Below are 499,405 nucleotides of genomic sequence, written 5' to 3' on the forward strand. Positions count from 1 at the left end.
CTATAAAGGGTGATATTGGAACAACCAGCAAAACTTGACCGAGGTTTAGAGATTAGGTGTCAGGGATAAATCCATGTTCGTTTCCTAAATTTGATGGTGGTGCTGGGAATGTGAAGAATGCCCGGGTTTGTAAGCGATGTGCACTCATGGAAGGTGTAATTGGACTAAACATTCCCATCACAAGGCAGAGACTGAAGAGCCTGCTATACCCTGTGTACCAGAGGCACACTCACATTATAGAGAGCTTCTTCAAATATTGTGGTCATTGTTTGTCTCCCCCCAGGAGAATAAAAATCCCACAGAGATAGGGAATTTTGAAACATCCCACTTTCTTTCTCAAGATCCTCAGAACCTAGCACAGAGCTGGGCACACAGTAGCCATCTAAAAACATTCCTTGCATGAATAATGAAATACTCCTTTAGACTGTAGGCTGAAGAACAAAGCCCATTTTTCCCCATGGTCTGACATATAGAAAGCCCTCAATAAACATCGGTGGAATAAATAAGAGAATTAAGTCTTTTGTTTTATGGAATGAGGCCAAATGCACATGGAGTTCTTTGCAGTTACTGTTAAAAATTAAAACAAATAAAAAATTGTTCAGCCATTATCTATTAAAAATTATATGGCTGCGGGACCATGGAGACATACATTTACTGAGTTATCTCTTATCTGCTCCCACCTTTACAAAAAAAAAGCCTATAAATGGAAACATTTTACCAGGGTTTTTATTTCTACTGGAATAGATATCCCAGGTATTGATTACCAGATGATCATGATAATGGCCATGAAACTTCATTACCACTAAAAATGCTGGGCCCAGCAAAACCTTGCTTACAGAAGTTTTAGGTTTCTTATAAGATATACTGATAACATGAATTAAAATATCTTCTTGAGTATACCCTGCCCTGATTTTATTCTTGCCTGTGCTTCCATGCATGAGGAAAAAAAATGGACTTTCCCATTGCAATCCAATATAGATGGGACCAACTCTCTTTAACATAGAAAATGGAATTATTTTTAAAGTAAAATGGGAAGTAATCTCAACTTCTTGAAAAACATTTTGACTAGGTCTGTATTTTGTGACCATAAAGCTAACATTTGCTAATAAATAAGAAAGCTAATATGGCTCAAAACCACCATACTCATGCTCCTATTTATTAATCTCTTCTTTTTTAATTTATTTTTTATTTACTTATTTTTAGGGAGGGAAGGGAAGGAGATAGAGAGAGAGAGAGAGAGAGAGAGAAACATCAATGTGTGGTTGCTGGGGTCATGGCCTGCAACCCAGGCATGTACCCTGGCTGGGAATCGAACCTGCGACACTTTGGTTTGCAGCCCACACTCAATCCACTGAGCTACGCCAGCCAGGGCTATTAATCTCTTCTTTAAAACACTAATATGACATTGTAGAGATTTACTTTTTCAAATGTTCTAAATTGGCTTATCACACACGTACTGAAAAGTACACAAACTGTAAGTGTGCAGCTCTTATAGTTCAAAGTGAACAATAAACACAATTGTGTAACTAGAACCCAGGGTGAGAAATAGAATATAATTAGCTCCCAGAAGACCGCCTTTTCCCCTCCCAACTACTGGGCCTTCTTTCCTCCCCAAAGATGTGCTCTCTACTGACCTCAGACATGATGGATAAACCATTGCCTGCCTTTGTATTTTATGTAAATGGCATGATGCCATAAGGGCATTTTTGGTATCTGGCCTCTTTCACTTAACATTGTGTTTTCACGGAGATTAACTTTTTATCTTAAATTGAAATCATTATTGAACTTTGCATGATAAAATGTAATCAAACATTATCCCTAAATTCGTTCTCTGTGCAAATAACACATTTTAGCAAAACAAAATTTTACCAAACATTACAAAGTCGCTAAAATAATCAGATCCTGAAACTGAGAGTTAGCTAAAACAGATTTTATTGAAGGTAATAGAAGCGTTTCAACTAGTGCTCAGCTGAGTGATCTGCAATACACCCCTGAGTCTCCATTTCCGTTGGTAAACCATTCTATCTAAAAATTGTTGCAGACTTATCAAATGCTGTGTTTTCAAGGCTCTGTATACATCATTGCTCTCTGGTGTTAGATTTGAAGCGGATTATTTGTAAGGAGCAGTGTGCATCTGTGTATCACTCAAGTAATGTATACACTCTATCGGCCCTTCCCTTTCACTAGGCTGTCACTGATACTATAGAGCTTTACAGATTACAGGTTTTGCCTAAAGCGACAGTCAGCTCTCTTACCCGGTAAGTAATTGGATCGACAGATTTGGCTCAGCTCGGCAAGTCTCTACTTTTCTGTATGCACAAGAAGCCTTGAATTAAAATGCAGCAGCCTTGCCTGGTCGGGATAAACAGAGCTCCGTGGGGAAGTTTACAAAATCTTGTTAAGGAATACTATGGCTCCTATTTCTACATCTTTATTAGTTGAATTTCAGGGTTTATGAATCCATAGGCATCATTATATATTAAAAATAACCCAAAACATTGGCTTTGTTGAAAAGGATTTCTAAATTGCAAAATGTTGGCCTCATTAAGGATGGATGTTTTCTAACTTTCTGCATCCCAAACTCGAAGCTAATTTTCAGTCCATGATATTTTTGTTTTCGGGACATACTATCGCTGTAAAAGAGAAATAAAGTACATGATGCTACAAGCTGCTTTCTAGTTTCAAAAACTCTACAGCTAAAGTGAATTTGTCCATAGCACATAAAACTGGAGTGGCCTAGGTAATAAAAGTAAGTTCAGTGTGGGTGAGCTTAGAACACCATGAACACTCCCATTTTTTCACTTCATGAATTGACCGCCCTATTGGCCAACATATAAGGCTCTGTTAGGCTGTCTTAATTTTTAGAAGACAGGAAAATTTCAGGTAAAAAAAAAAAAGCCCTGTGACAAAACTTTCCATTTCTAGCCCCCAGGGCAGTGGAAGGAGTGAAAATGTGCCCTGTGCCCTGATACCCTTTCCTTCATTTTACTTTAGGTGGCTCCAGCTAGCGTTACTGATACTGAAATTTAAATATAATTGCTACTTTAGCAGGCCAGCCAGCCACTCTGTTACAAGCTGCATTCTGTTACTCTGCTGGCTCCGAAAAGGGGCTAGTGTCTCTCACAGAGTCAGGCATTGTTAGAAACAGAACACTTTTGAAAATGGAGATTTTTCAAACAGATTTCAGATGATTTAATCACCACTCTCTCCTCTAGTTCTTCCACAGACCTCTCTCCTCTCAGGATCTCCAAAGAGAGGCGTGGCGAAGAAGAAAGAGGTAGCAAGTCTTTGCACAACAGGTGAAGGTACTCACTTGTGAGCTATTGCTTTGGCTTTTCCCTTTCCACACCAAGCCTCTAGCTTCCCAAAGCATCCTGACCCTCTGGATAAACAGCACGTAAAGTGAGAGCCCTGGCTTTCAATTCATTGTTCAGCTTTGTGCAAGTTTTTAAACCTCTCTAAGCCACAGTTTAACCAACTGTAAAATGGGAATGAATTTTCTTAACTCACAGGTTGGTTGGGAGGATTAAGGGAAAATAAATGTATACAAAACCCTTAGCACATTAAGAGCACTTATACACATTAGCTATTATGACTAGAGCATTTGAAGCAATGGGATGGTGTGGCTCAGGTTACAAGTGTCCAACACAGATATCAATGTCCTTCCTTCTCTCTCTGCCTACTGCTAGGCTGCCCCAGGATTGTCCAGGAAGGCAGGGTCCTATGGCTGAGTTCTGGCCAAGAGAATGTGAACAAAAGGTATGTGTGCCACTTTCGGCTGAAAGCTTGTCAGAAAGTAGTGCCCCCCTCCACCCCGTTTCCTCCTTCCATCTACAGGCAAAGGATTACAAGCTCCTAGCAGATGGGGGAGCCACAGATAGGAGAAGCTCTGGTCCCAGAATAACTGCAAGAAGGAATGCGGCCATCACCATACCCCAGCCAAGAACTACTTCCCTGGACTGTTCTTTGTGCCATGATTTATTTAGGGGCCTCTTTGTTCCTGCACCCTACCTGGACTCGTTGAAACAGCTGGTAGGGAACCAGGATTCACATGTCAAGTATTCTTGGTCTGGTAGGTCAGAAGTTCTCACAAAACAAATGCAAAAAATGTTCAATTAATTAAAGGTTTCACTGAGCCTTGCACCTTCACATCTCCACGTAGCCTCTCTCTGCAGCTGAACTGTTTACAATACCGTTCCCTTTGCACAGCCCCCAGACATAGGTGCTACTTTTTTGTCTCCTGGACCAGTTTTCCTTCCCATAGCTAGAAAGGGGTGCCACTTCGCTGTGCTTTATTGAAATCCCAAGAGAAAATGAAATAAAAAACAGTATCATTTTCTAATTCTAAGAATCCCAAGAAAAGTACATATGGATTCTATAGAGCACAAAAGCCCTGAGGATACTGGACTTGGACCCTACCCTGTTTGGTTCCTGGTCTTGAATGGCGAGTGCCATCTTGTTTTATCTGCCTGAAAGCAGCTCCTTCAATATGCAGCCCTGTTCAAAGACAGACACTAACTTCCTGTTCCTGTGAAACACATTTCCTGTTTCAGTCCTCCCCACCCACCCACCCACCCACTCCCCCCCACTCCATCCACCTCACTGGTACGCGGCCCCAGGATCTATCTCCACTTTGGAGGATGCACCTAGTTTAGAGTTCATGTGAGAGTCAACAATGATTACCTGCCTTGAGACCCAATACCTAATATGGCTATTCCCACCTCCAAAAACAAATGTCACCCATTTTCCGAGGCGTGCTATTCCTGAGGTCAGAGACTGTTAATATCACAAATATTAACTGCACAACTACCCAAGATCACCTGAAACACGCAGGAATCCACAAAGGGGCCTAGTATTTTTCTCCAGCTTCTAATCAAAATTTCAGAACTTCTTAGCCATAAAAAATAAAAACTATCAGTAATGCAACTGTTCAGTTTGCATACAGATTAATGAATAACAAAAAGCATCAACCATTCAGCCATCACAAGGTTTAAATGAAATGTAGGAACCCAAACTGTATGGTATTTCTGCAGTGTGTTATCAGTGATAATGCTAAAGCAGTGTTTTTCTATCAATGTAAAACACTTTGGGGCAAACACAACAGCAAAATCTGAGTTTCATTACCCAGGGCAAGGCCTCCTCCTGTCTTTAGTCGGTTTTTATGTATGTATGTATGTATGTATGTATGTATTTATTCCTCACCCAAGGACATTTTTTCATTACTTCCACGGAGAGGGAGAGGGACAGGGAGAAAGGGAGAGAAACACTGATGCGAGAGAAGCATGGCTTGGTTGCCTCCTGTACCCACCCAGACTGGGGTTTGTATACGCCCAGTATGTCTGTGCTCTGACTGGAATCGAACCCACAGCCTTTCAGTGACATGAAGATGCTCCAAACAGCTGAGCCGCACCAGCCAGGGCTGTACTCTTTTAGAAAATACTAGAGATGTCCCAAATGCCATGGATGGTAGATTCAAACCACCGATGTATACGTGAGTCAGTGACTTGAAGATAGCAGAGGGACGCAGAGGGACGCAGCAGCTGCAGGCAGGTTCAGGTGCTTCCGGCAACTGCCCAAGGCAAATCTGAAAGCAGACGTTGATGCATCCCTAGCAGTGGCCAATGACGATCACAACCAGCTTTGCTTAAAAAATGTAACTTTACAATATTCTGCTTAAAACTTTTTAATGTATTGATTTTCTTCGTTTTTGAGAGAGAGAGAGAAAGAGACATTAATTTGTTGTTCCCACTTATCTATGCACTCATTGGTTTCATTGGTTGGTTCTTGTATGAGCGCTCACCTGGGATCCAACCCACAACCTTGGCCTGGGGACGACCCTCTCGCCAACTGAGCTGCCAGCCCAGGGTCTTGACCACCTTCAATTAACATCCAGAAATGAAAACCCTGAAATCTCACAACCAACAATGTGTAGGAAACCATTCTCTAAGGTTTAAGCCTCTGCATAGTGCTGTTTTAATTATGCATTGCAGGCAAACTGTGATCGTGTCTTGCCAGTATTTTATTAGAATGTCAATTCAATTGAATTACATCCCGTGGGGAAAGATTAGCATGGATTTTGTGTGATGTGCGAAAGTGTTGCTGTGTCCAGGCCAACTTTTTTTTTTTTAAGTTGTGTGCTAATTAGAGTGAAAATGGAAAGAGAAGTGTGAGATTCTCACATCCAAGAAATTCTGCAGCCACTCTTCCATTCCACGGTAATCCTCACTCTGTTTGCAAATGCTACGAGCGGAACACAAAGCCTGCCAGACATCACTGTGTACTTGGAGCGTTACAAGAACATAGAAGGGATGTGGAAGGAGGAAGTGTATGTTCAGCCATCTACCACTCCTCCGCTTAAAGCTGGAAGGAAGTTACATATTAAATGATACACCTAATGGAAATTGAGTTGAATCAGATTGTTTAATCTCTCCCCAAAGAAACCTTGCTTAGCAGACTTTGAGGTAGCACCCACGTTTTACTGAATAAACGAAGGCAGAAACTTGAGGTCACCTGACTTGCACATTAGTGGCAGGGAAAGGTGTCAGGTCCCCCAAAGTCAGTCCAGCACCCTTCTTTTACACTATTATTATAATAGTTTCTAGTTTCTTGACAATGCTTCAACACTTCCTTTTTTCCTTTCTTTCTTTCTTTCTTTTTTTTTTTTTTTTTTTTGGAACTTGTAATTAAGGAGAAAATCTGAGTATATGATACAGGCAAATTACTTTCTTTGGCAGAATAAAAATAGGACCCAGGAAAGGAAATGGGTAAAAATAGAAGAGAGATGTAGGGGTGAAATCTTTTTCTCTTTTTCCAGACCGGAAAACGTGCTTACAGGTTAGTGGTGTTTGTATACCAGCTGAGACGGGTCCCTGAGAAAAAGCCAGTGTGCGAAGGCCTTTTCTGTGGCCCTCGAGTCTCCAGAGTCTCCTTCGGTTTTACTCCTTGGTAGTTTCAGGAGTTATCCCCATCCGCCCAGGTGAAAATTAAAATCACTTCGGAAAAACTCAAAACAGGGTTCCCGGCTTTGTGATGCCTGGGAAATGAAGTGGCATGTGACAGTGCTTTCATGATGGAAGTGCAGAGCAGAAACAGCTACTATCGTGCACAATTCGGCCTTTGTACTCTCCACTCACACTGACCCTAGGAGAGGGGGAAATTTGGGGGGCAGTGCCCTGGAGTCGGGCCAAGGGGCCAGAAACTTGCACGTTTTCAGAAACTTGTATGTTAGCTTTCCAATCACTCCCTAGAGCAGCTCCATCCCTGATCCCACCGTCCCACCCTTGACCCAGAACCTCGGTCCCCAGCCTGGGGAGAAATGGGGGTCAACCGGAAGTGAGACCCCTCCTTCGGAGGAGCGGGTGAGGCCGTCATCGCCACTTCGGGGCGCTCCCTCCAGCGCCAGTCGCGGCACAGGCCTAAGGACCTGCTCAACGGGCGGTTCCTGGGAACAGGAGCTGCCAGCCAGCGGGCCCAGCTGCACATAGGTGAAGTCGAGCCCGTGGAAAGTATCGAATGGCCTGCGCCAGTATAGATGCCACTCACGCGCGAGCAGCTGCTGGTTTTCAAAGCCCAGGGGCATTAGAGCAAAACCTGGCGACCCAGAAAGTCTCCGCGTGACCGTGGCCGGCTCTTTCCTATCACCCATCCCCGGCTTACCGACTCCTGCTGCTTTTCTCTCCCCCCACCACCACCCCAACCTCCACCCTGGCCCTGGGGTGCGGACCCCACGGGGCCACCTCTCCCGGCTCCCCGACCCCCAAGTCCTCAGCTCGCGGGGTCTCCAGTTCCCTCAGGTCCCTTGGTTCTAGGATGGGGAGAAGGAGCGCGCTCTCTCCTCCAATCCTCCCGGGCTTGGGGCTCTAGAGGTACCAACTCTCTACAGTCTCCTAGACTCGGGCTCTCAGGGGACCCCCACTCTTTTCCCGGGCCCCGATTCTGTTCTCGTGAGTCAATCTCCCACCCTCTTCCTCCAGGAGGCGCCGGACTGACTCGCGGGGCCCCCACTCCCTAGCTGTCGCACCCTCCGTCTCTCCCTCCCCCGGGTCGTCCCCGAGGCGGCCGCGAGCGGCCCGCCCTTCCTCCGCGGCGGGGTCACTCGGGGACAGGCGCCTCCCCCGCCCTCCCGAGGAGGGAGCCCAGGCCTCGGGCGGCGGCCACCGCGAGCCCTGTGCCAATGAGGAGCCTAGAACTCCCGCGCGACACCGGAACCCTGTCCCCGCCCCTGGCCCTGGCGGGAGCGGGCTCGGGCGGCCGCGACTCCACGGGGCGGCGGCGCTGTGAACTTCTGGAGCCGCGACCCGGGCCACCGAGGCGGCGGAGGCGGACGGCCAGCGGGGACCGGCGGGCAGCAGGGAGTGTTGTTAGGGCTCTAGGACAGAATCCCGCGGGTCTGTCGGGCTGTGCACCCGGGTGTTTCCTGCCCTGGAGCCTCCGGAGCCCGGCCAGAGCGCTGGCCGACCCCTGCCTCCGGCTTCTGGCGCTCACTGCACCCTGCGGCCCCGAGGGGGACCGGGGGAGCGGCTAACCCGGCGGGGCGCGGCCCGTCTCTCCGCAAAGGAGCGCCTACCTCCAGGGCTCCAAGCTCCAAGTGCTTAGTAAATGCTATTGAGAGCTCCCACACTGTCCTAGGCAAAACCCCATGCGGTCGTTTTAATGTAAACTTTATTGCGATGTAAAGCCTGTATTAAAACGTGCACCTGGCCAGCTGGAGGAAGGTTCGCGCGCTGCGCAGACCCGGACGACCCGCGGCCGGAGCGAGAGACAGAACACGCCCGGCCTCCTTGATGCCCCACCCCCACCCCAGCTCCTCCCGGCCGGTACCCTCCTCCCCCCACCCAGGGCAACCGTGCCCCTGATTCCAGCACGCGATTAGCTTTGCCTGTTTTTACACTTCACGTCAAAGTCACGATAGAGAACGCGCTCTGCGGTGCCTGGTTCCTTGTCACTCAACATCACGTTGTCCCCTTACTGAGGCTGATCCATGGTGTGCCTCCCGCGGAACGTTCTCATTTCTGTATTCTATTTTCTCGCATGGAGCACACCAGAATTTGTTTATTTGTGTATTTTCATGGAAATTTGGGTAGCTTCCAGCTGCGCGGTTATTACAGAAAGTGCTGGTGTGAATATTCTAGTCCATGCCTTTCGGTGGAACATGTTTGCATTTGGGCGGATAAACACCTAGGGATGGAATATGTTCAGTTTTAGTAAACTCGGCGGAAGGAATTACTGAAGCGCGGTACACATTTACTTCCCATGGGCAAAGGAGGAGAGCTCCCGTGGCTTCAAGACCAGGGTTTATTGAGGACCTCCTTGTGCAGTGAACAGAATGCCCAGAGCCCCTTTGATCAAGGAGTCCTACTGGAGACACAGTGCACATATTGACAAGCTGATGTCTGGTGGGGAAATGACACAATGGGCTGAGACATGGGGGAGGGCACTTAAACGTGGGCTGGTCAGAGAAGGCCTCTAGGAGGAGACCACAACTGAGTCCAGCTTCGAAGATAAAAAGGCCACAGCATGGAGGTGCCCCAACTCTCTCCTATCCTGTACTGCCTCCCAGCTTACTGTGCTCCCCGACAGGGGGAGGGGGACCAGGTTTTAGTTTCCGGGATCTTCATGTTCACAGTGCTGCTGCCTGGGCGGGAAAGTCTCAGGAAAGCACCTGGCTGGGCCACCCGCCTCTCCTGGCCTCTGTACTCCCAGACACTTCTCTCCCAGGGTATTTCCACCCTTGACTGTATAATTAGTGTTCATTATGCTTTATGTCTGCACCCCACATTTTGCCAAGTACTTACCACTTGAGAAAATATTTCTGACTTGCAGTCATTGCTCGGGTAGTCTAGTGTGAGACACACACACACACAGTTTTCCCACAAAGGAAGCAGATGACATGAAAACATGAACATGCCCAAGGCCAAAAGGTAGGTCAGGAAAAAATTAAAGGCAGCTACAGCCAGGCATTGAGGAATTTACCTAACTCACCTAGAGTCACAACATTAATTAGGGGAATCTACATAGGAACCCAGAACTGTCCAGCTTTGAAATCTAGTGTCTCAGGTCAGGTTCCCTAGAAGCACCATCTCTGACGAAGACTCCTGTTGAGGCGATTTTTGTGCGAAGCGTTTTCAGGAAAAGAGGAGGGAAGCAGGGTAAAGCCGGTGGGAAAACTGACCAAGAATGTGGTCTCAGCTGGAGACTGGCTTTAATCTGCTCCACAGGGAATGTGAACTACAGCACAGAGTCAGTCTCACCTGGAAGCAAGGGGGAAACTTTTTTTTCCTGCCCACTGTCAGCCAGTCTTTGCCACTCATTCAGAGAAAGGCACATCTGTGAGCTCTTCGGGAGATGATCAAGTCTTCAAGCAAGGCAATGATACTGTGGTCTTGGGACCTCGTAACACTCTAAAAAATATTGAGTACCCCAAGAGCTTTGGTTCTGTGAACTCTGCCTGTCAATATTTATAGTACTAAAATTTAAACTGGAGTCCTGTAACTGCTTCTGCATCCAATCTGCTACATTATGTTGTTAGGGTTGAGGAATATGAAGAAAATCTGATCGGATCCAGGTCAAAAACAAGAGTACCTCGTGGACCCCTGGGAATGATCTTGGGTACCCTCAAGGGCCTTTGAATCACTTTGGGGGCAATTAATCTAATAATTAAACTTCAGGCTCAGAAAAGAGATAAGGAAACGAGGAGCTTCAAACCCTTAGCCTATCTGATTGTATATGTAAGGCTATTTCAGAAATTGATTAATCCAACGAGCTAAATGGGCATTCTATAAAGTAAACACAAAAACTATGTTGTGGCATTTGAACTATACTCCCCTCTCTTTTAAACCTAAACCACTGTCAACCCACCGACTGTCCAAACCCCAACAATGGATTTTTCGATACTGTTTATTCATTCAGCAAATATTTATTAAGCATCAGGCACCATGCTAGACACTGGAAATCTAATGGCATGTAAAATATCCAAATCACTGCCTTCATGGAACTTACAGTTTAGTCGAAGACACAAACTGTGCTAAGGACAAAGATAAAGAAATATAGGGGGCCATAGAGTATCCTGGGAGATTTCCTAGAGTCAGTGAAGTCTTTTCTAGAGAAGCACTGGGTGGGGGGCCGGGGGGTGTCCTAGATGTCCTAGATGTTAACTCAGTAGAAGTGGGATGGAAATGGGGGAGCTCAGACAGCAAGGCTGAAAATGTGTGCAATCAGGCCAGAGAAATGAGGCCCATAGGTCTTGTCAACAATTTGGGTCTTCCTCCTAAAAGGAAAAAGCCACCTTTTTAGTGAAAAGATGAGACCATGCAGAGGAATCTAGAGCCGTCTAGGCAGGGCAAGAGCTTCAGCTCGCATGGGTGGGGGCTAATGAAGACAAGTGCTCGAATTTGAGAGTTGTCAGGAAGTGAAACTGAAAACACCCAGTGCTGGATTTGACACGGGGACAGGAGAAGCAGGTGTGAGGGCTGCCTCCTACGTGGCTGCAAATGTCACTGAATACCTCCCACACGGCAGCCACGGTACAGGCTCTCACGTCAGAGTATAGGTCTTAGGATTGCACTTGACTAGCAGCAACAGGAGAACATTGCTTAAATCAGACAGAAGTTTTATTTTGTTTTGTTTTGTTTTTATCTTCTCCCATTGAAAAGTCTAGAGACTGGAGGCTCAGGACTCTCCTCCATGAAAATCTTCAGGATTCAAAATCCTTTGATCTTATTGCTGCCCCAGGTCAGGGCCTCTATTCCCAAGGCCCACCCTCTGATGCCTGCTCCAGCTCTAGCCATTACTCTATGCTGGCATTATACCTGCAACCATCAAGGAGAGAAGCATAAAAAGCAAAGGTGAAACATACATCTTTTCCAAAGAAGCCACACAACACTTGTGTTTATATCCATTGCCCAGGTTTATTCACTTAACCCAGAGAAGCTGCAAGGGATGCTGGGAAACATAGTCGTCACTCTGGACAGCTGTGTGTGCAGTTAGACATCCTATTACTTGGAATTAGGGGAGAATATTGAGGGGCGATCCATATTTTCCACAAAAATGGGATTAGACAGAGGTGTTGCACTTTTAATGACATCCAACAATTCAAGGTCAATGATTTCCGTCTTTCAAATCTTAGTGTTCCTCATTGGTCTTACAAGAGGGTTCCCACCAGGCAACCTTTACAATTTCTTCCAGCTGTAGAGCACTCTGACTCCATATTCACGTCCCTCACAAATAGGGCCTTTATAGTGATTCATTTGTCAAAAGTATTGATTATGTTTGATTTGTTGCAAACAAATACATTTTGATGAAGACACATATGATGTTTCCTGCGATAATTGTCCTTGATAAAGTTGAATTTACTAGGACCAGTCAAATATGATGTTTTGCTGGCTCCTTATGTATTTGATGTATTTCTTTTTGTGCAGACTAAGATATTCAAGCAGTGGAAAAATGGAAAAACATAAATTCTTATGGTTGCTTGAATTAAACATCTGATCAAAAAAAACATTAGGAATAAGTACCGCTTCTTCTAAGGAAACATACACAAATACTTCTTCGGTTAAAAATAACTCTTAATTTTTTATTGGTGAGTAGAACAATCAGAAGTTAGTCATCATTATTATCAACCCTCCCCCAAAGCTATCTGACTTTAGACAGTTGGGGGAAAGAGACAGGTTACCTATTTTGGGTTTGTTGGCTTGATGTAATCATATTTATCGTTCAGTGTTGTTTGGGTTATCTCCAGTGGTTACACCGAGTTTCCTGAAGTGATGGTAGAAGTTTACCCATGAAAATACTTGTTGTCCACAGGAAAAGAACTTAGATTTATAATGTTCCAAGGTAATGTAATGTAGGTCATATTTAGCCTTGACTTTTGTCTTTAGACTCTCCATAAATCTAGCTAGCCATGGGAAAATGGCCAAATGTTAACTTTGACTCTAATTCCAATTTATTATTTGATTAATTGAATCAGTTTAGAGCAAAGGGATATTTCCCATGTCATTTAGTATGCAAAACATTCCTGATTTAATTTACCGTAATTGAGTAGTTCAAAGAACTACTGGTGTGAAATAGGATTCTACCTGTTTTCCATCAAATAGGAGTTAATTCTGTGAAAGACGTCTTAAGGAATATTAAAAGAAAGCATTAAATATGTAAACTTTATGAAAGTACTATTCAAATCATGAAACATATTTCTTATTAATTTAAATAACAAATTAGCAAACAAGGTGACTTTTTTTAGAAGCACATTTTCTCCAAGTAAGGGCATTTCAAAATTAGTGAGGAAATACCTTTTAAAATTTACCTCTCCTCATTGCTTTTCAACCTAAAATTCAGGCACAAAGCTTCCTAGTATGAATGTGTGTGTTTATGTGTTCATACGTAAATATATGTGGATGCAAATAGTTTTATCTAATTCTCCCACATGAGGCTATTGGCCCTAAAAAATAAAGCATGACATATCAATTTGTATGACTTTAAAGTGATTTTTTATAGTGAGATCATTTAAATATAAAAATTTAAAAACTATTAATCTTCTGGTAACTTCACAAATGCATCAGTCAATGACTAACCATAAAATATAATTTGTCAGCTTTTAAGATATGAGCTAAACTTGCTTGTTCAGACTTGGGCATAGATAAGAAACCTGAATATTTAAGCAAGACACACTCCAGTTTTACAGTTGCTCAGAGATTTAAATAAGGCAGAATGATTGTCTATCACAGCTCATAATAATGCTCTTAAATTTAGAGCTCCGAGTACCCCCACTCACCAGTCGGCATGTTTCTCAAAGCTTCAGACTGAAAAACTGCAGCTGTGTTTATGTGGTAATTTAGAACCCCTATTACATATGCAAGCAACTGGGCTGGTGGCTCAATCGCGATGCATTCATTTTGCCTTTTTTTTGTATCGAAGAAACAAAATCAGAGAACTATATAGCATTATGGCCAGCTCTTTAAATCACAAAAATCAGGAGATTGAAAATTATAGCCCCACAAAAAAATGGTCTTTCCCCCTTCCCCATTAAATAAAGTTCACAACAGAAATGCCAGATACATGTATTTAAGGTGTGGGCTTCAGCTCAGCAAACATTTATTAAGGCAATAAAAAAGAAAACCCCATGTTATCATAATAAGATAAATTAAAGTGCAAGTAAGGCAGTCCTCTAACCCTGAAGAGCCTAACAGAAGATACCTGCAATCAAATACTGTGTGTGTGTGTGTGTGTGTGTGTGTGTGTGTGTACAAATAGGTTATATTCTCTATGGAGAAGACCAACGAACAGACCTGGTTTGTGTCCACATATGAATAAAATTCTGAAGTATTTTCTCTTGGAGATATTACAGATCAGTGCAATCCATATTACTTGTGATTCACATAGCAACAATATCTAAAGTATTTGTTTACTGCCTAGATCCACAGAGACCCCAGCAAAAGTATGGGTAGTTTGTCTCACTATATAGAGTGTCTGGCACAAATAAAGCCCCTTTTTATTACAAAATCTTTTATTACAAAGTCCTAAGCATGTAATTCTGTAAAGTAACAATATCACATTCAAGCACACCATATGACACTTTAGGTGAAATGTTCAAATTGCTGTCCATCTCGTGTGAGACATTCACACACCCTACCAACCACACTCAAGCAAGCCATACTTCTGCCAGACCCTGTATAGTAGCCAGACTCTGAAAAGTTGCATAAAAATTGTGTTTTTGTATAAATGGAACACTACTTTAATGATACTTAATGATTAACTCAATTTTTAAAAATCATATTCTAATTTAGGAGTTTTTATGAATTTGAGCTTTTCTCATATTATTTTGCCCATCAAATATGTGTGTGCATGGGATGAGGAGAATGTACTGACTTATTGCAAGAAAAAGTTTATTCTGAAACATTTATTCAAACACTTTTTGAAAGGCGATAGAGAGAAGTGGAACTTTTATAATTATACTGGAACATAAACAAGGTTGTTTCCAATTTACTCTTGGGTTGCATTTCAGATGTTAAGTTGACTGGAATGCAAACGTTTCTACTGGAAACAATCTCTTACATGCTGGGTTTTCAAGAAAGCTCACAAAAGCAATTTATGTATCTAAGGTAAGGCTCTGTAGTAATTATTTGTTGACGCTTTCCTTTAAAACTTTTGAGTGCTTCAGGGGAGGGAGGGCAACAACCTTCTTACTCTTCTACCTCGGTAGACAAAGCCTTCACAACTTCTAAGTCACAGTGATGGCTAAACCCAGGCACCCAGGGGGATTTTTTCCAAGCAGCTATGGAAAAGAACCTCTATCGCTGAGATTCATGAAAGAAAAAGACATCAAACAGAATGATTCCACTTAGATACTCTTTAACCTGCAAACACCTAGATAAATGATAGATGGATTGATAGATGGATAGATAGACAGACAGACAGACAGAAATACAGAAAGAAGATTTCAGAGTCATAGGAAAAGACAAGGATATGCATGCAGTGCACACCCTGTAGCTACAAGCCTGATTGCAGAGTCAGCCTACGTGGGACCTGATCTCTGATTGGTACCTGGAAGATGGATAGGGTCCAGGTTCCCTATGAGAAAAAAAAATGGAGATAATAATAGTACTGAGCTCATTCAATGTGGTAAAGGAGTAACTGAGACAATCCATGTGAAGTCAACAGCGCAAGTCCAGAACATGGGAAGCAGCATAGGTGAAGGCTGCCAGGATATAGAGAAAAGCACACTCAACTATCCATCAGTTCCAGTTTAACTAGATTTGTGACCTTGAATAGGCCCTTCAATTTCCTTGGGGATCAGTTTCTTCAGGTAAAGTGACAGGATAGGTGTAGATAAACTAGTGCTTCTTAAACATTAATGTGCATAGAATCGCCTGAGGATCTTGTCAAAATTCAGATTTTGACTCAGCGGATCGGAGGAGAGAGGTGGGAGGCTTAAGATTCTGAACTTCTAACAAGCTTCCAGAATGAGGTAGATGCTACTGACCTAAGTTCCACGCCTTGAACGGCAAAGATCTAGATGGTACCCAGCAAGAGCCTCTTCCAGCTTCAAAACTGTAGTTTATAATTATGATAGTGGTCCATTTTTTTTTTTGCACATAAAGAAGAGATAAAAAAAAAGAGATGGAGGATTCAGTTTCACTTGAAAGGAAAGCTTGTTTCAAATGATCCTGGGTATTGTATCTGTAGTGCTCCAGTGGGTCGTGGAAGTGAAGACCAGGACATAACTAAGGGCTCAGAAGATTGTTGGCTGCTGAGAAGGTGGGCCAATGGGATTTTTCTGACATGGCCTTCAGGACAGAGGCAGTTTTAAGAACTAGAGAAAAGCTTGAAGGAATTTCAGTTGGGAGATTTCTTTTTCTCTTGATTCTGGAAGGCAGCATGGAAGGATACTGAAGAGTGAGGGTTTTGTTTGAGGGGGGTGTGTGCCTGTGTGTGTTATCAACTACACATGGACCGTTTTCCCAGCTCTTGCAACGGCATGGCTGGCCCTGAGCAAACTGCTTAATTGTCTCTGACTTCATTCTTTTTTTCTATAAAATGAGAATAACAGTATTTTGCTGGACTCTTGAGAGAGGGAATTACATGAGCTAGTGCCTAAAGTTCATAGCATAACAAAAGATTATTCATTAAAATGACCATCACCATCACCGTCACCACTATCACTAACAACACTGGAAGGCTGAGCATTATAATCTCAACTCTATTTTCGTTTCCATGGCAGTTGTTTTGGTGAAACTTAGGAGTCAGCACGAGTTCCCCGAGAATAAGTATCTCAGGCTAACTTTATGTTTTTTATTGTTATGATTGCTAGATTGGCAAATTAGAGAAATGAGGCAGGCATACATATTGGACTAGCTGGAAATAGGAGGCAATATGAATGTGTGTTGAGTGGGAGGAGTGTCATCCTGGGTAGATGCTTCTTACAGTTTGCCAGTGGATTCTATCCTTAGTCTCGTCTCACTCTTTCTCAGTTTGGATGTAAACATAGGTGGCACACTGAGCCAGAATATGACACATTACCGTTCCCCATGGGTGTTAAAACGCAGGCAAGGAGACCACTTGACAAGAGTAATTGAGAAAGTGTTTGGAAGCTTGAAAGGGAGGCCAGGGTAGGCTCTGATTCCCGCCCACGCCAGTCCAGAACTGTGATTCTCTGATCACTTCTCAGGCAACGGCCTTGGAGGTTTTTATATTTGTTGCCAGGATGACAGCAAATTAACTCCGATTCCCAGCACGCTCCTTGGTGCCCACCCAAAATTTATCCCTTCACGTGTCTTCTTCCTTCAATCTGTTCTGATTGCTCTTTCAAGTCTGCAAAGATATGCGAAACCAGATAACCAAGCCGGATAAGAAATATAAATGCAACAATAGTAAGCAGACCAGTGGGGGACATAAGCCACCTTTACGGGGTTTGGCTTTAGGGTCTCAAAGGGTGTTTTCTCTTCCATGTATGTTTCAGAGAAATAAAATTATCCTACCTTTGGCCTCCAGAGCTATCTCAACCACCTACTCAGTTATCATTCACATTTCAAAGCAACTTGTGTTCATTTTATTAAAAAGTGACTTACAAAAAGTTGCTACAAATAAATAGAAGGCGAAATAACATAATACTATGTGTGCATAATGCTTTGTTTGAATAGACTTGTTGTTCCATTAAATTGGCTTACAAGCTCAATGGTAAGCAAACTGTATACATATATGTTCTGGTATACATACCCTACAATCACGAATCTCTTATTTGTTATTGCCAAGGGGATAACTTCTAATGACAGATGAAAAAACGTTTATGTTTATACTGTAGTAATAAAAGGTTTAACAAGCACAAAGCTAAGAAAACCAATGACAGCAGATACTGAATTTCCATTGCAATTGTCCTTTGAATACCCAACAGGAATAAACTATAAAATGCAGATACTACTCAGTGTGGAAAAAAATGCTTTAAATAGAAAGGTGTTCTGGAAAAACTTAAATAATTCTCACTTTACTTCACTACTTGGTTCAACATCTTCTTTCCCTGGGTGGTCCCATATTAATCTCTTAACAATATGCCAGTTTTATTTGATAGGCTGTCTAACTTACACTTATCTCCCATAATCAGTGAGGTCTTAAGTCAAGGCTAGGTTGGGGTCAGACCGGTTTTTCATCTATCATTCTTACCAATCTGTAGATGTTCCACTAGCTTAGACTTTTATTTCTGAGGTAAACATTTTGCTAAGCAGTCATGGGTCATGTGAGCGCATCAACAACTCCTTGCTAATTTATCACATTGATCACCTGACCTTCACTGAGTAAAGCCAGGTCCTTCAGCCTCTCATGACACCATGGTGTTGGCCGAAGCAGTAAGCATGGACTACTTTCTCTCATCCACAACCTGGGAAAATGAACCTGCCTTTCCGAGTCCTTTCAAATGGCTTAGGTTATATAACTGCTGACGTACTCGGAAAGGATGAATTGTTTTATGTTGCAATGTTTCCACTGAGTAGTAGAGTATGCAGGGAAGTCAGAAGTATAGAATTACAAATTTAAATACATCGGCTCTGCATGCAGAGACATTTAGAAAAGAGAATGAGGTGATATTACAAGATACTCACTTTCTAGGGGTGCTGTGTATTTCCTAGATTATTAATTTCCTTAGGTACACTTTTGAGGACTACTCAAAACAAACAAAAGAATTGTAGGTAACTTTTAATTACTAAATATGCTGTTTTTTCTTTGCAGCAACGTTTGTAAAAATCATCTGATGTATTGGTACAATCATTTCTATCTATTGGGCAGTTTGTGAGAAGTATATTACTTGGAATGCTGTGCTTGCAGAATTTTTTTCCTGTATTTTGAGGAAAACATTAAGTTTTTAATTAAATTAAATTAAATTGTTTTAGAACATAAGTGGATTAAATACCATATTATTAATAAACTCCATATCTTTCTCCGGTCTCTATAAGGTGCTGAAACATGCCAGCAAGCAATTTCTTAACCTAGAAAATCACTTCAGCAGCAAAGTTCCAATTTTCTGACAATGGAAGGTAGAAAAGTGGTTCTCAACTGGGGATGAGCTTGCCCCCTAGGGGACATTTGGCACAAAGTCTGGAGACATTTCTGGTGGGCAGAAGGAGGGCGGGGGGATGCACGTGTTACTGGCACCCAGTGGATAGAGGTCAGGCAAGCTGCCCAGCTCCCTACAGTGCAAAACACAGCAGAGATTTAGCCAGCCCAGAACGTCTATGTTGCTGAGATAGAGAAACCGTCATCTAGAATCTTATTGTAAATATAAATGCAAAATGAAAACCAGGTGGGCTGAATGAACTTCACATGCTGGACTACCATCCTTTTCAAAGGTGAGAACGTAGCAACCCTAATGTTGAACGAGGAATTCAACCTCGGATACACAAAGAAACGAAACCTTTGTTCCTTTGTGTTCCAGTTCTCATTAAGGAATACAAGTGCACGAACCGTTCCATCAGAGTGATTCATGACCACATGCTCATTAGTTCCTACAAATTGTCTTATTTGTTATTCTTGACTTTAATGTGCTGTAAATTAAGGTGTGGCATCACCACACACCACGAAATTTGCTTTTCCCTTTTCTAATAGTGCATGAGCTGACGTTTGAATGTGGTCTTTAACCTGTGGATTACATGCCACCCTTCTGCTTTTTATTTTGCTCATAGAGCATAACCTTTAAAACAGGGTGATAATTTAAAGCAAATGAGCTTCTAAACTATTTTTCTTGTTCAAACCCAGGAATATGACAAAAAAAGAAACTGAAAAACCTTGATAAGGTTTTATGTATTTCCCAATGATTTGAATGTTAGTTCTTTTCTTTTTCAGGTATATTTTGGTGTATTCTCTTGAGACTTCATTCCTTCATTTTGTCTTACCTATTACTTTAATACTGACTTGATCCTAGTTTCATATATATATATATATATATATATATTCATCTTTCCTTAACATTTTTCCCACTGCCAACTGCTATATATTACAAAACCTTTCTTATAGCTTAGAGGTTAAGCAAATTATCTTGTATAATTCACTTACTTTCTTACAAATCTCAGTTTCCTCTCTGTAAATGGAAATACTTCTCCTACCTCTCTGAGAGGATTATTGTGTGTAAATGGGAAAGTGAACGCTCAGAAAGAGTCTGGTGCACAATAATAGATACTCATTAAATAAAGTTATTACTCCCTTTTGAAAAAGTCAGAGCAGAACTTTGAAACCCCACACTCATCAAATAGTTTAAACTCCTGCCCTGGCTGGCGTAGCTCAGTGGATTGAGCATGGGCTGGGAACCAAAGTGTCCCAGGTTCGATTCCCAGCCAGGGCACATGCCTGGGTTGCAGGCCATGACCCCCAGAAACCTCACATTGATGTTTCTCTCTCTCTCTCTCTCTGTCTCTCTGTCTCCCTCCCTTCCCTCTCTAAAAAATAAGTAAATAAAATATTTTTAAAAAATAGTTTAAACTCCTTGTGTCTATCTGGCACCATTCTATCTGCTTGGGATACTTCAGAAAACAAAGCAGACACAACCAAACTCCACGCTCCTGGAAGTGGCACACACATGGACACACGTGCAAAGGCAAACACACACACACAGGTGAAAACACGTGCACCCACAATGGTGATATCAACATCCCGCGGCCCTTCCCCTACTTATCGTGGAAAATAAAGGGGAGTGCGCACCCCTCATCCAACTGGCCAAAATGGTATGATTGAGGACAGTTACAGAATGCTGAAGGAAGGCTTTTCTTTCAAATACCATTTCTTTGGGGTTTTAAGGAAAATAAAGGTACATTTCAAAAAATATATAAAGATGATCTCGCTTAGGAGAAAAAAAATCATATGAAACAGCAATAGGTACCAAACCATGCGGAAGAAGGGAATCTGCTTTTTCGACACTATTTTAATAGCTAGCAAGATCACTGAAGGAGAAATGTATCTACACATATACTTGTTGCTCTTAAACTTGAACATAAACAATTCATAGACTCAAACAGACCAGGTGAATGACAGTGCACAAAACTGCTAAAATGTGCATGAAAAGGAATAAACGCTCATTAAAGAATACATGAGCTTTTCATGAGTTCTTGGTTGGAATTTTTTTCTGCTTCAGGGCTTTGCTGTCCCTTAGCCTGAAATAATTCCCCTGCCTCTCTTCGCCTGGCTGCCTCCTCTCGTCCCTCAGCACTTAGCTGAAATGTCCTTTGAGAGAGACCTTCCCTGACTCCCCCATCTAAGTTAAGTGCCTTCACCCATCACCCTCCCTTATTCATCCTCTCTTTGTCTGTCTGTCTGTCTGTCTATCTATCTATCTATCTGGATATATTTTTGAATGTCCTTCTATCCAACTTGACTGAAAGTTCTACAAAGGGAGAGACCGATTTACATTGTCCAACTTGAGTTTTCCAGAGCCTAGCAACTGACTCCTACGTTGCCCTCAGCGAATGTTTATGGACCAGAGAAAAGCTACTACTCACTCGGGGTGTACAGGCTGCCAAGAGCCCTGAGCTAATCAAAGCATGCTTCCTTTAGTTTTCTTGATAAGACGAATGAGCCCTGCCCCTGTTGTTCTGTGAGCAAACACGTCCCATTATGTGATCTCAGTCTATTTTTCCCTGTGTATGCAGTACAAAATGAAAAATTCCCGGTATGGTGATGAATCTCCTAAGCCAAGCAAAGAACCAGGAGTAGGTAAAGCTACTTGGAAGATGCTTCTCTTGTACCATTTTCTAAGGGGAGAATGAAAGGACTCACGATTGTTCTCATTTAGGACTCCTGAAGCTAAATGTTTGCCTCTAAACCTCAGCCATCTGCCTCAGTTGCATCTTAGCAACATGACATTGCTGATTCTCCCCTCCAGAGGTGGAGCCTATTTTTCTTTCCATCCAACCAGGATTGAACATGTGACCTGCTTTGACCAATAGAATTTTAGCACATGTAACATAAGCAGAAGCTTGACAAGTGCTTGTGCTTTGGGGCTTGCTCTCTTCATGGTCTTTGGGCCCTGAGACCACCATGAGAAGAATCCAATGAGAAGCAAAGCTCATCTGTCACAGCTGAGGGCCCCCCAGGTGGGCCAGGCTGACAGCCACCAAACATGTGAGTGAAATGATGATAGATTATCCAACCTCAGATTAAGGAACCCCCAACTAACCCACACAATCATGAAAAGCAAATGAATTCTGCTTTAAGCCACTAAATTTGGGAGTGGTTTGTTAGGCAGTTGAAGCTAGCTGATGCAGTCACAAATAGCAGTATCACTATGTGACTGGCTCAGGATTCTATAAATTGTAAGTCGGGCATGAATACCCTAAGACTGTCCAAGGTATAAAAAGGGACTTTCTAATTCCAAGTTTAGGAATCACTGCATTCTAAAACATTTTCCACTTCAAGATTTGCAAAATAAGCTGTATATTAAAAATATTGAGGAGCCATGCAGTAAAAAAAAACTTGCTAAAAAATGTTAAAGACAGCCCCCCAACCCCGTTTCAAACATTCACAACTTCTTGGTATTGTAGTCATTGCTGGACCCCTGCCCTGAATGTAATGGTGAGGGGACTGGACCAGAACTGGGAGATCTTGGTTCTGGTTCAGGGTGCAGCATTAACGAAATGTAGGGCCTTTCACAAATCTAATTTGGTAAAATTAGATCAAATGAGAGGCATAATTCAGGCCCTGAGGTTCTTTTAGGTAATCATCAACCTATTCATGTCACCTTGGATGGAAATTGAAACGATGCATGGACACTTTGTTTTCCGCATTGTATTCTGGTTTTGATGAGTCATGACAACTCTGAAGTAGCAAATCGTCCATTCATCTCAAAATCTTTTTGGAGAGCCTGCTCTAGGTCAGGCACTATTCTGAGCGCTGGTGCACTCAGTGCCCGAGGCTCTCTATGGCAGCTCGTCTTCTGACAGAGGCCGCCTACAAATCTGCAGAGAGATCGCTCATATAATGCCAGATGTGAATAGGGACTGTGAAGCAAAACAGAGTTAAGAGATAGAGTAGTGGTTCTGAAACTCCAGCTTAAACCAGAATTACCTGGAGAATTTGTTAATAAATGCACATTTGTAGGCCCCAGGGTGTCTGTCTCAGTAGGTCTCAAACGGGAACTGAGAATTTTCATTTTTAACAAATTCCCAAGTGATGCTGCTGCTGGTAGTGGAAGCATCATGCTTTGTACACCAGTGAGAGAACGTGACAGGAAGTTGTTCTTTTAGATGGGGTGATCCAGAAAGGTCTTTCTGACCACCAGAGACCCCTCACCCCCTGGGGGAGGGAAGGAGGCACGGGAAGATCTGGGAAGAGAACTTCAGGTAGAGTACACAGCACAGCATGTGCAAAGGCGCTGAGGCAGAATTGAGCTTGTTGTGCTGGAGGAAAAGCAAAGGCTAATGTTCCTAACGGGCACTTGTGTGGTAGCCCACCAGTGTCCTTGTTACCTAAATGGAGTGAATTATGCATGGCAATATTCTCAGGTTAGCACCAGCAGGGTCCACTGGGGTTGAGCTTTCCACCAAATTATTTCCTGGTAAGACTCCCATTTAGAAGTAGTTATGAGGAAAAAAATACAACTGTAGGAGTTGAGGAGTTTAGGTGAAGTTAAACGCCAAGACGAGAAGAGGAAACTGTTCGTGTGTCATATTTTACTCGCGGGGATCCAATGGCTGAGGCTCTGACACCAGAATTGAGTGTTACTGAAATTCACAAAGCGCCCAAGTCCTTGCCCGCAGCTTGCAGAATGGTCTGTGATTTCTCAGACCAAGGCATGCCATTGCAACATGGCTCCTTAAGTATTGGTGGGTTTTCCCCAGACAGTCATGCGTCATGTTTTTTAGAATATTCTGTACCTGGAAAACATTTTTCACATCCCTTATCTCATTACATCCTCACAACTTAATTTCATGGTGCATAAAAGGCAACACTATTATCCCATGCTACAGATGAGAAAACTGAGTCTCAGAGAAGCTAACGCTCAGAACCATTTCTTTCTTTTCTCTTCCCAGGGTCTTTTCTTTGATACGCAAGCTGTCCAAAGTTGTGGCAAGTGCACAGTAGCACTGAAGCAGAGCACTGAAGGCCAAGTCCATAATCTTTCTCTTGAGAACAGTGGGTCTCAGTTCTCTGCCTGCCACTCATATGTATTTGATCATCGCCATCAATCGTGAAATCTGTGGCCTCACTCAGAAGGCAGGTGATTTGTGAAGGAAAACTACCTGTACTGAGCACCCAAGAGCAGGCGCTCGGTTCGATATTCCTGACGTGTGACTTCGGCTAATCCCCCCGGCAATGAGGACTTTTTCACTTTGTAGGTGAAAAAACTGGGGCTTGGGGAACTGGTGGATCTGAGGGCAAAAAAGGGAGTGGCTCGACGTCACTTCTCTCCACCGTGCGTCCTCTAACCTCAGTAGCCACAGAGCCTTCTGTAAATACTGCATTGACGTCTACACAGGAGAGGAAGGAGACACTTCCTACTAGGGACAGTTTCGGTCAGTCAATCCAACAGTTCGAATTGGTAACACTCTTTTATGCGAAGACATGCAGGGGTTAAAAAAATTAACCCAGAGGCAATGTCTAGCATCACCTTTAAAAACCTCAACTGTCCTTATGTGAAGAACCACAGTCCATCATAATTCTTTGTTTATTAAGATTTTATTTTTTAGAACAGTTTTAAGTTCATAACAAAATTGGGGGATTTCTCATATATCTTCCCCATCACACGCCTTCATAGCCTCTCCTCTTATCAACATCCCCCATGCAAGTGGCACATTTGTTCCACCGAGGAATCCGGGTTGACACAGCATAACCAGCCAGAGTCCTAGTTCACATTACAACTCACTCATAGTTTAGACAAATGGAGAATGACATCTATCCATCATTACCGTACCATACAAGGATTTTCACTGCCCTGTAAATTCTCTGTGCTTCTCCTATTCATCAGCCCCAGCCCTAGCCACAGCCCCAGCCCCAGGCAACTGGTCTTTTTATTGTCTCCATAGTTTCGCCTTCCCCCGACTGTCATATACTTGAAATCATACAGTATGTAGCCTTTTTAGATTGGGTTTTTTCATGTAAGAATATGCATTTAAGTTTCTTTCATGTCCTTTCGTGACTTGACAACTCTCTTATTTTTAACCCTGAGTGATACTCTATTGTCTGGATGTACCCGACTTTATTTATTCACGTACCTACTGCAGGACATCCTGGCTGCTTCCAAGTTTGAGTGATGATGAATAGAGCTGCTGTAAACAGCTGTGTGCAGGTTTTTGTGTGGACATAAGTTTTCAAATTCTTTGGGTAAATGCCAAGGAATGCAATTGCTGGATTGTATGGTAAGAGTATATTTAGTTTTGTAAAAAAAACCTGCCAAACTGTCTTCCAAAGTGACGGTATCAGTTTGCATTCCCACCAGCAATGAGTGAGAGGTCTTGTTGCTCCCCATCCTTGTCAGCATTTGGTGTTGTAGTGTTCTGGATTTGGGCCATTCTAACAGGGGTATAGATATCTAGTTGTTATTTAAGTTTGCATCTTCCTGATGATATAAGATGTGGAGTATCTTTTCATTGGCTTATTTTCCCCTCTGTGTGTCTTCTTTACTGAGGTGTCTGTTAAGGTCTTTTGCCCATTTCTCCTCAATCAGCTTGTTGGTTCTATTATTGTTGACTTTTAAGGGTTCTTTGCATATTTTGAATAACAATCTTTTATCAGATATGTCTTTTGCAAATATTTTCCGCCAGTCCTTGGTTTGTCTTTTCATTCTCTTGACATTGTCTTTGGCAAAGCAGAAGTTCTTAATTTTAATGTAGCCCATTTTATCGATTCTCTCTTTCCTGGATTGTTCTAAACTGCATAAATGGAAACTCAGGACTCTCTTGTTCCTTCTGCCAGCTCTAGATTTGGTTCTTTGTTCCAAATGTATCATTTATGGATGCAGAAATTCTGTTCCATAATTGTGTCTGTAGGAGCTCTGTGACTAAGATTTTAGGGAATGCTTTGTAAACTTGGGATGAGTCAAGTTCACTGTAAGTGTCAACAAGACCTATGTTGCCCTCACACTGAGAATCTAATTTAACTAACAAAAGCAAATGAATTCAAAGTTATAACTGCCACTCCAGATAAGACTCAGTGTGAGGCTCCAGATAAGAGTCAGGAATTTTAGGATCTGAAAATAGGCCATAATCATAAGTACTCTATTATATGTATTACTGAATCTTGGCAAATTAGAATTTATTCCACAAAAATAGCTGTCACTTTACTCCCTTCCTAAACAGAAAGGATATCGTCACAGGATTTCTTTAAATTACATTTTCAGTTTTTATACACATAAACATAACTCAAGGAAAAAGGAGTACATGTAATTGACATGTTTTGGGAAGATGTCTCGAACCACTGAATTTCTCTGGTAACTGACAAAGAACTTAACAACATACTACACTTCTGTGTGCTCATAACGAATGTGGGTCACTACGGTCCAATCAGAAATTACTCAGCTCATCTTCAATCTATCTTTCAGATGGTGGAAAATTAACATGTAATTTAGAGATGTTTTGGTATTCTTACCTTCCTTTCTCCCATCACCTTTTTCTCAATGTACTTTAATTCATCAACATCATTTTTGCACAGGCTTTTAGTATGTGGCTTGGTACATAAAAACATTTTGTGGCCACAAGCAGAACTTATACTGACTGCATAAGGCTATAGTTATTCTGAATATTGATTATTTTTAGAATTGCCATACTTCTGATACTGAATAATATTTATGCACTCAAATTAGACTTTGGTATTTTATTTGTGATGATTGTAAGAATGAACAGAAGTGCTCATTGCCCATCTCCTAGATGCTCATCATTGTGCTCGTACACACGAGAGCTTTAATGGAATGATTGAGAGATGACGTATGATCAGCGATTCTACTCCTAAGCAGGTGCCCAAGGGATATAAATACCTGTGTCTACCAAAAGAATTGTTCAAGAATTTTCTTCAACAATTTGCTTTATTTGTAATAGTCCCAAACTGAAAACAACAGAAATATCCATCAATTGGAGAATAAATAAATAAATTGTGGTACCATATATTTATGTGATTGACTATCAAGTAGAAATTAAAAATAGAACAACTATCTAATCCACACAATAACATGGATTTGTCTCAAAAATATTACACAGAGTGAAAAAACAGCGATAAGAGAGAATAAATACATTGTGTGATTGCATTTATACGGAGCTCAATAAAATAAATGAGATTAGCAAAGCTAATAAATGATGACAGGTGTCAAAATAGTGTTTACTTCTCTGAAGGGCAATGGTGGTCAACAGAGAAAAGGTGCAAAGAAACTTTCTGTATTGCTGGAATCTTTTCTATCCTATTCTGTGCAGTAATTACACAAGGGTATAAAATCTAAAAATACATCAGACTGAACACTTACCATTTGTCTATTTACTCTACATAAATCACACTTCAATAAAAAATTATGGCTGACAGCTGTGGGCCTGGGGGTGGGGTGGAGAGATTGAGCACAAAAGACAAAAAGAGAAGGAACTTGTGAACAGGAGTGGCACTGTGATGGCTGCGGGGGGGAGTGGGATTGGTGGAGACGAAGAGGGGATGGGGGGATCAGTGGGAATGGATAAAAACTTTTTTAAATATCGCCCGGAACTTTTTTTTTAACACAGCATTTTGTTTTGCAGCTCTATCCACGCTGATGCACCTAGGCCTAGTTCATTTTTTTAATAGCACCTATTTAAAGAAAAGATGATGTATGCTCTGATGGAGTTTGGCTTGGCTGACGGGTGTGTTGGCTGAACACTAACTACTGCGACAAATAAGCTCTCACGCTTCCCTGGCTCACCACGAAAGTAGTTGATTGCTCCATCGCGGAACGGTCCAGTGCGGGTCTTCTTGTTCTCCTCTGTCTGGTGATTAAAGGGCCCAGGCTCCTGCCAGCTGGTGGCTTACTCCTTCCTTCCCAGGAACTTCCACCTCCCACTGGAAGACAAGAGGAGAGAAAGAATGTCATTGGGCAATTTTCTAGGTTTCCAGCTGGTGGCATGCATGTTTGATTTAGGCCTCTTCTGATTGTTCCAGGGCACAGAAGCTTGTTAAGCAAGAAGCTGGGGAGATGTCTCATGACTCCCAGAATATGTTCCCATTTTCCAGTGCCCTGACTCCTCTCCTGCACACAGGGAGCATGCCAGGCTGCTTAAGAGTACATACAGCCTCTGCCACCAGTGTCTGGGCCTGAGCTTGAGCAAAGCATCTCCTAATCCCATGTCTTAGCTTCCCCGTCTGGAAAATGAGCTGTGTGATAATGCTGCTTCACAGAGTTCTTGGGAAAACTTTTTAAAATAAGTATTTAGGATAATGCCTCATACATTATCCACATTTAATAGATGTTAGCTGTGTTTCATACTCCTTGTTATAATCAGCCATGCCAGAATGTGTTGTCCCTCCAACATGCCCTACCAGGGGTGTCCAACCTTTTGGTGTTTCTGGGCCACACTGGAAAAAGGAGAGTTGTCTTGGGCCACACATTAAATACACAAACACTAATAAAAACTGATGAGCAACAATAAGGTTTTAAGTAAATTTACGTTTTTGTGTTGGGCTGCATTCATAGCTATCTTGGGCTGTATTTGGCCCACGGGCCATGGGTTGAACACCCCTGCTAGGCTTCTACAGGAGCAAAGAATCCCAGGGTCAGCTGCATGGGCATACAACCTGTGCAGCTGCACGGGGCCCCATGCTCAGGAGGGCCCTGGGCTCCAGACCTGACACCTTGTGTAATGCTCTGTTTTCACTGTCTTGCGATTTTTAGTGATTTTATCTTTGAACTTGTGTCTTCTGAGTGACACCTGACGGGACAATGGAGCATGTGTGAGAGCAGAGGAGATGCACTCAGTACACGTGCCCATGGCTGTGCTTCCCTGCTCCGTTCAGAGAGCATCCTTGATGAGCACAGAATCCCAGGGGCCCCAGGATGTGTGGGAGCTCTGCAAAACTCAAGCTGAGTCCAAGGTGAGCATGCTGCATGCTTTCCATTCCAACCAGAACTTGCTCTGGATGCAAAGAGAAGCCAACAGCCAAGGAACTCTGGCACATCCTCTCTTATTTGTGTTACTTCCCTGTACTAAACAACCATTTACTCTGAAAATGATGACATTGAAGGAAAAGGGCAACCCACAGTTGCTTTTCTTTTCAGTTCTTCCTTACTCATCAGCACAGTAAGTCCAAGACAGGGTGTTGGTAGAGTAAGCACATAACACGAAGGGAAATAAAAATATTTGCATTAGTTTTGTGCTGATTCCACAGCTCTGATAAGACCAAAACATACATGCATATACAAACTACAAAATACATATGCACATACTGGCTACAAAACACAAATTGTGTAACTTTGTTGTTTTTGCAGAGGAGTTAAATGCTCTTCCATTTACATTAAAAACTGGCATTGCATGAGGTAAAGATGAAAAGTAAAACTGATGCTAATAATGTTAAATGTTTATTTTCTTTTCTTAGAATGATATTAAATAGCAAATAAAAATACAAGGATGATTCCAAAGGGAAACCATGGAAGAAAAAAGATTGCTTTCTATTGTGCATCGTTAGTGGCACTTTGTCCTGCTTTTTTAAAAAATTTTATTTTAATCATTGTTCAAATACAGTTTTCTCCCTTTTACTGCCAATCCACCACCCCTCCCAACCCTCCCCATTTCCCTCCCATTACCACCCTTCCCCTAATTTTTGTCCATGTGTCCTTTAAGTTTGTTCCCGTGAACCCTTCCCAATGTCCCCTGAAATTCCCTCTTTTCTCCCCTGTGGTCACTGTCAGCCTGTCCTCTATTTCAGTGTCTTTGGTTATATTTTGCTTCTTTCTTTGTTTTGTTGTTTAGGTTCCTGTTAAAGGTGATATCATGTGGTATTTGTCTTTCACTGCCTGGCTTGTTTCGCTTAGCATAATGTTTTCCAGCTCCATCCAAGCTGTTGCATAGGGTAGGAGCTCCTTCTTTCTTTCTGCTGCATAGAATTCCATTGTGTAAATGTACCATAGTTTTTTGATCCATTCATTTATTGATAGGCATCTTGGTTGCTTCCAGCATCTAGCTATTGTAAATTGTGCTGCTATGAACATTGGGATGCATAGGTTCTTTTGGATTGGTGTTTTAGTATTCTTAAGAAGGATACAGTCCCAGCAGTGGAATTGTCCTGCTTTTTTGAATAAAGGGCCCCACATTCTCATTTTGCCCTGGGCTTTGCAAGTAAGATTGGCAGCTGTGTCTTTTACTCACTCTGACTTTCCCCCAAAGTTCCACCCACCTGTCTTTTGTAGGAAGTCTTACCTGATCTCCCTCCCCCACCCCTTCTTCACGGGCTGTCATGGTCTTCAAGTCAGCAATCACCCAACGATTTATATTGATATATTTCTCATCACACCTTCACTCTTAGGTTAATTTTGAACATGCCATCTCTCCTAAGTGTCTATCTTTCCTGGAGAACAGGAACAGACTTGACATCCTCATCTGCCTGGCCAAGGACCAGAATCACTGGGGCCCTCAGAGACAAAGTAAGTTTTGGGAACTAATGGACAACGAGATTCAGAATCTGCAGGGCAGCGGTATTTGGCTGCATAGCTAGCTTGAGAAGTGCTCGTTGAGTGAATGAAAGACCACTTACGGTTCCAGTCCCTGGAAAGGTCATTCCTTCAGTCCCGACACTCTCTGGTAAAACACGGACTGTTCTTGGACTGTTTCAAGTGCTACCTAGTTCTGCGAAACCTTCCTGATTCTAGCCCTCACCTCACACCCACATCTTCAATTTCCTGACCTCAGGTCCCTTAACACATATCAATTATTTCTGACACTGAGAAAATTCATTGAATTTTACCTCTCTTACTAGACTCTGGTAACCTGGGGGCACAGCATTGTGGGGGCCAGGGTGAGGCAGATGAGGCACTTGCCTTGGGTATAAAATTTAAGAGGATGTCCAAAAACCTCAGTCACCAAGAGACATCATGTTTTAATGTACTATTTTAAAAATAAAAATTAATGTGACCATTATCCATGATAAACAACGTATCGAAATTTTAAGTAAAGACAGGTTCAGACCCTGCACTGGCACTACCGTCTTCATTCACTCCAGTCTAATCCCGGCCCCACTGGATCCTGTTTTACCGTCTTCTAACCCCAGTGCCCATTGGATGAATGAATATCTGAGTGAATTGCTTCCTTGAACTGTTTCCTCAGCTGGAAATTTATAGATCTTGGCAATGAAGTTGGATGGCCGTGGCGGAATGTGCTCATGGGTCATGACAACAGCTTGGTCATGCCTTCTGAAATCAGCGGGATTGGGGCTACCTTCCGTCAGCTCCCCATTAAATTTTCCTTGATTGTCCTCCCTAGTATCAAATCAGAAGGAAAACAAAATTGCCTCTTCTGGTGCTAACCATTCTTTACCATCATGAAGCCTCTAAGACTGGCCTTAGGGCCCACTCAGATGGAAGCATAGTGGTTCATATTGTTTCAATAATGTTGCGTTAACATTGCCCTCCCCGTTGTTACAAAACATTATTACAATGGTAGTCTCATGAATTGTCTGAGCAATGCCACATTATTTATTTAATGTTTTAATTTACTCTGTGCTTCAGAAGTTTCCAGGCAAAATGAGATCAGAAAGGCAAAGCCATTTGAACAAAGGGAGGCAACAGTATTTGTTACACTTCATTCCCATAAGGTGTTTCCTATTAAAGAAGGAATTTAGCTTTGAGTTACGCTAAGAGAAAAAAATTAAAAGTTCCAGCAGTCTTTAAGGCCTACCATCCACCTTTTTGAACGAAGATTGACATCACCCCTATCCCAGCCTCCCCCCCGCCCCCCCACCCCCCCCCCCCCCGACAACAGCACCACCACCACCTCTACCATCTGCCCTTCTTACAAAGTTATTTTCCCACTCCCCCCCCCTCCCATGCCCCTGCCTTGAGATGGCTGTCAACTGTTGCGACCTATCAGAGCCAGGCTTTTTCCTCAGTGGCCAACTTTTTCTCTCACAGTTGGCCACCAGGGGGCCCCCTGTTTGGAACAAATGGTGAGACTCCACAGCTTTCCTCCAAACAGCCAAAACGTGCTGGGATGCCTTGGCGCAAAGCTAAGGAACTTACCTGCATAGAACAACTCACCAGCTACAAACCTGCAAGTCCTACGGTGCAGCCTTTACGAGTGAAGAATAAAACACGGATATATATCGCCGAGGACCGAGGGGAACTAGGATCCGTGGAGTCTCAAGGGAGCGGCCCCTCGCTGTCGCAGGGGAGCCTTGGGGTCTCCGACTCTGTGGGAGCGAGCTGAAACTGAATCAGACGCCTGGAGCAGTTTCTAATTTCCTGACAGTGGTGGTAGTTAATTTCCTGACAGTTGTGGTTGTTACTGTTATCTGCAGAGGTGGTGGCTTCTAGCCCCTTTCCGTGGCATGCTCACCCGAAGCTGGAATAAAACACTCGCCACTGGCTGGCAATCCAGAAAACTCTCCCATAAACTATCTATACCTTGTTGGGCAGCTGAGGATACGCACCAACCGCCAAAAGTCTCTCACATTGTCATGCAAGGGAACGTGTATATTAACTGATGTAGTCGGGATTATTTTAGTATTATCTACAGAAAAATAATTGTACCCTGTTGTCAAAATAGTTTTGTTGCAACTATAGCTTCTTAACGACTACAGGTTAGCTGCAGGGGTACTCAGCATTTTTAGAAGCCTTCTTCTACCGCAGAACCCAACCCCCTACTGCTTGTCTCCCAATCTGAATCTTCGGCCTTCAAGATTTATGGGTGCGCAGGGGGACAGGCGTGGGGGAGGGGTGGCGGTGCACGGGGTGGGGAAGTGCTTTAGAACTTCATATTTGTCTGGGTAGAACTTTTCAAAAGTATAGATTATTTTTGCCCTACCGTTTTATTTGCACATATCCAGGACAAAGACAAATTAATAGGGCGGCCCTTCTTGAACCTGTGGAGTGTCTCCCCCCTCACCCCTACCTGCACACCGTCCAGGACGTGCAGGATGGTGCAAGGGGGTGTCTCCCTCAAGGGCAAGCCAGGTATTTTCCAAACTTCCATTCCCGGGGGTTGGTGATGGAAAGAGAACACCAGGCGCCGCGGTGGGTGGGAGGCCCCGGGAGGAGCCAGTGCCCCGTGTCAGCCCAACCCGAGCCACAAGTGGTTTGGAGATCGAGGGAGGAGCGCGGCTGGGCGGGCAAAAATAAAGCCCACACTTCTGGAAGGCACCTCCGCCCCGCGCTCCTGTCACTCATCCCCCATCCCTTCCACTTTGCCTGCTAGAGCAATGGGGCCCAAACCCAAACCTCTGTGCTCACACAGCCGAGTGGGTGGACGCACGGCCACCCAAAATCACCGCACCCTGGGTGGAAGGCACCGCCGCCACTAGGAGGAGGGAAAGCGGCAGGTGTGGAGGCGGCCAGCAGGGGCGGTGGGTGTGTAGGGAACGGGGCAGGGGTACGCGATCCCGGAGTGGCCGACACATCAGCCAGCCAGCCGAGTGCCAGGCGGGAGCCAGGCGGGGGGCGTCGGGTGCCAGCCGGGCGACCCAGGCGGCGGTGGCGGCGGGACGTGAAGCCAGGAGGCCATTTCCTAGCTGCGCCCCTGGCGGAGCCGGGTTTGCCTGCTCCTGCCTGTCGCCGCCGCGCGAGTCGACCGCCGGGAGGGCTGGAGGGGAAACCAGGTCACCGGTTCTCAGACGCATCGCGGAGCGTGCGCCCGGGGCTTGGAGGAACAGCGCCCGGGGAGCTGGCCGGGGCGGGCCGGGCGCGCTGGGGGCCGGGAGAGGCGGGGACTCGGGTGCCCGGGCCACGCTCGCTTCCTACGCCTATAAAAGTGGAGTGGCAGAGGAGGGCCGGCGCGGCCCTGCCGGCGGCCGCCTCTCTTCGCCCAAGGAGTTGACATTTTGCAGGACTCGCGCGACGTCCCGTCGTCTGCGCTCCCCGGGACCCCCGCCGCCGGGAGGAGGGGGCGGAGGAGGGTGGAGACTGCGGGGCTTGGCCAAGGAAGGCGCACATCCTCGGGCGGGCGGCCGTGACGCGGCGGGGATTAACTTTGCATGAATAATGTGAGTGCGCTTGGAAAGGAGACCTTCTACTCCCCGGGCTCGGGCGAGCGCGCCCGCCGGCTGCCTTCCCCGGGCAGGGGCACCCGACCCAACCGGCTCCAGGGCACTGGTAATTTGGCGAGAGGACTGCGCGGAGGCCGGGGCCAGGGTGGGAGTGTCGGGGAGGCGGGAGGAGGGGGCGACAGTTTCAAATGTCCAGAGGGGTGGGCAGGATGGTGACGAAGGTGTCTCGGGAAAGTGAAGGGTTGCGGGAGGCGAGCTGAGCGCGCGCAGGCAGGCGGACGGGCGTGGGTGAGTGGATGGGGGGTGTCAGTCAGCCGCCCCGTTACCGCGGGGTTTCTGCGCCCCAGGTTTGAGCGGAGGGGCCCTCCGGGGCTGGGGCGCCGCGCGGCGGCGCTCCGGGAGCCACAGCGTGGGCAGTGGCGGAGCAGGGTGGCCGGGGCCCCGCTCCGATCGCAGCGGCTCTGTTCCTCAAACCCCAACCAGGCTGTTGACAGGCTCCTTGTGAAATGGAGTTTGGCATCCTCAGCGCCGAACCGAGTGGAAGTTTCCATGATGAGGAAGTTCTGTGACACGGGGATTCGGAAAAGGTTGGCAGACACGGGGGGTGCGGTTTAAAGGGACTGTGGGTCCCCATCCCCCCCGTTCGCTCCTGCCCCGGAACTGCCGGGTTTGGAAAGGAGAATAATCCTGAATATTGGCGTGCGCTGTCGCCGGTGCCGGGTGACTTCGCTTCTCTCCGCCTCCTGTGGGAGTCGGAGGCGATTTCGCTGGCCTTCCGAGTCGCACTTCTTTGCCTCGGTTCTCTTGACGCAGCATCCTCGCCGGAGTGGCCTGAAGTTGGTTCTGACACCGAGAGCGGTGGCAGCGGTGCGCTCCCCCACCCCCGCGCCACCCCTCGGAGGGACTGATTTGGGGGAGTTTTTTACGCCTCCTGGATTTTGTCCTTCTTAGTGTTGTTGTCACTTTATAGAGAAGGATTTCCCAGTGACCATGGTAGGGTTATTATTAGTGCTAAGTCTTAAGCCTTCCGACTTGTTGGGGAGAGGGAGCATGGGATGCGTGTGTATTTATTAATGTATTAATTTTAAAGGTGTAATTTCCCCAAAAGGGAAATTTCTGAGTGAGTCAAAGAAAAGCATTTACCTGAACAGACAAGTTCAGAGTCTCCGTCCTCCCCTCCCCACACAGATTTAGACTTTGTGAAGATTCCAACACTACCCCCAGTGAGTAAATGAATTTGACACAAAGTCATCCCCTTAGCATGTCACTTGCTAGTGACACTGTTTTAAAGACCTGTTTTTGAAGTTCAAAACCATAAAGCATTCCTTGGACAGTGTATTAATATCAGAGCACAGCAGTTTTATAAGGATAGATGCATTGGGTAATGTAGACCTCTCGGGCAGTATCTTTACATTATTTTGCCTTATTTTAGTTTACTATGCTTATTTACATTGTAGTAATGTATAGCATGCATTGAATTGCAAAGTAAAAATCATATTTTAGTCAAAATATTCCATGATTCATTCTGAATACTCACTGTGACTGCTCCCTAATTCACTTCTGTTTACCTCTCTTATTCGGCAGCAAGTCGGAGACTAGGAAACCTTTTTTTAAGGTGTTTTGATGAAAAGTATTTTGAGCAATGGGTGTTTTAAGAGTTTTCATGCCACTTGGCTAAGTGTTCTAATTGACTCTCATAGAAATTCAGTAGTAAGTGATTTATTTAAGGTGTTATATGGGAAGGCATCGGGCAACAGCCATTTATTATTTGTGATTGTTAAACAGATACTATGGGACTTTTGTTTTAATGAGTTTTAAAGTTTTGTTATATATTGGAAGGGGGGCTGACTATCTGGTAGCAAATAGACTTTGCTTTGCTTTTGTTTCCCAGTGAGTGAAAGTAAGTGACTCTGTAGGCACAGAACTATTTTTTATGGAGCCATCCCTGTTGGCGTCACAATCTGAAGGCATAGTTTTATTGACGTTGGAATATTGTTGTCATAGAGTAACTGCCTTTACAAGAGTAATAAGCATTCCGTTCCTCCCCTAAAGATTCTGTGTAGTAAATTCTGCTGCAGAGATGAGTTAAGACAATTTCCTTTTCATCAGCGTTTTTGAGAAAAGGTGATTTCTTAAAATTCCCTTAAGAAAGTTGTGGGTTCCTTTCCTTCTCTGGGACTTTTACAGTTGTTTGGAGCGCAGGGTGTGGGGAGCTACACATGGGCTTGCATGTTTCTTTTTTTAGTAAGCTGGTCTTTTTGATGGAAATCAGAGTCAAGGCGATTGGTGTCTTCAGCTCCTTTCTGTCCCTCTTCTGGAAGATTATGTGTCACCTTCTTCAAAAGCCTTCCCCTGGCCACTTGAGCAAAGGCAGTCCCTCATTCCTCCTGAGACATTGGTTTTCTTGTTTCCTTTCCCTGCACCCCTTTTCTTGGTCTTATTTGCAATCTGAATTGTTCGTTTCCATTGGTGCTTACAGATCACCTGTCTCCTGTGCCTAGAATATAGAGTCCATGCGAAAAAATGTCCTGACTATTTCATTCACTCTCCATTCTCCAGCATCTTGAACCGTGCTTGGCACACAGTAGGTGCTAAATCAATCTTTTTGAATAACGGAACGGCTGTGCCCAAACACTGTGTTCCCCCAAATACCTGACTAAGCATCCTAAATGAGTACCCATTGGGGTTTGCCAAGATCTGTGCCCGTATACGCGTGCGCCATGTATATATGGGTCAGTCTTGGTTTATCTGTCTCTTTCTCTCTCTTTTGAGGTGAAAGCTAGCCTCATTTTGTGTAGTGACAAAGCAGTTATTTCTGCCAGTTTTTCCTGGGGGCATTTGCCTTGAGTACATGAAATTCCTCAGCAGCAGCGTGTCTTACCTGATTCCCTGAAGACTTTGACCTTCAACACCCTGGGTTTCAGCAGAATTTTTATGAGTTCCAGAGGGATGGTCAGGGCTAAGAGTGAAATTCCAGGAAACAGACATCACTGGGTGGTAGCAATGCCTCCTCTCACTCAGCAGGTTCTAGCAGCGTCTCTAGCTGATCTACAGAAGTGATGGTTGGAGAAGGGGCAAATGGACTGTCAGGATCCCACACGAGACAGAAAGAGCCCTTGGAGGCAGACTAGAAATATTCTGGTGGTTACCCTGCGTTATAAATTCAGTCAGTCAGCCTCTCCTTTTGCCCCCTTTTTCCACTTCCCTAAACATATTTTGAACCAGATGACTATGGGAAATACCACATTCTCAGAGTTTTCAAGTGATGGAGCTGTGATACCCAAGGGGTTGTCTTCAAAGTAGCTAGTCATGGAAACTCTTTTGACAAATGAGTCTAAAAGGAAGTTACAATTGATTACAGGAATTTGTTTTTTGTTTATAAAGTGTTGACTTTCAGAACCACATCTGAGCAAATGCCTAGTAAAAATTCCACAGAATCATGAGACTGGTGAAAATGGTACCAGACAAAAGATAATTAAACTGAAATCCTAAATGTGTATTGCTTTTGAGTATTTAATGTAGCTCTGAGCTTCTCAGCAGCCAGGTTAATAGGAAAAAAGGGAACTGGAGTATGCATTAAAGTTACAAGGATAGATCAGATAACACTGGCTGTGTGCTTACTATGGTGCCGGACAGCTAGTATATACACCTATGAAATATCAAATCATACAATGGCCAGTACTTGAACCTCAGTTCTCCAGGAAATGAAGATAAGTTCTTTATATGATCATGTCTTTCACCAATCCTAGCAGGGGGAAAAAAATGCAAGAGGCTTAATGAGAAAAGTAACCCAGTGAGAGTTGACTTTCAGAGCCTAAGCCGCCCATGGGCTAGCAATAGAGATTCTGGTGATTGTCCCCAAGACAGAAAGAAATAGAGCTCCGAAAACCTAGAGGAATGAATGGCTGACATGTTCTTTAGGCTGACTCTCTCAAATATCCAGCATCACGGCCAAGCTTTTCACTAAAGCAATCTGAGAGGACAGGACAGCCAGGTACTTGAAAATGACACTATGGCCATAAACCTCTCTGAACAGGAGGTCTCGATGCTTTGTGCTTTAGTCTATCTAGCTTTTATCTTCCAGTACGGCTGTTTGTTTTCGTGTCCATTTCTGTCTCCCCCCATGAGCTGTGATGAGGGGCTATGGGTTTATTCACCCTTGACTGCCAGCACTGAGCAGAGGGCCTCACACATGAGCAGAGAGAGGCCTGTTGGAAGAGTGAATCAAGGGTGAGAAGAGGGGGTGCCTCTGGTTCTCTGATGCTGGTAGCAAGTGTCGCCTTCTCACTTGATTTTGCCCCAAGTGCATGTCTGCTGCCTGGGTTGCGTCATATCACAGCCGATTATTTTGCTTGAAGGGCTGAGTCTAGTGTCTGAACTGGTTGAGTAATGGGTGGCAAGTTAGCTCCTTGCTTTATTTAAAGTCATTCTGAGCACTTGATTTGACTCCTTATTCAGTCTACATAAATCCATACAGGCGCTATGCACTGGCCTTGCCAGTCATTTCATAGCTCGCCATGCAGCCCAGTGACCTTTGAAACAGTATGTGTATATTCTGAAATGGTCTATATCCATTGGGGTCTCTTATATGGGGCCCTGGATGAGAAAAGCTATTTTAATCTGAGAAAGGGATTGTAGTTTCTGCGGCCCGTGTGTGTTAGTACAACTTGCAGTGGGGTCCACCCAGAATTCCCCTGGTATCCATGTGGTATGCGGCTGAATGCGTCTAGGCCCGTGAGTCTCTGATTAAGGATGTTCATTTCTACTTTGTTCCCTAACTTATTAGTCAAATGACATTTCAGTAAGTGGGGAGGGGGAGGGGGAAATACCCAAATCACTGAGTCACAAGGAATGCATTTCCATATCCTCCTCGCAGGAACCTGGCCCGCTGACAGCGAGCAGAATGCTCTGTGTTCAGTACTGACGTCGTTTTGTCCATACTGCCCTAATTTCAGGGGACCTTGGAGACTTTACGGACTGGCAGTTCTTGTCCAGTACTATTTTTATTGAGCGAGAGGCTGAGCTCTATTGTGAACTTAGGTGTCTTTTCCAAATGGCAAGTCAGGAGAGCCTGGAATTAGAACCCAGGAACCTTGACTCTCTGTCCCCGGAAGCGTAACTCTAGCCTTTACATTGTGACAGCCAGACACATATACACATACACACATATATATATACATATACATACACATACACATATATATACAAGGGTACGTATACATCATATAGTGTGTGTATATTCTAATATCTAATGTGTATATAACAATAATGTTTATTATAACATACGTATGTGTATACACACTGAACATGGACTATAGATTGGGCACACATAGTAATTAGGAAAGGATTGATCTGAACTGTTATTTATCCAACTTCCTAGTTCCAATGGAGAGCCTTCAAGGATTATGTTTCCTTTTCTGCGATCAAAAATTTTGGGATTTAGTCCTGGCTGGTGTGGCTCAGTGGATTGAGTGCTGGCCTATGAACCAGGGAGTTGCAGGTTCAATTTCCAGCGAGGGCACATGCCTGGGTTGTAGACTGGGTCCCCGGGTACATGAAAGGCAACCACACATTGCTGTTTCTCTCCCTCTGTTTCTCCCTCTCTTCCCATCTCTGAGAATGGATAGATAAAATCTTTTTAAAAATTAGGGATTTATTCAGAAAGTCAGGAGTGATAAGCTGATTAAAGTAGAAACTCGGACAAAGGAATGCACATTGACAGCAGGTATGTCTTCTTAATTTAGGAAATACACTACGTGACTCCTCCGGTGGCTCAGGAGTGTTTGCAGTGAGGAGAGGGAAGAAGATAGTTGTGGTTTTAATGGCTTAATGTGTGATCGTGACATTCAGGAACCCACTGAGGATTGTGACTCTCGTGGCATTATGTTGCTCTTTAGTTCTCAGGATGGCTCAGATGTCATCCCCTCTTCTCGTTTCCCTTAGACGACTCCGTTTCCCTAGATTTCAACAATGGTGGCACAGCATGGGTGCTCAGAATAATGATTGATAGCAGTCCTGACAGTGCTGGGTTGGGGTCAGTTTTTCCTGTTTCTCTTCCATAGCGTAAATGTCTCACCTACTTGCATGTCCTTACATGCAGAAGCTGCCTCTGTGACAAGTGTGTGCCATGTTCTCACACAGAGCGAGAAAGGTGCTGCTTGTTTCTGGCTTTAGCTGTGGTTCCCATGCCCAGCTTCCAGATCACAGGGAGAATTCCATAGTCACACTGCTGTCCCAAGCCACAAATCTCGTCATCCCTTTTAGCCCCCCGTAATCCTAAATATTTTCGCAAATCCTCATGTTATTTTACTTTTCATTTATTTTACTATTTACTTGTGTTACTCTCTGGCCAATTATGTTTGGGAAATCCTGAGTTTAACAACTTAGTGCAAGAGTATTCAGAGCCTATTTTTATACTAGAGTGCATCGTGAATATCCAAGAGGGAAAGTAGGCAGCAAAACATGTATCTGTGTGTTTGTGCATGAGCACGCACATGTGTGTGTCTCTGTGTGTGTCTATAAATCTTCAAATGGCTAAAGTTCAAATGGCAAGAGGTTGTGAGGAATAGTTCCTAGTGTTACACTTTAAAAAACTAGTCTCAGAGTATCCTGGGACAATCTACGGGAATTGATTTAGTGTGGGACAGTGTTTCTTAGCCTCTGAAATATTGGCATTTGGGGCCAGATAATTCTTTGCAGTGGAGGGCTGTCCCGTGTGATGTAGGATGTTTGGTGTCATCACTGGCCTCTACCCAGGAGATGCCAGTATCTGCCCCTCACTCCGGTTGCAACAATCCACAGTGTCTCCAGATACTGCTAAATGTCTTGTAGGAAGCAAATTCACCCCCATTGAAAACCGCTGGTGTAGAGTTAAGAACCAGGGCTGTGCAGTGGGAATGGATAGACTCATAATCTGGCTTCACCTGGCTTTGTTGTATGTTCTCAGTTTCACCTATAACATGTAAAAAGTAAATAAAATAATGTAGCACATGACCCAGAGTTAAGTATTTCTAAATATTAGCCATTTGTACTGGTGGTAAAATTAATATTTAAACAGGCAATTACAATATCGATAAGTTCTATGATGAAATAAGTGCAGTGTACACAGTGAGATCCCATACTTGGGAATGGGGAGAGCGCTAGGCAGGAAGAACACCATCTACAAATGCACAAAGTGGGGTGAAAGCATGAAATGTCTGGAGAATTTCAAGGACCCCAAGAATTGCAAGGAGCCCAGTCATCTGACTGTCATGGAAAGGACAATAAATGAAGTTGTAGGGCTTGGTAGGAGTCACATGGTAAAGACTTTCCTGACCACAATAAAGAAGATGGACTTCGTCTGAATAACATGAAGAGACCGGGTGTCAGGAAATCAGATTTTTATTGTAGAAGATTCCTTTGGAACAGATCTTGAGTGGAAGAGAGAGTGGAGATGATGAGCACAGTTAGAGACCCCTAGAATAATCCCATGAGAGATGGTGTTGCCGGAACGAGGCAGCTACATGTTGCCGTGAAGTCTTCGGGAACAGATTTGACTTCCTCCAAAATATAGAAAAAAATTTTCTAATTTAATTCTAATAATGAATATTCTTAGCAAGCCAGATCTGCAATTAGGGAGATTTCAAGTTCAATTGGAAAGAAGATTACATAATTGATTCTCTTGGAAATGTTTTTCAAATGAAGCGTAAAGACCATCTCACAGCCTTTCTGTGGCTGAATGTTACTCGGCTGTTGCATACACGTGCCCGCAGTGCCTGGTCAGGCCGAAGCAGACTTCTGCCTGACTACGCTGAATTCACCTCGTGGTGCTGAGATTCACTGTTCAGTATTAAGTGTCGATTTTCCAAATGATAGGAATTTTATTTCTTTAATGATCAAAATTAGGGATGTTGGAGAATATGGAGTGAATGAGTGCACGTGATATTGTGTAAATACCACCTCATTAAGAATAAAAATATTTTGAACAAGTCTCTTGGCTTATCTGAGCTTTGATTTCCTCAGTCATAAAATGGTAGAGTAGGTAAATTAGATAATCTCAAAGTCATTGTCAGCCCGTGGCGGGGGGCAAACATTGTCTTCAATGGGTCACACAACAAATAGTTTCAGCTCTTCAGGGTATACAGCCTCTGTTGAGGCTACTCAACTCTCTGTTGTAGTGTGAAAACAGCCATAGATAATGTGTAAACAGGCGGGCATGGCTGTGTACGAGTAAAAATTTGTTTACAAAAACAGGTTGTGGGTTGTAGTTTGCTAGCTCCTGGGGCTCAAGAGGAGGCCGGTAGAAATATAACAGGAACCACATGTGCATATAGTTTAAAATTTTCTAGTAGCCACATTATGAATAAGTACAAAGCAACCAGTGGGTTTAAATTCAACAAAATATTTTATCCCACCCAATATATTCAAAATGTTACTAACATGTAACCAATAGAAAAGTATTAATGAGCTATTTCATTTTTTATTAAATTGTACATATCTGGTATATATTTATAGTTGCGGCACATCTTAACTTCAACTAGTCACATTTTAAATGTTCAACAGCCATTTGTAGCTAGTAGCTACTAGTAATTGTGGCAACCCAACTTCAGCCTTAAAAGTCTGTAATTTTATCAAATCCATGCAAAAATAACTTATATACATTATTTCAAGTGATTGAGGCACTTTCTTTTTCTTGCCACATATACTAGCTAGAAAATCACTACACTTTGAAATAAAAAATGCACAGTAGCTCAAAAACTAGAAGTTCATTTTTTTACTCATGTGAAGCTGCAAATTGCCCTTTCTGATTGATTGGTAGCTGTGCTCCACAGTGGTTCACGGGGGTCTCCATACCTTTGCCCTTGGGCTCCTCCATCTTTAGCTCATGGCTTGCAAGGTCCTGTGTTCACTGCATCAGACCACTGATGGGAATGAGAATGGAGAAGGGAGAAGGTCATCAGCTTCCCAGCCACGTTGGCTTGGAAGTAACACAAAGTCACTTTGCTTAAATACCACTGGTGAGAAGGAATCACATGCCCCCAGCAAAATGAAGTAGGGTGATAAAAGATAGTCCCTACTGGGCAGTTGCTTTCTGGTGTTGGCTCTATACTACAGAACGGAGAGCAAGAGTTGTTTGGGGAGCTGTCTGAGCCACACCGTACAACTCTGTTTTTTAGTTCTTATGTAGATCTCATCACATCACTGTCTTGTTGTTTGAGAAGACATGGGCAAGGGATGGAAACATCTTTATAGCAATGAGGTAACCCGGTCTTATGTGTTGGTGCAGTACCACCTTCCTGTCTGACCTAATTCTGTTTCCTCACTTCCTTCCAGTGTTATGGGCCTGTCTTCATTCTTGCGAGTCCTGGTTTTTCCTTTTAGTGTTTGACCGTCATGTTGATTTCCTTGGTAGATCAATGTCGATCCTAATGTGGACGTAGTATTGGGAGCCCGTGATCAATCCTGCTATTACTGGCACGTCATTAATGTGCTGATTTATTCTGAAGGGAAATAAAATCTAAAGAAGAGTTATTAAAGAGCAGAGGCCAGAGCTGATTCTTGGTGTATTGACAGAGAGGTTTTGAAGCCATTTTCCTGGAATCATTTTATAGTGCTTTAGACTGTTTAAATAAATGACTCATTGCATAATATCTTGACTAAAAATACCAATTTTTTAATATTTATCCCACTTATCATTGCTTACTACAAAGGGAACCTTTTTTTATCAAAAAGGATGCTTTTGTTTTCTTCCCTTCCCAAATTATCAATGTGCTTTATCAAATATTTAACCAGGCCTGTAGAAGTACCTCTCATGAAGGAAATTTAAGAGGGCCATGAATAATAAAAGCAAGGTAAGTGAAAAGAACAAAGAAACTTTTTCCTTCTAACTATGCATATTTTATCTTTTTGAAAACCTTACCATTTAATTATGATTAAAATGTCTTATTCTAAGAAGTAAGGAAATGCAAAGGGCACATGCCTTCTGGAATATCAAGAAATAAGACTAACCACTGATAAGAAGTAGCATTCTGAGTATACATAAAAAAATAAAGAAACAAATGTGCGTCTTTATATTATCCTAGGTAGGACTGTCTTCAATTCTACAAATTTAATTTTGTAAAATATTCAGCAATTTTTTGAAAATTAAAATTTGAAATATTAAGAAGTTAATCCTGACAAATCCCTCTCACATACAGAATTTAGCTAATTCTTGATATTCCATAATAGAGGAGAAATAATTCTCTCAATAATCCCCAACTGATTAGGTGCTCATCACTAGGTTCTCTGGGGCTCAGGGTAACCCACGGTATAGGTGCCGGTAAAGTCCTATTTTAAAGACCAGTCACAGAGCAGGGATTAGTCAACTGTGTTGTAGGGAGAGTAGAAGCTGGGGATTCGGACCCTGGATTGAAAGACAGCTGGGAAGTTGGGGAGACATATCAGCAGGTAGGGGTGGGTGGTACACATACACACAGGGGTTGAGTCGGTTGCCTGGCTTTGCCACCTTCTACCTGTGCTCTCCCAGGCACCCCCTCTGTGCAATGGAAACAGTATTGATACTTCACAGCATTGTGGAGATGATTAAAAGACATGATGATTATTAACTGCTGAGTATGTATAGTGCCTGATAGGTGTTCAATACGCAGAAAACTATGTTATTATCATTTTATTTTTACCAAGGCTGTAAAATTGATTGTGTTAAGTAAGCCTGCACCCTGGAGGTAAGGGGCATTATTACCTAAAAGGCAGAAAATCAAAGAGAGGGACCAGAGGTCACTCTCCAAATTTCCTTGAGCTCACAAAGTTTTGTGTCATTATTTAGTTTTGAATTGTTATTATGTGTTTATTGGTAACAACCTCCTTTTTATAGATGACCTAGCATTTTTTAGCCTCAGGAGATATATTCCAAGGTCAATCCTAGAAGTCAGTGAACCCTCAGGGTTTGTGGAAAATGAGCATAATCGATGTTTGGTTACCAGCCCAGGATTCTGGCCTCTTGAATGCAAATTTGGCTCTCACTTATATTGAATGTGGGGCTTAAGCTAACTACCTTACTTTTATTTTATTTTTTATTTTATTTTTTAATTTTGTTATCCTCACTTCTGGACATGCTTATTGAGAGGGAAAGGGAGGGAGAGAAACGGGGTGAAAAACACTGATCAGTTACCCCTTGTTTGCACCCTAACTGGGACCAAACCTGCAGCCCAAGCATGTGCTCCGATTGGGAATTGAACCCACAACCTTCCCATTTACAGGACAGTGCTCCAACCAACTGAGCCACGTCAGCTAGGTCCTACATCTTTTTTTAATCGCAGCTACTCCCCCCCCTTGTTCTGATGCTCTTCTGCCATTCAAATTCAAACTTTTATCCTTCAAAGTTCAATAAATATTTTCCCTTGCTTCTGTTTCATCCCAGATTCACAATAGCCTTCATTCACAGAGCTCCAGAAACTCTGCTGTAATCAATTAGGATTGAGATCCCAATTTTCTCTGCCTCTGCTCAGCTGAAACGTGCCGGTCAATGACATTTTCCCTCACCCCCTTGCCCCAAGTTGCATGGTTAGTCACTTACTATATATATTCTTCGCCGTTCACTGTCCAGGTCTCACATTTGTCAATGAGTTGGATTTGTGGGTATTTTTGTTTATTTATTTATTTATTTTTTCTGGATTTGAAGTTCCAAGAGGGCAGGGGCCGTGTGTTAAACAAGTTTAGTAGCGTCTAGAAGCACAGGCCCAGCCCTAGGTGCTGAGTAATCCTTTCCTGCTGTTTTTATATAATTAGGATGAATCTAATTTTAAAGTGCACAACCGTGTGCCGTGTGTCCTCAGATGAACCAGAATATACACTTACAAGGCCCTGCTGTCCTGCATTATAAATAAGGGAATAGGTTGTCCAGCAGAAAAGCAATGCTGTTCTTTTCCCTGAAAAAAAAAAAAAAGGTATTCACGCCTAAGAATTGAGACAGAAGATCTTCCCGTCTCCCCAGCTAAGTTGAGAAGAAATCAGGGTCCCAGAGGGAAAGTTCTCTGCAAAGATGAAAGCCAACAAAAATCTAGGATCTGAGAAAAGTGGCTCCTGAAGATTTGTAAAGGAAGGGCCCTAAGAAGGGCTTACTGTATGTAAACAGACCTCCAAGCCCAGCGGCCTGATTTCTCAGCATGTATGACCACAAGGACTTCCTTCGGTGGTGGGTTCGGGTTTCTGCAGGGGCAACATTCTAAAACAGGGAAAGCGTCAAGCTACATCGCTGTTTAAATGCCCCTTTGGCCAATGTGAGGGGTCTCTTGGACACTTAGCTGCAGTGGCATCTTTCACAACTCCTAGCTTTTTTGTGGACTTTTTTTTTCCCCTTAAGATTTTCAGTGTCTCAGAATTCCCATTGCATGGAAGATGAGTGATCAACATCACCTTGAGTGGGGTTACAATTCGTTTCTCCTCTTCGTCTAGCATTGTTTTGAAACAAGTCACTTCTGCTGTTCTGTGGTAAAGTTTCGTCTGAACCGAGGCGGTCAGTCCTCTTCGTCTTTGCCTCCTTCCAGCACTAGAGTAAGACCCCCTTCTCGGAGTCAAGGTTGTTAACTTCTTCCATGAGTGTTAGCAGAAGTTTGACTTTAGGGTCATTTGAGACTAATAGGAACTATGTCACATTTTCTTCCTGCCATTCTTGAGCAAAAAAAAAAAAGAAAAGTGTTTTTTCTTCTTTCCTCAATGGGAGCTAGAGGAATTTGCCAGAACTTGTGTTTCTGATGAGCTGAGAGAAGTGGGACTAGGAGGAGCCCAATAATGCTGTGCTCAGGCCTTGGGGATAGAAAAACCAGCCCTTCTGGACGAGGGTTACTGTGGACTCAGAGAGCTCATCCATCAGGGGAACCTGAGCACCCAGTGGCTGGCAGCCCAACATTCCTTCAAAAGACTTACCATTGACTTTGGGTTCCCTGGAAGCAGACCCTGAGATGAAAGTTCAAGTGCGAGTTATTTTAGGTGAGAGGTGAAGAAAACACCAGTGGAAGGATGAAGAAGGGAGCCAGGACTAGAAGAGCAGCCAAAAAGGGGGTGAAATCAAGCCAGTTACCACTATGGGCACCTGGAGCTTAGCCACATGGGGGAACTCCGGGAGGCAACGAGGAACATGTGCCTCATAGTTACCCCACCCAAGAAGCAAGGGAGTGTGTATTTATTCTCCAAAACCTGTCAGGGAGGAGGCAAGGACTGCCTCTAGAAGCCACTGATTCCCCAACATTTCAGGACTGCCACTTGGGCAGCCAAGAGCACGCCTCCAGGCACAAGAACACAGTTTGGGGCAGTTGGAAGACAAGCTGGTGGGCACTGACGTGGAGCCCAGTGGGAGAGGGTCGGGGCACCAGCAGCATCTATACTATACGTTAGCTTTTCTTGTCGTTGGCACATGACCATGTGCTCAGACTGTAGCCCCGTGTACAGCCAAGGATCATTGATCTCCTTTGCACTTATGCTATATTCTCTCAAGGTACAGATTGCCTTTCGCTGGAGCAGTGGAGCTGACACCATTAGCAAGCGATATAGGATCGAGTACAGAGAGACCCACAGAGCAGGGTTTTTCAACCTCAGCACTACTGATATTTGGGGAAAGATAATTATCTGCTGTGGGGGGCTGCCCTGGGCATTGTGGAATGTTTAGCAGCCTTCCTGGCCTCTACCCACTAGATGCCATTATCATTGCCCTGCCAAACTGTGACAATCAGAAATTGTCCAGACATTGCCAAATGTCCCCACAGAAAACCATTGCCTCAGGCCTTCTTTCCAAATCTTAATCCTCCCCCCACCCAGTTCCTCATCAATTATAATGACCTATTCATTAGGATTCTAGTCTTTGTTGGGGGTGGGGGAGACATTCCACACTCTGGAATGTTTGAACATTTTTCCCAGTGGATTTGGATACACCTGCACTTGCCCCTGCTACGTCCTCCTTCAGCCAGGAATCAATGTCCTCGTCCACCTGTCTGTTTCTTTTCCCCCTTCCTCTCTCCTCTCTCCATCTGCATTGTGGACAACTGCAATTTGGAAGATGCTCCTTTAAATCTCTGCCCCCTGCCCCCTTTGAAGGCTCCTGCTCAGTTTAATAAAGCAAACACTGCAATGGCAAATCAGCTAATAAGGTATATGTTAAAATGTAACATATTTTTTAAAAGTTTATTCATCCATTCTTTTATCAAACATCTATCCAAATGCGTGCCAGGTACATGCGTGGGTACGGCGGTGAGCAACACACTGCCTTGCTAGAGAAGTTCACAAAATGAGAATAAGACAGCTTTATCTGAACGAGGAATAGTTTTACTTTATCAATACACCTATGCCTCAAATTCTGGAGGCCGCCAGCACACAGAGTTAGTGCTGTATGAGAAACAGTTACAGTTATGGCTTGGTATTTCCCAGTTTGGGAACTCCAAGTCTATGGTTTAGAATGGGGAAATCGGGCTCTGAGCTGTAGGATTTACTTCTGACACATTTAGGAGTATTTTATGAGCACAGTGCACCTTGTTAAGCAGATTTCAGTTTAACACATTCCTGACATGAAATGATAATAGATCCTTCACCCTCTGGTTCGCCAGCATTGTCTTGCTGTCCCTGCATTCCCAGCCTAGCCACTGTCCACATTGCTAGGCAATCGCTGCAGAGGGGCTTCCAAACCCTGAAAAACTGGGTTGACTGGCCTCTGCTTTGTTTTGCCTGGGTGTTTGTTAAGGAGGAAGGAAATGGTATAATGAGGACAGAGGAGAGGATTTTGAAGGTGCTAATGTCACCAGGTGATCTGCTGAAGGGCGTGGTCTTTTGCTGAAGAGCGTGCTATGTGCTAGAAAGGCCTGGGGTGAGTGACCTCAGGGCCAGTGGAGGGGGTAGGCCCTGGCTTGGACAGTGTTAGCTTAAAGCAGTGGTGTGTCCCACCCTGTTCTCTTCGTCTCCCCTCCCCCAGACCAACTTCTGTGCCCCCCTGCTTCTCAGGGAGTGCCGCCCCCCAACCAGACCAGCCACACCCCGCCCCAGACCTGCCCAGCAGGAATCTGCCTTTGAACAAGGTCCCCAGGAGACTCGTGAGCTCATTGGAGTTGGAGGTGCTCTCTAGTTCCACTGCCACCGTTCTACTTCTCATCAAGTACAAGTATGCACAATCCCACCGCATAAAAGAGTTGACGGGGGCAACCCTGGTGTGCATTCACCAACCCCCTTACCCCTGGTTTGTTGTTTTTCAAACTTGGTTACCAGCACATTAGAGGGCCTCGAATCAACACAATGAGTCACAATCAACATGAGTTTTCAAAAAGACCAGAATAGAAATTATTCGAGTAAATTACACATTTCTGAAACATTCCCTTCACTAAAAAAGCACAAATGCCCACATGGCACGCACCTTTCTATGTATGTCCTGGGTCATGATTACAAAATAGAATTCTGGGGTAACTTAAAAAAACCACTTTCAGCCCTGGCTGGCGTAGCTCAGTGGATTGAGCGTGGGCTGCGAACCAAAGCGTCGCAGGTTCGATTCGCAGCCAGGGCACATGCCTGGGTTGCAGGCCATGACCCCCAGCAACTGCACATTAATGTTTCTCTCTCTCTCTTTCTCCCTCCCTTCCCTCTCTAAAAATAAATAAATAAAATCTTTAAAAAAACCACTTTCATAAGTACTCATAACTGCATATATGTACTCGTATATCTGTGTGGTTGGTTAAAGATGAGCATGTGCATTCGCCGCAGCTTGGCCACGTAACTCTAACCCGCAATCCTGAGATTGCTGTGTTCTCCAACTGAGATTCCTGAGCAAGTGAAGTGTCTAAATAGCACATGTGAATGTTCAAATTATTTCAGTTGCAAGCTAATGACAGTAAGAATTTGAATTTTTCACTCAATTTTAGAAAACAGTGCTCTATCAGAGAATATATCAAAATCTTGAAAAAGATGCCTTTAAAGAAAAGTTTATCTTAAACCAGGAAGAACAAAAACCAACAAACAAAACTGTAGGCTGACCAGAGGACATGCTGAATGTTTTTTTTAAATTTTATCTTTTTTCCTTTTTATTGAGTTTATTGGGGTGACACAGGTTAACAAAATTATATAGGTTTCAGGTGCACGATTCTACAATACATCATCTGGGCACAGCACTGTTAGTTCAACACCCCGAGTCTCCATTTGTAACCGGAAAAGACACCGTTGTTCAGGCTGCCTGTCACTACCAGATCCAATAAGCAGTGACAGCGATTTATTCAGATGGGCACTTTATTCAGATGGCCTGCGATCTGAGAAGATGGCGGTTTCATGCCCTAACAAACCATCTTCCCCTCTCTTTCCTGGCTAGATCTTTTATAAGGGGGTGGGGGAGGACAAATAAGGTGCAGTGAGGGCTTTGAAATTCAGGGAGGATTAGGTGAGCGAAGCTGCAGCCTTAGCTAGCTGTTCCCAAGGTGGTGTGGGCCCCCCCCCCCCCCCGCCCCCCGCCGCGGTCACACAAAAGGCCCGGATGCCTCCAACAGGTCCCCAGGCTGTAATCTCTAGCCAGTGCCCCAGGAGGTCAGCTGCTTTTCCCAGGAGCCAGGACAGGCCTTAACTGTAGTTTCTGAAACAAAAGCGTAGCATAAACATTACTTGCTAGATTTACAACTTTTTACCTTAAGCTAAAATTTTCCAAGTCTTGAGTCCCCTATCACATCCATCAGTCCATCACCGTTTATCCCTCAAACCCTCTTTCACCTCTCCCGCCCCGTCCCTACCTCCTCCCACTCTGCCCCACCCTGGTAGTCACCACAGTGCTGCCCACGTCCATGAGTATTTTGTCTTATTTTTTACTTTTTGTTCAATTCCTTCACTGCCCCCACCCGGCTCCCCAAGCCCCTGGCAGCTGTCATTCTGCTCCCCATCTACGAGTCTGTCTCTATTTTGCTTGTTAGTTCATTGTGTTCATTAGATCCCACATATCAGTGAAATCATATGGTTTCGTCTTTCTTTGACTGGCTTATTTCACTTAGCATAATGCTCTCCAGGTCCATCCATGCTGTTGCACAGGGTAAGATCTCCTTCTTCTTTATGGCCAAGTAGTATTCCATTGTGTAATTGTCCCATAGTTGTTTTATCCACTCATCTACTGATGGACACGCAGGCTGCTTACATATCTTGGTGATTGTAAATAATACTGCATTGAACATAGGGTGCATATATTCTTTCAAATTAGTGTTTGGGGGGGAGGGGTTGGATAAATTCCAAGAAGCAGAATCGATGGGTCATGGGGCAGTTCCATTTTTAATTTTTTGAGGGAATGTCATACTTCTTTCTGTACTTTTTCATACTTCTTGAGACAACAGTGGCTGCACCAGTCTGCATTCCCACCCACAGTACACGAGGGCTCCCTTTCCTCCACATCCTCGCCAACACTTGTTTGCTGATTTATTGATGATGGACAGGTGTGAGGTGACATCTCACTGTGGTTTGAATTTGCATCTCTCTGATAATTAGTGAAGTTGAGCATTTTTTCATATGTCCGTTGGCCATCTGTTCTTAACGTTTTTAACGTCCTTGAAAAGAATAATAATTTTGAACCCCAAAGAAATTTTCTAGGTTATTGGAGATACAGGGGTTCTCAAGAAGTGGCACTACAGTTTTAAGTTTTTAGATCCTCACAAGAGTAAACACTGCAAACGTACAAAAAATATATTTGGAAGTTTAATCATTACATTTCTCCAACATTCGTTTAGCTTTGCAGAGTTTGAAACATAAATTTTTGATTCCAATATTTTGTTTCAGTCTCTGATTGAAGATGGCAACAATGAAAACAATAAATTAACCTGAAGCATTTACTTTTCCCAATCTGGAAAGCTGAATGAGTGTTGAGGAAGTGTAGCTAATGCAACTTTCAAAGGCGTTCTGTCTATGTGTGCAGCATGAATCTTCTGAAGATACTAAAAACCCTGGAGAAGGAAAGAAAACCCTGTCACTCTTCAAGCGCCGGTCTGTGCAAAGCTGAGGCTTGGAGACCTCGGAGAGTCAGATTTCACCACGTGTGGGAAAGAACTAGTCCTCAGGGGGCAGAAACCGAGGCACTTTGTAAAGGAGGGTGCTAATGCCAGGATGAGACACGGTTACAGGGAAGAGCTTTCAATCTCGCAGGCAGGATCTGTGCCAGACAATGACTTGTCTTTGAAAGGGCCTTTGCCCTGCGAGCAGCAGCTGGGTGAACCTCAGGGCCCTTTCTGAGCTTTCCAACTGTTCTTTAAGGCGCTTTCTGAATTTCCCCCTTGAGCGGCTGGGCCTGTGGTTCTGATGGAATGATTGCCTGCTGGTGTGTTTGTTTAGATGCCAGTGAGTTGCGTCAAGTTACTTAATACTTTATTAAACATTTCAAATGTGCTTTTGAAGAATATTGAACATGTTTATTTTCTTCCATAATAGGCATGTCAGTTACATAAAATTTTAGTTCTATCAAAATTCTAAAAAATGATGGTGTCTATATTCTTTAAGAATGCTATGTTTTGGAAGAATATTAAAATAATTTTACATGCTCCAGAACGTGACAAAACTAGGGTTTCCTTTCAGGAGTAAGTGCTGAAGTATGAGGTTTTGCTCATTTTGTTTTAACTCTCCTGTTTCTTTGTTCCAAAACTAATTTGTTTGCTGATGCACAGCCCTTTGAGGAAATGTGTGTGTGTGTGTGTGTGTGTGTGTGTGTGTGTGTGTTCAAATTACATAATGTGAGTGATATAAATATATAATTTGAATACGTGGTCAATATATATTAAATATATATATAGCTTGAGATCAATATGAAAAAGAACATTGGAGGGATTCTATATGGTAACCGCTTATCACAATTTCTTACGCTTATTTCTACATGGAATAAATTACAATTCCTCAATATTGTGGTTTGACTTTTTAATAATTTTTTTAGTTTAGCAAAAAAATAGTTTAGTATTGAACTAAATAGTTTAGTATTTAGTTTAGTATTGAAACATTAGATTCAATAACATCAAGTTGTAGTTACTCGTATTTGCCATTATCATTTTAGCTTCTTTTTCTTGTTAAAAAGAAATTCTAACTTCGTATTTCAGGCTCTCGTGTCCTGTTGCGTGATAGTTACCGTTGTGTGAAGTAGCACTGTCACCCTCAAGACTAATGAGAACATGGCAAGTTGTGAGGTCCGTGCCAAATGGAACATTTTGTCTTTAGAACATTACCTATAGAAAACCACATGTCAGTGTAGTAGCTTTCCTTTGTGATTTGTCATAGGTGTATGTCCTTTCAATTAAAAAGTGCAATTCATGGTATGAAGTCATTCTTTTATCTGCAGCATCTTGGACAGATTTCATACATGCACTTTCAAAATTAGTAAGAAAAATAAATGTTCGAACATGCACAAATCTGATACAAGTCCACATAGCTGAATCAGCTGTGCCCATCTGTGAATGTCTGGGGCTTGAACAGCTCCCCGTACCTCCAGTTCCGCAGTTGACTATGCGGAGTATTCATCGTCTGCAACAGTCTCCTGATACATCAAAAAACTGAAGGTTGTTTTAATGACGTATCAAAGACAGGATGCTTGCTGGCAGTATTGTGTATTTGGCTTATTGTAGCTGTTTGTGTTCCACATTAGAAACCTAACCCTGACGGTAGCTATGAATCCTACAAATTCTGGTAGGTCTCTCACAAAGACTAGGATGGCAAAGAGTTTTGTGCCAGCTCAGGCAGGTTTTGGTGGCTGATGTGCTTGAGAACAGTGGTGAGACCAGATCTCTGGACTTAGCAGTAAAGAGCGTTGTGGGTGATTAGTACTCTCTGCTCTGGAATAACTGATGGAGACAACCTGAGTGTCAGCAGTGTCTTCTCCTGTGTCCATACTCATGGAGGGTTAAATCTGCAAGTTACTCTCCCATTATGTTGGTTTTGGCTTTAGTTTTGCGCATTCTTTAGAGTATTTTCAGATTGATTTCAGAGAGAGAGAGAGTAAGAGGGAAAGAAGGGCAGACAGACATCATCACTTTGGTGTTCCACTTATTTATACATTCATTGATTATTTCTTGTATATGCCCTGACTGGGGATTGAACCTATGACCTTAGCATATTGGAACAACTCCAAGCAACTGAGCAAGGCAAGCCAGGGCTTTAGTTTTGTGCATTTGAAGGGGTACTGCAAGTATTCTGAAGACTTATTTATTTTCTATTCAATAGTAAATCAGAACATTCATTTGTAAATCAAAAGTCTATGTATTAGGATTTTCTGATTGGCGACTTCAGTGTACTATCACACAAAACAAAGCACACAGTAAAGTTTATTATTGCCTCTGGTTTCTGAGTCCTGAGACCCTATGTATAAATATATCATTAATAGTACTTTAAAAATTAAAATATCAAAACTGGTGGAACTATTTCAAGAAAATGCTAGGTTCTTAGAATAAAATTGATGATTATATTTTCTATTATATTTTTAAATGGCAAAATTGTATTTATTTGTGTAATTTATCATTTGGACTTTATGGTCTCTCTTATTTCTCAGTGATAGTGCTCATCCCCTCAGGACGCTCTGGCCGGTCCCTTGACATCGGGAACAGGAAGGAAATAGATTGTATATGAGAAGATCAGGCAAATGAATGACTGAGAGGCAAGCTCATATCATGTCTACAGAGCTAGGAAGATAGAAAACTTTGGCAAAGAAGCCACAAAAGTGCAAAACTGCAGTTTAAAGTTCAATAGAGCCTGTGTTACTTATTCTCCCCCAAGTAAAACTAAGTCTCCTGTCAATCAGTTTGGTTGGAATCTTGAACTCTGCCTGTGAAAATACCTGAGTCGTGTTCTCTTCCACCATTACTCAACCATCTGCCAAACCTGGAAGCTCATAATTGCTTACTTTACACTTAGTGTCTATAAGGTGCTCAGGAATTAAGGACGTGAGGAAAGAAAGCTTTTGTTCTGTTGGTTTTGGCACTCTTTCCATAGACAGATGAATCACTTTCAAACAAGTCCAGAACTTGACTTTGTGAAGACTGGCAGCAAGAGCAGCAAGAGACAATTGGCTTTATGTTCCAGCCTCTTGCACAGTTGACCTTTCTTTGTAGGAGCTGTTAGTCCTCGGGACAAAATGCACTGTGGCCAGATGTATCTGCATAGCTTAGGGGATTCTTCTAGAAGGGTACCATGGGGTAGATCCCTGTAGATGTTTCAAGATGGTAACGTTCTGGCGGCTGGAATATGTGCTGTTTTGACCATCAATAACTGAGTTTAGCATTCTCCGGAGTAAAGGGTGAGTTAAGAGGGCCAGGGTCTCAGGAGCCATCCGAACTTGTTCTTTATTCACCCTGCCCCCTGCAGCTGCAATGGTGTTAATATAACAGAGCAGGTGAAATGTGAACCCGGGTAGGCAGACCTGAATATAAATGGGGGTGTCCCTGCTAACTGGATGATACAGCGTGCAGAAAAATTACTTCTCCGACTTCTAATTTCCAATTCTGTAAAAATGTTAAAAATTGTGAATGATGAGGCGTGAGAACAAAAAATTAATTGTGTAAAATTAAAAGGAACTGGTCCGAGCAGGGCTGTGCCTCCATTCTGAAAGCTGTGAAGGTATGCTCCACTTCCAGGCTGTTTTCTCCCGGTTGAGGGAGGAGGAGGAACACGAAAATGATAGGGAAAAGAGAAACTTAAGAATACTCCTAGCTGCTCTGCTTATAAAGAAGGGTTTTTTAGCTTTATTTGGGGTTTTAGAGCAAATTAAGTCTCTCGTGGTGTCACCTGGGTAAGGTGGAAATTTGCAGGCTGATAATAGGAAACTGCAGAAGTTGAACACGCATATGCTCAGGGTGTTTTCATTAGTTAACATCAGGCTAGAGGAGGAGGATCTGTCCAGGACCCCTGCCTTCTGCCGCAGCTCTGCGTGGATGTCGTGGGTGCCACCATGAAGACACGAGTGACATGCTTATCAAATGTGCAGGGGTCACAAAGCGGGAGGGGAGAGCCAAGATGCTGAACAAAGAAGGTAGATTTAGAGAGCTTTCAAGGGGCTAGAACAGTGGGTTCAAATCGAGAAAGCCTACGAGAGATTGTAAACCACAACACTGCATTAGACACACAATGGAGGCCCACATTGTAGGAGACCACCGATCCTCATCGGTCTGAGCTGACAAGCAAGGTGGGGCCTCGACCCTTCCTGTGGCTGTTAGTTCCATGAAAACAGTGGTTCTCAAACGTGAGCTGTATCCTGTTCATGTGGAAGGCTTGTTAAAATACAGATTGCTGGACCCCAGCTCCAGAGTTTCTGATTCAGTAGGCCTCAGCTGGAGCTGGACAATTTACATCTTGAGCAAGTTCCCAGTTCTCGGAGTTGCTGAGGCCTCTGGTCTGGGCACCCTGCACGGAAACAACTGGATTAGAAGAACACATGTGGCTCAGATCTAAAGAGGACTATTGCACTGTCCTGAAATATAGAAGCAATTTTGGGTCCCTGCTCTTCTGGAAGAAGGGGAAGACTTCCGGCAACTGGGTAGTATTAAGGACTACTAAGGAAGGAGATTATGGAGAAAAACACCGCAGAGATGTAGTAGCTGCTGTCAAACACTTGAGAAATCAACATGCGGAAGAGTCTTCATTAAGAGTGTATACATTGGAACCAGATAAACTTGGATTTGATTCATAATTGTGTCATCCTTCTTTATGTTTAACAAATACTTTGACAGTGCTAAGTACCAGGCACTGTTCTAAATGCTTTACATGTCTTAATTTATTTAATCCTTATGACAAGCAGCCTTATAAAGTAAGCTCGGAGGGGTTGAGCAACTTTCCCAAAGTCACGAAGTTAGGAAGGGATTGAGCTGGGACTGGACTCTAGGCGGCCCATGTCCTTCCACCGCCTCTGCCCTGTTGGCGCCTCGCCACTTACTGGCTGTGAGTCCCTAACGATATCCCCAACTTCCAACTTCTCTGAGACTCCATTCCTTCACCTGTCAATAGAGGCAATCCTTTTCTCCTAGGATTGTTCCGAAGAGTCAGAAGAATATAGTATTTGTAAAGCATCTGCCTTGTGTCTGTCACGTAGACACTTAAAACTAGGAGCTGTGGGTAAAGCTGGTGTGGGTCACAGTGTGGCTCAAGAGTAGAAAGCCTACCTGTCAGTTTTGTGGCCCAGGAATGATGCCTGTGTTTCTTGGCCCCTTTAAGGACATGGGCAATACCCATACCTTGAGGACTCAATGATATCCTGACTTAAAAATGTTATGACTGTGAAGTATTGACGTCATTCATGGAAATGTCAGTATGTAACAGATTGTTTGGCTGTTTCCCTTTCGTTCACTTGAAGCTTCGTGCAGATTCTAACGGACTGTGCCTGCCCCCGATGAGGTAGTTACAAAAATAAGTTACCCAAACTGTTCTCTGTTCCTTACTGGTACCTCATTCTTCACCAGCACAGACACCCATTCATAGTTTGTTGCTCTTCGACACTTCCCTCTAAATAAGTTAATAAACTGTATTCTTAGGTACAGTAGCTATTTCTTGCCTGGTTTTGTTACACCTCGATTTTCCTTAGTAATGACATATTTTGATTTTTGCAGGTACCAGAAACCTTCCTATGTTAAAACAAAAGCTCTATTGTTTTAAACAATAGGAGGTATTTCATTATACTCCTCAGAAGTAGATTGAATGCTTTCTCTGATTTATACACAGAAATATGATAAGAAAAGCCAGACATCTAAGTCAAAAAGCTTGTCTGGGGTGCCCTGGTGTGTGGTGGAGTTGCACAGCCAGGGTCAGGGCTGATGTCGATGTCATAGACCCCTGACATTGTGGCTTATTGGAAGCATTTTCCCAGCCCCTGTGTGGCTCCTGCATGTGCGAGCAGCTCCCTTACCTGGGCCACCTTGGGAATTAATTTGTAACTCATGAATCTATTGAGCTTATTGTATGCTAGTAACTGTGCCAAGAGCCCAGCCATTTAAAATGCATATAGCTGGTTCTGAATGAGGATAGATGTCTAACTAGGCAATTACGGAGGCAGGAGGGTATCTGCTAAGTGAGAGGCAAACCCTGGGTTATTTGAGATGGTTCAGTTGGGGTGTCTTCTAGGGAGATCATGGAGAACTTCCCAGAAGGGGTGATGCCTGATCTGTTTTTGAAGAATAATAGTAATCAGCCTGGCAAGCTCGTGTGTGTGTGTGTGTGTGTGTGTGTGTGAGAGAGAGAGAGAGAGAGAGAGAGAGAGAACTCACTAAATGTTGGGCATACTGCACATATAACTCCCAGACCTCCTCCCCCATTGGGTTTCCAGAACCTTAGCATTCAGGCCTTTTACTCTACAAGGCAATAGTTTGAAAAAGTCTTTTCTGGGAAATCTGACCAGCCCAAGAGGAAAGCCTGGAGACACCGAATGGAGGGTACCCTGAGTTATGTTCAACCACGCCAATCTGCAATGAAAATCTCCCAGAAAGTAGGAGAAAATAATGAAGATGGTAAATAAAAGAAAAAAACAAGATAAGTGAAGGATCAGTTTATTCAGCCCAACATCTTAATAAGAAAACATCAGGAAGAGAGAACAGAGAAAACTGAACAGAAAGAACCCATTAGCAAACTCATTCAGAAGGGTGTGCGTGTGTGGTGGGCAGGGCGAGAAATGAGCTGATGCCCATACTTGGCCATGGGGAATAAATAGATGCTGCCTGAAACGAAAGGCCACGGAATACAGTCATGTTATTGTGAGGTAGTCTTCTTTCCAGTAAGGAAATGAAAGAGCTTAGAGTGGTTATCTCTAGGGAGGAAGAGATAGGAGGAGGAAATGGGAGACTAGTTTTTCATACCAAATCTTATAAAACTGTCTGATACCTTAAACCAGGAGCAAGTATAAACTTGATATAAATAAAGACAAAATGAATTTTTCTTAAGTCTAGAGAAAGAGCAGACTATAGATGAGCAAAAATATGACCGAATTTGGCAATAGTGCTGATGAAATCACCTAGCATGAAGATTCAAAGTAGAGGAAAATTCTAAGTCTCAGACAGAATGAATAAACTCCAGTCCCCACGTAGACCTGCCCTATTGAGAATGCAGCTGATCGAATGTGAAGGGGGTGGGATAATGTTACTTGCAAAGAAACCAATCAAACAGCCAGCTGACTTCTCCTCAGCAACAGCAGATGCCAGATACCAGCAGAATGTGATTTCAAAAAGCTGAGCAAAACTGTCAACCCAGTATTTTATACTGGCTGAAGTATTGGGTTGGCCAAAAAGTTCTCCTGGTTTTTTCCTATAAAATAAAAGACGCACTTTTAATTTTCAGCAATAACTTTATTGATTTTGGTATTTTAAGTATATCAGCTATTTCCCAGGTGGTATAATGTTGATTTTCTCAATTAATGTCTCAATTTGATTGCTATCAGCTTTAACTGGTTTACCTGATCGTGGGGCAAGAAATTTCCAGCATGCAAACTTCACAAACCACTTTTGACACATTCAATCAGTCACAGCACCTTCCCCATGCACTACACAAATCTCTGTTTCAGTTACTTTTTTACCTTTCTTGAAATAATAGAGCATAATATGCCAAAAATGTTGCTTATTTTTTCCATCTTCCATATTAAAATGGCTAGACAAAAATTCACCAATTTTGATAAGTTTTTTTGAAATACATGCTGATAGGACAGCTGTCACAAAACAATCTAACAAAATTGTTTCCAATGCAGTTAAGACAACTAATCACTACTAGAGCCATCTTACAGAAAAAGCCAAATGAAATTTTTGGCTAACCCAATCTAATTAAAAACTGAGGATAAATTAAAAGTTTACTCAGATAAATAAGAGTGGGTTAATTAACCTTGCTGAAAGAACTACTAAAGGATATAGTAGAATGAGAAGAGAGAACTGAACTCAGGAAAATGGTGGAGGTTGCAGGGGGGAAATGGTGAGTAAAGAAATTAGTGTCATAGGAAGTCTAAATAAGCACTGTTGGTAAAATCAACAACAACAACAACAGTAATAGTAACTGTTTTGATGAGTGTTTGTCAGGAATAATACAGAACTTAACTACCATAATAGTATGTGCTGAGAAAGAAATGGAAGAAATAATCTCCATAGTCTTTATATTATTCTAGGACAAAATAGAGATAAAAATTTTCATTAGACTTTGGTTGGCATACAAATTTAGGGATAACTTCTATAGAAATGGAATGACTTCCAAGCCAGTGGAATCAAGCAAATTCAATTAATTCAATAGCTAGCAGGAAAGAAGTAGGGGGAAAAAACAACTAAACTCTTCCATTCAAAGAAGAGATTGACAGATTGCATAATAATATGAGCTCCAGCCATATATTGTACTATTTGCAAACATCATACCTAAAACATAGCGACTCAGAATCTTTTAATGTAATGGGATGGGAAAAGATAGATCAGGTAAATATGAATTTAAATAAAACCAAAATAACAATATTCACATTAGGTTGAATAAGACATTAAAAGGACACTTAAAAAAAAAGACTACATCATCACCATTGATTATTTGGGTCAAAATTTAATGACCTAAATTTATCTTTATCCAGACATTTGTGTTGCAATGCGTCATACTTATCAAGTTAATGAAATTATTTTAAGGGTATTCTTAGGCATTTTTTATTGAATTTATTGGGCTGACATTGGTTAGTAAAACTATATAGGTTTGAGGCATACAATTCTGTAACACATCATCTGTACATTGTATTGTGTGTTCACCACCCCGAGTCAAGTCTCTGTCCGTCAGTACCAAGAACTCTTTCATGAAGGATATAGCATTGAACCCCTGGCTGTATCAGTCTCCTAAGTGGTGGTAATGTGATTTAAACAAGTAGTTTTGTCCATTAATACTCAGAGAACAGTTGGCAATATTTGCTGACAGCTCCTAACTCTTGGGAAGTAGTTTGGCTTCTGTGAGACTCCAGGCCCAAGTCAAAAATACTTCTGAAGCAATTTCTAATCACAGTGAAAATTACCTAAACAGCCTATATTATTTCTAAACTTGCTTCATGTAGCAGTAACATAATTACCAGCGCTTTTTAAAATGTAATATCGCCTGTTATCAAATTTAGAAATGAGATGGTGTGAAGAGAGCCCTCCTTGCCGTCAAAGATGTTTTCTACAAAATTACGTAGAAATTTTAATCCATTTAACGTTCTGTTCAGGTTTCAGAGACTCCTTCCTGCCCTCTTCACCGGCCCTTGCTACAGCCAACAGCCTGTGTTCTTACTAATCAGGCCAAACCAATCTCTTTTTCAAGAGCAGGGCCCAAATAGATACTGTGGGCTGAGTGTCCCCTCTGTCCAGGATGGGAGCCAAGTCGTGTAGCCCTGCAGCAGTGACAGGAGCCGGGGTTACATGGTGTGGGTGGAAATTTGTTCTTGTTCTTGTGCAGAAGCAGATAGGCTGTAGGTTCTAGCTTCACTCAGCCGGGTGCCTTGCCCAGAAGGGGGTGGGGCTGGTAGCCTGAGAAACTGGGTATTTTTCCCAGGCTTCTGGGTCACTGCTGCAGCCTTTCAGTAGCCTTTAAAAAGCACCTCGAGGAAACTTCTCATTGGCAGCTCAAGAGCCCACTAGTTCCAGGGGAAGAATCTGGGCAGGGAAGGGGAATTTTCTCTCCTCTGTATTTCGCAGGGCTCGTGGAAAGTGGGATTTGGTGCATTGGTTTTAGACACAGGGCCAAAGGGTAGCAATTGTAAGCATTTTTTTTTCTTTTGGAGTTGAGGCTTCAATCGACCTGGTTTCCTTGCTACTTATTACCATTAAAAAAATGAATCACGTGGGTATGCTCCTGATATTTAAAAGTTCAGACCAATGTGCAGTCTTAGCAATGCCTTGCTCCCGAAATGCCGTGAGTGATAGTTCCGTCCAGTTCAAAGGGTTTCCCATTTGAGAATTTTCTTAAGAAAACCGTCTACTTCTCAAACAAGAGTCGGTCCTATTTAACTTTAATTCATTGCTCCAGAGTTATGGCTATTGATTGTGTGATTTTTTTTCAATTGATTTTGTTTGTACCAGTGTGTACCAAACTGTTCAAATTTGTTCGTGAGCCCATATTTATGTTCAACCCCTCACCCAGTGCAAATGATTTTTTTCCTTTCATTTTTAAACTATCAAATGAATAACATCCTTTAAAATTACTTAGTAACAGCTATTATTCTTTTTTAAAAAAGTACAGGAGAAGTTGAAAATAAGAGGATGCCGTTCAATGTCACTCCCGTGGCACCTCTTAGCCTTTGTGGGCGAGCTGGAAAAATGGAAAGTTGTCTGCAAGCGGCAGTCACACACCAGGAACTTCAGAGTGGCAGACTGGAGAGAAACAGAGGGACCATTTATTCTAACCTCGTCAGCTCCGAGGAACAATATTTGGTTCAAAAGAAGGAGGTGACTTGTCTGAGGTTATCGTTTCAATCTGCCTGTGTCTTAGCCTTTGCTCTCAAGCCCTCTTGCCTTCTAGGACTTTGCCCAGGATATCGCAGTGCTAACAAGTTTTTAGTTGTTAACCATTCATTTTTATTTTTTTAAGGTTTTATGTATTTATTTTTAGAGACGGGGGGGAAGGGAAGGAGAAAGAGAGGGAGAGAAACATGGATGCATGAGAGAACCAACCATCAGTTGCCTCTCACGCCCCCCCTCCCCGCCCCGCAAACAGAGACACGGCCTGCAACCCAGGCCTGTGCCCTGGCTGGGATGCACTATAGTATCTGCTAACTCCCACTCACGGCCATTTGAGAAAGCACCACTTTTTTTCAACACAACAATGTTGTCTTGAACAGAGCTGAAAATAAATCCTTGTGTATTTCACATGTGAATTCTTAAAACTCAGAGTAATTTCATGTCATTAAGTGAGATATCCTAGAGTTAAAGTTGAATAAAATCAGATCATTTTAGAGAACAAATCTATTTAGTTCTGACTTGGTTAAAAAATGAATTAACCACTGCTAATTAGCCACATCCATGTTCTATTGGACAACTGGAAGATGTATTAGAGTAATCTGCCTTATCACTTGATAGATAAAGCCTCTGTATTCACAGTGTATTTTATAATGCAAATAAATCAAATAATAGTAAAAGTGATAATAGGAGCAGCTACTATTTATTGAAATTATACAGTGGGCCAGCTAGGTGCCAATGTCTTTACAAACGTTACACTTAATCTTCACAATAGCAAAGGAGGTAGGCACTGGTTTTATCCCCACCTTATAGAGAAAGAAACTGTAGCTCAGAGAGGTTAAGTAACTTGCCTGAGGTGGCACAGTGAGTGGGTGGCAGAATGCAGACTTGAACCCAGGCCTGCCTCTCTCCAAAACCCAAGACTGGGCCCCACCTCTCCAAAGCGATTCTGATGAATTAATTTTGTTTCTTGGAGGTTTAATTATTTCATTAGCACCAGTTCTTAACTTTGGGGGGGTTATAGGACTGCTTGAGAATCTGTACTATTGCCTAGAAAATGGTATATTTGAAAAGGCACGCACAATTTAAAATCACATTTCAGAAAATAGAGTCTTTAGCCTGAAAACCCCTATATTTGGGTCTTTACAGTTTTTCAATCTTCTGGAATTTTTTGCTGAAATACAAGTGAGCCTGTAAGAGGAAGCCGTGGAGTGCTTATCAACTAGAACTGTGACATTGTTGTGGGCATAGACTGTTCGTGAAAACAAAGAGGGCAGGTAGCACTTGTTATACATTGTATCTGTCCATTTCTTCTGCAACCAGACAGCTCTGGATGGGCCCCTAAAAATGTTAGTGCTGACACTGAATCGTAACCAAAGAATAATTTCCAAGATACGATCTCAGAGCCAAATAATTAACTTTCAAGGGATCCAGTAATTACTTAGTGAAATAGGAAGTAAAACTTTCATATTCTCCCTACTTAGATAAGGGTAGGTTAAGGGAACAAAAGATAATTCTTTAAGTATTTAAATAATAGTCCAACATGTTAAAAAGAAAAAATCTGGTACAAAAAAAATACGAAGATTACAAAATTAACATAGTGATTTAAAAATTTCCTGCATCAAAACTCCCATCATTGATGCCTATAATTGAGAGTAAGTTGCTTTTCAATGCAATTTTTCTGATCATCTCTGAACTCTATGATGCCCCTGCTGATATTAGTTTTATAATTTAAACCATTGTATTTGTTTTTCCACTGTGGTCTAAAACAAGATAAGAAAGTACTTCTGCTTAATTTTAGATGGATAAGTTACATAGATAAGCATATTATTTTAACTTTTCTATTTTGCTATTTGAGTTTACCAGATAGTACATTCTAAACTTCCATTAAGAAAATGTGCTAAATGAAATCTTAAGGTACATAGAATAATATTCTTTTTAGGGGAAGTGGGAATCAAGTAATGAGGAGAATGGGTAAGATGTTAGGCCTAGTCTGATCTATGTGGTTTAGATTATTTCTTACAATTGAACAGCTCAAATTTAATTCTTTTGCCCTATTTACTGAGATGTACTTTGAAAGTAAAAATGCGGCATTGTGCCCCCTGCCAAATACAAATAAATACGCTCGCAATTAATTTTTAGGTAATAAGCATCTATATAAAAACCAGGTACATTGTCTTGTGCCTTTTAGAATATTTATAGCATATTTAAGAATTAAAAGCCATACTTACATGGCTCTCTCAGTCTCTCCTGGTTTGGGGTTTGATCTCTCTTTTAGGACAATATGAGTCTAATTCTCCCAGCAGTAAATGGGGTTTTCACAAAAGTAACATTCATTCTTTCAGGCTACAACATTTACTGCACTGTGCGGGTAGGAGGGGAGGCTTGACTCAGTCAATTTTGACATTTATAAAAGATTTGATGGAGGAAATTGAAACTAATAGCTAAATTATTAGCAGCCGATGCATTAACTAGTACCCTGCTGAGTGGCCTCAAAGGGTTGAAAATGCCCAACTCCCCAAGAGGCAATGAGATTGCAACTGGGGAGAAGAAAGCTCCTTTTTTCAAATACACAAAGGCAGTTGAATATTAACTACAGACCATAATGTCTGTCTTGTGGAAAAGTTACGGGGACTTGAGCTTGCTAGGCGTGCTTGAAGAGAGCTTGAGAACAGTCAGCCAAATTCAGCTGCTTCATCTTTCTGGAACGAAAAATTATCCTGAACTAATTCATCTGGCAGGTATTATCAGCCCACGACGACTGTCATTTAGCCTCAAAGTGTTTTTGTTTTCTTTCACCTAGCTACCTGTCTTCAGAACCTTGTGCTATTCTGATGCCAGCTCTGGGCCAGTCCCCTAGGCAGCCCCTGGGAGCTTGTTAGAAATGCAGAGTCTCAGAGGACCCCAGCTCTGCTGGACCAGTCAGTACCTGCATTTACCAAGATGTACAGGTGGTTCATCGACGTCTGAAAAGCCCTGCTTTAAAACGCAAAGTGTTGACTGAATGATTGCCATCATTATGACCCTGAAGAGTTCACGTAGCTTCTGTAGCTTCCAAACGTGCCCAACCTTTCTCTGAAAGCAAATACCCTCCCTGGGAAGTGGACCTGCTGCTTGAGAGAAGTGTAGGGCTAGAAAGTGTTCTCAGCTCCTTTCAACTGACATTATCATCTCTCCCTCCCTCCCCTGCTTTCTTCCAAACACAGACCAGTTCAATAAAGCCTAATTTGTAACACAGTTAGGTGGGATTTGCCAATTTGTGACACCAAAAACTCCAAATGCCCCAATTGGTGCTAGTTTCATCATCTCTTAAAACTATTTCTGGAACAACAAACAAATCAGGTATTAGGCAAATTTATAATTTACCACCTTTGTCCCTTTACTCTCTACCCAGAATGGATACTAAGGAATGGTCAAATGCATAAAAACTCTGGGGGAGTGTTATTAATCCACATGGATAGAGGACATACAGGGGACAGGAAGACAGACACACTTATCACACTATCATGTACAAAAGTCTACTTCATATCCCTCAAAATAAAGAGGAACCTGGTTTCCTATTTATACCTGGTGACTACCGTACAGATTGAATGAATTCTTGCCTATAAACTTCATAAACACTTTCAACTGATTTTTAAATGCCTTGCTCTGAGAATCTAGAAAGACCATATGCTTTCTTTTTTACTATGTGAGAAGATAATCGCTTGCAGAGAAATTCAGTGACGCGGCTGATAAAACACTTTAAAAATATATTTCAGAGCGGATAGCAATAGTAGAGATGTTGAAACGGTGGCCCCACGTTCTCCATCCTACTTACAGCAGCCTCGGGCCTGGCACAGCCGTGTCTCCTCCTCGGCCAACAAATGCACTAGTGAAAGTCAATCCTGTACTTCCCTGAATTTTATAAAACAGCTCTCTTCTCCGCCTGTTAATAAAATATCTTCTTGGAAGGAAGCCAGAATTCTCTTAGGCAGTTTGGACTTTCTGACCAAGGAAAACAGGAAAGGAGAGGTAGCAAAGGAATATAAATGAAAAAAAATAAATTTGGGGGGGTAAAATTCTCACCTGAACACATTGACTTAGTCTGATTAAATTTTTTTAAGTATTGTATCAACACCAGTGTTTTACATTGAACCATGAGTAATGAAGTTATGCTGCATTTTCCACTCTTGGCAACACTGAGAAACCAAATCACCTTTTGATTCACGTTTCTCACTGATGCCCACAGAACATAGGGGATCATCGAAGCCCCCAAATTGGGTGATGTTTCTCGGGGTCTGAAGAACAGGTGAGAAAGATAGGCGAAGAAAGGTTTTGCTGGGAAGGTAGAAGAGAGAATTCAAAATGAACATTCCGTTTGCAATGCCTTTCCTAGGTACTATTTAGGGACTGAGTAACAGAGACAACCAATCCTAGTGTCCAACACCAGAAAAGACCTAACTCTTGGTGTTAGAGACCCACTCTAAACTCCCACCCCCCCCTTTTTTTTTTTTTTTGCTGTTTTCAAGAAAGTCCTTATTCCCACAGTGGCTAGCATGTGGCCAAGTACTCAGGCAAGGCTTACTGAAGGAATGGATTCAAGAAGAAGCGATCACTGTGTGGACTTCATCCTTGCTGTCTTCATACTTTGAGTGGAGTTCCTTACCTACTACTCATGGGACTTAGTTGCGTAGAACTCTGGCCTGGGTCTGCTTTGGAAAATGCCATTCACTACTCTACATTTGTATGATGCTGTTGAAAAATTAAAAAGTAAAGCTCTGGGGCCCTGGCAGGTGTGGCTCAGTGGATTGAGTGATGACCCATGAACCAAAGGTTCGCTGGTTCAATTCCCAGTCAAGGCACACACCTAGGTTGCAGGCCAGATCCCCAATAGGGGGCCCATGAGAGACAACCACACATTGAAGTTTCTCGTTCTTCCTCCCTTCCCCACTCTAGAAATAAATAAAATCTTTTTTTAAAAAATAAAGCTTTGGTCTGGAAAGCTCTGATTCTCATTAACTTTATGATCTTGAGGGAAAAAAATGTTTATTCACTCTAGGTCTTAGTTTCCTTACTTTAAAATTGAGATCTCTTACATTTTTCCCACTCTACTCTTCTATAAACCTGGCTCTAGAATTTCCAGCTTGCCTGTAAACAATGATAGAGATAAGAGACCAGAAATTATAAGAACAGAGGGAGATCATAAATTCTTTACGAGAAAGCTTTATCTAAAACTCATCTCTCGTGCTGGAAAGCAAATTATAAATTTTCTTTGGTTAAGCCATATCTATACTTGTAATAGCCAAGCATATGTCTACTTTTAAATTATAGTAAATACTAGATTTTTGTTACTTTTTATAGCAGCTTTATTGAGATTCAATTCACATACCATACAATTTACTTATTTTAAGTGTGTACAATTCAGTAGTTTTTTTTAAAAATCACAGTCAGAGTTATAGAACCATCACCACTATGTAATTTTATATTATCTGTATCACCCCCAAAAGAAACTGGTACTTATTTTGAACTCCTCCTCCTCCTCCACCCACCCTACACAACCACTAATCTACTTTATGTCTCTACGAATTTTCCTGCTCTGGGCATTTCATATATGTGAAATCATACCATACGTGCCTTGCCTTTTGTGCCTGGCCCTTTTTCACCTAACATTTTTAAGGTGTATTAATGATGTAGCATGTATCGGTATTTCATTTCTTTTTAGGGCTGACTATGGTTATACCATGTCTTGTTTTCCATCCATCAGTTGATGAATATTCGTCTCGTTCCACCTTTTGGCTGTTCTGCAAATGCTGCATCAACATTTGTGTGCAAGTTGGGGGTGACGTGTGCTTTCATTTATCTTCAGCGTGTACCTAGAAGGAAAACTGTGGGGTCATGTGGTAACTTTGGATTTACCAGACCACTTTTGAGGAATTGTCGGACTGTCTTCCAAAGTGCTACAGCATTTTACATTTCCATCATCAGTGTGTAGGGGTTCCAGTTTTTCCACATCCTCACCAATGACTAATGTTTTCCGTTTTCTATTATTACTATTCTAGTGGGCATAAAGTGACCTCGTATAGTTTTTATTTGCATATCCTCTATGGCCTATTTTGGAGAGGTGTTCTCTCATGTACTTTGCTGATTTTTAAATTGTGTTGTATTTTTATTAATGGATTCCTAATGCATTCTAGATACAAATCCCTTATCAGATACGTGATTTGCAAAATTTTTCTCCCATTTATTTTCTTTTTGTTTTAACTACTTGAAATCCTAAAGAATAGGTACCTTGATCTAAAGCCAAATAATTGCCTGGTAGACACAAAAAGAATCTGTCTTTATTCCTAAAACATCTATGACACAGCAGGACCATAGAAAATCATGTACAATAAATGGTTCAGCTATTTCCTGATGAGACATTTGGCACCAATAAAAAAAATCACTGTCTAAGTTAGGAAGGGAAGTAAGTAGTCAGAAGATATGTGATGGAAATTGTCCCTAGTTTATTATTAACAGATGCTTATGGAACATCACTAAGTCTTGGGATTAAATGAGAACAGTTGAAAGTTTGATTCTCACCTTATTTGGATTGACAGATGTTACAACAAAAGAACTTTTTAGAAAGTTAAATATACTGTAAGATTTTTCAAAAAATAATTCTTTAGATATTTTCTTTTATTATTTTCTTCTATGTATTTTCCAAGTGTTGAATAATTGTTTTAATAATTTTTGTTCACATGTTGTAAATAAAGAAGTAGAATACATACCCATGTACATATGTGTGTGTATATATATTTATTAACATTTATATTTTTCTTTTTAAGGATCTTTCTTCCTAAACTCAATGATTTTTATTTAAGTGCCTTTTTCAGTTAATTTGCAGAAGTTCTTAAAGAGCTGTCCCAGGATTAATTCATTCACTGAACAAATAATTGCACCGTCCATATTCCAAGTTCTGGCCTAGGGGCTGGAGTAAGGTGGTGGATAAAACAGACTTTGATTGTTCCTCATGAAACTTACAGGCAATAAACAAGTAAAAAGGCAAATAAATGTAGAATTACAACTTTTTAAAAATTGCTAGTTGGGGAAAGAAGAGGGTGCTGAGAGAGAATACTAGGGAGATCTCTTTTAGGCTGAGGGGTCAGAGAAGTAACCTGACACAGATGGAAGATTGGATGGAGTGAGCCACCGGGGCAGGAAAGCATCCTGGCAACCGGAACAGCATGTGCAAAGCCTATGAGGCGGGAAAGAGTTTGCTAAGTCCAAGAAAGGGTAAGAAGGCCAGTGGGCTAGATAGGTAGTAAATGAGGTAGAGAAGGGTAGGAGGCAAAACTGAGAACACAGCAGGAGCCAGTTCACCTAGGAGGTTGTAGGCCACAGTAAGGAGTTTGAATTTTATTCAGGAAATAGTTGAATTGTTTTGAGGATTTCAGCAAAGGAAATGACATGATCTGATACTAATTTAAAAAATCATCTTGGCTGCTTTGTGAAGATTGATGTGTGGTAGAAATAGAACTGAAATGACCTGTTAGGAGGCTTTTGCAGTTGCCTGGGTGAGCCACAATGTGAACTTGGACTAAGAGGGGGCAGTGGAAAGCCCATAAGGTGAACAGATTTGAGATTATTTTGATGTAATGGATACGAGCATGTTTTCTAAGTTAGAATATTAACTCCTTCTCTTACTAGCTGAATGACCACGGGCAAACTAGCTCTCTGTGCCACCATTTTCCTAGTAGTAAAGTAGAAATAATAATAGGAATCACCTCATAGAGGTATGAAAATTGAACAAGTTAATAATGCCCCATGTGCATCATAGACCCACCACATAGTGAATGCTTCAGTAAGCTTTGTCACTGGTACTGTTTTTCCTACTTAAACAGACAGGTGTTGGTGATGGTTTGGATGGGGAAGAGGAGTGAGATAGCCAAGATGACTGCCAAGCTTCTGGTTTGAGGACCAGGTGATTGACACTGCCAGGCCCTGGGGTGAAGGAAACTGGAGAGAGGCAGCCCTTGAGGAGAAGATTGAGAATTTTGTTTTAGGGCGTACTAGTTTGAGATGTGCGTGAGCCATCCAAGTGAGGTGTTAGGCAGTGGAATCTGGTCCTGAGCCAGAGATTGTGCTTGCACTCAAGATGAAACGAAAATGTACTTGATGCATTTGCAAAAAAGTCAGCACTTGCAATAATACAACCTTGCAACTGACCAATGGGACATCAACACAATTTGGTGACTGATCTTCTTAGGAGAGGTGGCAGGTGTGGCCAAAAGAGTGCGGAAATTGTTATCAGACCATCTTTTGACCTTTACTCTCTCATTTCCTGTTGGGGTGTCTACAAACAGTTACAGGTGCTCAAAGAACAGGTCACAAGTTCAATGGGGTGGAGAGGAGGAATCATGGGCAACTCCCTGTTTGTGTCTTGAGTACCAGAAAGTTTGTATGGCCAGTTCCTGGGATGGAGGAAAAGTGGAAAGAACACAGTTTTCAAAACTTCAGCTTCCTCAACTGGAGATTAGTATACAAGAGGGGATCCCCAAAATGGAATTTATTTATAAAAAACTGTATTTATTCCTACATGTGTAAACTTCAGTCACCTTCAAAGTACTCTCCATCTGATGCAATACACCTTTCGAGACATTTTTTCCACTGCTTAAAACAGTTTGTGAACTCGTCAATTTTGATGCCTTTTAGTGCTTCTGCCATTTTTAGTTTCACCTCCTTCACATCGGCAAAATGTTTCCCTTTGAGGAATTTTTTCATCTGAAGAAAACAAAATTTGTTCAGGGCGAGATCAGGTGAATAGGAAGGGTGAGGCACCAAGGTCCTGATGTTTTTAGTCAAAAACTGCTGAGCACTCTGCACAGTGTGGGCAGATGTGCTCGTAAATCAGCCGTCATGCAATGGGCGAACAGGTTGAAAGTCTCCAAAAAAAATTCACTGACCCAAATGCAGCTTCTCAGAACAATGCCCACTGGTACTCTGATACAGATGGATCCCTGGTGGGGGGAGGCCTATACTAGAAGGGGCCCACCCTCCAGAAGATAATCCACTATTTTGGGGGCCACCCCTCATATCTTCTCCATAGGTGAGTACCAGAATGAATGTACATCACATGTCTAGACAATACCTGACACATGGGAGATGCTCAATAATGATTTTCTTGTGTGCTCTGGGTTCTTCTCTCCTTCTTACCCCAGCTGTAGCCCCACTGCCCTGCCTAGATCTGCTTCCATCTTTAAATGAAAATGTAAAATGGGAACAGTATGGTGACCTTAGTCCCTTAGGCTGGGACTAAGACGACGCAGGTGAGGCAACTCACCTTAGGCACCAAAAAACTAAGTAATCAAGACAAATGTTGTTTTAATGTAATATTTCAAAATATCAAAATCAATGCAAACACTCCATGATAAATACAATGTTATATTTTTCATAAAGACAGGATGAGTACTGCTGATTTTACCTTTTGCCTCAAGTTCTAGCATCAGTGTGGCACCGTGACAAGGTGAAAACAGAGAGAAAATGCTTGCACTCCTGGGTCCTAAGACTATCATTCCTTCCGGAGCTGATAGCTAAGAGCCAGTCAGCAGATTTGTGTACTCCAATGATCTCTAGATGTTAAAGGAGGTGTTCTAATGGCTGGTGACATGGGGTACTTATGACTTGGAGTTTGAGGCCTCTCCTAGCCCAGCCCCCAACCTTCTTCTATCAATTGCAATGTGGGAGGTGGAGCAAGGTTCTCGGGTTCGCCCCACCTCGGTGAACGCAGACCCTCGTGATCCTACAACTGTTGAGCAAACACCAAGTGAAATAACCCAATGCTCTACTAAAGGCTGAGGTGTAAAGGTCAGCTTTGTGCTTATCGGCTGCAAGTCTGACTCATGCCCTAATTGACTCTCCGGGTTGCACTTGGAATATGGACTGAGAAGATGAGCCTTTCCATTCAGAGCGGGAGCTGCTGTTTGCTTTGTGCGGAGCTGTCACTGCCAACAGGAAAACAGCAGGTCAGGAGTGGGTGGAAGCCGAAGGGAGGTCCCCGCACAAGGAACGCGTCCTTCTGGTTTTGACTTAGAAAGCTCCAGGTACAGGTGGTGCCGTGTGGTGGCTTGTGGCTTTCTGCTGCTTCCCGTGAAAATCGGACAACTTCCAACTGAAACCCTTTGGTAATTTAAACATTGTCAGCAGGTGTATAAAGACTAGTTAAAAGACAGAGGACAGATTTGTCAGAGCCCATATCTATCATATAGACACGAACTCTGGAATTTTGAGCTTTTGGGTCACTTGTCCTATCACAAAAGCTGGGTATAGGAAGACAGATTTTAAAAAATTATATTAAGTATTTTTATTTAAAGAAAAAGGTCTCATTTTTAAAACATTTTACTGCAAATGTAACATACCATTGCCGGTGCATTTATGAATGATTTGGGGGGAACAGTAATGAATAGAGAGTCACACGAATTACTCCAAAGCTGCTGCTGAACAGGGTCTACACGTCAATGGCACTTTAAGATTGCAACATTTTGTTTGGTGACCTTCATACCACTTGACTGCATGCACCTTAATCTCTCCCTCTCAAAGAAAAAAAAAGAAGCTGAGTTTGCTACAGATTGGATAGTTGTTGGTCTTGTTTTTAAACCCAGTTTTTCATTTACCTACTACTTTATAACTCCTGGTTTAATTTGTACAAAAGGATGAAGTTCATTGTTTAACTCAGAAACCCATCTTCGAGTTTTTAGGAAAAATAAGTGCAAGGGTTTTCATGAATTGAGACTGAAAGACTTTATAGATAAGTCAGGCGGTACACTTTAAAGAATAAAAGTAAAGAATGCTTCACAAAAAGTGTGGAATATGTACACAAAGGCACAAAGGGAAAGAAAATGCCATGTTTCGTAAGAAGGTATCTTTCAGGCTTTGAAACTTATAACTAAACGTTCAGAGACAGGATAAACCAGCTTTTGTGGGGGGCTGCCAATGTGTAGTAAGGATGAGTTCTGCTAGAGGTCTCGCTGTCCGCTTCCCTACCCCTCTGCAGGAATCATTTTTCAGTCTTTACTTCTCAAAAATTAATACCAAGACTTTTCAGGTAATGAATACATATCACATGATCCTTGAGCTAAGGCATACCTAGGGAAGTCTTATTTCTTAAAGAATTAACAAGATTTTCCATTGTATAGGTAAGAATATTAAATAATTCAGCTGTGATACTTTGTTCGAAGGGGTCTAGTTTCCTTCCCTTCTTCTTCCCTCCCTCTCCTCCTCCCTTCCTTTCTTTGCTCCTTTGTTCCTATGATGCCCATTTGAGTGCCTGGATTATCTTATTTCCACCTCTATAATTATTCGTTTTACATCAAAGCAGTTCCATTAAGAACCTAACAGCCGAGTAGTATCTTTTTAAAGCTCCTATTATTCATCCAAATGTAATCTCTTTTTTTCTCCATTAGTACATAATTACTGAAACTAGCATTCACGTAGAAAGTCTCACCAGTGTATTGCCTCCTTGAATGTCTTAACTCAAAGGAGGCAATATACTGGTGAGACTTTCTACATAAATGCCATATATATATTATATATATAATATTTAGCTAAAAGATGATGCTTCTTTAAACTGACCACCCTACTTTGAAAAGTCTTCATCTGCCTCTCCGAACCCAATGCAAATTGTCACTGCATTTGTAGACAATCATTATGCAGAAAACCATTAACCTGACTTCCAGTTTTCAGAAGAGAAAGTCAAAAATTCCACTGCAAATTAGAGCTGTTGGTCTAAACGTTGGCCTGTTAATAAGCAGGGAGAATACTTTAGCTCCTTTCCCTGCTGAGCTAAAATACAGTGCTGCTCTTTTTTCTTCTGTTGCGTTTTTTATCATGAGTGTCTTGGTTTGGGGGAATTTCCTGTCAAAAAAAAAAACATTTCTGTCCTTCAGCCATCCCACCACGTTCCTGGGAATGGCTAGTGTGGCAGTAATGTGCCACACTGAATTTGAATGTGATAGTGGCCTACCCAGGTTTCTGAAATGGGTCATGCACACGTGAACCCTTGGAGACAGTTGGGAGCAGGTTTAAAGTAAAGAAAATGCATTATACTGGTGTAGACTGGTCACCGTGCTTCTAATGAAACATGTCTGTAAGTGGCTTGCATTCAGGAGTTTGCAATCATTGTTTCTATTTGGTTTCCTTGTGTCCTTGCTTTGCTTTTCATTGACTCACTTTGCGACCACTGCTTTGTTACCAGTCTGACGGCCACAGGCCTTCCCAATCGCTCCCCTCCATCAAATGCAGACTTCTGCCTTTGCCTCCAAACTCAAGCCATTCCTGCTCTCACTTCCTTCTGTTTTACCTTTGCCCTTGACCTGGTTTTGGCTGGTTTGTTTGCCATTCTCTAAATTCACACCTCCGCGGCCAGTCCTTGTGTGGGCTCCTCTGTCATTTATTTTTAACTGATGGCGCATTGTCCTTCACTGTCATCCACTAGCTTGCATTCTCCTTCCTCTCCAAAGCCAGCTACCAGTCTTTTCTTCTCTGCGGGGAGCTTCCTATATTTAAATATTAGATTTTTGTACCCAGAACAACTCTTGACCGTTTTAATATACATTTAGTCAAGCAACCTGAATTTGTTCTAAACTTTCAAAGGCTAAGATTTCTATTTTTTATATGTTTGTAAAATCATGAGAGGTAGTTTATGGGGTGTGTCTCAGCTCAGGAATTGGACATCCAGGTGGTGGCCCTGGCAAGATGGGAGATAAACAAGTCTATTTTAATTAAAACCCCCAAATATTAAGACTGCTTCTCTATCTGATAGAACAAACCAGGAAAAGTCTTGCTGATGTTTGTAGTTTAGCTTTCTTAATTGATCGCAATTATCTCTAAGAAATGGTTTATATAGTTGCGTAAGGTGATCCTTAATATTATCAACATTGTAAATGTTATTATTTAATCTCATTTGGCATTATGCCCTTCTTAGAGTTAAGCTACTGGAATTTTTCTAATGAAAACTTTTTTTTTTGCTATCTTAACCACTTTTAAATACACAGTTCAGTGGATTAAGTACATTCATGTCGTTGTGCAATCGCCACCACCATCCATCTCCAGGACTCTTCTTGCAAAACTGAAACTCTGAACGCATTAAACAGTAACTCCACCCTTCCCTTCCTGAAAAACCCTGAAGACCAACATTCTTTTTTCTGTCTGTGTGATTTGACTACGCTAAGTACCCCTATAAGTGGAATCACACAGTATTCGTTTTTTGTGACTGGCTTATTTCACTTAGCATATTGTCCTTGTGGTTCAGCCCTGTTGTTGCACATGTCAGAATTTCCTACGTTTTTAAGGTTGAATAATATTCAATTAATGCAAAATTTTAAAAGAATTTTGCAACAGCATTTTGAACCCTGACTTGTGTTTATATATGATTATACTAATTATTTCTTATATGTAAGCCATTTTCTTAATTATTAGGCTAACCCCTATTTTTGTTGATAATCACTGAAATTACTTAATGTTCCTTAAATCCTCACAATCTGAAGGCATTCACAATTAAGAGCAGTTTTATATTTTATTATGTATAATAATAAAATATTGTTAATATTTATTAATATATCATCAATAAATTATTGTATGTTATTATAAACAATATAAATATAATTAATATTGTTGGTTATAAATAATTATATAGAAATTGATATATATTTTCTTATATCAAGAAAGAAAATATTTTGTTTAAAAATTGCTATTTTAGTCACCAAAATACAGGTTGCATTAGTCACTTTTCAGAATTCGATACTTTCTAGGCATTTACAAAAAGTATGTATAATTTTTAAATATATAAATAAAAACTTTCATTATTAAAATATTTATATTATAAAACATTTAGAGAGTGGGCATTAGAAAAATCATTTATAATTGCATTTCCCAAATATAACTTAGGATTTTAGTGTCTTTCCCTCCAGTCTTTTCTGCTTAAAAAGCAAAAAAACAGGTATTTTTACTACATGGTTCTAATCATAGTATATTATAAATGCCTTTAATACTCTAAAACAGAAAAGCTGCCCAATAGAAGTCAATGTAGTTTTATGACCGCTTGTCTGATTGAATTCCAGAGCACCTTGGGGAGCACTGTGAGAAAAGCACAGTTAACCGGTGTTTTGACATCAAGGATCTGCTGGTCCACATGATTAGGGATGACGGGGCAGACAGGGGGCGTTCCCCAGTGACTTCACCAGAGCTGGTAGAAGCCATGCTGTAACCGGCCATATTTATGGAAAAGGCATCTGTCTGTGGGAAAAAGATGGAAACAGGGATAAGCAGGGACAAAAGATGGAGACTCTGTGGGCATCTAGGCCAAGTTGAGCTCCCTGGCCCTTAGAGAGGATGCCTCAGAATCCAGCCATTAAAGCTCCTTTTCTGACGAGCTTTTGAAAATTGGGGTTCTGTTTCTTGTCCCTGAAAGATACCTAACGAATCCACCATGACTTTGACCTATTTCTGTCCTGTTTGGGTTGTCTAAATGATTCACTAGCTTGATACTCTTCAAGCGGATACTACTACTCTTCAGTGAAACTTCACCCAACAAACAAGCAGGTGTAGTTTCCCCTGTGGCTCTGTCACTGGGACCTGTCCTTTACTGAATTACTTCATTTTGATGACAAATACTTTCTCCTTGAAACCTGTAGCAATCTTGCCGGTCAGCAAGAAGCAACCACTTATCTCTATATTTCAAAATCCCGTGATGCCATTTAGGTGGCCAGTGAAATATGAATCCTTCTTTCCACATCCCCTCACATTTGCAGAGCACAGCACTGACAAATCCTGAGCACAGAAGTGATCAGACCCTCCAGGACACATTCCTTAGGCTTTTTTTTTTTTGGTGCGGAGGACTTTAAATTTACATTACAGGTGACCACCATCATCCATTCTAAAGAAGAAGGTCCTAGTGTCACTGATTACACACATGATAAGTAGAAGCAAAGTAGAAAGAATAAAAACATCCCTGTGTCACAATGGTTTTGTCATTGAAAACTGACATATTGTAATTGGACTTAGATTTAATATGTCAACGGGCAAGATAAAACAAAACCCGTTCCCTCTCAGATCAGACCCTCCCATTTACTGCAAAGAAGGGTGTGGGGTGAGAAAGGTCTCTAAGTTTACTGCAGGTTCACTTAGACCTGTCTGAGTAGTTGAGATTTTTTTAGGTTCAGACATTGAATTTTTATGACTAAACCTAGTTAATTGTTACAGAGTGATGAATTGTATAAACTATTCAATAACACATAAAAGGAGTTTATGGTTGTTTTCTTGCGGTAATGTATTATAATTTATAACATTCATTAAATGCTTCCTATTTTTCCTAATTGAATTTGAAAATAAATATGTAGTTCTTTGAAATTCCATTGATTTGAGTTGAAAAGTTATTGGAAACGGGAAGCTATGATTGTCAATTTTATAAGTAAAATAGGTGTTGCTAAAAAGTTTTCATCTACTGTTGTTTCAAAATCACTTGATTTCTTATAAAAACAGAGGCGATATTTGCATAATTGCATCCCCTGTAAGCATGGGAGACTGGAAAGTTGTAAAAAATGCTTTACAAGAGAAACAACAGTATCAGCCATTTGCAGCTGGGCGAGAATGTGGTGTGTATGTTGAACAGTTATTTATTCCTTTGGGGAAAATAAGGGTATAATTAATAAGCTATAATATTATTACTTGATGCAGTGATTACCCAAAAGATCCAGCTGTACCACAATGCTGTTTTATAAGTCAGAGAAGTACCTTCATCAAGACATCAGACTTTCATTAACATCTGAAGGGGAGGGAAATGGTAGAGGGAAATGGCAGAGGGAAGCAGAGACCATGGCAATGGAGCAGGAGACACTAACTGTGTATGCCGTGTCACCTGAAGTATGACTGTTCTTGAGACTAAAAGTTCATGTGATTCAGCAAACTTTTTTGGATGATGTAATCAAGGGACCCTTCACTAAGACAGTCTGGGACAGTTTATTCTTTCTACATTTTCCCGTGTGTCAAATTAGAAAACAAAAATCTCTCATCTTCCTTCCCAAAATATTTTTTTCTTATAACTATATGTGTGTCTCATCAACTGGAATATTAGCTTCCTGAGGAAAGATACTGCAGAATATAGGCTTGTAAATCAATATGCCCACTCTCTGGGAACTTAACTTCCTGTTGAGTACAGTAAAAACCACCTGTGAGGATAACTACAAACACAGTTTGTGTCAAGCATCCTGGAAATTAATAGAGTTAATCAAAGTGTCTTTTAACTTTTTAAATATATTTTATTGATTATGCTATTACAGTTGTCCCATTTTCCCCCCTTCACTCCCCTCCACCCTGTACAACCCTCTCCCACCCATATCCCCCCCTTTATTCATGTCCATGTGTCATACTTATAAGTTCTTTAGCTTCTACATTTCCCATACTATTCTTACCCTCCCCCATCTATTTTCAACCTACAATCTATGCTACTTATTCTCTGTACCTTTTCCCCCTCTCCTCCTCCCACTCCCCTGTTGCTAACCCTCCATGTGATCTCCATTTCTGTGGTTCTGTTCCTGTTCTAGTTGTTTGCTTCGTTTCTTTTAAGAAGCAGATTAAAGAATGGGTTCAGCCCTGCTTTTCTCAGGACCCAGCCTGGGGGTGGACACATAGCAAGTATGCAAAGCAATAAATATCTGTTGCTGTTATTGATGTTGATGTAAATAGATGTTTAGAAGCTTCTATGGACAAATACGTTTGGAAAATTCTGCATTAAACAAAGGGGGAAAAGAGACTACTAAGCCTTTAATATGTGAAAGTACGTTGCCAATTTCCAAGAGGGTGATTGACACAAGATGTTTGATGAGAGAACTCTTTAACATTGAGGAATAACTCATAGAGACTCAGTGTAACACACTTAGGGAAATTGGCAAAAAATAAGAAATGTTTGAAAAGTGACAAATGTTTAGTACGGCTACATGCAGGGAGGCTCTAGATTTCCTTGTATCATACTTATTTATTTGCAATTGCTGCTATAACAAATCACCAGTTTAGTAGCTTCAAACAACACCAATTTATTATCTTGTAGCTCTGGAAATCAGAAGTTTAACATAGATCGGCCAAGTTTTGTGCCTTCTGGAGACTGGGGGAGAATCTGTTCCCTTGCCTTTTCCAGCTCCTAGAGGCTGCCCACATTCCTTGGCTTGTGGCCCTGTATCACTTGTGACCTTTGCTTCTGTTGTCACCTCTCCTCCTCTTGACTCTCTTGAGTGTTTCTGTTATAAGGAACCCTGGGATTATACTGGACCCAACCAGATAATGAAGGACAAGCTCTCCATCTCAAGATCCTTACCTTAATCCCATATAAAGTCCCTTTGGCCATGTAATATTATGTGTTCACAGGTTCCAAGATTAGGATGTGGACATCTCTGGGGACCATCTTATTCAACCTCCCACACCCACATTATATTTCCCAGAATTCTACAGGGTCCCCAGTAAATATCTGCTGAGCATCACTGAGAGATTGTATAATGGTTTTAGTAAAGCTCCCTGAATTATGCTGGCAAAGGAGAAATGGACTGCTGATATCATCATCGCAGTAGGGCTTTGCAGGGGAGTCTTCAGGAGTACAAATTTTTTGAGAAAGGCCTTTCCCAAGTGGTTAGTGTTATGAAACGATAATGTAGCAGAGGCAGAAGGCATTTCTGCAGAAACACACCATTCCCTCAGTAATCACTCAGTACGCTGACCTCCCTGCAGATCTGCTTCCTGTGTTGGGGTTGTTTTGTTGTGGCCAGATTTTGAGTGGGAGGAAAGTGGAGGTTTGCAGAGTGGGGCTGAGCAAGAAGAGGTCAGAGCAGAAGCAGCAGAGAAGGAATTAGTCGGAGCTGATGGAGACATGGTTTCTGGGATGATTCCTTTTAGAAGCCAAAGTGGATGATGAGATACCCTCTCCACCATTTCCCTGAGATCATGCAATAAAATTAGAGGGACACATAAGGCAGACTTCTTCATCTCCTTAGAAGGTTCAGCATGTCCAGCTTCTTGTTTGCAATCTTCTTTTTTTTAATTAATTAACTTATTTATTTATCATTTTAATCCTCACCCAAGGACATTTTTTCATTGCTTTTAGAGAGAGAGGAAGGAAGATAAACATCGATGCGAGAGAAAAGCATCAATTGGTGGCCTCCCATACGTGCCCAGACTGGGGATTGAACCCACAACCTAGGTATGTGCCCTGACCAGGAAAGTTATGTTCTCTTTTGGTTACAAGACAATGCTCCAACCACCTGAGCCACATCAGCCAGATCATCTTTTGTCCTCTTCTTAATTGCTTCTACCTAACAGTAGGTATAATCAAAAGGCATGAGCATTTTTATAGTTCTTCTTAGATATGGCCAAAGGTATTAATTTACACTCCTACTGACAGTGTGTGAGGGTGTCTGTCTCTCCTCACACTCAACAGCACTAAGCAGTAATCATTTAAAATTCTTTTTGAATGCTTATTGGACATTTATAACAATTCCTTTGTAACTTGTTGATCCATATTCTTTGCCTATTTATCCATTATGTTAATATTTTGTTTATGAACTGTCTATTAAAGATTCTTTGTATGTCATACCTTTGGAAATTATTTGCCTAGTTAGGTGTTTGCCTTTTAATTTTCAGTATTGTGCTACCTGATATATGAATTTTTTCATGTTTATTACTGCAGTCAAATCTGTTACTACTTTCTGATGTCTATGTCTATGTTTGGAAATTCTTTGCTTGGCACAATATCTAATGAATAATCATTTATGTTGTTCATATCCTTTATAATTTAATTTGTAATTTAATATCTAATCCATCTATAATTTAGTTTGACATACTCTATGAGGTAGAGATATAATTTTTCATTATTCAAACAGTTACTTCAACACCACTTACTGAATAATCCCTTTTTCCTTCATTGAGTTTTAATTAAATCTATCTTTAATTATTTTGGTGTACACATTTCTATACCTGGGCTCTCCAATCCATTTCTTCAACCGTCTATTGATTATGTAGTGAAACCGTATCGTATATTGTTTAACACATTTTCATTTCTGACTTGGCAAGCCCTTCACTACTCCGTATTTTAAATGTACCTTATTTAGCATTATCATCTGAGCATACTTCAAGGTGAATGTTGGAATTACTTTTTAAATTAAAAATTCCTGATGTATTCTGGATGGAATTATGTATAAACTATGAATTATTTTGGAAGAGTTTGCATCCTTACAATTTTTAACTATTTTATAATATGCATCTATTTTTCAAGTCTTATTCAATATGACAGAAAAATTATTTTTTCCTCATTCAAGTCCTGCACATTTGAAGGTTATTCCTAGGTATGATAGAGTTTTTATTTAAATACATTGTTTTCTAATTGGTGATTGCTGTCATACGAAGACTATTTTTATATTTTGTTTTTGACCCGATTTCTTAATGATAGTCATTTTTCTCCTAGTTCTCCTGAAATTTCCTAGTAAAAAATCTTATTAGAACAAATAATGATTCTATTATTTGTCAAAGAGCATACCTCTTACTTCAGAATTATGTTTTATAGCATTAGCCGGAATTTCTATAGCAATGTTATACTTACCTTACTGGTATTCTAGTCTTGCCTTGTTTCTAATTTGAACAGCTATTGATAGGTATTTCCAACATATTAAAGAAATTTTGTTGCATTTCAAATATGGCAAGAGCCTTTTTTAATCAAAGAAGTGTTTTGAAATGTGATTAGATGACTTTTGATTGTTTTGCTACATTATCACCTACAAAGATAACATGCAATGAAAGTCAGAATATAGGATTTATGGGCACACGGATCTGGGCTCAAATCACCCCACTTCCTCTTAGAATCACAGCCGTATAATGCTGGGTGCATTGTCATCCTCCAACTGCAGTTTCTTACACTATAATATGAGGATAATAACATAAGTATCTTGTAAGGATATTGTGGGTATCCAATGAGAATTGTTTGCAACTCACCAGACTTGAAACAGAGTATTTTTTAAAATTATTGTGTAATTTTTGCCTTTGATCTATTAAAGTGGTGTACTAGATTTCCTAATATTTAATCATATTTTAATCTTGGAGCAAATCCTACTTGGTCATGATGAAATGTTTTCTCAACTCACTGCTGTCTTCAATATTTGTTTCAGATCATTGCATCAATTTTCATAATGATTTGGCCTTTGGCTGAATTTTTAGGCTGTCTTGTTAGTTTTGACATAAAAATGATGTTTATTTCATATAATGATTAGGAAGTTTTTATCTTTCAGTGCTTTGTACATATGGAAATTATATATTTTCTTTGGGAATTTGAAAGAAGTTTCCTGTGGAATTTTCTATGCTTAGATTAGTTTTTGAACCAGATAATGCCTTTACCACTTCTTAAGATTTTCTCTATTTGTTGTTGGTTGTTTATATTCGTTTGGTCTATTCAGCGTGTCTCTTTCTGCTTGTGTCAATTTTGGAAATGCATGTATATCTCACAATTGCCATTTTGTAATATTTTTAAAAGATCAAACATAGGTTGAATACAGTATTCTCTTACATAATTTCTAAGATTTTTAGATCTGTGTTTCTCTGTCTTTTTCTTGGTTTATTTTATAATTCTGAGGTTTATTTGACTTATTTTAAGAACTACTTCTTGGATTTATTTATCCTGCTGTTTCTGTGCTGCTCACTTCTGTAACATAATCTCTTAGTGTTCAGATCTTTATTTTTTATACTTTTGACTCTGCCACCTTAAAAGTAACCATTGGTGATCAGCCATCATTTATTGAGTGGCTCAAAGGCCACCCTAAAGAGAGAAGTTGGTGTCTATTTTCATCCTGAAGCTGTGACACATTGCAGATCATTCCGCCTCGGTTCCCATCCCAGTCCCGCCACTGACAACCTGTGTGATCTCCGAGTTCCTTCAACTTTCTATGCCATAGTTTTCTCATCTGACTGTGAGGCTAGGAAGCTCTGAAAATATTGCCTGGCATGTAGAAAGCACCTTGTAGCTATTGTCATTATTACATTTAAGAATAAATATTATGGTTGTTCTCATGGTTACCGTGTATAGACACAGTGGTGAATGGAAAACTCGAAGACAAATTAAACATTAGAGTAATTTTCTGTGTAATCTTTGGAAGGGTATCCAGCCTGCAGAAAAAACAGATACTCGAAATGAAAGATACAGCAAGTATTTAAAGGGAGGGGAGAAAAGGAACACAGAGTTACCATGAATATGTCCATCATTGTCATCGGTGGAAAAACAGCCTTTCCTCACATGTTACCCATCTGTGTGGGTCCTCACATACCATGTATTCCAAAAGTCAGAGATAGAGGTGTTTTCTGTGTGGGGGCGGGAGTTTAGAGGTGTTTTCTTGAGGGAGCCAGCAATTTACAGGAATGGGGCTCAAGACTTTCTTATTGGGGGGATTAGTGTTCAATAGGATGTTTCTGTTTGGAGAGGCTTCTCTAATGATGCAGAGTTTTTTTTTTTTCTGTCTGGCATGTGAAGAACACCCCTGATTATAACAACGGAGGCCAGGCATAGTTTGGCTTTCTCACGGTTGTCAAGTAGGCAAGTGAGGTGCTACTTATAAGCAGATGATTCGAGCGTAGAGGTGGATTAATGACTGTGCTTTTTATTAATTGCCTCAGTCCATTGAATGATATTCCCTTGGGGTGCAGTGCTTCCCAGAATATTTTCTTAACCTCTGCTACTGGCAGCAGTTTCACGTACCTCCCCAAAGGGAGAGACATGTGTCAGTGTGCCTCCACTGCTTTCAGGGTAAAGTTAAAACCCCACAGCAGGTCCCTCTCCTGCTACTGGTCCTCTCTGTACCCCACTGTATTAACTGCCGTGGCAGGCAGAAGTCTATGACAGCCTCTCAGGTCCCTGCCTCTACTGTGCACGCCCTGCATGCTCCCCTCTCTTTGCTGTAGATGAGAACCATGAATGCAGTGGGGTTGTCACTCTCTTCACTGCTGTACCTAAGACTCCATCGTATCAGAAAAAAGAGAGAGAGATTCTCCTGCTGTTCTTGAAGACGCAAACTGCCATATTGTGGAGAGAGCCACATGGCAGGGGGTGATAGGGGGCCTTTGGTTGCTGACAGAAGCCTCCCCACCCTCCCCACCCCCACCAACAGCCATCAGGAAAATCAGACCTCAGAGCTGCCATGCCAAGAACTGAATTCCACCAACAACCAGTGAGCTCAGAAGACCCCAAGCCTCAGATGAGTTCGCAGCTCCAGCCCACTCGTCGGTTTTAGCTCGGCGTGATCCTGAGCAAAGAGCTGAACGAATCTGACGTACGAGACTGACCCATGGAACTGTCAGATAATAATTTTGTTGTTTTCAGCTGCGAAGTTTGCGGTAATATGTTATGCAGCAGTAGAGAAATAATGCTGCCGGTCTTCTTGTGTTCTCGTGTCACTGGTCACCTGCTTCCCGTAGTACAGCTGCGTTTCTGTGTGTCCCATCCAGGGCTCGGTTATCATCCCTTTGGCATCCCCAGACTTGCCATCCTATTCGACAGGAAAGACAATGATGTTCTGTTCTTAAATCATACTCTGAATTTGGCCTTTGTCTCCAGAGGATTATTTTTTTTTTTCATAAAACTACTACCACCTTTATATTCTATTCAACAAATGTCGCTGCAAATATTTTATAAATTAATTATTTTGCATTCTTCAAAACTCAGTGAATCAGAATGCATGTCTAAAAGAGTGAATTCATTGTCAGATTTAGACTGGGTCTTGTACCAACCATGAATTAAGCTGTGGGAGAACTACTGGAGCTCCCAGGAGGGTGGCCTCTAATGGTAGGCTAGGAGGGCCCACCGTTGGCCCTATTTAGGTAAATTTTAATCAATGATTTTAGCAAGGATACAGATTGCATACTTATCAAAGTGGTGGTTAGCATGAAGCTTGGAAGCATAGCATATATTTTGAGAAGCAGAATTAGGGTCCAAAGGGATCATTTCAGGGTGCAATTATGGGCCAACTCTAACAAGATGAACTGTGTCTGAATAGGTGTAAAAGAACTATAGTTAAGGGAAAAAATAATCACCGGGAAGTGGGGATGGCTGGGGTTGGGGGGAGTAATGGGGGGAAATGGAGACAACCGTACTTGAACAATAATTTAAAAAAGTTAAAAAAACAATCTAGAAACTAAGGATGGGGTGAGACAGACAGCATATGCAATTCGATTCACTGTTTACAGGTTGGTATAAATCAGTGGTATGTTGGGGCTTGTTGTAGTGGAGCTTATGTGAATCATGAGATTAATTTTAGACTCGATTAATTGAACCATTGTGTCTAGAACCAGAAGAATAGCCCTACTCTGCTCCCTGTGAGTCACAGCACTCCTGGAGCGGTTGGGAATACCTCCTTTAACGGGGCCAGAGACAAACTGGAACTTCTCCATTGGGCAGGGACCAGATGGGTGAGCAGATTTGAAATCATGTACAATACTGTGGAATAATCTGAATTGTGGGTATTTTGCTTATGGAAAAGAAGGCATGTAAGAATTGCACTTCCTTTCCATGACTTTGGTGAGTGAAAATTATAGGGAAATAGTTTTTGCTTGTGTGAATGGAACTAAATACTAACTTGTACTTAATAGCAAAATAGACTTGGCTGCCTTTGGGAGTTATTGAGCCCCCTGTTTCCAAGATGTACAAACACAGGTTTGGGTGGAGGAAACCATATTTGTGACAATAAGCATTGTCACAATGAGAGAACAATGGACCAAAAGACATCAACACCGGTAGTTAGAGGCTAGAAAGTCTTATTAAATGTAAAAACTTAGACTGCAGAAACCTAAGTATGTGGTTTCATAAAGTGAGAAGTAACACAGTACGATCCCAGGCAAAGGATCGGCTCCCCCAGCTTACCCAAAGGTCCCCAAAAGAGGGCATCCAATCCTAAATTAAGCCACCTATGGGAACGCAGATTCTTCTAAGTGTGAGAAGCTGCCAGAGTAGGCGCTGTTAGTGCCCCACTCAGATCCTCTTCAGTGGGCTGGTGCACTTACCCTCCAGCTGCTGTGGATGTTGCCTGCCAGCTTCTCACATTTACACCCTCCCGTGTAGGACTGCACTTGACTGATGACATCTGCCTCATCCAAAGAAGCCTGGGAGGCTACAGCTCCCATCCCTCGGGGAAGCCCTTGACCAATGCCTGGCTGATGCAGAAGTATGACAGCTCAGTCACTCATTCATCTTCAGGACAGCCTCTGAGGTGTCGTGGACACTCAGAGCTCCTGGTAGAATCAGGCTAGACTTCTGACACATATTTTTGATGCCTTTCCCCCTGCCCTCTCATGCTTCCCCCACTCCCCTGCACATTTCCCTTAAGGGCCCCGGCCGGCACAGGAATTGTCATCTTTGGCTTTGCTTCTCAACATCCTTATCTGGGACTCCAGCTTGGCCTGCCTTTTGGGGATTTTGTAACCTTCTGCCCCTCTGGCTACAAGAGCTTTTGCCTATTTATCTACCCTCTTACCCAGTGCTAATAACCGGGCCAAACTATCCCTCCTCCTTGTTTATATTCTGGGACTGGGTGAAGAGAAGATCGTTTTGCCAGAAGCATCCCCAGCAGGCTCAGGCTCTGCCTGTCTGAGGACCTCTCCAGCAACTGCAGAAGGGGTGCCCTCCCCGGACTCTCCCCCTTCTAACACTAATGGTTCTACAGTCCTCATAGCTCCACTGTATCCCTTCGAGTGCATAGCGTGCGCACACACACACACTCACATGCTGCTTTTTGTTCCCTCTCTGACAATGGCCGTGCTACCCGACTCTCCCATGGCGATGAAAAGATTGGGGGCTTGGCGTATCTAGCCACAGTGTTCCAGGGCTTGTCAGATTAGAGAAACATGAAGATCAGTTGGCGGCCATCTCCTTTTCTCTTTTTAATGGCCTTCTGTTTCTGCCCCTTTGTTCTTCTCTCCAGACACCCTTCTCATCGTGGGCACCTGGCAGATCACCAGCCGTATAAGGTGGCCGGTGGGGGGCGGGGGGAGGAGGTAAAGCTCCATGTGGGGAAAAAGGCTGCCTGGTTTGGGAGTAGACTGATGTGCTTAATTCCCGACTCAGGATTTCAGCTGGACAGCCACGTGACCTTCAAGTCATGTACCCTTTCTTAACTTCAGTTACCCCCTGTAGGAAGTGAGTTAGAATGTGCTGACGGACTCACGAAGACCGAGTGAGACAGTGCTTCTGAAAGCGTCTTGTGAAAGTGTAAAGCCCTGACAAACATGAAATGTTATTCAGATGCTGTATGAAAATGCTGTATTCAGATGCTGCAGTCCTCCTCCTGAAGAGCTTGCAAAATAGCAGGAGAGCTGCGGTCTGAACACAAAGAAAAACTATTTAAGGTGGTAGTGATCGGGGTCATGGAGGGGGGCAGATTTCTGTAGTTCAGAGGGCGGTAAATCCATTTCCAGCTGGGAACATTTATTATGGGGGCACAAAAGTATGTTTATCTCTTATGTACTTCCTTTTTGTCTTGAGGCATGTAGACAGCGGCCTCCTTCTATAAATCCAGAGAGATAGCAAAGATCTGTTACCCCTTTTATGCTGAATGGAGAAAAGGGCCTAGTCCACATACATGTGACTGATGTAGGGACCGAATCATCTGTTTAGCATCAACCCTTTGCAATGAGGTGTAAGGTTGTCCATCTTCCAATGGACTTAACTATACCAACCAGATCTGAGAACTGAAAATGTTTCTATGCGCATCCATTTTTAGCATTGATTAGATGATTCTTTGATCATTCATGTGAGCAGGTTCACATTATTATTATTATACTTACAATGCCCAGAGAAGCTCAAAGAAGCTGAACAGAGATAGCTAAATGTGCATGATCTTCCGGGCCACCCACCCTCAAATAATGGATGTGCTAAGCACAGAACTGCAACCTCAGAATCAATGCTCAAGGGCAAGCCGGATTGCCTGAGAAGTAGGATGCTTTCCTGATAATTTGAACTGTTATTATTTTTGACAACGCGGCTCGGAGTGGAGCTAAAAAAACACCAACTGCTCTCACTCATCTTTTAATTTACTCAAGCAGATATACTTTTTAAAATGCAGAAGTGGAAATGAATTCATGTGTATGTATGTATTGTATATTGTATATGCAATGTATATTTTTAAGAAACGTGACTATTGCATTCTGACGCTGTCATTCGTGGCTGACACACGGATTGAACCTTGTGCTGTTGACCGCTGTGTGTTTGCAAATGATGCGGGCTTGTCCCGAAGGCCCAGACGAAGAACCCAGAATGGTGTCTGCAGCTCCTACACTCCCTCCCAGTGTTGGCTTTCCTCCCTGTGACTAAGTCGCCTGCCATTATTCTCTCTTCTGGGTTTTTTTTTCCTCTTAGAAAAGCTGTGTAGCCCTTTGGATCTCCTTTGCATATTCCTTATTATGAAAACAGCACAGTCCCCTGTACGTACTCCCAGATATACACGAACATGTTATTCCAATATTATTTCTTTTTCTTCTTTTCCTCAAACAGAGATTCCATTGTCTTCTAACTCACCCTGGGGTCTGTCTACCTAATCCCCTTCTAGTACGTAAGTGTCGTTTGTAATTCCCCTCCAGCCCTTGCTTTCTCCCACCACTGCTCTTAAGGGCACATTTAATTATTACTGTGTGTGTAAGCATTTATGGAGTTTTTTGATTTCTCTAGTCACTTAAGCTGCAATTAATTTCTACTTCCATGAAAGAGAATTAATTATACTGAGGCTTGATCGTCTATTCTTCCTAGACAATTTGGAGGGGCTGAGGAGGAGGAGGAGGAGGGGGAGGAGGCAACGGCCGGCGGAGTATTAGGGCGCATGCACATTGCTGCGTGCATCGGTCCTTCCTGGGCCCACATTACCTACTGTTTCCCATCCTGCGATTTCGGTGCTGTGGGGACTGATTTCGTTTTGGTTTTTGTGTGGTTGTGGCTAGAGCAGGGCCCTGCCTTCCAGTATCAGGGGAAAGCCTCTTTCCCCTTGACTCCTTGTAGCAAGCACACCGAGCTCGTATTCTGTATGAGAACAAGAAGCATGTGAGTAATCAAGTTGGGGAGAAAAGAAACGCCCATCTCCACGTGGGCGTGCTCTGAGGTCTTGGGGTTTTGGTGCCGCCATGGGCTACCTGTTTGTGTCCTTGATGTCCTGGACTCGGTGCCGCACTTGGCACAGCTGAGCAGAACCCCCTCCCTGCTCTTCTCTCCACATTTGCCTCCTTTGACCATTCTTTTTTGTCTCCTCTTGTGTCCCTCTGCCCACACACTTCCTGTCTTTTTTGTCTCACTTTGCTTAAGTGCCTCTGTTCTCCGGTGTTCTGGTTTTTTCCTCACCTTCCATTTACCCAGTGCTCTAAGTTTAGTTTCTCTACTTCCAAGCCTTGTACTTTCTCCCTCCCCTGTTGTTTTCAGTGGCTTGGCCAGTGATGTCACCATGCACCTAATCAGCTAAACTGGACACCACTAGGTCATTGTAGATCTCTTCTCCAGTTGGTTCTCACTGAGACCTCGCTCCTGTCCAGCATCTTATCTCCATGCCCCGCCCCCCAGAGCTCCTATCCCAGGCTTAGACTATGCCAAGGTCCTGGATACCTCTACCAGTATCTTCTTTTTTGTTTTCTAAAAAACAATTCTGACTATGCCACATCCCTGAAGATAGGTGTCCCTTTGATTGCTGAATGCTACACAATAAAATTCAGATGCCCAGCATGGCGTACAGAGCCCCGCATCATCTGACCTTGGCCTTCTCTTCTGCAATTGTGTATTCCCACAACTACATGCCAGACACACTAATATCTTAGTATTTTTAGAGGATGCTTTTCTGCCTATGCCCATTTTTTCTCCCCCAAATTCTTTTTATTGTCTCTAGCTGGCAAAGATCTATTCTTTTTTCAAAACTATCTTGTGAAGTTTCCTGGATTTTTTTCATGTTGAAGAAACTGTTCCTCTATGTGTGAACTGGTTGTTGTCCAAACCTCTGTCATGACATCTGACCCCACATTGAGTTATTAGAAAAAAAACAATGCTTTGCATTTGCAGAATAATTTATAGGCGTCAAAGCTTTTTCACAGACTTTCTGTCCATGGTGAGTTGGAAAAGGCAGAGATATGAAAGGGAGGTTGTGTTGAACAGCACTTTAGTGTCTGTTCTATTCTGGTCATTTTTGAACCCCGTGTACTGCTATCTACACCTTTAGTAACAAGGAAAGTGTGTCAAACCTCCTGCCACTTAGGAAGGGAAGAGCCTGGGCAGAGCACTTGGTGGGGACAGCCAGCCTGCCCTGTTCCTGAAAGTGATAGCCTTGAATTAAAGACAGAAGGACCCGGGGGAAATCTATATGAACTCTTGAAGCTAGGAATTTTTTTTTTTTTTTTGCTGAAAGCATTCTCTGTGAAACCTTGAATACCTTTTTTAAACATAAACTTAAGCTAAGAAGTTCTCAACCTCTTTTCATCTTCCTTTTTGTTTTAAATGGAATTAGCCCTTTCTGGTTAATCAGTGCCCAAAGCAAAGAAAACCTAGGGGCAGTTGGCACTAGGTAATTTAGACACTCGCTACAGGTTAAACCAGAAGAGAGGGAGAGAGGGTGGACTCAGAAGGTCTTTGTTGGACTACCCAAGGAAGCACATAATTATTGCATGTTAGCTTGAAAGGATTCAGCCTGTAAGCATAGCTGAGGAATAAGGCCTGGGAAAGTCAAGCACTCCTCAGGACCCTCACCATTAATGGCTGTGAACTCCCCAGAATCCTTTCCCAGCCTCATTAATAGACACGAAAGTATTAAAAAATACATTATGAGAGAAAATAACTGAAGCACACTAATACAACTGATTGTGAGTTTGCACCTTCATTTTGGGTGAATAAGGTGGATGATAAGAGTAAGAGAAGTCATGAACTTTTTACTGCTTTATCTCATCTGATTCCCAACAAAACCCTATGAGATGCTGTAACAAATGACCACAAGCGTAGTGGCTTAAAACAACGCAAATTCATGATCTTACAGTTTTGGAGATCAGAACTCAGCAATGAGCTCCACAGGACTAAAGTCAAGTGGACTATATGCCTGGTTCCTTCTGGAACCTTTGAAGGGAGGATCCATTTTTTTCACGTTATTCAGCTTCCAGTAGCTGCCTGCTTTCTTGGCTTATGGCTACTTCCTCTTTCTTCCACACATATCACTCCAAACTCTTTTCATCATCACCAAACTTTTCTGCCTCTGATCCGTCTTGCATCCCTGTTATAAGGACCTTTGTGATTATACTGGGCCCACCAAATAATCCAGAATAATCTCATTATGAAATTCATTTTTTAACCTGGCTGGAGTAGCTCAGTGGATTGAGCATGGGCTGTGAACCAAAGTGTCACAGGTTCTATTACCAGTCAGGGTACATGCCTGGGTTGCAGGCCATGACCCCCAGCAACCACACATTGATGTTTCTCTCTCTCTCTTTCTCCCTCCCTTCCCTCTCTAAAAATAAATAAATAAAATCTTCTTAAAAATTCATTTTTAAATTCATTTTTTAAAAGATTTTATTTATTTATTTTTAGAGAGAGGAGAAGAAAGGGAGAAAGAGAGGGAGGGAAACATCAACTTGAGAGAGAATGCACCCCCACCCAAGCCTGCAACCCAGGCATGTGCACTGCCTAGAAGTTGAACTGGTGACCTTTTGCTTTGTAAAATGATGCCCAACCAACTGAACCACATTGGTCAGGGCTCATAGTGAAATTCTTAACTTCATTTAAGGCAATAGAGTCACCTGTTCCAGGGACTAGGACATGAACATATCTGCGGAAAGGGTATTATTCCACTACCACACAGAGGTACTATTCTACAGCTGAGGAACTTCAAGCTCAAAGAAATTAAGTAACATCCATAAAGTTAGATAGTGAAGAGTAGTCATTCATTTTTTACCACTACCTCTGGAACTGAGTTAGAAGGAGTAAAAAATAAATGATACAAGTGATCTCAAGGTAATTATGATATAGTATTATCACATTTTTTTACCAAAAATATACTAAGGCTGTAGTCTAAATTTTAAAATATAACCCACCATAAAGAAAAAGAAGGTTCTAAACCTTTTTTTAAAAAAAGAAATAATCTTCAACATAACAAAAAGAATTATAAAGGTAATCCTTGGGCTATAATAGGCCACCACCCAGAGTTAGTCATCTTGCTGGCTGCTGTGAGCTGATATTTTAATTTTCAAAGCTTAAATCAGCTTCACTGCATTTCTATCCCTTGGTAGTGGGTGGCCACTCTATATGCAGAATAAAGCTAACATTTTAAAAACTTGACAGAATTTCTTTTTAATTTTTGAAGCCAGCTATTGCATTTCTGTTAACCTCTCTCTTCTCTCAGTTGAATATCTCAATTTCAAAATCATGTATATGATTTATATGAAATGGATTTTTACCATTAACCATTTATATATATGTTAACCATTTATATGAAATGGATTTTTTTTAAAGATTTTTTTTAAAGATTTTATTTATTTTATTTTATTTATTTATTTTTAGAGAGAGAAAGGAGGGGGGAGAGAGAGAGAGAGAGAGAAACATCAATGTGCGGTTGCTGGGGGTTCTGGCCTGCAACCCAGGAATGTACCCTTGCTGGGAATTGAACCTGGGACACTTTGGTTCCCAGCCCATGCTCAATCCACTGAGCTACGCCAGCCAGGGCTGAAATGGATTTTTGACGACCTAGTGTCTTAATGTGACCTTCCCTAGAAACTCTCTCGTTTGTCAAATAAGTGTCATAAAATGTGGGTTCAAAGATTGAACATGGTATTATAGTTATAGTTTAATAATACTGAATATGGTTGAGATGTTCCCCTCCCTTAACTGGAAGGTGGACCTCTGTCATCTTGCCTTATTGACATGGAATTAATGGAAAGTTGGACAAACAAGCCTCTTTCCAGAAAGGAGAAAAAAAACATTTTAACGTGTATCTTGACTGATAACCCACTGTGGCCCAGAGAAAGAAGCAAAACATTCCTTTACACCTTGATCACTTGTCAGTGATACATAGGCAACCTTGATGGGGTAAGAGGCCTGCCTTCCTTGATCTCTCTCTCTCTCTCTATCTCTTCCCCCTCCTCTCTCTCTCTCCCCTTTCCTTAATTTATTTGATTTATAAGTAAACTCACATGTTGCAACATGTATGTAGGCTGTGAGACAATAATAAATTAAACCAATGCGCAGTTTAGGAAGTAGGACCTTACAAATGCTGGTGATGCTGAGTATACAACATGCCTTGTTGATCCTATCTCCTACCTTCCTCCACTGTGATGCACCACTGTGAATTTCACATTTATTATTACAATGTTTTTAGTTCTACTGCTTGTATATATGTATCTCCCTAAATAATATATTTTCAAATTTTTGCTTGTCTGTGGGCTTTACAAAAAATAGCAGCATGCCATATGTACTTTCCTGCAACTTGCTTTTGATTCACACTTGTATTTCTAAGATTTATCAATCCTATGAAGCTAGAATTTGTTCATTTATCACAGCTATATAATACTCTAGTGTGTGAACATACCATTTTATTTACATGTTCTTCTATGGATGGACTTTTGGGTTATTTCCTGCTTAGGGAGTTTACTTCCAGTGATTTGCTGTTGTAAAAATGCTGCTACGAATTTTGCATACCTGAATAAAAGTTCTCCAGGAGTGGAATTGCTGGGTCAGAGAGTATATAGATTCTTTACCAAGTAATTCAGAGTGACTGAACCAATTGACACGCCCTTCATCAGGGTATTAGAGTTCTTGCTGCTTCATGTCCCTGACATTTGATAATGTCATGCTCTTAAATTTCACCCATGTAAAAATGTGTCTTATTGTGGCCTGAAAAAGTATTTCTAATACTTTTATTTTTAATGAGGTTTAATATCTTTTCATATTTTTTTTACCATTGATACTTGCTTTTTTGGTGAGATACTGCTTATATTTTCCCCCATTTCTTCCTAGCATAATTATGCACTAGCATAATTTCTTGAGTAGTTGATGATCCCCTCTCTGATTGTCAATGCCAAGGCTTTCATAGATTAAATTTTCATTTATGTAAGACTGCGTTGGATCTTTCTATTCTATTTCATTGGGCAATTTCTCTGTTTCTGTGTCAATACCTCATGTTTGTTTCCCCTTCCCTTTTTCATCATCCATTCTGCCTCCCTTTAAGGATGCTGGATCTTTCATTCCATAATGCACTTTGTGTCCAAAGTCAGCCAGCTTTTTAGGAATATCCTGGTAGACTCCATGGTCAGTAACATAACAAACACAGCTATATCTTGACAGGAGATTTCCTCTCAAAACATATGCTAGTATGTTATAAAGTCCCCAACAGAATTACCAGGGATGATGGGAGGGAAGGGAGCAAAGAATATGTTCCATTACTCTTTAAGTTCTCACTAATTTTTTTTCATATTTGTCATCACATCACTCTGCTGACTCAATTCTTTTTTCTACTAAACTGTTATCATTCAGGTATCCCCCAACCATGCACGTTCTAATTCATTTTTATATTAAATGCAGTACTTTAAATTTTGCTTTCTAAACTTTATCTAATTCATTTAGACTCATTGTTCATATTAATTTTGAAATATGATTACATTACCCAGCTATCCACAACCATTGAACTGTGATGATAATCCTCTCTATCTTCACCTAAACCAGTAAAAATTTTTACAGGACAGAGCTCACTAGCTTATTTCTACATAACATCTTCTCAATTGACACTGATTAATTAATTAACAATTGTTCACTTTATCTATCCATTGTTTGTCATTCAGGTTGTATGACACCTTACCACCTTACTCCATCTTACAACCTACCATCTTACTCCAGGGTATCTTGTAAGACTTTGTCAAGCACCTCGCTGAAAGAATCATATAATGTCATTGGTATACCTTGATATGTATGTATGTGCAATATAATTTAACATATAGTATATGTTATATCATATGTAACATATCATATATATTTGTTTATGTCTCTTCCCCAACCTCATGCTACTCCTTATTGATTACCTCATCACTTTCTTTCCATAGCATCCATAGACCATGTATTTAATTAAGTGTAACTTCTAGAATTGTGCTTTCTATGGGTATGATGTTGTTGCTCATACCCACCTTTCATTGCCCTCAGCTCCCTCTTTTGATAGTGAAGACACATTTTTCTCATATTCATATGAGAAAAATAAATAATACATAATATATATTTTCTTGTGTGTGTATGTATATAAAAAGCTGATTTGTTGCTTGCTTGTTTCTCTCCATTACTTCTGAAGATCTAATTCCCCTGTCCCTAGAAACTTCAACAGAATTAGGTGCGTACTTTGAACCTCATCGCTTCAGTTTACTGCTAAAGTTAACCATTTAAGGTCCCTTCTTTACAATTTGAAGATCATTCTCTTTGATGGAAGTTACAAAAGCCACAAGGAGAAGGATTGTTTTCCTTCCTCTTTGTCATATGTCAATTGTCTCATGCTAGCATTGCACCATCTCTCTGGAGCCATGGGTCTAGCTCTTCCTGTTCTTCCTGCCCTGAATATAACCAAAAATGCATTTTGACGAACTCAGCATTTTTCTTTGCAAGCTTCAGCTCCTCCTTAACTCTAGCTTTATTGATGTTATTCTGACATCTGATCGTGTTGCACAACCCAGTTGGGCTAGGAAACATAAAAGAAAGCTCGTCAAGGCCAGGTGAAGCTGAACCTTAAACAAACACCAATATTGCTGGTGACACTGGCAAGTCATCTTGCTGAGAGTTTATTCCCAAAAGGGAACTGGGGACTAAGAGATAGATTTGATCACATGAGATGGAGGCACTCATGAACTTGAAGCTGCTACCATATGACAGAGAACATTCTTTATGATATCTGCAGGATGGTTCTGAAATAGCATCTGTGCCTAAGAAAGCAACATCTTCAATAACTAGCCCAATAACAGGCACACAGTACTCAACAAAAATTATTTGTAAGAATTAGAACAATACATATTGGGGAAAGGAAAAATATTATATCCTTCCAGCCACATGAAGGACAAAAGTGGAGAATATGGATTTAATTTCTCATATTATCTTTGAGCTGATTTGACAGTTTCATGTTAAGATTCTGAGCACTTGGTTCGCGGGGAAACATTAGTGGTGAAATATGAAATATACTTCTTGGAAAATGCATTGCCCCGACAGATTAAAGACACATAAGCTAGAGCAAGTGTTCAAGCCCTCCTTGTCTGAACTGAAAGGGAAGGAAGCAAAGGAAGAAATTAATGGAGCTTTGCAAGCTTTAGTCTCTTTCTGATGTGTTAGATAAAAGCCTCTGGGAATGAGTCAAGAAGGAAGAAGACTAACCACGTCTTCTTGGTTAAAACGTTGTTAAACTAACAATGCAAGGTCAAACATCCCAGAAAGGCATTTAATGTTTTCTTTTGAATATTAATAATTAAAACTGTTTAAATATTCCCCCATTAACTCTCTCTAAATTTGTAGAAAACTTAAAATTATGTGCGTGTGTGTTGAAAGGGGTGGGGGGAGAGATGGAGAACCCTTTTTCTTTTCCTAGGGTTCAGCGATTCAATATATGATGTAGTACAGGGCTTTGCAGAAATTAAGTTGTTTAACAACTCCCGGTATTGTGGGTAATAATCTCTAAATTTGCTCAAGTCCTTTTGGAAATGGGCATGGCATAAATGATGGATTAATAATCCATTCCCTACTTATTTATGTTGATTCTGTATGTCACCATTCACTTGCTAAGCCTTCATTCAAATTGAGGCCTCTTTTTTGGGTTATAAAAAATACACAAATGGTGTGAGCTGTGTTAACCGGTTACTGGCTGGAAGGGAGAGGTTTTCCTCAGTTACAGATCCCACTTCAGTGCAGGATTTGCTATTTTTAATCCCCGAATTTAGAAACTTAATTCCATTAAAAAGGGAGGAAGTTGTCAAGGGAGGGTTGCTAAAAGTTCATGCTAAATTCACTTAGAACCAGATTGTGTTCATTAATATTTATACATCTATGGTTGGGAAGGGGCGATTATGCTTCTTTAAAAACACTGGGTATTCATTTCCCACGTATCCCGCAGCCTCCTGATTAGGGAAGGTGGGCTTTCGCTGCACAATCAATGAGATACAGATGGAAACCATCTGGCGCCCCATCCCCTTTTTGTCAAAAACCTTGTCTTGTCTCTCACGTGTCAGTGATGAATGGAAAGATTTCAATCTCTGTCTGAACAATGCAGTCGGAATCCCTCAGCTAGCCAAGGGTTTTTTGGCAAGCATCGATGGGCTTAATATTTTAAAGAAACCAGCAATCATTTTAATTCATTAGTTGAGGCCTGTTGTTCTAGGCAGTGGTTTTGATTTGTATTTTGGGCATTGGCTTTGTTTTAGATTCACAAGCATCTTCCATATGGGTGTATTTTCTTTTACACAGTATAAATTACGGGGACAAAAGCGGCAGTTTTATCTGATAAAATGACCAAATTGCTGAGAGTTTTTTTTTAAATCATCTTCTGTATTAATTATGAATCACATTAAGAGTTCAGACCAAAATTTCCTCGTTGGCTGGCACAGAGCATCAATCAGAGGACACGAGATTGAGCTGAGCCAACTCCAGACAATGTATCTGAAACTCAGTGCAGTGCACAGCTTTGTGAGAGGAAACCGGGCACAGACCCATCTCAGAGCATCATGGGTGCAGCCCCTTGACGGCTTGTCTGTCGGCTAAAGGTGACTTCCTGGTGGAAGCAGAGTGGTTTGCTCACGTGGTGAGCTTTGACAGTGATAATTCAGCTAGCAAACAACAGACTGGTTTTCCTGCACTCCACGTTTAGTAGAAAAGGGTGAATCATCAAAAAAATAAATAAATAAATAAGTTGATGCCAGAGCCTTACTTAGTAAAACTCGTTTCCAGAGGGCTCCCAGGATTGGTCGAGATTCAGGCTGTACACCTTCCAGGCTGTGCTGGCTTCTGTAGCAGTTGCAGGCCCCACTGCTGGCATTTGTGTGGGGTTCTAGTTTAGAGAGCACAGATAAGCAAGCTCCCTTATTGCATTGGAATTATTGCATTAATACACAGTATTTATTTCCTGCCAGAGGCTGTGCTAAATGCTATATGTATCTTCATTCATTTCATCCTTACAGCCACTCTGCTAGACAAATTCTATTAGAATCCTCATTTTTACAGACAAAGAAAGTGCCATCTGGAGGGATTAAGAACTTGCCCCAGTCCTATAGCTATTAAATGGTAATTGGGAGATTGAGATCCTCATAAGAATCTGTGCATTTAACCACTGTGCATACTGTTTCTCACAGTAACCATTTTTACTTAAATGTCATTTTTCTTATTTCTGCTTTTTGGAGAGGAAACTAAAGCACAGAGAATTTTCTTCTGAGAACTTTTCATTTTAAAGTAAATAAAGGCTTTTTTTATTAAGTCATATACCTGGGTAGTCCTCTTTTCTTTTACAATGAAACCGGATTTAATAAATAGATTACCATTAAAAAGCATATAAAAGTACCCATAATCATACTTGATACACTGTACTAGATACAGTCACAGACAATTATAGAGCACTATGACTCATCTCCTTAGAATTGCATGGGACTAACCTGGTATTACATGTTTGCTTTACATACAAAGCAGTAGTCTGATGCATAAATTAACATTGATACTTTTGCCACATGGAGATCAGGAATGAGTGCTGAAGTGCATTGAATAAGTTGCCACCCTCAAGTTGTGTTCCAAGTCTACTTTGTAGGGTAGTTCCTGGGAACATGGAATTTACTTGCCTATGAAAACAGTGGTTGTTAGGACCCCCTTTTAGAAAGTTCAGAAGATGAGGCTGCAGCAGCCAGGTAAAACAGGTAGCAGAGCAGGTAATTTTCATCAGTCCTCTCTTTCTTTACCTCGTAAATGCTCTCCTTTCTTCTGTTGATTGCCCCCTTCCCAAGCTATTGCCATTATTTCGTGTTGCACAGCAAACTACCCTACAACTCAGTGGCTCTTAATAACAAAGATTTACTGTTTCTCACAATTCTATGGGTGAGGACTCCAATCAGGGTTGTCTGGGCAGTTCTGTTCTCCATTTGGCATTGACTGGAGACCATTCATTCAGCCTGACTCATCTGTGCCTGGGCTGGGCTGAAAGCTCCAGGAGAGTTCTATTCAATGATCAGGTGACCTAGTGTTTCTCACGTGGCCTCGCCACGTAGTAGCTTTGGCATTCTCACCATGTGGTGGTTTCAGGGCAGTCAGGCTTCTCACATGGAAGCTGGTTTCCAGGAGGGAAAAAGGAATAACTACCAATCCTCTGAAGTCTTGAGCTAACAAGTGCTGGGACCCAGCAACCCAGCACATAGCTTCTTCCACATTCTATTGGTCAAAGCAAGTTTCAAAGCGACTCCAAATGTAAAAGAAGGAGAGATGGACTCTACCTCTTCTAAGGAGGTGGGGCGGGGCATGTGCATATCAGGAATGAAAAAAACGATGGTGGTCACCTTTGGAGACTGTCTTCTATACCTTCCCGTCATTGTATTGTGGAGAATGTTGAGGTATGAGGTCCTAACTTTTCAAAGTAGTACCTATCGATACAGTCCTGTCCCAAAACAGTTCAGGGTATGCCAGGGATGTGAAAATTCTGCAGCAGCAGCTAAAAGAATGGGGAATTCATGAACATCCCTCTTTTCACTCCTGTTTTACCTTTTTTTTTAATCAGAAATCTAAGTTTATATCTGGGGAGGAAGTTGAGGAGGGTGGCTATATTGGTATTAGTTTCAGCAGTGAGTACCAGAAACCTAAAATAACAGTGAAGCAGAAAGTTTATTTGTTTCGCATATAAAGTTCACAAGCAGGCAGTATAGGGCTATAGGGCTGGCCTGGCTTCCTCTAGGCTGCTACTCCATGTCCAGAGAAAGACTGGGAAAATGGCAACTCTTCCATAATTACTGCGCAGATCAAATCCATAGACTGTCCCAAGTTTCGATGATCACAGTTCAGGGACTCTTACTCTGGGCAATGACCCACCCACACCACTGGGTTTCCCAAATGTCCACTTTCATGGATATGATGATGGCAGTCTTTATGAATAATTACAGATAGGAAGAACTTCAAGCTTGATACAACTAACTCTCCAAAGCTACTAAAATGTAAAATGAGTTACTTACTACTTTGTTCTATTTCCCTTTTTATGAAGACAACCTGAAACTATTTTTACTGTCAGTTGCAGTAGGAAAACAATTGTCCTCAGCATAGAGGAGATAGACCCATAAATGCCACTTTAGCATATGTTCATTAACAGAGTAGAAGATGCATCTGACTAGGAATCAGATCAGCATGAGTCTTCCAATAATCAGGTAAGCGAGAGTCTTTAGGCAAATCACAAATGTCTTGCGACCTCAGTTCCAAGAACCTGCACCATGGAGGTGGTAACACATGGGCTGTGGACAGTGTGTAGGAAAAAGAGGCATCGGATGAAATAATGGTGGAAAAGTGATGGAAAACAAATTGCCCCTTCAAACTTCAGATATTTCACTTTCTTTAATTTTGTTAGTAGCATCATCATGATTTTACATTATAATCAGGGCAGTCCACTCTGCTTCATTCTGAACTGTCCATTAAAATCATTGAGAATGCAGATTCTGCCCATTTTTCATCTCCTTTGTTCCATGGCATGGCTGCTGTGGCAGCGCTCTGAGTGGCAATTGTCATTTTATTAGTCGAGCCTGAAGCTGTGCAAAGGAAAGAAAGATGTTATGACAACGGCATTTGAGTCCTCAGGCCTTTTCCGGCTTTCATCTCATTATTCTGCACCTGGGCCCTATGAGGGCTGTGCTATTATTAGACGCATTCACAGGGCAGGAACGCACCTTAGAGACTGCTGACTTGCCAAAAGTTCATTAGGGAAGAGGAAGTGGAGCCAGGATTTGAATCCAACAAACTCCTGAGTCCATGATGTTACTTCCCATGCTCACCGTGAACCTCCACACTGTCTAAGCAAGGCCTGGAGAAGATGAGAGAAGGTTCAGCACAGAGACAGTCTGAGAGCCAGGGCTAGCTGCCTGGGCATGTGACCTGGGCAGGTCACACAGGGCCCCGTGCTCAGAAGGGCCCACGCTCGATTCGCTGTTCTCCTGGTGCCATCTCAGAATTCCTAGTAGCTTTTGAACAAGTGGGCCCTCATTTTCATTTTCTGCTGGACCTCACAAACATAGCCAGTTCTGGGAGACACTAAGGTGAGAAGGGGATGAAAGAGACCAGCCCACCTTACTTCTACAAAGTAACGTGTAAGGCAAGGGCAAAGGGGAGAGGCAGCTAACATTTGCTGAGTGCTAGGTATGTATTCATGTCACTTTTTTACCCGTTAATTAATTTTACCTCCAGAAAAACTCTACGAGGTAAATAAGTTCATCGTTTTACAGATAAGGAAACAGATGATCAGAGCGGCTAAGTGATTTGCATAAGGTTACACGGCTGAGAAGAGGTGGAGCTGGGATATAAAGCCAAATATGCTCCTTATTTTTTTAACCCCTCCGGGCTGCTCCAGGGTCAAGATAAAAAATACCTACTCTTCATGGGTACATTATTATGAGTTGATTTTCCCCCAACTCTGCAGAAATAGATTGAACTATGATTAAAGGTATATAGTTTACAATAGTGCAGAGTTTCTGTCTGCAAAGCTTAATTTTCCTAAGTTAAGCCTGACCTAGTGAAAGGTTCTCAAAGACAGAACCTGTGATAAGTAACTATGATCCAGATATGATATCAGAATTACTGGACACATTACTGGACTGTGTGATCTTATTTTTATAAGCTAATTGCATCAAGGTTCTTAGATCTATAAATAGCAATAAACTAGGAGTCCAGCAACCTGAATTCTACTTTTGACTTTAAGTAACCTTGGGTAAGTCATTTGACTTCTTAGAGTCTCAATTATGAATTGAAAAAAAAAAAAAGGATTGTCCAGCTTTGGTAAAAATAGTTTTATCACAATTACAGCCCTAAGTAGAATTCTTTTTTTTTCTTTTTCTACTCTGGGAAGGAAACCCAAATTGGCTTTACACCGAAAGGGGGATCCATAGGCAAGAAGGAGGAGAGGAAAGAGAAGAAAGGAAGGACCTGTATCCCAGTACATTGAAGGTTCCTTGAGTGGGCTGGCTTCTTCACCCTACCTGTGGACCTTAGGTCTGTCTGCCTCTAGTAGCCAGGGTTGCTTGCCTGGGATAGCAGTGAGCCTGCCAGCAAGTCGGGAGGGGTCCTGCATGATGGTTTTTGAAGAGGAAGAAGGTGGGCACTCTACACTTGCCTAGTATTTCTCAATCATGATTTGTATCTTTTTCTTTCTATTTCATTGCCCTATGGGCAAGGACCAATGGCTCTCTCCTAGCTATTGCTCTAGGATTGATTGTGACTAGTTTCACAGTTATAGGGCCAGGCTCAACTGACAAGAATGCCATGATTGATGAATGATGTCTGTCACGGGAACTGAACGTATAGGGGATGATAGATGTGGCTCATATCCCATCAATTATATATCTGCTATCCTCGCTCAGTGTAGACTTTCCCGAAATATTTGTTGGATGACTAAACAGCCATTTCTGTTGGTGTCAACTCTGTTGTAGCTACAAGGAAAATGCAGTCCCAGAAGTTGTCTTAGATTTTTGAAAATGTAGGGCATTGTCCTATCTAAGTGAAAAACATGGATTTTTTCTGGATTTCTCAGAATGTGGATCATAAAATATTTGCATCAGAATCACAGATTGAGCTTGCTTCAACTAAATATTCCAGGGCCACAACCTAGACTTACTAAATCAAAATCTTTGGAGGATAAGACTCAGGAATGAACATTTTTATGAGCATTCTCGGTGATGTGTGTGTGCACATGTATGCATGTTGAATTTGCAGGACCATTGCCTTATAAAATTGGGTAAGAAAAATTATATCTTTAAAACTGGCAATATTTTTATTTAGTACATCACAATGTGAACTAAGAAGCCGCTTTGCAAATGGTGCTGAGATTCCATAGACAATTATAAATACCCAGTTTAGGTAACGAAATTTTTCAGTGTTAGATGTGGAGGATCTAGAAAAACAAAACTTAAAAGCAAATAAAGTAACTTTTAAAAAGTCATACAGTTGTACCTTACTCAGTGCTCAACTAAATAAGTAATGCTCAGTGAGGTCACATATATGTGTATTTTATCTTATCCCATTGATGTGTGTGTGTGTGCGTGTGTGTGTGTGTACACATAAATGTGCAAGCCATGGAAGGAGAGTAGGGAAGGTTGCAGAAGACCACAGCAAAGATGGAGGGGTGGAATTTAAGCAGTGGCCAGCTTTTGGAAATAAGTAACAATAAGATGATGGGTGAGAGCAGACAAAAAAAGGGAAAGAAATGTTTAGAAGGTTTTTAAACAAAGGACTCCAACCCAAACAGTCACAGGACAGCAGAACAGTATTGTTGAAAGGACATGGGCAACCAGAATTTGAGTCTGACTCTGCCACATAACCAGTCCTATGATCCTCATTTGTGAAACTGGATAATGATAAAACCAACACAACCAGTGGCCCAAGTGGCGGACTTGACAAGGAAAACAAGTCTGAAGAGCTGGCATGTAATCACACTCAGTGGCATCCAATGGAGAGGTGCCAGAGCTAAACTGACTTCTCTTTTGAAGTGTAGCCAATTGATATTGTTATTTTAATGTGGAATCATTTTTCCGTGAGGACGTGTGTTCATTTCACCAAGACTCAATGGCTCATACGTGAGGAAAGCCTGATCATAAAGACGAAAGGATCCTGTAAGTAGCCTGACAAGCTTCTAGACTTAGCTTGGAGTCCAGAGACCCTCCCTGAGGAGGAGCTGTTTTTCTTATTTCCCTAAAGTTAGATGATCCCAACATATGCCTTAATCAATCTGTTAGCTGAATTCAACAAAAATGTGTTGAGCCTGAGCCTGTCTGTGTGTGTCAGCCCATGGTCCTTGCCCTTCAGTTGCTCACAAGGTTGTGAGACCCAACCAGATGCCACAGGAACAGAGAGAAAGGGCCAACTATGTCTCCAGAAACAGGATGAGGGAGCTTTACAGATGAGAAGATATTAGAGTTTGGTTTTGAAGGATGAATACAAGTTTCCCAGACAGGTTCCAAGGAGGGAAGCCATGTCAGGCAAAGGGAAGAGTGTTTTCACTTGGGTAGACTACAGACAACTAAGGGGTAAGTAATAACAAGCAGGTGAATTTCCCTCCTTGTTGTTCATCCATTTATGTGGACAATATGCAACTCTGTCCTTGGTAGTTTGCCAGTGAGGACTTAAGGATTTTAGTTTCCTTATGGCAGACTAACGTAGGGGGTGCAAGAATAGCTTGACCTCAGAGCCGGAAATGGCTGAATTCCTGGTGACATAGTTTGCAAACTCAACCCAACACAGTGATGGAAAGCCTTCCCCTAAGCTTCTTATCTTCAACTGTCTTCTAAAGTTGAGAAGTCAAAAAACTTAAGTACTGTTTCTTGCAGTTCCAGAATAAAAGACTAGGCAGGGACAATGCATTGTGACATTGACCTTCTGTTCTTTTTTATTTATTTTACATCATTAGTGTTTCCTCAAGGCTACCTGCATAAACACACAATGGCACCTGTTTAATGAATTTCCTCCTAAACAGCTATAGAAAACGTGCTTTATTAATAGGTCACTTCAACTTTGAGGGTTATCCAATCAGATAAATCAGTCATAACGGGGTGTGTGGGGAGAGTGTGTTTGGCTTACAAAACCAGTCAATGAAGGATGAATACAAATAAATAAAAATAGATGTAAAAAGTGCCCTCTGACCATGTGAAACTACTTTTCCTTTTTAAAACAAAAGAAATGTTATCTGCTTTCTAAATTAAATGCATTGTTGATCAATTTGAGTCCATGCTCAAAAGCATAACATCCAGACCAAAGTCTTGTCCAATGTAAACTTCTCTATAGAAATAAACTCTGCATAGCCCACTGAGTTTCAAAATCCAGCCCACCATCCAATTCAGTTAGGGAGCTTGTAAAAATGAGATTCCCTGGCTCAATAAGATTGATTCGGTAGGTCTGGAGCAGGGCCCAGGAATTTGCATTTTGAACAACCCAGTGAATCTCATCCAAATGTTCTAAGTATCAGAATATTTAAAACTCCTCTTTACCCCTTCCTGCTTTCATGGTTCCCTTAGAGGTCAAACAAGGTGAATAGGTTGCTTGATGAATGTAGAATTAAAGCAAAATAGCACACTGTTCAGAATGGAGAGATCAATATGTGGCTAAAGAACCACTCATTAAACAGCTGGATTCATCTCCTGTACACAGAGCACTTCATGTGCATGCATAGCCCACGTAAGGCTAACAGATTCTGGTTCTTGATCTCTTTTCAAGTTTTCACTGCTCATTAGCAATTCATCCTGCCAGTACAGCTCCTAAAAGGCAACTCCCAGTGAAATTCGGAGGCCTCGAAGACATCTGTATCTCATCAGCAATCCATTTACACATATCATTCTGGGGAAAGCTTCTTCTGGCTACATCTTCTCTTCTATGAGATGGACTTCCAAGTGGACTCTGGTTTCTCTGAGTTCAAGTATCTGTGTCTTCTGAACGTGTCTCCTTACTTCCTTTGCTGTCAATTTTTTCCTTCCTCTCCTTTCCTTACTTCCTTTCCTTATTTCTATTCTTTGCATATCCTTTAATCCATATAAAAGTCCATGAGGAAAAAAATATGTTTATATAAGGCAGTATCATTCATGTATTCTTTATAGGCCTCAAGATAATTGACCTGGAATTTTGAAAATGTGCTCTGGAATACCTGGTATGATTACATTATGAAACAAGTTTTCTGAAACAATTTTGATTTTAAATATTCTTTTCCATGATCACTATAAATACATACTCATACTTGTTGGAACGTTGTTCTAGATTATTGGTTCACAAACTCGAGCCATTAAGTATACAAACCCCAATGAAATTTGCTTATTGTTAAGGTAGGATTATGTTTTAAAAATCCATCTTATTCATTCAGTGTTTCTGTAGCAAAGGCAAGAGTACTTGAAAATGTTTGCATTTTATATTACACATCCATCCCTTATTTGAAACAAATATTAATTTTATGATGTGAGAATGGCAGTTTCTTAATATCTTGCAGTTTGGATTTCTTGGACTAATTTTTTTCTCTCTCTCAATTACAGTAAATTCTCACTAAACATGATTGATAGGATCTTGGAAACTGTGACTTCAAGTGAAATGACATATAGTGAAACCAGTTTTACCATAAACTAGTTGATGGAAAAAAATATTTATCCAAAACTAGACAGAAATAGTTAACTTGATTAGAGAGCACTAAATTAATGTTAGAGTCAGTCCTTCACAATTAGAAAGGGATAGATCCCTTACGAGTTTTTCCCTTGCAGTAACTGAGAAGGATCTGAGATTTTTACCCTATTGGCAAGCCAGAAATTTAGCCTGCAACAGTTTCATCAATAAGGGCAGAAAATGTAATATTCTGGATCGGAGATGAAGGAGAGTTTATACTCTCACAGCATGAGCAGCAGCCAGCATTTTCTTGTGCCTTCCCCCTCAGTCCCATTTCCCACAAGGGGATGCAAAGAGGTGCAGGTGCATTACTAGAAAGAATCCTGAGTTTAGGGAACCCAAATCTTTAATAATAGACTGTAGGCATGCCTGGTCTTGAATGGAGCAAGATACTGTTTCTATCCTCCAAGTCTGTTCACTGCGCAAGCATCCTAGGGAAGCTAGTCTGGAGCAAAGGCGGTCAGCATCTCTGTTCACAAAATGTGCAGAAGCTTGAAAGACTCATGAGAATTGCTTCCCCTCCAAAATACATGGAAAAGACTTTGCACTTGAACACATTTATTTAGGCCTTTTATGGGTGGATTTCAGCAGATGCCATTTCACTTTCAACATGCTTATAGGCTAACACAGTTTGTAGGAAAGCACTGTTTTTACCAAAATAAATACCATTTATAAAGATCATTGATAATACAATACTCATGGAAATCTTTGAGGGTTCTTCTTGTTCTTTCTTCTGATAGACTGCATCTATACTCAGAACACAAGGGCTGGCTGTTCCACATTTGCCCCCTCGAAGTAACAGTTTAGTACCAGAGGTTATGTAACTGTTACACCACTAGGTATTCTCAAACACAAAATTCAAAACTCAATTCTCTGGGAACATTGAAACATACTGTGAGGCAGCAGTGGTTCTGTTTGCATATTTATTTATTTAATATTATGTAAGGTGGCTTTGTCTATAAGGCCAAGGAAAAGATTTTATTTAATTTTTTCTTGGCCTGAATTCTTTTCCCTTGACTGTGTTATGCAGCTTCTAAGACACAGGTATCTGCTGTTTACTTGGAATGTCTGAAGAGAGGAAGAAGGACTCCAAATAAGTTCTCACCATTAACTTCAGGCTTCCTCTCCAAACTGACTTTGTTGAAGTAGACTTGACATACTTATACTGCAGTGATTACTTACTGTCTCTTGAATCAAAATAAAGGATTTGCAGTCAATAGTCAACTTTTTGTCCCTAGAAACATATATTTTTCCTCTTTATAAAGATGCATTGTCTTATACATTTGGCCTTATGTATATAATATCTTCCTTGAATTTTCTCTCTGCACCAATATCATTGCTATTGGTGTGGAGCTGGTTGAATTCAAAGTTGTCATTTGCTTATACACGTCCATCATCACTACTTCTTTTTTTTACATATATTTTATTGATTGTGCTATTACAGTTGTCCTATTATCTGCCCTTCATTCCCCTCCACACCCTCTCCCACCCACATTTCCCCCCTTTAGTTCATGTCCATGTGTCATAAATTCTTTAGCTTCTACATTTCCCATACTACTCTTGCCCTCCCTGTCTATTTTCTACCTACCATCTATGCTACTTATTCTCCATACCTTTTCCCCCTCTCCTCCTCCCACTCCCCTGTTGCTAACCCTCCATGTGATCTCCATTTCTGTGGTTCTGTTCCTGTTCTAGTTGTTTACTTAGTTTGTTTTTATTTTTTTTTAGGTTCAGTTGTTGATAGCTGTGAGTTTGTTGTCATTTTACTGTTCATATTTTTAATCTCATTTTTCTCAGATAAGTCCCTTTAACATTTCATAAAATAAGGGCTTGGTGATGATGAACTCCTTTAACTTGACCTTATCTGAGAAGCACTTTATCTGCCCTTCCATTCTAAATGAAAGCTCTGCTGGATAGAGCAATCTTGGATGTAGGTCCTTGCCTTTCATGACTTGGAATACTTCTTTCCAGCCCCTTCTTGCCTGTAAGGTCTCTTTTGAGAAATCAGCTGACAGTCTGATGGGAACTCCTTTGTAGGTTACTGTCTCTTTATCTCTTGCTGCTTCTAAGATTCTCTCCTTCATTTTTACCTTGGCTAATGTAATTATGACGTGCCTTGGTGTGTTCCTCCTTGGGTCCAACTTCTGTGGGACTCTCTGAGCTTCCTGGACTTCCCGGAAGTCTATTTCCTTTGCCAGATTGGGGAAGTTCTCCTTTATTATTTGTTCGAATATGTGCTCGATCTGTTGCTTTTCCTCTTCCCCTTCTGGTACCCCTATAATTCGGATGTTGGAACATTTAAAAAATGTCCTGGAGGTTCCTAAGCGTCTCCTCATTTTTTTGAATTCTTGTTGCTTCATTCTTTTCTGTTTGGTTGTTTCTTTCTTCCTTCTGGTCCACTCCATTGATCTGAGTCCCAGTTTTCTTCCCATCAATGTTGGTTCCCTGTGCATTTTCCTTTATTTTACTTAGTGTGGCCTTCATTTTTTCATCTAATTTGTGACCAAATTCAACCAATTCTGTGAGCATCTGATCACCAGTGCTTTGAACTAGGCATCTGATACATTGGCTATCTCTTGGTCACTTAGTTATATTTGCTGTGGAGCTTTGATCTGTTCTTCCATTTGGGCCATTTTTTTTGTCTTGTCACACCTGTTATGTATGAGGGTTGGAACCTTAGGTGTTCTCTAGGATGAGGCAACCCAGTCACTGGGTTGTGATGCTGTAGGTGGGGACAGGTCTGAGAGGGAACAATGATGCTTGCTCCATCCTCCATCAGACTTCAGACCCTTCCACCACTTCCCCCAAGCAAACTGGGCGTTTCTGGTGCTAATTCCCGTGTGGGTGGGCTTGTGCACATTCTAGGACCCCATGGGTCTCTCCAACGAACTCCCCGTGAGGCTTGGAGTCTCTCCCTTTGCCTCAACCCCCACAGGTATTTTCAGTCAGTGCTCCAAGGCTCTATTTCCCAGCGCTGGGATCCTGGGTTGCGTGCAGTGCCTTGCTTCACAATCGCCACCTCACTGGGTCTGCCGGTTGCCACCCCATGCCCAGCATCCACCTGCTGTGGTCTTGCATGCCTGGGATGCCTTGCACTCCCAGTGCCACCACTCTTTTTGCTGCGACCCCTCTCCGCCCAGCTGCCCGACTCCGCCCCTCCTACTAGTCTGGATGAACGTGTCTATTTTAACTCCTTGGTTGTCTAACTTCCATACAGTTCAATTTTCTGTCAGTTCTGGTTGTTATTCTGTTTCTAAATTGTTGTTGTCCTTATCGTGGTTGTGCAAGGAGGCACAGTGTGTCTACCTATGCCTCCATCTTGACCAGAAGTCCCATCCTCACAACTTCTTACCATTAGAGATGTACCTGAAAATGCAAATATACCATAGGATCCAGGGCAAGGGTGGCCTCATGTGTTTCTTTTACTTGAGGTCATCCTGAATCCCCAGTTAGGGAGGTCATATGTAACTGCAATGCACAGGTTTTTAAAAATCAGCTGGTAATATCTTTCTGTTCTTGAATTGGTCCAGAGATGGCCCAGAATGTCCCTTTTTCATCTTTTTTCCTCCTAGTTCCCTGTCTACTGGTTAACTATTCATGTTCAAATTGAGTGACCAGAAACTAAGGCCATCCATGCTCTTTGGGTTTCTAAGTAGTAAGTGACAAATTGTTGGTGATCTTCTAGTTTTCTTTCCTGGCAAGTTATTGTTTGCTCGTTGCAGTCAGAACACTAGGGGGCACTAATTTGTGCAAGCAATCTCTGACTCATTTGGGACATGACCTCAATCTCACCCAATTACATTCTAGGTCTGGAGGAGACCTAGGAGATAGTTTAGAGCCATTTCATAAATATTTATGGTTAAACCAGAAAGAAATTACTTGCCCAAAGCTACACACTAGCAGGTGGTTGTCCTGGTGATTTGATGTTCTTTCTGCTCTCCCATGATACTTCCATCAAAGAATCTGGAGCAGCCCTCTTTTAGGAGCTATTGCTTTGAGCAACGCAGACATGACACTGTTCTCAGATTGCTCACCAGCTGGGAAGACCCATCGATCAATCAACTGAATTTCAGCAGAAAGTGTTATGAGAGCATAGCAAAGGAATGTCAAAGAAGACTTTCCTGTTTAGCTGAGCCTGAAATGCAAAGGAAATGTGTCAGTATGAAGCAGTGGGGAGGGAAGATTTAATGGTGTGAAGCAAGGAACATAAGACATTACTAAGATGGGAGAGACTGAAGAAATTTAGAAACCCTGAAATGCCAGTGGGGCAGGAGCATAGGGAGAAAGGGAAAGAGTGGTGCAAGATGATGCCTGAGGAGAGGTTGGTAGGAGAAAGATAAGAAAGACCGTAGGCCACGCAGGCCTTGTTGAGAACAGGGATTTTATCTAAAAGGTCATGGAGAGTCACCAAAGGGCAAGAGACAAATGCATGCTTTCTGCATGTATGAACACTGACTGAAGAATGGAAAGGGGTGTGGTGGGAACGAGGAAAAACACTGAAGTACTACCCAAGTCGTTCAAAGAAATGAGGGTGGCAAGAAGTGTGGTGGTGGTTGTTTAGGGTGGTGCTTTCCACCTGAAGCATTCAGATGAGACAAGCTACCCTCAGCTGCTTCCTGGCAGAGCTGCTACCAGAAATCTTCCTGCTCCTCTTCTCCCCGCACTCATTCTTTGACTCTGCCAGCTACGGCTCTCATAATTAAACCCACCAGGGTCTCACCCTTGCAGCTGAGCACGGGCAGGCCTGTTTCATCATCTCAGAAGTCACGTGGTATTGCTCTCCCCAGGTTGGACTCACCTCATGGAAGATTACATGGGTGCCGGGGTGGGAAAGTAGGCAATATGTAAAAGTACATAAACATATACTTCATGCCATTTGATTTGCTTAGCAGAGCTTTGTTTTGTTGGGGCATTATTATTTTTAAAAAAATAAAAAGTTTTATTGTATAAAAATAATACATACTCATTGTAGAAAATCTGAAAAATAAAGGAAACTTAAAAGAACAAAGTCACCCCAAATTCTATAATTCAAGTCAAATAGCTTATTCTAATTTTGGAATATTTCTTTCAGTCTATTTTTCTAAGCACATTTTTGACATATTGGGATCTCCATTTATATACCATTTTTGTGAAAATGTTATTAGCATTTTGAGTGCTTACTGTGTGTGAGACTCTGAAAAGAGTGCATTGCAAATGTTGCCCTAATTTAATCCTCAAAACAACACTGTGCGGTGGGATCTGTTATTATTCCCTTTTGTAGATGGGGAAACTGAGACATAGAAAGATTAAGATATTTTTAACAGCTTTATTGATGTATAATTGATACAGAAAACTGCACATATTTAAAGCATAGAAGAGTAATTTTTGACATATGTGTATTCCTGGAAATTTTCACAGTAGTCAAGATGATAACCCCGTTGTCACCCCCAGAGTTTTCTCTCGGCTCTGTCCTCCCTTCTCCCCACAGCCCTCATCCCAAGGTGACAACAGATCTGCTCACTGTCCCGGTGAACTGGTTTGCCTTTTCTAGAATTGTGGGCTCGTGCAACATGTACATTGGCTTTTTTTTTTTGCTCAGCATAATTATTTGAGTTTAACCCATGTATTTGCATATACCACTAGCTCATTAATTTTTATGGCTGAGCAGTAGTCCATTGTATGGATACCACAATTTGTTTATCTGTTCACCTGCTGATGAGCATTTGGATTGTTTCTAGTCTTTCTCTTTTACAAATAAAACATCTATGAGTGTAATTTACAAATCCTGTATGGGTGAATGCCTTCATTTTGCTTGGATAAATTTCTAGAAATGGAATGTCTGGGTCACATGGTAGGTGCATTCAGAATACATGAAGGACACTCAAGACTTACTCAGAGGCAAACAAGCTCCCCAAAATAAAAATAGGCAAAAGAGGGGAACACACACTTTACCAAAGAAGATATACAGATGGCAAATAATCATATGAAAATATGTTCAACATTGTTAGTCATTAGAGAAATATGAATGAAAACATAGTGAGATACCACTGCTTTTACCACCAGCTCCAGAGTGGCTAAAATGCAGCAGCCTGACAGTACCAGGTTGGTGTTGGTGGGTCTCTCGTGCTCTGCTGGTGGGAATGTAACCTGGTGCGATCACTTAAGAAAACTGGTAGCTTCTTCAAAAGTTAAACATACACATACTATATAAGTTTCCTATGGCTGCTCTAACAAATTACTGCAAACTTGGTGCATTAAAACATCAGAATTTTTTTTTCACTTCTGGAAATCCAAAACCAAAGCATCAGCAGGGCTATGCCCCAGCCAGAGGCTCAAGTGAAGATGCTGCTCTTTTCCTCTGCGGGCTTCTGCTGATCGCCAGCATTCCTTGCTTGAGGCTGCACCGTTCCCATATCTGCCTCCAGCTGCATATCACCTTCTCTCCTGGGTGTCTCTGTCTCAACTCTCTGCATCTTCTTATAGTGAAACATGTGGTTCTATTTAAGGTCCACCTGCAAAATCCAGGATAAGCTCTTCCTTAAGAGCCTAAACATATCTTGCTGGGTGGGTGAGCTGGAATGGGAGTAAACGAGAGAAAACTGAACTTGAACAATGATTAAAAAAAAACATATCTTGACGTAGAAAATGACATTCACTCTTTTGCTATATGTGGTAATATTCACAGGCCCTGGGAGGAGGACAGGGACATAGAAGTATCTTTTGGATCACCACCCCTCAGCCCACGATACCTACCATAAGCAACTTTTTAACCTCATATGATAACACAAGCATGTTCCCATTTTATTAAAATTTTGTGTAAAAAATCTTTGCAAGCTGTCAAGAAAAAATATTTGCCACATCAATGGATATTTCACAATTAACTGTCACTTCAACTATTGAACATTAAAAAGATTTAAAAGAAATATTTTCTTTAAAATACTACAATAATAAATATCTTTGTTTGTAAAGCTCTTTTTCCAAATTTTGAAATCCCTCCTTAATTTTCATAAGTGAGTTCAATGGGCCAAAGCTATGAATATGAAATTATTTGCATGTCTTTCAAAAGGATAGTACCAACTTACACTATGTAATATAAGAAAGTCTCACTTTTAACTGCTACTTCCTATTTAAAGTAAAATATTTTTGCAAATTGATAAGTAGAAAATTATATTTATTTTAATTTGTATTTCTAATAAGATGTTGTCCTATATCACTTATTTGGAGTATTTTCCCTTTTAAATCTGATTCTATGTCCTCTATCCAATTACAAATTCACTAATATCTTATTTAAATGATCATATATGAACCCTGTATAGTCAAAGATGATAACATTTTAAATGTTGTGTTGTGAATGTTCTTCTAAATCTGTGGGTTGCTTCTGAACTTTGACAAGTTTGCCAGTTCTGGGTTTTAGCAGAGTGTAAAATTCTTTTACAGACGAATGTTTTCCTGAGGCCTCCCTTTGCATTTCTCCTGCTGTGGCAGTGTGAGACTTGGAGAAAATTGTCCCAGAGAGGAGATGACTTACTATTCATATCACTTTCTCCTGGTTTATTTGGTAATTCTCTAATCCAAATAGTTTTATTTTGGTATATGAAGAAAAGTTAACTAAGTTTTTGCAAACTCCTAAATAATTAAAGCATTATCTCAAAATCATTTTTATGGAATAATCTATTCATTTCTTGTTAATTTCTGATGGGTTCTTTATCATTTTTTAAGGTTCTTATATAAACTAAAATCTGTGTGGAGGACGTTTACTTACTTCATTTATCTATCTTTGGCCGATAAGAGAGACTTATATTAAAGTTTTAAGATATATTTTTAAAAATAGGCAAATTAAGTCGTGAAGTTATCATGTCTCTAATCAGAGAAACCTTGTGCTTAAACACAGTGCTGTCACTTTATGTTATAAACGCACATTGGCTAGCATACAAATTACCTTACCCATGATTTCTATCAACCTTTACAACTATAAATTACCACTAATCTTTTTTTGACTCATGATAGGGTACTATATATGTTCATATGGAAATAATACAATAATTAAATAATAAAACAAGAATAAGCTGTTTCTCATACTCACAACTCTAAACCTACTTTTGCCCTACCCTGTATACCTATGTGTATGTGAGTATATGGATATGTATGTATATGTAATGCTTCCATTGTTCCCTCTCCTGCTTCTATCCTATCACCAAACTCATTCCCAGATGACATACTATATTTAGGAGTGTCCTTGAAACTTTTAAACTAGTTGACAAATAGCCTTTCGGCCACAGTAATGCCCAGATGCACCTCAGTTGATCAGATCCTTGACCCCCACATTCTGATTTGGTTATTTAGAGCAGGGTTTCTAAACCTCAGAACTTTTGATATTTTGGGCTAAAAAAATTTCTATCATGTCCTCTACACAGTAGGATATTTACCGTCATTTCCCCATGAGTTGCCAGTAGCACCATCCCCTCCCCCATCCAGCTGTGACAATCAAAAATGTCTCCAGGTATTGCCAAATGTCTCCTCCAGAATACAATTGCCCCCATTGAGAATTAATGGTTTTAAATCAAAGCAGTCAGATGGCATGCAGTATAATGCATGCATTTAACTTTTATTCATTCATTATTATTATTTTGGTCATCTTTGCAATACAATCAGGTGGAAGCAAGAGGAATCCAATTAACTGCACAATGGCTCACTGTCATTGGGCTTAAAAAATATCAGCCCCAGAGCATTTTGCGTGGCCATGTGACTTAAACGTGACCACAGTAAGGAAAATGACATTGGGATTGCTCAAAGGGAAACGTCTCAGAGATCTCTTCGGCTCATTTCTCCCTAGTTAGCCTTTGGTGATGGTTAGTTTGAAAAGCTGTCAATTTGATAACCAAATTGGTTATCTGTAAATGAATCATGCCCTGCGTTTAAATATTACATTCTTCAATGTTTAGAAAATGACACAATCTCTAGGTCCATAATGTTTTTTGAATCATCTTGCCTTTGATTTTAGTGCACAACCATGGCTGTCTGAGCTAGTTAGTTCAGAGGGGTTTTACAACGTGATAATGAGGCCAATGTTGCAGTTTCAATTAGCTTCACAGAAGAAACACCCAGCTTCACAGCAATAGACTGCACTGCTAACCCCTGCCACCACTCTCAGCTGGCGGCCAAAAGGAAGATGAGAACAGAGGATGTTGCCAACTCAGCACTCCCAGTACCATTTAGCCTGGACAAGCAAAGGTCACATCTCATTGATGATGATGAGCCACCCATGTTATCTTCCCACATAATTCACTGCAAGAAACACAAAGTGTTCTGTAAATCAGAGCTGCCTCCATAGCCAGTGTAGACTACTGAGGCAAACACTTTCTTACTCTAATGTTGGAGAATTAACAAAAAACAAAGCTGCAGTTTTCAAAGATATTTAAACAATTTTTATTATTGTTTTTCAATTTCCAATTCTGACCATGTATTTCATGTAAGTACATTTTATCCACTCATGAAATTATTTTCTAGTCATTCACTTAGAAGGATGGGTCATTATAAACATATATTTCCCTGCCACTATGTAAATATAATGGTTAACTCAGGCAATTTTTTATTGGAATGTGAAGACACAGGTATTGAAATGGAAATTAAACTTTACTTTCATTTAATACAGCTTTGTATTGACAAAGGGGTATTAGCTAGGATCCCTAGCACCAATTTTCCTAATATTAATTTATGTGCTATATAAAATGTAACCTTCGTAGAAATATGGCCCTCTGCATCTGTCCTTCATTTCAAAGACTGTATTTAATTCTTCTTTTGAATATTTGCATTTTTCCAATAAACTGCCTTTGTAGTAATAAATGAAGTTAAACCAATTAGGTTTATAGTCATCTCTAGTCTTTGAATTCAGATCATACTCGTCTAACCCCAAACCACATTTTCCCAGTAGGTAGTTTATGGAGTTTACTATCATTATACAGTGGCTTTCCCTTCCCACTGCTGCCTAAATTTTCCTTCTGGCTTATCAAGAGTTCCACAGGAATTTTCAACAATATGGGTAGTTAGTTTGGTGATGAACATATATTCATTCTCAAGCTCTTCCATTCAAAATGCATTCATCAAAATGCAATGAACTTCAGTAACCTATGGAGAAAATAGCTTTTAGAAATTGGTATTTACTTTACACCTTCATCAAAGGTTTGCTAAACATACTGAGTCTCAGATAAATAACAGTGAACAAGCCAAACAAATTGAGCCTTGAGTGCAAGAATATCTATAGATATTTCCATGGATGGTTTTTTAACCAATGAAATCAGAAACATATGTGCTTTTTAACTGATTTTTACAGTTGCAGCCCCATGGGCACCAACCACATTCTCTCAACTAACTGCCTTTCTGTTACCATTAGTGCTATATTCAGAATCTCTTATTTCAAAATGCATCATGTTCTCTTTCTAAAAATTCTAGCATTTGTTAAGCCTTTGTATTGTCAGGCGTCATGCAAAGTACTTTCATGGAACATTTCATTTAATTTTTTCTAGTGACCCAAGTCACACACTAGATATTATTATTATCCTCATTGTACAGCTAAGGGAACTGTGGGGTAAATGTTGGTCAATGGCCAAGGAGCATATGACTAACACTAATGCAGACAAAGCCGGAACCTGGATTTGTCCTGTATGAATTCAGAGCCCACATGCTTACCTGCTACACTATACTGCCTACTAGATTTGTATTATTTTTTTATTTTCAAAAACAATAATATGCTTTTATTTCTATCACACTTAATTTTATTAAACAAATAAAAATAATGCCCAAATACTTTTCACATCACCCCAAACTGAATTCCTACAGAATGTATCCTATCTGTGCAAACTTAACTTAGAGTTGAGCCTCCATCCTTCTGCTTTCCATGGGTATTAAATTTGTAGCTAGAGACTTGTTCATGTTCTCAGTAACCATATTTCACTCCCTGTGACATTTTGGGTACTTCAAACATGTTCAATGATGTTTTAAAGAATGCAACTTACACCACTTCCTTTAGAAAACTATAAATTAAAAAGTGGGAGAAAGTGTCAAATCATAATTACATCAAGGGCTTTAGTAACCTCATAAACCACAAAAATGAAATACCAAAAAAAATTTTCCAACTGCCAGCATCAAAGTCTCATTTGCTGATACTATTTTTGTAGCATTGATGGAAGTAATCCAGTTAGGTTGACATTTTTATAGAGGATAGTTTAGTGTTCAAATAAGCTGTGTTATTTTACCATCTTTATTTTCTTTATAGAAAAGGTTTTTTTTCCCTTTTGCAATGATTTGAACTGTGCTGTAAAGTACATAAAAATGTGTCTTGTAGGTTGGATTGTGGCTGTAGAAGACACATTTTAGTTGATGTAAAGGCCTTTGCCATAACCACAGTTGATGTTTACAGATACACCCCTCCTAATTTTTAATGAATCCGATCACATAAACTGTCAAAAGAAAAGAGAAACATGGTCTCAAATATATGCTTGAGTCCCCGTTAGCAAAAAATGAATGTCCAAATGTGATTGCATACAAGCTCCCACACATGCTCAGGCATGTGCTCATCCATGCACTCAAGTCTGGATCCAAGTGGGAACCTGGTAACACAGTGGCACCGAACACCAAACACTAAGCATATGTTGAAATTTGGTGTGATCACAACAGCAGAATGGTACAATATTGTGTCGTTCAGTCTGATGCAGGAAGAGAAGCCAAATGACAGGCAATCATAAAACAAATGTCATTTCCGTCTCAGAAGCCTTATGTTCGAATAACTAAGAGAAAAATAAAACCGATATGTTTCAGTGTGACTTACTTGTCATTGGTAAATTGATAGATACATTTCTGTTCTGCAAGAGAAAAATAGACTAATGAACCTTTAATGGTTGTGATATGTTAGGCAAAATTGCTGAAATTTGATGTTTCTCTTCTATAAGTCAAAATACATCTATCACTCATTAAAAAATAACATCAGAAAATTTATATAGTATAACCTAACAGAATAACATTTACTCTACTCAATTGAATAATTTCTTTCTATCTGTACTTTGTAAAAGATGACTTTTTAATCATGTCAAAAAGCATAACTTTAAAGATGGGCCTTATGTATACAAATAACTTGTTTGTAGTTCAAATATTTTCAATATATTATTATTCATGAGTTCCCTATGAGAGCCAAAGATAGAATGATTATCCATAGCTGGCAATTTTTTTCCAAGAATGAGACTTAGAATTTTTTCAAAATCCTTTGATACCTTTGGCTAACGGGCAAAAGATAATGACCAGGTCAAGTAAATGGGAACCAAATTATAAGTCCTTGAAGGAATCCTCCTACACCAGGCTAGAAAGGTGTGGCTAGATAGAATAGCCTCTAGGTGCATGAAATGGGAATGCCACTGGACTCATCCAGTTCTCAGCTGTACAGGAAGAGGAATAAGTTGCTGTGAGCAGTGAGGTGTGCTGTATGTGATTTGTTTCTAATGTTCAAAGTACTAAAATGAGCAAATTATTTTATTCTTTTATAAATTAGAATATATTTGAAATTACCCTTTAAAAACACCACATTAACTCAATAGCATTTCACACTAGAAAGAAAGAAGTACAGTTTCAGCTGGTGGGTCTAGTATTACACATTATTCTTTGGTGATACCCATGGGAATGAATCTAGCATGAAAACACAGGAGTGGTATTTTATAGCAGAAAAAGTTTGTAATCTGCAGGTCTAGGCACCTCCCAAAAACTTTTCCAAGATCAACAGCGATTGCTGAATTCATAAGCAGAAAGTTGATGATGTGCCTGAAATTAGCAAAAGGTCACGGTGTTGAGGGACACTTATCCAGGGCATGGTGAAGCCTGAGGAAATGCCCATGCCACCACTAGACAAGTTTTCATAACTAGTTGCTTAGAGCTCTCGGAGTCTATGTCTCCTTCCCAAAGACCATGCCTGACACCCACTGCCAAAGTTTGTTTTCTCTGAGCTCAGTTTATCTAAAGTGGCCATGCTCCAGCAGTTGACCTTTTCTTTCTTTGGCTGTGTTAATATCGTGGATTAAGCTTCACAGTTGGTCTCAGTCCAGTGGCTATTCCCATAGACCTAGGAGAAGGGTTAATTTAGTCCTTTATCTACAGGTTGTCATTGGAAGAGATGAGGGCACCTCAAATTGCCCCTATTTAACAGAAAAGCTAAAATCAAAATCTGCCTCTAGTTGTTGTTTTTAACTGCATGATTATGATATTTCTCTAGATTCTTTAGTGGAGCGAATTTATACTATATCTCATCCTCATGATCTTAATTTCATGTACCCCCTTTTGTGACTTATGATTTGTGTAAATTTATAACCTTAAGAGCTGTAAACTATTTTAGGGGTAGAAAAAAGATGTGACCATTCCTTTTTTTTTACACTAGAGAACAATCCTAGAAAGGATGACATTAAAACCTCATAAGTTAACCCCATAAGTTGAAAAATCTCAAGTAGCATTAAATTTAATCTAGCAAACTTTAAAGCAATAACAAATCAGAACCACAAGATGCCATTCTTTTTTTAGATATATTTTATTGATTATGCTATTACAGTTCTCCCATTTCCCCCTTCACTCCCCTCCACCCTGTACACCCTCTCCCACCCACATCCCCCCCTTTAGTCATATCCATGTGTCATACTTATAAGTTCTTTAGCTTCTACATTTCCCCTACTATTCTTACCCTCCCCCTATCTATTTCAACCTACATTCTATGCTACTTATTCTCTACACCTTTTCCCCGTCTCTCCTCCTCCCACTCCCCTGTTGCTAACCCTCCATGTGATCTCCATTTCTCTTGTTCTGTTCCTGTTCTAGTTGTTTGCTTAGTTTCTTTTGGTTTTGCTTTAGGTGTGGTTGTTAAGAATTGTGAGTTTGCTGTCCTTTTACTATACATGTTTTTTCTTTATCTTCTTTTCTTAGATAAGTCCCTTTAACATTTCATAAAACAAGGGCTTGGTGATGATGAACTCCTTTAACTGGACCTTATCTGAGAAGCACTTTATCTTCCCTTCCATTCTAAATGAGAGCGTTGCTGGATAGAGTAATCTGGGATATAGGTCCTTGTCTTTCATGACTTGGAATACTTCTTTCCAGCCCCTTCCTGCCTGTAAGGTCTCTTGAGAAATCAGCTGACAGTCTGATGGGAACTCCTTTGTAGGTGACTGTCCCCTTACCTCTTGCTGCTTCTAGGATTCTCTCCTTCATTTTTACCTTGGCTAATGTAATTATGATGTGCGTTGGTGTGTTTCTTCTCGGGTCCAACTTCTGTGGGACTCTCTGAGCTTCCTGGATTTCCTGGAAGTCTATTTCCTTTGCCAGAATGGGGAAGTTCTCCTTTGTTATTTGTTCAAATACGTTTTCAATCTGTTGCTCTACCTCTTCCCCTTCTGATACCCCTATAATTCTGATGTTGGAATGTTTAAAGATGCCCTGGAGGTTCCTAAGCTTCTCCTCATTTTTTTGAATTCTTATTTCTCCATTCTTTCCTGTTTGGTTGTTTCTTTCTTCCTTCTGGTCCACTCTATTGTTTTGAGTCCCAGTTTCCTTCCCATCACTATTGGTTCCCTGTGCATTTTCCTTCATTTCTTTTATGGTAACCTGCATTTGTTCATCTAATTTGTGCCCCAAATCAACCAATTCTGTGAGCTTCCTGATCACCAGTGTTTTGAACTGTGTATCTGATAGATTGGCTATCTCTCGGTCGCTTAAAATGATGAGTCCTGGGGCATTGATTTGTTCCTCTGTTTGAGATGTGTGTGTGTCTCTCTCTCTCTTTTTTTTTTTCTTGGTGTGGTCGCTGCTGTTACGTTGAGGGCTGGAGCCTTAGGTGTACACCTGGGCTGGGCACCCCAGTCGCTAGATTGTGACGTTGTATGTGGGGGTGGGGGTGGGGGCGGGGGCGGGGGCGGGGGCCGGAGGGAGCAATGTCAGTTGCTCCATTCTCCGTCGGACCTCGGTCTCTTCTCTGGGATCCTGGGTTGCGCGCTCTGCCCTGCTCCACAATCACTGCCTCACTGGGTCTGCCAGCTGCTGCTCGCATACTCAGGGTCCACCCGCTGCAATCTTGCACACCCCAGATGCCTTACGCGCCCCTGGATGCCTTACGCACCCAACTTTCTCTGCTCTCCTTGCCACCACTGGCGCAGCAACCCGCGCCTCGACCCGCCACCTGGCTGCTCCTCTCCTCCCCTCCTGGTCTGAACAGGTCTACTTCAACTTTTTGGCTGTCTGACTTCCATTCAGATAAATCCTCTGGCAGTTCTGGGTGTTATTCTGCCTCTAAATTGTTGTTGTTCCAATCTTGGTTGTGCATGGAGGTACGGTACATCCACCTATGCCTCCATCTTGGCCAGAACCGACATACCGCATTCTTAAAAACATAGAAATTTTGCTAATAGAGAACTCTGTTGTTATAATTCATCTTATCAATTGGTTAAGTAAGAAAAAATTTATCATCTCATAGATGGCTTAAAAAGTACGTGACTTAATATACATTGCTGATGTTAATAAAACACAAAAAGACTACTTAAAATGATGATTATTTATTTGAAACAAAGATTAAATTTTTTACTTAGTTGTCAAATTCCTTATGAATTTTCATTAAATTGAAAAACAAGGAAAAGATTACAAATGTATTGATTATTTTTCTCAAAAGTCTAGAAAATATAATGACAAAGGGGAAAAATAGTCAAATCCCTATCTGTCTATACTGAAAATTTAAGAGAATCAACAGGAAAAAAACAATCAAACTGTTTACTGGAACAGTTAGGGGTTTAGTGTGGTGTCTACTTACAAAAATAAATGCACAAAAGAAAGTTATTAGCTATAATCAATCATAAAATAAATATTAAAAACATATCACAATAGCAGCCCTAAAATAAAAAATAACTAGAAATAAATATAAAAAGAACTTTATAAAATGACCTATACTTTGAAAAAAGTATAAAATAATTTGGAAGAAGATGAAAGTTAACAGGGAAACATTCTCAGCCCCTTGACAAAAAGAATCAATATTTTCAACATTGAATTCTTCTCCAAAAGTAATCTAGCAATTTAGTGTAACTAACATCAGAACCACTGAAGGCTTCTCTCAATAATGTGACAAAATAACTTAAAAATTCATGTAAAATAAATTGAAAATCCAAAATAGCTCATAAATTATTTTTAAAAATCAATGGTCACTATGATTTCTGCTTGTTTTTCTTATTTGTTCATTTGTTGCTATCAATTCTTATATTCCAGATGAATGGAATCATATGATTCTTGACTTTTTCTGTCTGACTTATTTTACTTAGTGTGATATTCTCAGGATCAGTCCATGCTGTCACAAATGACAGTATTTCATCTTTTCTTACAGCTGAGTAGTATTGTATATTTGTAGCACTCTTCTTTATCCACTCCTCCATTCAGAAGGCATTTCAGTATGGTGGCTACCAGAGGGAAGGGGAATGGGTAGTAAAGTATAAAGGGTGTCAAATATATAATAATGGAATATTTTACTTGGGGTGCTTTTTCATTAAAATTGCTGGGATGACATTGGTTAATAAAATGATACAGGTTTCAAATGTAAAATTCTATGATATATCACCTGTATATCTGCAATATATAATGGTAAAATCTATGTCATTTTATTAACCAATGTCACCCCAATAAATCTAATGAAAAAGATCGATGCTGACAAAAGGTTAAGAAAATTATATTAATAGAAAAGATTTAATCAAGTTTCTACATAAAATGTAAAACTCTAGACAATGAAAAAAATCACAAATAAAATTAAAATACTGTAAATGTGATGGGAAAACATTTTCGAGACAAGATTTCTTTAATATATAAAACAGTCTTACAAATGTGAAGGAAAGAGAAAAGCATTCCTACAGAATCCACAAGATAAGGGAAAGCAAACTTTTTGTGTAAGTGAGAGATCATAAATACTTTTTGCTTTACAGGCAACACAATCTCTGTTGCAACTACTGAACCCTGCCTTCATTGCACAAAAGCAGCCATAGACCATATTTAATGAAATAGGCACAACTGTGTTTCAGTAAAACTTTATTTACAAAAATAGAAGTGAGACAAAGTTGGCCCACAGACCAGGGCGTGCCAACTTCTTCAGCAGACCTTTGATGACATTCATGGCTGCATTCCAGATAAACCTAGAAGCAAGCATAATGCGTGCAAGATGCTCAACAGCTGTATATTACCCAAATAAGCAAATAACAAGTAGAAAGAGGATGACCCACAAACAATAATTAAAATTAACAGTAAGACATTTGAAATTATTTAAACTCAAATAATGAGAGGCAAATTAAAATCATGACATATTTTCTCTCAGATTCACAATTGTTGTTTAATGATCATTCTTAAGTTTGGTAAAGGTATCAGCTCATGCATATCCTCAAATGCTGCTGATAGGTTTTTCACTACTGTATCTTTAGTTATAGAGTGAAGTGCAGACAATCATATAAGAGCATCTGGATATCCCCTCCCTAGGTCACTAGTTCTCAAATTGTTTGGGCTCATTCTTAAAAATTATTGAGAACCCCAGAGAACTTCTAAACTTTTAGAACTTTTAGAACATCTAAAATATCTGTTAATTCATTTAAAATAGCAATAATAGCCCTGGCTGGCATAGCTCAGTGAATTGAGTGCAGGCTGAGAACCAGGCATTGCAGGTTCAATTCCCAGTCAGGGCACATGCCTAGGTTTCAGGCCATGGCCCCCCAGCAACCGCACATTGATGTTTCTCTCCCTCTCTCTCTCTCTCTCTCTCTCCCTCTCTCTCTCCCCCCTTCCCTCTCTAAAAATAAATAAATAAAATCTTTTAAAAAATAAAAATAAAATAGTAATAATAGACTCTTTACAGGTCAACAGAAATAACATCTTTAGGACAAGAACTACTTTTTCCAAAAGGGTGGAGGGCTTTGAGAAGAGTGGCATTGCTTTATGTTTTTGCAAATCTCTAATTTCTGGCCTGAAAGAAGTCAGCTGGATTCTCATATTTGCTCCTGAATTCATTTTGTTGTGGTATGCTTTTTTTGTTGAAGTATATGAAGAAAATCAATATTCAAAGAACTATGTTGTGGGCAAAAAGAATATTTTAATAGTTTTTTTTCAGATAACTGAAAATACTGCTTTGATCTACACCAAAATTCAACAAGCAGTAATTTCTAAATGGCTGGTTGCAACGTGGAGTCTAAAACCATATCACTGAACTTTTCATATTCCATTACATTAAAACCCACACATTTATGTTGTACTCTGAATGGATCTTCTATGCATGCATGATTTTATAACTTCGTGCATTAACCCTTGGGGAAATATTGGTTCATTGAGTAACACAGATCTTCCAGATGTAGACACATTTCATTGTACCATGGTCAAGATTCTATGTATCATGTCTTCCTGATCTCAGAAAGGTCTTTAACTATTAAGAATGTTTCGCCCCCTCCATGGCTTACAACACAGACAATCAGTTGATTTTTTTTTTTTTTTTGAAGAGACAGACCCTTCACTTTCCAGAAAAAGTTGGCCAAACACTCAAGTCTAAATAACCACAATTTGTCTCTTACTCATTTTTTCAAGAAAAATAATGTTCTGTGAAGCAAGCAAGTGGTTGAGTTCACAATTCAGGCACACAAATGCTTTCCCTCAAGGCAATCATCATACTTCAATTTGCAACCCTTGCTATTTTGTCACACAGACTATTTTTTAAAGTGCTCAAGTGTTGAGGTTTCATTAAAATAATTGTATTGCTTCATCAAGGACATTCTTGAGTCAATCTGGCTTGTTTTGCTTTGATTTGTTTTTGTGGTGTGAAGAATACGATGATGACTCGTACAGTTGGTGCCGCTGCCTTGACATGTGCTAAGTCGCCACAGGCTTACCCTCCACTGACTTTGTACCATCGGGGCTAATGGCAACACAGTGGACAATACAAATAATGTCTCAGTGTTAATATGAAAATTATTTTGACCTCATGGACATCCTGCAGGAGGCTCAGTGTCCCTCATGGGTCCTTAGACACATTTTGAGAACTGCATTCCAGATTTGACAGATGTTGACATTTTATTTTATTTGCCTGAAAACTGTTTATTAATAAAATAAAACATTATGAATCCAGCTAAAACCCCTACTCTTCTCCTCTAGTGCTCTTTTCAGAGATTAACCACTGTGGTAAATTTAGTGTGTCCTTTTGGTACATGTTTTTGTACTTTCCTTACATATGTAGACACAGTGGAATATTTTATGGTTTTTAAAATGTTACATAGATAATTACGTTCTGTAGGTAGCTTTTACTAAGATTTTTTTATTCAATATTATGCCATGATATTTTTGAGACAGATCTATGTCGATACATGTAGATCTAGTTCATATAGTTTAAATGCTATTTTATTCATTTCTTTACTCCTGCATGATGAATATTTAGATTATTTCCAGCTTTTTACTATTGTGAATATTTCCTTAAACAACAGTCACTCTAGGATGGATACCTAAAAGTGAAATTTCCAGGTCTAAAAATATGCATATAGTCACTTTTCCAAACCTGCCAAAGTGCCTGCAATGTGGTCTTAACCAATTTATAACCTTATATCTTCTTAACTGGTACTCTCTTTCTGTGGGCAGTTTGGAAATGTGTATCAAACACTTCAAAAGAAGGCATAAAATTTTGATCCAAAAATTCCAGTTCTAGGAATTAACCACAGATGTTATTTAGCCATCAGGAATGAGTACAAAGATTTTCTGTTTGTTTGTTTTTCTTTTTTATGGTTTATTTTTTTTAACAAAATTGCTTACTGTATTATTATTTATAATGCAAAAATTTTGGCCAATAGCTTCTAGATGTTCAACAAGTGATAAGTAAAATATATTTTGATACCTTTTAATGGATTTATATGCAGTCATTTTACATCTCAATTTTATCTAACCAAAATACTATTTTATATAATTATATTTATCAAAATGAGTGATGGGGTACGGGTAATTTTTCTTGTTTTTTTGTGGGGGTTTTTTTTCATTTTCTTGTGTTTTTGAGGAAATATGTTTGTACAGGCAGGAAGGAAAGGAGGAAGGAAGGATAGAAGGAAGGGAGGAAGGGAGGGAAGAAGGGAGGAAGGAAAGAGGGAAGGAAAGGGGTAGATAGTAAGTTACAGGATATATTTCGAAACCTCATCACAAACTAATTGTCAGGTTAGGCCAAAAAAATAGAACCACAGTTTCCAAATGTGACACTGCATAGGAGTTATTTGAGAGCTTATTGAAACCCCCAGACTCTGATTTGATAGGACTGGGGATCAACAAGACCCTGAAGTGCATCGACATCACACTTTAAGAAATACTAACTGAGAAACAATAGCTACTTTGATCTGATATGCCTGCATTGATGAAAAATGAGGAGCCTTGCCATTTTTAATATTCAGTAAGCAAAAAAGACATGCAATGGCTCAAGTAAAGCTCTGGTGGTGCCTGGCCTCGTGAAGTCCGGAAGCCGAAGGCAGGAGCCTCTGACCACTTCCAGGGTAGGAAGGAGCCATTCTTTCCCGAAAAACCCGCCCCTGCCCCAGACTTTGCCTTCTTCTCCTTGCCTTTGGCATCCTGCCCTGAAGCAGACAAGGTCAAGCATGCAGGTAGTGGCTCCAGGTGTTTGTCCTCAGTTCTCTCTCATCCCTCCTTCTTCTGTTCCTTGGCACCTTGGTCGCATTCTCTGTTGAGCAAAGTTTTGCAGATTTGAGCATCAGAGTCATGGTCTTCAGACATATTATATTCCTGGCCTCCCACCCTAGAGCTTCAGATTCTGTAGGTCTGGGGTGGAGCCTGGAATTTGCATTTGTAGTAAGTTTTTCAGTGACCCTGAAGCAGCTAGCATGTGGGCTATACTGAGGTAGAGTCAATAGACCCACCAGAGAGAGCCAGCCAGGGACTCAGGAGCTGAGAATAAAATGTTAGTCACTAGAACTCTTATCAGATGGCCATTTAGAAATGCACATATGAGAGGGTATAGACTGGATAAATAGTGATGGGAAGAGACTTGATTTGAGGTGATGAACATGCAATACAATCTACAGGTGATGTATTATAGAATTGTACACCTGAAACCTATGTAATTTTATTAACCAATGTAACCCCAATAAGTTCAATTAAAAAAGAAAAAAGTATGTCTGACTCACATGTAAAATTATCCAATTTTTTGAAACTTTGTTAGCAATATGTTTCATGTATCATCAAGTGCTTTATTGGTATATGTTGAGGTTATTGTGTAGCTTTCATTGTACTCAAAGCTAGTGATTGATACATGTATCATATAAATAAAATTTCTAAGTTAGATTTTAAAAAGAAATGCAGATATGAATGCAGTAGTTGTAATAGCATTACTAGTGGTAGTGGTAATAACAGTAGCAATAGTAACAGAAATAATAATAATAGCAAGGTTTATAATGAAACAACAAAAATAAATAAGGATCATTTTTGTTCCATATTTTGGTGAATGTCTTGACCATGATCTTGCCAGAACAGAGGCAAGATTTCAGATGCAAAAATGTTATAAAATCACAAATTTACAAATGTCTCTTGAAATGGATGTTCAGTGAAAGCAAGGTCTCTAAAAACATACCAGATCTTATGATCCAGAAAAAAGTTTCCTTTCCTCTTACAGGGTGTTTATCTTTGGCTAATAGATTCAACCAAGCCATTTTTATAGCCTCACATGTTATCGAAAAGTGTTTTTATTGCTCAATCTAACTACTCCCTTTCTCAGCCGATTACATGAATGCTGCCTTTGAAAGCCAAGTATAAACTGAAGTCCAGATAAAAGGGGCTTTTTTTAAAACCTCATTTGTGTTTTTCCTTTTTGTGTTAAATTATGAATATAGTAATTGGTGGTTAATGAGATGTAAGTGCTGTAGTTCAGACACTTTGGGTTACTCATGTCTCTGTACCATTTTCATCCAGCCCTCATTTTCCAAACAGCAGACCTATAATTATGCCAATATTTGGCCAAGCCAGAGAATGCTTTGTTTTGCCTTGTTGCTACCTGCAGACCATAAAGTTATGGAAAGCACTGCACATGCAAAGCCAATTTTACCCCCCACCCTGTGACAATTCTGAGGGACGACTCAATGAGATGTATTTAAAGGTGTATGACTCATAGATTTGAGAGGTCACCAGGACATCTTGAAAGCATCTGATTGGGCTGTTTGGCTGGTATCAACTCCATTTTTCAGATGCATTAGCCAAGGCTCACAAAAATCAAGTATGTATGAAATTGGGATTCGAACTGGCCCAAGTCACTGGCCACTGTTCCTTGTCAAGGGGTGTTGGCAGTTGTCTTTTGCCTCTTGAACAACACTGTTGTTTTTTATGTTTTGGTCTGGTTTGGTTTGTGGTTTTTTTCCATATGCTATTGCTAGCCTACCTTGAACAATTTTATCACCTGGTTGAATGTTTTTCATAAGCTTTCAAAGCTTTGTTTACATTTGATTTGTACAGTATCTCAATTATGACGTCCTTGCACCGCATACTTTGATGGATGAAATTTACACATACACCTGAGCGAAGAACATACATGCATTTTGTTTCATATACAAAAGTTCAGGTCTCATGTTTACGTTGAAAACGTCAGTCTGTGTTTACACTCAAGTGCTAATCTTTCTAAAAATGTCCCACACATTGAAGGACATCCAAAAGGCAGAAACTTATTAGAACCTTGGGTTCAGGTTACAAATGTGTTTGGCTAGCTCAGTGTTAAAGTTCAAATTATCTTGGAAGTATTTTAAATATTTGTACAGGAACACCGATTAGTTTACTAATGTGTTGCCTCATAACCATCCACTAATAACCACCTTGCTTATGATCATTAACTCCAAGGGCTCAAGTGAGCTCTCGGCAAAGGTAATTTGCTCTAGTGTTTAAAGCTGTCATGTGATATCATTACCCTAAGATTTGAAAGTGTTGACTCAGGAAAGAATTTGAAACTTATTTTTTTAAAACAGCCTTTCAGCCTCCGCCCAGAAGAGTTGAAAAAGAAGCTCCAATAAGTACTGTCCTTCCTGTTCCCCCTCCCCCTCCTTTGTAGTTATCATTTCCTGCTTATTTACGTTTAAACTGCAGACCAGCAGTGTGGTGTGGGGAAAGAAAGCCAGGATACCTGGGGTTCGGTTCTGGCTCTGTCATTGAACTTGTGGCCTTAACAAGTCATTCAGTTTCTCTGAGTGTTGATTTCTATAAATGAGAAAGTGACAAAAGGTCATCCATAAGCTGTAGAGTTTACAAATGCACGTTCTGCCAAGAGAAGTTCAAGGAGCCAGCAGACAACAGAGCGCCGTATCGGTCAGGCAGACCCCTGCCTCCCTCGTTTCTCACCTTTTGGCAGGTCTGTTGGCTTCACGGGCTGCAACCGGTGCAGCCACATATGCCACCATGCTCTGTGGGGCTGTTGCTTGGTTTCGAGCTTTGCGGGTACTGTCTTAGAATTCTTAATAATTTTGTAGGCACAGCCATACATTTTCGTTTCACTCTGGGCCAGACACTTACATAGCCATTGCCTTTTGGTAATACATTTCTCGCCAGGGTATCTACAACTGAGTCACTTTTGCTGCCATTGTATCTTTCAGGTAGACTAAGGAGAGCAAAAGTTGATAGCAATATATGTGGATTCGGGGATTACTTTCAATAATTTGGATGTCTGAGTGCTGTCTACAGAGATTCTGATGCAGTTGGTCTAGGGTATGGCCTGGGCGTTGGGATTTAAGGAGTGCCCACCCCCCACACCCAGGTGATTTTAAGGGGCAGCCAGGGCTCAGAACCAAGGTCCAGAGTAAAGGGTTTTTAAAAAATATGTAACAGCTTTACTGAAATATATTCACATATCATGCTATTCACCCACTTGAAATGTCCAAGTCAATGTTGTTTAGTATATTCACAGTTGTACAACCGTCATTACAATTTTATGGAGGTTGGATTTACAATTGGATGTGTAAGATCCCTCTCCTATATCATTCTATTCAGTGGTCCTAAAGCCCTTGTTTCTTAGCGGGCTGTAGGACCTCACTTACCTCATGAGGTCTACCCTAAGAAAAACACATCACTATTGTCCATGGTTTTGGTGATCCACCTGTATTCCAGTGAACTACCCAGCTGTTTGAAACAGCAGGTATCTGTTTTCTTTGGTCTGAATATGCAAAGATGAAATGCAGCTGCCTGTTAAGGGAAGAGCTTTCTTGGCCTAGGTCATTTGAGTAGGCTCAGCACTGGAATGAGCTGTGGCCTTGATCTGTGCATTAACCTCTATCAGGAGAACCTAGAGATTGTGTATGAGATATTCACTGATCACAAACTGAAACTAAATCCAGGGTTTCCTAAGATGCTTTTTTGAAGGGATTAATTGTTCATCGGGAATATTTGTTTGGCTATCAGTAGGAAGGAATATTTACCATGACAAGTGTGTGAAGCCCTGTACAGAGGAAGTTATTATAAGGAGACTGGGGATCTGGGTTGGTTCCTCAAGTGATTTTGGGTGTTTCAAGCACTCCCACTCCCTGTGCATGATGTGGGAATCCTGATCTTTTCTCCCATGGACCCCCCTGTAAGGGCCTGAAGGTCATCAGAAGGATTACAGGCATGGAAGGATTTCACTCAAAGAGCAATGAGGTATACATCCAAGTAGTGGCACATGTATTATTTGTATTCTCTTGGAATTCAGCTCAGTTGTTCTCTATGAGAAACTATGAAGTTTTTGAAATGCTAATATGTCAGAATTAGAAACAGTGAATTGTGCATGAGGAAGCATGGAAAGAAACATTATTAATTCAGTAACGGATTTAGCATTTATTTTTATTAGTCCACATGATCATATATGTCCTTTTGTAAAATTTTTAAGTAGAGGTTTTAAGAAGTAGAATAAACTCTTATTCTTCATATCAAGAAAAGAAAGCAGAGGTTTATATGGATTTCAAGCAGTATATGTTCCAAATCTCTGAAAACCCTTTCTGGAATTTGGCCAGGAATATATAAATCTAGACTTAAAAGTATGAATGTTACTCATATAAGTATAAATGTGTAAAACCTAAACTGTTTGATTTTGAAATACAGTTATCATTTAAGACAATTTAAATACTCTCCTCATTTCTGCTGAAGTTCAACACATCCCTTTGAAAAGTGCAGGACTTTGCTTTATATAGGAAAAGAGAAGCATGGGGAGTAATTTGAGAATGATTTCCAGTTGAATATAACTTTAACTTTTTTTAGGGGAAGAAGCCCATAATGTTACTTTACATTAAATCTAGAATTAATTTTCCATTAAATCTAGAATTTTCATCTGGGGAAAAAATTAAGCAAACCTTCAAGAATTCAACAATATAAAAGTTATATATTTCCTCCAGACTTGGAAGGAACAAAATGGGGTTTCCAGTTTAAATAAAACCTTATGTGTGGTTGTAAGAATCAAAGGAAAAGATGCACATACATACAATGCTTTGGAAATAGCGACATACTCACCAGGATATCAGGAGGGGCCACAAAGCATAGCCGGAAGGAGCCTGCCTTTGGAGCCAGACTGCGTGTGTTCCAGTTCCCGTATGACTGCTCTTGTGTGAATTATTTAACCTCTGTGTGTCTCAGCACCTACATCTGTAAAATAGGGATCACAATAATTTCTATTACTGCTGTGAAGAATTAACCAGCTAGCACATGTGAAATTCTCAGGGTAATGCCTGGCATATAGGACTCAACTAATGTTCCTGATGATGATGATGATGATGATGATGATTGTGTATTTGGGGGAGATGAGAGTATAAGAGGAAGAAGTATGGGTTTTTGAAAATGGGAAATAGACCAGTTGACCCAATCTGTTTAAAGAGGAGTAAACAGAATATTAGAAACAAATTAAGTTTGGAATTAGAATGAAAAGGGATTCCCAGTTCATGCATATATTCTAAGTCGAGACAATCATCTTTCTTGATAGTGGTAGAAATACTATTATCAGCACCTAACATCATTTTAAAATGAAATATTTGGGGCAATTAGTGCACATGTACTATGGAGCCATGAAGATGCAGTTTAAAAACAAAACTTAACAAGGAATTACTACTGTCTCAGGATTTAATAGCAAGTATTATAGAGATTATGAAATGATGATATAGGATAATAAACATTTTTATTACTATTAATATGGGATGACGGCATAATTCAAGAATGGCAGACAAAACAGCCTGACTCCAAGGAGACAGGGACAGCTCTCCACAAGACCTTTTCCAAGTCTGAACCACAGTTGTCCTTTATGCTTTTGATCCCATTTTATCATCCATCTTTTAAGACAGTGTCTACATATTCCATGCTGAAAGCCAGAGCCACCCGGGCCTTACCTTCCTGTGCCCAAGCCCACAAATCCCTGAACAGCTCATTGCTCTCCAGAGACGCTCCCCAAGGCCAACCAGCTGTGCCCACTCCCCTGCCTCTCTTCCTCCGCTGCTCCTCCGCCCGGCTGGGCAATGCACCCGAACTCTGCCGGCGATGCCTCGATCCCTCCTGCTGCCACAGACACGGGCCGGGCAAAATCACCCCTAAGGAGATTCAGCTTTGCTTCACCAGCGGAGGGAATTGTCTGCTGGGCCATCTCAAGTCTGACGGTTATTTCAGCAACGCTTGGCAGAAGCCCAGGCTGTGAGTTCTTCAGGCTAAAAATGGAGAATCAGGGCCAATATTCTTACTACAATTTTCTTAATTCCAAGAGCTCAAAAATAAATATATATATATATATATATATTCAGGAAAAAGATTGGGAAGCAGCTGGGCAGCCAGGCTGAGAAGCTGGATAAAAACAGAGCAGCTGTGTTGGTCTTAAGCCTGAGCTGGCTGCACAACCCTTGATTTCTTTTAATTCTCGGCCTGAGGATTCAGGGCCATAAAACATAGCTAACAAGTGTTGAGCTATCTGATTTCTTGTGAGACATAAAGAGTAGAGTTGATTGCCAAGCCGTTTGCAAATGGAAAGTATTACAGATATGCTTATAATAATAAGTGGCTAATTATAGCACTTTCCCAGGTTCTGGGACCACTGTAATGGGAAGGATGGCACATACAAGACCTAACATGTTTATCAAAGAGCTGGCGGGATGTCTACTAAAGTAAATACTCTATTATATATGGTGATATCTCATATGTTGATCAACATAATAAGTCTAGCTGGACAGCTGCTGGGGTTTAAGATAAGCAAAGCAAGCATGGGAGTGTTTTAAAGCCATTTATGCACAAGTAGATATACCTAAAGTATGTTTCAGCTGGAGAGTAGGGATGAGGAGTGTCTCGTGCCTCTTGGTGTCTTCACGGTACTTTGTGATTATAAAGTGCCCAGCATTCTGCATGGCACATAGTAACTGACCAAAAAATCACTGGTTCTTTCCTCTTCTCCTGGCGTTTTCTCACCAGTGCAAGGTGGCTCAGGGTAGAAGAGCATGGGAGCTTTGAGTGTCAAGAGCACACAGGCTAAACCAAATCAGCGGGTTTGCTCTACAAATGTAGCCTTGGCACATTTCCTCCTTGGCGCATTTCCACAGTTCCTCCTCCCTATCACCTGTATGCCATGCCTATGAAGACGTTTTGGGACTGTCACTAGTTACCTTTGTGAGTGCAACAGAAATACCTGTTGATTCAACCTGTCTCTTAAGGACACTTACAGCATTCCAAGGTGGTGTTTTTCTGTAGTGAAGGCTGCTGAACAGATTCCTACTTGTTGAGTATTACTTATTGCTGTAGCTATTTTTATTCCCACTGCCAAAAGCCTTCAATCCTCTATGAGTTGAGTGTATCCTTGGAGTCATTTTTGGTGTTGAAACTAATCTTTGATGCAGAGTGGACTGAGCAAGACACGGGGATTTGAGATCGGAAGTAGTTTGTAGAAGGATCCTTGGAAAAACCCTCTCCCCTGCATTACATTTTGCATTCCACTAGAGAACAACGGATTGAAAACAAAGTGCAGATCCAGCTGAGAACCTGAAAGGCAAGTTTCAACATGAGTGAATTTTAACAGCCTCAAAGAGGGGGTTAAAATGAAATTCTGACAACCTTAACTACACTTCTCTCTTAAAATATTGCTATAATAATAATAGGTGAAATGTCAGCAGTCACATATTATTCTGCCTAACAATAGCTGATAATTTTTCCTCTGTGGGGGCACTTGCCCTTTTATAGTTTTGACTCTGTGTTTTGACTGACTGCCCCTGGATGGCAGTTACTTGAGCCATTTGCCTGCACTTGGGCAGCACAGCCAGGAACGGTTCTGCATTGCTAAATTCTCCAGGCATTTGCTCTGAGTGACTTCTGCCAAGCAAACAAGTCCTGTGATATGTATGGACTGCTCGCTGCCTCTGCTTTGTTTTTACATCACTCCAATAGCCTGTGTTCTTCCTTCAGCCTTGGAAACACACTAATGGTCCTCTTTTCGGAGAAGGAGAGCCCAGCTTCTCTCTGTTGTCAGGAAAACATCTTCATATATCCAAAAAGTCACAGGGTCTCCCTCGGAATATTCTAGAAGGGTAGACACTGCTCATGGTTACCACAAAGTGGTGAAAGGGGCCTTCTGGTCTGCTTAACAAGCATACTTTGAACAAGTGCTCCATTTACCAACCTCGGGTATCTGCTGGGGAGAGCTACCGAGATGACTATTACACAAACCGAACCAGGAGAGAGGCTTACATTTTGCGGGAGAAGCCGGATGAGAAGTATAAGGGATTGAGGGGAGCAGGCTGACCAAGAAAGTAGCCCGCCTTGAGGTCGGACACTGGAATACTGGACTCAGTCATGAGCCATGAAGCTCAGATGTTCTCAGGGTTGGCGGGTAGAAGAAAGAAAAGGACACTGGTGAGGACTGTGATACAGTGGAGTGCATGAGTGCCATTTCAATGGGACTAAACGTAAGGTCTGGAAGTAGCAGCATGGTTTGAAAGTTAAGTATGGACTATGGTCTCCATGTAGATGGCTTTAAATAACAAGCTAAGGAGTTAGGGTTTTATTCCATGCGATGGGGAAACAAAGACGGTGTGAGCAAGGAAGAGGTGAGATCTGACTTTGGAAACAAAAACCGTGACTGTAAAGGGTGCATAAAATAAATGAAGACAGTGGAGTAGGTAGATATGGATGAAGAGGCCCCTGAAGATCCGTGAGGCACTTTGTAAGCAGGCCAAGGACAGGGAAGGTAGAAGGAAATGCAAGGAAGAGACTTAGTGGAAGCGGGAAACAAAGGATCTAGCCATGGTATTGGCTCAGGATTGTTTGTGACATGGGGAATGCAGGATGAAGATAAAGTTTTGGGGTGCAGAGGAAAAATGTGCTCAGTTCCCAGTTGTGAAAATGGAGGTTTGGGGCCTCAGCAGAGACTCTGTCTAAAAGACTTGGGAACCTCCACTTTAAGGTTTCCATGGACACTGGTGTTTGGGTGGGCGGGGTCAAGGTTATTGAAGAAAAGGCATCCAGGCTGAGTACTCTGAGGAGGTACATTTAAAGAGAAAGTACAGGAAGCTGATGTCTAAAAAGTCATGTTGTACAGAATATTATTTTACAGGAAATGAGCTGCTACTGCGGCCACAGGCTGTGAAAATAGTCTGTGAAATATTAGTTACAGGGTAGGAATTAATATTTAAGGAGAAATACATGATGATTTCTCTCAAAATTTTCTAGAAGCTTTGTAGACCAGTTCCACATGGGAACACAGCCCTGCCTTCCCACGAATGGTGATGAGCTTAGGTGGTTCCAGTTTTCTCAATTGTTTGTGGGCTACTCAGTACATACATTTTTCTGTTAAACCATCATATAATGCTATTTAGATCTGACTCGGTTAGATTAAGTGTAGATGATACTTTTATTCCAATGGCAATGTAACTGCAGGATCCATTTTGTCATATATTTTAAAACCCCAAGGATTTAAAAAGCAGGTTATGCTGAATGTAAAAAGAGGGAGAAATTCCCCAATATTGAAAGAATGTGAAATGTATTAGGCCCCTCCCTACTCCTTCAGAGCAAAGAGATTGTTTGTGCGTGTGTGTGTGTGTGTGTGTGTGTGTGTAAATTGTAGTGTATTTAATTTGGGAGGGGGATTATTTAATAATTTGGGTGTTCTCGAAGATATAAGTGTGAATGGCAGAGACCAGAACAGAAAGAAATTTCTGTTGCAGAAATTTTCGACAGTTTATTCTCCCAAGTAGCAGGCTCACGGCCAGTTGCCTTTTTCTGATTTTAATAAAAATTCAACATATCAAATTACATTCTCATTCTCCAGCATTTATTAATGGAGCTCCATCTTTAGGACAGCTGCAGAACATCATTTATAATAGAGTTCTTGTTATATTGTAAAATTTTTATTAGACCTTAGAAATGACATTCAGGTGGTGATACTTTTTTGTTAAAGATTTCTCTCTCTGATGAAGAGTCTCCTAGCCCTCAAGAAAACAATTGTACCTTTTCTTTAATTTTGTTTTAATTGAGGTATTACATTCATGCAATGTGCCAATCATAAATGTATGGTTGGATGGTTTTATGTATGTATGACTATATACCTGTGGAGCCACGAGCCAGAGGGAGCTATAGAATATTTCCAGCACCCAGAAGCCTCCCTCCCTCATGCTTCCTCACCGTCAATAACACTCCCCAATAGTAACCTGTATTCTCAGTACTATCTGTCAGGGATGCATGGGTTTGAAGTGCAATGCTTATATAGCAATACATTCTGAAATGCATCTTTTTTTGTAGTGTGCTAGAGTACTAGGAAGTACTCTTGGCTTCTTTCCACAGGTCACTTGTATAAGAACTTTTCCCATTCAAGTGACTAATCCCTGGGCTTAGCACACTCTAATGATACTAAGGGTGAATTATACCAAGGGTGGAAATTGTACTAAGGGTGAATGACTTTATGATTTCCGTCCTCTAAAGGAGGTCATAGGTCTGCAGTATTTTTACAGAGTTGAAACTCTACTAAATTTATCACTTCTTTCACCATTACTCCATCCCCAAGTGTTCTAGTGGGTATTATCTGAATGAGATTTCTTTACTATTACATTATATTAGTAATACCTTTTAATACTTAATGGCTTATCTCCAGCTCCAGAAATTCTCAGAGTTGTCACAATTTCCAACAGATAAAAAATGCAGAATTTGTTAAATAACCAGAAGAGATTGTACTCTTATTTAACAATTCAAGAGACTGAAAACAACACCAAATGACCTTGTTTTCTTTCTGACCTAAAGGACTTCTTCTATAGGGTTGTTCTATGATTTTTTTCTTCTGTTTTGTTTTAATCTATTTTATTGATTATGCTATTACAGTTGTCCCAATGCTTTCCCCTATGCCCTCTCCACCCAGTACCCCCATTCCCTTCGGGAAACCTCACTTAGTTCATGTCCATGGGTCATACATATAAGGTTTTTGGCTTCTCCATTTCCTATATGATTCTTAACCTCCCCCTGTCTATTTGGTACCTACCAGTTATGCTTCTTTTTCCCTGAACCTTTTTCCCCTTTCTGTCCATTCTCCCCCTTCCCTCTCCAAGCTGATAACCCTCCAAATCATCTCCATATCTATGATTCTGTTCCTGTCCTAGTTGTTGGCTTAGTTTGTTTTTTAGATTCCATTGTTGATACTTGTGAATTTGATGCTGTTTTAATGTTCATAGTTTTGATCTTCCTCTTTTTCTTAAATAAGTTCCTTTAACATTTCACACAATAATGGCTTGGTGATGATGAACTCCTTTAGCTTTACCTTGTCTGGGAAGCACTTTATCTGCCCTTCCATTATAAATAATAGCTTTGCTGGCTAGAATAATCCAGGTTGTAGGTCCTTGCTTTTCATCACTTCAAATGCTTCTTGTCAGTCCCTTCTAGCCTGCAAAGTTTCTTTTGAGAAATCAGCTGACAGTCTGATGGGAACTCCTTTGTAGGTAACTCTCTGCTTTTCTCTTGTTGCTTATAAGTTCTCTCTTTATCATTAACCTTTAACATTTTATTATAATGTGTCTTAGTGTCGTCCTCTTTGAGTGAAACTAGTTTTGGATTCTCTGTGCTTCCTGGACTTGTATATCTATTTTCTTCACCAAATTAGGGAAGTTTTCTTTCGTTATTTTTTTCAAATAAATTTTCAATTTCCTGCTCTTCCTGTTCTGCTTCTGGCATCCTTATGATTCAGATGTTGATACATTTGGAGATGTCCCAGAGACTCCTTATACTAGCCTGATTTTTAAACTTTTTTTTCTTCTTGCTGTTCTAGTTGAATGCTTATTTCTTCCTTATGTTCCAAATCATTCATTTGAATCTCGGTGTCATGCCCTCAACTGTTGTTTCCCTGTAGATTTTTCTTTATTTCACTCACGGTAACCTTCATTTCTGCCTGGGTCTTTTTTATGCTGTTGCCATATTCAGTGGGTTCTTTGAACATCCTGATAACCAGTGTTTTGACTCCACGTCTATTAGGTTGGTTATCTCCATTTCATTTAGTTCTGTGTCTGGGATTTTGTTCTCTTCCTTCATTTGAAGCATGTTTCTTTGTCTCCTTAATTTGACAGCCTCCCTGTGTTTGTTTCTGTGTACTAGGTAGAGCTGCTTTGTGTCCCTGTCTTACTAGTGTGGCCTATTGTAGAAAAGGCACCTGTAAATTATGTTGGGGCACAGCCTTAGGTAATTGCCAGAGCAGGGCAACCCACTTCACTGCTTTGTGGCTCTGTGTAGGGGAAGGCTCAGAGAGGGGACAATGCCACTGCCTGGCTTCTGGAGGTTTGCCTGGCACTCACTCTGTTTCCAGTCACTTTGCTTACTCCCCTTATGCGACTGGTGCCCTTCTAGCTATTGCTCTGGTGCTGAATCCAAGGGGGGTAGGTCTGTATAAGTTGTAAGTCTGTGTAGGCCCTCTAAGCAGAGTCTCCTGAAAATCCAGCCGTTTCTTCTGCCATCGTAATACCCACTGGTTTTTACAGCCAAAAGTTATTGGGATTTATCTTCCTGGCACTGGAACCCTGAGCTGTGTGGTCTGGCCTGGGGCTGGGATCCTTTGCTCCCAGGTTATCCCTCCTGATTTTTACCCACCACCTCTGGATGTGGGACTGCCCATGCCTCTCTACGCCACCCTAGGTCTCCATGCCTCTCTGCCCCTCTCTTCACCCCTCTGTGTGTCTGCCCCTCTTACCCGCCTGGATGAATGTGGTTTCTTTAAATCCTCGGTTGTGACTTTCATACAGCTCAATTTTCTAATGGTTCTTGGTGTTACTTGTTTTGAGGTCTGTTTGTAATTTTTTCTGTAGTTGTGCAAGGAGGCAAAGCATGTTTACCTATGCCTCCATCTTGGCTAGAAGTTCTACAATTGCATTCTAGACACAAACTTGTCCTCATGTAGAAACCAAAATTGTAATCCTAATTTCTTCAACCCAGTCTTATGAATGAAATGTTGGTGATCACATATAAAAGTGATAAGGTTTGGTGTGGCCCAGACTTCTGGTGCTGCTGCTGCAATAATTCTCCAGACTAAAAATGCATCCAGGAGAGACTAGCAGTAGGTCACGTGGAGATAAAGACCAAGGAAGATCTCTTAGATTATTAATTTAAATAATTCTTCCCCAACTGTTAAGAGTTTGCCCTCTTTAATTGTTATAAGAACTCGTAGTTGCATCACAGGAAGGTGCTCTAAGGTGAGCTGGGTTAAATAAGTGATTCTTTGTTCATTAATCAAAATCAAGAGAATCTTGTTTCATATACATTGTTCCTTTCTATGAAAGACTATGACAATGTGACTGAATTTGTAGGCAGAAATTTCTGGTACATTTAATGAGAAAAATGTGTTTGCATCAATGAGTATACAACACTCATAAGAATGCTTGTGAGATCTATTTACACTTGAAATAGAACTGAATTGAGTTGGCAAGTGAGAGAATCATGTTAATATGCAGGTTTTGCAGAGGTACAATTATAGTCCTAGTGACAGGATATTAAGAAACTATTTAATTACCTTTGTAGGCTGAAGGAGAAAATTTTAAGATATACTTGCTCTGTCATCAGCAAGAAAGTAATAGTTTTGTTATGATAAATTATTTTTAATTATTCAATGCACTTAGTAAAAAGTAAACAAATGCAATTTTTAAAATAAAACATTAGTATTTTTACTTTTCTCCCCCATCCTGTCCTTAACATCAATCCACACATAAACATGGTTCATAGTTTCTATCAGGTATTTTTAATGCAGCTATAGGATGGGTGGGTGGATGGATGGATGGATGGATGGATGGATGGGATAGAACACCTATTTAGTTATACAATTTCTGAATCAGTTATCACTTTGAGGATTCAATGATGAGAAAAGATAGATATCTCACTAACTTTCCAGAGATTATAGACTAGCAGAGGGAAATAGAAACTGATCACACACATGTAAATGTATAATTATCAAGTAAATGTAACAAAAAGGAGCATGTAAGTTCCTCTGAGGAAGTGGCCATTGTGCTGACATCTGAACAAAGAATGGACAACTGAGTTGGATTACAGGGGAATGTTCCAGACAGGAACAGGACTATGTGCTTCGCCTGTATGCCAAAAGGACCACAGCTTATTCAAGGAACTGAAGATGCCAGAGTGGCTAGAGTGTAGACTGAGCAAAAGTGAGGAGAAATGCTTACTTAGAATTCAGATTTGAGGCTATTGCAGAAATGTAAAGAATGAAGGCAACTTGGACTAGCATATGCTTAGAAAAAATGGAGGCATTTCATGGTCTTTCGGGCAATAAAGTCTACATGATTTAGTAATGAATTAGATATACATGGTAAGAAAGAAAGAAACAGATATTCTGTTTGTTTATATATATGGAATTATCCTACCTACACTCATTGTTCTAATCTTGCATTTTTCTCTCAATAATATGTTTTAGAGAACCTCCCTTTTCAATAATGTCTTTTTAATAAACTGACTGTATTTCATGATACAGATCTGTCATAAATCCTTTCCCAAGTATTTTATTGATGAGTGTATAGCGAGTACTTCTGGTTTTTGTTTTGTTTTGTTTTGTTTGTTTTTTGGTTTTTATTTGGAGGGGTGATATTTCAAGCAATAGTACAATTTAAACAATTTAAATTAGCATTCTTATTCTGTATTTTTGCATTTGCAGATTTGGGCAAATGTGATGTGATAAATTCCTACCAACATAATTGCTGGGTTAAAAAATTGGCACACTTAATATTTAAAAGATATTTTCAAATTGCCCTTAAACAAGTTTACAGCATTTTATACCATTACCAATAATTTCTGAGATTGTTTGGTTTCCTATTCCATTAAAATTAACAAAGTTTTTAATTTTTACCATTCTGATAAGTATGAATTTTTATAATTATTTTACTGTTGTTCAAGTACATTTGTCCGCATTTATCCCCTATTACTGTGATTTACCCTTTACCACTTTGATTTGTCTTTTCAAAAAATAAGTTTGGGTGTCCATGCATGTGCACACATGTGTGTGTTTATTGGCCAGTAGTACTTATTTTCACATGACCAGCTTGTTCACAATATTCATATATTTGTCTAATGATTTTTTCTTTTTTTAATATATTTTATTGATTATGCTATTACAGTTGTCCCATTTTCCCCCTTCACACCCCTCTACCCTGTACACCCTCTCCCACCAACATCCTCCCCTTTAGTCATATCCATGTGTCATACTTATAAGTTCTTTAGCTTCTACATTTCCTGTACTATTCTTACCCTCCCCCTATCTATTTTCAACCTACATTCTATGCTACTTATTCTCTGTAACTTTTCCCCCTCTCTCCTCCTCCCACTCCCCTGTTGCTAACCCTCCATGTGATCTCCATTTCTGTGGTTCTGTTCCTGTTCTAGTTGTTTGCTTAGTTTCTTTTGGTTTTGCTTTAGGTGTTGTTGTTAAGAATTGTGAGTTTGCTGTCCTTTTACTATACATGTTTTTTCTTTATCTTCTTTTCTTAGATAAGTCCCTTTAACATTTCATAAAATAAGGGCTTGGTGATGATGAACTCCTTTAACTGGACTTTATCTGAGAAGCACTTTATCTGCCCTTCCATTCTAAATGAAAGCTTTGCTGGATAGAGTAATCTGGGATACAGGTCCTTGCCTTTCATGACTTGGAAAGTCAGCCCGATCTTGCCTGTAAGGTCTCTTTTGAGAAATCAGCTGACAGTCTGATGGGAACTCCTTTGTAGGTGACTGTCCCCTTATCTCTTGCTGCTTCTAGGATTCTCTCCTTCATTTTTCCTTGGCTAATGTAATTATGATGTGCCTTAGTGTGTTTCCTCTTGGGTCCAACTTCTTTGGGGCTCTCTGAGCTTCCTGGATTTCCTGGAAGTCTATTTCCTTTGCCAGACTGGGGAAGTTCTCCTTTATTATTTGTTCAAATACATGCTCAATCTGTTGCTTTTCCTCTTCCCCTTCTGGTACCCCTATAATTCGGATGTTGGAACGTTTAAAGATGTCCTGGAGGTTCCTAAGCTTTTCCTCATTTTTTTGAATTCTTATTTCTTCATTCTTTCCTGTTTGTTTGTTTCTTTGTTTGTTTGTTTTCTTCCCTCTGGTCCACTCTACTGTTTTGAGTCCCAGTTTCCTTCCCATCCCTATTGGTTCTCCGTGCATCTTCCTTCATCTCTTTTATGGTAACCTGCATTTTTTCATCTAATTTGCGCCCAAAATCAACCAATTCTATGAGCTTCCTGATTACCAGTGTTTTGAACTGTGCATCTGATAGATTGGCAATCTCTTGGTCACTCAAAAGGATGAGCCCTGGGGCATTGATCTGTTTTTCTGTTTGAGACTTGTTGCTCCTGTTATGGTGAGGGGTGGAGCCTTAGGTGTTCACCCTTGTGGGGTGCCCAGCACAATCCAGGGCTGGGCACCCCAGTCGCTAGATTGTGACGTTGTATGTAGGGGCAGGGGCAGGGGCAGGAGGGAACAATGGCAGTAGCCCCATTCTCCTGGGATATAGTCCCTTCCCTGGGATCCTGGGTTACGTGCTCTGCCCTGGTCCACAATCGCCGCCTCACTGAGTCCACCAGTTGCCGCTTGCGTACTCAGGGTCCACACGCTGCAATCTTGCGCGCCCTGGATGCCTTACACACTCCCGGTTGCCTATGCGCCCAGTTCTCCCTGTTCTCCGCACTCAAGACCCGCACCCGGCTGCTGCTCGTCTCCGCCCCTCCTACCGGTCTGGATGAACAGGTCTGCTTCAACTTCTTGGCTGTCCGACTTCCATTCAGATAAATTCTCTGTCAGTTCTGGGTGTTATTCTGCCTCTAAATTGTTGTTGTTCTAATCTTGGTTGTACGTGGAGGTACGGTGCGTCCACCTATGCCTCCATCTTGCCAGAAGTCCCATGACTTTTTCTTAACTTGCAAAAGATTTTTCTTTGTTTAGTATATCAGTCCACTGTCTAGAAAAAGGATAAAATATACAATCATCTCCATAGATACCAAAAATGCGTTAAAAAATATATCAACCTTTTATTCTGCTAATTTACTTATTAGTTCTTCAGAAGTGGTTCTTTGGTGCTGGTTTTGTACCCTGAACTCTACTGTCTCATTTTTCTATTTATTCTACTCTCTTTTTATCTCATTTTGCTTTATTCCTTCATCAAAACTATTGTTTTAATGTCTTTTATGGTGCAAAATATTTGTTGTAGAATTTTTTCTGTTTCTTGAGACATTTTTTAGCATGTATTTTCATCAGTCATTGTCTGATACCTTTCTCTCTCCCTCCCTCATTTCTTCCCCCCTTTCTTCCCATGTTTTGTTCTTTTTGTACAGTTGTTATGCCATTTGTTTTCATCTTTCTCATGTTTACACAGAAAGTGCTAACTGGACCACCTTCTTCCCCAAATATTGAATCAATGAAACATACTTGTCATCTCATCTGCACTGAGATGTGTTTATTGTCTCTTAGAACTTAAGTTTAGGTATTTGCTGGGAGACATGGACAATAATAGTTCATGAATTTAGGCTCTATGCTGGGGTCTGTGGTTTTATTTAGCATTTCATAGTGGCATTTTTTTTTTGGAAGGGACATATTCTCGTCCTGCCAGGGTGGGGGAAGCATAGAGTGCAGATTGTGGTGTAATTCAGAGAGAGTTTTTGGAGCTTTTGCTTTAGACAAAGACTATTCTATGTACTTACTTCTCAACTTCAGTTCCCCCTTCCAAAAAGTCATTCCAGCCTTAGGTGAGTTGGGATCATGGTAGTGGGTCAAGACTTCTACTCCAAAAGCTCATTCTGTAAAAACTTTTGTAACCTGCATTGCCTACTGACCTCTTAGAGAGCTGTGCCTGACATTATATGGCATTTGTGATCCCCCTCAAATTTGTTCAGCTCTCCCAGAACTTTCTCCTCCTAGAATTACTTTGAATATAGTAATTACTCTTGGATCTCTACAGTTGTATCTCTCTCTCTCTCTGACCACAATGTTTCAAATATGATTTTACTAAATTTGACCTCTTTCTTTCTTGGAGCACTGTTGTTTAATGTTTGAATTTTTTACCCATTCTTACTAATTTGGAAGAAGAGAATTTTGGCTACATGGCCTTCATTGTATCTTTTGGGTTTTTTGGATCAAAATTTTTTTTTATTTTCACAGTAGGAGCAAATACTTGCTACCAGGTCTGTTTTTTAGGATCAGATTAAATAATGAATCAGAAAGTCCTTTGTGATAAGCAACCTGATATTATGCCTCAAGGAAGGAGCTAAAGAAGAGCAAACTAAACCCAAAGTTAGAAGAAGGAAGAAAATAGTAAAGATTAGAACAGACATGATTGAAATAGGAAAATATTAGTAAAACCAAGAAATAATTCTTTGAAAGATTAAAAAAAAACTGACAAAACTTTAAGTAAAATAACCAAGAAAAAAGAGATGACTCAAATAAATAAAATTATGAATAAAAGAGGGGACATTACAACAGATATCACACAAATACAAGGGACCACTAGAGAGTACTATACTTAATTATATATCAAGAAATTTGACACCAGAAGAAATGGATAAATTCCTAAAACCATACAAACTACCAAGACCGAATTGTGAAGAAATAGAAAATCTGAACAGAACAATAATGAGTAAGGAGATTGAATCAGGAATCATAAACCTCCCAACAAAGGAAAGCCAAGGACCAGAGTATTTCACTGGTCAGTTTACAGAAGAATAAATGTCAGTCCTCTGCATACTCCTCCAAAATTGAAGGGAGGGAACACTCCCAAACTCATTTTATGAGGCCAGAGTAAGAATTAGTTTGTTGTGGACTGCTGAGTTGAAGAGTCAATGAGGACCCAAAGTAATTTATCACTCATGGAGGTGTGTGATGAAGCCTAGGAGTTACACATCATATTTATAAAAAGTTCATTGACTGTGCTCAGAGCATTGTGGAGCAGACTGGAGATGCCAAGTGTACTTGTAGAGTCACCTTTCTGAATTATGGGGACTTGTCCCACAATCCTCAGACTGAATAGGAATGACCTTATAGTACTTTCCACTCCTAGAGGGGGTAAAGTAGCTCAGACAAAACAAATAATAATCAAACACCCAAATTTATTCTATTATAGCTCAAAAATCTTCTCACTTCAAGGATTGTGAGGCAGGTGTTTCTCTTGGCTTTAGACATGGGTTCCTTTTCATGTCAGAAAACATTCTCAAGATTTTTATACCCTTGGCTCACCCGTCTTGGAGCTCACACCTGACAAATAGCAGTTGACCTTTCTTATCTCTCAGCTTGAGGCTTTCTGTGACTTAATTGGGAAACTTTGCTTGCTATGTTCTAAGTAAGAAATAGAAATCACAAAATGCTACGTATATTCATAACTTTTAGTGTATGATTATAAAACTGTGCATACATTAATGTAGAAATGAAGACACAGATGCACATATAAATGTATATGTGTACACACATCTAAAGCAGTGTAGTGCTTAAGTGCACAGGCTTTGGACTTAGGTAGGCTATCCATCTTTCATCTATAAAGTGGGAATAATACCTGCCTCACAGAGTTATTACAAAGATTAAATGAGATAATGACTATAAAATGCTTTCAAATGATTCTGGCCTTAAAACAAACAGGAAAAAAGAAAGATTGAAAATATATACCCAATTTTTAAAACAGTTATATTTGGGTTGCAGGATTTTGGAAAACTTTATCTCCTTTATGCTTATCTCTTTTCCCCAGATTTTCTCTTATATTTTATAAGAAGACAAATTAAAATAAAACTGATATAGTAAGACATCATTAATAAAATTAATGCTCTAGAATAGTATTTGCCAGTAGGGGAAAACTCATACCTGTTGATTAATAAGTTTTTGAGTTCAAAATTCTCAGGTCTTGTGTTTCCTAGCCGTGGCGCCTCCCTCACGTTCCTTGAAGCCCTTTCTCAACTTTTCCCCTTTTAAAGAGGAATGGCCCATTATACTAGGACTGTTGTCACTGAGCCTTGAAGGGCTGAGAGGCCATCACATTAGAAAATAGATACTCAGGATTTTTATAGATTGCTCAGCTTTGTCTTCATTCACATTTTCATCTTCTTACTTCTTCTAAGAACTAGCCATTCCCTGATCAAGGCTAAAGGATGAGTAGCATTGTCTTTTTTCAGAAACAATCGGAATTTCCCACTAACACATATTTCCATTAAAAGAAATCAGGAGCTATCTTTAGATCGAAGCCAGTTCTTATTCATGATAGGACTTACAAGAGAGCCTAACAAATGAATAGAGATGGCAAACAAACATAGTTTTATTACATTTATCTAAATATTTGCACAGTCTTTTCTCCTTTTTATTCATAACATCAGTCCTAAATCACTGTGTGTAATTTTTCCTGTTACAAAGCGGAGGAGGTATTAGGGCATTTGTTCAAAATCTTCAAGAGACAGTAGGGCTGAGGGAAAACACCAATCCCCTTGCCCGAGTCAGTCTGTGCCTCATTCATACTGAGGTTCTCTTAAGCCCATGTTACTGGATGATAGAATTGGTTTAATTCAACCTTGTAAACAGAGGACAAAAATTGGTCTAAGAATCAGCAAATTGGGGCATTTGGTGGCCATATGAGCTTTTTCTTCAGTGTGGTCACTGGATTCCCGTGTCTCTCATCTGACACCCTGCCTTTGTTGGCTCGAACAAGTCACTTTTATAAACTGGCATTAAACTGTCATTTAGCTGACTTCAGAAAGTTGCTTATTTTATAGGCTCATGAAATTTTGTAGCTAGAAAGAGCTTTAGAAGTCCTCCCTTCTCAGTTTACAGGGGACAGAGGGTGGGAGGGGGATCAAGGTAAGAGATTTGCCCAAGATAATACAGCTCTTTAACAAGGAGCCAGGACTATCCCTTTTCAGCTATCAAATGTTAATTCTCTCACTGGGAAGTAACCTTCTGGGTCACAGTCTGCACGGTCTAGCATGCATGCTTCTAAGGCCCTGTCAGAACTGTTGTGGCTTCATAATCTGGAACTTGAACATTTCTGAATCCCACTGGGCCAGGTTTTCGAAGTCCTTTTGACAAGACTAAATCCTAGAACCCAAATGAGGCCATCGTGGCTGCATCTCTACCTCCTCATCCTTTGAACAGTCCCGCTTCATGTCATAGGTGTGATATCATCCTCACCCCTACTTTCAAATCACAGGAGTTTGAATGTCCATGTTTTTAGGGAACATGTGTCAAAGAGGACTCTCATTGGCCCAACTTGGGTCAAGTGCCCATGCATGTGATCGAGAGGTAGGACTTTCTATTTCTCCTGGTCATTTGGCTACTAGTGAGAACGGAGGGCCTTGACTAAACCCGATGGAACCTGCTCCCCTTAGGGAAGAATGATTCTCTTGCTAGACATTTGTGTTACTAGAAGTAGGAGAAAGACATACTGGGCAGGCAGAAGCTGCTATGAACTTCAGAGATCAACTCGACTACACGTGTGGTAATTTTTTCTTTGATGGTGAGCATTGTGGACATGACAATGTTAAAACTTCAGATGTCTTTGTCTTCCTTTAGACAGCAGTGAGTTTTGATCTACCAGGCATTTAATTTTTTGGCAGATGAGCTGCTAGTCATGGCTTGGATTCAGGTTCTGTTCGGACAAATCTAGAGTGGTCCCTCCCTACTCTAGTACTACAGTAGTTCTGCTAAGGCAGCAATTTTCAACCAGCGTGCTGCAAGAGGCATACTGGTATGGCGTAAGGATTTCCAAAACATGCAGCACCTGACTACTTAGTCAGGGGCACAGACCTCTTTTCCCTTAGATTGTCAAACAAAAAAAATGACAACAGCCAACACAACAAGAGCCATCGGTGTGAATGAATCAAAATTATACCTATTTTTTTGTCAAATCAGCAAAATATATATATTTTTGGTGTGGTGCAGAATTTTAGTGTACCATGAGATGAAAAAGTTGAAAATCACTGTTCTTGGGCACTGCTTGTGGGAGTCTCAACCGAATCTTGAGATTGTTCAGCAAGATCTCTTTTCTCTGGTTGGCGGGGATTCCAGCATCTCCTGGCAGTATGCAACCTTCTGAAACTCTTTCCTGCTCCCAGAATACTGTTTTGGGTAAGCTTTGTGTATGCTATGGAATCTGTCCCCCATAGGAAAGAAAGGTTAATATTCAGCTAAAGACTCCAGAGAACCCCTTCTGGAGTTCTCTGTCAGTGCACTTCTTTAATACCCTGCTGCACAAATTCCTGCCATATCTGTCCCCCCACATCTCAGCTTCCTCCACCCAGCAGCTCTCTGTTTGGTCTCCGCTTCCCTGAGCTGCAGCTTGAAAAGTGTCCCTAGGCAGGAAGCCAAGGTAAACGTGGAGCTTATCTCCTCTGCTTCCCTCCTCTCAAGGATCACAGTCCTGTACTGTCTGTTGTCCAGTGCCTGAAACTGTTGCTTCACAAGTTTGTCCAGGGTCTATCATTGCTTATGTCTATTTCTCCATTTGAGCACGTTGTAAAGCCATTCTTGTGATACTGCAGCTGAAACTCAGAGATATGATCACTCCCCAAGCTTGGCTCTATATGCAAGGCTACTTCACATTCATAGAAAGTTTCCTGAAATTACTGAGGATAAGTTCAGGCTTCTTTACATGCATTATGGGAGCTGGTGAATCTTTTGTGCAAACCAGTAATCCTTCCCTAATTTGTCTATGCCTCTGTAAATGCTAATATGTATTTATCTCCTTATTTTCTTTTATATGAGGTACAGTCATCTGTTGAAATACTTTTGGAGTAAGAAAAAGAAACATAGACATAAGAAGATCTGGGTTCGAATTCCAGTGGAGCTCGAATGACTGGGCTTGACTGAGACTGTGTGTAAAGTGGAGTAAAAATACCAGCTTCTCAGGGTTGTCATCAGGATGTTGAGAAAGCTTTTGAGACTCTTGTTACTTTCTATCAGTAGTAGTACAGGGGACAAGGCAAATTTAGAATTAGGTGACATTTACACATATTCTTTGAAATAGCTTTACTCTTTCTCTTTTTTGTAGAGCTAAATATAATATTAATAAATTCTTTGAGAAGTGTTTCCATATGACAAAGCAACCACATCTAAAATTATTATTGAAAAGAAAAACAGTGTGTGCCTTTAAGATATGCCTGTTAGCACTTGGCTTTGCCTTATAGAAGTTTGCATTACTTTTCTTTCTTTTCTGTTAATCCCTGAGTCATAAAATCTGAGCTTTTATAAAAGAAAAGTAAAGCAGAGGAGGAAAAGAATTCACGTATTTGAGTTTTGTATCTTGACTGTTAACAGTTTCATAATACAGGTTTATAACTTGTTGAGAACAATAGACTATTTTAAGCACATTAGCTTTGCTAAAGATTAACTTTTTACATGCGTGGCGAGTGTGGTGAAACTTAAGCTTTGAGGGTAAGAGAGAGAAATATTTTCCATCGCTGCCCGTGTTCTGAATTTTTAGTTAGACGCCAGCACTTATCCTCAGTGTGTTCCGTCCATTTGTAATCAATGTGATTCAAGATTTTATCTTAGTGCATATACAGGGTGGGGCAAAGGTAGGTTTACAGGTGTGAGTATGCAAAACAAGAGTTTATTCTTGTATTACTATTTATTTATTGTTGTATTAATTTCCATATGAACAACGGTAAACCTACTCTTAGAAGAAAGTGAAATAAGTAGATCTTGATAAACAAAATAAAATTGCAGCCTCATTTTACTTCAAGCGTATGCCCTGTATCTCCTTTTTCTCCTTAAAATAGTTAAATTACTTTGGCTAATGAAGAAGATGTTTTCCCTTTGTTTCTTTGATTCCCCATCTGAAGTGTGTGATAAGGCGACTACATGTTTGTAGCCCGGTGTTTGTTTATTGTTATTTCCAGCTGCCTCGTCTGTGTTCACGGCGAGCTTATCAAAGGTCGGGGTGGCCTATGCTGGAGTCACCCCAGCAAGTGTGGGAAGAGCAGATGCCTTTGTGTGCTCATTCGGGGCAGCCAGGAGTCATGGCTGGCTTCCAAGGTGTCAGCAGACGACCTGGAGTGCCTGGGCTGTGTGGGAGGTCAGATGTTCGAAAAATCACCAGGGAGATTGCCATGCAGGGGTTGCAGCGGATTTCAGAATGGATCACCAGACTGAGGCGAGAGGATCTGTGTGGCCTTCAGTTTACACACACCTTCGTTCTTTCCAGTGTGTTTGCACATAAGCCCTCTCTCCAGATCATGGGAAAAGAGCAGCCAGAGGTCTCCCTTTGTTTTATGACAGCCGATATCTCACACCAACGAGGCTTGTTTGAAAATTAACAGTCTAGACTTTGATCTTTGCTGGGTTTTCCAACTCTTTTTTTGAGTCACAGAATCCTTTCTTTGAAGAAATATTAATCTGACACCCAATACATACAACAATTGAATGCTTTAGTTCACACTTGAATGGGAGGGTCCAAAGTCTTTCCCTCTTAGGCTTTATCTTCTTCTCTGTCCCTGAGGAGGCCCCTAGGCCCCTGGAGGCTCCTCAGAGCGTAGTCTGAAAGCACAGCAGAAACGGCAGACCTTGGATGTCTGTTGACCCACAACACTACTAGTTCTGAAATCCTATATTGCTTTCCGTGGGTGTCTTGCATTCTCTGTTACATTTTTTCATGTCTTCATTTTTCAGTGATGGATGAGACATTCTGTTACAGTAGTGGAGGCCTCTGGTCACTCATTCAGTCAAACAAGGTGACTTTGAGCATGTCATTTGGTTTGCGACTTTGGCTCTCTGCTGTCTGTAAAATGCGGATGGTCAGACAGGCATGGAAAATGCCAAAATCTTTGGCTAAAAGACGTTGCATCAATGACACTGGACCTACGGGAGATGTTGACCTCTGACTCATGCCAGTAGGCATCTCCCTGGATCACTTCAGGGGCAGCTTCTCTGCCCATTCAGCTGTAGTCAGGGTAGTGTCAGCAAAACAGAAGCCCATCCATGCATGCAGAAGAAATGCTAGCTCTGGCTGAATTTTCCCCTACAAGAATTCAGCATGGTGTATACCTAAAGTCTTGAGGCTAGATACTTGGCTTTATTTAACACCATAAATACTTAATCTGATGGCATATAAAGAACACCAGATTCAGGGTTGAGGGGTTCCATGTTGTGCTGGAGCTGGCTTGTACTGCCACAAGAGAGCCAACTTTGCACAGGTCTTCTCAACTCTGCGTGAAGTAGTGTCGTGTTGGTAGTTCGAAAATGGCTGTGGGGGGATTATTTACAACTGAAAATCAGCAAATGCTATAAATTGGTACTTTTTTAAAGAGCTCTACCAGTTCTTAAAAGCTTTTAAGGCTTTACCAACACACCATGGAGAAGTGTTTGAATGACAGGCCCAATATTCCTGCTAAACATGTAAAGACTCAACGTTCTCATCTGTTAAATACGGAAGGCAATACTGCTCTGCCTGTCTCCCAGATTTGCTATGGAAGTCCAAATGCACGCGAAAGAACTTCAGAAACAAAAACTGATGTCGGTGGAAGAGGCAGCACTGTTGTTTCCGGTGCTCATTGGGTGGACAGAGAAAGGACATGGTGAGCACAAACTAAATTTAATTTTTCCTTCAATAAACAGAATGAGCATCACTCATGCAAGAGCTTATAAACACAATAGTATATGTGCTTTTAAAGGATCATAAATATCAAATGTAGCTTGAACTACCTTGAAGTGTGTTTAACGCCATTCTTTTCAATGGAGCTATACACTAACAAAAGACAAGTGCCTTCAGCATTTCCAGGGCTTAGGACCTCTGAGTACTGAAGGGTTTCTGTTGGGCATCACCTTCCAAAGTGCCCTGATTCCAGCCTCAGGATGCTTCTGCTGATACTGCTGTGACACAGCACCTATGAGGAACTGGGAATAGCTTTCTCCTTAAGGAGGGTGCAAGACGCTAGGCAGTCTCTGACTTTGTGGGCAACGCTCACCCAGCTGCTCCAAAATCTGGATGATAGGGTGGTCATCCTGGCCCAGCACTGCTGGCAATTTCTACAAGTGCTTTCCCCTTAAATTGAAAAGAAAATCCCCCAAATAAAGCAGGCTGCAGACAAATGATAATTATTAAGATAATAGCATAAACTCTGTACCAAGTATACTTCAGAGAATGTGATCTTTTTCACCTTTCAGTTGAAGACCTGATTGGATCATTATCTTATGCTCAGTAGTTGTACGTTCAGTTATAACCTTTCTCTTTTCTGTGGCCCAAGACTGGATGCTATTACCCTTGGTTCTCGGGGTTCTAGGATAAAGATGTTTTAATGAGTGGTGGGAAGAGACAAACCTGTACCTTTTATCTTGCACTTTAATCTTAAGCTAAATTTATCTATCACTTTGGACTTGTATCTGTCTTATGTAGAATTCTTAACCTCTCTCTTGCTCAAAAATATCCTGTACTGATTAAGAGAATAGACTTAAGAATTAGAACTCTCTTGGACTTCCAGCTCTGCTGCCTACTGTTTCCCTGACCTTGTGCAAGTTTTTTATCCTCCCTAAGCCTCTGTTTCTTCATCCATCGAATGGGGCTAATAATAGTCTTTCTTTCCTGGGGCTCTTTTGAAAATTACATGCAAACAGAGCTCAATTAATGTCAAGTCATTAACCTCTTTAAAGAATGAGTCAAATGGTAACATGGCCTAAATTCAAGTGGTAACTTCATTTAGGATCTTGAACAGCAAAACCATGTAGTGAAGCTGGAGCCAGAGTGGTCGAAGCTAAAATTAAGCCATCCCACAGCTTGGGGAGCCCTAGGAGCCAAGGGCTTTACTTCTGAATTTGTCAGAAGTAAAACTGGCATTGAGGAGATATCGTGGTGTGGAGGGAGCCTTCTGCATGGCATCATGCCTGCTGAGATTCCCTGGAGCATGGAGCTCCCTGTCATGATCCATTTTGGTTCAGGGGGGCTTTTCCCAGACCAATGGGGCCACTAAAGAATATTCTACAGTAGTAGAGCATTGTTCCTCCCAGGTAGTCCCTTTGTGGATTATTAGCTATGCTAAGTGGTGCATTTGACCTTGGCCAATCTGCTCCTTCTGCTTCTTTGTGCACACTCATGTGCACATGTCACAAACACGGTGCCCTGATCAGCTGGATGCTCTGCCACAATAAAGCCAATGGCAGTGGACCCCAAAGGGGAGCCCAGGGCATTGTGAAGTAATGGAGCATGCCAGAAAGAAGAGCTCTCCATACATATTTTTTTTTCAACATAAAGATTTCAGGACAGAGGCATACCAAAGGCAAGGTGGTGAGAATGGTCTGTCTCAGGCACTGCAGGCAATGGAGGGGCACATTGTCTGCAGAGAATTTAAAAACAATGATATAACCTACAAAAAGTAAACTGACTTTTTATTATCATCCTTCCCTTTTCTAAACAATCTCAGTAGTAAAACACTCTCCCTAAAAAATATGTTCTGTTGACCTGAGTTCTAAACAGTTGCCGCAATCACCGTTGAGTTTGAATAATATATTACAACTGCAAATTAGCACGTTGTATTGCTTATTTTCTTTTTTTTTAAATGCTACTGTTTCTTTTTTTAAGATTTTATTCATTTATTTTTAGTGAGGGAAGGGAGGGATAAAGAGAGAGAGAGAAAAACATCAATGTGCGGTTGCTGGGGGCCGTGGCCTGCAGCCCAGGCATGTGCCCTGACTGGGAATTGAACCTGCAATGCTTTGGTTCGCAGCCCACGCTCAATCCACTGAGCTACACCAGCCAGGGCTACTTATTTTCTAATACACATAAATTCACATGAAAGTTAACTTGGGGAATCCCTGGTTGTCCAGTCAGCCCCAGCACACGGGCTCAGCTGCACCTGTCAGTTTCCCGCTCCGTTCTGTTCACAGAGTGAGTTCCTGGAGGTCTGAATGATGCCTAGTGTTTTGAGTACAGTCTGTGCCTCCACCCCTTGGGGTACGACATAGGTAGCATTTAAATAGATTCAAAACAAACAATGACAGCTAAAGGTGGTACAGTCAAAGAAACAGCTTGAGTTCATTCTTCAGTTCTATCATACTCTACGCTCTGGAATTTTCATTTGTGTTTTAAATTTAAAACAGTGAAACAGAACGTGCACTTGAGGTGAACTGTTTTGGTTTGGTATGTGCAAATTTTAGTGAAACATGGAATACGTTTGTTTCATTTTTATGATTATTGTTGAAAAAGTGTTGTTGAAAGGAAGGGAGTGTTAAAAAATGGCCCAGCCTGGGGCAAAATACTGCTCCAGCCCCTGGTTCAGACAAACAGATAGACTTCTATCTTCCGATGTCTTACCATGGAAGTTGATTTTACTATTTTCCTCTCACGCTTCCTCTCCGAAGTTGTTCCCAAAATGCGAAACTCCTTGCTGTGGAAGCCATGTGACACTTTGAAGCCACTAAAGGCCTGAATTCAAACCTCAGCTGTCCCCCTCGCCAGCTAGGAGGCCTGAGATGCAGTGCTTAATCACCATTTCCTCTTTTTTTAAATAATTTTTTAATTTTTCAATTATAGTTGACATATGATATTATATTAGTTTCAGGTGTACAACATAGAGATTAGACATTGGTATAAATTATGAAGTGGTCACCCCAGTAAATCTAGTGCCCACCCATCTAACACCATGCATAGCTATTACAATATTAGTGACTATATTTCCTGTGCTGTAATTCACATCCCCTTGATTGCTTTTGAATTGAATTTGTGAGGGTGACAGTGGTTCACAGAACTGTACCCCTGAGATGCAGTCATGGTAATTAAATCAGATGGAGCACATGAAGTGTCCACCACTGCATCTCACACAGTAGATGGGGCGTTACTTTCTGCCTCTCTCCACCTTTCCCCTTCTCCTTCCTGCATTGACATTTGTCTGTCTGCCAGTCTCTTGTCTGTACAGGATTATGATGAGTGGGAAGGAATCTCTGTCATATTTACAGTGCCTGATCACTATTTACAATCTGATCTTTCCCCTCTGAACCTTCCCAACTCCGCTTTAAAGTGCAAGGGCTGAGCGAGGGAGCTTCTGAACTACACAGCCCAGGCCTAGCTGAGTGCAGTCGTTCTCGCACACACCAAGTGGGAAGTGCTTCTGCATTGTGTGCTCAGGGGCACGAGAATTTTCTATTTCTTGGCCATGGCCAGGCAAACAGTGTAATCACGGTGGCCTTCAGCAGAGTGTTGAATCACAGCTTTCACCACCTTCTGCAGTGAAGGACAGACATAATGGAAGAAAGGAAACAGGACACAGCGGCTTAAATAGTTCACTTTGCTTTTGCAGGTGGTTCCACTGGTGCTAATGGGGCAGCCAAAGAGCATTTTCAGCTTCTCCTCAACCTTGTCATGCCCTCCTTCTGCGAAGTTATAGCATTGGGTCTAATCTTTGGTTTATACCTAACATTAAGTTTTCTGGTAACTCATGCTTTATTAGCGGTACACTGCCTTTGGCATACCTTATAGGAGTTGCATAAGGATGAAATTAAATAATATATGGGACAGATTTTATGAATCATTAAGCAATTACACACGTTAAACATTATGATAATCTTATATCAGGGATCAGTAAACTATGACCTACTGACCAAATCCAGCTCTCCAGCGGTTTTTGAGCTAGCCTGGGGCTATTCTAGCCCTTTTAAGGATTTTGGCTTAAAGTAAGTCTTGTGTACAACACCCTCCTTGTATTGAGCCTCAGGCTATGCTTCTGATCCAAGTGCTAGTTCAACGTTTGGCTCCAGGGCAATTGCAGTTTATTTACTTGCTCACCCTTCACTCTTCTTGCTTGTTACACCCCTTCGAGATTTCTCATAAACCCAGCAGAACATCAAACTTTATGCTTGTTGTAATCTAGTTGTATTGCTGAGGGAAGTCTTTCAAAATATCCAACAAAAGTGGAAATCTTTAAAGCATGTTCCTGCCCTGGTAGTCCAATTGCTGATGAGAAAACGAGAGCCCAAACAGCTTGTCCACTGTCTCTCAGCGGGAATAGCATGGCTTGAACACCCCGGTCCGTCTGGGCTAGCCTTCTAGCCTGCACAGTAACCTGATACATCGAGCATGAGTAGTAGTACATCCCCTGGGAGGAAATCAGCCCAAGGGGTGGTTATTTCACGTCCCTGTTAATCCCAATGTGGTGGATAAAGACCACAGGGTCTCCTCCCCTGGCTGCAGTTTGCACAGTAATCTTTGTTTATTATATGAAAGTGTTTTTACCATTTCTCTCTCTGAATTGACCAAGTGTTTAACCACTACTCTGAACTTGAAGGTCTCCCTGATCTCATCCCATGTGTGAATGCTCACTTGCTCTTCAGTGTCTCCACTGAGCTCTGCCCTTACCCCTTCTAATTACCCTGGAATAATTCCATGTCCTTCTTCCCAATGAGTTGAAAATTCTTTAAAGTTAAGGACTCCACATCTGAGTCAGCTATATATCCTCAGCCCCTACGTCAGTTCCTGGCAAACAAATGATGCTCAGTACATATTTGTGGTGTGGTATGGTCACAGGAAAAATGGATATGAAACTGAAGACCTGATAAACAGCAGTAGAAATGACTTCTGGGCCCTTAAAGAAATCAGGATACACAGGATTTTAAGAAGCAGAGAGACTGGTGGGCAAATATATGGGTGAAGAAGCAAGCAGTAGAGGGTGACCTTAACTTCTCACTCCCTTGATTGCAGCCACCGGCCATGACTTTCTCCAGGCCTGGGGGTAAAGGTGAAGTGCAGGAGGAACTCTGGCTTGCTCATCTCACCCAGCTCTAGTCTAGGTTGGCACTTCTGTCCAAGTCCAAGTCACCAGTAGGTGTGATAATGGCTACAGTTAGAACTGTATGGATTGAGTCAGCTGTGACTCCAGGAGAATCAATCCAAGATGCCTCACGGATGCATTGTGCACATCTCTACTGCCAAAAACAGGAACTGGATTGAGCTGTCCTTGGGGGCTACTTTCTGCATTGACTGACACACCTGAATTAGAGTGAGACTCTGTAGGTATAGTTCTGTGATCTGATTTTTGAAGAACACGTCCAATTTTAAAGATTTCATCCCACTTTAAGTATACCTGTACTTGTCAGTCACATTGTGCTTTTTAGTTTGGAAAAGGCAATAATAAGTCTCAATATGCAAATAACATATAGCTAGCCCAACTGATTAATATTGGGAGAAACCAAGTAAACAGATAATTCTGACCTGCCCAGTGTATTATACAGGTTTTTTAGCCAATAAATGAGGTTTAGCTAAAAATTTCCCTCATCAGAACTTATTTCCTTCTCTTCTAAGTTTACCAAGGATGACCAAGGTACCTGAAGGTTTGAAACATTGCTTTGCCAATACTCTGAGATTGCTGATGAGGAGAAAAATATACCCTATATGAATTTTTATTTCTCATGATCTTCCAGATCCTGTATGAATATGAGTCACCACTAAGGAGAAAATATAAGGCATAAGAAGTATAAAGTGCATCAATAGAAGAGACGCGTATTAGTAATGGTGCCATGTAATATTTATACTTTTATAGTTCAAATGCTTAAAATAAATTAATATTTTAAGAAAAGCAAATTAATTTTTCTAGATGATAAAGACTATCTATGTGATAATTAATCATCTTGTTTACAATTGCCACATTTCTTTGGGATTCCCAAAGTAACAATCAGTTTATAATGAGGACTATTAATGGATTTGCTCTTTTCAAAGTATCTTATCTACAGCCTAAGGAGTAAACCGTCCAGGGACCTTACAAAGCAGACACATTATTAATGTTGTGTAAGCAATTCAAGTAGGTTGAAAAGCTTTCGTTTGCTTTCATAAAGTCCAGTGACACGAAGTTGAATGGAAACTCTGTGGTGTTCATCATTTCCACTGTGTGGCATGTCTGCTTCCAAACGTGGGCAGAGAGTGTGCCTGCCCTGCTGTCCCCCATTCCTGTGCACCCCTGAGCACATCTGGGCCACGGGGAACAAACTCAATACACAGCTCTCTGAGGGCCTCTTGCGCTCCTTCTAGTACCTCTTGGTGAAGAGGGCAAGAAATAATGCTCAATAAAAACTGGTCAGGCTAATAAATATATCAGGTAGATGATTTTTTTTAATAAACATGGGGCTTAGGAATATGTTTTTAAATTGAGGGAACTTACCTCTAATTTTCGAGAACTGGAAAGTCCTTCACTTCTGGCGTAGTCTATATGTATGTGGCAATGCAATATTAGAATGAATAAAATTAGGAAAAATGGGTATTTTGGTAGGCAAAATCTCAATGTTTATATATAGACATATATATGAGCTATTGTCTCACTACAAAGTGATGTAATTTGTTTATTTGTTATTTCTCTGTAGCAACACCAATGATTTATTTATTTATTTAAAGATTTTCCTTATTCTTAGAGACAGGGGAAGAGAGGGAGAAAGAGAGGGAGAGAAACATCAATGTGTGGTTGCCTCTCATGTGGCCCCCAGTGGGGACCTGGCCTGCAACCCAGGCATGTGCCCTGACTGGGAATCGAACTGGCGACCCTTTGGTTCCCAGGCCAGCACTCCATCCAATGAGCCACACCAACCAGGGCCAATGATTATTTTTTTGTATATTTAAAATATCTCCAGAGAGAGTTTTTCAATGTCTACTTTTTAATTGTTTATTATAAAAGGTATAACCTGCAGTGGCTGATTATTTGCTTATTTTCACCTTTGTAATTTGTCCCAGGAATACTATCAGAAGCCCTTGCCCTGGTAAGCAGTGTAAGTCGTATCCTATGATTCTGTCTCATTTTCAGGCAGGTGACGAAGCAGAAAGATTTAGGCTCTGGAATCAGGACTAGGTTTGAATTCTGATTTGCTTACAAGATAGGTAATGTGGGACAAGTTGTTTCACCCTTTTAACTCTTGGTGTTGGGGGAAGTCCTATCTTGAACGTTCTTATTAAATATTAGCTATCATTATTAAAATATGAAGTGCCTGACACACAGGAGACATGTAGAAAAGGTGATTCGTTTCATCCTGAACCACTACATTACCTTGCTTGGGTTGGCATGGTCAAGTTCTTACTGCAATAGCACATCTGATGGATGTGCTACCTCAGGACACTGATGGGAACGCTTCACAGTACCTGGTCGCTGCTGTGTGTCTGTTCACATTTTATGCATGCTCCTCTGTTGCCATTTCCAAAACTCCCCTCTGTCTCTCTGGCTTATTTTTTCTACAGCATAAGAATTTCAAATATTGCTCTGCCAAGCAGCTCTAAATAAATAATTATTTGCATTAAGAGTACAAGATCTTTACAAGTGAACCCAGTGTCTATTTGTTCCAATAAGGCTTGAGTAGAATTTTCTTTTTTTTTTAAATATCATTCCAATGGTTTTCTTTTTTCTTTCTTTAAATATATCTTATTGATTATGCTATTACAGTTGTCCCACTTGTTTCTCCCCTTTATTCCCTTCTGCCCTGTACCCCCCGCCCAACCAGCATTACCCACCCCCACCTTAGTTCATGACCATGGGTTGTACATATAAGTTCTTTGGCTTCTCCATTTCCCATACTATTCTTAACCTCCCCCTGTCTATTTTGTACCTACCTTTTATACTTCTTATTCCCTATGTCTTTCCCCCCATTTTCCCCTCCCCCACCCTGCTCATAACCCTCCATGTGATCTCTATTTCTGTGAATCTGTTCCTGTTCTAGTTGTTTGCTTAGTTTGTTTTTGTTTTGAGGGGTTTTTTTTGAAGTTCGGTTGTTGATAGTTGTGAGTTTGTTGTCATTTTATTGTTCATGTTTTTTATCTTCTTTTTCTTAGATAAGTCCCTTGAACATTTCATATAATAAAGCCTTAGTGATGATGAACTCCTTTAACTTGAGCTTATCTGGGAAGTACTTTATCTGCCCTTCCATTCTAAATGATAGCTTTGCTGGATAGAGTAATCTTGGATGTAGGTCCTTGCCTTTCATGACTTGGAATACGTCTTTCCAGCTCCTTCTGGTCTCTAAGGTTTCTGTTGAGAAATCAGCTGATTGTCTTATGGGAATTCCTTTGTAAGTAACTGTCTCCATTTCTCTTGCTGCTTTTAATATTCTCTCCTTATCTTTAATCTTGGGTAACTTAATGATGATATGCCTTGGTGTGTGCTTCCTTGTGTCCAAATTTTGGAGGACTCTCTGAGCTTCCTGGACTTCCTGGAAGTCTGTTTCCTTTGCCAGATTGGAGAAGTTCTCCTTCATTATTTTTTCAAATAAGTTTTCAATTTCTTGCTCTCCCTCTTCTCATTCTGGCACCCCTATGATTCAGATGTTGTAATATTTAAAGTTGTCCCAGAGCTTCCTAAGCCTCTCCTCATTTTTTTTTTTTGAGTTCTTGTTTCTTTATTCTGTTCCAGTTGAATGTTTATTTCTTCCTTCTGCTCCAGACCATCGATTTGAGTCCTGGCTTCCTTCCCTTTACTCCTGGTTCCCTGTACATTTCCTTTATTTCACTTTTCATAGCCTTCACTTTTTTTAGGTGGAATTTTCATGTTTGCAATTCAAGCAGTTATTCTGGATACATGGATTGAACCTTGTATTACTTCCCTGTCTTCATCCATTTTTTAGAAAAATGGACAAATGTCTAAGAAAATAGACAAGTAGGGATTTATATAAAGAATGGGAAAGAATCTGAGATGGTTTAAGGGTGTTTATGTATGTTAGAAGGCATAATGATGCCACATTTTCCTTATTTCTTCATTCTAGCATAGAAATTAAAACTTTTTCTACTAGCAAAATGCACATACATGATTTTTCTGAAATTCTAAAATGTATTGCTTTTAATTAGTGAGCTTAAAATGTCAAGACACCAATTTAATTCTTGTATTTAAATTATATTAAGGACTGAAGCCCTGGCCAGGTTGTTCAGCTGGTTGGAGTATCATCCTATAAACCAAAAAGGTCATGAGTTCAATTCCTGGTCAGGGCACATAATCTAGGTTGCAGGTTCGATTCCAGGTCAGGGCACATATGGGAGGCAGCCAACTGATGTTTCTCTCTCACACTGATGCCTCTCTCTCTCTCTCTGTCTCTCTGTCTCTCTCTTTCCCTCCTTTTCTTTCCCCACCCCCACTGCCTGGCTTCTTTCTCAAAAATCAGTAAAAACCTATCTTTGGATAAAGATTAAAAAAATAATGACAATAAATATAGTTTGTATTAAGGACTCTTAAGAAACATCTTATCCATCTAGCTCATCACTTATTTGCCAAAACATGTTTACTATTTGCATATCTTTTTTCAGACAATTTTCAAAAGGTGTTTAAAAACTTTTCTTTCTTTTTTCTTTTTCTTTATTTCTTTTACCTCCAGAGAACATTTGTTAATCTTTTTTTTTTTTTGCTTGAACTTCACTGTGGTTTGGCCAAACACCATACAAATAAATGCCTTAAGGATGAAGCACTTTGACCCACTGAAAATGCAAGCTCAAGCAGATTGCTTAATGCTCACCAAGTGCCCCCAAGGCTTTAGGCAGATTCAGCCAGCTCAGGCATCAGGCATCCTGTGTGTGGCATGAGTTGAATTCTACCCAATTTCTTTTTGGATGAGGGAATGTTGGATTGGTCTTAAAAACTGAGTTAATGCATTCTCTGAAGAAGCCTTTAAGAGTCCTGGGGATGTTTTCCTTACATGTGGTAATGTCCTACACTGTCTTTGGACTCTTAAATTTCTGCAGCTGGCTCTCTCTGGATGGGATTCTAAAGCAATTTAAGGTCCAAAGTGGCCCTTGACTTACTCACTGCAAGGAAATATAACTTGTTAAACCTTGATTTATTTCCCACCATTTATAATACTTCAGAAGGACCATCTCCTCAATAAATGATCATTCAAAAATAGTATCAACTAGTCTAAAAATTAGGAAGTATCCTTCCTAACCATAAGAAACAAAAATAGTTAAGCTGGGAGCTTTTCCTTCATTTTCTCACTGGCTGCCCTAATCCCAGCTGCACCCAAAATAGCTCCACTTTTAGAGTTTAACTGTTGCATTTATCATTTTCCAAGAAAGGCCCAAAACTGTTAAAATAACAACAGAGTAGGTCATGAATTGTTACCAACTTTGGTGTCAGATGGTCCTAGTTCGCACCTCATTGTGACCTGGGACAATTGCAACCCTTTTAAACTGCATACTCAGCATTTGTTAAAGCAGAATAATGCTTGCACCCATCTTTGTAAAAAATAAATTCACTTATTCATTCTAAAGATACTGAGTGCCAGTTACGTGCCTAGTATGCTTCTAGGCACTGGAGGGACAACAGTGAACAAAATAGAAGAAAACCTCTGCTTTCAGGAAGCTTACAGTCCAGTGGATAGGAAACAGTAAAAGAAATGCACTAGTAAAATATTGGACGTTAGAAGGTAATATGTGCTTTGGAGAGAATAAAACAAAAAGGGAATGGGGAGACGTGTCGCGTGCCCACCTGCCTGCAGTGAACACGGAACGCTACGGATGGTTCGTCGAAAAATGAGAAAAACATACACAGAGACAACCAGGTCCTGTGGGGGAATCAGAACAGCAGAGCCATTCCTCACCGTGGGGAGCGCCTTGGCCATCCTCTCTCCTGGAGGGCGCCATGGCCACTCCTCACGTGGGGAGTGCCTCGTCCCCCTGCACAAGCAGGGTTTTATTCTTGAATACCAATACAGTTTGCAAATTACAAGTAATTCGCTTTTGAAAGGTGCTGGCAGATTTCCTACTGGGATCCTAAGCCAGAGATTTTGGGGTTTTATCATTTAAAAAGACTACAGGACTTAAAGCTTAGTTCTGTTTCCTGCCCATGACTTCATATTCTAATTAAAGAACATCCTCCAGCAAGTAGATCTCACAGGGACTTTCATATTCTATGTCTTAGGCCTGATTACCCCAGGAGTCTGCCATTTCTGGTCTGGACTGTACCGCCTGTGTTACTTCCAACAGGCCTGAGTTGGGCAGAGGAGGCAAAGGCAGCTGGGAGACTTGGATTTCTCAAGGACTCAGGCATTGGCAAAATTGGTGATTGATGTCGATCACCCTGTTATTTCCACAGCTCTGAGAGTCTTGTCCCTGTCATTCCTTCGTGAATGCGTCTGTCTTAGATTCATTCTCTATTCAAGAGAATTGTTACCAGTCATTGACTGCCGTTCATGCCAGGGAAATAAGTTTTGTCTCCTTAGTGGCTCCTGGTCCGGAGGTCTTTCACTCAGCCTAAGTCACAGGGGATTACAGCTTCCTGAGACCAGGCAGGGCAGTCCTCAACAGAGATGCAACTTGAAAAACAGACGGGTCTGAGAAGGCATCCTTGAGAAGGTGGCAGGAACACTGGTGACATCTAAAAGAAGAGAGTTTCCCACGTAGGGGATACATTGCAAAGGCTTCATGTCTGAGGAACAGCAGAAGTTTCTGGAGATTAGATGGGATGGATGGTGAGGGAGAAGAGTAGGCAGTGAGGGCAGAGACATGAAGAGTAGAGAAGGGAAGTGGACAATGGTTGGATGTACTGCTGTGCAGGCTTTGGAAGGCACTTTGCCTCTTGGAATGGACCCATGAAAAAGTCTTAAGGAGAGGAGGGAAAGATCTTACTCCTGTTTTAGAAGAATCACTGTGACTATTGTGTTCAGAATCAATGAGATACAACACAGAAAATATTTAGCACAGCACAGGGCTCACCATAAGCATTTGGTAATAGTCTCTTTATTATTATTGTTGTTATTATTGTTAATATTATTATTATTATTGGTAGCATCACCATCATCATTATTATTTATTTTAATGTTAATACTGTCATCAGGAGACAAACACAAGGATGCATGCTGTTAGTATTACTTTTAGGGCCATCTGTCATCTTGCACCCTCAAGTTAAACCATCAAGAGGTATTGGCACCAGCAAATTCAACAACTGGGGCATTTTGCTCATCAGCTCTATGGCTCAAGATCCAAGTACTACAACCACCCTGCCTTAGCTTTAGTAGAAGCTTTCACCACTTACTAGCTCAGGCAAACAAGTCTAGATATAAGGAGCTACCAGTGGTACAGAAACCAGACAGGACATTTTTTTCTCTAGCAATGATACTTTTTTTTAACACCTTTATTTCTGGTCCAAGCTTTTCTTCTTGGGTCTGCTTTCCTTGGTTTTGCTGTATCACTAAACGGTGCTCAGGTAGCAGGTGAAAGTCATGACCATAGCACCTTGTTCCTATGCAGTGCTGTTCTTTCCAGAACATCAGAATGCTGCCTGCCCCCTTTCGTTGTTTCCCGGCTCTGCTGGCACTTCCAGGCATTGCAGTGAACACCTCATCAGGCGCAGATTATTGTTATCCAGGCCTCGACAATCTCCCATGTGATCTGGGTTACAAACACTGACAGAAACTACACGGTGACTCTTTTGAAAGCTAGAATGTTTGTGCAATGATTATGCTGTGTTTTTCCAAGACAGCAGTAGTGGGGGCATTTATAATAATCTGATATTTTAGGAGTCATGGACCCCCAAGTGGGTGACCTTAAATCTATTGGGCTTCCTGTACCCCTTCACAGGTATACACACACATACCCCATATACAGACACACACCACACACCAGCAGTCTGCATATGTGGTTTCTTTGACTTGCACACAGTTTTTTCAAAATTCTAAACTTGTTGACAACGCATTATAAAAATATGGGTTTTAAGTTTCTTCTTCAAAAATCAGAACACTTGGCACTCCTCCACCCCAATTTCTCCATAGCAACCATCCGCTGGAGCTGTAGGCACCAACCCAGTGGTGTTCAACCTTGATTGCACAATAGAATCACATGAGGCACTTTCTCAAAAATACCAATGCCCAAGCCCCACAGCAGACCAATTAAACCACCATTTCCAACAGCAGCAGAGGCCACAAATGTTGACGCAGTTCAGCTGCTTTTGTCCAGGAATGTGCCCTGGAAAGAAAGCTGATATATAAGAGATATTCATGTCAGGGGCACAAAACATGTATGAAAATGATGATACACAACCATGCAAGATATAAGATAAGCCTAGTGCAAAGTGAGGTAAATAAATCAGTGGTTCTAGCTTTGCAGCCCATTCGAACTATCTGGGGAGGGCTGGGCCTTTGAAAAATCCTGATGCCCAGGTTGAACCCCAGACCAATTAAATTGAAATAAAGAAGGGAGAAAGGAATTCAGGCATCAGTATTTTTGAAAGCTGGGATTCTGGAGTGCAGGAACATTGCAAAACCATGGATACAAAGCAGCACTTCTCGAACATGAAGATGAATATGCATCGCCTGGCAGTCTTGTTAAAACTCTGCTGTTCCGGCAAGATGGAAGCATAGGTGGACACAACGTACCTCCACGCACAACCAAGATTGGAATAACAATTTAGAGGCAGAATAACACCCAGAACTGACAGGAAATTTATCTGACTGGAAGTTGGACAGCCAAGAAGTTGAAATAGACCCGTTTATCCAGACTGGTAGGAGGGGCAGAGACAAGCAGCCAGGCGCCGGGTCACGGAGCGGATAGCAGGGCGCTTAAGGCAACCAGGAGTGCGTAAGGCATCTGGGGTGCACAAGATCGCAGCGGGTGGACCCTGAGTACACAAGCAGCAGCTGGCAGACCCAGTGAGGCAGTGATTCTGGAGCAGGGCAGAGCACACAACCCAGAATCCCAGGGAAGGGACTGAGGTCCCAGAGAACGGAGCTACCAGCATTATTACCTCTCAACCCCGCCCTCACATACAACATCACAATCTAGCGACTGGGGTGCCCCGCCCTGGTGAACACCTAAGGCTCCACCCCTCACCATAACTGGAGCAACCAGGCCAAAAAAAAAAAAAAAAGAGAGAGATGGCTCAAACAGAAGCACAAATCAGTGCCCCAGAACTCATCCTTTTGAGCAACTAAGAGATAGCTAACCTATCAGATGCACAGTTCAAAACACTGGTGATCAGGAAGCTCACAGAATTGGTTGATTTTGGGTGCAAATTAGATGAAAAAATGCAGGTTACCATAAAAGAAATGAAGGAAAATGCACAGGGAACCAATAGTGATGGGAAGGAAACTGGGACTCAAAAACAATAGAGTGGACCAGAAGGAAGAAAGAAACAACCAAACACGAAAGAATGGAGAAATAAGAATTCAAAAGAACGAGGAGAAGCTTAGGAACCTCCAGGACATCTTTAAATGTCCCAACATCCGAATTATAGGGGTACCAGAAGGGGAAGAGGTAGAGCAACAGACTGAACATGTATTTGAACAAATAATAAAGGAGAACTTCCCCAGTCTGGCAAAGGAAATAGACTTCCAGAAAGTCCAGGAAGCTCAGAGAGTCCCAAAGAAGCTGGACCCGAGAAGAAACACACCAACGCACATCATAATTACATTAGCCAAGGTAAAAATGGAGAGAATCCTAGAAGCAGCAAGAGATAAGGGGACAATCACCTACAAAGGAGTTCCCATCACACTGTCAGCTGATTTCTCAAAAGAGACCTTACAGGCAAGAAGGGGCTGGAAAAAAGTATTCCAAGTCATGAAAGACAAGGACCTATATCCCAGGTTACTCTATCCAGCAAAGCTTTCATTTAGAATGGAAGGGCAGATAAAGTGCTTCTCAGATAAGGTCAAGTTAAAGGAGTTCATCATCACCAAGCCCTTGTTTTATGAAATGTTAAAGGGACTTATCTAAGAAAAGAAGGTTAAAAAAAACATATAAAGTAAAAGGACAGCAAACTCACAATTATTAACAACCACACCTAAAGCAAAACCAAAATAAACTAAGCAAACAACTAGAACAGAAACAGAACCACAGAAATGGAGATCACATGGAGGGTTAGCAACAGGGGAGTGGGAGGAGGAAAGAGGGGGAAAAGGTGCAGAGAATAAGTAGCATAGACAATAGGTAGGAAATAGACAGGGGGAGGGTAAGAATAGTATGAGAAATGTAGAAGCTGAAGAACTTATAAGTATGACACATGGACATGAACTAAAGGGGGGGAAGTGGGTGGGAGAGGGTGTGCAGGGTAGAGGGTAGTGAAGGGGTGGAATGGGAGAACTGTGATAGCATAATCAATAAAATATATTTTTAAAAAAACTCTGCTATTGATGCAGCTGGTCTGGGTTGGGGCCTGAGTCCTGCATTTCTAACAAGTTCCCAGGTGATGCTATGTTGATGCTCTTGGTAAGGGGGCTACATTTCGTGTTGCAAGGATGTGAGGAATAAGCTGTGCTACCTTTTATCTCTGTGATGCTTGGCCAATTCTGTTTATCACACTGAACAGCAGTGTTTGGGGCTGTAAAATGGGCATAACAATTCCCCCTGCCCCCTTGAAGTGCTTTTAGCATTAAATGCAGTAATAAACACATACAATGTACCTAGTAGAGTAGATATTTAGTCAACATTGCTTTTGACACTGAAGTTGAGAAGCAAAGAGGATGATTTAGGAAGGTACACAGGGTTGTGTCTTTAGCAGTCTTTGAAATTAGGCCCCTTATTTGAGTAGAAAGAACCTCTAGCTCTGGTGTTCTTTGCAGTGAGTGGTTGAGTTTTACATGTAATCCTCAAGACATTTACTTTTCATTTTAATTTCCTTTCCATCTTTATGCAAAATTACTGCCAAATAATAAGTTTTTTTAACGTGGACAAATTACAGTTGGTTTCCTCTGCTCCTGCAACCCTCTGGTAGAAACACCAGCAAGCTGTCAAGTGGCCAGGAGTGAGTAGCAGAAAGGATGGACAGAGAAAGCCAAGGTCATACGGAGGGGTCACGTCCCCTCATTAGTTGGGCAAAGAAGACAACTCAACTGAAAATTTCATTTCAAAAATTGAATACCCTCCAGTTCTGCATATTGTCAATCTACCCAGAGACAGAAATGAGAGAAGTAGAAGATTATAAAAAGGTTCGTGTATAATTAAAGTAATGAGAAAAGTGTCTAGGTTTCTACTAACCGAAGCTATAGTGGTTTTAAAAGATGGTCAAATTCTTTGACCCTCTCCCAACAAGAAGTGGGGGTGTACATCCCCTCCTCCTGAATTTGGGAGGGCTTGTGACCCCTTTGACCAGTAGTGTATGGTAGAAGAGACACTGTGTGACTTCTGAGGCTGGGACATACAAGTTCACACTGCTTGCCTTTTGTTCTCTGGAACACTTGCTCTTGGGTCCTGAGCCACCAGCCACTAATTCCAGCTACCCTAAGTCTGCCACATCTGTGGGCTCCTGGAAGTAATCCCAGCTGCACTCAGCCTTCCCATCATCTCTGCCTGGGTGCCTTGCATGTGGCTGCCTCTTGACCAGCCCAGCCAGCAGCTACGTATCAGAGTATCTTTGGTTAACACTACAAGAAAACCAAAGAATCATCCAATAGAGATCTGCTTGAATTTTTATCCCACAAAATCAAGAGGGATAACAAAATGATTGTTTAAGCCATTATATTTTGGGGTGGCTTGCTCCCCAGTAGTAGATAACTGGGAAAGAAGAAAGTTTAATTTTAGTTTTTGTGTAAGGGTCATCTTAATTCTTCCCATTGAAGAGTATTCAATTTTATTTGCATATGTTATGGAAGTCAGGAGAGCATAAAGAACAATCAAGGGTCAAAAGATCTGGGTTCTTGTATTGATGTCATTTCATCCTGAATTCATCAATAAAATCATCTTATCTCAATAAAAATAGTAAGATAGTGTTTTTGAGGAAGTGTCAACTGGTTCTGTGGCTTCTGATCTTCTTACGGAAAAACAGCCATGTGAGAATTGACAGGAAAATTGTGGTGGAAAGGGGATAAAGACAAGGTCTCAGTCTAACTCAGGTGTTAAAATACACTATAAAGCAAAGGAAATTAAGACAAAGCACCACCAACAGAGGAATACACAGACAAATTAGCAGAACAGAAGAGAGATCAGATATAATGTAAATATTTATGGGAATTTGGTATATGATAAAGATGTCATTCAGAACAATGAGAAAAGGATGGATTATTCTTTAACTAATGTTGTGTCAACTGGCTCACTATTTGGGGGAAAAAAATAACAAAGCTGAATACATAGCCACTACTTATGCCAAAATAAATCCCAAATGAATCAAAGATTCCAACATAAAAACAAACCATGAAAGTACCAGGACAAGTTTTTAAAAATAGCTCTGGAGTTCCTAAGGCCTTTCTAAGTAAGACACAAAACTTAAAAGCTATAGAGAACAGATATTTTATGTTTGACTATATAATAATTAAACATTCTTCTATGGCTAAAAAAATATACATATCAATCAAGTCAAATAACAAACACCACACTGGAAAATACATTAGTAACACAAATGTGAACTGAAGGCTCATTTAATTACTGTATACAGAACTCTTATGAATCAATAAGAAAAAGGTCAATAATCCAATAATGAAATGTGCAAAGCATTTATTCATTTATTCTTCAGGTATTTATTGAGACTTTACCAGGAGCCAGTCACTGTCTGCCAAAGATACAACAGGGAGTGGAACTAAGTTCCTGATCCCCGAGCTCCCATCCTGACAGGCAGACAGGAATGACAAAAAGCAACAGGCAAATGCATTCGGCATTTTAGGGAGTGACAAGTGCTGCAAAGGAAACCGAACAAGACAAAGGGCTAGAGAACCAAGGGGAGTGGTTGCTAATGCAGGAAGTTTTCAGAAAAAGAATCAAGTGACAGAAACAAGTGAGAGAAGTGTGTAAAAAGAAGCGTACGGTAAAAATACATTCAAATAGCAAGGCATCCCTGGCGCTGCCAAAGGCCAGCAAGCAAGTGGTTTATAAATTATTAATGGAATCAGTACAGTTGACCCTTGAACAACACGGGTTTCAACAGCACGGGTCCACTTTTTTTCAATATATGCGGATTTTTTTCAATATATACATACAGTGCTGTAGATGTATTTTCTCTTTTACAATTTTCTTAATAATACTTTCTGTGCTCTAGCTTGCTGTATTGTATGAATACAGTATGCAATGCATGTGCAAAATATGTGTTAATTGAGTGTTTATGTTATTGGTGAGACTTCCAGTCAAGAGTAGGCTATTAGTAGTTAAGTTTTGGGGGAGTCCAGGTCATATACGAATTGCAGCTGTGCAGGGCATTGGAGCCCCTTGTCCCTGCATTGTTCAAGGGCAACTCTACAAGGGAATACAATGAAACCCATGTAGAAGAAGGAAGAACACTTGAATATATCAAGAGTTCAAAATAAAATCCAAACAAAATGAGCACAACAGACTTATAGTGTCAATGTTCTATGAAAAGAAGGATGTACAGGCATATTTGCACATGTGTGGAGGAACATTTCTGGGAGACTAAATCAGATTTTACTGATACGTGGTGATCAGCGCTAGGGAGAATCACTTTCCAGGATATACTCTTAATTTTTTGTTAGCCACACATATGTTTTATTCTCTTCTTTTTTTAATGTATTTTATTGACTATGCTATTACAGTTGTCCCATTTCCCCCTTCACTCCCCTCTACCCTACCCACCCACTCTCACCCACATTCCCCCCTTTAGTTCATGTCCATGTGTCATAAGTTCTTTAGCTTCTACATTTCCCATACTATTCTTGCCCTCCCCCTGTCTATTTTCTACCTATTGTCCATGCTACTTATTCTCTATATCTTTTCCCCTTCTTTCCTCTTCCCACTTCCCTGTTGCTAACCCTCCACGTGATCTCCATTTCTCTGGTTCTGTTCCTGTTCTAGTTGTTTGCTTAGTTTATTTTGGTTTTGCTTTAGGTGTGATTGGTAATAATTGTGAGTTTGCCGTCCTTTTACTATACATGTTTTTTCTTTATCTTCTTTTCTTAGATATGTCCCTTTAACATTTCATAAAATAAGGGCTTTGTGATGATGAACTCCCTTAACTTCACCTTATCTGAGAAGCACTTTATCTGCCCTTCCATTCTAAATGAAAGCTTTGCTGGATAGAGCAATCTTGGATGTAGGTCCTTGCCTTTCATGACTTGGAATACTTCTTTCCAGCCCCTTCTTGCCTGCAATGTTTCTTTTGAGAAATCAGCTGACATTCTGATGGGAACTGTCACAGTCACCGACTGGCAGTGACCTCGGAATGCTGCGGATGGCTCGTCGAAACATGAGAAAAACATAGACAGAGACAACCAAGTCCTGTGGGGAAATAGGGATGGAATGGCCACTCTCTCTAGTGGGGAGCACCATGGCCACCCTCCCTAGGGGAGAGCGCCCCTAAGGGAGAGTGCCCCATTCTCCTGCCTGAGCAGGCTTTTTATTGGGTTTGTTTGCATCAGAATTCAAGTAAAGCTCATTACTCATTGCTGGGAAGTAAGGATCAAATAACAAGGAACTCTGAGGACCTATTTTGAGTCAGGGTCAGATAGCTAAAGAGTTATAAAACTTTGAGGAACAAAGTTACGTCTTGCTTGGACCCTTATCAGTTAATTGAGAGCATTCTAAACAAAGTAGTTTTCACAGGATTTTACATATTCTTTCTTAGGCCTGATCACCCCCCGGGGAACCCACCCTTTTAGCAGAGCTGCACCACCCTCTGTCATTGTTTCAGGCTTAGGTAGATCAAGGCAACTAAGGCAACCAAGAGATAAGATTTTCTCACAGACAATGAGGACTCAGGTTTTGTCAAAGCGGAGGGATGAGGGTCCATCACCCCCTTTTGCTGTAGCCCTCAAAGTCCTTACTTGGGGGCCACCCACGTGACCGTGCCTGTCTTAGGTCGTTCCCTCCTTGGGGAATCTTACCCATCATTGGCTAACTGACCAAGCATTGGGGGCCAGTAATGGACGAAGTAAAAGGAGCAGAAGCACACTCCTGCCAGGGAGATAAGCTTGTCTCCTTGGTGGTTTACAGTTCCAAGGTCATTCCCTCAGCCTTAGCCTTGGCGGGGGTTACAGCTTCTGATATCAGGCAGGGCGGTTCCCAACAGGGAACTCCTTTGTAGGTAACTGTCCCCTTATGTCTAGCTGCTTTTAGGATTCTCTCCTTCATTTTTACCTTGGCTAATGTAATTATGATGTGCCTTGGCGTGTTCCTCCTTGGGTCCAACTTCTTTGGGACTCTCTGAGCTTCCTGGAATTCCTGGAAGTCTATTTCCCTTGCCAGGTTGGGGAACTCCTCCTTTATTATTTGTCCAAATAACTTTTCCACTTCTTGTTTTTCCTCTTCCCTTTCTGGTACCCCTATAATTCGGATGTTGGAACATTTAAAGATGTCCTGGAGGTCCCTAAGCCTCTCCTCATCCTTTTGAATTCTTATTTCTTCATTCTTTTCTGTTTGGTTGTTCCTTTCTTCCTTCTGGTTCCTTCCATTGATTTGAAACCCAGTTTTCTTTCCATCACTATTGGTTCCCTGTGCATTTTCTTTCATTTCTCTTATCATAGTTTGCATCTGTTCATCTAATTTATGACCAAACTCAACCAATTCTGTGAGCGTCCTGATCACCAGTGCTTTGAACTGTGCATCTGATAGGTTAGCTATCTCTTAGTCACTTAAAAGTACTGGTTCTGGGGCTTTTAACTCTGTTTGAGCCATCTGTTTTACTTTATCCACCCCCCCCCCTTTTTGGTCTGGTCGCGCCTATTACGTATGAGGGGTGGAGCCTTAGGTGTTCACCAGGGCGGGGCACCTTAGTCGCTGGGTTGTGACATTGTATGTGGGAGCGGGGTCCAAGAGGAAACACTGGTGCTGCTCAGCTTTCTCTAGGACTTCAGTCTCCTTTGCCGCTTCCCACAAGCAAATTGGGTCCTTCTGGTGCTGGCTCCTGGGCAGGTGGGCTTGTGTACTTTCTCGGACTCTGTGGGTTTCCCCAAGGAGCCTCCTGTGAGGCTGAGAGAATCTCTGGGCCTCAACTCCCACGGGTGTTTTCCGGTGTTTTCAGTCGGTACCTTTAGGCTTTGTTTCCTGGCGCTGGGTCCCGGGGTTGCGTGGTCTGTGTCGCTACCCACTTTCGCTTAGTTTGTCTGCGCACGAATGTGCGGCTGCGGACAGCCAGCTGCCTTGTGCGCCTCACTGGGTCTGCGCCTTGCCTCCCCCGCCCAGGGTCTGCCACCGGGTCGTCAGCTGCCCCTGTGTTTCTGGGGTCCGCCAACTGCCGTCTGTGCCCTGCGCGCCCGCGTCTGCCAGCCACCGATTTTTCCTGCCGGGACCCCTCGACCCCGCCGCCCCTCCTTACCCGACTGGATGTGTGGTATTCAGACTTGCGTTCAGTTCATTTCTCTCTGTTCTGGTTGGTTTTTGTTTATAAATTCTTGTTGTCCTTAGTTTTGGTTGCGCGAGGAGGCACAGTGCGACCACCTATGCCTCCATCTTGGCCAGAAGTCGTTTTATTCTCTTCTAACAACAAAAGAGATGGGAATTCCCATCCATGCACAAGTTTAAGACTGGGGAAGTTAGTTCACCCAACTTTGGAAAGAGGAATTTGAATGAAATTAATCTGTAAATGTTTCTTTAAGCTCTGAGATGTCAAGCCTGAAATATTGGTGTTTTTTTAATATATTATTTTCTCCTAAAATTTCAAAAAAATACATAAAAGCAACTAGAAGAAAAAACAAAACTACAAAATCAATTCAGGCTGATCAGCCCACTTTCTTAGATTTCAATCTTTAGGCCAGGTGCCCCAACATAAATAAGAACCTTATATTTTGGGTAAACTATTGGCAGTCAGTCGCTAAGAACAGTAGGCAGGGACTGACACTTTTAAAATAGAAGTCTCTATATATTATTGTAAAGAATAATTTATTCTATGTCCTTACCTCCTTCTACCACACCTTCCAAGAAGAAATGTTTAGGACTTCCAATCAGAGCCAGTCTGTTTGTGCCTTCCTGTTTGCATATTCTGTTCACACCGTCATATCTGCCTTGCCCTTCTAATGCTTTTGACCATGAACTCACATGGAATTGAATTTTTATAAAATATTATTAAAATATTATATTAAATATTTTATATTTTATAAAATATTATTAAAATAAAATATTATTATTTTAATAATATTCCAAAGCGGTAGGATCAGAGCTAGTTATCGCATAAGGATTCAAATTTTTGAATGAGTTGTAAAAACTCCTTTTAAGAATTTACCTAAGCAACCATCATAGGTCATAGGTGTTTAAATAGCAAGCAAGAAAGGACTGCCTCTTTTCACATCCCCCTGGAAGGGAAGGAACACTGAATGGCCTTTGGTGGACAAATGGCCGACATTTCCAGAGAACTGAAGCTTTCTGAGGTCGTAGGCATCCTGCCAAGGCCTGTACATCAGCTGTTCTTATCACGGGAACCCATGGGTAGACTTCAAGGAGTCCATAAGCCTCCTAGGACTGCCTGCAAAACAGTGTAAGTACACAAGAGCACCTTTCTGGAAACTGACAAAAAGCAACAAGTACCACAAAGATTAAACAACCACATTAGACTCTCAAAGAGATGCATGCCCCCAAAACAGTTACGGACCCACTTGCTCTCAATGTCACAGACACTGCTTGTCATCACTGGTATCCTACCACAGTGCAGTGCCAGTAACTTGTCAGGCCCCTGAGGAAGGGTAGGGGATAGTGACTCAGGGGTGGCGTGATCTAATGCAAGAGGCTTGAGCTTAAATTCTCCCTGTCATCTACTTGCCTTGTTACCTTGGGAAAGTCGTTTGGTCACTCTGAGCCACAGTTTTCTCATCTTAAAAACAGACCTAACAATACCTCACTCCCCTGGTTGAGGGTGCTAAATAGTGCATTACTAAGACCATGGTCTTTGAGAAGCAGGCCGCAGCGCTGGCATCTCCTTGTTAGAAATGCTTGATTAGATTTTATTTTATTCTATGTAAACGATAAAAAAAAAGTCTTAGCTAAGTGGCTTGCTAATAACAAGGTTTTATAGGAGTTTTGGGGGTTTTTAAAACTGTATGTAGTTATCTATTAAGTATATAAAATCAGAGAAATAAATGATAGAGTAGATAAATGTGTCTGTTCCATCCCGGCATCTGGCAGTGCACCCCGCGAGCCTTTTGGTGGTGCACCATACTGACCAGCATGGCTCCGAAAGTGGCAAAGTAACTAGAACCCACAGGAAAAATGAAGATCCTTTAGCGCGTGTGCTGGTGTGCCTGCTAAACTAATTACGACAATTCTGTGTGACTGGCTTAAATGTGGCAGCCTCATTTCCATGCACTGCCTTCATTTCCTGTTCACCGAGCTGCAGAGAGGACTGTGTTGCTCACTCTGGCCTGTCGCCAGCTGGGTGACATTAGATGCTGCAGGATGAGGGGATTCTGTCGAGGGATTTTATGAGTGTGTGTGACATTTATGTTAACTGTGTGGACTTTCAGCTCGGTCGTCTAAACCTTTGATGATACTTATAAAGTATAATTTTAAATTAGTCCACACAACCTGCATAAAAAATATATTTGAAAAGGTATTTTTTACGTTGCTCTTCTTTCATGCAAGTATGTCCAGAGGGTAAGAACTCACAGTTCACTTTTACTTTGCATGAGACCCACTGGATGTTTCATCCAGTGTCCTGTTCTCTGTGTTAAGGTAGAAATTTAACTCCTGAAGTTGTCATTAAAGAGAAAATGGACACAGTTTCCAGATATTTACGAATCAATTAGTGAACAAACTAGAATTCACAAAGAAATGCATTATTACGTGTTTTAGAGCAGCTCTTATTTATCTAATTGTAAGAGTAAATCAATGCCTAAAGTGGAAATGGCGGGGAGTAAATGCCATTTAACATTTACTTTTTGTTTCACTAGCCAGTGTTTGTAGCTCCTCTTAACATTTTGAAATGTTTCTTCCGAATCCTTTCTTATGCATATGATATATATGTTTAAAAATATATGGTAAATTCATATTTTGCATGTTTAATTTTTCCTCCTTTTATATTTCACATTTTATTGTGGTTATTTCTCACATCGTGAATTTGTAAGTATTCATTTTAATGGCTGACCTATTACTTTTTTTAAAAGCATTCCTCCCAGTGTGGAACTTATTGGCTGCTTCTGATTTCATGTTAAAGCAAATACTTCCGTAGACATCTGTGCATGTAAATCTTCGTTTGCATTTTTGGTGATTTCCTTGGGAGCATTCGTGCTCTCTTGAAGCTAAGGCAGAAATGAAGCTTAGGATCCCTTTCCAAGCAAAGAAGTGATTCGTTTCAGTCCTGTTAAATTCCTCATCATTTATGGCCCTTTTTTGCTAAAAGAATGGCCAGTCATGTTCACGTCCCTCTTTAGCATACAACCTTGTCCTCTCAAAAACAGCTTTACCACACTGGACCACCGTGCTTGGCCCAAAACAGGTTTTTCTTTCTTTGCATGTGGAAGATAAGCTGGGATGGCAATTTGCCCACGGTGGTTCAAGATCCTTTTGTAGGCAAAGTTTTGTTCCATAGGACCAGAGAGAATGTTTGTTTTAAAATAAAAGTTTTATTGAGGTGAAATTGGTCCCTGTGTTAAAAAGATAAGGTTTCTCCTCACATCCTTGGACTGGTTCCTTCCCACATGTTTGCTGGCTCTCCTGCAGACACCCAGTTTCAACGACCTGAGAAAGACTTTACACCCTAAAAAGAGAGATAAAGGAAACTCAAGACCGTGGGCTCCGTTATCACAGCGATGCACATAGATGCTCGCACCATTCTTCATTGTCACTTGCAGGACCCTTTTGTTCCTCTTTCAAAAAGTGTCTTTGTGTTTCTCCAAATGAGCTGGCTCGCTCTCTCCCAGCTGTCGGAAATGCAAGAGAACTTCATGGAAAGCGAGAGTATATGGGGTTCCCTGTAAGGTCAGAGGTGAGCTCCTGCTCCTTAGTCCCAGTAGCCATCTGCTCTCATGCACCCTGTGCTGCAGGAGGTGTCACAGTGGTTGGCTGTGAAGTGTCTGGCTAATGGGTATTGAGCTTCTTGTTCCTGAAGAAGTGTCACCCAGTGCCTTGGGAGGACCTCTTCCCTGCTCGCTCTGCCCTGACTGATTTATTCTGTGACTTCGAAAGCTGTTTTTTAAGGACTTGTTCTGAGAAAGATTATGACAATATGAAGATACATACACGATAATAAGTTGACATAAATTAGGAAAGAAAAAAAAGCAAGAGGACAAAGGAAAATAAGGATAGACACTAATAAGGAGCTGGAGATTAGGTCAATATGCAAAGCGTATACCATTATTCATTCAGTAACTTTATTGAGTGCCTACTATTTGCCAGGAACCATGTGTCAGAACACATTTTTTTCAATTTACTTGCAACGCATTAATGATCCACGAAACCATCTTAGTGAGGGACCACCATTTTTGTTTGTTTTTAGGATTTTATTTATTTATTTTTAGAGAGGGAAGGGAGGGAGAAAGAGAGAGAGAGAGAAACATCAATGTGCGGTTGCTGCACAATGTGCTGGGGGTCATGGCCTGCAACCCAGGCATGTACCCTGACTGGGAATTGAACCACAACACTTGGGTTCGCAGCCCACGCTCAATCCACTGAGCTACGCCAACCAGGGCTGGGACCGCCGTTTTAAGAGAACAGGATATGCGAAGGCTAGAACAGAGCAGAATGGAAAATGTTAGAGGGCAGTGCACAGAGGACATTATTTACTAAAATGTATATTTGAAATATATGTGTGTGTTTGTGTATTGAATCATGATATAAAGTATATTTCTTGCCATGGCCATAGTAAGAGAAAATTAGTAAACCACAACCTACAGGTATGCACAAATTTTGGTTATACAAGATATCCTTGAATTTTTCCTAGTCTAAAAGCAAAGGTGTCAATATTCATCATTAACTAAGATTTTTTTTGTTATAGGGTTTTATCAGATTGAGAGTATTTTCTTTCAATTCTGGTTTGCTGTACTTTTCATCATGAATAGATTTGAATGATATAAATGCTTTTTCTGTATCCACTGAAATAATCATATGCTTTTTTCCATTTTCTTGTTAATAGGATCTTTTACATTGATTTTTCAAAATTAAACCAAACTTCTATTTCTTTAATAAATCCTCCTTGTTCATAATGTGTTATCCTTTTAAAAATATCTCAGGATTCAGTTTCCTAATTTTTTTTTAGTATTTTTCCTAAATTCATAAGAGATATTAGTTTATAATTTTCTTCTCTTATAAGATTCTTGTTTAGTTATGGCCTCAAACTGTGCTGATCTCATGAAATGAGTTTCATTTAATGAGTTGAGTCTGTCTTTATCTATGTTCAGAATCAACTGTGTAAGATTGTTGCAGTTTTCCCTTCTGTTTGGAAAAATTCACCAATAAAGTAGTTTAAGATGAGAATATATTGTGAGGAACTTCTTTAATGCAAATAGGACTGTTCACATTTATGTATTTTTTTCTGTTTTGGGAATTTTTTATTTTTTAAAAGGTTTTATTTTTAGAGAGAGGGTGTGGGAGGGAGAAACACAGGGAGAGAAACATCAATGTGTGGTTGCCTCTCACATGGCCCCAACTGGGGACCTGGCCCACAACCCAGGCATGTGCCCTGACTGAGAATTGAACTGGTGACCCTTTGGTTCGCAACCCATGCTCAATCCACTGAGCTACACCAGCCAGGACTATTTTGATCATTTTTTACTGGTTTACCCATATCACTGACATTTTCAAATGTTGCCATAAAGTGTTCATATACCCTCTTACTATTGCTTATATTTTCATTTTACAGACATTTTAAAACTAAGATATTCCAATTATGCTAAACCATTAATATGCATTTAGATTTGCTGCATATTTACCATTTTTGTTCCTCTTTATCCCTTTCTGTATTTCCAAGCTCCCATCTGGACCTTTTGTCTTCTGCCTAAAGTACACTCTTTAATATTCTTTCTGTGTTGGTCTGCTGGTGGGAAATTCTCTTAGGGTTGCTGATCTAAAAAAGTCCCTACTTCATCTTCATTTTAAAACAGGCTTATTGAAGTCTAATTGCTGTAAAATAAACTAAGGGCAAATTTAAAATATACAGTTTTGTTAAGTTTTGACATATGTGTACACTGTTCAAACACCACCACAGTCAACACACCGAACATATCCGCTGCCCCCAGACTTTTCTCATGCCCCACTTTGATTCTCCAGATGCAGGGGAGAACTTCGGGGGCCCTTAGAACAAGCCCATATTTTCCTGAGTCTCTGCATTGGATTCAGCAGGGAACTAAATAAAATATTTTCCTACTTTCCTGGGCCAGCAGAGGAACAGTACCAGCTCACATGTACATCACACTTGCATGTGCCAGGAATCATTCTACACACTTGACACTGGGTTTATTTTAATGCTTCACTTATTTAATTTAATCCTCATCATAGTTCTATGAATTAGGCATTATTATTGTCCCCGTTTTGCCCCTGATGAACCTGAGGTGAGTACTAGAGTTCCCTAAAAGTGTCTCAGGTCATAATCCAACTCGCGTGTCCTTTGACCTGGTGCTAATCTTCCACCTGGGGCTTCGCTGGTGTCTCGGTAGCAAGCACAGATGTGATACTTTCGGTCCCTTTGCCTTATTTTTCTTTGAGAAAATTTGAAAAATATGGGTAAATGTACAGGATGAAATTTAAATCACCCATAACCCAAACACCCAAAGATTACCACTTTTAGGGTTGAATGGTATTTCCTTTGAGTCTTTTGCCATTATAGATAACACCACACGAACATCTTTGTCACTACAGTTCTGTGTGTGGCCGTAATCATTCATTCTGAGAAGCAGAAACGCTGAATAAAAGAATGTGTTCAACTTCAGGCTTTCCATGCACTCACTAATGTGTAACTAGCTGGGTGGGTAGGGGTGGGGAAGGATGGTACACAGCAAACAGACGTCAAAGCAGTCACATGTGAGAAAGAATGTTTCAGTACCATTGTCCTGGCAAGAAAGCCACCAAAACACCTCTGATACAATGATTCTGTAGTGTCTGTTTATTTTTCCTGGGTGTCCAACCTTTTGGCATCCATGGGCCACACTGGGAGAAGACTGGTCCTGGGCTACACATTAAATACGTTGTGACACATAATCACAAAAAAGTATCATGATGTTTTAAGTATATTTACAATTGTGTGTTGGGCCGAATCCATAGCCGTCCTGGGAAGCATGCAGCCTGCAGGATCGAGGTTGGACACCCCTGCTTTAGAAAGAGCAAATGGATTCTTTTTTAAGAAGGAGTTTTCTTTTGGTAGATTCCACTGAACTGGGAGATATAGAGCCTTTTATTGTTTACTTGTTTGTTTATTTCCACTGTTAATTATGTTGCTCCACTTCCAATTGTGTTCACTTGGTCAAAAGAATCATTACCAAGTTCGTTCTGGTATATAATCTGGACTGACAGCCTCAACGCCCAGGCTCTGCCACGCTTTGTTTGGAGATCCTCCGGGGGTGGCTCTCCGGAGTGATGAATGCCATCTTTGTTTAAAGGGGCAGGAGGGAGAATAATCTAATTCTAGCAGAGAGAGAAGACAGTAAACCGATCCTGTGTTTCCATTGCTGTTGGAGAAAGAACAGTAAATGACAGCAAAATTGAATAGCTTGATACTTGCACCGTATAAATTACCCAGCGGAAGAGATGTGTTGAGAAGGAAAGTGAGGATTTGATCTCTGCCTTTCAGTTTTCAGTCATTGTCAACCACCAAGTACAAAAGTTGGCTCAGCAAACCTTGGCTTCATCCAGGATACGAGGGAGAGAGCCAAGGGATTTTTTTCCCTGCTAAGTTGCTCTGGATTGGTCTTTTGTGGATATGTTTACATTGGTGAATAAAGTCAGAGTGCTTCAGTCGTTTTGCCACAGTAGCGCTTTTCAGACTGTGGCATGGGCCCTATTAGTGGGTAATGAAATCAATCTAGCAGGTCATTACTAACATTTCTTTAATGGCATGGTATTTTAGATGGAATATAATAGGATATAAAATGGAATAGAAAAGATCAAAGTGCCTCACATAAATACGAATATTATTTTATGAAACTTTTGTTTTAGTTAGGTATACCCACAGGCATCCATACAGATGTACATGTGTTGCAGATTAAAACATACTTTTATTGTGGGTCATGGTCAAATAACTACTGCTGGGAGCTCGTTTATATTAGAGGTTTTTCTGGGAATATTTTTGTATATAGACAATTTTCCAAAAGTTTTTGTTTTGTTTGGAATTGCACAGATCAAACTTTGGGATTGGGGGTTGAGGTGAACAAGGAGTCTTCACATTGACATGGACGGGGATTAGCTCTTTGATGATCAAAACTCTAGGTAGAAAAAAATGGCTTATCTGCGTCTGTGTTCTTTGTGGTCCTACATAGAAAGTAACTCTGATCATGGCACCTCTCAAATACCCACCCAAAGGTCACTGTACTTTGACAGGGGGATGATTCATGGTAATACTATATACCTACTGGCCTGTGATTTGAGGTAAGAATTTATCTTACAATAAAGATGCTTGTAGTTAGTTGATTGTAATGACGTGTACTGATTTTAAAACATTACTATGATAATTCAAGGATGAATAAGTTTTCATGTCTGTAATGTTCCCCCCGCCCAGTTCAGTTTAATTCAAATCTGTGTTGATTGCTTTGAGTTAACATGAAGTTAACTTGATGTGTGGACTTGGTGTGTGGACTTGGGTAGGATCTAGGTAGTGGCCCCATTGTTTATTAGTAAGGTTTTCCCATGTGGTAAATATGTACGTGAATATGTATATAAAGATCATATTGGCATGTGATACATTCCACCAAATGTATTCATTCATTAGTACTTCAGCTTTATGAAACTACAGAACAATCAATGCAATAAATAAAAACAATTGCTCTAGAAAAAGGCAGTGGCTGCCTGAAGTGCTAGTTAAGAAGCATTTGGGGACTGTGTTTAGACTCAGCAGTCATCAGGAAAGGTTGTATTTGATTCGTAGTATCTGTGATGAACAGAAGAGAGTGACAGTGGTGATACAGGTCATGTGCTTATCTTGGAACTTCTCAATTTTGTAAATTCTTACGATATCTTGAAAACCTGAGTTGCTTCCTCCATTTTATAGGGGGGAGGGGAAGGGATGGTGGGTGGATGGGATCCAAAGTTCAACCTTTTAGTAATCTCTTGCTCTTGTTTATTTCTGTTCACATTTATCTAAACTACTTGTTTAGATAGTGCCTCATAAATGTTTATATCTGTTTAGTCCTTTCCATTCATTCCCATTGCTGCTGTTCTATTTCCAGTGCTGACAATCTCTGATAGGATCCAGGGTCATGGAGTCCATTGAAAACCATGTGAAAGCTATGTAGCATCTCTCAGAAAACCAAGTGCTTACACACAGTCCTGCCAGTTTGTCCAGGAGTGCTGGAGGTTCCCTGAGATGTACACTTGATCAAGAACCCCTAGTCTAGTCATCTGCCTCTAGTCTATCCCTCAAATTTCTACCGGGGTAATAGTCCTAACGTCCAGCTTGGATCATATTACTCTCTGCTCAGAACCATCTCATTTCCCATTGCCTTCAGACCAGAAGTCCAATCTGCTTGGACTGGAATCGAAACTCTTTCAAGCTCTTGCCTTTGTGGCCCCATTGCTCCCACCTCCCAAATACACAACCTCCTAAGCCAAACCAGAATGCTGCTATTTCCCCAGCAGCTCCTTCACTTTGTTCCCACAGGTGCTGCTGCTCTCTAACCTTCAAGCCCGGTGTCTGTTCTGATTCTCATTATTTTTGTGGATGTAGCTCTTAGCACCAAGGCATATCTTGTATAACATCTTGCATGCCATGGTGGTGTATCTGCCTGTTGGCCCTTGGGCCCTTTTCTTGCCCTTTCCTTGCATTACTGAGAGGTCGCTCACTGAGTGTTGTGCTGCCCAGGCCCCTGAGTCAGGTGGCCTCCATCTGGGTTCGACCTTGGAAAGCTGGAGGGAGAATGGAAGATGGAAGGAAGGGAGAGGCCAGGGTATTTCTTCCCCACACTCTCTGCCTGAGACAGCATCTCTGAAGGCAACAGTGTCTTCTCTAGGACTTCAGCTCCTACTCAAGAGGACTGTTGAGCCTTCAGCTGCTGCTGGTTGACACTGGTTCCAGGGCTGCACCATCAACATCTCCATTTTTTGTCCCTACAATTCAGTTCCTGAGTTCCTGGATGCCTCGATGCCTCGTTTTTTCCATTTGCCTTCCCATCTTTTTCTTTGCCTGTGTAATCAACGCCTTACCTTATAGTCCTTCTGTTTAAATGCTTAGACCAGTTTCTGTTTGCCTAGTTGAACCTTGACTGATGCAGCTGGTATTTCGTGGATATTTGCTGAATTTTATTACCTAATTTTAAATCATCTTCTATATGTTTCACTCTTTTTTGAGTGAATCAGGGGTAGGCCCTATATCAGTCATCTAGTGCACAGTAGCATTACATGGCATTGCCTGGTATAGTAACAAATTACCTCAAATCTCAATAGTGTGAAACAATTGGCATTTATAAGTTCATGTGTCTGAGAGGTGACTGGGTGGTTCTTCTACTTTGAGCTGCGCTCACTCATACATCCCTGAACAGCTGTAGGTCAGCTAAGTGGCTGGCCCTGCTCATCATGCCCGGTCTCTCTCATATATATATATATATATATATATATATATATATATACACACACAGCTTGGCTGGTCAAGGCTGATCTAGATCGGCCTTAGTAGAGACAACTGAGTTAACTTCACTCCATATTTCTCAACCATGACAGGCTAGCCCAGGCATGTTCTCATGGTGATCACAGAGAAGCCAAAGAAAACAAGAACTTTTGTTAAACAAACAAAACACTTGAACACTTAAGCAAAACAAGAACTTCTTCAAACATCTGCATGCAGCATACCTGCTAACATTTCATTGTCCAAAGCAAGTCACTTGGCCAAAATCAGAATCAAAGGGGCAGGAAAATAGACCCAACTTTTAATGAGAAGAACTGCAAAGGTGCATGACAGAAGAGTAGATGCAGGGAGGGGTGAATAATATAGGCAGTTAATGCAATGCACTCAGTCTGTCTCAGGCTCAATTAAAATCTAAAGAGATCTGTGATAATACAGATGATAGGTAGATACATAGATAGGTAGATAGATAGATAGATAGATAATAGATGACATTAACTTTTTACCCTAATAGTAAACCTTTTAAAATAAAAACTTTGCAATAAAATACACATTATATATTTGCTCATTTGTTCCATACTGTTCATTTGTACGTAGCTACTGAATTTAAGAAACAGGCCAAGTAAAGAGCCATTTATAAATAACATATTAGTAAACCAAGTTAAAGGGACTTTATTTATCCTTTAACCTTCAATTAGCATTAATTGGGAACAGTCCTGGAAAATTGTGCCAACCTTACCTCAGGTCAGATGGCTTAACAAAACGAACTGTTTCATGCCCAGAAATAAATGCATTCCAAATATAAATATGAATCAGTTACAACAGATTCTTTTGAAAGGACAAAATAGCCACAGTTAATATATTTGTGCCCCAATTAAACATGTGTAAAGAACACACATGCTGGGCTAGAGTTGTCCCCGGGAGTGAGTCTCATTTTTGCTTTGAATCTTGTGTCTACAACCTGGGCCCCCTCCTTCGAGCCGGGAACAAATGCACAATTCCCTGTTTTCTAAAGAGAAGAATCAAACATGGGCATGTTTAGCTTGGAAGGGTCTGGGGCTTGACCTTGCTACTTCAGATTTCCTTCATCGCTGAGAAACCACTTTGCCTTGTCTACTTGGAGTACTCCACTCTGGCCGGTTCTTGGTTGGAGGCACACCATGAAAGACAAGCTGTCTGTTTGTATCACCGACATTTGGAAGCCACCTCAGTGACACTGGTTTTTCCATTTCCTTCCGTGCAGTTTTATCTTTAGAACCTGAGCTTGTTCTCAGGGATTCAGAACAAGACCTGTGACACCCTCCTGTCTGGGCGAGAGTCCTGGCTAGCCTCTTCTTCACTGTTCGACTTTTGGCAAAATTTTAAAGCTTTATCCACCTTTCCTTTTCTTATCTGAAAAATGGGGTTATGAATGATACTTCACGTGATCATTTTGAGGATTACATTTAGTGAAATTAGGTGAAAGGATATTGCGTAACCCAGCCCACAAAATGTGCTTAGTATATCTCAAAATGCTTATTCTTGTTAATCATTATATGAGAATGTTTAAGTTGTTTATACTGGGCCAGGTTCACAGACACTCTTCTTATATGCTCAAAAATAAATGGAGGTCTAATGTTGTTTTTATACAAAAGGCATGGTTTTTAAAAAGTATTAAGGTCAGGGGTAGTGGTGTATGTTCACTCATGCTCGCCGTAAAGCCACAACAATTACAAACAAGCTTCTTCTCGGCCATGTCAAGTCAGTCTTTGAGAACAGTTTTAGATCACGTGTCTTGAATGTCTTCATCTTTGGCCTCATACTGTCGGACTTTCTGATTGTCTAGCAAACAGCAAGGTGATATTGATGGCTTGGGATTTGAAGATTTATGACCAGAGCAGTGGAGAGAGACTTTTAACAGATAAATACAGTCCCCAAGTCTCCCTTAATGTGGCTTTAAAAGGAAGGAAAATTAATGATAAGCGCATCAATTTTTAACAAATATGTTTTGCCTTCTAACACACTGGATGTTGACTATGCGCGGAGGCATCGTGCAGAAGAGCCCCTGCTAAGATCAAGCAACATCCTGAGGAGCTCAGAGTCAAGGCAGAGAAAATTTCCACCTACACAGATACATATGCACACCCACACATAACCAACAATCGCTTGAATGACATAACAAGTGCTTTTATGGTGCCATAAACGCTGGGTGCTGGATGAAAAGAAAATGAGCATATTATTTATTCCCTGTGGCAGCCAAAGGGATGAGCTAGAGATACACAGGGTTAGCTCTCAGCTACCCAACGCTGAGTCAACAATGCAGAGGGACAGGCACATGCACCTAGATTCATACCATCTAGGTAAATTAGAACACACACAACTCTGTGCATTGTCCTGGATACACATATTGTATGTGAAGTTAAAGGTGGGCTGCAAAGATGCAAACACATTTATGTTCTGGCCTTGAAGTGGGGTTGTCAAGGAGATCATATTTAAGCTCTATTTTTGTTGTTGTTGTTAAAAAGAAAAAGCAGATATGAAAAATTTTTATCAGTGGCCCATTCTGGGTAGTGGGAACCCAGCCATTTGCTCTACTAACCTCTGGTTTTTTTTGTTCTATGATTGCTTAATCCCATACACTAACAACAAAAACTTGGGGACCACAGTTAGTTGAAAAGCAGCTTCTCGCTTGTCTAGACACTTGGAGACATTTTTAGTTGCACGGTTTGTTTGGCCATCTCTTTCATCAGTTTATACTGTGTGAAGTGTCCCCAACATAATTGCACTTAACACAGTCTAGACAGCGCCATAGCGTCACGCTCCGATGCATAGCCTGTGTGTGCACCACAGGGCGCAGCCACCGCCGGGATTTGTTAAGACCTATCCGGGAAAACCTCCTCTGAGATGCGAGTGGACTCTCTTTAGCATGACTTTTCTAAAGTGTTTAAGATTCACTTCTTTCTTTCAGTCATTTTCCCAGGCTGAGAATTCAGGTCTCCTGAGTCCCGTCCACAGAAAAGTAGGTCTTCGGGCTCTGCGTGCGTTGTCCCATGCCTGTAATGTGTTACTATAACCCTTGTGTTAACGGATTCTCTGAAACCATCTCCCCTTTGGCATGAGATTTTATCTAAGTCTATTTGCATTTATTCAAAATCAGAGACAGCTCTGAAACCAGACCCTATTTAAACATAGAAAGAAGAGCAGATTAAGCAAATGTTGGGAAACTTTAAAAAAAAAAAAAAGCACTTCTATTTATTTTCTTGTGTTTCCTTTTTTCCAGATCTGCGGTTTCCCTCCCACTGGCTGGCCTGTGCGGGTGCCAAGTTCCACACGTGATTTAATGGATCAGAAGGTCAGACACCAGGCTTGACTCGGGTGTTGGCAGACTCATGATCTCTATGATTAGCTGTCACTTTTTAGCATTATGGTAATTATCTTCTCATGTGTGGCCTTGCTGCTGTTGCTTTTTAACGTAGTTTTGAATTCTGCAGGTATTCGGGGAAATATAAAACAGTACATGGTCTTTTAAAAAAACCTAATGGAATAAAGGAATGCTACAGGTTCACTGGGGGGAAGAAGAGTAATGATAGGCCAGGGAGAGAAAAGAGCCACTTCTCATTGATTCTGTGGGAACATTGTACTCCATCAAGATCCAACAGTTCTCTCCAATCTCTCTTGAATGTTAAAAAAAAAAAAAAAAAGACCTAAGGATGACGTCACCCTGTGGCGGGCACAGATCAGATAGGACGTAAGCACCTGTGCAGCGAGAATCCCCTGTCTCGACTGACGAGCCCTCTGAATTCTCCCTGTCATCTCCAGGTGTTGGGCAATAGCAAGCAGCCCGGGCTGCAGTGCCAGCCTAAAGTTCGGAACCCAGTTTGTTTGCATTATCATAATCACAGTTTCAGTGTGTCTCTGCAGTTAAGGTTGTGTCAGCACTTTCCTTACTGTGTTTATTATTTTTAGCAGTTTAAAAGCTACCCATAAAAAAAAGTGGTTTTTCTGGCTGTAAGGTGACATGCTGGCTGGGCCAGGGTCTGGTAGAGTCTATAGAAATGCTCCCTGGCTGTGGGAGTCGGATCTGTTGAATGCTGTCTTTGTGCCTCGCCTGGCCCGGGGCCTCTGGCCCATTGTCTAGGTGCCTCAGTTAGGGGTGGCGCTATCTGATTGTAGCGAGTGCTAATGTTACAGTGCTCAGTGCCCAAGCCTTCCCTGGGGGCCCCGGTCTGGCTGCCGCTGTCTCCTAGCCTTCTCTCCAGGGGACCGCTCACAGCTCTCATATCAGAAAACACTATTTGTAATTATAGAATGTTCAGGGAAAGGGATCAGCAAGGATTATCTAGACCTGTGTGGTTCTCTAACTTTTTTTTTATTTTACAAAGAACCCTTTTCCCAAACGAAATCTTTCAGCAACCCCCCCATTTGTGAGACGTGGAAAAGTACAGTTGTTTTGTTGAAGATGAGAAGGGTGCCACACAAGTCACTCTGCAGCTTCTTCTTCACCCACCCCCGGTCGCGGCGACTGCTCAGATCCCTCGTCCCTCCCAGGAACCCTACCAGCCCTCAGAATACTCACACGCCATTCTTGCCAGAGCTGTCCCTCAATTTACAGAAATTAAGAGGTGATTTTTGTAGGTGCTTAAAACATGAGGCATTGGACACTGAGGAGTTCTCGCTATATTCATTCATTTGCATACAGTTCTAGAAAAGGCATAACTAATGTATGGTGGTAGGCATCTGAAACAGTGGTTACCTGGGCGAGAAGAGCGGCCCAACTGGGAAGGGCCAAAAGGGAACTTTCTGGAGTGATGGAAACGTTGAATATCTTTATAGAGGTGTGGGTTACATGGCATTTGTCAAAACTCATCTATGCTTTTTACTGTCTATAAATTATACCTCCATCAAAAAAATGAAAACAAAGAGGGAAAATAAAGCACAAAAAAAAAAAAAAAAAAACCCTAGGCAGTTAATGAATGAAAATGCTGGTGAACAACATCCTTATATAGTGAAAATACTGATGAATTTCTTAAAGCTATGTAGGCTGTTTATTAAGTGGGGTCACTACACAAAGTTTCAGAAAGTAAGAGACCATGCTGCTTTCCCAACCTTTTCTTTGATCAGTCACCACCAAAGCCTGGGGGGTGGGGAATCCTCAGAGAATTCCAGGCAATGGAACCACTGAATGAATGCCTTTTGGGATCTTCCAGCCTATAATGAGGCTAAAGGAAGTTAATGGGAGTTCTGGGAATGAAAATCTCAAGTGCAATACTTGATTCACGCATGACTTGGACATGTACTGTCGATAATGCTTGGGAAATTCTTCATAATTTTTTAATCCTTTTCTATCTAGTCTGAATGCTTTTTCATGACCTGTGAAATGCAGGGTTCCTTCTCATGTCTCTTAGCAGAGTGGAACCTCTGGTGAATGAGGTTGGAAGACACGTATAACTGACATCTGTAAAATAAGCTACAGATGGATTTGGTGGTTTTGCTTTGGGCATGGTTCACATACTTTCCAATGACTGGCCGTGTTCCTGTACCCATGCAATAAGGCATTTTGACCCTCTAGAATAGAGGACTTTTTCCCCCTGAAATGCTTTGAACCAACTGTAGTTAAGGTTTCCTATTTGTGTGTTTTAGAAGTCAGGCAGTCACCTGGAAGGTAGTTATTTTGGTTGAAATGCAGTTGAGGACACAGGCCAGGGCAGTAGGACCCAGCGGGCAACTCTGCCTTCTTCTGGAGCCTGACAAGGAAACCAGGACTGGGAAGAGCCTGGCAAATGCTTTTAAAGGGAATAATGACAGAGCTAGGATATGGCAAGAGAGGATCCTATGGAGCCAGTGCAGAAAGGATTTATAGCAACCAAATGTTCCAGCTTTTAAGGCTGTTACTTTTCTTCAGAAAGGACAAACTGTCCACTGCCTGAGTGATTTCCCAACAAAGGGCCAAAAACTACTTAATTCACAATGTGGATCCACACTGACAAAAATTTAGTCCCCTAATGAAGCTATGGCAAAACTTTCATGAAATAAGAACATTTTCAATAACTAGGACACCTTTTTAATGCACAATTACCATGCTTTGCCTGCATGGACATGCAAATTTCCTAATCATATCAAACTCAATTTAGCAAGAGATTTTTATCCAACCAGTTCAGTCTAATGTGCCTAAGAGCAGAAACAAAAGTGCACAATGTAAGACTCTGACAGAATTTGGTTTTTTGGCAAAACTCTCTGCTTTGCAAATTTATGTTCATTTGAAAGGAACTGTTTCTTCAGATCAGTGAGAGTCAACCTATGCAAATGGAAAGTGCCAAGGCAGAAACTGTATGTCTTCTCCATTTGGGTGACTTGAGGCAAGTGATCTCCTAAAGCCAAAGTTCTTGAAATATATGTATGTAGGTCTGTACTTTTTGTTTACTTGAGAGGTCAGCTGGTCTTACAAAATGCAACCTGTGTAGTCACATTTCCATCGTTCATAAGAATGAGAGTGAGAGTAAAATGCTCATAATAGAAGCCCAATCTATTGATATTCTTCCCATTGACTTTTTAAAATCGGTGACCTGATACATTTACACAATGGAATTCTATGCAGCAGAAAGAAAGAAGGAGCTCATACCCTTTGCAACAGCATGGATGGAGCTGGAAAGCATTATGCTAAGTGAAACAAGCCAGGCAGCGAAAGACAAATACCACATGATATCACCTTTAACAGGAATCTAAACAACAAAACAAAAAAAAAAACTAGCAAAATATAACCAAAGACACTGAAATAGGGGATAGTCTGACAGCGGCCAGAGGGGAGAGAAGAGGGAATTTCAGGGGGGAATGGGTAGGGTTTACAGGAACAAATTTGGAGGACACATGGACAAAAACTAGGGGTGGGGGGTAATGGGGGGAAGGGGGGAGGGTTGGGTGGGTGAGCTGGAATGGGAGTAGGGGGGAGAAAACTGTACTTGAACAATGATTAAAATAAAAAATAAAAAAATCAGTGACCTGAACCTTTTCAACCACTAAACTGCTTATAAGGGCTGTTAATAAGGGAGAAAATATTCCAGTTTGAGTTTTATTTCCTTTTCCCTCTCCCAACTGTTTTCCCTGTTGGTGCTATTGAGCTCATAACAACTAAAAAACAGAATGAAAGGAAAATAAAAGACACTTTGATGTGTAAATTATTTTTCTTGACTTCCAGACAGTGACACTGAGGATAAAATGATCCCAAGCAATGCCCAAAAGACATCACAGTCACTGTGTGGCAGGGCTGAGCTGTAAGTCACATCTTTCTATCCACAAGTCCCTGCCTTAGGAAGAGCAGCAATGGATTGAAGCTAATCAATAACACTTGCTGGATTGGAAAAATAGCTAAGTTTACAGGCAGAATTAACTATTTTGGGGTCTGCCCACAATAGAAAATCACACCATGATAAATACACAAAGGTTTATTTTTTTCTCTCTCCAGGGCAGCAGGTGGGACTCAAGCACTTTCTATCCTTCTGCATTTCTATTCTTAGCATATGAATTTATCCTCAAGATTACCTCTTACTTCAAGATGGCTACTGGAGCTCCAGCCCTCACATATAAATTCTGGGTAGCAGGAAAGATGGGAAGAAGGTGGTAAAAAGGCATGCATTACCAGCTCTGTTTTTACTCTTTAGGAAACCTTACCAAAATTCCCACCCAACAAATTCTACATACAATCACAGACTCCTATTTTCAAAAGAAGCTAGAAAGTGTAGCTGGGTACTTTTCCACCCAGAAGTAAAGGGAGATTTGGTTGTAAAGGAATATTGTGGAGCCACCTAGCAGACCTGGTCACAATTTGGCAGCTAGTAGAAGCTCTTCAATTATGGAGGGGAATGATCAAGGTGCTTTAGAGGAATTGCTCTTGCAGCCAGCTGTGTGATGAATAAAAGGAGCAATAACAGGTAGACCTGAGGACTCTAGTGTGTGGTGATGAGCTTTGTATTGGTGAGGTGGCATCAGGGACAGGACAAAATAGATGAGTGTAATAAAACTTATGAAGAAGGAAGCCCTGGCTGGCATAGCTCAGTGGATTGAGCGCGGGCTGGGAACCAAAGTGTCCCAGGTTCGATTCCCAGCCAGGGTACATTCCTGGGTTGCAGGCCATAACCCCCAGCAACCACACATTGATGTTTCTCTTTATCTCTCTCTCAATCTCTATCTCTATCTCCCTCCCTTCCCTCCCTAAAAATAAATAAATAAAATCTTTAAAAAAAACTCATGAAGAAGGAATTGACCAAAGAAAATGTATTCATTAATTAGCTGTGCAATTCAAAACTATGTGTCAATAAACACATCACATATACATATATGTGTATAAAACTTTATATATGTGTATGTATATTCATACACATATATATGTATATTCATACACATACATGTTTATATGCATATATATATTGACATATATATGCGTATATATAAATGGCGACCCAGGAAAAACATTTAGCTAAAGTCCTAAGAAAGAAGATCTATCTGGATAAATTAAAAAGTTACATGATCTGTTTCTACACAGAAAATTGACTGGAATTTCCTCTGGGAAATATATAACTAATGCATAAATAAATACATCCAACACAAACAACATAAAACTTTTCTAGGGCTCCATACCACCAATAACAATGATTTTTCATTCCTAAAAAAAGAAAAAGGAAAACAAAACAAGGAGGTGACTTACAGACCTTTAAAGGGAATAAGAAAACTTGTAAGGATAATTAAGAAGTTATCATAAGCCAAGCAAGAGGAAGTTAGAAAGTCAGGATGAGGAAGGAACCAATTTTTCTTCCTTCCTTTCTTTTTTTCCTCCCCTCCTGTCTTTTCTCCTTCCTTTCCTCCTCTTTTTTTTCTTTTTCTTTCTTTCTTCCTTCCTCCTTTTCTTTTTTCTTTCATTCTTTCTTTCTTTTCTTTCCACTCTCCCTCCCTCCCCTCCTCCTCCCTCTCCCACACATACATTCCTCCCTTGTCTACGTCATCCAAAGGGCTGGGCAGAAATGGCCAAGTTTGTCAGTACAACTTTCTTGGTACTGTGTGTTTGACGCCCTTGGCTGCAGAGCAAAAATGACTTTTCACATTAGCTTTGAAAATCAGCTAGTGTTGAATAAGCATAACTTGATTGTCTGATTTTAACCCCCTCTGACTGCATTTTGTAAAGCTACTGTGAGTCCGATTTTCCCCCTGCAAATGCTGGAGAGAGGCAGGTTTGGTTGGCATCAACTGCCTGCTACTCCAGGTGTCTCCTCAGGAAGTTAGCTGAAGCAAGTGTTGTAATTCCTGCTGTAACATCCTAGACAAAGTCTCGTATTAAAAAGTAATTGCCTATACACTTACATAGTAAAACTATAAACATATGCATGGGAAAAAACACATGCCAACTGTAAACTATTGGTTAGCTTGGCAAGAGAAAAGAGGGAGAGGAAAAGAGATAGGGAGTTAGGTAATTAGTGTTTTACTAAGCTTTGTTTCTTATAAAGAGAGAAGAAGCAAATAAAGCAAATCTAAATGGTGGGGATATGGGTGTCTGTAGTATTGTTTTATATATGCTTTGAATTTGTGTGACATTTCATAATTTATTTCTTAATTAAGCAAATGCCCTTCATATAGGCAAAGTGATTTGAGTCCTTGAAAATCTTTGCTTCATCCATATTAATCTACTAACAAATTACGTATCATACTTCTGTATGATATATAAGAGCCTTTCCAGACTCAACACAGTATCACATCCTCTGGGGAGCCTTGCCTGATTTCCTGTCCCCAGTTCATAGCTGGGGTTTGGAGGTCCTCCTCATCTCTCAAAGAACATCATATGTATTCGTATCATGGCACATATTCCACAGTTGTGTAAACACTGGTTTGCTTCTCTGACTGCCAGGACCATCATGTCTGGCCGAGCTACAGTACCCCAGTGGACACCGTCCCCATGCTGTCCAACCTGAACAATTATCAGGGCAGTCCTGCCTCCTTCCCACCAGAGAGAGACCATCTCTATACCTCTATGCAAAATACCTATTCTTGCTCAAGTGCTGGAATTGGCACAAATTGACATAACAAGCACTTGTTTAGTGAATGAAAAAGTGAGCAACTAACCAAACTCTAATTTCCTGGGTGAAGAATTCTCGAGATAAATGGTTCTCTGAGTGTGGCCACTGGACCAACAGCATCTGCATCACCTGGAAACTTATTACAGTGTAGAACCTCTGGCCCCATCCCAAGCCTACTTAGCCCAGAAGTGCTGTAGGTAAAACCAGGAACCTACTTAACAAGACCTCCTGATGATTCCGATGCATGCGTAACTTCATGATACACTGATTTAGACTGATCAAAACTAAAAGCAGACCTTGGTTGAGTCTGGCAGGGTGAACAGAAATGATCTAGAAACTGTAAGGGTAGAGGGAGGCAGGTAGGGGAAATACATGCAAAGACGCAGAAGCATGGTATTGAATTTGTAAGTAGATTGTTGGATGGAGTGAAAAGTTCAGGTTAGACAAGATGAGAGATGATAACCTGGAACTCTGTCTAAGGTACTTGGGTTTTAGTCTGATAGCAGTAGAAAGCCATTTAAAATTTTTAAATAAAGCGGTGATTTGACCCAATCTTATATTTTAAAAGAGGTCCTATGGCAAAGATGTGACAGAGGGGATGGAGGTGAGATTAGCCTCTGTGGGCCAAGTAAGCAGCTATTAATTAGTCTAGGTGTGAAATGATGAGAGCTGAAGTAAGGCAGTTCCAGTGGGAATGGAGAGGATGGGATAGATTCAAGAAGTATTACTAAAGTAGAATTGACAAAACACAGGGGTTGGTACATTCAGGAAGCAAGACTGAAGCCATCAAGGGTGACTCTCGGGTTTGTGTCTTAGGCAATAGATGTACATTAGTGCCATTGACTGAACTAAGACAGTAGGAGGAGGAGATTTGGGGACTGGGATAGGGGATAGAGAAGGTGAGTTTGATTTGGACACTTGAAGTTGGAGAAGTTAATGGAACAATCATATGGAGGTATCAAATGCCCACAGTTGTGTCCTGGGCTGGAAACTTCAGTTTGGATGATATCCAGGTCTTAATCATTTATATATCATCATAAAGTTCCAGAGTTGTCCAACCTTTTGTTGTCTCTGGGCCACACTGGAAGAAGAGTTGTCTTGGGCCGTACATTAAAATACACAAACACTAACGAAAACTGATGAGCAAAAAAAAATGGTTGTAAGTAAATTTACAATTTTTGTGTTGGGCTGCATCTTAGCCACATATGGCCTATGGGCTGCTGGTTGGACACCCCTGGATGCTGCGGTAAATATACATAAATTTTGTCATAATATCTGATTTTTTCCATAGGAGAAATTTCTAGAGTAAAGGTTGTTGATAAATACAGCCAAATTATTTTACAAAAGATTGTGTCAATTTACCCTTCCATTAATACTGTAGAAGAAAATCTGTCTCATCACATATTCTGGAACATTAATCTTCATAAATTGGATATCCTAATGCTGAGGGTGTTTTAATATACACTCTCCTGATTATTTGTGAGGTTGGACATATTTCACTTTTGTTGACCTTTATCCAAAGCATTTGCCCATTTGCCTATTACATTTGCCCATTTTCTATAAGATAAGAACTTTTTAAACTGGTTTTCAGGATTTCATTTCAAGGATATTATCTCTTGACCCATCTTATGGGTTGCAAAATATTTTTCCTTTTTGCCATTTGTCTCTGATGTAGCTCTACAGATGGTGGTGTTTCCTTTGCCTAGAACACTCTCAAATACCCCCTGAGGTAACTACTGGGCCCACAAGCCTTTATTCTAATCTTTTCCTCTCAACAAGTTTACCCTCAACTCCCTATAACCTCCCAACAGGGCACTTCTGCTCCCCAGCCTTGGCTCTGCTTTTCTTTTTTCCACAGCACTTTCCACCTTGTCACATACGAAATAATTTATTTTGTTGTCAGTCTCTGTTCAGTAGAATGTGAGTTCCTTGATAGCAAGGACATGAGCCTTTGTTGGTTTTATAAATATACATGCAACACCTAGAATAATGCCTGAGTACAAAGTAGATGTTTAATAAATATCTATCAAATGAATATTGATTGCTTTTATGTTTTTATCTGTTGTCCTCCAGTTTCAAAATTTAACCCACATAAATTTATCAGCCTTTACTTTGCCGTTTCTTCCATTATTTTCATGCCAAAATATTTTCCCCGTATAGAGATCAATTAGATACTCAGGTATATGTTCGTAAGGTTTTTTTTTTAAGTTTTCTTTTGAAAATTACTTTTTAAACCATCTGAAATTCATTTGTGTATATACTGCAAAATTATATTCTAACCAGGTATTTTCCCCAAATTGTTGATTTCATCTTATTTTTTAAACTGCTTCACCCCTCTGTCATGAGTTTATAATTCTACCTTTTAAAATTTCATATTATATTCATACAACAGGGTCTGATTAGAGCCTCAAATAGTTCAGTGGAACCTAGAATAACCCATTAGCTACTGATGAAAGTTTTAAATCCTTGACTTTAGGATTTATCAACAATTTTATAGCAAATCTTAGGTTGAAGCCAAAGCAAAATTCTAATTTCTTAATTCCATGAGGGCTATCATTTAGCGTGGATAAACAGAATACTTCATCAAAAAATATCTCTTTCATAAAATAGACAATTACCTAGTTTATTTTAAATACAAGTTTTTGCAATTGATTTCTGTGCTGTGGTGACTTATTTCATGAATACCCTCATTGGCAGCCATTTGAGAAGACTGCATTGATGAACAAAATTTTTCTTAAAACCTGAGGAGCTCATACCAAGGCATAGTCAATTTCTGGTTTGGGATTGTGCTACCTGTTAATAGTAGGTCAAATAACTGGTTACCAGCTCTCTTTAGAAAAGTATGTTATCAAGTAAGTTCACACATTTCTCTACACAAAACACCATGCTGTGCCAATGAGAGGTACAAAAAGTACAGCCAATCATACTTCCCCAAAGAAGCTTAAAATTAACAGGGATCAAGATGCATATACAGGAAAAGGTGAACAATAATTGCAGTCATTCATTATTATTTATGTGTTTGGAAAAACAAATAAGGCAGGTTCCATTTCAAGATATTAAGAAGATAAAGAGATGGTGGTAGTCACTACTCATGAAACCTTCACTGAAGGGATTAGAATTTGGTCAGGACTAGAAAAATAAGCAGAAATTGACTTTTATGGAAGAGGAGACAAGGAGATGGAGGTTTCATAGTCCTAAAGCCTATTTCCAACTGTTAGCAGGGTGTGTGTGTGTGTCCATCATTAGTATAGGCTCCACTTCTGGACGTTTGCTTTATTATGGTTTAATACATGTCTGAAGAGTTTTTTATTTCTACTGTAAACATTTGATGCACTCATATATCTTTTTTAATATTTTATTATTTATGCTATCACAGTTGTCCCAATTTTCCCCCTTTTCGCCCCTTTCCACCCAGCCCCCCCCTCACTTCCATGATCAGTCCCTTTGCCATTGTCCACGCCCACGGGTCCTTCGGATATGCTCTTCGACTGATCCCTTCACCTTCTTTCAGTCAGTCCCCCATCTTCTCCCTTCCCTCTTACAGCTGTCAGTCTGTTCCATGATTCTATGCCTCTGGTTCTCTTTTTCTCATTAGTTTATTTTGTTCATTAGATTCCACTTATAAATGAGATCGTATGCTCTTTGTCTTTCACTGACTGGCTTATATCACTTTGCATAATAATCTCCAGTTTCATCTATGTGGTTGAAAAGGGTAGGAATCCTCCTTGTTTACTGCAGTATAGTATTCTATTGTGTAAATGTACCACATTTTTTTAATTCATTCATCTACCGATGGGCACTTAGGCTGCTTCTAAACCTTGGCTATGGTAAATGGTGCTGCTCTGAACATACAGGTGCATACATTCTTTTGAATTGGTGTTTCAGAATTCTTAGGGTATAGTCCCAGCAGTGGAATCACTGGGTCAAAAGGCAGTTCTGTTTTTAATTTTTTGAGAAAACTCCATACTGTTTTCCACCATGGCTGCACCAGTCTGCATTCCCACCAACAATGCACTAGGGTTCTCTTTTCTCCACATCCTCTCCAGCATTTGTTTGTTGGTTTATTTTTTTTTATTTTTAATATATTTTATTGATTATGCTATTACAGTTGTCCCATTTTCCCCCCTTCATTCCCCTCCACTCTGCACATCCTCTCCCACCAATATCCCCTCCTTTAGTCATGTCCATGTGTCATACTTATAATTTCTTTAGCTTCTACATTTCCCATACTATTCTTACCCTCCCCCTATCTATTTTCAACCTACATTCTATGCTACTTATTCTCTGTATCTTTTCCCCCTCTCTCCTCCTCCCACTCCCCTGTTGCTAACCCTCCATGTGATCTCCATTTCTCTGGTTCTGTTCCTGTTCTAGTTGTTGCTTAGTTTCTTTTGGTTTTGCTTTAGGTGTGGTTGTTAATAATTGTGAGTTTGCTGTCCTTTTACTATACGTGTTTTTTCTTTATCTTCTTTTCTTAGATAAGTCCCTTTAGCATTTCATAAAATACGGGCTTGGTGATGATGAACTCCTTTAACTGGACCTTATCTGAGAAGCACTTTATCTGCCCTTCCATTCTAAATGAAAGCTTTGCTGAATAGAGCAATCTGGGATGTAGGTCCTTGTCTTTCATGACTTGGAATATTTCTTTCCAGCCCCTTCTTGCCTGTAAGGTCTATTTTGAGAAATCAGCTAACAGTCTGATGGGAACTCCTTTGTAGGTGACTGTCCCCTTATCTCTTGCTGCTTCTAGGATTCTCTCCTTCATTTTTCCTTGGCTAATGTAATTATGATGTGCGTTGGTGTGTTTCTTCTCAGGTCCAGCTTCTTTGGGACTCTCTGAGCTTCCTGGACTTCCTGGAAGTCTATTTCCTTTGCCAGAATGGGGAAGTTCTCCTTTATTATTTGTTCAAATATGTGCTCAATCTGTTGCTTTTCCTCTTCCCCTTCTGGTACCCCTATAATTCGGATGTTGGAATGTTTAAAGATATCCTGGAGGTTCCTAAGCTTTTCCTCATTGTTTTTGAATTCTTATTTCTTTGTTCTTTCCTGCTTGATTGTTTTTTTCTTCCTTCTGGTCCACTCTATTGTTTTGAGTCCCAGTTTCCTTCCCTTCACTATTGGTTCTCCATTCATCTTCCTTCATCTCTTTTATGGTAACCTGCATTTTTTCATGTAATTTGTGCCCAAAATCAACAAATTTGTGAGCTTCCTGATCACCAGTGTTTTCAACTGTGCATCTGATAGATTGGCTATTTCTTGGTCACTCAAAAGGATGAGTCCTGGGGCACTAATCTGTTCTTCTGTTGGACACATGTCTCTCTCTCTCTCTCTCTCTCTCTCTCTCTCTCCTTTTTTTTTTCTTTTCCGGGTCCGGTCGCTCTTGTTACGGTGAGGGGCAGAGCCTTAGGTATTCCCCTGGGCTGGGCACCCCAGTCACTAGATTGTGACGTTATATGTGGGGGCGGGAGCGGGGACGGGAGGGAACAATGGCGGTAGCTCCGGTCTCCTGAGATCTCAGTCCCTTCTCTGGGATCCTGGGTTGCGCGCTCTGCCCTGGTCCACAATCGCCGCCTCACTGGGTCCACCAGCTGCCGCTTGCGTACTCAGGGCCCACCGCTGCATCCCAGAAGGCTTACGCGCTCCCGGTTGCCTTAAGCGCCCAGTTCTCCCCAATCTCCCCACGCCGAGACCCGCACCCGCTCCTCCCCTTAGCCCCTCCTACTGGTCTGGATGAACAGGTCTACTTCAACTTCTTGGCTGTCCGACTTCCATTCAGATAAATTTGCTATCAGTTCTGGGTGTTATTCCAGCTCTAAATTGTTGTTCTAATCTTGGTTGTGCATGGAGGTACGGTGCGTCCACCTATTCCTCCATCTTGCCAGAAGTATGTTTGTTGATTTATTGATGCCAGCCATTCTGACAGGGTTGAGGTGGTATCTCATTGGGGTTTTAATTTGCATGATACACTAATGTATCAGCATCTAATATATGGTGGTAGATGTACTTCAGATTAAAAAACAATTAATATGTTGGAAGGACCCATGTGAATTGTTGTCTTTGCTATTAATATAAATTATTTTTATACTTATCAAATATGAAATGAGAGAGATAGGTCCACTTTAAGCAAACCTTGTATAAAAGCATTTACATTTACAGAACAGATAAATTGAAGAGCAAATATTTATTTAGCAAAATCCTTCTTTGCCTAAGGATTCAAGATAGCTGCTTTATGTAACAAGTTACTGAATAAACTTAAATGTGTTTTAGACCCAGCTTTATCACAGACCCACCTGGGGCATGAAAGGAGCTCATTTGTACAGATAGTTTAAGAATAAAGTAGCAAATATACGTTTGAAAGAACTAGTGGATAGTAACTTTGACCCACTGCAAGATTCTAAAATGGTTTGGTGGTAGACTTTCAGTCTCCATTTCTAAATCCCCCTCTTTAGATACATTTCTACAACTGGTGCTCTGACTTCTGGACTGTTACAGCAAAGGTGCTCAGGAGTGCCTGCCAGCTATTGGTTTCTGGTAGAATACCGGAGCTAGATATCTTAGAGATGATCTTTTGTGCTCCAAGTGTGGGTTATAGCCAGTAGCATTGGCCTGGTAGAAATGTAGACTCTCAAAGATGTTTCTACATCTAGCACATCAAACTTTTCACTTTAGCAAGATCCCCAGGGGATTCTCATGCACAGTAAAATGGAAGATGGCTGAATCCATCCTCCATGCCCTTGAACTCTACATGGCTAGTTGCCTTGTATGATCGTTGTTGTTGTTGTCAGCCTAAGAACATTTGAGAACAAAACATAGCCATTAACAGCCCTGATCTTGGCTTGGGGAGCAATTGCCATTTTAAAGGGCAGAAATGCTGTGCCCAGGAAGCAAAGAGAGAAAAAGATTCCAAAAAAAATATGCCTAGGAACTATGGTTGCCTGGGGCCTGAGTTTGTTGGACCATGTCAACTTGTTAAGAAAAACATGATGATAACCTTATTGCTGGCCACTTAATGCTCATCAAAATGAATGGTATCATTTTATGGAAATCTTGGACAGAAATAGGACTACTTCTAAAAGTGTCTGGTGGAGTGGGAAGTGAAGTGAATGGAAGACAAGTAGGCATGAATGCAATGCTCATGGGAAAAAAGTACACTTACGGCTAAATTCACACATGGCTAAAGTCCCAGCCTGGGACTGACCCATGAAATAGCACCCAGAGGTGCTTGCATTGCAAAAGGTGGAAGGACATGAGAGACAGGAGATGGAAGTGAAAGATTTTATTCTTTCTGTAACAGATTAAATGCAGGACTGTGTAATAAAATGAAGATGAGTCTGTACCCACATATTGTTCAGCCACAGAAGATATAAGCTTCTATAAAAAGAAATATCTTTCAGTAGAATGTTCTAGCTGAATCAAAGTCAGTCTTGATAATAGCAATGGAAGAGAAAAAAATTACAATAATATCTTTTGCATTTGGGCAATTATACCCTGAAGCAGTTAGCTATCAGTTCAAAAGGAAAAGCTGAGGTCAGTTTCTGATGCCCCCAAGAACTGAACCAAAAGATGAAACCTGCCTTCCTGGAGCTCCAGGCAAAGGAAGGAGCTTCAGGAGTTGCTCTGAAAAAGGTTTAATACTTTCTTTACCCTCTGAGGTGCCAGGAGACAGAGGTGGGAGCTGGACCAGCCCCAGGGCAAATGCAATAAGCTCTTTGTTATTTGGTGCATGTGATTAGGTTGACAGCAACAACAACAAAAAGATATTTAACTCATCTACCTACTTTCCCTCCCCCTTGAAGCTTTTTAAAATCCTATGTTTGAACCTATGGAAACTATGGTTTTGATTTGAAAAGGTCAAATGTTTAAGTTGGTAATACTGGTTTATTTTCCTGGCTAAATAATTAAGAGAACAAAGTGAGATTTTTATTTTTTTTTCCACTGTTTCTCTCCAAATCGGTATTTTACAAAAGTTCCTTTTTTTTCTCCCAATTCAACTCTGGTTTCTTACTATATAAATATGCTTCAAAATAAATTCATAGTTGTAATTTGTCATGAACTTTTAAAACAATTTTTCCTGCCCTTACACTGTAAACAAGTGCTGTCCACTAAAAATATAATGTGAGTCAAATTGCAAGTCACATATATAATTTTAAATTTTCTGGTAACCACGGTAAAAAGAAAAAACAACAGATGACATTTATTTTGCTATTTCATTTTATGTAACTCAATATCCAAAATGCTTTTCCAAGAAGTACCAATATAAAAATCATTGAGATTCTCTACATTCTCTTTCTCACGCTATTTTCAAAACCCTGGCTGTATTGTATACATATCGCACACCTCACTTCAAACTAGCCACATGTCAGATCCTTAATAGCCACATGAGGCTAGTGGTTTAGAAGCACCTGATGAAAACTACAGACCTTCCTCCCAGAAAAAGATCACATTAGCTCACAAACCTCTCAGGTTTGCTCTGGCGGGGTATAGGAATGTATGCAGTCGGTAGACTGTCATAGCAGCGTAACCGGTTGAGCTATTCAATCTGTACATTGGGTGGGGATTGGGGCCTATAACTGGGTAGTCATTCACTCTGTAATGATTGATAGACCATAGAGTTGTTGGCTTTTTTTCTCCTACTAATGATTACCCCCAGTCCTGGCTCTATTTGCCAGAAGACAGACCTGGAACTCAGCCTTCTTGGGAGAAATAGGACCAAGAAAGTGGGGCTGACAGGGGACTTGGGTGGTGGCATAGATAAGCTCTGCTCCAGGCCTTAAAGAGATAGGCTTTTTCTCTCATCATGTTTGCTAGCTTCTCCCTGTTGTAATGCACTTGGTGAGCCCTGCTGTAGAGAGGAGGAAGGGACCCAGTAGCTGGCCACTTGACCTTCCTGCAGCATGGGCCTCAAGTCCAGGTTGCAAATTTGAATGCCAGCAAAAGCAGGGCAGGTAACTTAAATAAGTCATTTCTTTAAAAACTGAAAATTAGGACTTTTGCTTGCAATTTCTTTTTTCAAATGTTGAATGATGACTTAGGTGCAGTAGTACTACTTTCTTAATGCTAGATATACCAATCAGAATACTGATGCAAGGTGGATTAGTCCCAAAAGATGCAAACTAAATCTTCACGCAAAACACCTGTGGTGCCTCTCAGTCAGAAACTGTGTCCTTGAGATTTGTTGCTATCACAGTGACAAGAGGGCTAGGATGCTACTAGCCTTTGGGACCTTCAGTACAAGGGTCCTGCACCCCAGGTTTGTCCTGTCCCAGGTGCTGGAACGCCCTTGTTGAGAAACACTGAAAGAGGATAGGAATTCTCCAGATCCCCATGCGGTATTGGTGTTGTCAGTTTCAACTCCGATTTGGGACTAAAGGCCGTGTTTGGTAATGAGGAGGAAACGCCTTTGCTGAAGCATTTCTTTTCTTTTGGTTGGACAGGTGTGACAGATACTGTAGGTTTCAAGGACTGGAAGTTTCCGATCATCTTTGGTTTATCTCGAGTTTCTGCAAGGCTTTGCAAAAAAGGCTTTAAAGAAAGACCTCATTTCCCTTCTCTGCTTTTAGTATGTTTACACTCTTCAGAGTTTTAACCTCGCTGTGAAAAGTAAACTTTTCATAATTTTATTTTTGTGAAATGGCTTTCAAATGGTGTGACCCCAGGGAGATGACTCACTTGAAGGTTTATGACAAGAAAAGATCTGGGTTGCAAAAGAGTCCGCCTGAACTCTTCATGCACCCAGCCCCAAAGGGGAGTTATGCTACAGGCCTGAGCTCCCGGGAAGGGCACGGCCTTGCTCTACCTGTTGGCACAAATTGAACTTGCCCTAATACCCTGTGTCACGGCCATGGCAGTTCAGGGGAGATGTTTGTTCGGTTTTGTTGAGGGATGATCTCTTCTTAAACCAAGGAGGGTCTATATGATTCATTCTCTGAGTTTCACATGAATTATGAAGTGTTTTGTGCCTTCCACTCATCTAGACTTCCGGAGATCGTTCATCAATCTACCTATCTATAACATTTTAGTGAGGTAGAACATGCATGTGCTGAAGTATGTAAGACTTGATGAGTTTTTTTATATAGCTGTACACCCATGTCATCACGACTTAGAAAGAGCTAAAAATCACTTCCAGAATTCTAGGTTTTTTCATGTCCCCTGCCCCTCATCAGAACTAAATCCTTACTCCAAGCATTACCACTATTCTGACTTCCATCACCACCAACTCAAGTTTTTGCCTGTTCTTCAACTTCTTATACCTGAAATCACCTAATATGTACCTATCTGTATTTGACATTTTTTGCTCAGTATAAAATCTGAGAAATTCACACATATTGTTGCATAGATCAGTATTTCATCTTTTTATTGCTGAGTAGCATTGATTAGATGAATATACTACAACTTAACTTTCCTGTTGATATGCATTTGGGTTGTTTCCACTGTGAGGCTGTCATTTGGCAAACATATACATTTCTTTTGGGTATATGCCTAGAAGTATAAATGCTAGGTCATAGAGCAGGTACATGTTTAACTTTATTAGAAACTTCCAAACAGCTTTCCTAAGTAGTTGTATAACTTACACTCCACCAGCAGTGCATGGACATTCTAGGTGCTCCGTATCCTCGCCTCTAGTACTCAGTTATGCCAGTTTTTCATGTTAATCTTTCTGATGGGTGTACCGTGGTGTCTCATGGTGTCTTTAATATGCATTTCCACCTTAAAAAATGAGTCATAAAATTGCTGAAGTTCATGAAGAAGCTTTTAAATTCTTGACTGAATCTATAATATGTGCAACAGTGGTTAACCCTTTCCAGGAATCCTATTTCTCCTTCCTCAGAGACAGAATGACTAATGGTGGCAACTATTCCAGCTTTGTCAGATGTGAGCTGTCCCCAGAGGATGGCCCTGGTAAATAGTGCCCAGGGGAGACCCAGCATTGCTGCCAGGGGCACTTAGCAATGAATGTGCCCCCCTACCAACACAGGGCAGCCTGCTGTTCAGTAAAGACCCAGTGAGCATTTCCTGAGCACCTCCTTTGTTCCAGGCACTGTGCTGGGCATCAAGGAAGCAGTGGGGACCTGGACACAGTCCCTCTCTTGACAGGCTCACAACCCAGTGGGGGAGTCAGGAAATGAGCATACAAGTGTCACACAGTATAAGCACTTTGAGAAATGTTGTGCTCAGGGAGCTTCGAGGGCCAGAGCAAAGGTGCTTGGGAAGTCTTCCCAGGAAGAGTGACAACCAGGGTGAGTGTTAGGAGGGGGGGGGTGGCGGGCATCTCAGGCAGGGCAGTGGTGTTGCACAGGAATGGAGGTGAGCCTCTGCATGAGTGTTTCCAGGACGGCCAGGACAGCTGTTGGGGGGTGAGGGCTGGGGTGGGAGAGCATGGGCAGGAGATAACGCCAGGGTGTGTGCAGGGCCAGGCTGTGCAGGGCGCACCTAGGTGTGAACATACTGGGCAGAACTGCAGCCTACAGAATCCCTTTCTCGGTTTACCTGGAAGCAAAAGGAACTGAGACTTCCCTTGGACTCCTGTTTCTTGAGCTTTGAATTCTAATCATCTTTTGATATTGAATTGCATGGTGTTAATCTTCTTTCTCACTTCGTATCTGGACATAAACATGTTTTCTGTTAAATGGTTTGTAACTAGTATGTACTTTCCCATAAACAATAGTCAAAGAATTGTATTTTCTTAACTAGCATTTTGTTTTTCCCTTACGTAACTTCCAGAGCCAGTTACCTCATGCCATAACCTTGACTGTGGCCTAAGACAATTTTAGTTCTCTGGTAGAATGGAGTTTTGTTCTTGCTGTTAGTGGCTATCTTTTCAATTCGAGGAGTGAGGCAGACAACGACATTCCTAATAGAGGATCATCAAGTCAGTCCTGATCACATCTGAAACCTTCTACCTCAAGCACAGCCGAGGCAGCCATGCGATATCAGGATTACCTCCATTACATTCCACAAACACTCGTGTCGCATGTATGTCTGTCTGTGTTCCAGGCAGTGTTCTAACTACATGACACACAGCCCCTCATTGAATCCTCCCAACCACCTTGGAGTTGAATGATGTTACTTCCACTTTACAGGTGGGGAAACTGAGGCACCAGGAGGTTAAATAACAACTTACTCAAGTCACAGGCGGGATTTGAACCCACACATTTACTCTTGTAAGCCCTCCAGTGTGCTGCTGCTTCACACTTGTGAAAGATCCAGCAGAAACTCAGAGAATCAAAGTTCATTCAGTAAACATTGATTTAGCAACTGCCTGGTGAATGAGTCAGCAACACCTTTGCCCCAGGACCTCCTAGCCTATTGGAGGAGACAGAAAAATATGTTTGTAATGCACTGTTAACTGGAGGAGGAAAGTAACTTACTTTGCCTGAGGAGTAAGAGAAGGGCCTGGCCTGCAAAGACAGGCTGAGCCTTCTGAGAAAAGGAGAGGCCAGAAGGGGCAGCGCTCAGCTCAGAGCTGTGAGAAGGCACAGCTTGTCTGGGAGGTGCCGGATGTGCTTGGGGCAGCAGTGCTGAGGTGTGCCACAGAGAACGTGAATGCAAGAGGCAGGACGGTGGGGGTCCGGGCGGGACTGGAGGGTCTTGTGCACAGGTGATGAGTAAGGTTTTATCTTGTGCCCAGTAGGCAGCCACTGAGGGTTTTTAGGTAGAGGAGAGAGGTGATAAACCACCTTGATTGCTATCATCCAGGAGAGGATCAAAGCATCGTGGAGTGTTTGGAATCTAGGGGTATCAGGTGGGTCGACAGTAAAATACAGTCTAAACTAGTGGGATGAAGGGACACACAGCTGGGAGCAAAAGGAAGAGAGGGAGGAGGAACAAATGGGAAGAGGGAGGAGAGAAAAACGGGATGTGATCTGCTGAAAGGAGGAAAGGAGGAGACATCAATGGGGGAGGAAAAGAGGGAGGAAAGGATGGAAGTGGAAAAGAAAAATATGCCAGTGCCTTAAAAAACAAAATCTCATGGTACAATGTTACTGGCCCAATCCCCACGTGACTGGGACTTTTTGAAGTATTTGCACAGCCAGCTTTTGTTCTTGTGGTTCACCGGCAGTTATTTTCATGGCTCTGTAATAGCCCATTGCGACGATTTCCATTTGAAGATCGCTTGTCAGGCTTATGTAAGACAGCATTTAGGGGGCAGTGCCTTGGCGTGCAGACAGGCTCCAGACCATACACACCCACAGAAGCATGCTCTCTGAAGAGTGCAATAAAGCAAATTAAATTCACGGCGAGGCACCCTGCAGCAAGCACTGATTGCTATATGGGGCATTTTCAGAATAATGCTTTTCTTTCTTTCTTTCTTTCTTTCTTTCTTTCTTTCTTTCTTTCTTTCTTTCTTTCTTTCTTTTTTAAAAGGCCATTTAAAATTCGGTGTCTCAGCCCTGAACTTTGATGGGTTCAAAGCCAAGGAAATTTCAAATATATGGGAACTACAAGCCTTTTATCATGGCAAACTATTCCTGTCCTCTTTCCTGGTGATAAGTAGCATAATTAGTGGAGCAAGTTGTTTTATTCCTCTCTGTGGTTATGATGATCGGGCTGGGTGGGAGTGAACTGGAGTTGGGAGGGGAGTAAAAGTTCTAATCGTCCACGGCCTGTAGATGTGGATAAGGTAGCATGTCAGGTGTTAGCTGTCCAGGCCACCTCCTGGTGTTATAGGAGTCCCATTTCACTAAGGGTTTCGGTTACCACAAGCTTTGCTCATCTTCCCGCTGCGAGCCTGGCTTCTGGTAGCAGGCCAGGAGGCATGGTGTGGAATCCCAGCTGCAGAGAGCAGCCCGGAGTGGGGAGCTGCTTGTCTGGGGAGTGCGCTATGTGGCAAAATCCATACAGTCATGACATCAGCCCGGCGTCAGTCAACACAGGTGTCTAAGGTGCATTTCAAACACATATAATTGGGCGAGCTCAGCCATGTAAGTGCAGGACGTGGCTCTGGGCTCCAAGCAGGTAAGCAGTTTCTTTGCATAGAGAGTCTTCATTCTACCTGACTCAGAAGTAGAGTAGGAGAAGCTCATGCTGAGGGTGTGGAGGTGTCAGCAGATCCTGAGAACCAATAGGACAGCAGGGTAAGTGTCACACCCCTCGCCACCCCCCACCCCATGCCCTGCGTGAACGCGCAAGATCTTACTAACAATGAATGTGGGCTCAGGACACATCCATATTGCCAGCTTTTCTGCAAATTCCCGTATATCATTGCTAAGGGTAAGATTCCACAAATTTATCTTTCCAGTGTTTCTCGTGTATCTGGAATTGGAGTCAAAAGCCAAGGCAAAGAAAATATAACTCCTGGATTTCAGGTTTTTTCAGTCAGACCCAGGAGTGGGGTCAGGGAAGAGGATAATAGATGTATATAAATTATAATGATTTTTATGTGTTTTTTAAAGTTTAAAAACTTTAAGGAGATTGATAAAAGGAAAATGAATTCTTTTTCTATTCTGAAGTAAAATATTGAGTGGGTACATGAACAGAAAATTGTAGTCAGTTCCTAGTGCCATAGTTAGGGTGACACTGAGTTCCTTCAAGTGCCACACTTGGGGAAACAACCGGAAACGTCCACAGAAGCTGCGGCTTTGGAGATGGTCCGTGTTGCACAAGGAAGCTGGGAGGAGCTGGGGTGTTCCGTCTGGAGCAGATCAGAATGCAGAAGGGATCGCAGCTCTTTTCCAGGAGAGAACTGAAGTGTGGGGTGAGGAGACGACTTGTTGTGCATCTCCTTAGGAAAAGGGGGTTTTGTCCTTTGGTGGGAATGACAGACCCTTTAACAATCTGACAAAAAAATTAAAACTATAGATTTATTCCTCAGAATATGCATTTATATACATGTAAAATCTGCACAAAAATATCAGGGATGTCATGGAACTTTCTGAAGGCCTTGCAAAGAACTCCTATTGTAGATGGTAGGACTGACAGTGAATGGAAATTTCAGGATTTGGCTTGATTTAAGAAAGAATTCTCAGATAGTTGGGTGAGTGCTGCGTTGGAACTGGAGTTCTCACAAGGGGATTCACTGCCCCATCCCTGGAGGCTGAATGAATGGTCGTGTGGGCTTCCGGCTCACCAAGACCCGGGTCTGGTGCAGGTGGTGCCGCTTCTAGCTGTGTGTCCTCAGGTCAATCATGTGTGTGCTCTGCTGTGAAATGGAAGTGAAATCTACCACAAGGACATTGGGATAACTCAAGGACAAAAGGTGTCTAAAATGCCTACGCTGGTACTGGAGTAGAGGATGAACAAAACTAACTTTTCTCAGTCATTCTCAAAGATCACAAGTTTAAAGGGGAAAACAAGGCTACTTAGGCTAGTTTGAAGCCTAATTCCTGCTTCTGCCTAACTTTTTCATAATAATGTTCCCTTTTTACTGTGAAGAATATTATAGAGAGCTTCTAGTTTCACATCTGAAGTCCTTACAATAAATGTCTCACTCTCCAAATATACACCAGATTTGTATTTTTAAAAACCTTTGAAAATAAATTGAAAGGTAATATGATTATATCTTGAAGTATTTTAAAGCATTCTAACCAAAGTGTGAATGAACATTACAGAGAATAAAATGTATTTGAAAGAATTCAAAGTGTTTTCAATGAGGAGAAACTTACCCTGAATTTCTATTTAATAGAAGAGGAAAGGAGGCTGCATTTTAGGTAATACTTAATAGTGGGAAAGAACAGTAACTACATATCAAGTGGAAAGGGATAATACTGAATAATCATAGAGGATGTAATAGAAGGTAAGTGCTTGTCTTTAAGACTCTGGAAAGTAACATAGTTTTCAAAGGGTTTTGGTAATGGGCTTTCTAAAATGTCCAAATGGGATATGAGCTAGAGGATATGAACGTTTAGTCCCGTGGGTGACGGGATAATATTAGCAGCTGACAGCTCCAGGGAGCAACTCCAGAGCATTTGCTGCAACGTGAATGGTATTTAATTCACCAAGCAGCAACTGTGTGTGCAGCACCCATGACATCTGAAGCTCTGTCCCTTTAAGGGACAGAAGCCAGGTTGAGGAGGTCAGCACACACTCCTAAAAGGATGAGTTGTGGGGCAGTGATTTCCCAAGTTATTGAGAGGAACGTGAAAAGTGTTGAATGTGCATGGCAATGTTCATGGAGGCGGTCAGAACTCAACCTTGGAAATTAGCAGGAGTTTGTATCTCCCCAATGGCAGCATCATTAGTCTAGGTATTCAAATCAAAAGCCTAGAAATCACATTTGCTTCCTCTTTTCCTCACCCCAAATCCAAACTCTCAGCAACTCCTATAACTTCTACCTCCAAAATATGTCTTGACACCACAATTCCCTCCATCTCCACTGCCCTCAACCCAGGTCAAGCCACCACCATCTCTCCGAAATGCTTCAATAGTCTATTCTCTGGTCTCTCTCTTTTCACTTTTGGCCCATCCTCAAATCAATTTTCTACAAAGCATCTGGAGCAATGGTGTCGCTACCATGATTTAAACTCTTTGAAGATTTCCCATTGAGCCAACCCTAAAGTCGTTGCTCCTCACCATGGCCTACTTGGCCCTGTGGGGTGTGGCCTCACTGATCTTACCCCCATCCTTCTGCCCTTAGCTCACCATGGCTCAGCCACATGGCCACCCAATGATGCTTTCATCTCTTAGATGTACAAAAGAGAAAGAAGAATATGAGCTGTACCGCAGGTTATATCAGATCAGCTCTCAGAGTTAGCAGGAGAGCTTGGTCTTACAATGATTCTGCCACACAAATGTGGCCGTACAGGTAGAAAATAGCAGCAGCATAGTTTGATTTCGGGGACCACCCTGCCCACCCCAGGGAAGGCTCCTTTTGGGTCTAGAAATTTATCTCCCCAACCAGCTTCATTAAATTCTCTTCCAGGATAATATATTTCATTAAGTTCTCATCAAGAAGTACAGCCAGTATTTACTGCATGCCAAGGACTGTGCAAGGTACAGGAGCTGTGATGACATAAGAAAAAAAGACATGGAAGCCCCACCTTCTTAGTCTCCTGGGGGACAGAATATGACCACAGAAGAGAATCACAGTGAGGAGCTTTATAAGATGCCATGAGAACACAAGGGTGAGGAACCCAACTCTGACTTGGGAGGTCAAGGAAGACTTCCTTGGGGAAGTGCCATTTTAGCTGAGACCTAAAGTAATAGTGGGGTGTGGGGCAGAAGACAGGGGCAAGAATTCAAGTATTCTTGGCAGGGGAAACAGCACATGCAAAGGGATGTTATTGAGAGACAGCATGTCACTCTCATGAAAACCAGAAAAGTGCAGGATGATTGCAACATAATGGGAAGGTCGAGGGAGTACAGACAAGAGGAACACAATATTGAAAGTACATAAAGAACTATTTCTTGGGAAACTTCATGGTCATTCATTTGCTGTTGAGCAGAGCTCTCCAACTCTCCTGTGCACCCGAATCACAGGGCAGGCTGTGTAAACACGGACTACTGGCTCCAACACTGACAGTCTCTTTCTCAGTAGGTGTGGGTTGGGGCCACAAATTTACATTTCTAATGAGTTTTCAGGTGATGCTGATGCAAAGTGGCCTTTGTGCACAGAGTCTTGTAATAGGGCCTCTGGACCTATTAGTAGCAAATGAAAGGCTTTAAGCAGTGAGATGGCATGATCTGATGTGTGTTTTAGAGAGCTCACTCTGGATAGAGTATGAAGAGGGGTCAAGTGCAGAGACTGGCAGGCCATTGGAAAGCTGTTTTATAATCCAGCAGAGACAGGATGTTGGTATAAACCAACATAAAGGTAGAAATGATTGAGAGAAGTCCAGAAGAGAGATTTAGAAAGAATAATCTACAGACTGGGAGATGGACTGGATAATACAGAGGTGAATGTGAAAAAAGCAAAAACAGTGATTCATTTTCACCATGGGCAACTCTTCCAGGGTACTAAGATAGGGTCTCAGCTACAAAAGGAGGGTTGGGAGAAGATAGAGAGAAGTCACACCTGATAGTGAGATATCTTTCTTTTTTATCTGAGAGCAGGTTTTCTTCATGGCATGGGCTCCAGAAATTCTGAAAGTAGATGGTTGGAAGGGTCTATGAAAAATGGAGAGGAGAGACTAGACGGTACCTAAGACAATCATTAACTCCTCAGTTTTGCTTAAGGCCTCTCCAAGGTGCCAACCAAGTTCTTCTGTCATTAATAAATAATATTAAAGAAAAATATTGAGTCTACTAGATAATAGCAAGGTCTTTCCAACTCCATTATTCTTTGTACCTGGTATTTACACTTTCCACAATCAAGGTGTGTCCATAATCTTACCTGTTTTGGACAAAGTTATTGCAGCCCCTTGGGGAATAAAAGTGTTTATTCATCTCAGCTGCCTTCACATCCCTCTTCAGCCATACACAGGTCCTCATTTACATCTTGGATGAGTAAATGTCTGGACCGTGTGGTGTTTTATAAGCGAACTGGACATGTGAATGTGGGAGAAACAGACCGGCACAGAAATAGATGGCGGTAGATATGTGCCTGAGACATCACCCAATTAATTTAATTTCTGTGACATCATCCCACTTTAGTTGAAGGCTTTTACTATGAGTAGCTCTTGTTTTACCTGTAATTTAGACTCTTATTAAACAATGCTCCTGCATGAGAAAGAGGTCCTTTACAGCAAGGTTTCTCAACTTTGGCACTACTGACACTTGGGGCTGGATAACTCTTTGCCTACAAGGCACCTGTCCTGTGCACTGTAGGACATTAGCAGCATCCCTAGACTCTACTCATCAGATACCAGCAGAGACTCCCCCACACATGCAATTGCGACAATCAAGCATGTCTCCAGACACTGCCAAATGTCCACTGGGGGACAAAATGGCTGTCAGTTGAGAACCATTATTTCAGAGCAGTGGGTCCCAAAATGTGGTGCTTTGATAGGGAGCTTCCGCATCACCTGAAAACTCATTAGAAATGTAAATTTGTGGCCCTCACCCACACCTACTGGGAAAGAGACTCTCAGTGTAGGAGCCAGCAGTCCGTGTTTACGGAGCCTGCCCGGTGATTCAGATGCACACTAGAGATGGAGAAGCTCTGCTCAACAGCTAATGAATGACCATGAAGTTTCCCAAGAAATAGTTCTTTATTTAAAATACATATATATGAATACAAGAAGGTCTTCTCTCTTCTCTTTTCCTTTTCCTTTCAAGAAAGGAAGTGAAAGTACATCATTTCCGAAAGGCAAAGATTATTGATAAAGTTTCCTACCTTGGGATAGGTAGACAACGATTTTGAAATCACATGAAAAGTTTATTTCTCTGAACAGAATTTTTTTTTTAGCTTACAAAGATCAAACAGTAACAACTTGATTGGCTATCAGATTCACAAAGACAGATTTTAAATAAACACATGGAAAAACTTTCTGCAAATAGAATAGAAATGTGATGCCGAGCTTCCATTTGGGGTAGCCAGCCCGCTCATTGGCCCAGCACTCAGCAGCCTTCGGAAAGCAAAGACAGGTGTCTGTGTAAGGGAAACCTTTCCTTTGTTTTCTTCCGTAGCTTCCTTTTTCACCTGTTTGTTCACTGGTCCCCTTTGTCGCCCAAAACAGCACCAAATAAGGGAGTGGAGTTGTCTGGTTTATTTAAAGAGCAGTTTTATAATGCATCCTACAAATTATAAAAGTTCAGATATGAATTCTGAAAATCATTTTATCAGAAAAGGAAATTATATTCTACTTAGATAATTATTTTTTCTTAAGAGCACCTGGATGCCAAAACAAGGAAGACAAATTTAACAAGGCTTTGTTCATTAATGTATTCATTTTTTCCATGTATTTATTTGTTAAAAAAATATTGAGTGAGCCCTGGCTGGCGTAGCTCAGTGGATTGAGCATGGGCTGCAAACCAAAGCATCACAGGTTCGATTCCCAGTCAGGGCACATGCGTGAGTTGCAGGCCACGGCCCCCAGCAACTGCACATTGATGTTTCTCTCTTCCTCCCTCCCTTCCCTCTCTAAAAATAAATAAAGGAAATATATTTTTTAAAGAATTCTTCAAAAAAATTGGGTGTCAACTCTGTACTTCATGGAGCCTACTTTTTTTTGGAGGTAGGGGGAAACAGGAAACAGCCCAATATTTCAAAATTTGGCTTGTACCCTATTAATAGGTCATAAGATCAATTTAGTGGGTCACAAACCATTTTGTGATTGTTTCTTTAGTGAACAAACTATAACAGAATGAAGAAACTAGAATTCATTTAGTCAAACTATTGTTTCAGTGGTATGTATGTTTGAGGGCATGAATCAACGTAAAACATTTCTCATTCTGAGTTTCAAAAGTTTGAAAAACTACTAAAATTTTTAAATACAGAAATAAATGAGATGATTTCAAATTGGAATGCATGCTGGGAAAAGGCTAAGTGGCTAAGAGAGAAAATAACAAAAAATGTCAAGTGCAGGGAGACGGAACCAGCATTAGCTGTGTGGTCAGAATGACCTTTCCAAGGAAATGGCATTCCGGCCGCACGTGGCTCAGGAGAGGGAGCCAGCAGGAAAGAGGAGATAAGCAAGCCTTCCAGTCAAAGGGAACAGCAAGTGCTAAGGTTCTATTCAGGACCTCGCTACACGGGGTGTGGCAACTAAATGGCAAAGAAAATGGACGTTCATTTCCTTCTTCCTTTGAAGGAAAATTCCAGAACCTTTGGTTAATAGAAGCACAAAAACAAAAGAGAGGCATGAACCTCGTCTGTAAACACAGATACATTTCACTTGAAAGACATGGAAAATTCCCAATTCAGATATCTCATAGAAAGAAACCATATATTGAATTAAAATGTAGCAAATATTTATTGAGTTTTTACCATGATGAATTCAAAGATGAACAAGAGTTTTAAGATATATGTGTAGGGTTGTAAGTACATGTATACACAAAAGACCAGGAGATATCATTTACTTGTTAATAAAAGTTGGTCATTCTCCTTTTTAAGAAGGCCTATTCCACAGGCCTCAAATTATTTTTCTCTATTTGGCTTTATAACAAAGATTTTATTCACTCCAGAATACTCTCTGCCCAGTTAGATAACAGAATGGTTTCTGCCTAGATTATTCGCTCTGATCTGTATTTCAAAAGATAGAGATGCTGTGTATCCAATGATGATTTTATAGTCTAGGACTTCAAAGTTTCACAGAGACTTATGACCTCTCTGGCACCCTAATCCTGCACCCTAATGATTTCATAGAACCCCAAATTCTAAGCCAGCAGTGTCATAGTAGGTATGCCCATGTAACACATTTACTGTTGTCATAATTGATACTATCATTACTATTTCAATGTGCTCTATCTCCTTGCTATCTCATTCAGTTCAAGTGCCTAAGCTCTTTTTACAGTCCTACCAAGCATCCCTTCCCCTGCCTTCCCGAAAACTTACAGCCTGCGACTTCTTCAAAACTCAACCTCCTTTTTTTTTTTTAATCAAATGAGCAGAATTCGCAAGGATGCAGCAATGGCAACAAAAGCTATTTCAGTGGTCTCCAATAAATACTCACAGTCCTAACTTGACTGCAATGGCCCATGAACCATTGGCCAGTGGTCTGGAAATCCTGAGGAGAACATTTTACACTTATCTTAAGGCAGCTGGATTCCATTAAAAACTTGCAGTGTGGACAGCAAAGTCACAGGGAAATTCGTGAGAGATCCCTTTAAGCCATTTGCAACACAACAATTTGCATTTGTATCGAACCCAGCAAATGTTCATATTTTTTGGAACAGCAATTTGAGAATCTTCGGGAATACTTCTGAAATTTTTTTCTAAAGAAATAAGCCTGAATTCAGAGACAGATTTTGGCATAGAAATGTTATTTGTGGCATTATTAGTATTTGAAAGTCGACCAGATTTTTTTTAAGAGGGAGAAAGAGAAAGAGAGAAACATCGATGTGCGAGAGAAACATCAATTGGTTGCCTCTTGCACATCCCCAGCTGGGGACCTGGCCTGGAACCCAACCAACAACCTTTCAGTTCACAGGCCGGTGCTCAACCCACAGAGCCACACCAGCCAGAGCCCAAATACCTTTAAATAGGAGAATTTAAAGATATGTTGTTATATCTATATAGTGGATTCATTTTAAGTCATAAAAGTGCTGAAGAGGTTATAGCATAAGGAAATTGTTAAATTATAAAGTTAAGTGGAAATGATAAAAATTGGAATTTATGACATAAATTCAGCATAGAAAAACTACAGAGAAAATATGAGTTGAGAGAACTGGATAGTCCTAATACTAATCATTATTTCACATCCTTCTCTACATTTTTTATTTTTTCTACAATGAACATATATTCCTTTTATGTTCCAAACAAATAAACTTTCACTCAAACATTAACATTTTACTTCTGTCCAGTAAATGTAAAAGTAACTCATGGTTTCAGACAGTATTCAGCATATATATGGCACAGTGTAGGATACCAAAATTTGCTTGCCAACATTAGTAAATACACACTTGTCTAGTTTAAGCACAAATTATTGCCAAGTAATAAAACAACATTAATAGTTTATCATTTCCTGTTGGTTGTATTTATAAAAACAATCAAGAACTCTCCTAGAAGATTTCCATCCTTTGTTATGAGGAAAAAGAGAGTGATGTGTAGCATGGTTTGCTCTAAAAGTGTGACATTTTTAAGAACCAGATGTGCTAAGGTAAACAGAGTCATAATAAATTACGTACCTCCCCAACTGATTACTAAATTCTGTCAGTTAATTGCAGGAAAGTAAAAAGACAGGATTTTAGATTTCTTTAGAAGTTTTGTCAGCCCCCAAAGCCCTACACAGTTACAAGCTACAAGGTTGTATATTACGATCTATAAAGTCAGAGTAATGGCCTATTCAAGGACTTTGAGCAAAGGCCTGGGAGCAGAGGGTTTAAACCTAACACTTTCTTCACCCAGTCGTAAAACCGTTTACTATGCCTTAGAAAAAATAAGCCCAGCTACCCTGATCACCTTGAAATTTTGGTGATTCAGCCACCTCCATCCCTAGAGGCCAAGTTCATCAGCTGTCAGCAGGCAACTACTAAGAACATTTATGTTGCTCTGTTTTGGAAAAAAATTTCCTGTTGCTCAGCCCAGTTATAATATCTGCTCTCAGGGAGTCTATATTTATGACAACCGAAGCGTTTTGGCCTGTGAACTGCATCTCAGTGTGAGGAACCAGAGACTTCTGAGGAAGACAGCTTTATAGAGGAGACCGCACTGTTGACAGATTCATGCCTCCTCCCTGTGGGTGGTCAGCGTCAGGGAAATCTGAGCTTCCCGGCTCAGGCCTGTCATGTGCCAGGAAATGTAGATTCAGGGAGCTGTTATCTATTAAGGCTATGAGCCTCCCCGAAACCAGGACTACAGGTAACTAATATTCCTTCTGCATGCCAAAGCAGACCCCAAACAATTAATCCCCAAGTGATACGGCTATTAATATTTAAATGATTTCTTTAACGAAGCACGTGTGATGATTTGTTAGTCTCTGGGAAAACACAAATACAGCATTGAAGGGCTTTAATTTTGACAACCAGATCTCAGTGAACAAGGCAGGAAGTACTTTATCTGTTGGAAAAGATTCTTTCTGAAGGAGTTAGTCCATCGGAGGAGGAGATAGACTCAGATTTCTTGAGAGCAAACTTGGTCTTAGAGAAAAAGTTCTAAGAAGTTTAATAGAAGGAGCCAAAGCAAGATTAGAGGGAGGCAGACCTGATTTTGAATCCTGCACAGAAATGGGTGTTCTTGGGCAAGTTCCTGAATTTTTTTTACCCTTTCTTTCTTCATTTAAAAAAAATTGAGCTTATATTAAGTACTTATCGTATCAGAGGGAAATGATATAATGGATGTGAAATGCCTGGCTTTTGTGGTGTGCATTTCACATGCCTCTTTATCTCATGATAAAACATATTAAAATACTTCCAACCCACTCGGGCCAGTTTGCTCTTCCAGGAAAAAGGTACATCTTCCCATTTGGTCATTAGAATGCAACTTGCAAATGGTCATGTCTAACTTAGTTAGGAATGAATTACCATTTATTATTTCTACCAATATATAAACAGATACTAATATTGATACCTGCACCATCACCCTTAACCTCATCCCTCACATGCAACTTCTATTGCCAGCACAAACCCCAACACCAGGTTGTTGAGGCTGCTTACACATTTCCCACCCAGCACCCCATATACAGGCCACTGTCCATCTGCTAATTCTCACCTCCGCACCCCTTGCACTCCGCAGAAACGGTGCTCCAGGTAATCATCAAAGTAAATGCCTGGATGTGTTTATACAGGGAAGATATTTGTTATACAATAAGAAAATTTGTAGGAGGGAAGTATTGTATGAGCAAATTCAATATAATATGTCTGGAGGATAAATTGTGATCTTGAGAAAAAGAAAGAAAAGCAGGAAAAGTAGGGAGACGTTCCTGAAGATGAAGTGATTCACAACTTTTTGTATGTCCATGTGTGCCAGCGACATCTACAGCAGTGGGTCTCCACTGCGGCATGCCCTGGAATCGCTCAGCAGCTTTGGATTCCTTGACCCTCACCCTCGGATTCAATAGGTCTGGGGTGGGGCCAGATAATTTGCATTTCTAACAAATATCCACACAATGGTAATGCTGCTGGTCCAGGAAACACTATATGAGAACTACTGATTTAAGTCATAAAATGAATTTAAAAGCTCTTCATTTTTTGGCAGTCTAGAATAGTTTACATAACACTGAAATCATCATTAAAAGTTAGTTGGAACCTAGGCGTGAAATTATTTAATCCTGATACTTTTTCCTCCCTTTTAAATAGAATTATATTCATAGTTTCCATTTCCTTTCATTTTATTTTTCTACTCCCATTGCAATAGGATTCAATGTAGTACTTCCTTATAACTATTTTAATCTTTTTATGTTCTCCATTATAATATTTTCCTCTTTTCTCTCCTTAATCATACTCATCATATGGTTATATATCTTATAAAAGAACCAACTTTTGAATTTATTTGTTGTTCCTACCATTTTTGTTATCTACTTCATTTATTTCAGTATTTATTAACTTCTTCAAACTTTATTTGGATTTATTATTTTATTATGAAATTTTTTAAATATAAGTACTATCTGCATTTATTATGTGTTTTAATAGCAAAGTTACCACAATTATAAGTGATATATTTTTCTCTGAATATAGCTTTAGCTGTGTTTCATAGTTTCAGTAGGAAATAAATATTCTCCTTTTCATTGGTTCTAGATAGCTTATAATTTACATTTTGCTTTTCTCATTAATCTTAGAATGTATATATTGTTTATATCCTCACTGGAGGACAGCTTATTGATTTTAGAGAGAGGGGGAGGGAGGGAGAGAGAGAGAAAGATATTAATCAATTGCCTCTTTTACATGCCCCAGCTGGGGACCGAACCCATGACATAGTCATGTGTCCTGACAGGGAATCAAACCCATGACCCTTCCATTTACTGAACACTCCAACTAACTGGGCCACAACGGCCAGGGCAGTCCTAGAAATTTTTAAGTATTATAGTTAAGGTCAACTAGCTAGTACTTTATTATGTAATACCAATTTTATTTGTTTATGATCCAAGATTATGGTCTATTAACGTACCTACTTTTTAAAGTAAGTTAAATTTTCTTATCAGCTGGTAATAGATTTTATTAATGTTTTATTCTGAGGCAAGTTTTATGCACAAATCTATTAGATTGTATGGCTTATGTTTTTCAAATCTCTGTGTTCTTTTTTATATTTGGGTTCCTGAATCAATTTTGAAAGTTCCCAAATCATTTTCTAAAGTCAATGGAACCTTTATTCCAAGCCTTATAAACAGAATACAGGCAAAAATAAAAAGGACCCATTTTACTTACACACATAGTTTCAAACTTCTAAATAAAATATTATTAAGTAAAATCCAGAGGCATCTCAAAAAACGATACGCTATGACCAAGAAGACTTGTCCCTAGAATATAAACATGGTTAAAAATCAGGAAATCTGTCCTGGCTGGTGTGGCTCAGTGGATTGAGCACCAGCCTATGAACTGAAGGATTGCTGGTTCAATTTCCAGCTAAGACACATACCTGAGTTGCAGGCTAGGTCCCCGGGTGGGTGTGTACCAGAGGCAACCGATCAGTGTTTCTCTCACACATCGATGTTTCTCTCCCTCTCTTTCTCCGTTTCTTCACTTCTCTCTAAATATAAATTAAAAAAAATTTTTTAAATAAGAAAATCAGGAAACCTAACAAAATAATTTGACTCATCAATAGATTAAAGAAAGGAAAAAGGTGATCATAACAATACAAGTGGAGAAGGCATTTATAAAATACACCCATTTTAATTTTAAAACCTTAATTACTTTCTGTTTTTGTTTTACTTCAATGTAGTAAAGACTGCCCACCAAACAGCAACAAATAACAAAATTCTACGTGGTGAAACTCTAAGGCTCTCTATATTAAAATCAGGCATAAGAGTACATCAATGATCTATTTTCACAATAATGCTGCACAACAACTACTAAACTTCACGATTGTATGATGTCGAACATATAAGTAGCTCACAGTTGGTGGGGATCAGGGGACCTGAGCCAGGCCTGTTCACATGTCAGGGGCTGACTGTAAACTGATGTATGATGGCTTCTGCCAAAACAATTGGGAAAATTGCACCGTACACATGTTCTCATCTTCCGTTAGGCTAGCCCAGGCATGCTCTTACGGTAGTGACAGAGGAGGAAGAGCAAAAGCAAGCCCAATATCAGAAGCACTTTTCACACCTCCGCTTGCATCACATTTGCTAACGTCCCATTGGCCAAAGCACTCATGTGGCTCAGCCTAGACTCAGTGGAGAGCGCTGCAGTTTCATGCCAAAGAGCACGGATACAGGGACATTTGCGACTGTCTTTGCAATCCTCTACAGCAGAGATTTTCAACTGCTGTGCCATAAGAATTTGTAAAACACACCGTACCTGACTACTCAGTCAGGGACACAGACTCCCTTTCCCTTAGATTGTCAGAGTTTAGAAAATGACAACAGCCAACACACCAATAGCCATCTGGTGTGAATGAATCAAAATCATACCTATTTTTGTAGCAGACTGGCAAAAAATATATTTTTTGGTGTGCTGAAGAATTTTAGTAATTAGTTTATGTGTGACATGAGATGCAATAGGTTGAAATGGCCATTCTACAGATAGGGACCCCTGCTTCCACTAATATTATCCATTCCCTTTCAGAGTTTCTAGTGAATTTGTGGGACAAGATGTAATTGGCATAGTTCATGCAACCCCCCAAAAAAGTAATACCTTTTTTTATTGATGACTTTATATACCCACAAAAGTCAAGGAGCTCCAGTGAACACTGCTATCATTAGTAAGGATATTTGACAAGGTGGTTAGATTAAAATATAAATGTAGAAAAATCAATAGGTCTTCTCTGTAGTCATTCCCTCAACAAATATTTATTGAACACTGACTGAATGAATGTCAAGCACTCATCTAGTTTCTGGAGACATAATGGTGAACACAAGACACAAAATTTCCCTCCTCGTGGCACTGGTGTTTTAGTGGAGGGAAATGGAAAATAAACTACGAATGAGTAAACATGTCAGTGGATGACAAGTACTACAGAGGAAAGTGTAGAGGAGAAGAGGGTATAATAAATGCCTAGCCAGTGGGCGGGTGGCAGGCAGTGGGCTGCTGTCTTCTATGGGGAGATCATGGCAGGCCTCACTGATAACAGTAAGTTAGCATCTGAGCAGAGACCCGAGGTGCGTGAGGAAGCCCGCCGTGCAGTTAACTGGAACCAGCACATTGTGTCAGAGGGAACAGAGAGTTCGGAGGCCTTGAGGAAGGGGCATTCGAGGTATGCTTTATTCCTGAGAGTTACCAATTACAGATGGAGATGGGCTCGTCAGCATAACAACACAAATCATAAAATACTTAAGAATCAATTTAACAACAATAATTTGGAGAATGTCAATCAATACCTTTAAATGCCCAAGAAAGCTAATTTAAAAAGAGGAGGCTAACTTGCATGCCAGATATTTGAACATACTGCACAACGGTATCAAAATAACATGATGTGGCAAAAAAAGTGAACAAATTGATCTGTACAACAGATCAGAGAGGCCACCTGACTTGCTAATATATTCAAATGTAAATTATAGATGGATAAGGGTACACAGTTGTAATTGAGCAATAAATATGTATTAGTTTGCTACAGCTGCCATAACAAATTATCACTAACCAAGTGGTGTAAACAACACAAGTGTATTACCTTCCAGTTCTGTAGGCAAAGTCTGACATCGGGCTGACAGATCTGAGGTGTCAGCAGGACCACGTTCCCTCCTGGAGGCTCTGAGGGAGAAGCCACTTCCTGGCCATTCCCGGAGGCTGTCCACACTCCGTGGCTGGGACCCCTTCCCCCGACTTCAAAGCCAGCAGTGATGCAGCTCTCTGACCATCCTTCCACAGTCATGTCTCCCTCTGACCACACCTGGGAAAGGTTCTCCCCTTAAGGACTCGTGTGACGAGGTGGGGCCCACCTGGGTAACCCAGGATCCTCTCCCTGTTCAAATTCTGTATTATTAATGACATCTGCAAAGTCCTTTTGGCCACGGAAGGTAGCATCTTCACAGATTCCAATGATGAGGGTGTGGACAGACATCTTTGAGGACCATCTTTGTGCCCCACAAACATTTCAGAGAAGATTTAGGAGGAATATGTTTATAACCCAGATGTCAGGGAAATGTGAACAGGAACCGGGGACTAACATATAAAGAGTGAAGGAAAAGATGAGCATGCTGTACATGCGTTTATTTTTCTTCCCTGAATGACCAAACATAAAGGAACTCAAAAGACATAGCTAAATGTCTTATAATGGTACTTGTGGTAAAGGGTTAATGTCTGCAATTTTACAGTATTTGTAAGAATTGATAGAGGAAAAAAAAAGCAACATTTGAAAAACAGGGAAAATATCCAGCTGATTTGCAGAAAAGCCAATCCAAGTGGCCAATAAAAACACATGAAAATATGCTCAACCTTCGTATTTTTCAGAAAAAAAACACAAGTTTATGGCAACAGTGATTGTGTGTATTTGTTTCCGAGGGCTGCCATAACAAACGTGTGGGAATTTGAAACAACCACCATTTATTCACGTAGCAAGAAGACCGAAATCGTGCTCCTTCCGAAGGCTCTAGGGGAGAATTTTTCTCCGAGGCTTCCAGGGTGTTGTGGTTTCAGGCGTTCCTCGGCTTATGTCAGCCTGACTCCAACCTCTGCCTCCTCCTGTACCTGGCCCCCTCCTCTTCTCCCTGTGCGTCTCTCCCCTGTGCATTTCTCCTGAGGGTGCTTGTCATTGGAGTTGATGTCCACCAGATACTCCTAAGTGATCTCATCTAGAGAGCCTTAGTCATATCTTCAAAGACTCTTTTTTCCAAATAAGATATTATTCATAGATTCTGGGAATTAAGACATAGCTATATCTCTTTTGAGGGGGGGCTACCGTTCATTCAGCTCCTCAAATAAGATATTGTCCCTCCCATTAAATTGGTAAAAATTTTAAAAGAATGATAATACCCACAACTGTGGTAAATGGAGAGATGAACGGTGGGATTCTCATACACTGCTATGATCTTGTGAAGTTTTGAAAAGCAATCTATCAAACTCTGTGGATGCAAAAATACACACATATCATATATTACATGACTCAGCTTCTGGGAAACTAGTTCATAAAAATAAAAGGCCCAGTATGGAAATTCTGCATACAAAAATGTTATTGTGTCATTGTTGTGGTGAGGGAAAGAATCTGGAAACTAAATGAATGCTCAGTAATTGGGGAATGGTTGAAAAAATTGTGGTATACCTATATTGTGGATGGTTTTATATATATATATATATATATATATATATATATATATATATATAAAATATTTGAGAAATATGTGGAAGGATAAGTATCGCTTTTATAATTGGGCAGACAGATTGGTAAATTATGCAAGAATTCATGTTTGAGGTTTTAAATGGAAAAAAAAGTGCACTTTTTTGGAGTCCCAGTGCCTGGGATCCAGCATAAACTTCTTGATTTCCTAATCCCGGTGCAACAGAACTAAGTCCTGTGTAAGCAGCCACCCTGAGTCTCCAGCTGCTCAGCCTCAGGTGGGAGGGAGCGAGCCCTCACTCCTCTCCTGAGCTCCTCCATCCTGTGAGTAGGTGCTGAATTCCAGGAGTAGCAAAGTGTTTGGTTCTGCCCTCCTGGAGGCATAATGAGAATATTGTTTTATGCTGTGACCAGAGAGATCTAGAGATGTAATCAGTGGCTTTTGACAGAGTCATTGCCAAGTGAGAACATTCCTGGGCCGTGTTGTCCAGGAACTGAGATGTGCTTCTTGAAGGGAGCTAGCTTGCCCCTGCTTGCTGAATTCCCCCGGAACATTCTGAGCCATGGAAACGCACTGGAAAAGATACATAGCTTCCTCCTCCAGAAAAAACAAAACAAAACCCGTGCATTTAAAGGTAGAAACCTTGGTATGTTTGCTTTTTAAAAAGATAAAATTAAATGTTTTTTAAAAAGGCACACTTGCCCTGAAAACCTCAAGGCATCCTGGAATTTCTGCTAAGAATTCAGATGTACTGATGATAAATTTCTTAATGCCATCATTTCAGCCAATACTGTTAACGAATGGAAAAAAAGAGGAAAGATGGTTTCTTTGATCCTAGGAACTGTTTGTTTGTTTGTTTGTTTGTTTGTTTAATTGTGGGGCAATGCATTAAACCTGGCTACTTGTGAAAACCCGAGATCAGAGTCATTGATCCTTTCCAACTGTTTGCATACTGTGTGCAATGGAGCACCAGGTCTGTGCCAACTCCCGAACACTTAGAAATACTTAGAAATAAGCTATATCAAATCTTGTAAAAAGTACCCAAAGATCAAGTAACTCTTCCTTCCTCCAGGAAAGCTAGGCTCTTAAAGGGCCTTCTTATTTTGGAAGAACCCTTAGGTACAAGGAATATTCTTAGTTTCTTCTTCTGTGTGTTTGTCTTACTCTAAAACTGTTACAGAACAGGGACGGCGGGGGCAGGGGGCGGCGGTATGATATACTATTACCGAAAGGACCCCCCACTAAGTTCACTTGTCCGCTGCCAGAGGAAAGACACCTCTCAATGCCAGAGATTTGTGAAAAGGAAAGGAAATGTTTATTTAAAGCTATACAGACTTAAATTTGTGACCTAATGTCTTCATTAAAATATCAAGGTCCTTTAGGATACCCATAGACACACACAGTCCTTCTCCCTCAGCCCTAATTTGGGTTACCGTATCTCAGGTAAAGAAATAGATTCAGGCTCCCAACACCATCAGCTGTGTCATCAGCCATGATCAAGCCGCGTGGTTCTCCTTTGCAAAGCTGTGAGGGTCTCCACCTTGGCCAAAGCCGCATGGTTTTCCCCTCCACCAAAGCTGTGGGGGTTTCCACTCTGCCAAGACCACGTGGTTCTCCCCTTAATGGCTGCCGAGTCTGGGTTTTAAATCCCCGCGCCAATCTTCTTCTGCAGCCCCATTTCTGACTCCTCCCACAATAGGCTACACTTGCCGGCACTCCCATATCCTTCCAGCTTTACTGGGCTGCCATAGTGGGTCTGGGAAGGCGTGGCCCATGGTGTGAAGCCAATCATCTCCAAGCTCTCACGTAGGCGCTATAACCAGGGGGAGTTGCCTCCCTGTTATGTCTTGGGTTGAAGTCACTTCCATCCCCCTGGCTCAAAGCATGGCCACAACTATTTAACATATCTATGCAACCAGTTACAGGTTATAGATATGTTAAATGACCATGCCAGCGGTTAGCTGCAAAGCTGTTGCTGTGCAAAACAGCTCTCAATGGCCCTGCTCCACGTGTTCCTTCCCTCAACTCACACCTGTGGTGGGAGGGAGCGGGGGCAGGGGGGGAGGTAGACATCCTATACATCTTTCTAATATTTTCTGGACACCTTGAGTTCTGGACCCCATTCCAGATCCCTATTTGGGGCCCCCCTCTTGGCTACACCCTGTATCACAATGAATATGAATTACTTTTTTAATTAGCAGAAAAACACATTAACTAAAAACTCATCGATGCAATTTGAGAATTACTGTTCATAAAGTATTTTTGGAATGGGTTTTTAAAGAAACAACCAAATTACTTACAATCCATAATTAGATTTTCATAGCATGAATGCATAGAGACCTTTTTCATGTTAATATTTATAGGAGATTAAACTCTCAGTTGGTTACAAATGTGAGATAGTGTGCAGCTTGGAGGGAAAGGCCTTTTGCATAACAGTGACCCAAAGCCAAACCTTGGCATCTCACTTCCTCTCTAAGCCTCCAGTTTTCCAGCTGTTAAGTAGAGATGATAATTCTTACCTTTGCAGAGTTGTTACAAAGCTTAGCGTTAATGTCATAAAATGTTAGAAAATTGCACCCAATGACTAACAATACATGAAATTCCAGGACAATATTTCTTCCCCATTTTCTTCTTCCTCATTTTAAAAAACCATAAGCAAGAGCAATACAAGATGTATTAGGCATTTGTCCTGACGATGCTATTGGCTTCTTAATTATTGCTCCATAAGTATTCATACCTCGATAGGCCAATGTTACTGCCATTTGGTAAGGGGAACAAATAAAACTTTAAAAAGAGGAGGAGAGCCCTGGCTGGCGTAGCTCAGTGGATTGAGTGTGGGCTGCGAACCAAAGGGTCACAGGTTCAATTCCCAGTCAGGGCACATGCCTGGGTTGCAGGCCATGGCCCCCAGCAACCGCACATTGATGTTTCTCTCTCTCTCTCTCTTTCTCCCTCCCTTCCCTCTCTAAAAATAAATGAATAAAATCTTTTTTAAAAATTAAGTAAATAAATAAAAAGAAGAGGAGTTGTTGGAGATCAGGTTTGTGGTTGCTGGGAAGCCCAGGGGTGCCTACAAGGGGGGCACAGAGTGACTGGTAAGCCCCAGGATTTTGATCTGGGTGCTGGTTGCCCAGCTCGTACACTTGCATTCTGTGCATGTGTCTGTAAGCGTGTTACACTTTAATATGAAGCTAAAACCAAAAGAAAAAAAGACAAGAGATCTCAATAGTAAACATCCTTAACATTGTCTTTAATGGACCTCATTTTTTTTATTTGAATCTATCATAGACACATCAGAGGAAAACTCAAAATTCAGTACTTTAGAACGGAGGCTTTCGACTAAGTGTGGGCATTGGACTGGCTTTGAAGTGTTTTAAAAAGTAAAGATCACAACCCTCCCCTAGAGATGGTGATTCAGTAGATCTGGAGTGAGGCCCAGGTATCTCTCTTGTCTGAACTCCAAAATTAGGAACTATGACTCTGCAGTGTAAAAAGCAGAGGTTCTTAAACTTTGCTGCATGTTGAAATCACTTAAGAAGTTTAAGAAATATTGAGGGCTGGTTCCACTTGCAGAGCCTCTAATTTAACTGGTCTAGGGGGTGACTGGGGCACCCAGATTATCAAAAGCTCCCCGGATGATTCTGATGTGCAGCAACATGGTGAACAACTGTCTAGAACAGAGGGAAGGCGCTTTGGAAATCTTGTTTATCAGCAGCAGGTGAGACCAGCGAGGGACCTGCAGCCTCATTTAACTGCCCGAAGACCAAACTGCCGGCACTCCACCCACCGTTTGCCCTGGCCTGTGGCATTCACATAAGGCAAATATTTATTGCATGTTCCTATAATGAGCATGTGTTTGTTTATAGAGCCTTAATATCCTGTCTGTGTCATCCTCCTCCTTTTAGCCTGTAAATTTCTCAACAGTCGGGCCGAGGGCCGGGTAACTGCTCCTATAAGCAGCTAAGTGCTCCAATTAAATGGATGATCCCAGTAAGGCAGAAAGTCCTCTCTGCAGCTCTCTGTAGAAGCAAACTCCAGCATTTTATATCCCACCTGCCCCAGTGAGTTCTCTAGAGGAAAAAGGAATGCAGGAAAGCAGACTCTTCTTGGAGACAAAATGTCCCTGTGTCACAGAGGATAGCATGGGACTCTCAGAAGTAAGGTTCACATTCCAAGACTCACTTACTCTGGTGATAGAAAAACAGTTCTGTTTTGATGGGGAAATCAATGCTCCAGATGACAGCACCACTTCCTAATTCCTTGCCTCCTTTGTAACCCATGGCTTTGACCTTGCACTCAGTACCTTCAAAAGGCTTCCTCTCTCTGATATGCCTTAGAATTCCCTTGACTATGTCCAAGAGGTGGCATTGAGTGGGACGGGAAGGGGCAGGGCCTCTCGCCCTTTATCAAGGAAGTGCAAGTTGCCCCTTGAAAGAAGCAAAGAGAACCCAAGGTTTGAATCATTTTACCTATTTGAGAAACTATTCAGCTAAAGGACTCTTACGTGAGAGGTGGCACAATCAGCTCTAAAGTCTTGCGTTTTTTTCTCTAAAGGTCAAACATAAAGCGTGCGGGTAGCCCTATTAAACTGACATTCCTGAAGGAGCCGGGCTCCTCTGTCCGAAACGCCCTCCTCTGTCCTTGATGCTCTCACAGACTCCTGCCTGCCCGCCACGGGACGCCTCCTTTCGGGAACCTTCCCTCGTCTGCAGGCAGGAGCACGAGGATTTGCTCTGTCCGCAGTATTCTTCCAGCGCATTGTTCACACCGGTTCTAGGATGTGTTACTGTGCGTCATGAGTATTTCGCCTCTGTCTAGCCTCTTCCATTAGACCTAGGCTCTTCTTAGAAGAGGAGGGGATCCAACTCATAGTCCCAACCTCAGAACTCGGTTCTAGGCCTCGGCTTTTGGTAGGAGTTACACCACGTAATTACAGCAGGCGATGTTTGGCACATGAACTGCCCATCCTGATAATGCAGCCGTATTTATTAGCAGGCGTGTTGCACAGTTGAGGCTTCTAATTAAAACTGACATTATCCTAAAATAGGAAGCCACGTCAGTGCTGCCTTTTGACTCGATACATGTCAGATTCCATTCCATCCGAATAACTGCTAACTCTCCAACTGGGCTCTAATGGAAGATCAAAGAGGCTCTTAAGACCTGGTGCTTTTCTCCATTTCAAGAAGCGGGTTCATGCTGCAGGTTAATTCCAAGCTCTTGACTCTAGGCTGGCATGGCAATGGAAGCACATCTGACCATTAATTCTAAGTGAAATAAAGAGACAGCGGAGCTGGAGAGGTGAATGTAGGAGAGAAAATACTAAGTAGAACATTGGGGCAGGAGGCATAAATAATATTCAGGTAAGACAGGACCTGAATCGTCTATCTGTGCTGCCCCATTCTGCAGCCACTGGCAACAGGTGACTATTTAAGTAAATGTATATTAATAAAATGAAAGAAAGTTAAACATTCAGGTCCTCGGTCACACTGGCCACATTTCAAGTGCTCAGTAGACTCATGGGGCCAGTGGTTACCCTATTGGACAGTGCAGATACAGAATCCCGCCTTTATCACAAGTTCTAGGGAGCAGCACTGGATAACTCCAGGCCTTTTACAGATGGGAAACCCGACAGCTGGAGGTCAGGGAGTGGCCCCAGGTCGCACAGTAGGCCTAGGCCTGAGACCCAGCCTCAGGAACCCCGGGCTGGCCTCACTACACTCCCTGCTGGGACATTTGCCCCCTTTCATTGTATCGTTTGTCTGTGTGGATCAAAGAAAATGAGGAAAGCTAGCAAATTTCAGGTGAATTCAGGAGTACAAAGTAGCCATTCAGTGCTGTTATACTAAAGCAAACTTACCAAAATAAAAATTTGTAAGGAAAAATTTCATGGCATAGTAACTGTCTTAAATGAAAAACTTAACTTCTGAACAAAACTTGTCTTTGTACTTAAGCCAAAATGCTTTGTGGCCATAAAATGCACCATTTAATCACTCAATATCAGGAGAGGAACTTACATGCTAATCAATAACCTCAGTGCCTACACTTACAGCTATTTAACTGTCTGCTATTGTATAGTAATTGTATATTATTGTGTAATAAAATATTCCCCCCCAAAATATCACATTTGCATCTTCTAAGTATACATAAGCATGGTTAGGACTGTCACACATCACCCACCGATGCAAATTATTTGGCTTTTCAAAATGTTTCTCATAATTTTTCTCTCATATCTTGAGCTGGTTTCAATAAGATAATGACAGGCCTATATTTGACCTCCTGTAAAGAATATCAGCTTTCTTTATACATTTAAATTGGGTTTCCAGAAACCAACATGGTAAGTTTTCAGACCTGGGGCAATATTTAAAATGAGATTTTGTGAGAATTTGAGTTGGTGTCATAGTGCTCGGGCCTTTTTTTTTTTCTTTTTGAAAACAGTATTTCAGGCAGCCAACAGGGATTTGACTGAGGCCACAGGTAATTTATCCTCTTACATTCCGGTGAAGACATCTCTGTCGTGGTCCTCCAGCACCTCGATGGCCGTGCTCACAGCCGGTCTGTTATTGGGAAGCCACACACAGCTGGTGGCAAGGAGAAGTTTCCTCCCTGTTCACTGGAGTGACGTAGTAGTAGCATTTGAATTATTTGGCTGAAAGTTACAGAATTCCAGACTACAATGACTTGAAGGTGGGCCATCTCACAAAGCAAGGACTCGGAGGTAGCTGGGTTTAGAGTTTGTCAGTTCAGTGGCTGGACAAGATCCTCCAGATGCCCTCCACCTTGTTGCCCTTCATGCCCAGGCTCGTCCCCGCAGAGTCACCAGGCGTCACATCTCTAGGCATCATATGCTTGCACAACTGCATCCAAAACCTGGAAGAGACTCAGTTTCTCCTCATATGTCTCTTCATTACAGGAAGACACACCTCTCCCAGAAATCGTCTCTCATGCTACCCCTAACAAACTGCCTTTTCCACCTCAATGGCCAGACATGCTCACACCTGAGCTAGCACCAGTAGCCTTAGCTATCGGTTATCCAGTGATGTACAATAAGCCACCCCCAAACTTTGTGGCTCTAAACAAGTATTTACATCTCAGGATTCTGCAGTCTGGACTGGGCTCAGCTGGGTGGTATTTCTGCTCCACGTGGTATCAGCTGGTGCTGAAATATCTGAGACAGCATCCTCACCTGCATATCTTTTATCTCAGCTGGAATGGCCAGGCTTCCCTGGTGCTGGCCAGGCGTCTGTCTTTCTCCACACCCCCTGCCCATGTGGTGTTCTCGGAGTAGTCTGACTTTCTGCACGATGGCTGACTTCCGAAACAGTATGAAGTAGAAACTCCGAGGCCTCTGAAAGTGTTGTCTCAGAAGCCACACAGTGTCATGTACACACAGTGTCACATCCACACTGAACTTGGTGCCTCAGCCTTCACAGTGGCCTCTGCTGCACTGGCCGTAGCCAGGACACAGGTGGTTTCAGCTCAGCATTCCAGATGGCCATGGGGGACATAGCACCAGCCTTGCTGTACTCAGGAAACGATGCCCTGTGCCTAAATTCGAGACGACTGAATTAATGGAGCCTCATTTTCTCTCAAGTTGAACTAGTGAAAGAATAGATCACCATACTTTTATAGTAAACAGAAGAAAAATGTGCATGGAGCTGAATAACACTAAGTTCAGCAACATGGCAAAGTAAGATTCGATCTAATGAGGTTGCATGTCCTTGTGTTCTGTTACATTGTCTTCTACACTTTTCTAGACTTTCCACAGACATTCCCCCGTCCTTACACAGTCCCGTAGGCTGAGCACGAAAGACTAGGCTCAGCTTAATGTGGATCTGCCTGAACCAAGGCTCTTAGCATGACAACGTTTGGCATCTTGGGTGACTTAGGCCAATTCCCTACCGTCAGTCAGAAAATTTTCCAGAGCCAATTTAGGACTTTTTATTTCATGTCTGAGTGCATAGAAAAAAACATCAACTTCTAGGGCCAGACAATTGCTTTGGGATCTCCAAGGAGAAGGTTTCAAGGCTCGTCATTCCTACGCAATGCCGCTACTCTAACTGGTTTGAACACCAGCCCAGGGTCAGCAACTGCTAGACAAATGCAGCTCCTCTTGTCAGACAGATTTTTTCCCAATTTCTGTTTAATGAGGGTATTTTAGTCATTTAATTGTGTGTCGTTTCTCTTAGAGCAGAAAGTGAATTACGTTGTCGGAACACCTTTAATGACCGAAATCCTTTGAGTATGTCTAAGGAGGAGTTTTGATCCGTCATCTTTTTGTTTAAAAATGGTTTTGAATACAGTTTTTGATGTTTACAGTGGACATGCCTAGGAGGTGATGTTGACTTAAAAGAACATTTTGTTTACTTGTGTCAACTGGGACGTTTCTGAAGGGTCCAGGGTAGGACAAACAGCACTCGGGGACGTGCCCATGAAGAGAGACACGTGTGCAGCATTTAATCAAAGGAACTTAGTAAACTTTCTGGAATATCCACCCCCACCCCCCGCTTTTATGTCTTAAAAAAACAAAAACGCATAACTAAGCACCAAATATTTTTCTTTCTGCCAGTGTTTTGGGGGTTTTTTTGGCTCACTTTTGTCCAGCTCAGACATGGAAAACTATTGCCTCGCAGACACGTTTCTGGACGGCTGAGGAAATAAAAAGGAAACACAACTTCGTTCACTTCTTTTCCACTGGGAAATCACATTCCGAAGAAGGAAAGGCTGTCGGCCACAGTTAGAGATCAGGAGAGTGGAAGCTAAGTGTTGCCTTGGGAAAGGAGGGAGTCGTCATATGAAAGACGTCTGAATGAGACATCTTTGCTGGGGATGGAGGAACCAATAGGTTGATTTGAAGAGATCTTAGGTTAGTCGGCACGTTAGGGAACAGCCCGATACTCTTGAGTTTTTGTTAGAGAAAAGAAATTTTAGTCATGTTAGTAAGTAAGGAAACTGATTTCAGTCTCGGTGTTTTTAAAAATATTTTAGAGAGATTTCATGAAAAAAAAAATGACAGCCTTTTTAGCTGTCTTAGCCTGGGCTGCATTTTCTACCCACCAAGCAAGAAACAAACTTCTCAAGATAATTAGGTTTCCTTTAACTGCAGCTGAAATATATAGCCAAGAGATATTTTAAGTTTTGCTTCATTTCTGAAAAGCAAAAAAAAAGCTGTATTTTAATCCTTAGCTCCCCCACTTCACCCCCTAAAAAAAGATTGATAGATGGATAAATAAATAGATGGGTATACACCAACACGCTATCTGTTTTGCTGGAAGAAAAAATAGAATGCTATTTCTCTGAAGGCAGAACCACATAACATTATAATTTTTATAGGTTAAAATGACCAGAGGGTAGCAATTGTTGTATGTTTCAATCTAACAGAAGATGTACCTTGATCACATAAACTTCTGTTTGCAGTTAGTAAGCCTTTGGAACTCTGGGCGCATCGTCAGCCACACAGTGTATGAACCACCTCTCCCAAAGTGAGGCTGCACACCTGGAGGTCTTGTTGGCGTTTGCAGTCCTATGAGCTTGATTCCTTTAAAAACTCCTTAGTCTTCATGCAGCTAATAAGCCGCAATAATAAAGCCCTTGTTTGTCCATTTGCCAACCCTCCCATTTGGCCAGCAAGCCGCTGGCCCGAAACCCTGTCCTGGGCTCTTGTCCATTTTCTGTGAGTCTCCTCAGCCCCTCCCTTCTCTTAGGCAGCCCTCTGGACGACAGTCAAAAATCAGAAGGGCTCTATTTCCTTAAGCAAGTCACTTCTTTCAGCGTTTCTGGCATTGCTTTGGGGCAGTGGCTTTCAAATGGATGACCGCAGTCCGCAGTAAGAAATACATTTTACATAACTATTGAGCCGACAAGCAGTGTGTGTCTGCAAACGCAAAGGAAAGTTTCACAAAACAATTTTTACTCTTGGTAAATGCAATCAATGAACTCTGATGCTTTCCAGTCAACTTGATTTAATTTTTTAAAAGGTGCCTCTTGCTCCCCACTAAATTGATTCCATAACCCACTAATGGGTTGGGACCCATAGTTTGAAAAACACTGCTTTAGTGTACTTGGTTCAGCCCGAGAACTTTAAGTTTGGCAGTCAATCACAGCCTTGCTTATATCGGCAGAAAAAGGCAGGACTATTCATTGCTAGGAACACGGTAAAAACAAGCTTTGGCAGCTTTCAGAAGACTTTTTAATAGCAGTGGGATAAACAGGTAATAAGTCTATTAATGGAAGACCGCCTCAGCCAAAACATAACAAGGGGTTAAAAAGAGTGGGGGCTGCCACAGTGTCAGAAGGTAGATGGAATCTCACAGGTTCTGGGTTTAGAACTTCGCTTTCAATTCCAGCTCTCAGATGATAACAAAAGAAAGTTGGCCTGTTTTCCAGGTGGTAAGGAATGTAGATATTTCAGATGCAGCCAGAGGAAAAGAAAACCCAGGATGCTGATTTAGAAAGCCTCCCTCTGCAACTGTCGATCACACCTCATTTCTTGTTCAGACCAGGGGCTTCCGGCCCATCGCTTCCTTCCTCTACCTCCCGGTCTTCACCGGCCTTCCCTTTATTACTTTGAGTCAAATCTGTTCTTCTCTGGCCACCTGGATGAAATTTGTGTCTAGATTTGGGACAAAAAGATGTTCTTGAACCCCGAAGGAAATTGTGTATCGGGTGTCCCTGATACCATGATGTATTGATGCACCAAACCAGAATCCCACTGTGGACAACTACAGAGCCGCGGCTTTCGTGAAAGCTATGACGTCCAAGATAAGTGCGCAGGAAATTCTGTGCTTGGCAGTTTTCATTAGTTATATGAGTAAATGTTCCTTTCTCCCTTTAGTCTTTGGCTAGTGATGTTTCCTTTTTAACCTCATGCCAAAGGAGGATGGGAATTTATCAGGTCACAGCTGAAAGTTGATCGGATGTAATCAGTCCCAGGTTTTAACTGCTTTCCTACAATGCAACATCAGGCTTAACTTCAAAGGGGCCACTGGAGGTGTTCTGCCTGCACACTTTTGTGTTCCCAACACCACCCAGAAAACATTTGAAGGCCATCAAGAGAAGTTCCTGATGCTAGAGATTCTTGGGTGCCCTTGAAGATTGCGGAAGAAAGCTGGAAGGCCTGTCCCATTGGAAAGTTGGAAGTTAGTTTTCTTATCTCTTGCAAATGGACCAGAAAAGGCTGGAAGAGTATTCGACAAGGTATCAGGACCCCGGAGAATAACCCTCATTTCACCTACAAATCAGAAGACTGTGGCCTAGCAATTTTGCTTTCCTACAACTTTCTGCTTTTATAAGCGGGGAGAACCACTCTTGGCTTATGTTGCTCATAAAATGGATATGAGCTTCAAATAACGTACGTGAAAATACTGAGATGAACATAAAGTTCAATCACTAGGTTCCTTTCTGTTTTCAATCAGTTCAGACCTAATGCAGAAAAGGGGCCTGGGGCGTAGGGACCGGGGTGGGGATACTTTTTAAGTCCTCCTAGCCCTAGGAGTCTGATTTTTATGGTGAATATGCAGCACTCAGATCTGAGTAAGGGAGAGGGGGCATTACACCTAGGGCCCCGGATAGGGGAAAGCCAAGCAGAGGTGCTCCATGGCAAAGGAGAGGACATGAAAAGGAAGCCTGTAGAAGGTGGCCGTGCAAACCGCCCCCACCTCACATTTGTGTCTGCAGGTTCTACTGGATATTCCAGAAACTCTCAAGAAAAGCCTGGGTTTCCTCCACAAGCTCACGAGCTGCAGGGCTAACTTTAAAGGGTGGCTTGGAAGTACCTGCCATCTCATGAATGTTGACTATTATTCATTGAATTTACCCAACTTTATCTTCTTGTCAGACTCGATCTTCAACTTCTTCCTTTACAGGAACACACTGAAGTTGAAAGTTAGAAGGGCCATTTCAACCCCATTCTTGGGTTCTGCTTCTGCCCCCATCCCACCCAGGCTAGTAGTGCTGAGAAATGTAGAATCTGCACTTCCTCATACAAACGTGATTGTTGACCAGACCAAGTAAGGTGTCAGGGATGGTGTGTGCACAGGAAGAGACAGAGGCTGTGATGAGGGAATTTTGTTTTGATGCAAAATTTCTATTTTTTTCTAGTCACACCACAGTATTAAGCCTTGAAACTGTGAGCCAGAGAGTGGATATTCTTCAGCTCTATCTGCAAATGATCTAGCCGTTTGTCCAAATGTAGATTTTTGAGATGTTATGGAAAAAAAACCCTAACAGTTGAGGCTGAAATCTGAAGCCCCGTGCATTAAGTTGGCTGCACACAAAATTCCTTTCTTACCTCTTCACTTAGTGATGATGCCAGGGTTGAACAGTGAAGAAATGGAGCATTTTCAGAACTTTTATTCTTTTTTTGCATCTATAGGCATCGTCTCGAACCACACTGGAAAGTAATATTCAATGCTTTCTTTAGAGATTACTATTTTACAAAAGCATGTTTGCATTGGCCAGCCTTGCATGGCTGATAAAGGCTTGTAAATGAAAAGAAGCATGTCTTAGTCAACCCAGACTGCTATAACAAAATACTGTGGGTTGCATGGCTTAAACCACCGAAATTTGTTTCTCACAGTTATGGAGGCTGGGAAGTCCAACATCGACGTGCTGGCAGGTTCGGTGTCCAGTTTTTGTATGCTCACGTGTTCTGTCCTTGGTGCGCGCACTCAGAGAGCATGAGGTTTCTTCCTCTTCTGCTTCTCTTCTTATAAGGACACTAATCCCATCAGGGAGGCTCCGGGGTTAGAGCTTCCACATATGGATTTGGGGGGCATACAAGCCTATGAGAGGGCCTAACCCTACAATGAACATTAAAAAATGCTAAAACATTTCTAATCTCAGTAGTGAATATAATACAAAATTATTTTTACTCTAGATAAATTATCTCTTGTCACTTATTACTAATATGTCTTCAGAACTTCACTCCAGTGTTGTATCATTCAGGCTTCCCTGAGCACACAGCACTCTCCCTCCCTGGCCCACCCACGACAGGCACTCGGTCCACCCACCTGTCCCCCACACATTTCCTCCATGTGTAGTTGGTGTTTGACTCCTCACCTCTATACAGGAAATCATCTAATCTTGTCCACTTTTGCATCCTCAGACCGAGACTGGTGCCTTATGTATTCTGATCGTAATGATGCTAACCTTCACTGTGTGGTTGTCGTATCCTAGGCACTAGGCTAAGCGTTTATGAGTCTCTTTTCTCCCACCACCACCAATGACACATGTTTCATCGTTGTTCCTGTTTGCAGATAAGGAAATTGAGATTTATAAAGTTAGATACTTTCCTCAAGGTCAAAAAGTTGAGAAATGATGGAGCTGGCTTTGAACCCAGGGAGACCCTTGATCTCGGGCTGTTAATCACTGCACTGTTGTGTTTAATAAATGCCCGATGAGTGCATCATTCTTTAATGAAGGGTGAATGAATGAATGAATGAATGAATATTGGCTTGATTATTTAAAGCTAATGATGAAAGCTTCCAGATGAATTACCTAAGAGTTCATTCATCTACCACTTGTACAATGTGAGTAGCAATTATTAAAACACTAACTGGCAATATTTGGAAGAATGGTTAAGAAACTGTCAGAAAAAAAAAAACAATACTACTTAGTGAAGTCATATACAATAAAGACAGATGAACTTGGCCCTTAGTCTCCCAGTGTGACAGTGAGTGGTTTAACTTAAAGGCTGCCTACCAGAGCATGAAAAAGAGGCTGAGAGAAATAGAAGAATATGGGGAGCATTTCCAGACTCTTTTCTTTTCTTGCAGTCCCTGAACACTTAGGTTCCTGGGAAAGTGGCAATTTAGGGGTGAGTACAAAGCCATTCAGTGTGCCGGTCGTTATTCAGCACATTGAGTCACGCGGAGGGAGCGTTTTCCCAATGGAGAGGGTTGCAGGAGGTGCGGTGAGACCTGTTGAACCAGAATCTCAAACGAGATAGCAGGGTCTTTCGAGTCGTGCTCGAAAGTTCCCATGTGACTTGGCTGTAAACCGCCTCCGTCCTCCTAAGCAGCTGCTCAAGTCCAAAGAAGATGGCAGTGCCGGGAGGGGAAGCCCGTAATAGTCAGTCACAAAGCTAAGTTGCTCTCAGAAGCCCAAACAAACACATGCATTTGCATCCTGCTCAGGGCAGAGCCAAATAAGAAATATTAACGTGGCCCAAAACAGTTTGACGTGATGGATGTCTGCGAAACAAGGCTCTCGGAATCCTTGGCCGTTGCTTTTTCCTTGACTTCTTTTCCCCTCACGAGAGCAAACATCAAACAATAATGTTTTCAGCAGCAGGTAAAGTAGCAGCAAAAGTGCCTACCTGGAGCGTGGCCTTTCCAAACGGAACATTCTTAAAAAGAGCAAGAAATGTCCTCAGGGAGTATTCATTTCAGTGTCCTCATTAATAGATTAAGGTGAGGCCGGTTGGTGGTGTTCAGCTTTAAAAGTTTCATAAGTTTAGAAGTGATTACTAAAGCTTGGGGCAGACGGCCAGGGTATATTTTTAAACAATGTTGAAAGTAACTTCCAGTCGTGCAAAACTATAACATTTTATTTATCTTTGTGTGAATTTAAAATGACAGCTCTCCCTATTCCTTTTCCAAACAAACATCTCTGTGTGAGTTGAAACCCAAGATGCAAACTTCCTGTTTCAAAAATATCTGAAAGAGGAGACGGCCGGCCAGGAACCCGGTGGTTTGCCGAGGAAAGCAAAGGATGAGACCTGGGGAGATGTCACGTTCTCTGATAAGGGGCCCAGCGCTCAGACTCCCCGGGTCTTGGTTCGCAAATCCGTAAACAGTACGTTCCATGAGAACAGAGAAACCGAGGGTGTGGACCCGAAAACAAAGCTGGAACTGAAATTCGGGTTAGAAAATATTAGAAGGCCACTTGAGTCCTCGAAAGAGTTGTGTTCACAACCCGCTGGATGGGAGATTGTCCCTGCTGGCAAAAGCACAAACGGAGATCAAAGGTCCAGGGTTTTCAAATGGCAGTTGTGACTAGTAGTGAGCATACAATGAATTGAGCCTTATCCAGCCTTTTTTAATGAAAAAATAGTGGATTAGAATAGAAGCTATCATGATACATCTCTCATAGAAAGGTTCAATATTGTTGCATGAAACTTTCATTTTCAAGTACGTGGAGATAGTCAATGCAGAAATATTTTTCTTACTATAGATCATCTAGTATCTAGTCTAATACTTTCATTTTATAGGTAGAAAAAAATTAAACCAACTGATGTTAAGTGACTTGCCTGAGGTTGCACTGTTTTTTAATATAAATTGAAAAAATAACCATTTAAAAATCACCTCTGTCCCATAAAAAAACCCAGTTGTTCTCAAAATCTGTGTGAGGACTCTACAAACAATGGCACACACCTTCCCTAAGGGAAAACCCACAGTGTTCTGGAGGGACGATGGCGTCTGTTCCCATGGGATATCGGAAGGATCTTAGTTTATTGAGCTTGAGCTTGATGAGCTGGGCTCTGTGTGAAGTGCTTACATCAGTCAGTTCTCCACAGTAAGGTTGGTACTCTAATTATCCCCTTTTATAGATGAGTAAAGAGAGGCTCAAAGAGGTCATAGTTACCCCACCACCAAGTGGAAGAACCACCGTGTGAATCCAGAGCCAGAGCTTCCCTGCTTGGTTGCCCTTCCTCACTTTCTCCTCAACTGATGAATAGATGGATAAATAAAGAAAAATAGATTGATGCCCAAATTTTAATCTATACACATACATTGAGACATTCTATAAGTATAAACTTGATCGAAGAGTATAAAAACACCCTCTGAGAGAAACACAAATTGAAGGGCAAGTAATATAAGATATTTGTGTGAAAATTTGCTGGCAGTACAGTTTTGGTTACGTATGGTGTTCCTTAAAGTTTAATTAACCAATAACCACTAACTGGGAAAGCAACGGTATGGCGATTTTGCAGTGAACTAAATACAGTGAATCTCTCCTTCCCTTTCTCCACCTGTGAACTTCAGCGTCTTTGTATGTCACAACCAACACGTAAATGCCTTTGATTTTGATCATGAAAACGAGATCTAGACAAGGTGGAAAGAAGGAAAAAGAGAAAAGGGAGATGGAAAGAAAAAATATTATCAAAAGTGGTCATTCAAAGACTTTACTAATTATGCACCTGTTCATTCCTGGTTTCTTGAATAGTCCTTTTTGTTTAAGTTAAACAGTATTATTCATGAATGTCACCCACAAACAGAGAGTACACAAGTGACTCTATAGGAATTGAAAAATAGTTAACACTAATGTGCTTCCCCAGTTACCCTTAATTGCTTATCCCTTTGTTCTTGCTCTGAATATTCTATAAGGTAAGTCCACAGAAACGGTATTTCAATGTAGGATCTACCATCAGGACAGTGTGAGTACCATCAGAGGCAGAGAATTAGAGATTAAGAAGAGTCAATTTGCCCCAAACCCAGTTACTGAATGGAAATAAAAATCACTGAAGGCTGGGCTCTCCCAATCACTCCTAGGAAAGTACACTTTGAAATTACAGGGCAACGAAGAACAGAGGAAAGCTCCAAAGATGACCTAGTCCATACCTCCCCTACAGTCGGCCCTGATACTAGGATTGCCAGAGACACCCTTGCTGGGCAGAGGGTGGTCCTGAGAACAGCCCCATCAGCACCACCTGGGAGCTTGTTAGAAGTGCAAGTCCCAGACTGGCCGAATCCAAGTCTGCATTTCAACAAGGGGCTCCAAGGATTCAGGTGCATGTTCAAGTTTAAGAGGGATGGAGCTCTGTCTTTGTAAGGGGGACGAAATCCAAGGCAACACTCGAGCAGTTGAGATCAAAATATAACCCAACCACCCAAGTGGAGATAAAAAAAAAACCAATATGTGATTTGATTATCATTATGAGATAGCTATCTGAAATACTTGGAAGGAGTTTGGTGATTTAGCCTGACAAGTCAGAAGGAAAGGAAATTGAATTATCCTGGGAGAGATGAAGGGAAGGTTAGCAGTCAGACAGAAAGAAATCTAACATGCTTCATATCGGACCAATTTCAGTAGAAGCCTGTGTTAGATCCCCCACATGGTTTTCCATGGACCAGAGGATCCTGTTTTGTTTATAAAATATTCATTTCTCAATGACCTCTTTTTTATGGCACATAATACTGGCTTTCCATTTATAGTAGTGATATAATATTTTCTTTGTAAAGAAGTTTATTTCATTTTTTAAGAGGATCAATTTCAAAAGCTGTAATAATGAAATCATAGAGCAGATGGGTTGGGTGTGGAATCCGAGGGACAGGGGAGCAGACTTGCCAGACTAGGTCACTGTCACCCTGAATTTCACTCTGCACAGATGCACATCATGTGAAAAAGAAATGGAGGACAGCCCAACTTTTTACTTTGCCAAATAAAGATATTTGAAAACAGAACAATCCAACATTTACTATCTGCTATCACCGCATAAAAGAAAGAACATTTTAATACCCCAAAAAACTCAAAGACAATATTAGAAGGAAAAGCTAGACCTTTCCAAGAAAATACGGTTGGCAACCTTACAAAGAAACATATACACAGGTCCCCAGTCCTTTCTTCAAAACCCTTGCCATACAAGTTTCAGAACTCAGAGTTTTGGGGGGAAGGGGAGGAGATTGTAGAAAGATATGAAGATCTTTTGTATCATTGCATTTCATAGCACTGTGTAGTATTCTGGCCTCTGAGGGGAGATTCAGTACCAAATCAAATACTTTAATATTTCTGCAATGAAGCATACCAAATACAAAGTCGAATCCATAAAAATTTATAGAACATCCAAATCAAATCAGGTCAGTTGTTACCACCAAATAAGTTAGGGAAAACATTCAGCTTTTAGGCATTCTTTTGATCTCGAAATCACAAACAAGGAACTTGGCTCACATAGTCTACAGGGTGGCCCTTGTTCTTCGCATTTTGCTGTGAAACATGGACCACTCTCGCGGGTCTGAGAATGACGATGTACGGGCTGCGTGTTTGGCCTCCGATCATGTGATTTCTTCTAATTCTCCAATCATAGCTATGGCCCTCTGCTGAGGTCATGCATTCATTCGGGTCCCATTCTTCATGAATATTAATGAGGAGGTTTCCAAATAGTTACTGGCTCGAATGTAAGTTCCATGAGGCAGGGATGTCTGTTTTGTTCACTGAGGTAGCCTAAGCGCGCAAAAGAGTCCCTGACACATGATAGGTGCTCAGTATTTGCTTTAAAAACTGAAAGATTTTCAAGTTAGCAACCCATGGAAATACTAAAATTATCATTGTCAGCTCATGGATCTAGAGAGTTGAATTATGGGGGGAGGTGTACGTGTGCTCAATTCAGAGCAACCTGTTACATTGCTCTGAATTGAGCAACATAAAATAAAAGAAAAGAAAAAACAAACGAGAAAAAAAACCCATATATGTGTGTGAGCGCTTCCCACTGGTGCTTCTGTAGTAAACAGAATTTGGATAAGGGAGTTCCAGATGATGTCATATATTGAATCATCTCAAACTCTGAGTCAACACAGAGAAGAATTTGGTACTAATGGTTATTTTTTAGACAAAATATTTCATTTTCTTGGCTATTCTGGATCCAGAAGGTCAAAAATAAGAGAGGCCGATGAATTTTAATAGGAGAAAACTAAACACAGTAAAATAATCCAGTGGAAATAGTTCAGTAAAACCATGCAGTGGGATTTTTCAAAGAAACTGCTCAGCCACCACGGATCTGCACTGCTCTTCATGGTCACGACGAACTACGAGCACCATGGACGGAATGTGATGGCAAAAAGAAACTCGTGTGATCGTGGCCTAATTCTTCCAGAAAGAAAGTTAGTTTGGTCCTCCTCCCCTGACTCATGTGAGTCCAGTTCTGAGAACAGTGTGATTAAATAAGCAAAAATTATTTGCAAAGGAAAAAAATTATACCCAACTAACAGTAAGGCAGTAATCACTATTTTTTTAAAATAAAGGCAACATGCCTGCATATCATAAATTACTGGCAATCTTTTTCAGAACTGAGACAAAATCCTGCAGGCACTTACCCACCACAGTGTATAGTGAGATTTTAAATGGCCCATAATCCTACCCATCCAAAAATTACAGTGCTGAGTTATAACCACCACCAGACCTTGACCATCATAATCGTAATAGCTCTCACTTACTGAGTGTTTACTGTTTGCAAGGTGCTGTTCAATAAATGCTACTCATCTTACAAACTTATGAGTTGGTGTCACTGCCATTTTACATTTGAGGAGATTGGGATTCAAAAAGGTTAAGTAACTAAGTTTATACCACGATAAGTGGCAAAGTTATGGTTGTAATCCAGGTCCGCCCAATCCACACATTGTCTGCCAGGCCACACTGCCTTTCCCCTCGCAGCATGAGACACTTTCGAAATCTGTGGCGCTCTGCTGTGAAGGGAATGGCTCCCCAACAACGAGCAATTCCAGTTATTGTAATTTTGTTCTGTTGAGTCTTTTCGCCTTCTGCCTCTGCTTATGACAGTAAATGTACCCATACAGTCAAGAGCAGTGCATCTCAGCTAAGAGTCTTTTCAACTTGCCACTGTTTTCCTACCTAGTTATTGAAATTGTTCCTACTGAAGTACAGGGTGGGGCAAAAATAGGTTTATAGTTGTGAGAATGCAAAACAGAGTTTATTCTTGTATTCTTATTTATTAATTATTGTACTACTTTCTATACCAATACTGTGAACCTACTTTTGCCCCACCCTATAGACTTGTGGGAATTTGTCTAATTAATTGTTTTCTTGTACTTTGTTGCATCTTAAGTAATGAAACGTTTACTTAGAGTTTTGCCAGATACCACCAGAAAAGAATGACAGTTTCTAAAATACAACCTGTAAGCAAAGGTTCTCCGTAAGAATAAATCAAACAAATATTGTCATTGAAGTCAAGTGTAATTAAAACTATAAATCATCAATGTATTCTCTTAACAAATGCATTGAATACCCTGGTATGTGTTAGACATTGGTAGACGTGCCTTGGGGTGAATGAAATTTGATTTAATAAGAAGATGTTGAGTCATCAAAGTGAAAAGAGCCTTTAAAATAAGGCTGACAATTGAAATCAGACCATAAAGGCGAGAGATGTCACAAAATACGTGCAACGTAGGATACTGTAGCACTGTTCTCCAGAGGGGGACCCAGCGCGCCTGGTGGCCTAGGAGATGATTGCGTCTGGGCCCCGGACGGCCGCTGGCAGAAGAGGATGAGGCTTGGCGTGGACACACCCCTTCCGCTGCCAGTCCGAGCAGATCCAGGCCACAGCAGCAGCCTCGCAACTAAGCGCCCTTCCTTCCCAGCTCTTAATTCCTTCCTGCCTTTCTCTTTGCAACAGCATCAGGCCACTGGCCTCGATTCCAGAAAGAGCAAAATAACGGGACTTGTTTTTAAGGAAAAGGGCCTTGCAGCAAATTTGTCTCAGGAGTCTGTACCAGGAGGCTGCCCGAGACGTGGTGTCTGCTATTCTGCGACCCACAGTGTTTTGAAGTACAAGCTGTCTGTCATCCGTGCTTCCGGTGAGAAAATAGGAGGTCCCCAGGGCCTGTGCTCTACCTGTATTTTGGATTTCCCTCATTTCTCTTCATAACATTTTGAAAAGGGATTGCTATCTGCTCAGTGCTAATTTTAGCCAATAAAATGCAAACAGGTCTTGTAATGTCCCGCCTTCCTCTAAACCCTAACTCTGTCACATCCCCCTCAAAAGCCATCCCTGGTTTCTCTCTTGACTTGGGGGGGTTATCTGTGGGCTGATGGAATTCTCTAGCTTCTTCAGAATTGATATGGGGCCTGTGAGGAGTGGGAACTCCTGAGCCCAGAGTATCAAAGCACCTCTTCCTGTGGTTCCACCTTCCCCTCCGTCCTCTCTCCTGCTGATTCAGCTCAGGGCCCACAGACCCCCCCTTAGTATCTGCTCCTCTACCATTTGCATTTTGTCTGTGCTCCCGACTTATCTCTTGGGATCATCTTTCCTTTTTCCAGTGCCCCTTTATTTCCCTGCTGGGCAGAGCTCAAACCTTGCTATTCTGGGCCTCACTAGAATCAGCCCCATTCGAGGTGGCTCCGTGGCAGCATATCTTCTTGGGTATCTCCCAGCGGCAAACACTCATTCTGGCAGGGACAGGGGAATCTAACCAGCAGATTACAGCCCAGCAAGAAGCTTGCTCCTAACTAGGCCTTTTACCATTCTGCTAAAGGACTTGGCTCCACAACCCTTTAACTGTGCACGTGATCAGGATACACATGGCCAGTCTTGTCATTTCACTTCATTCTATAAGGCTGTGTTGGAACCGGTGTGTGGACATTGGTTGAGCTGGAGCATTGGTACCCAGTGGGAGGAGGAAAATAAAAGGCCACGTTTGGGCTCCATGCTAGCGTATCTCCCGTGGGGCATGGGTGAGAGTGTCCACTAACTAGCCCAGAAGGTCACCGGGGGGCATGGGTGAGTGTCCACTAGCCAAGAAGGTCATGGTGGGCACCCTCCCTTCTCCCAAGGACCTTCTCCATCTAAACTAACTGTGAACTGTGTTCCTGCCTATATTGTTTAAACCCTCACCCGAGGACATGTTTTATTGATTCAGAGAGCAGGAGGTGGGGGATGGAGGGAGGGAGAGAAGCATCGATGCAAGAGAAACAAGTCAGTTGTCTGCCGTCTGTGCCCCAGCTGGGGATGGAATCCGCAGGCTTTTGGTGTACAGGACACCGCCCCAACCAACTGAGCCACCCAGCCAGGGCTACATTTCATTATGAGTAGATTGTACTACAGTTTGTCAAAAATATATTCAGAGATACAATTGAAAATATGATGTCCTAACCAAAGAATTTACACAAAGAGTAGCTGGGCCCCTCCGCCTAGTAGGGATAAAAAATGTGTGCCTGAATTTTCAACCTATTTTTCTTGAAATATCATTCAGGCTGACGTAGAAAAGGCACAATTAAAATAGCGTCAAACCTCAGTTACCTAGACTGAAAATAGCCAGCCTTATTGAATTTATATAAGAAGCAAATGACAGAAAGTTCGTAACTAAAATTCAGCCCACTATTCTTACTATCTCTATTTATACATGTAGAACGAGTGTACAAAATCCAGATTTATCTAAAATACTTGGAAGTGCAGAAGTAGAGATACAGTAGCGTGTACCAGTGGATCCCTGAGGGTGGCACCTGAACCAGCAGCTTCAGCAACTCCTGGACGTTGTTAGAAATGAAAATATCAGGGAACCATCCCAGAACCAGAAATTCTGGAGCTGGAGGTCCATTGGCCTGTGCACTATTGAGCCCTCCAGGTAATTCTGATGCAGCTAACTTTGCAAATTCATGGTATAGATCTTGATCTCTCTCATTTTCTGTATGAAATCTCTCACTCTTCTAGGCCAGTGCTTATCAAATCACTGGCAGATTCTGATTCAGCAGGTTTGGCGGGGGGGGGGGGGGGCTGAGGTTGTGCATTTCTAACAAGCTCCCAGGGAATGCCCAGACTGTTGGTCTGTTCTAGAACAAAGGGCTGTTACAGAGAACCCCAGGGGATGCTGCTGTTCTTGTAGAGGCTGGTACAGGTGGGCAGAAGGGGGAACAGGTGAGTTTCCAGCCTTCCTCCCTTCCCCAACCCCTTCCTCCATCTGTAATGAATGCTCCTCTGAGTGAATCTGCTTTACTTCACTAGGTTTTCCATGGCTTTCAAAGATGAAGGGGCCAGGGTCGGGGAGAGCTTTAAAACTACAAGCAGGATAAGACGGATAAAACAGCGAAGACAGAATCTCACTGTTGAACAACTTTAATGAGGGGCATCTTTATGATAATCTGCCTGTCCCCTTTAAAAATTTTAATGAGTTAGCCGATTCAGTTACTACTGGAGGATCTCTAAATACTGAAGACTTTAAACACAAATCATTGCTCCCCCCCGTCTGTGGACAGGATGTGACCAGAAAACTTTCTCTGGCATTCCATGAGACTACCATTTACAAACCATTTGAAATGTAAAAGCAAATATTACTTTTATTAGCTGTGCTTTGAACATAAATGCTCTATAATTTTCCTATGCATTTGGATGTATATCTTTATGTGAGGATTTGAGCGAAAACACAAACATTCACTTGAGACCTTTACTCTTTTCTCAATGTCCCTTACCACGTGGTAAGTACTTTACCCTTCACCGTTTACACTGAGAAACAGGATTCCCTGGGGCCTGCCTGCCGGAAGTCTGACTGTTCCGTCACCATGTTTCTCAAAGAAAAAGCGCTGTTGTCACAGCACGCACAGAGGCACACAGTTGTGTACTTCACTGAGAAATTAGGCTGTGAGAATATGCAGGACACACCCATTCGACTTGAAAGTTACTATTTTTACTAATTCTGGTGATCCTGGGGCTTCTAGGAATTCAAAGAAGGCCCAGTGGCCGTCTTTCCTTGTAAGAGCCTCTGTTTGAGAAAGCTTGGAGGAGTATCCTGTTTCTCCCTAGTCAAGTTCAGGGTGCTGCCTCCTACCGGTCATCAGAGAAGCCCTCCTTGGCCCTGGTGAGAACTCCTCCCTGACCTCACTCCACACAGCCGCGCTTCCAGGCCGTCTGCGTTCCAAACTCAGCCAGCACCCGCAACGGACCGTTCAGCGCGGTCCAAGTCTTGTCTTCACCACGCCGTCCCTCCTTTTCTACACCTACAGATCTTACAAGGTGAAACAGGAAAAAAAAAAGCTTTCTTCTTTCTTTGGTATATTCATAAGCCACATGCATACAGGTTCAGGTATAAAATACTAGTTAAAAAAAAGGTGGTTTAATTTTGTAAAAAAGAGGGTGGCACTTTGGCTGCAAGACTGAATATCCTCTCAGTATACAGAACTAGTTCACTAACTCAGGTCATAATATACACAGTCAAATATTCTAATAAACTGAAACATCCAATAACACTTCACTCAGAGGAATAAGTGTCAAGTTTTGAAAGCATATCTCTAAAAGAAAAATTGCTTAGACCAGATATTCCATGGAAAAGGTATTTTTTTAAAAGGAGCCTTTTGACATTCTTAAAGCATACAAATGAAACTGTTGGGGAGTCCCTCATAGAGAGAATTTTAAACATTTCTGTGCAAGATTAAGTAAAAACCCATGCTTTTAATAATTCAAGGATGTTAGACTAGAAAGTAACTTTAGAAATAAACCAGCAAAGCCTCTACATTTACAAAGATGTAGCTCAGTGGATTGAGCGTGGGCTGCGTACCAGGTATCACAGGTTCAATTCCCAGTCAGGGCACATGCCTAGGCTGCAGGCCATGGCTCCCAGCAACTGCACACTGATCACTGATGTTTCTCTCTCTCTCTCTCTCTCTCTCTCTCTCTCTCTCTCTCTCCCCCTACCCTCTCTAAAAATAAATAAATAAAATAAAAATGTTCAGAGGGCAGAGGGACTTGCCCAAGAGCTCCTGGCTGGTCGGAGGTGAGGTCTGCCAGTTCCCAGTCCAGTGCCATTTCCAGGAAACTACCTGACTCAGATCTCTCTGTCCTGATGAACTTACCCATCACTAGCTGCTAATTCAGACCCTTGCAAGAATTGCACCAATGCTAGTGGCAATGCTCCTATTAAGCCCCAGCTGGAAGGGCTGGGAAGTATCTAATTTCTAACCAGCCTGAGTAATGGCATTATAGATAGATGCTTATAATGTTAGCACCCAAGACTGCAGCCTCACTTGATTAAACGGCAGCCTGGATCCCTTTACATTCTTGTTATTTTGATAATTAGATGGGATTTCCAGTTCATCTGTGACCTGACACTAGTATTTCATTTTTGAAGTGACTCAGGGAGTGAGCAATTCATTATAATTTTGCAGAACAGTCTGTACCTGTAGCTCATTAAAATGTGTTTGAAGTTTAATGAAATTGTACCCCATCCAGTAATAACCCCGGTTAAGTGTCTGGAACATCCTGAGTGCTTCTAATGGCCTGTTTGTTTTTGAAAGATACGAAGCAAGACAAACTGTTAAAAAGAAAGATACAATACTGCCTTAGAGTTACAGTTTAAAATTTTTTTTCCATTTTAAATAAAACCATCTGCTACCATTTATGTTTCAAAAATATAAAATTTTGATCTATAGGATTACATTTTTTAAAAATATTTCTTTTCCATTTCCCAATCTGAGTAAACACCACCCATTTGTAAGACATTAAATAGCATTTGTTTAATTCATCGGTGCCCAAATACTTTCGATGTTGCAAAAAAAAAAAAAACAAAAAACAAATAATAGTTTTAGGAGAAAATAATGCAAAAAAGCCAAATAAAAAAGGACCAAAATTACACTTGTATAAATTATTAATGAAGATATCAAAAATAAAAATTATACACTTAATTTCTTACTAATAAAATGGACATCTCTGCTCCAATTACTTGTCAAGGTGAAGAAACTAGAGATGGAACACAATCGCTGATGTTGTTACCCTTAATCAGACGAGTAATTTAATAATCAGACAAGTAATGAAATGGTATATGTACATTTTGCCTCTATTCCTTATTTTTCTTATTTTGATATAGTTCTTATCTTTTTGCCTTATTTCTTATGTTTAAATTTGTACATGAATTTAATATAAAGCAAAAATATAAGAACTACATCAAAATAAGAAATACATATGTTTGTCCATTTTAATAGGCTGTGAGAACTTCTGCCCCGGTTGACTAAGAGGCAATGCTGACCCTTACGTCCTGGACATAACATTAGTAAATCATCAAGACTTGAATCCCTCTCTACGTGTGTTACATGTTTCCATTCCTTTATTTCAAATCAACAACATTCATTAGCAAGAAGGCAGCCTCTCACACTTGTGGAGAAATGACTTAGGGCAACACATTGGTGATGAAGCAAAATGTCAATATTGTCTCAATTCCATGTCCTTCCGTGGGACTGAGTCACTGCCACCCACCCTGTCGTTTCCTGAGGACGTGGGCCAGGCCTGCCTGGATGGCCCACAGTACCTGCCCACAGCTGTGGCCACACGGCAGTGCTGGAGGGTGTGAGAAATTACTCTCTTTTCTTTGTATTTTTAAAGTGTTGCATCTATAAACTATATTAATGTATTTTGGTTAAAATTTTATGTAACAGAATATAGCATTTCCTATAAAAGTTTAAATAGAACAGAAGAATGTGAGAAATAAAGCAAAATATAACCCCTACTTCTCCCATCCAGAAATAACCAGCACTAACATTTGGCAAACACACTTTCTAGATTCTTTCTCCATGCATATGTACACAATAGGAGAAAAGAAGAATAGATACATAGAAGTAATTGTATAAACATGGCATCACATTATAAATCTTACTTTAAAAATGTGTTAAATTTAATTTCACTTGAATTTATCTGAAAAGAAGCTGAAGGAATTGCTTAATTTTGGTTAAGTGTTTCTTCACCCACAGGCTATTAGATTTTCAAAGATCCCAATGAAATTAAAAGATTGCTTAAAATGAGATCACTCTTTTTTTCATTGTCTCCGATTTAAATAATATTAACTATACCTATTTTGAAGAAAAGAACTGCATTTCTCTACCTCACCCCCTCCAATTCTTCCCATTTTTGTTAGCTCTCTTATTTTTTCTTGGTCAGGGTGTATACCGCTTACCTCCCACTTTTGCCAACTGTTGAGTCATCCTCTATCTGTCAGCCCGTGCTGCTCTTTCACCCTTTCCCATTTCTGGAGAAGTTTCCAATATTAAACCTTTGCATTCCTTTTCTGTTACATTTCTTGGCTGGATTTCATTGTCAAGCGTGTTTTGTTTTGTGTTTGGTTTTTTTCAGGGATCACTCAAGGGGTGCTTTAATTTCCTGAGTCCTCCCAGCTTTTAGAACTCACGTCTTTTACAACTCGCTGGTGTGAGCCGGGTCTGCTTACTTTTCCTCGATATTTTGAATATAATTGCCTCGTTGTCTTTGAGGCTGAATGTCATTGTAGAGAAATCTTGGGCTGGCCAAAATTATTGCCCTTATAGGAAACTTTCTTTTCTGTCATGTTAACTAAAAAATTTTCACCTCAAAGCACATAACTGTGATATGACTAGTCGTCAGTCATTATTTGTTGTGTTTTTTCCTGAAACAGTGCATGTCCTTTGATCTACAGGTTTAAGTCTTCTTTCATTTCTGGAAAAGTTTCCAATATTCACCTTTGCATCCCTTTTCTGTGACATTTCTTACCTCTGGGAACACCAATTATCCTTTTGTTCTTTTGTCTTTATTCTCTGCCTCCAGCCACTTATCTATAAACTCTCTGCCTTCCCTCTCCATTGGCTATTTTATGAATTTTTTCCTTCTTGCCATTATTTTAATTTTATATTCCTTGCTGTTTCAATATTTTTAGTCCTATAATAGTGGCATTTTGGTGCTCCATTTCTTTTCTCAGTTTGCCATGTCCCTTTTTATTACTCTATTCTTTTATAAATCTGTTTTCATCTTTTGTTGTAAATTGAGTGCTTAGAAAATTTTTTCATTTTTCTTGGGTGATATTTTCTTCGTGGGCTGAACTATTCTCTCTCTCCTACGTGCACTCTCTCTCTCTGTCTCTCTCTCTCTCTCTCTGTCTCTCTCTCTCTCTGTCTCTCTCTCTCTCTGTCTCTCTCTCTCTCTCTCTCTCTCTCTCTGTCTCTCTCTCTCTCTCTCTGTCTCTCTCTCTCTCTGTCTCTCTCTCTCTGTCTCTCTCTCTCTCTCTGTCTCTCGCCCCGCCCCCTTCCATTAGTTCGCCGTCTCTTTCAGTCTTGTTCATTCTTGACTGGGAAGCTCTGCCAGGACCTCCTTTTTACTCTACTCGAGTGCAGGTGAATTTTTCTTGGCATAGTCCCCACATCATCTCAAAATCTTGTGTCTGTCTCTCTGACTACAGTTCATGGGCCCCCAACCTCTTTTCTTAAGCAAGAAAATGCAAACAGGAAGCACCCGTGCAGCAGGCTGCCTCTGCTGGAGACCGGGCTTAGCTCCCTCCGGGAAATCCCATGAGATACCACAGACCAGGTTCTCCTCCACCAGCTGCCGTGGCTCCTGCGGCTGCAGTCTGCAGTCTTCCGCTCGCTCCCCAGTTTGCCAACGCCCTATGGTCATACACAAGAGCTATTATTTTCCAAGGTGTTTTTATTGACTTTTCCCAAGGCTATCTTTTCACGTCCCTCAGCTCATTACTTTTCAAGTCTAGGGATGTCGTTAGAGTCCCTGGATTCGGCCTCTTCACCTTCTCCCTTCCGCACCGTCTCTGCGGTGGCAGGGTGGCAGTTACAAGCTACTCGCAACCTTGGGCCAACACTTTTTAAGGTGAAGGTATGTAGTTCTACTCCTTTTTATCTGTGGCTGCTGGCGATTTTTTGTTGTGATTTGCTCTATTTTAGTGTGTTTCTTGTCCACTATTAAGTATTAAAGGAGGGAGACCATAGCTTCATGATGTGATCTTTTCTCCCTAACATCTCAAAAACCACATTAGTTTCTGTCAAAATAACAACACTGCCTGGATTTTGAAAAATTGGAATAAAGCTAAACATCTCCATGCCAAATATTTAATGTTGTTATTGATTTTATGGTGCTAAAAGAATGCACTTTTTGAAAAATAATTTAATACAAAAAACATTGTAAAGAACACATAGGCACTCACTGTCATAGTATTTGGGTGTGGTTTACTATATTTTACTTGTCTGTGTATAGTGTCTAGTACTTGGATTCACACTTCATGTATAGTTTCTATTTTGTTGCTTCTTTGGTCTCTAACAGTACACTATGAGCATTTAATGTAGCCTTAAATATTCTTTGAAAAAAGTACTTTAATCTTTTGGAAGCATGCTAATGTATTCTAAGACTGTATTGTTGAACATTTATTTATAATTTTTTAAAACATTACTGCTAGGACAAACATCTGTCTATATAAATCCTTGGTTGTGCTTCCTTTAAAATATGTCAGTAATGATCATTATAAACTTCGATTATTAAACAGTGCCATAAGGAAGATAAAGAAAAATCTTGTATATCAGGTTAACTCTTGGGACATAAAATTTTGAATAAATTTAGGTATATGTATCTTACTGGTATTTTTTTACTATAAATTCAGGTTCTAAAATCATGTGGATTCTGATTGATTATTTCATGAAAGTCACTGAGGCATTTTCTAAATTGTTTTCAAAAAGTACCAGTTTTCCCCTGACCCCTGTCACTCAGTTGGCTGGGCGTTGTCCCGCAAAGCAGAAGGTTGCCGGTTCAATTCCCAGTCAGGGAACATGCCTGGGTTGTGGATTTTGGGGCTTGGTCCCAGTCTGGGGCACATAGGAGAGGCAACCAATTGATGTTTCTCTATTGCATCAATCTTTCTCTCCCTCCCTTCCCCCTTCTGAAAAACAAAAAATATATATAATTTTTTTGTAAAGTACTACTCTTACTGCCTTGATCGGTGCCCTTTGGATTCTTCTAGAGTTCAAAGTAGCATAGTGATTCGGTGCACAAACTCTGGGGCCAGAAAGACATGGTATCTAATCCCAACTGCATCACTGTGTAACCTGACGTCCTTCCGTACCTCCCTCTTCACCCCCTTCTTTCATTATGTTCCGATGACACTGACCTTTCCGTCTCTTCCCCAGGCCAAGACCATGTTCCACTTGGCCCCTGCTATTCCTTCAAATGTAACACTCTTTCCCCCAGTCTCCTTGTGGCTGACACTTTCTCCGTCAAGAGTTAGTTCTCTGCTTCGCTAATATTCCCATTAATTCCCCCTCAAGTTATTCTCTATTCAGTTATCCTATTTCCTTCATAGTACTTCGCATTTAAAAGTATCTTAATAATGGTTCTATAAAATAATAATAATAAAATAATGGCTCTGATTGATGGTATGGGTGCCTACTTTAGCACCCATAATTCCCTTGTACCACCTCCAGCTGCAGCGCTCTTCTGCTGTGATAGGGACTGCCCTCTTGTGGACTTTTATGATATTGCTGCTAAAGGCAGTAAGTCTGGTTTTATTTTTTGCAAGGACAGGCTTGTTGTTTTAGGGGGTCAAATACTTGAGACTTACTGATTTTCAAGTAGCAGATTAATAAGTTTTCATCTACCTAACACAGGAGTGACTTAAAATGTGAAAGATGTTGGTGTAATAACTATGTTCAGTGAGTTTTTTCTCCACACCAACCACTGTGCTGAATTTTCACAGTGGAGAATTCTTCACTGTGAAGAATTTTCATATATTACCTCATTTACCTTAAGCATTGTCAGCTGAAAAACCAAGGCAATAATCTGCAACATGATACAGTATAAATAAAGCTTTCCCCAATTTCAGGATAAAGCTGATTCTCTATGTCCAAGCTTTGTCTGCAACTTTTCAAAAAAATAAATATGAAGAGATGGGACAGTTATATTTTTAAAGATTTTATTTATTTATTTTTAGAGAGGGAAGGGAGGGAGAGAGAGAGAAACATCAGTGTGAGGTTGCTGGGGGTCATGGCCCGCAACCCAGGTATGTACCCTGACTGGGAATGGAACCTGCGACACTTTGGTTCACAGTCCGCGCTCAATCCACTGAGCTACGCCAGCCAGGGCGGGACAGTTATTTTTTTAAGTACGAAAAGGGCCTGAATTCTTGACTCAACTCACCCACATTATTGTGTCATTTAGAGACTTACTGTATTTGTCCTCTCTGGGCCTTGGTTTCCTTAATGCAAAATGAAGCTGAGAGCCCTTTCACATGTGAAATGCGCTCAGTGAGGCCCGGGAGTTTGATCATTACGCTCAGCCAGTGCCAAGGGGAGACAAAAACGTCGTTTCTTCACCTTTACCAAGTACAGTGGTTCCAAAATCCTAAGAACTCAGACATTACTTTGGGTTTTCTGTTGCTTTTTTTTTTATAATTCATCATATACTTTAATTATCTCACTTGTTCTTCACAAACAACCCTCTGATTTATCTAAGGCCCATACAATTATTTACAGATAAAATTTTAAATCTTACAAATAAAATATTCTTGGTAAGATTGATAGACAATATACTAAAACTCCAGTTTTAGTATATACTCCAATATACTAAATCTTCCAAATTTTTTAATTGAATAAATTTCATGTGTAACATTGTGTAAGTTCAAGGTGTACAATATGTTACTTTGATATATTAATATATGGTAACATGATTATCATTGTAGTGATATTTATCACATTCATAATTATAGTACAATGTTATCGTGAGATCACTTTGGATGATAACATCGGGCTTATGTATTAATTACATGTAGTGTTAACTGCCAGTTAACACTTGAAAAACTTATGTTTTACTACGAAGTTACTTCTTTAAAGCATCTAGAGATAACCCTTAATGTACAAATGAGAGCTATGTTCTGAACATCATTTACCGTGTTTTAATATAATTATCTTTGTGTTTAATTCAACACAAATCTATTCTGTAAACATTATTCAGTATCCTCTCTGCCCTCATGCTGGCTTGCAGGAGATAATTAGCAAAAGAGAGATAACTCTAACCTTAATCCTCAGGAGCCTATTATCTAATGGGTTATGAAATCATTCCCAGTATCATCTTCAAAAATAATTGGAAGTAAAATGCCAAAATTGAAATACTAGGAAATTGGATATGTTAGTTCAGTCATGCATATTCATAGCTCATAATGTCATTTCTAATGCGTCTGCCTGGGGGAGGTAGCAGATTTCCTTTCACTCTCTCCTTAGCTGTGTGGTCTTGAGCAAGCCAGGTTACCTCTCTGTGCATCTGCCCCATCACTTGATACGCAGAGATAATGCTGCCTAATTTGCAGTCGTTTGTAACGATTAAATAAGATAATGAGTACAAAGAGTCTGGCATACACACTCAATGCGTGGCAGCTGTTGAGTGAAAAAGAAAAAGAAAAGAGAGAAAAGGAAATTGGAAACAGGCCAGCAGGCAATTTGGGATTGGCAGGATGCCAAAAATGACAAAGTTACTCAATGTTGTTGGATATAAATGGCTGGAAGTCATAAAATAGCTCAAGAGAAATATCATCTCCTATTATGTTTGAAACTAATAATGGAAGGCTTTGCTCCTCTATATCATACTAATCTTCATTGTCTTTCAGTTCTGGGCGCAGATACGCTAAAAAATGTTTAATTTTAACCTACCATCTATGTTGGGTAATAGGAGTCTTGCAAAAACTAAATTCTACAAATAAATATATTGAGTAACTGCTATGTGCCCTATTGCAGGTGCTGGAAACACAGCAATGAGCAAAATGGGGGGAAGAAATTCTGTCCTCATGGTAGTTACAATCTGGTGGAAGAGAAATAGGCAATAACTAATATTAAAGTGTAAATTATGTGGTATATTGGAAGGTGGAAAACGCTATGGACAGAAAGTAAGAAAGGGAGTAATTGAAAATAGATGATTAGTTAAATATTATTGAAAAGGTAACATCTGAGTAAAGACTTGAAAATGGTGGAGGTAAGATCTTGAACGCTATCTGGGAGAAGAGCTTTTCAGAGAGAGCATGTTCAAAGGCCCTGAGGCAGCAGCCAGCCGGTGTGTCTGAGACAGGGGTGGAGTAAAGGAGAAAGAACAGCAGGAGATGAAAGCAGGGGCCGTGGGCGACTCTGGTTCTTATCAGGAGTATGATAGGAAACCATCTGCAGGGTTTGTGCAGAGGGGTGAAATGAACTGGTATGTAGTTCAACCAATGGAGCCATGTGACATAATTTATGTTTCGAAAGGATCACCTCTGGCTGCGTGCTGAGAATAAAATCTTGGGAACAGAGGTGAAAGCAGGAAGACCGAGCTATTGTCATAATCCAGGAGGGGAATGATGTGAGGAATGATGGAGGTGGGGGGAGTGTTTTGATTCTGAATCATTTACAGTGATCATTCACTGTGATGAGGAAGGCAGAGGGTAGAACAAGTCTGGTTGTTTGGGGTTCTTTAGAGGCGCATAGGGAAGGTTCATGATCTAGTTTGGGACCTGTCAAGTTTCAGACGTCCATTAGCGGCGTAGACAGTAAGATACCCAAGGAGCAGTCTGGGCTGCAGACAGACATTTGGGGAATATCAGCATATGGGTGGCATGTAATGCCATGACACAGAGTGAGATTACCACGGGAGTGAGTACAGATAGAGAATAGAATACAAGAGATGTCAGTGGAGTGAGGCTTGAAGCATCTCAGTGGGTAGATGAAAAAGAGCCAGAAAAGACTGAAAAGGAGCAGCCAGGGATTTGTAAGGAAAACTAGGAAAGCGTCTTACCCTGGAGGACAACAGATGAAAGTATTTCAAGCAGGAGGTAGTAATCGGCTGTGTCAAATGCTGCTGGTAGATGAGGTCCAAGAATCGAGCACAGGATTTAACGGCGTGGGTATCACAGGTTACCGTGACTAGGACCATTTTGCAGGAGTGGTAGGGGCCAAGGCTGACTGCAGAAAAAGGAGGGAAAGAGGAGTTGGAATTGAGAAGTAAGGACAATTTTTTTTTGCTGTAAAGGGGAGTGTAGAGTTGGTGTGGAAGTGACAACGTAAAGCTGAATCCAGAGAGAGAGATTTTTTAAGATCCAAGAAATAACAACCTGGTTTGTTCATCAACATGTTGACCGTATTAAGAAGGAGGAAGTGATGAGGCTGGAAGGAGAAGGTAGAATAGGAGCAGCAATGTGCCTGAGGCGTGGGGCTAGGCATCCAGTGCACCGAGAGGCTGGCCTTAGTAGGACTACAGCCTCGTCATCTATGGCACTGGTTTTCAAAGTGTGGTCCCAGACAGCAGCGGCGGCATCACTTGTTTCAGAAACCTAGTGATCTGTTTTGACACACCCTCAGGGTAATTTTCTAGTGCACAGTAAGGGCTGAGGACTGGTAGTCTGTAGTAACAGAATGTACAGGTACAGATGCTGGTTGGGAGCAGAAGTGGTCCTGGGAGCGTGGGCCGTTCTCCCTGGTTACATCTATTTTCTCAGGGAAACAGGAAGGAAGGACATCAGCTGAGAGTGAGGATTGGGGAGAAGTTGTTAGAGACTGAGGATACAGGAAAGGTTTGAAATAGTTATCTAGAAGAGTAGGAGAGTGAGTGATCCCGGGACCCAGGCGTCAGTGCCTGGGAATGCTAAGTGCCCACCCGAGGTTCATGGCCCCAAGTCTGCACAGAGGCAGTCAGTCTGATTGCCTTTTTCTCCCGCCACGTCCAGCTGCGGTTGACAAGGAAAAGAGAAATGCAGAGGAGGAATGAATGAAGAAAATGGCTAATATAAAGATGAGCTTCATGGGCAAACATGCTTTCCAACATGGAAATGACACATTTTCTGAAGACCAGCTTATTCTTGGCAGCTTCTCGGTGAAAGAGCCACGTCTGCAGGCTCGCTGCGGTCGGAGAGTGCATGGGGCCCAGGTGCTGTGTAGGCAAGGGCTGCCGGGCTGGACGGATCGAGGGCTGGGTGGAGCAGACCCAGGGCCCCACAGAGTTCCCAGAAAGAATTATGTCTCCATTTCCTCCCATGCCCACCAGATTTCCCTATTGGGAAAAAATCATTAGTTAAATATCAATTCGCCAGTCTCTAAAGACCACGTATTATATGATTCTATTTATGTGAAATGTCCAGAATAGACAAATCTATAGAGACAGAAAGTAAATTGGTGGTTGATTGGGGAAGGGAGGGAGTAGGGAGGGGGGCGTGATGGCTGAAGAGTATGTAGTTTCTTTCTGAGATGATGAAAATGTTCTAAAATTGACTGTGGTGATGATTGCATGTATCTGTGAATATACTATAATCCATTGAATTTTGTGCTTTATATAGGTAAAGTGTGTGGTGTGGGAATTATATCTTAAAGCTGTTTTAAAAAACTTGCATCCCCACACATTTAATCACTTATTTGTATAGATGAGCATCAAGGGCTTATCAGTGAAAATAAGTCAAATCATTTAGACCTATAAGTGAATTCTTTTTGCACCTAATATTAAATAGAAGAGTTTCCTTCAAATGCTGAGAACTTTTTGGTATAGGTAAAAACAAAAACAAAACAAAACAAAACAAAAACCTTCTAGTCTCTGATATGGAAAATAACTTCTAGAAGTTCAGAGGGGTTTTTTTTTCCTTTCTTCAAAAAAAAAGGGGGGAAGGAAGAAGGAAAGCCAATTCCCATTCTGTGGTGCTTTATTGTGAGAAACTTGGACTAAAAGCTGCTGTTAATTCTACTTTTCAAAGCTAGGTCCTCTCAACACATCAAAACAAATGCTCTCGGGAGTCTTAAGGTGATACGATGCTCTTTTGTCCAAGTGGCACACGGTGTTGAAAACAAATTCATTTCTGCCTCTATCAGCTCCGGGGCTGTGCACTCGCAGTGTCCTTTGTTTCACTTCTGCATTAACCTTTTTGCTCTAAGCGCAGGGAAGCGCACTCCTTTCCACACCAGCGCTGAAATGTGCAACTCATTTCTGCTTTAAAACATGCTGGCACTTACTTACTCCGAGTTCCTGGTGATTTAAGTGACTCCTCAATCGGTCGGTCATCTTGGCCAGTTCGTCTTTGTGCAGGAAGAGTCCCAACACCATAGTCTTGCCTTTCAGGGTCCAAAAATAAATCCTGAGGGTGACTGATGGTTTACCTTGCTTGATAAGCTGTTGGATACGTGTTGAACAGCGTGGGGCTTTGCAGTCTGAGCACGAAGAAAGCATTTGGAGGCCAAGTTAGCTTTTCAGCCAGTGGTTCTGTGACCTTGGGCAAGCCATTAGGTTTTCTATTTCCATATCTAAAAATAAGGAGCTAGGTCAAGCACTCTCTGGGGTTCTTTCCAATTCTAACTTAGAAAAGGTATTGAACTTCAGAAAGGTGGAGAGCTGAGGCCCTGGAGTCAGTATGACCTGCTTAGAATTCTGAATTCACTACTTACCAGTAACCAAATTCTAATTCTTCAGCCTCTCTATGCCTCAGTAACTTCCTGTCAAAAAAGAGGACAAGCATCCTACCTGCTAGGCCCTGGCCCGGGTAGCTCAGTTGGTTAGAGCATCGTTCCAATATACCAAAGTTGCGGGTTCAATCTCTGGTTAAGGCACATACAAGAAGCAACCAATGGATGCATAAATAAGTGGAACAACAAATCATTGTTTCCCTCTCTCTCTCTCTCTTTCTCATCAATAAAATTTTTTTAAAAAACTTTTAAAGAATCATACCTGAGCCCTGGCTGGCCTAGCTCAGTGGATTGAGCACGGGCTGCGAACCAAAGCATCACAGGTTCGATTCCCAGTCAGGGTACATGCCTGGGTTGCAGGCCATGGCCCCCAGCAACCACACATTGATGTTTCTCTCCCTCTCTCTCTCTCTCTCTCTCTCTCTCTCTCTTTCTCCCTCCCTTCCCTCTCTAAAAATAAATAAATAAAATCTTTAAAAAAAAAAGAATGAGAAGACAGACATAACTCCCCATAGGAATATTATAAATAATAAGAGAACTGTATGTGCAATGTTAAAAAAAAAAAAAGAATCATACCTGCTCCCTAGGTACGGTCTGTAAGTTATTGATCACAGAGCTTCCAATGGAGTAAAAACTATTGACATTCACCATAATGATGGGTCTGTACTTGACACAAGCAAAAGAGATGACCCCCCACACTTTTAGTCTCGTTGGGGAGCAAAGCATACGGGAGATCATAGACAGTCTGTACGAAGCCACAGTCCAGGAAAGGGTTAGACAGCACACTCAAGAACTGGAGTTCCAGGCAGCTGAGTTCAGGGCTGGGACTGTTGGTTGGGAGAAAACATAAGCTGAAGCCCTACTTGTTTGTTTGTTTCTTTCCTTCCTCCCCTCTGGCTCTCCCAAGTTTATTTTGGTTTTGAAACCAGGCCCACCCAGGGGAGCTAACCATGCAACAGACCCTTCAGCCTTTTCCTGCCTCCCAACCTCAGACAGGCTGGGCCCTCCGCCCCGTTGGCTCTCAGGCGTCGCCTGCATTGCTGGGTGCCCTTCGTAAGCTCCCCATCCATCTTCCCCCAGATGATTTCTAGGCCCCACTCCTGGTGCCTCATCCTGCTTCCCAGCAGGCTGTCTTTCACCTTCTTACCCTCCCTCTCCACTCTGTTCAAAGGAGGAACACCTCTCCACCCCTGTGGTGAATAAATTAATACAAAGAGGGGGTTTTGACTTATTGCACCAATTTGATGTCAAAAAGCTACAGAAGTGGTTCTTCGAGCAGTGAGTTCATTGTCAGCGCGCTCGCTGTCGGGAAGTCTCGCTCTGGGTTTGAGGTGCCGAACCACATCACCGAGCTCCGAACTGCTGGAGGCTGCTCAAGGCTAGGCTCGCCGTCACTCTAAGGGCCTCACTGTGACTGCGGGTGACTGCCCCACGGGGGCATACCAGGGTGCATTCACTTGCTCTGTTAGCCTGTTCATGCATTATATAATTCATTGCCTATAAATTGTGGGAAGTGCTTCACTCTTGAGGCCTATTATCTCCCAGTGAAAGAAACTGGAGTATCTCACCGTTGCAGTCAGGGGTCAGCAAACCACAGCCTGAGGGCTGAATCCAGCCCTCTGCCTGCTTTCATGAATAAAGTTTTACTGGGCTATGCTCATTTACTTATGCTTTGTCTCTGGCTGCTTTCACGCTACACAGCATGGTGGAGTCATTGCAAAAAAAAAGACAATTTGGCCCCAAAAGCCTGAAATGATTCACTCTCTGGCCCTGTTCAGGTAAAATTTGCCAACTTCTGATTTAGATGTAGAGACACCAGATATGAAAAGTCCATTGAATGCAGCCATGCAAACTATCTAGTTTTCTTTTTTCCAATGATGCATGTATTTTTCTATAAATTTTATAAAGGTCTATTTCATTTTTTTAATTAAAATGAAAAGTATCAATAGAAACATTGATAAGCTAAGGGGTCTCTATGAAGGTTGAGGCTGCTCATGGAAGTTTAGGAGTGGAAAGTGTAGCATCTGATCTGACCTCATCACTTGATAAGTTGAAAAAACTGGGAACAATGGCTGTGCCCAGAGTCACGTGACAGGTTATGGCTGTCACGACCCACAACCCAAGGCTCCTAACTTCCTGCACAGGGCTTTTGCCAGCCCCATTACAAATAAGTCACTGAACAGAGCCGATTGGTGCTGCTATGAATTCAGATGACCATCCTCAGCTGGGCCATCGACATTGCCCCGAAGTCCTACTAGGAGTCTCTGTCCAACATACTCTTGCAGTTTCTGAGTGACTGTTTCAGACTTTCTAACCTTTCAGCAGCCTCCAGCATCCCCTCGTCCTCCCTCACTCTCATCACACGACCTCATCTCCTGCTTTAGAGAAAATGAACCCTGTCACACAGAAACTCCGGCTGTCCCAACACGAAACACACCGGTGCCCACCCCTGCTCCCCCTCCCTTACAACAGGAGAGCTGTCCCTTCTCTGGACAGATGGAAACCCTCCCTGGGAATTTTTCAATATCAATTATTTCCTTTCTCTCTCTTTCTCCTTGCTTTCCCTCCCTCATGTGTGCGCACGCACACACACATTGCATCCTCCTCAGTGGTTTTTAAACATGTTCACATCTCCTATTGTTTAAAAGCCAAGCATCTACATCTCCTGAAGCTAACTCCCAATTATTCCTTCTCCCATTCACAGCTGGACTTCCTGAAAGTGTCATCAGTTTGCACCACCTCTGTGTCCTCATCTCCCGGTTTGCTTCAGTCTAATCTTTCCGGCTGTGTGTGTCCTTTCACCAGCCAAAATAACACCTTTTAGTCGTTGATAATCCTCATGCTGTTAAAAGCAGTGAACATTTCCAGACCTCTCATCAGTGCTCTGCACCACGGATCCCTCTCTCCCTCTTGACTCGATACCCTTCCTTTGGATTCTAGCAAATTAGGCTTTCTTTGTACCTCTTGGGCTCTTGCGACCACACCTGCTGCTCAAATTCCCTTACTAGCTCATTTCTCCTCCTGGCGTTTCTGTGTTAGAGTTCCCTAAGTGTTGATGGTAGGCATTCCTCACCTGGCTTGATTTGCAATCCCATCCATGTCGGCACCTCCAGTTATCATGTATCTACATGCACATGCAGGCCTCCTTGAATTCTTCCAACACACATGGCCACATGATTTTCGAAAGGCAAATCTAATCATTTCCACTTCATTCACTGAAGAGTCTTCAACCAATTCTAACTTAGGATAAGTGTAAAATTCTGTCTATGGTCTAAAAGGCCCTGCCCTCCTAGTCCCATCTCATCCCACACTCCCTGCCCTCACTCCTCTGCACCAGCCCTTTACCACATCTTGTATGCTCCAGGCTCCCTCTCCTCTCTAGAATGAGCCTATGCACATTTTATTTATTTGTTTTTAGACAGAGGGGAAGGGAAGGCGCAAGAGAGGGAGAGAAACATCGATATGTGGTTGCCTCTTACGTGACCCCAACTGGGGACCTGCCCTGCAACCCAGGCATGTACCCTGACTAGAGACTGAACCGACGACCCATTGGTTCAAAGGCCAGCGCTCAATCTGCTGAGCCACACCAGCCAGGGCTGCACATTCTGTCACTGTGCTTGGGGTTGTCCTTCTCTCCCTTTCTATCTGAGCCTTTCCCTTATAACACTTAGCATAGCTATAATTTTACATTGCATTGCATAATTCATGTGATTAATATCTGTTCCCTCCCAAAACCTCCATAAGGACAGATACTATGTGTTATTTTTGTTTTATGGTGAGTGCCTAGCAATGGTTGATCAGTAGTAGGTTCTCAATAAATATTTTGTGAAAGAATAGATGGGGGAGGGAAGGAAGGAGGGAGGGATAACATATTTGATCTAAGATAGTGTATCTTTTAGCAGAGGTACTAGACTGATGGGAGGAGTATTGCGCAGATTTTCCATTAACTAAGAGCAAGGGAAACATAATCATTTGACAGCAATCGGATTGTTGAGGTCGGCACCTTGGTGGACACCTGCCTGCCACTTTTCCACTCTTCCCAGGGACTCTCGATTTCCACGGGAATACAATAACAATAACAAGTGCAGCAAGTGTTCCTTAACTACCACAACTATTACTAAAATGCAAACTTGTGGCTTCTGATTCATCCATCTTGTTAGACAGGAAACTCCAAGCTGTCACAGGGTCATAAATAGCTCTGCATTTTTCCTCACCGTGATTCTACATGACTAATGTCACTACTTGACCACAGAAACTAAGCCATTGGTAATAGGAAAATAAAAATGGTGCATGTTCTGGTTGTGTTTGGCACAAAGCCTTTGTTTGTGCAAACACACATGCCAAGGATCCCTAGAATGAACTGCTTCATAGCATCCCATCAGGTCCAAAGAATTGAGCTCTTATTAAAAACACACACCCCCCTATAGCAGTCAACTGAATCCAAAGTATTGAGCCTTTTACAAAATGCCTATGAGGCCGGACATTTGTGTTGCTTCCTACACATTCGAGTGCAGTCCCCTTCAACAGTTATCTTAGTGGGAATTGTATTTATTTTAGTAATACTGCCCTTTCTCTAAACATTTGCAACTCCTCTTTGGGATGGCCTTCAAAGCCAAAAGTGTATTATTAAACACATCCTCAGCCTTTTGAGGGTAAATTCTATTTTAGGAAAACCCAGTGTTATGAAGACAAATCAAATCCAGCGAATAAAATCAGGGGTCAAACCAAGCATTTGGTCCAAACAATATTTAAGTTCAAAAGGTACAGGTTTTCTGATGCAGAAAGAAAGAAAAAAAACTCTAAAGAGCCAACTGGTTTTCAGTGAGGAGTAACATAAATGTTTGAAGAAATGGAAAACACGCATAGCTTCATCAGATGACAGGGCTTACAAATTCCGATGTGTTTGTTTTAAAACTAAATCTGTTTCTTTAGAGATTTGAACTGGCCATCCCCCAGGCCAGCCTTGGCCAGCAAGACGTGTTTGATTTGGCCAACATGGTGGTTTTATTTAAAAATTGAGTCAGGATTTAAAAATCAGGAGAATACAAGTACGTGTTTGGATTTCTGGGGTCCTCTGGAAAATGTGAAGGTCTGACAAAACTGTTCCCACCACCGCACATGACAACCCCCTCCTGAAAGATACACCTGTCGCCTCCTTTATAAAGGGAACAGTCGGGCCTGCGTCCCGCACTGCCGTCTTTATCGACTGCCCTGGCCTCCCTATTTATAACTGCAGTCCCTCTCCCCTTTGCTGTTCGTCATTCTACGTGACATTTATTTCTTTAACAGCCTGTGTCGTCTCCCCCTAGATTGAAAGTTCATGAAGCTTGCAAGGACTTGCTTCCTGAATTCACTCACTGCCCCATCCCCAGACCCGGGCGCGTCGCTGGCAGGGACGTCAACCTGGTGAATGAGTGAATTCCCAGCCCCTGCGGCTAGTGGCATTTCCAAGCCTTGTTCCAGAGTCATACCTAGCAGAAGAGAAGACCGATGTTTACCTTTTCAGAAATCAAGAACATCTCACAGCCTCCACACATTTCATTTTCTTTTTGATATCACTTATTTCATGCCCCCGTCACAACATTTTTGCATTTAGTCTTCACAGTTGTGTCAAGTGTGCGATATCTCTCAATTTTCCCTGGAGTTTTTCCACCTTTATATTGTATTCTTGTCATCATATTACATTCCCTTTGTTCTTCTGAGCAGATACCAGGTTCTGTCCATGGTTCAGAATTCAAAGTGTGTTTTACGTGCAGTAAGAAGTCTTCTGGCAACCGCTGTCCCTTAGCCACGAGGTGTCCTCCCCGGAGGCCAGCGGTGGTGTCAGTGTGGGTGTGTTCCTCTGCAAACACAGTTACACACTCTCCTTCCTTTTCATATTCGTACACTGTATACCATTTGTGCTTCTCACTATCCAATATCTCTTCAACATTATTCTATACGTACTCAGAGTTCCATCATTCTTTTTTTCTTAATCCTCACCTGGGGATATGCTTATTGGTTTTAGAGAGAGAAAGAGAGAGAAAAAACAATGGGAGACAGAAGTATTGATCAGCTGCCTCCTGTACACGCCCCAACCGGGGATCAAACCCACAACCTAGGTATATGCCCTGACCAGGGATTGAATCCACATTTCAGTGCACAGGACGATGCTCCGACCAACTCAGCCACCTGGCCAGGGCATTCTCATGCTGCCCCTCCGACCTAACATGCTGCTCCTTACAAAGCAGACTACGGTGTTCTATATTCTTTCCAAATGTTCAGAGACTCCCCTCAGGAGCCAGCTCGTGATGTTCTAGGCATTCCTCCTACCTGCGTACAGACTTTCTATTTACTTTGTGACCCCAGCTGAGCAGGCATGACAGACAGACAGACCAGACAGGGGGGCCCATAGCTCCGGCCTTTGTCTGGTTTCTGGGTCAGAGAACGGCAGCCCCTGCCAGAGAGATCCAGTCCCAAAACGGAGAAGACAGGCCCCCCCCCCCCGCCCCCACCCCCGTGGTGAAGGAAGGTCACGCCCCTCTTAGAGCTGAGTTCCTCCTCTTGTCCTGTGAAAATACCAGAGACCAAGCGTCGGATGAAGTAATCTTTAAGATATGTAGAGGTATGAAAGACTATGTCAAAATATTAGTGGTTAACTCTAGGACAGGTTTTAACTTTCGTTCTTCATGCCTTCTGTGTTTGCAAACATTTCCCTCTGAACAGGTGTCATTTTCATGCCTACACACTAACTTAAAAATTTGCCCCTTTGAAGCCTTCCACGGGGCTACGCTTTAGCTCAGGGTTATAATCTCTGACGCATGCTCAGTTCCTGGCTGGAAACAGTGATTCCTTACACTTGGCAGAAGCAGGGTCGAGTTGAGTCAAGGCTGTTGCTCCTGGTGCCGCACTGTCGGTGAGAACTGACACATGCTGCAAGCATGCCGCCGACCCGCACCAGTCAGGGCCGGGCAGGTAAACGGGAGGGCACCAGGTGACTCAGACAGGAGGGTTCCGTGCAGGGAGCTGGTCCATACATGGGCGCTAGAACACCGAGAGAGCAAGAAGGTACACCTAGGTCACCCAATTGCAAGAAGCTGCTGCCACCCTTAGAGATGGGGTTCCTGGGACCAAGGTGGTCAGAGAGCATTCCTGTGGGGCCAACCAGTTACCACTAGAACCCCTGAAGAATGCAGAGACTGCTTCTGGAAAAGCTAACAGAGACAGGAGGCTCCAGCCAACAACCAGGGCTGGCGGATGCGCACAGGGGCTGAGAGAGACAGGGAAGGAGGAAGTGCTGCTTTCTCTCTCACCTTCCAGTCTCCTCCCTCCCGGCCTCAGGCCGCCTGCCAGTGGAATCCAACAGAGAGCCCTCTGGCAAGGGACTGACTGGTCCCGCCCCAGCACCACAGAACAGAGAACGGAAGGGTGGGTTTGGGACAATAGGTGATGCTCAACTTTCGGATTGCAGTCTGTGGTTTTGTAAGTGACAGCCAACCAGCTTTATCTGTTATACTATTCTAAATCTCTCCTTTGGACAACTACTGTCATCCTAAATGTCCAAATATCCCTTGGCTTTTCAAGAAAAGCATTGAACAACAATTAAATTTAAAAAGGGGGGAGGAGTATTGGGGGAGTACCCCCCAGTAAAGGCTGGGATCCGAGTAAAAGACAGAAAACTGTACTTGAACAACAATTAAATGTAAAAAGAGAGAAGAAAAGCACCTCTCCTTCATGAAGGGAGTATTCATAGGTAATGCCTTTATTGCAAACTGTGCTGGCAGCATCACATGGCCTTGAGCCTGGCAGCATGAGAGTGACCGGGACTCGAGGGCAATTTACGTTCGCACAGCCCTGTCCAGCGGGTACACTTGCAAGGCTCATTCTCCTGACCTTGACAGCAAAATGATAGGAATGATATTCTCACTCTATTAGATCGGGAATTATTGATAGAACTTCTCATTTTCTGAACAACCAGGTAACTTTCACCGAACTCAGAAAATGTCTCATCTCTAACAAGAAATGTGTGCCAGCCACTTTTAGGTAATAGGTGTCACCCTAATAGGTGTGAGAGGGTTTCAGACTCATCAGGAGTCAACTTCTCAAGTAGCTTGTGGCAACCAGAGCAAACCTGTGTTCTCTACACTAAAACTTCAGCTGCCTAATATTCTGAGCTAGAAATTCCATGTTAAAAAAAAAATCCTGTAGGTACAATTGGTGCTCAGCTTTTGTCTTCATAAATAGTGACATCAACATTAGTTGTCCGGACCTTCCATTCAGAGAGTTAAACTCAGATTATAAAGTTTGTCCTTGAAGAATCTGAGCTTAAATCTCTGAATGGAAGGTCACATGAAGGGTTATCAGCGGGGAGGAGCAGGGAGAATCAGGGCAAATATACAGAGAATAAGAAGCATAAATGGTAGGTACAAAATAGACAGGGGGAGGTTAAGAACAGTATAGGACATGGAGACGCCAAAGAACTTACATGTATGACTCATGAGCATGAACTAAGGGGGAGGGAATGCTGGTGGGAGAGGGGGAGGGGAATAAAGGGGAGAAAAAATGGACAACTGTAATAGAATAATCAATAAAACATATTAAAAAAACAAAGTTGTCTTAGGGGACAGGAGGCATCATTTTGAACCCAGGTTTCTCCACATGCCAGTCCTTATCTTTAGACATTCCACGTGTGAGCCACAGCACTCCTCATTTGTAAAAGGGAGGATAAAATGAGGTTGTGAGTGTGAGCAGTAAGTGAAAAACCGGTATAAGAGACATAACTATTATTATTCTTGCATGAAGCAGTCAAGTGTAGAGGGTTGGAGCATAAAGTCTGGGTTTGTGAGAATTTGGCTCAATTCCTGTCTCTTCCAATGAAAAACTCTTTACTACCTCGGGCAAGAGAGCAAACCTCTTAACTTTAGTTCCCCAAACTGCAAAATGGGGGTGGTACCACCTGCATCCTAGGTTGTTGAGAATAATAAAGGAGGTGGTATATGCAGGATCCTTAGCAGAATGGCAAATACATAGTAAGTACTCAAAAAATGTTAGGTGCTATTACTATTATTACCCTTAATATTAATAATATAATTATTCTTTTTAGGGAACCATATACACATGTGTAAGATGTATGGGGATTAACGTATTAACATATTCACATAAATATCATCATCTTTTTTTTCTCTACTTACTAAACACACAAATAGAACCTTTTTAAATTCGTTGCAGATTTTACAACAAAGCCAAGGGCCATGTTTGGTCTGGTTGGCCTTTGCCTTGGAGCTTAGAAGAGGTGCACATTTATTTTATACGGGATCCTCATTCTTTCTTCGCTGTTTTAGAAAGTGGCTGACTTTCATTTCTCTGGGAATCTGTGTTCGCAAATTACATGAATTTATCTTTCCTGAAAACCCCATGATGCATTCTATCTATGGCACGCAGATCGACAACGTAAGGTGATGACCAGGCACCCCTGTCTTTCTTTTGTGTATAAGACCATAAGTAGGCTGGTGGGCCCTGTTTAAAATAATTCTTTTATGATTCTAGAGATGGTGCTAACTGAAGTGTTCCAAATCACATCTCTTTGGGGGCCAGAACTCTATTCTTTGAAGGAAGTAAAAGTTGTGAAAAATATTGATTTGAGTGTCCTCTCACTGAGAAAGCATTATCGGAGTCCCAACAGAGACCACCCAAATAGTGTCCATTAACACTGCCCGCAACACTGCCTGCAAGGGTCACGTTTACAAATATTGCTGTCCCCTGAGAAGTGGGTTATCCTCTTACCAAATCTCTTTTCCTAGGTATCTTGCTAGAGAATGGAAATCTCACACTTTCCTGATGTTACCAATTATTTTGTTTCAAAAAAAAACTTATATATCCTGGAAAATACTATATCTAATACTGTGCCCTTTTTGTAAACTGCAGCCATGCATGAAGTGAATCAAGTTCTCAACAGAGAGCAAGGGCACGGGTGAGCACTCCCCTCCCTTCCCCACGTGCCGCCCCACGTCAGCTACCTCGTGAACAGAGCACAGCTTCGCGCACCAGCTCCTCTCTCAGCAGGACCCTGTGCAAGTGCTCAGCTCTCTGGAATCCATGATTAGTCAGGCACAACAGGAACAACTCACATTTATTGAGCACTTACTATGTGCAAGACAATGCCCTAAGCACTTTTCTTGTCTGAACTCATTTAATCCCCGCAACATCTCCGTAAGGGACATACTGTCTTTCTTTCAGGACAAATGTACAGCTGATACTAAAACAAGCCGATGTAGAGGTTCTGTCCAACTTCCAGTCTGCGTGGTCAGAGCGATTTCAGCCCGCAGCCACATTCTGAAAGACCCTCAATTCACAGCTGGATCTTGACCAGGAACACTGGCGTGACCCCTGGGCAGGGGTGGCGTGATGAGTTGTGGGGCATCTGTGTTTTGTAGTCACCGTATTTTTAGTTACCCTCTCCCTCCCACGCACTCCTGTGGCCCTCTGCACTTCTGATGGAGTACCAAATACAGCCTCCTCTAATTAGAATTATTTGTGTGCGCTCTGTCATCTCTACCAGGCAGTGCCTGCTGGAGGGGAGGGAGTGGCGCTTACTCACTGTGCGCCCATCATGGCCCCCAGCTGCGGGATGGGCACACAGTGGGTGGGAAGCATATGACTCAGCAACTGAGCGCACTGGCTCTTGGTCGGCTTTCTAACTCCTCCTCTTACCAGCGAGGGGACAAGGGCCAAATTTCTCTGTCCCGCCAACCCTCTGGTTCATCAAGCAGGAAACTACTCTGAGTGTTACTTCCTTCAAATGATCTGGCTTTTGATGACATCATGGCTGTGTCTGCCTCGAAATTCTCTGGAGACAGAGCAACAGACCCCAAGAGTCTTGCTCACATCTTAGGGACTCCCCAGTGAGAATGTTGAAGCCGGGACTCTGGGTAGCCACCTGACCTTCATTCGACCAAAGCCACTGTGCTCAAGCAAGCACGTGGCAAGACTGTGAGCAGAGAAACCAGCAGAAGAGCAGATGGAAACTTTTCACAGCCTTCCAGGGTGTGCTGTTGAGCTCCTGGGGGAGGGGGAGGGGTCTTCATTGAGTTGTTTGCCATCCATCACGTTCCATACATGTTTCTAGATGATTACAACATCAGTGAGTTCCAGGAAGATTCACAGGCCGGCTAGTCAATCAGCGTCTCAGTTCCCACCTGCAGACACGTGGAATTCTGTGAAGGGCAGGGCAGGACAACCGGTGCTCAGCAGATGGTTATGTAAGCATAGCTGGAGTTTCTCCTGACATTTTACGTTCGGAAGGGTCAAATCTATACAAAGCTTGGCCTCATACAAAGTGACTGCTTTCTTTCCAGAACTGCTAGTCCTAAAAAAGGCCAGAATTTGGGGGAGTATGGAAATTATCAAGAGAAAGCCACATAATCCAAATAAATTACTCTTGAGTTAAGCCTTGATCATGAATTTCAAGTTACATTTCTTTTTTGACTAATAGATAAGGGCTAACCTAAGGAAGTCTATCTTACCTCCAATGCCACACCCAGGCCAGCCAGAGAAAGTCCAGGAGCACTCATGCCTGATGAGAAGTATTAATAGCCTACGTCTCTTTTCAGCTTCAGATTGAACACTCTGTATGACGTTCAGTGGAAGTGTGCATTTTCAACAGCTTTACTGAGACATATTTCCATAACAAAGTTCCCCCATCGAAGTGTACAATTCAGTGGATTTGGTTTATGTACAGAGTTATGCAGCTATCACCATAACTCATTTTAAGATATTTTCATCACCCCAGAAACAGTTCCTATACCCATTAACAGACACCCCTGTCCCTACACATCCCCGCCCACCCTCACCTCTACTTCCCCACCCTTGATAACCACTAATTCACTGTGTCTCTGTAACCTAGACATTGCTTGTCAGTCCCATCTCTTGACTTATAATTAGAATCAAAGGATCAGTATTCCCTCAAAACCCATCATTTTTTTTTTCAGAAAGTATATGTTCTTCATGCGGCACTGAACTTTCCCTCCTCCATTCAGCCCCTGGCTTTCACTCCCACCCACAGAGGTAACCATCGGTATTCATTTAACAAGTACTTACTAAAGGCACTTAGTAAGTAATTCACACATGAGCTGAGCATTTGACATAGTCAGTGAGCAAACCAAAGACCCCTGGCCTCATGGAGCTGCCCTCCCAGCAGAGGGAGGCAAAGCAAATAAGCAACAGCAACAAAATCAGAAGTAAACTGTGCAGTGGGTGAAAAGATGCTGCATACTGTGGGGACAAGGAAGCGTGGAACAGGACAAGGGGCATTAGGAAGGCCGGTGCCCATGGACAGGCAGGTCCGGCAGGGACTGGGGTAGTCAAAGTAGACATCCCGGGGGAGTTAAGGATTCCAAGCCTTATGGAGCAGGTGTCTGGGGGATGAGCATTTCTGGGACAATTGCATTGCAAAGCCCTCTGGTGAGGGCAGGGATGACCTGGTGGAGGAACAGCAGGGAGGTAGGCGAAGCTGCAGTGGGGTGAGAAGGAGGAGATGGCGACAGAGTCCTCAGTGGGGCAGATCACGGGAGCCACAGCGAGGTTTTGAACCACAGCTGCTATGAGCTAAGTTCTACTCTCAGAAGACCACTCTGCCTGCCGTGTGAGAAGAGATCAGAAGGGAGCCAGAGCAGAGCAGAGAGACGGCCTGGATCCCACCCTGGAGGCCACTGTAGGGCAGTGGTTCTCAGCCTTGGCTGTATATCTGAGTCACCTGGGCATCTTTACAAAACCGAGGCCAGAGCTAGAAAACACTAATTGGTTTGGGGTGCAGCCTGGGCACTGAGACTTTGCAAAGCTGCCCAGGCGATTTGCATGCACAGCTCAGGTTGACCGTGAGCTGTAGGAGCACTCAGCAGCCCCACAGGTTTGACTTTGCAGCTGGGAAACAGAAACCTACAGCTGGCCCTGGCTGCTTACTGGCAAAGCTTATTGGCAAGGTTTTTTTGGAGGCGACCAGAGATCTCACTGCAACGGCAAGGCCAGAGTTGGCACTGCAGACAGCATTCCCGCCAGGATGGGGCTGGATGGAGCCCACCTGGAGGAGCTCAATCCCATTCGTTTGCTGGATCCAAACGTGAGCCTCTGAATGGGGGAGCCAGGCTTTCTCCCTGTACCTGGGGCTGGTTGTAATAGATCAGAACAGAATAAAAGGATGAGGCTGGAAGTGGGTATGTGGTTCATTCAAATGAGTATTTTTTGAGAATTATAGTTACAGGGCATCAGCATCGTGCGAGGGTCTGCAGATAAAAAAATCAGGTCTAACCGTCCTTGCCCGAGTGAAATGGCTCAAAGTGAATGCCGTATAATATCTCAAAATATGTTGTTTGTGGGGAGGCTTTAAATAAACCAAGGGGAGGGGGACCCTTCAGTTGCATATCCGAGCTGCTGGCAGCTCTAATTCAGAGGGATGAATAGAACATCATTGTGTTGCATGGGCACAAGTACAGCAGAAAGAGCGATGCCTGGAGCCGTGCGCCGACCGTGAATCAGCAATCTCATTCCTTTGTTCACAACGCAATTATGATGCCGGGAGGATGCTGGGAGCATGTTCGGGGGGATGCAATGAGGGATAGAAGTTTGGGTAAATACGTGCAAATCAAGGAAACTATCAAAGTGTTTTTTAATGCTTCCAAAAAAAAAAGAATCATGCCCAAAACCCTCCCCTCCCCACCCCACCCCTGGCCCCCGCAGGAAGCAGACACTGGCTAAAATGTTGTGTCTTGTTTTTGGCCTCTAGGGCTCAAAGGAACACACTGAACTTGGAGAGGATTTAGGGAAAGCTGATGTGTAAATATGGAAAGTACAACCCAGAAGAAGGGGGATGATTTGGACGCCCTGTGGGCAACCTCTCGTGATCCAGGAGTAGAGCCGCCTTTGCTTCGTAGCTAACACGTGTTCTTGAGTACCTGCTATGTGCTGATCACTGGGCCAGCTGGTGGGGAGAGGAAAGGAGCGGTCCCTCCCTTTGGAAGACCTTCTGGTCTGTGGCGATGAGCAGGGAAGTGCAGAGACACTATAAATCACTGGTTGTCAAACGCCAGCATGCATCAGATCCATCACCTGGAGGGCCTGTTAAAACCCAGACTGCTGTGCCCCACCCACAGAGCTCCGGGTTCAGTGGGTCTGGGCTGAGCCTGAGCACCTGCATTTCTAAAGAGCTCCCAGGGGATGCTTATGCTGCTGCCTTGAGGACCACACTTTGAGAACCCTGCTCTAAGGAAGTAAGGATGTTGGGCAAGAGAAGAGGGCCAGTGTGAGTTGAGTACAGATGTCCACTGGTAAGGTGCAGTTGACCTGTTGGTACTATAAAGATGCCAGTTTTTAAATGTGTTCTCCAGGGCACAGCCAGTGGTTTTTGAATGAGCAGTGTGCTTTGAATAAACCACACGGGCCATGATGTCGCCACCACCCGAGGAAGGGGGACAAGAGACAGGGAAAGAAGCTTCTCTGCAGGCCTGTAGAGCCAGGGAGCGTGCACGTGGACTCATAGCAGCAGACAGGAGAGTGACAGTGGGGTGACCTATCCCCACACTCGTGCTCATTCTGAAGTCTTCCACGGAATCAGCTAGGAGGCCTTCTCTAGGTGCATGTGCCTGGGCCCTGCCCCAGAGATGGGGAGCCAGTCTCCTCTGCCGATTCTGCTGTGCACCCCCTCCTGTGATTTAAGAACCACCTTTTCTTCAGCCTCCACAATTGTGCCCTGAACTTCTAAGTTAGCAGAGTGCAGAGCCAGTCTCTCTGAAAATGTAAAACTCCTGCACGTAACGTGCCCCATCACTTCAGCACTACAAGACTTGTGTCTCACATTCAAGGAAGCTCACTTTAAAATGCAAGAGACCTTCCAAGAAGGTAACTGTTCACCAACAGAGCCCGATGCCTCGGTGCACCTTCTCACCGGTAATGTTTAGACAAGGCCGACTGTGCCTGGGAAGGAAGTGTGCGTGCCTGTCCAGCAGCAGGGGTAGCCTACCGAGAGGGCACCTCCGTTCCTCTAATGTGTTCCCAAATGCTTTAGGCTGTGGCTCCCCACGTGTGATTCCTGGGGAGTATGGCCAGATCACCTGGGAACTGGTTAGAAATACAGACGCTCGGACCCACCCACCCCACCCCCAGGCTGGCTGAGTGAGAATTTCCAAGGGAGAAGCCCAGCAGCCTGCTTTCACAAGCCCTCCAGGGTTGAGATCCACTAGTTTAGTTTGTGTAGCTTTACTGTTGCTTACAAGTCAGAAATGGAACAGGATGGAAAAGCAGGCAACCTGGCAGTTACAGATCTCCTCGGGTAAGTATCATGACATATTAAATATCTCTTGCTTATTTGTCAGGTTTTCACCTAAGATATTATTTATCAGACCAACTTCTCAACTACCTGTGGCAATCCCATAATTCCCAGTGATAATGGATTTATTGCATCTGCCTTCTTGGATGATGCAAGGGCTGTGTTCTTGTGCTTGTTAGAGACTTCATCGCAACCCTCCCATACGGTAGGGGCCCAGGAAGAACTTCCGAATGATGGCCAAGTCTTATTTATCCCAAAGATTGGCTTCTGTCCCACTGCAGCCTCTCCGTGTCTCATTCTCTTACTCTCTGCTCCACAGCAGTAAGCCAGGCCGACTCACTTGGCTGGGTGAAGTGGAGAGGTCAAATTATGTGGCCGTGGTCTCGCAAAGAGTGAGGGGTGAAATGAGATGACGTAAACCACACCCTCGTACTTTTCACGGATTCCCAAAACTGCTTTGGCCACGGTTCCCAAACTCTGTGCCAGGGCACTCTGGGAGTGTCACAGCAAACCCGTAGGAACAGAATGGACCATCTTTACTTTTTGAGGAAAATGCAGCAACAGCTGCCAGACGCCACACAAGAACTATTTGGCCATTTGGGCCTAATGACTTAATAAGTAGAATGTTTAAGCATTTCTTTTGAGCCAGGGTCACTGTGGGAAAAAATGACTGCAACGCGAAGGGTGCCATGACCTGAGAAAGCTGGGAATCTCCATATTCTAGAATCACTGCCCCCAGCAGGAGGTGTGTTCTCACTGTATACCTTCTGGTCAGAACCCTACACCTGAGCCAGAATATTTAAGGACATATACATTCTATGTTTAACTTAAATTTCAGGGGGGAACGTGACAAGAGAATTATAACATGAATTATACATGGATCTTTTAGGGCCTTCTTTTCTTCCTTAACCTTCCTACGTAGATCCACCCAGGCCAGTTCCCTAGCTCTTCCCTTACCTGTGGTTCCTTTGTTTTTTGTTTGTTTGATTTTTTAAAATAAGAACCTAAATTCTCAATTGGTGCCCCCCACCCCAGCCTTTTCTTTCTTTATGACCTAAAGGATTAATTAAGTCTCACAAATCTGAGTTAATAGTGGCTCTGGTGCATTCCTGAAAATCACCTCTAAAACCGATCACTGAAAGACAAAACCTAGGCTGTGTGTGTGCTGCAGAATGTATGTGACACCTCTCAGAAGACTGCAGAAGTGTGCCAGTAAAGTCAGCCAAAGGGACCTTCGTGGAGCAGTTTCCAACAAGAAGCCGACAGAGGGGAAACAGACTGTGTAAAGTTTATTCGGAATATTTCTGTAGGAGAAATATTCCGTGCAGTCCCCCTCGCCCACCCGGCAGTTGGCATAAACACCTATATTTATCAGGAGAATTTTATGTTATCTTCAAGGAATTTTAGGGGCAAAGCAGTCTTGCTAACACCTTCCTTAGGAAGAGTCTTCTCTTTATCCCAGAGTTAAAAAGCTGCAAGGAGCTCACCGTGGATTCTAGAGGCAGCAAAGCATTAGCTCGGTCTGGGCCAGGCCAGCGCCCCGGAGTGGGCATAGCCCGGTCAGGTGGTCAAGTGCTAGCGTCTTTTCTCAGGAATCTGTCCTGGGGTGGGGACGGGAGTGGGTTCTTGTTTGTTGTTGTTGTCTTACTCATCACCCAACACTTCTAAGAAATCAATAATCCATCATTCGCTTTACTTCTAATGTTTTATTTTCCTATTCTTGTTTGTTGTTTTTCATACACAAGTCTCAGTGAGTCACCTAACCACAATTACATATTCTGGCAGCCGGTGGGTCTGTGTGGTACCCTCAGTCCTCGGAAGCTATTTCACTCCCCTGACATGATGAATGTGTTTCCAGCAGCCCCTGCAACACACACACACACACACATACACTCAAAAGCATGCACGCACACGCACACACTATTTTCCTTGGCACGGGAAGCTACCCTGCTCTCCACCAGGTGTCAGTAGAGTCAGTTTTAACTGCTTGCTTTGGCCAACAGGGCATCTGTTGTAGTTGTTTCTCCTGCTGCGTTACACGGTTCCTCAAACCACCCATCTGCTCCCTCTTAAGAGACTAGCTTCCATTTCTTAGAAGCATTCAGAGATGATAGTCCACCTGTAGAGAAAGGTAGCTGCGAGGAAAACATGAAGGGAATAGGCAGCCAAGTTGATTCTTTTAGAGTTGGTCTCATAGAACTTTCACATTCATCACTGGCTTTTTTCTCGACTTTTCTATCACTGTATTATGTGGGTAGAAATCGTTCCAAGTTTCACTCAGTGTGACAATAAATTAGATGTAGAAGATCATTTTAGGTTCACAGGGAGCTCATTTGCTTGTTTGAAAGCCCACTCTGACCCCGAGAGCCCCATTCCCCCATTGCTAACATAGTTGTCAAAGCAGAAACAGGAATTTATTCAGACCATAGCCCCAGAACCCTGCAGGGGAGGGTGGAGGGTTCTACCATGTGTTGTCAAGTGCTTTTGCCCTATTTCATCCGCACGTGCTCTTCATAGTGAATGACCTTATGACATCCCCTGTGTCGTTGTATTAGTCAGTGGCTGGACCCATGCCCTTCCCATGCCATGATGACTATGCCCAAAAGAGAAAAGGAAAAAGAGAAGGGAAGAGAATGAGAAAGGAGCAATGATTTGGCGGGGACACGGGTTAAGATGAAGAGTAGAAATGAGCCCCATAATGAGATCGCTGAACTAGAATTAAAAGGGATGGCTGAAGTGGAAGTAAAGATTAATCATTTTGCCAAGAACAAAATAATCAGCCGCAGCAAATTAAGCTCAAATTCAACCACAGATCCTCCTTGTATCATCTCACTCCCTCAAGGCAAAACACTTACAGTGACTGCTGAAAAATCTGAAATGCAAATGATAGCTTTGTCATTCAATAGTCATTTGCCGCAGTCTCTTAAGCGGGGCCCTAGTTTCCTGCTGCGCCCAGCAGAGGAGTCTGACCCCGCCTCCTGATCTTCGGGCTGCCCAGGAAGCAGGAGGTTCCTGGGTAGACCCTGCCCATCTCACCGTGCCGACCCCTCAGGCTACATGCCCCTTTCTCCTGAGAGAGCCAAGGGAAAGCAAACTAAGGAAGGTGACCTTGAGGTGACCACAAACGCCTTCTTCAGAAAGTGCACGTAGACATGTCAGGGGGTGGGGAGGTGCAGTGTTTCATTTTAATTAGAATGTACAGACTGCATAAACAATGACTCACTAGGTCCATACGGAAAGATTTTTAAGGGGTGATTTTTGCGGTTGTCCCTCCAATGCCATAGTTTCTACTGGGAAAAGGGAAACACAAGGGAACAACAGGCATGCAGCTGGGGACAGGGGTGGGCAGTCCACGGTGCACTGCATCTTTACCAGATGGAGTTAGGGCTTTCCTCTCTGGCCCTAGTCTGTCTATCTTTGTGACCTTGAACTTGCAGACAGGAAACAGCAATGACCCCACGCAGGGGTGCCCCAGAGGGTTAGCCACCTGAGGGTTCCTCCCCCACACTGCGGCAAGGTGGTCTTTAACGAATAGAGGCATGCCCTTAAGGACCTTCCTGGCTCCCCAGTTCCCACAGGACAAATCCACCTTTATAGCAAACTTTTCAAGACCCTACACCATGTGTAGCTTCATTCTTGGCCGCTTCCTGCCCCCTCCCCGCCCCCCAAAATCATATATCCTGTGCCAAGCTGCTGTCCCTTTTGCTCTTCTGTGGCTCATGAGCCACGCCTTTCATCCCAGAGGACGGCTCAGCCCTGAGTGTTTCTCAGCACCGCCCGCCGCCTTGGCCCATGGCATCTGTGCCTTGTATTTTTAACTGCTCCTTGCCAATAGGTTCTGCCTCTTCAGGCAGCTTGTAAAATGGATTGTAAATCCCTTGAGGCCTGAGAGCCTGTGGTCTTAACCTATTTGCATCCCTGGTGTTTATTCCCGTATTAAATGTTCCTATCACATTCATCACTGTCTCAGTATTTCTGCCTCCTAAATGTCACTTGAATCCCACCACCCCCACGGCCACCGCGGGAGTTCCCGCCACCCTCACCTCTCCCCCAGACCTGCCGCGGCCCCCAGCCTGGTCTGCTTTCACTCAGCAGCCACCGAGAAGCTTTAAAAACTTAAATTGGATCATAGTGTTGCCTTGCTTAAAAGCTGCAGGACTTAAAGGAGTTTCCCAGTTTTTCTAGACAAGGCTCATCTGGCAGAGTAGCCCACGCGCTTAGGAACACAGGGGCGAGCGTAGGGCAGTAACTCGTGGCTTGGGGAAAGGCCCGCTGAAAAAGAAAAGCCTTCAGGTCCAGGGACGCCTCTGCTGAGAAGCCTTTCCAGATGGCCCCAGGAGGGAATGGCCTCTCCCTCCTTGGTGCCCCAGTCTGCTCGGACAAGACACCTAAGGGGGAACCTATACACCTTCTGGCATTTTGTTTTTATTGTGATTCTATCCCTCTGTTAGACTGCAAGCCCCTGGTGGATGGGCTGGAGTGCTACCTTTGGACAAAACCAAGGGCAGTGGCTGAACAGCTAGGCCCTCAATCAAGGCCTCACAAACCGGCCAACTAAATGAATGGCTCACGTGAAAGGGATATTGACCGTTTCAGGAGCACTTGCATGGGAGAGGAAACTGAATGGCATTCCCCTCCTCGATGTCCTGGGTGCTGAAATGCTGAAGCTGTTAAAGGGCCCTCAACCTCGAAGGGCCTGGTACCCAGACCCTCACTGGATGTAGCTGAAGACTTCCCCACCTGTTCTAACGAATCACCTGCAGACCTGCGGTTCGCCCTTCCTGGGCAGAGAGTTCATTGCCGATCTCTCATTAGTGTAGTGCCCCCTCCCCCTTCTAACACATCCCCACCAACCCGTCCTCCTCACTGTCCTACTCAGTGAAGCTCTTTGCTGTGTTTGTTGCCTTCCCTGGCAAATGCAAGAGCTCCACCTTCTTTAGGGTTAAGCTCTTTGGATTTTGTTCTCTCCTTTGACCCCACGAGCACCAGGTGAGCCCCAGGCCCCAGCCATGCCTCTGGAAAGGACCTTCTCCGCTTCCCATAAACTATTAATTTTATACTAAAGTTAATAGTAGAGTGAAAGTAATACTAGTATACAATTAATGGTATAGTAATGGTAAGAATACAATAATGCCGAAGTACTAGAGTAGTAAATAGTATTATTACCCAGGGTACATAATACCCAGTATTATAAGCGAAGGAAAACAGTGGTAAATAGGCAGATCAAAACTAAATTGTGCGGTGATAATGTTTTTTAGAGCCTCAATAAGATTTTTTTCCTGTCCCTGGATTCTTTCTGCCTCACACATAATCCCTTCCTATAGCTCATATGCCTATTTCATTGAGATTTTGTAAACAAAGATGCTTTCAATTCATGGTGGAGCAAGAACGTAACTAGAATTTTGTCACTCTACCTTCATACCTTTTGTGCCAAAAAAAAACACAAGACTGTTCTGACACATTTGTATTCGTGTCGCATTTTAATGTCGGTGTATCAGTCAGGATTTGTTTGGTTGCAAGGGGCAGGACACCCGAGCAGAGCTGGCGGAGGTAACAGTGGAGGCCTGCTGTGCTCAGAAGGAGTGGAGGAGCCCAACCCTTGCAGGAGCGAGAGGGACATAGCCGGCCCGAGGGAGAGCTGAAGCTGGGTTCCCTGTGAATGCCAGATCCACCCCCTTTCTCGCCTTCACTCGGGCGTTGTCCATGTGGCTGAGAGAGGCGTGGGACGAAATCATTTTTCCTCTCCCTCTCTCCTTCTCCCTCCGTCCCTCCCTTTCTCTTTTTCCTCTCTCCAAACATCCAGTTGGGCCAAAGGTGGAGCACTGTGAGCCCTGGGCTGGCCCAGCTTGAGCCAAGTCCCTTCCTGTCCAGACATTCAGGAGCAATGTCATAGGAAAACGTGGCCACGGCCACGGGGTGGGTGGGGGAGGTTAGTGGCAACTGAGTTTCTAAGAAGGGCAAGAGTCTGAACACCCTATCATGTAAGTACGATCTGAGCTGTCACCTCCGGGTATGGCAGAAGCTCTCACTCAAACCCAGCTGAACCACCGGTGAGTGAGGGCGCAGCAGAGAGCTCCTGGCTGGCGACCCCTGAAGCGTCAAGTCAGCAGCAGGAAACGCATTTTCCTAGTAGTCAGTATTCATCTCTCCCACCAGATGCCCGTTCAGGGTGCTTACACCATCCCGATCGACGTTCATTGATTTTGTTTTGTTCAGTTATTCCACGCGTGTTTGTCGAGTGCCTATTAAGTATCAGACATCCTACTTAATGCAGGAGATACAAACATAGCAAAGACAGTCTCTGCCACAGAGACTACAGTCTAGTAAAGGGCGGCCATGTGACGTCCACAGGTGTGATGAGAACTGTGACCCAGGTATGAACTCGGTGCCCCAAATGTGAAATGTGGAGATAGAATGAACAGCCATCTATAAATCCACATTGTAACTACCATGCATATACTTCCTCTTCCGAGCACGCCCCCTTCTCCAAGCCCGTTGTGTAAGTGCTTCCTCCCCATCCCGTGGTTCCGTGTGCAGGGCGTGTTACGTACGGTTTGCCCAGTGCGTTCACTCACATGGTCTTTACACCTCAGACACGTCAGCCTTGTGAAGTAAGTAGAGCGAGTATTATTTTCCACCCTTTGCACACGAAGAATTGGAGATTCCAGGGCTTTGAAATGGGCTTGTCGTGATCCCACAGCTAGTATGTGGCGGCATCCAAACCTCAAACCTGTGCCCCGGGGCTTCAGTGCCGTTCCTAAGCATGCACACCGCCACTGTCTACCACTGAGCGCAGAAGCCCCTTCCAGAAAAAGAACTCTAATTCTGATCTACCTCCAGCTACATCCGGAGGACTGGGGCCACGTGCTCCCCGGCCATCTGGTTCCTCCACCTGTGCATGTTTCCTCAGCATGTTTCCCTCCGTCGGGTGGGACTACTGCTGGTCCCTGATGCCCACAGCGCCGCCACCCCCGACTGAGGCCGAGTCCTGCCTGTCACTCTCTGATCTCAGCAATGTAGTGGGGAGGGAGGGAGTTTGGCACTAGGGGGACAGAACGTCACAAGTGGGACAATGAGAATACGGATTTCCACTGTCTAGAGCAGTACGTCTAAGACTAACTTGCACAGCAGTCACCTGGGCATCCTTTGCAAATGCAGGGCTGATGGCGTATGTTTGAGGATGGGCCCAAATTTTGTAACAGGCTCCCAGGCGAGGCAAGGATCCAGATTGAGACGCAAATACAGACATCACAGAGACTCCCGGGGAAAGTGCCAAGTCAGTGGCTGGTAGCTTTCTTTAAAACTTGCAAACAGACATGTGATCCTGATAAAAACATTATTTTTGAAAAAATCTGTTTCTGTAAGGAACCCTGAGAGCTCATAGACTTACACCCATCCCCGAGCCCCTGAGCTTCAGTTCCCCAGTTCTGACTGGGGAGTCTCAAACTGCTGACTAATGCGTGTGGTGGTAGTTTCGGTGGGAAATGCAGGGTATAACCTGTGCTCTTTCTTCTTGTCTTTCTCTCTGTAGGAGATGTCAGTGACAGAAAGGGTCCAGAATGATCGCTAACCTATGACTCCCAACAGTATGACAGGTACCTGTACTTTTTTACATTTTCTGCATGTGTGTCTCCATTTCGGTTCCTCTAAAAGAGAAATGTAAGGTGTCTAGAAGGCCAACCTGAGAGTCTTCGCAACAATGATTTCCAAACCAACAAGTGTTATTCATTGCAAACGCATCCTGGGAATACATCCCTCCAAATAAGCTTCTGGATTCAGAAACTGGGAGATGTGTCACCACCGCTGATGTGAGGGGGAGGACACGATAATTCACTGTCAAAAGTTAGGCTGTAGCCACGGTATGGACCACCCTCACACACTAAACCCATTCACTCTTTGCATTCGTTCAGACCAAGATAATAAAGGCTCTACACGCTTATAGACCAGCGTCCAGGCATCTTTCCCAAAGTGGGCGGTTTTGGTCCATTCAGCAGTTTTGTCAGCATGGAGTATGATTCGATTACATAAGGTAAGTGAGCTAGAACTCTTAGCAAGGGGCCAAGGAGCAACAGAATGACCCCCGAGGAGCGTAAGGTTGCAGGAGCGTGACCTCTCTGCACAGCACGCAGAGCATGAGCTGCAGACCGAAAAGCCCCGGGCGGGCCGATGCACCCGTGCCTGAAGCGGACTGGGTGTGCAACAACCTCTCCTCTCTGCGAAGAAGCCCCTCCTCCGCTCCTCGGCCTTCACCGACAAGCAGAGATGCAGCCCAGTGTGGCCAGAGATGCTGAACTTCCAAAAGACATCCAGGTCTTAAGAAAACTCTCCCAATTATAAATGGAAGCAATAAATGTATAAACGTATCAGAAACTCGTGGGCCAGTAAAACGTCTGCTGACCAGAATCAACCCGTGACTGTCCTCTGCCATCCCCCTGCCAGCCCAGCACCAAGCCCATGACGGACGGTCCTTTGGGTTACCACAGCGGGAGGGCAGGTACCCGTAGACTTGGCATGTCTCAGTGCACCCTCACTTTTGATAATCCATTTATGTCACCTCCCTACCGAGTGACAAATAAATGTACAGAGCACTTCCTCCCAGAGTTCATTCCCCTGTAGAACTGAGACATTGGAGCAACTGAAAGTGGCCTCTCTGCCTTCTGAAGTTTACAAGCCTTCAGTAATGGCCATGACCTTACATCTCCCGGCACCACGGCCCCGCCTCTCTACCCATTTACACTTGAGTTCCTGGCGCCTGGGGGAGCCAGCTCGTGATTCACGCCCTTAGGAAGTGAGGGTCTCAGAACCACCTTCTCATCTTAATTCTCATTAACAACCACTGAAAGTACGCACTCCCGTTTCTATTCCACTGCCAGCCTGGCCAATATTCTCCCCTACTTCAAGTTCACACTTTTCTATGTCATAAACCTGCTCAGTCAATGGAAAATTCCTACAGAGCGAGCTTAGCCAAGCCTCCATGTTAATGCTGCTCTGAACGGGCCTCTCCACCAGCACTGATGGCAAAGGCTTTGCAGCCCCAGGTGTGTGTGAGCACAGATGCCAGACAGCAGTGCAGAACACCAAGGGAAAGTGGCCCCTCTGACGAGGGACGGTGTGGGGTCAAGTGCTACACAACAGTAGCTCGTGATAAATTGCCTCCCTGACTAAGCCTCCAAAGTTACAGCCTCAAAAAAACGTACCCTCCTGAGACATATGAACATGGTAAAACTTGGCATAAAAGTGGGTGATCCAATGGGTATTTCTTGCTCTGAAGTCGGTTCTAGATAAAGTACTGAACAGCCATCCCAGATTCTTACAGAGCAGGGGCTAGGTAGTAAACATCTCTGGCTTCACATGCTACTCGATTCTGCCGTTGTAGCATGACAAGCCATGGACCATGTATAAATAAGCAAATGGGCTTGGCTGGTTTCAATAAAACTTTATTTACAATACAGGTAGCTAGCCAGCTTTGGCCCAAGAACTATTGTTTGTGGACCCCTGTTCTAGAGTCCAAGATAGTCCAGACCATCTTGCTATTGGGCAGAACCTCCCAGACCAAGTCAGCTGAAGTCCAGGACTGAGCTAGCCTCTGGGCCCACTCCTGAACAATCCTGGACAAGGCCATCTTTCAGCCAGTTGTGTGAAAGCTGGCTGCTTTCCTTGAAGGCTGGGCTGGAACCTCAGCTGCCTCTCAGGGGAGTGGGGAGTTTTTGCTTCCCAGCATTTGCTTCATGAAACTCACAGTAGTTCTATTTTCAAAAGGAATCTACACTGTACACATATGTGCTCAGTATATGTTAACAGACTCAGCTGAGAAAATCGTCACTTTGGATTCTTTGTGGATGAAGTAAACGTGCCCTTTTCCCCTCTCTCTTTTGCTGTGGTCCCGGACTACGTGTTTATTTTAAGGAACCTAAAGGGAGACCATAATAAAGTTGTAAGACATCAGAACTAAGCGCTTGCTTTAGGAGCATAATTTAAAGGGTAAATATGCACAGTTTCTCCTTTGAAACACATACTAGGTAATATTATTGTTATGCAATGCAGAAAATCAGTTAACCTTTATGAAGAGAAAACTATTGTTTTAAATGAACAGGGAAAAGGAACACAATCTGCTTTCCTGAGACCAAGCAAAGCAGCATTTTCACAGAAAGAGCCACCTCAGACACGATGCTTATTAAAGTTATATGTTTTATAGTAACTCAAGTGGAAAATTGTTTATTTTCTGGGGCTATTTAATTTCAGCTATGATGGAGTTGGATCGTGTCAAAATTTTCTCATTGATTTATTTCACCTAATTTGAAATTAGGACTGTATGAAATAACTCACTGAAAAATACTGATTTATAAAGAAGAATGTAAGAAAGCACCTTAATGTATTTTATCCATCCAGAATTAAACCCTGCTTCCTAGATGATGAGGGGAATTCTACTAACATTTATGGCATTATGATGAGCTCTACTTTGCATAAAACCATGATTCACAGCATAAAGGAGTTTGCTCTAAGCTATGAATACCTAAAATGTTAAATGGTGAAGTGAGAGGCCTTTGTGGCTAACAAGGAAGCCAAGAACTCATACCCTCCAAACGTGCCCAAAAGGCCACGCACAAGGAGGGTCTGCTATACTGGCACTGCGCCGGGCATCGTGAAATCATTTTATATAAAGAGAGTCCTGTTGCGAAGTTGTCTTTTGTTGTTTTCTTTCTCTCAAGGCGTCACTGTGGAGTGCACTCCAGGTAGCAGGGGAGGGATGCGTGCCAGGATGAGAGTGGAGCTTTCTCTGTTGCTGCCCGAGCTGCTGCTCCAGCGTGCTCACGGCCATCCTCGAAGCTCTGCTTGCTGGTGTGCTTGCTCGGGTGGGGTTTTGGTTAAGCAACGTGAAGAATGACATAGGCTTTGTTTAACTTACTATTTCCCATTACTCTCGAGGATAAATACTTTTCATGTAACTGAGCAGTTAACTAATTGTCTCGATCTGATTCATGTCAATTAAGTGAGGACAATTAATCTCTAGTTTCTCTTTCACTTTGGACTAGATTACGTATACTTTACATTTGAAGATGCATAAATCCACTTCCATGAAGTAAGAACAACACACCCATGCTGGGGTGCACAGGAAAGGGGCCCTGGGGATGCGGTTGTTTTGAGACTATCCTACTAGCAATGTTTCAGTCAAAAAAACAGTTAATTTGGGAAAACGCAGTACTTTATTATAAAGCCCATTCATTTGCAAAGGTGGCTCTACAGGTGTTCCTTGGGCATTTCAACTGCTCCTTAAGGACCATGTCATTCCTTCAGAAAGAGAATCACAAGCACCTGTCCTGCTCAGTTGGTTAGATTGTCGTCACAAGCAACAAGGTTGTGGGTTCGATCCCTGATCCAGGCACATACAGGAATCAACCAAGGGAATGCATCCGTAAGCAGAACAACACATTGATGTTCTCTTTCTATCTGTCTTTCCTTCGCTCTCTCTTTCTCTCCCCCCAAGTCCAGTTATCTCTCCCTTCTTCGCTAATATCAAGAAGGGAGGGAGGGAGGGAATCACGGGTACTTACATACGACAAACCTAAGTGGAATGTCTTTTCATGGGATCAGAAAGGTGGCTGACAGTAAAATAAAGCACACCCAAGTATAACTAATGTCAAGAGTGTACATTAGTTATGTGTCCATTGTAAGGAATACCAGATGAGGATTTTGTTCATGGCGACTTAGGAATCATCAATCAGATACAGGAACCTAGAGATAGGCCTGTGTTATTAGGCAAGTAATCTAATGAACTGCTGCATTGAACATGATGTGCTCCTCTGATGTTTCCTCAGGACCAAACCTGCTAAGTAAAAGGAAATGCTAGGGCAGAGGGACTGAACGTCTTTAAAACCTTTTCTGTTGCAAAATTGTAACCAGATTAGGGGACCACTTGAGAGACACCCATCAGCAGTGTCCATTTCATCACATACTCTCCAACTTTGGATTTTGGAGGGGTAGTTTGTTTTTCATCCTCAACCAAGAACATTTTGTTCATGGCTTTTTAGAGAGAGAGGAAGAGAGAGAGGAAGGAAGAGAAAGAAACGTCATCTCTAATGAATATGTGATGCTATTTTGCTTGCAGTGAGCCGAGAGTTGTTTTCCTATGCTACCACCACCTGCCACACCCCCAGCTGGAAAGTCCCAGGCTCATGTTTTATCCATCTTGGCCTTTGGTCCCAGTCTTGGCCACGAGGACATATTCTTGCTGGGAAATCTGGCTGTGCTGCAGAAGGGATATGAGTTGGAAGCCCAGCTCCCAACATGGTAGAGAGCAGATGCATTCCCACCCCAATGCTGACGCTGAGCTGAGAGTCCCTTTCTCCAGCCCTCACATTTTGCACATCAGTAGCCAAAGGCCAGTGTGCTGAAGTCATTTGCCCAAGGTCACCACAGTGAATGGTTGAGTGTTTGGACCATCAGCTCCCCCTGCAGCTGCCACTAAAAAGAAGTTTTTAAAAACCACTGGTTTCCCACCATTCGATTTCATTCTGCTCAAACTGTGGCTCCCCATTTTCTGCCAAGACCTGCTTGCTATTCTCACCACCACCACCTCGCTTGAATCCTTTGGTTTCAAACATTTTACTTGCCAAACTGCATTTACTAAGTAATAAAATTCATTGCCTATGTTTAGTAATCAAAAGCATATATAATCTAATATTTCTGATGAGCAGGATGAAATGACCGATGCTCCCACACTACACAGACATATAGAAAAATTGCTATGTAGTTTTAAAAATCAGAAGGCATACAATTTTTCATGAAAGTGGCATAGGCTGCTTCATATCATTGTATAATTTCCCTTGGGTCTTTTCAAACTTTGTAAATTGCTCATAGTTTTTCTCAGTACTATTTTTATGGACCTCCACTTAAGGGCTATTTGCATGAGAAAATTCTGAATATTCTGTGCTCTAATTTTCTCAGCTCTAAGTAGGAGTTATACTTCTACAATATTTAGCTAACTAGAACTGTAAATGAAGCCATCAAAATTCCAATTACTGCTCGCACTACCTTTAATCAAAAAGTCTTTCAGTATTATTATAAAATCGTTCTTCAAAGATTATATCTATGTAAATGAATATAAAAGAGCCTATCATAGTAATGCATAATGAAAATATTCATGAGAATTTCAATCATTTGATCCTGCACACCAAATTAGATCAAGAAATCATTGGCATAAATCAGAACATTAGTAAATTCTTTGAGTTTTTTTCAACAGAAAATCATAATTAAATTTAACATGAGAGAATCTAAGATAATGGATTCTAGGCATAGACACACAACTAAGAAACAGTCTTAACCTTTGAGGAGCTCACAGTCAAGAGATACCACAATTTCTGAACACATCAACACATATTTTGTTAACATCTAAGAAGACTCGCAGAGGTTTGGAACTAGAAGAAACTAAGAGACCATCTGATCCAACACCCTGAAACTGCATGTAGAAAAACTAAGCCCATAAACTTAGACTAATCAACATGCTTATGGCCAAGCAGCAATGCACCACATAGGTATTTTTTCTTTTGATTGAATTTATGGGGGTGATTTTGGTTAATAAGATTATATAGGCTTCAGGTGTACAATTCTATAATACACCATCTGTACACACAGATATTTTGTTTGTTCTCGGTGATTCTTCACCCCTCTCACTTTTTAAGCTTCCACTGACTTTGACTGCATTGACAAAGGATTTAATGATATAAAAGATAAGAACGCTATTGGGCATTAGGAAGGGCCCATTAGTAAAATAATGCTCTCTTCTGCAACAAACTGAACCCCAAAACATCAGTGACTTCATACAAAAGAATTTTATATCTGACTCTTGTTGAGTCTGGTGTCACGTGTTCTTGGTTGGAGGGTGATGTTCCGTGTGATCACCTGGTGGCCCACATCCCTTCCTTCTTACATCCTCATTCATCTCTAGGACTTAAGAATTTTTTTATTCAACAGGAGAAGGGAGGAAAGCAAACAAAAGGCTATATGAAGTTGTTTTATGGGCCAAGCCTACAAGTGGTGCCAAATGCTTTTATTCATACCATTGGCTAGAACTCAGTCACATGGCCATGTCTCACTGCAAGGGAGGCTGGGAAATGCAGTCTAGCTGTGTTCCCAGGAAGTAGGGAACACACAGGTGTTGATGATGAATCTGTGTCACAAGTGGCTTTATAAATGTAGGATAATATTATGGAAGTAAGCGAGGTCAGGAAGGACTTGGTCTTTATATTGGAGTCATCTTTTTATTAAAAAAATATGTCTGTTACAGCCTTCTGAACCTTCTTTGGGTAGCATCAGCATCTCTAGACACAGCTAGGATTACTGATTTTGCCTAGTTTCCAAGTTGCTTCTAGAGTTGATGTGGTATAGTTAAACAAACAGACTTTGGAGTCATGTGTCCTTGGAATCAAATCCCCACATATTAATCCTGTGAATTTGAGCACGTTGCTTAAGCTCTCGGAATCTCCATTTTCATATTGTAAAATGAGGACAGAAAGCATCTTAGAGCTGTGGTGAGGCTCTAATTAAATCAGTCAGTAAACATGTACTGACAGCCTCCTATGTGACAAGTCCTGGGGTACAATCTAGGGAAACAGCGGAGATTAAAAAAAAGGTACAGAATCTGAATGAATAAATATGTCACAGTCATTGTCAGCAGCAGGCACTCAATAAACGTGAGTGTTCCTGCCTCCTTCCCCTTACCACCTTCCAATGCACAATCTGCAAATTTGGTGTGATTTCTTTTGGAAGGGGGGACGCCCTGCATACCTAAACTATGAAGATAGGATTATCCCTAGAAATTCCAAATAGATAATTTAGTGAATAATGACACATCTGAGCAGTTGAGGGGTCAAGTGGAAAATGTCTCGAATGTTCCTGTTGCTTTTCGATCGAATTGACAGGGTGAGAATTCTATGAAACATGTTTAATGTGCAAGGGCTTAAAACATAATGATTTGAGCTACAAACAAATACTGGTTCAGTTCCAACAAAACTAAACAGAGAAACATCAAAGCTGAGCACCCTCTTCAAGGCTGGTGGCCTTGACATTGCAGATCAGAGGAAGGTCTTCAGCAGTGGAACATGGGTCCCTGAGGGCCAGAGGGCAATGTGGCTACAGTGGCCTCTCCTGATTGCTGATAGGTCAGGAAGAGCATGCAAACCCCCGACAAGAAACAAGATGACAGTATCCGCATCCCCCCCTCACCCCCCAAACTGCCGAGGCCTTGGTCTTCTGGTTTCTTGAGAGACCCCAACAGGGAATCTTCACCTCTCCCTGGCCCTTCTTGACTCCTTGTCTCTTGGCTCTTGTTTTATTGCTTCCTATGATTTCCAAATAGGACAGAGGAGCTTTATATTTGTTTAGTTCGAAAGCCTGCCTATATTTTTAATACTCGTGTTCCATCTTTTCTATGAAACTCTGTTTTATTCTCTTTACTTGCTTTATCTTTTTCTTTTAAGTGCCAAATAGGGTGGGAGGGGGACAATGATGAGGATGACATCAGGAAAGTATACACCATCTTCACTTCAGTTATCTCTGCACCAACCATTTTCAATGCCCCCAAACCATATCTTCACATTGCTGACCCCTTAAAATGCAACGGAAGGGCCAAGGGCACAGGCCTGGGATTAGATCCACTTGGGGTCCAGGGGGGCTCTGCCTCTTTAGGTGTGACCTTGGGTAGTTGCTTTTCCTTTCTTAATATTCGGGGGGGGGGGGGTTCATCTGCAAAATGGAGCTGATCTTTATTTCTCTCAATATTAGTGCAAGGGTCAAAAGAAATAATGGAATGTGCTTAGCACCATGGCCAAAACATTGCTAGCCTCAAGCAATAAATGATAGATGCAGTCATCAGCCACCCCCATCTTCTCAGTATCTCCAGGCCAAATGCACCTCCCCTGCCAGGAAAGCTTAAGGAGACAAAAGCAGCTGTCCTGTTATCTTGTCTCAAATACAGAGGATGGACCGGATACATTCTATAACCAAATGCCATCCAGCTCTCCTGAATGACCTATTTCATAATTGAAGAAATAGCTATAAGTGTGACTCAGAAATGGGTCTCCGGTGCCACATTACAGATCTAATTCTTGAAAACTGTCCATTCATTTTGAGTATCCCTTTGGGGTGTTTGTGAAAATCTATTACTCAGGCTTCTAGAATCCTTTTGCTGCTGGCCCACCTCCACAATACATCTAACTACATCATTCCCGCCTTTACAGATAAGTCTTGCTACGAGAAAACTCAGGATATATTGGCCAGGCCTGTGATTGGCTTCATCTCTGTTTTCAGGCAGGGGCAGTTGGAGCCATAGTACATTTCCTCTCCTCTCAAACTACGCAGTTCAGAGTATGTGTAATCGGGACCTGCCTGAGATTCCAAGTTTCCAAAATTAAGAATATGCTGTGCTTTCTGACCCTGTCAGGCCCCAACCCATCACAAGAACTTTCCATGTGTCACACATTGGTTGAAGAAAGGCCTTTCATCTCCAGGTGCACTAACCAAGAGGACAAGAATTAAATAGGCCAGAGTATGGGGCTCCTGGGCCGGGCTCAGTGGGGCCCCATCTGATGATGATTTCACCAAACACACTTCCTAAATAGTCTTCTCCATTCACTGTCCCTCTCCTTCTCTCTCTCTCCATCTAAGGGTCTGTCTACCCGGCACCCTTACAGATTTCACCACTGTCCTCCACTCCCTTTGCTCACATTATACCATATTGCCAGAATTGCCCATGAACCATAGAATACCATCATTCACCACTCCCCAGGGCTGCTTTAGAAAGTCTGCCAACTATCTTGGCATAAGGAATGATCTGAATGCTTCAGCCCAATACTATTTTATCCTAAGTAATCAGCACTGTCTTAATCTTGATGACAGATTATTGGTACAAAAGGCAGGGGTTGCTAGTTCTGGAAACAAGGAGCTTGCTAGATGAGGGCTACCTGACCTCACCGCTTCATGCGAAACTGTCTCAGCCCTCCCTGTGTGGGGGGAGAGGCTGCCGATGGAACTTCGTATTAGATGTCAACACATCTGTGGGGTCCAAGGCTTGGCTTTGCTCATAACTGTCCATATGGCCTTGATTGAATGAGGCCACTTTCTTGGGCCTCGATTTCCTTTTTTATGAATTAGGTGTTTGAACTCGTGTGAGCCCCAAGGTTTCTGTAGCCCCAACTATTCTCTGAATTTCACTACCCAGAGCCCATTGCACGGGGACCAGTTGAGCTACTTAGTTTGCCTCTGAAAACTCAGCACAGACCATGGCTGCACCTCAAGCCACCATACATGCCCCTTGCTGATGGTCAGAAGAGCAAAGGTCAAGTGGGAACAAGGTAAAATGATTCATGAAGCCAGCCCAGTGTGAGTTTGCCAAGTTAGGGTCCCTTTGGTTTGGTTTCATACACTGGCATAAAGATCAAAACCTTATGTTTCCATGTCTTAAAATGAGAAGAAATGACTCTAAAGCTCATCCCCACTGCTAAGTATTTTGTTCATGCTGTCTCTGGATCACTTGCTTTAAATAAAAGCCTACTCAGTATGCCATCCTAATACAGGTCCACGGCGGCTCACGGAGAGAAGACAGCCTGGGACTGAGGGTAGCAGGGACATTTCAAACACCTAACAAATGGGTCCTATAGTAACAAAACCTACAAGTCATTATTGGTAATAAAGAAAGTAAAGAAGGTTCATTTGCGGCACAAGAAGTTTCTTTCCTTGCTGGAAAGCTATTGTGATCAATGCCAATTACAAATGATTGATTGTAATAAAAAAGTAGTAATGATTATATTGCAGTGAAACCACATCACAGATTTGCTTACACATGTTATGACTTCAAAGAGTGAGCAATGCTTTGTGAATTTCACCAGCTTCCCATCTACAAAAAATAAGTGTCCACGTTATTATAGCGCCCTCGCTAAAATTTCACAGCTTGGAGCTGAGTTGAAATTAAAGTGAGTCACTTAAAACACAGGTGTCCTGCTGGTGCTGAATCTATTAGTCACTCCTGCCTCAGGGCGTATTAATTCAATCAGACTTTTCCTGGAATCAGTCCCACTGATAAGTGGGGAGGAAATGAATGGCAGCTGTAAAGGAGGAACTCCAGTGCCCGGAGGTCAGAGTATTTTGAGTCAGAGGCCCTGAGAAACTCACTCACCTCACAATTTTGCCTAAGGCAAGGTTTCTCAACTCAACATTATTGACATCTGAGGGTGGACAATTCTTTGTTGTGGGCGGTGCTGTCCTGTACCTCGTAAGATGTTTAGATCCGCATCTCTAACCTCCACCCACTAGATGTCAGTAGGGCATGCGTGCACTCGCACAGCGCGCACACACACACACACACACACACACAAATTATAACTGCCAAAAAATGTCTCCAGACATGGCCAACTGGCTCCAAGAAGGCAAAAAACAGGTTGAAGACTGCCAACCTAGGGGCAAGCCCGCAGACTCTGTGATAACTGCAGCCTCTCTATCTCCTTTAGAATCACTATGTGGATCCGCCCACCTCACCCTCAGAAGAGGTAACGTGTAGCAATGGAATTTTCCCTACAGAAGCTCCCTCCTCACTTTGACAGTGTCCTTCCCCCTTCTCCCCTTTTTCTCATCTCTCCAGGCAAATGTAACCCTAGAATTGAGGCCGTTGTAATGAGACCATCCCATGAAGCACACAGCCCGTTCTGCTCGGGGTAGCAAGTTTGGATCATCTCATGACACCTTTCGCTTACACTTGCCACATTGTTCTAAATAAACAGCAAAGTGAACACACAGACATCGTGCTTTTGGGTGGAAGAGGCACTTTGGTACCACCGTCCGGTAGCTCAGCTCCCTCTGCAGAAGTTGTCATCCGCAGACACATGCCAGACACACAGAATTAACTGCTAACAGCACAACAGTTTTTCTTTTTTGGTTACTGTTGGGTCAGAAAATATCTCAGGCCAGACTTAAGCTGCGACTTTTTTCCCCACAAATCATGCCTTTCAAGTCCCCGAGCATCAGTGTTCTTGGACGTTGTTGTTTCATGGTTGAAATCAGACAAACCCTTTGGACATGATGTCCTTCTTACTTTTCTAAATAATACGCCCTTCGACCCCACTCTTTTTGAGGAGAGATTTTGCTTCCTGAAACCAAGTTTCCTAAGGAAGTAGATGGAACTCTTTCCAAGCAGTATTTGTGCTAAGAGATGGTCCATCAGAATTCCATAGGACTTCCCATGTGCCATCGGGACAGCGGGGCCCATGCTGAGGAAGACTCCAGGCACAGCAGCGTTCCTTAACTAGCTTTGGGACTTGTGGGCAAATGGTTTATTGCTCTGGGCTGCCGTTGTCTTGTCTGTGGAATGTAGCATAGTAGTTACGAGAGCAGCTTTCCATTCACTCTCTGTGACTTTGGGCAACATCTTCAGCGCCCTCGGCCGAAGCTTCCTACCTGTGAAATGGACTAGCAACAACACCTTCCTTCACAGCCACTGTTATAATGCGTAAATAAAACCCCGATGCACCACGCCTGGCACACAGTAGGCCTTCTACAAAGGTTAGCCCTCATTATCATGAGCTCAAAATGAAATTTTCCTTTTGTGAATGCCAAATAATTTAGTGGCCTTTTAAACGTTCAGATGGGCAGCTAGAAAACAAATTAATTCTTTCTTAGCTTGGTTGTTTTAAATCATTTTGCTTATTTTTGCCTTTTTTTATAAGTGTTTCAGCCACTTAGAGGCAGAGCCTGTACCATCATAAACATTAACTTTCTGAAAAATCATCACCAGCAGCCAGTGTGGGAAACAGAATCACTCTGTGCACAGCTGTCTCTCGTTTGATAAATTTACTGGAAGAAAAGACATTTTAATTAGAAAAACAGCCCTTAGTGTTGAGGTATAGAGTGAAAATGTCAGAATTTGAAAGGGTGTTGAGACTGAGAAATAAGTCCTGGTTGTATACTAAAAAACCATATGTTTTCAATTAAAAGATCAGAGGCCAAAGAACCGGAAGACCCATCCCAGCTCTTCTTCTATCTGGGTTACTTTGCATGAGAAAGTGACCTCTCTGTGCTTCAGTTTTCTGTGTTTCAAACCTTTCACTGTGTATTTTAGTCCCCAGAACTTACTTCTTTTTTCCTGCGATGATCAGCTGAGTTATTTGCGTTGACTTCCCATAGACAGGGAATGGCGACTGGTTGGCTAGACCTCCTTGAGTTCAGATCCTGACTTGAGCATTTAGTCCCTGTGTGACCTTGGGCACATTGTTCAACCTCTCTGTGCCCCAGTTTCCTCATCTAAAAAAAATGAGGATACTCTTTCTACCTCAGATGACACCTGTCATATAGGAAGCAGACATTAAATGTTAGCTATTTCTTTTATTATTTTGTCAGCTGTCTCTAGACAGGGAACCCTTAAACACATGAAATTATAATTCAAATTCTTGGTGTCTGGGGGTTTTCCATTTCAATGAACCAAATTTACCAACTAACCATTTAGGAAATAAATACATCAAATGCCCATCCTTCTCACTTCCCTAACCTGCAATCCAACAAACCCTCCTTTGCCTCTGATTCCTGAATAGGAAAAGTCTCCTCCGCGTAGTAAATATTTTAAATGGGGCAACCACACATTTAACAAATTCTGTCTACTTTATGTGGAGACCGTATCCCAAGACAGGGTCTCAAACATCAGAGTGCCCGTGAATCACACAATGACCTTATTAAAATGCAGATTCTGAGTCACCAATTCCAGGGCCAGAATCCCACGTTCCTAACAAGCTCCCAGGTGACACAGATGCCGCGGGTCCTCGACTGCACTTAGAAAGTCACAGGTCGTTTGGGGATGGAGGGCGCGTGGGGGCACACCTGACCCTCATTGGGGCGAGCAGGTTGGAGAGGAGCAGGCCTGTGGGGAATCATTGCCAGACGCCTCCCCAACCCCAGCCTCCCCAGCTCTAGCTTAACTACAAAGTTTAAGAAAAAAAACAAAAAGGTATGAAAAAGACAGCAGAAACCCCACCTACTTCTCTCCATTCTCCCAAACGGTGAAAACATCATAGAACAGACTGCACCGAACAGTTGACCCTTCTGCAAGGCTGAGTTGTCGCTCACAGCCCTGCAGGTGGGAAACACTTGAATTCTCCCCACCATTTCTGCTGCTGGGCCCGGACCTCTGAGGGGCCCATGCTAAGCCAGACCCTCCCAGGGAGCATCACACACCCTACCGGGGCCATGTCACACCACGAGGGCCCCATGACGAAATGTGTTTTGGGTGTATTTAGCAGTGTTCTGAGGGCCCGGAAACAATCCCCAGAGCTCCTTCTCTCAGACAACCGCTCGCCTGTCTAAAAGCTCGCCTGCTACACGATCAAGAGTAAGGAAGAAGCACATACGTGGCAGCATTTCCACTCCTGAACAAAAGGAAAAGCCGGGCTTCTCCAGGTTGGAGTGTTTGCTCCCCAGATGAATTCTGCATTGATCTCAATCCTAGTTACTTATTTACACAACAATATATATGGAAGATGGCAGCGAGATTCTAGGAAAACCCAGAGGAGGGGAATCTGTGGGCCTACATGTTGCTCTACTTTACAGACGCCGGCGTATATTTTTATGCAGTTTGTTAATCCCCAAGTGTACTTCATGGAAAGAGGATGTGGGCTTTGCGGCCAAGCAAGGAGACTCCCTTTATGGTGTGATGTATAAAATGGATCCGATCGCCTAAAAGCCACACTGTGTCTTTCTCTCTGAGAAACTGTAAATCTCAAAGCTTGTTCTTTATCCACCAATTATGCCCCAGTTCTGGTTTCCAAAGTGAGAAAAGATTCACATGCATGTCCTATTTTGAGAAGGGGAATCTCACTTTTGGAAACATAAAATGGGGCCACTCTTCTAAGCTACCTTATGTTTTTTAAAAAAAAAAATGTGGGTTCAGGCTGGCAACAAGAATAAACACTATGATCCGAACTTTCATGCAGGAGAAATCTAATCCTGGCAGTCAACATCTGTTCCCTTTTATGCGCATTTGTGGCTCTTCAATATGGACATTTCTGTGACCGCCGTAGCTTTTCTAATATCCTAAATGGAATCTCAGTGGCCTTTAGAGTAATTACCTCAAAGGTTGAGTCATCCGACCTGAGGCTTCTCTGATTAAATCGGTATGAATTATGGAAAACCAAGTGGCCGTTCCTAGGGGAGGATTCCATTGTGTCCTCTGGAAAGTACTTTCCCAGTCTTCGGGGCCCTGGTCCGTGGTTCCAGCAGTCAACTTGTTCGTGTGTGGTTAAATAATTATTACAAGGTCTTGCTCGTGAACTTGGTCACTGCCGCGCATTGAAATTCCAAGTGGAGTTTCCACCATGATCTTTTAACTTCGTTTAATGCTAAACTTAAAATAGATTAATATGCATTTCAAGGTTTTACACACATACTTGTAAAAAAATTTAATGGTTTTAACTTATTATCGAGAGATTATCATTGTAGTGTCTAGTTTCAGAATATTTATTTGAGGTTTCTATAGCTATGATGATTGTTTTTCACTTGGATGGTGGTTGCCTAATGGAATAGACAGGAAAACTGGAGAAGTGGGAGCAGCCAGATAAGGAAAAGATTTGTTTCTCTCTTAGCAGCTCCCAGATCTCACTCACTTAATGGACTGAGAAACCCTGCCAGTGAAACAAGAGAAACCCTCTGTGATAGCAAACTTAAATTCATCTGCACACAGGGACAGAGAAGGCCAGTCTCAGCAAGAGGGAAAATAGGCAGGTGCCCAGTGAAAGAAAGACAAAACCATACAGCGACGGAAGGCAGCCTACCTGACAAAGAGGCTGATTTTGCAAGGCTAGGACTACAGGCAAATATGTTTGAGGACACATTTCATGCAACCAGACAACGGCTGAGCGAGGGCCTCAGCAGATCCTGGTTTATAAAGTCTTGGGAGTAAAGCAGTGGAGTCGTTCTCCAGAAGTGTGCATCCCTGTCGGAATGTTCGAGCACATTGCATGCCCCTCAGTATTCCACCCATCCATCTGTCCATCCCTCCATCCATTTGTTCATCCATCCATCCATCCATCCATCCATCTGTCCATTCATCCACTCATTTATAAATTTTCAAGTAAAATAAAAATAAAGAGTTAGTGTCACCTTCTCAAACCCCAGCATCCAGTTTCTTTAGAGACCTGTGCTGCAGATCTTGAGGTAGCCACAGACACATAGCCCTTGGAAAGAGGAGGAAGCAAAGGAAGAGAAGTTTGGGGGAAACCATATGGGAACCTAGAGAAGACGGTGAGCAAGGGCACTTAGCTGAGCGGCGGGAGGATAGAACAAGGACAAAAGGGGAAAGATTCTCTCTGCAATTTCCATTTCCCACGGGGCTGACAGGAGAGGAAGGGAACTGCTGAGTTTAATGAAGTCCACTCCAGGCAGTGAGCATTCCTGAATGGACCAGGCCCCATGCTACATGCTGGGTTCGTAGCTCAACAAACCATGGTCCCAGCTATTAAGGAGCCCACAGACCTATAGGCGAATTAGTAATTACAGTACATTGTAACACATTCTAAATAGAAACACGAGAATCAGTTAACATCCCTCCACCCTTATTTTCTCATTGGTTCTTGGCATTGTTATGTAAGCACTCGTAACTGTAGGAACTGAGAGATGGGGAAAAAGGGTGTGGACACCATTGACATAATAGAGGCAGAACCTGGCACGTTCTTGCCTTACAGAAGGGATAGAAACTTATGATCCAGAAGCACAGATATTTAGGAGAGAAATCCAAACAGGGAGAACCATTTGCCCAAAGTCCCACAACTAGTAAACGGCAAAGCCAGGATTGGAGCCTGACCAGCAGAGCCCACGTTCTTGTCCGCCGGCATGCTGTCCTGCCTGTAGAAACCAAGGCAGTGTCCATGTGCACTAGCAGTTTTGGGAAGGTCATACTATTCATAGCAGAAAATCTGCATTGAATTAATTTTAGTAGTAACCAGTCCTTCTCGTTAGTTACCAGTGGCTTTCGGATAAGAAAAGGGGCATAGAGCCTATGCCAAAGATGTTGTTTTCTCTTTCCAAAATTACTGGATTATTAGGGGACAATCAATATTAATTAGGGTGTTGTGCTAGGCACTGTGAGGTGGCAGTGGTGGTGGCCAGCCCTTGGGCAGGGGGACAATGTGTTTGCCTCACCTGACCACTCTGAGCCTCACTCTAAACCCCACTGTCTCCGTTCAGCTCCCCCCACCCCATTGCTCCTGGGACAGGGCCAGCCTAGCTGCCCCCCTCACCCCGATTGCCTGGTGTCACCCCCCAGAATGAGGAAATTATACATGCATGCAAATGATTACATCACGAGGTTAAGAGTAGCGCATTGAGGGAGGTAGATACATGGAAAGTGTTACGGGAGTTTGGAGAGTGGATGGATGCTTTCAAGGAAGCTCACACAGCCAGCTGGGCCTTGAAGGCTGAATAGGGATCAAACCTCTGTCCTCATCGTTGTGTCGTCTGACTCAGCATGCTAAGCAAGCTGGGTGTGACGGTAGGCCAGCAGGAAAGGAAACGCCCACCTCATCTAAACACCTCTCCCCGTGCCTCGCAAGGCAGGCGGGAACCCAATTCTAGACATTTGTTCCTTGGGCCTGGCCCTACGCTTTCCAGGTGTCCTTTCTAAAACACAGCTTCTGCTGGGAGGGGTGGGTCCTCCCAGGCTCTCAGCCTTCCCATAGTGATGTGAAGCCATTGATCAAACTCCTTTCTTTTAGAGATGTTCTTTGACAGTCAGGTTGAAAGGAGACCTGAGTTTGGAGGACTTGGCAAAGGAAAGAGGCATTGGAAGCGTAGATGACGAGTTCACGCTTCATGAGGCAGGCGCCGTCCCAAGACCTTTGTGTGCATTAACCTCTTTAATCATCACAACAGTAGGTCCTTAATCTCACAGACGAGGACACTGAAGTAACAGAGAAGTGGAGGAACTTGCCGAAGGTCACAAAGAGATTTGCGAGTAGGCGATCTGCCCACGGAGGGGACTGAGCACCCACAGGACAACCTGAGAACAGCACGTACTCACCAGGAGGGAGACAGGAGATAGGAAGGGGGTCAAAAGGAGGCGAGAGGTCATCCAAAAGAACCTGCTCTATACACAGATTCTGTTTAGGCCCCGGTGGGAATGGTGGTGGTGGTAGTGGTGAGGGTAAGGGAGCTATATGCAATAAACGTAATTTTTTATTAATAAAGTAATTGTTTTATTAATAGTATTTTTTCCTTTGGGTAGAAAGAGAAATATATGGCCACCTGCATAATATAGATCAAATAGTTACAGCTGTATCTACGCCTGAAGAGCACTTAATTACAAAACACTTCTACTTACATTCTTTCACTTGACCCTTATTCAAATCCCATGAGCAATATTGGGTTGCACTTTTACAGGTGAAAAAAACAAGGCTTAGCTTAGAGAGAGGGGTTGATTTTCCCGAGATTAGACCCTTCAGCTGGAGCTCAGGTCCTCTAGCACCCCCTCTACTCCCCCACTGAAACACAGCACCCCAGGCCCACACGCTGCTCCCACTGATTTGGTTTTTCATTTTTAATTATATCATCAAGAAATGCAGCCCTGTTAGGTCATTTAAAGGGGTAAATGCAACCTTCACCTAACAGGAGAAAAGGGCTGGCTCCTGGTAACTGCTCTTGGTACATCAGGAGGTGGTCAGGTCTGTAAGGGCTGAGAGAGGGGTGCTCCAGGCAGAGAGAAGAGCTTCTGCAAAGACGCTGACCTGTGGGCACCAGCTCACAGGTTAGAAGCCCATGTGGTCAAAGGATGGAGAGCCAGGGCAGAGCCACGGAGAGGGGCTCAGCCGGACAGGAGGGATCAGTCCCGGGGGTCTTGGGACTTCATTCCAGTATGGATGGGAAGCCATCAGATTTTAAGTGGCAGAGAAATATGCTGTGATGTACATTTTTAAAAGCTTCCTCCGACTGCTCTGCAGACGACAGATTGTTGGTGGCTGAGAGTGAAAGCTGGGAGACCAGTGGTGAATATAATGAGTAATTGGGAAAATTGAATAAGACAATAAACACAGTCAATAAAGGACTTTCAAAGTACTAATCAAATTATAGCTATTCATAGGCCAATGGCCACTCATCAAGTTAAGTCAAATAGTAAGACAAATCAGTTAACCAATACAAAAGATATAAGAGAGCAGATGAAGTGCTGTGAATTTTAGGTTCCTTGTCAATCAAGCAGTATACTACTATGTATTTTCTGGGATGTTCCTGAAGACGAATAACAGTGTCTAGCTCAGCCCTGGCCAGTGTGGCTCAGTTGGTTGGAGCATTGCCTATAAACCAAAAGTTCATGGGTTCGATTACTGGTCAGGACACATACCCAGGTTGTATGTTCAGTCCCCAGTTGAAGCGCATATGGGCGGCAACCAGTTGATGTTTTTCTCTCTGTCTGTCTCTCTCTCTCTCTCCTAAAAAGGGATAAAAAAATGTCCACCCATGAGGATAAAAAAATCTTTTTTAAGTGTTTAGCTCAATATCAGCCAAATATTAGTCTCCAGTTCTACATAAGTCCACAAATAAAAATAGGTTGATAGGTACATACATAAGCTTGAGAAATTAGAGCCATGATACTTAATAGCCTGATGTTATACAATGATAATTCTACACATTCTCTGAGTAAGTGTTCTATATACTATGCCCCTAATACAGAGTATGGCGTGGGGTCTCAATACCTACCAGGGACGGCCTTTTCATGCTAAGTAAACCCCGTCACAATGGGCGCCCTGAAGTCCCTGCCCGCTCCGCTGACCCTCCCTGACCCGGTCGTCATAAGCCTACTTCCTCTGCTTTGGCTCTTTCCTAGGCGGCCGGCTCGCTTTGGTGTCCTGAAATACTTGAATATTTTAATATAATTCTCCCTTTTCTGATGGACAGATTTCTTTCCTATCATCTTTAATGAAATTTCCAGAGGTAGGCCGTAGGTCCTCACATTAATGAGATGTATGTTTGCTTCTCCTCCACCCAAGAGCCCTCTGGAGCAGCGCCCCGTCGTTCAAAGCCGTGAGAACCGTGGCCACCTACCACAGACTCGGTCCTTCCCACCTGAACTCCCGGGGACACTCGGGCCAGCGTGGAGGAGCTATTGTAGTCACAGTTCATGTGTCCTTACCTTGTCATTTTCTTTGATTCCACTTTTTATTATTTGCATCGTAACTGACAAATTAAATCAGTTAAGCATCTTAGTGCTAGAATATGCAGTTGTAAAGGCCAGATGTTAGCTGAGGTCCATGAAAGAGCAAAGGATTTATATTTTGCATGCTGACCATGATGTGATCATTTCTAGAATCCCCTTTTTTTAAAAAAAAAAAATGTGTTTCTGCTACTGTGTACAGTGTGTACATTGTATCCCGATCATGCTCAAAACAGCAGGCTTTTTGAGTGAAGTTTAGTTACACCCATACAGTGAACATCTGACTCTTAATGCTTAACACAGTAGACCTCAAAATGATACATTTTTAATTATAACACACATTTGCTCCAAAACTATATAAAACATTAGAGTCTCAGAAGGAGAGTGCACACTTACCCCAAACTTGCCAACAGTGTGTTTTCTCACCTTAGAAAGTTTGCTTAACCCTGTGGATCCCAGACTCTGCTTTAGACAGGTCAGCGGGGGACTCAGTGAGTGCACGAGGGTGCAGGCCCCACACGGCCTGGGCAAGCCTGGGCTCCGCGCTCGTTAACAGTGCCTCGGGTCATCCTGACGCTCGTCAGAGCCTGGGGATCTCTGACTTAACCTCCTGATATTTTAACCCTTCTAAAAAGTATCTCATCGGTTTGAGTTGTGGGGGAACCAAAGGATGTGAGGAGTAGACATAGAAATAACAGGAAATTCCTGGAAACCATTATTGCCCAGCACACACATGTGGAGGTAACTTGACGTTTGTCCCAGGGACAGCAAAGCCAGTAGGCAGGATTTGAGGAGCCTGGTGCAGGAGGTGCCTTCTCCCTCCTTGGGAATGGGATAGAAATGGTATGTGCCCCCCACCCCCGTTCTGGGGAGGATGAGCATCAAGAGTGTCGCTTCAATAAATCCCTCTGAGGTTTCCCCGTGACCCACCCAGAACTTCTCAGCCCCCAGCTTTCCCAGCAGTGTCCCCAACCTATAAACCTGCCAATTAAGCAACTGAATCTGAATGTCATTATCATGCATGTAATTACAGATAGTAATTATGAGCGCGTAAATGCCTCCCGTGAATGAAGCCCTTTTCCCAAACCGTCCCGGCCTCTTTTCTTAGGCAAATGGAAGGCAATCCTATCCCCTGCCTCTCCTAATACAGCCATGCAGCCCCTTACTTAGAAAAAAACCTGCTCTTGCTGGCCCAGGGGAAAGCTGAGCACGCCACCACAGACGTACTCTTGGGAGGAGCTGTCCCCTCGGGTGGCGTCCCTTTGGACGTCTCTCATCCACGCACATTCACTGGCGCCCTTCACTGGGGAGCACTGACAACCCAGTTTGGCTGTATTTCTTAATCGCTATGCAGGCAAGGGAATGAATTCCAAATTTTACATTTTTCTGCAGAAAAAAAAATGAAATATTGGGGGTTTTACAAAGTAGCGTGACAGACAACTTTAACATTGCTTCACATGGAGCTTTACGGGACGCAGTTTGCCGAGGACTCAGAGAGCCCCAGAAACTAAAGTAGGCGTCACAGGAACATGCACGGGTGGGGAGGCTTTTCGTGTCTGTAGAAGTAAAAGGAATCTCTTCAGGCACAGAATTAACTCCTGCATTCAGTAACTTTATACTTAGTTCATGAACACCTCAAAACCCTCATGGATAATAGGTACTTGATTCTACACAGATATGTTTAGTCTGAAATGCAATACAGTCTCCCAAGATCTTAATCTGTTTTCTTTTAATGGATTTTGGGCATGAATGCCTGTAATTGCACCAGTAGCCGGCATGGTCGAGTCCAGACCATGCGCTGAAGAATGCCATGGAAACTCTTAGGAGAAAGGCCCTGTGTTTATTTAACTGCACTCATGCAAGGCCTAGCAGAGTTCTATGTGTAGAGTGAATTTTCAGGGCTCTTCTTTGAATGAGAGCAAATGTTACATCCTGAAGCTGTTACACTGTATGACTTTTTTAAAGGGATTGTTGCACCCTGACCGGTATGGCCCAGTTTTTCGGGAGTCGTGCCACAGAGAGAAAGGTCCCTGGGCTGATTCCCAGTGTGGGCACAGGCCCGGGTTGCAGGCGCCATCCCCGGTTAGGGTGTGTACGAGAGGCAACCGATCGATGTCTCTCTTTCTCACAACCATGTGCCTCTCCCTCTCTTTTTCCCCTCCCTTCCCTTCCCTCTAAAAAAACTAAATAAATAAAACCTTTAAATAAAAGGGATTGTCACTTACTGGCCAAGGCAGCATATTTCAAGCCACAGCAGTTCCACTTACTGTGACAAAGGAATTATGTTACGACTTTATTGTCGTGGTTGCTCATGGTCCTCTCCAGGAGTCGGGATGCAGTGCATGGGTACCAGAATTTTCACAGAGGAGCCCGGAGGCCCAGCAAAGTAAATAAATGTGTCTTCCAAAAGTAACTGAGAGTAGATTACACTTACAGAGAACCCAGCCTACCCGACATCAACTGGAGACACCTAGGAGCTTTACAGAGGGTGCTTATGGAAACCTGGACTGTGTTTAACCCTTGTGTTAAATAATTTAAAAATCATTTTAAATGTTTGAAAACAGCTTACAATGTCCAGTACTACACCTGGATCAGGGGGAACTTGTATTTTAATATGGACCCCTATAGACCTTTGGTAAATGCAGCATAAAATAATTTACTTATAAATTATAGCCTTTCAATCACTGTATGTGATCACTTTCAAAGTAGAACTGTGTTTATGTTATATTTTTTCTCATTTTGACAGCAGCCTAAGAATTCCTGGGAATATGAATGACCAGATGGATTATGTTTTAATGTCTATGCAAATACAAATATATGTATTACCTTGCTCATTTTTTCCTTTCTACTTTATATCCATGTACAGTTACGATATAAGGAGGTAAAATTCACCACTAGGGAAGGTTAGTGTAAGGAAGTTGTCATTATATATTTCCATTTTCCCCTATTTTCTAGAGGACTGACTTCCAAGTCCCTCTCAATTAAATAGGAAAAGAATAACATAATATACATAAATAATTAACTGCCTGTCCCTCAATCAAAGAGGTCTATCATTGAGGCTCTTCATTCACCCCACAACTCAAATACCACCTGCTGTGCTTCATCTGATCTCATTGTCAATTCAAGACTGCACTGAACCCACTTACAAGACGCAGCCTCCCCCTGTAGGCCATCAGAGGGAGAAGGGGAACAGAGTTGTCACTCAGGGTAGCCACGTGAGCAAGTCCCACTTAAGTACCAGGGTGCCCCTCAGGTCAGCCTGTGGTAAAACCCAAGTCAAACTAGGCTGATTCCAGGATGTCTGGTGTCCTCAGGATCCAAACGGTGTTCCCGACCAGCCCTGACCCTCCAGACCTCAAATAGTCACCTAAGCAGTCACGTACATTGGTGTAAACTTGCTCTCGGTCCACTGCTGTGGAGGCGAGACTGGAGAAAGCACAGCCTTCCCAGGGAGGAACTAATGTCTTTGTAGGCGCTAAAAATACAGGGGAACGTGTTGATTACTCCGACAGGCAATCCAACTGTGGTGGCTATACGCCCAAGGCTGACAAATTCTGCATCTTATCACTGCCGTCAAGCAGAGACGCATGTGAATACCGTCAGCCCAAAAGAATTGAGAAACAACTTGCCTTCCAGGACCGCATCCCAGCAAAATCTTGACAATGCCAACAGCTCATCATCTCGTATTTTTCAACCCTGCAGAAAATGGCCTTCCAGCCTGGGACAAGCCGAAGCCCTGTCCAGACCGAGAGCACGACTGGAAGCTGCTAGGAATGTCCGAAGCCTGCCTGCACAGGAAGAGCCACGCGGAGAGGCACAGCACGTTGAAGAATGAACAGTCCTCGCCGCACCTCCTCCAGACCACTTGGGCTAGCTCGATATTCCATCTGGACCACGACGATGTGAACGATCAGAGCCTCCCAAGTGCCCAGACCTTCCAGGCGGAAGAGAAGAAATGTAAAGGTAACCCGATTTTTATTAGACCGTACCAAGTGTTTCGACAAGGGAAAGAAATTCTCTGTTGTAACGGTGTGCTCAGGCTTCATGTATTCCCATGTGTCGTGTCTACGTGTGTTCCCCAGCCATGCTGTGATGAGGTTGCTTTGTCCCCAGATCTTCTTTCTGGGGACATGAATAGGTCAGGGGGTTCCAAAGGAGAGCAGTTAATTTCAGTTTCCTGTTGTGCTGGGCACTTGGGAAGAAGACACACGTGTTTCTCTAATGAGCAGAAGAGTTGTTAGTTTTGGCTTTAATTCTGTTTTTGAATCTGAGCAGAAACAGACACTGCCATCCTTTTCCAAGTGCTTGCTCTGAAATGTGTGTACGCGCGTGTGCCTGCGTGTGTACATTCCTTCTCCCGCTTGTGCCAGCAGCTCACGGGATCTCAGGGTCTACCTTTAAACTGAACAGACAATTCACGTTCAAAAGAGAGGTTTTAAGTTGGGTTTGTTTTTTAACTCCTTAAATCCTTGTGTCATCATCCTGAAAGGCGAGATTATGGTTTTAGGAGGTTGTCACCTCATAAAAAATCTGTCGCCCTGGCCTAAGTTCCTGATTGCATTAGATTTAGTGGCTCTTCACCCCAGGCTGCCCCCACACTGACAGCTGTCTTCGGCCGATCGCTTTATTGTCTTAGGGCTCCCAAAATCTTTGCTTCTTAAGTTAGTCTTCAAATGTCCAAGTTCACACAACTTCCCATTCTGTTTCAATGCAGCATGTTTTAAAAAGGGCTTTTTTTTTTTTCTTGGAAGGATTCTGACTCGTGATAAAACTTTAATTTGTGTATTTGAAAATCTGGCATTCACCTTCAAGATCTTAATGAGAGTTTGTAAAGACTCCTATATGTGAGCCATGAAGGACTGTTGCAAACTCTTCTAACTTAAACATAAAAACATGATACTATTTCATTCTCTCTCTCAAAAAAAACTGCTGGTCTTTTAGCTTTTCTGGAAACCCTTCAAAGGCTTCTTGGAACTGCCAGTTAACCTGGGAAGTTGAGTGTGTAGATGGCTGCACATGAAAATAGGATTATCTAAAAAAAATAATAACATAGTGGTGTAAGGTCTGACTGGACAACAGTCAAAACTATCTGTTTCTGTTTTGAGAAGATTTGTGTGTGTTCCTTATTTTTATTACTTAGGAGAGTTGAGAAATTGAACAGGGTATTTAGAAAAAGAGCAACATAAGTTTTTTCAAAGGAGTCAGGATATAGGACAGGGTGTGTCTCTGTGTGTACATACACATTTCTTTGAAATACAACTGAGATTTAGTCTCAGCATTTGTGACCAGATTGTGTCTTCCAATATTACAAGCTGGCATCAGAACCATGTCAGCCCTTGGTTTACAGGAAATGCCAACAGAAAATGTAGTGTTCTTGTGGTCTAAGGACCTCACTAACGAAATGTTATTTGTTCATCGCTGTTACCCATATTTATTCATTTTTTTTCATTCAATCATAGAACCATCTTTGTCTCAATCATTTACAAGGAAGATTGGCCTTGGGTATCTTGAGTTCCCTACACTGTACACTTTTCAGTTTGTTAGTGCACCTTAAAGCAAAAGGAAAGAGTCTGTTTAGATTTAAGACCATAAGTGTAACACAAGGGGTTAAGACCACATTTTGGAGTCTGACATATTTGGGCTAGAATCCTAGCGCTTCAAACTTCTGTCCTTGAGCAAACTTATGTGATTGTTGCTAAAAATTAAATAAGAATGTTCTTGAGTGTTCAGCATATCACCTCTCACATAGCGCTCTCTAAATAGCAGTCATCATTATGACTGTGTCGTTACTATTAGTTCTGCATCATTAAATCTCACCAATTCCTCGGGCCGCGCTGTGGGCCTGCACAGTGAGGGGCTGGGAGGAAGCATGGGACAAACAGATGGGGGGTGGCCTGTGACATTTCAGGGAGGTTCAAGCTGATTTTGCAATCATTTATCTCTCTTCTGCTAAAAGTCCGAGAATTATTTAATAAGACACTATAAATACATGGTTGAGGTTCTTCCTCAAGATTCTAGTATTAAAGGGGAAAAAGACTAAGGTAAACGTTCCTGTAGTTTCCAGACTAACCAGGGTTCCGCTTGGCGCAGACATGAGCCAGGGCCTTGGTTCAGTATGAGGATGCGCCCGGGAAGCCTGCGCTGACCTGGCCCGAGAACCTGACTGACTGAATTTCACTCACCTGCAGTGCACACCTGTACTTGCCAGTGAGGCCAGGGAAACAGTGCAATTTGTCGCTCTTTCCTTTTCGGGCTTGGTTCTTCTCCATCTGCCCTGCTCACCTGTTACCTATGGATAGTCACTGTGAGAAAAGTCCTACTTTGATGTCCATCTACACTGGGCACTTATCTCCTGGGTACATCTGTCTAGCCCCTAAGTGTGCTCAATATCTCAGTCCTGGGCTATAAATCCTTTCATTCACCCCATCAGTGTTTATTGAGTGCCTACTATGTGTGGGACGTTGTAACTTCCTTAGCAGGAAGAAATGGCAGCAGAGCTAAAAGAACATCCAGGCAGCCCCATTTCAAGGACCCCACATGGAACTGGTAAGAACTAAACAGCCTTCAAGGATACAAAAGTGTTAAAGATCTGCTTTGCAAGCGTCAAAAGAACAAACTGACTGCCTGACATTGTATGATAAGCCCGTCTCCCGAAGCAGTGATCTAGCCGGTCTAGAACAGTGCACCCGTAAGTGTGATTTGTAGACAGAAGTTCTTCTGCAGACTAGGGCTGTTACTACTCCATTGATGCGAGCACAGAAACTGAGAACAAGCTTTAAAAACTCCTGTAGCAATTTGACACTGCCACTGACATTCAAATGCATGGCCAGCGGATTTGCCTCACTGACCGGGATATAGACCAGCTGGGTGTCTCCAAATCTACCCGTCAGTCACGTGAGGCCAGAGCTACACAAAGTCTTGTGCAGACCCATGTATTGAGCCATAAAGAACAGGATGTTCCTTTAAAAATAATTTGAGAATCACTGCTTTGTGCTTTATAGTATTCTTAATGTTTTTCTCTAGGTTTATTTTTTGTCATGTGTCTAACATTTTGTTTTTCATTTTGGTCTGAATTCTGCTTTCTTTTTACTCTGCATATGCCTGTGCTCCTCTCTGCTACACAGTCATCCTAATGAAATCGGTGGGTAACATCTTTAACTAGAATGAGATCTCTGAAGCCCTTCCTTTCTCCTGCGGAGCTCGCAATTCCAATCTGCTTTAGCGCCAGGGGCTATTTCCAGCCAGAAGCAAGTGGCCGCATTCCCTTCCTCCAGCCAACCACACTACCCCTCCCTGGAGTTTTTGTCACAATGTGAACTGGTAGTGGAGCCTGAGGACCACCTCCTCCTTCCCAGAGTCTGAGATGATGTATTTCATGGTGCTCACAGTTCACCAACCAGTGGCACTAGCAGCACCTGGAGCTTCTTGGAAATGCAGAGTCTCGGGCCCCACCCCAGGTCACAGAACTGGAAGCTCTGGAAAAGGGTCCGGGACCTGTGTTTAACCAGCCCTCTCTTAAAACCCGAGTATCAAGCCCTGGCTGGCATAGCTCAGTGGATTGAGCGCGGGCTGGGAACCAAAGTGTCCCAGGTTCGATTCCCAGCCAGGGTACATTCCTGGGTTGCAGGCCATAACCCCCAGCAACCACACATTGATGTTTCTCCCCCCCCCCCCTCTCTCTCTCTCTCTTTCTCTCTCTCTCTCTCTCTCCCCCCCCTTCCTCCCTCCTTTCCCTCTCTAAAAATAAATAAAATCTTTAAAAAACAAACAAACAAAAAAAAAAAAACCCGAGTATCAGGAAGTCCCTTAGACTCAAATTCTTAGAGTAGGAAAGGGCCTGCCACCTAGTGGACACTTGGAGAAAACATGCATTTTTCTTCAGTCCTTCAGTCACCTGGGGAGCCACCTGCGTCTATCCATTCTTGATTGGGCCTTCCTTTAGACCTGGCTTATTATCTTAATTGCCAACTAGATCTTCTGTTTAACCACTCTGCCTGGTCGCACTTCCCTCTGGGACTTGAGTCCTTCTGAGATCCCCACTCTATTTGCCGGGGGCCCTGACCCTCCCCTAAGTTTTTAGACTGTCCGAGGCTTCTCCACTTGACCCTCTCACACCCTCCTGAACTCTCCTCCAGAAACCGCAGGGTCCCACAGGACGGGTCCTAGCAGATGCAGGCACACCTAGCAGTTGAATCTAGCCAGTTCACTGAACCCAGGAAAATAGACCTCCATACTTCGATGTTCGACCTTGGTGTCCATCAGGGACCTTCCTGAAACACTGGAGCCTGATGGGAGAAATAAGGCAAAATTGACCCACCTCCCTGCTCGCATCAGACAATAGCAGAAGCCTGGTGATTTCACTGAATTTTCTCTGTAGATCTGCTCTGCGTTTAATATCAAGAAATCAAGTCTCAGATCCCCAGGAAGGCAAAGAAAAGAGTCAAAATAATTTTGCTAACAAGTTATTTTCTCTCATTACAAAAGCCACCCACATTCCTTGTACAAAAAGTAAAAACTTCCCAAAGGTTCAACGAAAGTGACTTTAAAAAATCATTTGTATCCTGAAGCCTGAACTTTCTACAAGATGGTGGTTGATAGTCATTCTGTGAGAAAAAAATTGTTACTGATATTTTTCTTTTAAAATATGTCTTTTAAAAAAAATCATTTGTAATGCCATCCTCCAAGGACAAGCAGTGTTAAAATCTTTATTACATCTCAGTCTTTTTTTTCCTGTGCATCTCTGTTTTTTACAAACTTGGAATCACATTAGCCATTCCACTTTTAACCAGCTTTTAATGTTTAAACAATATATCATGAACATTTTCCCATGTCATTAAATATTCTTTGAATCCTGACTTTTATTGGTAATAGATTATTCTTGCTTGTAGATATCCCATAATTTATTAAAACAGTCTCCAAGATTTAGACAAGTTAAAGTAATTTTTAAAACAATATCTTATCTCAGCAAAGGGGCAGACTATTAACTCCTGCTCTTCATACAGATAAAAAAAAATGAATCAAATCAATGATGGCAGTTTTACATGATGTATAATTCTCATATACCAAAATAACAAAGTGTTCTAAAAATGAGAGACATAAAGCCAAGTCATTGCATGCATTATAATCCTTCAAGTTAGACATTCACATTCTCAGCAGGTGATCACTATCTTTGTCCTTAAGAAAAACACAAGGGCATCTTCAGGTAAATGAACATTTTAGAAGATAGAGGATTAAAAAGTTTGAACCCTTTCACCAGTGCGATCCTGCACTCCATCCATCTCCTCTCTCCACTCTGCCCCACTCCCCATACATCAGGGTGCCCAGTCTGGCTGAGAACACTAGTGTGATTCATGTACTTCAGGGGCACGTGGGAGCCTTAGCCATTAACATGGCTGTAAGTGCTATTGACCAGCTTCTGGGATATGCAAGAGAGCCCTGTGATTGGATACTTCCAAGGCAGAGAAGAGCACCTTGTAAGCAGATCAGGGCAGGCAGAGCTAGAGCAGAAGGAAGGAAAACACTGGGAACTAGGCAATGTCAAAGGCAAACACCAGAAAGTCAAGGCTCAGTTTCATCCAACTTTAGTTTCCATTGAGCAGGTGGACCACAGATTTTCCAAGGCCAATTTAGCAGTGTCTGTCACAGCAATGCTTCGACTCAGCTGTCCCTCTTACACCACACTGTTCCATAGAAATACTCACACAAGGGCACAAAGATCTGTGTTCAGAAGTTTTCTTTGCACCTTTGGTTTTTTTTTTCCTGAAAATTTGGAAATGATCCATATGTATATCATAGGGAAATATTCAAATAAATTATGGTATATCTAAAGAATCCACTAGAAAAATAAATGGATTTTTAAAAAGAGGTGGTTTTAGGAATACCTAATGGAGAAGCAATCATATATTAAATAGACTATAGATCCCATTTACAGTTTTAAAAGTCTATATAGATGTGTGTGTGTATGTGTGTGTGTGTGTGTGTGTGCGCGCGCGCGCGCACGCATGCACAAATGTGCATAGAAAAAGTTCCTAAGAGGGTACTGGGGGGATAAATAGTGATGGAAGGAGAATTGATTTGGGGTGGTGAACACACAACACAATACTGATGATGTGTTGAGATTTGCATTTCTCCAGTGATTAGTGAATTTGTCTAAAGTTCATGTGCTTATTTTAATTAGAATTTACATTACTCCAACAGAGAAGCCCCATCGCTACATTCTATTTTTACATTTTATTTTTGTACTTTTTCTCTTTTTTCTTAAGTATATTATACTGATTATGCTATTACAGTTGTCCCCCCTTTATTCCCCTCTGCCTCTCGCCCCCCTCCCACCTGCATTCCCCCACACTTAGTTCATGTCCATGGGTCATACATATAAGTTCTTTGGCTTCTACATTTCCTATACTATTCTTAACCTCCCCCTGTCTATTTTGTACCTACATTTTATGCTTCTTATTCCCTGTACCTTTTTCCCTTTTCTCCCCCTTTTCCCTCCCTACTAATAACCCTCCATGTGATCTCCATTTCTGGGATTCTGTTCCTGTTCTAGTTGTTTGCTTAGTTTTTTTGTTTGTTTGTTTGTTTGTTTTTTAGGTTCAATTGTTGTAAGTTTGTTGTCATTTTGCTGTTCATAATTTTGATCATCTTCTTTTTCTTAGATAAGTCCCTTTAATATTTCATATAATAAGGGCTGGGTAATGATGAACTCCTTGAACTGGACCTTATCTGGGAAGCACTTTATCTGTCCTTCCATTCTAAATGGTAGGTTTCATGACTTTGAATATTTTCCAAACCCTTCTTGCCTGTAAGGTTTCTTTTGAGAAATCAGCTGATAGTCTTATGGTAACTCCTTTGTAGGTAACTTTCTCCTCTTCTCTTGCTGCCTTTAAGATTCTCTCCTTATCTTTAATTTTGAGTAATGTAACTAAGATGTGCCTTGGTGTGTGCTTCCTTGGGTCCAACTTCTTTGGGGCTCTCTGAGCTTCTCAGACTTCCTGGAAGTCTATTTCTTTTGCTAGATTCAGGAAGTTCTCCTTCATTATTTTTTCAAATAAGTTTTCCATTTCTTGCTCTTCCTCTTCTCCTTCTGGCACCCCCATGATTCAGATGTTGGAACATTTAAAGTTGTTCTGGAGGTTCCTAAGCCTCTCCTTGTGTTTTTGAATTCTTGTTTCTTCATCCTGTTCTGGTTTAATGTTTCTTTCTTCCTTCTGCTCCAAACCATTGATTTGAGTCCCGGTTTCTTTCCCATCACTGTTGGCGCCCTGTACATTTTCCTTTACTTCACTTAGTGTAGCCTTCATTTTTTTCATCTAATTTATGACCAAAGTCAACCAATTCTGTGAGCATCCTGATTACCAGTGTTTTGAACTGTGCATCTTATAGGTTGGCTATCTCTTTGTCGCTTAGTTGTATTTTTTCTGGAGCTTTGATCTGTTCTTTCATTTGGGCCAATTTTTTTTGTCTTGATGTGCCTGTTATGTAGCAAGAGGAGAACCCTTAGGTGTTCACCCTGGCGGGCAACCTATGTCACTGCGTTGTGACACTGTATGTGGGGAAGGGGTCCAAGAGGGGACAATGGCACTTGCTCCGCTCTCTGCTGGCTTTCAGTCACTTCCCCTGCTACCCACAAGTAAAGTGGACCCTTCTGGTGCTTATTCCCATGTGCGTGGGCTTACGTACATTCTAGGACGCTCTGGGTCTCTCCAATGAACTCTCCTGTGAGGCTGGGAGTTTCTCCCACCACCTCAATCCCCACAGGTTTTTTCAGTCAGAGGCTTTGAGGCTTTATTTCCCTGTACTGGAACCCTCAGTTGCACAGCCTATCTTGCTCCCCAGTTGTTCCCCCCAGTTTATCTGCACGTGAATGGGTGAGGCAGCTCCCTGGTCCACCAGCCGCTGCCTCACCCACCCTGGTCCTCCAGCTGCCACCTTGCCATGAGTCCTCTCCACCTTGGCTGCCCATTTCCACTGCCCCTCCACCAGTGGATGAATAGTTCTTCTTTAACTCCTTGGTTGTCAGATTTCCATACAGTTTGATTTTCTGGAAGTTCTGGTTGTTGTTTTTTTTAAATATGTCGTCCTTCTTTTGGTTGTGTGAGAAGGCACGGTGTATCTACCTACACCTCCATCTTGGCCAGAAGTCCTTCCATTGCTACATTCTGATTCTTAGCCATTAAGTCCTACAAAAATAAACCCAAGCTTTCACAGTAACTTTGAGTAGTGAATTTTTTATTTCAATAATCAGTTTTAATTATCTCAAGCTATTCATAATCCACATCTATTTTTGTAAAGCTTTCTTAAGATATAATCTACATACCCTAAAATTCCTGTGTTAAATGTACATAATTGTTCATGTGTTTAAAGTTGTAACACAAAAAAAATCTTCACAAGTTCTTATTTTAGAACTTTATTGCCCCAAAGAAAATTTGAGCTGATTTATACTTACTCTTTATTTCTGTCCCCAGGCCCTGGCAACCTACTTTCTGTCCCTACAGATTGGTCCTTTCACTGGACACAGCACAAATATGGAATCATACACCGTCACTTGCATTTCACTTACAGTACTGTGTTTGAGAGTCACCCACCTCATGGCACGTGTCAGTGCTTTGTTTGAAGTTTTTGCTTTTAATTATGCTTCATAACATTTCCAAGTGTGAGTGTAGGACTGGAGCCTTTAATGAACCAAAACACAAATCTTGTGAAAACGACATCAATTGTGGCAGAGTCTAGATTTTGCGCTACTTGTTCTTAAAGGTGAAAAATCAACATAAATGCAGATGATTCAATTACTCTTTCCTTATTTCTATTATTAGGGACATTTGTTTTAAACTTAACCTCTGACATGTTATTCTGGAATAAAGAAAATATACTGTAGCTGCTAAATGTCAAGACCATTTCACTAAAACAACCAGTTGACTTTTCAAATCAAGTCCATCAGTGTGAATTACAATGAAATAATCATCTTAACACATTAAAATGAGGGGAAATGGATCTATTTGCTTCAGGGGATTAAACTAAGAATACATAAAATGAATAGCTATGTAATATTCATGTGATGCATAAATGATATTCATAAAAAGATATTAAATATTGAAGAACATTTTTTCTGTACATAGAGGAAAAAACATCAGTGTCATATAAAAGCATATGTGTCATTATAAGTATATAAAGTGGCATTAAATTAGGCACATCTTTTGAAAAACAGGTAAATTATTAAAGTGCTCTTAAAATTTGTGGTAAAACATGTAATTAGTTTCCTGGAATTTTGAAAACATTAAAATAACTTTCTACTTTGAAAAAGCAGCATAGAGAAATGAATGAGCAAGTTCTGAAACAGCAACTCAAGGGCCAAAATTTCAATACCAACCTCTTCCTTTTAGTAGCTACATGCAGATGAGAAAATCATCTCACTCTGCAAAATGAATGGGAATAACTCCCCCACCGGTCTTATTGTTTGGTTATGAAGACAACACACAACAGACCTCATCACTATTATCTAGCCAGTGTTCTAAATAAAGTGACATCCAACTGAAATTTTATTGTATGTTTTTAAGACTATTTTAGAGTCATTGAAGGTTTCCTATTGAACCAAATGTTCCTCCATGAAAAGAGTAGACATTCCACCCACGGTTTAGAAAAGAAGAATTCAATGCTGATAACCCTGGTCAAAAATATATTTCAAAAACCTTATTTTTCTTTCAGTCCACAGCTTTTGTCTGTATTCATTCTTGTGTATGTAAATTTTGCATTTGGTCTGAATCCTGAGCTATGTTTGAAGATTATCCCATTCTTGCAAAGCACAAGGTGATTTTATGATTTGCCTTTGGTCTTGGGAGAGATTAGTTACCATAAACCCTTGATCTTCATCCTGGGGACTCTTATATGCAAAACACTGTGCTAGAATTTATCAACATTCTTCCATCCGCTGCAAAGGCTATGGAAGAGAGGCCTTGAAATAGCACAAATGAATCTGGGAATTAGGGGCCCTGTGATCCATTACTTGGAAACTTAAGTGAAACAAATTTTGACTTTAGGCTGAAATCAGACCAAATAGTATTTTTCAATATGCAAGAGAGAATTTCATGGACTAAATATCCAGCAAGGATGTTGAGACATATTGTAGCATATAAGTTTTCTTGTCTGCCATGGTTAAGTTTCTGGGCCCCTCAAGAGGACAATTGAAAGACGATGAAGAATCGCTACATGTCAGATTATCACAGCCTTCCCATATCCTGGACCCCAGCATAAGCTACTAATGGCTTAAAGGCAATGCACTGGAGGCACATTTTATAGCCACATCCTGTGCTCTAGCTCACCATCCTGTTTACATGGAGAGAATACATGTTGCCAAACGCACAATCTGTAAGACTATAATTCTAGGTCATGCAGCCCCTGTCTACTCTCATTCATTCAATCATTCATTCATTTAGTAAGCAACTAATAAATGCTTATTGTAGACCCTTGAATTAACTTAAATATCCAAGAAATAATCACTATATTTTTTTTAAAGATTTTATTTATTTATTTTTAGAGAGAGGGGAAGGGAGGGAGAAAGAGAAGGAGAGAAACATGGATGTGAGAGAGAAACATTGCTCAGTTGCCTCTCACCCACCCCCACCTGGAGACCTGGCCCACAACCCAGGCATGGGCCCTGGCCAGGAATCGAACCAGCAACCTTTCAGTCTGCAAGATGATGCCCAACCCACTGAACTACACCAATCAGGGCTAGCACTACACTTTTATCTGTAATTTATGCATTTATTTTAACAGAACATTGACATAAATATTAAAGAACTATTTCAGCTTTGCAACATGGGAAGCAGATATGCTTAGTGGAAGCACAGTATTCTGGAAATAAGCGAGGGGTTTACAGCCAAATAAACCTGCATTCAGATCACCACTAATCAGCCTGTGACCTTGAGCCAGTTACTCAACGTCTCCAGGTCCCAGTATGCTCATCACTAAAACAGCAACAGTAACTTCTCCCTACAACATTTCTATGCCTCTGATCTTACGTGATCTTTCTATTCACCTTCTACAGAGCAACAGGGGATTGATTTTAAAGAATCAAAAACGTGGCACCTATTCCCTCTTCCACAACCCCCATCCCGGCCTGAAATCACCCCTGGCTTTCAAGGGAAAGTTTAAAGATTTGCAGGTCCTTTATGACACAGCCCTGCTCTGTCTTTATTCCTTTCTCTCGCCACTTACATAACCTAACCTCAGGCCATTAGTTGTGCTGAACGGTGTCCCTGCACCTAAGTCACACACTGTTCCCTTTTCCTACCTTATCTCTATTTTATACGGGCGTCCACACACTGTGAAACCACTTTCAGTTAGATTATATTATTAATATTTAAGCATTACAACAATTGACACTATTCGGGCACATTTTTATAAAAGCAAATCCTGCATGGTGATGGATTGTGAACAAAAGCCTCCCCTTAATATCCTTCAGGAGAGCTGTAAAGCTTTGTCGAAAAGCTTTTATTAAATACCAAAGGAGAAGCAAACTCAGAGCACAGATGTTTTAAAAGAGGAGGACTGAGTTTCTGTTCCTACCAAAACAGACTCAATCCCACAGCCCAAAGGCCTGGTCTGGATCTTTGGCCACCTGGGGATTTGCACTCCCATGGGTGCGGCCTGCTTCCCTGGCCAGCAGCTTTTCTCCTCAGTAGAGACCAGGAAAACAGACACCCTCTTCAGCAGCTTCCCAGGCCCCTCCTCTCTGTCCCTGGTGTGTAATCTGAGAGGCGGGTGAGGAAGAACATTATTCTTCCAGACGACATATCCCTACAAATGACCTTACCTCCAGCATTCTACAGACTCTATTCAACAGAATAGAATTCTGTGTTTCTCAAAGTGTGTTTTGTAGAACACTTACACCAAATGCTACAAGATATCCAGGATTCTATGATCAGATGTGCTCAGGAAAGGCTGAATTATACAAAGTCATGCAAAGTTCAACAGTTTTCTTTCAGGAACCTGCAAAAGATGGATACACAGTGCATCATTTCCCAAACTCATTTGACCATAGAGCCTCCTTTTACTGCTTTTTCCTCAAAGCATCTCTTGCATCTCTTGGGACTGGGGTTCCACTTGGGGAACCCCATCTGAATGTTGCTCCCGTAGCCCTGGTGTCCATTTCATATGCATCACACAATAATTGCAATTATCAAAGGGACAGCAATTCATGCTAAGATATCAATTCACCTAGGACTGCGGAAGTAGAGAAGTTCCAGAATGGTTAGAGTTGAGCGTGATCCTAGACTCGAGGTTTTATATAAATTAGTGGAGGTCCTGAAGAGAAATTATCCATCACCAGGTGTGGGACAAATTCCCGTAGTTCCCGTCCTCCCTCCAAGGCAGCTTATTAAGCCTGAAGCACTAGGGTGAGTTAGGAAAATAAAGACCCCACCTGGAATAGGAGGACTGACACAGTCAAAGCGAAAGAGAGTTCTGGTCCCAATTACTACCACCTACTATGTGGCAAAAGTCACTTTATCTCTCTGGGACTCCGTTTCCTCATAAGTCAAATAAAATGCATAGGGAATACATAGCTCAGAAGTTCTAGTTGTAATATCCTGGGATCGTACGGGGAGCCTCCACAATTTTCCAGGTGTCTTGGGAGGCGTGGGGAGGGCCACTTTAATACACAGTGGCCCCAAAGGGCCAGGAGCTTGCCCTGACCTCTTCCCTGGAGTTGACTATTGTAATTTAGAGTCTATTTTAAAAGGAGTGAGTCAGAAGACTCCAGACACTGAAAGCCCAAGAGATTGTGCTCAAAAAATTGTTATGCACCCCTTTCTTTCTCCAAAAATATGTTACCTAACAGTTAGACATTTTCCAGCACTCACATGATGAGATCTAGACCCCACCCCCTTGTATTGATAACAGGATCTTTCCTCAGTTTGGGTGGCCCCTTCAGAGGGCAGGCAATGAATGTCTCAACCCCTTTTATAACCTCTCCTGGAGCAGAGGCGATTGGCGATGCTGGCACACATTCATAATCCCAGAGCCTCGATTGAGACAGGATTAACGAGCAGGTCTATGTCTGTTCTCCAGTGGCAGAAAAGAGCATACTGGCTCAACTTCGGACAGAGAGCTGTCGATCTCACAGGGCCTTTCCAAGCCTGAGGCTATCCATTTACGGCAGTGCATAAAATGCTTTCTTGTTTTCACTGCACACAGATTTTGGTGTACCGAAAGTTCTCTGCCTTTTTCCTGAGAGAACAACTGTTGTCATACTCGAATATGTGAGGGGTATCGGAGCTTTCAGCCTATGATGGAATCAAGAGCCCCTTAGAGCACAGAGAGAGTGACATTTAGTCTAAATCTGAAGCCTCTGCCCTGTGAAAAGCCAACAAGGTGGGCGCTTCAGGTAGAGAGAATACACAACGTCCCTCAGGTGGACAAGAACCGGGGGTGTTCAGCGAACGCCAGGGACACTGTTTGGCTGAAGTCAAGTGTATGGGGGAGGGGAGAGCAGGCTTTGACATGAGGTATGGAAGGGCCACCTTTTGGTAAAGAGTTTGAATTTTATTCCAAGAGATGGAATAAAATGTCAAGTAGAGACATTTGTAGACATGTCAAGTTGGCCATAAGATGCCTGAGATGGAGATATGCTTGTGGGTGTCATCAGCATTTAACTGTTTTTTTAAGCTCTGAGACACAAGGAGATCACCTACTGCAGGGGACAGCAAACTTTTTCTCTGAAGTGCCACATACGAAATATTTTTAGATGATCATATAGTCTTTGTCACATCTGCTCAACTTTGACATTGTAGCACCAAGTAGATATAGAAGCAGCTACGGAGGACATGTAAATAAGCATGGCTGTGTCCCAATAAAACTTTATTTACAAAGCAGGTCATGGGCCATATTTGGCCTACAGGCCAAAAGTTGCTGAATTCTGACCTATGACCTAGAGTGAAAACATAAACTGAGAAGTAGTCTAAGGCAGAGGGTAAAGCACTTCAATGATAATGATTATTATGTATACTTAATTATATCACTTACTGTGCCAGTGCTTTACTTATGTTAACTCAATTTCCACAATAATTGATGAGGTAGGTACTGTTACCACTATTTTACTAAGAAGAAAACTTCAACATAAATGAAAAGATTTTTTTCTCTCTTGGGGGAAAAAACCCTCAGAGGTTAACAATCTAGACAAGTGTGGCAGTTCTGTGGTCATTTTAGGTTTGGCACCTAGATTCCACCAGCTTATTTTTCTACCATCTCTAGAGCATGGCTTTCCTCCTCATGGACCATAATGGTGTCTGGGGCTCCAGCCATCATACTGACATTCCAGACAGCAGGAAGAAGGAACAAAGAAACAAATGGTATGCACCAGCTGTCTTTGTCAGCTATCTTTTAAGTTTCCTAGCAACTGCCTTATGACATTTCTTCCGCTGTATCTCCTTGGCCAGAAGTTATTCACACAGACACACTAGATGCCAGGAAGGCTGGGAAACCAAGGTTGTCTCTCCCGCCCCCACCCAAGGACCATTCCTTCTAAAATTTGGAGATTCTATTACCAAAACAGAAAGTAAAATCATTAGAGTAGAAGCTAACGTTAACATTTCCTAATGTTTAGTATCTTTCTTTATATGCCTTTTTGCAAGTCCAGTTAATAACACTCTCCCTGAGACATGTCTGCTCAGCTGTCTCATATGTGCGGCCTCCACTGTTAAAGTCCTACATACTGTTCAAAAGCCAGTTTACAGGTCCCCCTCCTGTGAAGCTGCCCCTGACGCCCAGGCAGATTCTGCCTGCGTTTCTATGCCACAGTTATCACACGCTCCCCAGTGTGTCTCCTCAACCTCTCTCCTCTACTTGACTGGACAACTCAGGGGCAGGTGAAGCCAGACTGAGGTGTGGAAGGTAACTTTTTAAGAACTACAGGGAATGTGCAGTAAAACCGAAAACAACAAAAAGGAGAAAGAGGGCAGGATGCCCTGGCCGTGGTGAGGGGGCTGGGGTTGGACACCCAGTAGAACAGCAGCTCTCAGATTTTGCTGCCTCTGAAATAAACTGAGGAACTTTAAGAAATCCTGGTGTTCAGGTTTTACCCCATTGGTTAAATCAGAATGCCTGAGGGTGACACTTAGGTTCTTCAGTTTTTATGAGTGATTCCTGTGTGGGGCCTTATTTGAGAAGTAACACAGTTGAAAATAGAGGACAGAGTGGGATGATTGTGGGGGAGAGGGAGTGGAGGAGTGTAACGGGGCGGGGGGGGGGGGGGGGAGTCCAGGAGGGCTCCGAGGCTTTTTGCTGAAACTCCCAGGTGGATGGTGGTGCGGAGTAAATGGGGATAAATGGTGAAGGAAGGAGACTTCACTTGGGGTGGTGATCACACAACATGTGTACGGATGATGTGCTATAGAATTGTGCACCAGAGACCTGTGTAATTTTGTTAACCAGTGTCACTCTAATAAATTCAATTTTTAAAAGGCGGGGGAAAGGGGGGAAAATAGAGGAAAAAAGAGACAGAAAACAAGAAACCATTTCCTCCTTCAGAGACCCTGAGAGTTTGTTGTTTACCTGTGAGGTTTTCCGGCAAGATTGTTAGTCTGATCCTTTCAAGTGATTTCCTTGTGGCCTTGGATGGAGGTGTAGTTCTATAATAAATACTTATTGATTGAAGCACTTCTAATGAGAATTATTAAAGCTCTGTAAGTTTATTTCAGGCAGTTTGAGGCACTATGGGTCAAATAACTCTCAAGCTTCTCTTTAAATAACTAAATTAGAATAGTCAGCCAGGGAAATAAGAAAACAATCTTACCGAAGCTCACCTCATTTGTGACATATAATATGTTTAAATTGCTTTATCGACTTGATAAAGAAGCCTGTCAGATCAATCACAAGTGACAGAGCTGTGATTGCTTCTATCAGAGTGTGAGGGGCTGCATTTCAAGTTCAATGTCAACGTTGAACTCCACTTCCATCAACAGTGATGAGGGTTTCATGCATTACTACAAGAATAGCCCCACTTACTACAAGGAGGAGTTGCAGAAGGTTCTGTACTGTTTTCTCCAAAAAATAAAAGTTAATGAGGAACTGGGTTCACTTAACTGTGTTTTAAAACATTTTTCCTATTCAGTGATTACTGAGGGCATTCGAGGTAGTTTCAATTCAATAAAAAATGCTGTTGATTCTCAGGGGTTCTTCCAAACCTTTCTTGAAAATCGAGAGAAATCACTTTTCCGGAGGTGTTCTTTCCTTGTTCACTGCTGTGTTTATATCCAGTTCTGAGGCAGAATAACACTTGGATATTTCGAGTACATTTCGCAAATTCAAAAAATTGCTTTTCTGTGGGGTTGTGTTTTTTTTTGGAATGAAAGTTGAGGCTTTGGCTTTAGTTGATGCCGTTACTGGTAAAAGGCAAGAAATTGCTTGGTTTTGTGCCTTTGGTGAAATAGGGAGCCAGGAACTACACGGAGCGTCACTGCACAACCGGGTGGATTCGCAAGCAGGTCCTAACCAGAAAGAGGCCTCGGAACAAGTGTGTTTGCCAGGAAACAAAACCGCTTTATTGATAGGTTAATTTTCAGATTAGTTTGGGGAAATCTGAGATAAATAAATGAAATCAGGCACAAAAGGAAAAAAAAGACATAAGGCCTGGATTCTTTTTCCTGGGGTTTTCAGAAAATAATCATTGCTTCCAACGGAATGTTTTGACATTTTCAGTAGGGAAAACATGTTAATTGTGATGTTATGTGTATGTGCTCTTAAAAACCCTTGTGAGTAAATCTTTTATTTGTTTTAAGAGTAATTAGAGAGTGAGAACACTATTACAACGTTAGCTGCATTCTTCTTTCCTGCGGTGACATCCATGCTTTCTAGGATGTGGCGATTCGTTTTCCAGTTCAAATGAGCCCATTCGGAGAAAATTCCTTTACATGTTTTGTAGTTCCATTTTTCATATTTATAGTTGCTTTAAAGGTTTTTTGTTTTTTATAGCTGTTACTTGTCTTAGAATTGCAGGTTTTTGAGGAGTCTTCTCCCTAAATGTCTGCGGCGTCTGTCTGGGTTTCTTCCCTTATGTTGTCTCACCTGCTGCTTGTGCTCTAACCCTTCGCCTTCTTCCCTTGAGTGCGTAGCTCACTCACCACATTTCTAGAAATCGTCAGCACTTAAAAGGCTCCCTGGCATGACAATGACCAACCTCACTTTGTATATTGAACACACAGGCTATTAAGCCACTTGGTGGCAGGGGCTGTGATTGAAAGTTTGAACAGCCTCTGCTCCCACAGAGGAGGAGGTTTAAACCACCTCCTGCTTTGTGCTTAACAGACACACCCCGTAGGTGTTTGTTGAATGACAGCAATACCCTCCTTTCCCCTGCCGTATGTCCCTGTCCCGGAACTCCAGGCTACAGTTACCTGAAGCTTCATGTCCAAAGTGGAGGTCTCACTATTGAATGTTTTAATATTATATTGCTGTGGTCCCTTGGGAGGGAAATACCAACAAGGTCACTCATTTGTGGACCGGCAGGACCCTAAATGTTAACGTCACCGCCTGAAGCCCAGCCCTGCAAAATGAGTCTCCAGAAAAAAAAAGAGAAAGAACCCCTAGTTTCAAAGAAGGCAGCTTCCACCCTTATGTAATCAGCATCTGGAACACACACACACGTGTGTGTGTGTGTGTGTGTGTGTGTACATATATATGCTGACCACCATCCACACAGAGAAAATACTGTTAGTAGCCATCTCGGCAAACAATTACGGTCTAATGTGATATTTGCTGGAGTCTTAGTTCAAAGATATAGTGATTCTTGGAGAAAATGCTTCTCCTGTTTTGCATCATGTCTTTAAATGTCAAGTGCATGAACACCACTTAAATCCCAATCATGCTTCCAAACCATCTCAAACGCAGATTTGAATGGCAATAAAATGATGGCATGCGCAGTTTTCCACATTCTACTGTTAAGAGTGCTGTCGGGCACAAACAGGGAGTCTCCAGCCAGACCACCCTGAACGCGCCCGATTCCGTCTAAGCACAAACAGGGAAGTGTTCTCATAGAGGGGTATTCTTCTTTCACGGACATCCCACACACTCGCCCTCATGCACTTATAAACAAAACACAAAGGCGGAAGGAGCAGTTAACTTAAGCCTTAGGTCTCATGCAGATTAATACTAATGATGTAGAAAATTATCAGGTGCGCAGAACGAAATAGAATTCACTAGCAGACACCAGCGGCATTTTCAAATGTGGCTTCGCTTGGCACGTTTTAAAAACCTGCGGGACCTGTGTGTCATTTGGAAGATGGTTGGATTCTGGTATTAAAAGCCAAGGAGTAACATTCAACAACAGGTTTAACCACTAACATTTGTATCGCTAGATTAATATTTTAGAGTCAGTCATCAGGCTCATAATGCCTGGATTTTCTCTGGTTCATGCTAATAAACTTGATTATTGATTTTAGGATTTTCTGTGTATCCGAGAATAGTCTCTAAGATGTCTTTGTAATGTTCCATGCTTAAGTTGTCAACCAAAATGACATGACAATGAGTAATCATTTTCTAATCATGTTGGAAGGGGATAAAAAAGAGCCTATAAAATGACTCTTCCCAGCTGCAAAGCAACAGAAACATTCTTGCCCTTGCTCCTGTAGCTGGACAGAGGTCATCCCTACCTGCCTGTCGCCTTCCCCAGGAATTAGCTGCATTCACAGCTTAAGACCTTGGATAGTCAGAAATCTGCTTCCCAATATGTTTGAATGGCAGGAGAGCTCAAAAGACACCTCACCCTAAATAGGATTTTAGCATGTCAGGTGCTATTCCCAAGTAAAGCAGGCTGGGTTGCTGTGTTGGTGGTGGTGTTTATTCATCTTCCCTTCTCGTTTCATGTGTATGGATAGACGCTTCTCGGCGTATATGCCTGGTTCTCTGTCTGTATGGGGCTGCTGAATGCATGCATAGAGTGTGTGTATATGTAAAGTAGAAACTGAACCAGGGTAACAGAATGAACTACTGTATGCAAGAACTCTATGAAGTGCACCCAGCTGCTGGCAGCAACTGCTACATGCAGGCCACTGATTATTACGCGTATTTTGAAGATAGTCCGGGTTACAGTGGCTGCCACGCTCAGGCTGTGCCCAGTAACAACATATATATGGAACAGGCCTGGGCAGTGAATCAGCCTTATACCTGTAGTTACCCTGGAAACATGCTGAAAATCAAGGACTCTGACTTGGACATGGCCCTGAATCAATACAGCCAACCTGAATATTTCACTGAAGAAAAGCCTACCTTTTCTCAAGGGCAGTCGCCATCTTACTCTCAAAAAAAAGGTAGGGACCACTCCACCTAAATGTATTAAAAGTTTCCGTTGTGTGTGAAAGTTACAGTTTGCATCAGCGTGGTCCGATGTTTGACTTTGAGTGCTGAGTGTTGGAAATGAAAACAGCAGTAAAGAGAGGGTGCTGCTGGGTGATTGAGAGTGGTCATGAGCAACAAAGACTTGCAAGCACATTTGTCTTCATATATAGAAGACAATCATATATCTTCATAGATACAGCTGGATCAAGTTGTTTTTTAGATGCTGTGTGTATGGCTGTGTGTGTGTGTGTGTGTGTGTGTGTGTGTGTGTGTGTGTAGAGAGTGTGTGTGTGTGTATATATAGTGCAAAGTGATTATCGTCAGCTTCTTTGCTAAAGAAAACATGTAAAAAGCTTCCCCTGGGTGAGTAAAGTACGGTGGCGTTTGAAGTGTGATATTTCTCCCCACTTCAGGTTCAAATTAAAAACTCATTTGACTCCTTCTTGGCACTTCATACTAGGAGTTTATTTCAGTTAACTAGTAAAATATGTCAGTGATTTTTTGATACTACTACTGTGTTAGGATTTATAAATGTTTGGTTTAATATGTTTACTTATCCATGTAAACTGTAAAGAATCTACTTGTAACCACAGCAAGCTGTAAGAATATAAAACTCAAAAAGAAACTAGTACATTTTATATTGCCACTGCATCCCTAAGGTTTAATGTGTCTGCAATCATGTCAAATGAACTCTCTATATGAGAGTGAAATATCCTTCAAAATATCCATTGCTGAAACAAATACAGCATCCACTTATTTTAATAGACACTGATTTTACAAGACTGCTTAATTTTCAATCCATAGAACATCTCCTGTATTACGAAAAAATAAAAGAAGCAGCAAACCAGTAGCTGTTAGGAAATTTTGTGGCAATTGCCAGATTTTAAAAAAAAATGCTTTCTAAAGTAGCTAAAATTCTTGTGCAAATGTACCAGAAATTCATTTTGTTCTGTGTATGATCTACAGGATGTTGCATAAGAAACCAAATTAACAAGTTTTGTAATTTACAAGAATATGATGCCCATTGATCTTCAAATGTGAATTTCTCTGTAAAATTATCTTGAGACAGAATGTGGTTTATTTGATATGGCTCCCGTAAAAATTATTCGCTTCTTTTGATGTGACTCTACTAGGTAATTAATAGCAGCCTGTCTTGAAAAAAAATAAAATCTTTAAAAAACTACAAACTGAGTCTAAAATCCCTTTTCAGTTTTTACTGTTCTATAATTTGCAAATATGAACTCTGAAGGGGATTATAGCACAAAACATACTCAGACTGGTGCATCTGCATTTTCATTTAGTTTTACCTTCTTGTGAAGGGCATGAGAATTTCTCATTTATTGCAAGGGGCTGACCACGTAAGTCCCCTAATGGAAACATCTGAGGTAGATTGTGCGCTTTCTGTGTCATTCACTCTTATAAGTAATTTATCTTTCAAAAGAAGTCAGCGTTGCCTCATTAACACTCCTGGAGGTGCCTTTCTTAATGATGTAGAATCCTTCGAAAACGTTGGTGTCTGTCTCTCTATTTGGGCATTCCGCTAGTCTTAAAAATTCCTGCAAAACTTTTCATGCTTTTTACTCTTTTTTCTTTTGTCTTTTTACCATATTTTCTTCCACCAGCCCTGGAGAATATTTGCTTATAAAACATTAAAACAGGGATTCTTTACTAATTAATTTGAAGCATGAGCTAGAGGTTAAGACACACTGGATGCATATATTGATGTAATTTCTCAAAGCCATATGCCATTAAAAGGCCACCGCCACCTGCCAAACTCACTAAATCAAAGCAGGCAAATATTCTTAAGTGCGCCGTTATTTACTGTTGCAAGTCTTTAAGTAAATCCCAGTCAAACTAAACCCAGCTGTTAACCGTCTCTTAGGACAAAAGGTCATACCCAACATGTTTATCCACATTGATCTGCTATTGATTTTTGTTGGTGCTGAAGGACCTCAGTAATATCTCCTTAAGGCAAAATTAAGACTATAAACAGGTGTTCGGTGGGGCAGGCCTTGTTTTTCCAATTGGATTTTTACCTGTTTTTGTGGAACTCATAATTGCTTCATCTGTGTTTGTTGCTGTCTCTACAGCTATAGAAACTCTTCACTAATGTAGCTGTCTTAACTTTTTTATAATTTTTAAGGATGACTTATTCTCTAGCCTTTATTGGAGTTTTCTAGTATGTGGAGAACAGTCATAATCTTGTTTATTTTTTAAAGTGTACTTAAGTACACATAAATGAAATAAAGGAAAACTACAGACAGAACCCAGTGTTAAGACTGGTTATCTTAATGGTTGACTCTAGAATGACTTATTAACTCTCCCTCTGTATTTTTTCTGTTTTTATACTTGTAGCCAAGAGGGAACAAAGTTATCAAGTTCCTGAAGCGCTGAGAACACAAACTAAGGAAGAGTCAGAATTCCGTTTATTGAATCAAATTTAAAATAAGACTTCAAGAATTGACAGGGGAGCCCATGTCATTTCCACACTGAGGAGGACTGAAGTGCAAATATAATGTCTGTCTTACTTTTCATATAGAATATGAGAAAACACATATTTCATTTTTAAAAGTGAGAGACAAAAGCACCATAGCTGTCACTCAGAAGATATGAGCTCCTTACTTCTTTTTGTCTTTCAAATAACCTAACCAAGATGTGTCCCATTAAAAATCGGTCACTGCAGCCAGTTCTGATCGCTTCTAACGTCCCCCAACAGCTCGAGTCTGGCTGTTCTGCAGGCAGCTTTGCAGGTCAGCCTCTGGCTCTGTTTGGGCAGAACTTGGCCCTGGAGTGTCTGCCCTGGGCAGCCCTTCTCCACAGGGTTCTTTGCTCCACGTTCAATGTACCATCTTTCTAGGAACTGTGTGTTCCAAGAAGTTGCTGGTGTGTTTGTGTCAAAGTTGGTGATCATGTCCCAGAGAAAAAGGATTTCCTGTTTTGGAGCCAGGGTCGAGGAAATGCGGTGTGTTTGTCCTGTTCAGTGTTGGTTTGGTTTTGATCACACATGTTCGTGTTCTGTAGCCGGTTTATGTGTTGCGGAGAGAAAAATGAATAACTGAGGCAGAAAGTCCGCATACAACTAACTGCTCTTTCTGAATCTGCTTTCATTGCCCCTTGGTCTCGGAGACAAGAATCTAAATCTTTTTGGATGTCCTGTAGCCTGTTGACTTTGTGTGAGTACTTGTGCAGATGTTAGAAATGGAAATTGAATGGTAAGGTTGGGGATGTTTGAAGTGACCCACATCAAGAGGCTCAGATTAAAAATAGGAGTTAAGCCCAAAGAAATATGATTTCTAATTAGAATTTCCATGACCTCTTTTAAAGTTGGAGAAGGATTGCTATACCATAGAGCTGGGGTTGGGGAGGTTTCAAAGTCTGCACTAAAAAAAAAAAATGCTACATAAGCCACAGGTACCCTAAAATGCTAGAATCACACTCCTAGTGAGAGGCAAGCAAGAAAGGAAACCAAAAATTGGCAAAATTTACAAGTCCCACTGCATAATCACTCCCAACCATGAACTTGAATAGGAGGCGATTGTACACTATTTTGACTTCTCTTTCTCAACATTCCCTCCCTTCCCTTCCCTTCCCTTCCCTTCCTCTCTTTGTCTCTCCCCCATGTCCCGCCACTGTCCCTCCATCTCTCTCTCTCTCTGTCTTCCTCTTTCTCCCCCATCTCTACTTTTCCTCTCTAGTTGAATTTCTTTAATTTAGACACATACGCAATCAGTCCATCTAATGAACTGTTGCAGACATCATGTCTTTAAAATGTAACAGTACTTAAGAGGTTAATGCAGCTGCAGATTTTTCTACCGTGTTTATGTAATTGTAAGGATGCTGCTGTGAGGCTAGGATTCACATTAGGCACCGCCACCGGTACACTATTAAGAGACAACACCACTCCAGAAAACAACAGGGCCATTTTGTAGAATACATAATATACTCACTATTCAAAAGGTTAAATGAAAGTGCCTCTCAGCTCCCAGAAATGGAAGCAAAGTAAGAAACAACAGCAGTTTCCAAATCAACTCTAAGGGCAGACAAAAGCATGAGCTGGCTCTTCTTTCTTTTCTGTCTTGTCAAAGGCACGTCTTTCAGAGACTTCATTAGATGCCCTGGCTTCATCCTGGAGCATCTACTGCCATTCCTCACAGTGAAAGCTAAGAGCAGGAGTCCAAGGCCCTATGAGAGGCTGAAGGCAGATGCCCGGCAGGCTTGGGAGGGAATGTGGGTGCTGCTTATTTTCTGCATTCAGGGCTCACACCCACCGCCTCACTTGTAAATACTTCCCCACACACTCAAAGCTTTTTGCTCAGCTCCCAGCATTCAGGTGCATTCAGCCTGAGGTCCAATTGCTTCCCGCTCTACCATCTGCTCTGGTTCAGCTTTTAGGACCCCAACTTTTTGTTCTGATGCTAAGTGGCAGGGCCCACTTAGCATCTGTATCCTTCCTTTTCCAGATCCTCAGAACTCCTGAGCTCCCATGCGCTGTCCTTGGTACCAACCTCATCGCTCCCTCTGTGCTAGGTGCCTAACGAATGTCCTCAGTTCTCCTGAACACTCCCAGAATATGCCCCACCCTGCCTCTTTCCTCACCTGCACATTCTTCCCTCCATGTTGTCCTGTGCTCTTCTCCCCATGTTCACCCCTTGTTTCCTTCAAAGACTTCTGCTTCCAGCCACTCAATGGCAGTCCTCCCCTGCCCTCTGCACCCACCACAGGCTCCTCCTGAACATTCAGACCCTTTCCACATGGTCTGTTAGATCAGACACTTTCTCCATCAACTCTTCCCCTCCCCAAAGAGTCCCATTTCATTTCAGGCTTTGTGCTTCCATCCACACCCTCTGTTCCAAAATCTTGTCCAGTTTCTCCACGTGTTCCTCTCTCTGCCATACTGCCCCCATCCGTGAACCAATGAACGATGCTTTTTTCCTACCCAGCACTCACTGCCAGCCACACGCCAGTGCTCATTCTGCCATTCTCAGCCTGCATCACTTCGGGTCACTAACTGAGCTCACAGCCTATCAGCCTGTTCTATTTAATCAGCACCACATTCAAAGGCAGGTGCCCCTTGTTTTATACAATGGCGCTAAATGATGCGCGCAGATCAGCTTTTTGAAAAGAAAATAAATTATATATCATATGTAGTAGACCGGAGTTTCTCAGCCTTGTCACTATCGACATTTGGAGCCAGATAATTCTTTGTTGTGGGAGCTGTCCCGAGCCTCCTCGGATGTCTAGCAGCATCCCCAGCCCCTATGCACCAGATGCCAGTGGCACTTGATGCCCTCCTCCACAGCAGTGACAATTAATAATGTCTCCAGATACAGCCAAATGCCCCGTTGGGCTCCCAATCTCCCCACTACATTAATTGAACTCAATATTTAGAGATCTTCTGTAGTAACAGATTTTTTGTAATGTGGAAATTCCTCCTCCATTTTCATATTGAACAGCTCAGATTTTTGCAGATTGAGCTCTGTCGCTTGTTTTTCTTTTTTGCTCAGTCCTCCACCCGCCACCCAGCCCCCAAACTAGACTGAGCTGTATCCAAATGGAGTAGTACCCTTGAACGTACATAGACATGTATGTCTACAACATGCTACTTACATGTATATTATAGACCATTCCCACAGCCTGAGTTTGGCTTCTATTTGCCATGTATGCTTGTTTGTGTCAACCCATCTGGACCATTTGCACTAGGAAGTCAGTAACCCCCTCCACGCTCTGTGAAGTGCTCACCTACCATGACTGCAGGCTGTACCTGCGGGGAGACGGCACAGCTCACCGCAGCAGTGATGTGATTGGTCCTGATAACAATGTAGCCACTCCTTCCCCTTCATATAACATCAGGCTGAGGAGCTGATAGCCCACATTTTTAGCGCTATAATCTTGAATCTCATTCTGGATGGATTCTCAGATAAAGAAAGGCAAACATGTTCTCAAACATGCAGGACATGAAGTAACAGAGGGCGTTCTGTGCGAGCCCAGAGCCATAAGATGACTCTTAAAGCACAATCAGAGGTTAGTGACCCTTTCTGTTCCCCACCCTTCCCTGCTCTTCTGATAAACGTCACCTTCCTGCTGTTTAGCCCATCTCTGTTAAAACAGGAAATGATCTCATTAGCACTGGGGTTCTAAAACTCAAGTGCCCACAAGCACCAGGGCTGATAGCCGTGACAGAGGGGCACAGTTGTTCCGCGTGGACTGCTGAGTTTAAGTTTTGCAACCCACACAATACATTGTCTCTGTGTTATAAGAGTATTTTTACTTCCATAAACAACTACATTCTCTTCCATTTTTCTTGAATTACTTTTGTCTTCCCACTTTTGAGAAAGATGAAAGTTCAGTGAAATACTTCTTTACTTATATAAAGACATAACACAAGAATAAACATAAATGGCAACTGACATCGCGCCTCAGAGCTGGGGCAGAACGGGGGGCTGGTGCCGACGGCAGGAGCTGGAAAGCGCGCCTGTCTCTTAGGAGGCAGGCTGCCCTACTCAGTTCAGCTGACGGCTGCCCTGAGAAAGCGTGGGCTCATTATTGCCAGGTCTTCCCATTTTTCACAGGAAGCAAGAAATCTAAGTTTTATATGAAATCTCCTGGTTTTCCAAATTGGCTGAGATTTTTAAACAGTCTGCAAGCCAAACACTGTAGACTGCCAGTGTGTGTGCCCTGGTGATTAAAACTCTGACTGAAACTCATTATACCAATCTATTCCCTTTCCTGGTGATTTGCATCATCAAGTCACACAGTTCTAATTGTAGATTGAAAGGTTATGTCAGCTGCTAAGAATCTGAGCCTACAGGGATAGGAAGAAGGAAGGTTCTTCTTGTGCATGAAACTGTAGTATACCCAAGACTTCCCTAAAAAATTTATATATTTTAGTTTCATGGAGTTGTGAGTCAGAAGAAATCATCTAAAACTTACTTTGCCCCTAAGATTTTTAGATGGTAGAAATCCAGAGTCCCTTGTCATCATGACGTCTTCCTTTTGACCTCCTGTCACCTCTAACCTGGTCCTCCTTCTCCTTCTTTAGCCCTGGGGGCCCTAGAGTTTAAAAACTCAGGACTCCAGTGGCTACTGACCCCCAGCAGCACAGACCCAGCCAACCAGAGGGCGAGGCATAAAGCAGAGATGCCCAGTGATTCCCCTAGGGCGGCAGCGAGAACAGAAAGACACCTGCCATGCTGAGGAAATGCTTTGTGAGGTGGGAGCGTGTGCAGCACCTCTGCCGGGAATTCGTGGACAGTAATGAGAGGATAGCTTTTGGTCAATGCTGTTTCAAGGTCATGCCCAGTGTCTTGCACACGAGGCCAATACATGTTTGCTAAATAAACAGATGGATGGATGGAATGGATATATCGTTTATCAGAGGTTTAAGATTAACATTACGCAAAACTTGGTACCTAATACCAAGAACCAAATGTAAAAGGAATCAGAACTAGTATGTTGGGAAAGGCTAAAGGATGAACCATTCAAGATGTTTGAAGTCTGTAAAGAAATGACATAGGGAAGAAGGTGCCAGTGGGATAGGGTTGGCCAGGGGGTGGGGAGGAGGGGTTACTTAACTCACAAGGGTCTGTGCTGTGGGATGAACTGAGGAGGCTCAATATAAAATTGGAAGAATAACTAAACATGCCAATGATTTAGCTTCCCTAGGGGTGTTAAAATATAGTCTCATCTGATACCCTGACTCAAACCACTCAGGATTCCTTGCTGCCTCTAAGTCAATAGTTCCACAGGATGAGTCAGCAAATGGACCTTTTTCACCTCTCTGAGCTGCCCAAAGCATTTCTTAATACCAGCAGTAACACTGCTCCTTCCAGATGCCAGGGGTGCTCCTGCTAGGCAAACGGTCCTGTGCAGAAGTTAAGACCAACCACACTGGAAAAGGCCTCTGAGCTCAGCTTCTCTGCTAGACCTTTCTTCCTAGGTGGCAAGAAATCTACCAAGATTAATCTGCCTTATGTTCTCATCTTTTCCCTAAGGCCTGTGTCTAACAAGGTGATAGAAGGTGCCAATGTTTATTCTCCTAGGACCTGAGATGCGGTTATATTTCACCCAAGAGAATTAAACTAACGAGGCTTCTGCTTTTACACATGCACAGGAAAGCCTTGAATCCAAAGCCAACCGAAAAGCCAAGCTTACTGCCTGTGGCATGGTTTCCAGTGCAAATGTACAAGACATCTCCGTCCACATACCAAGTCCCTCTGGGAATCCAGTTCTCTGAAACCAAAGTTGGCTACGTCATGGGTATACCTTGAAAACATTGTGCTAAGTGGAAAGCCAGTCACAGAAGACCACGTTTTATATGATTCTATTTATATGAAATGTCTAGAATAGGCAAATCTATAGAGAAACAGAAATTGAATTAGTGGTTTCTTAGGGCAGGCTGGGTGGAGAGGATAGGAGGAATGGGGGGTGGCTTCTAAAGGTACAGGGGTTTGGGGGGTATGATGCAAATGGTCTAACATTAATTGTGGTAATGATTTCACAACTCAGTGACTCTGCAAAAACCATTGAGTTGCATGGCATGTGAACCATATCTTAATATAGCTGCTCATAAACAAGGTAAAAAATGTGAGTAATATTTTACCACATCACCTTGTTTTATATGCAGGATAATACTCATCAATTAATCAGACATTGCCAAGTGACGACTAAAAAAATTCTCAAAGTCGTTTGCTGAACAAACAGGTGGAGTTTCCTTTCATAATAATGTGCTTGATAAAGGGGCAGGGTGGTTTATTAGTCTAACAAATAATGCGCCTGAGTGTACATAAAAGCTTGGTAAACGGGTCCTCCATGGGCGTATCGTCACAGGGCCTGGTGGTTTCTGGGCGCACTGACCGTGCGTCTGCAGCAGTCACCTGATGTGGTGTGCAGGCGCGACTCCCCAGTGAGCGGCGCAGTTTCCAGGGCTGCGTTTCTCCTGTTTGTTTCCAGGCGGAGCCCAATACTGACACCCAGTTCGTGTCCACACCGGGCAACAGAACTGGCACCACATGTGCATGATCCTCACCTAGACATGCTAGCATGGGGCACACCTGGGGACCATGAACAATGACAAAGATGGAGACACGGGGCTCAGCAAGCAGGAGATGGTTAAGTTCTCCAGGAGAATTGGTTAGCACGTGATGTTGTCAAGTATATCCTGTAACCTTAAGGGAACCCACACCTTCCTATGCATTCTGTACGAAATGTTACTCCCTGGTGGAAATCATTTAATGGTGGATAATGGACTTAAGCATAATGATTGATGTGTCATTGCCTGTGGTGACCGTTTTGGGTAAATAAAATGGTTCCAAGTTAACATTTTAGAGAAAAGAAAGAGGTGGGTGGGGTGCACCAGTATGATTATGTAAGCAACTGCTACCAGCGTACATGGATGTTTTTGTAGAAGTTTTGATTATTTAACTAAAGGCCTATTTAATCACCTATTCATCACCCACCAAGATAATCTAGGAAAATTAAGAGAGCAAAGCAAAGCATCCAACAGACTACCATTCCAAGAACAGAAGGAGCCTTTTCCACTTACAGATTGAATTATCACCAGATTCCAGGTTCACAAGAACCTTTAAAGGTCAAACGGTTCATCCACCTACATAAACGGTTGGCCTGTCAGGAGGAGGAGTCCAGTGTTCTGCTGCCCGCACCAGAGATAAAGCAGGTAGAGTGAGAGATGGTGAGGGACCTGCATCTTCCTAACGCTGGTTGACATTTGCCGGCCCTCCCAAGGCATTTCCCACAGGCAACACACTGTCCACCTGTATTATAATTCATCCCTGCATGTGATATTAGAAGGAAAATGACCTGTGTCTCTTTCTCCCTTATCTCTGCCATCTGCACTTGATACCAAGAACTCAAAGTCTCACTCTGACCAACTGTGCACAACCCCTGTGTATAAGAGTTAGCGTTCCTGACGTTGGTATGTCTATTCCATCTGCCTTTACCAGGAAGGTGCAGTGTTTTAATCATTGGGTTACCTTGCTGTTTCAAGTTACTTTGTGTGTTATGTGTTCCAATGCACACACAAGCACTTACATGTCACACTCACACACACATACTAGATTACTAAAATGAAAAAACACCAAAATGCTACAGTGGCTATCTTGTGGTGGAGATCTAGTAGGTAAATTTGTGCTTTGCTAATTTATGTCTTTCAATTTGTCTATAATGAACTGTATTACTTACATAGTTTTTTTATTTTAAAAATCTGGACGTGGTAAGGAACTAATGCACACATAGTTTTGATGCATAGAGACTGACCACTGAAGTCCATTGATAAAGTTAATGATAAAATTAGTAAAATCCATTGATAAAGTTAACAGTTAAGTCCAGAGCATCTCTGACCATTTTCATTGTAACCCGCCCCCAATTCTACACACGTGATAATTAATTAGTTCTCTGGACACAGAGCCTTAGTGGAATTTTTATGTTGCTCCTCGGTATGGATGGACTCTGCAAAACTGTGTTTGGAAAGAATCAATGCCTGATGAGTTTTCCTGTAGATTTTGTTGGTGTTTCTTATGAAATGTGAGCCCCAGCACCACCTGTTACCTCGCAGACCGTGGTAAACAACCTTGGGGCTTGGGGTTTACAATCGTGTGAAGGGGAAGTCTAAGAGCAAGCAAAGACTCTCTTGAGTGGGATGAATAGTGGTTTATAGAGCCCAAAGTGGAAAGGTGAGCATGTCGTATAAAATTCCAACTTTTGGTGATGGCATCTCAGTCCAGCTGGCCTGGGCATAGCGATCCTCATGTGGGGACATGGTGCTGCACTTGAGCTCTCCTTGGTCCTGTCTCCCTGTCTTAAACCTGGTGATCAGAGAAGAGTCAAAAAATTTTTTAAAAAAAAGCAGGATCAAATCTAGTTGATTAGTGAGCATGCATCTCCCCAGATTGCTAGCCCTTGGAAGAGCTTGAATCTAGATGTCTTAGTCTTAATCAGAGTGGAAGCTTGGTTTCTTGACCAAAAATCAAACTTTCTCATGCAGTTTTCATTAGGTCAGAAGTTTGGACCTGTATCTGCATTATCATCTCTTTCAAATACCATTGCTGAGGTCTTTAGTCGTTCCCATCTGTAGGTTCCAGAGAGACCCCCCTCCCTTACGTGCTTTGCCCTTGGCGGAGAGCAGCAATGTGGAAAAACTGTGATGCAGTCATCCAAGGAAGCAAGTGCTGAACACCTGGGTTTGAGCATGAAGGACAGGATCCCTGTCCTCCAACTGGAATTATACAAACCTGTTGGGAGGCAGAGATTACAGTCTAAGGGAAGGAAGAGTTCATCATAGTTACAGGGCAGATAGCAAAGAGCTGTTCTTGGGGAAGCACACGGAGGTAGGGGAGCACCCAACCTGGACTTGAGCTGAGGGGCGGGCGGGAAGGCTTCCCTAAGATTGCCCCTTGTGATTCTGGATGTAGCCCGATGCCAGTGCCTGCCACAGCATATGCAGGCGATCTCTTGTTTGTTTTCCCCACTCCACTGGGAGCGTCGCCAAGAATTCTCTAGAATTCTTTAGATCCTTGGCACATCGCCTCGCCTGTAGTGTTACCTATATAAATGTTTATCAGACGGAACCATCCTCTTTTATTTCCTTTGTTTCCTTGTTTTTTAATAACAGCTTTATTGAGACATATTTCACATCCCATAAAATGCACACATCTAAAGTGTACAAAATATGTCCATACAAAACGGTGTTTTTCACTCAATGGTACTTAGTACACGCACAGAGTTGTGCAGCCGCCAACGCTACACAACACCAGAACATTGTCTTTCCCCTGAAAAGAACCTTTGTGGTCTTTAGCAGTCACTTCCCTTTTCTCCCTCCCTCCCTCCAGACCTTGGGAACCCCTCGTCCCCAAAGGGGGTGTGCCTATGGGTGTGCCTATGCCAGACATTCCCTGTAAGTAAAATTGTCAGACGTGTGGCCTTTCACATCTAGCTTCTTTCATTCAGCATACAGTTTTCAAGGTTCATCTGTTTTGTCCATATAACAGTACTTCATTCCGCTTATGGCTGAATAATATTCCATTGTGTGGCTACACCACCTTTTCTTTGTCCATTCGCCATTGGGTGGACACTTGCTTTGTGTCCACCTTTTGGATACCATGAATAATGCTGCTGCGGGTGTTCATGTACAAGTTTTCGTGTGGACATAGGTTTTCGGTTCTCAGGCACACACCTAGGAGTCGAATCGCTCGGTCATCTGTGATTTTATGTTCAACATTTTGAGGAACTGCCCAACTGTTTTCCAAAGCACATTTTACATTCCTCCTAACAATATCTACAAGTTCTAATATTTCCGTATCCTCACCAACACTTCTTACTTTCTGTCATTTCCACTGTAACCATCCTAGAAGAATTGGTATCTCATTGTGTTTGGGGCTTGAATTTCCTTGCAATGTTGTCGAGAATCTTTTCATAGTCTTTCCTTCATTGTCACTCGCCTCTTTTTCTCCCACTGAGAAATGACCAGGGCTGCAAATACAGGACTCAGTTGCTGATTCACACAGAGTAGGGCAAAAGTAGGTTTACCTTTGTGGGTATGTAAAATACGGAGCTTATTCTTACATTACTATTTACTAATTGTTATATTATTTTCCATACAAACACTGTAAACCTACTTTTGCTCCACCCAGGATTTTTCTCAAAGGAAGAAACCACACCTTATTTGTCTGTATATTCTCAGCACCTAGCACAGTGCTAAGCACATAGTAAATGCTAAATGAATGCTTTCTGAATTCATAGATGAATTTTTTGTTAAACACACAAATCTTCCACTCTCCTTTTTTTTCCTGCCCGGATCCCTCCAGAGCTCTTTATTAAAATGTCAAATGAGAGTTTTGAAACCCCGAAATGAACTCAACAGATGCCCTGTGGTTTCCACAATGGAGAAGTAAACCGAGAAAGGCTGTGGTATTTAAAAAGATAATCCCACACGTGACCAAATCTCACTTGGAAATCATTTATATCTCTCCCAAGAAGGAACATTTTTTTATACAAATAAAGTCTGTGCAAAGTAATTACTTTTTAAAAATGTATTTAATTGATTATACTATTACAATTGTCCCATTTTTTCTCCTCCGCCCTGTACCCTTCCCCCTCCCCTCCCCCTTTGTTCATGTCCATGGGTCATATGTACAAGTTCTTTGGCTTCTCCATTTCCCACACTATTCTTAAGAAGTGGTGAAAAGGAGTCATTTTCTTGTGTTTCCTTTATGGCTTTGTTCTGAAAAGTCAGCCCTCAGTAACCTAGTTTAACAGAAGATCTGGTGAAAACCAGCATGTTTCAACCTGGCTAATCTTTTGTGAATCCAGTAAGCGCTCACTAGTCAAAGAACTTCACGAGGGACCGTGATCAGGAGAAAGAATGATTTTGTTTTCTCAGCTTCTCCCTTCCCCATGTCCCAAAAAATCAGACCCTGTTTTGAGTTTTTTTGGTCTTGTTAAAATTATGTGCTTTTATGGTGAACTGTCGATACACCTGAAACTGAATTTTCCCTTCTGAATTCGTTTCTTGTTTGGGCATCATTTACAAGTGAAAAGAAAGAGGCAACGGCAGCTGGGAAGTAGACTGCTTCTGTTTTTGTTCTGGAACTTTAGCTTCCTGAGTCAAGGAATACAAACTAGTAACACACTATTAGTTCTGTGTTTATGGATTTGTGATGGTTGGATTTATATTCTTAAAGAAGGGAACCCCGGTTATTTTACATTACTCAATGTTGTTGAGTATCATAATATCACAAGTTTACCAAATTTATTTCTAGATAGCCTTATTCATTCTGCTTAAAGTTAACTATCTTTAGAAAAAGACCGGCTTAACTTATATGAGAGGACTAGAAGTTAGTCCACCTAGGTTGAGTCTCTGCTGTTAATTTCTGGGGTGACCCCGAGGAAGGCAAACTTAAAGTCCTGTTCGCCTCAACAGGACTAGATCACCTCCCCGGACCTCTCCAGCTATAAAGTTTGCCGAATTTATTTACACAGTGCCTTGGATTTCAAAGTGGATTGAGTCCTCTAAGAACAGGATCTAATAAGCTCTATGAAAGAGATTGCATTATCCAGAATCCAGGGCTCCCCGGGTGCCTCACAGCCTGGCCTCTCCGCTTGACCCTGGGCTCCGACAGCCTGTGGGGGTCTGTGTCCAAGGCCTTCCTCGGTCCTGGGCCTCACATTAGCTCTGTAAGTGCAAGATGAAACGCTAGAGGATATACTGGGGAAATAAGTCCGGGAAAGACTTCTCAAATGTTTTCTTGTGAAACGTTTTGTTTACCTTTTGTATTTAAAACTCAATGATTCAGAGGTATAGAGCCTAAAGCAAAAACTGTATGAAAATGTGTAAAATAATTGCCTGGCCTCCTCTGTCCCCAACCTCACCTCCTGTCCTCTCCTTATCCTCCTCCTGGCTGGCGGTTTCGACTTGAACACGATATATCATTTTCTCATATTGCTCTTCTTTCCTCCTTCACAGGGTACATCCCCAGTTACCTAGACAAGGACGAGCTCTGTGTGGTGTGCGGTGACAAAGCCACTGGGTATCACTACCGCTGCATCACCTGTGAAGGCTGCAAGGTAATGGCCCCGGGCTCAGCCCAGCTCCGGCCTCCCCACCACCCCAAGACCCTCCCCCCTCGGCCCAGAATGTGGAAATCAGAACCAAATTCCACCATCTGCGGCCTGTTGCTCTCCCGGGTGTCTGGTAGTCAGGCCTCTCCACTTCTTGTCTTGTTCAAGAACTAAGTTGTTTTTTCTAAATCAAAAATAGCTAAATGAATTTTGAGAAGAACGTAATGTCTGGTTTTTCAGACAGGGAGATAATACAATAAGAAGAAATTAACGAAATTCTCACTTTGCATTTTCGAATGCAAAGATACACCATGGTATCCTCCCAAGAAATCATCATTTCTCCTCCTGTTTTACCTCCAGTGTTTTGAGGAGACAGAGCTTGCTCTACTGCAGGCTGTTTGCCACTATTAATCTGAGTGAATATGCTCGCTTTTAAGGTGTCCATTAGGGAATATCTTTGAGACTACTCAGATTCAGTTAGGTTCAGAAATTGCCCAAATTGGCTTTCTGCACAGCCTGCGGTCAATAAGTAAATTCTGGCCATCCATCAGCTAATGTTGTGCTCTGCGGACCATCTTCAGGAAATACTTGACAAGAACGCGCCAGTAATCGACGGCCGTTCCCTTTCCGAAAGGGAGCCCGAATCTGCCTACTCACAACTTGTCCTCAAAATTAAGATGAGCTTTCTGACCAACAGCTTTTGGTCCAACAACCTAGCCTAGAAAAGAAAGGTCACTAGAAAGGTGAATAAAGCTTAATCCAGGACTCCAGCCAGCATTCAACTAATGTTTCACAAATGAGGAGGTATATGAAGTCAGGGAGAGGCTTTTTACATGTTTTCTTGTTAAATGTTTCCTTTACCTTCTACGTTTAAACAAAATTACCACAAGATGTACATTCTAAAACAAAAGTTGTATTCAGACAATTCAGTCTTCCCTCCTCCGGCACCCACCCGATCTCCTCTCCTCTCCTTTCCTTCCTCCAGCTACCCCAATTGCCTCCTAACCTTTGACCCTAAGCCCCGCAAATCAGTGTTAGCTCAGTTGCAAGCTGAGGTGCCCCATTTTCCCAGTGGAATTATTTTTCATGCAAATTCCCTACTTTCTGTGTCTGAAATTAGGAGACATTTAGCAGAAACCTGCTAATAACCTGCTACATCCATTGGAAAGACGTCATTTCTAAGGTCCCAAGCCCATACATCTACTATCTGGAATGTGATGAAATGTGGTCTCATCCGTCCAGACCCCTTTGATCTGGAATTTGTAATGCTTTAACAAAGACTGGGCTAAAGGTTCTTGCTTCATCCATGAAAATAATGTCTTAAGGAGTTTAATGGAACTAAGTACAAACAAGTCCTGGCTGTGTACTAATTGGAGGACTGGCAGATGTTCTCTTGAAGGCACAGCTTTATTAACTTGATTTGAAAATAATAAAACGGCATTGCTTTAGATACAGTCTCTTATTTCAAGAGCTCAATAATTCAAATGAACCTTTTTTTCTAAATTAGCCCCAATTCATAAGGCTCTACCAACCTAATTATGCAGCATTGAGATTCTTTCAAATCAATTTCAAATGGCAAATTTGAATTCTGGGAGAGAACCTAATGAAAATTACATTCAATAATCAACTCCCAAGGTAACTCTAAAGACTGAATGTGCCCTACTGAGAAGACTTAATGTTCATTTAGCAACTGACTTAAACGAAGGGAGAATCAAGCATCTTAACCTGGGATTCTGCCTCACGTACATCTTTAGAATGATCAAGAAATCCACTGGCCTCTTTTCTCCAAATCACAGGATATTTGGGGCCTGATTCCACTGAGGTTTACTTAAGAGGAAAAAACCTGTAGCACAAAGCTGGATTTCTCAGCTCCTGCCTTGGTCTCAGACCAGAACCCTGTTTCTGGGATGCCCTCATTTCTAAAATCAGACAGAAGCCTTCCTAGGGTGGTCAGGCAAATTGTTTAACGGGATGACAAAGTATCCTGGAAAAAGACAAGAATTTTTCAAATGAAACACAGTGTTTAAGTATGGCCAGAGATTTTTTTTTGAAGATTGTACTTTACATATTGCTTATTCAGATTTGTCATTAAAAAACATTTCTACCCCATACTTGCCATGTGTATAAGGAGAATCATTTTTGCCCCAGAGACAGTGGAAATCTTCTGGAGGTGTTTTGTGTGTTTTGACGGGCCAGTTTTTATGCACTTTTTATAGAAAATGTTGATAATGCCCCAAAGTATGTCTTGTTTTAAAGCAAGACTAAAAGCTTTTTTAATAGCTGCCCAAATACTGAACTAAGAGGGTCGACACTTAGCATCATCTCAGACCACTAAGAAATGGATCCAGGTCATCTCAAAATGCAGGGAAACTGGTCTGATGCTGAGTCATAAAAGCCAAACCTTCACTCACCAACAAATCTCGGATGAAATACATGTTATTATTCGGTCACTGGGACATTTCTTTTGTCAGCTCGCCTCAAATAAGTAGACTATTTAAATATTTCCCATCCTAGTTCATTGACTTCTGGGACTTCATTTTGTCACTTTTTAAAATTAAGAAACCTAGCATCTTCACATTTACTGAAATGAAGTGGTCCCTCACCTCATGTCAAAATATTTTCATTATAGCTTAGAGGAGGTCAACACTTTAAAAGGGAGTTAGTCTATGAAGTGCCTAAGAAAAGTCACCAGAGACAAAAGCCACAGAGAAGATGACACCATGACTAGCAGAGCCTGCCATCTCAACACTTGGTTCAAAATAAGTAAAGTGTAAATTATTGTGCTTGTTTCATCTAAAAATTCATAGTAGCGTTTTTGGAAAAATCAATGTTACTCTTGTGGCTGGTATATCACACCTCATCTCTCCTTAGTGTTGTCTGACTCCTCAGTACTCGTCCTGCCCACCAGAACGTGAGTCAGCGTCAGAGTTTGGGTAAGAAAGGGTCTCCCCGACTTTGGATAGAGCATCAACAGTCCTGTGCTCACAGCAGCGTGCCCCCATTCTCAGTGGCTGCCCTGGACGTGGGTGTCCCCACCTCTAGGGTACTTTGCCTCCTCTAGAAGGAAGAACGCTACCCAGCCCCTCTCCTTTTTGACTCCGACCCCTGCCTTCTTGCCTGGAGTCTCCTGGGTTCTCTTCCCTCCAGGCAAGAGTAACCCCTGAAGGATGAAATGGGCAAAGGGTAACAGAGATCAAGGATGGGGTGGTGTTCACGGGAAACTTATTTCTCACTCTGTGCCATGCCCTGACATTGGTGCTTTAGCAAGATTTTCCCACCTTGCTCACCCAGGGAAACCCTGCCAAGCCACCCAACAGCGGCATGGTGTGTGATTTAGTGAGTCTTGTAACGGTATCAACAGCATTCAAACTAATGCACTCAAGTGGGTGAGGGTGCAAAACCCAAATACAATATGATGGTTTTTCTGTTAGAACTTGAACACACATGCCTCAAAATCAAGTCCATTCATTGCAGTTATTGCTCTCATTATTTCATTTTATTCCTCTTTGCCCAGTATAAAATCCTACCTTTGACCTTCTCTTCATAAGGAAGAGATCTCATGTCTGAGTGAGAAATATGCAAGCAGTATGTGTCCATAACCAAAGCCTAGAACAGTTAAACTGATTGATTAACATTTGGGCTTTATCTAGGTCACCTTGGTATTCCAGTCCCATAATTTACATGACCAAGTTAGAAGTCTCACTTAAGCTTTAGTGGCCAACATATTTTAAAAGGTGCTTTGCCTTGCTATTCTACTAAAATGAAGGGTTTGCTGTTTTTCATTTTTGAGAAATGAGTTAGGGAGGACTATTTATAATCTGCACATCTAAAACATTTAAATAATATAGTAAAATTGGATTCAGTTTATATTTATATCATATAGGCAATTAAGGAAATAAGGTTTGGAGTCCAACTCCTGGGGTCCAGCGTGAACTCACCACGTGACTTTGGATGAGCGATTTAACCCATCTGCGGCTTTGGTTTTTTAACCCCCGCAGTGGAGATACTGAGCACCAACTTCATAGGGTTGTAGGAGAGGTAGGAGACAAGTGTCTGCAGCACTTTGCAGTGCGCCCCTCCCAAGAAGTGCTCTCTGCCATCATTAATTCCTACAATACCGAAGGAAGCCAAGACTTCAGTGCCCTGTCCAGAAAGGTTCTAGTATAATACACCCTTGAGAGAGTTATATAAGCCACCTAAACCTGGAATGAAATGGTATCCTCAGAAAACTTTACAGTGGTGTTCTCCACGCCTTAAGAAAAGACAAGACATTTTACACTTCAGGTGTATGTCAACGGACAGTGGAGAAAAGGCGTGTGCTGAAAGACCCCAGTGCTATGAGCTATGGGAAGACTTTGGCAGAGAACGTGAAATGTTCTATTCCCCAAGCACCGTTGTTTCAAAGACTCTCTGAGCTGGTCATGGCCATCTCAAAGGTCAAAAACAAGAATTAAACTAAATCTCTAGAGGCAGTTATATTCATTTAATTACTAAATGATGAAATTATGATGACAAAGTACTGCAAGTATCCAGCTCATTTATTCTCCAGTATAAAGTACAGCAAATCTCTTCACAGCTTAATTTAGCAGCACGATTATGGCACTCTATGAAATGAAATAATATAATTTAATTTTATTACTCAGCGTTTAAAAAAATAGAAGCAAACACAAGATCTTTCCATTAGCCTCTTTTCTTTGAATAAATGCCAAAAGGACAGTAACTCTGTAAGTCCTGTGACATCTTCTTCAGCTCAGATTTAGAATTATTTAGATTCACTTTGACCCAATTGTCCTGTATTTCAATAAGTACAGCAACAGGCCCATATACAGGGTAAGAGCCAAAACAATCCATCACAGCTACGAGGACACAAAATTCTGGAGTCATGCATTTCTAGAAAATATGAAACTGTTGTCTTGGGCCTTTCTTTTTCCTGTAGGGTTTCTTTAGAAGAACCATTCAGAAAAACCTCCATCCATCCTATTCCTGTAAATATGAAGGAAAATGTGTCATAGACAAAGTCACACGAAATCAGTGCCAGGAATGTCGCTTTAAAAAATGCATCTACGTTGGCATGGCAACAGATTGTAAGTAACCTTCTTCCTCTGCTTTATAGTCAAGGGGTGTTGATTGGGGAAAGGTTGGGTTCAAGGAGATCAGCCAGGCAGAAAAGCAAGCAGGAACGCATGTGGGGAGAAGGAAGGCACCTGGCATTCCCACAGCCGCTGCTGGGTGGTCGCCACCCTGCCTCTCCCTTATCAGCTCTTGACTCAAGGTATCCAGAGGATGGGTGAGGGAAAGTGGTTAAATGATCCCATCATGTTTGCGAGACTGTTAGCAATGCTCCATCTGCAACAGAGATTACAAACAACAGCTCTTGTCCATTCGCCTTGGTCAGGTCTACTTTTACACGCAATATTGACATGGCAAGAGCATCATGGACGAGTCCTACTATTTTTTCAAAAGCAGAGACAGGACTTTACTTTGGGGGCATTTTTGGAGATGGGGCACTGGCAGAAAACATCATGATCAGAAATTTCTGAAGAATGTGAAGCTGAGCTATTACATGAGTCACCCTGCCGTTGGCTGGTTGGTATATTTTTAGCTGGGAAAACATTCCAAGCTGAAGTCGTCCTACCCAGTTTTCTAAGTGCCACAGCATATGGTGGTGAGATTAGCTGCCATCCCGGTCTCTTCTCCCCACACCGTGGAAGGGATTTACACCCGCCACTTTAATTAATCTGATAATAAAATAACAATTGTGTCATTCCGAACAGGGGCCTCCCTTTTGCCAGGCATCAGGGCTAATGACCTCTCCAGGCATAAACTTTTTGTACATCAATTAAGGATTCCAATCTTGAGGGTTTAAAAAAAAAAGTCTGGGAGAATAAAAAGAAAGACAAAAAATAAAGAAAGAAGAAAGGAATGCATTAAGGATTTTTTTTTTCTTATGAAAGAGGAAATAATCATGCCTTATGTTTATGTGACTAACAGGGTTCTCTCAGCTGGAACAAAAATATCTGTGGAATGTCCTGGTTTGCCCATTAAAGAAGACAGAATGGGGAGTCTTACAAAAAAGGAGGGCTGGGTTAGGGTGTTAGGCTGAAAATCCTGGGTTAATCCCACCTCCGACTAAGTGTGTTCTTTGTCTTTATCTTTTAAAGGCTTTTAGCCGCCGCCGACAACACACCTCATTAGGGTATGTGAGATGATGGACAACAGCTGAGTACTTAGATGTGTCACTATGATGAACTGTTATTATTGAGTATCCATGTCATTGTTTTATTGAGAACTTAAAGATATGACTGTTTATAAGGTTAAAAAAGCTCAGTGTTCATCTGCGTTTTGAATTCATTTGAATTCATTATTTGCTTGTGAGATATTGTAAGAGCTCAGGCTTTTGAATCAGAAAAAAACGCTGGAGTCCCAGACCTGCCACTTGCCAGCTGTGTGACCGTCAGCCCTGTCTCTGGTTTCCGTTGTGAGGAATGGTGGCCTCCTTCGCAGGCTGTTGTCAGGGTTGAACTGGATAATGCTCGTCAGAGGCAGCTCTCCTGACACAGCAGATGCTTTTGGTGAATGGGGTTATGGGTAAAGCCCCCTCCCTCTTCTCCCTTTAACGAGGGAACTAAAATACTTGGGCAGGGCTCATTCATATTCCCCATGTTTGTCAGTGCTCACCTGACGTCGGCGATCCATTCAAACCGAGGTGATCTGGGGTTTTTCAGTGTGCTGTTTGTGGGCTAGCTGAGCCCCTGTGGTTCTCCCTGCTATGTTTGCTTTTTCTTTTCCTACCAGGTCACACCTTCATCAAGAAATGGCCCTAGGACAATGATGTTGTAGGACTGGAGTCAGGAGTCCTGGGTCTGGCCTTGGCTCTGCCATGCACTTGCTGTGTGACTTTAGGCAAGTCATCATCTCTCTGGATCAACTTCCTCCTCTGTGACAGAAGGGAGTTGGACTAGATAATACGTAGGGTCCCTTCTGGTCCTAAAAGACTATGGCTCTGTAGTGTAAAACCTCAGCCTTTCCACTGCAATGATAGTTACTAAGAGTCTGGCAAAATGGTTTTGTTTGGGAAATTAACCACAGAAGTATAGGTTTTGTGTTCCCTGCCTTTCGTATTTTCCTTCTGCATAAATGATAAAAATCATGGCTACATTTCCTGAGCACATTTAGTGTGTTGTCACACTGATTACCCTGTGAAGTGGGTATTATTGATCCCATTTTATATGGGAAGAAATATAAGCTCAGAGAGCCTAAGTAACTTGCCAGAGGTCACACAGCTAGAATGTGGTGGTGTCAGGATTCAAACCCGGATCTTTCTAGATTATAAAGCCTGGGCTCCTTTACCAGCAGTAAGGGATGACCAGGTTAGAGAGTAATGCTAAGTGAGTACCTATGAAACCCAAGATATGTCCAGCCACATTCCAATTATTCCTTAAGAGTTGGAGGGAAGAATAATCAATCTCCCACTGACTGTTACAGAACTTTTCTTTAACCTTCTAAATTCTGTTAGTAAGGACGTCCTCTTAGTGAGGAGGAGCCTTTTGGAGAGAGGAAGGGCATTATAGAAACCATTAAGAGTGAGTTCAGATGATTGGCTAGACAAACTCATTTGGACCCTAACTCATGGGTAGGCTTGACCTCTCTCTGCTTCGTATGCACTTAGGGCCACCTTCTGTGGAATTGGGATGCCCAGTATCTAGCCTCCCCAGGGCTGTGTTTTGAAAAGCTGGCTAGACACCAGGAGTTTGGCACATGTTGGACAATGACTAGTCAGTCAATTGGCTGCCAAAAGAGAAAACGCCCCAGTGTGACCCACCCTGAAGGCCCCCCTGAGCCACGTGCACATCAGCGGTCCAGGGACACACAGACCACCATGTGTCTGGGAGTGTCTGTGGGTTTTGCATCTCTTTCTCCCTCTCCCAGTGGTACTGGATGACAGCAAGCGGCTGGCAAAGCGAAAGCTGATCGAGGAGAACCGGGAGAAGAGACGGCGGGAGGAGCTGCAGAAATCCATTGGGCACAAGCCGGAGCCCACCGACGAGGAGTGGGAGCTCATCAAAACCGTCACCGAAGCCCACGTGGCCACCAACGCCCAAGGCAGCCACTGGAAGCAGAAACGGAAATTCCTGGTGAGGCTTCTGGCATGGCTGGTCTTCGGCTGCGTGCTGGCGTGTTCTCCCTCAGCTCTCTCAGTCCTCACAGCCCCGGGGTGCTGAGGTTACCAGCCCAGGTTATTGATAAGGACACTGCAGCCCTGAGAAGTCAGGTGACAGCAGAGCCAGGATTTGAATCCAGGTCTGTGTGAGAACAAAGGTAACTCCTATCAGCTATCATCTCAGGTCACTAAATTCATGTCCTCCTTCAGTTGCCCATTTACATACACACTTAGTCCACTAAATTTGCTCCAAAATGTTCCCTTTAGAATAACCCCTGGAACAAGGTGTTCCATATCTCACATGTACTTTTATGTCAGTAGAACTCAAAATGCTTAGCCTAAAATAAATGATCTCAAGGCCAGGAAGACAATGGGAAGAGGGAGTAAGGATGGGGGCGGAGAGAGGGCATGTAGAGGAAACAGGCCTTTCAAGACCATTGGATTATTGATGTTCAATATTTTTATAAAAACTTGCCATTGTGAAAGTCCTTCTCAATCATTTCCCCTTTAAACTTCACAGTGCTTTGAGACTAGAATCGCTATCCCCAGTTTACAGGTATGCAAACCAAGCCCGAGGCCTTAAGTAGCTCACCCAATATCACGTCACTAGCAAATGGCTGAGCCAGGCCCAAAAGCCAACTCAGGTCTTCTGGTCCCAAGTCCAGGTCCTCCACCGACCTGACCAGATGGACTGCCCCCCTCCACCGCCACCAGCTGCTGTTTGACTGTCACGGAGACTGACCCTGCTCTTCGTTTATGACATGAGCCCTTTATGAGTATCTCACTGAGCCCCAGCATCAGACATTCTGTGGGTTGATTTGTACCTCCAGGGTACACTAGAGTATCCTCCCCACCCGAACAAGAAGACACAGTGGTATAACTATCCTTATACTTCAAACTCACCATTATGCCCTTATAAATAGTGTGTGTGTGTGTGTTTGTGTGGTGTGAAAACCGTACAACAACCTTAAAGGAAATCTTTTGGGGAAAAAAGCTTACCCATAATCCACCTGCCCCCAGACAATTACTTTCACTGTTGTAACGAGCAGGTTCTAACACACTTTGTTGGGGGCTTCCACCAACAATGTTAGCATACATGCTCCATCGCCCTTAGCAAACGCCAGGTACTGTTCTAGGTGCTCCCATACATTAACTCCCTATCCCAACCCTGTACTTAGATGCACTTAATATCCTCATTTTGCAGAGAAAGGAACTGAGGCAGAAAAGTTAAGGAAACTTACTTGAGCTCCCGCAGCGAGTTGTGGTGGTAGATGCAGCCCAGATCTAGGATCCATCCTCTAAACCCCTACACGAGGCCACCTGCATAAACCCTGAGCCTTCAAAAGACTGTCTTTGGAGGGGCAGCCTCTTAGTGCCCCAATCTTCCATCCTCAGCCTCGCCCTGGTATATCTGCCAGATACTTGCAAAGCACTGACTATGGATAGATGATCAATTCTAACCCAGTATATTTGGGACACAGCAAGATAGAATCCTGCCTAACCCCAAGGCTAAATCTGTCCTCTCCCCAAATGGGTTAGCCATAAATGGACACTGTGGAAACCACTTCCAGGCCTGGCACTGCCATCTGATTTCAGAGTGGTGACCAAGCTGAATTACAAGTTCAGTAGAAGGTTTGGGGCACCTCCTGGACTTTTGCTAAGAAACCCTACACTTCTATTTTCTTTATCCTCAAAAGAGAATGGATACTAGTCTAACTAACCAATTCAGTGGTCACCAGGGTGCCTCTTTCCAGACTGAAAGATTTGTTCCTTTATTTAAAAAATATTTATTGAGCAGCTGCTATGTGCCAGGAGGTGGGAAATCTCAGCCATATTCCAATGCAGGGGGACAGACAGTAAAGGTTAAAGGAATGAGGTAAAGGCAGGCCATGGTAAGTGCAATGAGGAAAATAAACATGAGGACGGGACAGAGAGATTAGGAGTCGAAGTGGGAGAGACTTCACTTCTTTAGACAGGTTGGTCAGAAAGGGTCTGTTTGGAGAGGTAATATCTGAGCTGCTTCTGAAAGCTCAGAAACCAGCTCTACAAGGTAAAATATAATCAGACCTCTTCATGCCTCACGGTCTCTTCATCAAGATAACACAATTTCTGGTCATTGAAACCAGCGAGGTCAGCACCTTTCACTCAAAGTCTCATAACAGTTTTCATCAGTCTGATCGTCTATGGAAAGAACCGGAGGAGATGTGGCATGGGATGATTTGCATTATTTTTTTTTTTTGCCAGGGTCATGAGGTTATCAAGGCACAAGAGAGTTTTCCTCAGGAGGGTAACATTTACAGAGAGACAGCTTTACCCACCAATCTGCGTCCCCTGAGGAGATGACAGGAAATGCGTATTTTGTAGATGCTCGATCTGTTCAAGAAATTGCCCTCTTGATCCAAATACAAATAACCAGTTCTTCAGGCAACGTTTTACTTAGAGGGCTGCTGGGAGAGATCAGAATGCTTCCAGTGCCCCACCTGTCTCAACAGTGAGCTGCATTTCTATCAGCCAGCCCCTTCCGTGCTTGGGTCAGCCCTACATCTCCTTGGGCAAACAGCCTTGTCCCATTTAGCATTGTCCCCAGGGTCTGTCCCACGTGTAGTTGAAATTTGTGGTAGCTTTTCTCCGAGTCAGCTGCCATTAGATTCTTTCTTCCTCGTACACACAGCCCATTCTCTCCCATGGAGAGGTACAGTCTGTTGCTCTCTCGCCTTGAATCTAGTCTATGATACCTTTAAACAATGGATTTGGGCAGAGTGACTGCTCAGACCAAGTCATAAGAAGGCTTGTAGTTTCTGTTTGGTTATCTTGGAGGGGGAAGCCACCTAGTCCCTCTGAGGGAAGCTAACTGCCATGTGAAAAAAAATCCAACTGCTCTGTAACCACCATGCTGGGGGAAGACCAAGCTAGCCACGTGAAGGGACCACATGCAGAGATTCCTAACCCAGGCACCAGAATGTGCGTGCAGAAGCTGTCAGGTGACACTAGCTTTTGGTCCCTGTGACGACAACTGCATGAAGGACCCCAAGTGGAAACCATCCCACTGAGACCATAAATCCCCAGAACTCCAAGAGAGAGCAAAAATGTGTGGTCTTTAAGCCACTAAGTTGTGGGGTAGTTTGTTACACAGCAATAGATAACCAGAACAGAAGTCAAGAAATATTTATTAAACAGAACACACGGTTCCACCAGCGCATCCTCAGCGGCAGTACACTTAAGCCCCGTGTCTCAGCCAGGTTACAAATACATATTTACAAACACTCCTTGCAGAAGGATGGCCTCAACTGAGTATTTATGCTCAGGATGAAATGTTCACTCTTTTTGGTGAGTGATTTCTGCAAGGGCATTAGGAAGCCTTCATCAGAGACAGCTTTGCTAAATGGTATCCGTGTCCTGAATGGGCTTCAACACATCAGGATTTGCCTCCCATGGAGCTGATACCCCATTTTTGTTTGCAACACTGCTATGCAAACTATCTTATTTATTTCCATGTAATGATGGCCCGTCTTGTTCTGAAATAGAATTCACAGAGGCCTATTATGTTAATAATAATAGTAATACATCATTAGAGATTGAAACATGTTGTCATACAAGCTACAAGTGTTCATTTATCTGCCATGGGTAGGTAACTTACTCCCCAAAAGGAGCTTCTTTATCATTTTTTACCCTGAGACCAGGGCTCAAATCAGGAATAGAGGCTGGTGGTTCAACCTGGGTTTCAAATCCACCCTTGAGCCAAGAAAGAAGAGTCACTGGCAAATAGGCACTTTTGCAAAAGCCAGGCAGATTTTCATAATTCTAAAGCCACTCTGTAAAACTGTTTCCGAAAGCACTTACATCATATAATTTTCTCATTTTCTCCAATCCACTCAAATCTCCGATGGCACAGAAGTGCCCCATTTAATCACCAGTTTGTATGTGATGACCATGATGATGAACCGTAGATGTGGACTCAGACAGGAACGAGAAGCCTCTGATGCCGAACAGGAGATAGCACTGCCTCCCCACCTGCCAGGGGCGGTGAGACACTGGGTTTGGGGCAAACCCCACACCAGCAACATTATTGTCTACTGACATCGTGTTATTCTTCTGATCTTTTAGTTCACATGCAAAGGTGTGGCTTTGGATGGATTTTTCACCCAAGTATGAAATGTGGCCATGAGAACCAGGGCTAGCCTGCTCCACTTTTCCCTTAGCAGAGATACAGTCTGATTTCCCACATCCTCAATTGGGATGGCCTTGGAAAGGGGCCTAGCAGGAGGGTCAGACAGGATGAGCGACTTGGCCGTGTGTGGTCTGTGTGGACAGGCCATAAGACTAATACAATCAAGTCAGAAAGGCTTCTATCACCCAAAATTATTGTAAGTACATCAGAAGGCAGGGTGATCTAGAAGCTGTATGCATGGAGTTGGAAACAGACAAGCTCCTGTCTGTTCAATGCCTGCCCCTATTGCTTTTTAATGATGTGACTTTGGACATGTTGCTTTACCTCTCTACAGTTCAGCAGCCCTTATGCCCTTACCAAAAGATATAAAATTGATAGATATAAGTGCTTGGCATATCATTAACAACCATATAAGTGGTTACTCTGTCCATCCATTATCTCTATCATCACCACCCTCACCATCTTGTCCCTGCTCATCCAAGGCAAAAAGGCCCAGGGAGGGATTTTTAATCACCATTTGTCTGGGTCTTCCTGTCCATCCTTGCAAAGGTGAGAGAAGACACCCTATGATCACTCAAGGGAAAAGAGTCAGGTCCGGCCCCACTCCGCATGTACCAGAGGGCTGCAAGTTCAAGGAAAGAAGCCCTCAGCTCTGAGCCAGCCCCTTGCAACCAGGTTGCCTGGCACCATTTCCCACTCACCTTGAACAGTGCTGATGAGACAGTCAAAGCTGAAAGCCAGCTCGTCTTGATGCGTGTGAAACCAGCCTGCCCTGGTGCTGAGCTGGGGTTGGAGCCCCTGCCTGCACACACACTGAATCCCCCCTTTTGTATCTGATATGTTAACTCAGATCAGTCATAGATGATATATGTATTTTTTTCCAGTATCCAAGATCATCCATTAAGGACATAGACCTTAATGATATAATAGAAGGCTTCTACTTTGTATATGGTCTTACTGCTAGCAATTGTATTTGCTATCAAATACCCAGAGGCTTAAAAGTACATCTTTTTTCTACCCTGAGATTCATTTTCAACAGAAAAGCTCATGAGGTTGTTACATTTGGGAGTTCGGTTGAAATTGTACATGACCTGGTATACTTTCCCTCCCTCTTTCTATCTTAGGGGGTCACAGGTGGTAAATCAAATACCCCGAAAATGTGGAAACTAACATTGGTATTAACCAACTGACATTTCAAAAGCCACTGAGTGCCATTTACATACAATCAGGTTAGACCTGTCAGTATTCAATGAGAAGATGTTTGGGCTCGACAAGGCCAAAAGTATATGTGTACATGTGTGCGTGTGTGCATGTATGTGAATAAAACTCCCTACCATTTTTAATGTGTGCTCACGTTCCCTTCATCAGTGGAGCTTCATAACAGAGTGTAAAGTAGACAAAGCAGGTGCAATGAGCCTCATTTTCAGGGTAAGAGGAATTACAAAGACCAGCGAGGAGGCCTGAAAGGTTTGAGAAACAGCGGCGCCCAAAGAAGCAACCAACAAATCCTTTCCTGTAGCTCAGTCTGTGTGAGGAAGGGAAGGAAGCTGTCCCTGTAGTTAATCCATCAGTGCCCTCTGGCCCTGGACAGCTGGCAGAACACAGCCTCCCATGGGCTTGCCGTGCCTACAGTCACCCCAACACATCATCATGGAAACACGACACAGGCCAGGTTCCTTTCCCATCTACTCACTGCCCCCAAAACAAACAATTAAAGAGTAAAATGAAATAATCAGAAGAACTTGCTAGGCAATCCATAAAAAGGTCATTGCTACCAGAGTTCGTTAAGTAACATATTTAACAGTCCTCCCCGAGGCCATCACCACGCTCCTGATGCACCCTTGAAGGGTGTGGGCTGCTCCTGTTGACCCGGGTGCCCTGGTGACAACAGAGTAAAAGAATCATCCTTTGCTTTCCTTCTTACTAAAAATTAGGTATGAAGAGTAACGGGGGTAAATGTGGGAAGATGGTAACTGGATTCCTCTGAGCCGGACATGGTTACTGCTGGCCCAGCAGTTCTCCGACTGTGGTCCCCAGAGCAGTAGCATCAGCATGCCCTGGGAGCCTGGTAGGAATGCAGAGGCCCATGCTCTGCCCTGACCTACTGAATTGGAAACTCTGGGGTGGGGACCCAGCAATCAGGTGATCCTGATACATGATGAAGCTTAGCGCTGTGGCCACAGTCTTGTCACTGGCAGGGCCCTCACCTCTCAGCCAGTGAGGGGTTCAGCCTTGCTCACCCCACCCCCAGTCCCACCCCCAGTGGCTTGCTCCAGTCTGTCCCCTGTGGCTCTAGGCAAAGGTGGCCACCGTCTGGCAGGGCCTTTGTCTCTGATAGCTTTGATCACATTCCCAATATCCTGGAAGACAGTGGGAGGGGCTGACACTCTGTCCCCTGGTGTCAGAGAATGCAGGGTGTCAAAGCCTCGAAACTGGAAATATGAGACTCCAGGAAAATTACTGTGTGGAGTCCCAGCCTCAGGGGATTGTTCTTGACCTCCCTGAGGCCGGTTTGCTCATCAGCCACTCAGGGATTGTGTGAGAGCCTGAGGGGCTGGCTCGCTGGTAGGCCACGGATAAATGGTGGTTATTATTATCACAACAATAGGAAAGGGCAATGGAGAGGCCCATTCCTGGCAGGAAGCACTGGTGACAACAGGAGATACTTGGGAGACCACAGCATGGCAGTCCCTGAATGCCAGGCTGGGGGTTAGACGGCTGAGCAGACTTTGGGGGCCAACATCAGCACAACCACCTGGAGGCCTGCTGGTTCTGTGTGATTAAGTCTGGGGAGGAAGCTCAGATCTAAGGAGCCCCCAGGTGACACCCATGCTACTATACCACCCTTTAAGCAGCAAAACCAACCATTGTCCTTAGGCAAGTGAACAGCCAAGTGCCCTCAGGACACACTACTCGCAAAATCTCCACTCTGCCTGAAGGTACCCAAGTTCCCCAGCACAGTTCCCAGAGGCACCCTGCAGATCATCCCCTGCAGCCTGCTGTGAACCCCTCCAACCGGAGTCTGCAGGCATACAGGGTGTTGAGCCCCAGCAGCAAGAGTGAATCCATGGGGTGCTGTCTGCCGGGGCTCCCGACTGCTCTCCCCATGGCCCATACTGAGCCACCTTGCACACAAAGACACACATCTGAATGCACAGTGCTGTGAAAATGCCCTAGAATTTATGTCCCCTGGTGTAAGTATACACCCTTTGTTCATTTAGTAGAACCCAAATTCCTCGTTTCTCTATCCTTTCTCTCTACAGCAACATCCATTGGGGGCCTATTACAGCTCAGAGATTGTAAATGGAAAACTATACAGTTTGTTAGTAAACTGTGTGAACTAGAAACTGTACAGGTTGGCAGTCCACAAGAGATTTTCCTCCACATAAGAACTAGGATAAATACAGATTTCTGCAACTTTTTCATTCAAACCTTTCTTGTCTTTCCTCCTCAGCCAGAAGATATTGGACAAGCACCAATAGTAAATGCCCCAGAAGGTGGAAAGGTCGACTTGGAAGCCTTCAGCCATTTTACAAAAATCATCACACCAGCAATTACCAGAGTGGTGGATTTTGCCAAAAAGTTGCCTATGTTTTGTGAGGTGAGGAAATGATTTTTTTCTTCTACATTGTTTTCATTCTAGCTCCATCAATTTCTAGGAATGCTGAAGGTTACTTATAATATAATATTAATTAGTAAGGACTTAGTCTTATGAAAGCAATGTCAGCACAAAGAAAAAAATGCACTGTTCACTTTTATTGCCCCAACCTCTCTACTCAGTCATCATTCACTAGCTTGTCCACATGAGGCCGATGAAGATCCTATCCATCCACCCAACTCCAGGCATAAGGAAGATGATAGCAACACCTGCATTTATTCAGCATCTACAATGTCCTGCTTGCTATACTCAGCTTTGCCTGCAATAAATCCAATCCTTATAACATATCTGCAAGGTAGCTTCATAAACCCATCTTACAGATGTGGAACATTGAAGTCAAAGTGATTAACTTAGCCATACGTGGGGCCATGGTGTTTGTCTTAGTCTCTATTCTTTCAACTATATAACCCAGCAAGATGGCTATGCAGTTGCTTATTAATACTCAAGAATAGAAGATGACCCTCACAGAGCCAAGACCTTAAAATCCCCTTAAATCCACCCTCCTTCCTGAGAAGCTCACCATTTCTTGGCCCATCTTCAGGGCACCTTGAGGAGCTCACCCACTGGAAGTCATAGACTTGCCCAGCGGGATGCTAATCGCTCATGTTAGCAGTTCTGCCATGCAGGCAGCTGCATGGGCAAGAATCCTGGGTAAGCTATCAAATGCCTTCAAACCTTGGTTGTCTCATCTTTAATGGGAATCATAATGGGATCTGCCTCTTGGAGCTGTTGGGGGGTTGAAATGGGATACTACATGCTTGGATAGTGCCTGAGTCATAAGTATTCCATAAATTTGAGCTGTTAATACTACAATATTTCATTCATTATGTTACTTTCCTGCCAGTACCTTCTTTTGTGAATCAAGCGTGGCCAATAATGTTTTCTGGAGAGTTTTTCCCTTTGAAAAATCCTATCAGGTGCCTCTCTCCTGCTCTTCACGTCTCTATGGGGACTCAGAAAGATACAAGGTAGAGAGGGCCATGCACTGCTATGAGCCTCCCGTGCCACCTGGGTGATATGTGAATCTAGGCTCACCTAGACAGAAGCTGAGTTTCCCCACCTGCAGTGATTCTGTCCCTCCGTAGCTTCCAGCCCGTTTGTGTTGAGTTTGTAATCATGGGAGCCCAGCTGGAGTCTGACAGACCTCAGACACTGGCCTATTACCTATTCTGAGCCTGCAAAGAGCCATGCCCAGAAGAACAAAGCAGTGGCTTCAGGATGCAGTATCTCAGACCCAGCTGAGAGAGAGTGTGGCTCTCCCTTACCCCCAATGTCACTGTAGTGGGGGCCAGTGAGTCCTGGAGAAGGTCTCTGACTTATATCTGCATTTGGTGTGGAGCGTTCCATGCCTCTGACTACCTTCTTTTTTTATTAACACTTATTAAAGTGTTAGAGGATAGTACAAAAATAATATATAGTCATTGGATATTTATACAGTATAATAAACATACAGGTTCATGGTAATGCCACCAAGAGATAAACTACTGACATTTTGGACATTTTGGAGACTATTTTAGTCTTTTTCAAATAAATATATGTGTGTACACACACACACACACACACACACACATAATGTAAAATATTGGCATGGCCAAAAATTTTGTTTGTTTTTTTTCTGTAAGATGGCTTTAGTAGCACTTAACTGTCTTTAACTTTATTCCAAACAATTTTGTTGGATTGTATTGTGACAACTGTCATATCAGCATGCATTTTTTAAAAATATCAAAATTGGTGAATTTTTGTGTAGCCATTTTAATATTGAAGATGGAAGAAAATAAGCAACATTTTTGGCATATTGTGCTTCATTATTTTAAGAAAGTTAAAAATTGCAACTGAAAGGGGAAAAAAAGATCTGTGCAGTGTATGGAGAATTTTCTGTGACTAAAGTTTTGTGCTGGAGATTTCTTCTCCCTGGGCAATGCTCCATAGTAGGGTAGACTAGCTGAAGTTGATAGTGATCAAACTGAAACATTAATTGAGAATAATCAATGTTATACCATGCAAGAGATAGCCAACATACTCAAAATAGCCAAATCAACAGTTATTGGTGAAAATGAAAAATGTGCCCTTTGACTTACAGTCAAGATGGAGGCTTCATCTCTTTGCACAACTATAGAAAAAATTATATCTAGACTACAAAACGAACAACACCCAGAACCATCAGAAAATGGAGCCATATGGAAGTCCGACAACCAAGGATTTAAAGAAGCCACATTCATCCAAGAGTAGGAGAGGCAGAGATGTGGAAAGGCAAGGAGAGGTGCAGAGCTGCGGGAGTGGTGCCGAAAGGTGGTGGAATGGGCAGTCCCACATTCACATGCAGTGGATAAAAATCAGGAGGGATACCTTGAGAGCAAGGGATCCCAGACCACCCAGCAGCCCAGGGTTCCAATGCCAGGAAGATAAATCCCCACAACTTCTGGCTGTAAAAACCAGTGTGGGTTGGGGTGGCAGAAAAAACTGCAGAGTTATCAGGAGATTCATTTTAAGGGCCTACAGGGACTTAGGACTTATGCAGACCCAGTCCCTCTGGGATTCAGCACCAGGGCAACAGCTGGACGGGCACCAGTAGCATACAGGGAGAAAGTAAGGAGACTGGAAGCAGGGCAAGTGCTGGAAGACAGCTTCTTCCCCAGCAGAGCTCTAGAAGCCAGGCAATGGCATTCTTTGGGCCCTCTCCCAATACAGAGCCACAAAGTTGTGAAATGGGTTACCCAACCCTGGCAATCACCTAAGGCTCCACTCCATATAATTTACAGGTCTACTCTTCTACAATAGGCCACACTACTAAGATAGGGGAGAAAAGAAGCTCTACCTAATACACAGAAACAAACATAGGAAGGCTGCCAAATTGAGGAGACAAAGAAATATGGCCCAAATGAAAGAACAGAACAAAACCCCAAAAAAGAGAACTAAACAAAACAGAGATAACCAACCTATCAGATGCAGAGTTCAAAACACTGGTTATCAAGATGCTCATAGAACTCACTGAGTACAGCAACAGCATTAAAAAGACCCAGGCAGAAATGAAGTTTATATTAAATGAAATAAAACTATACAGGGGTTGGGGATGAAAGAGCATCAGATCAACAGTTTGGAACATAAAAAAGAAAAAGCATTCAATCAGAACAGCAAGAAGAAAAAGAATTTAAAGAAATGAGGATAGAATAAGAAGCCTCTGAGACACCTCCAAACATGCCAACATCCAAGTCATAGGGATGCCAGAAGGAAAAGAGGAAGAGCAAGAAATTGAAAACTTATTTGGAAAAATTATGAAAGAAAACTTCCCTAATTTGGTGAAGGAAAATAAACATACAAGTCCAGGAAGCATAGAGAGTCGCAAACAAGTTGGACCCAAAGAGGAACACACCAAGATATATAATTAAAATGCCAAAAGATAGAAAGAAACAGTCTTAAAAGTAGCCGGAGAAAAGCAAGTAGTTACCTACAAAGGAGTTTCCATAAGACTGTCATCTGATTTCTCAAATAAAAATTTGCAAGCTAGAAAGGACTGGCAAGAAGTATTCAAAGTGATGAAAAGCAACACCTACAAACTAGATTACTCTATCCAGCAAAACTATCATTTAGAATGAAAGGGCAGATAAAGTGCTTCCCAGATAAGGTAAAGCTAAAGGAGTTCATCATTACCAAGCCATTATTATATGAAATGTTAAGGAACTTATTTAAGAAAAAGATCAAAACTATGAACATTGAAATGGCAGTAAATTCACAACTATCGACAACTGAATCTAAAAACAAACAAACAAACAAACAAAACAGGAACAAAATCATAAATATGAAGATCACTTGGAGGGTAATCAGTTGGGAGAAGGAAGGGGGAGAATGGGGGAAAAGGTGCAGGAATTAAGAAGTATAAACTGGGATGACTTCCAGCAAAGATGGAGGCATAGGTAGTCACACTGTGCCTTCTTGCACAACCAAAATAAAGACAACAACAAATTTAAAAACCAAAAACAACCAGAACTGACAGAAAATTGAACTGTATGGAAGACTGACAACCAATGAGTTAAAGAAGAACCATTCATCCAGAATGGTAGGAGGGGAGGAGACAGGCAGCCAGGGTGGAGAGGACTCAAGGCAAGGCAGCAGCTAGAGGACTAGGTGAGGCAGCTGCTGGTGGAGTGAGTGGTCCCACATTCACATGCAGATAAACCAGGAGGAACAACTGGGGAGTGAGACAGACCATGCAACCCAGGGTTCCAGCACAGGGAAATAAAGCCTCAAAGCCACTGACTGAAAAAACCCATGGGGGTTGAGGCAGCAGGGGGAGAAACTCCCAGCTTCACAGGAGTTTGTTGGAGAGACCCACAGAGTCCTAGAATGTACACAAACCCACCCATCCAGGAATCAACACCACAGGGGCCCAATTTGCTTGTGGGTAGTGGTGGAAGTGACTGAAAGCTGACCAAGAGCGGAGGAAGCAACACTGTTCCCTCTTGAACCCCTCCTCCTAGTATGACACAACCCGGTGACTCAGGTTGCCCCACCCTGCTGAATACCTAAGGCTCTGTCTCTTACTATGTAACAGGTATGCCAAGACCCCCCCCCCAAAAAAAAGGCCCAAATGAAAATACAGATCAAAGCTCGAGAAAAAATACAACTAAGCGACGAAGAGATAGCTGACCTATCAGATGCACAGTTCAAAACACTGGTAATCAGGATGCTCACAGAATTGATTGAATATGGTTGCAAAAAAAAAAAAGAGGAAAAAAGGGAAGGCTATGAAAAGTGAAATAAAGGAAAATGTACAGGGCACCAACAGTGATGGGAAGGAAACGTGACTCAGATCAATGGTTTGGAGCAGAAGGAAGAAAGAAACATTCAACCAGAACAGAATGAAGAAACAAGAAATCTGAAAAATGAGGAGAAGCTTAGGAACCTCCAGGACAACTTTAAATGTTACAACATCTGAATCATAGGGGTACCAGAAAGAGAAGAAGAGCAAGAAATTGAAAGCTTATTTGAAAAAATAATAAAGGAGAACTTCCCCAATCTGGTAAAGGAAATAGACTTCCAGGAAGTCCAGGAAGGTCAGAGAGTCCCAAAGAAGTTGGACTCAAGGAAGCACACACCAAGGCACATCATAATTACATTATCCAAGATTAAAGATAAGGAGAGAATCTTAAAAGCAGCAGGAGAAAAGGAGACAGTTACCTACAAAGGAGTTACCATAAGACTGTCAACTGATTCCTCAAAAGAAACCTTACAGGCAAAAAGGGCCTGGAAAGAAGTATTCCAAGTCATGAACCAGAAGGACCTACATCCAAGATTACTCTATCTAGCAAAGCTATCATTTAGAATGGAAGGGTAGATAAAGTGCTTCCCAGATAAGGTCAAGTTAAAGGAGTTTATCATCACCAAGCCCTTATTGAAATGTTAAAGGGATTTATCTAAGAAAAAGAAGATGATCAAAATTATGAACAGTAAAATGGCAACAAACTTACAACTATCAACAACTGAACCTAAAAAAAATTAAAAAAAAAAAACTAAGCAAACAACTAGAACAGGAACAGAATCCCAGAAATGGAGATCATGTGGAGGTTTATCAGTGGGAGGTGGATGAGGGGAATGGGGGAAAAGGTACAGGGAATAAGAAGTATAAATGGTAGGTAGAAAATAGGAGGAGGTTAAGAATAATATAGGAAATGTAGAAGCCAAAGAACTTATAAGTATGACCCATGGACGTGAACTAATGGGGGGCAGGGAATGCAGGTGGGAGGCGGGTGCTGGGCAGAGGGGAATAAAATGGGGGAAAGATGCCACAAATATAATAGTATAATCAATAAAATATAGTTAAAAAAACAAAAATGTGTCTTTTATTTTACTGAAAAAAACTTACAAAATTTTTAGCCAACCCAGTATATCAATATAATTTATACTATAATGTACTTTCTACTTATGACACTACTTTTTTAAACTTTCTATTGAAGAGAAAGGAGCACATAAGTGTGCAGTTCAATGAATTTTCACACACTTAACACACCCACACAATCAGCACCAAGATAAAGAAACAAAATGGTACTAGCCCCATTGTACCTTTTTACACTCAACTGTAGAACATGTCATTTAAGCACTCTTTCACAAAATAATTTTTAATGACCACAGTATCCAAAAGACTAGCTCTACCATGTTTAGGTTATCTGCTTTTAATGGACCTGGAGTTCACTTCCAGTTTTTCACTCATATAAATATTCTGGATTAAACATTTTCATGCCTATGCACTGCTCACAGTACTATTTCCTTAATGTAAATTGCCCTCAAGAAAGAAGGTACACATTCTGACATCTGTGTTGAAGGTGAGTCTTTCCTTTCATTCGGGTGGCATCGTTCTTTTTGTTCATCGGGTTGAGTAAATTCTCCTGGACCTTTCTCAGTTTTCTCTCTCTGGACTGTGTCCCTCATCTCCCAGTCCTTTTTGTCTGAGCAGACACTTGTTGAATTTGCTGCCCCTACCACTTGAGCTAGCCTGATGGTCGTGTGTTGTCCTGATAGGCACCAAAAATGGTTTTTAGAAAACGTAAAGCTCATATACGCCCATCAGTGAAGAGCTATTTTAAAGAAAGAAAAGCCATCTCCACCACCAATAACAAATACACCGTGTGCTTATGTCTGCGGCAGGTGAGGGGTCCACATGGAACTTTTCAAGCTTCCCTCAGAAGTTAAAGCTAGCTTCAAAGTTACGATTCCATCTCTCTGTCAACCCTGGTATTTTGTAGTCTCCAAATTACAAAAAATAAGTAAATAAATGGGCCACTGGTACGGCAGAGATAAGTACGTCTGTGGTGTGTGTGGCCTCCTGAGCACCTTTGACTGTCACGCTATCTTTGGTGCCCAGGTTGGGAAATGAACTGTGTGGCTCCCTGAGCTACCTATGCGTGGAGTGGGTTGGAGACCCCAGGGGATCTCAAGAGTCAGGTTTCTTGCTAGAGGCCATTTGATGCATCTGCTATTGAAATTGTGCTCACGGTAATTTTCTGCTGTAATCCATACCATCGCACTAAGCAAGGCTGGCGGACACCCTGGGCTTTGAATGGTCTGAAAGCACTGTTGGCAGGGCTGCCAGGAACACACATAAGAACCCCTTCCAGAGAGCAGGGCACCATCATCTTTGCCAATCAACACAAGTGATGGTCTCCTAAGGGCACAGGCGGAGTCTGGGGCACGGGGGGATCCCTGCATCTCTGCTTATCCCAGGGAAAGCATTTTGGCAAGTGGCTAAAGATTGATTACCCGCATGTTGAAACTAATTTCACCAGGATCTCCAAAGAAAAGACACCTGGCCTAGTTTTGAAACCGTTGGTGATCCCTGAAGAATACATGTTAAACTTTCATTTAAATTTGAACTAATCAATAGTAGGTTTAAGAAAGAATACTTCTGTTTCATCTCCAATCAGACTTGGCTACAAATATGGGGCCTTCCCAAGTGGGCATACTTTGTGACTTATAAAAAATAATAATAAATGGTTTGATTTAGTTAGTAATTTCTCTTTGGTATTTTGTGCCAAAGTGGTTTTGCCCAAACAGACAGCATGAGCATCACCTGGGAACCTGGAGCAATGCAAAACCTCAGAGGGCGGGGCCAGCAGTGTATGTGGTTAACAAGCCCTCGGCCGATCCTGGTGGGGCTGAAGTCAGAACCACCGCCCCAGGTGCTAGAGCCAGCCTCCACCCACTTCAGCCACTTCTCTGTCCTACCTGTAAAGGGCCTACCCAAGCTCAGGTCTCCTATTTCCTACTATGCTCTTGGGCCAGGACTCCCAGCATGGAATGGAGCAATGCAAATTAGAACCTGAATTAAAGAAAATCACAGTCATCTTTTTAATGAGTGGAAGAAATTTACATATATAGATCCCAGAACCAAATATGGGATAACTTTTATTCTGCAGAAAAAGCTAAGCAATTTGAAATTAAATAGGAAAGTGACTAGGTTGAGTTAGCGAAAAATATGAAATGCCCCATATTTTAAATGCAATTCAGTAATATTACTTTTAGTTTTATATAACCTAAATTGAACTTTGGGTGTTGCCAAGAATATTTCCCAGAAAGAATTTGTACGTGCTTAATGAAGAGATGGAAATTATGTGTTATTCACATTTTCACTGTTTGTGGATATTTAGTCCCACCCAGGGTGCTTCAAAGAGTGTGTTCTCTTCTCCTCTTGGCATTGGACTCCAACAGATGTAGCTTCCAGTCCCTGCCTTACTCACAACACACCATGACCACCCCCTAGCATGTGGCTCAACCTCTCAGTGCCTGGATTTCTGCATCTGTAAATAAAAGTGGAAGTAGAGTATGTACCTCACTGAGTGATTTGAAAATTAAATAAGGTGATGCACATAAATCTTGGCAGGATGCTCAATTCATCAAAAAAACACTAGTAACTAATAGCCTTTCAAACTATTTTAATAAATGACATTTAATTAAATGTTCTCCCCATTCAGAAAATGCAACTCTGATTTTTTTAATTATTTCTCTTAGCAAAGTTCTTTTTTAAAGTTTGTTATTAATGTTACCACATTATCACAAACCCTAATTAAAAAGTAACCCAATTGGCTTACAAAGAAATGGCCACACTGGCAGGACGAGACAGTGCGTGGAGTAAGTCTGGTGTGTAAGTACTGGGATAATAACCCCAGGAGCCGGAAGCTTGAATGCTGGTCTCACCTCTGCCCCTGACTCACTGGATGACCTTGAGCAAAGCTTTTCCATCTATGGGTCTCAAGGGTAATAAGCATCTATAAGGGACTTTCTAGTTCTGTGCCTTTTAAGAGACCCAAGGAGCAAACTTGCTTCAAAACAGAACAAAACAAAAAGAAGCACAATTGTGAGCTAAACAGTAAAATCATCTGTTGATTATTGGAGCTATATATAAGACAAAAGTGTTTGCAAATTTAACATAAGCCCAGGTCTCAAGCAGTTAGTTGGGCTATAATGCAAACTCCAGAGTCAGGGGCTAGTAGCAGTTTTACACCTGACAGTAACACTGGTGGGAGATCTGTCACAAAAGAAATGCAAACTACAACTTGGAGTAGAAGCAATGGCTGTTGAAGGAGTGGAGCCAAGCAGGGAGGGAAAAGCCACCAAGAGTGCAGGCCCAAAGAGTTCAGGATTAACGTCCATTCCAGGGAGCCGTTAAGGTACCACCCAATGTTTCTAACTGGCCTTGGCCACTGTTCCTTGCTGATGTGGGCTGGTTCTTTTCAGCTGCCATGTGAAGACCAGATCATCCTCCTCAAAGGCTGCTGCATGGAGATCATGTCCCTTCGCGCTGCTGTGCGCTACGACCCAGAAAGTGAGACTTTAACCCTGAATGGGGAGATGGCAGTGACGCGGGGCCAGCTGAAAAACGGGGGTCTCGGGGTAGTGTCGGACGCCATCTTTGACCTGGGCATGTCGCTGTCTTCTTTCAACCTGGATGACACTGAAGTAGCTCTCCTTCAGGCTGTCCTGCTGATGTCTTCAGGTGAGTGTGCCCTGGCTCCTTACCGGGTGTCAAAAGAGGTTTTGCTCATTGGGTGCTAATTCCAACCACCTGATGGGCTTATAATCCCTCTTTAGCCTCAGAATCTCACTCGCCAGGGAGCAACTAGGAGTTTGCCCACGGACTGGGAACTGAAGGAGGTATCAGAGGTCTATGCTTTTTGAAGCTGCCGGCCCTGGCTGGTGTAGCTCAGTGGATTGAGCGTGGGCTGGGAACCAAAGTGTCCCAGGTTTGATTCCCAGCCAGGGTACATTCCTGGGTTGCAGGCCATAACCCCCAGCAACCGCACATTGATGTTTCTCTCTCTCTCTCTCTCTCTCTCTCCCTCTCCCTTCCCTCTCTAAAAATAAATGAATGAAATCTAAAAAAAAAAAAATTAGTCTGGATGAAGCTGCCCAGTGTAGTGCAAGGGAGCCGAAGGAGCCATTTACAAAGACTCTATGAAATGGTCCACCTTCAGCAGACGCCACCCCACCTGCCTCCTGGTAGCTGGCCAAACCTGCCCCGTTCTGGCCCCGTTCTGGTTTTGTGACACAGCATTCCCATGAGTGACCACACCATTCTGCATCGCATTCTAGATGAGGAAACCATGAGTAAAGGCTAGAATTTGTCCATGGCTTAGCTACAACTTAAGTTTCAGTTATTTATTGCTACATAGCAAACCATCTTCAAACTGAGTGGCTTAAAACGTCCAAGATGTCTGGGCTTGGGGCCGAAACATCAAACGTAGCCTCAGGCCTCTCGGTGCAGCTTCTCCCCTGGCAGGTAGTGGACTTCTTACGAGGTTGGTGAACTCCAAGGAGAGTATCAAGAACACAAAAGCAGAAGGTGCAGATGCCTTAAGGCCCAGTCTTAAGTCATAGAGCTTCACTTCTGCCTCATTCTACAACATTCGTCCAAATTAGGCCCAGCACCAGCCCAGATTCAGAAGCCACCTGGGAGCAATGGCAAAGCCATCTTTAACCTGCCATCACTCATTACCAAGACCTCTAACTCTCATGGGTGAAGACTGAGTAATAATGCCAATACCTTTTTCTTCAGGGGATAGGTCATGATAAATAAAAAATGCAAAATACATCAGATTCTTTAAGGAAAGTTAGGCTTTAAATAGATGAGTTATCATCTGCATTTCGAGAGTACCCCAAGTTTAGCTGTGTCTCAGCAATTGTCATTGCACACTCTAGCTGTCTGTTTGGCTTGTCCATCTCTCCTTCTGGGCTATTTCTGATGACAGAGATGTGTCTGACTGTGCACCTAGCCCCAGGACCAGTGTTTGTCGGGTAAACCCTGAATAGATGGGTAAAAGATCCGTCACAAGCCCAGTGAGAATCCTATACAGAGCTGACGCTCCCTGGTTAACTCAGTAGAGTTCCTTTTGTTTAAGCAGATCTAGAAATTTATTTGCTATAGAAAATTTAGGTATGGTAGACTTTTTTAAAAAAAGAAATAATTGTTTTTATTGTGGAAAATTTCAAAAATAAACGTAAGTAGATAGAACAGCATACTCAATCTTCTTGTACACTGTGGCAGGCAGGCTCTGTGTTAACCCCCCATGGTCCCCACCTTCTGACGTTCACACCCTTGTTCAATTGCCTCCTGTTGAGTGTGTGCAGAACCAGAGACTCGCTTCTAGCCAGTAGGATATGGCAACTTCGGTGCCATTCCCAAGTGGTCACATTACATTAGGTTATATAAGGTTCCTCCTTGGTAGCAGACATGCTCTGGAGACTCTCCTTGCTGGCCTGATGAAGTTCTTGGCCATGCTGGGAAAGCTCACATAACAGGAAGCTGCTGGTGGCCTCTCAGAGTGGAGGGTGGTCTCCAGTCAACAGCCAGCAAGAAGCTGGGGCCCTAAGTGCTTCAGTAGAAATAAGACTTACAGCTTTCCCAAGACCTCTCTCTGTGACCTCGAGTGAACCTCCAGCTTCTCTGGGCTTCAGGGTCCTTTAAACTAAAGAAATAGAACTATATGAGTGGGACTATATTCCTTGGGTGGGGGGATTCAAGGTAATTTTTTTAGCTGAAACTTCAGTGGTACAAAGACAGTTTTAAATAATGCAGAATTATAGTAAGAAAGCTGTTTCTTTTACAATTTTCTTTCTGGTTGTATCTGGGTGTATCTGCAAGGCTCAGAGAGAGACTGAGTTTGATGCCAGTCGCTCTTTAACACCTGACACTTGCTAACCTTCCTCTTTAAGAAAGAGAGAACAGACCTCAGGGAGAGTTTTCCACTAGAACTTTTAGCTCAAATGTAATAAAGGTTTGTGCCATGCAGCCACTTTTGTGGTTTTCTTCTATTTATGGCAGATGAATTTGTATTCACTGAATAATATGAAGCTTTCTCTCTAATGAGTCAATCTAACAGTTTAGGGAAATAAGCCAGGCGAGGTAGACAAGGGGAGTCTGTGGAAATGGCAGAAACCGTGAATGTGACTCCAAACTCTGTCAAACACCAAATGGGGAGTGACTCTCTCCAATTCTGCCTGCCTGACAGCCATGTGACTTAAAAATCTTTAAAATAATAATAACTTAATAACTTTAAAATCTTCCCACCTGAAATGATCTGGGCACTTTTCATTAATGCTGCCAGGACCAGAAAAATATTGCAAAACACTTTACATCGGGCAAATGACAGCTACATATCAGTGCTCTGAAGCTCCTTTGTCTTCTAAGCCCCATTGTTTTGTCTGGCATTTCAGCTACACAAAATCACAAGGCTTTTCTTCGAAGACTTTTTTAAGAGCTGTCACTGCTAGCTTCCTTGTCCCTGCAGTGATAAGCAGAGAGCTAAAATGGAAATTATCTGACATAATCTTTGAGAAATTTTGTCTTGGGTTGTTAAAAAGTCTTTGACCTTTAAAAATGTTTCTCTTTTCATAAACATTTTCAGTACAATTTGGGTGTCATCGAAATGTCCTTTCATTTTCTCTACGTCATTTATATGACCACCTTATCTTCATCACTCATCAAGGACAGAGTCTGATGCCACAAAACCCAGGTTATTGTTTCCCTTTAAAGGAACACATCAGAGCAATGTTGTGTTGATTTTCTATTTGAATCCAAAATTAAAGGATCCTGTGGGAAAGTCTTCTGGCACATTCGAAGACAGAGAGAAGACAGGGGAGTGGGAGAGACAGAGAGTGACTAGATCCACAGACCAGCAACGTCGAATATGAAGGAAAAGTGAATAGACAACTAAAACGCACAAACTGCGATTTGAGCTGAACAGGGGATTCCAAAGCCCATATATTAGTATTTTTAGACTCAGAAGAGTGGATGGAGCCATTAGCCCTGATTTTTCCTTTCGGATTAAGCAGAACCTTACATACATTTTTACTAACACAGACACGTCAATCCCTGGGTGCTTGGAGTGTGAATTTATATGATCAGAGCGACAAAGAGCACACTGAGGAGACCTGGGCAGGGAGTGGTAGGCTTCCTGGAGCCCAATGAGGAATTCATCTTATAAACCACTTTTACAGTTCAAGTGCTTGCAACCTGGAGATTCCGCAGTCCTCCAGCCTTCTTGTGACATCTCTCTGCCATCTTCTGGAAACTGCTTTGAGTCCCCTCCCATAGCAGTGGGAAGACCAGTGATGCCCCCAAGACTCAGGACACTTCCCCGGTCCTCAGGTGGTCATGGTCTCCTTTCACTCCACCTTCCCTCTGTGACTCTTCTCTGCACAGAGCAACTCCAGTCTAGTATAGCTCACACACACACAGACCCCTTTTTTTCCATTTTAATTCCCCACAGCACCACCAACACAGGCTGCTACAGGTAAAAATTTTCCTAAGTTTAAGGGAAGGGAAGGAGTGGTTCATTACAGGCTTGGCAAACCACCAGAATTGGACATTGGACTGGTCTTCATGGGATTTTCTTAATGTCCAACATTCCTCCTTGGGCATCCAGTGTTCCTGTGATGTCCCCAATGTCTTTTCACATGTCCTCTGTCTGTGCGAGTCCATGCTGGGCATCCTCTTTCAGCCAGGGAGCCGGTGCAAACCCAACATCATTCCCTCATTACTCTGAGTATGTCAGCTCTCCGGGTAAGCCTTCTCCTTCTGGACCGTACGTGGAAGCTACTGCCATTCACACCCACAGAGGGGACTGTCTAAACCAGAGATATTAAACCAGGGGTGCTGGGCCCCTTCATAGGAAGGATGTCACGCCCTGGTATCTTGGTGCCCCAGAACCCAGAGTCCATGTGGCTCCCGTGCCCACTCCGAGGAGCTGGAAAGTGCCCCGATCTGCCCACATTCATGTTAAAGGGCATGAACCACAAGGCAGGCCCTCTCCTTCCCACCCTCTGAAGTAACATCCATCTGCTTTTGTCCCCTCAGATCGCCCAGGGCTTGCCTGTGTTGAGAGAATAGAAAAATACCAAGATAGTTTCCTGCTGGCCTTTGAACACTATATCAATTACCGGAAACACCACGTGACACACTTTTGGCCAAAACTCCTGATGAAGGTGACAGACCTGCGGATGATCGGAGCCTGCCACGCCAGCCGCTTCCTGCACATGAAGGTGGAGTGCCCCACGGAACTCTTCCCCCCGTTGTTCCTGGAAGTGTTTGAGGATTAGACTGGCTGACTCCGTTCTCGTAATTCCTACAGCACTACTGGGTGTCATTTCATTCCATTGCCTAGATCTTTTTTGTCCGTTCCTTTGTTTCTTTGTGTTGGGAGGGATCGCTTAAGGGGTCAGGGAGATAGTCCTTGGCATAGACATGGATGAAATTGCCCCTTGAATGCGGGTACTTGTAACTATCGCGTTTTGTTCTCCAGTCCTTCGATGTGAATGCTTCGAAGGTTTTACAGCTATGGAGGTGGGGTGGGGACCATCATTCATTCACCAGCACCAAGCCATCACCAGCTCCCATCTGTCCTGGTCAGAGACTCAAGCAAGCAAAATGGCACAGCAGAAGACTAAAGAAGCCTTAAAACCAAGACAACGTGGTCGTCTTGATCTGATTCTGATTTTTGCAGGGCTCAAGTTAGCAGGACGCAGACCATCCTCAGTTAGATGCGGCTTTCAGATTTCCAAGGAAAGGTCTGAGCAGATTTTTGCTTATTCTAGAGCATGCTGTCTTCAGCACCCTTCATTCTCTCCTAGCAGCACAGCCTGGAATGCACAGAAATATTTGTTCCCCCAAATCAGTTGTTCTTTCGCTGCAATTCTTACAATCCTATGATTTAATTCAAGTCATACAAGGTGTGACTCAAAGATGTGCAGGTACTTGACTGACTGAGACCAACCAGGAAAAACATTTTCTTCTGTGAGCCCAAAGAATTCAGAAATCTCTATCCATGTCAGTGATTCAACAGTTTCCAAAAATTCACATAGCATTACCTCACAGTGGAAAGGCTCCTTTACAGATATGGCTCAGAGAAAATTTCCATAGAAATTAAGCCTATTTACAGGGTGTTGTCATTTTTTCAATGACATCTGATCCATCATCTCCCCAACTCCTGAAGGTATTTATCCTGATTGCATTTTTGCTGAGCTGACAACAGATTTCCCTATGGATTAAGTCTCCTAATCAAGGAGAGAAAATGAGCAGAAATTTGAGCCTTGGGGAGGAATTGTGAGCGGAGATTAGTGCGATTAGATTCTAAATGGAAGGAAATGTGGTGGTCTGAGAGCCCCCTTCACGTACTACCAATGGTTGGAGGATGCTTCCTTCTGGTCTTGGATCCTCAAGCTCTTTTCTCTAGTTACCAATGTTTCCTCGTCTCCTTTTCCCTCTGACTCTGTGGCTTGACTACCACTAAACAAAGACTGGTCCAGCCCCTGACCCTCTCTGTCCCTGCTATAGCATTGCCCTAAGAGATATTCAACAGAAAATGCCCATGGACCATGACCATGGCCCCTCACTCATCTTCCCGACCCAGCCCACCTCCCTGAGGACAAACGCTGGAGCAGCTTGTACCCAGAAAACAAATGGTGATGCCTCATCACTTCAGCTTCAGAAAATGGGCAAAGAATGTACCCATGCAATTGAATGTATCTCATCCTTCACTGGCATAGTCAATATACACAATTCCTTAGCCTGCCTTGTACTGCCTTATCCTGGAAATACTGGGGAAAATAAGCCATATCAGCAAGATTTACCTAAAAACAGAGGAATGAAAGTCACTGTGAAAACCAAGCAGGCTAATTTTTTTTTAACTGGTCCAGAAGCCAGGGTCCCTGAGTTCCAGTTTGTGCTCTGTCAACTGATAGATTTGTGACCTTGGTAGATTCGGTCTTGGTTTCTCACCTTGGGTTATGGTGAATAAGTCATAAACTCTGAACTCCTTCCTGTCCTTAATACTCTCCTAATTTCAGGGTAGAAAATTCTGGCTCTTTTGATGGCTTCTCTCATATTCAAATTTCTACCTTTATTAGACAAAAATTATGGCCCTCATAACAGATATGGAAAGTGTATCTGACATTGATCCAAAATAAGAATTTGACGCACTACTCATCAGCTATGCCGGGAAAGGCAGGACAGCCCTGGAAACAGAAGAGGAACAGCACAGCATCGAAAAGTCCACGTGTGACTGGAAACAATCTGAGAGGCAAAGTATATGTTTAATGCACTAAAGCAATTATGTTGGCTTCTGGGGAAAGGAACCAAGAACATCGCTGTGGAACTTACTGATCACAGGAAAAGAGTAGATGAAGAGATCACAAGTACAAACCTGACGTCCACGGGCAGACTAACTGCTTTGACTTTATCTACAGAGAGGTTTTTTGGTCTTTGCTCTCTAGGCAGCCTCTAGCTTAAGTCTTTGCTGTGTTAACATCTCAGCTCCCTCTGTTGACTCCCTTTGAAACATAACCGCCTGTTGCTCCTAGCTCCCGCATAACTCTGAGAAGCTTTGCAGTGTGGGCCAAGTTTTCCCTGAGAAGGGAATGAGCGGAAGCAAGCAGGCGGGCTACTGGGAGGTCCACGGACTCCTCGGGCATCAAGCCTTCCCAAGAAAGCCTCCTCGATTTGTTTGACAGAGAGTCCCCGCTACTTCAGACACACCCAGATTCAAATAACTATAAGAACGAAGCCTGATCTGAAGCAAAGTTGGACTGTTTTGTGGATTAACCATGACTGGGCATTGGCCAAATGGTACAGTATATCTACAGTAATCCAGTAAGTTTATGTTTGATCCTCAGCTTCTGAAAGGATTGCCTTCAGCAGGCAAACCACTAATCTAAAAATCTTGTTGCTGCTGAGGAGGACAAGCCTTAAAGTACTTCAGGTTGCAAGGAAAGCTTGTACGAACACAAAGGATCATGACGCCAGTGGTCCCAGTGACTCATTTCTTCTGGAACCGACTGAGGAACCTGGTACATCTCAAGACGCCATCTCATAAAACTCGATTAGGAGGGATTTGCTCTGGATTTTTTTTTAACATTTTTAAAAATATCATCAGGACTGTCAGATCAAGTGTGGACTTGACTGAAACCCCTCACAGTGGGGAGACATCCCAGTGGAGGAGAACACACCTGTACAACTGGGATTCTTATTTATAAATTACTTAACTTTTGGGGATGAATGGTGCGCGTGTGCACGTGTGTGTGTGTGTGTGTGTTCGTCACCCTCAAGTGTACTTTGCTCTTCAACTTAGACGTGCAGTATTTTCAGAAATAGTGAGAAAAGTAAGATCTTTTCTTCTTTATGATTCTGCTCAATACACCATGTGCCACCTTAGAGCTTTTTCTAGTCCAGCGAGCCTCTGTCCTCAGTGACGCACTTTGCCGTGTTGCTGCCTCAGCCCAGTGATGTCTCCCTCACCTGTATCCGAGTGACACCTCTTCGGTATGCAGCGCCGTCATTATCATCAGGGTGGACCCCCGGGCTCAGCTCCAGCAACGCCATTCTCGCGGCTCTTCCGTGAACAGGTGTGCAAGCCTTGGCCCCTCCTCAACACTAAGCCCCCCAAAACTCAGCCTCCGTGGAACTGCTGAGTGCCCTCAAGGCATGTCATTGTCAGTGATACATTTTTCTTCTGTGAAACTCTAACCTATTCGTGTCATATTGACCTTTTGCTGCATGAGTCATAAATTATGAAATCAGTCTTATGGTTTTTGAAATGTAGCCAGCATTTGTAAGGCTAAACCTTTTTCATGAACTGAATTTAAGTGACTAACCAAGCCACATTTCCTCTTCAGAAGGAGAGTGCTTACAGACCTTTGAATCTCTTTGCCCTTTCCAAAGGCTACGGCTTCAGGTTCTGAAATAAGCTCGTAATTTTTCCTGTTATTTTAATAATATGGAAATAGTAGCATAGTGTTTCTTTTGATAGTGATAGACTATAATCCATATTTAAATTTTATAGAGAAGAAATTTTATTGTACTGTGATGTAGATATTTATTATCCAGGTAAGGATTTGCCCGGTGTGTATTTTTTACAATTGAAATGTTTTACTTTAATCTTTAAAAAAAAAAAGACATTAAAAACACATGCAAAAAAAAAAACAGACTAGGAGGAAAAAAGGTTTGGCCTTATCACAGAATTTTTACTGTGTTGTACAAATGTTTGCAAATGCAAAAAGAGTGCGTTTCTAGTGTCTCCACATTCATTCATTAACGCCGCCTTCAAGAGCAATATCATGCAGGCAAAACGCTGTTTGTGGCTTTCTGTTGCACAGTTAAAGCTGACCCACCTTATGCACAAGACAATCAAATACAAATTCGTCCTCCTCAGGACTCAGATAGTACTCAAGCAAATTACGGAGCACAATGTCAGGAGAAAAGAAGACACTTTATTTAATTACACATGTACTGTTGATACGGAAGATACCAGGGCATGAATGTGCTGATGTTGCCCTATTTTTCTTTTGGTTTTCCTAATTAACTTCACGTTTTCCTTCAATTATAGAGCCAAATTAGATATCTATGCTTTCTTCAGAGAAAGCACATATTTCCCCCCATAATGTTTTCATGCCCTAAGAATTATAAAATCGCTAAAGAACAGGAAAAGACTCACAGTCATCAGAAGACCCGTGTTTTGCAAACAGTGTTAAGTGATATTGCTAGATCAGTGATATTTTTTTCAGCCTAAAACTGTTGAAATCTGTGATCAAAATGTTTTAAACTGTCCAAAAAGAAAATTTGTATATTTGGGAAAATGGATTTTTACATAGCTTTTGTATGCAGACATTAAACTGTAATTATGAATATAGTGGGCGTAGATAAAGTCATGAGCTTCAACTCTAAAAAAGAAAAAAGAAAAAGCTTATAACGATCTACTTTCCTGTCTCTTTCTTTAACTATTACTTTCTAAATAGGCACAGTACTGCCTGCTCTTCTCGTGTCAGCTGCTGCCATAGGAAGGGAAACAGGAAGGCGAAGGCATTTGTTTCAGAAACACCCACTGGAAGAAGCAAATTTCCTTGGGAGGAGGGTATGGAGGGTGGGGCAGGAAAGAGAAAAGTAAAAGTCTCATGGGGGAAGGCCACAGAGATGGAATGAGGAGGGAAGACAAATTTTTGCAGCTCAAAGGATATATTCATCTTCTTATCTCAAAATGTTTCAAAATATTATTAATGGCATTATACTACTATCAGCTGTCAACATACATCTTAATCCCCATTGCCCTGAACACATGGTGGGATTCTTTCTGTAGTGATTGACAATGACATAAGTCAAACTAGCTTAAGACTGAAGGAAATTTATTGACTGCAATAAATAGGCAGCTTCAGGCATGGCTGGACAGGGGTGTTCCTTCACTCAGTATTGTCAGGAGGTGCCTCTTTTCCTCTGCAGGAATTTTCCTCATGTAGACTTCATACTCACATAGCCTTTTACCTTATGGTGGCCCCCAGAGCACTAAGATTAGCCTTATACTTCAAACCAGTAGAGAGTTTCTTTGCCCCACATTTCCAGTAAAAATCATGGGCCTGCTCCTCATTGGCCAAATTGAGTCATGTGCCCATTCCCGAGCCAATCACTGTGCTAAGGAAGACAGATTTGCTAATTAGCTATGAAGTCAGTCTTCCAAAATCCTGGAACTGAGTGGGGAAAAGAGGGATAATCAGCCCCATCTGGACTAAGAACTAGGGCAGGGATAATTCCTCTAAGAAAATTCTAAGTGTTGCTACTCTAAGAAGTGGGGAGGAACAGCAAGCAAGCAAAAGCAACAAATGTCCACACCAAAAGTTCAATCTGAAAGCACATCTATTTTCAGTACAGTAATGGGGTCTCCTTTACACAGAGGGTGCTCAGCATGATTTATTTGACCAGGACATGAACCAAATAAACATTTTCCGAAGAAGATGTCTGATCTCATCCTACCTGGCTCATGAAAGAGGCAAATCCAGGTAAGATAGAGCAAGCATTTATTATTTCCGTGGGCTAGATCAGTTCCAAGTACTATTTTTTCTGAGTCTTCCCATTCCATATTCAAAAGACTGTGTATAACTTGCATATTTATCTCTTTTGTACTTTATGTACTTCTCAACTCCAACCTAATGAACTCATTTCCCTTCCTCAGGAAATTACTTTATTCATTTTCTGTTGGAGAGTTTTTTTACACCTATATTCCAGTTAGGAATAGGTCTTAACCTCTATACATGACATGGCAAACCCAAAGCTAAAGTGGTATCTAATGGCTTCATTTAGGTTTGGAGCTGGTATTATGTCACAACCCTGGACAATTCTAATCATCTAGAATGAACAGAAGCCGGAGGACAAATTTAGTTGGCATCCCACCTTGAGATTATAGCTCATCGTGGTTTCATATTTAGCTACTCAAGACATTTTAGCTTTGTCAGTAAGTAGAATTTTCATTAGGTTCATGTACACAAATTCTGACATTAAATACTATTCAAACAAAAAAAAACTAGAACCACTGAAATGTAGAGGGTTATAGTTCTAGGATCCATGGGCTACTTGGCAAAAAAGTATTCCATGTTATACTCTGAAAGATAGAATCTACTTATACCATACAATGATGGAATCACAGTGAAGTCTGTATCATCAAATGCTATGGCCTGCATGTCGTACTAAAAGGAGAAGAGAGCTACATTAGCCTGGGTTTCCTCAAAAAGCGGAGCTTATGTGCTACCATTTTCTTAGAGATAGCCTCCAAGGAAACAAGAATGGAAGAGAAAGAGGATGAGGCAGAGGAGGAGAGGAAACACAAGGGTGCATTGCTGAGCTGGCCATACTAAGCACAGCTGAGAACTCAATCATGCGAGACCATCTTCCGAGGAGCCAGAAGAACACTGCACCTCAGGATAATCCATAAGACTTTATCTACTGGTTCTCACTTCCCATTATCAAAGCTGAGGTTGACCCTTCTCTACCTCTAAGTGGTCCTGCCTGGCACAGGGGAGGTCCCATGGTATCCCACGCTTCAGGAGGAAAAGCAAGCCCTTCAAGAGGGCAAAGTCGGTTTCCAAGCCCACAGCTGGACAGAGTCCATCTAGACTGGGAACAGACCAAGTGGCAAGTGGGGTGAGACAAGTGACCCTGGGTCCTAGGGAAATACATGGGTTTTAGAGGGTGTGCCATGATTTGATAGAGTGGTTCCTCCAACCAACAAGTTCTCCTGATTACGTGGAGAAAGGTCACTAGCTCTCAAGTGCCAAAGAGAATCACAAGCTCAACAAAGGACCAAACCTGTATTTCACTGTGTGGTGAGTTTGCATATTATAGGGACTTTTAATTGCATACAAACTGGTCATGTAAATTGCTTGTCCGCTTGGCTACATCATCATGCAGTAGCTAAAAAAACTAAATACACTAGTCATCTAATTACACTGGATTCGATTTTCTTACAGATGGCTCGTTTCAAGGGAAAATTTCTTTCCTTTTTTTTAAAAAAGATTTTATTTATATTTATTTTGACAGAGAGGGGGAGGGAGGGAGAAAGAGGGAGAGAAACATCAATATGTGAGAGAAACATTGGTTGGGTGCCCCTCGCACACCCCAACCTGGGACCTGGCCTGCCATCCAAGCTTGTGCCCCGACTGGGAATCGAACTGGCTCGGTTTCCAGCACCATTCCCAACCCACTCGGCCACACCCATCAAGGGAAGGGCACATTTTTTTCTATACAAATATCTAGCTGAAAATTTTGTAGAAGTCAATGGAAATTTGTTTTTCCAGACAAAACTTCACTTGGCATAAAACATTTTTAGAAACAATGTATATGAACATTGAAGTCAGATGAAGTTGTAATGAACACACATCTTTCAGGGCAGACTGATAACACCCTCTTTATTTTCTTTTACTCTTCACATAACTTTAATTGCAGCAAGGGAGGCAGATGCTTGTACCCCCAAATTCTAATGGATACAGAGTATGAAAAACACTCTTCAGTTTTACCCTGAGTCTTGAAAAGATGCTGCAGCCTTATTTGTCACAGATATTCAGATGGATCTGAAGTCTAATGGTTTTATGACTTTCCTTATGTGTACTATTAGCTTTAAAGAGAGAACTTAGGGTTTCTTCCTACTACCTAAAGTCAAAGCCAAATACAGTCTTTGTGACAATAAATTATGTCAAAAGATGAAGAGCCCAAGACCATCAAGGATCATCAATTGCTAAGTAAGCTGCTTTGTGAGAATCCAATTGAAAATTTCTGAAAACTCCAGCCCTTTGACAAAAATACCACTCATCAGTTACTTGTCACCCGAGAGGCCCAGCAGCCACGCCAAAGGATGTGCCAGGTGTTTGTGGTGCCTTCCAGAGGTCTTCCCTGTCACACTAGAGTATACAATGGCCCAGCATGTAAGGATCAAGTGCTCTGTGGTAGGAATCACACTGGGCCCTCGATGTTACCTCTAATCCTCCAAGCAAACCTACAAAGTAGGTGTTAGCATCCTCGTTTGTCAAAGGACAGGATAAATGTGCATACACAACTCATCCAGCATCACACAGAGGACAAGCATGAGAGCACACTGGGTTCCAAGATCTGTGTCCTTTTTATAACCTGTACTATAATAAAACCAGCATAAAGCCTTAGTCCCTGTAGAAAGAGAAAAGGCATCTCTGCTCTGGCTATGTTTACTGTTTCCCCTTCCACAAAGGCTCAACAACCCTACTGCAAAAAAAAAAAAAAAATTCACACATCCTGAAAAATAGGCCACCTCACTTCTCATTAGGTTGTATCTATTGCAAAACCATTTACTAGTTGGGCAATATTAGAGAGGAATTTCTCGTTGGAGGGCCTGTTTCCAACCCAGCTGGCTGCTTCTACAGGTGTCAATCTAATAAGAGAACATTTTGTTTTGCTAAGCATTTGGGGGCCTGAATAGTTCAATTTGGAGAGAGCAAAATTGCTCAGCATAATGGAAGAAAAGAATTTACAGCGATGAAGATGGGGAAGTGAGGAGAGGGCAAGAAAACAAGGTGACAGAGTGTTGGTGGGAACACAGACTGGCGCAGCCACCGTGGAAAACAGTATGGAGTCTCCTCAACACACTAAAGATGGAACTGCCTTTTGACCCAGCAATTCCACTGCTGGGATTACATCCCAAGAATCCTCAAACACCAATCCAAAGAACCTATGCACCCCAGTGTTCACAGCAGCACAATTTACAATACCCAAGTGCTGGAAGCAACCTAAGTGCCCATCAGGAAATGAATGGATCAAAAAACTGTGGTACATTTACACAATGGAATACTAAGCAGAGGAAAGAAAGAAGGAGCTCCTACCCTTTGCGACAACATGGATGGAACTGAAGAGCATTATGCTAAGTGAAATAAGCCAGATGGTAAAAGGCAATTACCTAAGAACAATCTGCCCTGGCTGGTGTAGCTCAGTGGATTGAGTGCCAGCCTGCAAACCAAAGGGTCCCCGGTTGGATTCCCAGTCAGGGCACATGCCTGGGTTGCAGGACAGGTCCCCGGTTGGGGGCCCAAAGGAGGCAACCACATGTTGATGTTTATCTCCCTCTCTTTGTTCCTCCCTTCCCCTATGTCTAAAAATAAATTCCTTTTTTTAAAGAACAATCTGACAGTAACCAGAAGGGAGGTAGGAGGGGATAATGAGGGGAAGGGTTTTCAGCAACAACTATAAAGGACACTGGACAGAACCAAGGGGGGTGGAAGCAAGGGAGGGAGGTGGGGATGATTGGCAGGGGAGTGTTGGGGGTAAATGCAGACAACTGTAATTGAACAATAAAATAGTTAAGAAATAAAATAAAATATAATAAATTTTTAAAAAGGAAGGGTGACAGAAGTTAAGTTTCAAGGTGTGACACCATGCTATAACCCCCTCAACTTCAGACACCAACTTAAAATTAGCAAGTGTATGGTGCAGATTAATTTCCTACAGAAACAAATGAAAAGGGGACATTCGGCTATCATGTTGCTACAGAAGAGAAGAGGCCCAAAGTAAAGGGGATCTTGATACTACAAGTACCCAAGAATTTATAGAATTCTAGGGGTTACTTTATTTGGTAACGGCAAATTGAGAGATGAGTTTTTCACAGCAATTTCACCCAGCTCTGAAGAGAGGGCTCGAGCTGACATCTGGTAGATGCATTTACATAAGACTGCACATAAACATGGGAAAAATTAGTAAATTGAAGGTCCTTGTGGAATTTTCCACAGGAAAGCAATAAGAAAGCAAGCTCTCTTCCCCAAATTTTATTCCTGCCCACAGTTGAAAGAAGACAGCAAAAGTCTTAAGCCAAATATCAGCAACCAAACCCAGATACATTAGAGAAAAAATTCACACAATATGTGCAAAGTCTGAAATGTTCACGGATTAATGTCAGGAATAGAGATAGCTTTTCTAAATCAATAAGAAAAAGACATAAAATACAGCAGAAAAATAGAATATTCACAAAGGAGAAGCCCAAATGGCTAACGAGTATGTAAAGAGATTCCCCCACCTCACTACACACACAATCAGAAATAGGAAAACTGACACCATTTTCCATTCACAAGTTATACAGACAGAAAATACCAAGCGTCAAGGTCATTAGAAGATGAGGACTTCATCTTCTGCTAATGACAGTGTATGCCGGTTTGGTCGGTCCACCCTTCCTACAGCCAGTGAATCCACATACCCAGGATCCCATTCCTGGAAACACTCCCAAACTCACACCGACCCACAAGCACAGTCCTCCCAGCACCACGGACTCTGCAGTGTCAGGGAGCTGAGTGGAGACCATGGAAGAAGAGAAGAACACTGGGGTGGGGGCCACCTACCGTGGAAATCACTGCAGCATCAGACACATTGAACCAGACCTGTGTGCTGAAACACCTAACAAACAAGACATATGACACCATCTATGTGAACTACAAGCACGTACAAAGGAACACCATATGTTTTACATGGATTCAGACATAACCAAGGACATCAGACTGACTGCCTCTGTGAAAGAGATGGAGAGACAAAATAAAACTGAACAGGAGAAGGGTCATTACAGATAGATGATTTAAACCGTCATGGAATGAGGAATATGATTACCTAAAGTGTCTGTACCTAAGATCCCCCCAAAATGCTGCCAGCTTTTAATCTCTTTACTACCTCTTCCAGGAGTTACCCCTATCACAGTACTTCCTGTGTGATAGTGGGCAGTAAATAAATGACTGACTGGGTAACAAAATCCTGATGAGGCCTCAGGACCAGGGTGATAAAGTCGAAGATGGCCTGGAGATGACTGGGGGAAATAAAGAGGGAAGGGGGAAGCAGTCCTCGTTGACAAATGGTCTTGGAGCTGATGAACCTATTTTCCCCATCAACAACATCTCTGTGTTACTCCAGTGTGTAAGAAAGAAGAGAAAAGGCTCTGGTAGATAGGTCTGCCCACTCGGCCACATGCCAATGCCCCCAAAGCAAATCCTTGAGTTCTGGAAACCTCTGATCTGGAAATCCTTGCATTTATAATGGGTGAGTAAACTTTATTTAACAGGCCGGGGTAGAAGCACTAAGTTCCTAACATTCATCAACAGTCTATGGAGAGACAGGGGCAGGACCTAAGCGTAGGCTGCCTGGGGCAAGGCTGGGAAACCTGACAGACAGTCTAAGGTTGCCACCACTCTTGCTTTATCCTTTAAAACCAAATTGACAAGCCTCTTGTTTTTATGGGCCTGTTTGTATTCGATCTGTCTGTCACATAAGTGGCTTAACAAGTTAACTAAACTACTTCTGTCTCTTCGGAGTTCCTCCAAGTCAGAGGGCTATGAACCAGGACCCAGGCCACTTCATGTGGGAATGAGTCACAGAATTGGGAGCATTTGGCCTTAGGAGATGAGATGGTATTCTAGCTCACATCTGAGATGCCTTCGAGGTAGAGAAGAAATCCATTTGTTCTGTGTTGCTACCAAAGAGCATAGCTGGGATTAATCAGTAGAAATTAATCAGAAGTCAGTATCAGCTCAAAAGAAGGAAGAATTATGTCATGGTTAAACTGTCTAAAGAGGAAACAGAGTTCCCCATCACTCAAGGTATTCAAGAGAAGACTAAACCCTCATCTGGCAAGGAGGTAGTAAGAAGCCTAGAAGCATCAAAGCAAATGACCTCGTCGATCTGCTCCAGCTCAAGGCCATGGCCATGTCCTCAGAGGCCCACTACCCACGCAGGTTTTAGGCTCTTACTGGTGTTGTATTTTAGGTTCTCCACAAGGAAACGTGTGAGATGAACCGGAGTTAAATGCAACTGCTTGTGCCACTTACTTAGAATGTATAATCAGTCCCCGCAAAAGCAGATGAGCCAGGAAAATAAAGTCTACCATCTGCCTCTCCACACTTTCAACAATCGTCGTGCTAGCTCCTGAGAAAACCTTCTCTGTGCAGCTGGGAGTCAGACAGGCCGATGTGAAACCATTACCCGAGAGACGGATGTGCCAGAATCAAAGAGCAACTCTAAAGTGAGAGAAACTACAGCAAATGAATTCTAGGACTGTCTGACAAACTGGGAACATTACGTTGCCACCAGTTCATCAGATTATGTCAGACACTGCCCTAATTATCAAGAATGTCCATCCTAACATGAATCTCAATTTAATTCCCTCTCGTTATTAGACTCAGCATGTTGATTGTGTGCCCAGACACGAATTTATTTTGACCAAAATTAGTCTTAATCAGTTTGGCTTGAGTATTGATGTAGCAAAAGAAACACAACCAGAAGGCAGTTTAAGAGGTTTCTCCAACATTCATAGGTTAGAGAAAAACAGAACTTAAGAAAATGTAAAAAATGAATCCCTCTGCTACAATATTTAGTTGAATTGCTGTTAGGGAAAGCATGGTTGTCCACTGCAGAAACTGAAAATGTGCAGGAGACTAAAAAGTATGGACGGATGGGTGCCTTACAAGAGCCAGGACGGGGCATTCGTATTGTGAGGTTCTGCTGCAGGTTCACAGCTCCTTCTGCAAACAGAGAAGAAGAGCATGGGTGCCTCGTGCTTCTTTGGAGCCAGGGCGACGGCTTATTTGGAATGTCTGTGGAAAGCGGGCATGGTTCAATTCTGACCAGTCTTACTGTGCATCGCAAGCAAGACTGACAATGTACTGGTGCAACTTTGTCTTCCATTATAGTGATTACAAGTCACATATCTACAAGGACTGATGACATCTGGCTTGTCCTAAAAAACATTTTGATTGTAATCAACCTCATCATCCATAGGAATCCTTTCCTTTCACATCCAAATGCAGGCTTCTTTTTTTCCAGAAATGAGATTAAACTCTCTCCCTAAAAAAAAAAAAAGCACTACTATATCTCATACTGACAGGAAAAATGGGTGGGAGAGGGTAGCAGGTGGCAGCACAATTCTGAAAATTACAGTGTCCCTGGTGCATAGAAATAAAACTAATAACCCCAGAGTCTCAAAGAAAGTATATTCTTAACTTGAACCCAAGTATCCCTTTGGATTCTGACGACCTATTCTCAGAAGTCAACAAAAATTCTATTGAAATTTTTTTAATTTGTAGTTTCATTACAAGGGTAATTTTAAAACTTACCATAAAACATATTGAAAAGCATAATCAAAAAGGTCATTACGTGCAGGAACCCATGGTCTAGTGTAAAGTATTCTGCCAGGGATGGCACCTCCCCCCACCCACTGCTGTTTTTTGCATGCTCACCTTCCCCTCCCTCTCTCCCCCAAACCCCCACGCACCAGCACAGAGGAAGACCTATGTATGTGCTGCCTGTGAGCACACAGGAGACGATGACCCAAGACTGAGGCCAAAGGAAAGCCAGGGGCGAAGAGAGCATTTCTTCTCCACTTCAGGTGACCCAATCTCAGGTGTGGGCACAAAAAATGGCCTGTGACCCCATGGCCCAGGGGACATCCATGGTTAACACCGGGGTAGATAAACATCCTTCCAGACATTTCTATATACGTAGATACACAAGCATAGTCATCCGTGTTCCCACTTTCAATGTAGACTATTCCAGACAAAGATCTCTAGGGTCAATAAAATCATAAAATCAGACCGATAGAAGAGGCAGGAATGGGGCAGGCGGAAGAGGCCTGCTTACTCTTAGTACTTTCCCTAGGCTTTCTGGAAACTGAGAATTCCTCTGCTCCAAGGTCTACAACCATAATTGTTTTTGATAAGCAATTATTTCAATAAGTGATGTCAAAAGGGTCAATTTTTCTTCATTCTCAGCTTCTATTAGAAACACAGAAATGTCACAGCCTCGTAGTCAATTATCACCATCCTCCTTGGAGAGCTTTGAGAACTTAATGAGTTTGTCCTTTTGTATGAATAGAGAATTCAGATTGCAAGAATCCTTCCAATGAATCACATTAACATGAATTCTGAGTGTCCTTTAAATTTGGGGACTTAAAAAAAGATATTCAGGTTTTTTCTTTCTCTGAATCAAAATGTACCTTCTCACTTAATGAGATGATCAATTCAACAGCAGCTGGCCCCGCTGCACTTTAGGGAAACCAAAGAACCAGAGACGTCACAAGAACGTCATTGAAGTGACTTTCAATTTAAAGTGATCGGGGGTTCAGGAAAAGCAACCTTTCTGGGTATCAAAGTTCTACAGACTCTCAAGTTCTGAGTTTGGACATTTCTTTTTACTTTTGTTTTTATTTTTTCCCTTGCATTTTATTTTTTTTCCCCATTACCATTTAGTCTTATACCGCCCTCCTGTAATCACCACACTGTTGTCCATGCCCATGAGTCCTTTCTCCTTTTTGCTTGATCCCTCCACCCCCTGACGTGCCCCGTTTTAGCTGTCATCCTGCTCTCTATTTCACTTAGCAAAATGTTCTCAGGCCCGTCCATATTGTCACAAAGGGTAAAATGTTCCTCTTTTTTTATGGCCGAGTAGTATTCCATCGTGTAAATGTCCCACAGTTGTTTTATCTACTCATCTACTGATGGATGCTTGGGCTGCTTCCATAGCTTGGCGATTGTAAATAACAATGCAGACTGGTGGAGCCACTGTGGAAAGCAGTATGGAGTAAGCTCAAAAAATTAAAAATGGATCTGCCTTGTGACCCAGCAATCCCACTTCTGGGAATATATCCAAAGGAACCCAAAACACTAATTCAAAAGAACATAAGCATCTGTGTTCACTGTGGCGTTATGAGTTTGGAAATTTAGAAGGCTGTTGTGCTGAATGGCACTGAGGCTAGACACTCACCATCCAGTTCTTTTCTCTTAATTTTCTCCTCCCTTCCCTTCATGCTCTCAGTCCATTCCTACCACAGGGAGGTATAGTTCTTGTAATAACAGAAAACTCTTAAAACTAGAGAAGATGCAAGTCATGGTTCTCTAATAATGCGGTTTTGGACCTGGGCTGGGGACAGGTGTTTTAGGGAACGGACCCCATCTACACCCTTCCAAGAGCAGCACTACTTGCCATATTCACCAGCCCTCCCTCCCAATGCTGGATCCTCTGAACTTCATATCAGAGGAGAGGAAGGAAGGAAATTTTAGAAACAGAGTTTATGACAAAAGATGAAAGTATTTCCTGATAACTGGGAAGACTCAGATGACACAAAGGAATGTGACAAAACAGACTCTTTATAAAACACTTGCAACCTGGTCTTTACCTGCCAACATACCCAGAAACAACACAGTATCTTCCTCTCTGTATGAGTTTCCTATTTCTGCTGTAAAAAAAAAAAAAATTACCACAAATTTGGTGTTCCAAACAACATAAATTCATTACCTTACAGTCCTATAGGTCAAAAGTCCAGCCCAGATCTCCTCAGGCTAAAACCAAGGTGCCAGCCAGGCTGCATCCTTTCTGGGGGTTCTAAAACAGAATGTGGGTCCTTGCTTTTCTAGCTTCTGGGGACCACCTGCAATTCCTGGCCCATGAAAACTTTTCCCCATTCTTGGGGGCCAAGTTCTCACTGTTTCTGTGTCTCCAGAAAGGTTCTCTGCTTTCAGGGGCTCATGGGGTCACAATGGACCCACCAGGATAATCCAGGGTCATCTGTCCATTTGCAGGTCCCAGATCACATCTGTGAAGACCCTTTGCCACATAAAGTAACACAGGCACATGTTTGGAGGAGTAGAAATTGAGACCTAGACTAACCAGGACCCTGTGGGAGGGGCATCACTCTGCCTACCACACTCTACTCGCTAATTCTCCAAGTTGTTCAACTTGGCCATTTCCCAGAAGGGTTGAAATGTTTCCAAAGGTGAAAAGTCTCTGCCACAGTAAGGAGAATGAACAACTCCAAATGATAGGCCATCTTTACACTTGTTTCGATTTCTACTCATCATCAGAAGGGGGAAACATGATCAAAGGAATGCCCCTGAGATTCTAAGGAAAGCAACCACGTGCCTGTAACTGTAGTTATGGAAATCCCAGGAAGGATGCAAGTTCACTGAGGGCAGATACAACCAAAGCCTTGGCCCCCATGGTGAACTTCTGAGTAGCAATATGTTCTAAAAGAGTGAAATCAGAAACTGCTTTTCCTTGAAATATCAGAAATGTCTGAAATGACTCCTACCCATGAGATTTTCTTAACAGCGTGACATCTGGGAGCAATCAAAGTGAAACGACAATGTGAGGTCCTTCACCTGAGAGGTAGGAGGAAGCACAGCCAGTATAGGAAGAAAGCATGCACACAGCTTGTAGATAAGGATGGATATCAAATTCACATCTATGGGAGAATTAAGTTATTTAGAAATATTGAACAGCTCTGTATAAAAAAATAGAAAAGAAAAGTACTGTGCTAGGTACTCTGGATTGAGGAAAAGTTAGTCAAGAAGCAGACCCTGAAGGAGTGTGCACTCTAGTATTGAAGATAAGAAACACATCACTCTATGAGTGCCAGACAGAGATGAGCAGTAGCTCTCCAGAGCAGTGCTTCTCAGACTTTAACGTGCCTCTGCACCTCCTTATTAAGGCGCAGATTCGGTGAAATGAAGACTCAGATGGTCCAGGGTGAGGTCTGAGACTTTGCATTCCTAGCGAGCTTCCACAAGATGGTGATGTCACCTTCCAGTGTCAGTTTCAGCAAAAACTAAATTTACAAAGGGAGCTAATTCAAGTAGTTATGTTAATTCACAAGTGTCATTAAGACTGTTACCTCAACACTGCTTATGCTGACCAGGTAATTAAATGAAAAGTTTCATTTATTCCATTAGCCCAGCTAACTTAGGAGGACACCCATGCTAGTCCTCTGTAGCCCTCTTGCCCATAGGGCTTATGAGCCTAAGAGACCTAGATTCCATTTTTATATGTGAAAATCAGACAACCGGGTATTTCAGAAGTGACATAAAAATCAATATCCATCTAATAGGAGTCGCACATAGGAAAAAGATTGAATGTGAATGAGGAGTAAGTCCAAGAAATAAATAGAATAAGGTTTTCAAGAGTGTGTGGGTTTTCAAATTGAAGAAAGGGCACACAAAGTGCCGAGAAGGATACATTTTTTAAAAAGACTCATACTTAGAATATTGTGGTGACCTTTCTGAAAACCAAGGATAAAAAAAAATTCTAAAACTTCCAAAGAAAATACATAGATAGAGAGGATGGTATTGCATTTCTCATTGTAATACTGGGGCAGAAAGACAATGAAACAGTATCTTGAAATTATTTTCAACTTGTAAGAATAAGAGAAAAAGCCCTGGCTGGTATGGCTCAGTTAATTAGTTGTAAACCCAGGGGTCGCAGGTTTGATTCCCGGTCAGGGCACATGCCTGGTCTGCGGGCTTGGTCCCTGGTTGGGCCATGTACTCCCTTACATCAATGTTTCTCCTCCTCTCTCCCTCCTTCCCTCCCCCTCCCTCCAAAATCAATAAGCATGTCCTCAGGTGAGGACTTTTTTAAAGGAGAGAAAAATCAGTATTTTCTAATATTCAAGAACTTAGAAAATTTACCACCCACAACCTCTCTCTGAAAAAACTTGTCTAGACAAAGTGTACACAGGGGGGAAAAAAAACAACAAAACATGAGCTAGAATAGGAGAGGAGAGGTAGAAAAGAAGGAATGGCATGCTAAATTTCTTCAGTTTCTGAGAAACAGAAGAAGACACTGGAGAGGAAAGATGTAGAGCTTAATATGTATACTGATGGTTTTAATGCTATTTTTTTAAACAGTGGAAAGGAAGGTATGTGGAACTTTAGCAATTCTTCTTAAGCAGTACACTAACATCAGAGGCTATGGAAAACCAACTGGCAAATTTGTCTATATAAAAATTCTAAATTCTTGTGAGCCAAAGACACCATGAACAGTCTTAAAATGACAAGGAACAGACAAGCTTTACACTATAAGAAAATATTTTTGTCACTGTCCGATGAAGGATTGATATCCAGTATGTATAAAGAACTCTCAGAAATCGGTGGTAAAAAACCAACCTTTTTATTTGATGAGCAAATTATTTTACAGAGACTTGACCAAAAAGAAAATGAGGAAGGCCTATGCAAAGATATTCTACATTATTAGACGTTAAGGAAATGAAAATTAAAATCACAAAAAGATACCATGACATACTTATTAGCATGAATAAAATGAAAATACAATACCAAATGCTGAGCAGATGCAGAGCAACTGGAACTCTTCCTACACTGAGGATGGGAATGCAAATGGCAAAGCCACTTTGAAAAACAGATCAGAAATCCTCTCATGTACACATATCTTCACTATGATAATTTGTTACACAATTGTATACATTTGTCAAAGCTCATTAAACTCGGTTAAAAGGGGTCAATTCTTTTTTATATAAATTATGTCTCAACAAACCAGGTTTCTTAAAAGCATGCAGAATTTAAAAGCTCCATATCATATAAAAATTGTTAAATGTTTAAATACTTTTGACACCAAACTTCAAAGGTATTGTCATGTTTCACTTTGTAGACAAGGGTATGAGCCCATATGTAATCTTTTAAGAATCACTAGCAGTACTTTTAAATGTATACATATGATCAATTCCATAGTAACAACTGATTCATATCACATCAGCATGTAAATATTTATGGGAAGTACTTATTCTCATATAGCTGTGCATTACACATTCTAAATAGGCAGAACGTTCAAATATGAAAGATGATTATGTGACTTGAAAAGTACTTTTACTATTTAACACAAAATAAAAAGTTTATTTTGTAACATTAAAAATATTTCCTACATCAAGAAAAAAACTCCTAATAATACAATGTTTTGAAATGACATTTTCATATTAAAATTGATAGAGTGCTCCCAAAGTGATGCTTAAAAGAATACTTATATTTTGATATTAATAAGGAATAAAAAAATAAAAGCAAATCCCAATGATCAAAAAAAGGGAGAATTAGCAAATGTATTTAAAATGATAAAATGTGGGGTAAGGGGAAAAAGATATTGGCAATAATCATAAACAACTATTTTAAAGTAAGGATAATACTTTAATACATATTAATAATTATCATTATCAATTCTCTATAAGTAGCTGTTGAAGTATGAAATAATAAACTGGGCTGTCGCAAAATACAGAACATAAATAAACCAGCAGGTTACTCACAGAATTAAAAAGTTATAAAAGAAGAATGCCTCCCAAAAAACAAATGATACTGACAGAATCACTAAAGTATTTTTATTTATTTTTTATTTTTAAGTATATTTTATTGATTATGCTATTATAGTTGTCCCTTTTTTTGCTTCCCTTCTTCCCCTCTGCCCTGCACCCCCTTCCCTCCAGCATTCCCCACCCCCGCCGCCCTCATTTCATGACCATGAGTTGTAAGAATCACTGAAGTATTTTCTTCAATTTCCAAACCACAATTTACTCCCTGGTTGTTACCAAAGCTGTTCCAAAATATAAGAAACAGCACACACTCGATTTGTTTTTATGAGGTAAATGTGGTTTTGATCATAAAACCTAAAGGCACCAAGAATAAAAATTAAATGATAGCTTAATCTTGCTTTTAAACTTAAATACAAAAATCCAAAATAAAATCGAGGACACAAGATCTGGGTTGAGAGGACCAACTCAACCGAGGGGACTGGCTTCAGTAGGGGTGCGAAGGCACACCCTGGAGGGCAGAGCCCACACGTGGCAACAACGGCATCACAGGCCGCACCCCAAATGCAGAGGGCTCGGTTCAGACAGTCAAGCAGGCATGGTGCAAGGCTGGGCACAGACGCCCACACAGTCCCCATCCTCACTGAGCTTACCTTCCATGGAGGAGATAGACACTTGTTAAGAAAAATGATCCAACCAATCCAAAAGAACCTATGCACCCCAGTGTTCATAGCAGCACAATTTACAATAGCCAAGTGCTGGAAGCAACCTAAGTGCCCATCAGTAAATGAATGGATCAAAAAACTATGGTACATTTACACAATGGAATTCTATGCAGCAGAAAGAAAGAAGGAGCTCCTACCCTTTTCGACAGCATGGATGGAACTGGAGAGCATTATGCTAAGCGAAATAAGCCAGGCGGTGAAAGACAAATACCATATGATCTCACCTTTAACAGGAACCTAATCAACAAAGAAACAGGCAAAATATAACCAAAGACACTGAAATAGAGAACAGGCTGACAGTGTTCAGAGGGGAGAAGGGAGGGAATTTCAGGGGAAAAGGGGAAGGGTTTACAAGAACAAGTATAAAGGACACATGGACAAAAACTAGGGGCGGGTAGAAATGGGAGGGAGGTGGGGAGGGCTGGGTGGGTAGGCTGGGATGGGAGTAAAAGATAGAAAATTGTACTGCAACAACAATTAAATTAAAAGAAAAGAAAAATGATACAAATGTTGGAAATAAAGCATAAAGATGACTACGTGTCTTTTCAAAGTCATATCAAAGCTTCACTTAACCACCCCTACCGCCTCCCCAGGGATTATTTTGTCCTCTAGCAGAATGTTCCTTTACTTGATTGATTATTTACTACCGATTAAGGCCAAACCTCTGTGGAGTTATTGGTTAACTTGGAAGCCTAGACTTCTGTCTAGTGCAGATGCAAATGATCTTGGCCTGGTGCAGAAGATAACTGCTAAGGTTAGCGTCCCATCGCTCCGCACGGCATTAACTTATTTTGTCTGTAATGCGGTAAACTTGCCTCAGCATGCCTTTCTCCACCGACACGTGTTGTGGGAACCAGCCCAGTCATCTTACCGCCAATTTCCTGCACTAATAAATCCTTGGTATGGACTCACTATACATTTGGACCCAAGTCATGTTTTTAACTTTTTAAAAATTACAATGTTCATACCTTCAACAAGTAATACCACAAATAACCCCCTAATTACAATTGTGGAAAGGGCTAAGGAGGAAAAGAAAAAGACTATTCTGGCCTGAGGGGCCCTGAAGGAGATGATGCTTAGAACAAAGGTTGGGAGGCTGGCTGCACTTACAGGAAACCCCGGAGACTGGAAACGGAGAGGGCCCACCGTGCAGTAGTCCTCACTAGCGTGATTTTCTAGCTACACCTTAGGACTCCCACAGTCACAGAGGAAAGTAACCAAAAATTACTGTCTTCCAGTACTGAAGCAGATGTTTTTCCACACGGATGCAGTCTTCAAAATAAAAATAATAAATAATAATGGTAATAAAAGATACCGTTGACTCAGAGTTTATTTACAATGTTCCAGGTCTGGTACTAAACATTAAATTATCTTTCATGCTCATGGCAATCTGACAAGGTAATTACCATTATTATGTCCATTTACAGATGAGAAAACTGAGGCTCAGAGAGGTTAAGTTAGTTGCCCAACAGCACACAATGGGCCTGCCTGATTTCAGACCTTAACTTCTTTGCTGTCCTGCCTCTTCCAAAGATATTTCTTCAAGTTTGTGCTACTTTATAACAAGGAAGGGGGGGGTACATTATTTTCATTTTTTCAACATATCACTTATAGCCCTAGCTGGTGTGGCTCAGTGGATTGAGTGCTGTTCCACAAACCAAAAGGCCGCCAGTTCGATTCCTGGCCAGGTACATTCCTGGGATGCGGGCCAGGTCCTGGGCTGGGGGTGTGCGAGAAGCAAGCCAGTCAATACATTAACATAAATGTTTCTCTTCATCTCTTTCTCCCTCTGTTGCCCTCTCTGACAATAGATAAATAAAATCTTTTTAAAAAATCTCTCTTGTAGATTAAGACATCATAACAAAGTCCTGGCCAGACAGCTCACTATATTAAAGCATCATCCTGGTGCACCAAGGTTGTGGGTTTGATCCCCTGTCAAGGCACATACAAGAAGCAACCAATAAATGCATAAATGGGTGGGATAACAAATCGATGTTTCTCTCTCTCTCTCCCTCCCACACCCTCCTCTCTCTCCCTAAAAACCAATAAATAAAAATTTGAAAGTAGAAAAACATATCATGGCAACAAGGGAACAGGAGGTGGGTGTATGTGAAGGGCACTGTGGTTCGATGTTTACCTTTACTGGCCCTGTTCCCTCCCAGTTTCCTGCCGCAGTGACTTGAAAGTGAAGCAGGATTTGCTCAGAGTGGCTTTTCAACAATAAAGGGTATCTTGTTGAAAAGCTGTTTACTCCATGCCTTTGCTTTTAACTGCTCCCTAGCAAAGGTCCTTCTGTTGCCTTTCTCTCATCTACAACCCCTGAGCAGTTTTCCAAAAGCTTTTAGCCCCGCTAAGTGAGCAAAAAGTCTTCTCCACCATTCACCTTGCAGTGGGTTCTGAGTTTCTCTGAAATGTTTGTCTGACCATTTAGCCAGGGGTTAAGCGTTCATGGTGAGCAGACAATCCATTTGCCTTGACTATGTGTAAGCTTTCCAGATTTAACTTACTGCCTTTCTGTTCCTTTTCTTTCTGCATTGGTACTGTCGGCTTCTATGCTGAGGATTATATAAAAATGTAATTTTCCAGCCACCTCTCTTAATCTTTTATTCAAAGAGAATACGTGTGTCAGAAATATTTTCCAAGTGACACAAAGGGATGTTAAATTCTTTCCTGGGTCCCTGTGGCTTAGAGTCTAAAACCAACCCTGACCCCTCATGACTTTTCTTTTTTAACCTTGAACAGCCTAGAACAAAATCATGGAATTCTGTGATTTCCCAACTAAAGGCACCTGAGAGATCAGTGCATGCAGCTTCTACATTCTACACAATGGAAGCGGCAGGCTGGTGGAGTTCCAGTGCTAAGACCTCCAGGGAGCATATCAATATTGACTTTGTATGGTATATGTTACCTTCCTAACTGCACTCTCTTTGTGAACAAAGTCTCCAACTTCAGCTTCTTTGCACCTCATTTGCTATTAATACATACATCTATGTATATAGTAGACTTTCAGAAGGGATGGGGGAATGGATGTTTTATAGGACCTTCTGTTTAAGAACCTTTGCTCTAAACGAAATGGGATTAGATCCAATCCATAAGGAAATGCACAAGGTTTTAAATGGAAGAGTCAGAGACCTAGAGAAATTTCATCCCAGCTCCCTGGGTCCCCTGAGGGCTGCTTCAGATTTTATTCTGGTGGGTTTTATCATGTGTGCAGTAAATATGTGGACACGCCATTATAAAAGGTTCAGGCAACACATCAGCATGCCGAGCGAAGTATGACACACCTCCAGACTTCCTTCCCCTTCTTACCTCCCTCCCCAGTGTCGGCACTCTGTGTAGGTAGTTTAAAGAGCATTCTTCTAGTCCATGTCAGTATCTTCCTACATCCATGTAGGGTTTTGTTCTCACTTTATACAAATGAGACCAGGCTTTCCTCATTGTTCTGAAACTCGTTTTTTCACTTAAAAACGCATCTTGGAGATCTATCCCTATGAGTACATATGGGTAGCATTCCATCAAATGGGTCTGCCACAAATTATTTAGCCTTTCTCCTATCGATGAGCCCTGAAGTGATTGTATTTTTTTCCTACAAGGAACAACACTGCACATATATGAGTTTCATTCAGAATAGATTCCTAGAACGACACTGTTGGACTGATGTTTATTTCTTCTGAGTGAATAGATCAAAGGTAGCAAGCATGATCCAAGCCAAATATTTCAGCAGATGGCCTTGGACAATTCACTCTAAATTTCTGGGTACCCCGCCTGATTCAGAGAGTGATACGGGGTCAAATGAGTTCAAGTTGTGAAAAGCCTCTGGACAACATGAACTCCTACATAAATGAGAGGAACTAGTAGCCCAAAGATAGCAATACATGGTGTGGCATCAGTAAGCCGCACACACGGTGACACCACATGACCTACAACGGACACCTTAAAGACGTCCAAATAGCCTCCTCTTGTTTGGGTGCAATGCCCCTTTCTACCAGGAAGTTGCTCCTCTCCCAACTCCAACCACGTGGTTCTGGGGAGAGCTGCTGTTGTAGCACCCAGTGACTGGTCCAAGGTGGGCACATAACTTCCACAGGACAACAGGGCTTGTCCCTGGGATTTTTCAAACTGGGCCAGGGGAAAGAAATGCATCCCTTGGCATGAGATCAGCAAAATGGCCAAATAAGATGTCCTTTGAGCGTATGCCCCCATCCACCGAGAACAATGATTTGGCATCCAACCACAGATAAAAGTGCCTGAGAGCTTTGGAATCCAGGTAGGAAACAATGAAACCCCAGTGCAGCCTAAGACCGAGGAGTGTCATTTTTAGAAAGTAGGCTCAGATGCAGGCTGCTGACTCACCAGCTCTGTAACTCTGAGGACTTGGCTACAGCCCCATTTGGCTCTGGGTCCATCACCAGCACCATATGCCAGGGAACCAGGGAGGAATCATGCCCGCCCACGTGTGCGGTATTAGACACGCAGACCTCAGCCCTGGCTGTGGGCCTTGGAGTAGTCCATGCACCGGCTCCGCCCCACCCAGCCCTGGTCCAGGAGCGCCTTGTGATAAACCCACCAAACCTGATCCAAATATAGATTCCTAGTAACTGGGCTCCAGCCTGTCTCAGCCACAGTCAGCAAACAGCCTTCCTGGCATAGGAACGCAGCAGGAGACACTGGTGTGTCTGAGGACCCAGCCATGAGCCCAAAAATAACTCCACATCCATGAGGACTCAGTTACAGCCACGTCTGGCTTGGTCCTATCACCAGCACTGAATGCCAAGGCACCCTGCGGGAGTCACACCCACCCATGCATCAGGTAGTTGACACACAGACTTTGGTCCTGACTGTGAACCTGAAGTGGTCTGGGAACTGGCTCCAGCCCCTCTCAGCCACAGTTGGAGAGCCCCTGGAGGTAAGCTCGCCAAACTTGTCAGGTAGGTTCCAAAAGGGCCCGATCCTGGGCATCACCTCCCTCCCAGCTGCGATCTGTGAGCTGGCGCCCTGGCACAGGTGCCAGGCAGGAGAAACTCCTGTCTGCACCCCCAGATCCTAAAATTTCCTAAAGGTGTCTCCAACTTGCTTACAGCCACAGTCTGCTAGTCTGCCAGTCGTCCTGAGGGACCAGTATCCCATGGGAGATACTTCCATCTGCCACCTTAGAGATCCCGAAATGGTCCAGTTGCACAGCTCCAGGCCCCTTCCAGCCACAGCCACAAGCAGGCCTGCTGGTCTGGGGGCACGCAAGAGACACTCAGGTCTCTGCCCACAGAGATCCTTAAAGGGCCCTCTTCTAAGCTCCAGCCCCTCTGGTCATGGTCAGGGACCAGTCCAGACCATGGTACCAGCATGCCCAGGTACCTGGCAGAAAACACACCCATCTGTGCCTCCAGACCGAAGCCTACACCTCCCTAAAACTCTCAGTTATAACATGAGTAAGTTCTAGGGATTTAATATACAGCATGGTAACTGTAGTTAACTATGCTATATTACATATTGAAAGTTGCGAAGAGAATAGATCTTAAATGTTCTCACCACAAAAGAAGAAAAACTATAATGATGAGAGGCAATGAATGCATTAACTAACCTTATTACGGTAATCATTTCACAATAAATGTGCATCAGATCATCACACTGCATACCTTAGATTACACAGTGTTACAATATGCATATGCCTGTTATATCCCCATAAAGCTAGGGAGGAATGCATCCCCTTCTGGAGCTGAAGGTGTGGACAGAGGTGTGGCGAAGTGCTGCTGGTGGCCACGCCCGGCCACAGGGGGGAAGTCAACCTAAGAAATACAGAAATGTATGACCTGGTGGCATGCAAGGCCCTGGTTTGGGCTTCTGGGCCACGGCCTCCCTCCGAGGCGTCCTCCTCAGGGCACATGTTCTTCTAATACATTCTTGCTGTGAGTTTGAGTCAAGTAAAGATAACCTGTAATTCCATGTCTGCAAATTCCTTCCATTTCTGTCCATGGCTCTTGCCCTTGCCTGTTATTCACTCCGTTCCCACCCACCCCACCCCCTACCAAAAAGCAAAAGGCTGTCCTCAGTAGCAGAATGATTTTGATTTGCTTCCTTTATCTGCAAAGATAACCACCCATGGGCTGCAATGGACAGCATTTGCACAGGGGAAACGTGAGCCCCCCCTGGGTATGGTGGTCTCTTTCACATTTCCGATCATCTTCAATAACCTGACTCTCAGCCACACGATGGGAAGGGGCGAAGGTGGTGCAGGAACCGGATTTTTACAAAGGACAGTCTTCAGCTGCAGTAAGAAAACATCATTGACATTTGCCAAACTTCAAAAAAGGACCTGCACACTTCAAACTAAACCCCGGTTCTCTCTCGCAAAAGGAGGACCAGCGTGGCATTTTCTAGCAGAGACCATTTCTGTTTCTAGAAAAGCAGCCCTGGCCCCGAACGGCTCTCTGTCCTCGCCGTTAGAGTGTGTTTACATGTAGGCTAAAATGAATCACCCAGGAAAAGCTCCGTCACCGTCCCATCTCCGACCTCTTCTTTTCGTCAAATGTTCATGTGGAAGAGCTAGTTCTGTGCCTCTCAGAGAAAAGCCCGGCCCTTGACTGCTGTCTAGACCCTTGAATTATTCTTCAGTAAAAGCAGAAATAAATAGCAGCAACATACTAGGTAGATGGCAACTACTTGTCTTTCGGGAGCATAAAAACCAGGATTTAATGACACCATCTGGACCACATAAAAGCAGAATTAAAGTGACAGCCTGCCTGAATAAAATACCTGGTCTGCTGCTTACTATTTCATTAGCCTTGGACTCCTCTGAGTATCAGTTTACTCATCTGTAAAATAAAAAAAAAAGTAAACTCAACTCATATGGTGATTGTGATGATGAAATAAAGTTTGATATGTATACTCTCTATACTAAACCCAGAGCACAGCACCTGGAGCATATTATGTGTTCAATAAATGGTACATGTCAGTATAAAATTGTTAGTAATGAAGTTTAAGGCTTGGATAGTAATTTTCATTTTGACGCTAGTAATAATTGCAAGCTGTAGAAGCAATGAGTGTTCTCTCCACTTCAGAGATTAGCAAATTGAGGTTCAGAGAGAATAAATGGTGTAGCCAACGTCATATTTCTAGCCGGCAAATGACAGATCAGAAATTCAAACCACGCCACTCTAGATCAAGACCCCTTCTCTTGCCCTATGCAATATTACCTTGTACTAATAATGCAAAAATAAAATAAATGAGATTCAATCAACAAGATTTTTAAAATATGAGCACTTCAGCGGTGCCAGGTGCAGTTCTAAGGAAGCACTGAGACTAAAGCCAAGAACAAACACACACAAAAAACGTCTCCATTCTCATTCTTGAGGGTCAAGACAGTCAATAAAAAAAATAAATAGGTAAAATAGACAACATGTCAAATGAAGGGGGTATGAGGAAAACAATTAACCCAGGAAAAGGGGAAGGGGTGTGCCCAGGCGAAGAGGACAGGACCTGGTTTTAGATACAACTGATGAGCTGGGTGAGCCTCAAAGAGAAGGTGACACTTCTGTAAAGACCAGGGAGGTGAGAGAGGGAGCCACGCCGCCATCCTGTGGGAAAGCTGTCTTGAGAAAGGAAACACTGCACAGGCCCTAAAGTGAGAGCGAGCGTGCTGGCTGAGTCCCAACAGCATGGGCAGGAGGAGAGGACAGGTGGGTGAGGGTGGGGAAGAAATGCGGCAGAGGGGGAAGGGCAGGGAGGACTTTCAAAGGGACTCTGCCTCTCACCTTGTGATATGCGCCACTGGGTTTTGTGCAAAGGGATGTCACAGTTTGACTTAATGTTAAAGATCCTTCTGATGCTGGGTTCAGATCAGACTCTGGGGAGGTGGCAGAGCAGGGAGATGTGGTGGAGATGATTGCAAGAGGGAGGATGGTGCCTTGGATCAGGATCACAGAACTGCAAGGAGGGAGGAAGTAGCAAATTCTGGACAGATCCCTTTTTATTAGGAAGCTTTTCAAACATAAAAGCAGGGAAGTAATACAGCAAACCCCATAAATCCATCACCAAGATTCAATAATTATCAAGATTTTGCCACGTTTGCTTAACCAGTTTTGTTTTGTTTTTTTTTTTTGCTTAAGTGGTTTAAAGTAAATCACATGTATCATATCATTCCCCTGCTACATATTTCATGCAATAGGTATTTCTTTAGTGATATAAACATTTCTTACATGCACTTACATTAGCACACCTAATAAAGTTGCCAATAACTCTCTGGTATTAACTCAGGCCATAATAAAATTTTCCCAGTTGTCTTTAAAACTCCTATTTCAGTCTGGTCGTCCATCTCTAGACCAATACTATACCACCTTAGTACAATCATTTCATAAATAGCCTTACTAGTGACAGGAGACATACCTGTCTCCCACATCTTTGAAATCTCTTGCCAGGTCTTTATCCTTTCTCTTACATATGTATTTTACATAAATCTCAAATTAAAGGTTAGAAAACTAGAGTAATTTTCCCCAGGGTGCTATGTTTAGTAAGAGGTGGAGGTGACATTCAAAGCCACTCAGGCTATGGCAAAGCCCAGATTCCAGCCACTACATCGACACCACCGCCTCCACATTAGCTTACGAAGTGGCCGGAAGAGCTGGGTGAAAGGTCAGTCGGCCTTGGCCTCTCAGCTTGGCTTTTCCACATGCAAATGCTTCGGGAACTCTCAGAACCGTTTCCTCATCTGCCCAATGGTTGCAGAAATAACCTGTCTCGAGACTATAAGTGAGCAGCCCTGTACACTGTGAGGCATGGATTCTGTAAAAGCCCATCTAAATATCAGGTTTTCGCATAGTCCACTGGTCTATGTTTTTCTGGGCAAAATCTGTTTTAAATCTTTTTACTGATATTCTACACTAAATCTCTTTGAATGTGGATTAGGGGAACTTCAAGGGAATTACTGGACTTTTCTTGAGGTCAAAATGAAAGTGGGAGTAAAAATGTCACTTAATTGACTTTGTCTCTAAGGATAACACAGATCATTCCAGAAGTTAAAGGGTTCCCAGTGTTGATTCAAGGTCACACTCAGCCAATCCCGCACCCTATCGGAAGACCTCCAGCAGATAAGCTAGGCCCAAGTGAGGGAGAAAAAAAATTCTCCAATGTTTAAGCAAGTTCCAAACATGAAAAGTGGGTTGAGAAGTTGTGAGTAGGAAGTTCAAATGTTCTGGAGCCTGTCTCTCTGGAAGAATGCCTGGACGAAAGGCCCAAACTGCGGCTTTCTCATAACAGTTAAGCTGAGCCAAACAGAAACCAAAGTATCTAGCAGTGGCTCGAAGTCTGCATTGCTTCCTTTATTTCCTTCCCAACTTCTGTTTAACCAGAAATAAATGAGCAGCTATAAAATAAATCACAAAAGTAAAAATAAAATAAAGGTTAGTTTTTCACAGTCCTCAGGATGAAACATAGAAATGTGTGGGCTGGGCTGGCCTGGGTATAACAGAGAGGTGGTTTTACTTATCCCTAGGTCTTTATTTTTGTCTACCTGTCTAACTTTGCTTTATTAATAGATGTTGTCTTAGCCCGGGTTCTCCCAGAGGTGGAACCTGAGCCAAGAATTCATGAGAAAGTTATTTATTAAGGAACTTCTCCCAGGAAAAGCCTGTAAGAAAGTGAGGAAAGAAAAAAAAAAAAAAAAAGCTATTCTCTATCTCAGAAAACCGGGAGGATTTAAAGCCTAGAATTCATAGCCCTCAAGGTGGAGGGGCTCAGGTGAGCATCCCCAGCTTTAATCAGGACCGCTAAAGGATGCCACCCTTCAAGTACCGTTAATCTGAAATAGACCAGGTTTTGCAAAAACTAAAACCCAACCTCTAATCAACTAATGACTAAATTAAAGCAATGTAACCCTACTTTAACTTCCTGACAAAGACTAAAAATAAACAAATACATAAATACGTAAAACCTTTCAGCAAAGATAACATTCCCCAAGCAGCTATAATTTTTCATACACAGCGTCTGGCATTAATAGAACATGCCCATGCATGCCAACAGAAAGGCCCAAGAGAAACAAACGAACAATAGAAACAGACCAGCGGATGATCCAGGTATCAGAGTTATCGAACATGGGCTTCAAAATAACAAATAAAATAAGAGAGGAGACGGTTGTCCCACCCTGTCTACCCTTTAATCCTGCATTCCGAAGGAATATTTTAAACACTTTCGGCTCTTCCTTCTGATATTTACCTCCATTTTCTCAAGTGATATGTTCATGCTGCAATCTCTGAATTTATATATTTTAGTTACTACCTAATGACTACCTGTTATGGTTGAAAAGATTATAGCTCTCTTTCAACTTTCCTGCCTTGCAAATCTCTCTTACATATCTCATTCCTCTCGCTCCTGTGATTCAATACAGTTACAATCCATATGTGGTTAAATTAACATACAGGGTCAATTTAGGGTTATATGAATATTGATTTCTACCAAGTCAATTATTTGTTCTAAAGTTCCTCTCATAGTTTTCCAGGAGTTAATAATTGGCTTATGTTTTCATTTTTGCATTTTCTATGTGCCTATCATTGATTCTCTCTCAAGACCCCCAATAAGTTTATAAAACCCCTATCAATACTATTTTCTACACAATCAGGTGCCTATTGTTAACTATTAAGTTCCATTTTATTTTCTCCAGAAACTTCCATTCTCAAGTCTTTCATATCATCCTGTCCAAAGTATGCATGTGGCTCTCTTAGCATATGGCACAGCTATGGTCTTAGAACCTCCTGATTTGTAAAACTAGAAACTCCTTTCTTTATCATCCATATTAAGCCCCACATTTCCTGGATCTCAATTCCAGGTTTAATCCCATGTTTTGGTATACCTTCTTAAGAAAGCATACAGTAGAAATACAATGCTTGAGATTCTGCATGTCTGAAAATGACCTTAAAGTAACTTAGGCAAGCAGTCAGCAAACTGGAACTGTGGACAAATCCAGCCCGCCACCTGTTTTCATGAATAAAGTTTTATCAAAACATGGCTATGCTCATTTGTTCACATGTTGTCTGTGGCTGCCATCGCAGAGTTGAGTCATTGTAACAGAAACTGAATGGCCCACAAAGACTTACTATCTGGCCTATATACAAAAGTTTGCTGATTCCTAATGTAGACCTAATTCTAAGAAGATGAGAAATTATATTTTAACTCACAGCAAATTAAAAGTAGCAAACGTTTATGGGAGAAGGCATTCTAAAGCTAGGCACACTGACCTCAGTAGGCAGTGGCCACTGTTAGCCTAACTGCAAGGAAAAAGACAAAAGAATTCTAAAAGGAGTCCTTAAAATTAAACCAGCAAAGAAATGGGCTTAGGAAGCCCCATTTTCTCCATGGCAGACAACTCTGAAAGGCCAAACCCTGCTCCAGAGTTGCTATGTAACAACCATCCCAAAATGTAGTAGCTTAAAACAGCAATAATTTATTAGCTCAAAAGTCAGTGCGTTGGCCATTTTTGGCTGCACTCAGTTGGGCAATCCTGCTCTTCTTGCCCAGGCTCCCTCCTGTGGCCACAGTCATCTGCCTGTGCCAGTTAGTGTGGACTGGCCCCGCTCTGGTGGTTGGCGCTGGTAGTCAGATGAACTGAGTACCCACTGAACGCTGTGTCTCCATCGGCTAGCCAGTATTTTTCCCATGATAGCAGAAGGGGTCCCCAGCAGCGGAAGAAGACAAGCCCCAATTAGCAAATATTCAAGTCTCTGCTTATGCTGCATTTGCTATTGTCTCATTGGCCGAAGGAGGTCACGTAGCCAAATTCAGAGTCAGTACGGCAGAGTACCAGCCACATCTTAGAGACAGAGAGGGGAATTTCGCTGGCAATTTTGCAAACATCCTACCCCAAGTAGTGTCTAAGTAGAACTGAAGGAGTAACACTAAACATGGAGACAATAATTCAATGACAATTCTGATAAAAAATCACATCCCCTAACATTTATTGAGTCTTTATTATGTTCGAGGCAGTATACATTTATTATCACATGTAATTCTCATACATTCCTATGAAGTAGTCATTATTATCTCCATTTTTCAGATGAGAAAACTAAGGCTTAGAGAAATTCAGTGACTTCAGACAAGGTTACTCAGCTGAGTGGTAGAGCTGAGCCCAGAGCACAGACAGTGACCCACCACTGCCCCACCCCCACTGTCCAATATGCAAAAGATAACGAAAGCCAAAGTCAAGTGTTGGCAAAGAAAGGGGGTAAAAGAAATCAAGAGATAACGTCAGTAGAACTTATTCACTAATTGGACGTAGGAGTTAAGAAAGAAGGGTGACTCAAAGATGATTCAGATTTGAAACCAGCATGGCAGGGAAAACATGCGAAACTGGATGTTAAATTAGAAGTTTTGATTGAGGCCCTGAGCTATGACAGATATCAGATGCCAAAGGGAGAAGTGTGAGACAGACCCACGAGATACCAATTTCAAAGAAAATAACAAATCAGACAAACCTTGGTGATCTCCATTCAGATCAAGAACACACAAGAGTAGAAATTTGAGAAGAATTAATGAAGATTTCTTTGGGGGGGGGGGGAACTCCACTGTGAGTAATACAAACACCTACCTGAGGGAAGGTGCAGGAGGCACTTCCCCTTCACGCTCAGCCCAGGGACAGGGGCTTCAAGGACATCACTCGGAGAGTTTGCTGTGTGTTCCTGGCAGGTAAAAGACACAGGCCACACACTGCAGATTCCACTTGAGAAAACCAAGCATTCCTATGGCCACAGAGTAGACTTGTAACTGGAGAGTGATTGAACTTCCTCAGATCAGAGATACGTGAATCCTGGGGACCAGCTGTGAAATCTGCAGCGGGTACATGATCTGAGGCCGTCATAATAGGCATCTCGCCCTAGAGGAAGGCTTTCTAGGCCAAAGGAGCCTGGTGGTGGTAGGCCGGTCAATGCACCATGGAGGCGGAAGTCAGGAGGGACTGGCAGCTGTCAACTGATGGAGAGGCACCACTCACATCACAGAGTGACACAGGAGCCCAGAATGGGATTTGCAAGAGCCATAGATGTGCCCTCAAGAAAAAGTCCAAATGTAAACATCTGCCTGCCCAGAAAACATGAAGCCATCTCATGGCAGGGCCTATGGAGTAAGAATACACCTGTTTTCTTGCTTTTCCTTTCCAGACTCCTTCAGTTCTGGTGGTTTCAGGAGCTGCGGCCCATGAACCTAGGAGGAACATGAGCAAAAAGTCGATCATTAGCTCCACCCCAAAGGCATATGGCCCACCTAGAGCTGGCCCTCATTGGGGAAGAAGTGCTTGAATGTAAACTCATGTGTTAATAATTAAGTAATCTAATTCCTATATCAAAATGCCTTTTGTAACTTAGGGTTTTTTTATTCTCTAAGAATGAACAAAAGACTTATCGATCTCCCTTAACCCCCAACAGAAAATAGATCATGCCTTCAGAAGGGGTTAAAAGAAATAGTAAGGGGTGAAAATAAGTTTCAAGTTTATGCTCTATAAGTACTGCCCATTGAGCACATCAGTAACAGACACTGGGAAGAGAAGTAGCTGAATGGGGGGTAGGGTTTAAAAAAAAGAGGGTGGAAGTGAGTTTGCATCTTAGAAGAGAGATTGAGGCCAGTGACAAAGATTTAAGGGTCATTTGCTCAGAAGTGGTAATAGATGCTGAGGAGTCATAGGTCTTGGTGGAAGAAGATAAAGAGAAGAGGGTCCAGGCAAAGTCTTGACTGATGACTACACAAATTAGAAACATTTTGGGGAAAGCCGCTGGAGATAATCCAATATGACATCAGGAAGTTGTTAGCGGAAGGCTGCTGGACCAGTGAGCCCCGCTGAGCAAAGGAAGCAGCCATTTACAGGGGGACCAGTCTGTGTGGTCTCAGGTCTCTTCCCAGCAAAGCCAGTAACGCAGGGAGCCAGGCCTGGGCATTGCAACATCAGTGCAATGGCTGACTTGCACAGTGGTGGCAAAGGTGATGGGCTAGTCAAGCAGGAAAGGGTCAAAGGTTAAGAAGTCACGATGAGGATGCAAAGAAAGAGTAAAGAGAACAATTCCAAGTTTCAGATTCTGGGAGTGAGCCCATTTCCAGTGATGATGACATTGGCTTTGAGAGTACAGGGACAGCAGACATGGAGCTGAGGCTTCATGGGTGAAAAAGATCCACCAGAAAGAATGCCCAAATCACCAAAGATTAAGGCAGTAAGTTGGGCAAAAAGAAACATCATTGTTGGTTTGTAAACTGGCCTTCATACATGGAGGGCAGGGAGAGACCAAAGAAAAAGGCAGAGCACTCCAGTTCGGTAGGTGACAGTTATAATAAACAAGGATACTTACTACAGAGCTTTTTGGCAGCAGCCTCAAGATGACGAGATATCTACAGCCACTGCCAGAATCTTAAAAGTTTATACAGAGGCCTTCCCTGGGCCTGGTCACATATACTGTCCAGATGGTCCCACAACACACTGCTCTCGCAAGGCTGCATCCTTGAAAACAGCTTCTACTGTGGGAACATTGGATGGAACACATATCCCATGGGCCGGGAAGCAGGTGAGGAGACTCCAATCACCCTGGTCCAGCTCGAAGGTCAACAGACAGCCACCTCCTCTCCATAACCTCTCCCAACAAACATGAACTTCGAGCAATTTGCCTGATGCTTCATTCATTCTGCTTAAGAAGGCAGAAAATCAAAGGGTATTTTTTTAAGATTTCCTTTTTTAATGTATACAACTTGTAAATTGAAGGTGTTAAAAGGATTGTTTCCATCATCCACAAAACTGTGTAATCCTCTATTCTCCGGATAATATATAAGCATTACTGGCATTTTAAACAATTTTTTAAGATCATCTGAACTGATGGGTAATTTCAGACAAAGTATGAATGAATCAGATCTAAGCATCATTGACCATGGCAAACTAAAACCATTAAAAACTACATATTTTTATCCTTTATTAGTTTCACATTTCAGATGACCTTTAGTGATTTATCACTGTTCATCTCAGAGGCTTAAATTATTTATTAAGTTCCTACGAAGTGCCAAGCATTGTGGACAACTAAATTCTAAGAAGAAAGAATTTAGCTCTTCAAGTCCCACAGGGACTTGAGTCCAGGCTGGGTTTGCCAGGCTTAGCAAATAAAAAACAGGATGCCCAGTTAAATTTGAACTCAGATAAACAAAGGAAAAAAGGTAGTATAAGTATGCCCCAAATATTGCATGGAACATTTATACTAAAAAAGTATTCATTGTTTGTCTGAAATTGAAACTCAGCTGGGCATCCTGTATTTTATCTGGCAGCCCTAATCCACGTTTTTTTGGTCTGCAAGAAAAGGGTTTTAGCCAAAGGACAACTTTAAAGCAAGCAATAAAAGAAACAATTACAAACTATGCTCTGCTTACTTTGCCAATTCCTTCTATTTGTCTCCAACAGAAGACAGAATCTGCTCATGCTAACTAACCCTTAACCACAGAGCCTTCCTAGTCATATGTCTGCATCAGACACTATGCTTCTTTTAATATAGGAGGTCTGTCCGGAAAAATTCCAGCCATTGTTAACATAATGAGAACTTTTTGCACAACATTGATATAACTTGGCAGCCAAGGAGAGTGGACTGGAATGTGCATGTGTGAACAATGATGATTTCACCATACTAGTCAGTGGGGGCAGTAGACAATGTTGAGTGAGCATGTGTACTGTGTGGCTGTCATATACAAAATGACTGAACAAGAAGAGCAATGAATCTGCATCAACTTTTGTGTTAAGTTTGAACATTCCTCCATGGAAACTATTTGGATGATTCAGAAGGCTATGGGCAACTGGTGATTGGCAACTTCACCAGGACAATGTGCCTGCTCATGCATCACATCTTGTACAGTTTTTTGGTGAAACATCAAATCACCCAGGTGACTCAGCCCCTCTAAAGCCCAGATTGGTGCCCTGCAACTTCTGCCTTTTCCCAAAACTAAAGTCATCTTTGAAAGGGAAGAGATTTTAGACCATAGAGCAGCTGATGGCAGTTGGGAGAACTGTGTGAGGTCCCAAAGTACCTGCTTTGAAGGGGACTGAGGCATCCTTGTTCTATGTATAATGTTTCTTGTATCTCCCTCAATAAATGTCTCTTTTTCATATTACATGGCTGGATACCTTCTGGACAGACCTCATACTTCACTTTCATAGCAGTTTCAGGTTCACAGTGAAAGTAAGCTGAAGGTATAGAGATTTCTCATACACCATCTGCCCCCACACAGGCCTGGCTGCCTCTATTATCAACATTCCCCACCAGAGTGGTTCATTTGTTACAATTGATAAACTACACTGACACATCATCATCTCCCAAAGTCTAGTCTACATTAAGGTTCACTCTTGGTCAAGGGTATAATAACATACCCATCATTACAATATCATACAAAATCGTCTCACTGCCCCAACAATCCTCTGTGCTCCATCTACTCATCGTAGCCCCAGCACCACTGATCTTTTTGTTGTCTCCATAGATTTTTTTCTTTTTACCAGAATGTCATATAATGGGAACCACAGAGAATGTAGCCTTTTCAGATTGATTCCTTTCACTTAGGAATGTGCATTTGTGTTTCCTCCATGTCTTTCCATGGCTTCATAGTTCACTTCCTTTTAACACTGAACAATATTCCATTATTGGGATGTACCACAGTTTATTTGCCCATTCACCTACTGAAGGACATCTCGGTTGCCTCCCAGTTTTGGAAATTATGAGTGAAGCTGCCATAAACATCTGTGTGCAAGTTGGTGTGTGGTCATAAATTTTCAACAACAAGGAGTACACTTTATTGATCACATGGTAAGAGTATGTTTAATTTTGTAGGAACCACCAAACTGTCTTCCAAAGTGGCTGTGCCACGTTGCATTCCCACCAGCAGTGAGTGCGAGTTCCTTCTGCTCCACCTCCTCACCAGCACGTGGTGGTGTCAAGGTTCCGGATTACAGCCATTCTGATAGGTGTGTAGTGGCATCTCATCTCACACCACACTTTTTAGGATTAGCACTGTCTTAGGGCAAAAGCTAATCTGTCATAATAAAATCAGGGAAAGAAACTAGCAAGTTCACCTTTAATAGATAACTTCCATCTTTAGGTCCAAGGTATCTACTCAAATTGTTACCATTTACATGCCAGTGGGCAGGGGGTAAGAGGGAAGGTATAGGGACCTAGTTTCCATTTTAAGGACCAGTCATGGAAATGACACCCATCATGTTTATTTAGCCTAAACTATCTCACATGGACACTGTTAGCTGCAAGGAATGCTGGGAAATGTAGTTTATAGCCACGTGCCCTGCTACTATTCCAGAAGACTCCATTACTAAAAAGAAAAGGAGAGTGGATGGGGAAGAGGGAATTACAAGTCTGACAAAACTTAGCACTATGGTAATTAGGCAATTATCTGTGAAATTATTAATTTAATGGCTCTTCCCCCTCCCTATCTCAACTGTAAGCTCTGTGAAGGCAAAGATGTCTAGCTAGTTCTCACTCTACCTCCAGAGTCCCAGACACTACCTGCAAATGTTCCATGAATATTTGTGGAAAGAAGCAAGGAAAAGATTGAGGAAGAAAAGGAGACTCCCTCCCCCAAGGTCTTTGCCCTCCAGACTCTGTGCTTCCCCCTACCAGGGGCTCTGGGAGGGCTCTTCCCCGGTATCTGCTCACTGCCTTCCTCTGAGGATCCAGCTCTTCTCTCCCTCCTCCTCCCCCCTCCCCTCCCCTCTCTGGGTCCCACAAAATAGCATCCGCTTTCAGCCACGTGAGCTCAAAAAATATTCTCTGTGGTTCCATCTGCCCGCTTGGCATATCTGTCCACATGGGTACTTGGCATAGTTCACACTGGACAAGACAATGCCTAGTTTACACCTCTGCTGTAGGGCCCTCCTCCTACAAGATCACAGCTGTTTCATATCTGTTCACCCCCACAATAATCACTAACACCAACACCACCCCAGGATAACACGGAATTCCAGCTTTGTCTTGGGTTACCGGAGTAATACCACCCAAACTGCACCTCCAGTTATGGAGCCAAATCCTCGTGGAACACTTTCCTAAGGGCAAAGGACCACATCTTCAAGGGAATTCTCCTTGTTTTCAACAGATGAAGAGAATATGGCACTTCATGTGCTAACATTCTATGCTGGGCGGAATTATCCAGTTACCTAGAATAGCTGCAATAATTAAAATATGAAACAAAGTGTGAGCCTTTAAAACACCACACAACTTAATAGACAGTAGACATTTGGGGACAATTAGTTGTAGGTTCACATATCATCTCACTCATTTACTAGTTGCATGACCTAGGTAAGCTATTTAACCTCCCTGAAGTTAGATTTTCTTATCTGTAAAACAATAATAATAATGCCTACCTCATAGGGTTTTTGTAAGGATTAGAGAGATATATTTTATTTAATGTCTGAGGTTATGTGAGTATGATGGGTTGTTGTGGTTTTTTTTAATGGCAACAAATTCCTTCCCACTACTCCAGTTGAGAGGTGAAGGATATGCCTTCTCCCACTGAGTCTGAATGGACCCATGACTGTTTTGACAAGAGAGTACCACTACAGTAATCTCTATGGCTAAGTCAGAAAATGCCATACGGAGTCTGCCTGGCTCTCTCTCGGGATATTTGCTTCTGAGAGAAGTCAGCCCCCATGTACAAAGTCTGACCAACCTGAGCTCACCAAAATGGAGAAGCCACATGGAAAAGTTCCAAGCAACAACAGTCCCAGCAAAGCTGCCGATGGACAGCTAACAAACTGCCAGCCACGTGAGTGAGACCGCTGGGACATCCAGCCCAGCAAAGCCTTCGGGTGGCAAACATCTGCCTGCATCCCACACAAGAGCCACCCAGCTGAGCCCTTTCCAGATCCCTGACCCACAAATCATAAGCAAAAGAAAACAGTTTACACCATGACACATCGGGATCGTTTATGACACAGCAACAGTCACCAGAACAATGAACAACAGTAAACACTAGCAAACATTCACATTCATCTAGCTGCTAAATCACAGGAGCTCTGGAATCCGGACTCCTGCTTTCCAAGGTGTGAGCGCCAAGGGGTGTCCCAGCTCAGAAGCCTCTCTTCCACCTGCAGCTCGCTCTCTGCAGAGCCTGCGTCTTTCCCTTCCCTGCTAGGTTTCCTGCCTAACTTCTAGAACAAGAAAAGTCTGGATGAACTTCAGATAAACACTTTAAAATTATTTCCTGGAAGCTCACCAAATCGAACATGTGAATCCTCCCAGTCTGCACAATTGAAAACAAGTTATATAATTTCTGTTTCTCGGGGCGGAAAGGGTTGTGCAAGACAGAGAACATTGGGACCGCTGCCTGTCGTCTGGAATCACGCTTTAAATAAATAGACAAATTGCACTGCACTGAAATGATGAATAATGAAATGGCAGGAATAGGAATTAAAGAGCAAAGGCGACTACAGAAGCTATTTCTGTCTCTCACTGAGAATTTTTAATGGCTTAGCTTAGGTGTTTATTTCTAAGGGAGTGGATTATTTTTAATGTCTTTGAACACAACGCCTCCATGACATCCATTACTTCCAAATGCCTGCAACGGGCATCTCAGATCGAAACGTCGCTGGGGGACTAAGGAACAGCTTGAGGTTCACGCCGAAAGTGTCTGTTTTTCCTTCAGCTATTTAAAATCTTCCATCGGCTATATCAATTATTTATGAAAGTCATTTTCTGATGAGGAAGTTCTTTTCTGTAGAAGCCGCAATTATTTTAAGTTTGACTTTGTCCCTCTTTTCTTTTTCCTTCGCTGGTGAACATTCTCCAGTCCATCCATTGAGGGCAATATCTGGGATGGCATCAGAGCCTTCCTGAAGGTGGATAATAAATACAAACCAGATCTGAACCGTAAAATATTACATTTGTGGCTGTGTCTTCTCTTCCTACTCCCTACTCTCAGGATGTCGTATGACAGGCTGAAGGAACATTTCATGTATAAGTATTTCAAAAATATTCAGGATTCTAAAATCTTTATGGCAATCACTACTCTTTTAAAATTCATGTGAATATCTAGAAATTAAAATTAGACCATTGTGGTGTTTTGATCCCCAAACTTAACTGATTACCAGAACTACTTACAGACCTTATAAAAGTGCAGATTCCTGGATCCTGCCTCAGAAAAGTGGAATCTGAGCCTCTGGAAGAGGAGTTCAAGAATTCTTATGTATATTAGAATCTTCCCGGTGATTTTAAGGCCAGCCAGCTTCACTGGCCTCGGCCCAACCGCACCCATGCCCCACCACAAAACACAAAGAGGAAGGAGCTGGAGGAAAGCAGACAACATGTTAGTAATGGGAGTAAGGCTCACACAGACCCTCCTGCAGCCCAGATAGGACAAAACAGACCCTCCTTCCACTTATATTCAACTAACAAACACCTTTTAAGGATGAATGCGTTATAAGATGGCAGGGAACAGAAAAGAATGACTTACTCTCTGCCATTAAGAAACTCAGAATCTACTCCTTCATTCATTCACCAAACATTTATTAAACACCTGCTAAGTGCTAGATACTGTTCTAGATACCAGCAATCAGTGCTGAACGGACACCATCCTTTTCTCATGGGATGTCGTATTTAGCACAATCTACATTTCTCTTTTAGGAAGGTAAACAGGTAATGTACGGGCTTGACTTTGACCATTGCAGCAGGCAGTTCATGAGGCAGGAGCAGTGCAGCACTCGCATGAACCTGACAGAGTGTCTCCTTAAATTCTGCACCATAGCCACCCCATCGGTCTCACCCTAGGCACAATCATGAAGTCCACAGGTGTCCTAGATATGATCACGGAATATGCAAAGGCAAGGGCATACTAGATTATCCAAGAAACGATGAATTATCTCGTGTGGCTTAGGTATAAAATATACAGGGCCAGGGAAGTGGCTGGAGATTTTGCTGTGAATGAGGTGAGACTCCCCCTACAATCTCCAGCGAAGTTCCCTGCATGCTAAACATTTCTTCTCTCTCTGTATGATTATTATAGTCTCCATTTAATTTCTCAGAAAGATAACTCTGATGACAGTGTAAAAATGAGAGTGAGGGTTTAAGACTTGGAGGCCACAAGACAAAGTAGCAACTACAGTAATTCCAGGAAAAGGTAATAAACATTTGACCCGAAGCAATGGCCTAACTGGAAAGGGAGCCTTGACACTCCAGGCTACAGGGATGCCGACAAGAGAGGAAACCCCACGGCAGCAGTGGGAGAGTGGACAGTGGGAACGTGGGCAGGAGGTAAATGAGAAACAAAGATAAGAAAGTAAACTTGCTTGTTTTATCCTTAGCATTGCCTGAAGGAAAAATTCTTTTTTAATTTTTTAAATTTACTACCATAGTCCAAATTCATGCTAACTATGTAACATGCACACACATACACACCTCAAGTACAGGCTTTAATTTAAAGCCAGACCTGGGTTACCAGTACACCAAGGCAAATGGCAGAAGCCCACACAAATCCCTATTGGAGTAACATCATCATCCCAGGCTTCAAAGAAGTCCCATAAAGTTCCAAGGACAACAAACAGCTCACAGTATACAAGTAGAAAATGCAGAGAAACAACGCACCATGAGTGGAGAGCCAGGAAAAACAGTAAGCTATATAGTCAATCCCACAAATATCTGAGTTTTGGCACTATACAATACAAAATGAAAAAGAACAATGTTTTATGTAGGTAAGGAAAAAGTCTTTAAAAATACGAGGCAGAACACATCCAAGAGAGACAAAAAGGTAGAAATATAAACTACGGCACAGAAAATGAGGCACAGAAAATCAAACAGGAGGGTCCAACCTGGGTCCAAATTGAGTTCCGGAAGGAGCTAACACAGAGAGTGAGAAGCAGGCACTATCCAAGGAAACCATGGCTGAGAATTTTCCAGAATTGAAGAAAGACAGCAATCCTCACATCAAGGTGGGGTTCTTTTTTTTTTTTTTTTAAGAAAATTTCCCTGAGGCAAATCAGCAAAACTTCAGAACACTAAAAAAAAAGAGATCATAGAAAGGAATGACATACATACCAATGGCAATTATATACCAGTCAAATCCACAAACGCAAAAATAAAAGTGAGGGCCCTGGCTGGCGTAGCTCAGTGGGTTGAGCACGGGCTGCGAACAGAAGTGTCGCAGGTTCAATTCCCAGCCAGGGTACATTCCTGGGTTGCAGGCCATGACCCCCAGCAACCACACATTGATGTTTCTCTCTCTGTTTCTCTCTCTCTCTCTCTCTCTCTCTCTCTCCCTCCCTCCCTTCTCTCTCTAAAAATAAATAAATAAAAACTAAAAAAAATAGTTTAAAAAAATAATGGTTTAAAAAAAAGAAAAAAAGAAAAGCCAGGAAGACCTGATCTCACATATCCAGCATCCAGAACTATGAGAAAATAATTTTTAAAAAATAAATAAATAAATAAATAAATAAAAATAAAAGTGAAAGATAGTAAAACAATATCTTTAATGTGCATGCAAAAATAACTGTCATCTCACATTTTTATACCCAACATAACCTCTTTCAAAGACAAGGAAAAATTGAAGTCAATTTGTTGAAAGAATTAAAGTGAAAAACAAAGTGATTTTAACTCCAATAGAACTTTAATAAAGAAAGTTCTAGAGGATGTACTTCCCTTATGAGGAAACATATCCCTGATAAAGGATCTAGATTCAAGACAGACAGTGGTCAAAGTCATTTAGTAAATATATGGGAAAATCTAAACAAATGTTAACTGTTTAAAACAACAATAAAAATGGCAGGATAGAGCCAAAATACCAAAAAACAGTTAACATACAAAATGAGAAAGGATGACAGAATTACAATATCGTATGGTCACTGTATTATTAGGAAAGAAGGCAAATATATATACAAACTTTAGGCTTTGTTAATTGGCATGTTAAAATATAAATGTTAACCACCAAAATAATAGACACATAAAACAAAAGATTTCTAAATAGAGGGGGAATAATGAAATGAGGAAAAAGTGGAATATATGTATAATTTTCTCACTTTTGTATCCATATAGTGACTATATGGAACAAAATATATTCTCTCTATAGATAGATACAAATACAGCTATAGATACAGATACAGACTATAGATATAAATATACTTGTATTTATATGTATTTTAAGACTTCTATATGGAACTCTAGCAGATTTTGTGCCTTAAGAAATCTTTTCAGATATACATGCTAAATATATAGGAAATTTTTGATAACACTCGTTACATGACAATTAGGAATTCCTGTCCCTGGGAGTGGCATTGTTTCCCTCCAGATCCTCCACAGCACTAAGGACGGGGCTCCTTGCACTCACTACAAATGTCTCTAATGCTTTCCAAGGCCAGCTCTTCCAGCTGCGTGCCCGATTCCATTCCTTAAGTAACCTCCGTCCAACTCTCAGCAGCAGGCTCTATTTCCAGTGGCTTCTCTCCAGCCCTCAGATAGTCCCCCTCCATCACAAGACAGCCTTCCCTTAACCCTGAGCTCCTCAGGTGATTCGTTTCCCTTGAAAACGTGGCTTAAGATCACAGTCCCCAGGTGCATTTCTCAGTTCCCTGAAGTCTGGCTTCTGCAAAAACTTAACAAGGAAATGAACTCACGCAATTTAATTCAAATTATTCATTCGGTGCCAACTGTGTACCCCGATTCTTCGTTCTTTGTACTGACACAATAGTTAAACAGTGAAAAAGAATTGTAGAGAAGTAGAAGAGAAAGATAACCCTAACGACGTCTACCATAAATGTAGTGATGACTCTGTGCCAGGCATCCCACCAGAACCCTCACTTTCATTCACTCTGATCCTCAAAACAAGGCCTCGAGGTTGCTGCCACTGTCCCCTGACTGCGAATGAGTATGCAAGGCTCCAGGAAGTCAAGTGAACCTCTTAGGATCCCACAGCCAGTCAATGGCAGAACCAGCATCTGAACCCAGGTTTGTTTGTTCCAAAGTCCACATGTGGGCCACTACACTTTTAGAGCTCAAAGGAAAACACTGAAAATGGTGTTGCAGGCTGGCAGCGCTTTGAACGGTCCAGGATGGGTGGACGCAGGGCTACTGGAGGTTCTACCGAGAACATGATGGGTTCTGAGGTCAATATTAGAGCAACAGGTCCAAATTCCAGTCTTACACAAAGGCATATTAATACCAATCCCTCCACCAATAAGAAAGCTTTGCTCTAAGGACAAAACACTTTGTAAATATTTTCCATCAACCCCCACAAGTATCTTATTCAATTGTTAAAATGGGCTTCAGTCAAAGTTTAAAACAACACAAATCAGCTTCTTAAGTATCAACTGTCCAAACAATACTCAGTTTACATTTTCTTGATTCATAACATATCATTCAATCCACTGTTTAAGTTCTAGGAAATAAAACTCAACAGAATAATCACTATAAAAACAACATTACAAATTCTAACCAGGCAGAAATGAACTCACCCAAGGTTCAAACACTGTTTTTCCTATCCCCTATCTAAAATGAGTTGAAATCAATTTCCTGTCCTCTCCTGTGTTTCCTTCTTTTGTTAACTCATCGTCATCTCTCCTAAATTACTGATTAATTTTCTCCCGAGCCTATCTCATCAACTTTTTAGAGTATCGCTCTAGCTTGAAGTAACAAGCCAGAATGCAGTACAGTCTGTGGCAGTTTAATTCAGGCAGATTAAATAGTAAGATAATGAAACCAAGACCAGGCACGCCGTCTCACCTAAGCGCAGTGCCTAGGACAAAGCAGGCACCGATGACTGACGGCAAGGTTAACCTGTACGCCCACTATTATAGGCAACTGTCATAATAGTGTGGTTCCTGGCAGATACACGCTTGACGAGTCTTGGACGGCAGGGCAGGGATGGAGGCTGTGGATGGTGCACTGGGACTGAGAAAGGAGAGACAAACTAAATACCACGACACTCCTGGAAACAGAAGATGCCCTAACTAGTGTGTATCAGCATAGAAAAAAAATAGTTGGGAAAATTGGAATAGTGTTAGAAGGTGATTGCTTTGAATAAGGCGGGGAATCTCAGGGATTCATGATTTCGATGATACTGCATGATGATGCACAGGATCTGCATGGTAAGCAAGTGGAAAGTGAGTGCTATCCATGTACCATCTCCCTGACCCCGCCCTGCAAAGTGCCCATGTAGTGATACGCCCAGCCCCTCAAACAGGAAAATGGGGGAGAGTTTAATAAAGGCAGTATTTATAAAGAGGGACCACGGTTCAAGGGAAACCAAGGCAGGTCAAGGAGCCTAGACTGGCTGGGGACATCTTCCTTGACCACCCCAAAAGGGGCAAGGGAAGAAAGCAGTTATCAGAATCCTGAGAGGACAGAAAAAATTCCCTGGACTCACTCTCTCCACCCTGCAAAGCTCCCTGATGCCTCCCCTTGGCTGACCCCAACCAAAGTGCCAAGTCCAAGTCCTTGAAGTCCATCCAGGTCAGCCTCGCAGGGCAGAGCTGGGAGGAGAGGAGGGAAGAGTGCATCTAGACAGGCAGACAGGAACTGGCCAAGGATGCTCTGCACAGGGAGAGCAAAAAGGTGCACCAAGACATTTCTCTCGTAAAATAATTTTTACCTCACGGTAAAACATGGATCAAAATTCACAGGAGATTCCACTGACATCCTTTCCCCCCCACCCCAGATAATGGAACTGAGTCTCAGGGAGGAAAAGTGATTTAGTAAAGACTAATAAAAATAATGAACAACGAGATGCAAATTCATTGGCTTGTCAACAGAGCCCACTCTTTCGGCCACTCTGATACCCTGCCTCCAACAGCTATATTTTAAAAGTAGAATCTCAGACTGTAAATTGACTTGGATGTAACCCATTCTCATCTCACTGGCTCGAATTTTTTTTCTAAAACTATGGCATATGGACATTCTCACGTAAAACCCTCGATGAGAGAGTTAAGCAGTCTTATACAACGACAAGCAGCACAGAGAGTGCTCTATGTTTAGAAAGAGCCAACCCGAAATAAGAACTGAATTAACGTTTGAAAGGGTAGAGCCTCTTGTCTCAGTCTGGGCAAAGCTTCAGTTTTCAGAAATCCATGAAGATTAAAATGAGGCGTCAGAAGAAGCCAACATTACTGATTGTATGACAGCTTAGCAAGCAAAGCTGATGAGGCAAAGTTCCATTCTGCAACTTTATATTCAGTGAGTGGTGGGCAAAGGGGTGGGGGGGGGGGGGCGGTTCTTGTCTTTCCTTAGCAACTTTTTGAAAAGGAAGGCATTCGGTACCTCCTTGACACCAAGGAAAAAGCCAAGTTCAGAAAGCGTAAGCACTTTCTCTGTTCACAAGATTAACGACAGTTTACTCTGTGCTCAAGTGCTTTCCTGTTCTGAAAATCCAACAAAGGCTAATTAATGCCCGATTCCTCCTTCACACTCACAGCAAGTATCTCCATTAGCTTCTACATTTCCATGTACATATATTTCAAGGCAAGCTGAGAACTTTTTAAATGCTGCAGTAGGGAGGGTTCTAGGTAGAAACGTCTTCGGGCGCCACAGCCTGGCCAAGAGGCACCTCAGCTCAATGGAGTCAGACCAGAAGACTGGACAACCTCTTCTCGGCCATCCTGGTATAGGCAGGTGAGGTGCCAAGGGCAGGCAACTGTGCCAGAAAGAAGAAAAAGTAAAACAAAAAAAAACCTAAAGCACTTATCATTTATTTGCCTAAACTAAATTTCAAATTTCCTTTCTCAAAAAGAAAAAAGTTTTGCATTTTGCAGCATCTGAGAGATACGGTGGCATCAGAAAACCACAAAGCCTGTCCTCAAAGCCAGCAGAAACAGGTCTTGCCACTCTGGTCCTGGCATGTGCCACTGAGCAAATTTCACCTCTCCGGAGCTTCGGTTTATCCGACCATAAGATGGCAGAGTCGCGGTGTCCAGGTAACAAGGGTGACTGTGCCAGGTACACGAGAGATCCCGCCTTTGTGCTTAACCAACCGAAAAGCTTTACCAGGGGAGCTGCATTTCCTCTGTGCTCAAATTTGCCGAAGTCACACTCTAGGAATACCAGTGAAAATTTCCTTGTGGTGTCTAACAACACCCAGTAGAAAAATTAAGATACCAGCCCCAAAATACGGACCTTGCATTGTACTACAAATGCTCATTTTTAGCTGAAGATAGAAACAAAGTCAGTCCCCTTGTTCTACAGGCTTCCAAAATACACCGTGCCCCTTTCCAGGTCCTGTGTGTCTGTCCCGTTGTCTCAGAGGCCACACATCTCTGTAGGGCAAGGACCTTTACTTCCGTTATCCTGACACACAACGCAGGCGTTGGCACATGCATAGTGCTCAGTAAGCAGTTCTTGCGTGCACAGATGGACGGACCATAAATTACTGTCTCTATCACAGGGCCGTTTTGAGGATCAAATGAGATAACATATGTGGAAGTGCTTTGGAAACCATAAAGGGTTTCAAAAGAGCCCAGTGAATTGTCCTCGTTTTCTCAGTCCATAGGAAGAGAATGACAAGTGTTTTTCAAGGCAGGAAAAGCTGAATATCCTAACCTTAAGGGAAAGATGTAAAATTTAAAATGTAACTGTGCAATTTATTACTGCCCAACCATGTATAAAGTTGACTACCAGTCAAAGTTTTAAGTATCTAAGAAGTAAAAGTGCACTCTGGCTGGTGTGGTTCAGTAGATTGAGCTCCAGCCTGCAAACCAAAGGGTCTCCAGTTTGATTCCCAGTCATAGGCACAGGCCTGGGTTGCAGGCCAAGCCCCCAGTAGGGGGCACATGAGAGGCAACCACACATTGATGTTTCTCTCCTTCCCTTCCCCTCTCTAAAAATAAATAAAATCTTAAAAAAAAAAGAGGAAAAGTGACCATTCACAAAATTTCAGAGCACAAACTAGGAAAACACATACAATAAATGTGGTAGCAAAGGGGCACTACATAGAAGACTCTCACAAATCAACATGAAAAGATTAAAGTCTCACTCCAATAAAATAAGAGCAAAGGATATGAACAAACATTTCTCATTAAAAGAAATACAAGTCAATGTTATTAAACATTAAAGGAACATGTATCCTAAAATTACCTTTTTTATTTTTTTCCACCTTGCTTTTGTTCTTTCATTCTTGTGTTCTTTCTTTTGTCCTTCCTTTCTTTTTCTTTCTTTCTTTTGATGTACTTGACATAGGACACTGTACACACTGAGGTATACAATGTGATGGTTTGATACCCAAGTCTATTGTAAAATGTTTATCACACATCCTTCCCCTCACATAATTACCATTTTGGGTTTGGGGGGTTTTTGTTTGTTTGTTTTGTTTTTGCTGTGGTGAGAACAGTAACACTTGGTTCTTTCAAGCACACAACTCGGCACTGTTAACTATAATCACCATGCTGTACCTTAGATCCCTGGAACTTATTCGTCTTATAGCTGAAAGGTTATTCCCTCTGATTCCATATATAAATGAGATCATGCAATACTTGTTCCGTGTCTCACTTACTTCACTTAGCATAATCCCCTTAAGGTCCTCCCATGTGTCATAAATGGTAGGATTTCCTTCTTTTATGGCTATAGAACATTCCATTGTATACACATACCACATGTGCTTTATATCCTTTCACCCATCGATGTACATTTGGTTTGTTTCCATGCCTTGGTGATTGTGAATAATGTGGGAGGCCGCTCTGCATGGTGAGGGCCCAGCTCCCACTGGACAATGCACAGGACCCACGTCCACAGCTAGGTTCTCCTGTGGGGAGTCAGGCCTGCAATGTGCCTAGGCCGCTGTGAGTCTTGTTTTTTGCTAAAATTCCCTCACCCTGAATTGAGGACATTTACTGCAAAGCAGCTTCCTAAAATCCATGCTAAACCTTCCAAGGATGAGTGTAAGCGGTCCAACTACTTTTGCCTTTTCATTCTCAAATACCCCTCTTCTGTGATGTGATTAGCAGCATTGGCTCCTTTGTTTTCTATAAAAGGTAACCACCTAAAGCAAACCTGTGCATAGTTAATGAGGATCTTCTTGTAATGTGCCCAGTAAGACAATAAAAGCTCACTGGAGCAAGGGTGAAGGTTTTTGCTCCCCTTGAGAGAAAAGCTATGCTGTCCCTTTTCCCCCACCGGACTCCTTTTCCCCCACCGGACTCGGTCGTCCGTGTGAATGTCTCATTTCATCCATAATGACACGGACCCCACGAGCCAGGGTGTGCATCAGAATAACACTGCAGTGAATACAGGAGTAGAGCTATCTCTTCAAGACAGGAATTTCACTTCCCTTGGATATACACCTTGAAGTGCGATTGCTGGATCATATGGTAGCTCTATTTTTAAATTTTTGAGGAACCTCTGAGCTATTTTCCATAGTGTCTGTACCAATTTACTTTCCCACCAACAGTATACCAGGGGCCCCTTTTCTCCACATCCTTGCCAGAATTTACCAACTCTTTATCTTTTCAATAATAGCCATTCTAACAGCTGTGAGGTGATATCTCACTGTGGTTTTAATTTTCATTTACCTGGTGACTAGTGATGCTAGCACCTGTTCACAGAGTGGTTGGCCATTCACACACCTTCTTTGATGAAATGTCTGTTCAAGGATTCTGCCCATTTATTACTTGGGTGGTTTGTTTACTTGTTTTTTGCTGTGAGTTTACTTGTCTGTTTGCTATGAGTTATACGAGTTCCCCATATATTTTAGATATTAACCCCTTATCAGATACATGGATTGCAAATATTTTCTCCCATTCAGTTATTTTTTCATTTTGCTGACTTGTTGCTGTGCAGAAGCCTTTTAGTTTAACGTAGTCCCTCTTGTTGGTCTTGCTTTCGGTGCCTATACTTTTGGTGTCATCCACCAAAACATATACTAAAAAAAATGGTTGTATGTATTCATATGTTTTCACGTTACTAGTTAGCATCCTTTTATTTAAGCTGAAAAAAAAAAACTCCTTTGAGCATTTCCCGTGAGGCAGGCCTAGTGTGAGCTCCATCGGCTTTTGTTTCAGAAAGTCCAGCACACCTTCATTGCTGAATGACAGCTTTGCTGGGTCAAGTATTCTTGGTTGGCATTTTTTTTTCTTTAAGCACTGTGAATATATCTATCATTCCACTCCATCCTGGCCTGCTACGACCTTACTGGGGTTTCCCTTTTATGAAAGAATTTTTTTTTCTCTTGCTGTTTTTAAAATTCTCAGTCTTTGATTTTAGACAGTTTTATTGTAATATATCTTAGAGAATTTCAGTTTGGATTAAAATTATGGGGTAACCTATTAGCTCCACGCATTGTCTTTAGTTACATAGACCATAGGATACAGAGCATCAGTAACTGCATGGCCCTTGTCAAGTGCTGGGAGTCGGGGGAGGTGCAGTAGATGCAAGGGCTGTTGGGGTGCTAAGGGCACTTCCAGATCCAATGACTAGGACCAGGGTAGGCAGCTGTGTTAACTATAGCCAGCAGTGTGCACACACTTGGCTGTGAAGGCCAGGTATAGGTACCTGTGTAGTGGCAGGAGACAGTTGCAGACACACAGGTGAGGGCTGGGATGAGCGCGGAGGGCCAGGGCCCACGGCAGGCACACTGGTAGCTGCAGGGGCCCTGGCTGGCTGGCAACTGCAGCTGGGCCCAGTGGTGCAGGTGAGAGACTGAAGGGCAGGGCTGAATCCAGGCCCACAGTGTCTGTGGGGGTCTTGGCTTTCAGCAGTACACTTCCATGGCTGCAGGATGTCACCATGGGTGCACACACACAGTGGAGCCTGGCGACAGGAGTCAGTCTAGAAACATGCGGGTGCATAGCTGGAGGGGTTAGCTCCAAGCATTTGCCTGGAGATGGAAAGCAACTATGGGGGCCTAGGCTAGTGTCTTGCACTCATGTGGCCACGGAGCTCTGGGCTGGCTGCTGGTGTGGGTCTGGGCTCCAACAGCAATGGAGAGTAGGAGGAAGGGGAGGGAAGGACTCAGGTGACTGGTGTTTGCAAATACCTATGGGGAGAATACCCAGGGAAACCTGCAGGGGGTCCATGGCGGCTGTTCTGGCCACAAGTTTCTTCAACGTTGAAAGTTACTGGGTCTCCTGCAGGGCAGGGCCCTGGGAACCAGAGTCACTCCACGTGCCTGGCTGATACTTGTGGGGGCTGGGGGAGGAGGGATACTTTCCAGCGGGAAGTTCCCTCTTCACACTCAGCAGAGCCTGCCTGGGGAATGGGATGATGCTGGTAAAATGAGTTGTTCTTCCTTCCCTTTTCATGTGGTTTTGCTCAGTGTTTTGGTTCTGCAGTGTTGTTAATTTTCTTACATGGACTCTTGGGCTCTCCCAGAGCTGTTTTTGTTCATGGGTAGCCGTCTAATTGTTGATCTTCATTTTGTTGGGGGACGAAGGCTGGGGTTTTCTACTTCACATCTTGGTGACATTACCTTTTTTAGTCATCACATTCACAGACTATATCACACCTTTTAAAGCTTGTAATACACCAAATGCTCTGGAATTTTTTTTTTTTATAAATTACTACCAAACTGGGTTTTCTCCATTCTATGCTGATGTGATTGCTCCTTTAAAGCTAATTCCAAGTCCTACATTCATTTCTATTACACTCAAATTTCAAAATGATCTTAACAGGTCTGAATTCTAAGCTGAAATGAATAATCAAAATTTCCTATCTGTCATGCCAACTCTCAATTCCAGGTTATATTTTTATCCCAAGTCATTTTTATTAAAGATGAATATCTCAGGAACAAAGACAGAAAGCCGATGCGACCGGATCTAATGAGGAAACCTCCACACAGTTCATGGATGAGAGAGGGCTCCTGGGATGGTGGGTGGGAGTGGCCCAACGAATGGTCCCAGCTTGGGGGTAGCAAAATAAAGGGGCGGGGGTGAACAAAAAAAGCAGGAATAGATGGGGCGGAGAGGTTGTGGGCAACTGACCACATATCTGAGGTTAATGGGTGAGGTTAACAGGTAAGGCAGCCAGGTGGTTCACCCCATACCACCTGTGCCAAGCAGAGTGAAGCAGAAGGATGGATGCTTGGATGAAAGAGACCACACAGTGCGCTGGGTAGCTAGAGGGACCCAGAAGTAGCATGGAATCTCACTGTGTACTAACATCCCCCCAGCATCATATCTTACCTGTCCACTGGGGGCAGTATGATATAAAACAGGAAATCTCAACTATCCAGAGGAGTACAGAAGCAATAATGTCCTAATATTTGTAGGAAACTAACAGCAGGAGAAAGGGGTGGTAAATTCAACAAACAGAACTAACACTGAAAGAAACAAAGTTAATGGAACAAACAGGTAGAAACTTTGCAAAAAATACCAAGAACAGAACCAATCATAGAGCTTGGAAAAACAAACAAAAAAAATTAAGTAAACAACACAATGGTATGGGGTGAACCACCTGGCAGAGGGGCAATTAGTAAGTCAAGAAATTCTCTCAGATTGCAGCCCAAAATTTCAGAAGGGTTAAAATATGGAAGAAAAATTGGTATAATTTATGTTGCCGTCCATTGGTAACAAATGAGTCACAGGTTAGTTAATCAGTCCAGTATGAAGCGGAGAACACCCCACAAGCAAGCCTGAGAGGGACGACTCACTGGGCCCACCATTGTGACAGACAACCATACACCTACCCTACATTCTCTGCCATCACCCGGTATGTGCCTCTATTATCACCTTTCACCTGATGTTATAGTTAGTTTACTTGTCAGTTTCACTGGAGGAGTCTCATGAGAGTAGGAAGTATTTCATTCATCTTCTCAACCTATGGTGGGTTGCTCAGTGTCTAGCACATAGCAGGTACTCACTAAAGGTTTATAGAATTAAATTACTCCTGTGGCAGTCATCCAGAGTACATACAGGGTGTGGCACAAATAATGCCCCTTTTTTATTTCAAAATCATAAACATGTAATTCTGTAACATAATGACATCCCACTCAAGCACACCATATGCCGTTTTAGGTGAAATGTTCAAATTAAAACTATAAATTATTACACCCATATTATTACCTTACCAACCACACTCAAGCAGGCTTCTTCTGCTGGACCCTGTAGTATGAGAGCACCTGGCTCCAAAAATAGCTCTGGACCACCTGGGCTGTATTTTCTTTTAAAAAATTAAATTAAATTCATTGTTTTCAATGTAAAGGTAACCTCCAGAAGAAATGATGTAGAATGTGTAACTTCTAAGACATTAGGGGGAAGGAAGGCAAAGAAAAACATAATTCAACAGAAGTCTTCTGTAGACTTCCCTCAGCCATCTACAAATAAACGAAGCATAACTGACAATACGGCAACTTGAAACAACATGAGCATCCAACTTAAACTGAAGACATAAGGAGAGAACTCTGCGGTCAACAACTGGGGTGCCACACACACGGCACATTTATAAAAACTCTGTAGCAGGCTAAAAAGAAAATATTGAAACTCCAAAAAGCAAAAGTATTCAAGTCATATTGTAACACAACTTAAAATTCAGAAAACAAATAAAAAAAAAAAAAACATTGAATAGTCCCTCCCGCCACCTCTGGCCAAGGAAACTTGCCACATAAAAAGGCAAACTCTTTAAAAATGCCTGGGTAAAAGAAGACATGAAGTAGAAATTATAAACCTAAATACAATGCTAGCCATAAAAAAAAAATACAAAAAAAATAATCAAATGTCTCCTCTCTGCAGTCCCAACAGGTCCCGCCTCCATTCATCATTGGACACGGCCACCAGGAGAGGGCGACCTTGAGCTGAGGCAGTTCCTGAAGGGGATAGCTGCTGGAGCCTGCCTGCCCACAGCAGCCGAGACAAGTCCTTCTCCAGCATGGACTTGAGTGGCTCATCACCATGTACAGCACAGACTGAAAAATGGGCTTCAATTGAACGACTACATAAGGGGCAGCTAGGTCTCCCAGACCCCTGCAGGAGAAGAAAGTCCCACTCTCTGGAGAAATATACCAGGGAGGCTGCAGACGCTGGAAGACCAGGAAATAGGGGAAAGTTGGGTTGAGGCTCTGGATTAAAAGCAGTCGATTTTGTGAATGTCTGCCTCCTGAATGATGAGGGTTCCTCTGAGCTCCCTTTCCCAGACAACCCCCCAGAACTCCCACAGCCAAGGTGGAATACCCCAAGCAAGGGAAAGAAAGACCCTTCTCAGGAGAAACCGAACAGCCCCAGAGAAAAGACACATAAGTACAAAAATCTCAGGATCTCCCAAAAAAGCAAGCTCACCACCCAATCACTTCAAAGGGGGGCCACCAATGCAGAAGCCTGACCCCCACACACAGGTGCCCCAGTGAGTGCCTCACTCTTCATTCTAACAGATCCCTGGCTCAGCAGTACTAGACAGTTAAAGAACGCCTTGAGCATAAAATCCAGGGAGCAAAGCAAACAAACAGAGAAAGGAACTGGAAGAAAGTGAGCTATGCAGGACATTTAAAAAAGCACACAAAAAAAATCCTTAAAATGAATATACACAGAGTAATAACAGCATTGCCATGTCCACGAACCAAAGGCAGGCTGCTATTTTTAAAAAGTGGCAAAGAACAAGAAAGAGAAGGAGCCCTCGGAAACTAAAGCTATGATAGTCACGACTGAAAATCGAATAGGAAAGTCAGAAGAGTAAACCAAGCAGATGTCTCAGGTGATAAGTAGAAGGAGAGGAAATCAAATAAGCAGAAAGGAAAAGAGTAACAGAATCAGAGGCTCCATCTATGAGGTTTCACTGCTCAAGTATGTGGGTTCCAGAAATGAAGACCAAAAAAGCAGGAGAAAGCAGTTTTTTTAAAAAAGTAGGAGGAGGAAGTGGAGAAGAAGAAAGGCTCCAGAACTGGAGCATGTGAATCTTGGGTATAAAACTGCCATTTATAACCCAGCATAATAAATGAAAAGAGACACACCCACAAGACATCACTGCGGAACTGCAGGGCACCAGGAACAAAGAAGATACTATAGAAAGGGAACCCTCGTGCACTGTCGGTGGGAATGCAGACTGGTGCAGCCACTGTGAAAAGCAGCGTGAAGTTACCTCAAAAAAGTAAAAGTGATCTGCCTTTTGACCCAGTGATTCTACTTCTGGGAATTTATTCTAAGAAACCTGAAACACTAATTCAAAAGAATATACACATATGTACCCATACATTCATTGCAACATTATTTACAATAGCCAAGGTTGGGAAGCAGCCCAAGTGCCCATCAGTAGATGAGTGGATGAAACAGCCATAGTACATTTACACAATGGAATGCCATTCAGCCATAAAAAAAAATAATAATAAAATTTTACCCTTTGTAACAGCATGGATGGACCTGGAGAACACCATGCTACGTGAAATGAGCCAGTCAAAGAAAGAGATGTACCATATGACTTCACTCATATGTGGAATCTAATGAACAAACTGAACTAACAAGCCAAATAGACACAGACTCACAGAGAAGAGGCTGACAGCTCTGAGTGAGAGGGAGATGGGGACTGAGCAAAAAAGAAAAATGACTCATGGACATGGACAACAGTGTGGTGATCGCTGGGGGCGGGGGGTAGGACGGAGGTAGAAGAAGGTATGGGGGCCCGGGTAAACAGTAAAGGAAAAAATACAATTTTAAAAAAGAAGAGGCTATAAAAGATTCCAGACAGCAATGTAGGAACATCATCAAGACAGGGAAAGATGGAGAAGCCAGGAAACAGGGCACCTGACAGAGGAGAGAGGGAAAACTTCCAGGGTAAAAGTAAGTCCCAGGAGGACAGCAGGCCCAGGAGCACTGAGTCCAGACTCAAGCCAAAAGGCGGAGGACTCAGGAGGCAGGTTGGGGGAGGAGGGCCGAAGGGGTTCATGAGTTATCTGCCGGAGGGTATGAAATAGAACAGCAGTAGGTACAAAAAAAGCTAAGCAAAATAAATGTATGCAGTTAACAACTCTGGGAAAAGCAAAACAAAAGAAATCATCATGTTAGTGCAGTGCTTGGTTTAGTAGTAAACAACATGTACGTATAAAAAATATTTACGAGGCATACACATGTAAACATTGAATATTACGATGGCCAGAAATGTTGACTGGGCTTTGTTGGGAGAATGAGGAAAGCAAAGTATAGTTGAAGGACTGGTTGGGGGGAGGAGTAATTTGCTCCCAGAGGTAAATGATCATCTGCCATAAGGGCAAAATCAGTAAATCAATAAGTTAATACCAAAAACCGAATAATCAAGAAGAATAGAGATGGTACTTAGGAATATGAATATTTAGGAATCCCAGAAACAACCACTGCATCAACAGAAAGTGGCTCCCTCCTAGGAGGAGGGATCAGAGATCCCCAGATTAAAGACACACAGATACTAAAATCTCCCGATCTCCCAGTGAAAAAACCAGCTCACCCAAGCACCTCCCAGTGGATGCCACCGATCAGCAAGCCCAGCCAGCCCACAGGGAACTGTTATTTAAGCCTCCCCATCATAACTGACTTTCTTAACTTTGGTAATAAAATAAATTTAATTTTCAGTAATGACTAGAACAAAGAGAGGGTTCTTCATAAGGACACTCTTACAAACCACTGTCCCAGTTCAGCCCAACAGAGCCTAGAGGGTGGCATCGATTCAACCCAACCATGAACTCTTCTTTTTCTGTGCTGGCTTGAAAATCAACATCTTCCCGTTAAAACAAGCCCAGCCTCGGATTAATTAGTGGACATGCTGGTTTACATTGGCATTCAAGTGGTGCCTTCAGGTTCAGTCTCAAGTTAATTAATGACACTCTCTGTTGCACTTGAATTTCACATGCCTCATCACTCACAATTATTTAATTTGCCTTCTGCAGACAAAAATTTACTCTTGGCTCTCAATAAACTTGTACAAATTTACTCCCACCCTTCAAACAAGAGGAAGGGAAGCCACCTATGAGTCCATGAGGAGCCTCAAGGCTCCTCAGAGGTGAGGAGGTGAGAGATGAGGAGGTGAAGACTTCATCTATCTAAATCACACTTTGACTAACGGGAAGCTAACCACTTTTTTGTGCTCCACTTTTAGAGAAAATCTCACAGCATATCACACACATACAAAGACACACAGGAGAACTGATATAAAAGACAGACTCACAGAAGACCAGACCCAAGACAAAGCTGGACATTAGTGCATGCATCAGTCAGTTGCTGTGACCCAGCTCACCTCACACCGAGAGCACCTGGCCTCCAGCAAACGCCGGGGCTTCTCCAACATCCCAGACCCCGAAGGTTTCATGCAGCTCTCACATGTGGGGAGTTATCGACTCCCAGGCAAGCCTCGACTAACAGGGCATAGGATCCGATGGGGACAGGGGTCCACCCTCCGTGGGCCATTCTGAAAGGCATTCGAAACACTAGTCAAAATGCTCCAGGCAGGACCTAGTCCCAGTCACTCTCAACACTGACCTCATCGACATGCCCTTTTCCTTCTTCCCTTGCCCTTCCTGGCCCCTCACCTCTGCTCTTTGGCACTGCTTCCCAAAGTCCCCACACTGAGTCTTTGTCTCAGGCTAAGCTTTAGAAATGACACCAGCTAAGAGCAAGGAAGACCCAATGTCCCAGTTTGCCTGGGAGTGAAGGATTTCCAAGAATATGAAACCTTCAGTGATAAAATTGAGAAAGCCCCGGGAAACCACATAAATTTACCCCAGTAAGGCAGTGAAAAGGAAAGATACCAAAGAAGACATTGAAAACATAAAGAGATAAAGAGGAGAGGAGAGAGTCTCTCCACTGTCTACACTAGAAGCTTCACTATATCAGGAACCTCCATACTACAGTTTGTACCCCTTCCCCCACTATTTTTTAATATTATGTGGATAGAGATGGTAGCGAATTTAATAACACAAAAAATATATACAAAATGTATAGTGGAAATAAAGAAGCAATGCTAGGAAATCTAGCAAAAACACTCTAGAAATTTCAAACACCAACTTAAAAACTATGAAAATAATAGACTTCACTAACAGTAAAAAGAACACATAGATAAGCATTTTATTTACCTTGAAATAAACAGTTAGAAATTGTCATTTTAAAGAACTCTATTCACTATAGCAACAAAACTTATAAAGTGCCTAAAAATATACTTGAAAAGAAATGTACAAGATTTACATGAATAAAACTATAAACACTCACTTTAGACTCTAAAAGGTGGCCTGAATAAAAGGAGAGACATTTTCTTGCCTCTGGATGGGAAGTCTCATAGTTCTGAAGATGTCATCTCCTTCCCAAAGTAATGAGAGATTCTCATTGCAAGCCCAACAAAAGTCCCAATATTATTCCTTAATGAAATCTGACAGACTGATTATAAAACCCTCTAAATGAGAAAATGTTCAAGGATAGTCAAGTGATGTTATAAAAGTAAGAACAATATGTGGGACTTGATCTACCTGATATCAAAAAAAAATCTTATAGTATGCAATAATAGACAAAGAGAGAGATGAAAGAAAATAGGAAATTTTAAAAGAGACCCACGATGGATCAGAATACATTCAGATAAAACATAGCATGTAACACCAGTAGAAAAAGGAAGAGTTATGCAAGGAATGTTTTGGGGACAAATAGATACTCATTCAGAAAACCTTTAAGTTGGATCCCTACCTGACACAAACATTTATTAAAGATCTAGGGATAAGCACAAAAGGAAAGAGACATTTTCTGTCCTCATAGAGCTAACAAGTGAGAAAACCGATATTAAGTCAAAGAACCACACAGATAAATAAAAACCACTACTGTGGCGGAAGCTGAAAAAAAAAATGCTACTTTCTCCTATGAGATATCCAAAGAGGGGGAATTGATTTAGGGAAGTCAGGAAAGGCCTCCCTGAAGAGGAACCGACTAAACTGAGTCCTGAGATCCCAAACAAGAACAAGGATTTGCTGGGCGAAGAGCTGGAGGCAGTGGGCCTGGCAGAAGACATGGCTGCCCACAGGCTCACAGAGGAAGAACTCATGGAGCATTCGGGGAGCGAAGGTGGGCTAGGATGGCTGGAACCCCACAAACAGGAGGAAGCATGGCACAAAATGAGCCTGAAAATGCAGGCAAAGGCCACATCATGCAGGGCCCCTGTGGTCACATTAATTGTCCCCAAACCTATCCTAAGAGCAATAGGAATCCATGGAGAGTTTTAGCCAGGTGGGTGACCAGAGGAGACATGGTTTTAAAAAGATCAACTTTGGCTACAAGGTCGAACAATGTAGAATGTAAGCAATAGCAGTAGTCCATGTAAAAGGTATTAATAGCTTGGACCAGGGTGGCAGCAATGAAAATAGAAAAAGGGTGCACTGATAAAGACATTTGAGAGGTAAGATGTACACGAGCTGATAGTAGATTGGATACTGAGGATGAGAAAAAGGAGGCGTGCAGAGTGGAGGGATGGCTATACCACCCACTAGGATAAAGAGCACAGGACCAGCATGCACCGGGGAAACCACAAATTCTAGTTTAGACCTGTGGAATTTGAGGCATCTGGACATACACAAGTGGAACTATCGAGTAAGCAGTGCAGAACCTTACGGAAAATACCCACATTTCACTTTTTCAACAGAACAGGAAATAGAGCAACATTAACAGCCACAGCAAATAACCCCACATGTGGCCTTACTGGGTTGAATCCTCACTCAGGGAGAGGTCAAAAGCAGGTTGTGAGCAGCGCTCATCCACACGCTCCGCAAGGACTCAGGGTTCCTTATTCTCAGGGCCTCTCCTCCCCTAGGGCCTCCGAGGCCTCTGCATTCAGGAAGAAGTGGAAAGAGAGGGTGGAGACCGCACACCTGAACGGCCTGAGCCAGGAAGGGACACACCTCTCACCTTACACATCACGTCCCACCATGCTCCACTGGTGAGAACAGCATCCTGGCTGAGCGGCTGCGTCCCCGGGCAGGGCTGCCAGACAAAATACATGATACCTGGTTAAATCTGAATCCCAGGGAAAAAAATAATTTCATAGTATCGGTATGTCCCAAATATCGTATCTGAAATTCCCATTTAACTGGGACTCCTGTTTTTCATGGTTGTTTGTTTATGTTCTTGCTAAATCTGGCAAGCCTGTCTATGGCAAGACCACACCCTTCGATGGACAGTGAGTCATTTCTGCCACATGATATAAATGGCCTGGAGTCAAACCCCACCACATTTCCTGTGCGGGCTAGGGGTAGGGAGGGATATGGTAGCTCGTTCTTCAGTTCGAGAGACCAGGAAAGAGAAGACTTTAGAAGCAGAGGATGAATGAGGTGTACTCTTGGCAGAACTTAAAGTCGAAAAACACGATTCCCTGTCATTTTTCCATATAGTCAATGAGCATTTATGGAGCACTACTGTGTTCTGCGTGCCATGCTAGGGGCTGAAGATCCAGAGAGTTGCAATCCGTGCCTTAAGAAGCTCACAATCCCAGGGGATTCGGGGCAGGAGGGTAGCATAAATAAACTGATGAAGGAGCATTTAAGCCAGACGGCTGGGAATCCGAAAGGCATCCCAGGGAAGATGGTGGCTGAACTGAGCCCTGGAAGTGGGGGCGGTAGGAGGCCACCCAGGGAGTAGCAGGTGGTACAGGACACTCAGTCGCACTAGAAACTACTGGAAAACTGGACAAAGTATGTAGCACAATTGACGGCAGCCAGAGCAAGACTATAATCTCTGAGAGAAGGGAACTAAACAAGGTGAGCCCTCCCTACAATTGCCCCGGTTTTCTGCTTTAGAGGCAATTTCTGGACTTGGACACAGGAAAAAGAGTCCAAACAGAAAGTGGGAGACACTGAGTTGGGTATACAAACACAGGCGCTTGGGGAGGCTGAGGTAGCTGGAATTTATGGGGCAAGAGTCTCAGGCAGGAGGGAGCTGTGCAGAGCAAGTTTTCCGGAAATCTGAAGAGGGGTCTCCTGGAGTCTCTGACGGAATGCTATTCTGCACACCCTTAGATAAAGCGACACAAAGCCAAAACAGGACAACTGTCGGGTGGCTATAAGCAGAACAATTTCCGGAACCCATCCAGGGCTGGAAGGTGCTCTGAGCTCTCTCCAGCCAGAGTGAAGACTCCCTGAGTACAATGACCCACTGACGCATTCAGAGCGACCGACCCCCGAAGTGCCATGCCCTTCGAGTAGTAAAGGCTATTCTAGACCAGAACTAACAAAGCTTAAAAACAAGCCCAGAAAAGATCAAGCTGATGTGCACAGAAGTTTACCACCTATCAAAACAAACTTGGACATTCTGTTAGCAAAATCCAAACACCCAATGAAATGTCATTTAGAATGTCAACATCTAATTTTAAAATTAGTCGACATGCGAAGAAGCAGGAAAATGTGACTCACATCCAGGAGCAAAATTAGTCAAAAGAAACAGAGTCAGAAATAGCCGAGATAATGGAGTGACCACGTGAAGGTGTGGGGGAAGCTGATGGAAGTCCAAACCGAGAGTGCAGTTGGAACACACAGCACTTCTGGACCACTCACCTGGAGAGCATCCGGTTCCGTCTGGTTACACTGGTGAGAGGAGGTACTCAGGACAGACAGCCACTGCCATGGGGAGGCTGGGCAATGAGGGGCAAATATAGTGGGAGGCTCCCTCTGGAGAAAGCCAGCAGACTCCCATAGGTCTCGCTGACTGGCGAACAGAACGGCTGCCTTCCTTCCCACTAGGACAGCCAGAATCTGGTGGTCTCTGTCCTCGTCCAGTCTTTCTCACTTATTTCTGAGATGCACTTGGATGAAACATTTGCACTTCAAAAGAGGGAGTGCAGCTTCAGTGAGCACCTACTGTGTGCCGGACACTATCCTGGGCACTCCGACATACATTATTTCACTTTATCCCTATCCTAGCCCTGGGAAACAGGTACGTACCTCCTTAGAAATGGAGACACTTAGGTCCAGAAATTAAGAATTTTGCTTGTGTTCAGTCATGCAAGGTCCATATGAACTAAAATCTGTGAAATGTATTAAGTCAAACTGTGAGGAATGTTCTGAAGTGCTCCTCTGCAGTGCAGTCTAAGCAGTCAGACACACCTGGGTCCAAAGTCAAGTTCAGCCGCTTGCTAGATGTTTGCTGCTGGAAAGTTCCCAGCTCTTGAAGACTCCGGTTCTACGTGTTGAATGGAAAGAGTATATCATCCTTTACTCTCTATTCATATGATCTTACATCTCTTTACTCAGGAAGCCAGAAGGAAGGTTAAGTGAGAAGATTAAGAACATAAAGAACCCGGAATACAACCAGGCACATAGAAACTGTTCAGTAAATAGCAGCACACTCTGTCCTCCTCCTCTGTGAGTTCAATATCTAACTGACCTTACACTATGGTCGGAGGATGAACATCAAAGTCACAACTAAGTCAAATAGAAAATATTTTTTAGAAAACATGTAAGTCAGTGGTTCTTAAAGTGAGATCGCTAGACAAGGAGCACCAGCTGGAATTTGATAGGAATGTACATTCTGACCCCACCCCAGACCTCCTGAGCCAGAAACGCTGAGAGTGGCCCCCGCAATGTGTTCTTAGGAGCCCCCTGGGTCACAGTGAAGTTTCGGAACCACTTGCAAAACAGTTTCCCCACTGCACTAATTTAATTCAATTATTGCAGAGCCTGTGGTTAGATACTAGCAACCAATTTGATAATTGCTCATCCTTTTGTGTTTTATGGTGGTTTTTCAGATCACTTTAGTGTATTCTGCTGATAAAACCTCTCTACACAAAAGAGTAAACCAAGTAAAATGATGTTGAATTAACAACCTTACAAACAGGGTCTAAGCTATTAATTTGATGCCCCTCCCCCCAAAAAGCCATTTTAATTGCCAAGTGGAGGAAGTGAAGATTAAATTGGTAGCATCTTCCCTAAACCTAATACAAGGTTACCACGCAGGACACCTCCAAACTCCCACCAGTCCACGGTGAATACTTTTTCCTTTTTCAGCTGTTCTTGTCCAAATCCCTCACACTAAAACTTCGTTCCTCACTCAGCTGTTCTGTTTCCCTAACATGCAAATTTGGAAAACAATGAAGCAATTTTGATTCAGAAATCAGGCACTTGGCATTAGGTGCAAAAGTCGATGTACTGAAGACCTCAAAATATTGAAAGCTACAAAACAAGAACTGGATGTGGCTGGGCAGCTGAAACCAATTACGCAGGAACTCTGGCATCAAACGTAAATGGCACATCTGAATACTTAGAATGATTCTCGATTATATTTTAGCAGCTTTCATTTTCTCCAACTGCTACAATACTCATCCACATTCCTCTCCCAAAACTATACTCCTCCATCCTTGCTGGCCGATGATTTCAATTGTTCTCTGTTTTCTTAATCTTCTCTTTTATCTCCATCATTTTTTTTCATCATTTCATGCTTTTTCTTATAAGGCATGCACCCAGCATCTGATGCCTCTACAAATGCAGGGAATTTTCTTCCTGTCCTTGAAGTGACAGCTTGTCTTTCTCCTCAAGTGTCTTTGTTGCAATGCCTGATAAACTGTTTATTTTTCCTAACAGCTTCCCTTTTTTGCCCGAAAAACAAGCATTAACCAAAAAAGTCCTTGTTTTGCTAAATTGCTACTCTTTGCAATTCCTGGTGCTAGAGCGCCGCCTGCTGAGTAAATGAGAAGTAGCAAGTCACACGGCCTTTGGTTTAGCAGAGGATGGAAGAGTTGGATTCCAGTGGCCATTTTCTCATCCTGGGTAGTCTTTAGAAATGACTAGTGTAATAATCTTGATATGGTCCCTCCCCTAACTCTGTTACAGAACTCGCTATGCATTATCCTTGATAGCACAATGAAAACCATAGTACAGCAAATCCGTATTTTTACCACCATCCACCAAATACTTAGCAAAATGCCCCACACAAACTAGATGCTTAATAAATATTTGTAGCTAGATAAAATTCTGTAAAAGCATTTATAAAACTGTAATTTAAGTGTTGACTTTTCTCAATAATTTAAAGCTCTTCGAAGGAAAAAGAAATAAAGCATATATTTGACCATTAGACCCTACAGCTTACCTAGGTTTGCATCATAGGTTTTCAAAATATATTTGAAGAATTAATACTGATTATATGATTCTAAATATGTAATAGTCACCATCGTAGCACCTATCATGTGCTAAGAACTGTTCTAAGTATTCATCAAACATTTTCTCTAATTCTTAAAACCTGCCCGTTGTAGAGATGTGGATGAAAATCTCAGTGATCTTTGAGCATCTTGCCCAAGATCAGAAACTCAGGAATCTTCCAAATCTGCCTGACCCTGACACCCATGCACTTCCCACTCTGCCAACCACCCTTCACAAATCTGAAGCCAGAACCAGAACTAGAAAATACCCTCTTTAAAGAACCCAAGTGCAACTGGGCAAGCCCCATCACCACCACCATCACACTCACACACACACACACACACGCACCCATGATCTATCTACCTTCCTTCCCAATAAATAGTGACACACCCACATGCAAGGTTACAAACACAAAATTGCCAACAAGGACAGTGAGGCCTTTGTCTGCACCAGCCAATGATGTAGAACCTCTGACATCATATGACAGTCTGCTTCCCCCATGACAGAGACCACAGATCATCCCAAAGGCCTTTCTTATAATAAACTGAGGCCAGTTTTCTGTCATCTTCAGAGCTTTTATCTATAATTAGCAATTCTTCTTCTGAGACACTACAAGGTTTAATTACTTTTCCACATTGTGAGCCTTTTAAATATATAGGAAATGTTCTACCATATCCCTCTAAACCTTCAAAATAGCACTCATTCCCCAACAAATATAAACCAGAAAGTCTGATTTTCTGTGCAACTTGTTATGGACTCAACGCTTGTGCCCGCCCCCATGCATATGTCGAAGCCCTGGCCCCCCATGTGATGCTGCTCAGAGGTGGGGCCTTTGGGAAGTCAGCAGGTTTAGATGAGGCCATATGGATGGGGTCCTCATGATGAGATTAATGCCCTTATCACAAAGATGTCAGAGAGCTTCCTCTGTCTGTCTCTTCCTCAGTCTTGCCCCCTCCCTACCATGTGAGAATTGAGAGTATACTAAGAAAGAAGCATTTTCAAGACAGGAAAAGGGCCCTCACCGGAACCTGACAACACTACCACCCTGATCTCTGACTTCCCAGCCTCCAAGATTGTGAGAAATTTCCATTGTTTAAACCATCTATTCTGTGGCCATTTGTTATAAAGTGATCTGACTCTACACAGCAGTTTTGTGCCTTACCATAACCCATAGTATATTCAATATGCTATAGATTTTACTTTCTAGTGGTTACCTTTTCAGGTGAGCTATCTAGATGACCTTACTGTATAGGTGAGAAGCTGAAGCCTACGTTTATACACACATACATATTCTTCACAAAGAAAATGCCACAGCAAGTTTTTGCTCTTTACCAACCACTAACTTGCCATCTCAACTGAACTCAAAATCCTCATTTTCAGGGCTTCTCCATAACTCCAACACATTTGTAGTGCCTGGTTTCTCAGAAGCGTACATTCTCAACAGCAGCCTGGGACATTTTTCTGCTAGGAGCCCATACACAGGCGAGAAATGCACACACCAACAAAGATGACAAACCCATTGTGGGACACCAAAAAAATGGCTACAAATTCTTCTCCTCCTTGTACCTATACGCTAGCAAATTACCATTATAGCTCCTTCCATCAAAAAGTAGAGTCTCGGCACTTCCGGCCAAGATGGAGGCATAGATGGACGCACTGTACCTCCATGCACAACCAAGATTGGATCAACAACAATTTAGAGGCAGAATAACATCCAGAACTGACAGAAAATTTATCTGAATGGAAGTCGGACAACCAAGAAGTTAAAATAGACCTACCTGTTCATCCAGACTGGTAGGAGGGGTGGAGACGAGCGGCCAGGCACGGGTCACAGCGTGAAGAGCAGAGAGAGTTGGGCGCAAAAACCATCCAGGGGCACGTAAGGCATCTGGGGCGCACAAGATCGCAGCGGGTGGACCCTGAGTACACAAGCAGCAGCTGGCAGACCCAGTGAGGCAGCGATTGTGGAGCAGGGCAGAGCGCGCAACCCAGGATCCCAGATAAGGGACTAAGGTCCCACAGAGAACAGACCTACCGCCATTGTTCCCTCTCGACCCCGCCCCTACATACAACGTCACAATCTAGCGACTGGGGTGCCCAGCCCAGGCGAACACCTAAGGCTCCGCCCCTCACCGTAACAAGAGCGACAGGACCAAAGGCGATGGGCGGGGGGCGGGCGGGGGGCGGGCGGGGGGGAGGGGAGTAGATGGCTCAAACAGAATGAAAGCCCCAGAATCAGTACTTTTAAGCGACTAAGAGACAGCCAACCTATCAGGTGCACAGTTCAAAGCATTGGTGATCAGGAAGCTCACAGAATTGCTTGATTTTGGTCGCAAATTCGGTGAAAAAATGCAGGTTACCATAAAAGAAATGAAGGAAAATGCACACAGAACCAATAGTGATGGGAAGGAAACTGGGACTCAAAACAATAGAATGGACCAGAAGGAAGAAAGAAACAACCAAACAGGAAAGAATGGAGAAATAAGAATTCAAAAAAATGAGGAGAGGCTTAGGAACCTCCAGGACATCTTTAACGTTCCAACATTCGAATTACAGGGGTACCAGAAGGGGAAGAGGAAGAGCAACAAGTGGAAAACTTATCTGAACAAATAATAAAGGAGAACTCCCCCATTCTGGCAAAGGAAATAGACTTTCAGGAAGTCCAGGAAGCTCAGAGAGTCCCAAAGAAGTTGGACCCAAGAGAAACACACCAAGGCAGATCATAATTACATTAGCCAAGGTAAAAATGAAGGAGAGAATCCTAGAAGCAGCAAGAGATAAGGGGACAGTCACCTACAAAGGAGTTCCCATCAGACTGTCAGCTGATTTCTCCAAAGAGACCTTACAGGCAAGAAGGGGCTGGAAAGAAATATTCTAAGTCATGAAAGACAAGGACCTATATCCCAGATTGCTCTTCAGCAAAGCTTTCACTTAGATTGGAAGGGCAGATAAAGTGTTTTTCAGATATGGTCAAGTTAAAGGAGTTCATCATCACTAAACCCTTATTTTCTGAAATGTTAAAGGGCCTTATCTAAGAAAAGAAGATAAAGAAAAAACATGTATAGTAAAAGGACAGCAAACTCACAATTATTAACAACGACACCTAAAGCAAAACCAAAAGAAACTAAGCAAACAACTAGAACAGGAACAGAACCACAGAAATGGAGATCACATGGAGGGTTAGCAACAGGGGAGTGGGAGAAGGAGAGAGGGGGAAAAGATACAGAGAATAAGTAGCATAGAATGTAGGTTGAAAATAGGTAGGGGGAGGGTAAGAATAGTATGGGAAATGTAGAAGCTGAAGAAATTATAAGTATGACACATGGACATGAACTAAAGGGGGGGATATGGGTGGGAGAGGGTATACAGGGTGGAGAGGAGTGAAGGGGGGGAAATGGGACAACTGTAATAGCATAATCAATAAAATATATTTTTTAAAAAAAAGATTTTAGAGAACTTTCTTCTCCCAGCCCTTCAAAGAGTCCCAGGATGCACAAACCATACTTTTGACTGGAACATCCGGTTCTTAAAAGGTTTTGTCCAAATTCATCCATTATATTCATATAATATGAATCCATTATATTCATATAATGGGAAGATTTCCAGATTAGTGGAAATAGTCCTTCCCTTCTCTTCTTCGTCCTTGATTCTACCACTTTGAACAAAGAAAATGAAATGGTTTCTTTATGAAGCATCAGTGGGAACAATCGTACAAACTTCTGGGCAAGGGAATGGACTGGGATAACATTAGAGAATTCCATGGTAAGGAAAGAAAAGGCGCAGTATGACTGCAAGGTGCTACCAGGCTCTTCACAAAGCCTTTTGCAAAACATTATCTCCCTTAATGACAGCAGCCCCAGAAAGCAGGTGGGGAATTGTTAACGGTCCAGCTGGAAAAACCTGCTCACACGAGCTCAAGCAAATGAGCTCCCCTCCCAGCGCTCCCCTCCCAGTGCGCTCCACTGCCTCCTCTGAGAATGACAGGAAACCCTTCCCCCAGCACTTCCTCAGTACCACCAGGTTCCCGTTATTGCATAACAAGGTGCTCCAAACCTAACAGCGTAAAATAGCAAACACTGTATTTTGCTCACAGATTCTGTGGGTCAGGAATTCAAGCAGAGCTGGATTGGGCAGGTCTTACTTGGGTCACGTGAGACGTTGAAGTCAGATGTTGGCCAAGGCTGCAGATATCTGAAGATTCTACCAAACTAGACATTCCAAAATGGCTCACTCACATAGCTGGCAGCTGACATTGGCCATCTGCTGGGAGCTCAGCTGGGGCTGTTGACCAGAAAACCTACACATGGCAGTCTCAGGGTAGTTAGACATCTTACCTAGCCAATAAAGGCTCCAAATGCAAGAGTCCCAGCAGCCAAGGTAGAAGTTGCATGCTTTTTAAGACCTAACGTTGAAAGTCACACTGACCACTTTTATCATATTCTGTTGGTCAAAGCAGTCATGAGCCTGTCTAGATTCAAGGGGAAGAAACCACAACCTCCCACCTCTTTTTCCATTACAGCTTACTTTCCATATTATTTGTATTGGTTTCAGGTGTACAGCACAGTGGTACTGTACAATCATGTACTTTCCAGTGGGTCCCCCCTAAATATTTCCAGTACCCACCTGGCACTATACATAGTTATCCCAACACCACTGACTATATTTCCTACATCCCAGTGACTATGTTGTAACCACGAATTTGTCCCTCCCAGTGCCCTCACCTCTTTCACCTCCGGCAACCACCAGTCTGCCCTCCTTGTCTATGAGTCTGTTTCAATCCTGTTTGCTTATTCATTTTGCTCTTTAGATTCACATATGTGTCCGGGAGATCACTTGGAATCCGTCTCTCTGCGTCTGACTTATTTCACCCAGCACAACACCATCCATGTCCATCCATGCCGTCACAAATGGTAAGATGTCGTTCTGTTTTATGGCCAAAGCTCCCAGCTCTTAATGGGGAGTAGCATATCCAGAATTTGCAGATGAGGCTTTAAAACTACCCCGATAACCACAGACACTCCCACGGGTGTCTGTTGTGTAACCAGAAGATACCCCCTCAGGCTGCCCTGACCTGTGTCTGAGCTCACTGCAACTGCAGAGGGCCATTCCTGCAATGCGGCCAGTGCCCACCTCAGGGGCCCAGGCTTCACTGAGGGCTTTCTCTGGTGCAGGGAGGAGCTCAGCCCTCAGTGACAACCCTCAACCAGTAAGAGACACAGTCTATAGATAAACATCCCAACTTCCTTATTCCCTGGTGGGACGATGCTGAGGCATATTCAGAGAGTCCACAAAATGACTGAGCCCCAGGTAGCCTTAGTGGCAGCTGCTCATTAGCATACCCCGAGCTGGCTCTCCTTTCCTTCTGTAGCACCCCTTCCCTCACTTCTGCTTCCTCACATCATTTCCCAGCATCCAACTCCTTGCCCCCGGTTCACCTGCTTTGGGGAGGATTCAAACTGAAGCACCCACTATAGAAAGACAAGTACCATACAACTTCACTCATATGTGGAATCTAATGAACAAACTGAACTAACAAGCAAAATAGAGACAGACTCATACATACGGAGCAGGCTCACAGCTGGGCGGAGCGAGGGATGGAGCAAAAAAGAAAAAAGACAAAGAATTCAGGCAACTGCAATTTCTGTAGCTAAGGGTGGGTTTCATTTCATTTACAGGTTTTGTTTAATTCTTTAACTTCTCAACCATGCATCCTAGGCTCATGGTATGCCCTGAAATTAGTTTATCAGGTGACTCAGCCTCCCCTTGGCTCTCGAGATCTTTTGTAATTAACTGGGTAATGTAATGCATTCAGTGGCTACGGGCAAAGCTCAGAGGAGTTAAAAAATCCATTTAGAGAAACCGCTGGAAGTTCCAGTATTTTCTCAAGCAGAGCTGGCTAATTCAATTTCTTGGCATAACAAAGAGTAGGTCCCCAGATCTGCTACGCCTTGCTGGATCCCCTTAAATTGGAAATGTCTCAAGAACTAGTCTTGTTTCTTTGGAGCCTCCTTCTGACATCCCACCTGAATGAAAGGAGTGTGGTCACACGAAAAACAGAAGTTGGTCATTTGTCAGGCCTTGCCCAGGAGGAGTCTAACTGCATCTATATGCCAAGCTCCACAGAGCTGAACTCCCACAGCACGTCACCAACAAAAGGTAATAAAACTGCATAAGAGACAGCAAGCATGGCTATTTTGTTGAAAGAACTCCAGAGACCAAATTATACAATTTCTGACTCTGGACTATTCAGGGGCCTGGTAAACACAGAAACCACAAGGGGCGAGGGAGGGGAAAACAGGCAGGAGAAGGATGTCCGTCTAACTCGGCATTCACTTTGCTCTGTTTCATAACAGTGTCAGCTCTATGGAAAATAAAGCCAAATGTGGTTTCTGTGTCTTTAAGGCCCAGACAGCTTGGGCAACAGGTCGGTTACCACGGCAACTTGTAATTCAACTGTCTATTAAATTGAAAAGCAACAATAGCAGAAAACCCTAGCAAATAAAGTGTGATAACTCTCAGTGACGATTATTTGTTTATTCCAGTCTGGCTTTGAGCACTTAAAAATACAAACACCTAGAATCCTCTGTGATGTTTGAATGAAGCAGGGCTTTTTTTTTTCCTTCTTGAAAACTCTCAGACAAAAAAGAAAACGAACAAACAAACAAGTTTCTGAGAGAGTTGACGTGTCAAGCCTCAATTTTATGACCCCAAAAGAATGCCTCCCACTATACACTCACACACAGCACTGAAGAAGCCAGCAGGATAAGCAATTCAGAAATCTATAGGAATACGGGACAGTGAGACCACAGCCAGGGAGTGTCTTACATCAGACTTCCTTGAAAACACGCTGGAATCACTCCAAGCTTTGAGATGTGTGCTTTGCACACACACACACAATTTTTTTTAAGATTATAACTCCAACAAAACATCAAAAATTTCCTCCACCAATAGTCAATGAACTTAAATAATTTATTGAAAGACGGTTGGTCACTTTATAAGACACTAGAGTTTCAAAAACAAGAAAAACTCAGTCTCTGACCTCTATAAGCTCACAGTTGGGGAATGGAAGGAAAGACAGACACAGACACTGTATGATCAGGGTTCCCCAGTGTTATGGGCTGAACTGCGACCTCCCAAAACATCCGTATGTCGGAAACCTAACCCCCAGTACCTAAGAACATAAATATATTTGGAAACAGGATCAATTAAGAGATAATTACAACAAGGTCATTTAGGGTGAGCTCTGACCCAGTCTGACTGGTGTCCTTCTAAGAAGAAATTTGTGGCATAAGAGCAGACACACAGACCAATGGAGCAGAAAAGACAGCCAGAAACGAACCCATGTCTCTAAGGTCAATTAATATTCAACAAAGGGGGCAGAAGCACAAAATGGAGTAAAAATAGCCTCTTCAACAAATGGTGTTGGGAGATCTGGACAGCTACATGCAAAAACATGAAACTCGACCACCAACTTACACCATACACAAAAATAAACTCAAGATGGATAAAAGACTTAAATATAAGTTGTGACACCGTAAAAGTCCTAGAGGAGAACATAGGCAGGAAAATCTCAGATATTCCACACAGCAATATTTTCACTGATATGTCCCCTAGAGCAAGAGACATAAAGGAAAGAATAAACAAATGGGACTTCATCAAAATAAAAAAACTTCTGCCTGGCTAAAGAAAACAGCAGCAAAATGAAAAGGGAACCAACTGCATGGGAAAATAGATTTGCAAATGATACTTCGGACATGGATTTGATCTCCAAAATATATAAAGAACTCACACGACTCCACACCAGGAAGACAAACCACCCAATTAAAAAATGGGCAAAGGACTTGAACATACACTTCTCCAAGAAGGACATACAGAAGGCCCAGAGACATATGAAAGAATGCTCAGCATCACTAGCCATCAGAGAGATGCAAATTAAAACCCCAATGAGATACCACTTCACACCAGTCAGAATGGCCATCATTTACAAATCAACAAACAAGTGCTAGAGAGGTTGTAGAGAAAAGAGAACCCTAGTACACTGTTGATGGGAATGCAGACTGGTACAGTCACTGTGGAAAACAGCATGGAATTTCCTCAGAAAACTAAAAATGGAACTGCCTTTTGAGCCAGCAATTCTACTGATGGGATTATACCCTAAGAAACCTGAAACACCAATTCAAAAGAACCTATGCACCCCAATGTTCAGAGCAGCACAATTTACAGTAGCCAAGTGTTGGAAGCAACATAAGTGCACATCAGTAAGTGAGCGGATCAAAAAACTGTGGTACATTTACATAAACCGAGACAGAACGAGCTCCTTCTATCCAGATCCAACCAAGAAAGACAGAAGGAGCTCCTACTCTTCACAACAGCATGGATGGAACTGGAGAGCATTATGCTAAGTGAAGTAAGCCAGGCAGTGAAAGACAAATACCATATGATCTCACGTATAAGTGGAACCTAATCAACAAAACAAATAAGCAAGCAAAATATAAGCAGAGACACTGAAATAAAAAACAATATGACAGTAACCAGAGGGGAGGGGGAAGGGGATAATGGGGGAAAATAGGGGAAGGGTCATCAAGGTATAAAGGACACATGGACAAAGCAAAGGGGTAGGATTGAGGATGGGAGCCAGGGATGGGTGGGATAGGGGGGCATTGAGACAACTGTACTTGAACAACAATTTTAAAAATTTATAAAAAAAAAGAAGAAATCTGGACACAAACACGTACAGAGAGAAGACCATGTGCAGACAGAGGGAAAAGATGGCCGTCTACAAGCCAAGGAGAGAGGCCTGGAACAGATCTTTCTCTCATGAGTGTCAACCCCAGGAAAGAAAATACCTGTCAAAAAGGACTCCTTGTGGTTAACTAGGCCCAAATTCATAATCAGAATCTAGCAGCCATTGTTTATAGAGGCCTGTCACATGCACTGCATCTCACAGAAAAGTCACAGAGCAGCCAAGCTTCCTGTGCTGCGTTCCTGCTGGCTGAGCTGCCCCTTATAACGAAGCTCCTGGTATTGTATTTCGACTAATAGGACTGAGCCCTCCTTCCCCATCCAATCAGAGCTTTGCAGCTATCTCCTCATCTGCATCTTTACTGGCCCATCAGAGCAGCTCCATAGTGACCAATCAGAACAGTGCAATTTGGACCAAGCAAACTGTATTCAAGCAGGATGTTGCTCTGGGTACCACTGATGGATGCCATCAACATTGAGCTCATGAAGGGGGACCCTTCCTTCCCAACAGTATTGCATGAGGAAGAAAATATTGGCCTACCCTAGCCATTCTCCAACCCCTTGCTCTTTCCAGAAGAGCCTGCTGCTTTCTGTGGATGCTAAAAAAATGCTTTATACTTGCTCTCCAAGCTCCCTTGCAGGATAAGACCCAATCAACCTGGCCAATGGGAGCTGAGAGACAAAGGTTAGGTGAAGCCTTCTGAGAAAGGTTTCCCCTGATAAACAGGAAGAAGGTCTCTCCCCTTCTCCTCTGGACATGGGGCTTCTCCTGCAAGGCCTGACGGTAGCGCCATCCTGCAACCATGAGAGAAAACATTACAAATATGCATAAGATGATAAAGAAGGATCAGAAATTCCTAGTTTATAGGTTTTTTTTAAGTTAATTGTGGTAACAGACACATGACAAATAACAGCTTTATCCCTAATAACCAAACACCGGAAACAACTCAGACAGCCATCGATAGGATAAACTGTGGTACTTCCATTCAAAGGAATACTATTTAGCAACTAAAAGGAACATAACTAGTGATACATGAATAACATGGATGAAGCAGTGTTATACAGGAAAGTACATATTGCAATGATTCATTTGTAAGTGTAACCTTTTAGAGCAGGTTAATCTAATAATAGTGGAGGAAAGTCAGAACAATAGTAATTACTCTCTCTGCAGGGTGGGGATTGCCTGGAAAGGGGCACGAGGAATCCTTCTGGGGTGATGGTAATGTTCTGTACCTCATCTGAGTTTTAGGTTACACAGGGAGAATACATTTGTCAAAATCAAGTGGCAAATGTATCCTCAAGATGTACATTTTCTTGTCTATAAATTTTACATCAAAAGAATAAACTGTAAATTAATACTCAACGCTAGTAAATTGTATGTAAGCTGAAAAACTTAGGGAGCAGGTTACTGATGACTGCGATTTACTTTGAAATGCATTTTTTAAAATCCCAAGTTGAACTGATGAACGGAAGGATGGACAGATATGTAATAAACAAGCACAATAAAATGCTAATGGTCAAATGTAAATGGGTGTTCGTTAAAACGCTTTTGACTCTGCCAGCTACGAGTGTTGAAAAGTGTGTATAGGTGAAAGTTTGGGTTTTATGTGGTACAAATTTCCCTGACTGCCTGAGGGCTGAAGTAAAATTAAAAGGATTTAGGGAAAGAAAGAAGAGAAACAACTCCAAAAAACATTACATTCTTACACTTTTACTACAAAATAGACATTTTTGTTACGATCAAAATGGGAAGGTGCTGTAGTGCAGGAAAGGGCTCAGCTTGAGCATGAATGGTTCAGCTAAAATTCGCCACCCGCTGGGGAACTGACAGGGGCCTCAGTGCCACGGGCCAGGGGTTTCCCAATGTCCCTTCTGATGTCCCTCCTGCTTTACGACCTTCTCCAGTTCCAGCTGCCCCTTTCACTGGGTGTTGGAACCTTGGTGGATATGAAACCCCTACACAAGCCCCCCACCCCCGCCCCCAGCACACTTCCTGTCTCAGGGCCTTAAGAGGTGACCTTGAGCTAAAGGTATTACAAGCCTTGAGCGCTGAGGCAGGGGCAAAGGGGCAGGGAGTCACAGCACCAGGACGGTGGACAGACAGCCAGCTGGGTGCAATGTCACACCAGGTTAAGGCAAGGCTGATCTGTCAGGCTTTGGCTGCAGGAACCATGTTTCTGCCACCCACCCCACCCCCAACACTACACTTTTTTTCAACTGCGTTTACATATCATCCTATCACAACTGTGAACCCTGGAAGGGATGCTGGGGGGCACACAGTTGGATCCCTTAGCTTCGCTGATGGGAACTGAACCCAGAAAGGTGAAGGAACCTTCTCAAGATCATTGAAAAGCAGAATCACAACTAGAAAGATATCCCCCATCCTCAGTAAATGTCGGTAATATTCAAACCTCAAAGACATGGGCTCACTCCTTCCCTTTCGGGGTACTTACTTTATTTTTACTTTGAAGCATCATGCCGATTATTTCTGCTCTTTGCTCCGGATGTACACCTTGGACAGTGATAGCGTGACTCGAACACAGAGGATCTTCCCCGTATTCTAGGTTGAGACACTGGTAATGGGTCACAGACTTGGTCATCTTTTGTTACTTGATTAGATTTTCCTGAGGAAGTTACTGGAAATCAGCAGGAACTGAAGGTTGAGGTCATCACAGTCCGTTTTAACTCAGTGCAGTGTCTTGCTGAGAAAGGAACCACGCCCTCACATGGCAGTAACAGGTCTCTTCACTTCAGCCCCAGGCACTTGGGACAGCCCAAGCCACAGAGGCTGAGGTCGGGAGAGGGGGCCCTGTGCTGCTTCCTGCCACATTCCCCACTAGGACTCCTTCCTCCTACCTAGGGCATTTCCTGAGTTAATGCAACTACCTAATGTATGTACAGGGCTCCCCTGTGTGCACAGAGTTTTTTTTTTTAACACATCTCATTTTGTCTTTCAATCACTGTAAGTAGTTTGTTCTTTTGACAGATAAGAGAGAATTTTATTTAGGGGCTGGGGGAATAACATTAAACTCTTATTATGTATTGAATCCTTGACTAAGAGCTTCCCCGTTACGCATTCCCACACTAACAATTCCTTGAGTATCAGACTTACTGAAAACCACTCCGCCCAGAAGACCCCAAGCCCAGTGCCCCTCCATCACACCCAACAGTTGAGAGCAGGCTCTGGGGCCCAAACGTCTGGGTGTTGTAGACCAACCCTCCACTCAGTAGCTATGTGACCTCATGTAAGTTACTTCAGTTATCTGAGCCTTGGTTTCCTTTATCTGGAAAACCTAATTACCTCTTGGGGTTTAGTAATAATGGTATCCTGGTAAACAACTAACTCTCTGCAGAAGAAAAGGTACATGTGTGTTTGCTATTTTTTCTGAAAGGATATATAGCACACAACTTATAAAATAAATAATACTCTTTACTGTAAATTTCATAACCAATTAATTCTCACAGAATCCATTTATTTTTGTCCAAGTTGCAACTGACAAACAAGTACAGTTCTGACATGAATGCTAACTGAAATTTTAAGTATATTAATAAGACAAAAATGAAACAATAAAAACTATATGTCAGGTCCTGGCTGGCATAGCTTAGAGGATTGAGCTCAGGCTGCAAACCAAAGGGTCACCGGTTCGATTCCCAGTCTGGGCACATGTTTGGATTTCAGGCCAGGTCCCCAGTAGGAGGTGTGTGAGAGGCAAACCACACATTGATATTTCTCGCCCTCTCTTCTCCCTTTCTTCTAAAAATAAAAAAATTTTTTAAAAAGAAATTAGCCCTGGCTGGCATAGCTCAGTGGATAGAGCGCGGGCTGGGAACCAAAGTGTCCCAGGTTCGATTCCCAGCCAGGGTACATTCCTGGGTTGCAGGCCATAACCCCCAGCAACCACACATTGATGTCCCCCCCCCCTCTAAAAAATAAATAAAATCTTAAAAAAAAAATAAAAGAAAAAGAAATTTAAAAAACCTGTCAGCATCTGAGTTGTTTATGAATGATGCAGGCAACTTCTTCGCTGAATCAGGTAATAGTCTTCAAATATTACTGGACTATTATTTTTTTAATTTATGATGCTATTAGCAATGTTTTAACAGTGACAGACATGAGACATTTTTAAGTTTAATCTCTATTATTAACATTTTCTCTATCACTTTAAGAAGAGGCCATCAACAAAACAATGACTTAAGCCCTGACTGATAGCACTTTCCATGGTATAAACAATCTCACCATGGCCAATTTTGAGCCACCAACATGCTGTCACTTAGCAGGGAGTTGGGAAGAGATGTGCAGGAATGTACCATTAGAATGCATTTCCACCATACACACAAAAATATAGTGAACTTCAAAAGTGTAACAGTAAAGTGTAAAATAATTAGGAATTGTTGAGTTTTACCTTCACAAATATAATTCAATTATTGTCAGCTTAGATATTTTAATTTTTAGTATGGGCTGTTTCTAGCAACCAACTCCCTAAATTCCTAGAAACATAACCACGGGACCACACGAGCCCCACGGGCAGGCTCCGGCCCCCACGGCCAGGACAGCTGTCACATGGAATGCTGTAACTGGTGGCCACGCATTCCATGTCCACACAACTTCCACAACACTGCATGAGTGCCCTGGGTTTTCGTGGAACCTCATTTTGCATTTTTTTTAAAATCCTGAGACACAGATGTTCAATAAGTATAAGTAATGAGTAACTAAACCAATAGTCTATTCCTTAAAAATCTTGTCAGATAAATTAACTTAGAAAAAGAGCAGCCACTGTAAGAAGCAAAAAGATGACCAAGAGAAAATGAAAGTGTAGTTTCTTCCTCTACTTTGGAAACTACCCTACTTGCATTTAACTGCAGAACCTGAACAGGAAATGGAACGGCTGTTGAAGGGGGGAAACAGATGAAAATTTACAAGCACAGTAACAAAACAACAGGGAGGGTAAACTGCTAGGGTTAAGGATGAGAAGAGTTCAGAGAAAAATGAAACAATAGGAAAGAAAAATAGAAGAGGAGAAAAGGTAACTTGGAGACTTTAGACCATATTCAATTTTATGGACATCAGTAAGAAAAAGAAAGGAAAAAATTTAGTAACACACCATTCACCTTGGGTATTTGGCATTTATCTTTTTAAAAACATTAATCTTACTTATATTAAAATGTAGTGAAAATGCTAATTTTCAGAGCATGGGGAGAAGCATACATTATACAAAAAGATTCTCTCAAAATGAAAGAATTAAGCCATTATTAAAAGGACTTGACCAAAAACTGCTGTATTTTCCCCATCACATTTGCCAGAAGTCAACAAGAGCATCTGGTACTTTGTGTTCACGTCAAACACTGGATCAGATCATCGTAATGCAAGCCACTCCCACCACCACCAAACCATAGCACAGTAACTCCAGGGTTCAAATTCAAAAGAGAAAAGTGACAACTGAATGAGGGGATGGTGGCAAAAATCCTATGAATGGGTTTTTGCTCTCTCCTTCTGGGGATGAGTGAAGAATGCCCATTAGGATGTGTGGTTAGGTTAGCCATGTGATCACCTCAGAGTTATGTGAGGGAAGTGTCCTACAGAAACCTGGCTGGTGTGGCTCACTGGATTGAGCACTGGCCTGTGAACTGAAAGGTCATTGATTCCCACTCAGGGCACATGCCTGGGTTGCAGGCAGGTCCCCTGTTAGGGGCGAGTGAGAGCCAATCAATGCATCTCTCACACATCAATGTTTTTCTCCCTTTCTACCTCCCTTCCCTCTTTCTAAAAATAAATAAAATCTTAAAAAATAAAGCATTCTGGAGAGGTTCTGAGCTTCCTCCCAGACCACCCTAATGGCTACACCAATTCAGTCCAGAGTGTTCTAAGTGATTCTGATACTCTGGTACCTGAAAAATCACCCCAGAGCAACCAACTTTCACTGTGAAGAGCAACTTTCACATGGCAATTAGTGCACAGGCCACAGTTGTCATTAAACTTTTAGACAGACAATTAAAGAAGAGTAATGTCACAAATTTTAACAGGCCCAACCAAAACTAAAACCAGATCCATGAATTGCCTGTCTCTACTCACATGCAGCATTTCCAAAATTCAGAAGGAATTTAACCTGCTTTGTTTTCTGTCAACCACACATTTGTCTAGAGCTCAACATTTCCTATTATACTGTACATAAAAGGGGGCAAAATACAATGTAAATGTATATAATAATCCACAGAACATGATCAATATCCAAGTATCTTACAAGGTTTTTTTTTTGTCCTGGAAACACCCTTTCCAAGGAGCCCCAAGAGGAGCTCAGCACAGAAAAAAGGGAAGGCCACCGGGGGGGGGGGGGGGGGGGGGGGGGCGGGTACGAGGCATTGGTTACTTGGTGGAGGAAGTTTGGGGAAAACTGCATCCCACTAACACTTCCTGAAAGGATTCACAATGTACATTCGCACATTAGAGAACAGGACTGACATAAAGACACCTCAGTAATCTTGTTTATCCTAGCATTTCCAAATTTATTTAATCAAGAAGCCCTTTTCTCCCACTTAACATATAGTAGTATCTACAGAAAAGTGGTGAGTATTACTGGTCTGGGAAACAAACCCAGGGAATGTGAGTTTAAGTAACTGCCTTTACTTCGCCATGGCCACAGCCACTGGGAAAGGGATGGGGGCAGCCTGAGGGGTCTTGCTGAGGCACCTCTTCCCTTTTGTGGCCAAGGATGATTCTGGACTAGGTCAAGTACCCCCTTCCTCTCTCACCAACTCCTTCCCAGAAAGACTACCTTATCATATACAGTGAACCACTATCAGCTGGCACTACAGAAAAGAACAACCATCCTTGCTGGAATCTCTAAACAAACTCTAAAACCATCTTTTAAAAAACCGCCTGTGCATACAGTCCCCTATGCTAAATCAGAGATTTACATAAGAGATCCCGCTATGAGCATTATTTACAACAGTCAAGATCTGGAAGCAGCCCAAGTGTCCATCAGCAGATGAGTGAATTAAAAAGGAATACTACACAGCCAGAAAAAAAGGACCTCTTACCTTCTGCAACAGCATGGATGGACCTGGAGATTATGATGCTAAGTGAAATAAGCCAGTCAGAGAAAGACAAATGCCGGATGATCTCACGTATATGTGAAATCTAGAAACGGAGGGGTGGATACATGGAACGGAACGACAGCTGCCAGAGGGGAAAGAAGAGGGAGGAACTAGAGCACCGAAGAACATACATGCATGACACACAGACAACAATGTGGTGATGGCCAGGGAGGAGGAGGAGTAGAGGCTGGGTGGAGGTGAGCAAAGGGGGGAGGGGGGAATGGGGACATCTCTAATAGTATCAACAATAAATGTTTTAAAAAGAGATCCTGCTATGTTCAGGGGAAAGTACTACTTTAAATTATAAATGGTCTTACAAAAATATCGAGATAGAAAAGATACCAAAAACCACACTTGGTTAGAAATAATATTTATTATCCCCTCCCCCCATGTACAGATTACTTTTCAGAAACATGAAGGTATTATCCATGTCCTCATCAATAACAGTTTGTAGAAAATAAACTTAATTCACATCTTGTCAACAATATATTTCTATCATTGCTTAAAACAATAGCCATTTTATTTTTCCATGTTAGTTTAAGAATAGCTTCAAGTTTTGTTTAGGACCAAATCAAGATAATCTTCATTTATAGGTCATTTCCTGACACAGCCCATCCCCCCAACCCCTAAAAAAACCTATGTCCTAAGTGATAAACTCTTCTTGTACATTCAGCAAACTTTATATTGGAAAAGAAAACGTATAACTGAGATAGGTACTTACTCTCGTGCACAGTAATAAATCTAGCTGAGCTTCTACACCTTGCTTTGCAATGTTTACATAAAATAAATCATCAAGTTATAATGGTAATTTGAAATGTAGAGATATGAAAGCTATACACTGAATCCACTGAAATTTCCTTCTAATTTTTTAATCTGTAATTAAACCATTGCCATAAGGAAAAGCTTCTTTCCAAGATGTTACCCCTTTCCCTCAGCTACTTCTCCCCAAAAGCCTGAATCCTCTCCTCAGATCATGTAAAGAGACACATTAAAAGCACAGAAAAAGAAGTTTTAACTTGCTGACATAATGCCCTTAAGTTTGCTGACATAATGCCCATATTTTAACTTTAAAATGTAAAAATCAGAGTTAAAGCATCACTTAATTCATACAGTACATTATTAATTAATCAACAGTGTCCCACTGACTCAGAAGTTTCCTAGAACTGGTCGTCTTCTCTGCATTTAGTAAGTTTATATCCAATGACCCAATCAAAGAATGTGCTTGTAATAGGCTGCTGGTTTAATTTTAGAATGGGAAGTTTCCATGTTGGGCTGTTTTCAAATATAGAAACACAATGAGTGGTACATTAACTATTAATTTTGTTTCCCATTACCTACAGGAATTCATTCAAATAAAATTTTACAAGACAAAATGCAAATCTATATACCTATACATAGATGTATACATGTATATCTTGAACCTAACTAAGGCTTTATAAGCAATACTAACATAGTTCCGGTTACGCATTCCTAAAGACATAGTAATTGTTTTAAAGATACATGTTATAAAGACGCTTATGCAAAAGGCAAAAATTAAGAATCAAGATGATCTTTGAGGTTTTCAGTATTACTTCAAAAAGCTGTTGCTATCCCCCATAGAAGAAAACTATGCATTTGTCTTAGGAAAAAAAATATAAAAAGATAATGCTATCATGTAAAGAATTAACAAAAACTATACTGTATATCCCATAAAAGTTACACCTATTTAAGGTAAGTCACAATTATGGTTTATATTGAATTACAGACATCACCATCACCTTTCCTCTTTAATAATGAGAGGGTTTAACTCTATTTTTAACTTACTTAACTAGTGCCACAGGAATTCAAGTCCCCATAGTGACCAGTTAAGCAAGATTACAAAATAAGGCATTCTGCTCACATGTCATTAAACAGGCTGAGTCAAGTAAAGTGGGCTCTTTTCATTTTTGTGAATTTATATAATCCAAAGATTTTACAGAAGGCAATCCTCATTGCCCCCCAAAAAACAATTGTTATTTTCTAGGGAAACAGAGAAACATACAAAAAAATCCTCAACTTTGGCTATTTCTCCTAGTGCTATAAACAGAGGTCCATCTTATCTACTTAATAAGCACAATATTAGAAATGTGAATGAAATGTTTTGACTATACCACTTCTAAACCTGCAGGTCACACACAAAATAATTTACCAAATTACAGAGTGAATCTAATTTGACAAAACCCCTGTAGTGTTATTTAGAGGGAAAAGTGGACTCCTAACACACTTGCACACACACATGCACGCGTACACACACCAACATACTAAACGGTTTTCTTAAACACTGACTGGCTCTCCAGAAGGAATCAAAACCTGTATCATCAAGCTGGAGCATGTGTATAAGGGGCAGCAATGTAAACTTCTTTAGCTCTAGGTAAGATTCTGAATAATTTTTAAACAACTTGTACCTTGAACCAAAAGTTTTACCAAAGATGAACTCGAAAGTACACATTTTTTGGAATTTGGACTCAACTGCCTGTTGCACTTGTACATTAAGTGTTGCTTAAACAAAAATAGAGCATAAATTTCAATATTCTACTGTCTAAACATTTAAAGCAATGGTTATGTCATTAACAGGTAAAATGCACCTAATCTGGGTCTTTTGACACCCTTGTTTTAAGTTTATTGTATGATAAAGTTCTTCACAGTTTAAAATATTGTGAAGAAATATATTTATGTATAACTATATTCACATACATATTATGTACACATACTATGTATTTAATGTACCCATAAACTTTGAATATGCGTGTGCCAGGATGATACCCCACACATTGGGAGGAACCCTGAATAATAGATCGATTGTGAACTGTGAAGTGATTTTTCAGAAATGCTTACAAATCAGAGAAGATTATTATACTGAATAATTACAGTAACAAAAACTACCTTATTTACATAGTGCCTATCTCCCAAGAGGTAAATATACTTTATAGACATTTTTTTTATCTCTGTGAGGTGGGGCATTGGGAACACTCTCTCATCTTCCAGAACCGACTAATCTGTGTAGAATCACACACTTTAACAGAGGCAGAGTAATACAGACAGGGAAATCTCCTACCCTGCATAGTCTCCAATCACCAGATCAAACAGTCTTGTGGTAAAATCAAGTTTCCATCATAAAACAAACTTCTACCACAAAGGATTAATTTTTAAGTCCTCATATGCTTGTTATATTTATACCACAGGGAGATCAAAATGGTTTTTGGTTTTGGCAGATGAAAAAGTCTAACATTCAGTGTAACTGTAATTCAGTGTAACTTCTCCAGTTTAAGTGCGACACAGCTGATTGGTCTACCAGGGAAATGCAGTCAATGTCTAATCATGGCTGAAAAAATCTCAATCCAAATAGCTACTGCATGACTACAGAGAGAGTCTACAATCTTGTATTGCCTTAAAGGTCTTTTCTATCTCCACATATTGTACACACATATAAATAAGCATTTTAGCACAAAATGTACAGTTAGCATGATTCAGTTCACGTTTAAATAACAAAGGCCTTAGGGGTGAACTTTAAAGGCCAAGAGCTCCTCAGAGTGCATGTTGTTTAAAGATCGAAGATCTGGCAACTTTAGAAGAAGTTTTGTAAAAATAGAGGCCTCATTTGGATGGTTTTTCATTATTAAGGTCCTTAGTGCACGGATGAGGGTTTCCTGCAAAGCCTCCACAGAGTTGACGTTTTCTATTCCAGATCGATCTAATGAAGAGTAAGGAACAGAGAGACAGGAAGGAGAGGATATATTATTAACATTAAATATAATTCTTGCTCATCAATCTCATCAATGAATTCAAAACAAGGTCTTACACATTGGAACACAGGCAAAAGATGATTGACAAAGTTTTTAAACTTTCAATGGCCAATTTTTATATCTATTTATTATATTATAAAAATATACATCACATAGTACACTTGATAAATCAAAATTCTATTTTTGCTCACCAAAAAAACTAGAGATTTTAAAAATTAGGTATCATCTGCTCATTTCAATAGCTTCTAATTGGCAAAATAAAATAGTGTAGTTTAGAAATACATTTTTAGCTCATATGGAATATATCCACATTTGTATGTTACCATGTAAGGCAGGCATCCTCTAAAATAGCCTCCAATGATCCCCTCACCCTGGTACCCTGTCCTTGTATACCCTTCCTCCCTTGAGTGGGCTAGATTTCCTGACTCACCACTGATGAACAAAATATTAGACTACCAAAACAACTGTAGCTTCCATCTTCTGCACTCACAAAGCCAGATGCCATGTTGTGAGCTGCGTGATGAAGTGGTTCATGTGCTAAGAAACTGAGGGTGGTCTCCAGCCAATAGCCAGCAAGAAACTGAGGCACTTTAGTCCAATAACTTACAAGAAACTCAATCCTGCCAACAGCCATGTGAATAAGCCTGGAAGCAGACCCTCCCTTATAGAGCCCTCATACAAGACCACAGTCCTGCCCACAGCTTGGCTACAACCTCTTAAGAAATCTCAAGTCAGATGCACACATCTAAGCCACACCCATATCCCTAACCCTCTGAAACTGTGGGAAATAAATGTATACATTTCTAAGCCATTGAGTTTTAGGGTGATTTGTTATACAGCAACAGATAGATAACATACTATGCAAGTTTAATACCTAGTTATACTAACCTGCATTCACTTTCACTTAGCATACTGTGTTCATTAAGCTCATCATACAAATATTAATAAGTGGCTTAATAAACCAATAAAAGAAAGTATCTTAAAATTAGCCAAACCTATGTTGTTTGCCCACTGACTTTTTTTCATCAGCGAGGACAATTTCTTCCCTTTACAATAGGAGGCACTTGTATGAAAGAAATATTCAATGGCCCCCAGTATAGGGAGCTGTAACTAATCAGAAAAAGTCTTCTCCAAGGAAGCAAAATTCTCTGGCCATTTATACCCTTTTTTCATTTTTTACAAGGAGATTAAGGAAGTTTTCCATTGTAACCAGTAACTTAAAAAGGCCACTTGCAATACAAACATTTAGAAACAAGAACTAAAATTTAATAATAAAGGGGAGAAAGTTTGATTAACTCTAAATGCAGAAAAAATTATGAAAGTAGGCTTATCTTACCTTTAATAAATTTGGATTATTATCACAACTATGTGCTAACTCTTACAGAAAAAGAAACAAATTGAATGGTGACTACTCATTTGAACTGTATGGTAATTCTATGGGAAAAGAAACATGAATTTTGACTACTGGTTTGGGAAAGGGATCATACTTTTTCAGATAAAACTGTTAGACAAAAGACCTCCTTTCTCTTGACATTTGACTGTGGCCATATAACCATAAGGGTCATCTTTGCAAAATCAATTAAAACTTTCAATAATAATGATAAGAGTCTCCCCTGCCTTTAATATTCAAGCAATTGTTTTCTTTAACATCCTTGCAATTTATTAATTCATTTACCAAATACTTGCTGACTGTAGGTAGTTACTGTGATAGGTGCTAAGGAATTAGCAATGAACATAACTAAAATTCCTTTAGAGAGCTCATATTTTGGTAGAAAAAAGGAACTGGTTTGCATCTTATCATCAGTAATTTACAATACCAACAACTGGGAAGGAACAACAGTGATCCCCACAAGCAAAATAATCTCAATGGGCAAGGAAAGAAGCACACGGTAAGTGGAGAGTACCTGAGTATAGTAAATGGTTGGTCTTCTGGTAAATATCTTGTGTTTGGATGACCTATCCTTCTCTGTGCAACTCAGAACTTCAGGGAAATGCACACCTACACCTAATAATGTAAATCATATTACATTTTTCTAAAACTATGGTTTCATGATTTCAAGTCCAAAAAACCTAAATATAAATCTAGCTAGATCGTAAAACAGCAGTCCTCTAGAAATTGTAACAATAGAATGAATATACAGGCTGAAGTGGAAATTCATCTTCAGGGGTGTCCAACCTTTTGGCATCTCTGAGCCACACAGGAAGATGAAGAGTTGTCTTGGGCCACACATCAACACACAACCTAATTAAAACAACAAATCTCATCATGTTTTAAGCAAAGTTAGGATTTTGTGCCGGGCCGCATTCATAGCCATCCTGGGCCATATGTGGCCCGCGTGGACCACAGGTTGCACACCCCCGTCAAAGTGATGAGCTAAATATTATACTACACAATTGAACTCTGATACATCTATTTTCTACTTCCTGAGCTGGTTCATCATCCCTCTCCCGAGCCTGTACTCCTCACCAAATCTCCTCTTAATGCATATTCACTTCCTACAGAATGGAAGTTAAATTCCTTCAAGAGAAACCTCTGCAAGAACAACTAAAATCCATATCTACATGTGCCCTGGTCTCATACCTACATGCCCCTGATCTTCAACTGGAAGTGACTGCTTCTATTTCACACAATCTGAAAAGTAATTTACCCAATATACACCCAGGTACAATTCCCGTACTCTCCATAGCATCAAGATTCTTCCAGTCTCACAGGAAAATATGCTTGAGATTTATCTCTCCTTTAGCAGCTAGAGCTAGTCTGATAACAAGCAGTATAATGAAAAGGTTCTGAAGTTAGACTAATAGGAGTTCAACTGCTTGCTGAGCCAATTCTTAAACATATGACCTTGGGTCAATTATTTAACCCCTCTGTTCCTGAAATTCCTGGCCTGCATAACCTAAGATAACATATCCTAGCTCACACACCAGTTAAATAATATTAAATAATGGCCCTGGCCAGTGTGGCTCAGTTAGTTGAAGTATCATCTTGTAAGACTGAAAAGATCACCAGTTAGATTCCGTCAGAGCACATGCTTAGGTTGTGGGTTCGGTCCCTGGTCAGGGCACATTTGAGACACAACCTATCAATATTTCTCCCTCACATCAATGTCTCTCTCCCTGTCTCCCTCCCACCCCTCTCTCTAAGATCAATAAGCATGTCCTCAGGTGAGGATAAATACATAAAGTTATATAATGCAATCTAGAAATTAAAAAGCATTTCTTCTGACAACCAAAACAAAAACCAGAAAGCAACTGTAGATTCCAAGAAAAACCAAAAGCTACTTTAAATATAAAGAAACTATAATGTTGCTTAATTTTAAGCAATAAATAGAAAAAAATATAAATGATTAACACATTTGTTATCTGACACTTGGAACATTCCCATCTCAGGAGGTACAGGTTGAGGGCAGAGATTTACATGGTCTTGTCCACCATTTCAACCCCACTCTGTGAACACTGTGAACACTACTTACATAATTATAGTGTTGGAAATGCTGATTTTTTACTTTTTAGTTCTTAGAATCAACTTACAAAGCATAACAAATATTCAAAGGTATAGAACAGAATGCAAATGTTTTGACTGTTGACCACAGACATTCTTTAGCAAAAGAAGCCCAATATGGAGGAAGGAGGGTACTATCTCCCCACATAATGAAAAGATTCTATTTAAGCTATCCGAGAGATTATTTAAAAGTGAAGGATCAAAAAACGTAAGCCCATATCCCTGGGTGGTGTGGCTCAGTGGACTGAGCATGGGCCTGTGGGCCAAAAGGTCACTGGTTCGAGTCCTGGTCAGGGTACCTGCCTGGGTTGCCGGCCAGGTTCCCAGTCGGGGTGCAATGGATTAATGTTTCTCTCCCTCTCTTCCTCTCTCTCTCTAAATATAAATAAATAAAATTTCTTATTTCTTTAATGTGAGCGTGTTGAAATTAAAAATAAAACCAATACAGTAACTGAAAAATAAAACATAAAAGTTGACAGGGAAAAATGAGAAGGAACTTTATCATTTAGCAATTCCATCTACTAAATAAAAAGATGTATAAGCATAGTATTTATAGTTGGGTGGGCAACCATCAAAACAATCACAATGAAAGATGGTTAGAAATCTAGTTCTTAGAAGAAAAGGCTGAAAGTTGCAGAGGGAAGAAGAGAATTTTCATTTAAGATTCTTCTGTAGTTCTTGAATTTTATTTTCCTGCCTAGATACTGCTTGAAAAATAACAACAGCTTTTTTTACATGGCAAAGATTTCAATCGGACATGAGCACTATGATATATTTAAGTAAAAACATTATTTTTAAATGCATGGAGTTGTGCGTGTGTATGTATTTCTTGTGTATCTTCATATATAAGCATAATAAAAATAAAAATGTATATATTCTTTTATAATTTTCCACTTAGTATGTCAAACACTTTTTACATACTATATATCAGTAAACAGGCAAATTGATCAATGGATGGATAGATGAATGGTTAGCAAGAGACCCTAATGTTGACAGTTATCTTTTTTGGTAGTGATTATTATCATTATTCTTACTTTCACCTTAATATTTTCTCCTTTTTCAAAGAACCCATACTATTTTTACAGTCAGGAAACAAAACAAGGCTTTTTCAAAAGGAAATAAAAGCAAAATAAAAGTCATGTTACTGGTGGAAAATACAAGCGAAGACAGCAGCATCGCTCCTGGCATACACAGAGCTCCACTTCACCCCCTGCCTTCATCCTTCCTCTGCAATATCTCTGGCACAGAGTCCCTCCCTCCACCTCCTCTGACACAACCTATTTCAGAAGTGTTCATTCCACTGCCTCATACCTCAAGTTATTTCAACAGACTCTCTACCCGACTCTCCAGCTCTAATGACTCACCTGTCTAATCCACCCAGGATACCGGTGCAGAAAAAGCATCCCTTTGTTCAGGCCTGATCATTCCTCTGCATAAGAAGTTACACTGATTTTCAGCTGTCCCATTTAGTGAAAACTTCTTAGTTCTCGCCGCTGTCATCCCATGACCTTAACTGGTCCCTTAACTGGTAAGCCTTCTGCACTCCTTCTCCTTGATGTGCACATTAGACTTTGGACCTTTCCCCTGCCCTGCTTGGTGTTTTCCCACATCATTCCATCCTTTTTTCTTCCTGGGAAAACCTAATAATCCATCCTTCAAATTCCAGTTCCACCTCCATCTTCCCCACAAAGCCTTCTCATATGACTTCATCTTCCTTCCTATAACTCCTACTTATCTCAAACCACACAATTTAGTACATAAAGCTTTTTGTGTCAGTTCTGTCTCCAAACAGAATATAAATACTCTGAGAGCAAATTTGTGTCTTAACACTTGTTCTGTCATCCCTTGAGCACCTAGCACATAGGGCATAATCATCAAATGAAGAAATTAACAAGTATGGATTACCTTTAGTTTCACAATAATAGATTTATTAATCTTATGTCCACTCAAACCATTACTAATTATTTACCAGGAGACTGCAAAATGGTAAAGTACAAAAGGCATTATAAGGTTACCGAGAGAACAGGTAACCCTTACTGACACAGTCCTTCCACTCTTTTCATACTATTCTCATAACAGAAGTGCATTTTTAGCTATGCAGGTAGAGCTGATGAGAAAAGGTAGCCCTGGCTGGTGTGGCTCAGTAGATTGAGGACCGGCCTGAGAACCAAAGGGTCGCCAGTTCAATTCCTAGTCAAGGCACATGCCTGGGTTGCAGGCCAGGTCCCCAGTATGGGGTGCACGAGGGGCAACCACACACTGATGTTTCTCTCTTTTTCTCCCTCCCTTCCTCCTGTCAAAAAAAAAAACAAAAACAAATAAAATCTTAAAAAAAAAGAAAAAGAAAAGGTAGTCAAATTATGCTCCCAAATAGCCTTAAGTCTTTATTTATACCACTGATGTACAAGTCCTTTATGATATACAAAGAACTTATTCTTTTTAAGAGTTATTTATTTATAGTTTAGCCAACTAACTAGGGCCCTAACCTACCCTTTCACAGTGTTTAGCACATTTACACAGTTGGAAGCAAATGGGAAGCTTCAAGTATGTTATATCAAAACAGTATAAAATTGCCCTGGCTGGCGTAGCTCAGTGGATTGAGCGCAGGCTGCAAACCAAAGTGTCGCAGGTTCGATTCCCAGTCAGGGTACATGCATGGGTTGCAGGCCACGGCCCCCAGCAACCACACATTAATGTTTCTCTCTCTCTCTCTCTCTCTCTTTCTCCCTCCCTTCCCTCTCTAAAAATAAATAAATAAAATCTTTAAAAAAAAAGTTAAAAAAAAAACAGTATAAAATTCTCAACAAATGTTTTAATATAAAGTCAGGGATACCTAAAAGTGTCTGTCTGGTACTTACTTACCTATCTCCAGGAAAGTACGGCCTCAATTCTAATTTGCTATTGAAAACTAACATCTACTTTAGTAGCTATTGTCTAAATTGAAATACTTTGGTCAGAAATAACTGCAGTATGAATGCAAGGTAGGGAATTGAGAAACATCATGTTAGGACTCAAAAATCTTGGTCACTCATTCAAATAGTACCTGACCCCATACTAGGCTCACATGGTGCAATCCAGTCTGGCACTTTGGATGAGAAAACCGACACAGAAGGATAGAATTACTTACATACAAGTTACACATAAAACTTAGTGGCAAAGCTGGGTGAAAGCCTACAACTAAAGATTCACCAACTGTTGTAACAAACCATACTGATACTTTCAACAAGTAACATACATATTATTTTAATTAAAACTTAATTCATATTAGAACCACCTACCTGGAGAAATATGATGTTCCAAAGTGAAATAATGATTTAGAGACAGAAAAAATCACTAACAAGAGCTAGAACTAAAACAGAGGCCCAGCTCTAAATATCATTTTATCATTATATAGTACTTTTGACTTTTTTCATAATTAAAAAATTAATTATGAAAAAAAACAGATTGATATAACTCAGCATCTTCCTTAAGGCCTTCTTCCCTCCATATAGCTTGCTACCTCGTTAACTGCCACTTCCTCCCCAGTCAGTCCTTACATTCTAGGTGTGGCACAATTTTGAACCAGCTCCCATACCTGCAGATACCAGGACGACTGCGGTAAACAAACTCATCTCTTCATCACTGAGCTGGAGGGCATTCAGCTTCTCACTAAACTCAAACATAGAGTTTAGCAGATCCCCAGCTCCCATTGAATGTAAGTCATCCACGCTATACTTCTTTCCACTTAAAAAGGTGACAGTACGCTCTTTTGCATCAAATAATGAAGCAAATCGTACCATTAAAACCTGGAAAAAGAAAAAGGCTTAAATGTATTTGGAGAAGTTCAATAGCAATGCTAAGAAATACCTCAATACTCAAGTCAGTTAGTATTTATATTTTACATATAAAAGAGTATAAAAGAAAAACTGAGTTTATTTTTACTTAGAATCATTTCCTTAAGGCCAGTTCTCTACCAGAGCAATCAATACTCCAAGAAGATCAAAAAAATTCTAGCCACCGTGGCAAAATACTTCAGTCCTATGATACCCTGGAACTCTATTAATCAAGATTCTGAAATGCAAATACAAAATTAATGCAGGCAATAATGCCAAGAAATCTGAAACAGGCCTTGGCCAAAGGTATTAAAGAAACTCTTTAAGCTACCAAGTATATCTCATGGTCTATAAGCCCTAAGTACAAAGAGCAGTATTTCAATGCAGTAATACTGGGAAACATCCAAACACCAAATGTAGCCAAGGCAAATGCAGGAGATGAACTCTAATTAGACCACTTCAAAAAATCATAAACCAAAGAAACAATATACAAAGAAAACTATTATAATAAAAGTGTGCTAGACACCCAGTTATAATCAAAACCCAAACCAACGTAGTCGAACATTGCTTACCTAAAGCACTCCCTCCACAATATAAGTGGTGACATTTGTCACATATTTCTCCCATAATCAGCGAAGCACTGAACAAACACCATCCCTTTGTAATGCTCCCAAGCAAGGACTTGCTTTACTCAAGACAATCTAAAAGAAAGTCAGCCTTCTATGCAGATGGTGCTACATAGAATACAGCTATCTCAGGACAAATCACAAGGCAAGAACCCAAGTCATGGAGCCAGGGGTTTGTATTCTAGCCCTGATTATGTTATGAATGCACTGGTAATCCAGGAAAAGTCTCTTCAGCTCTCTGGGCCATTCTTACCTTCAAAAATGGGAGAACTGAACTTGATCACTGACACATCTTCTGGCTTTAAATCTTAAGTGTAATCTTTTCCTTTAAACTGAAAATCGTCACCTGTAGGTGTTACTTTGGAATTACACCATAGATATTTCATTCATGAATAGGGCTTGATCTCTGTTCTAGTCCAGGTGCCCCAGAAAATAAAGCCTAAGCAAAAGTCTATGTGGGGTATACACTGGCACATGTGAAAATAAGAGCAAGGAAAAAGGGAATGAGACAGGAAGCAAAGAGAGCAAATATTAGCAATATGTTTACTAAACTGTCCACCACTTATTTTCAAGAACTGACAGCTCAATCTTATGAGACCATTAGAGAGAAAGGGATCCCTACTCACACTGATCAAAGATTTCACCCACCAGACACCACCTTCCCACCTACTGCGTTTCAGAATAATGTATAAGTGACCTCCAAGCAAGTCCTGAGGCTTCTCATACCTCAGCAGCAACAGGGCAGCCAGGGCCAGACAGGTGAGAGGCACCTAACCAAGCACAGGAGAGATACTGTTTGTGTCCTACTAAAGCTGGCAACAGTGGTGACCCCAAGCCCTGACAGGAGACATCACAGTGAGAGAAGCTGGAGGAGTAAAAGTAGCCATAGATTCTGGAGTGAAGTGTGGCCAAGAAAATCTGAGCTGCCACATAAGAGATTTTTATACATCCCCCCAATACATGGTGGGGCAAAAGTAGTTTTACAGTTGTCCATATGAAAAATAATACACGAATAAATTCTGTTTTGTATATTCACAACTATAAACTTACTTTTGTCCCAGCTTGTACTCTACAATCACCAAAAAGACAAAAACCACATTCTATTTAGCCTTTGTACTCTGTACTGAATACAGGAGAGTTCAGGCTAGGCTTTCAGTAGTGTCCACTATTCTGCAGAACACACCAAGTCCACATCTTAAAACAATACTTAGCCCTGGCCAGTGTAGCTCAGTTGGTTGGAGCATCGTCCTGTAAATTGAAAGGTCGTGGGTTTGATTCCTGGTCAGGGTACATGCCTGGGTTGTGGGTTTAATCCTCAGTCAGGGGACACACAGATACGAGAGACAACTGGTCAGTGTTTCCCTCTCACATCAGCGTTTCTTTCCCTTTCTCTCTCCCTCCCTTTCCCTAAAATCAATGGACATGTCCTTGGGTGAGGACATTAAAAAAATAAATTAAAAGCAATACTAGAACCTGGAGTTCATTTTCACTAATTAGCATGCTGAGAATACAGAGCATTTATGTTTCAAGTCCTAAATAACTCTGCATTTACCTAGCCTCCTCCCCAAAATCCCGAAATGGCCATTCCTTTGTTGGTAGTTTCAGCCCCTGGACTGTAAAGGCTCATTAATAAAAGGAGGACAATGTGCATAAAAATAAAATATGTACCCATACTCAGGATTAACAAAACCTACCTCAAAAGTCCCAGCCTTTAAAAGATTGACCTGGTCATGCTGAGAGAGATCTCTGAATCCAGGAATACGCTTTGCAAATTCCACCACTTCTTTCACTGCTGGGGTGAAGCTCATTGAAAATTCTTCCCAGATTTCATGCCCCGATTTATGAGGATCCACGTATGGAGACTTGCTCATGGGGCAAACCTGGTACGCACAAAACAGAAAAACTCTCAAATTGTGAGAAGTTGTAAAGAAATTTCAAAACTGGCATCTCGATCATTGGAAACGCCAACGTGAAAATAACCCTCAGATGCTACTGGTGATAGCACTTTCTCTTTCCCTATTCCACCAGATGACAGAGCCTCACAGGAACCGAATGTGAATAGCAACTCACTTAAGAGGCAGCCTAAGCAAAACTGAGATCTCTTACAAGGTAGTTCAGAAACCTATGACACAGGTTTAAGAGTTTACTTTGCAACATTGCTGCCACCTTATGTAGGCTTCATGGTTTAAAAAAAAAATTCACTCATATTTACTTGATTCTCAATCCTACTAGTGAGTTATGGTGGATGTTACAATTGCCATTTCTTAGATGAGAACTGAGACTTTAAGACATTTAGTGACTTATCCAAACACAGCTAGAGGTCACAGGCCTAGAATCCAAACCCACGTTTAGTTAATATCTCAAAACTCACTTTTTTCTAAATGGGCACATTACAATGTTGTGATTTCAAAGAGGAGAAGACAGTGATACCTCACTTTTTTAAAAAGGTCATTAACCATATATTTTATAAACAATGATGTGAGCACTGACCTCCATTTAGTCAATCAGGAAACAATGACTGGAGATACAAGTGCATCTTCTAAAGGAAGACTGGGAAAGAAAAAATAGGAAGCTAAAGAAGGCATAAGCCCTGGCTGGTGTAGCTCAAATGGATTAAGCACCAGCCTGCAAACCAAAGGGTCACCGGTTCCATTCCTAGTAAGGGCATATGCCTGGGTTGTGGGCCAGGTCCCCAGTGGGGGGTGTGTGAGAGGTAACCACACATTGATATTTCACTCCCTCTCTTTCTCCTTCCCCTCCCCTCTCTAAAAATAAATAAATAAATCTTTTATTTAAAAAGGCATAAAAACACTAAAAAGATTATGAAGCATAAATCGCAAACTCTTTTAGTAAAGTCAGCCTTTACATTTTCACTAAATCCAAGCGATTCAGGAATTAAATGATTCTATAACCATGGTATTTTTTCCCTCAAGGCAGCCACTAAGTCTAATAAAATACAAGGTCACCTTTCAGATCCATGGGATCAAATACTTGCAAGTGACCAGAAAAATCTAACATAAAGATTGGGGTACAATCAACTGTTTTGAAAATATAAAAAGAAGGATTTAATTACCTGGCTGTAGAAAATACCAAGCACTATCAAAGGACCTCATAGTTTAAACTGGAAATGATGCAGTACTGATGCTTTTGCTGAAATTTTGGCTGAATATAAACACTGTACTTTCATGTAGACTGTTGTATTTGATGAAAAAAAAAACTTGAATGATATGAATATTAACTCATCTCCTAGGATGAAGTCTAAGAAAAATCCTTAGAACCTAGCCTATTAAACTATTCCTAAATTTCACACAATAAAATATCCATGTTAAATATCCAAAGTCCCTTTTGCATTATAATGGTTAAAGAAAACTCCAGAGAAATCAAGGAATTATTGACTGTGGTGAGCTTAAAGATCAGCCCTTAGAGAAAATCCCAAAGCTAGTAAGGTAGTGATTAATCAGAATGCTTAAATTTTGAAAGGGATTTCTAAGAACTAAAGGACCAATTTTTCATGATCCATACTTTACATAAAATCCCAATCCCAATCATGGTATCAATCAAATCACACGTTTGTACCTAACTCCGTGTGAAATTAGGTCATACAATAAATGTTCATTAAAAGTATTTGACCTAAAATATTGTACAAAAGTGGTTCTGTAAATCTCTTAGGTTTTCTGACCCACCCTTAAAGTTGGTATATCCCCCACATAAAAGAAAACCTTCAAAGCTTTCCTTGATACAAGGTGAGCAAAAAAAAAAAAAAAGAGATTTCACTATACCAGATGCATTCTCCCTCCATTGTTGCACAGGTAACTATTCTTGTTCTCATTCTGAGAAAATCCATCTATCGAAACTCTATCACATACTCTTTGAGTATAAGCATTGGAGAAGTTCATACAATGTCCATTTGCAATACAAATGGCATGCCCATTTGGGTAATGCATTATGTTCCTCCCTTTATACTGTCCATTGAGATTCTGCTGGCTCTCACTACAAGGAAAATGGTTGCTAAGCCCATTGCCACAATGGTCATGATTTAAATTATACTGCTCCATGTTCTTGGGAATCCGTTCTCTCTGGGGCTGCATGGTTTCTGCTGAGTTTTCTCGCTGCTCTTGATTATACATAAAGGTATCCTTGTGGGCTCTGGTCACCATGCCAATTACTTCTTCCTTTGCAAAATCAGAAGAGGGAGGAGAAGAGCTTTTGATGTTTTCTTGCTCCAGTTGGGGCTTGGGTCGCAGCTGTTCCTGGGCTGGTAAGGCTGTCTGTTCATGTTCTACTAATGTGTCATTCTGCAAATGACCACTGAACTGGCCGTTCATCATGGTCTTCATTGCACTCTGCATTTCAATTAGCATCCTCTGTTTTTCACGCTTAGGAATACGACCAAACCGAACAGCTATTGAAGAAAAAGATATTTAACATCTATATTCTAAGTAAGACCTGTTTATACAAAAGAATAACACAAAATTATCTTTGATAGCTATGACCTCTAGTCATACAAGTAAACAGTATCTATATGTCTCTGGCATAAATTATGCTAAACTTACTGGTTGTTTTTGATATACCATAGGAAATGGATGGGAGGGAGAAAATTGTCCACTGTTCTCCCAAAACAAAGCTAAAAAGATCTATATCTTTTGGGTATTTTATAAGCAAAATCTAAGAAATTTGGAATTAACTAAAGCAAATCAGAGCCTGAAGCAGACCAGCATGACTACACAGCACCTTATTAACAAGACTAAAGATTCTTTTTAAGAAGGCACATGGGATTCAGCTACCTACATCCATTAACACTTAATAGAACCTAGTAGATACAATCACTCCCTAAACAATCTGACTTTTGTCAATTCATTTTCATAATTTTAGTCTCAAGATCCAACATTAAATGACCTGTTCTTTCCTTTACTGGCTACTTCAAAAAGAAAATCTTAAAAAAAAAAAAAAAAAAAGCAGCAGCTCTGGGCAAGTAGCTCAGTTGGCTACAGCCTCATCCCAATATGCTAAGGTTGCAGGTTCGATCCCAGGTCAGGGCACATACACGAGACAGTCAATGAATGGCTAAATAAGTGGAACAGCAGTCAGTGTTTCCCCCATCCACACCCCCTGCCCTCAGAGATCAACTAAAAAAAAAAAAACAGTCAAGAGAAATGTGCTTATTGAAAAATCAACTTGCGGGATTTTAATGAAAATCAATAAAATTCATCCTCCATTATTTTGGAGGCTAGTCTTAGACTGTGTCTAGTATTTTATACAGACAATAAAAATTCTATACACCCACCCAGCAAGAAAGCCTTACTAATCCAATTGTACCTCTGACATTATCAAACAAATGCTTTCATTTTATTTCACACTCTACACCTCTACTCCCTCTCCTTCACAAATGATTGCCATTTTTTTCTTTTGGGGCAATCCCAGTATCAACTTTGGACTGCTATTTCTAGTGCTATAAAAAAAATTTTCAGGCAATTAAAATCCAAAACATCAATTGTTAAAATCTGTTCTTTAAGAAACTCTGTATTGCAATATTGTATTTCTGTGTCAATAAGATATTAGAGCAACCTACAGGATTGCTTAAATGACCCTCCCCTGGATAAATATAAAGTTCATTCTTAGCAGTTCTTAATTAGGCCTACTAAACTAATCCCTCTGAAAACCTCTTCCTCATCTATTATGTTTCATACAACAGAATTAGACTATCCACAAATGATTTCCTAAGCACAACAGAGGAGTCAAATCTTCCAGTGATGTCATCCACAGATAATACTAACAGTCCCACAAATAACCACAATTTTTATTTTCCATCACTACGTTTCAAACCAGAAATGAGCAACCTCTTCCACTCTAGATCCTGATATTTCTTTCAAGTTTGCATTTCCTTTCAATGTATTCAGAATCTGTGCCCTAAAAGCCCATTATCATCTCAGGGCTGAGAAAGTGATAAAGAGTCACCTAAAGAGAAATAGATTCATCAGCAATGCTAAGAAATTATGGAGAAAGAACCATGGATACCTACATCAAGAAAAGCTAAATCTTTTTTTTTGGGGGGGGGGGATGGTATTCAAATTATACAGAGGGAAAATAATGGGTCCTTTTTACAGAACCAACAGAAAAAGAAGTGAGCCATAAGCTGTTTCTGGGGTGTTGATGCTAAAATTTGACTTTAATGAATTTGGCATTCTGCAAGGCATTAAAATGTGTTTTCTAAAATCTGCTTCACCCTAAGCATGAGAGAGCCACTGGTAACTGGTTTATAGCCTTGGTTTATGCTGAGGAATAAAAGTCAAGTTCCATATGCTTTAAAAAAAAGAATAATCTTTAAACTAGGAATATACCATCTCTCGACATTCCAACAGACAGACACTTTTTGAAGCGACACTGCTGACATCTGTTCCTATTCATTCTCATTATAGAACAGTTTTCATTCTTCAGGCACTTCTTATACTGGATGTTTTGCTGAATACTTCTCCGAAAGAAACCCTAAGAACAAAGGAAGACATACCCATTCATTTAAAAACATCCAGATGGACTTCTTATAAGCAGCCACCCCAACCCCTAACCACTCAATATTACTAGCTACACCTGGGAAATAATTATGGCTTAGAACAGAGGGAAATACAATCTTGACACATGGAATTTAACTGAATTCTTACCAGTATCAGTAAGCATCTATACTTTCTAGCCAAACAAAACTCTTCCTCCCTTTCTTCCTTTTGGAGAATCTTGCTGCCTTCCAAACACCTGCTGTACTACACCCTGTACTACACTTAACCCTGTTACCAGTCCCTGCCTACAGCCACATTGTCTAACTCAAACTTTAATCACATACAAATTCCAAAGCTCCTAAAATATGACTTAGTTTTAAAGAGTTGACAGAAAAGTATCTTCCATAGCTATAATCCCCTCAAGGGAACTAAGGATTATGTTAGCAGAGCTTGGTCTTTCTGGATCATTACCTGCTGACACCAGCAAGGCCTACTCATGTGTGCCAGGTGTCCCCGGCTGCTTGTCAGCAACAGGTAAGTGTCATACCATAGACCAACTAATGATCCAGAGAAAGAGAGGTCCCAGCTAGATGGCTATGAGTAACTGCCTTCACTAAACAAACAATTTAAGTGCATGTGCTGTAATAGGTATTCGAAGATCCCAACTTAGTATTTCCAAGGAGAATGGAAAAGTCAGGAACACAATTACCAAAAGTATCTTAAAATGCAGTTTCCTTGAATATTATAATTAACCACACATTTCATGAGTCTATACTGGCAATTGTGAGATACAATATTTTTATACTTAATTACTACAGTACTATACTTGGACACTACAATATCTGAACTAGACATACTTTTAAGAAGCTATACAACAACTATGTGTTCTATATCAAGAATACAGTTAGGCTCATTGGCTTGTGCTTTTGTTTCTCTAGCTATAGAGTTAGAATGATGCCTGCCCCACAGTTACTTCACACTTTTGAGGGGAAAAAAGAAAAAATGGTGTTTACAGAACTTTTTAAACATTGGGAAAGTGCTACATCTACATAAAATCCTGACCAGCTTATTAAGTGACCCAGCCATGAAGAGCTACCAATATCACAATTCATTCACAGCCATCCTAAAAAATATTTCTTTTTTCACCATGTATATTCATTATCTCATTCACCCATCATATCCTGCCAAACTGGATTCCTGCCCCTGGCCTTCATTTAGAGAACAGCAGGAGCACTTGCCACAGCCATGTTAATTCAGGAAAAAGGATTATGTCAGATTAAAAAAACAGAGAGGTTCCCTCAGTATAGGTAGGAGGTATAAACTATATCCCTTGGACTTTTCTAATGGACAATCTAAGATATATTCAACTAAACTTACAAATATAATGAGCTTTCCCAAGCACTCATTTATATCCAGTTTTTTTTCTACTTATTTGGAATTACTTCCAAAGATACCACATTTTTATAAGTACCAAGGAAATATTCTCAACTTCTTGTACCAGACATGTCAGAAAACACACCTGGTGAGACCTATAGGTGAGACCTATTGGTTTAAACCAGTTCCAACAAGGCAGGAGTGCCCCTACACCTAGAACAGCACCTAACACGTTAATAAACTAGCATTTTGTGCACTTGATTTCATACCATAATTAAATTTGAGAATGTAAACTTATTTTGATCAAAATCTTTAAAAAAATACTTTCACTGGATCAGAAATATATTTTTCAAACTAAGTTATATTTATATACTACATAAAATGCTTAACAACAGTCCTGGCTGGTGTAGCGCAGTGAATTGAGAGTGGGTTGCAAAACAAAGGGTCGTCGGTTCAATACCCAGTCAGGGTACATGCCTGCTTTGTGGGCCAGGTTCCCAGTGGGGGCCACGTGAGAGGCAACCATGCATTGATGTTTCTCTCCCTCTCTTTCTCCCTCCATTCCCCTTTCTCTAAAAATAAAATATTTTTAAAAATGTAAAAAAAGCCCTGGCTGGCATAGCTCAGTGAATTGAGCACAGGCTGTGAGCCAAAACATCCCAGGTTCGATTCCCAGTCAGGGCACATGCCTGGGTTGCAGGCCACGGCCCCCAGCAACCGGCCCCCAGCAACCACACATTGATGTTTCTCTCTCTCTTTCTCCCTCCCTTCTCTCTCTAAAAATAAATAAATAAAATCTTAAAAAAAGAAGTGTTTTTAAAAAATGTAAAAAAAATTTAATAAAATATTTTTTAAATAAAAATAAATAAAATGAAATGCTTAATACTTAAAAAGGAGGAGCAGCTAACTTCTCTTCTCCCAGATTATCAAATGTGGAAAATGGCAAACCTAACTCTAATTTCTTTAATCCCAGAATCAGTAGCTTCAAGGAAAAAAAGCATGCTTTCTTTACCTTACAACCTTCACAAGCATGAACTCCATAGTGGAATCCTGACGCCACGTCCCCACAGACTTTACACAGTAGAACCATGCCACTAAATTCTACGGCACAAACAGAAAGAAATGTGAGAAAGATTTCAATTGTTTGTTTTCTTTCCAACTGAATATTGTATTTTGTTCATCTTGTAAGTGCTTTAGAAAGATACAATTATACTTTCATCATTTAAAGAAAATTCTTTACACCAAATTAACAATCAAAAGACATTATAGTTTTCTCTTAAACTCAGTTTATGGGACTACCAAAAATCTTTCAGAAAAGCTAGTTTTGCCCTTGCCTGATGATTTTAAACGTACTCTGAAATTTTGTAAATCTAGAGTTACTTCACACCAGATATACAACCAGAACTAGAAAAACAAGTCTCCAGGATAAGAATGAAAAAGGCAGAGAGGTCAATAAATAAAAGGTACAAACAATGTCTGCCCAGGCTGCTGTATGGATACTTAGTTCCATTAACCTACAAGCCCCAGCTAGGGCCTATTCCTTCCTGATATTCCTTCCTGATCCTTCCCAATACCAATTCAACTTACCTCCACACCCTCTTAGGGGTCCAAATTCCACTATTCACTTGGTTATCCCAATCCTACTTTATTTCCTAATCCCAATATTCCTAGCTCCAACTTCATGGAAGGAAAACCTTTCCCACAATGAATAAAGTACTCTGTTCTAGAAACCAGATTCAATACTAGGAGTCCAGAAGAAAGGTTAACTGTGAAAATGTGGCAAACGGAGGTACCCTAGAGGACACATGGTAAGACATAGTACATTACCACATATTTTACTGGGTGGCAACAATCAGTTATGATAATCCCTACGGGCTGTGACTTTTAAAACCATCACTGATTTCTTACCTAATTAATGAACTATATATGATGACCCAGAAAGGAGTGAAAATTATACGCCCAAATATAACAGTTCCCCCAAATGAGAGGTTGATAAAGTAAGCCCCACCTGCAATGAATGGCACCAACCTTTAGAAAACTAAAGTAACTTACTTGTCACTCCACTATGACTCTTCGTCATCCCAGGTGCACTCGACTTGCTTGTTTTCATAGAACAATCTATTCGATCATTCTTCAGAATGCCTTCAATATTGGAGAGATCACCACTTTTGGGATTACCATTGTTATCAGAATTAGAGCTATTTGGAGAAGATGGAACAGAAGAGAAAGAGGACTGGAAACTATTCTCAGAACCCTCACTATGACAGGAGGCAGGGCTAGAGGCTGAGCTGGAAGAACTGATATAGGCAATCACACCTCCTAGAAAAGAGAGGGAAATCAGATAATTAGATACATGATAATATGTATTTTCTATTTTTATAATTCTGGACAGTAAGTCACTAATTTAGAAATTGATTACAGAGTAAATGTCAACTTATCCCAAAAGGAAAAATAACTAGTTTCCTACTCTTCTCCCTGTTTTCACAAAGTTCAAAGCCCATATTAATTTCCACTGACTTAAAAACTGAGAAGGCTCTGATTGGCTTAGTTATTCTGAATATATGCAGATTCAAACCTGAAGTTTTCCATTTTCCAACCATTTCCTAAGAGGAATGAAAAACCTTCCTGAGTGGCTTCATAGCTTAAACAATTGTTTTCCCATAAAGAAATCTGGTTCTGATCCTCTTTGTGTTTCCTTCATTATACCTTTACATGGCACAATCCTAGAAATAATGAGTTCATCATTTGCCTTCCCCATCATCTGGCTAAAACATAGGTTAATCAAGAACAAATGTAACATTTAGAACTCCAGATAAAGTAATTTATGTCAAAATGGAGAAACTTTCATAGTTATTGGTCCTGGAATTTGTTTTGATGCTCCCTGAAGACTTCTATGACTATCACTAAACCCCAGTTCTAGTCTCCCTTCTCCACCTACTTCTGACTTGCAGACACACTTATCTCTAAGCACCTCTCAAGGAGTCCAGACTCACTACTTGTTCTTTTGACTGACTACAGTAAATGTTCACGAAGCTAGAAGAAAGAATGCAGGCTATCAGAGAATAACATTAAGGCTGAAGTTAATGCCCTTTTCACAGACCTACTCTCAAAACACTACTCACAACTTCACCAGTTTAACTTCCACAACCCCCCTGAAAATTGGTCTTGACAATTTAGAGACTGTAAACCTCCCAGGTTAAGAAATAGCACTCAGAATTATTTTTATGGTATAATTACAAACTTCTTCACTCAAAAAGACAAAATGTTGCAACGGTAACCTCATAGCCAAATATATTATTTTTCCATATCCTAGGTCAAACAAGTAATTCTCATCTTCTCTACCAAGGTCTACTGTAGTTTTTTTTTTCTTTTTCTCATCACCAACAAACATTTATTGGCTTTTTCAATGTGCATCAGATGCAAAGTTATCTCTCTTCCATCTCTGTGCTGAGGTCTCATCTAAACCTGTTCACTTGTTTCCATCTATTTCTCAACTAGACTATATGGACCTAGGTGTACAGAGAGTGTCTCAATTCTCCATACATGTTTCATGTAATAAGCCTGTCCTAAATATTTTAAGACCTACTTCTCTGCCTCTGTGAAGCCCACATCTAATAACATGCACAGATTCCCAAACATGATAAAACATTACTAGAAAGTTGCCAGTAAAACAGGGCACTTCTGGCAATAATCTAGATAACCATACTGAGTAGTAAGTGCAGAATTTTGCACATTCCCAAAGTAATAACTACCATGTAAGATTCTACTCTGAAATAAAACATTCTCTGCTAAAGGGAAACAACTCTTCAATCTTTTTTTAGATAAAAGTCATACTTTGTAAGTCATTTAAAACACATACACACAGACATACATACACTCAAAAAAAAATGCCAAAAAAATTCCACAGAACAGATTTTTCCATTTACAGAAAAGAAAAAAAGAGACAAAAGAATGTTAATGTTTTAGTTTGTTATGTTGAAATCAGGTACCAAATACATATTTATGTACCAATTATTATATCCAGGCTGGGAAGCCCCTGAGAAGTAAAGCACAACCACTATCAGGGAGTTTAAACTATCGGAAGAGATGTTAAAACAGGTGCCTACTATGCCAAGAAAAACACAGCAATGTTGATTATACACCAATTTAATGTGTGTAAGAGCAACTAAGTGCACTTGAGTTTTAAATAATGTGAAAAATTCCATCTACTTTTCCATTCATTAAGCAATGCCTTGTATCAGTCTTAAGGCTGGAGTGTGAATCTGCTCTTTCTATAGTTTGACCCACTACCCAAATCCTGTTAGCATGCTGTTATCGCCTGCCCAGAATGAAGTCAGAACTTGGTAATTAATACGTGCCCTGTAATGTGGTCCCTACCTATAAACCAGTCATTCTCAAATTGTGGTCTCTGGACCCAGGGCTCCAGCATCACCTGGGAATCTGTTATAAACACAAGATCTCAGGTCCCACTCCGGATCTATTCAATGAGAAATTTTAACCACCTTGCTGATGCTGATGCACAGTAAAGTTTGAGAACCACTGTCACACCTGCCAACTACTTTCATTAGTGTTGGATGGAACAAAAAGTGACCAACAGTAGTTTTAATAATAGAAATTTCATCTACCATTGATTTTAATGTCTAAAGGGTCCCAAGACTTTGAACACAAGGAGAAAAAGCTTCCTAACGTTGAGCTAATTCTCATTTTCTAGACAGAGTATGTAAAATATATATTACCAGAACCACCTGGTACTTTTCCAAAATACACATTTCCAAATCTCTCCTCAGAAGAGAGAAGGAACCAGTAGGAATGAGCATTTTTAACAAGTTCCCCAGGTGATTCTTTGCAACATGAAATTTACAATGGCTACAACCAGTGAATTCAAGCACAAACTGGTCTACAGTTATATTTTTAATTATATTTTATTGATTATACTATTACACTTGTCCCAATTTTTCCCCCTTTTGCCCCCCTCCACCTAACAGCCCCCATTCCCTCAGGCAATCCCCACACCACTGTTCACATCCATAGGTCATGTGCATAAGTTCTTTGGCTACTGCATTTCCTATAACGTACTTTACATCCCATGGCTATTCTATAACTACCTATTTGTACTTCCTAATCCCCTCACCTCTTTACCCATTCCCCCCCACACACCTCCTATCTGGCATCCATCAAAACACTCTCCATTTTGCAAAGCTTCCCCTGGGCTTGCATGTCTATTTCCTTCACCAAATAAGGAAGGGTTTCTTTCATTATTTTTTTCAAATACATTTCCAATTTCTTGCTCTTTCTCTTCTCCTTCTGGCACCCCTAATGCAAATGTTGGAACATTTGAAGTTGTCTCAGAGCCTGCTTACAGTATCCGTGGTTTTTTGGATCTTTTTTCTTGTTGTTCTGATTAGTTGTTTTTTGTTTCTTTATGTTCCAAATCACTGACTTGATTCTCACTTCATCCACTCTACTGTTGTTTGCCTGTAGATTATTCTGTATTTCAGTTAGTGTATCTTTCATCTATGACTGGATCTTTTTTATGCTGTTGATGTCCTAAGTTCCTGGAGCACCCTTAAAACCAGTGTTTTGAACTCTGCATCTGATAGATTGCTTATTTCCATTTTGTTTAGTTCTATTTTCAGGAGTTTTAATCTGTTCTTTCATTTGGGCTATGTTTCTTTGTCTCCTCATTTTGGCAGCTTCCCTGTGATCATTTGTATGTATTAGAGTTGCTTTGACTCCGTGTCTTGGTAGTGTGCCCTAATGTAGTAGGTGTCCTGTAGGGTCAGTGGCACAGTCTCCCCTACCACCCAAGCTGGGAACTCCATGGTGCCCTCTGTATGGGGTGAGTACACCTTCCTTTTGCAGTTGAGACTTGATTGCTGTTGGCAGGTCAATGGGAGGAATTTACCCAGGCCAGTCAGGTGCAAAGACTAGCTGTTACCACTGACCATCAACCTGCACCCTCGATGGAGGATCAGCTGCGCAGGAGCAGGGTGGTAGTGCTCTGACATGGTCTATAGCTGTCCACTGCATACACAAGCTCTGGGGTTTCGCAGGTGACGCAGGTCAAGGTCAGCCCCCACCTGGATTCTGCCCAGTGCTACCCTGCCTGAGCTATAAAACAATCTACAAATGGCTGCTCTTGTGCTGGGCTTGGAGATTCCCAGGAGAAGCCAAGCTGTCAACCTACACTGGCTGCTGCTATTGCTGAGCCTGGAGCCATGTAGTAAGAGGTATGGGGGCTGAGGGCTCACTGAGGCCGGCTGTTGCTTGTTTGAAATTTAGCAAATTATAAAACATGAGCAAAGACCAGCCATTCATACAGAAAAGCCATTGTTCACAGCTTGGGTGGCCATAAACTGGGTGGGAAAGAGCCTCAGGAGATCTCCAGGGCTGGGAAAACAGTGTTAGCCAGGTTGATGAAGTCTCAGATATGGAACCTGCCTACCAAAGTGGCTCTGTGGGGGCAGGGGGGGGTGCTAAGAAAAGGGAAAAGGGCTTCTACCCACCCTCCTGTGTAAGCAAAAACTAACCTGCTCTTGCCTTGATGCCAGACACTTTAGTTCCTCCCAGTATGCCACTGGTGCCTTTCAAGCTGCTATGCAGGTGCTGGAGCTCAGAGGGAGTAAATCTGAGTAAGTCTATGTGGGGGTTCTGTAAGGGGAACTGCTTGGGACTCCAGAAGTTTCTTCCAACTCAATCCCCACTGGTTTTTGCTGCCAGAAGTTATGGGGACCTATGCTCCTGGCACTGGAGCCCTGGGCTGGGGTCCTGGTGTGGGGCTAGGACTCCTCACTCCTGATGTACTCCTCCCAAATTCTTATCCACCACACATGGATGTGGGGCGAGCCAGTTCCACATCTCCACCCCTCCTACCAATCTGGGTTGTTATGGTTTCTTTAATTCCATAGTTGTCAGACTTCCATTCAACTTGATTTCTGATGGTTCTGAGTGATGGCTATTCTGTATTTTAGGTATAATTTTGATGTGGCTGTGCGAGGAGGTGAGCCATGTTTACCTATGCTGCCATCTTGACTGGAAGTCTCTTATCCTGACCGATAGTTTTAAAGGTTAATGTTTCATTGACATAACTGCCTAACTACCCTTAATATACTATGAATCCAAACAGAAGCAATTTTAACGTGGAAGCGTATCAAATGCCATGTTCCAAGGTAAAACCCATAATGCCATCTGTTCTCATGAAACTTTAGAGGTTTGAAGTTCACATTAGAAATTCCACATGTTAACAAACTGCTGCTTTTTTCACACATCTTCTCTCAGAATAGACTGTAAAGAAAAATATTATTCTTAGTCCTGAATAAATTCCCAAATGAAGGTCCCACAGCTATTTATTTTCTCTAACCTACTACGTGAAATAGTAAATTCACTTCCTAAGACCTCAAGAGGATAAAAGATGAAAAAGTGATAGTTCTCCTTGGAAGACTTTCCTAGGGCCACCATTTGAGTCAGTCAGTTATATTCACAAGCCATTTGGACTACTTAAAAAAAAAATTTAGAAATCAGAGCTATCCTGATGGCTTAAGAACTATTTAAAGCACTAACTCAGCAACAGAAGGTATTGTTTAACCCAAAATACATTTTCCTTTGCAAAAGTTCCAAGATCAAACCTAAGAAAAATTGCTGAGCTATTATTAATCAAGATCCTATTCCTATCTTTAATTTAAAAGTTCAACAATCCTTTACAACAAGAATTTGTGCCAGCCACCATGGAATCAGAGATGGCCCATTAGAAGCAGCTACATTCACCTCAAAAGACCTTCTGTGCTGACTCAGTTGTCTGACAGCGTCTACCCTTGCTACTAGAGACACCAATCTATCAACATGATGATTAACAACTCAAATGGGTTAAAGTTTAATTTCCTGTAAGGTACAGAGTACATCTAGTAGTTCCTTAACCCAATGAAGAAATGAAAGTGAAAACTACAAGTGACCAACTACCTAACAAAAATCAAGAGTAAAATGACCCAATTTCACCTCGCATTTCATCCTCACAGGACCCCTGTGAATTAATTTCCAATATCTCACATTATAGATGAGGAACTCAGAGCTCAGAGAGGTTAAGTAATACAGCTACTAAGTGGCAAGGCCAGGGTTGAAAGTCAAAGCTATCTAATTCCAGAGGGTGGACTATTATCTCTTCCTGAGAAGACCTGGGCAAACAAATCACTTTCGATCTCTCCAAACCTGAGTCATCTTCTATAAATGGGAAAAGCTGCCAGTTTTTACAAGACTGAAATGAAATGGTGCTCATAAATGAGGATTAATAAAGTGCTTTTTACACAGTTTTTGATGATAAAGCAAGAAAGGCAAAATCCCCGACCCAGCATGTCCCAACACCTTCAGAAACAGGCAGAATGTACTTCTTACTTAGATGCCTCAAGCTAAAATTAGCTGAGGCACAGTCTTCTCTATTTTTAGTTGAAAAGGACCCTGGAGCTGGGCCAGGTTCCCAGGCTAGGGCTTACCCAGTGGTCGACTTCAGACAAGCCAGAAGTCAATATCCAATTTTGTCCTACTGGGAAGTACTCACTGTCCCTTCATAGACTAGGCTTTTCTTACTCCAGTTTTAGGCTTGCCAATCATCAAAACCCTCCTACTCCCACTGCCCACAATCCTGGAATGCATGCTTGAGTTCAAGTCATGACTACTTTTTTGTCTTAAAACAAAACATTTTTACCATCAAGAAACTTTAGTTTTCTTGTTTTAAAAGGTTATTATTAATAATTTCTACTCACAGGATGTTAGAGCAGATCTAACTGAAACACTGAATTTCCAACTGTGTCCTGAGTGTCAGGGCTCTAGTGAACAACATGGTGCCTTCCCTAAAAAGCTGTAACAGCCCAAGTGGGGAAACAGCTATGTTAACCACTCATTCCAGTGCAACACAGGCACTGTCTCATATTATTGTCAACTGCTGAGGATCCCACGAGAGCAGTACAGAAGGCAGAAATCGAGAGAGGCAAAACAGCCAAGGTGACAATAAGTGGGATCTTGAAAAAATATATAAATTATTAAATAACGTACCATGTAAGAGATTTAAAATAACAAATAAAAAATGGAGTGACAAGAAACAGAGGTCTTATTTTGTAAAATGTGCTTTGTCTCCATGTAAGTGTAATCTAGTGTCATGGGGGGAAAAAACAGATTGACTAACTAGATTCAAAAAGTAGAATGTTGAAACTGGAGTGTTCCGCTGACACCTGCCCTTTTCTACCAGCTACAACCCCATACCACCACAAACCAAGTGGATCCTCATAGTATCTCCTTCACACCCAAGAAGGCAGGACCACCAAGTTGTGCATATATACCTTCAAACATTATGTAAGCATAAACCCATTACAGTAGTTAGCTTGTGCTCCCCAAATGGACTTTGTGGGTGCAAAACCTGGCTCTACCACTTGCCTAGGTCACTCAACCTCAATTCGCCCCTCATCTTCAAATGGTAACAAAAGTACTTTCCTTCATGGAATTGTGAGGTATCAAAGTAGTAACACATGTAAAGGCCCTCGCGCACAGTAAATGCTCAATGGATACTGGTGATCATTATTTTACCATCAGAGTACTGGAGGAGCTCAGTCAGAATAGTTCAAACAAAATGAAACCTCCGGATCCTTAGTTCCTTCAATTTGGAAGGTGTCAAATGACCGACTCCTTTCTCTGTAGGTTACTTCCACACTACCTTCTGAATCCCTTAACTGTACTAACTAGTCAAGCACCTGCCTCTTCACACGTGATTCTTTACACTGTTGCACTGTTTCTCCTTCCAAATGAAGATTTCTTTACCCTTATCTCCCTCTGAAGTTTACTTTCCAAGTTTGGAGAAACACAATAGAATACAGATTTGTAAAGGTATAAATTAATTATGTAGGAATGCTTTCTTAATTTCTAAAATATTAATTACAGCCAGGGTTAGTAAGTTTATGCGATGAATTATTTAATGAACCTAAGTATATGAAATCAAAACCTATCTGTGATAGCCTTGGCTGGGTAGCTCCGTTAGTTACAGAATCATCCCCCATATGCCAAAGATTGCTAGTTCAATCCTCAGTCTAGGCACATACACGAATCAATAGCCCTGGCTGGTGTGGCTCAGGGGAATGAGCGCCAGCCCTCAAACCAAAGGGTGGCCAGTTCAGGTTCAATTCCCTGTGGGGGCACATGTCTAGGTTGCTGGCCAGGTCTCCCGTTTGGGGTGTCTAGAGGCAACTGATTGATGTTTCTCTCCCTTTCTTTTTTCCACCCTCCCCTTCCCCCCCTCTGAAAATAAAATCTTTTTAAAAAGAATCAACTAATGAATGCATAAGCAAGTGGAATAAATTGATGTTTCTGTCTCTTCCTCTCTCTAAAAAAAATCAATAAATTAAAAAAAATAAACTGACAAAATATGAGTCAATTTCTGCCACTTCTATTTCACATCTGTAATAAGCATAGAAAGGGTAGAGACACAATATCATGAACTGTAGGACAGTTAAATAAAATGGTTACTGGTTAAATGTGTATTTACTAATACAATGATATCAACCCAAAGGGAAAGGTTAGAGGTGTGCCAGTCAGCAATAAATTTGGCCCCACCCTAGTCAATATTTACAATTTGAAGAATGTAAAAGGGAATGCTTATCAAAACTCCCTCTGACAAAGGGCAGAAATTACTAGTATACTAACAGCTGTCACAACTTGAACTTTGAGCCAAAAGGAACAAGAGAAAATTTAAGAAAGACGATTGCAAATTCCTGTTCTTAAAAGCCAAACAATTACCTGCACAGTGGATGAAACCTAGCTTCAAAAGTGCACATGAAAAGGTCCTGATTGCAAGGTTACTGTGAGTCAGCAAAGCAATATGCTACAAAAGCTAAGCCTGCCAGAGAATTCATTTGCAGCAGAATCCCAAACTTGGAACTTGGTAACTGTCCAACCATTTCCACAGGAGCCTGTTCATTTCTAGGTGCTAAAGCCCCAAGGGCAACAAGGATAATAATCGGAAAGAAGGGGGAAAAAAAAAACCACTGTGCAAGAAATATGGGATGAGAACTGGAAATAGAAGGGGAGTGGGGGGAGGTGACAGTCCTCCAAAACAAGTTTTATAATTTACAGCTGCAAAAGACAAGATTAAGATCAGTGATACTTTCCCATGAAGGTTCAAACCAGCGAAAAATTTTCTAATCACCTGAGCCTGCCCATATATGAGGTTGCAAAGTTCGATTAGAGTAAGTTGATCCTAATAATCTCCAGATCCTATCAAGTAAGAGTTTAATTCCATGACAGCTTACCTAATTTTTTTTTAAATATCCTCAAAGGCTAAGTAGGCCCCCATAATTAAAATAGTTAGAAAATATTTTTGCTGTTGGTGGAAAATTCACAACTCATTCATTATCAAGGCATGCTTTTTACAGCATGCACTAACTTAAAAGCTGGCTTCTGTAACCTCACTGGCTTCAGGTATAAAGGCCATCATTTGAGCAGACAAAAGAGGAAAAGGAAGCAAAATATTGCTCTGGAGCACTGTAACAGGAAATGTAACAAGAAAAAAGATTTATAAAGACAAACCGCTGATCAGGTTCAGTTAAGATCACTGACTTAAGGTTTTGAAAAACATCAAGTGAAATGAACAAGGACCAGTCTTACAGAAGGTCTCAGAGTCGAGTCACTTAGGACATAGGACAACCTGAGTCATCCTGACCACACGCATGAGCTGAATGATCAACCATGGGTGTGAGCCATTCACAGTAAGACTCCCAAACCAAGGGGATTTTCAGGCCGGTTTTTACAACTTAAGATAGGTCGAGTCCTAGAAGAAAACATTTTTTTTATTTTTGAACAGTGATGCAACCTCATAACAAGGGCAGGTGTTGTCCCATCTGCCGGACGTTGCTTGGGATGTAAGCACTGAAGGCTCCTTAGAGGGTCTCGCGTCGTGGAAGTCCCACGCCTGTCCCGGGCACCTCCTTCGGCTTCCAGCACGTCCTCGCCCCACACTTCCTCCTCAGTATCCGCAAGGTCTGCGGCCTGTCTCCCTAGCCCCGCGCATTCAGGTCATCTCCAAGCGGTGCGGGCAGAGGCCGAAGCACTGCGGCGTCTCAACCCTCCCCTCCGAGCCGCGCGACCGCGGGGTTTCACGGCTCGCGAACGCGCGGCATCCTCCGCACTGTGCAACCCCGCGGGGGAGGAAGGAATTGCGTCCACGTCACAGCTCGGAGAGTTCCAAAGGGGCGGGACCTCCCGGGAGGCAGCGGCGCTCCCCGCCGGCGCGCGCGCGCGCTCCCGCCCCCACGTGTCCCTGCGGCTCTGGGGAATGTGGGTCACAGAGGCGAGCGGCCTCACGTGTCCCCGCCCGCCGCCACCGCCTCAGCGCCCATTATGTAATGCCGCGTCACGCGCCCGCCCAGCCAACCGGGGCCCGCGCGCCGCAGAACGTAAACACAGCGCGCACGTGGCTCGCGCGGCCCGGCCATGTGAGGGGGGAGCCGGGCCGGCGCCACCGGGCCGCGCTGCGGCGTTGCAGGGAACGGTGAGGGCGACCGTGGGGCGTCCCGGGGAGGGGGGCGACGGGAACCGAGCTTGGGGAGGATTCGCAGCGCGCAGCCTGGGGGCCTGGGGACACCCCGCGGGCCTGGGGACATCTTCGGCCCCCGCCCCCCGAAGTGCTCCAGCGGGCTCGGAGCGTCCCCTCCGCCCGCCCCGACCCGCCACAGTCCTCTTACCCGCATTCACCTCCATGGTACCCTCGGGGAGGGGGCCGAGGCCGACCGCAGCCCGCAGCGGGGGCAGCTCCGCCTCCGCCTCCGCCTCAGCGCCGCGCCGCCCCGGGCTGGGGGCAGCGGTGGTCGCGGGGCCCCCTCATGGGCGGGGGAGGGCGGGGCGCCCGGGACGGGCGGCCGGAGAGCAGGCTGCAGAGAGAGGCGGCGGCGGAGGCCGCTGGCGAGCGGTGCTCCTCGCGGGGTCCCTGACAACAAAAGCGGCGGCGCGGAGGCTTCCTGCAGCCAGCGCACCGCGGCAGTGAGGGCGGCTGACGGGGAGGGCAGCCGCGACCATGTGACCCGCGCACACACCCCCTCCCTCCGCCCGCCCCTCGCTGGCCGCTGCGGCGACTCCGCCCCCTCCCCGCCTCCTCACCCCCCTACCCTCTCCCCCACGCCCGCCCTTTGCTCTGCTTCTCCCTCCTTTCTTTCATCCCCTTTCCCCTTCTTTTGTCCATTTCCCCGCCCTCCACATCCCTTGTATCCCCTCCACCTCCCCCACCCATCTGACCTTCCCGCCTCTGCCGGGGAGCTCCCTCCACGCCCCCCCCCCCAGGCCTGCTGCCCCGAACCTCAAGTCACCTCGAATGGTTCCCGAGGACCGCCCCTTGGCGCGGAACAGACCGGCTTTTCAGGACCCCGGGCTGTGCCAGCTTGGCTCCGGCTAGCCCAGCCCCTGACCTCCCCGTAGGTCCCGCTCTCCCACCCGACAGACCTCTAAACGCTGGGGTCCCTGAGGGCACAGCCCGTTTCTCTTCCCTCTTCGAGCGCTGGGGGATGTCATCCAACTCGGTAGGCTTAAGCAGACCTACGTTCTGAAGATTGTCCAATTTACATTTCAAACGTGGCTTCTCCACTGAGCTCCAGATTTCTGCATCCAGCAACACGTTTGGTTATGTCCTGTTGATGTTCCCAGGCATCTCAAATGTGAGATGTAGCCAGATGTGTGTGTGTGTGTGTCAAAATTCAGGGAATGCTCACTTAAGATTTGTGCATTTCACTTTGTATGTAAATTTTACGTAAAAAGAAAAAACGACACAAATGACACGGGTGCTGAGGTGTGCAGAGAGAATGGCACTGATGTGGGCAATTTAAATGCACTGCAAAAGGACGATGAGCTGATGGGTGGAGGCGTGAATAAATGGACAGAAGTATATAGTAAGATCTTAGTTGTAGATGTTGTACATGGGTATTCACTGTAAAATTCCAAATTGCTCTCTCAAAATGTTCAGTGTAAAATGTTGAAGGAAAGTAATATATATTTTTATATGTGTAACACCCCTTCCCCAACCACTATTTCATGTCACACAGGTTTCTTCGCCACTTTAATCTTTACTAATTTGGTAAATCTGTTAGTTCCTGAAGCCAGCAAGTTAGGGTGTTTGGTTTCCGGTTTTCCCCCTTCCCTTTTATACTTCAATCAATCCATTAACAAATCTGAGCTATTCTACCTTCATGGTATGTCTTTAACCTCTGTGCTTCTCACCATCTGCATTGCTATTAGTCTAGCAGGGCTGTCCAACCTTTTGGTGTCTCTGGGCCACACTAGAAGAGTTGTCTTGGACCACACATTAAATATGTTATGGCACGTAACCACACACACAAAAAAAACCCTCATAATGTTTTAAGTAAATTTACAGTTTTGTGTCGGGCCACATTCATAGCCATTCTTAGCTGCATGTGGCCTGTGGGCTGCAGGTTGGACACCCTCTGCCAGTGATTTTTCAGCCCGTGTGCCACAGAATCTTTAAAACATGCAATCAATACCTGACTATTTAGTCAGGGGCACTGACCTCTTTTCCCATAGATTGTCAAATTAAACATTTTAAATAGCCAACACAACAATAGCCATCTGGTGTGAGTGAAAGAAAATTATACCTACTTTGTCAGATCAGCCAAAAACACATTTTTTGGTGTGCTGCGGAAATTTAGTAATTTATGTGTGCCATGACATGAAAAAGGTTGAAAATCACTGTTCTAGACCAAACCACCATCAGCTGTTGTCTGGGCTGCTGTGATAGTTCCTAACAGGAGGGAATGCTCCTTGTATCCACCTACAGTCACTTCCCCCCAGTCAGTGTTATTTTTTTTAAATGCGAATGAGATCTGATTGCTTGAACCCTCCAATAGCTTCCCATTGCGCTTTGAAAAAAATCCAATGCCCTTCCTTGGCCTACAAAGCCCACCACAAACCATGGCCCTACTTCTCTTTCCAAGGCCCTCATGCCACCCTTTAAACACAGTTCTCTAACCACAATGGTCCTGTTTTCTTCCCTACCTCACGGCTTTTTACCCTATATGGTGCTGATGCGAGAGTTCCCCAGACTACACTTTGTTGCTTGCTTTTTCCATTTTATGTATCAAGCACCATCTGCTTGGGTAACATGAGGTCAATATGAGCAGTCTAGAAGGCAAAAAAGAAGTCATAAAAAGATAACGGTTCTGAAAAGGTTACATACTGTATGGTTCTCACCATATGACATTCTGGAAAAGGCAAAAAGTGGATATGGTAAAAAAATATCATTGGTTGCCAGGAGTTGGCAGGGAGAGAGGAATGAAGAGGCTGAGCACAGGTGATTTTTATGGCAATGAAACTGTTTTGTATACTACAATAATGGACACGTGAATAGTCATAGAAACTATGGACTTTGGATGATTATGGTGTGTCAATATAAGTTTATTGGTGGTAAAAAAAATGTACCACTGTGGTATGGGATGTTGATAGTGGAGGAGGCCATGTGTGTTTATAGAAACTGATGGGATATGGGAACTCAGTACTTTCCATTCAATTTTGTTGTGAAACTAAAACTGCTCTTAAAAATAAAGTCTATTTTTAAGAGACAGAGGATGCTACATTTAAATTTGAAAAAGAGAAGCGTCAAAGTGGAAATAAGCCATTGCAAAGGAATTAAGACACTGTCTTCCACCCTGGCTGGCGTAGCTCAGTGGATTGAGCGTGGACTGGGAACCAAAGTGTCCCAGGTTCAATTCCCAGCCAGGGTACATTCCTGGGTTGCAGGCCATAACCCCCAGCAACCGCACATTGATGTTTCTCTCTCTCGCTCGCTCTCTCCCTTCCCTCCCTAAAAACAAATAAATAAAACCTTTAAAAAAAAAAAAAGACACTCTCTTCCATAATAATGCCTATGAAATGAAATCTGTCTCTCAGCCTCACGTTTTTTTAAAAGGTCACCTCCTTTCTATGAGGCTTTGTGGGTAACAATCAGAGGCTATAAAGCTATCACCCAGGTCAGTCCCCCGCCACACTGGTGGCCCCTGGAAACATGCTGGGTTCATCAGTGCCACAGGAGGGTGCTGAGTGGCACCCAGGTTGCACAGTCCTGGAGTGCTGTAGCTGCAGTGGATATTGCCTTTTGCTGTTGTCATTCTAAGGAGCCTCTGTTAATAATCCTGTGGAGTCTATGGCTCAGTCTATAAAAATCTCAAAACTATTCGTAGTGGATTTCTACCTACTACACCTTCCTCCTTCCTCTGACCAAATAATAATGCTGTTGACTTAAGTGGCTGTGTCTTCAAAAGTCATCTGTTTAAAAAAATGCAAATGTTTTCCTGGGAAAGCTACTTCATTAACCCTTATATTCCACAAACACCAGCACCCTGGGAAATGGAACACAGGACAGGTCCCTCTGGGTGTGGATAAAGGAAAAAAGAACTTAAATATTAGAGCCCTCTAAACCCAAGATCAAGCTAAACAAGCCAAGTGAGGCACTGGAGTATGAGGACCTGGTAGAAGGAGAGGTATTGGGGGATGAGGAGGGTGGAGATGGAGTTTCCTTAAAGTTAAGGCCAGTTCAAAACATTTTAAGGTCATTCCTCATGTAAAAATGCTCTAATGAATATTTTAGTTCACAATACCACAGTAATGTCCACTTAAATCTCACCTTCCTTGTACTCTACGTCAGCAGTTCTAAAGTATTTTGATTTCAGAACCCCTTTACACTCTTAAAAGTATCGAAGACCACAAAGTGCCTTTTTATAGGCTATAGTTGTGACATTTACCAATACCTGTTAGAGATTGAGAGAATTGTTGAAAACACAAGAATGCACAGGATATATGAGGTCTGTCCAGAAGAAGTCCAACCATTGTAATATAACAAGAATGGTTTGTGCCACATCAGTGTAACTTGGCAGCCAAGGAGAGTGGACTGGAATGTGCATGTGTGAACAGTGATGACTTCACTGTACTAGTCAGTAGAGGCAGTAGACACGGTTGAATAAACATGTGTACTGTGTGGCCATTGCATTCAAAATGACTGAGCTAGTAGAGCAACGAATCTGAATCAAATTTTGTGTTAAGCTTGAACACAAATAGTTACTCCATGGAAACTATTCAGATGATTCAGAAGGCTGCAGCTATGAGCAACTGGTGATTGGCAGCTTCATCACGATAACACGCCTGCTCACGTATCACATCTCGTGCACAGTTTTTTGGCAAAACATCAAATCACCCAGTTGATTCAGCCCCCCTACAGCCCAGATTTGGTGCCCTAGACTTCTGGCTTTTCCCAAAACTACCATAAAATCGCCTTTGAAAGGGAGGAGAAAAAAAGAAAGGGAGGGAGGGAGGGAAGGAAGGAAGGAAGGAAGGAAGGAAGGGATCAAACTGCAGTGAGCTTCAGGAAAATACCCTGGGTAGAGCAGCTGATGGCAGCTGGAAGAACTGTGTGAGGTCCCAATGTGCCTACTTTGAAGGGGACTAAGGCATCATTGTCCTATGTACAATGTTTCTTGTATCTTGTATCTTCTTCAGTAAATGTCTCTATTTTTCAGTGCATGGCTGGATACTTTCTGGGCAGACCACCTGGTATGTCACAGAGCAGTGACATCATCACATGTTAACAAACAGTTGCAATTGGTACTCATCATGATGTTTGTGATGTGCCCTTCTCCAGGCTCTCTTTTTCTTTATTGTTATGGTTATACTCCTAGCTTCTGTATCATCCCCAATGCTGAATCAAAGTTTGCCTTTATTTTAAATTCCAAAATTTGTCTATATGTATTTTTCCCTTAATAAAATTACTGTATTTACATTTGTATACCTGATATGAGGATATAACAACACATACTGATTAAGCCAGAATACAGGGATTCATGACTAATAATGCACTAAAAATATGAAAAAATAAGACTTTTAATTAGATGTATACAGTGACTCTATAAAACAGTAAAACAGAAACAGAATTAGTAGCTAAAGGATCAGGCAATTCTGAATATTAGCTAAATGGAGGTGCTTCCATTTAGCTAATATTGTGGGAAATAAAATAATAATAATACCATTGTATTATTATATTGTAATGGCATTACTATATAATAATGTGAGAAAACACAAAATCAAGAACTTAATTTTTATATTTTTCTGTGTCTCCCATAACTCTGTCAATTTTAATTCTTATGATGATAAAAATAGAGTTAGTATTTCACTTCACCTGGATAGCTCCAATTTATCACATCCTTGGGACCTAGAAAGCAAGAATATTTTCTTTTTTGGCAAAATAATACCATTTATAGTGCATCTGATCACCACCATGTAGCATCACTGAATATAATGATTAATCATAGACTCAGTCCACTTTTGTTCTCCCAACTCAGTTTATACTATTAACTGCCCCACTTACTGGTGCTAATTCTTGGTGTATCACCTACCAATCTATAGTGGCTACATTTAATGGCTCAGCTCAGCAGGACTTGAATTCTATCTAACACAGAAGAAAAATGTAACTACATTATAAGTAAATAATAAACAATTTTGATTTAATTACCAGTTCTTATTTACATAAGAATCAGTAGGTAAATTATGTCTTCTTATTTTACCTTCATAAAATGTTCAAATAAATGCATCAAAATTATATCTGTACAAAAAATAAATCATTCAAATTGAATCAAGTCATTGATTCCAGCAAGATCCATGATGAGTTTATGTGCAATACTAGAACCAATGCACACATCCAACACATACTATAATACAGTAATAACATCTTACAAGACAAAGTGGTTAAAGTAAAACATAAATATAGTCCTGCCAAAAGAGTCAAGTTGTACTTAACAGAAAAATATTTTACACTGTTCCAGTTTTTTTAATTTAAATTTAAATTAGTTAAAATGAAATAAAATGTAACCCCTCATTTGCACTAGTCATATTTCAAGAGTCAAAAGTCACATGTAACAGGCAGTAATCATATTGGTCATTTCAGATTTACAGCCTTTCTTCCTCTTCCTGCGTCACTGATAAATTGTTATTCTAGGAGATTGCTCATGAATAAGTTTTCAAATTTGTTGAAATAAATATATTTAGTTTCTCTTATTATCTCTTTCATCTCTATGGGTTCTATAGTTCCTCATTCTTAATTTTGTTTATTTGTAAATTTTCTATTTTTGGTTTTTTCCTTAATCAGTCCTACTAGAGACGTATCCCTTAGTTTTTCAAAGGCTCAATTTCTGTTTTTATCAACTCACTATATTTGTCTTCAATTTCACAGATTTCTGTTCATTATCTTGATCTCTCTCCTTCCATTCTCTCTTAATCTGATTTTCCTAATTTTGTAATTTTGACATTTACCTTATTAATTTTGCTTCAGCTGGCCAAAGTCAGCTTCTCTTGTAACTAAGGAAACCTCACCGGCAGAACTGATTCCACTCATTATCACGTGTTATAGGGAATGTTCCAGTCACTACTGTGGTATAACAAATCACCCCTAACTCAGTGGTTTAAAACAGCAGCAATCATTTTATTATATCTGATGGTTTCTATGAATCAGGAATTTGAGGATCTCCATGCTGAGCATTTCTGGCTCTGGGTTTCTTGTCACTGGTGGCAATCATCAGGCAGAGCCGGAACAGCAGGGGGCTAGAGCAGCTGGGGACTAACCTGGTCTTTTTCTCTGCAAACAGTTGCAGGGGTTCTCCACAGGCTCTCTCTATGTGTGCTACTTTGGGGCTCCCTCACAGCATGGTGGCCTCAGGGCAGCCGGACTGCCTACAGGGCAGGGCAGGGCTCTGGTACCAGTGTTCCAGAGAACAAGGCAGAAGTTGCATCACCTTTTCTGACCAAGCCTCAGAAATCATGCAACATCAATTCGGGGCATTACTGGTCTCGAAGGAGTTAGATGAACATCCAGATTAGAGGGTTGGCACGTGGACCTCAGGGGAATCAAGGTCATACTTTGAATAGCATGTGAGATGGAACATATTGTTCCAGCTACCACTGTTTAAACTGAACAATTTTCAAGAAAAACACATATACCAGTCAAACTCGATATCAGGACCACATTACAGTGTCAAAGCTTTAAGATTTTTTACATGGCAGCATTTTCCAGGTGTTGGCAGAAAGAGAAAGGATGCTCCAGAGAAAGGAGTGAGTCAGATAATAACTGGGACACAGAAAGGTCCCCACATCACGTGATGGTTTCACTCAATTTTTGTTGTTTATTCTTTGTGCAGCTGAAGGTCTGTAGAAGGACATTTAAAATACAGACCCAGTCTCTGGGCTATTCTGAGTCCTTTATTATCCATCATCAGTAACACCTTATGGCGTTGGAATGGAAATGCTTTTTCAGAGGACCATCTAGTAGGAAAAAAGGGTTATGTCCACATGGAACGAGTGCAATCTATACAATATTACATAAAAATCCAGGAAAACCCACCACGGGAACCATCTGGCCCAAGATGCAAAGTGGGAAAAGAGCTAATGCAATTTGGAAGCCCTGGCTGATTTTTAAAAAATGTTCCATTGAATTAATAACATACTAAACAGAAATCTGAAAAAAAATGGGAAATAAAAAAATATTTTGTGGCAGCTCAATAGATAAAATGCTACAACAAATGCCTGATTATCTTCAATACTCTATCACAGTTTGAAAAAAATCTACAATACTTTCTCCCTGGGAGGGGGAAAAGAAGACAAAAACATCAAATATCAAAAATCTAGTTCTAACAACAAGGTATGGTGCCTCACTAAAGGAACAATATGTATTGCTGACTCTCTCACTAATTTTCCCATCTAATTTTCTTACTTATTCTTTTGAAAACCTCTCCCAGCAGTGTCATCTGTCCTACTGTGACCTCCATCCATTAATTGACTGTTCTTCTAAATTCTCTTTCCCAAATTATCATGAACACTCAGAGGGGTCTTACAGATAAGCAGCACCTCCTTTTTCAGCAATCAACTCCTCCTTCCTCAACCTCAGTTTATCAGCAACTCTCCTCACCTGGTTAATTCCTCACGCTTTATTCCTTCACTGGGAAGGCAACCTAGACTAGTGGTTCTCTAAGTGTGGTTACTGGATCAGCGGCATCAGCATCACCTGGGAACTTGATAGAAATGCAATTTCTCAGGTTCCACCTCAGACCGAGTGAATCAGAAACTTTGCCTGCGGTGCCAGCAACGTGATTCTGATGCGCTCAAGTTCGAGAACCTGGGTTCAGAAAGCCAGCAGCATTCCAGGGCTATAGGCCCATGTGATTAAGTGTAGAAGGCTGGTGTCTGCCTCTTTCCAGATTTTCTGCACCATGCCTCCAAGTGAGCAGGATTTGTGCCCTGCAGGGTGTATGTAGGACACAATGGAGTGTGGCAGGACAGAATCTAAATGCATGCATGAACCTATGCAAGAATTTTCTGCATGAATGCAAAGCCCATATTGCCTCGGCTTCTGACTTTAGTTCTTTCTCCAGCCTGGATGCATTTCTGCCCATAGACTCTAGGAGAAACCTGCTAGTCTCAATGAATTGGTTATGCTTTTCACTAATAAGTCTTTAATAATTATCTATCTATAGATTTATCAACATTCTAGAAAATGAATTTATTTTTAAGGCTTAGACTCCTTTCTGGCTGTGAAGGAAAAACAAAATGTTCTAATTGTGGTAAAAATAGGATACTCATTTAAATGTCAGTTAATATCCAGGACCATCTTTTAGCTTCTAAATTCATATAAAAACTCATTTCTTCCCTGGCTGGTGTGGCTTGGTTGGTTGGAGCATCATCCCTTAAACCAAAGGGTCATGGGTTCGATTCCCAGTCAAGGCACATATCTGGGTTGTGGATTACACACCCCAGTCAGGGCATGTGCAAAAGGCAGCCCATCAATGTTTCTCTCTCACATCAATGTTTCTCTCCCTCTCTGACTCCCTCTCTTCCTCTCTCTCTAAAACCAATAGGCATATCCTCAGATGAGGATAAAAACAAAAACAAAACTCATTTCTCCTCCTCATGATGAAGCCCTATAGAAGGAAGTTGGAGGAAAAATTTTCTTACCAGTTACACTGTAACAAACAAACTGCATACTGATTTTTCATGTCTGGATTCCACCGTTTTAAGGCAATGCATTGGGAGGTCCAAAGACTTTACAACTTGTGAGTAACCTATTAGGCTTTTGGACTAGGAAATCTTTTTTGTATGGGCCTTCTCTCAGTGTTAGGAGAGAGGCCAAATGTAATTTCTTCAGAGGAAGGCAAGAGGCACATTTGTCTTCTACTACCTCACTATTCAAAGTGTGGTTCTGGACGAGCAGCATAGGCATCATGTAGGCACCAGTAAGAACTACAGAAACTCAAGCCCCACCTTACACTTACTGAATTAAATGCGCATGCTCACCAGGGCTCCAGCTGATTTGTGTGCACAATACAGTTTGACAAGCCCAGCTCCACTGTACCAAGTGGACAGAGGCTTCGCAGCAGGAGTGCCTCCGGAGGGATGTGGTTGGCAGCCTTTTAAAAGTCCCCCAATGACCCCTGCCTCCCTGTATTCACTCCCTTTGGACCTACTAACTGCTTCTAAAAATAGAGTATGGTAAAAGTGAGGGGCTGTCACTCTGACCATGTTATAAAAGACTGACACATATCTTGCCCAAATTGTCTCTTTCTGAATCTTCTCACCTGCTCACCTGCACGCTGAGATGTAGTGAGCTGCCCTACAGAAGGACTCACGTGGTGAAGGACTGTCAACAGGGAACAAGGAACTGGATCCTACAGGGTAGATTAAAGATATTTTCAGACAGGTATGTTTTAAAAAAAAAAGCCTCCCATTCTATATACCTTTTCTTAGAAAGGTACTAAGGTGATGTAATGTAGATTAGGAGGATAGAGAGAAGGGTGTGTGTGTGTGTGTGTGTGTGTGTGTTTCAGGAAGAGGTGTGTCTGTGTGTTTCCTGTCATGTCTGTAACAGGAAAGTGTTACTTACATGCCCATTTTCCACAATAGAAAGCCGATAGACAATGACTAATGTTTATGAATAAAGGAAACAGTATTTTAAAGACATCATTTAGAAATAAGGAAATATTTTAAAAGTTAAAGCTGGGGACCAAAGGATGGGGAAAGATAGGGCAGGGAACCACTGTTACGCATCATAAACCTTATAGTACTATTTGATTTCTTAATATATATATATGAATTTATTAGTTTGTTGAAAATTAAAAATTACTTTAGCTTTAGCTAGTGTGGCTCAATAGATTGAGTGCCATCCTGGAAATCCAAGTGTCCCCGATTTGATTCCCAGTCAGGGCACATGCCTGGGTTGCAGGTCAGGTCCCCAGTAGGAGGCGCTGGAGAGGTAACCACACACCGATGTTTCTCTCCCCCTCTTTCTCCCTCCCTTCCCTTCTCTAAAAAGAAATAAATACAATCTAAAAAAAAAAAAGGAAGGCCCTGGCTGGCACAGCTCAGTGGATTGAGCGTGGGCTGTGAACCAAAGTGTCGCAGGCTCGATTCCCAGTCGGGGTACATGCTTGGGTTGCAGGCCATGACCCCCAGCAACCGCACACTGATGTTTCTCCCTCTTTTTCTATCTCCCTCCCTTCCCACTCTAAAAATAAATAAATAAAATCTTTTAAAATAAAAGAAAGAAAATTAAAAATTACTTTAAGGACAAAAACTGTCCAGCTCCCCTTAGACACCACAGTCTTTCTAAATAATAATTTGAGAATATGTACAGCTGATTCACAGCTGTTATTAGGTGTTCAAGTAGCATTCACTGGTCTCATTTCTGGCCAGGATTACTGAGGAAAATCAGTCTTTTTCTTTCTTCCAAGTTAAAAGATAGAGAATCCTTTGACCCTATAATTCCATTTCTGGGAATCTAGCCTAACAAAATAATCATAAATATAGAAAAAATTTTATGTGAAATGATATATGATGCTGTTTATATATTACTATAAAATTGGCAAATTCTTAACTGCCAACCAAAAGCAAATATGAGTAAATTCCCCTCAGACTTTAAAAAGAATATTTATGAAGATGAAGGAATCATGTAAAAATGTTGATAATCTAATATTAAGTGAAAAACATGGATGAAAAATTACATGTGAAGTATTATTACAACTATTTTTTTAAAAGATTTTGTTTATTTTATCTTTAGAAAGGGAAGGGAGGGAGATGGAGAGAGAGAAACATTAATGTGCGGTTGCTTGGGGGTCATGGTCTGCAACCCAGGCATGTGCCCTGACTGGGAATCGAACCTGCAACACTTTGGTTCACAGCCCACACTCAATCCACTGAGCTACGCCAGCCAGGGCTCTTACAACTATTTTTTAAGTTCTATGTATTAAAAAATGATTGGAAGATTACACCAAAATGTGTACAATGGTTTTGTTTCAATGCTGATACTGTGGATAATTTTTTCCTTTTCCTTTTTGCATTTTTAGAAAAAGTCAAAAATTTTTATATTAACAATATAATTAAAATACATAAAATATGAATTAAAATTCATTTTTATGTTAAAAACTTTGTGGGGACTTAATTTTTATTCTACCAATATAGCACTGATGTTTTCACACAGTGGCTTGTTCAACGGCAGTCATTGCAAACCCATATATAGTTGACTCTTTGACAAGTTTATAAAACCAAACATTTTAATTTAAAAATTTGTTTAAATTTATTTTAGAGAGGGGAAGGGAGGAAGATACATCAATATGCAGTTCCCTTGAGAGCCACCCACTGGGTACCTGGCCTGGAGCCCAGACATGTGCCCTGACTGGGAGTCGAACCAGTGACCCCTTGGTTCACAGTCCAGCACTGAATTCACTGAGCCACACTAGCCAGGGCTAAATGCAAACATTTTAATCATAATTATCCCAACATTGATAAATTTTCAGCAAAATGTATTTAAACTAGAGAAATCCATTAGGCCAATTTGACTTGAATAATTTATTGCTGAACAAATTAATAAATTATCAATATTTCATACGGTGAAGTTAAACTATTTCAAATAGTTCCCATTTCATTTTGGTTTCCTAGAATTATTTTCATAAAAACCAAACTCCTCCTTCAAAATCTTATAAAAACTAGTTGCATCATTGCACAATTTTGTTTTTCTCAATTTGTAAATTTCTTTTGCCAGTCAGATCTTCAACCATTATGCTTTCATTCAAGAGCTTATTTTTTTCCAAGCCCATTCTGACTTACCAAATTTTGCAGATTTTCAATTTGCTGAGGTTTATTCTATTATTTTTGAGTAAGCAATAGGCCTGACCATGTTTAGTTTTAGCCATTCTTAGTTTGGTTTATACTGTAACATCATTATACATTTAACTTTTTTAAAAAGCCTGATGATTTCTGCTTTGCTTTTATCTAATTCTTGAAAAAATGTGATAAATTCCCCTTAGATATTTCAGGATTGGTACAAAGTTTATGACTGGGTTACTCCACAGTTTTTCCCCACTTTGTACTAAGTACCCGAGCTGCTGAGTAAAGTGGTCAAGGCAGGTCAAACTGGTCTACTTCACAAAAGTCAAAGAACTGGAGATGACAAAAGCTATACGTCACTCAGCATGTTTCCATACCTACCCCACACCAGTGCTGTAGTAACGCCTGGGGATGAAGAAATGCCGTCTCTACCTTCAAGGAACTCCATGGCTTCCAATAAGGGAGGACTATTATATAGTCTTCATAATATGTGCTTGTTAATGGCTAAATTGGATATATTTACTCTTTTGTCACAGTAGCTACTTAAGACTGTGGCAGTAAGTAGATAATTACAACGCCCCATCATCTCTAACCACTTCCCTGGTCACTCCAGTGATTTTCTCCATCATGACATCCAACCTCCTAACGAGTCTCTCTGCCTCCAAACTTGCCCCCAACAATCCATTCTGAGTGATCTTCTAAAAATCCAAACCAAGTCATGTTATTTCTCTGCTTAGAACCTTCCAATAGCTCTTCGTTTCATATAGAATAAAATCCAAGATCTTGCCTATGGCCTGGAGGCTCCCACATGATCTGGTCCGTCTGTCCCCAACCTCAGCTTCCTCGCTCCCTGACTGTCTTTCCGCTCTGGCTTCACTGGCCTCCTTTCCTTTCCCCCAACCTCCCAAACTCATTCCCAGCTCAGAGCCTTTACATTTGTTGTTCCTTCTGCCTGGAAAGCATTTCCCTCAGATCATCACATGGAGTCTCCTTATCGTCCACATTTTATCTCTATTTCCTTCAGGAGACTTTTCTGATTCCTCTTTAACGTTGTTCCACCCTTGGTCCACAGTCTTTGTCACTATATGAAATTATTTTATTCATTCACTTGTTTATTGCCTCCTCTGCTAAAATGTGGGAAACACGGGAGCAGGGGCCCTATCCACCCTCTTCACTAGTGTATTCCATTCGCCTAATGTGTTTATTCCTCAGTAAATGCCTGTGGAATGAATGAATGAATGAATGAATGAAGGGTGTGTAGAAAGAGCTGGAATAGAAGGAATGTAACAAATGTCATCAGTAAAGAGGTGACTTTTTGATTGGATGGTGACTAGAAATTCAGATTGTGGGGGACAGGCAGTTGAAAAGGGGGCCAAGTGTGAGAATGAAAATGAAAGAAGATACAAGAGATCCTGGAAGATCGAGTCTGTGCAAAGGTATCCTGATGAAAAAGAAGAAATGGGTTTACTGAGCAAGGAGGAGATCAATATGGTTGAAACCTAAGTTGTTCCATTACTGCCTGACAATCAAACATAATGTGGTAATTAGAATAACGCCCCCCAAAATGACCACATTCTGTGACGTGATTCCCCAGGACCTGTGATAACCTTATGTCAAATGACATGGGGGAATTAAGGTTGCAGAAGGAATTAAAGTTGTTAATCACTTGACCTGAAAATAGATTGTCTAAGATTACTCAGGTGGGCCCCATACAATCACAAGGGCCCTTTAAATGTGGAAAGTCAGTGTCAGCATGATGCCAGCTGAGAAAGAGTACACCAGTCATTGATGACTTGGAAGACGAAAGTGGGCCACAAAACAAGGAATGTGGGCAACCTCTAGAAAACTAGAAAAGGCAAGAAATGGATTTCCCTTAGATACTCCAGAAACCGATGCAGTCTGACTGATACCTGGAATTTAGCCCAGCGAGACCCATGTTGGACTTCTGACTTCCAGAACTGTACGATAATAAATTTGTGTTGCGTGGTGACCCTGAATTTGTGGTAGTTTATTACAGAAACACATGAAGACACTAAAAAATCACTCAAGTAAAATGAGGAAAGAAAAGGCAAAGCTCACAAGTAGTTTGAGGTTATGGACTGGTGGATGGAAAAGGTTTGGTAAGCCGTAGAGAGGCTGGATTCCAGTCTTAGAACACCGACTTCACACAGTTCATCTTTGTTTTCATAACATGTGAAAACAACTTGAGGAACTGAGAAATCTTTAAGATCACCTTCAGGGTGTATAGGGGAAAAGTTGGTGAATTAGATTGTAGTAGGGTTGGCAATTACCACTGTTCACTTTCTGTTCTTTCAAGATTTAACAATCTTTAAAAAAAAAGATTTTGTTTATTTACTTTTAGAGAGAGGGGAAGGAAGGGAGAAAGAGAGGAAGAGAAACATTGATCAGTTGCTTCTCCAATGCCCCCAACTGGGCACCTGGCCCATAACCTGGGCATGTGCCCTGACTGGGAATAGAACCAGTGACCTTTCGGTTCACAAGCTAGCACTCAATCCACTGAGCCTCATCAGCCAGAGCTCTCAAGCCATCTTTTATAGATTTCTAAAAAACCTATTAGTGCTGGCCGGGTAGTTCAGTTGGTTAGACCATTGTCCCAATATGCCAAGGTTATGAATTCAATCCCTGGTCAGGACACATACAAAAATCAACCAATTAATGCAAAAATAAGTGGAACAAGAAATCTCTCTCTCAAATCAATTAAAAAATAAAAAGTAAAACATCTATCAGATAATAAGTCTAATAATATTGGCTGGAATTTTTTTATAAGAGAGCAAGAGTAGATGCTTGTATTTAAAGGAGAGAAAAGTAATCATATGCATAATCTCTGGAGAATGTTTTATTTTCTCAGGAAGATAGGCAAGCTGTGAATAATCAGCACTGTGGTTAGCATTAATTCTTGCAGAGTTGGTCCTTACAGGTCAACCGGATCCCTTTCTTTTGCTTTATAAATTGAGCTGAAATAGTTCCTGCTGACCTGAGAGAGCTGGCTGCCTGCCCAGAAGTGCCACCCCTGCAGGCACTGTATAATGAGACAATCCACTGGGCTGATCTCAGCATAAAGAAAGTTCAAGCTGGGACTTAAATCTTTAACACATTTGCTGTATGAAAGCAAAACAGCCAGAGCAACTGCAACAGAATGACGTCACTCAAATATCTGAATAACCAGTTAGTCCTTCAAAGAACCAATATCACAGGAGACATGTCATGATGACAGCATGGCCCACAGCTGCTGAAGATGCATGCTTCCCTCTCACTTTATACCCATGACAAAACATAAGGATACAATTACTTTAGGTGTTTGGTTTTGGCTTATTGGAGTGGTTTGTTTGGAGGTGAGGAAAGGTGAGAAGATGTTTAGTTTGTAGGAAAAAAAATGGTTCTACACAGAAATGATAGAAGGAGCAAATACACACACACACACTCCCCATTTCTTTTGAATATAGAGTTCAGATCATTACTTAGCCATTCTTTGAGCTAGATTTAGAAACCTCTCCTAAGCACTGCTAATCTTGATAACATAAATGTGTAAATTTTAAAAGACCAACAATTCTGTTCTCATAGAAATTTATTAGGTTGCAAACATTCCACCACATAAACCATTTTGATGTAAGTATTGCTTAAAAGAAAACAAAATTATGTGGTGTGAAATTAAAATATTCTACTTTAGAATTTCTAGTATCTGTGGCTATATATTCATGACCACTGCATATGACTAGTATTCCTTCTTTAAATTAAGGGTCTCTTCTAGGAAAAATGAAGGAAGAGGTAAAAACAAGGCAAAACATCTTAAACTAGAAGTTAGTAATTGAATAGTAATTTTGTACATCTTTATGTACATTTTAAAAAATTCATAAGCATGCAAATTTTAAAATCAACTTGCTAGCTTGCAAAAACATTTCTAAACTCATGCTCTTTACTCAACAACACAACCGCTCTCACAGCTTATGGGTAAGTTCCCCTGAACCCTAACAGCGTCAGAAAGACCGCCTCTGGAAGGCATTGATGACACACTTGAGTGTAAAGCAGTGTTTCT

At 41.9% G+C, this 499,405-nt stretch overlaps 2 protein-coding genes, 1 long non-coding RNA gene and 1 other non-coding gene across 18 annotated transcripts; 2 read left to right on the forward strand and 2 right to left on the reverse strand.

Annotated features, from left to right (window-relative positions):
* Positions 1–17,777: 17,777 nt before the first annotated feature.
* LOC114502182 lies at positions 17,778–17,916 on the reverse strand. The gene has a single exon (XR_003685033.1). It is a non-coding gene; the product is annotated as a small nucleolar RNA SNORA8 (small nucleolar RNA).
* Positions 17,917–33,852: 15,936 nt separating this feature from the next.
* Positions 33,853–375,488, forward strand: THRB (thyroid hormone receptor beta). Of its 10 annotated transcripts, none has more exons than XM_028518289.2 (10): positions 33,853–34,095; positions 187,945–188,016; positions 283,236–283,299; positions 306,576–306,836; positions 340,678–340,778; positions 345,709–345,856; positions 348,702–348,907; positions 356,556–356,702; positions 365,985–366,243; positions 370,603–375,488. In XM_028518289.2, the coding sequence occupies exons 3-10, from the start codon at positions 283,278–283,280 to the stop codon at positions 370,842–370,844; spliced, it is 1,386 nt and encodes a 461-aa protein (XP_028374090.1). In that variant the 5' UTR covers positions 33,853–34,095; positions 187,945–188,016; positions 283,236–283,277; the 3' UTR covers positions 370,845–375,488. The 10 variants fall into 10 exon arrangements, with proteins under 10 accessions (XP_028374090.1, XP_028374088.1, XP_028374085.1 ...); XM_028518287.2 differs by having other exon boundaries at positions 33,910–34,095; positions 187,945–188,091; XM_028518284.2 differs by having other exon boundaries at positions 34,011–34,204; positions 187,945–188,091.
* Positions 375,489–399,766: 24,278 nt separating this feature from the next.
* On the reverse strand, positions 399,767–483,217 carry NR1D2 (nuclear receptor subfamily 1 group D member 2). Of its 6 annotated transcripts, XR_004904475.1 has the most exons (10): positions 482,904–483,217; positions 472,240–472,506; positions 471,200–471,288; positions 468,664–468,808; positions 466,105–466,727; positions 464,020–464,205; positions 461,462–461,672; positions 432,214–432,480; positions 403,421–403,511; positions 399,767–400,207 (listed from the first exon to the last, which is right to left on the reverse strand). XR_004904475.1 is itself a non-coding variant. In XM_036031517.1 (8 exons), the coding sequence occupies exons 1-8, from the start codon at positions 482,917–482,919 to the stop codon at positions 432,446–432,448; spliced, it is 1,572 nt and encodes a 523-aa protein (XP_035887410.1). In that variant the 5' UTR covers positions 482,920–483,217; the 3' UTR covers positions 432,035–432,445. The 6 variants fall into 6 exon arrangements, 2 of the variants coding, with proteins under 2 accessions (XP_035887410.1, XP_028374723.1); XR_004904476.1 differs by lacking the exon at positions 403,421–403,511; XR_004904473.1 differs by lacking the exon at positions 399,767–400,207 and having other exon boundaries at positions 400,681–403,511.
* Positions 414,330–438,339, forward strand: LOC118501818. The gene is made up of 4 exons (XR_004904480.1): positions 414,330–414,341; positions 415,929–415,931; positions 419,870–419,876; positions 438,236–438,339. It is a non-coding gene; the product is annotated as an uncharacterized LOC118501818 (long non-coding RNA).
* Positions 483,218–499,405: the final 16,188 nt, after the last annotated feature.

This window comes from Phyllostomus discolor, chromosome 7 (assembly GCF_004126475.2).
Source record: "Phyllostomus discolor isolate MPI-MPIP mPhyDis1 chromosome 7, mPhyDis1.pri.v3, whole genome shotgun sequence".
Taxonomy (NCBI): domain Eukaryota; kingdom Metazoa; phylum Chordata; class Mammalia; order Chiroptera; family Phyllostomidae; genus Phyllostomus; species Phyllostomus discolor.

What these genes read in the sequence shown, in the direction of transcription:
- NR1D2 (XM_028518922.2), bottom strand. An exon ending in ATGGAGGGAGAATGCATCTG is followed by an intron (nt 464,206 to 466,104) that starts GTATAGTGAAAT and finishes TGTGCGTACCAG; the next exon opens with GTTTGCCCCATGAGCAAGTC. An exon ending in TAAAGGCTGGGACTTTTGAG is followed by an intron (nt 461,673 to 464,019) that starts GTAGGTTTTGTT and finishes TTCTTTTTCCAG; the next exon opens with GTTTTAATGGTACGATTTGC.
- THRB (XM_036031518.1), top strand. Translation starts at nt 325,846, where the DNA reads ATGAACTACTGTATGCAAGAACTCTATGAAGTGCACCCAGCTGCTGGC. An exon ending in CGTTGGCATGGCAACAGATT is followed by an intron (nt 345,857 to 348,701) that starts GTAAGTAACCTT and finishes TCCCTCTCCCAG; the next exon opens with TGGTACTGGATGACAGCAAG. An exon ending in AGTTGCCTATGTTTTGTGAG is followed by an intron (nt 356,703 to 365,984) that starts GTGAGGAAATGA and finishes GGTTCTTTTCAG; the next exon opens with CTGCCATGTGAAGACCAGAT.